This window comes from Aulonocara sp. 'chitande type north' Nkhata Bay, linkage group LG12 (genome assembly GCF_057382095.1).
Source record: "Aulonocara sp. 'chitande type north' Nkhata Bay isolate Kocher_YH1m ecotype deep benthic linkage group LG12, A_spYH_male_GT1.1, whole genome shotgun sequence".
Classification (NCBI taxonomy): Eukaryota; Metazoa; Chordata; class Actinopteri; order Cichliformes; family Cichlidae; genus Aulonocara; species Aulonocara sp. 'chitande type north' Nkhata Bay.
In genome coordinates this window covers 17,263,372-17,840,087 of record NC_141355.1, presented here as the reverse complement: position 1 = coordinate 17,840,087, position 576,716 = coordinate 17,263,372, and the positions used below count along the sequence as shown (strand labels likewise).

At 40.5% G+C, this 576,716-nt stretch overlaps 18 protein-coding genes and 1 long non-coding RNA gene across 46 annotated transcripts in view; 8 read left to right on the top strand and 11 right to left on the bottom strand.

Moving 5' to 3' along the window:
• Nucleotides 1-777: 777 nt before the first annotated feature.
• Nucleotides 778-128,348, bottom strand: adgrv1 (adhesion G protein-coupled receptor V1). Its single transcript, XM_086313987.1, has 96 exons — nucleotides 128,016-128,348; nucleotides 116,040-116,227; nucleotides 115,175-115,324; nucleotides 112,761-112,856; nucleotides 112,170-112,274; nucleotides 111,753-111,866; nucleotides 111,318-111,548; nucleotides 110,833-111,170; nucleotides 110,094-110,364; nucleotides 108,689-109,015; nucleotides 108,036-108,212; nucleotides 106,292-106,515; nucleotides 105,026-105,152; nucleotides 104,212-104,397; nucleotides 103,849-104,029; nucleotides 103,361-103,524; nucleotides 103,151-103,274; nucleotides 102,793-103,053; nucleotides 101,446-101,572; nucleotides 101,035-101,258; nucleotides 100,130-100,858; nucleotides 96,995-97,368; nucleotides 96,105-96,275; nucleotides 95,118-95,298; nucleotides 94,697-94,890; nucleotides 94,465-94,594; nucleotides 94,101-94,181; nucleotides 93,450-93,589; nucleotides 92,999-93,364; nucleotides 92,587-92,830; nucleotides 92,295-92,510; nucleotides 91,985-92,200; nucleotides 91,633-91,877; nucleotides 91,335-91,516; nucleotides 90,737-91,232; nucleotides 90,290-90,596; nucleotides 89,914-90,123; nucleotides 89,360-89,490; nucleotides 89,132-89,231; nucleotides 88,833-89,012; nucleotides 88,549-88,712; nucleotides 88,194-88,281; nucleotides 87,935-87,958; nucleotides 87,127-87,205; nucleotides 86,905-87,043; nucleotides 86,604-86,745; nucleotides 85,564-85,829; nucleotides 85,177-85,352; nucleotides 84,938-85,065; nucleotides 84,615-84,796; nucleotides 84,367-84,513; nucleotides 84,188-84,268; nucleotides 83,789-84,053; nucleotides 82,988-83,110; nucleotides 81,932-82,154; nucleotides 81,590-81,794; nucleotides 81,291-81,437; nucleotides 80,935-81,190; nucleotides 80,276-80,478; nucleotides 79,619-79,795; nucleotides 79,191-79,376; nucleotides 78,925-79,104; nucleotides 78,646-78,810; nucleotides 78,426-78,546; nucleotides 78,225-78,348; nucleotides 77,998-78,136; nucleotides 77,680-77,865; nucleotides 77,353-77,588; nucleotides 77,017-77,165; nucleotides 76,687-76,885; nucleotides 76,316-76,535; nucleotides 75,965-76,204; nucleotides 75,642-75,791; nucleotides 75,314-75,534; nucleotides 74,949-75,228; nucleotides 74,673-74,816; nucleotides 72,874-73,045; nucleotides 72,577-72,718; nucleotides 71,925-72,493; nucleotides 71,551-71,814; nucleotides 69,723-69,840; nucleotides 69,429-69,600; nucleotides 69,094-69,336; nucleotides 52,404-52,811; nucleotides 51,733-51,905; nucleotides 51,349-51,595; nucleotides 51,035-51,174; nucleotides 49,991-50,151; nucleotides 49,752-49,852; nucleotides 29,000-29,116; nucleotides 23,728-23,906; nucleotides 20,588-20,745; nucleotides 14,669-14,790; nucleotides 7,996-8,181; nucleotides 4,593-4,770; nucleotides 778-1,218 (listed from the first exon to the last, which is right to left on the bottom strand). Exons 2-96 carry the CDS (start codon nucleotides 116,223-116,225, stop codon nucleotides 1,100-1,102), a joined length of 18,630 nt encoding a protein of 6,209 aa, XP_086170113.1. The 5' UTR covers nucleotides 116,226-116,227; nucleotides 128,016-128,348; the 3' UTR covers nucleotides 778-1,099.
• Nucleotides 54,980-56,866, top strand: LOC147317226 (uncharacterized). Its single transcript, XM_086312881.1, has one exon. It carries the CDS (start codon nucleotides 55,001-55,003, stop codon nucleotides 56,516-56,518), a length of 1,518 nt encoding a protein of 505 aa, XP_086169007.1. The 5' UTR covers nucleotides 54,980-55,000; the 3' UTR covers nucleotides 56,519-56,866.
• On the top strand, nucleotides 65,630-67,486 carry LOC147317225 (uncharacterized). The gene has a single exon (XM_086312880.1). The coding sequence runs from the start codon at nucleotides 65,630-65,632 to the stop codon at nucleotides 67,145-67,147; it is 1,518 nt and encodes a 505-aa protein (XP_086169006.1). The 3' UTR covers nucleotides 67,148-67,486.
• Nucleotides 128,349-131,235: 2,887 nt separating the features above from the next.
• lysmd3 (LysM, putative peptidoglycan-binding, domain containing 3) lies at nucleotides 131,236-134,602 on the top strand. Of its 2 annotated transcripts, none has more exons than XM_086313979.1 (3): nucleotides 131,236-131,387; nucleotides 132,207-132,529; nucleotides 133,044-134,602. In XM_086313979.1, the coding sequence occupies exons 2-3, from the start codon at nucleotides 132,263-132,265 to the stop codon at nucleotides 133,734-133,736; spliced, it is 960 nt and encodes a 319-aa protein (XP_086170105.1). In that variant the 5' UTR covers nucleotides 131,236-131,387; nucleotides 132,207-132,262; the 3' UTR covers nucleotides 133,737-134,602. The 2 variants fall into 2 exon arrangements, with proteins under 2 accessions (XP_086170105.1, XP_086170104.1); XM_086313978.1 differs by having other exon boundaries at nucleotides 131,239-131,387; nucleotides 132,254-132,529.
• On the bottom strand, nucleotides 132,963-138,835 carry polr3g (polymerase (RNA) III (DNA directed) polypeptide G). 4 transcript variants are annotated; one of them, XM_086313984.1, is made up of 9 exons: nucleotides 138,332-138,457; nucleotides 138,221-138,244; nucleotides 137,925-138,056; nucleotides 137,117-137,246; nucleotides 135,451-135,516; nucleotides 135,313-135,372; nucleotides 135,162-135,223; nucleotides 134,962-135,081; nucleotides 132,963-134,867 (listed from the first exon to the last, which is right to left on the bottom strand). In XM_086313984.1, the coding sequence occupies exons 3-9, from the start codon at nucleotides 138,033-138,035 to the stop codon at nucleotides 134,778-134,780; spliced, it is 639 nt and encodes a 212-aa protein (XP_086170110.1). In that variant the 5' UTR covers nucleotides 138,036-138,056; nucleotides 138,221-138,244; nucleotides 138,332-138,457; the 3' UTR covers nucleotides 132,963-134,777. The 4 variants fall into 4 exon arrangements, with proteins under 4 accessions (XP_086170110.1, XP_086170108.1, XP_086170112.1 ...); XM_086313982.1 differs by lacking the exons at nucleotides 138,221-138,244; nucleotides 138,332-138,457 and adding an exon at nucleotides 138,693-138,835; XM_086313986.1 differs by lacking the exon at nucleotides 138,221-138,244 and having other exon boundaries at nucleotides 138,332-138,472.
• On the top strand, nucleotides 138,598-141,992 carry mblac2 (metallo-beta-lactamase domain containing 2). The gene is made up of 3 exons (XM_086313981.1): nucleotides 138,598-139,186; nucleotides 140,772-140,986; nucleotides 141,256-141,992. Exons 1-3 carry the CDS (start codon nucleotides 138,745-138,747, stop codon nucleotides 141,427-141,429), a joined length of 831 nt encoding a protein of 276 aa, XP_086170107.1. The 5' UTR covers nucleotides 138,598-138,744; the 3' UTR covers nucleotides 141,430-141,992.
• Nucleotides 141,840-196,071, bottom strand: rtkna (rhotekin a). Of its 5 annotated transcripts, none has more exons than XM_086313973.1 (11): nucleotides 195,643-196,071; nucleotides 153,386-153,647; nucleotides 151,762-151,815; nucleotides 149,327-149,444; nucleotides 148,430-148,654; nucleotides 148,166-148,260; nucleotides 147,496-147,602; nucleotides 147,169-147,303; nucleotides 146,063-146,228; nucleotides 145,824-145,928; nucleotides 141,840-144,830 (listed from the first exon to the last, which is right to left on the bottom strand). In XM_086313973.1, the coding sequence occupies exons 1-11, from the start codon at nucleotides 195,751-195,753 to the stop codon at nucleotides 144,118-144,120; spliced, it is 2,091 nt and encodes a 696-aa protein (XP_086170099.1). In that variant the 5' UTR covers nucleotides 195,754-196,071; the 3' UTR covers nucleotides 141,840-144,117. The 5 variants fall into 5 exon arrangements, with proteins under 5 accessions (XP_086170099.1, XP_086170100.1, XP_086170103.1 ...); XM_086313974.1 differs by having other exon boundaries at nucleotides 141,843-144,830; nucleotides 147,169-147,300; nucleotides 195,643-196,070; XM_086313977.1 differs by lacking the exon at nucleotides 195,643-196,071 and adding an exon at nucleotides 180,350-180,623 and having other exon boundaries at nucleotides 141,843-144,830.
• A 3,740-nt stretch (nucleotides 196,072-199,811) lies between these two features.
• smn1 (survival of motor neuron 1, telomeric) lies at nucleotides 199,812-206,263 on the bottom strand. Its single transcript, XM_086313969.1, has 8 exons — nucleotides 206,105-206,263; nucleotides 205,318-205,389; nucleotides 205,118-205,237; nucleotides 203,268-203,459; nucleotides 202,665-202,832; nucleotides 200,476-200,550; nucleotides 200,200-200,307; nucleotides 199,812-199,962 (listed from the first exon to the last, which is right to left on the bottom strand). The coding sequence occupies exons 1-8, from the start codon at nucleotides 206,150-206,152 to the stop codon at nucleotides 199,906-199,908; spliced, it is 840 nt and encodes a 279-aa protein (XP_086170095.1). The 5' UTR covers nucleotides 206,153-206,263; the 3' UTR covers nucleotides 199,812-199,905.
• Nucleotides 206,229-224,764, top strand: hspb11 (heat shock protein, alpha-crystallin-related, b11). 3 transcript variants are annotated; one of them, XM_086313972.1, is made up of 6 exons: nucleotides 206,229-206,476; nucleotides 208,926-209,032; nucleotides 211,261-211,329; nucleotides 211,403-211,446; nucleotides 211,540-211,614; nucleotides 223,563-224,737. In XM_086313972.1, the coding sequence occupies exons 1-6, from the start codon at nucleotides 206,385-206,387 to the stop codon at nucleotides 223,563-223,565; spliced, it is 390 nt and encodes a 129-aa protein (XP_086170098.1). In that variant the 5' UTR covers nucleotides 206,229-206,384; the 3' UTR covers nucleotides 223,566-224,737. The 3 variants fall into 3 exon arrangements, 2 of the variants coding, with proteins under 2 accessions (XP_086170098.1, XP_086170096.1); XR_015131814.1 differs by having other exon boundaries at nucleotides 206,232-206,476; nucleotides 211,540-221,383; nucleotides 221,514-224,763; XM_086313970.1 differs by having other exon boundaries at nucleotides 206,232-206,476; nucleotides 211,540-224,764.
• lzts1 (leucine zipper, putative tumor suppressor 1) lies at nucleotides 216,617-235,138 on the bottom strand. Of its 2 annotated transcripts, none has more exons than XM_086313968.1 (9): nucleotides 234,939-235,138; nucleotides 224,785-225,131; nucleotides 224,561-224,689; nucleotides 221,465-221,624; nucleotides 220,968-221,359; nucleotides 220,675-220,848; nucleotides 220,420-220,551; nucleotides 219,287-219,481; nucleotides 216,617-218,992 (listed from the first exon to the last, which is right to left on the bottom strand). In XM_086313968.1, the coding sequence occupies exons 2-9, from the start codon at nucleotides 225,013-225,015 to the stop codon at nucleotides 218,453-218,455; spliced, it is 1,953 nt and encodes a 650-aa protein (XP_086170094.1). In that variant the 5' UTR covers nucleotides 225,016-225,131; nucleotides 234,939-235,138; the 3' UTR covers nucleotides 216,617-218,452. The 2 variants fall into 2 exon arrangements, with proteins under 2 accessions (XP_086170094.1, XP_086170093.1); XM_086313967.1 differs by lacking the exon at nucleotides 234,939-235,138 and adding an exon at nucleotides 226,504-226,694.
• Nucleotides 235,139-255,978: 20,840 nt separating this feature from the next.
• LOC147317215 (GDNF family receptor alpha-2-like) lies at nucleotides 255,979-328,871 on the bottom strand. 3 transcript variants are annotated; one of them, XM_086313964.1, is made up of 9 exons: nucleotides 328,240-328,871; nucleotides 326,635-326,991; nucleotides 309,610-309,696; nucleotides 292,378-292,756; nucleotides 273,746-273,858; nucleotides 272,672-272,812; nucleotides 267,849-267,991; nucleotides 260,478-260,507; nucleotides 255,979-259,516 (listed from the first exon to the last, which is right to left on the bottom strand). In XM_086313964.1, exons 1-9 carry the CDS (start codon nucleotides 328,289-328,291, stop codon nucleotides 259,391-259,393), a joined length of 1,428 nt encoding a protein of 475 aa, XP_086170090.1. In that variant the 5' UTR covers nucleotides 328,292-328,871; the 3' UTR covers nucleotides 255,979-259,390. The 3 variants fall into 3 exon arrangements, with proteins under 3 accessions (XP_086170090.1, XP_086170091.1, XP_086170092.1); XM_086313965.1 differs by lacking the exon at nucleotides 260,478-260,507; XM_086313966.1 differs by lacking the exons at nucleotides 255,979-259,516; nucleotides 260,478-260,507 and adding an exon at nucleotides 266,631-266,892.
• On the bottom strand, nucleotides 315,403-323,319 carry LOC147317216 (uncharacterized). Its single transcript, XM_086313033.1, has 3 exons — nucleotides 322,255-323,319; nucleotides 321,295-322,119; nucleotides 315,403-315,494 (listed from the first exon to the last, which is right to left on the bottom strand). Exons 1-3 carry the CDS (start codon nucleotides 323,264-323,266, stop codon nucleotides 315,403-315,405), a joined length of 1,929 nt encoding a protein of 642 aa, XP_086169159.1. The 5' UTR covers nucleotides 323,267-323,319.
• Nucleotides 328,872-332,119: 3,248 nt separating the features above from the next.
• bco2l (beta-carotene 15, 15-dioxygenase 2, like) lies at nucleotides 332,120-346,195 on the bottom strand. 2 transcript variants are annotated; one of them, XM_086313963.1, is made up of 13 exons: nucleotides 345,973-346,016; nucleotides 344,027-344,204; nucleotides 343,579-343,790; nucleotides 343,086-343,201; nucleotides 342,885-342,987; nucleotides 340,896-341,036; nucleotides 339,978-340,106; nucleotides 335,810-335,970; nucleotides 335,201-335,371; nucleotides 334,568-334,705; nucleotides 333,691-333,873; nucleotides 333,390-333,500; nucleotides 332,120-332,617 (listed from the first exon to the last, which is right to left on the bottom strand). In XM_086313963.1, the coding sequence occupies exons 1-13, from the start codon at nucleotides 346,004-346,006 to the stop codon at nucleotides 332,501-332,503; spliced, it is 1,794 nt and encodes a 597-aa protein (XP_086170089.1). In that variant the 5' UTR covers nucleotides 346,007-346,016; the 3' UTR covers nucleotides 332,120-332,500. The 2 variants fall into 2 exon arrangements, with proteins under 2 accessions (XP_086170089.1, XP_086170087.1); XM_086313961.1 differs by lacking the exon at nucleotides 339,978-340,106 and having other exon boundaries at nucleotides 345,973-346,195.
• A 3,567-nt stretch (nucleotides 346,196-349,762) lies between these two features.
• ela3l (elastase 3 like) lies at nucleotides 349,763-352,607 on the top strand. Its single transcript, XM_086313960.1, has 8 exons — nucleotides 349,763-349,919; nucleotides 350,118-350,206; nucleotides 350,427-350,524; nucleotides 350,719-350,847; nucleotides 351,351-351,487; nucleotides 351,858-352,003; nucleotides 352,310-352,462; nucleotides 352,559-352,607. Exons 1-8 carry the CDS (start codon nucleotides 349,778-349,780, stop codon nucleotides 352,574-352,576), a joined length of 912 nt encoding a protein of 303 aa, XP_086170086.1. The 5' UTR covers nucleotides 349,763-349,777; the 3' UTR covers nucleotides 352,577-352,607.
• A 2,480-nt stretch (nucleotides 352,608-355,087) lies between these two features.
• Nucleotides 355,088-360,469, top strand: LOC147317212 (uncharacterized). The gene is made up of 3 exons (XR_015131813.1): nucleotides 355,088-355,256; nucleotides 355,467-355,525; nucleotides 360,389-360,469. It is a non-coding gene; the product is annotated as an uncharacterized LOC147317212 (long non-coding RNA).
• Nucleotides 360,470-368,432: 7,963 nt separating this feature from the next.
• fam219ab (family with sequence similarity 219 member Ab) lies at nucleotides 368,433-378,195 on the top strand. Its single transcript, XM_086313959.1, has 6 exons — nucleotides 368,433-368,695; nucleotides 369,630-369,729; nucleotides 371,400-371,505; nucleotides 372,092-372,172; nucleotides 372,260-372,314; nucleotides 375,572-378,195. The coding sequence occupies exons 1-6, from the start codon at nucleotides 368,618-368,620 to the stop codon at nucleotides 375,728-375,730; spliced, it is 579 nt and encodes a 192-aa protein (XP_086170085.1). The 5' UTR covers nucleotides 368,433-368,617; the 3' UTR covers nucleotides 375,731-378,195.
• klf9 (Kruppel like factor 9) lies at nucleotides 377,683-381,949 on the bottom strand. Its single transcript, XM_086313958.1, has 2 exons — nucleotides 381,076-381,949; nucleotides 377,683-379,741 (listed from the first exon to the last, which is right to left on the bottom strand). The coding sequence occupies exons 1-2, from the start codon at nucleotides 381,482-381,484 to the stop codon at nucleotides 379,461-379,463; spliced, it is 690 nt and encodes a 229-aa protein (XP_086170084.1). The 5' UTR covers nucleotides 381,485-381,949; the 3' UTR covers nucleotides 377,683-379,460.
• Nucleotides 381,950-386,186: 4,237 nt separating this feature from the next.
• trpm3 (transient receptor potential cation channel, subfamily M, member 3) lies at nucleotides 386,187-533,682 on the bottom strand. 14 transcript variants are annotated; one of them, XM_086313942.1, is made up of 27 exons: nucleotides 533,121-533,682; nucleotides 458,066-458,145; nucleotides 454,976-455,177; nucleotides 452,523-452,736; nucleotides 450,755-450,879; nucleotides 449,132-449,303; nucleotides 432,765-432,939; nucleotides 432,298-432,421; nucleotides 418,580-418,652; nucleotides 413,374-413,474; nucleotides 412,967-413,101; nucleotides 412,833-412,883; nucleotides 408,231-408,266; nucleotides 407,925-408,065; nucleotides 406,086-406,115; nucleotides 404,449-404,741; nucleotides 403,110-403,338; nucleotides 400,400-400,603; nucleotides 398,023-398,163; nucleotides 396,702-396,830; nucleotides 395,864-396,115; nucleotides 394,407-394,581; nucleotides 393,818-393,946; nucleotides 392,038-392,188; nucleotides 391,295-391,488; nucleotides 391,007-391,139; nucleotides 386,187-390,690 (listed from the first exon to the last, which is right to left on the bottom strand). In XM_086313942.1, the coding sequence occupies exons 1-27, from the start codon at nucleotides 533,322-533,324 to the stop codon at nucleotides 389,070-389,072; spliced, it is 5,514 nt and encodes a 1,837-aa protein (XP_086170068.1). In that variant the 5' UTR covers nucleotides 533,325-533,682; the 3' UTR covers nucleotides 386,187-389,069. The 14 variants fall into 14 exon arrangements, with proteins under 14 accessions (XP_086170068.1, XP_086170071.1, XP_086170073.1 ...); XM_086313945.1 differs by having other exon boundaries at nucleotides 400,436-400,603; XM_086313947.1 differs by lacking the exon at nucleotides 533,121-533,682 and adding an exon at nucleotides 505,841-506,956.
• Nucleotides 533,683-553,544: 19,862 nt separating this feature from the next.
• cemip2 (cell migration inducing hyaluronidase 2) overlaps nucleotides 553,545-576,716 on the bottom strand; it is a 31,468-nt gene continuing 8,296 nt past the window's right edge. Inside the window, exons 7-24 of the mRNA XM_086313941.1 lie at nucleotides 575,990-576,159; nucleotides 574,341-574,553; nucleotides 566,019-566,224; nucleotides 565,179-565,248; nucleotides 564,435-564,563; nucleotides 563,781-563,869; nucleotides 562,462-562,593; nucleotides 562,258-562,293; nucleotides 561,919-562,074; nucleotides 560,555-560,786; nucleotides 558,028-558,243; nucleotides 557,724-557,935; nucleotides 557,377-557,559; nucleotides 556,962-557,181; nucleotides 556,777-556,878; nucleotides 556,515-556,660; nucleotides 555,402-555,508; nucleotides 553,545-555,320 (exon numbers count right to left, since the gene is read on the bottom strand). Of these exons, the coding sequence (XP_086170067.1) occupies nucleotides 555,121-555,320; nucleotides 555,402-555,508; nucleotides 556,515-556,660; nucleotides 556,777-556,878; nucleotides 556,962-557,181; nucleotides 557,377-557,559; nucleotides 557,724-557,935; nucleotides 558,028-558,243; nucleotides 560,555-560,786; nucleotides 561,919-562,074; nucleotides 562,258-562,293; nucleotides 562,462-562,593; nucleotides 563,781-563,869; nucleotides 564,435-564,563; nucleotides 565,179-565,248; nucleotides 566,019-566,224; nucleotides 574,341-574,553; nucleotides 575,990-576,159 (2,819 nt within the window). The 3' untranslated portion in view covers nucleotides 553,545-555,120. The remainder of the gene's footprint in view (nucleotides 555,321-555,401; nucleotides 555,509-556,514; nucleotides 556,661-556,776; nucleotides 556,879-556,961; nucleotides 557,182-557,376; nucleotides 557,560-557,723; nucleotides 557,936-558,027; nucleotides 558,244-560,554; nucleotides 560,787-561,918; nucleotides 562,075-562,257; nucleotides 562,294-562,461; nucleotides 562,594-563,780; nucleotides 563,870-564,434; nucleotides 564,564-565,178; nucleotides 565,249-566,018; nucleotides 566,225-574,340; nucleotides 574,554-575,989; nucleotides 576,160-576,716) is intronic.

The following is a 576,716-nucleotide window of genomic DNA, read 5'->3' as shown; positions in this document are numbered from 1 at the left end:
ATAGATACCACAGTCGCTTCCTGAATAAGGTAAACTATTTCATCAACACCAAGCTATCAGTTACTGTCAGGGTGGGACTTTATCTGGGAAGCTCATTAAGGTCAAAAGATGCACACTTCTTATTGCTGAAGCTCTCCTCTTATCAGCTGGGATCATGGCCACAATCAAGCTCCACCCATCCTGGAAGTTGTAATGAAGAAGGTGGATTGATGATTGTCACATTGTTCAAAATCCAAGCGTGTCTGCTGTCTCTTCTTTGTTTCCTCTTGCGAATCTCACACTTGTCCACTCCTATTTTGCAGTAACAGTAACAGTCTGTTGTGCTGCCAACTTCCAAGAGGTAGGTTTAAACGTTGGGCTGATGAAGGAAAAGGCAGAGCAAAGGTCAGGTAGATGACGGTTTCCAAGAAGTTGCCTGAATGTGGAGTATGTCTTTGTAGATTTACACTCACTGACTCTTTAGGGAGTATAGTTCGCACATTAGATTCAAATGTGACTGAATAGCTTGCATAGCTCAACCGTTACAGTACTGTGGATATTTGCTGCCTCATATTTTCACACACTCATTCTTCACTCAGTGCAGATACAAGCAGATCTCCCGAAGGTGTGGGATGAGTTTGTGAAATTCCTGCAGGGAGTTACATAATGACACAAATCCTTCCTTGTGAGAGTGTGACCTCTGGGACCCCATAGTGAACGACCCGCTCACTGGTAGCAAGCTGTCTCTTAGTGTTAAGTTATGAGACGTAAAAATGAAATCAGAACATGCAAATACAATTCATGTGGTACATTATTTATTGACAAAGTTACACAATCTACATTCTCTATCTTTGCCTAGGTCTCTACAGAAAAACAAAACAAAACAAAATATACATTCAGAAACAAGAGCGTTTAAAAAATTAATTTAGTAAAACATTTATTCGTATTTGTGAACACTAGTACAGTAAAAATCCCATACAGTATCAAACATCTATATGAAAACCATCTATTCAAAAACTGTTTTAGTGCAAAGGATTTTACAATATAAAAATACTGTCTTGTAATCTTTATTTGTGATATGAAAAATAGAGGGACGTGGGATCTGTGTGAGGTGTGAAGGTTAGAGGTGTGTGTCGGCGATGGGGATACGCCGAAGCTCAACTATCTGGGAGTTGGTTACGCTCCCTCCGTCGTGGCTTCCTGGTATGGACTCGTTATCGCTGACATTAAGGCCGGTCCCTAAAAAGAAACAAAAAAACATTGCATTTTTATCAAAAATATGATACGTTGTATTTTTTTATACATTCTATTCTGCAGTATATTCACGTGCATTTTTCTTCTTATAGCACTTAGTAAGTTGGACCACCTAATACCCACTATAATCGGTCCTTATAGAGCAAATGATCTATTTTGCTCTATTATGAAATCATCCTTGCATGTCATGAACTCTGGGATATCAAGTCTGATCAGTCATGGTAATGAGACGTGAAGGGAACAGGCTAACATGCTTGGACTGGAGGCAGGTAGAGAAACAAAATAATTCATTATATGTTAATGGGTAAACCATGTAACTGCATGTTGGTAAAACATAATCAAAAATATGTTAAACACATGCTTTTTAAAAATGCAAAACTGGACTTGTTTTTTATAAACGCTTGGGCTGCTACAGATTTTATCTGAATAAAAACATCATCAGACTTGTTCTTTTGTGCTTTGGTGACTTCTGGATGCTTTCAGCTTGACATACTTGAGAAGAGTTGGATAATGAGCGCCAACGTTGCTGGATTTGCACTGAAACTCACCCAGCGATGATTGCAAAATAAGATCCTTCAAACCTCCATCCTATGCCGTGTTAATGATCAGCTCTAAGTTGTACAAAACAGCACCGGGCGCAGGTGCCGAGATAAGAGCGTGCACCTCGATATGTGCTTAATGGTTCACGATCAAACAAAGTGCGAAGACCCAGATTACTGCAATACTTGCTGACCCCTGTCAGCTGGAACCCTATTATGTAATTATAATAGGAAAATTATCTTTACTGCTGACTGAGTGCTTGAGATTAGCCCAGGTTATAAGTTCAGCACGGCTGGTACGAGCAAAGAGAAGGTCAGGGGAAGTATGAAATGAAAGAGTGTCCTTTGTGACTGGTGGAGCAAAAAATGATAATTTAATGACAGAGTTGAGATGTAAACAGATAACATCAGCGCAGTATCGAGTTTCACGAAAACATCTTTTAACAGAAGTTTCAGATTTACGCTTCATTTTGCACACAGCAAAGATCAACTACAGGAACTTTTATTTACCTTTATTTTCTTGAGGCCATGCCAAAGATCTGGATAGAGCCAAACACTTTGACTTAATTAAACCTTGCAAACTTCCCTCCTTACCACGCTGAATAATATGAGAGATTACTTCATAGCGCTGAGTTTGCTGTGGGGACCAATAAATTCCCTGGCATGTCTCTTGCATCCCGGAGGTTATTCAAAGTCAAACATCACAACAAATCAGGACAGCAGGTACTCTTCGAGAAACAGAGAGAGTGAAATGGAGAGTGACAGAGACACAGTGGCTCTGCTTCACCCTGTCACCACACAAACAATAAGAGGATAAGAACCTCTCTCTCTGTCTAAGTTTTTAACTTTCACATAAATGCATCTATCAACATGCCTGCTGTTAATTTGACTCTCCACAGCTACAAGTTTTGCTTTTAAGGGGTTTCTTCAGTATAGTGGAGCCTGGTGTGGTTTTCGAGACTGAAAAGTCAGGTATTGTATGACCCAAACAGAACAAGCTTTCTCACAAAGTCAGATAAAGCTGCAGGACTGTAGCTTGCAATGCCGTGAAAGCTGCCAAAAGCCTGGCTTGTTGAAGAACTGTTAATGATTACTGTACTTCCTCTGAAAACTATTTCTCTTTCCCTGAACCCCAAGAGATTACCTGTGAAATTCAGTGTGACCTGCCACAGTCCCATTAACTTTGGAGTCTTATCAGGTTGGTCTATCTCGACTATGTATTTCTTATCCCTTCCAGAGTAATCGCAATTTTAGAGGACCAGCCACTTATTCTTTCCATGACGTGACACCAAAGCTGTGAGAGATATTCTTGCTGCTGCAATAGTTAGCTGCTCATCAAGAGTCCTCGTTATAGGTTGGGAATAACAATGACTGACGATGGGCTGAAACAGTAGGTTTTTTACCCGTTAAATGGGTAACATTAACCTAGTTTGCTGACATATTGGCATCCCATTTTGTAATGTCTTTTATATTACTGAGATTTAACACTAGCGGCTGACTGCATGATGTACAGGTAAGACTTACAAAAGCATCTAATACAATATTAACTATACAAATACTCTTTTGTATGTTTCAGGCACGACTTTCAGACTGTCTGCAGTGGATGACCTTGATTTCAGACGTGTGGAAACGGCTCATTCGGACACTGTGAAGCAAAGTCTCAATGATTTGAATAGTGTCTGTGTGTTTACATGAGCTGGTTGTGTATTGATGAGCAGGCTAGGCCCTCGGTTCATTAAACATGGATGGCAATAGAGGAAAAATGACAGCTGAGAGACTTAAGGTCAACAAATGAATGACAAAGCAGAAGTGATACTGCTGGATTAATGGATGCATTAGGCACTGTTAGATGCTTTATGTATGTACAGGGTATAATAATCACAAACACATGCACACACATATATACACACAGACACTCAAACACACCACACACACTGTGGCATTTAATCACAGGCTGATTTTTATCATCTCTCGTTCTCTGTTATCGTTCAATCTAAATTTTAGGAAGTCATAACATCTTTTTCTGCTTTTAGGCTACGGTCACAATCGGGGAAAGAAATGATTGGCTACTGTTGCACAACCAAAATTACAGCGACTGTGTGCAATCAACTTCTGATCTCTATGCTTTTGAAATGGTTGCTTCAAAGATGTGGACCAGGTCTGAGTATGCTTGCAGTCAGACGCCATCTCCAAACTGACTTTGATGCATCAAGATGGTGATAAAACAGGGATATAATGGCAATAAGGTGGAGTCAGACTGCTATCAGTTTTAGACTAAACTGGGTCAAACTGGGTCAATCTGTTTTTGAAAAAAACAAACAAACATCAGAACATCAGAAATGCAATGCTGAACCGGGCCCAGAGCTGGACTTAGGCAGAATCTACGCATCAGGTGTGACTCTGTCAGCCACAGACTGGACCAAATGTAAACAGATGGTAATTTATAATTTATAAACTTATAAACACATAGATGTAAGCAACTGCAGGTTGGGGGTGCTGCATGCTTGGCCTCTGGCAAACCAGTTGCTAGAGCTACCTGCAAGCACTCCCGGACATCAAAAAACTGGATCCAATCACTTCCCAGCCATTAATTTTATCCTGGTCACACAGAGGCTGTTGTCCTGTTTTTACTGTCTGACTGAGACCTACCACACAACTGGTGAAATTGGATTTATTTCTCAAGCATACTGTGTTTGTCCTTTTATGTCAAAATATTTAGTGCAGCAAAAACACCCAAAGGAATATTCAGTCTCAAATTGTGTTTCTGACACTTGCTTCCTGTGTAATCTGTTGAAAGGTATGTAGTATAGTTCTCCTCACCTGTTTTTAAGGCAAATATGAGGTCGTCAAACTCCTGTGAATCCTCATCTGCAGTGACCAGGTTGGTGTTGATGAAGCCTCCCTCGGTGGTGTACGTCTCCATCACAGGACTGGGCTTAAACACACTGCTGGGCTGAATGCTAGGCCGCAGTGACGTTCGCTCCCAGTCTGCTGAAACCTGATAGATAAATGTGTATTTAAATAGACAAGCCAAAAAATCACCAAATATAACATAGAGTCCAAATAAGTTGGGATGCTGTGAAAATGCAAATAAAAACAGAAAGAAATAATTAGAAATTCTCAGAAATGGATATTTTATTCTTACTAAACATATTAAATGTTTAAACTGAGAAACTGTACAATTGGGTGATTTTTGAACACACACATAAAAACAACAACCTAACTGAGGAGACCAGTAGCTGGACCTTTGAGAGAGGAGTGTTGTCCCACTCTTGCTGCTCAACAGTCCTGGATCTATTTTGTCACAGTTTTCCTTTTATTGGTGAAAGGTTTGGACTGCAGGCAGGCAAGTTCAGCACCTGCACTCTTCTACTATGAAGCCACGTTGTAATACAGTGCACACACTAATACAGTGTACTACAATGCAGTTTAGCATTGTCTTGGTGAAATAGGGCTAACGTGAACATCTGGATGGAAGCATTAAAACCTGTATATACCTTTCAGCATTGTTGGTGCTTTTCTAGATACAAATGCCAAATCCATAGGCAATGCTGCATCCCAATACCATCAGAGAAGCAGAGTTTCCAGTGGGTGTTGACAAAAAGCCGGATGGTTCCTCTCCTCTTTAGTCTGGAGGATGCAGTGTCCGTGTTTTCCCAAAAGAATTTCCATTCGTCCGACCATTTGTTTTCCATGTTGCCTCAGTCCATTTTAAATGAGTTTTAGCCCAGACAAGAGGACACCATTTCTAGATCATGCTCACATATTCTTCTTTATGATAGAGTTTTAACCTGCATTTGTGAATGGCACAGTGAACTGTGTTCACAGAAAATGATTAGTGGAACCGTTCCTGAGCCCAGGGCAGGGATTGCAGGGATTTCCATGACAGAATAAAACCTTTTTTTTAAATGAAGTGTTGCCCGAGGGCCCAAAAATCACAGGAATCCAGTATTGATTTTTGGCCTTTTCTCTCATGGACAGAAATCCCTCCAGATTGATGATGAGACATCAACATCTTTTTCAGCAATTACCTGCAATACCTTAACCCTCTTGAGGCAGGCGTTGCAAATTTTCAAAAGTTAAAAACTAACAACCTGATTACCCCACATACATATTTTATGAGCTTTTTTTACTCAGAAGTACCACTGCAGGACTTGGTTGTGCATTAGCAACTAAAACTTAATTTGAGCCTGAGAGGGTTAAACAGCTTTTTTTTTGCAGATTGGTGAACATCTGCCCGTCTTTAATTCTGAGAAACTCTGCCTCTCTAAGATGCTCCTTTTATACCCAGTCATTTCACAGACCTGTGGTCAGTTAACCTTATTAGCTGCAAATTGTTCCTCCAGGTGTTTCTGTTTAGTACCACTTACATTTCCAGGTTTTTGTAGCACCTATCTCATCTTTGAAGATATATTCCTGCAATCAAAGTCAAGTCGAGCTAATATTATGCCTAAAATGATACATTTTCTCAGTTTTCTAAGTTTGATATGGTTTCCGTAGTGTTTTGTGAATAAAATATGGGTTTATGAAAGTTTATGAGCTGTAAAAAAAACATGAATCTTTAATGTAACAAACACACAAAAAAAAAACCAAAACCAGGATAAACTGAGGTCAAACATATACTCGCATATGCAAACAGTAATCATGACTGTGATGAATTTGGGTTATGTAGAGTGCATGGTGTCAAAGCACCCCAAAGAATTAAAGTCATCCCACAGGGTCAGAGTGGGTGCAAGGGGTGAAAGTGAGGTCAGTGTAGAGTTTCTTACTGAATCATACTAACGGCTATACAAATGGCATCTTGTCTGTGTATATAGAGGGTTTTTTCAAGATGAATGTCCGTGCATTAACACAACAAATCACAGAAGTTACTAGAAAGAACAAAAGAAATGCAAAAGAGAGGAACCAGAAGATATCTCTTTTATTTTGACCTCAAGAACCAGATTATTCCATTATCTCATCGTGTTTTCTGTTGTATTAATTCATTATGAATGTCTCATCTGTTCATGGACATGCATAAACGTGGGTACGTGTTGTACAAGCTTCTCAGGCTTGCTGTTACCAGTACAGAGTGTACGGGTGAGGTGAATTAAGCACCACCAGGCACTTCAAATCTGTCACATCCACTTTGGAGGGCTGTAGTGATTAGATGAGGCCAATATGCTAGTCACCACCTGCAATATGTGTTCTTATACTTGTTACCTACTTTTTTTCCTTTTCTAATTTCCTTTCAAGCGGTCCATTTCTCTCAGACACACACACACAAAATCCAGAATCTACCCCTAGTGCTGCTTTTCTCAGGGGTCTCTAACTGCACCTTTCTTTCTTGGGCTGTAACCAAATCTTTAAGAGGCGAGAGTGTGCTCTCATGAATAAAACAAGATTACCGGATTCCTACGTGTGGAGAGAGAGATCGAGAGAGAGAAAGGGAGGGTGGATTTCCCAGGGGAAAAGAAGCCCCCCCCCCCACAACACCGACCCGCCACCCTTGTTTTTTTTTTCTCTGTCCTTCCTTCACACCAGCTCAGTCCTTATAGGGTATTCTCCAGAGTACGACTGGCAGAATTAGTGTAGCAGTGTGTTTGCGTAAAGCATGTTTTCTGTGCTTGCAAGCAATGCGCAAGTCTAACAGAAGGGTCACAAAACAAGTTGATGGGGCTGTTAGCAGGAGAATCAGTCTGAAAAATCTAAGTGAATCAGTATGAATGTGCTAGAAATGTAAACTAGACAACGGCGAACGTGCAAACGAGCCGTGGGAAACAGAGTTAAAGAAGAATAAGCAGAAATAAGTTTAGTCTTAAAAACTAAATTTCACAGTAGTTTGACACAGAAGTTCCTCAAAACAAATGATTACTCTATAATCCATGGTTGTCACTATGGTTTCTTCTCGTCATCACCACATCTGCCATTCAAATGCAAGATTTCTACACATTTCTAACAAACTCAACCACAAACTGTAATGGATGTGTGGTCAGAATGGGAGTTAAAGTCATCATCAGACCTCAACAGTCTGGATGGGGAACAAAATCTTTTCTTTTCATGCCTGAAATGAGGATTTCTTAATCAGTAAGTCAAATACAAATGTGAAAAGTCCAGGCATCAGAGATTAGGCAACACATGCACGATAACTGCTGTAAATCTGTGTAACCAACTATTCCCATATGTCAGCCTTTGATTGCATAAGCGTGTCAATGTGATGACAATGTAAGCTCTGTATGTGTACCTCTTCCATGGCACTGATGAGATTTTGAGTTGATTTGCTGATGTCGCCTCCCACAGGGGTGGGTCCCATTCCCTGGTACATAGAATCCGGCCTATCCTGTCCACTCATCTCAACTGTGTAACTTGCTTTAGTTGGCCAACACAGCTGGTTGTGCATGATGAAGTACACAGCAAACACATACAAGCCCTGTAGAGAAAGCAGTGGGGAGAAAAATTCAACATTAGGAATAAGTTATGGCTCTGCTCTTCAGTATGATTAATCTGAAATCTGTAATACTGCCGGCTCAATCAATCTGCAGTGGCAGGCTTGGAGGGTAAAAGAACCAAACGATCCAAAAAAGTGCGTCACAAATTCATTAGACCACCTATCATAAAAGCAAAAAGACATAAATATTTTAGAAATCTGTCAAAAGATAAAAAAATTATATAGCTATTCCTTAAACCCATTTTCTAAGAACACTTACAACATACTCATCAAACAAACCTAATTTTCTATTCAAGAATTCAAGTAAATAACTGTACTTTTGGAGCTTAATTAAAAATAATAATGTGCTTTACTATTCTTTTCCAACTGTTTTGTAAAATAATAAAATTATGAATGAATAATAAAATTAAATAGATTTTAGCATAAAAATATTGTTTGGATTAAAGAGCTTGCACATAACTAGTGGATTAACCATTACCAGAACTGTTGATTTAGATCAGCTGTGGCTTAAACCTCACACTCAGTGGTAGTCTAATAGATTTGTTAAGCTCTGTACATATTACATAAACATATGTGATATTAAATAATACTATACTCATTATTATTTTTGTGCAGCGTGTTGCTGTTGCATTCCGAATTAAACTTCTTTCACTTCTTTCAGCATGATTACTGAAGCATTACTTCACCACTGGGGCAGTGACATCATTGGCATACTGGTATTTCTGCCTCCTCCACTTCTTCATCATTACCATTATCTGCTTGGTCAACAGCACCAGGATGCGAATTACCCCAAAACACCAGGGCGTCAAATACCATGAATCCAGCCCATATTTCACAACACCCATCATCGGGCGATGATGGCAGCCACAGACAGAGACGGAACACACAAGAGCGCAAACCACAAGCGTGTGTGAATACAGGCCAACACGGACCTATTAAAGACATTTACACATGGGGAGAGAAAGTAAGTTTTTGGACAACACGGAAGAAAATAATGAATATAGTAATAAAATATGTTTAGGCAAAACCTGACGGACTGATTGTTTCATTGATAAAACCAAATGTAAACACTTTGCTTTTTTGTGAAAATAAATATCAATCTGTCAGTGTGTGTGTGTGTGTGTGTGTGTGTGTGTGTGTGTGTGTGTGTGCGCGCAACTCCCCAACTTATTCAAATCCTTAAATCAAACTTTGTGACATAAGGTTCGTGTCTGTAATTAAGCTTCAACTTTCCTGGCAGAGCAATCAACGTTACTCATCTCGAGTTTATTGACAGAACGGGATTATAAGCAGCCTGGATGGCCACAGTAAACATTAATAGGAAGAGAGCAGGAACAGTAAATCAGAACTGTGTGTTTATGGGGGCACTATAAAACTGGAATATCCAGATTATGAGAAAGAAAGAAAGCCTGTTTATAAGCTCACTGGAGACCTTGCAGGTTAAAAACAGTGCAGTATACTCCGCTGTTTTCTGACACAGTGACTTAAACAGATTGGTGAATCGTACACTGTGTTCCCATAAATTAGTGTGCCTTGTAGGTAATTGTGCATGAATTGCAAAATGAGAGCTTTAAACCATGTCCTTTAGTAAATGGAACACTTCATGGCTAGGAGCTATGTTCAGGGATATGTAAAGTCATAATGATGTTATGACCTTATATTTGGATATATATATTTGGATTTTCTGCGTATAGCTTGAAGAAGGTAATTAGTCTTCCTTTGTGTGTTCGCATGTAACATGGAACAGAAAGCAGCCAGGTGTGTATTCATATCTGGGTGTGTATGTCTTTATCCATGAGCATTTCTCCATTACAACAGCACTGTGGGTGATTAGCACAGATCATTAGCAAGCTGTGTGGCCTGAGGAACAGGCTTAACAGCCATAGGTAAGTTATGTAAGTGTTCCCTGATCGCTGAGTCCATGTCTTTGGAGATCGAAGGCAAAGTCCAAAAGAGGACACTAAGGACGGGATGGTGTTGAGGGATGTGAAACGGACCGTGAGAAGGAGCATTTGATTGTGTTGGATACAACCCTGTTTAAAATCATTTGGGGTGCTGAGCAAAATGTACATATGAAAGCAATGATTTGCATGATTGAAATCATAATGATCCTGACATTTAAAGAAGACAAAGACAACATGGACAACAACTCTTTAAATTGAAATATTTTCCCATTCTTAGGTGGAGGATTTAAGCTGCTCAACAGTTTGGTGCTCTCTTCACTGCAGTGTTGTTTCATAATGTGCCAGCTTTTTTTCAATAGGTAACAGACCTGGACTGCAGGCAGGCTATTTTACAAAAGGGCCACGCTGTTGTAATACAAATGTAGTTTGGTGGTGTCTTGTTGAAAGAAAACAGTTGCTGGATGGTAGCAGACATTAAGAGTTCCTTCAGATACTGGTAACTTATTCATGCTAGGTGCACTAACACCCTCATGCTGGCTTTTGAAATGTGTGCTGATAACAAAGTTGATGGTCCCTTTGTGTTCATCCTGGAGGAAGTGCAGGCATTCACAAAAAGAATCTCACATTACTGCCATTTGTGCCATTTTTGGCTTTCTCCTTTGTGTACAGAGATACACAAAGGATCTTACATTTCAGAGATGACAAAATCCTCAAATTCTTTTTAATTTCATATTTAGTTCTCAATTTTTCAAATTATTTGCAGGGTTTATTTAAGCTGCTTCTCTTTTATGGTCTGTTTCCTAACATTTTCAAAACATGTCGCCCGCATCAACCTTAAAATGAATCAAATCAAAAACAATAAAATCTCATAGTTTGACATGTTGCCTTTGTGCTACTTTAAATTAATTATGGTGTTTAAATAATTTGCAAAGTTTTGAGTACAATTTTACACAGCATTCTGTTTTGTGGGTTTTTAAGTAGGGCGTTTAAAAGTGACAACAGCAACGAGCTAAAGAAATGTACTGCTTGTCAGGGGTAAGACAAAGGGCAAGATGATAAAATTAGAAAACTGAAATAATTAAAAAATAGCTCTCGAGTTTTCTGACTTCTTTCAAAGTGATTAAATATACTAAACTGCATCAACTGCAAAAAGTGCTGTGTCTGCAGATTTTTCTGTGCTTTCTGTGCTAAAAGAAAAAGAGCTGTTTGACCGAAACCCTAAATACTTCCAGGCTTCACACGGCTAATTGCCTACTGCCTTCTTTTCCATAAAAATATACACATATCCTGTGTCCTATTTTTAGCCAGTGCCAAGGCTGAATGTGCAAGTGGGGGTTGAATTGAATTGTAATGAAGCATGGTCCTGCTTCACAGCTGTGAGGCTTCTGACAGCACGGATACAGTGACGTAGTGTTTATCGGTACATCGAACGTGCAGTAGGAGATAATGAGGGGTTGTGCTGTTGTGATTTGATTATTGTCTTCTATTTCAGCATGATGTGACTGACAGCTGTATTATGTAAAAGGATGGATCAAAGGCTTGTAGAGAGAAAAGAAAACCCTGTGGCCTGTTGGCTAAAAAGTCACATTTTCCACAGTATAACTGCAAACATGTGATGTGTTTCACAGCTTGATTTTAACAGATACCCGGCTGGCAACAAGAGGTTGTTTTTACAGCACCTAACCAAAGAGCAATGTGGGCTCTGCAACAGACACTTGTGCACAGCTGTAACATCTGCAGCTGTTTAATGGTGTTCAGTAATCAGCAGTTAACATCAACAACACCAATGAGGTAAATATGGAAAATTCTCTTAATGGAAAATTCGCGGCATGAAGGAAACAAAAAAACAAAAAAACAAGTGTACTTGACTTTGCAGCAGAGATGCACAGCCTAACAAATTCCAAGCTCACGGCATTGAAAACCTATGGGAAGGATAAGATGTTCAAAAATGCACTGGAATAATAATACTGGGAGAATAAGGCAGTCCTGTAGCACCGTGTCCTGAAAAATATCTCAGTTTAATTTCTTTAGTTAACCTAAAAATATTCCATATGGGTTTGAGTTCACAAAATCATGAAACAAAAGTAAGATTACTCTAGTTACCAAGTCATATCTGTTAAGAAATGTGACAATCATCATATTTTGTTAAATCTTGCTGTTCGAGTGTTCATGACAGAGAGTAAGTATCACAGTTGCTTTCTTTAAACTTTACTTTCTTTTTTCGATTTAGTCCCTAATGGAAGTTCTGCAGTGACACAAAATGATCAATGAGTCCTCTCACAGCAACGCTTTTCCTCCATCACCGCTAAACAAATTAAATGTGCTTTAAAAAAAAACACATAACCCAAATCTTGCATACAAATAAATATGATAGCAGCCATGCTTCGTACATGGTTACAGCATCCTGACCTTTCTTTAGTGGTGCTTTGTAGAAAGTGGGTCAGATGAGTTTGTTTATGGCTAATCAATATCCTTGGACACAATGTACCTTTGGGACCCTTACCCGTTCCACTTTGATAAATCCCTACTTCTGGTACTTTTGGTGCAGACCCCAGAGGCTGCTGTTTTAGCTGGAACTTTGTATGAGGCACGGCTGAAAATCAATTGCAGCAGTTCTTTTTTTCCAGATGATACAAAGTTTGATAGAACTTGTCCTATCTGAAGTTAAAGTTAAGCTACATTTAAGTTGCTGAAATACAAATAGGGTAGCAAGAAGCTCTTTTTAGCTGTTACTGTACGTCGCCACCAAAAAGCCCAAAAGTCCTCATTTAGAGAGCAAAAGTGTTATCAAACTACTAGTCATCTGCCAATTAACGTAAAGAGGAGATTTTTATGTACTATTGTGTGGGCGGATGTATGTTTGTGTGACAGCAGTGCTAAGAACTTTGATAACTCAGGGGCCTAATGAGGGGGCCCAAGAACAAATCAAAGTATTTAGAGAGGAAACAAAGGCTATTAGTCTGAAATGTTTCTAAGTGAGAGGATTTTTACCCAGGTTAAAAGAAACACAAGCAGAACTGAGGAAATGTATTTAAAAACTTTGCATGTAAATTAACAATCACAAGTTCATTTTAAATAAAATCAAACTAGCTATGTGATGTCACAGGGATGGACAAAGTATTGCTGGTCATGAAGAAGTGTCGAGTGCGACAATGACCATTGCTGCTGACATCACTTCACTTCAGTCACTGGACTAACAGGAGATGTTTACTTATGTTAAGCGCTGTTGTCTTTAGCATGTAGATGCTACATATCAACATTGGTTGTCACAGACCTCTTGTGGCACATGTTACAGGCACATGGTGGTCTACCCGATCACTGCAAACATTTAGGGACTAGATAAGACAGAAAACAATCAATTGTGCAAAACTAAGCACAACTGATCCAGAAAGCTTCGTGGGCATCTTCTTAAAAAAACACATTATGCATTAAGCACTTCTACAAAACTAAACCTTTGCGCCAGAAAATGTATGATTTAGTAGGTTAAGTAAAATTGACAGAAGACAATTTAAAGACAAGTAATAAAGCTACTGATATGAATGAGCCACAGCTAAATCCTTAGTAACCAGAAGACAAAAGTTTTTTAAAAAATGTCTCAGTTACATGAGTAAGCATGTGTTTCCCTCACTAAGGACATAACTGAAGGCAGAAAAATCCACAAAAACTTGCACAATGTGTTCCAGAGTTCACGATGATATTGTTGCACAGGTTTTATATTTGATCATTAATGACCGTCCTCATTTTGTCCAGTTTCTTTTGAACAGGTGGAAATTGGTTATAGGGACTATATTTTTATTAAGCCTCTAGATTGAAGCCCAGCATCTACACTTCCCATCCTTATTTCTTTTTTTGGAATCTGTAGTGGCGTGATGCAGAGGCATGCTTGTGAAAATGATCTCACTGTGCAAATATTTAAATATGTACTGGACTGCATTTAGTGGTAGAGTAATCTATCTTGCATTTGAAATATCTTTACTTAGCTACACTGACATCTGAAATACAGAACTGAGAGAAACAGAGGGAGTAAATAAACTATAAAAAGATGCAAACAAAGGGACCAAGAAAAGACAAAAATAAAGTGGAGAGATGGACAAACATAGCAGTGAGAGGCGTTGGTGAGACATGACACAGTGATAACCCTGCCTCTCTCTCTCCACACCTGAGGCACTTCTTACTCTGCCTGTCAGATACATCAAAGCTGGCCTTCAAAGTGAATGGACTTCCCTTCATCATACCTCTCCACCCCCCAACACACACACACACACACACACACACACACACACACACTCATGACATGACACCGACTCTGCAGCGTTCTCAAATTTTCAGCTACAGCAACATTTAGTTCAGAGAGTAGCTGAAAATTTGAGATTAGATAGGTAAAAACAATATCTTTCATAAGAAAAATCAAACCTGGAGAAAGAGTACACACATCGAGCTTGAAGATATAAAAAGAAGTGCTTTAACTTTATAACTTTTAACTGTTCTCCAATTACAACAAGAAGAAAACATATGCACAAACAGGAAACAAACAAACAAACAAACAGAAAAGGAAATGATCTCACCAGCAGGCAGTTAAAGATGACGTAGAGGATGAGCATCCACAGGTACCTGTAGCCCATATGGAGTCCTGCCCACAACCAAACTAGGGAGACGAGCAGAAACAGGTAGAGGACCAGCGGCACCTCTGGAGCACAAGATAACAACAGGAACAGAATGAAAACAATATCAGCACTGTTGTTCAAATATATATAAGCCAATACAATACATTATACATTACAGCTGAACTCAGATTCTAGATACTATTTTATCTGTATGACATTCATGCACTTATTAATTTGAACATATTTGAACAAATGCATATTGCAGAATAACTACCGTACATTACATAGTAATTGATGGAGAATTAATATAGCTGCTGGTGTGTTATCATTTCTATTTAGATTCTCTAGTTTCTTGATATTAAACTATATATGCTGTGGTGTAATACTCATTCTTCCAAAGCAAGGTCTGGTAAAAGAGGAGGAAGGGGATCTAATTCAGGAGCTGTCTAATGAACCACATTTTACAACCCTAATACAACACTGATGCAGCGTTTCTGCTCCAACAGTTCTCTGACTTCCTGTGGTTTGCATGTGGATTTACGTGGACTCAGATTAGAGACTCAAGCAACAGTGAGGAGACATATGGGAGGGTAAAAAGCCACACACTCATACTTGAGTATGAGCACGCATGCACACATGCTATCAGAGCTGTACTCTCTATCCAGGGCTTCATCCATTCAGCATTTGGGATGCCACTAAATCATTTAGCTGCCTAAGATGGGCTGAAAATGATCTAAGAGACAGTGTGCACAATTCTTTTCTTTGTGCAAACAGGCAGCTGGTGTGTCAACATCTTCACATCAGATGTACTTTATATTTTAAGGGTGCAAAATAGATTGTCAAAATGGAGAAACATACGAATACTCGTCCTCATGCAGAGGTCAAACATCACACATTTACATTTACACATTTACCAAAGGGGGAACCTATGGCTTTTTATTTATTTTATTTTAAACTGAACCAAACAAAAAACAACCCCCAAGTTCTGAGAGTAACACTTTGACAAACCTTGTAACAACTGTGCATTGACACAAAGTGTACTGATCTCACCAATACGACTAAAAAGTGCATAGTTTAAAAGGTCTTCTTAGCATTTACTGCTTTTAGACCATAGCAGCTAGTCAACCTGCAGCCCACTGACAGGAATACATCCTGTCACCTCAGACTTCAGGATGTGACAATTCAAGAAAAAACCCCACTGAAGTAGGGACAGACTTAAGATAATTAAGTAAGTATCCAGTGGTCCTTACAAAGCAGAGAACATTTTACAAAGGGAGTGCACTTCATTATTACTTGCACAAATAATTCTCTTAACCTGCTTGTTCTTGCTGTACAAAAATGGGAGGATATCTGTTAGCCTGCTAACCAACACAAGTGCAATGCACTAGTCAAATTTGGACACTGTCAAAAGAATATTCAAAACACATCCACATTACCAGCACCACACCCATCCTCCCTGCTAAGTATGTTGCAAATGTGGGATCTCAAATAAAAACACTAGGAGTGCTACCACCATGAAATTAAGAGTATTGCACCATAGTGATGAGTTTTGCTTTGTTCAGACAAATACTAGCCTGACTCCTATTAATACTTAGCTAATATGCTGAGATAAACATCTTGAAATAATTGTAGGGAGAAGAATAGAAAAGTAAAAAAGCTAAAACAGTGGAGGGATTAAAGCAGGGTGTGACAAGTGAGTACTGAGAAACTTAAGCCTGTAGTCAAATCATCAGGTGCTTGCAGTTGGCAACCAATACCGATTTACAGATATACAGATATATACAGATTTTTAGCTAAAATATGGCTTTAACACATAAAGTGCAGGGTTATTCAGTGAAGTCAAAGTCAGATTTATTCATATAGCACATTTAAAAAACAACTGTTGACCAAAGTGCTGTACATTTAAAATAATCAAAGGAGATAAAAACATAGGAAGACATGACAAATTTAAGAAAAGAAGCATAAAATGAGAAGATTTGAGTCAGAAAAAAGACAAATAAAAGTAGTACAAACTCATTCTGATTTAAAAGCAAAGGAATAAAAGTGGGTTAACAAGAAAAAAGGGTTTTTTAAACTGTCTAATGTTGGGGAGGTCCTGATGTGAGGGGGCAGTTTGTTCCACAGTTTAGGAGCAGTCACAGCAAAGGCCCGATCACCTCTGTGCTTCAATCTGGACTTTGGGACAGCTAGGAGCATTTGATCCGCAGACCTCAATGATCTTGCAGGAGTGTACCAGTTCAAAAGATCAGAAAGGTATGAGGGTGCTAACCTGTGCAATGGCTTAAAAACGAATAATGAAATCTTAAAATCAATTTGAAAACTGACTGGAAGCCAGTGTAAGGATGCTAGTATGGGAGATATGTGGTCTTGCTTGCTCTGCCAGTTAGTAACCGTGCAGCAGTCGGCTAACTGATGACAGACTGACGCCTGAGTAAACACTCAGGTATCAACAAAAATCGAGGCGAGATGAAATGAAGGCACGGCTAGCTCTCTCAAAGTCTCTGAAACAGAAGAATGGCTTCACTTTTGCAAGCAGCCGGAGATGAAAGAAACTGGTTTTGATTACAGTACTGATCTGTTTATGAAACATTAGATTAATAACTAACTCCACATTGCATTATCAAAGAATGTAAAAGACATTTTTATTAGGCTCACGATACCTGTGATGCTGTGTATGTGTGTGTGTGTCTTGAAGTGAAAAGTGCAGGGTCACAGAAGATAAACATAATAAATTTTACAGCTACATGAGGCGTAAAAGCTGTTTTTACGATGATTTGAAGGGAACATCAGATTCAAAATTACACTGTTGAGTCACTCTCCTTACAGTCTGCATGAAAGGTGTTATGTAGGACAGAGTGTACAGTTCTCTTCACAAGTAGGATGGAAACACAGGACACGGGCCCAGGTTTGCACAAAAACCCCTCACTTAGGTGCCACATCCACCACACTGTCATTTCCACCCTGCTCTAACTTCTGCTCCTTATCACATAGTATTTTTATTTATTTAGCTCTATCATACTTTTTTAGTGCTTTCTTCGCTGTTGGCCTTGGTCACGGCCTCTGATGCATTATTATTTCACACTTCATCTCGGTTTGCCTTATGTGGACAAACTGTCTACAAACACGTGTAGGTTAAATAAAAACAACTTTTTTCTATCTTCCATCTATCAATTTCTATCGTCTATCTTTCCCATTTCTTTCTTTCTCTCTCTCTCTGGCTTTAGTGTGTCTTGCACATCTGTCTCCATCTCCTCCCTCCCTGGTTAGACTTTTTCCAACCATGTAAGCACATTCCTGTCTGTGGACGGGCCAGAGCTCCCACAGTAAGAACAGGTTCCCAGAGCCGAGTTGAGACGAACTGCAAAATGCTGACTGACTGTTTGGCTTTGTACCACTAAGTAGAAGCAAAGAGCCTGTGTGGCTGTGCATGTGTGTGTGTGTGTTCATATTATGCATAAGCAGACATGAATTCATATGCAATCCTCTGCAAAAGCTTTGTGTTTCAGAGAAGCTCAATGATGTCATGGCTATCTTTCTTTCTGTACAACAAACACACGCTGCTTTCCTCCACAGGCAAGCAGACAGGCTCAAGTTCAAATTTGACCAGTGCAGCGTTCTTGGTGTGAGAAGACAAACTGAGAAGTGAGCATGCACAGAAGGAAAACAACCAGAAAGAAACTCGAGATTGTGCTAACATTAAGGTCACAGAGAAGTCACCAGCTGTAATAACAACAAGCAGGAGTAAGCGTGTGTTGAGTGCATCTAGTTACAGCTAGGAGTAATGACCAAAGGAAAAAAATAATACTAAAAACAAGATGATAAAAACAATCAGCTGTTAAAGTACAATGTCCAAATAAGGATGTGCATTTCAAGGCCATTACTAATAAAGATATGACAAATATAAGCATGCGCTTAGCATACAAATAAAGCAGCAACACTCAAACACACAAAGTAAATAAAACAATATTAAGTAATTAAACATTATCCATCATTTATTTGTGTTTCCATACTGCTGACCAATCAATGCTAAAAGTGGAGCCGGGGAACATTAAGTGCCATAAAACTGCAACAATAATAGTTATTCATTCAACTTAAAGTCTGGTCACTTGCGCAACACAAGAACATAAAGTCTTTCTAACACAAGATAAGGGTTCACTGTTGTGCTTCTGATATGCACTGTTGTACCTTTTGTTCGTTTATTATTATTCGCTGCCCTGCATTGGCAGAACTCCAGACTTTCTCAAATCTGTTGATGGGGAGGAACATAAATGAAAGCCCACCAACGCACTTCCTTGATTTCACTGACGTCAGAAGTTCTGCTAAATTTCACACAGTCCTGTGAATTTTACATGTGCGGTTCTCATAATCTTGCATGCACGCGCGCAGGCATGCAGGCACAAACACACAGACAGACACAGATTACTTGTTAGCTTATCTCATCGGTTGTTGCTTCACTAAGGAATTTGAAAACATGCACATGGCGTTCATTGTCAAAATAGCATCAGCAGTCCAGCAGGTTCTGCACGAATCTCAGCTGGCTGGGAAAGTCAAGGTTGAGTTTACTCTAAGTGCTTAATATGAATAGTTATTATTTGGATTACTGCAGAAGCACACACAGAGCCTGCAAGCAGTGGACAAATAATAGGGATAATTATTGACTGTCATGATTGTCATGCTGCTGCATAGTGCAGGGTTCAGTTCCTGTTGTTTTAAGTCAACTCATACAACCTTTAAGTAATTCCGGGAAATGAGCAGAAGGGTAGCCTGTGTTTACAGCAATAAATATATTCTCCCATAATTGTTTTATTCTTCTTTGGACTTTAGACATATTGAGACACTGACAACAGCAGAGTACACTGCAAACACTGGAGTATACAATGTGCACTAAAGTGTGTTTGTGGGCATGTTATGTTTATATGTGCATGTAGATATGTACAATTGTGTATGTATGTACAGTATAGGTCAAAAGTTTAGGCTATTGTGAATCATCACACATTACAGTATCATATTTCAAACATAAATGTTTGTCCAATTTACTCTATTTTCTTTCGCTTTCCTCACAAAAAACTGCTCATGTGAAGTACAAATCCTACAGGCTGGCCCTTTGCCTCAGCCTGGTTTGTGAATGAGAAAGTGCTGTTCCTTTTTGAATAATGCACACATACCTGCAACTCAGTAAAGCATCTACACTGCCTCAACACTCCTGCACAGTTTGCGGGCAAGCTGCTTGCCAATAAAAGAACTGGCACTAATTCAGGCTTGGCTTTGTCACCGGAGAGCCTTGACTGAGCAAAACAAGCTAAAGCCTGCTGATTCCCACTGATGGCCATTGATTGCAGCCCCGATGATCAGCAAGTAAAGTGGTTTGGCTGAATCTTCATGTGTGGCCAAAGGGACTAACTGCACTGTATAAACAGAGCTGATTTGTACGGGTCATAAATCCATGATGGATGTGTGTGTGTGTGCAAACAAGAATTCTGAATAATCTACAAGTTGGAAATGTACAAGTTTGCACACCTACTACTACATTGTACTGATGGGTGTTTTTGTGTGTGCTAGATAACTGAAAGTTCGCACTTTCTGCAAAAACCCTAAATCTGTTTTTGTCTCCAGCAAACAGCAAACTGGAAAATAGGGGATGAAAGCTTCTGCCCAAAATAAGGGTATGTTGTTTGTAGCTTCGTTCCAGAGGGACATCCTAGTGGTGTTTGTACATGTCCACGAAAGAAAGAAATTGGGTGTGACTGAGTGTAAATGCAGATGTAACTCTCATGATCTCTTTGTGGTAACAGCAAGTGGTAAAATAATAAAATCTCTGCTTATGCATACATTAATATATTTGTGTGTGTTTGTGTGTGTAGTCACATATTTGGTTTTTACCTGTGCTGTTAGTCCGTCCACGGTAAATGTCATCGTAGGCCTTCCACTGCTCAGTAACTTGGTAGATGTGGATGAATACAACCACCACAGCAACAAGACAGATGAGAGGCACCAGCACTGCCGTGCACAGAGCTACATAGATGTTTGGGATAAAGCACCTAGAAGATAAGGAAAATAAGATGAAAGACACACTTACAAAACTTACAATAAGCCATCTTGCAACTAGGAAAAAATCTCCAGTTGTCTGATGATTGCACTGAATTATTTTTATATTCTGCAAACAACTTCAAGTAGTTGCAGCAACAAGCGGGTTCCCCAGAGGTTGAACATGCAACATTCTCAACCTATGAGCTGCTTCTTTTGACTGCAAGATGACTGCACGGGTTATCTGGTGGGAGGCAACTTATCTCCAAACAGTCAGGGTCCAAATCACACCAACTGCAATTACTCTCAGACAGAGTAGTGAAGGCTTGCAAATAACTGCTGTCTAATTTATAAAAGCAGACAGATTGGCGACATGTTGCAATTAACTTCTCTGCAACACATCTCTTTGGAGTGGGGGACTTAACATAGCTGGTTACCATCTGGTTGTATTGTAGTTATAGTCCTGTATAAGAGCGAAATGTTTGTCGTTTAGCAGTTAAATCATCATTTTGCAGCAACTATGTCACTATTTGTTATTTCTGTTTCTGTTGTGAGGTTCTGAATAGACTCTGAATATAAGCAGTTAATAAATATTGCTGTTTAATCTGAAATTTTCACACGGCTGCAATAATTTTGGCTGCTATTTCCAAACAGTGATCCTTTGTGTCACCATAGCATAAAGAACACATCTATCTCACAGATAACGTCTGGAAAAACTGAAAATATTAAACTGCTCTATATTTAATTTAATTTAATCATAACGCAACTCTTCTTTATACTTTGTTGCTTTGTGACACATCGGACACAACCACCGATAAATCCATCGGCAATTATAAGAATATATATCCATAGGGGTCACGTGATTTCCACTGTTCATCCTTTTTAACAGGTAAAGAAGAACTTTCTTTGGAGAATTATTAATACAATTTTTTTTTAAAATGTCAGTAAGAAGTTAGACTGTATAATACTGACAGTACCATCTCTATGCTGTTTTCCCGGTGAACCTCTTGAACTACCGTCTCAGGATCTTTCAGGCATGTTTATCTTTATTAAAGAAAACTGCGGTTTTCCTCTGGGAAAATCAACATCCTTGATATTTGTTGCCAAACAACTAGAACAACACTGATGTGACCACAACCTTTTCACAAAACACATTCACGCTCTGGTTCGGTGGGAGCATCAAATCAGACAGGACCTCCGCATGTTTGAGTGATTGCAGAAAAATAATTGGATCTGTCGTAGTCACAACATAAGATGAGCTATGCCAAATAAAGCGCTGGATCACCATGTCACAAAAAGACAGCCGGGCCCCTAGTCTAAATACAGTGGAAAATGGACAGCTGTACTGTTGGGGCCTTGCTAGGGGGATGACCTCTAACTATAGTGAAAGTCTCACAAGGATGGGAAATCCCAGGGATTCCTGAATTGAATGAAAAAAAAACATTACCCAGGGGTCTAACGCACCCATTTCTTAGCTTGAGAGAAAGAAAGTTAATCATGCCTTTTATGGAGGGTTTTCATCCAAAGGCTGCTGGGATTTTCTTTTAAATGTATACCACAGTAAGATCCTATGTTACCACTCTATGATAACATTTTTACTTAAATCATGTGATCACAAGACCCCATGTTTGGAAGATGCAACTTGAGACTACAAAAGGGTCAAAATATTCATGAGTGTAATCAGTCTCAAACTAGACTCATTCAAAACAAAATTTAATGCTGCTGAAATGTTTATGACCACTTTTGCTGAGCAGTTGTCCATGGGTGGTGAGAGAGGATTCAATGTTAAAGTTGGCTTTTTGTTTTCTTCCTTTTAAAGATGTACAACATATGATCCACAATAAAGATTAAAAAAGGCAGAAACCACAGGGACATTACAGTCACTCACTGCCTCATAATGTGATAACCATCAGAAGAGAGAAATCCTTAATATGCTCAATGCACATAGCTGGGGTTAAGTACAAACTGGTCTATATGAAAGACAATGTCCCAGCACAACAGTGATGGTAGAGGCATGGAAATGGTAACTTTACACCGTTCTGCACTTACTTATCCATAAATCTCCATATCTCTCTACTACAGCGTGAGTATAGTAGTGGAAAGCAAAAAGACAGAGTAAAAAAATGTGCTCCCATAAGCAATTAAGTCTAAAGGATACAAAGTCTATTGACACAAGGTGTGAGCTTAACACTTTTGTATGCAAGCAAGGCGAAACTGAAACGAGTGGTGAGAAAACAAGAGACTAGCTGTTAACACCGAAGAGGAGAGAGCGAAGGAGAGAAACAGAGCGAGAGAAGGAAAAGAAGTGAAAAGCTGCCTTATGTCCTCAAAGAGGAAGGTGTGCTCCTGGGAAACTGAATACTCCTCTATGTTCTTAAATCTCTCCTGTATGCGCTCACTGTTTCACACTCCCATCCACAGGAAACACCCACAGATACTTGATCCCAAGGATAACAGGCACACCTTAGACCATTGACTTATTATAGATGTGGTTTAGGAGTTTCAGCTTCATACTTCTTTGACTATTATTGAACATTTGTTCACAAATGAAAGACATGGAAGACGGATGCACATAAAGACACGGGCAACTCACCTGTGTTGGGACCTTTGTACGTGTTTTTTGTACACAGTGATTTCTTCTATTGTTTCTGTGCTTTAGGTAATTTAAGGGAAACAGCTATATAAGGCTCTGTATGGCGCGATTTCTCAAAGACTCCACCTCCGAGACTGAAGTTTTTCAGTGTGGGGAGAGGCATGCAAACAAACATGAGACGTTCATTCATTCAGTCATTTGATTGGGCAGGCTCACTGGCTCTGTTTGCTCTACCTAGTCTGAAGTGGAATTTCCCTAAGCTTAAAAAAGAAACTGAAATCACTGTAAACGACTCATACCAGTTTAACAAATACTCTCCTAAGTGTACTTACGATTCACTGGATACATGCCATCAGTTCAAAAAGACCACTTGTGTGTGTATTTACATGTGTTGCTAACTCACACGTCGCCTTGCACCAGTCCATATACTTCATGTATTTTCCATCCAAAGCCACCAAGTAACACGATGACCAGGACGATGATGACCAAAGCAGGAAGTCCCCACCCCAGGAGGAAGTAGAGCAGGTATCGGCGTTCTGTGTGCTCATCATTCATCACGAGCACTTGCCAGAAGTTCACCGCCTGAGAAAACAGTTTGAGAAAACAACTTATTCACGGGGATATAAAAATAAAAAAGTAACTTTTACAGACTATGAAATGTATCTTAAACTTATCGCAGCACAATAAATAAAAGGGGGAGAAAAGGCTCGACATCTTCCCCTTTGATGATTTTTAAACCTTCCTCGGTTGTGTGCACATTTGGTCTTTATAGTCAGTAAAACACAAAAACACACAAGTATATCCATCCGCATATCACACCCAAAAATATCTATGTTTGCTTAGTTATCTAGAAGGCTTTTATAGTCTCATCTATCTGCTTTACTAAGCCATCCACTGTTGCATAACTGGCTTATGTGAACACCTGTTGACAGCAAGCAGACGATGTCTTATCCTCATGTGAAGCACACTAACACTTCATTTTCTCTTTCACATTTCGCTCATATATGGTGCGTTACGAGCTGTTTTACAAGCTTTAAGCCATCTAACATACATAAAAAACAAAAGTCTATAAAGTATTACATTTGAACATGAAAAAAAGGAAATGCTATTAAAATTTATGCAACAGGTCAACAGCTGTAATGAATAACAGCTGATAATGTCTATCTGTTTGCAAGCACTTGAGCAGCACATTTGCAAAGAGGAAGATGTGATGCAACTAATGACACAAGGTCAAATGATGTTGACCTCTCCCTATGATTACTCTGCTCAACCTCTACCGTAACAATATTGTATAACCACTGACCCAAAAAGACCTTGCTTCATAACCACACCAACATGAACACAAACCCACAAACACAGATGCAGCAGATGCAGCAAACAAGACTGTACGGTTCCCGTTGTGTAACAGCTCGACTCCCCTGAGATAATACAATGATGTCAGTCAGATTCAAGAAGTGTTATTCACTGGCTGTGAGAAAACTGCAGTCATTGTGGTACAGTAAAGGGATTATGGGCAACTTTGTGCTGAGCTGTTGTTTTGCAGTGGCTATATCACTCATGGAGCCACAATAATAGGTTGGCTCAATCTCACCGCAGAAAAAAATGCAGTATTTTTTAAATATTTACTTGCAGTTATGTTTGATTGTGCAGATCATGTTGGGACTACTTCACCAAGTTTTTAGATATGAGCTATATTTAGTTTCCGCAGTGCAAATAAAGCCAAAACCGCAAGTTACCACTGAAGGTAAATACCAGTTGTAAATTGGTCACATGACCCATTGGTGTTGTATTAAAAGTCCCAAATGACTGGATGACTAATTGGCGAGGAGACAGGACAGGCATTATCACATAAAGATATTATTTAGCAAGCTAGAAATGTGTCATCCTGGCTTCACTAGCTAGCTCAGGAAAAATCCCAGAAATCCTAATCCTGATGCCTTTAAGACTTTTTTAATAATGTGCAATTTTTAGTAAGCTGATGTTAACTGCAAACCTCTGCATTCAACACATAGCTGCTCTGGACAGTGGCCACATTATTGTGTGTTTTCAAGCTTTATGCCAGTGCATATTCCCCTGATCAGGTTTTGGACGTGCCCGTTCTCACTACTCTCAATTACACACACTCACACTGCTGTTATTGATTCAGGTCTTTGTCATGCCCTGAGATGGGCTGCTGGCGCCCACTCATATAAGCCACTTATCTGAAAGCAGCTACCTGATCTGAGGGAAACTTGAGTGGTGAGACATCACTGGGGTCAATGCAGAGATGTTGGTGAGGATGGAAGGGTCTCGGTTCCCCGCATCAGTGAAAGCCAAGGTGGCGGTAATATTTTTCTTGTCAGCTACATTCACAGTTAGAGTTGACATTTATGAAATAACAAGATATTTTTTGAAGGGGTGTTAAAGAACAATGCCATGGTCCTGGCCTTTACGTTGTATTACTTTTTCTTCCTCTCTTCCTTTTGTCCTGCTTTGTTTGCCCGTCTTTTTTGAAATTGTGCTTCTAATGAATAACACTTCCTTACCTTTGTAACATATCTGCCTTTTCTATCACACAGTCTGGCTCTCTATTTAAATTCAACCTTAACGAACAGGGCATGTTATGAAACAAAACAAATCTGTGAGTGAGTATATAAATAAACCAACAAAAGCCTAAGTGTTTTTTCTTCATGCTTCATTAATCCTCCTATTTGAATTCTTTACAGGGTGAATCACTGTTTGTGTCCTTCACTCGATCCAGTCAGCTGTTACCCTACTAACTACTACCATGTCTGTCTAAAACCAGCTTGCACGTCACAACCAATTTTATTTGAGCTCCAGATCTGCCCATCCAAATTCTAACACCGCTTAAGCCACATGAAAGCCTTCGGCCTGAGACTTTATCCCTTAAAATCTCCCAGAAGTCATAGTAAACAATCAGATATGAGAAAAAGCCCACTGCGTCCAACACGTACGCCGTTGCATGGTTCCAGTATTACCCTGCTGTGGTCAGCTTATGCCACAGCTAATCTTATAATACTTTACCAATAACATTATTACATACTATGTTCCCTATGTAAACACTGGTTATGTTCACGTACGCATGTCACATGTTACAAAAGGTTGAAGATTGATGAGAACAAGGCAAATGTTATGCAAGAGAAGGACAACAGGTGGGAAAAGATGGGTAGATGGGGAAGTTCATTTAGGGATACCATTCCTATTGGTAACATGTGTCTTATGTGACGGTATTTTTGTTACTGTGAATTCAGTTTGACTCATAATAGCATAAATTGTGATTTATGATGGTGATAAATCTCATTTCCCTTCTTAAAAAAACAAAAAATGACAACAACTGAGCCTTCAGCTTGATTGTCATCAAGTGGATTTAAGATTGTTTGGAAGAATTACACAACAAATACATATGTATGGCACAGACAAATAATATAGATAAAGTTATTGTCTAATGTCTGTCAAATCTATTTAATCAGGTTATATTTCAAAAATTACAAATAAATAAACAAACATCCAAGGATTTCCTGTATTACGCAACTACCTTTGTTTCTTTGCAGTTCAGGACTCGTTAGGAGGCGGATTACTTAGGAAAAGGATTTATCACAGCAGCAGCACTAAAGCTGCTGATGAAACCTCTCCCTGCATTCCTTTGCTATTGCAGCAGGTCATAAGTCATCAATAAACTCTTTCCAGGATTACAACTACAATTACAATGCACAGATGTATGTTTACAGTCTTCATGTTCCTAAAAATCCTGGGTGGCTTTGGTGTTGACCAATATAATGCAAAGAAAGAAATAAGAGAATAAGAAGGTCTTGTTAAGAAAGAGCTGTTTAGGGTCCTTGTAAGGTATTATAAGGTGATCCTGGGCAAAGGGCATGCCAGTGCAGTGTACTGGTAACTTTATGACTGCCCCAGTAGATGTGGTAAAACAATCAAATTTCACTGCCTGTTGCACATAAACCAAATGCCATATGTATGAAATAAAAAGAAAGAATAGGAACCTTGGCAATGCCAAATTATGAGATAAAATAGGCAGCACAGACGTCCCAAAGGACCTAAGCTCGGTCATTCTCGACCACAATCGGTTGCATGTCCCATTTTGACTTCAGCACTTCCAGGCAGTACTCATGGCAGATGTTTCTATATGCTATACTGGCAACTTGGTTATGGCGTCCCATGCATACCCTGCCTGCTAGCATCTTTCACACTGCTGTTATGTGCTGGATTGCCTCAGGGGCATCTTTTTACAGCCTGCATCTGGGGTCTTGCTTGGTGTGGTAGATCCCAGCTTCTATTTATGTTGTGCTCCGAGCTTGATCCTGTGCTGCGATGATTAGTGCTTCTGTGCTGTCTTTCAGTCCAGCCACTGGTGGGATCTCTGGATCAAGCCACTTCTTCTATCTGCTGGTACATACTGTGCAGGGGCCTGTCCTTCCGTGATGGTTGTTCTCCATCTCCACTTCTTTCTTGGGTTTCTATTGCCTGAGGTATTCACTAAGCACATGGTCTGTTGTGGCTATTTTCCGTAAAGTGTCACAGTGCAGGATTTGGGGTGAAACCCACCATATGTGGTCAGGAGCCTCCTTGTCTTCATGTCAGTGGCTTCCTTTGGCCAGTTTATTATCCCAGCAGGGTATCTGATCATGGGCAGGGCATATGTGTTGTTCTTCCCATTCAGCGGACTCCTCAGGACTCGCCTTACCCTCTGCAGGTACTTGGTGGTTGCAGCTTTCTTAGGCGCCTCTTCGTGTTTCCCATTTGCCTGTGGGATTCCCAGGTACTTGTAGCTGTCCTTAGTGTCTGCAATGTTGCCTTCTGGTAGTGAGATCCCCTCAGTTCTGAGTATGTTCCATCTCTTTGTTACCATCTGCCTACACTCCAGTCCAAATGACATTCACATTCACATGTTATTACTATAGATCCTAGTGTTGTGGATCAGTGAATCAATGTGTCGTTCACTATTGGCATACAGCTTGACGTCATCCATGGCGCCTGATGATTGTTCTATTCCGTAGTTGGTATCTGTAGCCAATCTTGTCAATGACACTTGATGGTGACATGTGCTATAGGCTTGAAGTTGGCCTCTAGTGTTGTTCACCACATCCCCATTGAGTTCCTGATGAAGGCTCCAAACTGTTTTTCCAATCGGGTATTCCTTGCCAATTCCTTTTTGTGCCCCGTTTATGTATTGAGCCATGTGCCACTATGATGTCTGACAGGAGCTTCCACGTGGTACTGAGGCAGGTAATTGGATGGGACTGGTCCTTTCTGGAGATCCTTGGGGATTAGGACTGTTTGGCCTTCGGTTAGCTATTCTGGGTGTCTCTCGTCAATTAGCAGAGTATGCCTTGGTTCTTTGGAGCGGTTTATTCCCCTGGCTTCTGTCTCTCTGGTATACCTCTTCAAGTGAGGTCAGCTGCTCTTGCACCTAACGCTCCTTCAGTCATACTTGGTACCCAGTCTTGGGTGACCTGACGTCCTTTCTCCCCCTTGCCGTAGCACATGTGTTGTATCTCATCGATCTTCAGTTGTCATAGCAGTCGCTTCTTCCAAATGTTGTTTACACAAATGCAAAAGGCAGTTACAGAAAGATACATTTTTTCCACTTGTCGGAAATCAAAAGTGTTTTTTTTTTCCTCCTCACATGTATCTAGTGTTCACTGTGAACCTATCATTACCTGTATGAGCATCCAAAAGAACTGACTGAGATGGAAATAATGAGAGAAGAGCGCCAGAGTAGCACAGCTGTCCTCTGAAAACACTTGGCCACGGAAAGCTGACACCAGGAAACAAATCTGCAGACAAACATGATAAAAAGAGAAACACACATTTGAAATAGTTTAGTATTGTCTTTAACTCAACTTTTCATCCTTGTGACTATAAAGACAAAGCAACAAGTTTTCATTTCAACTACTGCATATGCAGATTTTACACAACACAGTCAGATTTTGCATGCCTGCCAAACTGACACCCACACAGGCTGAGTGCAGTGTCAGCAGTCCACATTGAGCATGAGGCCATTTATTGCCTGTTATATAGTGTATACATTTTTAAAGAAGACTGCAGGACTCTGATATGCACACCTCCCAAAGAGAGATATCCCATCCTGCAGACCTGTTACATCACCTTGCAGCAAGCTCTGAAGGCGGAAGGAAAAGTAAAAGCATCTACAACACTGATAAATATGTTTTGTCATATCGTCCTTTCATCCCACACGCACACAAAGAATGCAAAAATGTGTGGGTGATGCACGTTACAAAAACAGCTTGTGGAAAGTGTGCATATGTGTGTGTGTGAGAGAGAGCGAGCAAGAGAAGGCAAAAGAGACAGCAGCAAGGGAGAGCGAGTTTCATAAGCATGAATGCAATGGGGCAAAAATGCAATCTATATGATTAGAGGCAGGATTGTGTCGAAAACCCATGAGGACAGCACAAAATACTGCTGCTCTGTTGTCCATCAGAAAGTTTTATTAAACTCTAGTGCCAAAGCGGCCGGGTGATTGTTACATAACCTGCAGCCTGTCGGATCACTGCCAGTGCCATGGACCAGATAGGGGGTGAATGGACGACAGCAGGAGTTGAGAGTTGTGGGAAGAATGATAACTTGGTCTCAAGTGTTGCCTACATTTTCATTATTGTCAACAAACAAGTAGCAAAAACGGCTTTAGGTAATAAGAAAGGTGCCTGCTGAATAAATTTCAATTTTAACTAGCATCTAATCTTTGAGTAATTAGGTCTGACTTTAACAGTCACAGTTTTTACAGATCAGATACCAGATACAGATATCTACCTCTCTGAAACACCTCAGTGTATACTGATACTACAATATACATTATATATAGACCGTGCGCTTTAGTAAGCCAGTAGCACTCTGTGGTTTCATTGATTTCATCACGTCAGTCTGTACAGTTACCGCATAAGCATGGTGAAACCTGTTTTCCAAACTCATCGACCCACAGCTTATACTTGTTGCCTTTTAGATGACACCACAAATACTGCATGTTTAAATAGGCTGACGTCATGCAGTCACTTCTCGAATGTCTATTCTTTATAGGTTTTCCACTGAAATTTTGGTCGGTCATATTTTCTAACTTTTTGTTAACCTAGGAAATCCCAAAATGTCCATTTCTGGATTTTCCAGCACTTCCCAACCCTGTCTGCATCCTCTTGCTGAGCGAGAGGAAAAGTCAGTCCCTATTTTAAGGAAACTAAGAATCATAAGTCACTTTCTCATTGGTACACCAAGCCCTGGAGGGTGTGTATGTGGATAGGATGGCATAGGAAGGAAATTCGTGCATGAGCTACCAGGAATGATGCCTGAATCAACAAGCTGTTTGGGTAGCTTATGGGAAAAAAACAGGGTTAGGTATTTTTAGCAGAGTTATGCTTATGTCGCCTAAAAGCAAAATGATGGGGGGAAATTACCAAATGCTTAAAATCTGCAAGATATAAAATCATGAGCCAACGTGATGTAGATATATGCACCAAGATTATAACTTTGAAAAACCAAGCAGAGTAACAATAAATACTAAACATTCTCTTTAATGTGTACTTCAGTTTATCAGCAGCTGTGATAGCACAGGTAATATTGTTTTCACCTTGAGTGTGTGAGTTTGTATGCATCATCATGGCAAAATTGGAATAGATAACTTTTTTTTTGTAAATAATTTAGTAGGTGCTTACATGTTGAGACATTGGAGCTGTGATTGTGTAGCTAAGATGTTGCTTTCGCCATTTGTGTGGACAAATGATGGTTCAAGAGACACCACAGAGGTGATTCAAATATCTGGGAGAAAACTGCAAACGTACAAGATAAAGTCACAAAACTTCACAAGTACGTAGCTGGAATCGAAATAAACAGCCTGCTGGGAGATGGGTGTGGCCTGACCATAGGTACTAAGCAAAAAGTGCCAGAGCAAGAAGGGCAAGAGTGACTAGAAAGTATAATTACCTCGTGTAATAACGTGAGGTCCAAGGCCTCACTGGCATCTTGGCTATGTTCATTGTAAGAGTTTCATGATTTTTTAGGTCAGATTCTGTGTCCGTTTCATGCAATAATACAGCTTTGACCAATGAATCCACACAAGTTTACCATAGCCTTTTGTGAAATAGCTTAATAGTCGCAGGAAGTGAACCTAATGGCAGGCGGTGACAAAATGACAGGTACAGAGAAACAGCTATGTATGGGGGAAAGGCAAAGGACTGAAATGAACATATGCAGTGCTTTGAACATGTAACTGCCTCTTAGAAATGCACGAGGCTCTGTTTTTGTACTGTTCTTGTTCTCAACAACAGAAGCGAGGTAAAAGCAACCACTCTGAATAAGTTAAAGATTTGATTTGATTAGAACTCGTCTGTTTTTTATCTGCCTTGTCCAACAGGCATTCAGTAGGTAGTAGTACAAACAGATACACACAAGCACATGAGGAGCAGGCTCTCTTTTTTGCTTTTGTTCTCACTCTATTGTTACCACTCAACAGGGACATATTAATACATCACACTTCATATCATGTGGTTGACAACTAACTCTTATGTAGGGCACTGAATCAAAGTTAGCTAAATCTGTCACGACTTGCTATGGTATTGTTCTCCGTGTTTTTGTGTTAGGTTTCACTTCCTTCGGCTCATTTTCCCGATTAGTATCTGTAACTGTCCTTACACCTGCTTCATCTCCCCTCGTTACCTGTGTATGCATATCTTGTCTGAGTCTCCCCTTGTCCTTTGTTTCATAATCCCTAGTGCTTGTGTGTTTTCTAGTTCCACGTTTCCCAGGAGATTCTTCGCGTTTGAATCATCTGCGCCTGCTTAGTCGCTGTCTATTTTGTATTTTAGGTGAAGAGTTCAGCATTAAAGCTGCTTTTTGAGTTCATGTTCTTTCTCCCAAGTCCTGCATTTGAATCCACATCTTGCCTGCCACACAGCCGCACCCTGACGCTTACAGTGTTTTAATCATTATGATTACTCCCCTTATTATGTGGCCAAAGAAATTTTATTAAACTTGATGAGAGGAGTGATCATTTGGGTAGTAGTCACTGTTCAGATGGAAATCTTATAATGGGATTATAGCCAACTGTCAGAATGGTAATGAATCACTGGTTACATTAAACACAAACTATATTTATATTTTTTAATAGGATGCCTCTGTTACAGGGCTCAGTTTGTCATGGATAGCTATAACTAATTAGCTAACAGAAGTTAGCAAAGAAGGTATGAATGTCATTGTTCAGTCCACTCGCAGTGTGACCTACCAATATGGAATAGGTTGGTAGAGTAAGGGGATGTGACAGGTGTGGACATGAAGTTTATCAGGTAGTTTATAAGCTACTGATCTGCTTTTTGTCTCCAGGCTCTTTTTTCCCCTATTGTGTAACACACTGGGAGTCAACCTGTCTAGACCCTCAGGCTATAGACTTATTCACAGCCGACACTGGGAGGTGATACAGGACTCTAAATACAAGTCCTGTCAGTGAAGTCTGTGCTGTGTGTGTGCTTGCATGTTCTTGTGTCTGATAAAACAGGAATCACCAAAGCTCACACACATCCAGCTGTCCTGGTAATCGATTGCCCCAGTATACAAAGATACAATTCAGGCATGCAGTTTTTTTCCACAACATAACTGAAAACAAGTAAATAACAAAGAAAATTAGACAGAAAATAATACAGAAGCAGCTCTTCATCCACAGACGTTGTCATCAGACCAATGACGTTGAGCTTCAATAACTATTCATTCATCGCTTTGGCTAAATTTCCAAGAAATGTCAGAAAGCCCCCATTTGTTTTGTGGCCTGGAAGCACCCCATTCACTGCTGTTATTGTGCTTTGTTTTGTTCCTACTGCCTTGGGAATAATTTTACTTTCACTGGACAAGATGTAAACACATTTTTGTATTGTATAGGGGGCGATCATGGCTCATGAGTTGGCAGTTCATCTTATAATCAGAAGGTTCGAGCCCCGGCTCCGACAGTCTCAGTCGTTGTGTCCTTGGGCAAGACATTTCACCCGTTGCCTACTGGTGGTGGTCGGAGGGCCCGGTGGCGCCAGTGTCCGGCAGCCTCGCCTCTGTCAGTGCGCCCCAGGGCAGCTGTGGCTACAATGTAGCTTGCCATCACCAGTGTGTGAATGGGTGGATGACTGAATGTAGTGTAAAGCGCTTTGGGGTCCTTAGGGACTAAGTAAAACACTATACAAATACAGGCCATTTAACATATTGTAACAAACTGGCATAAAAATAACTAAATGCCCTTTTTCATGAACTTTTCCTGGCAATCTAAATGATACCGACAGCAACATCGTCAAGATAAAGACAAAAGAACACATAATGTACAGTGCAAAATGCCACCAAAAACACATATTTACTTGTTAACACGACAAAGGAGAAATCCTACAACATCAAACTGCACAGAGGCAAAATATTTAGGTGCTGTTGGCTGCAGCTCTAATACTCGCAGTGAGTGTGCAGCTGATCGATCGCCCTGTATGCTGAGCTAAGTGTACTAGGATGGCTAAAAATAGAATCTGCCATATGCATTACATCACTGATGGAGTGGGGTCTAAGCTGTCTGCCAGAGTATCCATCTCATATTGTGTCCCGAAACACTTAACCTCTGCGTTCCCCTGCTCCTCCACCTCCAGCTTTCCTCGTCACATCTTTTTTTTCCCTTCTTCCCCCTTCTCCCACCCCATCCGCTGCTCCACCCTTCATCCCATCTCCCCCTCCTCTTCTCTCGCCTCCCTTCTCCTTCACCACCCCCTACTCTCTAACAGCTACCGGTCTGATCTAGCTGGCTCCAGCATCAGCCTGCACCCTGGGTGTTTCCTCTTATGCCTTTGTTCAGAAAGAGCTTAAGAAAACAAAAGGGGAAAAGAAATATATAACGTTACCACTTCACTCTCATTTCCACCATAATTTTCTCACTTACCGTGGACCAGTTTTATTTCTCTAATCGCAATCATTCATACCTCCTCATCTCACAAACACCTCAGAAACACCTTTCTAGAATATGCAGAATTACATCAGAGTCTTTGCATGCTTCAGCCCCTCAATGTGCTGATACATATAGTGCAGCCAGTTGCAAGAAACAGGTGACACAAAAGTGGCTGAGAGGTGGGTTAGTGGGCCAGTGTGTGTTGCAAAGAAGAAGAAGCGATTGAGCATTTGCTGACATGACGCAGCTTTATCAAAATACTGAAAATGATTCCTCCTACTGTCACATTTTCAGAGTAGCACTCTTGCTTTTTAAAAAAAAAAAAGAAACTATTTAAGTATTTTTGCAACTTAAAGCCTCTGTATGCAACTCACAAAATCACATATGCTCCCAACATATCTGATAATGATCAGCTATTTCAAGTGTGCTCAGTTGCTTAAGGTCTGAGGGAAAAGTAAAGTTCACAGGTGTTTTGGGTTGAATCTTTGGTTGGGACATACTTGCTGAGCCAGCTGTTAGCAAATAAACACCCACCCTCTTTGTTCTGTTTCACATCCAAACAGCCACAACGCTGCAGCTACTTTTGCTTACGTGAGGACAGACTGCAGTGCTGTAATTGGATGTATGTGATTGCACGAAACAGGAAGATGATATCAGGAGCGTCCGCCGTGTATTTTGGGATCAACTGATATACTGTATTTCCAGAATAAACAATAGTGTGAGAGCCTGCAGGTCTCAAGCTTTCAAAGGCAGAGGTGATTCAGCAATAGGGGACAAACTCAAAAGCTGTCAACAAATTCACAGTGTCATTAGGGTCATTATTTAAAGTCTGGGGAATGTGGAAATCCAGGCTTGTTTATGCTGTCTCTTTGACTTTGTGAAGACCCCTCGTCCTTATATTCACACAAAAAGTGAATGAAAAATATCAATAGATATCAATACATAAACAATCTACTGATACTCTGTTGAAACTAACCACATTGTTGTTTTTGTTATTGCTGGATCTTTTTGTCACTGCTTATTCTATACTCACACAGCTACCAGCAATAATGCTAACTCCTCCATACAGAGGACTCAATAGTACCACCCACATGAAGCAGTTTTAGCTGCATTCCTAATAGGCCTCCTCTTTCTCCTATTTAGTCTTCAGTCAAAGAGCCTCAGTACTGCTGGAAACTGAAGCTGCTTTTGATCTCAACATGGCTACTTTTAAGAAGTCTCTTGAATTTGTTTCTTCAACATCTGGTGAGAGGAAATCTGGAGACCAGACAGAAAACTCTCTGCAAGCAATGGGACACACACACACACACACACACACACACACACACACACACACACACACACACACACACACACACACACACACACACACACACACACACACACACACACACAGCTATAAAAACATTGTAACCAGCTGTTCAAGGTCAGCTCCCTAAGCTCACACACTCAATGGGTCTACTTTGCCCTACCACAAACCTCTGTGTGTCCCACAGTGCATTCATGATGTGGGTGTGATTCAGCCCTCATACTGACTTCTTCAGTTTTCTGCCATGGTTTGACCAGTAAAGACATTTGCTTTATGTTATTCTGCATAAACGGATGAAATGTCATACAGCAAAACATCAAGGAGGCTAAAATATAGGTCAAATTGTGTTCTATTCACAAATGTTGAGAAATTCTCTACTACAATCATTCACATCTGATTATGACAACCCTGCCATGAACAGTCTTTCCACGCTTACCTGCTTCTTCCAGATTAGCAATATTTCTAAGGTTCGGGATAATTGCAAGTCTAACTACAGTGATCACAAAGCCTGCAGAAACCTACACTGACCTTCTTAAGCTGTTTCATTCATTTCCGTCTAACAAGCCATTGATTAAGAAAACTGATTGATCTGGAGCAGTCCTCAGGGTGTGGCAATGGCTGGCTGTAAAGCCAATCAATTTGTGAAAAACTCTGGATAAGATATTGCTTGCTCCATTCATGCTACTCCTGCCAGCATATCTATCATATACTCTACTTTGGTGTCTCCCTTTGTAATTTAGACTTAATAAGACCAACTGCTGTGACATCATGCATTTAATAAAGTCTCAATTGGCCCTTTCTATCTAACTCAATAAATTATGACTAAACAGGTTGCTTGGACCTTCAACTTAATCTTCTAGTTGTAATTTAACTGGGGGCTCTTGTAATTTTTGCAAGGTACTTGCAGATTGCTTGGATATAAACAATATCTTGACTGCACACTTTTTAACTAGCAGTTAAAATTCTGCCTAATGAGGAAACTTGTTTACAACTTGCATTCCACAACAGGTGAATTCATTCAAAGAAAACTGAGATGGAAATGTGAGTCAAACATGTTCCCTCCTGTGCCTGTGAAGGATTTTCTGTGGGCTTCAAAAAGCTCTAGTCATAAAAATGAGCAGAGCTCAGGGAAGTCATTGATCAGAAACTTCATTCACCGCTGCTGTTGAACTTGGCTCTCGTCATGGAGCTATAGTGACCCCTACAGGTTATTGCGATGAGGGTTTGGTTGCTCAGCCAAAGTTTGTAAGGCAGGGGTTATGTGTGTATATTGGGGGGAGTGGGTTAAATGAGTGGGTCACTTCTTAACAAGATTGCAAACATTTGTGTTTATATCACGTACTCCTGTCTGACCATTTCCATGATCCATGGACCATGGAACCCTTTTTTTTTTTTTTTAATAATATGAGTTTTCATCATTTAAAGCTCAAGTTATTAAATCATGTTCAGGAAAATACTGCAATTAGACACACATTACAAACAAACTGCCAAGGCAGACTGATTACAATCTCCTGGTAACCCAAGAACAAAAGGCCTTTATATAGATATGTCTCAGTCTTTTCAGGAAATATGCCGTTTCCTTCCTAAGTTCATTATTTTATGACTCACTGAGGAAGTTGGGTGGCTCACATTTTCTATTTCGGTCCATTGAGTTAGCAAAACAGAGCTAACTCTGTTAGCTCTGCAATGAAACTGCAATGAACTGCAATGAAAGTTTGTAGATTTTACAAACTTTCATTGCAGTTTGTAAAAACTACAACAGCTTTAAAGGACTCACAAAAATGTGTACTGTACAACGTGGCAGTAGCAGAACCATTACTGCGAGTCTGCTATACGTGACAACAACAGGGAGACATCCTGCTCAACTCAACCTAGAAAACGTGTGCAAACATCATGCTGGAATGGCCTCAACAGTTTCGGTGTAAACTTCCAATGTTCACTCAACTCAACATACAAAGCTCTGCCAAGACAAGCTGTCAAATTCCAAAAATAGAACAGATGATATTGGGGACTTTGACAACTGTAGGCTCCCACTTTGTTTATCATTCACAGTGTCAACAGTCCTGATGGCAAACTGAATGACTCCACATAATCAGGTTAAAGGTGACTGGGGAGTTTAGCAAGTACATTTCTAATCATTGCATTTTAAATCAGCTTGCAGTCACAACACTTTGGCCTTAAATTTAAAAGGAGCTTGCGTGACAGAAAAACATATTTACAGAAATGACAGTAACTGCAGAATAAAACAGGCCCTTGACTTAACTTGCCACAGGAGAGTCTATGCACAGACGGTTTATATAATACCTTTAACTGTTAAAGCAGGTAATGAATGTAAGTTTTAGGCAAGAAAGTTTTTAGAACTCAGTTTTACAGTTGTCCATAAGAATATACTTTCAGGACGTATCACAATTATTATTCACAGTTTTTCAAAAAACAAAAAAAAAAAAAACACACTCAGAATTAACTGCTTTTGGGACTTGCTCTTGGATGCATCCTCTTTTTCACAGCTACCAGGCAGGCAACTGTAGAAAATGATCTACTGTGACTTTTAGCTTTATGTGTAAAAATACAAGTTCAGATGCTTCTAAGGTCACCATAGCCCACTTTCAGAAAAGAATTATATGTAACTTTCAGAGGCTACAAAGGTTAGACTCTCTGAACACAACATATGGTTAAACAACCACTAGAATTAATCCATTTGCATTGCTACATATTAACAAATAAACAGGCACACATGCAGCTAGAAGATCAAAAACACAGATATGTAATGTCTTTTAAACATATGCAAATGCAAAGTTAGTAGTACTTCTGCAGTGTAATGCAAACGAGCAGTAAGCTGTCTAGAGTGCAGTTTACTTTATCTGCACAAAAAGTCATCAGTGATGAAGATAATCAGGCTACAATATACAGCGGCGTGAAAAAGTGTTTGCCCCCTTCTTGATTGACGTATTTGTCACACTTACACGTTTCAGATCATCAAACTAATTTTAATGTTAGACAAAGATAACCTGGGTAAATACTAAATGCAGTTTTTAAATGATGATTTCATTGATTAAGAGAGAAAAGTTATCCAAACTTAACCTGTCTCGTTAAGTTTAAATCATTAAATCATGAATTAACTGTGACTAAGTTCAACTTCAGTAAAAACACTCTGGCCTGATTACTGGCAGACCTGTTGAATCAAGTCCCAAACCCCTTAAATCAGGGGTGTCAAACTGAAATACACAGTGGGCCAAATTCAAAACTGGAACAAAGTCGCGGGCTAACGTTAATACTTATTGAAAAAAAATCTTCCTCCAGATATAAGAATGAATCTTTTCTTATGGACTCAAATAAGTTTTGCTGGAAAGCTGAATATGGAACAAGCAAAGCTTAATACTAAACAATATATATATTAGCTGTATAATACCAGTAGGCCAGCTCTAATAGTAATTTGGTATGGCTTCGCGGGCCAAATGTAATTAGGCCAAATTTGGCCCGCGGGCCAGAGTTTGACACCTATGACTTATGGCAAAGTTACAGTCTCAATCTTATTCTATATTTTTTCTCAGTGTCTTCTTGAGGGACAGTATGTGTATATGTGTACGTGATATTTAATGAATGTTTAAGTGCAGGTTATTGTGCAGACTCAGCACTGAGCATCAAAGAGTTGATTTGTAGTGTGTCACATCAGTGTGGTGGCAGCTGTCCTGGCAGCCATTTTTGGAATTCCATAATATACTATGATTCATATCAGTATGATATGTGAACTGAACTTCAGGTAAGAAGTTATGACCTGCAGGCTATCTGGGTCAGATATAAACCAAGTTTAGGTGGAGTTTATTTTCGTTATGCTGACTTTTTACAGTCAGTTACAACAACTCGTACTGCGTACTAGCTAGCATGACGGAGTTTATATACAGCTGGGCAGGTGCTATGATTTTATTGATGTTGAACTTGTTTTATCTTATTCTATTTATAAGGTTAGTTATTAGTTTCCAACCGTCCCGTAAAAAAACGGAATCGTCTTGTATTCAGAGAAAATATTGCGCGTTTCGTTTTGAGGTGAAAAGGAACACAGTTTGAAAAAGACACAAAGCTGGATTTATTCTGTGTCTTTGCTGCACAGCTGCCTCTTCTCCTGTCATTCTCTCCCCTCCCTCTCCTGTTTCTACTTCAATCAAGAAACTGATCAATGATCAGCTAATCGGCTTTTCTCTCTTGTTTGTTTATCGCCCACTTTGCGATAACCAGCGGATGTCGCGCTTAAACAACAGCAGCACGTTTAAACTTGATCAGCTGTTGTAAAAATTTATTTAATATTAATTTATAGTATCAGTTGATGTTTGCTGGAGCCACAGCTGTAAACCTGCTGGTCATGATATCGGTTTGGTTATCTGGTGAGAGGGAAACATGAAGATGAAACCAGGAGATGTCGTTACTGAATTATCAGAGCTGAACAGGTGATGGAGAAACAGGTTTACCTTTTAGGTGACATGAATGAGTTGAAGGGAAGTTATGAACTGTTTCTGAGAGACAAATAACACCAGGATCCTTTTTTATGTAGCTGACAGCTGGTAACTGTGCAGGGGCGGGTCTAGCAAAGTTTTGCCAGGGGGGCAGGTAGGGCATTAAAAGGGAAAGGGGGCACAAAGAAATACTTTTCTTTCTTATGTCATTTAAAAACTTTGAATAAATAATTATCTGAATCTTACAACAAACGTTTTCATCTGATGTAAAATGTATAGAAATCCATTATTGTACATAGTAATTTTTTTAGGGTCTCATCATAATTTCTTCAGAAGTAGCTAAGTACTGTATATGATGCCAGTATTTTCCCACATTTTCTAGATACTGTACCAGTACTGTGTGTAAAATGCCATCAAAAAGTCAATTAAGTTTTATTCTTTCTCACCTGTCTTTCTGTCTCCTTTCACTTTTTAAAGGTTGCCATGTTAGAAAAAATATTTTGCTCTGCCATGCTGTTTATTGATGTGGTAAATGAATAGTTTATGAAAATATATCTAAATCTGTCATAAGTAATCAGTAATGGTCATGTCTCACCTCTAGTCTTCTCTGTCTTAATTTCAGGTTTTCACCTTGTGTTGTAGATAGTTCAGGAGGTTAACTCGACCAAGCAGTCTACTTTCGGGTACTGTTTAGAATACCAGAATAGGGAGGATGGTGTAGGTTTAAGTTTATTAGACTGATAAATATATACCAACAAGACAGTGTACATCACTGTTACAACGACGTTTGTTTGCATTCAAAGGATTTATGGTTTTTCCTATAATACCTGGTGGGCCGGTCTCTAGTCAAAATGCCCGGGCCGATTTTTTGCCCAGTCCAGCCCTGATTATACATAAATGGAAAAAACTTGGAACAGTGATGAAGCTTCCGAGGAATGACCGGCCGACCAAAATTACTCCAAGAGCACATCGACAACTTATCCAAGAGGTCAAAAAAGAACCCAGAACAACATCAAGCTTCTACATGTCTCGCTTAAAGTCAGAGTTCATGATTCATCAATAAGAAAGAGACTGGGCAACAATTGCAGCCATGGGAGAGTTCAAGACAAAAAACACTGCTGACCAAAAGAGATACAAAGGCTCGTCTTACATTTGCCAAAAACATCTTGATCATCCACATTTTTGGGGGAAAATATTCTGTGAACTGTCGAGACAAAAGCTGAACTTTTTGGAAGGTTTGAGTCACGTTACATCTAGCATAAGAATAACATAGCATTTATATAACACATCCTACTAACAGTAAAATATAGTAGGTGGTAGAGTGGGAATGTTTTGCTGCCTCGGGACCTGGAAGACTTGTTGTGGTAAATCTAACCATGAATTCTGCTGTCTACCAAAACATCCTGAAGGAGAATTTCCGACTATCTGTTCATGAGCTCAAGCTGAACACTTGGGTTCTGCAGCAGGACAATGATCCCAAACAGACTTGCAAGCAGCAATGCCAGCAATGTTGTGGGGATGGAGCTGGACTCCCTCAAGGTGGTGTCGGAGAGGCGGATGCTGTCCAAGATAAAGACAATGTTGGATAACACCTCCCACCCACTCCATGACATGTTGGTCAGTCACAGGAGCTCGTTCAGTGAGAGACTGAGATTACCGAAAAGCACCACTGAACGACACAGGAAATCATTCCTGCCTGTGGCCATCTCCCTGTACAACGCATCCACTTAACACACTGTTTGCTGCTACAACTACACATGTTTCTTTTCCAAATATTTATTTATAAGTGACTTATGTATGTATGTATATATATGTATATATTGTACTATTCTTAGTTAGCGTATTGTCTGTCTTGTCTTAAGGTTGGTTTAAAATGGAGCACTGTAACAAAAAATAATTTCCCCCAGGGATCAATAAAGTATTCTGATTCTGATTCTGATTCTGAAGTCCACCTCTGAAAGGCTTAAGAAAAAAAAAAGACGAGTTCAGAGTGCCTTACTCAAACTTCTGACCTGAATCCAATTGAGATGCTGTGGCATGATCTTAAAAAGCCAGTTGATGCTCAAAAATTTTGCAAAGAAAATGCAGGAAAGAAAATAGACTGACGTCATTCATTTAAACAGGGCTGATTTTCATACTGTGGTGGCAGAAGGGAGATTTAGCCTGAGTGTTTCAGCGAACTGAGCCAGGGATAGAGAGTCCAATTATCACAAGTGGTTTATGTCTGAGAATCACTCACTCTTCTTTATCTGCAGTAGTGTGCTCGAACACAAACCCTAAGGAACAACATGTCAGCAGAAGTGTTGCATATCTGCTTAACCTGTGGGTTATTGTACAGGTGAGCTGAGCCTGTGTGCATTCTCATTACCTTGTGTTTAATTTGCTATTGTGGTAAAAATAAATGTTGTCTCCTGTGTGTACTCTGTACTCTTTCTTCAGGGTAATCCACAGCCTGCAGACTGTTTTGCTACATCTACATATACTGTCATTGTTTAAACTAATGAGTCACACCAGTTACACCCAGCCACCTTTAGAGGGTTAGAAAGAAGAGACAGAGACAGAGTGAAACAGCCTTTTGCTGGTAATGTCACAGCTCCAAGCAAAGGCTACCTGCTGCCAGAATGATAAAGGGGACAAAGAATAGAAGAAGGGACACTACTCAGTATTTTGTCATGTAAAAGCGGTGAAAGAAGGGGAAATCAGAGAAACAGAAAAAACAGATGAACATAAGGAAATGAAGGTAAGAGAAAGTCAGGCAGTTGGCTATTACTGTACAGTGTTGGCTCATTTTTCAGTAACAGGTAAGAGACATGGACACAATGAATAGTGAGCGTGTAGAAGAAAAATGCTGCTGACTTTAACAATAGATGGAACAAATTAAGATAAGAGGAGCTAGGGAAACAAAGGCACGAGGTGTTCGAGTAGAGTATCTCCCAAAAGGCCTTCCTTACCCCTCCACTGTTCTGTTACACACACACACACACACACACACACACACATACACACCGTGGCTCCTGCAACATGAGCATTTCCTGGAACCCATACACAAACGGTGACACAGGCCTCAGCTACTGACACTTATACCCTTAAATACCTTGTGTGCCATTTGCTCAACTCTGAGACAGTAATGCATTTAATAGGGACATGCTGTGTTTTAGCCTGCTATTGACTTTTTAATAACTGCATGAAACAATAACACCCTAAGATTTAGATAGAAACTGTACAAAATTTGAGACATTTGTCTGAGAGGGACAGGCTGGTAACCATTATGTTTTCTTGCTATTTTCCTTCTTTTGTGTTCTGATTTATAAACTCTTGTGGGTTTAAACACATAATAGGACAAGCTAGGCATGTACTCTGACGTCAACCAGAGAATCAGACCCTAAAAGACATTCAAAACCCCCCAATGTCTACTGATTCATGACGGGAACAGATACATTTCCTCAGGAAAAACAGAGTCTCAGAAAGACTCATGCTGATCTTATCTTCTGTACAAAACTACGTCTTTGACCACACATTTCATACGTCTCCCCTCCCTGAACACCTGAGAAACTGCATGCATTCGTTCAAACCCTACCCCACTCCTTCACCACATGCACATACACAGTGACGACAGACAGGAACTTTTAGGAATCTTGTCAGCAAGCACACAACTTCTGTATTCTCCTCAGAGATGGGAAATGACAGCAGTGGTTGTTGTGCAAGAGGAAAAAGAGTTGGCGTAGTGTTTATGTGTGTGTGACTTTGTGCATGTGGATACAAGGGCAGACTTCTGAATGCTGGATTTGGTCCCAGAGCTAACAGGAAATCCTTTATAACCAGAAGTAAGAGTCACCTAAACACCTCCCATGTACTGGAATAAAGCAATGGCAACACAGGGGTAAACACTTTACTGAATGTGTGTGGGAATGTCTGTCTGAGACGTGGCGGTGGGCTGTTTAATCCCAAAGGAAGAGTAATTTAATAGTATTTTTTATATATATATAATTTTTTTCCCGCATACAGAAACTGGATGTGTTCAAGCATGCCCACATTTCCATTCCATTGTGTTTTTGACAAGTAAATATATACATCCAATATAAGAATTTATATTATTATATTAAACAAAACTCTAATTTTTCATTTTAACTAACTATTTAAGAAGTACAGCATTGGTCCCCGTGTTCAGATGCTCATAAATAAGTGGACAACACCAAACAATCATTATGCTTTCATAACAGTGAGTATAAGAATTATTTTTAATATTTGGATTAAAACATTTGCAGTCAATCACTGCCTCAAGTCTAGAACCCATGGATATCATCACCTATTGTGTTTCCTCTCTTGAGATGTTCAGCCACCTTCAGTTGCTGTTTGTTTTTGGATCTTCAGTTATGTATTTATATTTATGTATTTAACTGGACAATAGGTTCTTATTTTATTGCTGACACTGTCGATTCTAAGATCTGCTTAGAAAGAATATACAATTGATCAGGAATAACCATGGAAACACATATATTTTCACATTCTATTGCACAGAATGTACTTCATAATTATATTATATTATATTCACTTAATTTTATTTTTGAAAGTCATTATCTATCATACTATCAGGATAAGACAACCTCCTAAACAAGTCTAACCATACGGTAACAGGTCTTTCTCCATTTCTTCCCCAACCCTATGATAATCTTTTCAAAATAAAATAAAGGAGCATATTCCAAAGCAAACAAAACCCTGAAAATTTCAATTTTCCTATTTAATACCATTTAGTTTTCTTTTTCATTTTTCCATCTCTAAGCATCTAAGCAATATCTGTCAATGTAAAACAAAATAATTGTGCATATACGACCAGTACTTATGTAGCACACTGTTAAATTTACACTCAGACAAAAACAGATAGACAGGCCGACACACCTACAGCGGATGTGACAAATTTTTATTTTCTTCTCAGTCGGAGTCCTGACGCAGTGGCCTTGACAGTGGCCACTGCCTGTAGGTGTCTTATTACTGGCCCAGATCAGTTCCAACCTGTCTGACTATAAAACACCTTCAGCAAGATTTTGTGTCTGCAGTACTGCTGGATGAGTCCTCTTACTAAACCTATATATCTAAACGTATACAGTCTGAGCTTTATACATTTGAAAAAAAAAATCCCAGAAGATTAAGAAACACATATTAGAACACACATTACTCAAGATGTGCTGCAATAGTTTGTAGAAATCTGATTGACATTTTCTTCTCCTTTAAGATGGTAAACATCACATCACACAATCTGGATATAATATCATAGTAAAGTTAAAAGTTTGTGCAATCTTCTCTTTCATCTCAGTCCTGTTTGCTTCATCATCTGCCTCTCTTGCTTGTACCAGCACTGCTGTCTTAGTTTTCATGGTGATTTAGCAATTAAATGTCCTACCTCTGGTGCCCTTGGGTCTTTGGCATTTTCTAACTAAATACTAAAGAGGTAAAAAGCACGACAGCAAAAATACTGAGACAGTAATGCAATTAAACTACACAAACTGAACCAGAAGGCTCCACTTTCTCATTTAAAAATGTATTTTTGTTATTTGGCGTCATTAAACCTAATAACCTCAGTTGTGCAAGGCAGTGCCCCTCAGGTAAGACAACACAGTACTTCCTGAATCTAGCTATATACTCACACAGACAGGTCCAGAAGTCTTATAAATACAATGCAAATACAATTTTATATAGTATATCATTGTCATATTATTAACACGCAAGCAGCTAATTACTATAATTTGTCTAAATTCTGGCTTTATTTGATAGTGTTACGCTCCCTCTAGTGGTCACTGTTGGGTGACATAAGTTCAAATTCAGTCTTAGATAATGGTGAAATGCAGCGAGTGTGCAATTAAGCATTTTTCTCTCAGTAAAGTCTAAAAAATATATCGTTGTGACTGTAAAATAAATTAATGCATTGACTATTAATGGTGGCTAGCACTGTTGCCTCACACATCAAGAAGGTCCAGAGTTCCACTCCACCATCTGGCCACCATCCGTGGCCTTTCTGTGTGGGGTTTGCATGTTCTCCCACAGTCCAAAGACATCAAAGTAGTGAGGTTAGGTTAACTGGTAATTCTAAATTGTCCATAGATGTGAATGTGTATCGTTATATGTGCTAGCCCTGCGTCAGATTGGCAACCTGTCCAGGGTGTACCTGCCTCTCGCCCTATGAAAGCTCAGATATTCTCTAGCGCCCCCCTGAGAAGGATAAGGTTAAGCGAAGAGAATGGATGATGGATGGATGGATAGATGGATGGTTCTTTTGTAAATTGTTTTCTTGATTTAAAAGATTTAAATATGTTTAAGAAACTATCCTGCTTGCTCATGCTAGGTTGTTTGTATAGTTACAGTAAAAGGAATAAAGAGTATATTTTTACATGTTTAACTAGACAAGCACATCTAAACAACCAACAGAGTTTCAGCCCCCAAAAATCTGTAAAGTAGAAAAATTAAACCCAATTAAAAATGATTGCTGCTAGCATTCATAAAGGAAACCGATCCAGTATTAAATATTTGTGAGGGAGAAAAGAATGGGACACTTAAACGAAACTAACCACTAACTGGTTCAGATAAGGGCTGATCATTCCTGCACGTTAAGTTGGAGTAAGCTTTGCCAATATTGCTCATATCCCCCTGAACTCAGGAATGAGGAATGTACATGAGGTGCCTTTCCTCCCTACTGTGTGCTTCAAATCCCTCCAAAACATTTATTTTGGAGAAGGGTTACAACTTTGATCTCACGTTTGCAACATACTATCTTTATTCTTCTTCTCTGGCCATTCTTTGGTATGATACCTTACTCACTTAATGATTACAAGCCACCGTGGCCCAGATGCCGCAAAACAGACTTTCTTCTTACAGCCCTTTAACTGTTTAGAAGTAATTAGGAGCTCCTTTATGGCCTCCCAGACTATTACACGCATCATTCTTATTGTGATCTTTGTTGTTTCAACTCTTGGGAGGGTAGCAATAGTTTTATATTTACTTGATTAGTACACAGTCTTTCTGACGGTATGTTGTAGGAGGTCGAAATCTTCAGAAATGGTTCTGCAAATCTTTTTAGTCTCAAGATAATCAATTAACATTTTTTCTGAAGTGCTTTCAAATCAAACCCATGATTAATTTTCTTGATTGTGTTATGAAGTTCAGACTGTCCAGAACATTCCAAAGATTTCCAAAGTCTAATATTTTTGACACATTTGGTTTACTTAGCTTTCTTTATCTTATTTTGTATCTTGTATCATAAAATAATAAAAAAGGTCAGTTGATATTTTAACTGATATTTATGTAGATATACAGAATATCTCAAAGGAGTCACAGACTTTTCTTCTGCAGCTGCTTTCTTCTACCGTGGCTGCTTATTTATTCATGTGATCAGTTGCATTTGAAACACATGGTTTAGTTGTTACAGTTTATTACACAATAAAGTTGAGAGAATTTTCACGGAGAATGTACAATTTATCTTTTAAATTAATACATACTTACTGAAGTGTACCTGTAATATTAAAAGAGGTAGATACCAAACAGGTTTTTATTTCTATTCTGGGCTTAAACTGTATATTTAAGTCAAGTATCAAGTCTTTATTTGGTCGCTCATGTTAGCTATCTGTCCAGTTTATACTGACTTGTCAGAGAAGCACTGAGAAGCACGAGTAAATCTGAATCTAATTACAACAGAGTATTTCATTTAATGAATGTGTTTCTTAGATTCATTCTCAGTGTGTACAGGAAAATTTCAGAAGTATGCTAAAAACCTTTGCCAAACAAGTAAAGAACACATTTAAAATCATGACTTTAAACAATGAAAATGATTACTTGCAAATCTTAAAAGATCAGCACAAGATTCTTTTGATACGCAGAGGATTAGAGAACAGTGGAATGGCCTTAAAATTGCCTGTGATAAGGAAAGCTAGATCCACCCAGTGCAACTGATTGGTCAGCAGATGGTAGTTTTATAAGCACTGGTCTGCTGCTAACTGCTACCTTGAAAAGCCAGGGTTGCCTCGCTAACCCCAAATCCTGCTTCGTCACTCAACTTACAGACTGTTTAAGAGAGGTGGAAGTATTATGTAAGTTCTCTTCAGTGTACGGTAGCAGATGCAGAGAGAAATTCATCAAACTGGCAGCTCTAATTTTCTCCACAGAGAGGGCAAACTCAGTGAATGATTACAGCCAACACAGATGGCATACCCTGCCTGCCAGAGGTGGTTGGAGTTGGATATGATCCTTCAAATCAGTGGTGATGTGTGAGCTACAACCCACAAATATGGGAGACATTTGTGTTACTAATAACATTTGGCATCTATTCTGATATATATAAAAAGAAGAAAAACAGCACTGTCACTGTATCAGTGATAGCCACAGCTTGACCAGGAAAAGCTGACTATGAGCTTGCAAGAACAAAGCATCTCTCTCTTTCTTTAAATGACACGTTTGCAGAAGGATTAGATGAATGCAATTAACATTCTTGATTGACAGGTAGCATTTTTAACAAAAACAAACAGAAAAACAGAGTCCTCTTTGTGAATATGCAACATTTTCAAGACATTAAGTGGTAAATATTCTGACAGAACAGTTATAAAAAAGGACCCTCCTGGCAAATTGTTGAGGTAATTGATTTATGTCCAAATACATGTGTCATCCACTTTGTGGATAATTATTTAAAAATAAAAGAAAGAAAGAAAGAAAGAAATCAGACTGTCTAAAGAAATCTGCTCCAAGTGATTTATATAAGAAAAAGAGTTTTTTCAGCAAGCCACTTGACATACAAGCTAAACTGAATAAGTGAAGACAAGATGTGACTTGATCTAATTCAATTCAGCACATCCCACCCATCATTATCTCCGAAATACTTCCAGCACTAACAAAAGACCGCTTAAAGGCTACATTTTAACATCAGAACCTACAATCAGATAGGCCTTCAGCAAGCTTTTCACAGCTGGCTTTGACTAAAAGGCTAGAAAAATGCAAACATTTCGAATCCCTAGACCAAAGTTAGACACACGCACTATCGAGGAAGAAGGCATTATTATACAGTAACGTACAAACTAGGAAAGAGAACAGGGTGGAATTTTCCATCCAAAACCCTTTTAGGTTCAGGGGCTCTGCCTGGGCCATAAACGGGTCTACTCCGAGGTGGCTAGCCCCCAGGGACCTCTTTAGAAATGACTTGTGTTTGTCAACCAAAGAGAGGGGGACCAGTGGAAAATTACCAGTCCCGCACTCAGTCACGCAAGCACACATGCACACACACAAACACACACACTTGATCAGGACCACCTGTAGCCACATATCTACCTCGCTCAATGGTTATGTGACAGCTTGCGTTTTTAATGGGTGAGGGTGCGGGGGGCATGGTTGCGTTGTCAGGACGCACCAACCCGCAAACTACGCAAACGATGACACTGGATGATGTTCGCATCCATGCACATTTCCAAGAAAATATCCGCGACATGTCTAGCGTGCGACGTGTGACTGTGGGTGTGTGAGTGAGTGCACAGTGAGCAGCTTTAAAATGCTCTAAGCGAATGAATCCACGTATGAGTGCTGTGTTAATGTTTGCAACCCACATATATCTAATATGCTGGTCTACTGGAGCACAGAGAAATGGATGCCTCAACAACAATTCCCAGAGGTGCCCTGTCATGTACATTTGCACCTGATGCAAAGAGATGAGAATACCAAAGAAACTAATGCTGCATTCAGAGTTTAAAAGCAGAACAAGATCCAAACTAATGCTTTACCTGAGTTCCAAGGCAGCTCACCATCATGTGAGTGAGCAGTTTGGCAGCAAACATGGGGAAACGGGAGCACAGCACATGGGATATTATGGCCAATGCAAAGCCTGTAGACAGAGAAGTCAGCATTAATGATACTTAATTAAGTGATTTATTTGAATCCATTTATACAAGTGGGGATGTACATATGGAAACTCCACAAGGAGGGTAAAAAGATGAGAACTCAAGGGGAGAGTGTGTTGTACCTGAGATACAGATAAATCCTGAGGCAAAGAAGGCTTCATTGTAGGATGCAAGCTTTGCAAACTCAGCATGGGCTGCATAGATAGACAAGTGCGTGCATGCACACTCAACATAATTCCCACTTTCTTTCACAACCCTGCAGTATTGACCATTTGATGACCAGCTAAAGGGAAGACAAAAAGAGACAATAAGAGACGAGACACTACAACAGAATATAACAAAATACGAGCAAAGCAAATACAAAGGGCAATGAGTCTAACCATGCCCATGATTGTGTGCTTTTGTTCTCTGACATTTTGGCTTCTTTGAGTTTGTTTTATTATTATCTACAGTAACCTTTACTTTGCAAAGAATGTGTGAGACAAACCAGAGCATAACCATGTTTGTGTTAGATTCACTGTTACTGTGATTCTGACTCTCTCTCTCTCTCTCTCTCTCTCTCTCTCCATATTTTGCTCTCTCTTGGTATCACTTGCATAATAAATTTTGCTTCCTGGGGTACGTCCTCCAAGTAGCTGCTCTGTCCAAACCAAACCTGCCAAAAAACACTGTGTTCCTGCCAAGTCCAATTTCAATCCCCAGGAATGTCCTCAACAAAGTAACTCAATGTGGGATGATTCAGCGTGCAGGAGACTGAATGTGTAGATATAAAGGAGAAAGATACGGCATCAGCCACAGAGAGGCCTTATTGAGAGGACAAACTAGGAACTCTGCCCTTTATTTAGCAAACTATTACCCAAAATAAGTATAAGGAAGACAAACAGAGGCCTTCTTTAGATGCTAATCAAGCCATGTGTAGTCTTAAATAAGGAAAGCAGTACACTGGTTGAGCTAAATTACGTCGAGTAAAAAATAAATTAGTAGGCAGACACTAGAACTAGAAAAAACCTCAGCAACTGATATTATCAGGTAACAAAAATAAATGGAAATATTTGTATATAAATAAAAATATACATCTTATATTTTTGTATATAATGTGCACGTTCTATTTTTAGTCTATCTGAGAAACAGTTAAGCTTGAATCTCATTTAATGTGTTTTTGTTACCTTCCAGTGGTCTGGTTCCAGAGAAGGCACTGAGACTGGCCTGGTTTAACCTGCTGACCGGGGCTGTGGATACGATACACCACCTCGTTGCCATCTTCCAGAGGTCGTGACCCTCTGCCCTGGAGACTGGCTGAGAATACCTACGTATAACCAGATACAACAGAAGACGGTTCAGTTGCAGAGCAGCCACCAGATTAATGGCTGCTTTATATCAGAGCCATACTGCCACCTGCTGTTTAAAAAAAGAAAAGGAGATTTTGACATTTTAACAATTGCTCATGATTTTTCAATGAAGTCAGTGTCCCAGCACCTACTTTCCCATTGAGAGCAGTAGCTGCATCACTGGTGCGAAACCAATGTTCATTTCTAAACTCGGTCAGCTGCATCCTGTTGAGGTTGCCGCAGTCCGCAGTTAAAACTGCTGGTACTGGCAGCAGAGTATTTGGGAGCTGGAAGAAGTCTGCATTACGGCCCCTGAACTTGTATCCATTAATTTCTGTGGGGTACCACTGGAAGGCAGAGATGTTCATATACGGACAAGTTTCCAGGACTGTAACCTTTCTGGAGAAAAATTTTACAAAGAAGAAATTGTAAATCCAAGCACGATTTAACATTAATTTGTGAGGTAATATTCATCTGTATTACAATAAGGTGTACCATGCAACTCTTCACTCATTTAGAACATTTAGGACACTCACATCTCACACTGACTATGTTTAAGGAGGGAGAATGCAAATCGCTCCGCCACCTCAGCAAGGTGGCTGACACCTCGAGTGTCGACTCGACTGGGATTGGCCAAGGCACACAACAGGTTATAGGTCAAATTCCGGCTGTTGTTCTGTAAAGGAGCTCTTTCTGCCTCTGCAAGCACCTGGCTCAGAAGACAGAAAGGATGAGAAAGACTGAGGAGCTCTGAGTAAACTTTAGTGCTGTTATTCACACATCCAAAGCACTCACCTGAGTTACTTTCTTTAGTTTGACCTTCAGGGTCATGCGCATTGTGTGTGCTCAGAATGCATTTTTCTCTGTAGTCCCTACTTCTTATTTACTCTTTCTAAACATGTCCCTGTATATTCTGTTTATTCTTTTGTGCAGCTGGTTAAGAAGATGCAATAAATAGATTCTAATTTCAACTTCATGATAGCAGCAATCTTATTAAGTGAGAACTAATGAATGACAGACTGGTCCACAGAGCTATCAAAGTAGCTCATGGGAGGCGATGTATGGTCTTTAACTAAGCTGACAGACACAAACAACTACACTGACTCACAGTCACATGCAATCACATAGATTATCCAATATTTTATACACTTATGCAGTAATTAAAAAATTTTTTTTCTTGGTATAAAAACCAGATGATTGGGCTTACCTTCCCCAGACCTTCAAACACAGCGATCATCTGCTCATTATTGAGAGGTGGACTGACTTTATCTATTAGTCCCTGCAGCACCAGGTCCAATGTAGGAGTTTCAAGGGGTTGATGCAACTGGTCCAGTAAGACCCAGACAGCTTCACTTGCTGCATTTGACACCAGAGTCACATTAGCCAGGCCAAACTGGGAGTGTACTGTGGCACCTCCTGTTGGATTGTATAGTTCCACTTGGAAGCGCTTAGGTGTGGGTAAGGATGAGGCACGGTCAGGTGTTAGGTAAATCTCCAGTGATGTGTTACGTTTGCCCACATCAAAAGTCAGCTGGCCCTCCTGCTTAGGGAAGTCCATCCCTGCTTCAGCAGGCCAGATTATAAATGGACCCACCACCTCTTCTCTGGAAAGCTCCTAGAAGAAGAAAAAGAAATAAAAACATGCTAAACTCTGCTGGACTTAATTAAAGGAGCAAGTGAAGAATGGAGTTATATAACCACCATCATATTTAAAGAAATGTATAAAAGGTGACACAACATATAAAGTTTTCAGCTGAAAAGAATGAACAAATCATACATTAAACTTGTAAAGGCACAACTTCCATTTGGTATACAATGGTCTAAATGCAAATAAAGCCCAGTGAAGTTGCCCAAGTCATGATAATTAGGCTGAAAACAACCAAAATGTGAACCAAATGGGGACTGGGCTTTTATTATTCAGCAAACCTGGTGTCTCACAAAATGCTTTGAGAGATGAAAGCGGATGACCCAGCCGTGTGAGGTTTTTGATTTTTTTTAGAGTGCACTCAACAATCTTTCATCTTCACTTTCAAAAAGTACAAGCACCAGTAGATACTTTACGCCTTGGGGCTATGTGCAGATATCTTTAATCATAATCCCTCATAGAGAAGGAGGGCGATGATGAGATTAAAGAGGTGAGGAGAGGGGGAAAACTTTGGTCTCTGTCTGTGTACTTCATCAATAAACCATTACGTGTATTAAAATATATAAAAAGCATTCATGACAGACAAAATAAGAGGCAACAAAACAAAATGTATTTTTGTAGTTGGAAAAAAAAAGCTTAGATAAAAGCTCATAATAACAAACCCTTGCAGAAGACTGAAAAAAATTAATATAATAAGTCTTGGTGCTTAATTGCTCAAAATGGCTTAAATAATAAAAAATAGATCTGTACACTATGAGATGTCTATTAAAGCCAAGGTCTTAAAGTCAGCTTAACTGGTCCAGAAATAAACAGTTAAACATTTTTCTGGAGTTACGATTTCATTTCAGTAGGTAAATAGTGTAAAACATATTTGCTAATATAGGAAATATCTGTTACACAGAGTGGTGATAGCATGACACGTTCAAGGTAACAGTGAATGAGCAACAACTGGACTTAAATACATAAATAGCCCTTTTTGAACTAGAAGTCATAGTCATACATTTCATTCACACCCAAATGCATTGGGGACAATCGAAGGTTCAGTATCTTGCCCTTTGACGTGTGGACTGATAGCATTGGGGACTGAAGCACTGATTAGTACGCATAGCCACAGCTGCCCAACATAAATGATTCCATGTTGGTTAAAGACCAAACCAATCAGCTGCATATACACTGCAAAAACTCAAAATCTTATCAAGTATATTTGTCTTGTTTCTACTCAAAATTTCTCATCACACTTAAAATACGAGAAATCAGCTACAGAGTAACATTTCAGTGAGATATAGGAACTTGTGAAAAAGTCTTGAAAACATATTGTTTTATTTTATTGTTTTATTTTTTGTACCTTTTAACATTTCACAAAGTAAACTTGTTTTGTATTATGAACACGTTTTTGTTGGCTGGTTAGAGTTGCATGGATCGCAGATTTATCCGTTTTTTGTGAATATAAGCTGCTGACTGGTGAGCAGAATTTTCAGCTTGGTACGTTAGTGTTCATCGTCAGTTAATCATCAAACATATTTAGTGCTTATAACAAATATATTATGCTAAATAAAGACAGATTTTTCCACAATGTATATGATAGTAAGAGTTAGTAAACCTCTATTAAAGTCTCCCTCTGCAGTCTGTTGTTTCTTAGATTCAGCATTGAAACTGAATTTAAAACAAAACATAGATGACATTCTGTCGCCTCGGCAACCACCAAGATCTCACTGCCTACAGACATTCAGTAACTCTCATTGGATAATGTTAATAAATATCTTTCACTAAATATGAACGTTTTCTACCTGTCCTTGTTTAAATTATGAAAGAAGTTATTATGCCTGAGAATCTCTAGAATGTCGAATACTTTCCACTAAACAGTTGTCTTCTACTTTGGTTAGTTTTTTTAACAACCATTTAAAAAACATATTTTTCTTTAGTTTTATTTTTTACTGCAATTCCTGTAGAGTAGCTTTTATAGTGTTAATTCAGTATGTGCTACAAAATAAAAGCCTTTCCTTTACATTAGGTTTGTGGGCATTTTATTTTGAATTGTTCTAATCATGGCACTTCAAAGGAACAGCGCATCACAGGAACAGCCTGTGATGTCACAGTGCACATTCTACTGAAAAACCTATAAATAGGGGAGACATTCAACCAACTTCAGTGGATCTCGGATGGCAGAAACACAAAACAACCTGGTTGTTAAAACAAAGACAAGGCAGACGCAGAGAAACGCAGACGCAAACGCTGACGCATCTACAATGGCAGAAGCAAAAAAAGCCGCACAACCAAATACTGAAAAGTCTCCTGTGGCACAACCACCAAAGGAAACGGTTGTGAAACCAAAGAAACAACAAAAGCAAAAACAGAAAAGAGTGGCTGAAGAACCAAGAAGACCAATTACTCGGGCAAATGCCCGGGCGCTTCTTGAAGCTCAAAACACCACGGGTTATGGAGCAAACCCGAAAAATGAAGAAGTGCAAAAAAACACTGAAGCCACTCCTGAAAAAGAAAAGGCTGAATCCCTCCCCATTTCAAATGCAAAGGAGGACATGGAGAGAGAGGGAAATGGGAAGAACCACAGCAGACCAAACCCTGTGCCTAACGGAGGGACTTGGCAATATCAACCCAATCCCACATTTAGACCCCCGTTTAATCCCTGGCACGAGATTGCTGCTCTCAGACACCAACTGGAAGCCTCCCAATACCATCAGAACAACCTTTACGGTAAAATGGTAGGTGCAAACAAGAGGGCCTCTTATCACCAGCTTGAGGTGAACAAACTTCGTGAAGAAATTCACGAGAACAAGCGAAATTATGAGGAAACAATTAAAGACCTCATAGAGCAGCTGGAAGAGGCTTCTAGTAATAAGCCCAATGACATCAGTGAGACAGACACTCTCACAAATGACAATGAAGCTATTGTCATATTGGATGAGGTGATTGCTACCCTGCAGGACCAAATCAGCCACCCTACCACAGAGCAGTGTGTGGAGTCTGCCACTCCAACCACAGAGGCTTCACACACTGACTCTGTAGGACTGAAGTCCTCTAAGGAGGCTGAATTTGAGCTCAAATGTAGGATTCAGCAGGAGCAGATTGAGATGCTCCAGAAACAGCTCCTAGCAGCTCAAAATCAGCTTGAAGAGCAGGCTGTTAAACATAGGCAGGAGCAGGAGACACTCAACCTGGAAATCAGTGACCTGAAATCCCAGCTCTGCCCCAACAAGGCCCTTCATGATTTGAAGAAAGAATCTCCTGAGCGAGAGCTGAAAGAGGCCAAAGATTGCTCACTTAAAATCCCACAGCAGCACAAAGAACAAAAGTCCACTGCTGCAAATGAAATGCATAAATGTGAGCCTCTGAAAGAAAATGAGACTGGAGAACAGGAGAAGATGGAAAAAGAGGACTCACTGCCATCCACTGCAATGTCTCTGCAGGAGCCTCAGAAAGAAAAAGACACCACAGAACAACAGAAGATCGAAAAAGAAGAGTCAGCTGCATTTTCTGTACAGGGATCTTTGCAAAGTCTACGAGACAAACAGAAAATGCTCAATGTCAAGGTGGCTGAACTCGAGAATGAAGTTAAGAGCCTGCCAGAGATTCCGCCAAGTAAGAAGAAGAAGAACAAGAAGAAGCGGAACTGTGTGCGTCCCCAATTTCACATAATTGGTGTCAACATCAAGTCCTAAAAATCATATTTATATACAACTAAATTGTCAGTGAACATTTGAACCCCTCTCGGTCGAGACAGAAGGCCACCCCTTCCTGAGCCCGGTTCTGTCAGAGGTTTCTTCCCATTAAGAGGGAGTTTTTCCTCTCCACTGTCGCAAAGTGCTTGCTCATAGGGGATTTGGGGGCTTTTTTTTTTTTTTTTTTTTACACCAACCACTGGTAAGTTCACTGACATCAAATTTAAGACTCAGCAAATATGGAAATGGATCATCCGTCATCAAGTGAGGAATCATCCATTTAAAACATGTTTGCTGAGTCATATTTAGTTGTATATAAATATGATTTCTGTCACACTCAGGCCAATCACAGACTAATTTGGACAATTGGTAAAAAATAAATAAATTGAAAAAATTGAAAAAAAGTAGTTGTGTCATTGTTTCGTGTAGATTTCAAATAACATGCCATTTTATGTCAACGTATTTGTTACATTTGTAGTGCTCGTGGTTTTATATTCTTATGATCCTGTTTGTTTGATGAGTATATCCTTCTTCCTTACTTCACATATTTACTGCTGCTTGGCTAGCTTTAGTCATGCTAGCATCAGCACGGGTAGAAACAGATACACATCAGAGACATCACATGTAGCTTGTGTTTATGTTCAGAGTGACATCTGATTTAAAAGCAGGCAGCAAAGCACTGAGCAGCATATCAGTCAGCACAGAAAGCAAATGCCATAAATGTCATCAATTAGGCTGGAATAGTTTGTTGTTTGTCTTCTATTGTAAGTGCTTTACATTTCAGCATGACATCCTGTATGTGTCCTAGGCAGTAGGGCTGGGCAATATTATACCGTTCACGGTAATACCGGTATAATGTTAGGCAACGATAGGAAAATTAAATATCGCGATAGAATATGAGTAAAACGCGCATGCGCAGTGCCTTTGTTTTCATACGCACATGTAGGGCTGGGCGATATGACCCAAAATTCATATCTCGATATTTTTTACCTGGACGGCGATATAAGATATATATCTCGATTTTTTTTTTTAAAGCCATGAAGTAAGAACAAAAAGAGAGTTCTTAGTCAAAGCTGTGTCCCAGATGTCACACAGGCACTTTTATTAACAAAGAGCATAGATGTACATAAGATTTACTCAAAAATAAATTATGAGCATTTATTAAATAATAATGCTCCATAAATAAAAGAAAACAATGTTGTTTTTGTGCATAACAAAAAGCTCACAATTGTGCAGTCAAAATGTAAACTAAAAGACGCTGAGTAACAAAGACAGATTTCACAGCTGCTCTGTTCCCAACTTCTACTGTGTGACTGACAGTCTTGAGTTTGAAATCCTCTTCGTAACCACGTCTCTTAACAGGTGCCATTTATGGTCCTTATACACAGTAGGGTAATATTACTTCGAAGCACAGTACGTATCACTCCGCGAAGCTCCTCGGTAGCCGTAATGCTCTGACAATCCATCAAGCGGTGCAGCACCGTAGCTTACCAAAGTCGTACTAAAACATTTTTGACAGATTGCTGAGCGCTGTGTACCACATAAAATCGGTTAGTGGCCATCAAGCACAACCAGAATTCATACATAAGGCGCGCTGTCAACTTTTGAGAAAATGCAAGGATTTTAGGCGTTAGCGTGGTTAGCTCGTTAGCGTGGTTAGCTAGCTAACACGTTGACGGCGTCCAGCCCCACGCACGGGGCGATGTGCAGTAACTCGTTAACGGAGATTTGCCGTGTCCATCTTGTCGCTTCCTGCAGGTGAAGCGATGGGGGAGGAGGGGGAGCTGTGTTTATTGAAGGAGGGGCGAGGCCGAGTAACGTTGCGTAAAGACAAAAGTGGACGAAAGAGAGGCAAACTTGCGGCTCCACAAGTATAATTATAACGTAACATAGACTATATCGATATAAAGGATATTGTCACATCTTATATCTCGTATAAAAATATATCGATATTTTTTAAAAACTCGATATATCGCCCAGGCCTACGCACATGGCCGATTGTTGAGTGAAACAGATGAACCAGAATTGGTTTGTAAAAATGGTGCAACTTCAGTGATGTGGAACTGGTTTGGTGTTTGTCCGTCAGATACACGACAAAGCACATTTTTTTGCAGAACATGCAAGCGGCCGTCGTTATTGTCGTATTTGTCGGACTAAGATGCTCTTAAATCTGGGAGTAATCTGGGTTCTAAACTCCGTATGCGTCAGGTCAAACGAACACTGCAGCATCACCGAGAGTTAAAAACTGTCTAAATTCTTTCATATTTAATAAAACGATCAGCATTGCTGCTTTACCAGGTGTAACTTCCAAGCATCCATGAAAACAAAATTTATTACATTTAACGGAGTTAGAAGTTAGCGGGAAGCTAGCGGAAGTTAGCTCGCTAGTTTCGCTAGTTACTTAAGCATGATATTGCATGTTCTGACTGAGAGATTTCTGAAAAAATTCAAACGTACAGCTAGGGTTGCCAACTCCCTGAAAAATAAATAAGGGACACCTCGTGGCCAGGGCCAAGCGACCCAGTTGTCTTCACCCTTCCCAGTGTGGTGAATTTTCTAGCTCTTTTTTTGTGTGTGAAATTATTTTTTTAACCATTTGACTTGAATTTGATTTAAGTAGATGTGTATTCTTTGTGATATGAACACATGTGAAACAAATGATCATTTAGCCATTTATTTTTAGCTCAAAATGACAACATTAACACAATAAAACAGGTCTCCTTCTTAAACAGAAGCCTGTCATGCTTAAGTTTTGAGAATATAAGTAAATCTTTCTTTAAAAGAACTCTGTCCTGCTTAACTTAAAATAATAGAAAACAATAGAAAGAAAAACATTCTTGTAACAGTGCACATTTAGTGCATTTAGTACAATTGGCTTAATGCTAATCAGCTGCTCCTGTTTGTAAACCCGCTTGTTCCCATGATTACGCATCTTAACTCATCATCATTATTCATCTATGTATTACTTTTATGTATTAGTCATCTATTTGTTGTAATCATCTATCCTTACAGTTGTTTATTACACAAAATAAATTATATTATCACACTTCTGGCCACATAGCACTGATATTCACTGCACATGCCCATATTAACTTTTTCCAGCCAGGTGTTTTCCTTTTCCCATTTTTCCCTTTCTCTGAACAAACATTGCTGCTCTAATGCTGGGCTTACACTGTGCGGTTTTAGGCCCATTTTGAGCCGATTTTTGAGTGATCGGACCGATTTTGGCCTTCATCGTGCATCGTGTAGTATACGTGGGGTAACGAGAAGTGATTAACACCTCACGACCAACTCCCGATCATCAATCGCTCGTGAGGGTCTCACCACAGCCGCTCACACTGCTCGCGCGCAAACACGTAAACGTTGGTGTAAAAGATGGAGCAGCACGGCTGTGCAGCGTGTGATCTGGACACAAGCGATGGAGGCACACAACCGTGAAAATAGTTGGATTTACATTGCTGCTCAGTCACAGCTGCCCGATCAATGTTTTTCATTAGCAATTTAGCAAAGTTGATGGTGGTGGTGTGTGTGTCTGTGTGAGTGTAATGCTGGGCTTACACTGTGCGATTTTTGGCCCATTTTGAGCCGATTTTTGAGTTGTGCGACCGTTTTGGCGATCGGCCCGATTTTGGCCTTCATCGTGCGTCGTGTAGTATACGTGGGGTCAGGGACGTGCAGAGAGGTTTAAAGGGGCGGGTGCTCAAAGTTAAAAAGGGGCACATTGAACCAGGCTGAATAACAACAACACACATTCATCAAGAATCTAATATGGGAAGGGCGGGGCTGTGTTGATCTGAGACTGTAGACATTAAAAAGTCCACAGGAGAGATGGTAGCTGATTAAACAAGTGTCATGAGATAATAACAAAATGCAAAGATTGGTGACAGCGCTTGGAACCATAAGGCAACAAAAAACTGTGACATAAACTCGGCTCTGCCTGTGAATCACTCTTTGCTTCTCTTCTTCCTTCCTTCCCATCATTTCATATATCACTCTCCACTTGCTGTCCATCTGAGAACAAGGCACAACTTGCTATTGCAATAAACTATAATCTAATTATCCACACCTAACAACTCTTGCACTTAATCTATAATAAAATGATGACAGAAAAATGTTATAGCACTGCCTTTAGTAGCCTCATACAGCGCCTACTGTTTCCTCCTCATGTCCTTACCAGCCATGTCTGCACAATGTTATATCATGAGTAATATTTTTTTAAATCCAGCTAAATAAAACACACACATGCACACACAGTGACATTTTAGACCTTCTTCAGAATACTGTATATACTATGGGCATCATGGTGCTGATCCAGAATCCTTACATTATTATTCATTACTAGAGCTACAATAATAAAGCAATGAGGAGGGGGAAGTAATAAATATGAAATAATGTATTTATGATGATTCCATTTGTTTCACTATCCACTCTGTGCAGGGCAAAGCTTATTACATGTTTAAACTGTAGAGATACAATCATTTTACTGCTGTAAAATCCAACTTTTGTCTTATTTAAAATATAAATCTAATATAATCTGCTTCTTAATGTATGTTTTTTAAAATACAGCTTGTGTTTTTTAATATATTATAATTATAATAATTATTATGTGGACATGCATATTAGATCGTTTTTTAGTGAAATATAATCCCTCCAGAAAGGCAGGAAATGCCCAGAAACTTACTTTAAAACTAAATATGTTCTAAATGCTTTAAAACTAAATATGTTCTAAATGCTTTAAAACTAAATATGTTCCCTAAAACGGTGACAGAGCTACAGATCCATGACAGCCTTACACAGGTAGCCAGCAGCTATGACCAGCACTACTTGTGCAGTTAATAAAAGGACAGGTAATGTTTGTCGCGCTGTTGCACACACAGCACGCTCGTTTGTTTCAGTTCGTCAGTTGCAACAAGACAACTTACCAACGTGTACGTAATAAGCTAATACTCCTGTGTGCTACACACTACAGTGTACGCTGTACACCTACTTACTGGTTGTGTCGCATCAGTCTGTGTCTCTGAGTTAACTTGTGTTTCTCCTACAGCTCCGGACCGCAAAAAATGCGCGTGCTCTTTGTGAGCTCGTTCCCGGTGTTGTGCCAAAAAGTGATTGTCTGCCAAAAACTGATTTCCGGTATTTGCCAAAAACTGATTGCTCGTATTTAAACTGCTATAAGTAACTTGATGGCCTATAATATGTGAAACATATGTCAAATGCATCCCTCATGGATGACACAAAGTCATATTGAGCCACAAACAACATTCGTGTAACAAGGTAGAAGCCGCAATCAGTTTTTGGCAGTGACTTTTATAGAACCTTTATTTATGCAGTTAAAAAAAAATCTCATTAACATTAAAAATGTCTTTTGTAAGAGTAAGACAGCAGAAATGGCAGCAAATATTACAATAGTTCAGTAAAAATATTGTAAGTGGGGGAAAAGGACCGGATTGGTTATAATGTGAGTACAATAACACAGAGTTATAAAGATACTTGAAAAAACAGATAATCTTTTAATTCTATATATAACCCCTTTGTAAACGCTGTTCACCGAAGTCTATTTACCAACATACGTAAAGATATTACACATAAAAAATACACGGAAACATTGGAAATCACTTTTTGGCAGGCAATCACTTTTTGGCACAACACCGGCTCGTAACCAGCGCGTTCTGCCGTCGAGGGCGATCATTGGTTAATAGTGATCATGTGACTGATGCAAGCCAGATCCTTTTATTTAGCAAAACTGTGATTAATAGTTAAATATTATTGTTGAGGGGCACAGACAGGACTCCGCACGCACGCACACATAAAAAAATAAATAAAATTTTTTTAAAAGTTGCCTCAACAAAAGGGCACTTTGGGCACTCATCAGGAAAGGGGCGGGTGCTCTATCTGTCCATGAAGCCAGATAACACACACCAATTAGTTAAACTGCAGGAATGTCTTAAAGACATAAAGACCTGGATGGCCGCTAACTTTCTGCTTCTTAATTCAGATAAAACTGAGGTTATTGTACTCGGCCCTGAAAATCTTAGAAATATGGTATCTAACCAGATTCTTACTCTGGATGGCGTTACCTTGGCCTCCAGTAACGCTGTGAGGAACCTTGGAGTCATTTTCGACCAGGATATGTCCTTCAACGCACATATTAAACAAATATGTAAGACTGCGTTCTTCCATTTGTGCAACATCTCTAAAATTAGAAATATCTGTCTCAGAGTGATGCTGAAAAACTAGTTCATGCATTTATTACTTCCAGGCTGGACTACTGTAATTCATTATTATCAGGATGTCCAAAAAACTCGCTGAAAAGCCTTCAGCTAATCCAAAATGCTGCAGCAAGAGTACTGACAGGGACTAGAAAGAGAGAGCAGATTTCTCCTGTTTTGGCTTCCCTTCATTGGCTTCCTGTTAAATCCAGAATTGAATTCAAAATCCTGCTCCTCACATACAAGGTCTTAAATAATCAGGCCCCATCTTATCTTAATGACCTTGTAGTACCATATCACCCTATTAGAGCACTTCGCTCTCGCTCTGCAGGCCTACTTGTTGTTTCTAGAGCAGGGCTCGCAAAATCGCTAGCCCGACGTCCCAGGGCTAGCGATTTTTCCAGTCGGGCTACCAAAATCTATCTCAGCCCTGCCCGTCGGGCTATCATAGGTAGGAAAAATATATGTCAATGCTTTTGCATTCTTTCGGCAATGTAGTTGGGTAATTATGTCATTGGCATCGGTGAGCCACTGTCAATATGTCACATATTGAAATCGCGTTTGAATTTGCGCTTGTTTTTTGCTTCACTTTGCAATCGCGCGAACTGCGCATAGAGAGCGACAGTACTGATTGGTGAGTGACGATAATTTGCGCACCAATTCCTCTGACATCGTCTTATCAATCGTTAGCTTACTATGCAAACATGACAAGTGAAATCTCCCACAGCAAGCTTAAACATGTGAGAGGTTGATCGCGCAGAGAATCGCTGACAACGTGAGTGCGTGTGTAAAAGCAGCAGGATATATATTTTAGTTCAGCCAAATAAGACAGGTCAGGGTGAAGAAGTGACAGCCAAAGAAAAGCTTACCACAAAACGGAAAAGAACAAAAGGAAAGTGCAGCTTTATGGTTTCATGGACAAAAGAATTTCTGTGGCTGCAATATGACAAGCTAAATAACCAGGGGTGCACATAAGTGGTCCGCAGGTGCGCATTCACTGTCAAAATAAAAAACGCGCACAAGATAAGAAGTTGCAACGCGTGTTTGCGTACATAAGATTTTCTGGAGGAGGACAGACATTTGTTTAGAACGCTTAAAGATGTCGAAGAAGCAAGCTCCTTTAATAAGCAATTACTTTGGTGTTCCTCCACCTCCAAAGAAATGTCAGAAGGAGTCCGAACCACAAAAGAAGCGCGTGTTCTCGGAAAAGTGGTCGCAGGAGGTGAGCTGGCTTCAAACAAATGATGAACGCACAGAGATGTGGTGCACAATGTGCCGTGAAAATCCCACTCTAGCGGACAAAAACAGTGCCTTTTATATGGACGCAAACGCGTGTTGCAACTTCTTATCTGGTGCGCGTCTTTTATTTTGACAGCGAATGCGCACCTGCGGACCACTTATGTGCACCCGTGTAAATAACATAATGTTCTGCCGGGTGTGTTGTTGGTTTTCCCTCGATTTCTGAGTCGACAAGCGTCTTTGTTACTGGGACCAGTAATTTTAAGAAAGGCCCCCATTAGAAGCCATGAGAAATGCAAGAAATGCATTATTATTATTCCAGAAATAAACAGTTAAACATTTTTCTGGAGTTACGATTTCATTTCAGTAGGTAAATAGTGTAAAACATATTTGCTTATATAGGAAATATCTGTTACACAGAGTGGTGATAGCATGACACGTTCAAGGTAACAGTGAATGAGCAACAACTGGACTTAAATACATAAATAGCCCTTTTTGAACTAGAAGTCATAGTCATACATTTCATTCACACCCAAATGCATTGGGGACAATCGAAGGTTCAGTATCTTGCCCTTTGACGTGTGGACTGATAGCATTGGGGACTGAAGCACTGATTAGTACGCATAGCCACAGCTGCCCAACATAAATGATTCCATGTTGGTTAAAGACCAAACCAATCAGCTGCATATACACTGCAAAAACTCAAAGTCTTATCAAGTATATTTGTCTTGTTTCTACTCAAAATTTCTCATCACACTTAAAATACGAGAAATCAGCTACAGATATTTCAGTGAGATATAGGAACTTGTGAAAAAGTCTTGAAAACATATTGTTTTATTTTTTGTACCTTTTAACATTTCACAAAGTAAACTTGTTTTGTATTATGAACACATGTTTTTGTTGGCTGGTTAGAGTTGCATGGATCGCAGATTTATCCGTTTTTTGTGAATATAAGCTGCTGACTGGTGAGCAGAATTTTCAGCTTGGTACGTTAGTGTTCATCGTCAGTTAATCATCAAACATATTTAGTGCTTATAACAAATATATTATGCTAAATAAAGACAGATTTTTCCACAATGTATATGATAGTAAGAGTTAGTAAACCTCTATTAAAGTCTCCCTCTGCAGTCTGTTGTTTCTTAGATTCAGCATTGAAACTGAATTTAAAACAAAACATAGATGACATTCTGTTGCCTCGGCAACCACCAAGATCTCACTGCCTACAGACATTCAGTAACTCTCATTGGATAATGTTAATAAATATCTTTCACTAAATATGAACGTTTTCTACCTGTCCTTGTTTAAATTATGAAAGAAGTTATTATGCCTGAGAATCTCTAGAATGTCGAATACTTTCCACTAAACAGTTGTCTTCTACTTTGGTTAGTTTTTTTAACAACCATTTAAAAAACATATTTTTCTTTAGTTTTATTTTTTACTGCAATTCCTGTAGAGTAGCTTTTATAGTGTTAATTCAGTATGTGCTACAAAATAAAAGCCTTTCCTTTACATTAGGTTTGTGGGCATTTTATTTTGAATTGTTCTAATCATGGCACTTCAAAGGAACAGCGCATCACAGGAACAGCCTGTGATGTCACAGTGCACATTCTACTGAAAAACCTATAAATAGGGGAGACATTCAACCAACTTCAGTGGATCTCGGATGGCAGAAACACAAAACAACCTGGTTGTTAAAACAAAGACAAGGCAGACGCAGAGAAACACAGACGCAAACGCTGACGCATCTACAATGGCAGAAGCAAAAAAAGCCGCACAACCAAATACTGAAAAGTCTCCTGTGGCACAACCACCAAAGGAAACGGTTGTGAAACCAAAGAAACAACAAAAGCAAAAACAGAAAAGAGTGGCTGAAGAACCAAGAAGACCAATTACTCGGACATATGCCCGGGCTCTTCTTGAAGCTCAAAACACCACGGGTTATGGAGCAAACCCGAAAAATGAAGAAGTGCAAAAAAACACTGAAGCCACTCCTGAAAAAGAAAAGGCTGAATCCCTCCCCATTTCAAATGCAAAGGAGGACATGGAGAGAGAGGGAAATGGGAAGAACCACAGCAGACCAAACCCTGTGCCTAACGGAGGGACTTGGCAATATCAACCCAATCCCACATTTAGACCCCCGTTTAATCCCTGGCACGAGATTGCTGCTCTCAGACACCAACTGGAAGCCTCCCAATACCATCAGAACAACCTTTACGGTAAAATGGTAGGTGCAAACAAGAGGGCCTCTTATCACCAGCTTGCGGTGAACAAACTTCGTGAAGAAATTCACGAGAACAAGCGAAATTATGAGGAAACAATTAAAGACCTCATAGAGCAGCTGGAAGAGGCTTCTAGTAATAAGCCCAATGACATCAGTGAGACAGACACTCTCACAAATGACAATGAAGCTATTGTCATATTGGATGAGGTGATTGCTACCCTGAAGGACCAAATCAGCCACCCTACCACAGAGCAGTGTGTGGAGTCTGCCACTCCAACCACAGAGGCTTCACACACTGACTCTGTAGGACTGAAGTCCTCTAAGGAGGCTGAATTTGAGCTCAAATGTAGGATTCAGCAAGAGCAGATTGAGATGCTCCAGAAACAGCTCCTAGCAGCTCAAAATCAGCTTGAAGAGCAGGCCGTTAAACATAGGCAGGAGCAGGAGACACTCAACCTGGAAATCAGTGACCTGAAATCCCAGCTCTGCCCCAACAAGGCCCTTCATGATTTGAAGAGAGAATCTCCTGAGCGAGAGCTGAAAGAGGCCAAAGATTGCTCACTTAAAATCCCACAGCAGCACAAAGAACAAAATTCCACTGCTGCAAATGAAATGCATAAATGTGAGCCTCTGAAAGAAAACGAGACTGGAGAACAGGAGAAGATGGAAAAAGAGGACTCACTGCCATCCACTGCAATGTCTCTGCAGGAGCCTCAGAAAGAAAAAGACACCACAGAACAACAGAAGATCGAAAAAGAAGAGTCAGCTGCATTTTCTGTACAGGAATCTTTGCAAAGTCTACAAGACAAACAGAAAATGCTCAATGTCAAGGTGGCTGAACTCGAGAATGAAGTTAAGAGCCTGCCAGAGATTCCGCCAAGTAAGAAGAAGAAGAACAAGAAGAAGCGGAACTGTGTGCGTCCCCAATTTCACATAATTGGTGTCAACATCAAGTCCTAAAAATCATATTTATATACAACTAAATTGTCAGTGAACATTTGAACCCCTCTCGGTCGAGACAGAAGGCCACCCCTTCCTGAGCCCGGTTCTGTCAGAGGTTTCTTCCCATTAAGAGGGAGTTTTTCCTCTCCACTGTCGCAAAGTGCTTGCTCATAGGGGATTTGGGGGCTTTTTTTTTTAACACCAACCACTGGTAAGTTCACTGACATCAAATTTAAGACTCAGCAAATATGGAAATGGATCATCCGTCATCAAGTGAGGAATCATCCATTTAAAACATGTTTGCTGAGTCATATTTAGTTGTATATAAATATGATTTCTGTCACACTCAGGCCAATCACAGACTAATTTGGACAATTGGTAAAAAATAAATAAATTGAAAAAATTGAAAAAAAGTAGTTGTGTCATTGTTTCGTGTAGATTTCAAATAACATGCCATTTTATGTCAACATATTTCTGTTACATTTGTAGTGCTCGTGGTTTTATATTCTTATGATCCTGTTTGTTTGATGAGTATATCCTTCTTCCTTACTTCACATATTTACTGCTGCTTGGCTAGCTTTAGTCATGCTAGCATCAGCACGGGTAGAAACAGATACACATCAGAGACATCACATGTAGCTTGTGTTTATGTTCAGAGTGACATCTGATTTAAAAGCAGGCAGCAAAGCACTGAGCAGCATATCAGTCAGCACAGAAAGCAAATGCCATAAATGTCATCAATTAGGCTGGAATAGTTTGTTGTTTGTCTTCTATTGTAAGTGCTTTACATTTCAGCATGACATCCTGTATGTGTCCTACACTGAGGACACTTGAAACTGGTCATTTTCTTAGAATGGAGCTAAAGATAAAAACAAAACAAAACAAAACTTTCATAAGAAACCTTTATTCTGCAGTAAGGGACATTAAAAACCTAATAATGTTATCATTAAAAATATTAAAATGTGAAGTAAATGGTAAATGGTAAATGGCCTGTATTTATATAGCGCTTTACTAGTCCCTAAGGACCCCAAAGCGCTTTACACATCCAGTCATCCACACATTCACACACTGGTGATGGCAAGCTACATTGTAGCCACAGCCACCCTGGGGCGCACTGACAGAGAAGTAATCATAATTTTTGCACAAAATCAAAATAATCTGTTTATGCAATACCAGGTGCTGTAACCTTTTCCACTCTGTTATGCTCAGTCACTGCATCTTCATGTAAGACACGTTTGTTTGTGTGATCTTTAAAGCTGTTCTTCTAAAAAGTTATGCAATCTAGGATTTTGAATGCTGATTGCTTCAAGCTGCAGCAAAATGTATGTTTGATACATTCAGTCATGAGTATTTTATACTGTTATTATTCCTCTTAAGAGTATCTGGAATATGCACTTCTTACAGTGGCCATGTTACACAGTACCCTGCTCAAATGTAGGTAATGTTAGACATGAGTCTCCTGGAATTAGACCTCAGTACTGTTAAAGTTGAGTTACTGACCCGTTGCTGTGTCAATAAAAGTGCAAAAAAGAAAAAAAAAAGCAAGGTGTCTTGCTTTAAGATAAAGTCCCATATTTTTTGTAGCTTTTTGAACAGATGGTGTCTTATTCTCAGCACTTTTTTCTAATTATTGTTGTCAGAGTTGAGATTTAATTCTTATATTTAACTCAATCAAGAAAGAAACAATTCAGTCTCTTTCCTTGCAGTAAGTCAAATTTTCTTCATTTAAGCATAAATTTTAGACAGTTTTGTCTAGTTAAAAGGCATAGATTCATTTGCTAGTTTTAACAATTCTAGTCAAGTAACTTTTGCTCAGCCCACTGGCAGAATTTTTTTCTTCTCAAAACAAGAAACTTTTGTCAGATTTAAGAATATTTGGCTTGTTTCAAGTATAACTGTTTATGCAATGTACCCCAGTTCTACCTGTGCTTAATTTCTACATAAAGCATGTCGTTGTCTCTTACCAGTGTCCGATACTGTACAGACATGGCAGAAGCTGTGCTTGCTTGTCTGTAAGCTTGGAGGATGAGGCTTGTTGTTGTCAGGGTGGCGATGGGGAGTCTGTGGCCCACAGCAAAGTACACAACGCCATTTGGGTTGTCGCTCTCTGCTAAGGTGATGTTGGAAAAACGGGTGGTCTCATTAATGGTAGCTCCAGCACCCACTTGATAAATCTCCACTAGGAACCATGCCTGGTATTCTGGTTCCTACAGTAGAACAGATTAGCACATTTCAAGACTAGAAATAAAGGAAAAGTGCTATAACATCTACAAGTGTCTACATCCACTGCCTGCCTTACATCATCATTCACAACCTCCAGAGTGAGAGTGCAAATTATCTCGCCTCTCCTACAGGTCGCTGTTCCTGAGGTCCGAACAAGCTGTGTAGTTAGGTTGACTCCATTATTGACAAGTGTTAGCGATGTCTTGTCGAAGGTCGCTCTCCAGAAGACCTGCAGATCCTCAAAAGCTCTGAGCGGAAGGAAAAATGGCATAAGGAAAAAACACATTGATAATGGAACCATTAAAAGGAGATGTGTTTTTATCAACGCCACTTGTTAAGCAGAAATGAGAAAGAAGGTGTGTTTCATTACCTGTTTTCCTGTCTCTGCAGAGAGAGCAGAGCAGTTCTATTCTCTGAATCTTCATCCAAAACCTTTCCCATCAGAGAATTAAGGCTAAATCCTACAATGCCGTTATGGAAGTCACTCCCTGGTGTGAAAGGAAAGAAACAGAGAAAACAAAACAATCAAAATACAGTGGGGCAAAAAAGTATTTAGTATTATTGTGCAAGTTCCCCCACTTAAAATGATGACAGAGGTCAGTAATTTGCACCAGAGGTACACTTCAACTGTGAGAGACAGAATGTGAAAAAAAAAAATCCATGAATCCACATGGTAGGATTTGTAAAGAATTTATTCGTAAATCAGGGTGGAAAATAAGTATTTGGTCAATAACAAAAATACAACTCAATACTTTGTAACATAACCTTTGTTGGCAATAACAGAGGTCAAACGTTTACTATAGGTCTTTACCAGGTTTGCACACACAGTAGCTGGTATTTTGGCCCATTCCTCCATGCAGATCTTCTCGAGAGCAGTGATGTTTTGGGGCTGTCGCCGAGCAACACGGACTTTCAACTCCCGCCACAGATTTTCTATGGGGTTGAGGTCTGGAGACTGGCTAGGCCACTCCAGGACTTTCAAATGCTTCTTACGGAGCCACTCCTTTGTTGCCCGGGCGGTGTGTTTTGGATCATTGTCATGTTGGAAGACCCAGCCTCGTTTCATCTTCAAAGTTCTCACTGATGGAAGGAGGTTTTGGCTCAAAATCTCACGATACATGGCCCCATTCATTCTGTCCTTAACACTGATCAGTCGTCCTGTCCCCTTGGCAGAAAAACAGCCCCATAGCATGATGTTTCCACCCCCATGCTTCACAGTAGGTATGGTGTTCTTGGGATGCAACTCAGTATTCTTCTTCCTCCAAACACGACGAGTTGAGTTTATACCAAAAAGTTCTACTTTGGTTTCATCTGACCACATGACATTCTCCCAATCCTCTGCTGTATCATCCATGTGCTCTCTGGCAAACTTCAGACGGGCCTGGACATGCACTGGCTTCAGCAGCGGAACACGTCTGGCACTGCGGGATTTGATTCCCTGCCGTTGTAGTGTGTTACTGATGGTGACCTTTGTTACTTTGGTCCCAGCTCTCTGCAGGTCATTCACCAGGTCCCCCCCGTGTGGTTCTGGGATCTTTGCTCACCGTTCTCATGATCATTTTGACCCCACGGGATGAGATCTTGCGTGGAGCCCCAGATCGAGGGAGATTATCAGTGGTCTTGTATGTCTTCCATTTTCTGATGATTGCTCCCACAGTTGATTTTTTTCACACCAAGCTGCTTGCCTATTGTAGATTCACTCTTCCCAGTCTGGTGCAGGTCTACAATACTTTTCCTGGTGTCCTTCGAAAGCTCTTTGGTCTTGGCCATGGCGGCGTTTGGAGTCTGACTGTTTGAGGCTGTGGACAGGTGTCTTTTATACAGATGATGAGTTCAAACTGGTGCCATTCATACAGGTAACGAGTGGGGGACAGAAAAGCTTCTTACAGAAGACGTTACAGGTCTGTGAGAGCCAGAGATTTTCCTTGTTTGAGGTGACCAAATACTTATTTTCCACCCTGATTTACGAATAAATTCTTTACAAATCCTACCATGTGAATTCATGGATTTTTTTTTCACATTCTGTCTCTCACAGTTGAAGTGTACCTCTGGTGCAAATTACTGACCTCTGTCATCATTTTAAGTGGGGGAACTTCCATAATCGGTGGCTGACTAAATACTTTTTTGCCCCACTGTAGAGGAATACACATTACATAGTTATTAGAACGTATACCATAAAGCCTCTTTCATGCATTTACCAAGAATAGTGATTTTGGCAAAAGCTCCAAATCCCTGGAGAGAAGTGTTTGTGATCTGTGCTCCTCCCTCTGGATCACTGAGGTAAACATAGAATACTTCCTGTCCCTCAGGCTCTGAGTCATCCAGGATGAAGAGGATAACCTCTGTCTCATTCTCACCAGCTTGCAGGGACACTATAGGGGACACCAAGCGGAAGTCCTGCTCTTCCTTTGCAAGGTTCCCAACAGGTTTTAGATTGATGGGTAGCTGAGTTGTACTTCCATCTAAAAGAAAAAAACCCCAACAAAAGTTAGAGAAAATTTTTACACATTACACTAAATAACACAATACACTGTCCCACAATATCGATGTAAAAGACATGCAGCACACACACCTCCATAGGCTTGGACTCGAACCCGCACAGCCCCATCAAAACCAGCAGACCTGCGCACCCTCAGAACCACGCTGCGCGCCTGCTGGGTTTCCTCATCCATGTCCTCTTGTACCTGGATCAGATCAGGTCCAATACTCAGTATTCCACCAGTTGCATCACTAGCCAGGATGGTGACGGTGGCGGCACTGTGCTGAGGGTTAAGGCGAGGAGAGGTATGTGCCCACGCTAAGTCCTGATTAAGAACTTGAACATCTGTCAGGTTTACATGGAAGTACTCATCAGGTTCGGAAAGGGAGTCATCAAGCACTGAAAGGCTTAATGAAGCGTTGGTTTGGTAAGGTGAGTTGAAGACCAAACGGCCATCTGGTACAGCCAAAAAGTCCTCTCCTGCTGTTGCGCTCCCTGCTGTTGTTCTAAATGACAGGTAGGTGGTATTGCTACGAGAACCGTAAAGTTTCTGAATATAAAGTGTAATAGTCTGGATGTCTTCTGCAATAACAATCTGGCGGGAATCAGAGGAAAACTGGTAGATCCCCAGTGGCTCCACCTCTGCCACTGTAAAACCTGACCTGTGCAGGGAGAGGAATTAGAGTGAGGTCACATGTGAAATTCAAAGAGTAAGTAGCAGTCCAATATTCAGTGTACCAACTACCTGAACTTGACAGCATCAGCTCCAGCAGAGCTGGAGGCAGCAGCGGTGAGGTGTATAGCATAAGAAGCTGGATCCAATGAATCGGCAACTGCTGTTAGCGATATGGCTTTACTCTTTTCTCCATGGGCCAGGGTTAGTGAACCTAAATATAAAGAAGGAGCTCACTATCAACTGTTAGAAGAGGACGTGCAGCGTTTAGTGCGCAGAAACACTACACCTTGAAAATTTTAGTGAAAAAAATACTACACAACTTAAGTCTTTCAGAGCTCAATCCTTGTCTTTTTCTCACTGTTTTACCTGAGTTTGGGATGATTGCTCCGGCTTTAAAGCCAGGCAGAGTCTCTCCTAAAGGATACCCAGCCTTCCATTGCACCCTGATGTCTCCAAACAGCCCTTTTCGTGTCACATTTGCCACACAAATCCCTGTTTCCACGCTTGAAACCTGCAGAGCCAGTGAAGCAAAGCCAACCTACAGAACATAAATGATAGAGGACAGTTAATAATGGTGTTACTTTGGTGCCCTCACATACAGGGAGTGCAGAATTATTAGGCAATTGAGTATTTTGTCCACATCATCCTCTTCATGCATGTTGTCGTACTCCAAGCTGTATAGGCTCAAAAGCCTACCCCCAATTAAGCATATTAGGTGATGTGCATCTCTGTAATGAGAAGGGGTGTGGTCTAATGACTCAGAAAAGTCAAAAATAGTGAGATATCTTGCAGAGGGATGCAGCAGTCTCAAAATTGCAAAGCTTCTGAAGCGTGATCATCGAACAATCAAGCGTTTCATTCAAAATAGTCAACAGGGTCACAAGAAGCGTGTGGAAAAACCAAGGCGCAAAATAACTGCCCATGAACTGAGAAAAGTCAAGCGTGCAGCTGCCAAGATGCCACTTGCCACCAGTTTGGCCATATTTCAGAGCTGCAACATCACTGGAGTGCCCAAAAGCACAAGGTGTGCAATACTCAGAGACATGGCCAAGGTAAGAAAGGCTGAAAGACGACCACCACTGAACAAGACACACAAGCTGAAACGTCAAGACTGGGCCAAGAAATATCTCAAGACTGGTTTTTCTAAGGTTTTATGGACTGATGAAATGAGAGTGAGTCTTGATGGGCCAGATGGATGGGCCCGTGGCTGGATTGGTAAAGGGCAGAGAGCTCCAGTCCGACTCAGACGCCAGCCAGGTGGAGGTGGAGTACTGGTTTGGGCTGGTATCATCAAAGATGAGCTTGTGGGGCCTTTTCGGGTTGAGGATGGAGTCAAGCTCAACTCCCAGTCCTACTGCCAGTTTCTGGAAGACACCTTCTTCAAGCAGTGGTACAGGAAGAAGTCTGCATCCTTCAAGAAAAACATGATTTTCATGCAGGACAATGCTCCATCACACGCGTCCAAGTACTCCACAGCGTGGCTGGCAAGAAAGGGTATAAAAGAAGAAAAACTAATGACATGGCCTCCTTGTTCACCTGATCTGAACCCCATTGAGTAGCTAAAACTAAAAACAAACTAAAAAATACTTCCAAAAACATTCAGCTTTGATATTAATGAGTTTTTTGGGTTCATTGAGAACATGGTTGTTGTTCAATAATAAAATTATTCCTCAGAAATACGACTTGCCTAATAATTCTGCACTCCCTGTAAAGTAGAAGGGTTATATTTAATGGTTATGTGTAAGATGTCATGTAAATTTAATATCTAACGACACCAGGTTCAGATACTTGTATTAAAAACAGATAAATGTACACAAAATAATCAATGACTCATCAATGCCTCACTTTGAAAGTTTTTCTTCAAATTTTAAATGATCTGAAAACCTATGTGGAGAGGAGTCAGATGAATACAGTGCTAAATATCAAGGTTTGTCATCAAATGACTAGTAAAATGATATTTATTAATCAATTTTTGTCAATATCTGTGTAAATTACTCTACCCTGACTCAGAAAAACTGACACATAATTCCATATTTATAATGGAAAGAAATACCTGCAAACGCACACAGTGAGCATATCTCCAGGAGTGTCTTTCTCTGATAACTGGCAACAGTTTCTGTCTAACAGGTAAGCCATTTAAATATAGAAAAAAAATTACAATTCACCTCTGAGTTAGCAGCTTCTTCAGGTACAATCACTGTAGCAACTCTGGCCTCGTGAAGAAGGCGTGGCAAAGAGCCAAGGACGACACTGACAAGTCTAACATCAGTGAGCTCTGCGGTGATGCTTGCACCCACTGACAAAAATGCCTACGGTGGGAAGAAACAGGTGAAATAAACAAGGGATTCAAGATATTATAAACTATTCTATTGTAGAAGGTGTGTTCACTTTGTGTACGGGTAATTCTCAATACACGAGTTACTAAACGTGCTTTTTCTCACCTGGCTGCTGATGGGTAGAGAAATAGCACTGAAGCTCTGTCCCTCTTTTAAGAGCAGTCGTCCTTCAGCTTTTCCACCCAGTATCTCTGTTATGTCCATCATTTCATCTATCCCACCTGTGATCCTGTAGCCTACACTAGCATTGCCAAATAGCCCAGCAAGCCGTGTCACATTTATAACCATAGCTCTGCTGACCTCTGACCCCGAGCCTGTGACTACTATAAACTGCTGCTTGGAGTTCAAAGAAAAAACCCCATGAGGCTCATCGTTAGCAGGCACCCTGTGGGAGAGAGAGGAATAGTAATTTTAAGGTCATTCAGTCTTTGATTTTTCTACTACCATTTCTAACTGATCAAATAACAAACCTGATGCGAGCTCTGATCAGATTCGGGTTGGCATCCAGAGTACCCCCACCCTCCACAAATATGAGCTGAAGAATGTAGAGCTCCTCTAGCTCTGGCACTGTATCAGGCATCAGCTTAAGGATGATTTCTGCTTCTCTTTGGCCTTCCCGAATCATCACTGAGCCAGTTAAGGCTAGAAAGTCACCTGCAATATCTGAGTCACTCTGTATTCGCCAGTGCACCTGAGGATACGATATGGTTGTGTTTACAAAAGTAAAAGTATTATATTTTTCGTTTAAGCAGGATATTATTAGTAAACAGTAAATGTATATTTAAGATATGACCATACCGTGATGTTACCCATGACACCCTCTCTGCGCATAATCAGATAGGAAATGTTCAATGGGCCCTCTGCTTCTGTGGATTCATTGTAGACACGCTCTCGAAGCGCATCCTCAGTAAACTGGACGATACCATTGGGATCACCAAATTTCTCTATCTGACAGACAAAAAACATTTGGAGAAAAGGAATGATTGCGGTGCCGAGCTTAATTCCAGTACAACTTGCCTTCAGCGAAAAAAGTGCTCTGAAAGAGAAACTGTGCACAACAATATGAGCGAACTGATTAATGATGGCGAAATCAAGTTTGCAGTCATTACATGGTGAAATACCTTCAGTGTTATGGAACTAGCCTGAGGATCAACATCCATCTCTCCAGACAGAATATTGAGCTCTATAACAAATGTCTCTTCCACCTCTACTTCCCCATGAGGGAGAATCCGCAGCTCTATGGTGTGCGTGCTTTTCTCTCCATCCTTGAAGAACAGGGACCCGTTCACAGGTCCTCTAATGTCAGTATTGATGAGGGGAAGAGCCTCTCTACTGTTAGGGCCAAGGATTATCCAAGCAACCTGTGAAAAGAGAGGGCTAGTTTGAACTGTATGATGTCACCATGGAAACCAACGTGCTCTAGCAGTAAGCTGCAATGATGCGATTTATTTTTATAGCATTGTTCCTCATACCGTTGCATTGCCCACAAGGCCGCCTGATCTCTCCAAAACCAGACTGAGTTTCAGAGTGGAGTTGGGATTGGCCACGGTGATTAGGCTTTCATTGAGGAAACTGACAACCCCACTTGGAGAGTCGCTCTTACCGATGGTTACCCTCACAATATTTTGGGAGCCTAGAACGGCACCCTCTGTAGCTCCAACCAGCACAACCTCAAATACCTCTGCATATTCACTGGGGAAGGAGATTTACAGTAGTTGTAGAATGAAATAATGTCTTTTTTGTTAACTGTGTGTTTTCATCTAGGTGTGTATCTGTGTGTGGAATAAATATACTGTATACTTTAAGGTAGACTTGTAGATATTTTTTTAGTTATTCTTCTCACCTGTCCAGATCATCTATGATAGTGACATTAATGTAGCTGGTATTCTGTCCATGCACAAATGTCACTGAGCCATTATACAGGATATAGTCAACATCAGGTGCTGCGGTCAAGCTTCTAGAAAAAAACTGAGCAGAGACTCGCCCGTATGTGCCCAGTCTTCTCACCACTGGGATCAACAGGGTGCCAACATCCTCTTCAACTGGAAGCAAGAAAGGCATGATAAAAAAGAATTATTTATGCAGAAATAAACTTATAATTAAGTCAAACAGTTTGTAGCAAACTGTGCAACTTCAGCATTTTACAAGACAAAAAACTGCTTGCTTTTGTTACCTGTAATGTTAACATAGTCCTGCCTGAACTCCAGGATACCTTCAACATTATCATTCTGTAGTATGATGACAGCCAGAGAAGAGATGCTGCCTACGGCTGGAGGCTGGTCCAGTTGTAGACCTGACTCTCTCACAGTGTAGTCAACATCTCTGGCCACAAGAGGGAGACACAGAACAACTAGTTGCCTATGAACTCTTTCATATCAGCAGATATTTTAGGTCACTGGTATGCATGGATTTTTTTCTATTTGCATCCTTGCAATCAGCAATATCTATGGAATAACAGCACCGTCTCAACAAGATTATAAATCTAATGCACCTTCTTAACCTTTCTTACCTGATATTGTCTAGTGCCACTGCAGTGATGTTAACAAAAAACACCTCAGGCCCCTCTGGAAGACTGTCATCCAGGATATGCAAGGCCACTTGTTGCAACTTCTGGCCAGGGGTGAGTAGCAGCTGCCCTGAAGCTGGAGCAAAGTCCAGTCCACTGAGTGCTGTGCTACTTGATGACTCATAGGTCACCAACACACTTCCCTCATTGCCAAAGGAGCGAATGATACTCACATTAACCTGAAGAAAAGAAATTAAATTATATTGCTGTGGGTTATGAAACTACACCAGATGATATATCATGTACCAGGGTATTTTTTTATGACTTTACCATTCCTTCCTTCTCAGTTGTATTGATCTGGTTCTGGGTGAAAGAGAAAAGGCCATATGGGTTGTCGCTTGCTGCCATAATAATTCTGGCATGCCCGGCCGTGGGACTTATGTCCAGTCCTGCAGTAGCAGAGGTCAGTGTAATCTGATACTCACGGCGCGTCTCAGGAAGTTCATCATCCAAGACCTAACATCAGAAAAGATGTGACTGTGATAATTTTATGGAAATCCCTTGTCATTACGTTATTATTCTGCTTTTTGTCCTCAAATAAACAGATAAAGACAATGCCACAATTTTACAATGAACACTGCTCAATACCTTAATAGTAATGGTAGCAGTAGACTGTCCATCTCTCATAGTCACAGTGCCAAAGATTGCTTCAAACTCAGAAACTGCAGCTGGAGTGATATTCCAGTACACCTGTACTTCTCCAAACACACCTGGCCCTCGCACAAGGCTGGAAGAAGGAAACACATTGCATGACAAGTTTTCCAATTGAGAGCTCTTGTTTGTCTTCACAGGTTGAATCAGGACAATTATCTCACCTGACTCTGGCACTCCCATTGTAATTCCCCTGAGGTTCTCCAATGAGGATGCTCCTAGAGGACTCTGCTATCCCAATAATCCCCAGGGCAGCTTTGTCACCCCTGATGGTGATGGTGGCCATACCTATAGAGGACTAGATCGATGATTACTGAATTCAAAATGTGCACCTGCATTTTGACATTTTATTTTCGCATACTAACCATTTAAGGGGTCTATGACAGCACCACTATCTGCAGGAAACAGCTGTACAGTGAAACGCTCTTCTCCTTCCACTACAGTGTCAGCAAGGGCTCTGATCACAAATGACTTCATAGATTCAGTCTGAAACGTAAAGGAGAATTAAAGAAGAAACTTACTACTACTTACAGATTGAGACTACAAACTGGTGGATACTTGAAGTCGCCTTTTTTTCTACTGTACCTCATTGAAGACGAGAGTTCCATTTAAAGGTGAGAGGTCCCCTGCAGCGTGGACTTCCAGCTGCCACACCAGTGTCACTGCACCCACACCTGCCATACTGCGCAGCACTGTTAGTGTTGCCACAGCAGATGGATCATCCACAAACTCTGGTTCACTGACGGCAACCTTGGAGAGGATTAGGAAAGATGATTATTCATGTTGTTTACTCTACACTGAATAGAACAATAACTGTCAGTTTTAAGTTTGAAATTGATGCCAACAGAGATGTTTTAGTTTCACCTCTCGTTTCTGAAATCCAAATCGTCCGAGTGGCGAGTCATTTGATGGAATATTTACAGTCGCTGAGGTCACTTTTCCGAGTCGAGCACCACCAATCACACGCAGCAAATTCACTGTGAAGGTCTCCAAAGGCTCCACCTGTTCATCGTCTATGATGGTGATAGCAATTGTGGCTTCTCTCTAGAAATAGTTGAGTAGCTTCATATAGTGACTTCATGTGATATTTATTGTGAATTAATTTCAACACGGGACCAATATTAACTCACTTGCCCATCCTGAAAGGTGATGTTTCCAGAAAGGGGGTTGAAGTCATTAAGATCGGCAGTGACTGGTTGAGCTTCCCAGTAGACAAGAAGTCTTCCAACTGTACCGGCGAGTCGCAACACTGATAGTAGGAGAACATTGTCTGGTGGTGGTATCTCATAGGCCAGGATGACACTTCCAGCTATATCCTAGACAAGAAATTCAGAAGAAATTTTCAATGACTAAGAAATTTTGAAATAAACATCTTTGAGGATGTTACTGTTTATTATTAATTTAGATTTTTTTGATGTTTCACAGTTGCATTACTTACTTATTTCTTTATCACAAGCTTTTTAAAAAAGCCTTCTATGTATCAAATTGGAGGTTTCCCAACAACCTCAATAATTCAGTGTCAAGCTCACCTCTCTGTAATGTCCTATGCTCACCTCACCTCAGAAACATTGAACTGGAGAATCCCTCGGGGATCATCATTCTCCGGGATCGTGATCTCTGCTACCTCCATACCAGGTCTCTTCACACTGGGCTGCCCTGCTCCAACTGACTCACTAACGAGCTCCACCTTAGTGATGTTTACCAGGAAACTCTCTGCCAGCTCTGGGATATCATCCTTAGAAAAACAAATGCATACATGAAAACACGAAATAATAGAAAACCGTTATTCAAATTCACAATGATTTTTATAAACCTTAAGATGTGAAAACAACAGTAACCTCAAACTGTGCAAATTTAATACAAATTTAAATAAGGAAGGCTATGAGAAGCAATAGTTTAGTGAGGATTATTGGTTGTTTATACCCTGATTGAACAGGACACAACAAGCAAAACAATTTAAAGTCTAGTGTTTAAATAGAACCAGGTCTGTTCTCTGTTGATCCTGAGTGTGAATGGTTGTTATTGCAGAATTAGTAAGATAAAGAATCTGATTTAATATTTTCACCTATTTAAGTAAGCATGCTCACAGTTTTTTTTCCGTATAATAACAATATTTTGGTCCTATTTGCTACCAAATGTGGACAGAAGCTAAACTATATCCTGTTTCTTCTCTAAGTAGAGAAGAAACAGGTGTTGCTCATCAGCACATCCTTACCGGTAGGATTGTAACAGTAACAAGGGCCACGGTAGCACCATTTATCATGATGATGGTGTCATCTTTGGAAACGTAGTCTTGTCCTGCGGTGGCTTGGTTGGAGGGGGGGTTGTATAGAGCTGGCCTGGTTGTGTAATAGATTGCCACCTCACCTGAGGAGCCCTGCTCCCTCACAATGGAGAGAGTCACATTGGTTGGAACCCCTGCAGGTTGAAAAGAAATTGCGTTGTGGTAAATAAGTCAGTAATAAAACACAACAGAAATAATTACAAATCCATTCTACATACTGTATAAATGTATAGAAGACCTGTAGGTTAAGAATATTTCAAAGACTTTTACTCTACGATTCAGGCTTCCCTGGCATGGCTGGAAATCGCAGCAAATCTCTTTTACGGTAAATCTCAGTGTGATTACTGTAAACTGACCACAAAAGTAAAAATTTGATATTCTGTGATTTTTCAAGAAAGTCTCAAACACAGCAAGCTAAATTAACAGAAGCTGCGACTGAGGAATGTATTTAAATAAGTTAACAATAATTTATCTAAAATTAATTACACTACATCAAACCTCTTTCACTGAGATCCAATAAAAACCCACATTTACTGACTGAGCCTCGTTCAATAATCCACCCATCCATTTATTTTCACAGAAATTCTTACTCTGTGGTTCTTGTGTTAGTGTAAACTGGGAGTCGAGATGCCATCCAATCACTCCATAGGGAGAACCATTTGGTAAGATGGTGAGTTGAGCTTGAGCCCGTCGCTGGTCAATGACTGCAGCCTGTCGTAGGTCTTGAAGTCCCACAGTGGTGACATCACGGAGGGTGATTGTGACATACTCCTGTAACTCTGGGACACCATCTGCTCTAACAGCCAGTGATATGATAGCTACTGTTTGACCCTCTGAAAAAGTAACCTGTGATAGAAAATAACGTTTTACATTAAATGACATTAAATTCATAACATGTTGTCAGTACATCATGTGTTTTATGTATAACAGAGGAAGTGTTGCTCACCACTCCTGAAGTTGGATAAATGTCTGCCAAACTGCCATTGGCAGCCCAGTGAACAGTGAGTCTGCCAAAACTCCCTCTTCTTCTCTCCACACTTAGAGAAATTTGATTATCTTGCTCCAACTCCTCCAACTCCATAGACAGAGAGTTCTGTAGAGATGCAATAACAAATACTTCTAGATTGCAATAAAACACATTTTATGTATTCAGTATATTGCAAATAAATAATTTGAGACAATAACAAGATAGACATGTTAAGCAAATGCACAAGCCATCTAATATCAAAAGGTTTATCCTCCTACCTGAGCAAAGCCGATGACTCCGTAGGCATCATCGTTGGTTGGGACAATTACTTTCACCTGACCACCAAATCCAATCTCAGCTCCACCTTTTGGATTCTTCAGCCTGACCAGGAACTGCTCCTGCACCTCAGGGATGTCATCATCTATGATGTTCAGGGCTATCTCCAGCTCACTATCACCTGGCGCAAAGTGCAACTCCCCAAAACTGAATGTGAGAAAGTAAAGGAAACACAACAAGCATTTCAGAACTCTCTTTGATGATATGCTTCTTTTTTTCTGAAGAAAAACTACTGTGTCTTCACCTTGTATAATAAAATGTACAACTTCACACAATCTGAATACCTGGGTATGAAATCAGAGTGATTGGAGACCGAAGTGAATTCATAAACAGTGGAGCTATTGTCCTCAGAAGAAGCCAAGAGGATCTTTGTGATATTGAAGTATGGAACCATGAGAGAGGAGAAGCTAATGGCTGGAGGGGCCCTGAGGATGATGGTGAACAGCTTTACATCAGGCCTCCAGGAGTACAGCGTTGAACCATTTCTACCAGCTAGCAGAGCATAAGCTGTGAAAAAGAGAAAAGTATTTAAGGTGTTTGAATGCCACATAGAACACAGTTTTTCAAACCTCAGACTTTAAGTGAGTTTACGTCATTATTGAAAAAACTGTGTACAGTACAGTATACAGTCACATGAAAAATGAAACTTTCACAGTACTGTGGAGAAATACACACCACGATTCAGTAGTTTGTGGAGCTACCTTTAGCAGCAAAAACTTGAAGTAATCATTTTCTGCATGACTTTATCAGTCTTGTATCCTTGCAGAGGAATCTTGGCTTACTATTCTTTACAACATTGCTTCAGTTCATTGAGGTTTGTGGGCATTTATTTATGGACAGTATCTCAAACATGGCACTGTGCATTATGGCCAATTTGGTCTTGTTTATCCAAAGGACATTGTTCTAGAAGTCTTGTGGTTTGCTCAGAGGCAACTGAACAAACCACAATGGTGCCATATTCTTTTCAAAGAGAGGAGGCTTTCTCCTGGCAACCCCTCCGGGCAAGCTAATTGGACTGTCATGAACGTTAACATTTAACAAGCTAACTGCGGCCCTTAGAGTCTGACATGTAGCTCTTAGTTTTTTTGCAATTTCTCTGAGGTCTTTTTGCTGAGACATCCACTCCTGGGAAGATTTTGGCATTGTGTTAACATGCATCTGAATGCTAAAATGCTAAAGACAAAACCTTGTTTCTTTGTGTGTTGCTGTATTTTTAGTATCATTATCCTAGTGAATGAGGAACTGTCATCCTATGAGTACTGTCCATCACACGACTGTTCTCCAGATATTTACAGACAACAGTGTATCATCACACGGCAGTTTGTGACAGTTGTGCTTACCGATTCCAGAAGGATCAGTGAAGGAATGAATAGATGTGAGGCCAGGGTGAGGAATAGACTGATGGAGTTGTGGTGAAGCCTGCTCTGAGCTCCATTGTAACACCTCACAGGATGGAAACAGACCTGAAAAAATACAGGCACATGAAAACAAATACAGACTTAAGTTCTTTCACACTAGAATAGCATGTTTGTGTAAAAAGAAACCACTGGCCTCGCTGACACACCCAGGACTGACAAATTACAAACTCTGGGCCAATGTGTGGCTCTGCTCCGCTCCACACTAAGGCATTCCCCATAAACCCACAAGGGGTCTGAACCAAAAACACTCTGTGCTTTTTTTAGACTCTGAAGGATTATGTCTCGTCAAAATATACAGAGCATAGTATAAATACATGGGCCTAGTCGACATGGTAAATTTTGCAAACTTAACTGAGACAACAGAACAATGTAATAGATACAAATATTTCTGTTTTCCTTCTGGAGTATCAGCAGTTTGTTTGTACTAAGCTAACCAAGATCTAACCGCTGCCCAATACACACAAACACTACAACCAGAAAAAATGGCATCTCATTGCTTCAAAAACCAAACCATCATTTTGGCATACTGCAGATTACACGCACTTGATTAAATGTGGTAAATATGCAATCTCTGCGCCAGTGTTTTAGGAATTTATGTGTATTTCATTCCAATTCTGCTTAATTCTTCTGGTCACATATCTTCAAATATGGATATACCTGAATTTAAATTCAAAATAAAACTTGCACCATTCACACATTTCATGCCAAAGCAGGAAAGATCACCTTCAACAGCAACCAACAGAAGAATTTCCTCAGTTCTTCTGTTGATTTTCTCCACCTGACTTGCTCTGCCAGAAAGCGGGAGAGGCTGTGGATTCTGAAATCTTCCACTGGTCCACCGAAGCAGGAAGCAGCTCGCATTCTGTCTGTCTATGCACACCAGCAAGTAGGGAGTGTCTGCACGAGTTAACGTAGTTGCACTGAGGATGTCCTGTTTGAAGTCAAGAGTCTGGTGAAGCGTAAAAGAGCCTCCAGTCCAAATGAAAATCTGCAGCATCAAGGAGACGAAAGTAATTTCAGTCATAAAAGGTTCTGAATACCTTACACGAGGAACATCTGCATATTTGTAATAATTTTGACATTAAAGTAAATAATTAAGTCTGTTTCAGTGGTCATCGTCACCTGGCTTGACGCTATCAGATAATCTCTGCCTTCAGTGGAGAAGTGTTTCACATTCAGGGCTTCAACACCCAAGACTTGTTCCTAAAGAAATCAAATTATGCAGACATAATGCAAGAAGTGTTATAGTAATGTAAGAAAACTTGATAGAAATGTTGTATTATTATTGGGTTCAGAATTACCAATGTGATATTGAGATCCTTCTGCAATTTAAAGATGCTGAGGTTGGCAGCAGGGGAGAAAGGAAGGCCACTATGTGTAATGCCTATGTAGGTAGAACCATTTATTGCAAACCCAACACATCTGCCTGGGTCCTGAATCGTAACAGACTGTAACAACAAAAAGACAAAGAGATTTTTAAGCTAACAATGGTGCTGCTTAATTGTACCAGGACCACCACGCTGTTTTAGATACAGTGTTGCTAACATACCTCTACTGGCACGAAAACACCCTGCCATCGATACAAAGTGGCCAAGGTGTGAGAGGATCCAACAGTGGGCCTCATATCTAGCCTCACAGCCAGCAAGGAAGGTCCCTCAGGAAGTGAGCACCAAGCAGAGGTTGGACTGTCTTCAAAGGTCTGATACACGCCTATGACTGGCACGTAACCCCCTTAAAGAAAAGAGAAAAAAGGAATCATAAAAAAATAACAAACAATGGAACAAAATAAAGGAGCCAGAATAGAAAAGAGAGGAATTTAAGATACTTTGGTAGGTTGCGGTGGCTTAAAATTTAAACCTTTATTGGTCTGACCTGAGGCAACAGCTGTGCCAGACTGAATCTCCCATTCCACGCTGACTGCTGACTCCAAACCATTACTGCGAGACACAGTGAGGAAGACCGCTCTGCCACCTTCCTCTGCAACAATTTCAGTGCTAGTTCTGTACAGATAACACAAAATGAAGAGGACTAGGTATATAAAAGAGTGTCTGAGCACACTCAGAAACATCTTTTCAAAGTTTATGATGGTTTTAATGCATCTGTGCTCAGACCTGTTGAGAGAAGGTCCAATTCGAAACAGGCCAGAAGGAGCTAAGTTCTCCAGGACGGTGATGAGAGTTTGGAGCTGGTCACCGAGCCGTGCACCTCCTGTTGGGCTTGACAGGGTCACTCTGAAGGTTTCATTCCCTTCAGGTTCAGCATCAAGCATTACGCTAATCTCCAGCATCTGAAACAGCACAAATGTGAGTCATCATTAATCAGAAAACGCACACCACACAATTCTGAAATGATAAATTGATAATTATTGTGATTACAGATGACTACTATAAGGTGCAATTTTAAGGCTTGGAATGGAAAATAAAAGGAAAACTGACACACGTGTATGGATGTTTTCTAACGCATCAGTTTGTATGCTGTAAAAATCTCATTTTGTTCACCTTAAATCTGACTCCATCCTCCAGGACCACAAACCCGTGTGTAGGTATCAAATCGCCCTCCGCTTGGGTGCCGTTGGCATCAGTGATGGTAAACTGAACAGATACGGTGCCAAATGTGCCTTCCTCTGGGTTTCGAACCACATATAGGTTGGCCACACTCTCACTCAGCCCTGACAGAGAGGTGGGCTCTCTCAACAGGAAATGCTTGGTGGTGTTAAATGAAATTACACCATGTCCATCATCACTGGCCAGTATAGTTACAGTTGCTATAAGAAAAGAAACAAGTAGTATTATATTGATCAAAGATTCTTACCTATCGGACATGATGATGTCATCATGTTACCAAGCCACCTACTACCAATTGACTAAAATGACCTGTTTTTAGCATTTACGCACCTATAACATGTTATGAAAATCATTTCAAATTAACAACAAGAACATCTCGTTTATATTCACAAACGTTGATTTACTATGACGCCATAACATCGCCTAGCAAAAGCCTAGCAACAGGCACAATGTTTTTTCTACATATGAGTGCACTAAGTACATCAGTTTACCAGCAACACAAACAGACCAAACAATACTGTAACATGGACATGTATTGATTTATTAGCTATTAATAATAATAATAATAATAATAATAGCAAACCAGGTGTCTTTATTATATATTTCTATATCTAATGCAGTGTAAATAACTTTAAGCTTAATAAGCTTATTTGAAGCTTATTTGTAGTGACTTTAACAAATACTTACCAGTTAACTGCAATATTAAACGCTTGAAGATGTTGGTATAGTCACCATTTTCAATATAAAACTATTCACTGACTTGAGATGGCCTGATACACATTTTTAAAATTGTACAATTTCTGTAAATCCTGCCATCAAATCAGTAACAAGTATTAGCTATTGTAATATTGTAAAACTTTTATATCAAATTTTAAACTGAAAGTCTTGACTTTTTAATTGAATATGGCCTATAAGCTGCCTTAGGCTGCTGAGTTAAAAAAAAAAAAAAAATCACAGCATTTTATTTTACATACCCGTGGTATTGGTGCCCAGCTGCAGCCCGGGAGAAGGCTTGGACAGGATGAGCTGGAATCTCTCAGCACTCTCTGGAAAGGCATCATCGGTAATCTGCACTTCTACAAACTTATACCTTTCACCATCAGCAAAATGGATCACCTTGGTGGAGACAGGGCACCTTAGTTTAAAAACTTGTTCATCTTGTTCAGAACTGAGAATCGCTTTTAGATGAAAGGCAATTAAAGATATTACAATTTCAATACATTTTGTCCTTGTTAATACTCAAACATTTCTCCAGGTCGCTGATGCTGTGCTTACCGTTTCACTTGTATTGTAGTCCAGCTCCTTTTGAGCTTCCAGGTTCTGAGCGAAGAAGGAAAGAGAAACATTTCCATGTGTTCCCTTATTCCTGTAGGCAACTAGAGTCAGAGACCCTATTGTTTCATTCACTTCAAACCTGAAAACCAAAACACATTTTTTATTAGAGCATCTACAAATCATCTACAGAACATCTGAGTTATTTCTGGATGCTTGTCTTACACAGTGTTTGTCCATTCAATGACTCCTCTGATTCCATCATTAGCAGCAATGCTGACTTCTGCCACCAGACCCTGTGTGTCTGGGAAAGACACCACATCACAGACGGAATGAATGACGACCTTAAGGTTGTCATGTTTACCGTGGTAAATAGCAGTGATTTCTTTCGCCTGTAACTACAGCGCAAGCACCAAGAGCAATAGAGTGTATTGAGAAAGCAGTAGAAGATCTATCTTCTGTCATGCTACATTTAAGAGAAGGATTATAGCTAAGAATCACCTCTTGTAAGTGCCTTGTGAGTCTGAGGAGCTAAGTCTTTTGGGTGGACTGATTTATGACCTCTTGAAGAGTCATTTCCCATTGACTCTGTGGCCAAGACACTGGGAGGCCAGCTACGGGTTTAGTTTGGCTTTCTCTTTCCTCACCACACAGGGCTACTCGGCTCCCTCCAAATCCCCAGGCTTCCTCAATCATGGAAAGCATCAATCTCACCATCCAACCCACATAATGATTGCTGCCAAAAGAGCTGCCGTGTGTTTACAGTGCGTCTCCAGGCAGAAGGCTGATAGTATTCTGAGAACCTCCAAGTGCTATTCTGCCTGTAGTATTCTGTCAAGTCATCACTTTCTAAACTTACTCATTCATAAATTGGCCTGAGGTTTGGATTATGCAGAAGCAGTAGCAATAACTACCAAGCTCTTTCATGGTGCATTTTAAAAATAACTATAATGTTGAGATTCAATGTACCATAAACTATTATTGTGCATCAGTTACTATTAGATTTTGGGCATTGTGAGCATTTTATTTTTACCTGACAATGTGCAATACACAACCTCTACTCATCAGACAGAGCAAGAGAAATTATGGAAAAGAAAAGAGGGATTTTGTGAAATTACGCAAATGATATTTTGGACAAGAGCGGTAAAATCTAAAAGAAACAAAACAGCAAAACTTTTTTTAATGTAATTTGACAAAGAAGTTATAACATTGTATTTTATGGTCAAAGTTAAGGATAAGTTAACATAACTAAAACTAAGCAGTGACTGGAGCACTCTCACAGTTTTCCATACCTAGCTGGGGAACAGTTGCGAGGGTCGTGATGAGCACTGCTGATGTTATGTTGACCAGGAAGAATTCCTGCAACTCTGGGATGTCATCCTAATAAAACAAAAAAAATGTGAACTTACAAATCAAAATTAATCTGCTCCAAAAAAAGTGAACAAGATCTTATTTTATCATCTTGTCGAGCCAGTTCAGCATCGCAAACATTCTGCACATACACCTAATAACAATGAGAAGAAAGTTCAAAGGGTATATAATTACTGAGGCACAGTGGGAAGAGTTCACAGTGGTGAGTTATAAAACAGTGCTGTCAAGTTTGATGAATGGAAATGTCGCATTATGGGAGGCAGTCACAGGTTTTACCTCCAGTATGGTAACAGGGATGGCAACAGAAGTCTGTCCCTCCTGAAGAATTACGTAACCGGTACCGGAGATGAAGTCTTGTCCCGGCTCAGCTAGAGCACCTTCTACCTGGGATAGGTTTTGCACAGAACCTCTTATAACCTCATAGGTGATATTCACTGCCCCTGTACACACAAAAATAAGGTTTATCTGTAAAAAGTGGATACAAAACTTTAAGAGGTATACAGGAATTAATTTGTTAGAATGTTTCTCCTTTTTTTTAAATTCATAGTTGAACCACTGACCAGAGGCTCCAAACTCTCTGTTGATGTAGATCTTTATAATCTGTTCTCGTTCCTCTGTGGTCACTCTAAGAGATGTTGGCGCAATAGTCAGCAGGCCATAGGGCTTATCGCTGGTGTCCACAGTAATCACTGCCTCACTGCCTTGAGCATCAAGGGCAGCATGGCCCGTCACCACAACACCTGTGTAGAAGTCAGTTTATTAAGTCTGCAGGGAAGAGTTATTTTTGGTATTTATAGTTTGCACACAAAGATACGCCACACAATTATCAATCAAATAGATACTAAGTGGAGTTTGTTACCAAAGGTTTGTATGTTGGACAATGAAACTCTGTATTCATCTTTGTTCTCTGGTGTGGCATCATCAAGAAGCTGAAGGACTATGGTATCATTCAATTCTCCCTATAAAACACATTCACAGAACATACAATTACTCCTCGAGGTGCCCAATTACAGACGGTAATTACACATTTGTGCTTTAACTGTGAAATAAACATGGTTGACTATGATTCTGCCACAAAACTATTTACCTTGGTAAAGAACAGGGTTCCTGAGGTTTGGGTGAAGGTTCGGTGTACAAGCGGCCCTTGTATAGTCCAATCCACAGTAACATTACCCAGACCTGGAGCCGTTCTCAACACTAAGAGGGACAGCTTTTCACCTGTAAGGTAAAACATAATGTCTCTAACGTTTGCAATCAAGTGTAACCTGAGTATAACCTTTTTTTAAAATTATATGCCCTTATTTCCAATGTTTAGTAAATTCAATGCAAGCCACAAATGAGAAACTTTAAATTTCAAATCAGTCTGAAACATGCATTTATCTTATAGATGTATTTCTTGTAGTTTTTGAACATGGTTAGATTTATGGACTTCTGAATTGAATATTATTATACTTGTTTTAGTTGTATGGAAATCTCAGTTGATCACGTTTCTAAGTCAATATATAAACAGAAAACCGGCAGCATGCTGTGTATTCTCTGATTCCTAAATAAATATAAATAATAATATGAGGCGGACATGGTACACACACCATAAAGAAAATATTGAAGCACATTTGCAAATTACAAAACACAGCCATCCACCTTCTCTGGCGATGATAGAGCGGGAGCCTGAATGGAATCCTACTATCCCAGCCACGTTGTCATTGGCCAGTATCACAATGGTTACAGTGTCAGAGCTGGGCAGGATTCGACTTCCTCCAGCCGTATTTACAAGTCCAATCATTAGGCTCTCATTGTCCTCGGGTACAGCATCATCTCTGATTACGATCTCTACTGTCTTCTTTAAAGAACCTGCAGACAGACAGGAAAAAAGACAAGCCACATAGCCTAAGTGTTAGATGTTCTTCTAATCCACCAGATTATTAGGTCTGATAAGGACCTGACACTGGACCACTGGATACCCACTTAATAGAAAGCTGTCCTAAAACTATTACTCATTGTTGAGTAATGCACATACCATCAAAGACCAGAGTTCCTCCAGTCCCCGTAAAGTCGGCATCTGGTGAAGCCTCTCCTCCAACAAAGCTCCATTCTACAGTGACTGTACCCAGATTCCCTCCTCTCCTCTCTATAACCAGAGGCACAACCATAGGCTCCTCTCGAACTTCTAGATAGAGCCCCTGATTAGTGGTGTTGGGACTGAGGCTGTAGATCAAAAATACCCCAAATGCATCTCCATTCACCCCTATAGTGACTACTGCTTTGTCCGGTTGACCAACTGAGGGCAAGTTCTTCTGTGGTACGGTCAAATTTATTAGCTCGACCTTCAGACAACACATGATAAAGAGGTTTAATTTTTACAGTTTCCCATAAAACTCTAATGACAGCAAATACAGAATTTATTCCAAAGAAGTTAAACCATCATTAATGTAGAATAAACATACAGCATATGATTGATTTTTACCTTTAATATCTGAATGGAGAAGCTCTCATCCATTTCAGGGAAAGAATCAGTCAAAATCAGGACTGTGAGGTTTGCAACCACTGATCCATCATCCATGAAGGCTCTTTGAGCCGTCACAGGGGTGTAATCACTTCCTGCCACAGCCTGGGAACTGAACAAGACAGCAGCTGCAGTCATGTTTTTTACATAAGTCATAACTTGGGACTGAGAGGTCAATTGGTCAGCCCCTGATGGCACCCAAGTGCAAGATGGGGTCCCACTTGATGACAGAGAGAAGGCCTGGCATGCACGCTCTCTCAGACAAGCAGCAGCACATGCAGCCAGGAGGTCTCTCTGACCGGTGAGGTTAAATGTCTTAAGGAGTGCAGCAGCTGGAACGCCTGGTTTTGGAACGTTGTAGTACATAGACAGATTCTGGCCTTTATCCTGAGCCATGCCAACAATGTCAATTTCAGAGGTGCTGTACATGATCTCCAAGCGACCAAAGTGACCATCCCTGTAATAAAGACAACGGTGATTACAACAGAACGACAGCAGAGAGGAATAGCTTATTCAATGTGAATGTAGTGACACAGAAATCATAAAATAAAAAAAATACCTCCTACGAACAGTGATATTGGCTCTATAAACTCCCTCAAGTGGCTCCTGGACGCGGTACGTAGAGTGTTCAAAGTACACTGTTCCATACGGGTTATCATTGGCAGGCACGATTATATTAACAGATGTATCAGCTCCCAAGTTTCCTCCATTACTAGCATCAATTAGCTCTACCTTAATTGTCTAGAAAAAACAGAAAGAAAGTGACAAAGATAACAAATAATAAGTAATAAAAAATACTTCTAATAATGTATCATTTGAGATAATTCACAATGACATTTCCACCCACAGCTTCTTACCTCAGTAATTTCAGGTACATTGTCAGCTAGAATCTCCACACTGAGTGTCTTCATGGTGTCTCCAGGAGCAAACGTTACCTCTCCTGATGTGGGCCTAATGTCCCCTACTGCCAGTTTACCATTGACAGTGGCCTGCCATTTAACTGTCACTGTGCCAATAGTGCCAGCATTACGCACAATAGGTAATGTGACAACAGTAGAGTCAGTGTCTGGCTCCTCTATTGTAACTGGAATAGCCTTGAAGACTAGATAGATTTTAAAAGAAAAAAGGGGGGGGGGGAGAAGTTGGTAAACAATGACAAACTGTGAATAGAAAGAAAGGTTAAAATGATCCTGTATATGGGCTACTAACCAAAAGCACCAAAAGGGTCATCGGATGGCAGTATGGTGATGATGGCACGTGTAACCTCTCCCAGAAGAGCTCCTCCTGTCGTCTGGTTGATGAGCTCAATGAGGAAAGTCTCCTCCAACTCAGGGATCACATCATTAATAACATAGATTGGTACTGATTTACTGGACTCCCCTTCTAGGAGGACAACATCAGTTGAGGCTACGCTGTAGTCTTCACCTACAAAGTTAAACATGTTGAAAACACAATGACAAGCCTTGTTGCTCACACGCATACTGTAGAGAGAAAGAGTCACCTCTACAGTCATACTTACTGACTCTAGCGGTCAAAGGCACTGCTCTGAACTTTACAGATACATCAGCAAAAATGCCCCCAACACGGGTGACGTTGATTATGGGCCCAACGTAGTGTTCAGCCACACTGACAGCAGATGCTGACAGCTGGAGGATTCCAAAAGCATCATCACTGGCCTCCACTATCACCTGAGCTACAATATTACTCCTGGCACCCAGAGAAGGGGAATTGGAAACTGAAAGAATCATATCATATCATATCATATCATATCATATCATATGTTAAGTATTTTTTCCATGTCTTCATCTTACCAAGCCTCCCCTGTTCTCCTCTGATGAGATGAGCACTGATTAACTTCACAAATACCGACTCATCCCTTTCTGGATCTTCATCATCCAAAACTCTGAGGGTGATGTTTGCTTCACTCTGATTGGCCAAGAATACAACAGAATCGAGCAGAGGAATAAAATCCCGCCCCTCAGTGGCTCGGCCAACCCCAGGGGTCCTGTAGGGTTCTGGGTCTTTCTCATTTAGTGTCCCATATGTGACTCGCACCTAGATGAAATAAAAACGGAAAACAATATATAATTTGATACATGATACCACAAGTTGAAATCTGTCAATCCAAGCTATTTATATATTTAAAAGTCAAAAAAACAGAAGCTTAACTGGATTTATTTTCTATGGTTTCTATTAAGTTTCTAAATCTTCTGCAGATCACACCTGACCCATCAGGCCTCTCTGTCGCTGGATGGCGAGGGAGACAGTTGAGTCAGCTTCAGGAAGTCGAACCGACTTTGATGCATTAGCGAATACAAAAACACCATATGGATCATCGCTGGCGAGCACAGTCAGATTAGCAGATGTCCTGACACCCAGACGACCATGTGACACTTTAACCAAGGACACAGTGAAGCTCTTGTCCAACTCGGGCATCTCATCCTCGACCACAGTGACGATGATGTTCTGTGAAGTCTGGCCTACACCAAAGGTGATGTTTCCAAACCTGCTAAGAAGCTCCCCCTCAGAACTGGGATCAGCTTCCCAGTACACAGTTACATTGGAAAGGTCACCAAAGGACCTATCCACCTGGGAAAGAAAAAATGAGAACAAAGAACATAAGATAAACAATCACTGGGAAGGTCCTAATTTTTCAATAGTGTTGTACACTGACCTTCAGAAGCACAGAACTATGCCCATCCTCTGGCTCTGTCCCATTAACAGACAGCGACTCAGGACTAAACTGAAACACTCCATGGGCATCATCAGATGCTGCAATGGTGACTGCAATGCGAGATGCAACTCCCAAGCTGGCTGCACAGAAAATATCAAATGTATTTTACTAACAATTAATTCATTCTGGTTGCATTTTAGGAGTTTGATCCTAAAGCGAATGAAATGAAAAAAGTATCAATCAAGCAGTTAAAGCAGACCAATGATAATACAAGTCTCCTTACCAGTTAATAAAGTAATATTAATATTACTAGTATCCCAAAGAGCATCAGATTAAAATACAAGCTCTATACATTATGTGGAGATTACTTCACAGTATGTGGTAGTGGTATGTAACAGCTCACATTAACTACTTTAATTTTCTTGCTCCATGAAAGGGTGTTTGCTTTTCCCACATAAATCTCCCTGAGCTCCTTCTCACAGAGGCTCACAGCTTAATGTAAATACCACACACATTATAGCAAACATGTATATGCACACACACACACACGCTTGCAAATGTATGAGTGTGTATATGCATCGCAGACCATTGTGGGGAAGAAGGAGCACAGACTAGAAGCAGTTTGAAGGGGAAAAGGAAGGGGCTACTTACCATGGTGGCGATAGGACGGAAGGAGCAATTGATAGTCACTCTCCCCACTACCACTCCCTTCACTATGCAGAAAATGATCCACTGATGGATCAAACATGAGGATCAGGGAAGTGTCACATCAGAAGAGTAAAGATTGAAGGGCGAATGGGAAGGAGCGTAGGTTGGCAGCCACATGTGAAGGTATTGGGAAACACACAGGAGGGGACCACACATAGAATACAGAAAAACAGCAGCGCAGAATACAGGGTCAGTTCAGTTCTAAATAAAAAAGGTAAAGACAGCTAAGAAAGATGTGCAATAAAGAGCTACTTAAGATAAAAACTGAGAAAAAAAACATGCTGATCATACAGCTAAGAATTCCCACCTCCTCCATCTGCATTGTAGAGCTCCACTCTAAATATCTTTTCCAGTTCAGGGACAGGATTATCTATGATGGTGACATTTATGAACTTTAACCTTTCCCCTGGAAGAAAGTCCAACATGCCCTCTGAGTCCTGCCAGGAGCATATGGAAAAATAGGAAACCAGTGAGCAGCCAAAACATATTTTCCCTTCACCTATTTGCTTGTTCATCAATACATCATCAGTGAAACCAACCTCATAGTCTTCAGGGCTGGATGCTGTGAAGGGGGTTGTTCTATATCCCACCATGATCCTACCCAAAATGCCTTGAGCTCTGGCCACCAGCAAACTAATCTCTCCATCTTCTTCGTTTACAGTGATGTGAGCAGGTTCCAACGCTGGAGAGATCAAACCCTCTCCTGGAGGAGTGGGCTGAAACTGCAGCAGCCCTGCATAAGGATGTTCATGTGTTTAGTGACAGCAGTAAGGAGGATGTAATAAGAAGGAGGCAAAAGGTATGATGAAAGTAGTAAGACACAGACAAGAAGAGGGAAAATTGTACTGATATTTTAGCTCCCTAATAAACCACTTGCAGCAAAATAAACATACTTGTGCTTATACACTAAGCAACACTGAGAGAAAAATAGTGTTGTTTTTGGGGAATGGTAGTAAATACCATAGGGATGGTCACTAGCTGTGACAGTGATGGTGTTAACAGAGCTATTGGGGTCAATGCTTGCTCCACTTGTGGGGGTCGAGCCTGGCTTCCCATCACCGGACTCTGCAGACACCAGCACAACCTGAAAGGACTCTGCAAGCTCTGGGAGGTTATCATCCAACACCAGCAGGTTCAGTACCTAACAGAAAGATGAACAAAAGCTAAATTTGACAAAAGTCATGTTGTTTAGACCCAGTGGCACCTTTGTCCACCTTTCCTCTCCAGCCCCATATGAGAAATTGATTATTACAAATTCAGGTTTGAAATTGGATTCTGCTCTAAAGTTCGACTCTCATTTGAACACACCAGTAAAATCCCGCATGTTTCCAGTTGAGACTGCTGTTAAAAAATCAACCCTCTTCTCTCCAAATGCAACCTTCAAATATTAATACATCATTTTATAACGTCATCTCAATTAAAGCAATGCACTTCTTATTGGAATTAGTAGGCCTCCATTGCTCGCTTCACCAGCTTCCAGTTCATTTACAAATTAATTTAAAATTCTTTTAATTGTTTTTATTTAAGTCTCTTAATTGATGTATTCTTTTATGGTTTAACTTCCACAGCTCTTTTGCATTTCTTTTATGCTTGGTGTTATTGTACAGCACTGGTGGTACTGGTCAGTCCTGTTATTTTTTTAAAGTGCTTTATAAATTAAGTGGTATGATATGGTATTTTTAGATTGCATTGCACTTTTGAAAATAATCTATATTTATGCCACTTCCAAGTGGTCAGTTTCAGCAAACACCTGTTATTTTATCCAAAAATCTGCAACCAACCAACCAACCACTAGGCGGCGCTGGTTATCAATAAACACTACAGATGGGTGAATCTGAAAGACAGCAATCGGTAGCTGCTTTAACATTTGATTGTACGCAGTGAGTGACTACAGTCTTTGTCATCCTGCATAAATTCAGAAGGGCTTTCCCCAACTCTCGCACAAACCTGAGAAGGATCTCCAGGCGTGAAAAGCACAGCTCCGGTTGCATTAAGAAAATCTTGATTGGCCGGTGTGTCGCTGTCCAGTTGGGTTACAGTGTAGTTGACATAAACATGGTCCAGCAATCCCCGCATACGCTCAATCACACAAGATATAGTGGAGCCCTCTGCGGTGGTCTTTGGGGACAAAGAAATAAAAACATTAATGAATTCAGAACCAAAGGAGGACTTGATCAATACTAAATGCATCTTCGTCACTTATTACAATTTGTTAGATTCAAATGCGCTAGCCTTACTAACTACAGCCCAATATAATTCCAGCATACTAATAATGTGATTTAGAGTGCGATCATTTGATAGCCCACATGTTCCTTTGCCTTTAATTTTCTAGCGGTAGGAGATACAGTAATGGAGACGCACTGGTTCTGATGGAATGCCATCAGCAGCTCTGCCACCTGTTATATTGATTGAAATGGGGAACAAGATCTCTCATTTCTAGCAAAGGAACTCCTGATCCTCTACTATAGGAATGCCCTCACCGACAGACCTGCTGTTGCCTCACCAGCTGTCACTCTACCTGATATGACCCAAGACGAGAGCCCACTCATCCAATCCAGCTACTAAGAGAAAGCATGCTCTCTCTGCAGCCGAGCATGAAGACTAATAAAAAATGCAGCAGGACAGGGGCTGACAATCAAATGGGTTTACATTACATCTGCTTCTATGCATATGTTTACTGTGTAGAGACAAGTGAGTGATGACATTAAGCACAATATTAATGACACTGTGGTCATGCAAACCACATAATTTATTTAGTAGTCTGATTTACTTTCTTGTTTAATTGCTTGAAAGACTTTCATGAAGCAGCTTGACTATTGATAACAACAGACACTTACATCAGGTATGCAGGACCCAGTGAATCCAAAAAGCCCATTGGCATTGTCACTCTTCAAGACTCGTAAAATTGCAGTGGGTCTGGGGAGGGGGAGGCGTGCTCCACCGCGCACTGCAACCAACTGTAGGTAGAATACCTCCTCTCCTTCCTCCTCAGTGTCATCTCTCGCCTCCACCACAAATGACTTCTGCCTCTCATCCTGCTGGTATCGTAGGTAACCAGAGATGGTACGCAGGTCTGCTTTAGGGGGCTGAGTGTGGAGCTCGTGGATATGGCTGCGGTTCAGCTTAGTGTGGTACAAGCGGACATCCTGGAGAAGGCCAGTGTAACGCTGTTTACCCTCAAGATCTGACCCAATGAACATTGAAGCAGGTCCTGGGGTAGAAAAAAATGACCCAAAAAACACTGAACAATATTTTTTAATGTTTAATGCATAATTAATTTGATGTCATAATGATGTGACATGATCATATACATTGAACAGGTTTGTGAAATTACTTCCCTTCATGATTTCTTTCTTTTTTTGCATCTTTGTCTCATTTACATGTTTCGGAGCAGAACAGATTTTTTATATTAGACGAAGAAAACCAGGCTGAGTAATGAGTCTTTTACATTCCTGTAAAATATGGATTACCAGTGATTGTCCCATTTGTCTTTACAGAATTCTTTTAGGTCAGGCACATTGGAGGGTTTATGAGCGTGTTCATGCTAAAGCATCTCAATTGGGTTCAAGTTGAGACTTTTACTAGGCCACTACAAAACCTTCTTTTTGCTTTGTTTTTTTGGCTTTTTTATTTTTAGCCATTCAAAGACAGACTTGCAAGTGTGTTTCAGATTATCCAAATTATTGTCCTGCTGTATAACCTAATTGTAGTTTTTATGAAATGCTGTGATAGTTTTACACATATGTAACAGGACTCAAACCTCACAAAAGTTCAACTTTTGACTCACCAGTCTACAGAATATTTTCCCTGAAGTCTTGGATCACCAAGATGCTTTTTTGGAAAGTGCGAGGTGAGCATTTGCTTTCATTTTGTTCAGCAGCGGTTATGCCCTGGGACTCCTACATGGATGCCACTTTTGCCCATTTTTGATTGTTGAATCATGAACTCTTACCTTATCTGAGACAAGTGAGGCCTGCAGTTCTTTAGATGTTGTTCAGGGCTATTTTGTGACTGCTTGCTCAAAACTGTTCTGAGGTTTCTCCATTTGTGGATAATGGGACTCTCTGTTGTTCACTGGAATCCTAAAAAGTCTTAAAACTGGCTTTGTAACCCTTTTGAGACTTATAGAGATCAATGACTTTTCTGTTTCTCAGCTTTATTTATTTATTTTTTACTTTGTAGCATGATATGTGGCTAGTGAAATTGAACTCAGCCTTTGAAGTTAATTCATAATTTAATAAGAGGAGAGAGAATTACTATTTCACATTTGGCCAAATAGGAAGGATAGCTTTAATCCCTTTAGCAATTAAATCATCACTTAAAAGCTGCTCTGGTTATCTTTGTTTGTCTCTGTCTGATTTAAAATCTTGTTTGATGATACATGTAAATGTGACAAATACAAAAACAAAAATCACCAGGAAGGGGGAAAATACACAGTACTGTAAATTCTAGTAATATTTCCTAGAATCTCTCATTTACAGTGTTTGTCATGCTGTCATATTGTTTGTCTGATTTACCAGTCACAGCCATAGCCACAGACTTTTTTTTTACTCCAGTGCAATTGTGTGTTATTTAACACAAACATATTTAACTTAAGACTTGGTGAGATCAAAGCAATTGAATACTAATTGCATCATTTTCACACTGATTATTGAGCCTCCTTTGCGGTGTTGTGTACCAGTAACGTAATAAGGGTCATTACTCCAGGGACCAGAAACAGAATCTTGATTAAGGTATACAAATGCCTAGGTCTAGCTCTTTCTCATTACTCATTTATACACTCACACCTCATGCACCTATCACTTTGTGAACTTGCACAAAGTGAGACAAATGCAGGAAATCTGCTACAGTGACCAAGTACAAAGCCCTGACACGAAGCACTCCATGCATAGGTTGAGTTACCAGAAGAAAACAATGGCACAACATGACTGATGATAATGGATAAATCCACTGTGACTGGAGTAAGCCACAGAGGCGTCAGAATATTTCCCCTATGGGAGCTTTTGGTCAAATACCGGCTATTGTGCCCATTAATTAGAGAGAATAGGAAGAAAAGAAGATGCCAACCGATTCCCTTCAGCAGTAACAATGTGCAGCACTGCTGAGGGTAAGTGGTCACTCAAGCACTGGGAAGTCCCAGTACAGTACTCCTGAACAATGAGGAAGCAGCAGAGCATGTGAAGGTGCACATGCCTTTTATCTTTATGTAAGAACTTAAGACTCTGAACAATTTGAAAACTGTTTCCTACACAGTTTGGACCTTGGACAACATTTTGACACTGAAAACTAAAACTTTTTTACGACTCTTAAATGACAATTGAACAGTCTGTTACTTGTCCAGATTGGAAAGAGCCTTTCTCTTCAAGATTCAATTTGATTTCTTATTCCACACTTGTAAATATCAAAAGTTACTGACGCAAAGAAAAACAGATGATCTTTTTATCAATTGAATAGCTTTACTCTTAGCAGCAACAGGCATGGAAAAGGAGAGGAGTAAGGATGAAAAGATGCAGAAGGATGCAGAGGATGGTTATGGCATGCATGCAGTTCCTTCCACTGTTACACCTCACAAGACAACATTAGATGTGAGGATGATGAAAATATGTGGAGCAACAGGTGGTCCCAGTACTGTTTGCTAGTTTGTTACTCTAATATATAGTAATGCAGATACTAACTGCTGGTTTGCTTTGAAAAGCACAATGTCAAATCTTGTATTTTTTAAATCACCATCTGAAGAATATTAACTATGGTAGGCAATACAGTTGGGTATCCTGGTCTCACAATGCTAAACAACTTCTTACTGATTCACTGACTTTCATTTTGACACATGAATCAAATATTTTTTTGGTGAGTTAGAGCTTTTTGTAATTTACCTACAGTGATTGTATGAGCTATTTATAAAGAGTGATTTTACCTTTGCAAGAAATGTGTCAAAGAAATTGAAAATAAATGGAATGAACAATGAAGCTTACCGTCACTGATGCCCTCTCCTTTGATGCTTTTCAGTCCCCCAGGAATAGGTCTGCCATCCAAGAAGAATTCAATAATCCCATCATCAACTGTTATGATGACATGTAGCCATGTATCTGCAGAAAACTTTTCTGCAGAGGCCCGGGCCACTTGGGTACTGTTTGAACCTATTACTGTATAATATAGCATCACAGTGACATGAGACTCATTGGTGTGGACCTTCACTCCATAGTACAAGCTTCCATTTGTTCCTTTGGATGCTATGAAGCCGTCAGTATCTAGTCTGGGTAAAAGCCAAGCAGAAAAGGTGAAGTTGCTAATGGCTGCAGGCCCATCGTCAGGTGAGATGGTACCATAAGCTCCAGGAAGCCCGGAGAAAAACCAAGTGTCTGTGGCTGAGTGGTGTCTCCTTGCATGAGGCCTGAGCTCTACCTCATCTGGAAAGGAAGCTACCAGGAGCAGATCATCCATCTGAGGAAGGCCCTGTGGGAAGTGACCAGAAACAATTTCCCAGGACACCCTTACATCACCAAAAGTGCCCTGCTTACGGAGGATGGTGAAAGAAGTCACATCAGCCATATCATCTTCAGAGAGAACATCTTCAGCTACTTCTTGGTCCATGTTGTCCTCAGCAATGGCAAAGACACCAAATGGGTCATCATTGAACGGGATGAAAACAGAGGCATTTAGAGCACTCTTAGCCAGTCGTCCGCCCTCGCCGGGGTAACCGCCTTAGAGAAATAATGGCCAAGTGTCAGAGTTTTCCAAATGAAAATTAAATCTGCAGTTACTGATGATTCAAGAAAAATTCATTTCATCTCATTTTCTCTCTGCTTTGTGAAATTTCTTCTCATATCTGTCTTATGCGTCTTATATCAGTTTTATTTTATGCTTTTCTTTTACTCACCTGAGATATTTACCAGCCTGAGGATGTAGAACTCATTGAACTCTGGAAGTTTATCAGAGATGGCTTCCAGGACAATAGGCTTGGTCTTTTCCCCTGTAGTGAAGGTGACTGATCCACTTGTGTTTGTAAATTCCTGGTTTTCTTCCAGAGGAGTTAAAGAATCGTTGGCAAACAGCTGCCAGAATACTGTAATATTCCCAAAACGGCCTCTCGCACGTAGTACACTGAGGAAAAAAAAGAGAGAAAATATTTCAGTAACAGAACATAGGTAATTGTCTAAAATATCAACTCTAGCGTTTTGATAGTACTTGGAGATTATAAACTACTGTTTTTGACAGAATCATGAAATAAATACAAATAAAAAAACACAAGATATTTCAAGTGAAGTAATATTAACCAAATGTCACTCACTAAAAATGATTGGTTTTTCCCTCTTCAACTGGTTTTTCTACAGGTTCCAAGGAGAAAATCCCATTGGCATCATCATTGGCCTCAATCACCACAGTAGCTGTGGCTGCTCCATACACAACTGCATCACCTGTGGACACATGCACATTATTGACGCTGGAATCAGATAATTAAGGAAAGGCAGACACACAGAGTGCTGGCCATATTGTTACTGCCATGTTAAATTTCACGCAATAGGAGGAGACTGTCTCATTAACATAGCGCGCTATTACTATGGTAACCAAGCCTAGGAGGATAAGGTGGATGATTTGTGAATAAGCTAAATTCCAAACAAAGGATTCTCTCTGCAGATGACTTAAAGTGAATATCACCAAGAACTAAACCAGAACTATTGTATTTGAAAGTTTAAAAATATGGAAAAAGTGTAGCTATAGCAGCACCAGAAGTGCAATATCCTCTCACAAGCACATACTTCAAGTTGCCGGACAACGAGTACCCTGAAACAAGCATGCAAATCTGTTTGTGATTAAGCAGACAAGGTAAAGAGTGTGAAGACGCCAGTATGAGTTTAGCTTACTTCTAACATTGGGATTATTGACTTTTAGCACAATCCATGCCAGCACAGCCCTCCGATATAAAGAAGAGGCTAACCCTTTCTTGATTCTACTCCATGTCAATCAGTAAACAGAAAGACGCCAAAGGAATGTTTGCCTTTGTCTCTCAGACCGTCTGGAGTTTGGTTATTAAGTTCCTGTTTTGTCCCACTGGCCTACCGTTCCCATCCATGAAAAACAATATAGGCCCATGAGAGCCTTTAGTCTTATCACAGACACTGCTAAATACCTCTGCTGCATCTCTTAGTACGTACAGGATACAGACAGAAATAATAAACAGAGCAGAAGATGTTAATTTCAGATGAATTGCTTGATTCATTTGAGCCACATTGAAAGAAAGACAACTGACTTTGAGTAAAAATGCAGATATTTTTATTATCCGAAGTGTAAAAAAAGTGTGTTTCTTTATTGGTTCAGAGTTAATTGTATTTTAAGTTATAGATAGAATCGGTCACTGATCAATTTGCAACAGACTAATGACCTGTCCAGCGTGTACTGGAGAGGATGTACCTTCCTCTTGTCCAAAGGCAGGTAACCAAAAGAAAATACATGAAAAATATGGTTTACTCTTAACCAATAGCAAAAAAAACGTCTTTATTACAAGAGATTGACATTTACATTATAAAGAAATGCTATATAAGCATATATTACCTGCCATAAACACATATATCATTGTAATGCATATTGCTACATTTTTGTTCTCATCACTTTTTTAAGAAAACAAGCACATACGTACCAGTGGCATTGTAGAGAACGATGTAAAAAGGCTCATCGGTCTCCGGTATGTCGTCATCTTTTACAGCCACAGAGATGTTCTTCGTCCATTCGCCCACAGCATATACCAGCACTGTGTCATTACTTAGCAAGAAGAGGTCATCTGGCGATGCATCATTGTACTCTACTCGGTACATCACTGTGGCCACGAAGTCTGCCCGTCCTGCCCTCACAACTGTAAAGTTGGCCACACCGCCTTCTTGAAGCCGCACAGCGACGGGTTCTACGATGAAAGTGCGAAAATGAAGGAAAGGGAAGGATGTCAGAGAGGGAGGACAAGCTGGAAAACACGTGTATTATTATATAATTAAAATCTTTACCTGAGAAATAAATGGGGTCATCATTCTTATTAATCCATAAGTTGGAACTGACTATGTTTCCCAGTCTTGCTCCACCTGTCGCATTTAACAGCGTGATGGTGAAATTCTCCATTTCTTCTGGAATCTTAAAAAAAAAGAAAAGAAATTTAAACAAAGAAAACTAACTGAGCTGTGGACGATGTGCTCTTTAAGGTTTAGTTTACATTTTACCTCATCGGGTACAGAGAAGAGAGTGAGATTTTTCAGGTACTCCCCCTCTTCGAAGGTGATGCTTCCTCGAACGGGGCGGACGTCTCCAGACAGTGCTGGCTCCAAGACCCACAAAACTGACACTTTGCCAAAGTGACCCCTGTTCCTCATCACGGGGTACAAAGCTGAAGGAGAAACGGGGCAAACAGACATGATCAATTTAGAAATTGAATGTTTTTTTTCTCATAGATAAACTACATTTGATTTTAGCTGTACACATGTTTATTTATAGCAAATACAGGTAATACAGGCCATTCACTAGAGGAACTACTTTAACATGTCCTCATGTTTTACACAAAAACACAGACAGCCTTTGTTTTCCTTAACAATCACATGAAAGTTGGACACTCTAATTTTCTGTGATTCACTCCTCTTAGATCCATTTTAAGTGTCAATGAGGTACCACTTGACCTGGAAAAGTATTACTATTATCTGCTACTTCAAGTTACCCTGGTGCGTCTCGTCTCCTTTGCTCTCATTGATGGCCACTGTCAGTCCCGACTGGCTGAACTCAATGACTCCGTAGGGGTCATCGTTTTTCCGAACGGTGATGTTGACCTCCCGGTGGTTGCCAAGACGACTAGGTGGAGTGCTGTGGCTGCTAAGTACCACAGAAAAAGTCTCGTCCAGCTGTACCCACACACATAACAAAATAAACAAATACAGTAATCACACTGAAAAAGTTTTAAAACATTAACTTCATAGCTTATTAAATGTGAAAGTAGGAAGGATAATGCATTTGAATTACACTGCAGCACTGTGTAAAATGCAGAAAATAAATAAGTAAATATTAATATCTTGCCATTTCTTACCTCTGGCACCCCATCAGGCCGTGCCACCAGCGCCACCACCACCTCTCTCTCTCCGGGTTTAAACTCCAGAATGCCCGTAGCACCGTAGAATTCATTGTTGCCCGAGGGCATAACAGCATATCGTATCAGCTGTTTCAGAAGCTGTCCCTGGGCTCTGACCACATGCAGTTCAACCGCCTCACCCTCCTAGGTTAGAAGAGACAAGCTTCAGAGCAAAGAAGCTAAGAATATATTCAGTTGAACCTTTAAGTCAATTTTAACTCATTTTTCAAAAATACATTTTCACAGCAACCATTCTGAAATTATTATTATTATTACTGTTATTACTGTTATTATTATTATAAAGGTTGTATTCAGGTAGAGACCTTTACTTAATGAAATCAGCAACACCTGCATTTGACTACTATTTCATGGTAATAAAGCTGCTACAAAATATTAGCTATTTCTAACGTCACAATGCACAGAAAAAAGCTAAATTATGAAGGCAAAACTTGGACTCTACATGTGTAACACACATTAGGGAATTATTTCAAAGTCCTATCACTAAGTTACAGTAATTGTCAGTTATTGTGAGTCAGTCGTGAGTCAAAAAACACCTAAACTGACCAGTAAATTCTAAAAATTGTCAAGCGTAGCTATACCAATTTTGACTCAAAAAAGCAAAATAATAACAAACAGATTTGAAATTTATAAGCAGTAAGAGGTCTTTGACTGAATGTGCAACAGTTTGGGCCACATCCAAGGTCAAATACTACACATACTAATGGAAATAAACCCTATTTCTTTTTGGGGCAGCTTTAAAACTGTGGCTTACATTGATAACCCATGGACCTCTGGATAACGGGGAGAACTCAAAGACTCCCCCCGGATCGTCATTCTCCATGATGATAATCTCTCGGCTGGTGAAGCCGGCTTTCAGGATCTGATTTTCAACGTTACTCCTGAGACGTGCACACAGAAATGCATATATAAGCACATACACTATTATTATTATTATAACTAAACACAAAAGAACAAGAAAAAAAGACATGCCATTACATCCTCTTTAATGAGGAATTGTGGAGCTGCATTAACATGGAGCTGCTTTAGGGCAGGTATGTGTCAGTTTCATGCTGAGTATAGCTCTGAAATGTCTGCTTATTGTACTTTTGCTATGTTGTGTGTTTACGTAAAACGTGCAACAATAATAACAATGACTAAGTAGCTTAACTTAAACTTCTCAAAGCATTCCTTGTATTGTGTGATGCTCATTCATTATTGACTCTATATGCTGAAGCCCCGCTGTTTAGCCCACTATTAATAACAATGTCAATCAACTGCCTGCCTGCCTCTTTATTGCTCAGCAGGGGAGTAAGTATATGTGTATGTGCTGGGAAAATTGAACCCAAGCAAGCATAACATAATGGGAATAACAAAGACACGACAGGATGAAGCACTCAAAACAGTCACAGTCAAGGCACTGCATGCATACAAACACTTGCATCTTTAAATGGTACATAATCAAGTCTGGTTAAATTAGTGCAAGAACATATAAAGAAGATTCTCAATTTTCTTCCAACAATCCTTTTCTTTTGGAATTAAGTTTTTTCACACCATCACAAAATCCCCCACCGTGTCCCAGACCCCCTCATCCCCACATTGACCAAAGACCTCCAGAAAGCCTGAAGTAGGCCCTTCTGTGAAAAACAAAGACGTGATTCACGCCACACAAAAGCCCCAGGTTCACTCCACTCTCCACTTACCCAAAGTACACTATAAAGCGTGCAGTCTCCACCCTGCAGGGGACGAGTGGGAGGGAGAGAAAGCTGTCGTTCTCATCCAAATGTAGACTAACAGATTAACCCCCAATAAACATGCATCGCAAAACAAGCTAAGGAAGAACGGGAAGAATCAGGACCTAGTCAGCCCCTCCTTTCCTATTGGACTCAAGTGGTGCATAAGCTGACTTTAAACCATTACAGATAACCTCAAAAAGTGAATGTATTATAGTTATTGCATGCCAAGACTGATTTGATAATGACTAAAATAAACACTTAAAATAAATATAACGATGAATGTCAATTAACTTTAATGGCCCTACCTATCGAGAGTGAGTAGTAAGGTCTCGTTGACTTCTGGGATGTTGTCAGCCAGGATAGTGAAATTGATGGAGGCATCGCCCTGCCCAGAGACGAAGATGACAGAACCACCAAAAGGTTTCAGGTCATTAGCAGTAACATCCCCACGATTGGCTCCAGTTGGCTTAAGACTCCAGAACACTTCAGCCCGACCGTCCGTCCCATCACGCCGCAGAGGGAGGCTGACCTACGACAATTATCAGAATCAGCCTCTTACTAGAGATGGCACGATACCACTTTTTTATGTCCGATACCGATATCATAAATTTGGATATCTGCCGATACCGATATGAATCCGATATAGTGTTTTTTAATCAACAAAACTGTTTTTTAAAATATCTTGCTGCATTTTGCAAGTCTGCAAGTTCATACTCAAGTTTAAAACAACAACTACACTAAAGCTATTCTGTTATACCTGTATACAAAAAAAATATTTCATAGTTCAGCAATACTGATCAATCTAATAAACTTAGACCTACACCATCCTCCCTATTCTGGTATTTTAAAGAGTACTTAGCGTAAATATTAAGCAACCTAACTAATAGGGTTCCAACTCCCAGCAACAACAAAAATAAATAAATAAAAAATAGGGAACCACCCCTCACGCGCCACCTCATGATGCTTAATCGACGTAATCAACCTTAATTTGATGCAGTGTGAAAAAAAATGCACAGAAATCAATTATTTTTCAAGAAATATTAAATAGATTCAACATCTTTCTTCAACAAAATTGCAGACTGCACAGATGGTACCTTCCCAAAGGAAAAAGTACTATAGCTTACTAGGGTATATATATTAGACTTAATAGTCACTATGTACAGTAATTGACTTCTATTCATTTTACATCAAATTAAAACTTTGGGTGTCAGATAATTATTTATTAAAAGCTAGACATTTTAAATGAGAATAAGAAAGAAAAGTATGTCTTTGTGCCCCCTTTTCCCAGTTAATGCCCTATCGGCCCCCCTGGCTAAACTTTGCTAGATCCGCCCCTGCACAGTTACCAGCCGTCAGCTACGTAGAAAAAGATCCTGGTGTAGAAATTAATATTAAATAAATTGTAACAACAGCTTATCAAGCTTAAACGTGCTGCTGTTGTTCAGCCGCTGGTTTGCTCTTTCTGGCGCAAAGTGGACCAAAAACAAACGAGAGAAAAGCCGATCAGCTGATTTAAGCAGTTTCACGATTGAAGTAGCAGCCGGAGAGCGAGAGGCAGTCGCTTGTTAAGCTTAACGTGGGAATGCTTTACAAACATTCAGAGATGGACTTACACACTTGCTTTACTTCTCTCGGGGATAACTTTGTCGGAGATGAAATGCCAGGTTGCTAGCGAAGCTCCACATGCTATCCAGACCACCGACAGGTCCTGCATGCCACAGCTGCTCTATCACGTGATGCATACGTTCTGAGGTGAGTTACGGCGTGTTGCAAGTTTTGTGAGGTGCTTTCGTGATATTTAATGGATCGGATTACATTTTTTATTATTCTCCGATATCCGATCCAGTAATTTAGGTCAGTATCGGACCGATACCGATACGTAATATCGGATCGGTCCATCTCTACCTCTTACACTTAGACACAGTCTGTATAAATTATTCACACTCCGAACATTGTTGTTTCTTTTTTCACTGAATGTTTATGAAGCACTGAACTATGAAAGCGAACAAAGGCAAGCTTCACAAAACTGATAGTCTTTGTATATCTTACTGTGCTGGTATTGCTGTCCTCTGGTTCATAAACCACCACTGTGGTGTTGCTTGTAAAGCCAATTTCCCCATTTGCAATGTCAGGGGTGACAGTCAAGGTCAGGTTTAGCGATCCTCCAAACCTTGGGCTGTTTGACGGAATTGAGGGACTTATGTCGATCAGTTCCAGTGTATTCAACTACAAAAAATAGAACAGAAAAATAGAAGGCTAGATACATATTCATCAGACAGAAAACAACAAATTACACTCAAATACGACTGTATTGTCAGTTTGTAGGTTGCATTGAAAGACCTGTTGATGCTCCCCTCAGTCTATGTATATTTGTACACATATGTGTTTGTATTGAAGCTGAAAGTGTGTGAAGTAATTAAGCATCTACAGAATGTGAAGAAGGCTTTTCTAGTACTTTTTTGCCAGCTTTAAGGGTTAGGTGATGTTGTTAGTTTGGACAGCTGGGTAAATCCCATAGCAACATGCCAGATTTGAGTGCCAATGTAAAACCATTCACACATCCAAATGAGGCACTTAAACCTTGAATAGTACCAATTTGGCCAGAGGTACAGACAGAAACAGAAGGAATGCATTTGGTGATGTGAATGTGAAACGTCGCAGCTGAATTACAACTTAAATTACCTTGTTTCCAGTGGTATTACCTGTATTAAGAAATGAGCTCCATTCTGCAGAAAGGCATCATTCCTGATCGGCAGTATGATGTGGACCATCCGCTGACGGGCAAAAACCACATTAATGGTCCCGCTAACATTCAGGACGTGGTCACGGGCCCGTGCTGGGTCTATGGGACCCGCAGGAATGTAGAGGGCACTGAAGGCCATAGACACGTTACCCAGTGTACCACCACTCCGCAGAAAATTCAGAGACAGGAAACGGCCCTCAGGTTGGCTCTGGATGTTCTGCTCTTTGGCTGGGTCAAACCGAAAAAGGCCGTAGACATCGTCACTGTCCTGAATGTAGAAAACCATCTGAGGAAATTGTGGGAGAAAAAAAATTGCAAAGAAGAAGGAGACATATGGAACATTTTGAATGATGAAGGAATGATGTCTTTTAGAAAACACAAATTGCCCCTCTATTCATAGTTTCACTGCTAACAAGGGTTGTACAGTCCCCGTATGGAGCGAGCTAACAGGTCTCAAATAATAGCAATGAAGCCTGGGTGTACCATCAATTACAGTGAAGGATTTTGTGGAGTATCCTGTTTTTATGTTACTAAGATTGTATCTTGATCATAAAAAAGAGAGGTGAGGAACAGAGAGAGTGAAGAAAATAAGCAAGACTGAGAGTAGTAAAACAGAGCCCTGAGCTAACTTTAGCAGGGGCATCCTCTTTAATTAAGTGTGCTAAGACTGTTAAGAGTAGTTTCCACGAGCATTAAACTGTGGTTCAGTCATGGAACCTATACTTGTCAGATGCACTGTTTGGCACGCTCACTGATTTAAAGCACAGTGTGATGTGCATATTTCCGTTTTTGGAATGTGATACAGGATCTGCAACTTCACTGACAGCAGTCATGAACTTTCTTTTATATTTGTTTGCTTATGCATCGAGAAAATTCTTCTGAGCAAACTTGTTCTGCACACATGGCAAACAGGCCCTATAGTCCCATCTAATGCCTTGAACATAAACAAGTCTTGGATCTGCCCACTGCTTTCACATGTAGCCAAGAGGCTTGGACAAAGATGGAAGCAATAAAAACGTGTCACCATTTCATCCGTGCTTAAAAAACCCCCCCACAGAAACACCCCACTCAGAGTGTGCCGCCTGTTTCGACTTTGTTTTGATTCAGCCACATTAAGGGAACACCCACAGAGCAAAGTTACACACTAAGGGGTCGACTTTTGCAGCATGTGCCAAGTTTGCCACTGTGCCTTACAGTAGGTCACACACATGCAAAACACATGCAACATGCGTTCCCTAACAAGTGCAGCTAATTTTTTCTTACATACCCCAACATAATCCTAATAAATAATAATATAAATAATCCATAATCCTAAAAAATTTAATTAATTCATTGATTTGAAAAAATACGTCTTTTAAACTCACCTCCATGGGTTCATCAACCTCAGCATTTCCAGTTACTGTACTAGGCAGCAATTTGAAAACGAAGGCCTCTGCTTCTTCAGGTTGATCATCAGCTACAATGTTTATTGGAATAATAGCAGTCTTGTCACCGGCAGCAAATCTTACTTGCCCCACCTCAGGCCTCAAATCATCTGACACTGGTGAACGATCACTGGAGTTTCTGCTGATGGACCAGTTGGCAGACACTTCACCATAGCTGCCTCCGATTCTTACAATAACGATGCCATCATATCTGGAGGAGTGATAATCTTGGATGTAAATGGTTGATTTTATTTTTACATTAGCGTTTAGATTTAGCTAGCATGTAACACAAGAGGAGTTAGATCACGGATGTCAAACATAAGGCCCGGGGACCAGAATCAGCACAATCTGCCCCACTGGATAGATTTGGAAATTCTAGAGGAGGGCATAGACGTTCAGACTTTTAAATGTATTTTAAAACATTTTACAGCTTTTCCTACTGATAAAGATCTACTTCATTGCCATTCATGCTACACATGCTGAAACCGCAGTTATTTTCTTATATTAAGCTATCTTAGGGATTAAATTCGTAGTTTAACTTCTTTACACTTCAATGGTCCAGCCCACTTAAGGTCAGAGTGGGCTGTTTTTGGCCCTCGATATAAGATGAGTTTGACATCCCTGATTTAGATTATACAACAAATTTTATAGTACCCATTTATAGAGAAAACAATGCTACCTCTGTGTCAGATCTTCATTGATGCTGATTGGCTGAACCAGTGCACTGCTGCTGATTGAGAGGACACCATGAGGTTTGTCATTGGGCTCGATGGTCACCTGCACAGAGTTAGGCGATACCAGCACAGCATCTCCTCTGATCGTGTCCTCCAGGAGGACCAGATGGAAGGACTCTGCAAGTTCTGGCACATTATCATCACTGATGTTGAACAGCAGGCTAGCTTTATAGACAAATGGAGGGAATGTAACTCTTCTGACTGGCTGTAGATCGAAGAAATCCACAGCTGGTGTGGCACTGCCCAGGCCTTCACCACTCACCACCATGTAATCTACAGAAACCTAAAGACAGTAGAGTCCAGATGTTTCATACAAATTAGACAAATGCTCTCTGTTTTCTCTACATATAAGTTGTTGATTGTGTGTATATGAGTGCTTTTGCAGTAAAAGACTATGTAAACATGAAAAACTAGGTTTAAAGAACACAACCTCAGTGTCAACAGAGCCAATGAGTGGTCCATCCTCAGTCAATCGACCTCTGGTCACATTGAGGGCAATGACTGCCGCAGACTCTGGTACTGCCATGACAGTGTGGGAGAACCGCAGAGGGCTGTCATTACGCAGGATTCTCAGCCGAACACTGCTGGCGTTGGGCTTGAGGAGAGCTCCCCCTGCTACACCAGTTAGTCTTACTGAAAACACTTCATCATCCTCTGGGACCTGGTACACAGAGAAAGCAAAACACATACCATTCAAAACTCTAAACATGTATGTAGCAAAAAAGATGAGGAAAAATGCTGTACACTTTATTTTACAGTTAAAAGAATTTCAAAACTTCAAACTTTTGCCAGTGCAGTAAAACAATTTATAGAGACAGATTTTTAAGAAACTTAATTGGTCCAGTGTAATCAATCAGTTCAATACCTGGTCATCCCGAATAAGTACAGTGAAGTGCACTACAGCCTGGCCTACAGGAATAGTGATGTTTCCACTGTCGGGACTGAGATCCTCACTGGCAGGGTTGGGACCATCAGCGATCTATGAAGACAGGAAGGAGAATAACCCCAGTGATATTCCTACTTTGACAATCCATGAGCTCAAAATGAATGTGAATTTATCCTTACTATGAAACACAAAGCAGTTGCATTATTTATTAAACATAGATGTTGCTCATTGTATCTAAATAATCTAAACTCTTGAATCCACAAGTGTCTTTAAGGCAGTGGGATTAATTTATAAAAGCATCTAACAAGCTACATGCAACACTGATTTGTTAGACACTGTTAGTTCTTGAAACACAAAAGTCCCTTAGGTATGCTAATATTATTCACATGATCTCACCTCAAAATTTACAGTCACAGTACCGTATGTTCCCTTTTCTCTAATTAGAGTTAAAGGCACGTAACGGTTCCCTCCTCTGGGTTCATCAACTATGATCTCCTCAGTCTGAGATAAAAAGAAAGAAAACATCAAAACAGAACTTTAATCAGCTTACATTCTACTTCATTCATTGACAATTAGAACCATCCAAATTAAGAATAAATGGAAATGTAACATTTGCAGCAGCAAACAAAAACAGGTAATACATTTCATTTGAACTGAACCCCAATCTGGCAGTGGAAGCGAGCAAAATGCCTCTTTACACATGTAACAAGAGAACCAAGAGAACATTTACATTTAATTTAAATTATTGTATTTAATTTTGAGATATCCATACTCTTTTTTTTCTGTATTATATATATATATATTGTTTTATTTTATTTTTTTTAAGATACTTGTCGTTATTTTTATTAGCAAACAAGTAATTTATTAAGTCACTGTATTTAAAGTGCTTAAATCCTTTGGTTTCCAGTTTTTTTTTTTACGTTTTTTTAAGTTTGTAAATTGGTGAACCAGCAAAGACAGGATGAAGGTGGATGGAAAGTTTCTTACTGAGTTGAAGGCAATTATTCCAAAGGCGTTATCATTGGACAGTATGGTGATGGTTGCCTTTTTTGGTGTCCCCACTGTAACACCATTTGAGGAACTCTGAAAAGTCAGGAGAATAGAAATGTTTAGATAAAGCAAAGATTATAGCGTATTTATATTAACACTCCTTTATCTTCCCCCCCTACCAAAGGTAATCCTGATCCTCATGTGGACAGCCAGACCGACTGCCTTATCTACGGGCTACACTACATTCCTGTGTTCCCACCGAGAAGCACTGGTGAGAGGGCACAAAGACAGGAAGTACTGGTTTCAGACCAGTTGATTTGTCAGGTTAGCTCTCTGCAGGAAACCTTTTCAGGATTTGTACCCTTCTCTCTGATTCAGTGCTAGACCAGAAAGACTTAACATCCCAGCAGGCCTAAAATCACACCATGAGTTACCAGGGCTTACGCCTAAGTGTTTACTGATGATCTGCAAGGTTTTATTTTTTTCCAAGACAGGATTCAAAAGAAAACAACAACAACAACACACTTTTACATGGTGTTTCCAGGGTTTCCATTAGTGAGCTTAAATATGTTTTTACAAGACCCAACAGTTCTGACATCCACCAAAACTTCAAAATTCCCTTTACAACTTTCAAACATCTGGATATGCACTCACTGCAGGTATTTTGGAAAATGACCAACTATATTACATTCTTGTCATAGTATTATAAACAGAAACACACATTTCTCCACTAAAGCATGTGTTATATCTCTTTAAGTTTTCTCAGCCAAACAAAGTGCATTTGAAACTTCTTATCAAAACCACTACATGTTTCGGTCTCCACATGTAAAGGTGAGCGCAAGCCAAGGCAAAAAAAAAAAAAAAAAAAAACAATAAAAAAAACTACTTAAGCCTCTTGCATTCGTGTCTTGGGGCTTTTTTAGACTCTAACATTCTTTCTGATGCTGAGCCCTTGTAGCACGTCAGCTCACAGACAACAAATCCACACGCACTTATGTGGACACACTCATGTAAAGAAAAAAATCACTTTAGAAACTTTGAAAAACAACACTGTTGAAAGTATGGCGCTGTAAATCAACCATGCCAAGTCTTTTATGCCATGATCCGCTATGTGTTTCTGTAATTTTGCGCTGTGCTGCTAGGCTGCACCTGCTCTGATCTGCAACGACTCAACACTGTTTCTGTAAAAACAAATCTTTTCCTGTCATAGTCAACCAGCAATGTAACAGATTTTATACACTGAAGCGTGATAATAACTATGGCCCTGATTTTCCCTTTATTTTCTTGTGTTTAATCCATGACACCTTTTGTGGCGCATACTTGTACTCCAGACATAACTCCAGTAAGCTGACAGGCTTATATTTGGCCAAAGCTTTGTCTCATTGTAGTGTAAATAGAAGGGCTAAAAGTGGTCGCCTCATTTGGTCTTTCACTCTAGTAGCAGGCTAAAAATTGAGTTTTGCTACCGAATGTTAACCAGAGGTCACAAAAGCGTCAAATCGAGAACGACTGATGTGAAGAAAGCCACTCTTGCTGACAGATGTTTAGAATTGTTGCTGTTCTCTTAATTTAGACTACAGTCTCACAATCTGGGGTGTTTCCCCTACAATTGCCTTAGGAGAGGGAGCCAAAAGGAAAAAAAACCCACATGGAATAAATGATCAATTAATGAATGAATGAATTAACTTATTTCAGCATATTTGTGTACACTCATTGCATTTCACAACAATGTAGGAATCTCTACTGTGCTTTGCTTCCATTGTTGCGTCTCTACCCTCAGCTTTACTGTGTGTGTGTGTGTGTGTGCGTGCGTGCGTGCGTGCGTGCGTGCGTGTGTGTGTGTGTGTGTTAGTTTCACTCCCATACACAGAGAAAAGAAAAGGAAGGTAACTTTATGAGACAACTTGTTGTGTTAAACGGAATAAGAGTAGCCCAACAATAATAAATCCATCTAAAATGAAAGGGTATAACAATTCTTTTAGGATTTGTCTTTTTTTTTTTTTTTAAAGAAAGCTGAGCCGACAGGGAAAAGCGGGATAGTCACCCCCACAACCAGCCAAACGCAGGGGATTCAAATGACCTTTATCTCTAAGTGAGGGACAAGATGGGCAGACAACAAGACCAGCCAAAGCCAGCCCATCAAGGATACATGAAACCATGGAGATAGTCTCTAGGCTTAAGTCATCCAGAACTGTGATGGCAATTGGTTTGAAAAAGATTTGTAATATGTACCATTTAAGATCATTTTCACATCTTTCACAAAATCTGACACTGACGTAGCCGTGCTTTTTAGGCCATGTGTTCGCCTTATTTTTCATCTTAGATTAATTAAGTAGCACACTGAAGCGCAGTACTGAGGGACGAGAAGAAAGTGACACACACCAACTCGCAGAGAAGCAATGGGCTCTCACCTGTAACATGAGGTTGAACGTAAACGTCTCATCGGCTTCAGGCAAGTCGTCATCTTTCACGGCAATAAAGATGGTCTTACTGGACTCACTGGACAGCAGGAAGGCTGCAGCATTAATGGCTTCAAAGTCCCCGGTGTCAACTCCCTCTAGCTGAATGAAACATGACAACACATTTTAACTTCACTTTTTTTCAGTTTACCTATATTTTTATATTCATGTCAAAGTGTGCCACTAGCATACTCCAGGCCTGAACTTGCAGGCTCAGTTCAGAAAATTCATTTATACTTGGACTTGCTTGAGCAAGAGTTTCCTGAGCATCTATTTCTGTTAGTTGCTGGATGGAAGTCTGACATTAAACAGTATTTTAACCAGCAATGCAGCTCTTGGTATAAAAATTAATGTAACAAGAAATATGGTAAAGATATCAAGAATCACAAAACAAAACCCTAAAACTACTCTTCATCGCACCGCCAGTTCGTATTTCCAGACACCAACTGTGAGCAGCTGACACTGGGCTACATGTAGACGATGTAAAGCCAAAATCCATTCATTTCCAACTGAGTTTCTGCTGACACAGTGGGACTTTTATATCATCAACGTTGTTTGTTATAGACAAAACAGTTACTGATTCTGAAGTTCACCTGATGTGAAGGTCAACTTTCCCAGAATAAGGACACTTATATGTTTAACTGTACAGACAGAACAGGCTAAATGATTCAACAGGCTGCAGAATTGTTCAGTAATTTTCACTCACTGCTGTGAACTGTTGTGAATTTCTATATTATTTGTAAGTTCACAGCACCAACAGTTGCTAACCTATGCACATATTAGAAACATATCACTAGATGATAGCTTCATATCCTACCAGAACCAAAGCTGTCACATTGACTGGGTCTCCCACTCTCTCTATGACCAGGCGGACCACAGCTGCGCTGCTCTCGTTGACAACAAAGTCAGTCTGCCCCAGGAACCGCAGCGTGGCCGACTCTGATGTAGTGCCACGGATGGACAGAGCCAGAATCAACCCAGCTAGCAGGAAGGCAGGGAGCATTCCTGCCAGCACATGGAAGAAAATATTGAGAAAAATGCAGCAAATCAGATAAAATATGTGCAGTGAAAGAAATAAGAGTTTTACATGTAAAGAAGTTAATAATAATAATAATAATATAATACTTAATAACACACAAACATACTTCAGATTTAGTACATAATGCTGATATGTTCTCTACAGGACCAATTCTGAATAAACAATCATCACATCAAAATTTGTCATTACTGAGAAAGTGATTCACATATCGGGGAAACAATTATTTAGAATACACAAGTTTATTTAGATCAAAAATCCTTATTCATATACAAAAACAACTCTAAAAACAAATACAGAGTTTACAAAAATAAACCTATTTTTTACATTAAACATTACTGATGTTAAAATGTAAACATACACACATTACAACTGTTATGTGCTATAGGCAATACTGAATAGCCAGATGTTCAGAAGGCCTGCTGCCTTTTATAATGTGGAGCCTGGCAGGCTTTTTGGTCATTGTGGTCTGAATGATTCACAACAGTATCCCATAAGTCCAATGCCTGTTGTCCTCATGTTGTCATAACTGCTAAAGCAGTTGCATTTGAGTTTACAGTTCTTCACCACATGAATCAAAAGTCATGCCCTGCAATCCGTGCAATTCTGCATTACCACCTCTGTCTTTTCTCCCTCTCTCTAATTATTTTGCGACTCCCCTGCTTCCTCCAGCAATCCTCACATCTTAGTTTGTGTCCTCCACACCCCTCTGCTCTCCACTTCTCTCATCTTGTCATGTTTTCTCATCTCTCTTCTCTGTCACCCCCTGCTTAGCTCTCACACGCAGAATAATCCAGAAGCTGGATGGAGCTGCTGAGACAGTTGTCATGGTTCACAAAACAAAACAACACAGCATGACGCGTGGGGCGGAGCTAGCCTAAAGCCAGATTGTGTCCTCCTTGTTGCCTTTTACCCATCCCATTCATGATCTGCACCACACAGCCTGGCTAACAGTATGAACACGTAAGGTCTTTTAAAAAAATATTTGCTCTTAATTACAAGGTTGAAAAAGAACATCAGCAACTAGAGTGGATGAAGTCATGCTGTTTGGGTTCTTTTTTTTTCATACACGGAAATCATTTGGGAAAGTTGGGCATTGCAAATACCCCACTTTTCATTTGTTCCATTACTGTTAAATCAATCTGAGTAATTCTCAGTACGGGAGGATGTTTAAATGGAGACCATCGATCAGTCATTATGTCAACTTCAATGGCAGAAATCACTGTAACAGCATTAAAAGTTATCGGCTGATGAATACACTCAGAATAAACTGGTGCAAATTTTATGTTGTGACAAATACAACAAATACTGCACGTTTTAAGAGTTTGTGTTTTGTGTCTGTGTGCGGGGGGGTGTTGCATATATCACACACATGCCAGGAAGGGAGAGATGGCTGGAAAATCCATCAAAAAGGGATTTAAAGCTGGTGGGTCACAAAGCTGGACAGTGGGGAACAGAGAGTAAGGCTAAGGGGGAACAGAGGTGAGTGTGTTGCTGGACAAAGAGGGGCCCGGGTTGAATAAATCCTCTTATTTGCCGTGCTCTCGTTCCTGGGGTTGGAAACCAATTGAATTACTGACCGAAAGTTTGAGTAAAACACCATAAACCTTATTGGTTGTATCATCTCACTGAAATTGACTTGTAAGTGTGTGTGTGTGTGTGTGTGTGTGTGTGTGTGTGTGTGTGTGTGTGTGTGTGTGTGTGTGTGTGTGTGTGTGTGTGCAATTGTATCCACTTGCCTGCCTAATTAAGTTATATGAGACAGTAAAGTCACCAAATGTCTAGTTTGGTCTGGCCACAGGTTGTAAACTTTGTAGAAAATCTTCAAAGTGTTATTGTAGAGAATGCAACATACCGTAGTCAGTCTCAGTCTTCCAATGTTATATTGCTTTCAGTTCTCAAATAGTCTGAGATCCCACATCTTTGCTCAATCGTTATGTACCAAAACCTCATTTCCAACCTTCCCAATGATTGCCTCACATTATTTAAACCATCATTTTTGATGGATGTTAGCAAGCATCCAACCCTCTACCCTCCTAGCAACCCCACGTCAAAACAGAGGGCAGCCCTTTCACATCCACTGACCCAGATGCCGCACTTCCTTCAAAGGGCCTAATACAAAGCAGATGCTGTGTGGATGGCACAGGTCTGTTCTATAAGCAGCAGGGCAGTTTTTGTGCTGGCATCACGCATTGTGCCAATTCTGACCCCAGGGGTTTAAGGGGCCCCTAGGATCTGTCTGTCACAGCTAAAGGCGGCATGGAGTGCCTGGCGCAGACCTTTGACATTGATAAGACTGGGAGTCACAGTTCATGTAGAGAGGTGCGCAGAGACACAGTTTCTTTCTTGCAAACACACACACACACACACACACACACACACACACACACACACACACACACACACACACACACACACACACACACACACAAACCAGTTTTCATATATTGATGTATTTGGCAGAGCAGCCTAAGTCAGCATGCATCCATAAAGCTCGGTCTGAAAGCTCAGATAACTAACTGGGTGACAGTCCAGGACACGGGAGAGAAAACACACTGTCCATCACAAATATCTTGGACCCAAATCTGAAAAGATGACAGCTGAGCTGAGGGCTCTTAAATCTGACAGATAAAGCCACAGAAAGCCCCACAACTAAAGAGGCCGTACAATGTGAACATCCAAATTTGCTTTTATTGACTTACCCCATGATCCTGACTACGGTCTACTCACTTACTTTCCTTCCTACTGCATTACATTACTTCCTGGAACACAAACTGCACCTAGTAAATAGGTAGCGCTGCAGTATGTAGTGTTTTCTAAATAGTAAAGCACAATTTTGCACTAATAAGCTAAAGTAAAAAATTAACCTTTGGCCTGGAACAATGCAGAATAATTCTTTAAAAAAAATAAAAATTCCTAAACCTGTTGTTCACTGTAATCATTTCTGAGCAGTGCATAATACTTCCAGATTACTTTTACATAAGCAGGATTTGCCAGGAAAGTATCTCAGTATGTGGACATTGAGCTACAACATTGCTTAGCACTCAAAAGTTAAGCTCAGATCAAAGGCAAATGGAACAACACACATATGCTCTACTGTATACGGGGCATGAGTTCACTATCCAATCACTCAGTATTCACTCATCTCATAAGTTCATTTTTCATGGAGACAAACTTTGTTTTAGTTATCACAGTAATGCATACATCATCACCTGATACCCAAATAAACACGCTCAAACATAAAAAGCACCATGATGAATCACAGCTACAATATCTGTGATAGGAAGTGGTATTCTGGCCCCAACACCTCTCAGCCCTTCTTGCAAAAAAACCAAAAGGAAAACTGGTGGCAACCTGGTGTTAGGAGCCCAGTTCGTAAAAAACTGTTACATCGGATCATTTGCAGTCACACACATACACACACACACTGACTGATCTATTGGATATCCCTATCAGAGGTGCTGAGGAGGTGTCTGGTTGCAGGGCTGCTCCTGGGGTCAGAGCTTGTTGCTGATATCTCTAGAGTTTCTCCTGACAGTGGCCTCAGCGTTGTAATCTTTAACATCAATTATTCATTATAAGCCTAAGACTTTACAGTGGTAGTAAGCGTGACAGTGCAAGATTCACCGTGTGTCAGCTGCAGTAAGTCAGGTGACTGAGTTAAAGAAATAAATGCTGTCAAATATTATGTCAAATGACTTCTGTTTGCAATGGTTTATTAGGGCAGTGCAGATTAGTTGGGCTCCAAAATATTCCTTCCCTTGGACCCTACAGGCACGTGTTCAGGAGGTGGAGGGGTTGAACCAGCAGGCAGCAGTGAGGGTCAGATAGGACATTCTGGAGCTGAAACAAACAGCCAAATTTGGAGGGTGTGTTTGATATCTGACACAAGGTACATGAAGCTTGCAGGCTTCAACTCAAGTAGTTTTTCAGTGTTCTTACAGACTCTAATGTTTGACAGTGACTGAGTTAAATTTTTCTCTTCTGTTCATATATAGGAAATTTGTCTTTTTCGACTTATCAAAGACAGCATCTGTCAACCCTTTTCGCTACTGGAAGCTTAGTAAAGAAAAAATCCTAGCCTCTGAAACCACAATCAAGCGCTCTGCTTTTCCTCTCATCATTTAGAGGAGACTACTTAGTACTGCAAGTTGTAAAAGTGGAAAGCAATACCCTTACTTCCTTTTTGGTTGAGGATATTGTGGGATAACAGTCTGTAGAGTTTTAATCAAGGGCTTTCCCATGCAGCATCCCTGCCCCGAGGCTTCCCTGAGCCTGAGACGCCCATGGTGACATGGTGAAGGCTATGTGGTTGGTTGTGTGTGTATATATATATATATATATATATATATACATATATATGCCTGCTCACTAAACGCACACATGGATACACACACATATGCTAACACAAAGCCATCTAGAGATTTCTGACACAAGGAGGCCTGTGGTAGGATCTCATTCATCAATCTTACAGCTCGGGTTGGTGATCTGGAGTCAGTCTGGCCACAAAAAGAAACTGCTCTGTCATTAACATCAACTAATATAACAGTGTTCCTGGAATGCTTGTGTGTCTGCTCAGTAAAAATTCACACTAAAGACAGACCACGCAAATAGACCGAATAAATGATACTAATCAAGATAAACAGATAAAGTAAACAGCGACAAACAGACAGATGGTTTGGCAGACAAAGAGGCATACCATAAGAGCTGATATTAAGCCTTTATGTGTACTGCTCTTTATTTATAGCCTGCTAAACCAACCATTCAGTGTTGTAAACACTGGAAAGTGGAAGTGCCCTGTGGACAGATTGAGCAATTTATTATTCAGAGGTTATGCAAAATACAAGCAACTCATAATTTAAGCTTTAATAAGCAGAGTTGGGTTAAAAATGAGCTGCCAAAATTCATATAAGGCTACCACATTTAACAAAAAATGAAACAAACCAAAAACAGAATAAAAAACCTATTAATAATATCACCATTTAATTTAATTCATATACATAAGCAGGATATTCCTTTTAATAGAGTAGCTGCTGTAAAATGCTAGTTTGCATTTGTTATGTATTTAGCCCCAAACCATAGAGTCTCCTCTGATCTGTTTATTGGTTTGGTCTCTGTTGGAGTTGTTCTCCACACTAAGTGATGCCACCAGGCCAGTGTGTGTCGGGCCGAATGTCAGAAACCACCCACCGTCCATTCTCAGCCCAGCGTAGCCGCGGCTGTCATTCCCGGTCAACTCACAAGCCCATAATTGCACTTCACATGTACTTTCTACATGTATTTTTAGATCAGTGAATGTTCTCGCCATACGGAGAGGTTGGGGTGAGGAAATTAAGAAACTTAATAAGCGAGTAGAGTTAAAACATACATCATTAAATCTAACAAAAACTCGGCATTACTCACTGGGCTTATTTTGGAGGGCTCTACGCAAAAGAAAAAAAGAATCCTATTTATTTGAAGGGGGAAAAACAGAAAACTTAAAATTAGTCCAACAAGAATGGAGAAAGTGTTTTTTGTGAAGTCAGGATGGGCTGATTTGCAACAAAATTATGCCATTCCACATTAGAGGACTTAGAAAACTGTTCAATGAATACTTTTCTAAAGAACAAAAATGCATGAGGTCAGCCCTCCAGCTATTGTCAGACGATACTTTTCAAACCAGGCATTTCTCCTTCAGGGGCAAGAGACTGCCAATCAAGTGCATTTTGCTGTGAAAAAGGAAACACAGAGAGGGAGAAATCTCCTGAGGTATTGTCCATATGGCCGTGGTCGGCTGCTCTTAAGTGGAGCCAATGGCATCTTGCGTCCCCAACCAAAAACAAGAGATTTTTCTTCTTCTTAGTGTGAAGGAAAGGATATAGAAAAAAAGAAAGTGGTTCCAATTGAGTAGGGACCAGTGTGCGAGCAGTTTAGTGGGCTTTCCAGTTTGAGCATTGGCTGACTGATTAGCCTGTATGACAGACAGTGCTGGAGGCAGACAGAAAAACACTTTCAGAGGATTAAACAAGGTTGCGCTCTCCATAGCTTCACAGACCAAAGGGCCAAATTAGAAAGGGTATTACTTCCTTGCATGTAACCGGTTGGGCCTGGATGAAATGCTAATTGCATTTCAAAAGAGTTCACAAAACAGAGAGGCAACCCAGAACGGGGGCGTATTTTCATTGGAGAAGAAGCGGGACTTTACGATTCACTGACCAGCACACAATTTTAAGGAGCAAGGCTTTTGTTCACTCATGCTCCTTTTTGTGTTCTATGTGCATTTCTGACATTGCCACAGTTCTCTATTTTTTTTGTTTCTCCCACTTTTTGGCATGCTAGCCTCCTCTCCTGCAGAATCCAAATCTTCCCATTCAGACTCCCTTCTATTCTCCCAGCTCTCCTCTATCACTTTTAAATAAGGACACACACACTATACACGTCCTTACTACAGTAGGTGTGGGACAGCCCCTTTTTTAGGCTGTTGTAGCCTCTTGAAAACTAAGGGCCAGACGGTGAGGCTGAAGCAAATTCCTGAACGACTCGGGTCAAGAAATTTCATTTATTAGAGAAAAATACCAAAACCAGTAAAAATAAATGGTGATCATGGCTCAAATGAAGCTGTTAATCAACTTTGTTGTGATTCAAAACAACCAACGTATTATGTAATAGTGAATTTGAGACGGTGCACGTGTTCATGTTTGTGGGTCCTGTCCAGTGTCCATACAACAAAACATGACAATTTTCTGGCTTTTTTAAAACCTTTTTTTAAACATATACCCAGACAATGAGAGAAAGTGGATGTGCACATTTTTTTACGTAAAGAAACACACCCACCACATTCTCGGGCACGCTTGGATCAACCACACAAACATACGAGGAATTCCTCTGACTTGATGAACAGTGGCGCAATGAGAGCAGTGAGAGATAAACAAAGAAGGAAAGTTTGTGCAAATGAAATGTAAAATGATGGGTCTTACACAGAAACTAGGGGGTTAGTGGATAAATAAAGAAAAAAAACTATGGAATCACCACACTTGAAGGATGTTCATTCAAAAAAAAAAAAAAAAAAGGTACTTCATTAATGAAAAGCAACACTGTGTATCAAGCTAGCACGGATACTGTTTGACAGATTAAAGCATGCCATGTACCAAATCTGTTTTCTATTGACAGAATGAGACAAGTGTCCAAAATGTGTGCATGTGTATCTCTCTTAGTCTTTTATTTCACACACAAGTCTGCTTATTTTCCTCAGGCAGTCATTGTTATGTTTCACTGGAATGACACCAGACTAAAGTCCCAGCATAATCTCCTTGGCCAGTGCAGACCTGTAATTCATAACTAAACATCGCCTTCAACCAAACCAATCAAACGCAGTCTTTGATCACTTCCCTGTAGCCCGCTGTAACCTTGTTTTCTTCTGTTTAGGTGGTAATGCTGGTTTTAGTTTCACTTTTCTGTATGTAAATCCCATTTCATTCAGCCCATTTCAGGTATATGACAAACAAACATGTTTCTCCCCATTTGCTTTTCATCAGTTTACTTGTGCATTTTCAAGACATACAGTATTGCTTTGAGTTTTCTCTCCTGATGCTGTGACATCTTCCATCTACTAGTATATTTTCCTTTTATAATGTTCCCATACTTTTTAGACATTTTAGACACGGGTGACTGGGAACAGCCAACATTATTTTGCATAATTTCTTTGTCAGATTGATCTGGAAAAAATGTCATTGATCTTAAAAACAACTGACCTGTTTTACATGAATTTCACGAAGCCAGAATCTTCAGCAATCAAACAAAAGTAGTTTTTATATCATATCTGTGGTCTGTGTATGTGCTTCAAAGTAAAAAACTTAAGAGCGGTGATGCCAAACGTTTTTCCAGGAGTTGTAGATGTAAAACATTGGTGACCTACTTCGATCGGTTTGTTTTATATGGACAGGACACTGCTTTTCTGAAGCTCATTATTTTTCACGCTCTTTCAGACTCAGACACACCTAACACAAGTAAAGTCATTAGAAAGGAGAAATGATGGTTACAAAAAAGAAACAGTATAAGGTTAGATATCTATGATGTCCTTCCAGCCAAATGTGAGGCTGTGACTTGCACCACGGGCGGAGGGCACCACAGGATGCTTTCCACATGGCTCCACGTGGATTTTAACATGTGTGGATTTATCGCCAGACAAAGGGATCCAGGTGGGGTCTTCATGTTTAAAAGAATGGAATCAATAATGAACAACCAAAGATGTAATCATCAAATAAATCTGTGGAGCTTTGGAATAACACATTATTCGATGACTGGTGAAAAGAAAATGTTTTCAGTACTCTTTAAAACGCCATTTAACTTGTACAAAGTCTAGCCAAGCTAATGTGAAACAAAGGACACAGCCTTCCAGAATGTTCTTGTACTTTTCCCTATGTTTTGATATCTGAGGAAATTTTGCTGTGCACAGATTTTCCATGCTGTTTGCTAGATAAAAAGAAACAGACCAGCTTGAACTTGCAAGGACAGAAATGTAGCTAAAATTGAATGTAGTGTAAATACTACAAAACGAAACTGATATTTTGTATTGATAATTCTGTAACATTTTAGAAGAACTGGTCATGCATCAGAGTTAGAACAGCAGGTAGTAAAGGCTCTGAAATCTATCTGATTTACCACCAAAAAGGTCAGGTTCAAGTTTAGTCCTGGAATGGAGATGGTCAACAGATGAACAAGTACAAGGTCTCCTTTTCGCTCCTAGAGAAGACACTATAACAATATCTCTAAAAGTACAAGTGTGTGTGTGTGTGTGTGTATGTGTCTGTGTGTATGTAATGAGCTTGTGGTTGTGAAATGTGATGTAGAGGTCACAGCTGAGAGCTCACGGCAGTGACCGTACTAGAATCCTCTCACTGGGAACAATATGTGGTTGGTTAGGCCCGCTAAAGAGACCTCAGGATTGCTGGACATCACTGAAAGGCCACCGCTTTCCTGTGTCTTTGCTCCAAAGACAACAGCTACTAAACCATGATCCTGTTTCCCGTGTGTAAGCACCAACTGTCAAATTACTTTTTAAAAACAAAGTACAAAACAGTAAAACAGAGAGAGAACATTTCAAGACAATTATTCATGGCTCGAATTCGTCAGTTTAGAAAATCTTAAGCTTGCTTCACCAGACCAGGCAATGAAGTATTAGACATAATGATCAACGTTCAGATAAAAAGCAGGGCGACATTTGAAGTTAGCATAGCTCCAGTCTCACTTGTTGCTGAGGAGCCAGAAGGAGCATGCTGAATGTTAATTAGACAAAAGGACATACAACAAGATCTCAACATCAAATATGAACGGTACAGATTACTTTATTTACTTTTTTTAATCAAATACTGTCCTGCATTTTATGTTCTCTGTACCTTTTCAATGTCTCCTAAGGGAGATGAAAATCCTATTAAAACGATCTTCCCAACACAGTGTCAGCTGTTGTGTAATCGATATGAAACACACTGGAATAATATCAAAAACTGAAAGAGTTCAATTTGAAAAAACTCCTGCTTGAGGACATTCACCCCAAAGGGTCAGAAATTGTCCCTATTCATTACTGTAATCCAGTCACTATACACAAAACAGAAAAAGCTTAAATCCAAAAAGTCATGTCTTTGATTGTTAGTGGAAACATTGTTAAATTGAGCTGCATGTCTTTTGGATATTTTCCATACTAAAGGTATGGAGAAACCTTTCGCATTTTAGCTTTAAATTGACCCAAAAACATTTATTCTAACAACTGTTTTAGGAATTTGTTTTCATGTTTCACACCAGATCCTTGCATAACGCCAAGTTCAATGTGAAGAATAAGAATCTGCCTCAAAGACGTGATCATTTCAAAGTCGGTGCCCTTTCAAGGTGATGAAATGACAACCTGACCATAAAACAATAGTTTTAACTTATACTGACTGAATCCACTCTTTTTCTTTACACATTTCTTTACTATCCTGTGTTTTTACCATGCAAAAAGATGGTTTAGTAAAGCACAAAACTGTGGATGAAAACAAAATAACTTTTTTTTATACCGTCTGCTTATAAAAGCAAACAAAAAGATCACAGGCATCTGTTCACAGATAGTAGCCTTCACGTCATGCATTGTTCTAATTAAACTCCACAAATTTCATTCAATCAAAGAGAGATAGATAAAAGATGTGCTTCACATATCTTGTGAAGCAAGTGATTCAATGGGGGGTGTGTGGGGGTGGGGGTAGCCTGTTGCATGGTGCCTTCATCCACTCTTTCGCTCTATCCCCACACACTAAAACGAGAGTACCTCTCATCCCCACAAAATATCGGTCTCATCCTTTCTGCATCGTGCAACCGTCCAACACCTTTCATGAATGAATAGTCTGTTTATGGCACTGCCCCCCTTTGTACCGTGCAGCCATTAGGGAGGTGAGACAGAAGGAAAGAGAGGCGAGCAGTAAAACAGTTTCCGCCCAGTGAATCACATTCAGCCCCTTGCACAGGCGAATGGGGGCTGACCCCTGCCAGGCAATGACATAAACACCGACAAACAAAGGACCTGACCTCTGAGCAAGTGAGGATCTTAGAGAACCCCAATCTGCAAAAACAAACTCACTCTGACATATGACTTTCTAATGATGAGAATGGAGAGAGGAGGTTAAAAACAATACAACTGTGAACCCCCTGTCAACTTCTGCTTTTTTGTAAAAAAGAGGGAAAAAATTGATTAAATCATTTTACTAATTTCTACAAAGATTCACAGAAGAAACAGCTGATGGAGAGCAGGTGTAGACGCTGAATGGATACAGAAACAGCTCCCCACCCTTCCTCCCCAGTGAGAAAAAAGGATTTAACTCTGCTGGCCACACCACAGAGGAGGCAACAAAAGAGATTTGCAAAGGACGCACGAAGATGACATCATGTCAAATCAATTAGAGATCAGGAGGAGATGTTCAATTATTTAAGGTCTGCAAACCCCACCCCACGAAATGGTGTAAATTATGGAGCCATCTGCGTAAAATAACCCCCAAAAAAGAAGCAGTATCACAATGGGGCTAAAGGCGCCGCTCGTTTCTTTAACAGTAGCAGCACATGTGCGCAACTCAAAGTATGCCAAGATTACTTATGGCCCGAGTAAGCCTATAGATTAGTCAGTCTATGAGAAGGTCCCCCGGCTCACCATGTGTGGCAGTTGTTGTTTTATTTCAGTGGGAGAGCGAAAACCCACACAAAGCGGAGTAATCACACTGGAGATCCTGGATGTAACCATGGAAGCGTTTGTCTCCGTCCTCAATGGGCTACTCGGCCATTCATCTACTGATTGCGCTGAATCAATATTTAAGCTTTTCAATTTTATTAGCTGCACCGAGGGGTATTTTTGGCACAGGGCAAAAAGAAATTAGCAGCGGCCAACCACTTTTAATCGTTTTCTTATAGTCTTACACAATGCGTCTGCTTGAGCTGTCTGGCATAATTGATGAGGGGTATCGCTACTCATTTGTTTCCTTTATCCTTCCCACTATTAATCCACCGCTGACTCTAGCGGCTGGAGGAACCAGTCATTTCTCACTGGCTTACTGAGAAATAAATCCAAGACGGCTGCATTGTCCTGACAGACTGTAATACAAGAGTGTCACGAAACCACATCGGACGCATCTTCAGCTCTTTGTGAAATGAATCTTGTAAAGTTTTGCTGGTCGCCACTCATCCTCGTTCATAACTCACAAATCACACTGACAGACAGAAAAATCTCAGTAAAAGCACACAACACGAATCGTGTTAACTTACCTGACACCGTGCTTGACCTCTCAGTCCAAAATATTGTGCTCTATAATGTTTATTTCTGTGGATAACATCAGTGTGCGCTCCGAAGATCTTCGGCTCCACGTCTTCTCAAACAGCAGCCGGTAACTGCATCGTTTCGTGTTATCTGACACCGAACCTTCCACTCGGCAGCTTTTAGCTCTCCGTGAACAACGTGGGTAGAAGCGCGTCTGTCATGTAACGGGACTGGAGCTGGCTGAAATAGCCGAGACGGACACGGCTCTGTGAGACCTGCTCCTCTCTACACACAACTCCGGGCTCCTGCGGCCATGTGGCAGCTGTAGCTGTTGTTACTGTACAAACACGGCCTGCTGTCCGAGCAGAAAGCTTACTTTACAGCTACTCCGAGACTCGAGCTCGTCTCCCGGTCGCTGCTAATGAGACAAGATGTTTTAATCCCATTTGTCTCTGAAGGGCGCACACTACCGTGCGCACGCTGTGCTGGCCAACAGCTCCACCTTGTGAGCTGAGCAGGCATGGAGAGCCGCTCTCCTCTTCGCTGTCGTCTGCCACTTATACTCTCCACAAACTTTGCAAATTAGCACCTGAGGAATTTCATTTACAGCTGGTCCCAGTTCACACAATTTTATACAATAATATATACAGTACTGTGCAAAAGTCTTGAGCTACACCTCGTTTTTTTTAAATTTATGCGCTTTATTCTGGTTAACTTAGGTATTTTTATTTAGTTCATTTATTTATTTTCTCAGTAGCAAACCAAACCAAATTTCATTGCGCTATGTGTAATGATAATAGAAACCATTCATTCATTGCTATACATTACTAATTACTTTAAGTACTCTTGAGCAATAGTTCTTCAGCTTTTCTAAAGTTTTTCTCTGGGCATTGGCTGCTTTTCCACCCATTTTCAGCCCAGTCCTTGTACATTGTCCATGTTCTAGGAAGTATATTTGATAAGCCATTTAATACTGATTTATGAATCATTCAAGGTTAAAACAGGCAACTAACTCAAATGAGGAAGCAGTGTTGTCTTTACACGTAACGGATAAAAATAAATACATCAAATTCTATCTTTAGCCAATATTTGAGGAAAATGAACAAGTGGCAAGGCTAAAAAAATTATCTACAGCAGATGAACAGTATCTGAAAATCATATCCTTTAGAAATAGACAAATAAATCCAGCAAAGACGTCACATAGGATATTCGAGATGGATCTGGCCCGTAGATTGATCCATCTTCTGTTTACTAAAGCCTCATCAGAAATGGTCTGTGGAAAAGGTGGCTGTCAAGAAGTCATGAGGAAGGAAAACAAGGAGAAAAAGCTGAGGTATGCCAAATTACACAAGAACGAGACTGAAAATCAGTGGCAACAGGTCTTGCGGAGTGATTACTCCAAACATTTTGGTTCGGATTTTTGGTTCAAATCATTTTCAGTATGTACAGAGTCCAGCCATCTGTAAAACACAGTGGAGGCTCTGTCATTATTTTTGAGCTGCATTTAAGCCACATGGTGTTGGGGAACTTGGCAAAGTTTATGGAGTTATGAACTGCTGTCAGAATTTGAGGCACCATGAAACACAGAAAGAGTGCGGAAAGAGTGTTTCTGGCACCGGCTTTATTTTTTTAGTGTGACGATGATACCAAACACACTTCCCATGCAGTAAACTCACACCCGGAACAGAAAAAACACAGAAAACATCCAAAGAAGAGCTTTGAATGTCTTTCAAGAATCTTAGATAACTATTCCTGGAGCCTACTTTAAGATATTACAAGAAAGCTTGTCTAAGAGAGTCCAGGCTATGTTGAAGAAATGTGGTCATACCAAATATTGACTTTCAGACTTATTAGAATTGTGCAATTTTTTTCTTTTTCTTTATGCATAGTCTCTTAGACTATTTTTTAGCTATACTGTATATCCCAGGGTCAGCAGTGGTAACCAACGGACACGTAATTCAGAATATAAATAATACAGTTTACTCTGTATTTAATTAGAGTAAACTATATTAACTATATCCTGTTCATAGTGACAGAGGTTAAGACAAAACGGAATCTATCTGGCTTAAGGTTAATCTAGCTGTTTACAGACACGTTTGGCAGGGTTTAGCCCCCATAAAGGCTCGGTGTTCACAGCCAACAGTACACTGTTGTACTTTTATAAACAAAGCCATTAGTTTAACCTCGCAGCTACCGCGAATATGAACATGGGTGTAAACTGAGAAAATAAAACAACTCTATCATTTCTATGAAACAAATTTCCAGCTTCCACTCAAGAGGAAGCGAGACCCGAATTATGTTGCACAGAATTGCAGAAGTGACGACAGCTGCTCTCCAAGAAGGAAAAACAGACGAACCTGTGAAGAAAAACTGTGTTGAAAAGACAATACAGTCAGATTTCCAAAGGCAGCAAAAACAACTCTGAGAGCTACTCTCCAGAGAGAAAGAGGATGAGAGTAGACACTGAGAAAAAAGAAACAACAGTGACTCGGAGCATCCAAAAAAGTTCTTCTTCAAGGACTATCCAACTCCAAGTTCAGAAAAAGAACAATATGAACTTGAGTGATACCAAAAACTCTCAAAATACACCAAAAGACAACAAGAGGCCAGGACAAGCACCAGTGACACAGAGGAGCCAAAAAAGTTCTTTGTCAAGGTCTATCCAAGACCAAGTTGAGAAAATGGATGTTACGACCTCGAGCGATACCAAAAGCTCTGAAATCACACTGAAATACAACAAGAGGCCAGGACAAGCACCAGTGACACAGAGCAGCCAAAAAAGTTGGACGCCAAGCACTATCCGACTCCTAGTTAAGAAAATGAACAATATGACCTTGAGTGAAACCTCTGAAAACACACCAAACACACCAAAAGACAACAAGAGGCCAGAAGCAGTAGTGACACAGGGCGTCCAAAAAAGTCCCTGAGCCAGGACTATCCAACTCCCAGGTCAGAAAACATACGGCCTTCGGCTAAGGAAAATTAAAAAAAAAAAAAACATCTCTTACTGCTCTGTTTATTTCTTTAAATGAACACTTGTACTTTTTTGTCATAGAAGAATAAGAATATTAATATGAATATGAACACCAAGGCGTTTCCAGGCCAGCCAAGAGAAACCCGTTCTCACTCCCGACACGTACACGCAGTTTTACTTGACGTTGGGCGCCACCTCGCGGCAAAAAATAAAGGTTGCGCTGCGGTCGCGTGTGGTAGCGTCATTACGTAAATATTGTGTTGACGTGGCGTGAGCGGTAGCAGTTCAATAGCGGTTAGCAGGCACGTAACAAACAGACTACAGGGAGAGACCAAGGAGAATCCAGTGGAAGTATGGACAGTAGAAAGAACAATTGAGGGATCGGGATTCACTTTATCAGGCAAAGGTAGTTGTAAACGATTTCCTAAAGACATTTTAATCAACTGCTGATCAACGGGACACAAAGCTCATTAGCGGTGGCGATATAATAAATGTGGACTCCAGTTAGCACTAGCCTAGCCCGTGGAGATGGGTCGCTTCTTGTTGGAGAGGATCTGGAAAGTCTGTTTAAGACAGTTGTTTAATGGCTTAAAGAAAGTGTTTCTTAACTTACGCAGTTATTTCTGAAATATAATCGTCCCACACCTCACCGTTGTTTTACGAGAAAAGCGAGAGTGTAGCAGCATTGTGCTGTTCGTAGACAACAACGTAGCTAAATAGTTGCTAACCTTAAATTTTAGCCACCATATCACTTTACGAGCTTGATTAGTTAATCGCATGCTTGCGTACTTGAATAAGAAGATGATTGCTGGTGTGCCCGTTGTTTAAACCATTCAGCACTAGATGCTGCTTACATAGCACTCGTTGTCTGGCCTTACATTGGTTCAAAAATAGACGGCTTCTTGTTTAAACTGATAACATAGTATTGCCTTGCAGTTATTTCACAATTGTGATATGGTGGACCTTTATCTGATCTGACTGAGCCTTTTTGAGAGCTGACTAGCCTGATCATATAGCATGATCATAGTGGTATAGGTTGAGACTAAAACATTCAGTGTAATCAGTCTTATCTGTCAGATCATAGCAGGATTGATGTGTTTTCTGTATATACAGCCAAAATGTTAATGCCTATTCTGTTGAACTACAGTAGCACATGTTAAGTAAGTTGGATAGCCCATAGATTTTAAGATGCACACTCTAATAAGTTTTTTTTTTCTTGATTCAGTCTATCAGCCTGTGCTCTGAGCCATTGTTTCCTTCTGCCTAAAACAGTGAAGAAAAATGTCCAGCAGAAGCCAGCACTATGGATTCCAGTCAGCCACCATGGTGCAGCCTGCCAATGGCGGGCATGCCTATCTGTTCGGAAACAACAGCTCAGAAAATGATATGTCAGAAGAGGATGGGGAAAGCTATGAGCTTCGGCCTCGTGGCAGAGAGAGACTCCGGAGGAGCACCTCTAAAGAGAGAATGGATGACATTATCTATTTGACCAGAGATATCCAGGAGGGAGACACTCTGAACAGCATCGCCCTACAGTACCATTGCTCAGTATGTGTTTACTTAGATTTGTGTGTTTGTCTTACCTCTCCTTTGCAGCATGGACTAAAATCCTCATTTGTTTGTTTTTGTACACCTGCACTTTTCTCTTTATGTGGGAAACGTACAGAAACATGCTTTGTTGCTTTATATGTCTAGGAAAGCAGGTGAGTTGTAGGTAGGTAAGCTGCTGTTGCTCACTTTATTTTATGATGATAGTGGTTATTAATTTCTGAAATTGAAACTGCTTGCTAAACAAAGAATTGGAAGCAACCTAACACCTTCAGATTGAAACATTGTAGTTTTCACTACAATGTTTCAAAATGATTTCTTATTATATGTAAAGCAGCACTTTTTTAGAAAAGATATGTGAGATTGACAAACATCTGTGGAAAGTTTATTATAATCAGTGTTTTTTTTATATATGCATGTAAAGAGTTCAAGTACAGGTTTAACAGACAGCAAATTGTAAGTGGCTTATTAATTACTTATAATTTTTTAATTTTTTTCCCCCTGTGAATCCCAGGTGGCGGACATCAAGCGTGCGAACAACCTTTTGACAGAGCAGGACTTTTTTGCCCTGCGTTCAGTTAAGATTCCTGTGAGGCGCTTTAGTGTCCTCACTGAGACTCATAACGCTGCTACTCTCAAATCTGCCTCGCCCACAGGCACTAGACACCCGCCTCAGGTCTCGCACATTACTTCTCTCCCTTCTGAATCCTCCATGGACTCCTGTTCTTCCACTGACAGCGTGGAAGGATTCCTGATGGAGAAGGACAAGGACATTGAGCGGCTGGTGAAATCCACAGGACCATCTCGGAGCGGCCTCAGTGAGGTTGTGTCCTCTTTAACGCAGCAGCAGCCATTACTAGGAGAAGCTGGATATAAACCAGTACAGAGGAAGGATCCTTATTATGGGGCAGACTGGGGCATAGGATGGTGGACTGCTGTGGCAATCATGCTTTTTGTCGGCATCGTCACACCCATCTTTTATCTGTTGTACTATGAAGTTCTTGTGAAAGCTGACGTTAGCCATCATGGTATGCCTACACAAACTCAGAAAGGCTTCTCTCATGAGTCTCAACAAGGCAACGGTTCGATCGGGAGTCAAGACATTCCTGGAGATGCTCAACATAGGCTTGCAGTTAATGGAACTCAGCAGGGACGGGTTGCGGACAAAGCAGGAGACGGTGGAGATAGAGAAAATGAGAAAACATAGCATAGCACCTAAAATGTGTCGCTAACTCAGAGAACTAATAGAACTATCCTGATGTTCCCATTTACAGATAACTTTTAAAACATCACTCTAATCCATCTGGCTGAACTATACAGGAGACAATAACTTTGGAGGATTGAAAGATTAAGTTGTGGCCACAATCATAACTTGCGTCTCTCCATTTGCATACAGTTGACAGACTGAATGTGGGTCCAACTCTTTGCAAGATTTACGTCTGGTTTGATAGACCAATGCTGTGCTGCTTCAACCTTTTTAAAAGTGACTGTATTTCATAGTTGGTCTGAGTGTCTCCTGTAAACTCGAGATGGTGTCTTTGCAGTCAGCTGTGCTGGAGAATTTTTAGCCGGTTACACACAAATGCTGCCCAGGGAGTTTGTGGATTTGTATAAAAGATGTTTGAGCTGTAACTTTTGCCATGTTAGTTACATTGCACTTTCCAATGGTACTTGTTGGAAAAGTTAGGATTGCTGCCACTGTGTGTGTAATTAAAATTAATTTATTTGAAGACTGAACATCAGTTTTTACGTACACTACCAGTATTGATCCTCAGTTGGAGTTAAAATGAATTTTTCTTGAATTTCCATCCTGCTTGAAAGAACTGGGTTTTTTTTTTCCCCAATTAAAAATCAAAAATATAAATAAGAGCATGGTGAGGAAAATGCACAATATTCCCACAATAACGCATTTGTAATTATGTACAATTTTTAGACTTGTTATGTAGCCCTTTTATTTTATCACTGTTCAGTTGATATTCTATGACAGAGCATTGTGTGTTCTTAACAGTATGTGCCTTTCAACCTGTGAAACCTGACTAGAGGATGAAAAATAAATCTATTTTGAATAAATTATTGCCATGTGCAAATATTTCAGTATTTCTTATTTACATTAGTCTTTAACGAAAGCTTGATTAGAAAAGAATTCGCTCCACTCTACTGAACAGCTTTCCCAACTCACGTGCAATATTTAACCAAAAGAAGCAGTCACATTATGTTTAACTTCAGCACTTCCTTGCTTGAGAGACGCTCAGTATGTTGCTTCGGCATCCATATTATCGTCACTGTCCGCGGCAAAATCTTCACCGTTGTCGAAGTAGCTTTCTATGTAGTCGTTTTCCTACACGGGACAAATAAAAAGCAATGTCAGATCTAGTTTGCACATATTGATCATTATGTGTAACACATTTTTCAGTACATCTTGAAATTTGCACCTCTTCAATATCCTCCTCTTCGTATTCTTCCTCTTCAATTTCCTCTTCTTCATCCTTATTTCCTGGCTTCTTTTCAGTCTCCTCATCTGATTTTTCAGGGTCATCTTTGTTTGCCAGTTCCTGACATTAATATCAAATTACTCACGAGAAACACCAAAGATGTGGAGAGAGAACTGACAGTAAATTTAAATGAAGCTTACATCTAATTTGGTCAGAATGTTCTCTGCGTCCTTGCGTGATATCTTCGCACTTTTCTTTGTGCCTGTTGGAGTTAAACATTGGGTCTTTATTCTTATAGTAACAAAGAAAGTAAAAAGAAATGTCATTTCATACATATTGTGTTTAATGTACCCGTTTTAGCTCGAGGTCGTTTTCTTCTGGGCATCAGTTCTTTTGGAAAAAGGTTCCAGTCTAAAAAAATAAAAATGTTATCATCGTCCTCTTTTTTTGTGTTCCACCTAACCCCATGATGATGTGTTACATACGTACCTGGAGTCCATTCATTGTCATCAATCTGGCTTTGCTTCAGGTATCTCTCGGTGTATCTCTCCACTTCTGTTTTCATGTAAACAAAAGAAAGGTCATACTCTTAAAAACACTTACTCTATTGTGCGTCAACACAAACTGCAGTGTTACTCGTGATCCTCACCCCACATTGTCATGGTCAGTAGTTTGCATACAGTCAATGGCATGAATGTGATGGTAATTCGGGGCTTTAATGATTTCTTTGAACTCTTATTTTTATAGAGTGGAAGGACTGTACAGCATGCACCATTAATGCCTCTAACAACAAAACAAAAAAACCCCCAAAGAATTTGTTACACAAGCTTGGATTAATTTTGGCAGTCCTTGAAGGATGAAAGGATTGATAACACTAAATGGCGCCCACCCAGACGGACCCGACTTTTAAGCATAGTCCACAAATTTTCAATAACGTTGAGGCTGTGGTTTTGGGAAAGCCAGAATCTTAATGTTGGTCTTGCTTTATCCAATCCAAAACCAATGTTGATGTGCATTTGGGAACACTGTCCTGTTTGAACACCCAGTTGTGTCCAAAATTTCAACCGTCTAGCTGTGGATTTAAGGTGAATTTGAAGTTGTTGATTTTTTACAGACGAGAATTTGGCCATGTAGGCAGCTGCAAATTTCAGTTGTTGATTTTGGAGCAGGGTATTCTTTTGTGGTCGGCAAAAGAACTAAAACTCGGCTGGTCTTTGAGTAATTTCAATTTCACGGTAGACTTGTGACCCGGTTGTTCTTGGGTTGTTGTGAACATCCTAACCAATTTTCTCTTATCTGAGGGTAACAGTTCGGATCTTCTTCCAGAAAATGGAAAACTTGGAATCTGATATCGTTTAAAAATAGCTCAAATAGACTTTCCCCAAATTATGTAAATTATCAATTCTCCTTCTTGGATCTTCACAGAGTTCCTTCAACTCTCCCATTGTGCGTCAATACAATGAGCCCTGTCAAACAAATCCTTCTTTTTTTTCCTGTCAAAGACAGACTAGTTGTTTTCAATGATGATCACTGATGAGAAGTTAATAGGCCTTGGTCTCATCAAGCTAAAAGACGTTTAATATCTGTTCTGCTCTACAGCCCATCAACCAGCTCTCTTTTTACTGCAGGTTTGGGATGGAGTACAATGTCTAACAGCTATCTAAGACAGTGGAAGTAGTGCCCAACCGTGGGATGAGAGTCTTGCTGAAGAGGCTGTAGATATGAAGCAGCTGCTTCTCTGTTTATCGGTCATGATGTGTGTATATTTGCTTCTGCACAGAAGAACTGGGTGCACCTCCTTTTCATAGATAATTTCCCTATAGTCATGTTCACCACAGACCCCCTGCTGAATAAGCAATCCCCCCCTTCCCCCTATAAAATACACTGACTTCTTTACATGGTTACATTTAGCTAACTGTGGAACAGGGGAGTTCTAAAAAGCCAGTAATCCAGACAAAAGAAATCTGTGGTTTCGCAAGATGAGACATCTGTAACTCAATATTCTGTCATTAATCTGCATCTCTCCCTTTCCCAGATATGACCTTAACTGAAAGTCTTTGTTCCTAAAAGCTGCATTATCTTCCCCAACAGCAGACAACTGTCTTACAGCGTCATTTCAGCTGATGTCAGGCTTCTAATGCACCGCTCTCCTCACCTGCTTTATTGGACTGAGGTTTGATGTTGTGTGGCAGCCGTTGCATTGTTCCCCTCATCTCTTGTTTTAAGGCCAGCATGTAGTCCTCATCCTCACCAGCTTTCAGTGGAACTGGTTTAAAATCAGTGTTCTGGAGAAGTACGGATGATGTAATGCCGATATTAATGATGTTCAAGTGCAAATAAATTTCAAATCTAACTGAAATTCAGACTGCCATGTAAAGGTGTTCAACTTTTTCAGTATGAATAGTCAAAATATACTACATTGTAAGCATAGCATAGTCCAAACTGTGTTTAAAAGAAAAAAAAATCCCCATAAAGCATCCTGGCAGAATCCAAGAGGAATGTAAATATCTGCCATATTCTTGGGGAATACACACGGCCAATGAAAACCTGGCCATGAATTTTACATAAGCACATACATTATTGCCCTTTACCCCCTTTGTGCTTATTTGTGAACACTGTGAGAGACACTCATTGGGTCATAACTCTTAAACACATGTTGGCCATGAGCACGATGAATATACTTTCATCTGCCTTCATTTAAATACAAATGCAGTAAAATGCTTTGTAAATTTCATTACAAAGAATAAACCTTAACTTATTATAAGTAAACGTCCACTGTATATAGTCTGCTATTCAAATTCCATGCAAATTTCACCTACCTCTCTCAAAAAGGTCTCTCCTAAAGTCACTCCAGTAAAGTTTGACCTCAACCCTTTTGAGCATTAGAGGTGAATTTGTTATATTGAAATGCAATCTGACATACTGCTTGTGTGTGTGTGTAAAAGACTGTGTTCGGTACTTACTGGAAACAGAGGACTGGGCCCCACCCTGGCTTCTGGCATGTTGCCCCTGCCGATGCCCAGAGCGTCAATATTGAAGGTAAAAGCACCCACTCCACGACCCTTGCCTGCCATGGCTGCAGGTCTCCTCTGTTCCTGCACACACACACACACACACGTCCACATATCTCCAGTCAACACGTGTTGATGAAAGTTAACGTACTACAGCTTCCATCGCCTTTAGCGTGACTCTGCCAGCAATGAAGCTTTAGTCAGCATCAGAGACGCACTCTGCGTGTATAGTATGTTGAAATACTTACTAGAAGCCTGTTAGTATACTGCGCCTAATGTAAAAAAGCACAGTCTACTTCAGAGCTGGACAGCGATATTTAGCTCTTACTGGATCCGCATGTTTCAGTTTTTTAATGTACCTCTCTGGCCGGTTTTATCTGTCCCTCGGCAACTTCTTAAAAATCACATACATTTCAGCTGAACCTAATGAAGATACTGCTTAGCTAGCACCGGCTTTGGAAACCTGCACACGCCATACGCCACTGTCAGCATGCGTAAATGTGGCTTTAACTCGCTCCTCCTCTGCGTGACGACAGAGGAGGCGTGGTTTGCGTATAGCCAATTGCAACCCACGTTAAGCTGCCGTCGTTTATCGGTTTGCCCAGTGAGCTTAGTGTCCTCCTACAAGGGTGTGTCTGCGGCCACCATCGCATTAACCTCAATGAAAACATATCATCTGTAGCTGGTAGGCTAGTTACACCTCTCCCCCCAATAAATCACCTGACAGTACGACACCATACTGAACCCTACTTCGACAAGCGAATGAACTGGGATGTCTGCAGTCGACTGGTACGCTCACAAATCGCTCGGAGACGGAATCTTCTGGATCCAGGAGCGATTCTACCAGTCGGAGAACCGAGCCAACATCTGGTTGCTGCGCGGCACACACCAGGACGTGGTGATAGACACGGGTCTGGGCTTAAGGAGCTTACCTGAATACATCGACGCCAAAGGCCTGCTGGGAAAAGACCCGCAGAGGAAGAACCCGTTGCTTGCCATCGCCACCCACGCCCACTTCGACCACTCCGGTGGTCTGCATCAGTTCCAACAGGTGGGCGTCCACAGCGCGGAGGTCGATGCCCTGGCCAACGGAGACAACTTCGAGACGGTCACTTGGCTCAGCGACAGGGAGATAGCCGAGGCTCCCAGCCCGGGATGGAGGGCAAGGCACTACAAAGTCAAGGCTGTGCAGCCCACACACATACTGCAGGAGGGTAGGTAGGAGATACAGCCCTTGTAGATTTGATTTAGGCTAGAGGGATGGATCTGTGATCAAATACCAGCGTGGTCTAAAAGCATTCACTTAGTGACAAGGACCATAATCGATACAGTAATGGGCTTGATGGATGCACCAGGCCTAGTGTGAGCACAGTACGCTCTACAGAGTCGTTTCCAGCCTCAGATTCTGCACAGCGATTTGGCAGAAGACCAACAATGACTTGCTAGCTCACACATCGAAACGTATTACATAATGGAGGTAGTGGGGATGGGACAAGGGGGGCGGTCTGCCAGTAATTTTTACAGTTACAAAGTAGGCTAGAGGAACCAGTTCAATGCAGCAACATGAGGCCAGGACTGGTGATTACACAGGTGCAATTATCCCATTACATAAAACAGGATATTCTATCCAAGGAATGCAGGTACAGACAATTTCTCCCTATTAGAAGTGGATGCTTTAAAAAAAAAAACAACCAAAAAAATTCTATTGGTAGCAACTATATGCTCATTCTCTATATCTGCAGAGCTGTTCTATTTTAAGCCAGTGTGATGGCTTTGATGTATTCTCTTGCTTCCAAGAAAGAAGAAGAGCATACAGAGACTGGTGTCACACTTAATGAAAGCATCCCTCTGCACGGAGTAACAACCACACAGTCTTCTCTTTTCTTAAACAATTTTTTTATAGTAGAATAGAATAGAATTCAACTTTATTGTCATTGCACAACTTACAGGTACAAGGCAACGAAATGCAGTTTGCATCCATCCAGAAGTGCTTTAGCCATGATATAGATCTATTACAAATATATATTAGCAATAATATAGATATGTAAGTATATTACAGAAATGGGTCTATTATGGTATGTTATAATGTACACGGTATGAAGTATGTTGTGAATATTCTATAACTATAAGTATGTACAGGTTGTAGTGAGTACAAGCTATGTACAGGCTATGAACAGGATATAAATATGAAAAACTATACAGAAATATAAGATATACAGCTATACAGAAATGTGAACTATGCAAGTTATAAACAGTTGTAGAATTAAAAATTAAAAAATTATTATTAAAAATTATTATTATTATTAGTGGGTCAGAGATCAGCAGGTGGCGAGCTGAATCAACCTACTTGATAAATGTGAAAGTGGATACATTGTTTGAAAGCACTGGTCACTGGAGTCTTTATGTAAAGCACACATTCACCAGAATAGCACACATAATAATACACAAAGCTTATATCATAAATAATGTATTTGCTGAACCACTATATCCATTGGGGTTTGATGCAAAATGCAGTATTGTAGAGTAACTTGTTCTGCTGTGTCAGAGCCACTACTGCAGTGCAGCTGGTATATCTCATTCCCTGATGTATCAACTTCACCCTTTTTGCCAGTGCAACTCATAACTGGCCTCGACCAAATCGATGATATACTGAATGTCACAGAATCTGTGTGACTCAGTGACATGACAGTCTAAGATTTTAAATGCATAGTCGCCGGTGATTACGGTTCATGCCATGTTTGTATGTGTGAATAATTATCAAAACCTAATGCCTTCTCAACCTCTCTTTCTCCTGCTTAGGTGATGTCATCAATCTTGGTGATAGACAGCTGACTGTGCTTCACATGCCCGGACACTCTCGGGGAAGCATTTGCCTTCATGACCGGGACAATAAGTTGCTTTTCAGTGGCGACGTTGTGTATGACGGCGCAATGATTGACTGGCTGCCCTACAGCCATGTCAGTGACTACATAAGCAGCTGTGAGCGCCTGGTTGGGCTGGTGGACAGCGAACAGGTAACTCTAAGGCCCACTAGAGAGCAGCCTCACAATTTCAGTACACAGTTCCACTTTTTTTCCAGGGGTATTTATCCCAAAGCACCGTATATCAACATTTCATAGATTTATAATGAAAATGTCTGAAATTTGGCATACCAGTATCTATTAGCCTACATATACAAGCTGTGTTTTCTGTGCTAATACTTAAAACAATATAATTTAACATGTACTAAACATTATTTGTTAAATAAAATACATGTTTATTGGCTTTAAAATTGATTTAACAGGTCGACCAAGTCCTCCCAGGGCACTACAACGCATTCGGTGCGAAGCGGCTCCATCGGCTTGCCTCCACGTACATCAGCAGGGCTGAAACATGCCCTGCAAAGTTCTCCACGTTTGCCTGGAGGAGTCTGGCTGGGGTGGCTCTGCGGGTGTGCAACCCACGGTGTGCCTGCTAATGAGAGTGGGTCATTGAGCTGCAGGAAGCAAGTGCACAAAGAGAGATGTTTTAGTATGGAGGACATGGAAGACTGGGGGCGGGGTTACCTCTGTTTTATCTGCAACTTAACGTAATGCTGTCCATTTACTTATGTAATCCAGCTGAAAATCAAGTAATTGCCAAACTTTGTGTGAAATGTCCCTACTGGGTTACAGAAGTGAATAATCAGCACCATATGAAGCCTATTATAAAAATATTTACTGGTCTTATATGCTGATGAATATGTATATGTCGGTGTTAATATAATTCAGTGTTTGATTTTTATACTTTAAGCATACGTGAAGTTACAATAGCACAACAATAGCACAACTCTGCACTACAAACAGAACAGGGCGCTTTGGGTTTTCCTCTGAGACATTTGAAACAAAGTCATTATGGCCATAGTGTTCTCTATGCATATTACAATGCTCAGTGAAGACTCAGTGTCGACTACCTCCGATGTTTGTAATTGTGCTTTGTACTATTGACTAATCTGCGGCTTTGCTATCGAAACATAGACAATAAAAGTCTCTGTTCTACCTACTTTTTGAGTCTTTTGCAGCACAGATTGCGGCGGCTTCTAAGTGGATTTGCTTCTCCAGGGGGAACTCAAATGGGATTTGTTGCAAGAGAGGGGAAAAAGGGGCAGAACAGAAGTGGATGGAATATGATCCAACACATGTTCAAAGGATAGAGAACTTAAAGTCATTTTCTGATCTGATGGAAACCTCTCTCAATGCATGGAAAGGGTTTAATTTGGGGGGCTTTTAGTGTACAAAATTAAGAAAAGTAGCGTGATTTAACCTTCTAACAGAAATATCAGATTTTATTTTTAAGTTCAGTGCATTACTAAAGAATTTCACCATAAAAATATACACAGAACATGTTAATTTGGATACATAAGAAAAGACAATTTTTAATTCATAAAACATTTATTTAATGTTATATTATTTAAACACGAGATTTCCACATCTCTCGTTTTCAGTTCACCTCCGAGGATGGCATACATGCAGAACACGAAGCCTGCCAACACGGGAAACTCCGCCAAGGTTATAACATTCAATGTTATCTGTGACAGTTAAAAGATCTGCACGTTATCTAATATTATGATCATCAAATATCAACACAGCTGCATTTATAACAAATTCAGTAATGTAACAAAAAAAAAAAAACAAATACAGGAGGTTTATTTGTTAACTTATAAAAATTAATTTACAGTAACAAATGCTGTCGTTCAGCGTACGACAGATCTTAGTAAAAATGATTCGAGTTCTGAGTCCCCAAGAGGGCAACGGCTTCCAGAGTCCACAATAAACACGGAAACGGGGAAAAAAAGAGGCAAAGATTTACTGCACTGACAACACCAACCCTCCTATAAGGTTTTCTGTAAGAAGAAGAAACTGCACTGACTGTCTAACTAGCAAAAATGTAACAAGAAGTTGGCGGCAGTGTTAAGAAATCATTAAAAAGGTGACTGACTAGAGTTCATGTAAGCACACTTTTTTTTTTTTTAGAATGTTTTTTTAGAATTTCGCCAAGATTAAATCAGTTTTCTTTCTTTGTTGCGTGATAATAAATCGCTGGACGGCAGGATTGGAAACTGAAAACAAACAATGCTGCAGATTAGTATGGCTTGGGTTTTCAATAATAATTGAGCTTTGGTTAAAATCAGTTTGCTTAGGAGTTGCACTGTGTGATCTATTACTGTGTGATGTAATACTATCTATTACAAATCTATTACTTAGTCTGATGGCAGCCTGTCAATAGTGTGCAGATAAGAGGAGAGCACAGATTTTTTACCCTGAAGAGATCACAGTCGTAACTAGTACAGTAAGTATGAGCACTTGCAGAATCATTTGAAATGATCTGACGAAGAAATATTTTAACTGCAAGTCAAAACATGCATGAAAACAAAAATGGTGCATAGTCGTTCTGGGAGACCCCACAAATAGTAGAATAATAAGTAGACTGAAACAAGTATCACAGTACAGGCGACAAATAACCCTTACCTCTACACATAGCAGTCTCTAATATTGGAAAAATCTTGACTGGTGTGTTCATATTACCTCATGCTAACTGGCTTCTATACTGCAAACACTGCAAACTTTTTGAACATAACAGGAAACATCCAGTCAAAATACGACTAGTGCATTAACAGACATGTTTGAGTGGCCAGGATCACTGGCCACTCAAAATGTGTGTTTTTTTTTTTTACTTTGTTTTTATTTTTTCCAGTTTCAAAATCAGATTTTCAAAGACAGAAAGTAGACCTAGTGTGGCATGAATTTGAGCATGCCCTTATCTGTTAGCATCAACTTCTTCCAAGCAGCATTACCATCAATTCTCAAAGCAAGCAGAGTACCTCCCAAATACTTTTGGACTGTTTTGAAACACTGTGTCAACCAAGCAAATGTCAGAGACTCCTGCAGTGATTGTCACATGTCTTTTGTGTTAGAAGACATTCCAGTTCGCCCAAGAAGGGTCTTCCATGGCTCGTCCTCCACCAAGAGGCAGGCTGGAGGCATCCTTCTCAGGGCTGTGCATGTGGCATCGCAGATTGCCTGAGTTTGGTTCACGTGTGTTAAGCTAATTAAACCATGGTTTAATAAGCACTGTTGCCTTTAGGCAAGCAAAAAACCCCCAAAAAAAACATTGTCAGAAATGAAGTTTACACCTGACTCTGGAGCCAGTTGCGAGGATCAAGTCTGGCCCTGAGGTTTCTTAGGCTGCGTCGAGCTGGGGAGGGCCTAGAGAAGGGGCCTCCCTCTGATGACTCTGGGCTGTGGCTGCCCTCACTGTTGCTGGAGCTGTTGCTTGAGGTGGAGCTGGAGCAGGATAGCGTGGTTTGTGTGCTGTGCTTTGACCGGGGGGAGCGACTGGAGATGGGGAGAGGAGCAAGCAGGGACGAGGGAGGCGGCTGGCAGGAACACTGGAAGGTCCCTCCACCTCCGTACCCTCTCCCTCGAAGGGTGCTGAGCTTAGCATCCAAAGAAAGAGTGCGTGGCCTCAGACGCGAGGGGGAAGATGACAAAAGAGAGTAGCTGGAAGTAGGTTCAGGCCAGCCGTGGTGGTGAGAGCAGGGACTGGTGCTACAGTGGCTGTCGCTATCTGAGGTCAGACTTGCGTCTGAAGACAGCAGGCCGAGCTGTGGGCAGCGGTGAGGACTCACAGGACTCCGAGGCAGTCGATGAGGGGTGCAGGGGCTGTGGCCAGACATGCGAGTACAGTGACGAGAGCGGCCAGTACATCTGGCATTGCTCTCCTCAAACGCAGACATCCAGGTGGGAGAGGTGCCTAGCTGGCTACGGAGCTCCAGCTCCTGCATTCTCCGAGCCAGGATGTCTGACACGTTGCTGCTGAGGTCATCAGATGACTCAATAACTGCAAGAGAAAAGTGGCAAATCTTATTAGTATGCCGCCATGGAGTAAACCTGAGACCAGTTTTACAGACTGATCAGTTTTTCCTGGGATTAAATCTAAATTGCAGGGTTTTTTCTTTAGAACAAGTGCTAAAGATAGCAATTACTGTAGGATATTTTTAACATTTTGAGTGTATTCATGACATCTTTCCAATTCATGCAGATTACAATACTGCATAATTCTATTCAGAATGCAGACTCCAGCTTCTTGGGATTGCAACATTTACCACAAACCAATTCATGTTGAGTCCTAGTCCTGTTACTTCACCTGTCGTTGTAATAGGATGAGAGCAGAGCACGAATCTCAGCAGACACAGCGTTATCCTGCAGCAGAAGACCCTCACAGGAGGGTGTGGCAAGAGGAGCTGCCAGGGTTAGGAAAATCAACAGGGAAGTTGGTGAGAGAGTTGGGATAGAGCAGAGACGGGGATGAGGGAAAAGTTGGTAGTTTGGCAATTTTAATGGACATGACAAAAAAAGGAAAAGGATACACGCTCATTCAAACAGGAGTGATGGGAAAACAAAGAAAGATTTCATTCATGCATCAAGATAATTCAACCATTACAATGAACGGTGAAAGTTTATGAAAAGCGCGATGAAATTAATTTTACGTTATTTCACACGGAAATAAGGGAAATGGGGAACAGGAAATGGCGAGGAAGGATAGATATGACATACAAAGGAACGTGAAAAGGAAAAAGAGGAATAGAGAAACAGAAGACAAGTTAGTCAGCACGTCAGAGATAAGAACCCTTCTATTTAGAGCACAGAGAAGTGAAGCAGAGAGTGAGTTTGAGAAATCGGATAGGAAAACGTAATTGACAGCATCTTTGATGCACGTGCACTCAAGAAACAGAAATTCAACACAGCCACATGCAATGCAGGCACAGTGCTTTATTTTTCACATTAGGTTATAAGTGACCAAAAAACACCTTGACACAAGGAGAATTCTTACCCATTTCATGATACAAAGAGCCTTGTTTCGGTGTGATAGGAGCTGGTTTTCGCGGCGATGGAAGTTCAATTTTCATTAAGTCATCACAGCATTGTTTCCACTGGCCTGTACATTGGAGGCAAACGTCACCATCAACAAATCAAGCAGCAGATGGAGAATATACGGCACTATATGCTGTCCTTTAAAACATATGTTAAACGACCACATGTTGCGGGTTTAAATGACACATAAGGACCTACTCATATCGTAGAAATGTTGCCAAAAGGCTTCCATCCAGCGGTGTGTCTCCTCGCGGCTGTCTGTGGTCACAGTGTGCGTAACCTCCTCCCCTCCGTAATGGTTGCTGATGCAGATATTCTGAACTTTACTGAGAGGGTCTTTCTCTGATGCACGTATTCTGGTCTCCTGAAACACAGGAGTGGCAAAGAATACAATCATCTACCGCAAAAATGTCTACAACAGGGAACGAATGGAAGTACAGTGTGGTTCAATGAATAAGTCTCCACTGAAAATAAGCCTTCATTAATAAAGTCACCAATTAGTGCTCTTCCAAACCATTTCCCTCCAGCAATTATCCAACAAAAGGATTCTGACTCCCAATTCCCATAACTTGCTGTACTCTAAATATGGCTAGGTATGACTATGACCACTAGATGGCAGTGTTGTCCTGTTCACGCCTTTGCCATGCTGCGCTCCCTCTTTCTGTCTCCTCTAATGTGAGCCGCACAAAAGATTATACAGACCTGATCTGATTGACTTGGCTTTAGGTTATCAGCATGCTCAAGGTCAGAGGACACAAAAGACCGAGTGCGTCACTACAGAAAGATTGTGAAGCAGTCTAGGAATCGACTCTTAAAGACACAGGAAATGAGATGATTCAGAGCGTGACTGGCCAGCTGACTGATCTTTATTTGATGCAGGGAAAAATGATGGCAAGAGAGAATTATGACTTCCAATTGGATAGAGGGGTCTTCCTGTGTATACAAAGCTTTGAGCAGTAGAAATGTGCCTTTACAGGCCTGATGAACGTTTCTATAGTCACACCTCAAAAGGTAACAACCGCAGTTTGGTACTCATGAACTCAATGGAGCTCGATTCTGACAGCTCTAGGTGGCTTTTTAAAATAAACCTTGAGAACCGCTGCAAAGAAAAGAGCTAAATTTTCTCTTTAGGCTCAGAGTCTACCAGTGAGCTTGTTATTTAAACGTGTGGTAATCCACAAGCTTGTTTTCTTACCATCTATTCTGATGCCTAAGGTGTTACCAAAAATATGCAGCTACTGCTTCTCTAAGGCTGGATCGAGCTCAAAGAGATAATATACTGCCTTTCAGATTTCTTTGCTGACCTTGTTGATGCCAATAGTGAAAGCTGGCTCAACGTTAGCCTCCACATCTTCTTGCCGGTAGTAGCAGAAAAGGTTTGTTCCTTTGAGAACGGCGTGAACTTTTGTCCAACTCTGAGGGTCACCTCCACACTGCTGCTAGGTAAAGAAAAAATGGAAAAAAGGAGCAAAAAATACGAACACAAAGAGAGACGACAACATGAGATTGAGAGAACAGGAATGTGGTAGGGGAGAAAAAGAATAAAAAGTGTGGATATATGCCAAAAAATCTAGCACAACCCCTGGAGGAATAGTTTGCAGCAACGCACATTTGCAGGCTTGCCAGCTTACCTTAACTTTCAAGCACCCGCTCATCATCTGTTGGGTCATACAGTGAGGCTGAGCTGCGAGGCGGCAACACATACTACCATAGAGTGGCAGCCAGTACGAACACTCTTCTGCAGGGAGGGAATAGATGGATGGGGAAAAAATAAACACTTATAAATAAATAAAAATATTCCCATGCCATTAAAATTCCACACAGAAACATGCATCCACACACACAAACCGACACACACTGCATCCTCACGTCACACCGTCCCCCCTTTAGCACACACTGGGGTATAAAAGGATGGCAGCTGCAGGGAGTGTCATGCAGTTTGGCAGTGAAACTTTACAGCAGGCTGCAGGGCCAATGAATAAAACACTAGAGGCCTGTCTGTGTTAGGGTCTGGACCCTTGTTATCCAGCATCATTACAGCTTTACACAGCAGTCACCTCACTAGCGCAGCCTTTATTACTGTGACCTTGACAATGGCTGCCTGTCAGAGAAAGTGGGAGGACAGAGGAGGAAAAGAGGAGGAGGCATAGCTGCGCCATATGCTGGTGTAAAAGAAATGATCAGAATGCCGGGCGAAGAAGTGAGGCGGTGACGAGAAAGACGAAAAATAGACAGATGGCCGATTTGGCAGAGGAAGCAGAAAGATGGCGAGGACACAGATTGATGGTGGCTGCCACTCACCGTTGCCTGAAATGATGAGGTCATGCGTGCGAAAGCTGTCCTGGACGTGTGACAGTGACAGTGTGGTGTGGGCTAAGAGGTGGTACTTCGGGCCCCTGTCAACACACAAGAGTGAAGAGAAGAATTTAATTTGGTGTTTGAGTATGCATGTTTGCAGTGAGCGATGGTCTCAATAAATATCTGCTCTCTGAAATTACAAGTTATTTCCAATCCATTTTCTGTTTTTGTATAAAAACTATAGATATTATATGAAGCTAAACTTACGGTACAGAGGGAACTGGCAGCAGGAGAGGGGCTCCCCCTCCGTTGCTTACGGGACTACACGGTCCAGGCTCCATGGCTGCCCGGAGTTTCTTCCCAGCTGATCGACCCAGTGAAGAGCTCAGCTTGCTGGCCAGTTTCCTTGGTGTGCTGCCTGCAGAATAGTCATCCTCTGAGCAGCAGCTATACAACTCAACCCGTAGCTCGAAACCTGGGCTGGCTTCACTACTGCAAGAGAAAATGCTCATCATCACCATCTCTTTAAGGGTCATTTTAAAAGAGTAACTAAGTGCATCCACTCGAGTACAGTGCTTACTTTCACATACCTATGTGCTTCATGTGTGCTCTTTTATACCTCTCTTGTATAATATTTTGGGCAAAAATGTTGTACAGTATTCATGAGCCTGGTTCTGCTGGAGGTTTCTTCATGTTAAAAGGCAGTTTTTCCTTCCCACCATTGCCAAGTGCTTGCTCGTAGGGGGAGATCTGATTATTGGGGTTTTCTCTGTATTATTGTAGGGTCTTTAGGTCTCTAGGGTATTGTAGGATAATCCTACAATATGAAGCAACTGTTATTGTGATTTGACACTACATAAATAAAACTGAACTGGCAAAACGATTGTAGTTTGTACTGTATTGCACTTTCAGTTACTTGCCAACTAAATTTATTTGAATTCTAAATACCGAACATAAAATTGGCTTAACAATCAGGTGTTATAGATCGCCCTCTCATTGGTACTTACAGTGTATCAAACAGTGCATTTACTAATTGTTCAACTTTGGATGTACAACATTACAAAACCATGTTAATACAATATTAAACTACTGGTTTTACTACAGTCTTCTGTGATGGTCACAGATTATATGGCTGTTCGGTTATAGGACTGACAGGTGACTTACAATACGATAGTGTTGTCAAAGCAAATATCGGTGAGTGTCCGGTCTACTATCACCATGTCTGTATCAAAGATTTCTTCTCCCAGCTGCAACAGGCAGAACACCGCACATCGATGAAGCTCTACGAATGAAAATGTAGAAAGTCAGAAGAGAAGAAGAGGAAACACTTCTACATAACAGTGCATTTTTGAAACACTTCAGCAGCTTTCATTTACTTGCATCACTTTAAAAATCAGAGCCAAAATGGCAATGCAGCAAACATTAAACTGTTGGTTTCAGTTTAATGGTCAGCTGTGCTAAGAATTCATGGGAAATAGTGAACAGTATTTTGAAACTAAACTACAGGAATCTTTGTGTATGTGAAGATTATATTTTAGGGAAGGTTTCACTGTGATTATAGATAAACCCTGAAATCTTTGTGTCTAAGAAAACCATCATTTCCATAACACCAGTGAGAAATTATGAAAGAAACTACAACAGATGGAGCAGACAGAGTCGGGGCAGACAGGCCTAATCTCTTCTTCTCGAGCAGTTTGATTAGAAAGTTCCAGGAATCTACCCATAAAAATCAAAATTTGACCAATCTCCACTTAAAGGTCACCTTCTTGTACACTGATATACTGATTTCAGTGTTGCCGCTATTTTGAGACGGAACAGTTTGTTGTTTTGAATGATCGCCTAAGGTCAGCGAGACTAAACAGTAGTTTTCTGTAAGAAAAGAAGTGCCGAATTATTTCAAGAGTAGCACATGAGTGGGTTTTTTTTGTCAAATTCCTAAGGGCTGTGTCCATTGAGGCGTCTGAGCGATGTCCACGTTTCAAAAATAAAAGTGCCGCTCTTACACACTAGAGGAGATCCAGTGAGCACCGAAGAGGCACCAGTGCCTCTGGGAACAAAACGAGCTTACACGAAACAATTTAAAAATAGCAGCAGCACTGAAATTGGTCTAGAGGTGAGCAAGGACTTGACATTAAAGAAAAGATTGGAAAATTTGAATTTCCCAAGATTCCCAGAACCCTATGATCGCACCTTCACCCCACAACCTCATATTGGGGATAATCTTGTATTTCTTCCTCATAAAACACTTTATAACTGGCACTGGTAAGTTCTACTCGCGCTTCCATGTAAACGGCACATTGACACCTAATGTCCCACACTTCATTGCGCAATTACTATTCCAAGTATGAAATCAACACTCCTCACTAAAATCTGACTGGACAAATGAGAAAGGAACACACTTTGCCTCAGTTTATGTCTCTGTGTGCTTAATGACCTTGACTTACAGCCTCATTAAGCTTTGTTAAGAGACTACTACCTGTCTCAAGAGTTCATTTCCATGCACAGGTCACGCAGATTAATTCATTCGAGTTGCCAAGGGAGAGGCTGAGCACTGAGACTATTATAATGACGGTATGGAGGTTAACATACATTAAATTTATCTAGAGCAGGTGGGATAGAAAATGGCCAATATAAAAAAAATTCCATTGTTAGATTCTCAGCGCTCTATTGAATTTTATCACAAAGACAATTTAATACGAGCAGGTTCACAGGAATATTCCATAAGACAGAAAACTAGAGTGGATCCTTAAACGCACCACAGATTTTATTTGTTTTTGGCTTACAGCTCTCCCATCACTACTAAGAATGAAGCGTTTCATTGCCTTCGTGATTCTTTGTAATAGCCAGCAGGCAAAGCAATCCAGACAGGACAGTGGGTCAAGTTGTGCTTCCAGGAGTAAAGTAGAGAGATAAAGCTAAAAAAACAAAAAAGCTCCCAATGACTGTGAAGATCATTTCTAACAGCTGCAACTAAAGTCGTTTTTGCACATGCATTGCACCCCTGAATGTTTCTAGGCAATATTAAATGAATCAGTTGAATTGGAAATTAAACAGCCTTCACTGTGTGAACTCCCCCAGTAAGTAGTCTAGTAATTAATGTCTGATTGAGCCCATGTGAGAACTGGGTAGATCACTGACTAGAGAAATCACAGTGAGTGAGTGTGTGGTCCATACCCAACCCACTGAGTAAAGCAGCAAATAGCATATTTCTAGTGCTGAGAATTCATCTGACACAGAGCCTCCTGTTGTGTGCTGGATGTGAGAAAGGGCAACTTTGTACAGATGGATTTTTGCCACACTGTCTGGAGTCTGGGGTGTAAAAATGGGTACAGAGCAGAGAAAATGTCACACCGCAATCCGTCCATGTAAGCGTTTTCACCCGGAAGCGAGAAATAAAAGGTCATTTTCATTCTAGAGTCTCAATGAATCTCACACCTCCCCGCCCCATTATTTCAAGGATTTCAGATACAACCGCGGAAGCAACCGAGGGCTACTTTCCACAGAAGCTGATTATTAATAAATACTGGAAGTATAAATCATTCATAAGTCATCAATGACTTTCTTCACACACACACACACACACACACACGACTTCTCACCTCCTTTGTTCTTGAAGTACTCCGTGTCTTTCCACATGAGAGGGATCCGAAGATCTGTAAAGACAACAGGCTGAAGATTAGACAACAGAGGACCAATTGTGCCTTTCTTTATAGTCATGTGAAAAAGAAAGCTTTCACAGGACCCTCAATAGTCCCGTGAAAAATAAAGTATAGCCTTACTGCTGTCATAGGAATTAGGAGGATAAGTAGCAGTCAGGTGCTACTAATCAAATGCACTTGATTAGTTAACCATCAGCAAGTGTAGATGCCTCTATGAAAACATAAGTTTAGACAGTTTGCAGGTCTGGAGCCTTCAGGTGTGTGCTAACACACAACCACTGTCTTCCCAGGACTGCACGTCCCAGCAAATTCACCCCAAGGTCAGAGTATGCAATGATGACAGAAACTGGAAAATACCTAAGAGCTGCATCTCAGACTCTACAGGCCACAGTTAACATCTTAAATGTCAAAGTTCATAACCTTAAAATTTGAGAAAGACTGAACAGGTATAGCTCATTTGGAAGTGTTGTCAGGAGAAAAACACATAGCTGTATAACACAGAATAGGATTGCTAAAAGTGATTCCACAAGCTACTGAATCATGGGAGTTTCTTTGCCACATGACTGTAAATATCCTGCAATAACAACGGATGCTCATATTAACCAAGTCGCAAACAAGGCACCAATCACTAGTGCAAACTTCAGGTTGCACTAAGCGCTCAGCTTCAGACAAGTTTTTGGGTCTAAATGAATTAAAAGAAAGAGGATGTCGCTAATGCGGTCATCTCACAGCTCCAAACGTGCACAGAAAGTTCGCCTGCTGTTCAAATCTTCAATTTATGAGGGACTGCCAGTTGGAATAATGTGGAATTTTATGGCAGGGAGCCTTAAAGCGACAGGAGCTAAAATAACTTGTTCCAGACAGAACTGAACTGATGAACCGAGGGGCTGCATGAAGACCCGGTTTACTGGGAATAATGCAATTTATTGTCACAGAGTTTAAGAGTAAAAATATGGAGGATTTTTATTCTTAAGAATCTCAATAAGCTTCTTTTGGCTGCTCCCTTATTCACAAAGCGTCACCATAGCAGGTAGCACCGCATGCTTAATTTGGCAGATTTTTACCCTTCCTGATGCAACTGCAAAGGCATTTGTGCCACATCCCGTGACCGAACCACGGATCATTCGCTTGCTGGGTGAATGTGTAAATCATTACAATAATGCTTTTCAAAATGTCTTTGTTTACTTACATTGCATTCTACAAGTAGACAAGATGACAGTAAAATTTGATCTGACTGTCTTGATCTCCAGAGTGAGCTTTCATCAATGTGGTGGACAGCAGCAAGTCAGAAAGTACAAAGTAATTTAAAAATGAAACATCTGCTATTAAAGGCTGATGAGAGCAGCTCAGCATTAAATTACAGTAATAAGAGGAAGCTTAAATGTGATCCATTTCCTCCTTTTACTGCTGGTCACAGTCTCTTGGCAACAACAGTGCCACATTTAAATGATTAAATAACTTTAAAAGCTTTCTCAAAATCTTCCAAAATGCTGGGAAAATTTCCGCCCTGAATCTTCTCCTATCACTTTTCTCTCAGAAATAAACGCTTTTGTCTATTTCTCACCTGAGATGGCGACTTTTCCTTTACATGGGAGCCTGTCGCCCATCGGCCCTGCATCTGATGATCTGCGTGTGACTTTCTGCATGACCTGAGCCTCCTTCATCCTCTGCAGTTCTGACATGTAGGCCATGATACGGGTGCTGCATGTCTGTAGACTCTTTGCCGCTTCCAAAGCCTGGTCTTTTTGGGAGCAGGCAGCCAGCAGCTTGCAGGCTCCATCACGCATTCGGATCTCATGATCAATCTTCTTCTGAATGTCGCTGTCCTGCAAAGACGAGAGCGGGACAACAGGCATTTATGAGTAATGAAGACCCATTTGAAAGTGAGGTACACAATAGATTCACTTCTCACTGATAAGACATTTTAAAAAATGATGTTTTGGGAGAAATAAAGGCACAAAAAGGGTTAGAAATGACAACTTCAAGCAAAGAGTCTGTTTGCATTAGTTTGTGTATGTGTGTGCATGGCCTTTAGCCCTCTTAACAATGAGCCCACACCCCTGCTGAGCAGACACGTCCATGTTGAATCATTTAGTGCAAAGTCACTTGGCATACACTCACACAGACGGAGCGGTAACTCTCAAGTTGGGAGATAAAGAATGAAGCCGTCAAATGCTGAAAGTCTGTGTCCCGAAGATACCCCCAGATACTCAAATGTGCACATGCGTACTTTGCAATTTTAAACTGATTTCAAACATTTCCTAAAGAAAAAACAGCACTGCGCTATCAAACTAAATCTAGCCAATGTGCTTTAAGAAACCTGTCACATGGGTGTAGTAAAAAAACGAAAACAAAATAAACCCCCAAACTTTAACTTTGCTCAGAAATGAAAACACAATGTAGATATACAGTACTCACAAGTATTCACAAACACAAAAATAAACGCAGGATTCAAACGAAGCTCAAGGAAAAGAAAAGTTTGACTAAGCTTAAGGGTTCATGCTAATCCACCCGGCCTGCAAAAGCATTTGTGTAAATTCCAGTTAAGAAGTATAGAACAGTAAGGTTATCTTTAAACTGAAAACAATCTGTTATTATCATTATTATTATTATTATTTTTATTGTTGAGCAGATGGTGTTCAACCTCTCCCTGACTGCTGAAGCACGTGTGTGAGAGCGTGTCTGCTCGCCATCTCCGGCGATACATTAACAAGAATCCGCTGTCCTCAAATATAACCTCTACTGCTCCGAGCGCTCTCTGCCTGATAAATGCCTCGTCCTTTCTCTGCTACTCCAATATTACTCATTTATCTTCTCTCTCTGTCTGATTCCTATGAATTTTTTATTCTTTTCATTTAAGCTTTTATAATTCACCTCCTCTTAGACCCCATCCGTTCCACTCCACCGTCCTCAATCGGCTTTTCTTTCTTGTCCTCCACATGCTCTTTCTCCTTTCTACCTGGCTCTCTCTCTCTCTTTCTCTCTTTAAGAATAAGTCACTTTTGTTCAGCAGAGAGCCAGCAGGAGGGGAATGAATTTGATTTCAATGGGAAAGTTTACATTTGGACGCAGATTCTCGCTGGACTGCACTACAACCTGAGGTTTTGTGTGATTAACCGCTGCACTGAAAGAAATGCTTCTTAGGATATGACCACATTGTTTCTGCATGGTGGTGAAAGCTATACTAGAAATTATAAATCATACATGAATTAAATAACTCCTTGCCTAGAAGAAACCACCAAAAACACTGTCTGTCATAAGCGCTCCAGCAGTACTTTCTCCTTACTTACTACAGTAACAGGATATCACATTAAAAAGGGATGAATGTGAGATTTCTCCACAGAAACACTCTAACAGAAGAACTATCAGGCACAGCAGTGAGATAATGATCACTCTAGAGTCATGCACAATCTACACTGCAGCTGTTAAACACAACGTGGCTAAACAAATAGCCTCCATCATTAAATGAACGCTTTTACTGCCCCAAAAACAATTACAGCACTCTTGAAAAATCAAGGTGATCAAATTATAACAACAGTATAAACATAACAGTTATCAACTGCATGACTATGAGGTACAAGAGGAAATTTTAATTTTCAAGGTCAAGCACTGTTTCATGAGCATTTACTTTGCAGCGGTTTAGGCAATAACGGCTGCGTGTTGAGTTATTTAGAGGGGACAGCAAATTTACACTGTTATACAAGCTGTACACTGACTACTTTACATATCTTCAGTGTTGTCCCATGAAGAGATATAACAAAATATTAACATTGAAAATTGATTGAAAATAAACAAATAGCTGAAGGAACTATTGCCCAGGACCACTTTAAAAAGGGAGTGGCTCAAGACATTTGCACAATACTATACTTGGCATTAAAATGCATGTGAAAAACAAAAGAATTTGCAGTAAACTTTCCATGATACCAAGTGTTCTTGATGCTTGAGATGCCTAATGTAGACATTTCACTTATTTATCATAGGTTACAGGTTATATGTGAATGCAGGCAATGAGTAAGTTAGTGATAAAATTACTGCATCTTTTTTATGTTATATGGGTAAAGCAAAAAAAAGGAAAAAAGAAATTTGGAGTGACTCTTAAAGAGTGAAAGGCCAGTGTCCTTGTTAGCAGTAATGCCACAAACCACACATGCAGCACTAGACGTAAGCTTGCCTGGACAGCTCTCAAGAATGCATACACTCCCATAAAGACACACAGGGGTTCAGTTCTGTACATGGATAGGGAGCAAAGAAATTGTCCATGTCGGTGCAGTAGGTCTTAGAGTGACCTGCTGGGAGGAAGTCCTGTATTTATAGCTGCTAATTTAACAGGCTTTTCCTTCTGGGGATCTCAGAATAGAATTCAAGCAGCCTAGATCCACGTCTAATCCAGAAGTCTGGCTCTACGTCAGGCCAGTAGGGTACAAAAAAACAGACTGAGTTCAACACTTAACAACACAGGCATACACACATGCCATAACGAATCGACATTTTCTTTTCATGATCTTTCATAAATACTCAGAGGCGTGGACAAACACAACCTCGTAAGCTCACATGCGCTGTGTGTTCAGAGCGGCAGGTGTTAGACCAGTGGGCATTTCTGACTGCCTGTGATGATGGCAGGACGGACAGAAGAAAGAACGAAGATGAAGGAAGGGTGGTTAGGCGACAGGGATGCAGGGCATGCTGAGCATCAAGCAAAGACACAGACGGGAAGCGGAGCCGTCAGAGGAAACAGGGAGAATCTTGAGGAAAACAGCAGAAAAGAGGAACAGAGACAAAAGGAGGAGATATGTGTTGACAGGGTGAAAGGTGTGGGTGGAGGACGAGAGGAGAGGAAACTTTGAAGGGGAACTGCAAGAATTGAGAAAAGTAACAAAAAATGTGATTATATTTTTAAAAGGTTAGGTACAAAGGATCCCGGTGAGGAAGATGATGAAAAACTGAAGGGTTGATGGAAAACAAAAGTGGCAGCTAAAGAGACAAAGATTTGGCAAGAGGAAAAAGGTGCTTGTTTATATAACAACTCTGCTGTAGATGTAATTAAGCAGAAAGCTCTGTGAATGAGCAGGGGTGAAGAGGGAAAAAAGAACAAACATGAATGAAGACATGAGAGTCTTTTCAAAGTTTAATGGTTAAAGGAAGAAAATCGCATAATTAAGAGGTTGGCCATTTAGATGTTGTAAAGGTATGTGTAGCAACAATGTTAGAAGCTCTGTGAGGTTTAGTGGTGCTCGGGGCTAAATGCTACCAGCATGCCAACCCTAAGAAAGCATAAAGTTTGCTGTGTAATGCATCTCAGTTTAAGACGCTCATATTTGCTGATGTGCGGAGAGGAAAAGACAAAGAGCCTGATGCAAAGCAAAGCTGAAACAGATGGGAAATCATTTAGTGTTGTAGCATTTAGTCAACCTGAGTACATAAATAGGAATTTTTACTTGTTATATACCAGACAAAACATCAAGGGAATCACCAGAGTGATTAAAAATTACCCCAAGGGAGACATAAATATGCGCACCAGAATTATGTATCCAGCCACACAAAGCTGCTGGCTCTAGTGGGTGACACATTTTTCTCAAAACCACAGAAATCAATCTGATTGCGGTATTAGAGGAAAACACTCCATGTTCAAAACAACAGGATTCATCATGAATGTGCTAATCTGTCCTCCAGATGATAAGACATTTAATAAAGGTAAGAGTAAAGTGTGACCTGCTGCTAGCCCTTTGTAGATAGATTTGGTTATCAGTGATGTTTACAGGGTTCATCAAATCATCTGTGGAAAATTTCATGGCCGTCCTTCCTGTCTAAATATTTCATTTAAACCACAAATTGTTTTTCCTCACATTGTAACTCTGCTGGGTTGCAGATAATTGTTCGATAATGGAACTATTTAAAAGTGTCATTATGGCACACACAGTATATGCATAATGCTAATGTAACCTTTCAGAAGGTAATTTGATGCCTCACTGGCTACCAGATGGTCACTTTCTGTCACCTCTCTGTCCCCGTCTGGCTGTGTTGATCCTCACTTGCGTGTCTGTGGGTGTGATCACAGAGACACCAACATGCACACCTACACAAACAAGCAAAGACACACGCGCTGCTCCGGGATTTGACGCCCCTGCAGATGGTGTGTAATGGTTTGTTTACGATGTGCTGTTCTGCGTGAATAGCCTTTCCTGTTCAGATCGCTGACCCTTGACCTCTAACCTCTATCTCTACACAGGCCAGACGGTCGTAGTTAAAGCGTGGGATTAGACCTAGGGGTTAGGGTTATTACATAATAATTCAAACAACCTGTGGGTGAAAGTCACGCAGGGCAGGATGAACAGTTAATACTAGGTCGGGAAGAATTTTCACAGGTAACAGCATGAATCCCTCTGCTTAATTATGCTAAAACGCTATGCACATATATTGAGCATATCTAACTGTCAGTGTGTTAGAGCGCTAATGCTAATATTCAGTGACCGCTCTGCCCACGTGCAGACTCACAGAGCTGCCAGCGTGGCTGTAATGTGGACCCTGTAGTCTTGTTAGATTACTGCATCCCTAGCATGTTCACAGTGAAGCGTGGGATGTCTGAAACATGTAGTATATACCACAGAAATCAACGAGGATACCAGCAGTAAATATTGTCCTCCTGCTCGCCTCACCCTGTAAGGGGATAAGAGTACACAAAGGCGATTGTGTAAACTGGGATGGAACGAGTATCCTTCACCAGTACAAAGAATGATTTCTCTTAAGACCACTGAACCATACCACCTTTTCTTTCTTTGCTGACTCTTAACTCTTTGTGAACGAACACCACAGCTGACTGGAAAAAGAAAAAAAGGTTAGCAGAAAAGGGAAAGAGGCAGATTTAAAAGAGGTGGTGATGATAACTGTGAACAATAGCATCAGCAGGACTGAAACACACACACAAACAGGGAAATGGTATTGTGCAGGCACTCACAAAAACACCCACAATCTGTCAATCTTTATGGCCACAGACTTTCATACTGACACAAATGTGCTCTGGATTTATTACACACACACACACACACACACACATCCACACAAAACCCAGGCTAGCAAATTCCTGACCACTCCCATACGTTGGGACTTTACTGACCAAACTGCTGGCTTTCAATTAGCCAGCCACAACTATGTGCCTCGCCTTCCTCTCCACCCTCTTCCGCTACTTTCCCTCTTGCTTACCCTCTTCCTCTCCCACACCCAGAGCATGGCTGTAAGCTATGCTAAGGCTGGAGACAGCTGACAGGGTTAAAAAAAAGAAGAAGAAAAAAGTAAGAGATGAATGAAGAGAAGTAAAAAAAAAAAAATCAATAGCAAATCAGTTGAGAGAATGAAAACTCAGAAGGAAGATACAGACATAGGGAGAAAGGAGTTTAAAAAATTGAGGAAGCAGAATGGCTAGACTGTGGATAAATGCATAAAAGGAAGTGTGTTGGGATGTTAGGGAACCAGAAGGCAGTAATAGCAGACTCCACTGTTATATTTGTGTACAGACAAATACCAGTGCACATGAAAAATGCATCCCATGCACATATGTATGACTGTTTACATAACATGTAGACTGGAGTAAGATTAGGAGCAGACAGGAAAAAAACCCTCCAAAAAACAATCCCAAAACCAAACCTAAACCACTGAAAAACAATGACTGCATTCATCAGACAGTCTTTCAGAGCCCAGCTGGTGCAGGGAAGCCAGAGCACAACAACACTGAAGGGAACTGGTTTGGCACTGGTCGTGAAAGATAGAGAAGCAGAAATGGGTGGAGTGTATGCTGCTTTTATGACAGTGAAGCTGGCTACAAAGCAGTCCAAGCCTGTTCCATTGGCAGGACGCACTTAACACTTACTCATTCCCTGGGCGCTCACTTGAGGCAAAATGCGCCAGTGTATGCAGGTCTAGGTGCCAACATGCTGATGTCATCACAGAGGTGATTTGTTATGGGGTTGCTCTTATAGCTTAATCACCACGAACTCCCTCTCTTCCCAAAAGCTTATGCATCCAATTATTTGCCAAACAGCAGAGACCGTTTCATCTCTGCTCGCACGCAAAACTACATGCGTATCTGCGTGAGCACTGCGTCTGTGTGTGAGACCGTGTCCAAGTGACTTTGCAGCCAGCTGTTCTCACACAAAGGCAGTATGTTATACTGCAGCTGGGTCCCTGCGCAGACTGGGTGGAGCCAGAGAAGAAAGTGCTAAAGAAAGAAATGATATGCATACGCCTGTGTCCTAAATCACGTTTTAAGCTGCAGGCATATGCCTGCTTTGTATGCAAAGAACCAAATGCAGGCGCATCAGTGTGTATTTGTTCTATCGGTGCATTCTGTACTTGCAAGTGTACTTGTTTTTTTGGCAACCTGCCCTAAGGAGAACAACGTTGGAGTGAATTTTGGGCTATAAAACAAATTTGTTTGGAAGTTCAAGAGAGTGCAGGGAGCTCAGAGTCTGCCAAGCAGTGATCATTCAGCAATTTATAGAGACTCTAGAGGTCGACTGCTCTTACATGGCTGTGCACACTAAACCCGGGATTGCATTATTTAAAAGTCAGCATATAGGTGGTGATAACAGCTGGATATATATGTGCACCTGCATGTCGGACAGTGTATCTACAGCATGCGTGTGTGTGTGGTCTCCCAGCATGTAAGTAACAGGCCTGCACAGTATAGATTTGTGAAAAACCTCACACAGTTTCCAGACCAGACTCGTAAATAACCGCGGGCTGGAAAAACAGATATACATTCATCACGCGGGGTACTTTGTTATGAATATCGGCAACACAAGAACACTAATAACAGCAGCACCCCCTCCTGCTTCTCTTCTATTTCACTTCGTCAGGACCAGAGGGAACAAAGTGGGGCGCATTCAAAACACGAAATAATGCCATGTCCCGACACAAATGAGCAGATTGTAAATCCGTTTAGATTCATAAGCCCAAATCTAAAAGCAGTGCTACAAAAACATTCCGAAAAAACTTCTGTTGTTAGGGTAATAATCATATTCTTGGGTAGTGCTTCAATAAAATGAAGAAAACACAATCTGCATGTTTAGAATTAGGAGAATTAGGGGACAGACCAAGAAGCCTTCTTTCCGATCAAACAGTCACAGAGGAACCCTAATGATAGTAATTGGCTGACTGAACTGTCTGGCAGCTGCAGGAAGCAGTTAACAAATTACAAAAAAGCACACACACTCAGCAAAAATTGTAACTGCATCAGGGACACCTTATCAACACAGCAAGTGTTGTGCACTGCATGTTGAAACAGCCACTGACTATTAAGTTGACACATTATTATTAACCGAGCTGGCTTTTCCTGTAAACCAAAGACCCGGGCAGAGAATGAGAAAAAAAGGGGTTGGAAAGAGGAATTGGTTTGACGCAGGTCTTTTTAAGCAAATGATCAAAGACCACTCTGGTGTCTTTCAACGAGAGGCCTCTGCCAGTACATATCGAAGTGGGGTGAAACAGGAAAAGGGATTTAATCCCTTTAACAGACCCACATGAGGCAAAAGAAAAAAAAAAAGAACGACGTGACATTTTAATCCGCACCGTGCAGGAATTTTTCACGTGTTTTCAGAGCCTGTTCGTTTCCCATCACCTGAAGTTGAGGTTTGAAGAGAAGCGTTAGTCTGTGAACGGAAGTTGGCTGTGTTACTTAGCGCTCAAGCTAATATATGGCTGTGAAGGGCCTGAGCGAGGAAGGTGACACAACACTTTCCCTTGAAAAACATTCATCTGAATCTCCTAAGAACTTTGGCGTGTGCGTGCACATTTGTTATGCTGACTGATGGCTCTCAGAATGACACATTACCTCACACCCTGGATGGGTGTGAGAAAAGGAGGAGGACGCAAGGACAGGACCTAGATGTGATGTTCACATTTTCAGGTTGACAGGCTAAAATATTTGCCCTCTTTTTTCACGTGTGCTTTGTCTGGTCAACAGTATTACATGATTTACTTGAATCGGGTGTTTCGTTTTTTCAACCTTTCTACGACGCCCTTCAGTCTGTCATGAGATGGAAATATTGTATGGCTGTAATGTTTATGAGGTCACAGGATGGAGTATTCATCTGGGGGTGGGTGGGGGTCACTGGGACAAATGGCAAATGAGGAGCAGCTTAAAGGCACAAAGGGAGAGTTTAGAAGGCCAAGAGGTCACAGTAGCAGGTTACTGAAAGAGAGAGGCACCTCCTGCTGGGTCCCATACCATTAAGCTTCTTTTCATCCTCAGCGTGGGTGAGGGGTGACTAGTTATCTCACTATTAGAAACCAATCAAAACACTCGAAGTGAATTGTGAAGCTCTCATTAGCTGACTTTTGCAAATCCCTCGAGTTTCAACAGCCTTGCACATTTTTGGAGATACACACTCAGTAATCCAGAGCTTTCCTTCTCTGAATCAGGACGAGGAAATCTGGGCTAATTAGCTCAGCTGGCCTAACTAGCATTTAAGCCTGACAAACACTCCCCCCTGTTGTCTTGCGCTCTCTTTCCTGTACAGCAGACACGCACGGGGTGATTCAGTTGAGTTTTATGCATGCGGGGCCAAGACCATACTAATGTGGGTAAATCTGAAAAGTGAATGCTTCTAGCCCTCTACTTATTTAGACTATATGCCTGCATGTGTATATAACCTCATGCGCCTGGCCCATGTGAGATCCGGTGTAGGGGAGGTGATACTTTTTATTCGCCACGTAGGTTTTATAAACTAGAAAGATAAAGAAGAAGACGTGCTAACAAGGCAGAACAAATGTGTCCTCCCGTATTTGTGTATGTGTGTCCGTGAACCACTATCGATGAGCAAGAGCTCTGAAATGAGTTCATTATAATATTCATGAAGCTGCTGGATTACTGAGCTGACTTAGAGAAGAACTAGATATCACTACACTGACCCTGGCTCTTTGCCCTGAGGGTGAAATGACCAAAAAAAGGGGACAGATGAGGCTGGAAGCTGTGTGTGCATTTGTCAGTGTGCAGGGGCTGACTCTAGCTTTTAAGATGATAAAAAGAGGCACTATGATCTACCTGCCTTTACTATCTACTGTAATATATAAATAAATAGGTTATGTTATGAGGTATCCTTAATTAACAGCATTCTGAAAGAGCCACACTCCAAGATCCAAACGCTAAGGGAGGTATCACAGATAGTAAAAGCAGTATTTGTTTCAGTGGCTTGATTAATGAAAGTCATATCAATGTCATGTGTCATGGGAAACACATGTAAAGTGAGAGCCACTTACAGTCCACGAGCCTGCCTGTGCGCCACTTTACAGCACTTACAGTCTGCTCTGGTTTCTAATGGTCCACATTAACCCTTGGAGTCTCCCTGTGCATGTGTGCACACAAATGTGTGTCAGTTTAGTGACAGACAGTGAGAAAATGAGTCGGGAAGGCAAGAAGGCGGATAAGGGCAACTGAGATTGAAAAGCGAAAAGAACAAGAGCACGAGGAGCATAATTAATCGCGGCAAATGCGCGCGTGTCCACGTGCGCTTCTTATCTCTGCCGTACAGAACATCTTCAACAGACTAGTGGTGTGGCGAGGTGTTCGTATTTACATCCATACACACGAAAGTAGTGAAAAAACTCAGTCATTTACTCAACCATTTATCTTCAAAGAGAGAATCCACAAGGAGACAGACAATTCGACAATTTATTTAACTTGAACAGAACATTGTACGGCCTTTTTCTGCTGACATGTAAATCTACTGGAAGTAAACGCACGCTGAAACGCACACACACAAGTCGGGCTGGACTGTGTTTCCCAGGCTCCTACATTAGTGCTCACGTTGAATCCCATTTGTCCTCACATCCTGTCAGCAGGCATTTATCTGGAAAGGTTAGGTGCACTATTCTCAATGTGCACAGACAATTCAGAAACATTTTAGCTCACTTGAAACTGATAATAATGATGCTTTTCCAGTCTTATTGACATCACAGAGTGCATGCTGCTGCAAGGTACAGTCACACATTCTTATACACACATGATGAGCCGGTGATCAGACCACTACTCAGAGGACAACCTGCTCTACATCATGAGCCACAGCTGCCAGAAAAAGAGGACGTGGCCACGCTCACTGCTTAAAGACCTTTGATAAAATACCAGACAGCCACTTGTGCTGGTATTCATCCAAGTTAAAGAAGAAGTGATGGAAGTTCCTTAGTAACCACTGCAATTGGTTTCAACTGTAAATTGCTCACAGATCTCCATCTGAGAAAGGTTTCCTGTCTTGTTTAGAGTAAAATATGGTTTTAAACACTGAAACGTAAACATTAACTTGATAATTCAAACTTAGGGAACATAGTTGGCTATTGGCCCAGTATATCTAAAAATATCAGAACTGGTTAAGCTGTAAAAAGACAGAGGTCACGGGTCACTCACTGCTCAAGGCTAAAGTATTTATGGAGGCTCTACTCCAGTCCACAGAAACCCTCGTACAGAGAGACAAATACATGCATTTAAATACATTACACAGCTGATAGTAGCAGGACATTTCAAAATTAGTAAGCATGTGTGCCCATCCTTTTTCCATATTACTTGCTGAGCAAAATCCAATATTTTCTATCCTCTGTCACACGTGTGAGGCACACAGACACAACATGTCTGCAAGATTTCATTGTAGCTCGCAATATCTTGTGAGCGGCACGATGTATGGGGAGAATGTGTTTACTTTTTGTGAGCGAGGGAGTCTAAATCTTTCATATTATTATTACTATCGATTCTATACAGCCGTGCTAGCATTTCATCAGAGGCTCATGGGAACGGGATGAAAGATGGATTATCCATCGCATGTGATCTCCACATATCTATTGTGTATGCTTGTGCTCATTTTGCAGCCCCATCAGCACCACAAGAGCAATTCCTCTGAGCAAACATAACCAAAGAGTTGACTGACTGCGTAGATGCAGAGAAAAAAGAAGACAAACAAACCTGATAAGACAAGCTCGTCCTCTCCCATGAATCATCAAGCTCTCGTTCTCAACTTAGTTATGTGACCTCTGTGTACATGTATCTGTGAGCATCACCATTTCGCAATGAGGCTCCGTACACAGTAAGCTGCCATTTTGCACCTTCAGGTACATAATTTATACCTGGTTATGGTATGTCATTAGCGAGCTATAATGGTGAAAGCAAACAGCTGCTCTACTGAAAACATGCTGCCTCTGCATAAAAGACAGACAGGCTGTGTTTGCTCAGAATATCAAGCTTCTCTCAGATTCTAAGGGGGAAAAAAGATCAATTAATTGGCTACAAGCTGTTATTATATTGGCATATGAAAATCCATTGGTTTACCTCTAGTAGCAGGAAGAAGATGGCCTGTCAGGTAGGGATGTGTAAACGGCTGACAGATCAGCTTCTGTTTCCTTAGACAGACGTGATAGATGGACGTGGATTGGGCCTGACTCTGATCCACTTGTCTGATGAGCTTGTCTGATGAGCTGTCTGGGATTTAGCTCTTTCCTCAATGACCATCAATCCTGACAATCTCTTTCTGCATCGTGTGGTTATCACCCTTCCTTAATTGTCTGTCTCTTTGTTTACCTGCCTTACTTATGATTGTCCATCACACTTGTCCTCATCTACTTCATCTGCATGATCACACTGAACCACCTGTCTATTGTGTAACAAAAATACACGCCTTCCAATGTGATTCTTAGACTACACAGGTATGTGGCTGTGGATCAATCTAGTCTGATCTATTTTCTTGCGTTTGCCTCTTCTTCTTTCATTCTGGGGCACTTGTGAAGCAATTAAATTTGGAATGAAACTTACTAAGAGAGTGCTGCCATGGCACGTTGAGCCAGATTTAGAAGTTGCTTTGTTTAGCGTTCGTTTGGGCAATGAAGCCAGAATGCGAAAGCTAGAGAGGAGGACTGAAGCTGGCAAGAAGACTGTGGGAAAGTAAGAAACCCCGGGAGAGAGAGAAAGGGTGTATATGAATGAGTTGGAGTTAAAAGATCTATAATTGGGTGGGCGGCAAGGCAATATCGTGGTGGAGTACGGTATAAGTGGCTCATTTTTCTTACAATTTCTTAGACAAGAAGCTCAATGAGAGAGGTTTACTCTCTCTCTCTCTCTCACACACACACACACACACACACACACACACACACTACTCCACAACTGCTGTCGTACTATGGAGTACACAGAGTAATGGACTGCAGTTCCCCCCTGTTTTTCTCTCTTGCAGCCTCACCTCCTATAGCGAAAAAGCAATGGACAATATCAGCACTGGAAACCGAATGACCTCTACTGCAGGCGCACAGCAATCCAGAGACAGGCCAGCAAGGAAATAACATGTGACTGCAAAGGTGAATGAGGACTGGGAGGGAAGTGGAAAAGGAAAGGCAGGCAGATACAACCAGAAGAGACACTGGAGATTCACATCTCGATAGAGACAGCGAGAGAGGGAGATATAGAAGGCTGTGGACAGGCAGAGATTTGACTGCAGAGAGCTCCTCTGCAGTAAGTGGTTATTGATCGTAAGACAAGGGCCCAAAGATTCCTCGGCTAGGGAAATTGCACAGGATGCTGAATTTTTTCCTCCTTGTATAAGAGCAAAGGCGCTGAAAAGCACAACACGATATGCACTTCAAAGCAAGAAGAATCTGTTTAAGATCAGCATATAAAACTGTACATCAAATAGCAACATCCATAAAAGATTAACAACATTATTTACAACATTAATAACAATAATGAAACAATCAGCATGAACTCTGTGCATTGACGGTGCCACGTGGGCACTAAGGAAGAACTCTGACATATCTGTGACCTTTTCAGTGCTAATGATCAGAGATGGCTGTGGCTGTAACAGTAGTCAGGACAAAATGAACACATACTGCTTTGAGCTTTATATGCACTGTGTGTGCACAGACACACACAGAAGGATGTCAAGAGTGGAAAGATCACATCGGTCTTGTTCTTTCAATCCAGATATGAGTGATGCAGGTGACCTTTGAAATGAAAATCTAAACACACACTCTCTCACACACACACACACACACAGACAAAAGGAAGCAACTTTTCACGTAACCAAAGTGAGGCCATGAAGAGAGAACAATGCCTCTGTTTTGTTGATGCATACATTGACATCAAGTGGTCTTACCAGCCTGAGTGTGCCTGGCTCTCTGTACTTAAAGTATAGGATACTGAGAAAAGCTTTTTTGGTACTCATACTCCATGTGTTATTTTATTTTCCCTACGGCTTAGTCTGTGTGGAAAGCATGGTGAACTAAAACAGAAAAAAAAATATATATATATCTATATATACACACTGTGTATGGCATGGAGTCCACACCAGTCTTTTTTTTACAGAGATGTGAAAACATTCACATGTGAGGGCATTCTCAAAGCCCATGTTAAGTTTATAAGTGTGGCTAATTCTGTCCTGCCAACTCGAGCCATTCAGGAAAGATTTGTTCACAAGTGAAGGGAAAGGTTGATGACTGGGAGAAGTAAGTCATTACTGCAGTCAGTCTCACAGTTGTCATGTTTCTCTCACTCTGAGAGGCTGGGTGATGCCACTGTGTTGCCACAATAATATATTGAGTTGCCAGCCCTAGTAATAGTACACACAGTATCATTATACAAAAAACCCCCCAAATAAAAACAAGTGATGTATTGCTTTTACTAATGAACAGGTCATTGAGCCCTTGGGAAATGTTGTTATTTTAATAATAACTGTTCCCATGGCCGAACGCCTACCAGTTATGGACTTGTAGCACAATCTTATGATCATTTGTAAACTTCTACTTACTGCCAATCACTGTTTACTTTGGTACATACAGTGTTTATTATTTCAATATTCTTCAACACGTTTAAAATCATGGCACCAGAAAGAGCGATGTTGGAAAAGTTGTGATTTTAACAAAAGAACAGCTTATTGATTCAAGATAGGCTCATTCGATATTCTGATGGCATTCTGGCAGAGTAAGCATCACGTTATCAACACGGGCTTCTTCTTTAGGGCTCGTGTACGGTCATGTGGGTCAAGCCAGAGTGTAACTGGGCTATACAAACAACAATTTCAATTCCATCAAGGCAATCGCTGTCAGCCTTTCCACAGTAAGCAAAACAGCGAACCTTACCCTTTGATTCTTTGAGTTATTCATCCTAACCAAAGAGAAGCACTCCGCTCTCCTCCAACTCTCCAAACTGGAAGCACGGGGGCTTTACGCAACAGCAGGGTCCGTTCAGCGTCTCGCACACGCACAACGTGAAAGACCTCAACTCAGTTTTTCCCTTTGAGGGACCTCCATTTATGGGCAAGATGAAATATCCACTGAAAAGCCGAAAATAGGTACCGCTAATTGGCTTTGGAAGTTTTAAGGATCCGCGCAGAAACCACAAAGCTCGCTGGTTTTGGTGGGAGAACGAATGGCGGTCATATGTTTGAGCCCGTCTGCGCCGTCTTCATTCCCGTCACCGTCTTCATTGTCGCTGTCCGAGTAGCTCCGCTGCTCCACTCGGGACTCGCACACACACACACACACAACATCACCAGCACAAGGGAAGGATGAAGACTGACCGGCTGGTGGACCAACCGAGAGCCGCTTCTGAGGAGGCGGGTGTGTGTGTGTCTGTGTGTAGCTGCGCGCAGAGAAAAGTGAACTGTCATTTTAAACCTCCGCGGGTCCCTTGGGAGCAGCATCACAAGGACACTGCCATGGGGTAATGACAAAAAACGACTTGCGTATTTGCCCCCACCAAAAAATAAATAAATAAATAAATAAATGTTTGCGGGAATTTCAATTATTATAAATTACTTGTTGGCCTATAAGCTGTTGGCTTGTAATAAAAAATATTTAAATAAATCTGTCAGACATATCTCTAAAAAAACCGTTCAGCAGTTTGTTGTCATGAAATGCAGAGGCCTCTACGCAGACACGTATTTCTTTTCCAATGGGACTCTTCCAAAATCTTACAAAATATTTAGAACTAACTGACAAGAGCAGGATTTTTTGGCAGCTCCAAATTTGGCCAAAAAGTTAAAGTGGGTTGTGTGTTCGTAAAATCTAACGTGGCTGCTTTGTGCCTGCACCGCCTACACGGTGGCAAAGAGATTTTTTCTCTTTTAAGTTATGACTCAACTTTTTTTTTTTTTCACAAGCACTGTCAATATGCTGTTTTGGACTGTTGCACAGCACAGACAAAACATCCATCTTCTCTCATGTCCTTGCTTCAGCAATTCAAATAGTGAGTGGTTATAAGAGTCAGGATACATTAATAACAGATTTTTCAAGAAAGCAGAATAAAGGAAAAAGTCACACAAATCCTTTGTTTTATTTTATGAACTGCTTGCAAAGATTTCGAGGGCACGAAACTGCTGCTGCAAAACCTCCACAGAGCTGAGACATACTGACAAATGCAGCCTTTTTAGTTCAGCATATAAATGAAATTCATTCCATTTATATGCAGCAGGTCACTCTCTGATAAGAGGCACAGTCACATTTATGTATGCTATTAGAACATTATGCAATACTATTTAGTATTAAAAAAAATGTACTACAGACACTCTACTACTAGCATACCATAAATTATTGCACTAATGAGCTGCTTAATCTTAACTGTAGCTTGAATTTTTCAATAAAGGCATCACAATGTGGATAAAATAACATTAGCTGGCAGCCAACACAAGCAGACATGCATGTGTAACTCCACTGACAGAGCAATTTATCAATTTGGACAAACTAAAAAAAAACAAGTATGGTTCTCCCTCTGCATTTTGTCTTTGCATGCCTGCCACTGCCTTTGCTCATTGCTTAACCCATGCAGGCACTCTGGGAAGTTGTGGAGCAGCGGAGCGCATCACCTTGTCAGCTGATGATATATGAGAGTGATTTGTGGGCCGACGGAATGGAAAACACAGATGAGTCCAGCAAGAATTAGGTGTGGGAATAAAGCGAGGGTGCATCGGCTAACTACTGAGTTAGGCTCCAGGAAATCCACGCTGCTAAACTAATAATAGAACGTTCAGGATGTTTTTTATTTGTTAAAACACAAGGAGGATATTATGAAACTGTATATCTGCAGGAAATAAACAGAGATCATCAAAAGTGGCCCTAGTTTTGTTTTAATATTTTCCGAGATGCCAGAGCAGTGGATTGGATACAGTCTCGGGGAATGAAGACAAAAAAACGCAGTTGTTTTGTTATGTGTTATTTGTGGGAGGGCTGAGAAGTGGAATGAGGCATGCAGTCAGAAGATGCAGCAGATGACATGTAGGAGGATTGGGATGGAGGAAGAGAGAGTCAGTCTGTGGGCAGTCTTGGCTAATAGCAATAGAGCAACAAAGTCCATTCCAACAGGGCAATGATGCATCTGTGCATCTGGATGGGGGACTACAACTCTTTAGCTCTAGCTGAGGACATTTGCTGTGGGAGCAGAGGACACCCCCACAAAAGCCGAATGCACCACGTACCAAACAAATATGTGACCATACCCATACTGTACTTAAAATTTGCCTCCAGTCCTCTCATCTCTCTGTGAGTTTAGTCTCGTGCAACAAAAACAAGATGAGCCTTGATAGCGTAACACTCAGAGCTGTAAATATCCCACAGTTAATCAGATTAAGATTTAATCAGCAACTAGCTGCGCAGGAGCCAGCCTTAAAAGTTGCTGTCTGGGGCAAATTTTCACTCGCAGTTGAAAGGGAACAACAAACATGAGTACCAGCACCAAAACAATGATGCAAAGATTTAACACATAAAAAAAAAATTAAGAAAAAGGTTAAACTGTGCATGTTTAGCAAATGGCAGTACATACACTGAGTATGGCAAAAGATAGGATGCTCACAGGGTCAGGTTCAGCTTTTTAATGTTGCATAACTCAGACGGACCAGCCGAATGAATGATAGCATTTGTGTCATTACGCTGCATTTCACAGGATGAGAGGAAATTCCTCGAGCCAGACTGGCCTCCTCAGCTCTCTCCCTCTGTGATTCAAGCACTTCCTATTGACTCTATAACAACAGCCCTCATCCCCAAACAAGTATTTCCCTTCCTTTCTGCCGTTACTGTATGTCCTCAGCTCCTTTCCTTTCTGCCGAGAGCCTTTTATAGTCGTGCATCTAATTATAGAGCAATTTTCTGGACGTTCTCAGATTGATTTGCAATCTTTTCATCAGCTTGAACTAGAATGAAATCTTAATTACAATCATGGCTTAAAGGACGGATAGTATATGAAAAACAAAAAAGGATATTAAATGATGGTTGAGGCAGTTTTACATAGACTAACCCACAACATCCAACCCCACGAATAAGCTCTGATTTCTTTATTGCACAGTACCAGTAGTCACAAAAAAAATTAAGTTATTAGTAAGTTAGATGATTGTTTGCTTTGCTGTGTCACAGTCCTTATAGTCTATCATTTACCCAAATACTACTGTTCGTGTAACTTAAACTAAACTGTAGCATACACAACTTTGAAATAGAAACTGCTGCTTTTGCTCTATTCTACCTAAATCAAAATCACAGCTTTATTAGGTTAAGTTTTAGTTTATTAGAGAAATCAAGCATGATGAATGAATCCCAAACCTTTTTTTTTTTTTTTAAATATAGCAGGGAATTAACCAACTTCTGTTTTCAAGATGGTGAGCCTACAAGACCCCTGCTGGCCTTAAGAGAACACGACAACCTCTAGAGACAAACGGGGTCATTGATCTGCTCCCAGTGTCAGGCTGCCTCAGGCACTGTATGGCTGTATGAAAGTTTGAGACCTTTACATGTTCAGTGTGATATTTTTCTTTCCTGAAAAACCTGATAGATATATATAGAGTCAGACATATGCTTTCACATAAATGCCAGATGTAGACCAAATATATATAAATTAAAGCTGCATATATGAAAATTGATATTTCATTTCCTTTTCTTAATTTGTCAGAAGTTTCAAAAGACACAGATAAAATGAGAGGTGGCATTTATTCATCTTTCATGACTGTGTATCTTAAATACAGCTGTAACAGTTATGTGGAGCTTCAGCAGTCTGTAAATCTGAGTTATATAAAATGTTATTTAAATTATTATTTTGCTAAAGACATAAAAATATTGACCCTGACATTCATTATCACTAAAACACCAGAAATCTAACAGCCAGCGCGATAAAACACGCTGCCTGGAATATTATGCAAGTTGCATCAACAGTGATCGCATTCAGTTATATATACACTCGCTGTCAATCTTCATGGATTTCACAGCTTTGGTCACCAACTGTGAGGACATCAGCTGTGTGTGTTGTTATGGGCCTGAAATAGCGCCTCAGTGAACTGACTCGTGTAGTTGTGTAATAACCCAGTGGCCGTCTGTGCATGGGGACGTGCTGACCCATGACACAGTGCTTCAGAAAAGACTGGTTTAGGCGGCGTCTTCGGCAGAGTTAACTATCTGTCTCAGCCAATAATACTGAGACATGCTCCTCTACAGAGCCAATAAGAATCCCTCTCCACCTTCTTAGTCCTGGTGAGGATAAGCTAGATTAACCTTTTCATCTCCTAAAGAAGATAAGATTGGAAACAGATATTGTGACATATGGAAACTCATTACCTGCCTATAACAACACACACAGCTGATGTCCTCGCAGTTGGTGATCAAAGCCGTCCCTGTGACATCAGTGTCACCGTCCACAGTGAAGTGAGTTTAACATCGCAGTTAACTAAGAGGAACACTGTACCGTGGTACAACCTGTCAAGCATGGTGGTGGTAGCATGATGGAAGCTTGCTGATGGCTACCAAAAGCATCTGGTCGAGGTGTGACGTGCTAAGTGACATTTAACAAAATATTAGTGCAAGTGTATGTATACATTTCACCCTGTGCAGATTAGAGAAAATCCCAAATAAATCCAACCGTGTGCACCCAATTTTGGTTTAAAGTCATTAAAAATGCATGCTGTGCAATCATTCACCCTAGAACAAGAACGGTTGAAAGAAATCATTAAAAGCCCCAAATTACCATGATATTCATGCCCATGATGAGCGGATGTAAAGCTTTGATCACAACTGTATGCATATGTGTACGTGTAAGCAGGAAGGAAAGAGATTAAAACCAAAGATTTTAGAACAACAGCTCCAGTCAAATTCATCCAGCAGGAGTATATACACCCATCCAACACACACACCCTCCTATTATCACCCTGAGCTTTTGACCCCAACTACAAAACAGTAGCATGACATCATCTAGCTGGAGAGTTTCTTCCAGTGAGATCATCATGATGAGACACTGTGCTTTTTTTTTGATCTAGTAGAGTTTGTGTGGGACGTGGCTGGGGGAGGCATACAGTTCCGCCATGCCAATCAACACCCCTCTACCACAACAAGAGGCCCCATTCAGCAGCCTTGGCCCTCAGATCTACCTCAGTCTTAAGCCCCAGCTTCTGCTGTGTGCCGCCTCCAAACCCTGGAATTCCCCTATGCCTTTAGGTTTCCCTTTACAGCAGAGCCATTCATCGTCTACCCACAGAACCGAGACAAGCTGCATAAAACACAAGCTGGCCAGGTTGCTTTCTGTCATTTTACATTTGTATGAGTCAAACATTAACAATAAAGCAGCCAAGCCACAATCTATTATACTAGGTCTCACAGATGATGTGAAAATCAGAGTGCTAAATAGATCCCTCTTGTCCTTGATGAAGACAGAACTGTCAGATGGTCAGACAGCAGCTCTGCAAATGCTGACAGAGTTGTTCCACCTGCCAAACACAGACACCCACCAGCGACACCGCTTCAGAAGCATGCTGCAACTCAGTGGCAAAGCATCCTGCAGTTAGTAGTGATTCAATTAGGCACTTTGGACTGCTGTAGAAACACAGGGACACAAACTCATGCTGCTCCTGAAGAGACATCTTTAAGGGTTGTATATTAGTGATGCTAGTCATGCTTTCTGCAGGGGAATTCACACTGGGTAATGGATTGGTTTAATGGGGGTAACTGTTCATACTTGTTCTCCATCACGTTAAGCTTCCACCTGTTTGATGGAGCTCCTATTGCATGCAAGCAATTTTAAGACAATCAAAGATCAAAAAACAGCGATGCACACGATGGAGATAAATAAACTGAACACAATCATCCACACTGCAAAGATCCCACACATACAGTACATAAACCTCATCAAAGACATAAAATAAATGGTCTGCAAGACTCATAAACTTCCACACAATAATGAACACCATGCAGACTTCGTCTCGCAAGCTTAAATTGTATCCATATGGATGCAAACACAAAAGCAACATCTACAGGCTTAATTAAACACACAACCAAATATTCTTTTTTAACGCAACGTATGCTCCTACCATCTGATAACCAGCCTGCGCCACCAGCCTGCGCCACCAGCCCCGGCACGCTCAGATGTTTTTAATTTCACATTTTACAAATGGAACACACCATTTTAAATTCCTACGCTTGACACTGACTTGTGAGCTTGAATGCACAAAAAGTCAAGCAGAGATTCAAATCCAGTCTGCAGGCTTGAATCATGCCTGTAGTGGCAAGTTCAAGAAGCTCCAATTTTCTTTGGAGGATTAAAGAAAGGTGAAGCTTGAGGGCTAGATAAAACACAACGTGGGGGGAAAACAAAGCGACATAAGCTGAGGCGGTTGCGCAGACAGAGTGAGGCTATCCAATAGCTTCGGAGACAAATAGCAGGGATAGGAAAGTGAATGACAAAATGAGGCAGGCTTGAAAGATGCAGGGAGGCAGGTCGATGTTCCAATAACAACACCTTTTGGCATGTTGTTTTCTGCTTCTCACTCTCCTGGCTCACGCCTGCTGTTTTTCAAAGGAAGCTGGCTCAGGCTCCAGCATCTAACTGGTTCCTGCTCGCACAGAGTGCCTATTCAGACCTGTTCTGTTCCTACTAACCGCTGAATGGGCGATGCCTGGGGTGAGGACTGAGGTACACAGCACTGTGGTAATAACCATGGGGGACAGGGAATGTTGGGGTGCAAGCGTGAGGAGGGGAGCCACCTGATTTGGACTGCAGTCAGCAGGATTGACGTTAGCTGGATGGCCGTGAGTAAGGAGCTAGACGTGCTGTTCCAAGAAAGAAGAGGGCTCGGTGGGAAGAAATGGGTGTGTGTGTGTGATGTGATACAAAGCCCCCTTTCTCCTCTAGCTCCTACACACTGTGCTTGCTTTTGGCATACAGCACTGAAAGAACTGGAAGGTACTGTAGTAATCCATGGCACAGAAGTCAAAAACACACAGCAATCAGGCTAAAACACATATACATGATTCTTATAAGTAAATAAGTGCGGCTATTTCCACCCATTTGAGGTTGTAGAAAATCGCTTCAACACCTTTCATCTTAATTCAGATCAAATGAAAACAGCTAAATAACAACTTACACTGACACTGAAATCCAGGGCATTAAACCAAAGGTCTCTAATCAAATAAAAGATTAAATAGCTCACAGTAGTGGATCATTACTCTTTGCAAATATTTACTTACACACATTCTTAGAAGCACAAAGATACACACACAGCAAGCAGTGGAGCGCAATCAAGTGGTCTGTTGCAGAGGAATGTGTTTTGGCTGAGACTTGACTTGTGTATCCTGTATCAAAAGTGAACAAGTGCTGTTAGCTTTAGCATACGTTCCACTTGTGTCTGCTGTAACACAGGCTATGAGCCTCCCGGCTGAACCAACAGACGTGCGCACCTACAGATGCACGCGCATGCAGACTTCATCTACTGACTAGGTGCTTCATTAGCGGGGTATGGTGGGCTTGAATGCTGAAATTCATTAGACAAAAGGATGAATGAAACATATAGTGATTAAATTCATGGTGAAAATGAATATAGATCAGAAACACAACAACAAGATGAAGGAGAATAACAACAGAAAAAAAAACATTAAATAGCAAAAACTATAGTCTAGGGACACCAGTGGAATGACTAAATCTGCACCATTTCTGTCCATTAAAAAAAAAAGAAAAAAAGATTAACCTTTGCTCTTGCTACCCATTCGTCATTGGCGCATCAAACCCTCCAGTTACAGGGCCCAAGATACTGGTTTACTGTCCCAAGGCAGATACGGATTAACTGCTATCAGTCTGGCCTTTGCCCCTCCAACACCGCCTCCATTTAGAAATGGCATTGGTGGGGTCTAAAGGGCTCGGAGCTAAGAAATTTCTGCTACCGGAGCGCACACTTTGTGTGTCTGTGTGTGTGGTTATATAACTGAAGCATGTTCTCAAGCACATGACAACATGCACACAAGGGGACAGATGAACAGACGAAGAGACGTGAATATGAGTCGACGGATATTTATGGCAGAGTCCAGAATCTGTAAAAATATCTGAGGCATGGCCTCAGCTAAGTTTAGGTTTTGGGAGCGTGTGACCAATCGAATACGACTCTCGGGTAAGGCAGAGAGAAACTCCCATATGACCCCCCACCACCCCCAATATGAGCTCACAGTTAACCGGGGTTAGAGATGACTGACCATGACTGCATGACTAAAGTCACTGCTGCTCTTCAGCAGCTGTTTTTGACTTTACTTGTCTACGCTTCCAGTTTGTGCTCTCCTCATGTTCAGCAAATGATGCTGGGTCATCATATCAACATATCTAACAACTGTGGCAGAATCCAGAAAAAGAGAATCTCATTATTCTTTAATCAGACGACATCACGGGCATGAAAAGCAGCAGGAAGACAACAAACACAGAGAAAGAATTGTATTTTCCTAAACAATGACTGACCTACAGGCTAAAGCGCTGTGCACAAATCCTCATTTTGCAACTTGAGCAAAAAAACAAGACCTCAGAAGAATAGTTGCAAATGTCACCATTTAACTCTGCAACTCAGAAGAAGAAGTAGACCAGAAACTAGCAATCAGTATGAAGTAAATAAGAAAAAAAAAGTTATATCCGGCTTAGTATGGGGGATATATGACCAGTAATGTCAATGGGTTCGATGACATCATGTTGTCTCTCCTGGTGGGAAACAATAACTACTCATGACCATTTCCTGTTTTCCTATCAGCTATGTCTCCTTTGGGGTAAATCCTGCATCCTGCAACGCAAATGCTTTTAACATGTATGTAGAGCTAAAGAAGAAACTACCACAACTATGGTACGGCCTCATAAAAGAGACAGAATATTGAAAACATCTGAACCACGAATGTAGCAACAGCTACTCTAACAGACTTGTAAAAACATGAAGAGGAGAAATGTTGCATCCTACTGAGCTTGAAAATAAATGTTCCTTCCTCCCTCCTAACTCTACAATTATAAATGCTTGAATAATGCCTCAGCGCCTCAGTACACCTATGTGCAATCTCCTTAATTTTTTCTTTTGAAATGCTCTCTTCTCTTCTGAAATAATCAGTGAAGAAAATCTATAACAAAGAAGGACTACCTCTACATCCCTCAGATATGTTGTACATATAAGTTATGTTGCCGCAGGGGAGAAAAAAAATCACATGGAGGAGAAAAGGGCTCACATGTAATAACTGCAAGCTCTGATGATCCTAAAGGACACTTATGAAAGACCCTGGAGCAAAAAACATCCATAGCTAGCTGAAATTGCAGTCAGTGTGGGCCATGCAGTGCAGCTCAGTCAAAGAATCCTTGTTTCATAAAACCACCCAGGCACAGAAGAAATTGTGGCAGGGGGGCGGGTGAATGAATGAGCATTTGAGCAAACAACTGAGTGTTTACCAGTCAAAAGTATGGAGCAAGGCCATCCACCACACTGAAATTCCCACAGGTTAATGCAGAGTAAAGCCTCTCTGCAGCTGACACTTCACCTTTGAACTCCCTGTGAAGCAGGGGAAGCAACAAGAAAACTTTCCCACATGACTGAATTAGAGGCCATCATCTTGTTATTGCACACGTCTACCCTTGTAATTGCATTTACAAAAATTAAACTGGAACCGAGACAGCTCAATGCTTACAAGCACAAAGATCTTGAGACAGAAACTCCTCGTTATCTACATTCCACAGTAATGCCTTAGATTTAATACTCAGACAACGCACCATTTTCTGGTCTATGTCCAAGCAGTAAACAGCATTCTTCATCAAAAGAGCCTCTGTAGCAGCAACTAACACCCTGATTAGTGTTTGATCACGTTGTCATTAAGAACTTGTGTAGCTATTTTTAGGCACACATACTATAAAGATATTCTTGAGCAAATTGAATGATACATTCAAAGACAGTTCAAGAGTCAGAAAAACCAAAGCATCCTAGAAAAAAAGAATATACCAGGCCTCACTTAACCTGGAGTTGGCAGCAGTCTCCATGACTTCATAGCTTCTTCCCTTATGTGATGAAAAGCCAGACACCTGGCATGCTCTGTGGCACTTGGCATGGGTACACAAACAAAGAAACACTTCAAATTCAAAAACAATGCCAAATGCTTGCAGGTACAACACAGCATGAGTAATATCACCTCTTATATTGCTTCCATGTCACACAGTGTAAGACTTTTGGACTAGAGTTCTGTTGACATGGTGAGAAACAAACTCTCTGCTTTTGAAACCTCTGACACAGCTGCAGCACAGACAGGCAATATTTTTTTCAGCTTATACAGACAGAAAAGAAAGAATATTAGAATATCTCTTTGACATTCCTGTAGCATTTCCAATGGCCATATGTCTCTTCTGCCTTTTAACTCTATTGAATGAAGCACTCATTCTTCAGGTATTTCCTCCAAAAAGGAAAGAGGAACAAAGACAGTGGTGATTTGCAAAAGGACGGAGGTTAGATAGTGCATGCTCAATAAAGCTTTTGTCAAATTAAACGGATTGATTCCCTTCTGTGTCTTACTCGGAGCACAATAGCACACTCTTTCTCACATACAGACATGCATGCACACTCCCACAGGGACTTGTGAGGCCCACATGTGCAGCTGTGGACTGTGTGTGAACCCCAGTTGGGAGGGGAGACACTGAGGGAGAGATGGATGGCATGCAGTGTTGTTTTCTGTTTGCTGTCAGTAAGAGCTTTGCCATCTGTAAAAAGAAGAGCCCGCACCAGCGTCAGTGCAACTTGTTTGTCACATAGAAAGATTCCTCAAACAACCCCTCTGTAAACTTTGCAACAGCTGCAGACTGCAGACAGAGGATGCACTGTACTTTGGGGAGCACATATTTGAAAGTAGAATTTCATTTATCGGCCAAACTGGTTGTGCTCACAGTTGATCAATCGGGACACAAAAATTAATTAAAAAAACCCCCAAAACAAAACACTTTTGCTAACATACCCAACTTTGAAATGCTGTAAACTAGACACAGCAATGCCAGCAACAAACATAAAACAAGCTTGCAAAAGTCAGACAGAGGCGATTGCCCATAACAAAATTAAATCTGCTCTTTTACCTGCAAACTGAGCGCAATCTGACGAATGTACATCATATTGAGATCTTCCAGTATCCACAGTTTTTCCTCCATGTTTGCGTGCTTATCAACTGGCATCCTTTAGGCAGGTAACGAAAAGATTGACTTCCTTTTGAAGTTGTTGAGTTCAGACCCCTACCCCGCAGGAACCGGGGACACTGAGTTCATTATGGCAGTGTCCTGTTCAGTCGTCAATGATTAAGAAAGAAATCAGTGCGTAAAACAACGCGTAAAAGTTCCTCTCCGCATCCAAAACAAGCCTAGTAGGACCGGGAAAGCAGACAAGAGGTGGAGTGCATGACAGCATCGACTGCACTGTAGCAACCCTGTCCATAAAATTCCCCCAACTCGTTCACGGCGCGTATTCTTCTTCTGTACTTTTTCTCTCCGGGCGACAACGATCCTCTCAAACACCCACAGTCAACACCCAGCGGCAGCTGGAAAAGAATGGAGGCTTTTAAAATGCAATTGTTCTCTTTGTGTCTCTGTGTCCCGACTGTGAACGCCGTCTGTCCTCTTTGACAAGAGACCTTTCCACAAAAGGGCATCGCCTCTGCGGGAATGATAGGCACAACTACTCCACTGTGTGCGCCCTCACGCTGCCCAACTCGGCGCTAAATTAACCCCTACGACGCGCCTCTGGTGTTGATAATAACTCTTAAAAAATAAGAAACGGAGGAGAGAGAGAGACTGCCAAAGCAGAACTCACGCCCATAAAGCAAACACAAACATAAAGCAAATACCGCACCAGCACGCAAGCACAGCGGGGCGGAGAGCTTTGTTCATCTTAATAGCCTGATAATAAATGGAGAATTACAGTGTCAGAGTGGAGTAAGAGTGGGAATGTACACCGAAATATCACAGAAAACCGGCTTAATTCAAGAAGAGGTGCTTCAGGAAACATTTAAACAGTGGAAATACTCATATTTGACTCATTTTGTACGATTAACTTTTTAAAAAAAATATCACGTATCCCAAAAGAGTCGCTCAATATACATAGATCAGGGTCACACGCGTGAGCACAGTTCAAAAAGACCTGCTTTGAAAACAGACTGCGCAAACCTTTCATGTATCAGTGGACAACTGTTAACTCTCCAGGAAATTCTTAAAATATCCAACAAATATTTTTGGTTCTTCAAGTCATTTTTTTTTGCGTGTGGGGGTCCTTATCAAAGCGAGAATATTCCCTACTTTGAAAATAAAGCGCTTCTTTCCACGCCAGAAGTCGGTCTCCTTTCCAAAGATCACAGCTGGCTGCAGTTTCCTGTGTTCTCAACAGAGAGAATCCCAAAGTTTTACTCCATGTGAATTTCAGCCACAAATTCCCCTGATGGTTGCGTTTATGTCTGGGAAAAACTGTTTACAGTCAATCGGAATCTGCTCCACACAAAATACGGTGTGGAAGAAAAAACAAAAGTCACCCCAGTCTCCTCTCCAGTGCGCTCATGCCCGCGCTGTTGTGATGCGTGTATCCTTCCTTGTGCTGAGCAAACCACAAGCCGACCCCTCAACAGGAAACCGGCGTTACGTTGCAGGCTACTTACTCACTCAGACACATTAATTAAAAGGACACAAATTCTTCTGCTCTTTAACACTGAGGTGAGTCAGAGGTCACCAGAAAGGATTCATCCTTAGTCAGATCACCCCTTAAAACAAAGTTACATGACATAGTGACAGGATGTTTTCCCACCACATTCCTCAGTTTTACAAGATATTTGGGATGACTCTTCTCTACACACATGTCCATAATGGAACTCGATCACCCTGGAGCATGTCTCCTAAACTTGTGAACACATGCAAACAGTGAAAACAAAAGCGCTGATTAAGCCCTTTCACCTCAAAGAGGCAGAGCCAGGGGCGCCAGCAGTAAGCCAGGTCATTTCCCCAAGAAAAGCCTCCACCCTTAGAGTTCAAATCAGCCGGCTAATCTGCTGCAGATACCAACATATGCAGTAAGACAGGAGATTTATTGTTCCGGGGGTGGAAAAAGAAATAGTTGAGTTAAAATGCAAAGAGGTGCTTTTTGGCATCTCTTTGTGTGAGCGTGTGTGCGTCTGACTGGATACATAAATCACTCAGAATCTAAAATCACATGCACCCGATCCTCTGTGAAAGGTGACCTGGCATGCTGCTGAAATGGAAAAATGTTAATCCAACAAGACCTCAGAAATATGCTGAACTCTGTACTACTGTACTAACCTGGGCTGAAACAAACTTAATAAGTCAGCTTATCTTATCTTTATGTTTTTTTTAAAGAATGAACAAACAACAAAAGATAAAATCAATATAAAATATATAAACTACTCCAATATCACTTAATCTATTTAGTTTGTCCTTAAGCTCCATTACAACAGCAGCAGTTCCCCGAGGCAGAACTGGCTGCAGGTAAATCTCCCTGCAGTAAACCACAAAGACTTACATATTATGACAAATGCCTAGAGGCTGAACAAAAACAGACAGAAAACAGCTATTATCTCAATGACAGGGCATACTGACAGGCGGTTTAACCAGCTCAAACACTGCATCTTGGCCCGAAGCCACTGAGAATAGGGCAAACTCAGCTAGCCAGAGACAGCTGATTAGAGGGATGTGTAGAAGCCTGACACCTTTGGGCCTGACCGATTTTGCGATGTTAAATAGCAGTTACCTGATTGACTGTTGCATTAGCAGTGACTGTTCTTCTGACTGAAGCAGGGCCAGATGTGCTAATTGGCTGCTATGAGGGAGCCAATGTATTACACAACCAGTTAATCCCTCACCAACTCTGAGGTTTAATGAAAACAGAGAAGACACACACACACACACACACACACACACACACACACACACACACACACACACACACACACACACGCGCGCGCGCGCGCGCACACACACGCGCACACGCACACACGCGCGCACACACACACACACACACACACACACACACACACACACACACACACACACACACACACACACACACTGAACCTTGCATAATAGAATCACAGAGGGTTGAACCTCTCTAAAGACAATACCCGGTGCCTCTGTTGTTCCTGAAAGGAAGTGTGGAGGAATATGGAAAACTTCCTGTCTGTACACCTAATCGGCTGGAGGAAAACACACTGGAGTCAAAGCACAGAGTGACCTGGTGGTGCTCTGCCAAACAACATTAAACAGGAAATATTATACCTGCCCTGTGCCCTGTGATGGACCAGCAGCCTGTCCAGAATGTGCCCAGCCTCTTACCTCACGTTGGAAAAACAATTCCGAAAGATGGATGGATGAAAAGCTGTTATACCTGCTTTAACAAGTTATAAGATTGCCCCACATATCTCCACAATGTGCACTTCAAGTTTCAGCTCAGGATACCAGACAGATCCTTCATTCTGCCAGGCCTATAATAAACCTGATTTTAGCTCTGCTCCAAACAGGCTGTTTCACTGTCTGTAGTTCTAATTCCAGCAGAAGTGCTGCTGCCCACGGTCCGTTCAGCTTCACGTCTGTGAGTGACAGAGCACAGCAGCAGCATGTTCAGATGACCACAGAGGAAACAGACCTGAATGAAAGATTCTGTCGCTTCCAACATATTGTGTAAATATAGTCAAAACCACAGCACAGCTGTTGTTTTTAACTTTAGTGAGTGGTGACTTGGCAAACAGGATTCAAATCAGGATTTAGAATAAAAGAGCAGCAGCTTGGAAAATGGCAGTAGGTGAGAGCTAGTTAACAGGCATTTTAATGGGCATGGTTCAGCCACTGTTTTTTACTTGTTCGGCTGTCTGACAGCAGAGAGACATCAACATGTAACACAAACTGGTTTTATTGGGCGCTTGGCTGTATAATATACAGAAACTGTCCGTCAGCACTGCAACTGCTCGGGACACAACTGCTTGGGTTAGCATACATGAATCTAGCCGAAACAACAATGGTGGGGCTGTTCTTTTAGAATTTAACTGTGCAACTTGGACAAGTCTTTTTCTCCACTTTAACATGACACCCATCTGTAAATCTGAAGTCAGAGGTGCTTTTCAATTTAGCGAGAAAGAAAAGAAACAAGAGGTTGATGTTATTGTGTTGGACAGACATACTGGAGACACTTTGTTATGTTAGAAAAACATAACAATGCAAAACGGCAGTGTGCATGTATACGTTGGAAAAAAAAGTACTTTGGCTTAAAGACGGATTTATTATTGTTTTAATCTTTAAAAACCTTCCACATGCATAAATGACAGAAAGGGCTGGGTTTGGTGGCACAATTCAAAACACCCAGGTTTCACCCAGGAGTGACCTTTTACCCTTATTTTAGACTTTCATACACATTTTTTAAATTTTATCACCTTCACTGCCCCTTCACTTTTGCTTTCGCATCATTTGGTCAAAATGATCAGCAAATATGGCATGTTAGCATGCTTTCCTCTCTGCAACAGTAATTTGGAAACTACAGGCACAGGAAACGTAGCATTCTGTGTATCAGACAGGTTTTTAATCAACAGATTTACCAGTTAAGCCTGATTGCTCAAATAATTTCACTTGGAGTCCAAAGGGAGAGTCTGTTAAATAGCAACAATGTTACATTTTCCAAAATTCAGTAACTATCCTTTATCAAATGTTTTCAAATGTCAAAAAGCAGAAAGACATGTTGTAATAAAACATCATCGGCAGATCCCACAAATCTGAACACAGAGTATTCCTATTGTTTAGACCAGCAATCCATAAATATAAAATAATATTAGGGAGATTAAAAAAAAGAGTGTAAAGAAAATAATCATACTGGTGATTTTCAAACAAATGTAATGTTAAACTTCTAATCAGCATTAATGAGTAACTGGATTATTTCTTTATGTAAATCGATATGTGTAAAAAGTTAAATGCTGTCTTTGGTCTGAGGCACAGTGTGGCGGCAGAACAGGGCAGGGAACCACACGAGGGCCTCAGGCAGCCGTGCCCCAAACCACAACAAAGAAGTCTGACTATCATCAAAACCAAATCTGAAATCTGAACTCCACCACGACTCCCACTCGCTTAAATTACACACAGGGACACAGACAGCAACCCACGCTTACATACACAAATGCACATCTAGACATAAATAGATATAAACAAGTTGTAACAAAAATGGTCTCCAAATTTAGACAAGTGCCTTTGATCATGCTCGCAAATACTGTTGTTAAAATGAAACGGGATTGTTACAAACGTTTTTCACACGTTCAAGTAGATGATTTTTGGTCACACAGAGAAAATAAAAGACCTCCCAGACCACCAAATCAGCCGCTGTACACCAACATTTAACACAAAGAGTCACAAAGGTGAAGTTTTTTTTTGTTTTACATTAAGATAAAATTAAAATATTTTGTGATTGCACACAGTGAGGGGAAAAAATGCTCTGATCAAAGTAAGAACAGGCGCACAGAAACAGAATATCTGACTCAACAGACTGGAATATCACAAGACTTCAATTACTTGGCAGTGTTAGGGTAGTTTAAGGCAGACGCTGCTCAACATGATGAGAGCCGTGCGTGATGAGCTGTGAAACCAGACATTTCATAAGGAAACCCCCTCCAGAGGTCAGTTCTCAGTTACAGAGCATGAAAAACCTGCGGCGACAGCCACAGAGTCATAACTCAGGCGCAGAGACGGTGTAATGACATTGTAAATCGCAACAACAGCCTAGCTTGTTATTAGGTGTATCGGCTTGAAGTGTGATACACTTAATAAGAAATCTGTCCAAATGATGGAGCTTCTACTTTAAGGTTAGGTAAAGGGGATGTTGTGGTGATGTGTGCAACGCTGAAGATGAAAAGTCAGACATCCGGCTGCAAATCACGCAACAGATATTCTTCTTTCATTGGAAATCCCATACTGTAATGGATGCCTTCACCCGAACCCATGGGTTAGCATACAAGATCTGGGCGAGGAGGCTGCCTAAGTCAGGGTAGAAGGCCAGGGAGTGTTTTAAGTGCTTAGTTGGAGGGCTGATCTTATTTCTCAGTATCACCCATTTTACTGATAGCTGTGAAAGAAAAACAGACTCTAATACAGACGACTATAGAGACAGTTCAGCAGTTCAGCGGCAGTTTGGCTGCTCCCCAGAATCATTGCTGACTTTCAGGAACGCTAGCTCAGCTGGTCACAGGAGACTGCAGCATCTCATCACTCTGAAGGACCAGACATCTCAGTGAAAGAGGAACTCTCTCGTTAGGAAATTCATCTCAATTGATTTCTTGCCTCAGGGGTGCAGGCTGTGCAATATACAAGGACATGTGTGTGGCTCAGGGAGGATGTGTACACCAAGGCAATTCATTTACGTTTTTTTTTAAAAATGTGAATGATTTTCTAAAATTAGTATTCATGACCGTAACATGAATATAAAGTGAACATTTAAAATTGTGAAGGGAAGGAGAAAGACGCGGCTCAGCAGCTGTGCAATGTGAAATGGAACAATGGCTCCCCCTGCAGATTAAGCAGCTGCAACAGCAAGATGTGCCGCCGAGGGAAACACTGTTTAACAGTGCAAGTTACAGAGTACTTCACAGAGAAATAATGGTTACACACAGCCTGAAGTGAAAAAGCTTTGATGTCTGTGTGGTGCACTTAAAAGCCTCTAATCTGGGGAAGTAAAAAAAAACAAGAACAACAAAAAAAAGGGAAAAGGATGTAAAAAAAGCTCCTGTTTGTTTCCAACTAAAACCAGACGTGACAAAGATGACTTTCACAGACACGAGAAGTTCAAAAAGAAGAAGAAGAGGACAATGTTTCCAAATATAAACAGTAAGATTATAAAAACAAAAGGTTGAAAACCTGTAGTTTTATTAGGCATGAGGTCATGCCTGCTGGACTATAAAACTTATTTTTATCACTGATTAATGCCAAGGCGCTGTTTGTTTGTGGGTAAAAACCAAAGCAAGAGCCACTAATTGAAACATCTGCAGAAACAATACAAGACTAAACACCTGCAGAGGAGACATTCAGGAAACTACAAATCAAACAAACACTGCATCTTTATGCTAGGTTTAATACTTTTGCCAGCTTGGAACGAGGAGGGAGAGGACCTAATGTGGCATTTTAATCAAAAAGGCATGGAAAGGCAGCATTACCTTATACGAACTGAAGGTCTTCGTTGTTTATAAATTCCCCCCTCGATTCAGAATATTCAAAAAATAATCTTCAGCACTGGAATTAACTTCTTGATAAAAATGTTTCTTTCATATTCACATGACACCGTGCAAATGATTTATCTTGCAGCCACTAGCATTTCTTAGGTTTTCTGACTGGCTGGCTCATTGTACTCGGGGGAATTATGCAGTGAGGGTTGAGTTTGGACACAGGCACAGAAAGATAATAATGCATAATGTGCCCTTTATGTAAAACCAACAACATGTTGGGTTTAATTTTTTTTATACACATCGGTGATTTTGTACTGCGCTTTTTCTTCAGTTAGTGAAGTATTAATTTAACCTAACTTCAACAAATACACTGTTTAGAAGCACATCAGATGTCAATGGGGAAAACAATCATGCCGGATATCTATACTGATATGAACTGGGTTATGTTTTAAGAAGAAAAGGATGTCACATAATTTGAGGGAAAGGTTCATTCAACTTACAGAATTTAAAGACATGCCAGAAATCTAAGGAAAGAAATATGCTGGACATGATGCTTTCTCCACAGCTTCTCCACGCCCTTTCACATTTGCTACATATGCTCAGGATAAATCTGCTCTCATCTGTGAAAAGCACAGGAGGTCGGCGATGGACCTGCCAATTATGGTATTCTATGGCATTGAGCACAGGGAAGACTAAAGGATGCTTAGTCCTCAGGCCACCCTCATGAATTATGTTTCTGATTGTCTGGTCAGAGACATTCATACCAGTAGCCTGCTGAAGGTTATTTTGTAGCTCTGGCCGAGCTCATGCTGGTCCTTCTGGCACAAAGGCGCAGACACCAGTCACGCCGATGGGTTAAAGACCTTCTACGGCCCTGTCCAGTTCTCCTAGAACAACTGCCGTCTCTCCTGGAATCTCCTCCATGCTCTTAGATTGTGCTGGGAGACACAGCAAACCGTCTGGCAATGACAAATGTTGATGTTCTGTCCTAGAGGATTGTGTGCAGCCTCTGTAGGGTCCAGGTATCACCTTATGCTACAAGTAGTGACACTGACACTAGTCAAATGAAAAGATGAGGTAGGAACAAATGCCAGTAATCTTGACCTGTAAAACAATTCCTGCTTTGGGGATTGCCCTATTGTTGTTCGACTTCACCCATCGTTAACTGCAATAACACCAAAGCAGCTGAAACTGATTAACAACCCCCTCTGCTACTTAACTGACCAGATCAATATCCATGAAGTTTAACTGACTGTTTTTTTGAGCAGTGTAGCAGAATCTTCCATAAGAATTCTTCAAACTCTAAGTGCCTTCTTCAAATTACCCTTTTGTTCAAACAATGCCTCCAATTGATTTTCTTAAATTAACTATGAAACATAAAACAGCACATCATAGCATCTGTGAAGCTGTAATTAGCAGAAAAGTTCATTTTCTGGCTAGACAATTAATCACAAGATTGATTGATTGCAGTGTATTTCAGTGTGACGTACAAGAAAAGTCCAACAAAACCACGAACACTACTATAAAGGTGTATCAGATGGCTGCATGCTGTGAAATACTTTTAAGGCAGTTTTTGACTGATTTTTCCTTTGTGCTGTTATGACATTTTGAAGCCCTGATTGGCCATCCTATTTTACTGCTGTCAAACGATGCAAACTGGCATTCGATCTGCTCTACCTAATATCTTTTTGGCAATATGATTGACACTACAAGTGCTTTTTCACATCGAAATGCGGCTCACATTTGATGGTATAGTCACAAAGGTATTCAGAGTATCATTCATATCTGACGGCATGCATAATTAAACATCAAAAATCCGCATGAGTGAACACCTACAATGATTGCTTTCGTTCCTTGAGGTAGGCAATAACGAAAAAACACAGGGACAGACCACAGAAAATAAGTGCTGAGACATGAGCAAAAAACCCAGCCTTACTACAATATGTGACAGTGCACCGTCTGCCACTGGGCCCAGTAAACACACACATTAAGACGCAGGCATGCTGGCAGGGACTTGTACACTGTGCAGCATGCTGGAAAAGCAGACATGCATAGTAGAACCATCTGCTCTCATAAAGTCAAACACCTGCTTGGCATCAACAAAACAGAGAACATCGCTGGCGCTTGTGCCCCCTTTGCCCTCTCCTCTCCACGGTAACATTCAGAGAACTCCCCATTAGGCTGCGCTGCAACAAATTTAAGATGCGGCTGTGAATTCAGAACCAACACCGCACTAAATTATTTGGTACAAAGAGCAACACAATACCTACATCTGAAACATCCACAGTTTATCGGTTATTACATGCCGTTCACCGTAGGGTGCAGTCGGTCATTTACCTTGAACACATCACTTTGTATCTCAGTGAGATTACACAAAATGAAAACAAAAGCCTGGATCAGTGCAGGAACGGGCATGCACAACACACCCGCTTGCCCCTCTGAACATTTCTCAGTATTGATTCCTTTCACTTTCATTCCGTTCCCCTGTATAAAAGAGAGGCCCTGACTCTATCTATTTCATATTAATGTTAGGTGGTTATAAGCCTCTTTGTGCAGAAAAAGAAATGAAAGACAAGACCAGAACAAAAAGAGCTGTAGAAAAAGGTGTAGCACAGTGGGCTGACATAGACATGCCCCATATCCTTCAGCCTTATTGAATGTGTGGAATTGAAGGTTAATGACTTGTCCCTGGTGAAGTTACAGGCTAAAGTTAGAATATGAAATGTTGCAATGAACCCACACAGCGTGCAAAGCGAGTTTTTTCCCCCTCACTGTTGCCCTCTTTGGCTTCTAGGGCCATACAAGATGTAGGAAACCTCAAACCTCGGGGGTTTTATAATTTCATAAACCCAAATTCCAAGCGCGACATACAAACGCCAACATCTACAAAGATTTCTATTTCAAGCACAGCATGTTTGTCAGAGAATGGCATTTTTCTTCATGGAGACAAAGCCGCTCATGTTTCTAAGCCCTCGGTAATAAAAGGGGCTGACGACAAGTGCCTCGGACTGTAAATGATACCGCATGTTGGAATTTGGGTGTGCATGTGTGCCTTTTTGTCAATGTTTAACAAAGCTGTACTCAGTGGGGGTCTTGTGTTAGAAGGAAGAAGATACTTCTAACATAAGACAGTCAAATGATGTTGTGCAGTGTGTTTGAGCTTGGCTGAACAAGTTGGCTGAATAATAAAAAAAAAAAAAATTTAATTTAAAAAAACAGAGACTAAAGGAACATAAACCAAATCGTCTGTGGCTTTCCATAAGTAAAGAATCTGGATCAGTAAAGTGGGTTAGCCCTGAAGTATGTGTCAAAATGGACCCATTTCCCTGTTTCATCAGGGGATCTGAGCCCGAAAGCAGTGGAGTGGCCCACATAATATGGCTCTTGGGAGAAAGAAGGTGTTAGGAATGATAGAATTAGAAGAACAAGGACTGGCAAACGGATACAGAACAAAGGGTTTACCTGCTCTACATTCCATTAAATTTACCATTTCTGTCATACAATCCAGAGGAAATCACACAGCGCTGTTCTACTACCTTATTCAGAGCCTATTCTAGTTCATTTCATATTTCTTTAATGCCATGTCGCAGCCATTCATACACATATACGTGAGCTTAGTTCACAACAATGGACGAACACAAATCCTTCCATTGTAACATTACCCTCTTTCCCAATATTACGAGAGGATGGAGACAAGAAGGGACTTGTATGGCAACAGGTCTGGGTTACTCTGACTCAAAAGCTTTATCCACCTCACTAACTGAGGTAGTAACTGAGTGAGACAGCTCTGATGATGCATGGAGGAAGTTTCCCATCTGGGAGAGTGGGAAAGTATCCAGTGATTAAGCCTTCAATACTTAGCTCTCTGTCTGTCTGTTAACCGAATCACTGCCAGTGACAGCCTTACACAGGACAGCGTATGCTGGGTGAACAAAGGAGAATATGCAATGGACCTTACTCAGAGAGACACTGGTGCTTAGTCACTGTCTGTATGTGTGTGTCTGTGTATGCGTATGAGGCAGGGGATGACCGAATGATCACATGAATGATTAACAGCAAGTTTAAAACATAAGCTTTCATTCATAATACTTGTTGGTACGGTAGGCAGGGACTTCACAATGTACAGACATGTGTGAATTAGATACTGGCTGTAAGTGTGACTCACTTCCTCTATGTGCCTATATGTATATTTTACACGCCTGTTCTGCTATCGGTCTTGTCGCCTTGTTCACAACAAAACCCTTTAATGTGCAAAAGTGCATATCAGTGTTTGGGTGGGGTTTACTTGCAACATAAGAAGCAGCAGACCCTCAGCTGTTAAACTGCACCCTGACACCAGCTGCCAAATAGAGACACTAACCACACAGCAAGACAAGAACACTTATGTCCTTACACAAAGGCAGCCTAACTTTCCATTCACAGCAGCAAGAAGCTGGAAGTAGATCACTGAACTAGAATACTGTAACAAAGCCACAATAGAGGGTAAGAAAGTAGTGCGCTAACACTGATTGCCTAAAAATGAAAAGTCCCCACAATAACCCTGAAATGTAGTTTTATCTTTTACCATCATGAGACTAACCATCTCTGCAACCCAAGCATTAAAAGTTTTATCCACCCAATGGGCCTTATAGATAAGATAAGGCTGTGAGGAAAGTGCTGCCAGCACACAAGGACATTCTGTATCTCTGAGTCTAATGATGCGTGCATGTTTGTGGGTCACAGAAACCCCAACAAACAGGTGTACTGTACATTTTGTTTTATATGTAACACAATATTTTTCCCCTTGGCAAATGTAAAGACTCACAGCAATGATGAAATTCAAACAACTGAGTCAGTGTTGCAATGGCAATTTAGTTTATATTATACTGTCAATACAAGAGCTTAAGGGCTTTTGTAGACACACCTAGACTACGAGGTGACTGTCAGCTGTTTCTTTGAATAGCTCACTCACTGAGTAAATGAATAAATTAGACTCAAATCACTATTAAGACATTAAGAATTGTTGATGTGAGTTTTCATGCCAAACAACAGATCGTTGTGTTAAATAATAAACTACAGCATAACCTTGCCTTGCTGCATGAAAATAATAGAAATTGGCGCGTGGGTTGAGTTCAACAGTGAAAGAAGTTAGAATCTATTTAATACTTTATTTGAAGAATAAAGCTTTGTTCTCACTATCACCAAACACATTAGGCAAACAGTCCAGCCATTACCACGGGGAACAATGGCTGGCCATTGGTTGAATTTTACCCGAGGCTCGATGAAACCGAGATTAAACAATTTAAAATTTGTGCGAGCTCACAGACGCTGCGTGGGAAAAGTCCTCCGCAATGACGTCGCCATTAAAAAAAAGAAAAGAAAAGTTAAACATTTACTGGTTAAAACATCAAACCCAGAAAGTCTCCCAGCAGACAGCTCCAGTGGCGAAGCTTTGTTTAAGAAGAGAGGTTTCACAATGGCTAAACTTTTCCCTGGCATCTCTCCTGTACCCCTGCAGTGTTAAAAATGCGAGAAAGCCCTGAGGGTACACATGTGAAACACACACGCGCATGCACGCACACACACACACACGCGCACATATCTCTATGTAGGGCAGTCTTCAAGCAGTTATTCAAGAATTCAGGAAAGCGGAGTGCATCCAGTCTTCAGAAAGCTCAGGCCTCTGAGTCCCTTCCCAGGCATTTCACGCCCCAGAACAGTGTTTAGTTTTTGGCTACAGTGCAGCGCAATAAGCCAATTGTTTTTTTGTTTTGGTACACAGGCCTGCCTTGAATGTGAGACTTTCAGCATTCCTTCAAAGTGAGTCTTCACTCAGCTTGGGGTGCTTTGTCTTTGTTGGCAAAAAGTGTTTTTCCCGACAACATCTACGCGACCTCTCTCCCTTCGTGTGTGCTCTCAGGCAGATATATGCTTACATAAAGAGGTCACAGTCTTCTGCCAGGCCACATGAAACACCAGAAGCGGCACTTGGAGGCCGCTGCCTCTGTGAACTATAAAACACACGTTTAAACATCTGGAGAAAACATACTGGTTTGTAACTCCAAAGTAGATCAAATATTACCAAGGTGCAACAGTTTCGACTGATAAAAGGTCATAAATTAGTAAAAACGAAACAAAGCAAATAAACCTTTCTCTAGCTGACTAACGTGTTCTTTTTATGGCCAAATGATAAGCAAAGACAGTTAGTATCCAAAATTTCACTAAAGCCACAACTATGTTCACTTTGGATACTTCCTTTAGAGAGCCTGTGGCTACACAGGGTGGAGGAGAGCATGACACCAAAGCCAACCACAACCCAAAACTGTTAAAGCTTTTTCCCAACAGAAATGGCACACTCCCAGACCTTGCCATACACTGTTGCAGGCTGAGAAAAGAGTGTGGGTGGATGGGCGCGCCATCGCGTATACCTAACCACTTCCTGGCCCTTTATAGCTGGTATTAGCCACAGCGCTGTGGACCAGTGTGGTCCATCCTTGAATTAAACATGGCACGACGGCAGAGCAATGAAATAGTGGACATTCCACCACCACCTCCATAATAACTGCACTATCCCAATCTCCCACCGCATGCCTGGCTGGCTTCAGCTGAAAGAACAGAGCTGGTGAGGATGGAGACAGTGTGTGTGTTTGTGTTTTTGTGTGTGTATAGACTGTGTACAGATACACTGGTGGCCTTGTGGATCAGAGTGAAAAAGCAGATGTGCTCTTCGCTCCCACTGAGCAGGCAGTCAAAGGATCGACGAGACGGCTGCTGTGTGGACATCTGTACAAATCACTTGTTCGCTTTCTCACTCTTCCAGCTTGTGGCCATATCACCCTGTCAATTTGTGATACAAAAACAGCAGAATGCCTCGGCTCTATGCCGCAGAAGACGCAGAGAGAGAACACTGCAAGACAGCCAGCCAGGACCTTTATGTTTCGATAATGTAGAGACACTCGAATTACATTCAAGCAGCATAAAAAAAGCTTGCCGTGGATGTAATATATCTAAATGTCGAGCAGCGCCTGGCAATATTTTAAACATTTGAATATTTTATTTGCATAACTGATTGCACTACTTAAACAATTTATGGAAATCACCAACGTCTGCCACTGGATTTTTTTAACGCCATTTAAAGGATAAAAAATATGCAATGCAAATTCATAATTGCACTCCTGTATATCTGATGGAATATAAGGGCCTGGATTTGATAAATGGTGTGTGCGTTTCATTTGTTGATAACATGTCACTGACTTAGAAAAATTCGACACAGGCCACCTTCGCTCGCACACATTTACATAAGAGAATCAAGTGCTGGCACATTCGCACAAACGTGATACTCCCTGGCACTGTGAAAACAGGGTGCTTTCACAGCGCTTCATTGAAATGCTGCAGATTGGTTCCACGGTGGCACAGAGAGAGCCCCGTAACACAGGGAGCCAGAGGAAGGTCCCAAGTTCCTGAAAGAGGATCATTAGCATTGGCAACAAAGGCAGAGACACAAATTACTCTTGTATGAGAACCAGTGGAAAGCAGATTACAGAGTTAAGGAAGTGATCATTGTTGTCGTTGTGAAAAGAAAGGAAGTCTTTACCCTGATAAATAACTAATACAGAGACCGAGGGGAAGTAATGAGAATTAGAGGTGGAATATTTATGAAGCTAGCTTTGAGGCTGGTGTTGCTAGTCATTTCTTATCAGTACTTCAACTGTTTTTGGTTTAATTTCCCAAAAGAATAGACAAAACAGTACAAAAATAGGTAAACACTAACCTTCACTAAAGCACACTGGCCAAATTAATGATTACTATGTAATAAGGTTAATAACTCCTGCTCTGCACACTAAAAAGACTGTGCTATTTCCTCATCTCTCTTATAACAGTGCCTTTGAGAATGTTTGTTTATGCAATTTGTAAGCTCCTTTTTTTATTTAATGTCTGATCTTCAGCTCGCACCACCTGATAGAAACCAGACAAGACATGAGATCATCCCCTCCTGTCTGTGAAGCTGTACAGACTTAACCACATTAACACCGCTGCACATCTAGTGAGTGTAACTGGCCTGTGCAGGCCTGTGTGCCAGATATGATATATACAGGCTCCTCAGATGCCGGATCCGAGTAAATCTGACTGCGGATCAATACGATGGAGTGTGCCTCACCTCCCAGGGGTTAGTAGTGTTTTCTTGTGACATGAATTATAAACAACAGGTGAACATACAGTTGCCTGACAATGTTTATGCCTGCACACGGTTATAAAGCAAGTGAGATTCAGGGATGTAGGAGAGAGCAAATCAATACCCTGCCTTGATCGTTTGCTATATTGCACCATTAACATTCCTTATGTATCCTCTTACATCTGGGCCTCCCCGTCTCTTTGCTCACACACACTGTTTCACACGTACACATCCCCTTGTCTTACTCCTGTCTGGCAAAACAAAATCCCAATCATCAGCTTCCAGAACTGCAGACACATCTCATATGTGAGCGTACTTTTAATTTAGCAGATCCAAAAACAACAAGGATGTGCTTTTGACTAAAAGCAGTTTAAAATTAACATGCAATCTAATGAGGGCTCACAGGCAAGTGTGCATGTCTGGAAGGGAGTGCAAAGAGAGGTGCACAGAGGCAAGACTTCCACCCAAACACTATTAAAGTGGATCGTGAGTAAAAATAATTAGAGGTAAGTTTGGAAGTCACTTCTAAGCCTGCCTGCTTTACTGACAAACAGTGGCTAATATGAAGCAGATGCTGACATGGGCGATTTGTAAGCAGGAAGAGGGAAAACATGCAGGAAGAATTGCAGTTCTAATCCAGTGACAAACAGCTGAGGGGGGGAAACACAGGACTACAGCTTTGACCTAGTTCCCAACTTATTGTTGAGGATGTATTGCCCAGCAGTCAAAAGTGAAACATTTAAAAAGAATTAAAAGTGAGTTGCTTTGAGAAAGTTTGCAGATAAAATGTCAGAGAGATGTGTAATGATTTAATAATGTAATACATTTAATGAAAGAAAAAGAAAAGAATCTGAAGGTTCAAGCATCATAACCAAAACTACACAATACAAGGCTGAGGAAGTTACCATAGAGACACGTTAAAGTCTCTGCGGGTACATTATTAGTTTTTATTTAGAGTCGGGTAAAGCGGTTTGGAAATGCTGCAATTAGACGTTTAATTTGAAGACGTGAGCGCAGCAGCAGCAGCAGCTCTCCTGTGCAATTTAATTAAGTTTTTTTGTGTGTGTGCCGAGCAAAGCAGGCTACACTCTCGCATTCGGAGCAAGATTAAAAGTCTACCAGATATTTTGGTTTGTAGAGGGAGTGAGATCAGTCGAAGTTGTAAACAGAGCATTTCTCTTCTCTCTCTGTGTGTGTATGTGTGTTTGAGACGGCTGCGATAAGAGAATCGGAGAATCAGAGTCTACCTGGGATGTGTCCAGGAAAACGCTCTTTCTGAACTTCCCCCGCCGTATCTCCATTTCAAGGGCAGAGCCGCGAGCAACGGTGGCTCTCGCTGTTTGATTTCGGCAAAACATCGTCTCTGCTTTCTGGCAACTTCAGTCAGGGCAAGCCCCGTGTGGAGCGTTTTAGTTCAACTTGAATGGAGCGCAAAGCGTAAGAAGCCGCTTCGAAAACTGCCGAACAACCAAAGCGCACAAGAACCAGGTTGGCATAAAAAACAAAAAAGCCCACAAAAATTTAAGCAACCACCCCAAAACACCGGCGCTCCTTCTGATGTGAGAGGCTGAAGCAGGTCTTCTGGCAGGAAAAGAGCGATTGAAGGGCCTTCCTTGTCAGCAGTTTCCCAGTTTTCACAGCACTGTCCCGAGTGCGTCCAGCAGTGACACAGTGACACCCCATGTGGTACAGCTGACTGAGACCTAACTTTGCCCTGCTCTGCATCCAGAGACCTCTACTGGTGATGAATGGCAGAGACTCACTATTGCACTTCGAAAACCCTGTTGCAGGCCCACTTTTTTTCTTTTTCCTTTCTTTTTTCTTTTTCACTGAAGCGATTACTTGGAAACTCTTTCACAACACAAACTATTTAAGCATTAAGGTGTAGTATGCACCATGAAATAAATTACATATAAGCAAATAAATAAATAAGGGAAAAAAGTCCAATTAGCCTTTATTTTGAGAGCCTTGTCTGCTTTTCCAGTGTTTCCTAGGCATTATTGTCAAAGTGTAACACATTGCTATTCTTAATCCCATTTCCATATATATTTTAATAAGCGAAAGTTTCTCAGTTGTATTAATTGCTCGTGTTCACATCACTGGGATGACAATGAAAATCGGTTTTATCGGCAGCTTTAGCTGCCAGCTGAAGGCTTTCGTAGCCACTCATAAAAGGAGGCTATAAGGATCTTTTTAAACATAATGTTTATAACAGTCATTATGTGCTCCTCTGGAATTCTCTTTTCCCTAATATCAATAATGTAGCCACTTTACGGGGCTGTAAAGATAGGGGTATGGACTTTACTTTCATGGTAAGACGTTTTATTTATGAGCATCTGCAACAGAGCATGACGACCCAGCAAGAACGTGAATCAGAATTTGTGACTGTGCTGGAGCTTCTGGGTCAGAAGGTAATCGAGGCTCTTTCTCGTTGACACCGAGGTCACGTCCACGAAAAGAGACAGAGGCCTTCATCCAGTTCAAAAGCATAAGAAAATAAGAAAATAAATCAGATACGCATCCCTTGAAGTTACTGTATGAACCGGTTGCCTTTGTTGCAGGTCATCAGCACAAATGTCTGATACTTTGCACGTCTTGTCTGAATGCTTCAAATTCAAAAAACCCTTTTCTAGATCTGCTTTCTTTGATAAATTGAGCAATTCACTTGTGATATTTCAACTATTCAAGGCAAAAGAGAAGTCTGGGCTTTGTCAGTTATCCATCCATTTACTGCAATCCCATATTTCAAATACTCCTTTATGCAAAAAAGACACACAAAAGTTAAAAAGCCTAGGCTGGAAATCAGTTCAGCAAAATAAAGTCTTAGACAGGGATCAGTGTGAGTCAATGCTGGCTGTAATGATCTTATTATTTATTTTAACTGCTTTCATACATAATATGTAATTACCTTGGTATCATATATTGCTGTTTTTTAAAATTATTATTTGTTTTGTTGACTTCTGTCTGAATCATAAACAGCTGTCTGTCTGCCAATATTTAAATATTAATTTTGTGATTGTTTGCTGGCACTTCTTTGTATGTAAATATGTAAATAGCGCTGCTTTTCAAATTCTCTGTCGCAGCCACTTTACTCAGGTTGGTACGCAGCCCTCACCGACACTTTAAATCTGTGATTTAACACATAGAGCTGAGTTTTACCAGTTCTGCTTAATAGTGCAAATTTATATTTAACTGTGTCAACAAACATTTTGTTGCGTTTGGTGTTAATGGTGTTTGTGCCACTATTTTCAAGATGTAATGTTGACTGCAGTGAATGTTTGGCGCTCTATCTTTGTGGAAAAAGGAAAAGGGGTTAGCACAGCTCCCGTTTCTCTAAAAATCCCCCAAAGTCTCTTATCTAAAAGCAGGTTGTTTGTTGATGTTGGGAGCTTGGGTAAATAGCTAAAGGCACTGTAACTCATGCAGCAATGCGATCTCACTTGGATGTCTGTCTGTTTCCTAGAAGGATCTATGTGAAATGCAGATTATGTTTACATGCTTCACGTAGTTCTGGTCAGTAGGGGGTAGACAGTCACAGAGGGGAGCAGTGCTTTCCCAAGCAAGGTCTGACCCCCTTTCAACTCCTCACTGGGCTCCACTGAGCCCTTTGGGCAGCTCAGTTTGCTGCAGAGTCAGGCAAGCAATGGGCTTATGTGCAAGCCTCGCCATGGCAGATTTTAGACCCATCTGTGGGGAAAAGATATGTCTGGTTTATCACCCCTCATTTATAGTGCATATTCTATTTGTAAATCCCACAAACTACATTTTCTCCTGTTACCGTCCCTCTTTCTTCTCCTGTTCTCTCTCTTTTGCCCCCGCACATGCACACAAAACAGCAAAAAAAGAAAGAAAAAGAAAACAAAAAGACTGCTGCAGTGAGAATCAAATACAGCAGTAAACACCGGCAGTCACAGTGGGCAATAAAATGCCGACCACAGCCAGTACACAAACAAAGAGACTGCTCTTCTGTCAAGCAATGGCTATGGAGCAGCTGGAGGAAGATCACATGGTATAAAAAAAAACAACAAAACAAAACAAAAAAAAAGCCAGGAGACAATCATGCTGTTACAACCTATCACAAAACCATATTCTGTTCAACCTTCTCTCGCTCTCACACACAAATTGCTCACCACTTCAGGAAGAATGAGCATAAAGTAGAGGAAATATAGGAAATATGTTCATGAAATGAATGTGGCACAGCTTCAGCAGCATGATTGTGGCTGTTGCCACTGTAATTGCATGTGGTTTTCTATATTCTAAATATAAAAATGAACAAAGTATCTGCAACCATCGTCCCATTTCCTCCTCTGTTCCTACACTATTAAACCTCAAACATTCCAGCATAGTTTTCAGGACATCGGAAAGAAAGTCACGAGCAGACCCTGAGTTGTCATTATACAAAATATTAGAGCCAAGAAAGTAATATGCCTAATTTGTGGCAAAATGGAGTTTTGAAATCTAGGTGTTCCTACTGGAAATATCTCCCAAAGAATTTGTCAAGTACAAAAGACATTAAAAAGAAAAATTGGCAGAGAAATTGCATTAGAACTGCTTCAGTCCTCGAAACATAAGCCTTTTATTAAATATTCCCTCATTTGATGTTGATTGTGTTGGAGAGTGCCCACAGGTCCAAAATATTCCAAAGGCGTTAATTGGGTGATTGTTAAGGCTGTAGCATGTTAATATATATTTATCCACACCGTGACGCCTCCACAGGTTTTTCCCTCCATTTGTCTGTGGTCCTAATGTCTCAGTACTTTTCTCTAATCAATCTTTATCTGCACGACTAGTTCACTGTAATACTGTCTGTAGCTGAAACTGTGCCTTCTATCAGCCTGAAATATGCGTCTACGTGATGCGAGCTGAAAAAGATTATGATGGATGTGATTCTATATCGGGCAGCAGATGAGGGAATACCTCAGGGAAAATGGGGAGCTCGTATCCAAGGAACATATTGGAAAGACTCTCTGAATTAACAGTGTGGAAATCACCAGAGGGACTAAACACAGGACTGAAGTCTGGGTTGGAATCGAATTCTAAGGATGGCAAGTGTACAGTATACAAACTAATGGTGGCATAAAATGTTCCTTTGTGCGGCCGTTGTTTTGAACAGGACTTAAAAAACAGCTGATGATGTATTCATGCCATATTTTCCTATAAATACATTACACCAGTCTGACTTCTACTGGACAATATTTGCCATTACAACCATATGCTACTGAGTTCATCGCATACACACAAGTAATATCCAGTAATCCTTTGGGGTTTTTTTGCCATTCTGTAAAATCAATTAGCAAATATGTTTGTTTTTTAAAGTGATAAAGTGGATCTTATTAAGCAATTGCACTGTACAAAAAAGTAATGTATACAGTCTTTTCTAGCATAATTGAAACTATATCCAAGAACAGGTACCCGCTGTGTTCTCATAGTCTTTATTTCATCTATTTACAAAGAATACAAAACTTTCTTCCATTACTTCATATGAACAGACAGACATAACAAGCAGGGCTTCATTTGTGATGCTGTTTTGTCCAGTTGGAAGCTTCTTTGCGCCCTTGTTTCAGCCCCTACGAAAACACAATAACCCCCAAAATATTACTCATTTTATGAATCCATGACTTTTACATATTCCTAAAAATCTGAAAGGAAAAATAAAGCAACTTAACCAAAAAGGCAAAGGAAAAGCATCAACATTACCATAAACAATTGACTACTATTTACAGCATAACAAAAGGTGAGGTATGTACAAGCTCCAAATCCATGTTATAACCTCCCAAGAAGCCAGCAGGGCTCTGTGCACGTACCAGATAGTATCCTGTGTGATATCCACTCATATACCAGGAGATGAGCATGCTGCCCAAGGCTTCATCATCCACCATGTCAGGGCTCATTGGTGGAGGTGGAGGAACCATCTAAGGTGGAGGCATCAACAGCAGAGCGAATGTTCAGGATGCAGTTGTTGGTGTTTAACGTTGCCATTTGTTAGACCCTAACATGTTATATCCTAAACTGTATCTACCTGCTGTAGAGTAAACACACTCCTTTAGCTTTGCTAAGGGTAAAAATTGATCCCAACTCACCGGTGGACCAAAAGGCATCATGGGAGGCCATGGAGGAGGTACAGGCCCATGACTACCAGATCGCTTGCTGCTCCCCTGGTGCAAGACAAAAGACACAAAGATGGAAATCAACAGCTTGTAATATCATTACCACATAAAGTACCCAAGATAACGAGAGAGGCTTGAAACTATTTTCATTAGGGAAACTTATCTAAACTGAAGTAAGCGCAGTCTGATGTCTTCCAATTCTTTTACTCAAAATAACTTCTTCTCAACATGGACATAAATATCATGGAAATATTAGGCTTTTATTGATATCTTTGAATTGCTCTGTGAGGCAAAATGATTGCACATTGTTAAGCCTGGGGAGCTGAGACCAGCCTGATAGAGGTGATGTGGTGGTGGTAGGGATTATTAAAAAACAAATCCACTCCAGCTGTTAATGCAAGAGGTCTAGAAAAAAAGGGCAAGGTGCATGGCCTTTTAGCTTTGGTTAGTGTCTGCCTAAGTGGTAACTTTTCTGTGCCAAGGAAGGTTAGTTCAACAACACTAACTGGATTGATCAATACCAACGAAACATCGGACAAGACAGGAATGATTACTGTAAGCATTTCTACACCAATGCAAATTCAAAGATAATCACAAAGTGCAGGCTTGTCATGAAACAGAAGCTGCTTAAACAACATTGTCACAGTCCAAAGTTAGTGAGGTTTTGGACCAAGTGGCTGGTGTCCAAAATCAAAACTTTCGAGCTCAAATAAAGTTTGTTGCTTCCCACATGAGAATTAAAAAAAAAAAAAAAAAAAAAAAAAAAAGCTGAGACACTTAAACCTCATCATGATTGTTACGCATGGTGGTGGCAGCATCATACTGAGAGGCTGATCTACTGCCAGTTAAATTAATATAAGCACGGGTGCACATAGGTGGTCCGCAGGTGCGCATTTGCTGTCAAAATAACAGACACGCACCAGATAAGAAGTTGCAACGCGTTTGTGTACATAGGATTTTCTGGAGGAGGACAGACATTTGTTTAGAACTCTTAAAGATGTCGAAGAAGCTCCTTTAAGCAATTACTTTGGTGTTCCTCCACCTCCAAAGAAATGTCAGAAGGAGTCCGAACCGCAAAAGCAGCGCATATTCCCGGAAAAGTGGTGAGGAGGTGAGCTGGCTTCAAACAAACGATGAATGCACAGAGATGTGGTGCAGAATATGCTGTGAAAATCCCACTCTAGCGGACAAAAACAGTGCCTTTTTATATGTATGCAAACGCGCGTTGCAACTTCTTATCTGGTGCGCGTTTTTTTATTTTGACAGTGAATGCGCACCTGCGGACCACTTATGTGCACCTCTGAATATAAGTTAATGAATGAGAAGGACTTTCCAGAATTCTTCATCATAAGCTCAAAACATCAGATAGATGTTTGAAACCTGGAAACAGTTGTGTCGTTTTGCAGGACGATGATCAAACACTCATTAAAGTTGGATAAAACACAAAGCTCAGTGTAAAAATAAGGCATTTGAAATAAAATTCAATAGCTGAATACAACCATATAAAAAAGTGAAATATGCTTAGTAAGAGCTGTGCCAGAAGACCATAAATTTAAGATTTTAACTTTTGTCAAGAAAAGAGGTAAAATATGTATATCATGGTGCAAACAAACAAACAAAAAAGAACATTTAAGCAAATTTGTTGATGATTTGTATTTATAACTCTGATGCTTTTTGATTTCAAGTCAAAGATTAGTTAAAACTTTTTTGTTTTTAATATCCATCATTATTACAAGCATTAGTCCCCACATTTCCTGGAAAGCACTAAAAGCCACAAATTCATGTCCATAATAAGTGTATGTATGCTTTTAAACTGAACAGTCAGCATGTAGAGGCTCAAAGAAGGCTTAAGATAATGTACAATATTTTTTAAAACACACTATTTCTTTTCTACTCTTTACAGTTGGGTCCACATAAAGAAATTGGGCCTATTACAATCCAGTCCTGCAATAAATGTTCATATTCTATCTTTAGTGTTCAGATTATAAACACTTTGCTCACGTTTCCTCTTTCTGAATACAACAAACATTCAACCTCCTATCGGGAATTTAATTAATACCTGAAAATGATTTAATCACAATTTAAAAACAAAAATAAGCATGAAAGTAATTTTGTTGGCAGACTAATAATGAATCAGCTCCCTAAAGAGCCTTTCTTCTTACCTGTCTGAAAGCATGCATGGGAGGTGGTATTGGAGGAAATCCAGGAGCCCACATAGGAGGTGATTCTTTGTGGGTCTTGGACTTGTGGCCCTTATTAGGTGACTGTTTGTGCTGGTTTGGAGTAGCTGACCTGTCACTCTCCTCCGTTGAAGATTCTGCTTCATGCACCTATGGATAGCAAAGACATACTGCTTTGATCTTTCTCCCCAATTTCACACCACTGGGAACAAATACAGAGAAATCCATAAACATATCTGAATTTGTTTGGGAAGCAGTAAGAAATGATCCAGACAAAAACAGAAAGCGCTAACCCATCTATCCATCCTTAGTCCTAAGTTTTAATAGACTAAGAAAGCAATCTGTTAATCGGCAGTGATTTCCATGACTCACCATTTGATAAAATGGTAAAAAAATATTTAAGCCTGATTTGGTCACAATATTAGTTTTGCTATTTTAACATTCATGATGTGCAATGATGTGAATAATGAAGGTAAAAACTATGTGCAAATTGTGTCAGGGAACAATACTACCATTTTCTAATAACTGAATTGTTATTTGTATTGTGCTGCTGTTATGTGAATGCATTTATTTGCACTAGTTTACCTTGGCATTTGATTCCTCATCACCCTCCGAAAACTCTGACAGCAGGTCTTCAAGATTCTGCTCCTCCTCGTTGCCATAGCCTGTATAAACAACTATACAAGTGCCTCTCTTCTTGTCTATGGAGGCGACCGTGGCTGCATAGAGCTGGCCATCCTCGGACCAGTAAGCACTGCATGAATTCCCAACCTGCCACTGTGACACAACATAAACTGTAATTAAAGTGAAAGTGTAAACATGTGTAAACAACACTGTTTTTGAATGTCTCTGAATTACCAACAGGATACAGTTGTGGTCAGAAAAAAATACTCATCATGGGCATGAATGTCATGGTAACATGGTGCAGAAGAGGTGCACAAGTTTAAATTAAATTTCTATGGGATCAAAAGTATACATAAGGCAAATATACATATACTCTGAATAACGCGTTAAATGTCCCTGAGCAAGTCGCATCTCCACCAGATGGCTTTTGGTAACCATCAACAAGCTTCTGGTGTATTTCTGGTTAAATATTTGATCATTCTTCTCAGCAGAACTACTAGAGTTCATTTAAATTTGTTGGCTTCCTGCACAAACCCAGGTTTTAAGCAAAGTCCACAAATTTCAACGGGGGTGCGGTCGGGCTTTGGGAAGGTAATTCCAAAAGCTTAATGTTAGCCTGCTTTATCCATTCTAAATCCAGTTTTGATGTGTGTTTGGGATCAATGTCCTTTTGGAACACCCAGTTTTCCCAGTTTTTTTAAACTTTACTGCTCCAAACAGACCTCTTGTCATTGTGGACAAATAGCTCAACCTTTGTCTTGTTTGATCATAAAGCTTTTCTACACAAGACATTTGGCTTGTCCATGTGGGCTGCTGCAAATTTCAGGCAGGCTTGAAGATCTTTTGGTGAAGGTGCTTCTTTCTTGGTTGGCACCCTTCCACGTCACAGTGATGCAAAACTTGCTTCACTGTGTACAGTGACACTGATGTTGCAGCAGTTTCCAGTTCATGGCAGACTTGAGCCTCAGCAGTTCCTGGGTTGTTCCTGGACATCCTAACACATTTCATCTAATCTGAGAATGTGACAGATTGGGTCTTCTTTGAGACCTTGGATGAGAGGTCACGTGTCCAAGTAACTGTTACTTGCTTACAATTGTTTAAACTGATTATCTTAAAATCTGAAGTTGTTTAGGGACAGCTCCGAAACCATCCCAACTCGTATAAATGTACGAATCTCCTTCTTAGACCTTCATAGAATAGCCTGGAGTTTCCTATTGTAACAAGCACCGGTCAATCCAATAACTGCTGCCATGCAAATCCTATTTATGATGGCAGAGAAACTATTTGTTTTAGTCAATCATGATCACTAATGACAAGTTAATAGGCCTTGCCAAGTTCTAAGTCATTGTTGAACCTTCAGCACCACTTACTAAAATATTTAAGTGAACGTATGTATATATTTAAGCCTGCATTTATACTTTTCACTCTGTGTGGATTAGAGAAAATCCACCTCCCAAAAATGAGTTGTCCACCACATTCTTGATTTTAAAACCCATTTAGGATGTACAGTATGCTGTGCAATCACTCCACAAAGTAAAAAGAACAGTTCAAAGAAATCATTAAAATCCTTAAAATTATGATGACAATCATGCTTGTGATAAGTGTAGTTAAACTTCTAACCATAACTGTAGAAACTGTAAATGAAAGACACATTTCGACCACTGATTTGAAACACAGAATCTAAACTGACTTATGTTAAAATGTACTCTCCAGTTTGATACCTCTGACAACTTTGTAAATCATGTGTAAATATTTAACTCTAAACCTTTTCCCCTTCAAATGTATCTGTAGCTTTAGTTCCAGTTCCTCACCTCTTTTTCTGGTGCTGCATTGTTTCTTTTCCTACTCTGGTTCTTCTTGTTGTTCTTGCGTTTCTTTCCTGGTTGGTTTTTCTTTGAGATTTGTGGCTCATCTTCACCCTTAAGGGCAGTCTAACACGCAAATCAAGAAGAGACTTTAAAATAGCAAACAACATTTAACATTCACACATACTGCAATAATCCCAAGTTACCTTGAAAGATGCAACTGCCTTGTCATAAGCCTTTATCAGTGCGGTGTCATCCCAGATGTCTGAATCATCACTCTGGAAGAGAACAACAAATTTGGAGTCTTTACAATACAAACATGTGTTTTTAATGGGTATAAATAAATAATGGCTAAACATTACGTGATTTAAAAATAATAAATAATACCTGCAAACCAGATGACATTTACAGCCAATATTTATTTGATGTGTCAAAATAATTCACTAAATAGTAAAAGACGGTGTGCTGAAGAGCAGAAAGACTTTAAACAATTTATGATGAATAATTAATCAATTTCTTTCGTAGAAAACAGGATAAACAGCATACAAAAAGACGAACACATTAAATGTTGCTAAATTATTATTATTATTTTTAAATCTGTCTTAAATCCACAATTATAATGAAGCATCTTACAAGCAGTGCATGCAAAAACAGAGGCAGGATGCAAAGGATTTTAGGCTTATTGTACAGTACACCGTTGTCTCCTATGAACTGTTGCAACTCAACCTAAAACTACTTTGTAAAGCATTTTTGTAACGCATATCCACAATGGTATATTCCAATAAAGCCACGTTTTGTTTATTGAAGCACATCTGGTATATTGTGTATTTCCGGCTTGACTTCTTTTATTACTTTTCTCATATCTTAACTTAGCCTAACTCAACGTTGGTTTAGCTTTTAGCTATATAGCTCACCGCCTCAAACAACTGTACAGACAGCATAGAAGCGTCATATAAGTCATGTTCCTCCGCGTAATACTGCATTATTACTCGCCTGTCCAGTTCCGCGCGTAAAAAGCACTTCCTTGCATCCGTTCGCCATGTGAACAATTGCTGTATCCAGTGCTAGCCGCTAACTCCTAAACATCTAACTAGCAGCGTGCGTCGGAAATTGTGACGTACAGCATTGCGACGTTTATATCTTGCGACGCAGTGGTTGGCTTGGTAACGGCAATTGACGACTTTCCCCCCTTAAGAATCTGTAAACAAAGCATTTGTTGTGTTCTGTTATAGAAAAACCAGAAAGCCTCGGAGACTATAACCTTTTCTGTGCGATGATTGAGTCGTCTTTAACTTCTTTAGGTGCGAAAGTTGTCCTCGTTGCATCCAGCGATGAAAATCACCCACCAGAAAACATTATCGACGGGTGAGTGCTAGTTTTTAAGCTGTGATTATCTCAGCAATTTTATCTTTGTCAATTTTCATATATTCATTTAAACAAAAGGAAACAAATTATGTGATTTTGCTACAAGCTGCTACTTAACGGCGCCTGAAGATGCAACTTAAAATTGCTTCTTTGCTAAGCTGTCTGTTGTGTTGACATAACACTGGTTCGTCCCTTCAAATTCAAAGTAAACTTTATTGTCATCTCTGCTAAATACAGTTCAGTATATAGAGACGAGACGACGAGGCTCTAGTTCCATACAGTGCAAAAGAACAACAAGAAATATATAAAGAGTAAGAATAAAAAGAATAAATATATATACACTTTGAGACTGAGGTAAGGGGAGTAAATATACACTTTGAGGTAAAAGGGTTAATAACAGTCTAAAATTTACAATTTAGATTTAAGGTGACTTTGAAGTGGTTTAAAATGACCATGATTCCTGAGAGTAGGATTCTCCATAGAGCAGCATCTGTATTTACAAAGGCAGTGGTATGTGGAGTCCGGTAGAGTCAGTTAGTGGTTTGTGTGGGTGTATTGGGTGGGGGGAGCTGGTAGTGAGTTCAGGAGTCTGATAGCTTGTGGGAAAAAGCTGTCTCTCAGTCTGGAGGATCGGGCCCCAATGCTGCGAAGCGTCTGCCGGATGGGAGGAGGGAAAAGAGTCCATGTGAGGGGTGTGACGGGTCACGCACGATGCAGGAGGTCTTACTGATGCAGCGTTTGTGAAAAATGTCCTGTAGCAGAGGGAGAGATGTTTCAATGATCTTTGCAGCTGCGTTGACGATCCGATGTAGCTGGCTGAGGTCACCGACTTTGCAGTTTCCAAACCACACGGGGATGCAGCTGGTCAGAACACTCTCTATTATGCCCCTGTAGAACATGGTGAGGGTGGGAGGAGGGAGGTTGGCCTGCTTCAGGCGTCTCAGGAAGTGGAGGCGCTGCTGGGCCTTTTTGGTGATGGAGGTGGTGTTGGCGGTCCAGGTGAGGTTGTCTGAGATGTGAACTCCCAGGAAATTGGTGCTGTTAACAGACTCGACTGTGGAACCGTGGATGCTGAGTGGTGTGTGAGTAGAGCGAGTCTTCCTGAAGTCGACGATCATATCCTTGGTTTTGTCCATATTTAGTGACAGGTTGTTTTCACTGCACCAGAACGCCAGCTACTGAACCGCATCTCTGTACTCTGACTCGTCGTTGCTGCTGATGGGTCCAACCACGGTTGTGTCGTCAGCGAACTTGATGATGTGGTTAGAGCTGTGTAGGGCGGTGCAGTCGTGTGTCAGGAGGGTGAACAACAGAGGGCTGAGAACATAGCCCTGAGGAGCTCCTGTGCTCAGCCTGATTGTGCTGGAGATGTTGTCGCAGATTCGGATGGACTGAGGCCTCTCTGACAGGAAATCTAGTATCCAGTTGCTGAGAGAGGTGCTCAGTCCCAACTTGCTGAGTTTGTCGAACAGTTTTTGGGGAATAATGCTGAATTATCTGAGTCTATGAACAGCATTCTGACATAGTTGTCTTTCTTGCCCAGGTGGGAGAGGTGAAGTGCAGTGGAAATGGCATCCTTGGTCGACCTGTTTGGCCAGTATGCAAACTGCAGCGGGTCCAGTGAGCAGGGGAGGTTGCTCTTCACATGCACCACGACAAGTTTCTCGAAGCACTTCAAAATGATGGGGTCAGGGCGATGGGACAGTAGTCATTCAGGCAGATTACAGAGGATTTCTTTGGCACCGGGATGATGGTGGTGGACTTGAAGCACGCTGGGATGATCATCTGACTCAGTGATGAGTAGAAGATGTCTGTGAAGACATCGGCCAGCTGATCAGCGCAGCCTCTCAGCACGCGACCTGGGATGTTGTCTGGTCCAGCAGCTTTCCGTGGGTTGACCTTGGTGAGAGATCTCCTCACATCGGCTGCAGGCAGAGAGATGTTCTGGTCGGTGGTGGGGGGCGTGGCTTTCTTTGCTTGTGTGTTGTTCAGGGCATCAAACCGTGCGTAGAACTTGTTCAGCTCCTTAGGAAGTGTGGCATCTCCATCACAGGTGCCTGTTGCAGGCTTGCACTGTGTGACGGCCTGAATGCCCTGCCATAAACTGTGAAAGTCCTTTGTGTTGTGGAAGTGGCTCTGGATCTTATGTGCATGTGCATGCTTTGCTTGTTGGATGGCGCGAGAGAAATTTGGGTGTCTTGAATTAGGGGCTTTATTTTTTGCTTGAATGAGTCACATGATTGTGCAAATGACTGGAAAAGCGGTAGGACTATTGCTTTAGCTAACATTTTTAATATTTCAAGAAAGTCTGGCTACATGGCAGCAAAATATGAAGGTTTTTTTGTGCAATATTGTATATCTACACAACAAAAGTTGATATCAAAATGTGATCTAAAAAGGTTTCATCAATGGTAAAATGTCATGATTTTCTGTCTTTCTTATCACTCAGAAACACTAAAACGTTTTGGATGTCCACTGGGATGTTTCCTCAAGAGTTCATCATTCACTTCCCTGAACCTACAAACATTGGCACTGTGACAGTGGACAGCTACAATGGTATGGAGGCTGTGTGCACCTTAGGTCAAACATACATGTCCAGTTCTAAAAACGTTGGGTCCATGTGTAAAATTTGATGAACTGAATATAATAATTTGCAAATCTTATAAACCCATATTTTATTCACAATAGAACATAGAAAATTAAAGAATTTTAAGAAAAAATAATGGTTCATTTTTAATTCAGTCGTATCAGTACGTCCCAAAAAAATGTCAGGGCTGTGACTACACTGCGTAGTATCCCCTCTTCTTTTAAGAACAGTCTGTAAATGTCTGGAAACTGAGTGACCAGTTGCTGGACTTTTCTTGTCTGACATTCTAGCTGTTCAGTAGTCATGGGTCTTTGTTGTTTTTTTTGGGTTTTTTTAGTTCATGATGAGCCAAGTGTTTTGAACTATTGAAAAGTTAGGACTGCAGGAAGGCCAGTTCAGCACCTAGACTTGTCTATTATAAAGTCAAGCTGTCGTAATAAGTGCAGTATACAGTTTAACATTGTCTTGTTGAAACATGCACGGTCTTCCCTGAAAAAGACGTCATCTAGACAAGAGCATGTGTTGCTCTAAAACCTCTATATACTTTTGATCACTGATGTTGCCTTTCTAGATGTACAAGATGTGAGTTAAATAGGCGCTACCATACCATCAGAGAGGTTTTGAACTGAGTGCTGATAACAAAGCAGTTGATCCCTGTCCTCTAGTCTTGGGACTATGCAGTCTTTATGTCTTCCAAAAAAATTTTCCAAATACTTTTCCACCTTATCTCAGTCAATTTTAAATGAGCCTTGGCCCAGAGAAGGCGGCGGCATTTCTGGATTGTGTTCATGTATGGCATTTTCTTTGCGTGATAGAGCTTTAACCTAAGTTGAATGGATGGTACAGTGAATTGTGGTAACAGACAGTGATTTCTGGAGAGGTTCCTAAACTCATGCAGTGATTTCCATGGCATAATCATGCCTGTTTTTCAGTGCTGCCCGAGGGCCTAAAGATCAAGGGTATCCATGTATTTTTAGCCTGTATTTATTTGTCCCTTGCACACAGAGATTTCTTCAGATTTCCTGAATCTTTTAAACAGAGATATTCTTTTTATACCCAGTCATGTTACTGACCTGTTGCCAGTTAACCTGACTGGCTGCAAAATGTTCCCCTAGCTGTCTCTTTTTAGTATCACTTACTTTTCCAAGCTTTTGTTGGCTCCGTCCCCACTTTTTTTGAAATATATTTTTGCCATCAAATTCAAAATGACCTTATTTTTTTCTCAGTTTAAATATCTGTGTCCTTTTGTAAAAAAATTAGGGTTTATGAGATTTGCAAATCAGTGTATGCATCTTTTATTTACATTTTACACAGCATTCCACAATCCCAGCTTTGTTTAAAATTGGGATTATATTTTGTGTGGATTGTATGCAGCCCTCTGAAGTAAACAGGCATTAAAATGATTTTATGTAGCACGGCTTGAAAACACTTTTTGTAGCCACGTAGTATTGCAGATTAGCTGCTCTTCAAGGGAATTATGAGCACCTTTCCCAAAGGTTTAGGTTATGCTTTTTAAAGTAATGTGTGGGATAACAAATTCTTAGTGGTGTTATTGTAGAAATTGACCTTTTCTTTTCAGCCAACTACAGGATATTTCCATTTATAATTTGCCGATATACGCATGAATCCATTCTTGTCATTGTTGTTTCCGCTCCTTCGGAGCCCCCAAAGTTTTAATCAGTACTGCACACTCAGGTGATGTGTTTTATCTCTCCACTGCTAATATTCAATACCAGGCAGCGGTATTGGTTGGGGGTTAGGGTTCTTTCTGATGACTCTTCCATGCAGACATAATCACCCCTTCATGAAACCTTCCAGCAGCTCATTTGCAGTCATGATGTTTCTGCAGTTTATTTGAAAAATTTCTTGGGCTTCCTGAGCTTTACGTGGCCTCAACAAGCCCCCCTTAAGTTCCTGTCACGATATGTCAATAAAACTGTAATTAAGTGGCTCAGAAAAAGGAAACTGATTAATCTGTCAAACACTGGACAGTAAATGACTGGGGGGTCATTTAAAGGAAGAGAAACGTCTCAAGGATGAGGTGTAACATTGTTCCATATTTAAAATGCTTATTGTTAAATATTGTTTTCTAGACATATCTATTTTCTTTAAAGTTTGTATCTATATCTCGTGTTGTTTCATGGTTTCTTTCCAATTTTTAATATCTTCTGCTGATTTCTTTCTAATTGTTTTGCAGTGAAGCACCTGAAAATAGAAAAAAACACCTCACAAAATGCTTCTCAGTTTGAGCCTGTTGCAGAGAAAGGTAATAAGGACATCCAGTCAAAGCACCATTCACAGTGTTTTTAACTGGTATTAACAAACTCTTTGCCTTGCAGAGTTTGAAAGTACAGAGGGACATCTTCAGTCAAATGCTATAACAGTAGGTTCAAATGGAAATGTAAAGTAAATGTAGAATGAATAAGTTTAATGAGAATTAATAAAGCCATGACTTGTCTTTATTTTTCTCTTTCAGCTAAATGGATGCAGTGCCACCCACCTTCGTTTCATCATCACCGCGGGATATGATCACTTTGTCTCAGTTCACAGAGTCAGTGTAAAAAATTAACACACATAATTAAAATTATTGTGTGTATAACATTTACGAGGTGTGATCATAAAGTTATGCGGCGAACCCATAAAAATCAAAAACCATACTTTATTTAAATTTGGCCTGACTTGAATTGAATTTTGGTTACACATTTGGTTTAGCCTAGAATGTACTCAGTTGGGAACCTGGATAGCTGGAGACCCAAGAGCTGAGTAGTTATTCCTGTTATACTTCTTTAACAAGTCTGTGTGGTCACAAGAATAAAAAAAACAAGGCAGACATTAAAACATCCAGACAGACCCTCTAACCATCTGATGACAAAATTTACGTCACTCGGACTCGTGGATACAGAATGTATAAAGCAGAATTTATTTTTCAGCAGAGGTAGTGCGTTTGCAGTCTGGTGATGGCGAGCTCTGTTGTCAAGTATGTAGTACAGGCAGTCTGTAAGCCCCTCTTGCTTGTGTTGTTGTTGGTCAGTCAGCCAGCTGCGGAAAAGAGCAAAGTTCTAAAAACAGTGAAAAGTGTCCGCTGCACCGATTGTCTGTAGTTTTTGATCTTTGAAGTTTATTTCATGGTTTCTCCTGTTCCTGTTGAACTCCACCTTACCTATTCTAGCCCACCTCTGGTTATAGAACTCCACATTGACTGCTTGAGTGCTGGCTCAGATCCAGAAGTGCACAAAAAGATGACCTTGAAGTCATGGATACTGAAATTTGAAGTGAAATCAGGCATACTTTTTATTTTCATGGGAGTTGTGTAACGTTGTGAGCTCATCACATGTATAAAAATAATACACCCATTTTTTTTTTCATAAGCATATACAGTCAGGTCCATAAATATTTGGACAGAGATGACTTTATTCTGATTGTGATTGTGTACATTACCACAATGAATTTTAAATGAAAATACTCAGATGCAGTTGAAGTGCAGACTTTCAGCTTTAATTCATTGCTTAAAAATGTGAGCAACTAAAGTGTTTTTTTTTTAAAAAAACAAAAAAAACAAACTCAATCTCTTCGTTCCAGGGGCTCAAAAGTCGTTGGTCAAATTAAATAACTGAAAATAAAAGGTTCATTTCTAATACTTTGCTGACAATGACAGCTTGAAGTCTTAAACTCATGGACATCAGCAGATGCTGGGTTTCCTCCTTTTTAATACTGTGCCAGTCCTTTACTGCAGCAGCTTTCAGTTGCTGTTTGTTTGTGGGCCATTATCCACATCTCCATGTGGATAATGTGGATACCCTCAAATGAAGGTGGAGAGTCTCCACATTATATCCGTGTCCATTACAGAACTATAACTGGAATATGTTTCTTTAAACGGGTAAAAAAACAACACTTGTATCAGTGGCCAAATATATATGGACCTAACTGCATGACTTTGTGGTATTTCATTTTTAATTAAACAATAATAAAAACAAAACCATACACACACGCATTATTTGACATAGCTGGGGAACTATGAATCTTCCTGGGATACGTTTGATAGAGAAAACATTTGAATGCATTTTTAAGCCTGCCTTATGATTAGGACATTTGTGTCAATTCATTTTCACAGTTTTTGCTTATTTAATGTTATGGATTCACTAATGGGCCTTATTTTAAATTCTCCATTCGACTGTTCCTGCCTATTTCACAAGCTGATAATAGGCAAAGCCTGGGAATAAAAGAGCCGGATGGTGATGAATGGTAGAATTACTTACAAAGGAAGTTTCTCTCTCTGTGTGAGAGATAGAATTAATTAAGTAATTTTGAGCAGCAGGGGCTTAAATTGGAATCCATACAGCCCGCCCACCACCCACCCCCATCCTCACGAACAGAATTTGACATTGCCACAGACATTTATAACCATGGGCAACCTTGCTGGGGGGTTGGGGGACCAGATGGTTTCCCAGCCAACGAGTGAGTGTCTAAAGACTCCAGGCCTGTTCACACAAAATATTCAAGCCACCTCTTCTACTTACTGTATATATCCTTTACACACACACAGTAACGCTTCCTCATAAACACTCATAAACCTATCTACCTCAGCTGCCATTTCAACATGTCGGTAGCGAAGGCTTCAGCAGTATGTGAGGACCCTTTGGGACTCCCTCCCCAATTACTTTTTTGACTGCACGAGGCTTGGGGATTTGCAGAGCCTGTGTTTGTTATAGCTTGGTCTGCATGCAGGCCCCTGAATAAACCAATAAAAATATGAAATAGTTGCCTGAATAACTGGCCTCCTGATAGTTTAGAGCAACTAATTGCTTAGGGGTATAGTTCGGATGGAGCACATTTGAGTATGTGAGTGTGTAATGAGTAATGAGGCCAAGGCAGAAACTGATACGGTGTCATTGACTCTTCTATTATTTACCAGTATGGAATATTTATTATATTTTTGAAAGTCAGGTTTGGACCGTGAAATGCAGTGCTTCAGAGTCATAGGAGTACATTTTTCCCTCCTCGGTAGTTCAGGTGTGAATTTTAATTCACATGTTTGCTTTAAAAATGTAACCAAAGAGCCTCGCTTTGCATGTTGAACAGGTCTGAAAAAGCTCCTCTGTGTTATTAATGAATTCAGGCCCTTTTGTGCTTGACTATCAGCCGATCAGAAGAAACACAGCAGGATATGAGTGCATTATTATCATGTCACTGCAGGGTAGGGCTAAATTATCACCCAGTCTACTGATGGCTGTCTAACTGCTGTTCAGTCATACTCAGACATCTGCTAGACCAGAACTCTGTATGTTCAGCTGAGTCTATAAAAAGAGATCGGATCCTCCCTGAAAACCCCTGTTCAGTAGATGATACAGCTGACAGAGGTCGATATTTGTAAAATTATTAAAAGCCCACAATAAATATGTATGCATGCAATATATTTTTCAGTTAATTATCAGTTAAAACACATTAAAATGGCTACGTTTCAAAATCACAGGAAAAACATTGCATTTTTTTATTGCAATTGTGTAAATATAGTTGATGTTTTGTATGTGGTTATTTTGAGGAAGAAATCCGCCACCCACCCCAGCTCTGTTATTTTCTTTCACCAGCGACTCTGAGTTTCTTGTTATCTCTTCAGTGTGGTCCTCCATTCACGTTGGTGACGAAGCCACGCGCACTGACAATGGGCCTTAATTTGATTTCAGTTCTGATTTGGTCTCATCAGCTCATTTATGACAGAAGCTGAGACACAACGAGCTGTTGTGAAAGGAAGGAAGTGGTATCAAAAGGCCGAAATTAGCTGATTAAATGGGAGAGGGAAACAATCTTCCTATTATTTAAGTCCAACAGGAATGGAGAATGATAATGAAGAACTGACACTCATATTTATTTACGAGTTTAATTCTAGCAATTGCTCATCAAATCCACCCTTATGCAATTCAGTTGAGAAACATATTAAAAGATAGTTGTAGTAATGATTAAAAACAGGCATAATGGGAATTGGTGCTGCTTCTTTGGGAGATGGAGAAAGCTCTTTAATCTGTTTTCTGGCAAAATTAGTCCCACTAAACCGGTTTCCAAAGAAGCAGCCAGTGTGTGTATAACAAAGAAAGAAAGAAAAAATCCAGCTCACATCTGATGTAATGTGCTGTCGTGATGCAAACCAGAATGCAGTATTGGGCCTCTCTGCAACTCCTACTGACCTTGCAGTGGCTGTCCCTTACCCCTACACCAGCCTGGGGGTGTGAAAAAGCTTTTGTACACTATGCTGATCCACCTGTCTCCATGCTGTCAGGCTGAGAAAAAGAAGAGCTGTCAGATACAGGGCTAGCCACTGAAAGCACCTAGCGAGCATAGTACTCCTCAGACATCTCAACCATGCTTATTGAGTGGCTCCTCAGTGCCTTTGCTACGTAGCAGGGCTTCATAAATTACAGTCAAAAACCAGAATCATATTTAAAGCATGGATTTTCAGCCTAAACTATAGATGTGTTACATAATAAATATTGGGGCAGTGGGACTTCTGCTTCATATTTAAAGCGTTAATTTAACCCTTTAAACCCAAGAAAACCCACAGGTTTTTGTGACCTTATGAGACTTCTACATTATTAATGTATCAGATTAAAAGTTCCAGAGATGGTGGATCAATGCTTGTAAGCGCGGGAACAGGAAGAAAACCTCTATTTACTGGCCATGATCTTCAGACATGAATATGGACACAATTCTGTAATAGAAAATTACTACAAGGACAAAGAGCAATTCCAGAAACCATCATCAATGAGCACAATTGTGGCTTCATCCAGAAATGCGAGTTTAAACTCTTCCATGGTGCCAGCCAGACAACATCTGTGAGACAGCGCTAAACCTTTCTGCATGTATTACAACAGCATGGCTCCATAGTAAAAGAATACAGGGGCTAAATTAGCCTGTCTACAAACCAGACAGTCAGCCACTAAAAACATTTGGTGCATTATGGAATAAAAGCCAATAAACCAGGCTCCCAAACTGTTGAGCAAGGAAATTCATTGATCTAAAGCCTAAATGGAAAAACCCTGTGCTTTCAACACTACATCAGTTTGCCTCCTCAGTTTCCAAATAGAAACAGCTTAGACAAAAGCACTGGAGTGCTGAACTTTTCTAGACATTACACAGCAAAAAAGCACGAGAAAACGCAGTCAGACTGAAGATTAAACAGTCTTTTACCTGCAAGGTCCTAATGCTACGTGAGAATCAGGCAGGTAGTATATGTCTGTTAAAGTCAAAGGAAGTACGCTTTTTCTCCTGCATGCTCTATCCAGCTGTCACCCTTGCCTAAACCAAGGGCGTGTCTTCATGTCTGCTACATTTGAAAAAGGGCAACTCAGAACAATGATCAGACCTGATTCTCCCAACGTTTTAGTTTAGTTTAGTTCAGTTGAAAATATTGCCGTTCTGTTTTTATTTCAATTTCACAGCATTGGAAACACTGAAATATCTTTGTAGAAGCAAAAGTCAATTTTGAATAATCTTGATTTCAAAATAGAGCACAAGAATTTTGTCAAAATTACAAGTTGTGATGCACAAAAGGCAACCATTTGCAACATGTTTGATTTTCTTTGCTAATCAGCTATGTTCATACTAACCCAGGATGAGTTAGTAAAGATTTTTGTCCATGATATGCAAGTTGCTCTTTGGCTGATTGATTTATTTTTGAAAATGGGGTTTCAAGCATCTTCTTAAAACCATTATCATAGCTGCAATGTCCACCATCCTTTTGTTACTTTCCTTGTTTCACCAGTTTCTGTGCCTAGGCTTAGAGTAAGTAAGTAAGTACTTTGTATTGAGTGCCTACTGGTTACAGCCACCCAGCTTAGATTCCACTTAGTCTGTCTGCCTCCAAATCTTTCCTGACCTGCAGGTAGAATCATATATTCTGCCTCACTGTCTGTCTATGTTAGTGTTGAGCTTGGTGGAATAGTTAAACTTTTGCTTCACAAACTACTTTGCCCTTGTGGGAAGTGGAATAGCTCCAGAATATTAGAGCCAAATGGCTGGGACTGTAGCTAGGAAGGATTGTTTGCCTCCAGTGGGAGCATCGCCAGCTTACTTTTTCGCAAAGTTAGATGAACGGTTTAGATAGACATTACTGGAAAATCGCCCTTTTTTAAACTTCTAAAATATTTGCCTTTATTGTAGATTATCCAGCTCCCTTCAATCTGTCTCCTTCTCACAGAGCACAAAATAGATGCCAACGTTTACACTTGGTGTCTGTTAGAGGTCTATATTGTACTTCATTAAGTTCTGGAAAAATATGGGTGGGGTGCGGGCTGAGATGCCACTGGAGATCATCCATTGGATCTTTAAGGTGTAGTAATTTGCCGTGCATGTGGCTGCCACATATGAGGTAATGTTGTAGGTCTCTTACCTGTTTCCTAACAGGAAACTCCCAAGGCCTAACAAAAAGCAGCTTTTAACTAAAGGAGCAGGAGCCCTCATCACTGCTTCCTTTGGCCCACAAAAATACCCTCAGCAAATGAGAAGACCAGATAAGCAGCGGCTGAAAATAATGAAGAACAGACACACATACACAGTCCTTCTTTTATCAGAGAGATGCACAGTGAACATTTTAAATCCCTGCTTGTGTTTGTAGAATTGGTTGTAGTAAACAAATTTGAACAATTACATTTAAAAATACATATGTGTTCAGTGGACTAATGTATACATGATAACAGGACTCTGACTTCTTTTCAGTAATGTTTATCAGTGTAAATTTGCTAATCGCGCAAGTGAACTTTAAAGAGCTAGATGTATTAGTGCCACTGTTGTCTGTTTGTATATAGACCTCTCATTATACTGCAGAAGACTCACAATGCATGGCAGCTTAACATGACTTCATTATGTATTTTGTGGATTTCTTTTGTTACACCGGTGTCTCTAGAAAATAGCCACGATTTATAATTGTGTATAGTTTTTGAAATGACCAATAAAAAATGCTTAAACTACATTCCATGCTCAATCCCATTACGAATACAACATGTGGGAGCATAACAGTGAGGTGGATTAATTAAGCAAATTAAAAGGAAGAAGCCCAGACTCACAGTAGATGATATCTTTGTCATTTGGTCATGCTGGGAGAGACAGATGTTAAGCAGCTACCATGCTTATTGTGCATTGCCATCAGACATTAATCATGAAGGAAATAAGTCAGCTGAACATTAAGTGATCCTGTTAGACAGAAAAACAAACAATCCCCCCCCGAATATTAAATAATTTAGTATTTACTTTTAAACAAGTGATAACACTGTCATCACCAAAAGCTATTCCGTCAAATAACTCTTTAAGCACACTAATTAGCAGTGAATGAACTCCAGTTGGGACGTTGCCTGAGACACAGAGACAGATAATTTTCTACGGCTGAAAAAAGCAGTCAGTTTTCAAATCTCTGTGGCAATAACATCGTCATAAGTTTGTAACCCTGAGCTGTAGGCGACATCCATGCTTAGCTCTGTCCGGCTCTCCAGTTCTGCTGTCAGCTCCTTCAGGATCCTTTCCAGGTCGTGGTTCTTCCTGTGCATCTGCAGGTAGTTGATCTGGAGCTGTTTCTGATACCTTATAACTCTGTCTTTCTCCTTGTTCCACGTCTGCCTCTCCTGTTCAAAGCTGCTGGCTAGCCTCTTTTGAGCAATCTTCTCCTCCCGTAGCTGCTGCTTAAGTCTGTCCACCTCTCTTTGGAGGGATTCTGTGGAGGTGTGCTCATTGTTCTCTCCCTCTCGCCCCTGGTCTGTGGATTCTGAACCTTGGCTTTCTGTCTGAGACGGGGAATGGGTTCTGACTTGCAAACTGTGCTGCAGCCTTTGCTCTTTGGCAGTGACTAGATCCTGTTTCATTCCTTGAATGTCTTTCTCCAGTTTGCCCACTTTCTCCCTCAGAAGATCTGCCTCATTCTTTTTGCGCTGGAGTTCATTTTGGCACACCTGAATTAAAAACGGAAAATGGTCAGAACCTAGGCAGCAATTATAAGACTGTTGTGAGGGATGTAACAGGCTCTAATTATACAAAGTGCCAAATAAGCTCACTTTTTAGGACTGTAATTAAGTGTGCTAAAACATGGAAATTGAAAACACTTTACTCAACATGCGGCAGTCAAATATAGCACATGATTGCAGGGATCCTTCCAAGCTATTGTCATATGAGCATTGTGTGAGCATTTTATGCACATGTCCGTGTCTCATCTCTGCAGTGGTGTAAACTGCAATCAGCAGACTAACCTCAATGTCTATGGTGCGGGAGTGAAGACTGTCCTCGTGGTTTTTGTTCTGTTTCTCCAGAATCTCCATTTTTGCTGTTTTTTCCTTCAGCAATGCCCTGAGGCCGACTATCTCATTCAGCTTGTGGCTGACATCCGCTTGACACTCTCTTAGCTGCTGCTTCAACAGTGAGATCTCTCCTGTCTTTTGGCACACCTACATTCAGACAAAAGACAATTATGAAGATGAAACTGTGAATTATCCTCTATAAAGTAGGCAGTTAGGGAAACGTAAACAACTGCTTAGCCTCATGCTGTTTTAATATTGAATTGCCCCTTAATGTGTCTTTTTGTGGGTGTATTTGCCTCAAGATAGCATATACCCACAGCATTACGGATTCAACTGTAAATTTTGTTTTACAATTAGTCTTATAAAAATCTATAAAATTAGCACAGAAACCGTGAAAAAAAACATTAATACATTTCTCTGCCAGGAATGATTGTACGCATGAAAAGCAACACTTTCACGTGCCAAAGATTAACTGTAAAATAGATAGTTAATAAATAAGCTAATAAAATTCTGGACTCCTTGTAGCTATTTTTTTCCTTCACCTTAAATTGTTAAAGGCTTGTGTTCAAGAGCTGTGTTCTCTAAGCTTAGTTTATCAGAGCAGATTCTTGCTGCTGATAAATGTTAGTGAGGGGTCTGGTGAGACTAAATCAGATTAGTGCAGCAACCAAACAATGAGGTGAAAGGTGCTGAAAAGCTTCTTGGAGTTGGAGTTGAAGGGAGCTGCAGAGTTGGTGATAATTCCCTTGGCAGCCTCTTTGATTGTATATATAGATCATATATATAGAAAATCAATCAGCATTTCTCCCAAATTCTTAGGAGTTAAGTTTGCAGCTACTCACAATATAAACGTATCAATATGCACTACACTGAATGCAGTGCAAGTGGCTTTCAGTTCAATTCAAGTCAATTCTTATAAGTGATAATGAAAAAGCATAAAACATAGAAGATATTCAAATGTTTTCTCTGGTGATGGAAGGATAGCTGGTATCCCACTTCAGCTCTATATTGTATTACACTGTTTTTCATGCTACAAGCTTTCATGTCTAACTTACAGTATATCACATATATAACCCATGACTTACCTCCCACTGAGTTTCCTCGAGGGTCGGAGCTAGCTGTGTGCTCTCTGCCTCATAAGCCTTTAGTCTGAGCTCAATAAGCTCCTTCTCCCGAGTTAGCTTAGAGAAGTCTTCCTGAAGCCTTTCCTTCTCTGCCTGCATGAGAATTTATTTTTCCTTTCAATTATTCAAGTGGTCAAGTGTTACATGAAATATGGTTGGTAGGATAAAGATGACCCAGGAATACGTGGTTTTAAATAAAGGCAGACGAGGGCTGACCTGGAGCTGGCTGACTTGCAGCTGGAGTGCTTGCTGTGTTTTTGCAGCCATTTGGGACGCTTGGCGTAGCTTTGTGGAGCATCGCTGCTTCAGCCCTTCCATCTCTTCAGCACAGTACCTTTGTCTTTCCTCAAACAGCTGGCAGGTGTCTGTTTCCTTCTCCTCAAAACTCACCTGTTGCAAAGTGAAAGGCCTAATTACTAAGGAGTGTTCATTTTCATCGTGATTAAGAGCACATGCTGGTTTTTATTTTTTATTAACCTCTACTTTTTGTTCACGTGACAGTTCTGTACCTGCAGCTCCTGTAGTTCACTTTCTCTCTCCAGCAGCTTTTGTTCCAAGCGTTCAATCAGTGACTCATCTGTAGTTATGGGAGACCGAATCCCACCTGCAGTCTCAGAGAGAGCGCTTGGCTCATTTGCAGAGAGTGGGGAGCCGGCGTCCTCATTAGCCTTAGATACCAACCCACTGCTGTTTAAATCAGCACCGTAACTACAGTCAAGGTTAGCGCTATTCCTGTTGACCCATGGAGAGAAATTGGGTTGTACTCCCTCGCTGAGGCTATTTGCAGGAGCGGAGCTGCCATCGCTGTGACTGACAGGGCCTGTGGAAGCACTTAGGCTGCCGCTGGTGCTGTGGGTGGGAAGGCTAGACATGGAGTTGCGTCCAGAGTCGGACAGAGTGCCTGAGGGGAAAGAGATAACATCGGGTACGTTCGTTTAATTTTTCATTCAACCCAAGCAAAATGTATTTTAAAGCATCAATCCATGCGTGAAATATAGACGAAAACCTGAAGTGTCCCGCTTGTCTCTAATATTTGGATTGCTTGCTTTCTTCAGAGGACAAAGGATGTGGTCCAGGCTGTTGTGGCCTGTCTCTGTGGATGAAGTCCTTGTGGGATTTACGCACTTGAAGGCAGTGGAACGGACCGATGACTTCTCAGCAGAAGTCTAGAAGAGTGAAATGGCACACAGTCAGGGCTCTTCTTCCCTACTTTTGTATTTATATTCACTGGGTTCCTCTTAGTTAACATCACAGCCAAAAGCAAGTCCTTTTTCACAGAAGTATAAAGGGCTGAGGATGAGTCACATTCTTAAACTTAAAAATCATAATGACTGGCTTTACATAGATAAATATTGTCACATGCTGGAAGTCCGTACAAATGAAAGGGATAGATTTTTTTTGTGTCTGTCTTTTCATATTAGAAATAGAACCACTGAAGCGTGCAGAATTGCTTCTCTACAAACTGCCGGTATTAAAAGACACACAGCAGTAGTTGCAAGTAAAATTCACCAGACTGTCAAAAAAGGGAAAACTCATTTCAAAGATGAACTTATACTCCACATGCCCCATCTGGGCTGTCCAAGAATGTCACAAGCAGTGCCATATCTTCGCTTCTTTCTGTCCTCTTTTCCTTCCTTCTGCATCCCATATCTCTCCTCCATGTGCTGTCTGAGGGAAGATGAATAGCCCTTTTCAGTGATATTAATAATATGAGCTATTGCTGAAGTGTAAGAGGTAAAGCTTGTGAACTCAGCATTCTTTCACACTGACTTCATGGCTGGGATGCCTTTCCTTATGTTTTTTTCTTTCTATCTCTCAAATTCTCTTTGGCCCTTGATCCCTCGCTTTATTTTTTATTTTTCCTTAGTCTGTGCTGTCTACTTAAATCCCACCCTTCCTCCTCCTCAAGGTAGCCAAGCCCCGTTCATGAGGCCTAAAAACCTATAGAAGACGATGCTGTTTGCTTTGGTATTCTTGGCACAGAGAAGACTTTTCTGAAAAGATCAAGGCACCCTTAGGTCATTAATCTGGGAGGGAGTGATTAATAAGCTGGGAAGGTCCTACACAGGTTATGAGGAATAGCTGCTACTTATTAAACTACCTGCTGTGCTTGTTTTATCCTCCACTTCGCTGTGAGGTTGTTAAAGTCTATTTCAGCTACTCAGCATGACTTCTTAATGGTTGTCAGGATAACCATAGCAACTGTTCCAGTTAAGGAAAGCATAGTGAAGCTACATTTTTTATAAGGGCATGAAAATACAGTACATCATGATCTCAATTAATATCTAAATGTATTACTTTAAACTTATTTGCTTGATGTTGTGGGTTGTCAAAGATGAACGCAGCAGCATCTAGGATTGGAAACTAAAGACATATGAAACTGTGTTAGAGTTTAATTCTTTTTTATGATGGCCAACAGCAAGGGGGTCTCTTTTTGAGAAACAAAAGCAGACTGGGCAAAAGTCAAATCCAGTCTTTGCTTGTGACGTTGCCTGCTTGGACTTGATAAACCATAGACTGACATCACAATGGCTCCATACATCTTCCACACAGGAGCCTATGACATATACAGTCATGTATAAAATTAAGTTTTTCACATTACTCTATGCAGTCTACGTAAACCCTTACTGCTTCTGTAGGAATTATGAGAGTAATTAGCAGTCAGGTGATGCTAATGAAATATACTCTGTTAATTTACCATCAGCTCAAGTGTGGGTGCCTCTATAAAAGCAGAATTTTTAGTGTAAATGCTCCAGAACAGCAAGTATCAGCAATGATCTCAGTAAAACTATTTTTGTTGCCCATCTTTATGGTTATATGGTCTATGGATATAAGGCCACAATCTGAAGTCTGTCATTATACAGTGAGAAAGATTATTTACAAGTGCAAAACATTCAGGACAACTGTTGGTCGTAACAGGGCGGAGGAGGAGGAACAGGAGAGGATCTTCCACCTCCAGGTCAAAATGTTTGGCCATAATGCACAGCATTATGTTTGTTGAAAACAGAACACAACATTTCAGCCCAAACACCTCATAAGATCTGTTAAACACAGTGGTGGAGGGCTCATTATTAGGGCTTCTTTCTTTTGTTCTTTTTCTTCAGTAATTGAGGGCATGCAACAGGAAAATGACCCCAAGCACGGCAGCAACTTTTCAACAGAATGGCTGAAAAAGAAAAGAAGTCCAGACCTCAACCTAATTGAAATGCTGTGACGGGACCTTAAGAGAACTGTGCATAAACGAATGAGCTGAAGCAATGTTGAAAAGCAGAGTGGACCAGAAATCCTCCACAACAAGTGGAAAATGATTACTTCAAGTTGTTGCTGTTAAAGGTCTTTCTACAAGCTACTGAGTCGCAGTTTACCCCGTTTTTCCATGGACTGCATAGAGTCCTGTGAAAACTTTCTTTTTCACCTGACTGTGAAAAAGAACTCAGCTAGCAACCAGTTAGCGTCATGCTGGAGGGAGCTGCCAGCCTGACTGTGTCTGATGTATAAACTGTATAAAAGAATGAGATAGCTGCTGTAATTTCAATTAAGTGGATTGTGGGCAGTGGCTGTGAAGCCTGTGGGCACCATCGTCTTGGATATATTGATCACCTTGGATTAGAGGATGGAGCCGAAGAGGAAAGATGGTCGAATCTGACTGAAAATCAATCATTACAGTAGCCAAGCTCTGCTTTATTCTTTATAATAAACAATGCAAGACCTATAACATGAAGCTAGTCAAGGAAACCATACATCTATTAGAAAAAGGTTAACAGAGGTAATAAATTACCGTAAGCTAAATTCTACATCAGGTTCTTTTTGCCACCTGCTGGCCATATGAAAAATGCAAGCCCAAGGGACATCTTTCCCTAAATTAGCCCCACCTTTCATAAACATGGGCTATACCTGCTACTTTATTTACAGTTTTTTTGTTGTTTTTGTAGCCTTGAGCACTAACTTGTAGGCGTCTGATTGCCTAGCAACAGCTGTAATGAGAAACAGCTGGAATAAATCGGTTAATTTTTTTGTGCTTAACCTTTTAAATCTTGTCTTATATTCTAAGAATAACACGATTAAGCATGGAGGAAGAAAACAACAACAACACCAGGCTCACCTTCTCAGTCACATTTCCAGACATGAGCAGCAGTTTTGGTTGCATCTGCCCATCAGATTTCCCATTTCTGTTTACCTGTCCCTCCGCTGATCTCTCTCTGTGGTGCGTTGACCTTGGTTTATTGCTTACCTTGTGTGAAACAAAATAAATCTGTTACCCCAAAGCACCGTTGCATGTTGTAATTTTTTCATTCTCACATGCCATCAAAAAACACGTCATCTCACCTTAATATAAAAAAAATCTTCGCTTCTTCCAGACCTTGAGTGGGAGAGGCCTTTGGAGGGATGAGTGGAGGATGAGGAGCCCTGAGTGAAGCCGCACTTCAGTAACCCGTCAAGGTTGCAACCTCCACTCTTTCTGTGGCTGCTTGTTCCCTCCTTTAACCTGTGCTGAGATGCCTTGCAGTGTTTGCTGCCGAGGCTGTTGTCATTGAGGACACTGCTGACGCTACCCATGGTCCTGTAGGCAAGTGCACGGGCGAGATGCAGCTAAAGTCTAAATGGTGAGGTTACACTGAAGTAAGGGAAAGGTACATCTCGTGACCCCACGGAGGTTCTGTCAGTGGCTTCATCTGTGAAACAAGAAAAGGATAAACATAAAGGATGCACAGTATCATTAAACAGAAGATTTTTGTTCCATGGAAAGGATACAGCCTTATTTTAGTTTACTCAACTCATAGTTTACTTTTGATGCGTATCACTGTTGTTTAATTGTTGTTCAGTCTATTGTGCAGTGTTGAAGCAGGTGTTTAAATTTGCAAAGCAAACAAAGTGAAAAAAAAGTGTCTATCTTGGCACTCTGCCTGGCTGTGTATGTTTAGATTTATGACTCAGCTGTTAAATTTGACAAATAACCCTTTGGGTGCCCTTCCTCTAAACAAACTGGCAATTAGACTACTTACTGCCTTCTCAACAATTGGCTGGGGCTGCCATCTGAATATCATTTTCTATTTGCTATTGTTTTGGAACATATTACAGATAGACCGGCAGAAATTATGAAATAAAGATTAAGTGCACAGAACCTGTGTGAATTTATGTAGTTAATATTTTTAATTACAGTCTACAAGGACATTTATTTGCACAGTCACACGTAATGAGTGTGACTGTGCAGTTGTCCTCATTTTCCTCGCCTTCTTTCAAAGATAACCAGACCCCAGATGTTGCTATCATGCTCTCTAACCCACAAGGGAAAAGTCCCCTTGGCAGCAGATAAAGGGCTCCTAGAACCACATGGTCCTGAGCTTTTAAGCATTTAATAATGGCCACAGCAACAAAGCCTGTGACTAACGACCTCCTATAAGTTATATATATCTAAGCTATTGCATTTGGCTTGAGTTTAATTCATAATTTATGGTTGCCCTCCAGTGTTTGTAAGGAAACTAACTCTCATTGTACTGTTTCTGAGATGCCTCATAGGGAGTGCTGATCAAGGCTGGGACTTTTTATTCAACCCTAAAACAAAAGTAAGGGAATTAAGACATTTAAAAAAATGTTTTTAAAATCAACAAGACACCAACTGACATAGAGTGGCATTCATACAGAAGAATAAAAGTATATTGGGCTTTTAGCAGAAAAGAAATATTTTTTGATCAGTATAGATGAATACAAGAAAGGAAAGCACACCCAGAAATACACAAAGACCACTAATAATAAGAGACATCTTCAGCACTGCTTCAGTTTTGAAGTATATTCTACAAACTAAACATGTACTGAAAATGTTGAATAATGGCTAATGATGGTAAATTCGTACTCGCAAGAGTCTAAAGCGAGGCAGTCCTGTGCACCACTGTAGTAAAGAGTCTCTGACATGCCTGTGTCTGCTGCTGTTTTATTGTCCCTGAATGACTGCTGCTAAATCTAAACTCTAGCCTTCACCATCACTCTCAGATATTAGCATCTACCGCTGACATGGGACTGATGTAATGAACAATAGATTTTACTTACTGCCAGGTCAAACTAAACATCCATCTCTAGCAAGGCCGCTGCAGAGTCATCTATCCAGTCACCGAAGAAAACAAAAAAGCAGACATGTGTACGTCTCTGTGCGCGCGGGTGTGTGCATGTGTGTGTGTGTATGAACGAACAAGCAGCAAATGCAAACACTATCACCACGGCCAGGGTCTGCTAACTGTTTGTGAAGGGGGTGGATCTTCCTGCTTTTCTTTTCAGCCTGTAACCGGCTTTGCATCATAACTGACATGTAAATTCAAGTGTGTGTATGTGTGTTGTTGGACCTCCCACTCCTCTCAGGGGATCCAGTGTACAACATGTGCTCCATAGAACTGGCGTGTGCCGCTCAAGTGATTAACTCTCAGCCTTCACAAAAGATCTTTTACACTCCCCCCCTTCACAGTGCACCTCCCTCCACTCTGCACAATCACCCGCAGACACCCCGTTTGTGCATCCACTAACTGTGTTATGCCCATTCATCCTTCCCTCTCTCCTTTTTTTTCCATCAGTCCCTCCCTCATCCATCCGTCCCACTTGGTGCCCTGCACCCACCCTGAATAAACAACAGTTCATCTTAAGGAGAAAAAAAGGCGCTCGCCCTCTGTCTTTTGGCTCTTTGTCTGTTGAAGTGTGCCTTCTTTGTGTGGACTCTTCTGTGCCAGTTGATGTATTCTCTCCAAACAGCCCAGGACCATATTTGACTGTTAAATAAATGACTAGTCCTCAAAATAAGAGCGCTGGAGAGCATCGGTTTTAGAGCGATTTACCACCATTCTGCCTTTATGCTGTTTGTTCAGGCATACACCCACAGACCCACTCTTTCACACACAACTTTGCGTGTCAACACAAATTGCACACACTCTCACAGTGTCATTGCTGGAGTCCAGCTCTCTCTAAGGCAGTAAAGCATTCAGCATCCCACAGAGCCCAGACTGTTGACAAAAACCCTTGTGGATGAAATACAATCAAGCCCAGCAACAGGAAAATATACTAGGCACTGTGATCCACATAACAAAAAACAACAACAAGGGAGAAGATATGGCCTTTCTCTGCAACTGACAAAACAAGTTTAAATCTTACAACCCATTTTTGTCACAAGTAAACATATACTTTGTGTTAATGTGAGGAAGCAGAGTGCTTTGCCATGCATCTAGACAGAACACAGCAGATTTACTGATACTGATAATGTGAAACAAAAATCAATGTGACAAAAATCACTTGTTTAAAATTGAACTAATAGCGTGCTGTGCAAAGAAGCAAAGCTCTATACTATGGGCTCTGGATGTGCAGACAGAATTGCAGAAAAGTGAGTCATATTGCATCATACTGTCTGAAACCTTTCACCATAAAGTGTTTTCACAGTCTTTTTGCTCTTTATGTAATAATATACAATATTTCTGTTGATGTGCCATAATTTTTTTCAGCGAGGCTATTCACTCATGCTTTCAGCTGGCTGCCATTGTTCCTCAGTTAGTCGTGTTCAGACCCTGAAGCCTGCTTTCTGAACAATGATCCTGACATTTTACTTTTGTTACTACTGACATGGTACTCAGAACTGATCAATTTCACGTCTGTTTGACGCAAATATAGCAATTTGAAAATCTTTTCATTGCCCCTTCATTCGAAAAATTTAATAAGCAATGTAAACAGTTGATTCCACAGCCTTTGAGGGGAAAGCGTGATTTAAGACCTCTGGTGTGTTGGGACTGGGGAGAGTGAGTGTGTGTGGATGCATGCAGATATCTAATCACATATCTGACTGCCTGCATGTTTTTCAGTGTCTGCACAAAAGAGTGTTGTGCACTCGCTTATTGTGTATGTCTCTGTGTGCAGGCAGGGGATGATGTGTGTGTGTGTGTGTGAGCGTGGGCGCTGTGTCATCTAACCCCAGCTGACCTGCTTGACACAAAGCCCTACCCCGCACAGGACCAGCTGACACTACACACCCTTATTCCCCACCCCCCACTCCTCTACCCGAAAACACACTCACACATACATACACACACACACACACACTCACAGAGCATAGCCAATCCATTAGCCCAGCCAATGGCAGGCAGCAGTAAGTGTGTTATAAACATCCAGGATTTATACCTGTCTCACAATGACCATGAAACTCTCCTCTGTTCTCACTGTACCTCTACACTGCCACTGTGCCAGATGGCATCTTTTTAATTCTCACTCTTTTTATGGTAATTTCTAACAGATGCATGGCTAATCTCTCCGGTTCACTATATGTTTTTTTAGGTCATTCTTGGGCAGCTTATTCTTCTTTGTTCTCTGGTGCATTCAACATCATCAATCTCATTTGTTTTCCTTACATTTCAGAGGCCAGCGTACTTAAAGTAAAATTTAAGCTACTAGTTCTAACTACTGTTTTGCTTTGCGTAAGGCTAAAATTCATTTAAGTTTTTGTTGTTTGAGGCTTTTAATGTAAGTTAAGCTAACTTTAATTAACTTGAACATTTGAACAAAACAAGTATTATCTTACCTAAATTACAGGTGGTTTTTTTTAAATGATTGAATTAAACATGAAGTGGTCAAAGGGTGAGATATTTTGATATTTGGTCATTTGTATGACTATCAATTCAAAAATACTTCCCAGAATGCAATGCTCAACAATATCTTAAACCCCTCATCTGAACAAAGGCTACAGTTTGAAATACAGCATTTCTATTCTATTCATGTTACATCACTACTTTTTTGGAGACATGTAAGGACACCATACAGAGTATCAAGAACAACAGAAGATTTATACAACAATTTACACAGAATATAAATTATTACTAAATAATGTACAAAATCTGCAGTTGTTGTTCTCTACCAGTAAAGATACCGATATTACGTATCGGTATAGGTCCGATACTGACCTAAATTACTGGATCGGATATCGGAGAGAAATATGTAGTCCGATCTGAAGTATCACAAAATCACCTCACAAAACTCATAAAACTTGGCGTAACCCAGCTCGGCGCATCGGAGCAGTATGTGTCACGTGATAGAGCGGCTGTTGGCGGTCTGTTGGAGCATTTGGAGCCTCGCTACATGCTTCCTAACCGCAGCATTTCATCTCGGCGAAAACTATCCCAGATAAGTAAAGCAAGTGTGTAAGTTCATCCTTGAATGTTTGCATAGTATTTCCACGTTAAGCTTAACAACTGATATGTTGAGCCACAGCTGGACTGACCATCAGAGTTCCATATTGAGGTGAAAAGGAAGCGATTTGTCCCGTACTTCAGCTAGAATTAAAAAATAAACACAAAGCTGGAGTTATTCCGTCTTTGCTGCTCAGTTGCATCTACTTCTCTCATTCACTCCCCCTCCCTCTCCTGTTATTACTTCAAACATGAAACTGATCAATGATCAGCTGATCGGCTTTTCTGCCACAAGTCTCGTCTTTCTTGTTTGTTTATCGCCCACTTTGCGCTAGAAAGAGGACACCAGCGGATAAACAACAGCAGCGCGTTAAAGGGTGAAAAGCTGTTGTTAAAATTTATTTAATATTACTTTCTAGTATCAGCTGATGTTTGCTGGTCATGATATCCGTTTGGATATGTGGTGAGAGGGAAACATGAAGATGAAACCAGGAGATGTCCTTACTGAATCATCAGAGCTGAACAGGTGATGGAGAAACAGGTTTACCTTTTAGGTGACATGAATGAGTTGAAGGGAAGTTATGAGACAAATAACACCAGGATCCTTTTCTATGTAGCTGACGGCTGGTAACTGTGCAGGGGCGGGTCTAGCAAAGTTTTGCCAGGGTAGGGCATTAACAGAAAAAGGGGGGCACAAAGAAATATTTTTCTTTATTATGTCATTTAAAAACTTTGAATAAATAATTATCTGAATCTTACAACAAAAGTGGTCACCTGATTAAATGTATAGAAATCCATTATTGTATATAGCAACTAATAAGTCTAATATACACCCTAGTAAGCTATAGTACTTTTTCCTTTGGGAAGGTACCATCTGTGCAGTCTGCAATTCTGTTGAAGCAAGATGTTGAATCTATTTAAATATTGTAGAAAAATAATTGATTTCTGTGCATTTGTTTTACACTTGCATTAAATTAAAGTTGATTACATCGATTAAGGGAAGGGGGGTGGTTCCCTAATTTTTGCTGGGAGTTGGCAACCCTATTAGTTAGGTTGCTTAATATTTCCACTAAGTACTCTTTAAAATACCAGAATAGGGAGGATGATGTTGGTTTAAATTTATTAAATTGATCAGTGTTGCTGAACTATAAAATGTTTTGGGTGGAGTGTATTTTTTGCATACAGGTATAGCAGAATAGCTTCAGTGTCTTGTTTTTTTAAACTTGAGTATGAACTTATACAAAATACAGTAAGATATTTATAAAAAAGAAGTTTTATTGATTACAAAATACACTGTATCGGATTCATATCGGTATCGGCAGACATCCAAATTTATGATATTGGAATCGGTATCGGACATTAAAAAGTGGTATCGTGCCATCTCTAGTAAAGTTATTATGCTCAAATTTGTATGCATATAATTTTTAATCTTAACTTTTGATTAAAAAAATGGAGATGCATGCAAACGCATACTATTTTAGCAAAAACTCATTTGTTACACAGCATGCATGCCTGCTTATCAGTGTATATTAAACCAGACTGTGATTTTACAGTCAGTATATGTCACTGAGCTTACTGTAGGTTTCCCCATGAGGAGCTGTAAAATGATAAATGAATTATGCTAAAGGCATTAGTGTGTCCCAACTTTTTACCTGTAAAATGTGGATTGCACTTTTATTGCTTCCAGCCACGTCAGTCTAAATGAATCTTTATAGCCTACGGTTCGATCCTCTGAATGCAAAATGATGAATGCGCTGCTCACAGTGTGATGTAACGCATTAGATAACTGGAATCAATCTTTGGCTCACACTAAGTAAATAATGGTTCACAGACAATGAAATGGACATTCCTATTATCCCAACATGACAGTGAAAATTAAAATCACCAATTACGGTGCGAAGAGAAGAAGACACAGTTTACATATGACAGCTGAGTATTTCACAGAGACTAATCGGTGCATAGGTTGAATTATTGAAAAGTAATACTCTTTCTCTGTCATTCTCTGAAGGCTGTCAAGGCCTCAGTCTCTCGTCTCTCTCTCTCTCTCTCTCTCTCTCTCTCTCTCTCTCTCTCTCACACACACACACACACACACACGCACTTTCTCTATCTTGTGTCTTTCTCACGAGACTGAGTTGTGGGGATGAGTAATGTGGCCTCCAGCAGAACATCAACTGGGAATGAAGTGTGGAACAGAGACGGTCATCTATCTTTCACTTTCACTGCTAACACATCTATCTACTGACCAAGCACACACACACACACACACACACACACACACACACACACACACACACACATACACACACACACACACACACACACACACGATGACATCCAATAGCAGCTAATTGGGTAATCCTTTTAGTGCATTGTAAAGGAGATCGAGCATGAATAGGGCTTCAATGCTGAAGTGCAGAATACCAGACACTCATTACTGCCCTGAAGTAGGGAGATGGAATACCAGGCACAGAGAGAGGCACAAGCAGAAAGAGAAAGACACTGACTTGGAAGGACTGTGTGTGCATGAGAGAAGGGTATTTATTCTGTGCAGCTAACATTGCATTATCCATTGACAACTACTGTATTGCCCAGCATACAGCCCATGTATCCTCTGTTTGAGATATAAGGGTCAGGATACAGAAAGAGGTTTAATTATGAATAATAAAAGTAAACAATTTTTGCACATTAATGTCATCTCAGTGTCTCCTTTTGAGACCAGGCAACTTTGACTAGAGCTCAGCTTTTAGTGAGACCCCCCAGCCCGAAATTAGATTGCATTCAGATGCTATTATGTGCATCCAAATGAGACATTAGGTCAACCAAACCATCAACCTCCATGGGTTTTAATAGATAAGGAGGTCGTCTGCACTATTCATTGGCTCTGTATGGCTGGCCAACTACTGCTCTTGTAGTGCGTGCATTTGCATAACCTTGGCAGTTGGAGTGTAGGGGAAAATGTATTTTTAATGGAGTCTAAATGGGAACCTTTAGTGCCGCGACAAGCATGGAAACTAATGCTCATGAATTCAAGAAGTCCTAAAATTAAATATCTCAAATGTCCTTTTATATTTCCTTATTGAGCTGCATCCGCCCATACTTGATTGGTTATTACCTTACAATGCGTTTCTGCACCTTTTTGTTGTAATACCTCAAACATGCGCAGTGCCATGGAACCAGTCCAAAAAAGGTTTTAAAGACTTGGATGCATCTTCTGTTAGATAGCTCTTATCAAAGTCCAGCTCAGCTGTCATAAAATATTAACTTCTCTGGCTTTTATTCCTCTCTAAAAACAGCAACTGAAAATGTAACAAATGGAAGCGTTTTTTTAGACGTTCTGAATTATTGCTCACCCATTACTCGCACATATACTTTTTCCATTACTTGTCACCCTGTCCCATTCGTGTGTGATATGACAGCCTTTTTATTATAAAACTCAAATTTGATCGATTGCCATAAAAGCTTTGTTGCGATGCTGTTTGTACATTAACGGAGGATTCGGAAAAAGACTTCATGGTTATGGTCAGAAATATAGAAGTCACACCAGCTAATACATTTTACTAGTGTCAGATCAGTTAGTTTGTACTGGTGTTATAAAGGTGTTATAACGCCTCATCGGGCTATATTTTGTATCAATGATAGGGCATGAGAACTTTCAGTATATAGACGTTTGGATTTCTCACATAGTCACACACACTTATTATGATATATCTTCGTTTAAGAAAGGACAACATGTATAGGTAGGTAGAAAAGAATGAGGCCTTTCCTGGCACTGAAGCCTGATGACCCCCAAAAGCTGAATACTCAATGATAAGATTGTCATTCTTGAGCATAACTGCCTCCCATCCTCCTAATCTTCTGTGGCTGTGCGTGTGTGTGTGGATGGTGTAATGTGGGAGTAAGAGGAAGTAAGGAGGAAGACACAATGAGCTCACTTTATGGGGGTCTATATCATCCCAAAAGCAGCTGGAGATATTTGCTGCAGGCGATACCTGTGCTCAGCTCCAAAATAAAGGCCCTTGACCTTGTTTTGCTACTTTGTTCGTTACAGGGAAACTTTTTTTCAGCAGTCTGACTTGGGATAATTGGGAAGAGCCATAAGTCGACATTCATCTGCTGTTTACTTCTAAACAGAAACAGTTTTATTCCTGAAAAGTTGACTGCTGTGGATGTTGGAATGTTGGATTGCCGTGCTTCTTTGGCAGAGCCTTCATTCACGAGTGGATGCTGGTATATAGGTATCTAGGACAGTTATTTTAAGAAGCATCTCCTCTAGCAGGTCATGACAGCTTCAAATGATTGTCACACGGTAATGAGCAAAGCATTAGTTATTGAAAAAAGCCAAAAGACAACCCAAAACAGAATCATCTGTCAATTCAAGATATTTACATAAAAAATGATCTCTGCTGTGCACATAGAAAACAAACAAACAAACATCTCAGTCAGTGAAATGACAGGGAACTGTCTATTCCCACTTCTTTTTTACTCTCACATTGCTTGGTACAATTCCTCCCCTGTGTTTTTCTCCACACAATAATTTGGTACAAACAAAGCTGAACATGCCTGTACAAGTGCCCTATACTTACCCACTCACCTTGTCACCTGCACAATGTACAAGAATTCATGTTCTCAGCAGGTCTCAACACATATCTCACTGTACGCGAGTGTGACAGAAACTGGGAGTTGGCGAAACAGCTCTCCTTCATGTGTTACAATTAATTGTATAAAAGAAACAGAGCAATATTTAGGAACCGTGGGTTGGTGGGGGGTTACTTTAGGTAATCACTGGGTGGGGAATACACTTGAAAATCATGTTGAAAACACCTATAACTACCAGCTTAGCCTTCAGGGGTATTTATATCCCAGGAGTTGTTGTGCTTATATCAAATCAAACCTCATGCTGGTCCCTATTATTTTAAGCTTTTTTTTTTTTTAAACAATGGTTTGCCCAGTAATGGCTGAGCTGAATGAAAAGAGCACGAGTGGCAGTTTTCTGGGTCGAAATCAGACATTTCATTTATAGCCAGTGTGTCCTCATGCACAGAGATGATTTCATTTTAAAATTCAGTTTGCATTTAACAAGCAAAAGCCTTGGACTGCTTCCATGCATAGAAACTTTGGAATTATTATTAATGCTAGCTGTAATTTGGTATGATCATAAAGTGATCCTAGTTCACCTTACTTAAACTTTGCAAATTGCACACTTAAATAAGGAGGAATCTGCTTGTATCCTGCATGAACTGCAAGGCTTTGAGCCTCGCACAAGTCTCTGCCATAATTTCAGATCTAGTCAGAAAGCCATGCTGTCTTTGAGTACCTGTAGTGGTGACTTACCTCAATTATTCCTTGCCTCCACAGTCTCAGTCACTTCTGCTTTTGCCCTGTCTCCCCAAGCTTTGTGATCTATGAGCAAACCATCCTTAGCCGAACACTGGCAGGGCCGGTGTGGGGAAAAAAGTGATGTCTGCTTTTGTTGTTTGAGGTCTCTTAGGTTCCTTTCCTCAAACCTCTTCAATACCTGGAACACTCAGTCCGTCCCGTCTCCCATACTCTCTTACATTCCTTCAGAAACTTCTCTCTCTCTCTCTCTCTCTCTCTCTCTCTCTCTCCCCTCCCCTCTCTGTATCCTTCTTGCCTCTCCCCTGAACTCCCTCCCACTCTCTCCTTCAATCTTAACATTTGCCACTCTGTCTCACCCCCTTCCAGCTTTGATATATATTTTATTGTTTTTTCAAAGCCTTTTGGACCGTTCAATAAAATTTTTTATTTTTCTTAGCATTATTAGTTATGTTAGATAAATATTACTTATATATATACTTATATATATCTGTATTTGTCCACTATTTCTTTGGGATTTATGCTCGTTCTTGTTCCCTGCAAACATCGCTCCACCTGTCTCTTCCTACTTTTCTTCTTTACTCTCACTGTCTTTTTGCTCTTTCACTGGCAATAACTTACTGCCTCTGTATCCATACAGACCGTAAATCATCCATCGCCACACCTCTAAGGCACACTCAGTTTTCGAAAGCGGTCAAAATACCTCAGTGCTTGAAAGTGTACAGTGTCAAAAATGAATCCCATAGTGTTCTTTTCTTGTGAGACCATGTGTGACAGTGTAATTACTTGAACCTGTACAGCCCATATGTGTGCATGTGTGCACCAGCAGGTAAGTTAGTGAGTGGCTGTGGGGCGGATGACTCATACTGTTACCCACCTTGCTGCGCTGCTGTAGATTTAACCCGCTTCACTGCATCAGCCGATTTTGTCTTCTATCACGTACACAAAGGAAGCTCTGATTTGGTTTATTTATGTTACAGATGAGTTGAATAAATCACCAGGATGGCAGGTTATAATCCCACAGCGTAGTCTTGGCAGAATACCCATTTGATGTGCCTCAGCTCCCGTTTCGTCTTTCTGTGTCCGTCATGTTTCTCTGTTCCTGTCTGCATATCTTTCTTCTTGGTGTTTGTTTCACCTTTTCTTTCTCTTTCTTTCTTTACAGTCTAAACTCATTTGTTATTCTTAATCTTCAGCCCCAGAAACCTCAAAGACTGCTGCATCACAATTAGAAGTATCTAAACTTCTCCGTCGTTCAGGATTAATGCAGTAAAATAAAGTTTGAACTCCTTTGTTGGCTGTGAATAAAAAGTTCTATAAGTGCTCATTGCCATCTGGGCATATTTGGTGGAGATACAAAGACTTCTGTCGGTGTTGCTGATGTGCCAGATTTTTTTGAACTGACACTGCGCTTTAGAGTCTGGGCGATGATATGTAATCAGCAGCCAGGAGCACAGTCAGAGATACATCTTTATACTCAATGGGTGGCAAAATAGGCATGCCTATATTTAATAGTGTGTTTGGGGCAATTGTTAAAAGCCTGTAATTTTAGTCGTGACCAATCTCGTTTCAGTGCTTCACAGCATCATTTCCCCCTTTGTATTGTTTGTTGCCTGTTGCTCCTGCTAAACATACCCAGGTTGCTGTGTATGTGCGTGTGATGATGACAAATCTGCTGCTATGATAAAATTCAGTCTGTTTTTGTATGTGTGTCCAAAGATGTAAAATGAGGAGCGGTGCTGTTAAAAATATTTATTATTTGTGTACCTCAGCACTCATGCGTGTTTGTGTCTAGCGTGCGTATAAGGCTCTTTGTGTATTTACACTCACTGTCATATTAATCTTCTAGTGAGTCTCTAAAGATTGCGTTATACAGGAAAACTATTAAAAGATGTTTTGTGTTTTCAGCTAAAAGTGAAAGAAGCAGCGTGATTACTCATGTGAGTTTTATGTTTTCTGGACTTTGACAAGCAGCTCGGGCTGTCAGGTTGTGAATGGGCTGCAGGAATTGATTGGATTTTTATGTCAAATTTACTCTTCCAGAACGCGCCTCCTTTTCTTGGCCTGGCCCTATCTTCCTGCTTATCTTCACTCACCCCCACAGACACAAATAAGCGCATGGATGAAGATCAATACCTCGCTGAATTTAAAGACCCTGCATAATGTTGTTGACCCAGCTGGCACAAGCAAGTGACCCTAATCAGTGGCCAGAGGAAGGACACAGCTAAGTGAAAACACATAGATGGCCATACAGAAGTTGCACCTATGCTTCCGTACATAAAACCATCCTCGTGCATGTTCGTGTAACCCCACACTAGCATTTGAGATTTGGGTTAGGGTGCAAAAACAAGGACACAGAAACACACACACAGCTGAGCTTAAAATCCAATTTCTTATGTAAGTGTGCTCGGTGCTTGCCACATACTTTTGGCAGACTGGTGGATGTAGGCAGCTGAATGTGTATCCAGCGTGAATCCGTATGGAGATAAAATAGTCGTAGTCAAGTCATGATCCTCTTGTACTCTGAACAAACATGTACAGTAGCTGCGTGATGCGTAAGTATTGTTGTAAAGCTACTGTGAAGATTAGCTTTCCAAAATAATCTCTGATGTTGCCTTTTGCTGAAACATTAGTCTTAAATTTAAGTTGATCAAATAAATAAAGGTGCAGAATTAGGTCAGGTCCCTTTTATTTATACTTTACAGCTTCTATGGAACTATGTTCTATCAGGAATCACTTTTCTGGTGAAATACTTAAGGTATCATTTCCTTCACTAAAATCAGTGTTCACCGTGAGAGGTCGTCATAATAGTAATCGACAGTAATAAATGAAACCCAAACCTCTTCGTCACAGGAAACTGCCCCTCTTTTGGGTTGTAAACAGGTAGCAGTAACATTGACGCTCCAGTTTAATTACTGCGAACTACTCCCCAGTGCTCCTTCTGTCTCTCTAATAGCATTTCCTCTGCTGTCTAAAATAGTTTGTGGCTATCACACTAGGCCCTCCATCATTTAAACTGTCTATTTGGGAAACATTCAACCCTCCAGAACTTGAATCACTCAGACCTGTGAAAAAAAATTTGGCATGCTGAGTTAGGTGCCTCTGCACTAACAAGCTCAATGGCCTTCGGTAATCCTCAGGCCTTGGTCTTTTCTCCTTTCTGAAGTGCTTTTCTCTCTCTTTTTTATCTCCTGTCAAGGCTGACAGCTCCACTGTGCATCAGCATGTTCACCTGGGGCCGAGCCGAAGGGCAGATAGAGATAATATTGACAGAAGTCGTAGTCCGACAAAGATAAATGATGTCACCAAGAAAGAAAGGAGTGGAGAGAAAATTGGACAAGAAATGTAAGAATTGAAGAAAGAAAGTGATGGAATTTGAGCAAGAAAAGGAGGTAAAGAGGCCAAGGTGAGGTCTGAGTGCACAAAAGTAGGGCTTGAGCTAAGGCTTTATTGATTCTGTTGGCTTTGTCTGTCACCGCCCAGGGGACACACTTGGCCTATGATGTATGGCTGATTCATTCTCTGCTGCTGCAGCAGCAAGGGACACAAGTCAGGGACCTTGTTTTACGCTACTGGTACAGCAGAGCCAGGGCAGCCCGCCGAGCCATGTACATCACAACTCCGCTGAGAGGTGGCGCGACCCAAAGAAACAAAAGAGACTTCCACCTGCTCGTTGACCTGAAGGAACATGGCTTCCAGCTAAACTTCATTAATCTCCCACTCCCGCTGTCCGGCAAAAAATACACGAACGAGTCGTCGATAAATAAAACCCATACAGATATTTTTGTATTTCTCTCTGGTGTGAAAAAAAAAAGAAACGTACAACTTCACCCATTTCAAGAGATGAAGTCAGAGTAAGTGCGCATACATACACACACAGATGGCCGCACATCAAAGCATCGATAGCTGTCTCTCTCTGCGCGAAGGCAATTTGCTCTGCCCAAGATCTTGCGCACCGGTAGCATATAAATAAGCTTGGCACCATGTGGCCGGAGAGCACAGTAACAGCCCGTCAGGTTAGATGAGGACAATAAAGTTGTCTAGTTGCACACCCAATGAGTGGCACATTTTGAGAAAGTAGTACACAGAGATACTGATGTTGTCACTCAGACACTCACGCAGGCAAATACTGGGGTTATTAGTATTGATTTAATGTGCCTTGCTTAACTCCGCTAAGCCACGATTTGATGAGACTTTAATTCATCAACATACTCTCTCTGTTGAAGGTGTCGGGCACCGAGCCGGGGCATTGTCTTCACAGACAAAAAGGGATTAACTAACTTCAGATAAAAGTTTGGGTCGAAAACACGCACAGATCTCCTCATCAGTATACATCTCGAGCTTTCAGAAATGTGCACACGAGAGAGGTTAACGGTAGGACAGGAACGCCTCTGGCGCTCAGTGAATCTTTCTTTGGAGCTTCCAGTTGCTATTTCACACTCATTTTACCTTTCAAACTACATTTGCACATAATCCAATTAAGTCGCGGGGTTAGTAAAAGAACTGTTGCTGATGATTTAAGTTTTTGATGTATGGGCACAGAGAGTTCCACGGTGCCTCTTCCCGTATGCGGTGCAGATGGATCACCGCTGAAGTCACCATCCTCCACTTGTTTTGCCCTGCAGGTGTTGTGTGCATAGTATAAATTTCACAAATAAAGCCATCCATCTCTCCCTCTGGTTAACACTTCAGACGCTAACAACAGTTAACTGCTTTGAGAAGTCTTAAGCATCCACTAATAGGGATTATATGGAGTGTAACTGGGCTATAAATTGCAGAGAGGTGCACAGCCAAATAGCGTGAACAGAATAGAAGAATACACCAAACAGTTTGCCTCTCTAAAACCCGTTTGTCTCTCAGAGAACAATTAGGTGATGCCGGGTCGAGGAGACAGTTTTATTTAGTTTATTATTTTGATAGTGCTGACATTCAATTGAGACACACTCGATGAGTGTTTCACATCAATCATGAAAATAGAGGTCTGCAAGCCAGCAGTTATTACTTTGCAAAGAGACCAAGCTCGTGAAAAATGGCCCCACATTTCAATAATATTCAAGCAGCTGTGAATCCTGGCACAGCGCTAAACAAATGCGTTAATACACCAATTAAAACAGGGGCCCGGCTGCACTAATGCACCTCTAAAAATTGTGCTGCAGTCATAATACCTGCTTGTGATTCTAGTCTTTTTTTTTTTTTTTTGCCACAAGCAGCTCATGAGCCCCGGTACCTTAAAATAAACCCACTTTCACATAACCCATTTCCCACAGCCATTTTACCCCTCCTGATCTTTCCTGATCACTTTATCCTTTTTAACATAGCTAAAAGTCACCAAGGTGTGATGACAGCAAGAGGCTGAAATGCAAAAATAAAAAATAAAAAAGCTTCTTAAAGAGAAGAAAAAAAAAAGTTGGAACCAGTGCAAGTCCCCAGCCTTGGTGTTACTGTATGCAGAGAAGTTGCTTATCAGTTTCACAAGGGGGCAATGTTGCCATTCACTTCATGAATCCAGGTCTTCTCAAGAATTAGTTTTCATTTTCCTTTTCGATGATATCACGCACGAAACAAAATTATGTTATTCCTCATGAGCAGGAGGGAAGTATTAACAACAGTTTCCCAGTTTCTCTTCTTGGTTAAAATTAGCGGAGTGCTGATACAGGGGGCAGTCCCTCCATTGTGCCCGCAGCACACTGGGTCCCTGTTAATTTCCCAGCTCAGTGGCGAGGCAGTCATTATCTGAGGATGGGCATCTACAATGGATAATTATTCTGGGAAAAGGATTTCAAACTGTGGAGAAAATACTGCTTTCAACACAGGGGCCTGAATGCTCAAAATCACTGGCTAGCATTTAGTCACTGTCATTACGTCTTTCTACACCCCCCCCCCCCCCGCCAAAAAAAAAAAGCCCAGTAGTGATTTGGACCAACCCCTGAAAAAATAATCCCCCCCCCTATATAATTCTATATTTATTGCTGTTTTATATCTCATTTCCAAATGAGCTTGCTGGCTGGAGAGACCAGATAATAGAGTGTGTAATTTGAGGCAGAACAGGAGAGTGGACACAAACAGAAATGCGAGCAAACCAGCGAACACAGGTGCATACACATAAAACATACACGCAAATACACTGTGAAGGCTGTGACGTGTTTTACTTACTGTTGAGCCGACATCAGTAATTACTTTCTTTTGTTTCAAAGGTAGCTTTTTCGTGGTGGTGGTGGTGGTGGTGGGTGGGTTGTTTTAAATTGTCTCTCTCTTTTATTTAAATCCATACCAAACGCTTCCCAAAGAGTCCATTTATCTTTATTCATACACTGACTTAAAAAAATGATGAATAGGTTGGCTGTCCAACTGTGATAACAATCCCCTTCTACTGCCAATCATTTTAACAAGTTAAAAGATAAATTTCTTGACATAACGTCATGTCAGTCTTATCTCTACCTTTTTATGTGCAGATCAATACTGTGGTCAATTTCTTCCCATTTGAAGCGACTTCATTACAGCAGTTCTAGGCAAAGCTAAAAGTTTAGACAGACCCCGTACTTGGTCTGTAACGCTGACCCTCCCTGAGTTTAATTTCTTCATATGCATTACAAAATTGCACAAAAACTAATTCTTTTTGCCGTGTACCTCATATCACGTGGAGGAATGAAATCCTTTAATTGATGCCCAGCAGTTCTGCGCACTAAACTCAAATAAACCCAATCATACAAGACTAAAAGAACATTATTAATGACTTGGAGCAACTTCACTCATAAACTCCCAGATACAACTACTACACAGCGTTCTCCTTCCCCTGTTGCAGTCAAGATTGACCACCCAGCAGGCAAGTGGGGAAAGAAGGAAAATTTTGAAAAATGCATTATATCCTAATAAGGTTAGCCTTGTAAGCAGATAAAGGTTAAATAGAATAAGAGGAATTCTCCCTGGATCTGGAGTAAACGGATGACAACAGTGTGCTCTGATTTGTTTCTGGAGTACTGGTTCTGTTCAGTATAATTGGCCATGCGGTCTGCAGAACACAGGTGATTTGCAGATAAGTGGATCTGCATGGGGCCTGGTTCAAGCCAATGCTCAGCCACTAACGTCAGCAGTCGCTTTCTTTCTTGTTTCAACTCATTAGACCTGAGTGCTGCACAGGGACGGAGGTGGGAACCGTCGACCCCTTTAGCACAGCGGTAGAAATCTACATGTATAATTTCTATTAATTAAAAGAAAAATACAGTCATACTTTAAAAGAAAGTTACTGTTTTTCTTAATATCGTAGCCTGTAGGTGTGGGTGTTGTGAGGGTGAGATGTGAGACGAGACAGCGACCGAGAATAAGCATCATAATAAATCTTTGGCTCTGTCTAAAAAGCTAAACCTAGACACTGTCGCTTGAATACACCAGGTAGATGCTTGGATTTTTCACGCTCTCACCTCCTTGCAGTGTCAGTCCCTTTCTCAGAGATGTATCATTATTCATGTGTCAGTGGATTACATGTCCCAGTTGGCTGAAGATTAAAGCAAAGGTATGCAAAAAGGACAATTTCAGCCAACATCTTTTTGCGTTCTTATTATGCTTCAGTCAGTTATACCCTTACCTTTGCTGTGCTTTATATTAAAATGTACCAGCACTTCTAAAGGCTGTTTAGTCACTTAAATGAATCACTTAGATCAGAACGCCAACAGTGAGTATGGAAGGTTTTTAAATGTCGTGGCCTTGGATGATGTCGGCTGCATTATACGAGCTGTGAAAGTGCTCGGATGTTAGACAGAAGGAATCTTGCCGTCATCTAACCAGAAATCTCCCTTAGAGATCATAGCACAAGATAACCACTACAGTTCTTCTGTTGACAGGAAGCATTTGGAAGCACCATTTCTATGAGAATAAATCATCAGCTGTGCATTTGTCCATTATTGTCTTATTGTCTTTCCCATTAACTGTAAGCATCTCTTTCAGTGTACTTGACCTCCTCAATGAATCGCCCCTCCTCTTACTTTTTCCATGAAATGTTTAGCCTCTTCCTCTCTGTCCAGCTCTGTGATGCTGCATATTCCCTTTCCATCTTAAAGAGTCTCCAGTGGTGCCTTTGTAAAAGTCATCATGCCAATGATCTATGCCACTTCTATATCTTTCCTTTCATTTTGAAAAACTGCAAGCAATTAGCCTGACTTTGATCAATAGTTAAATATTATTTCTACAGAAAAGAAATGACAGCTTGCCCCTTCTGGTAGGGTGCAGAGGGGAGTGACTAAGTTCCTGGGAAAGCAGATTAGATTATCTTCAGACTAGCGGCTTCCCACTGTTTCTAGTCTTTGTGCTAAGATGAAATTTAGTTGCAATTTACCAACTGACATTTTCTTTTTGAGAATTCAAACTAGTGGCTAGATAATACTAGATGGCATGTGTTGGTTTGTGAACCTTTAAAGTGATGACAGACTGAGTTTTATTTTAGCCACAGACCAGAACCATGCTACACATTTTCTCCCACATCTCAGTCCCATTTTGCTAAGCTAAAATGTTAAACTGTGTCTTTAACAATTACAATTCATTTTTAAAAATGTTGTTATGTAATGTTTTATTTTTAATGTTATTGCTGGTTAACAGCATTGCCTCACAGCGTGCCCTGGGTTTAAATCCAAGCTGGGGCTTTTCTGTGTGAAATTTGCATGTTCTAGCCATGCGCTCCAGGTACTCCGGCTTCCTCCTGACTTTGCATGGGATTAGGATAACTGGAGACTATAAATTGGCTGTAGATGTGAATGTGAGCGCGACCAGTCGTCAGGGTCTCTGTGTTAGCCCTGTAACAGACTGGCGAACTGTCCAGGGTGTGCCCTGTCTCTTGCCCTAAGACAGTTGGGATGGGCTCCATCCACCTCCTCCCAAGAACCCTGACTTGGATAAGAGAAACAAAATCAGTGGGTGGATGGTTTTTTTTTATTTGAAATTAAAGGCACAATTGAAGCCAAGCTGTTTTAGCTCTATATTCAGAATTTCGGTTGTAGCTGCAATGTGTTGACTTCTTTACGTAACTGGGCCATATCAGAATTCACCAAGAAACTGCTGCACTGGGAGAAAGGTAGTCAAGAAAACTGACTTGATGGGGAAAAAAAGGAAGAAAAAAAACACACACAACCACCCCAACCACTCAGACATATAACCACACCACACACATCCACCGTCTCATCACTATTGCAAGGACATCACCTCCTCCCCCACCATACCTTTTATTTTTCCTCTGCTTCTCTCACTATTTCTCAGTGTCCACATCTCTTCCTTCATCTTTTCTCCGCACCCCCCCTTCTCTCTTATATTCTCCCGTGTTCCATCTCCATCGCGGGCCAGCCTGATGTGGTGTTGTAAGAGGAGCTGTTTTGACCTGACATTGGGTTTGTTCAGCACGTCCATCCACTGCTGCTGGAGGCCCTGTGGGGTCCTCTGCGGTCGGGGCTTGTTGCTCATGTAGTGCAGTTCTCCAGCCAATGCACTCACTCAGAATACAAACCTGGAACTCACCTCTGAAGAAGGAAGACAGGGACAGGGGTAACAGCTGTGGATCAACACTGCTTCTCTTTCCCTCCATTTGCATCGGCCTGCTTCATTTTCTCTCTCTCACACAACCCCCTTTCTCTGTCCACCTCTCTCTATGCCTCGATGCATACGTACAGTACACAGACTCGAGTAGTACAACAGCCCTGGGCGAAAACCTAACATACAAGCTTCAGCTCAGCCTTGTTTGAGGCTGCACACACACACACACACACACACACACACACACACACACACACACACACACACACACACACACACACACACACACACACACACACACACTCGCAATATCAAACCGAGATTCCCAGAGCTGTTCTCTGCAGTTGCATTGAGCTCTGTATAACGTTCACCTTTACTCTGACTTTGCTTCCACTTAATAAATCTCTGTCCACACATTCACTGTAGCTTTTGATCAGAAGTGATCTCCCTTATGCATTTTGTTATCTGGATTATAAATCAGACATTAAGACGTTTCAGATTTTAGAATCCTTTCTACTTTCTCCCATTTATTCAAATTGAATTATCAGATGATGAAAACATAATTGGTTGAGTGTCTAATCTGATAGCTTCTAATTCTTGCATTATCCATCTGATTTTCATCAATACCACTGACATGCAGTTGGGTCATTTAGTCATGATGACCAATCTCTTTCATAATATCTACTTCAATCCCTCAGGTGCCCACAGTAGTATCCCCCCTTGCTGTGGTTGTGCAACACAGTAAATATTTATTATTGATTAAGATTATTTGCAGTTGGTAATGATAGAACTGTTAACACCAAGAAATAAATAAGACCACCGCCACATTTGCAGCAGGTTTGCTGGAGCAGCGAAATACACGGTTTTACAGTAATTGATGAAGCACCAGTGTACAGTATTTCATATGCTGAGCAATTTTCTAATTGGCCGAGGGGTAGCAGGTTGTTGTGCAGCCCTGCAGCATCATCACTGAGGGGAAACGTTTGCTCATCAGGGAGAAAGAAAAAAGGGAAGAATGCAGTGAATTATGACTCTGTTTAAGATGTAGAATGAACAGAGTTTTTCAATGTTTAATGATAAAAAACTGAATGGCTGTATGCTCTGTATTCTTTGCTTTGCAGCAGAGATGTTTTCCTTTCATTTTCCTGCTGAAGAATGTGCAGTTTAAATATGAAAGAGTGGTCCCAAGTTTGGAAGACATTTGGGTGAGGTTATGCAGTGTGTGCACATGCACAGCTCCTATATGTTCGCCTCAGTGCTAAGGTATGCATTGAATATTTTTACATAATGCTTTTTCTTTTTGCAATAGCATCCTCTGTCAGATGTTTGTATGAAGTTATTGTCAACTGGAACCAAAACACATGAAAATCACATAGAAAATAAAAAATGTATTCATAATAGAGTTGTTGACTAGCAATATCTTTTCCAGTAAGCATTTAGCAAAAGCTATAATCATGTTGTTTTTTATTTTTTTTGTAACAAAAACAAAACCTTTTTTTTTTTTTTTTATCAGCAAAAATGTATCTTGGTGGGTCATCCTCTTTAAATTCAAATTCAGTAGTGAGGAAAAACCAGATCTTTTTTTAAAGCTCCTGTAATCCAAAAATCCACCCATTCCATTTTAAATCACCACAGACAGCAGGAATAATGAGTCTCTCACTATGTGTGCATCATAAACATGTAAACACATTGGACTGGGAGGTGCAAGAGTAATGAGGAGCACCCTAAACAGTCTGTCATCATCTATGCCTTTTGAGTGGGTCCTTTACCCAGGCTCCTGCAAAGTATATTGGTAGCATTATAGCATAGCGCTTCTTAATTTATCAATAAAAGAACCAATGTGTCACTCCAGCAAACACACAGCCAGCTCTTGCATTCAAGATAACCAGACCTGTCATGTGAATTTTATACTCTGTCTCCTCGCTCTGTTTGTGCAGTCCCTCTTTCTCGCTTTCTTGCCTTTCATTTTTTCCCCCTTCCTTTGGAAATTCAGATGAAAGCTCATCCCGACGCCACAACGGCTTTTCACGGGCACGAGTCCACCGTAATATTCTGATTTCATTATAGTTTATTACAGATGAATTATTCCCAATAAGCTATTTTAATATGGTGCACCTCTGTTGCACCTATTCCTGTTCTCTCCCCATAATACCACTAGCAGGACTCGTGCCATCCACCATATGTTGTTGGATGCTACCTGTAGCAGGTGTTGATACAAACTCTTCTTCTACAGTAGTTTCCACCCCTGCTCCTCCGCAGCCCCCTCTGTCTCTGTTTCTTCTTTGCAGAAATATTACAAAATTTAACCTCTGATCCAATTGCCAGCATTCTTCTGAGAATGACAAACAGTATTAAAATACATTAAAACGCAGAGTTGACAGACAAATCCAAGGAGGGCAAACAACAGCTAACAGTGGTGAAAGGCAATATAATCCCTATGTGCTGAACTCCAAACAACACTCTGTACTGTGTGTGTCTGTGTATGTGCCCCATGCAGGATGGCTGTGGCTGTGCAATAAAGACCAGACTACAGCTGTGAGAGAGAGGAAGAGAGAGAGAGACAGAGATCCCGTCACCAAATCCAATAAGATGAGTAGAATTTCATAACAGATGTTCAGCTTGGATATGACGGCTCCATCAATAACCACCCCACATGTGAGAGGCAGAGGGGTGAGCATGACGCAGTCAAAGTCACACAGCCATGGCAGAATCTATATCGGATTGTTTCACAGTTCCACTGGCTCGAGTCCTCTCCCCGCTTCGTTCTCGCCAGCGCTTCTTTGTTCTTGCTGATGCCTCTCTTTCATTCCCGCTGCCTCTCTTCCTTTCACCTTCACTTTTTTTTTTTTGTATGTGTGTATGTGTCTTGACAATAGAAATGTCCAGTCTTTCTTCAATGGAGCACGGAATTACATCTCAAGTGGTCTGGTTCAATACTGCTGTCCACTCTTGTCGCAGAGCAAGTAAGATGTTAGCTAAAAAAAATGTTGCCTTAGTTTTGATTTCCATTATAGTCTCTCTCTGTGTCTTAGACTTTCACTCCTTTCAACTGAAATTATGTTCATTTGACAAGCATCTTGTGAGAAGTTTAATTACTAAGGTTGGCGTGTGGGAACTTTCCACGAAAATGCAGGTGTGTTACATTTAAACAATTCTGACTGAAATGTATCAACAGATCTGGAGTCTGTAGTGACAATCTTCGATTTGCACATGAGAAGCAATCAAGAAGAAATCTCTGACCTTCAAAGATAGCAGTTCCTTAAGTGACCACTTGAAGCGGCTCCAATGGTAAATCATTCCTCACAGATCCAATGTTGCAATAACAAATGTTTTTACCGAAAAATAGAAGTTTCAGTATTTAAAGCTATTTTCCTTTTGCATGATGAATGTATTTTCAGCATCCCATTTCTTGTTCTGTGAGTTGCAGATCAAACTTCATTCATATCATCGCTTCCAGGCTTCACTAGGAGTATGAGCTGATGACCCCTGCCATCTCTAACCCCATGTAAACATATAGGAAAAATTTATTTAAGAAAAAGTGTCTTTTGTGTTAACCAGCAATGATTAGCTGAGTAGATACAAGGAAGAGAGCACCCATAAATGTGGAACAGGCTACTCCTGAGACTGGGAGTGGAGGCTTTGTCTGTAAAAAGGTTCAAGGAAAGTTTCTGATGCGCCAGATAAAGAAAGTTCAGAGGAAGGATCACAGTCTCCAGGAGCGATTGGCCAGTCCACCAAAAGGTTCAAACAGACATATAACCAACCATTCACACTCACATCCACAATTTAGAATTATGAATTTTCCTAACATACATTTCGTTGCACTGTTGGAGGAAACCTGGAGAAAAATGTGAGACTCTGTAGAACATAGAAAGGCATGAGGCCCAAGGCCATGGGAAGGAAGGCTGCTGTGGGAGCAGCACCACCCCGAAGACTCGTAAAGAACCTGCGTGACCCTTAAATCATGGAAAATAAATAAATAACAAGGTATTGCTGAGAATTGGATACTTGAGTCCAGTTGTGTGCCTGGCCATAGCATCGTCACCACACTTGCAAACATTCATGCAACTCCACAAAAAATGCAAGTCAATTTTGAATTTCTTAATGAATCCTTGAAAAATAGCAAAACCCAGCAGATTGTATGGCTAACAAGACAGCAGAAGGATAACTGCTTTTAAGCTAACTGGGTACTAATGGCATGATAAAAAGTTTAAAAACAGTATAAGCAGTTCAGTTCATTCTTCCACTGAACAGACGTCATGTATTACCATTAGCTTGTTACTAATTGTTAGTTGATGAGTCTTTTGCTTTGCCTGTGAATATATATTTGACCATCAAGATATTTTCTACAAGTGGTTTTCATAACAGTCTGAACTGTGTTTTGTGGAAACTGGCATGGTTATTGTCAGATGATCATTGGTTTTGCCAAGGATTAACAGTGTACGTCTGCTAGACGAGAAGGTTTGAATCTAAAACCTTCTTGAAACTCTTTAAACCATTTTATTATTATTTGTTAATGATAAAAAAAAATCTGAAGGATTTCAGCTTTTCTTCTTTTAAAGCATCCATCCATCCATCCATCTTCATCCGCTTATCCGAGGTCGGGTCGCGGGGGTAGCAGCCTAAGCAAAGAGGTCCAGACCTCCCTCTCCCCAGCCACCTCCTCCAGCTTGTCCGGGGGAATACCAAGGCGTTCCCAGGCCAGCCGAGAGATATAATCTCTCCAGCGTGTCCTGGGTCTGCCCCGGGGCCTCCTCCCGGTGGGACATGCCTGGAACACCTCGCCCAGGAGGCGCCCAGGGGGCATCCTTGCCAGATGCCCGAACCACCTCAGCTGGCTCCTTTCGATGTGGAGCAGCAGCTGCTCTACTCTAAGCCCCTCCCGGATGGCCGAACTTCTCACCCTATCTCTAAGGGAGAGGCCAGCCACCCTTCGGAGGAAGCTCATTTCCGCCGCTTGTATCCGCGATCTCGTTCTTTCGGTCACTACCCACAGCTCGTGGCCATAGGTGAGGGTAGGGACGTAGATCGACCGGTAAATTGAGAGCTTCGCTTTTACACTCAGCTCCCTCTTCACCACGACTGACCGGTGCAGCGTCCGCATTACTGCAGCCGCAGCCCCAATCCGTCTGTCGATCTCCAGCTCCCTTCTCCCATCACTCGCGAACAAGACCCCGAGATACTTGAACTCCTCCACTTGGGGCAGGAACTCATCCCCGACCCGGAGTGGGCACTCCACCCTTTTCCGGCTGAGAACCATGGCCTCAGATTTGGAGGTGCTGATCCTCATTCCCGCTGCGTTACACTCGGCTGCGAACCGCTCCAGTGCGAGCTGGAGGCCCTCACCCGATGAAGCCAACAGAACCACATCATCCGCAAAAATCAGAGATGAGATTCTGAGGCCACCAAAGCGAAAGCCCTCCGCCACTTGGCTGCGCCTAGAAATCCTGTCCATAAAAATTATGAACAGAACCGGAGACAAAGGGCAGCCCTGGCGGAGCCCATCACCCACCGGGAACGAGTCCGACTTATTGCCGGCAATGCGAACCAAGCTCTTGCAACGGTTGTATAGGGATTGAATGGCCCGTAGCAATGGGCCAGACACCCCATACTCGCGCAACACCTCCCACAGGACGCCCCGAGGGACACGGTCGAATGCCTTCTCCAGGTCCACAAAACACATGTAGACTGGTTGGGCAAACTCCCATGCACCCTCAAGTATCCTCGAGAGGACAAAGAGCTGGTCCAGTGTTCCGCGACCAGGACGAAAACCGCATTGTTCCTCCTGTATCCGAGGTTCGACTAGCGGACGAACCCTCCTCTCCAGCACCCTGGCATAGACTTTCCCGGGGAGGCTGAGGAGTGTGATCCCCCTGTAGTTGGAACACACCCTCCGGTCCCCCTTCTTGAAGATGGGGACCACCACCCCGGTCTGCCAGTCCACAGGTACTGCCCCTGATCTCCACGCAACATTGCAGAGACGTGTCAACCAAGACAGCCCTACAACGTCCAGAGCCTTCAGGAACTCGGGGCGGACCTCATCGACACCAGGGGCTCTGCCACCAAGGAGTTGTTTAACTGCCTCAGTGACCTCGCCCCCGGAAATCGGTGGGTCACACCCCTCATCCCCAGACTCTGCTTCCTCCCCGGAAGACGTGTCAGTGGGATTAAGGAGGTCCTCGAAGTATTCCTTCCACCGCCCGACAATTTTCTCAGTCGACGTCAACAGCGCTCCGCCAGCACTATACACAGTGCAGGTAGAGCACCGCTTTCCCCTCCTGAGACGCCTGACGGTTTGCCAGAATCTCTTCGAGGCAGTCCGAAAGTCTTTTTCCATGGCCTCTCCGAACTCCTCCCACACCCGAGTTTTTGCTTCAGCCACTGCCCGAGCCGCATTCCGCTTGGCCTGTCGATACCTGTCGGCTGCCTCCGGAGTCCCACAGGCTAACCAAGCCCGATAGGCCTCCTTCTTCAGCCTGGTGGCTCCCTTCACCTCTGGTGTCCACCATTTGGTTCGGGGATTACCACCACGGCAGGCACCAACCACCTTGCGGCCGCAGCTCAATGCAGCAGCTTCGGCAATGGAGACGCTGAACATGGTCCATTCGGACTCAATGTCCCCAGTCTCCCTCGGAATGCTGTTGAAGCTCTGCCGGAGGTGTGCGTTGAAGATCTCGCGGACTGGGGCCTCTGCTAGACGTTCCCAGCACACCCTCACTACGCGTTTAGGTGCACCAGGTCTGTCCACCTTTTAAAGCAAACTTCATTTTGTGATAGGGAATTCACAGGCCTTCTGGACTGCTAACATGGCTATGACAGCGCTTTGACCTTCAAACACTTCACAAACTGAAGAGATACTAAATGTCCTTATGTTGTCATTTCATCGTTATTGACCTCCAACACATTTTATTAGATTTGATGTGAATATTTCTTTGAATTTATTCACTTTTTAGACTGGTTGTGTAATGTAAAAAAAAAGTTAGATCACAGAATTCTATTGTTCATATTAATATTTATATATAAATTGTGTATAAATTATATTTAATAACATATAATGTTATTTACTATGCCCCTCTAATAGACTGGTTGCTGTAATGTCGCATGGTCAGATGAGTTCTTATTTCTACTCTGACATCCAGAAGGTAGAGCCAAGATAAGTAGTGCAGTCTGATGGCAGTGGTATAACAATGATGAGCATGTTTTCTTGTCACGCTTTAGTACCATTTAGTCACCACACTCCCTGCCTGAGTAATGTTACTAGCCATGTCCATCCCTTTGCACATATTCAACTCTGTATATTTTATATATTATTATTATTATTATTATTATTATTATTATTTATTTATTTTTTTAAATTTTTTTTAACTATTTAATTTGTAAAAATGTGCATACACACACACACCACACACACACACACACGTAGGAAAATATTTAGTATACACATCCAGAAATGCATACACTATTATATATTGTACATATATTTATTAGTTTCAGGTTGGCCATTCTTGTATTTTGCTCGTTTGTGTTGTTGTGTTTGCACATCTCTGTTGCTTGTGGGGCTCGCACACAAGAATTTCACTCGCATGTGCTGTGCCAGTGTGCCTGCACATGTGATGTGACAATAAAAGTGATTTGATTTGATTTGATTTGATTTATGAGCACTGTGTACCCATCTGCTGGGTATCAGGATAATGCGCCATGTCCCGAAGTTTAAATCATCTCAAAGTGGTTTCTTGAACATGACGGTGAGTTCACTGTACTCAGATGGCCTCTAGAGTCACCAAATCTCAATCCAGTAGAGCAGGATGTGAGATTTTCATCATAGATATGCAGCAACTGTGTGATGCTGTCGTGTCAATATGGACCACAATCTCCGAGGAATGTTTCCAGCAATTTGTTTAATCCATGCCACGAAGAATTAAGACAGCTCTAAAGGTAAAAAGGGTCCAATGTGGTGCTAGCAAGATATAATTACTGCAGGTGGTGGGATATAAAAACTGCCTGATGATTGGCAAGGCTTGCTTCTAGATGGACTTTGGAAATTGAGTTATTTCTGTTATTGTTTTCACATCCATCATTTGAAGTTTCCCTTTCCTGTTTTACCTAAGTTGAAAAGTCTTCTTCACAGTGGGTGAGCACTGTGGCGCGTCACACTGGTGCTGCATCTGTTTCTCTCTAACCACTTTAATGCTTTACAACGATCATTAATGTTGTACTGTGCTATTTGATCAGCCATAATGGACTTATCACATTATAGTAAAATATTAACACCTTCAGTAGAACAAATGAAATCACAAAGCAAAATAATTTGGCTTCCTGCTTATGACAAAAACATCTTTTTCCCCTTCTTTTTTTCTGTTCTTTTGTCTTTTTGCTGGCATTAAAGTGATATTTAATCTTACAAGAATATACTGTATACCACACACATCAATGAGAGCACCCCATTACACTGAATTTATTTGTCTGCTGCTCTTTCTTTTCTCATTTTCTCGCTGTGATTTATGTTATTATAGTCACAGTACAATACAGTGCTAGGAATACATGCTGGGGCCGGGATTTTTCTGCTCAGGCATCAAAAGAACTAGCGTTCTCAGCTCGTATCGCGTTGGTTTTGAGAGTCATTAGTGCATGCCAAACATATTTATCAAAAATCAGCACAAGCAGCGTGCGTAGCAAACTTCATAAACAGGGGTTTATATCAAACATCCAGTTCTGTCAAGTGTGAAAGTGATATATTTTAAGAACAGCTCTATCTATTATCAAAATATTTTACTGGCACATCTTTTTTTCTCTCCCAGCTGTCAGCAGGAAACCAGTCCTCTGCAATGATGACATAACCCACATTAACAACTTCTTACTAACGTTTACATCAGAGCCTGTGGTAATTTTGGAACAAAGAACGTAAGACGCACTGTGAACTCCATAGGAGCAGGTGTCATACATATTTCTCAGAGAAAACTCACCGGATCCTTTGCTCACACAGGGCATTAAAGGGCTAAATTTCATCAGCTACAAACTGCTGAAGAGAAGAGAAGAGAAGAGAAGAGAAGAGAAGAGAAGAGAAGAGAAGGAGGGCCCTCACAAAAATAGGTGGGTGAGCGCAGAAAGGGATGATGGGACAGCAATGGGAGCCATCTCTGATTGGAGAATTCCTAGCCTCGGTAAACCTTTCTTCTCTCTCTGCCATGTGCAGAGTGTTGATAAGAGACATCATCCCAGTGACTCATTAATCAACTGTGAAATGTACAGCTACCTGCCGCTTTCTTATTCCCGTGCCCCCAAAACCTCTCCACTACCTGCCTCCTCTGCTTCTCCTCTTCCAGTCTTCTGTGGAAAGAAGAAACAAGCTGGACTCCACAAGGATCCCCTATAGGAAAAAAAAGAGAATATTGCTCTTCTAGCAAATTTCCTGCTTCAAGATTTTTCCCGTTCCCTGTCATAGCCGCATGCACAAAGCCCTGTTTACACGTGTATTTGAACACAGAGACAAGCGTTACCACACATTCAGTGTTTAAACACAGGAATGCAAGGATACGAGAGAAAAGAAGCACTTTAAAGTTAGTTTAAAGAGCACTTCGTTCTACCCTATCACAGCAGCTTAAATTACGCACATCCAGAAGATAACTCTATCATTTGCCTTTACATCCAGCATCCAGTCCCAGCTGCCACAGTTCACTTTCCCCCCTACAAAAGCACTTTATTCTGCCTCTTTTCAAACTGTCCCACTGCTGCACTTCTACGCCGGTAATATCTCCGAAAATTGTGCAGTGTGATTTGTAGACCTCTTGCATATACATTCTCTTAAGCTGTGTAAGAACTGCTGATCAGCTGTCTTTTTCACCCCAAACCCAGACCCTCTACAGGGAGGGGGTGAATATAAAGGGAGGGGAGATTTGAATTTTTATGACTATATTTGCATTTTTGACATGTCAAAACCTTTAATTTATCTGCCTGTTTTGATTGCCTATATGGGACGCTGACAGTATAATCACTCACAGTGCCTCATCAATTTTTCTGAAAAGTAAGCAACAAACTGACCAAATGCACACTTGATTAATAGACTGGGTGGGATGGACAATATTGTTCTTGGGACAGCTACCCAAAAGGGAAGTGTGGAGAGATTTAAGCTGTAAATCTTTTGATTGTGAACATTCTAAAATAAACGCAGCAGGGCAGAAGTTTACATGCAAATTGCATTAATGAAACAGGATATACTCCGAACAGGTAAATGCTTTCATTTACTTCTGCGGCATCCTGCAGAGACATGAAGAGCTTTGTTTCCTTCTGCACAGGGAAGAAAAAACTGAAAGAAAAAAATGTAAGTTGTCACATTGGTGGAACATGAAATGCCACTCAGTGATTTCTATAACGCCTAAACATTGCTATCATCCAAGTACAAACTGTTTGCATTTTACCTTCTTCAAGTATGATTCCTGCCTTAGACTCCACTGAGCTCTGAATTATTCAGGAGCAAAGCGAAACAGGGGTAAGTGGCTGCAAAAGGAGGAACCAAGTGTCAAACTAGACCCACACGCCTCGTCACAAAGACCTCGAATGCTGCATGCTATATTTAGAGATAATTCAATCTGAAAAAGCAAGCATATAAAAATAATAAGGTTATCTTGATATAAAAAGGACTCAGGTTTGTTGAGGAGAGCACTGGGTTGTGTCCATGAGTGGGTCTGGACTAAAATATATTATGCCTATATTGTATTATGGACTACTGAGGCTGTTCTTGCTGGAGAATTGGCAGCTCCGCTTCATCTTTGATGGATTTTACCCTCCAAAATTGTGTAATATTGATGTAGGATGAGAAACTCTTGTAATGTTTTTAGAATCTCGCAAACTGAGCCTGATATTTTCACTTGATTTTGCAGATATGTTTTAAATAGATGATCAGATAGATTTGTTTAGACCTAACTACTTTGTCCACATGGCAGCATACAGTTAGGTTCCTAATCTCATGGGTAAAGGTGCAACGTTTGTAGTTTTTTTTTTCTGTGCACCACCACAGCGGATTTTAAATCACACATTAAATATGCAATTGAAGTGCAGACTTACAGCTTTAATTCAAGGGTTTTAAAACAAATTTTGTTTAGCAATCAATGCCTCTAAAAAATGGAGCTTGAGTTTATACTCAATAACTAGACTATTGACTGACAAGTAGTTTCAGGGCCATGTGTAGATAGTTTGCTTATTATTTCATGAGAGGTGAAGCAGGCAGAATATCTGAAGATGAGTGTTGAATTTGTATTTTGTAGTTTTTCACTGTAATTTTAAATTTTAAAGAGAGATGTCAGTGTAAGTGAGGGATCTATCAGAGTGATAGCGAAAACTTTAAGAGTGGCCAAATCAAGAATCTGGTTCATCCTGCAAAAGAAGGAATGCACGGACCAGCTCAGCAACACCAAAATGACCACAGAAGACCACAGAAGTCAATAACTGCAGAGTTATTACTTGGTAAAGAATAACAGCTTCGCAACATTTTACTAAGTCAAGAACACTCTTGAGTAGGTATGTGCATCATTATCAAGGTGTACAATCATGAGTGTAAATACAGAGCGTTTACAACAGGGGGCAAAGCACTGGTTACACACAAGACTTTGCTAGAAAACATCTAAAGGTTCTGCACTTTTTTGCAAAAAATCCCCCAAAACTTTTTAGACAAATGACATAAAGATAAACTTGTACCAGAAGTGAAAAAGAGAAAGAAGAGAAACAGCTTATGATCCAAAGCACACCCGATCATCTGTCAAACATGGCAAGTTGTGCCACTTGCCATTGTAGTGGTGGTATGGCCTGGGCATGTATGGCTACCAGTGGATCCCTGACACTAGTATAGACTGATGAGAGAAGCAGCAGGGTGAATTGTGATTTATACAGAGCTATAGTCTCTACTCAGATTCAGCCAAATGCTCCAAAACCGATCAGGCAGCACTTAACGGTGTAAATAGACAATGCCCCAAAGCACACCATAAAAACAACCCAACAATTTCTGAAGTCAAAGCAACGGGATAATATTTAATGGCTAAGTCAGTCCCCTGATCTCAGTCCAGTAAAGCATCCAGTTATTAAATGCAAATACTGAATGCAGAAAGAACCACAAACAAGCAGCAACTGAAGGTTGAAGGAAAGTGAGGAAACACCATGGGTTCTACACTGCAGGCAGTAACTTGAAAAGGATTCTCATCCAAGTATTAAAAACAGCAAAATAATAAAACACACTATTAAAATTATTTTAATTAATTTTGAGCCTCTTGAAATGGGGGACTATTTGTAAAATAGCTGGAATTCCTGAATAGTTAATGTGATTTTTTTGTTAAAACCCTTGAATTAAAGAGTCTGTGCTTCAATCACATCTTGATTGTTTGATTTAAAATCCTCTTTGGTGGAGGCAAAACTACAAACATTGTGTCTTTGTCCAACAATTTAGAGACCTTGAAAGTTTATCAACGCAGTCTGAAAACACTGACAGAAGTACATTACAATTCGAAAGGACTGCAACATTCATTATGTGATATCAGGAAAAAAAAAAGAGAAATTGTTCACATGCACGAGTTCATAGACTTACTTTTAAAAATACATGCGTTTTTCTTTGTTTAATATTGAAAGTGTGTGATTATTGTGCGATTATTTGCTACAGGTTAAAAATCCTTACAATTCACTTGTATATATTTATATCTATATATAATGGATATCTATATATCTACAGCCAAAAACATGGTGGTTGCTTTATGAAAATGTGTTGAATGTGGAAGGCAAAGACAAATATTGTGCTGAGATTTTTGCCATTTTGCAGCAGTAATCTGCAATAAACTCACCAGTTTAGGAAATGACTGTAATTTCTGCCAGACCGAACCAGCCCGTGGTGGTGAAAGCACACTGAGCTGAGTTTCATGCAACATTCATGATCCGGGCAGATAGTAAACCTTTTCTAAACCCTGCCTGCTAACACAAAGCTGTTTGGTTCTATAGCAGGCATTAATGTGTCACAACACTACACTTGATGTGCTGTTTGAAAATAAAAACTTGTTTTTGGTGAAACTACTGGTAACATTCATTCAGAGCAGTGGAAAATTATGAAAGCATGAACACACAAAAAATGTCTCTCATCTGCAAAGATGCCAGCGCAAGTCTTGATTTTTTTGTTGTTCTTTCAGCATCTGTCAGAGCGTGTGTTTCAAAAACAAACACAATGCACGGATGGGCAAAACGATATTCTTATGGGTGTAACATCATGCATTCGGCCTCATCTTGTTTGCAAATGTGCTCTTTTATAGCTACGGTCAAAAGATTGTGGCTAAGTTGATTGCTGATTTGCCCAAGTTACACAGAATGACTTTCATGTCCTTTTAACAGTGGACACCAAGCAGCTGAAGACATCAGCTCCTCTTCTGAAGAGTCAAAACAAATTTGCTTGTGTGGAACAATTTCCCATTAAAAGGAAGCCATTTAAAGGACAGGCTGACATTTTCACATGTCTGTTAATAATACTAATAATAATCATCAATAATAAGAGGCAGTCACACACACTCAAACGGGCCCAATCTGTTAGTGAGAGGCTGTTATCACTCTTCTCCGCTCCTCTGGACAAAAACTAAATGAAGAAAAAGTTCAGAGACTCTTAAAATTGGAAACAAAAGAGCTGGAAGGTCCCAAAAACGCTTACCAGAACTGCAAGGTGATTTTACTCTCCAATTACAATATGCATCATAACCTCTGCTGTCTGACGGGGCAAAATGAACCCCCACACGGGCAATTCAAAATGCTCCTCACAAGCTACTTTTCTCCTGCTTGTAAACCCATTCACACATTGTAATGAGTTTGTACACACATAGACAGACACACACAGTAAACAAATATTACAATATTCACACACACATTATGGCTTTTTCAAGCAGTTGGAGCTCGTTTAATTTTATCCCTGTATACATTCTTTGTGATCAAACCTTAATAGACAAATATAAATGCAGATAATGAAATCCTTCCTTCAGTACCAGTACAGAGCCACCTGTGCATACAATAATGTCCTTTAAAGGTACTAGATATCATTAGGCTGAATGAAAGAAAAAGTGTTGTTTATATACATAGAGACAGAAATATACACGTGTGCGGGTGGACATATGGCGAACACCCACAATTATCAACAACATCTTAAATGACCATAAGACCATTAACTGTTTAATACGGCCGCCTTTAGCTCTTTTCGCTGCCTGCTTAAAAGGTACACTGTAGCACCCAAATGAAAGCTCGGTACTGTAGATTGATTATGGTCACAGATACTATACCAACACTTAGAACATTGAGTAGGCTTTACAATTTAGAGTTTACACTAGATTTGAAGAAACAGAACGTAATCATCCCCCATCCATGCCTCTAAATGTGCAATCTGTTCATCCAAGAGAAGATTAAGTCCAAGACCCAAAGCAAATAAAAACGATTCCTTCTTTTTTCCCCATCTCACTATATGACATTTACTTCAAGCTCACTCCTTTTCTCTTTGCAACAATTTCTTTTCTGCCAATCCTGCCTTGCCTTCTTTTAATTGTGTTGTTCATTCCCCCCCTCTCGCCCTCCTTTGGTGAGAAAAGTGCAGAAGTCTTTGACATGAGCAGCTTCAGTCCTCTGGGTTTTTTTCGTGACTCAGTCAGAGAGCGGCCTTCATGGCCTCTCATACCAAGGGTCTTTTGTAAAGCCATGTGCTCCATCACAGTTGCGGTCTGCCCGAATGATACGATAAATGAACAACAAATTCACAGTTATAAAATTTCAGTCATTTCCACCTCTCTCGGCCTTTTGTTTTTCTCTTTCGTAAATGCCATCCATGTCAACTGTCCAGAGAATCAGCCTTCTTAATATCAGTCTCAGGAATAACACCTTCTGCATTTGGGATCAGCTTGTGGGTGGATGACCTCTTTTTTCTCCTCCTGGCGCTTCTATAAGGCATGCTGGGCCAGGACCAGAGCCAAAGCCAGGCTGGGAAGCAGAGCCCAGACACTGGCATAGAGACAAGAAGAGTGATCCTCTCCCAGGTCCATGACACCACCTCTTGGTTGGTGATACTGGGCAGATAGAGAGGGACACACAGAGGGAGAGAGAGATCCGCAAAAGGTTAGACATGACTCACAATTCATGCTGCTTTCCTGTTCTGGCATTTGATAAGAGAGAGGTCAGACAGGACAGGAGGGAAATGAGAGAGGACAGGGTCACTGCTAAAGAGAAGAAGAGAAAACATCATTCAGAAAGTCAAAGCAAGAAATGACATTCGCAGTACATCCACTTTGGCATGAACATTAAGTGTTTGATCCACCAAACGTTTTGATATGTGAAGTATATTTCAAGCCCGTGCTGCTTAGTATGCTCCTTGCTTCTTAAACAAGTTGGCAACAAAGGAAAGCTTCTTGTGTGCACTTTTTCTTTTTTTTTTCTCAAAAACTCTTTTAGGCTGTGCCAGCAAGTCTCTAAACAGTTTTTAAAGCTATCATTACAGACTTTATTTACAAGAAAAACATGCCACGAAGCCAAACACACACTACAGAAGCCAGCGGTGGCTATGGATTTCTTTTCAATATTTCATGAGGCAAATCTTACAGCAAGTAGAGGCCCAAGAAAACGAGACCCCTTGTTTGAGTGTGCACAATCAAAACGCTACAGTGTTTATTCTTATGCACAAGAGAGAATAAACTTGTGAAGTTTATTTTCCCACACTGTTCACATTATGGCGGAGACGAGTGGGAATCAGCACAGATATTAAATTCTGTGGCCTCCAGAGTTCCACCGTTATACCCGCGCTACAATGGGTTTTATTATATGCCGTTCCATAAAATTGTTAGCATTTTGAATACTTTTTCAATTTTCTCGGATTTCTGTAACACAAAGCATAACCATTTGCCTTCAAGTTAAAGCAGTCCTGCTCAATTTGCAAAGGTACCATTTTCAGTCCTGCACAGCAATACAGAGGCACATCATAAGGAACATGAAACATTTTCTCCTCCTCTTTCCCCTCCTCCACCTTCCCCTCACCTCATCTTCACCATGTATTCGCCCATTTCGCTGTGCACAGGAAAAAAAAAAAGAAAAGAAAAAGATTTACTATGATGTTATCTACCAGCACTTCGTCTTCCACCAGAACGAGGCAACACATAAATGAGAAAATAAACAATGAAACGAGAAAATTGTTGAGTTATTTTAACAAGACAGCCATATTTTTGCTTCTGTGAAGAAGGATGCAAGAGGGAGAACGAGGGAGACAAAGGGGGTGTTTCCAGTAGCCGCAGTTATCACAGTACCTGTGTTTGTGAATTTGCACTTTACAAAGAAATGATTGAAATGACAGTTGCCAAAAAAAGAGGGGTGCACGCGCGGAGGAGCAGCACTGGGTAGCCTGACAATGCACCAAACACATCCGCGACTAAAAGCCAATTAATTAGCAAGGGCAGTGATGTGTGGCAGCAGCCTGTTGACATGAGTCCAGATCTCTAGCTGCAGCCAATATCCACACATACACTCAGGCTTGTGATAAGCTGCACACACATGAACAAAGGGATAAAGCACAAACACATGCATATACATGACAGAATACAGACAATGTCGAAATGTCCTTATTTGTTTACAGGCAGAGAGAGCGAGAGAAACAAAAGCATTTATTTAAACTGTTAAAAATGCACGTGACTTGTCATTTAAGTGGTAAACACACATCTAGACAGCACTTGTTTTCATTCACTGTCAAATTTGCAGCGAAACTGCAACTACTTATTGAGTAACCCTGAGTTATGTAGCCTTTTTCCACCAGTCAGTTCCATTCAATTGAGCTGAAAATCAACAGTGACAGGGTTACATGAGAGCACAGACAACACTAGCCTTCCGCTGCCTGCGAGCTCAGAGTGTGTGTTTGGGTGTGTGTAATGTGGGCGTGGAGACTGATCACTTGCACGAGTTGCTTTTAATAAAATTTAACATTTCAAAGAAACACATTGCAAAAACTGTAGAATCAGTAGGCACTTCCTGAACACAAGTTTGGTAAATGTGAAGGTAATTGGTTTGAAATGGCATCGCATAGTAACATTGAGTCATTTGAAAGAAGGCACAAGGTGTGGGGAAAAAGGCAAGCTGTACAAAAATCTGCTAATGAGGCTATGTTGTCAACGTACACTCACCGGCCACTTCATTAGTTACACCTTGCCAGTTCCACAATGTCTTCAGAGCTGTTTTAATTCTTCATGGCACAAATTCAACAAGGTGTTGGAAAGATTCCTCAGAGATTCTGGTCCACATTGACTTGATAGCATCAAGCAGTTGCTGCACATGCATGATGTGAATCTCCTGTTCCACCACATCCCAACACAACCATCAGAAGAAGGATACAATGTGGCCATACAGGGATGGACATGGTCAGTAACTAAGGCGAAGTAAGCTGTGGCATTTAAACAATGCTCAATTTGTGTTAAAGAGCTGGAAAAATGCCCAGAAAGCATCCCTCACTGCATTATACCACCAACAGCCTGAACTATTGAAACAAGGCAGATCCATGTTTTCATATTGTTCATGACAAACTCTGACCCTACCATCTGAATGTCCATACTCATAACATTTCAGAACAACTCACAACATCTTTCCAATCTTTTCCAATTTTGGTGAAACTGTGTGAATGTGGTGCGCTTTGGCCTCAGTTTCCTGTTAACTGACAACAGTGGCAACTGGATTGGTGTTTTGCGGCTGTAGCCCACCAGCTTTCAAGCTTTGACGTGTATTCGGAGAAGGTCGTCTGCATAAACTGGCTGTAACGAGTGGTTATCTGAGTTGCTGTTGCCTTCCTATCAGCCTGAGGCAGTATGGCCATTCTCCTCTGACCTTCTCCATCAACAAGGCATTTTCATCAAAGGCAATGACTGCTCACTGTATATTTTCTCTCTTTTAGACCATTCTCTGTAAATCCTAGAGATGGTTGTTTGGGGAAAATGCCAGTAAAATCTCTGTAGAGTCTCAGAAAGTACTCATCTGGCACCAAAAACGAAGCCATGTTCAACGCCACCTTTCTTCCTCATTCTTATGCTTGGTTTGAAGTTCTTGAACATGCTTAAATGTATTTAGTTGTCGCCATGTGACTAGTTGATAGAACATATTCCTTAACAAGCATTTGAACAAGTGTACCTAATGAAGTGGCCAGTGATGGTCATGGTGAATTATCTGTTGCTTTTATATAATGGTCACCACTTAAAGATCCCTGACTGATTGTTTATTGAATAAGGTTTCAAAAACCATCCAATCTATGATAAATGTCATTCCCACTGAACATTTTCCCCTTGATTTGGGTTCAAAGCCCTCTAAAATCACAGTGAACTTGTTTGATGTCTAAATCAAACTTACCTGATGTTGCAACAGAATTTTAACCACTACATGTTCAAATAACTGACTATATATATATCTTATCTTTCTTAAAGTCATATCCTTTTACACAGTAATAGATTTAAATAAAAATGCATATTTACTTACAGCAGAGAGCAATAATATAATATCTCCTGCTGAGATTGGAACCGAGTCCTTGGCATCAAATGAGGGTTTATCCTTTTGAGATACACGAATATTTTGGAAATTCAGATTTCTGTACACCCGCACTGAGATTCCAGGCGTCCGTACACATAGACTTGTGTGATTTAACATATATTATTGTTGTTTGTGTCATATATAAATGACTTAAAGTATTAAACTGCTTTATGCAGAGTGGTCTATTTTTAGCCAAATCCTTTGAGTTCATATTAGAGCTACTACATAGAAGCAAAAAGATAGTACCCACTTTGACTGTTATCAGCCCTTTGAATGGCCAGTTATAATTTGCAATCTGTCCCATAGATATGACTAGTAGACACCCTCCTGGTACCTGCCTGTAGCCAAGATGGTACAAGATAGTAATCACGATAAACAGAAAGTAATCCAGATCAAGTGATGCTTTTGCAGTTGTGGGAATAAGTACATGTTAAATCTGCAGTTGATCAGGGATGCACCAGTTCAACTTTTTCATTTGCAGTACTGATATAAGATAATCTTGTGTAAGGCAACGTCGGGCTGAATTTAAACATTACTTTCCAAACTTCATAAAGCACAATATGGCTAATAAATATTTGCAAGCTTATTCACTGAAATTGTGTTTATTAGTGAAATAATTTAATCAGCACCAGCATAACGCAAATGAACGGTGACTCTTTTTCCATTTGTTTAATTTCACCTTAGTATACTGCACTTTGCTGCCTTTGTCTTCTCCCAGTTTTACATGTGTGCATCTCCTCACGCACAGAGTGGAGCCGAGGACAACCTGGTATGTTAAAGCAGGTCCAATAAATAATGAACATAACAAGTGTGAGACTGAGAGCGAGAGAAGCTGACAAGGAAAACTCATCTGAGCTTTTCACCCATCATCAATCCACAAACTCCTGCAAAGAAAATTTGATGTAGCGGACATGAAATACCTTGAAACCGCTAACTGTTTGCAGTTAGCTCCCTCCATAAACTCTTAGAACTGTTTGCCACCAGTACACTGCTGGCATAGTACATAAATATTTAAAAACACAGACCTGAATTTAACAGATCGGCTGCACAGAGCTGCTCACTCACTTTAAAAAAAAGAAACTTTTTTAAGGCAGTACAGGAATAACAACTGATACAAATATTGGATTGATGCTTATTCATCACCTGGAACGTTGAGCTTTGTAATATGTGTTTAGTGATGTGAAATGGTGTGTTTTAATCTAAACTAAAATCTTGTTTCCAAAGACTAATCAAATGAATTTAGTGCCTTCCCAGAGAAGTAATTTTGGCGCCTCAACCAAACAGTGTGTACAAATGAACATAATCAGTACGCCAACAAAACTTCCAAACACATGAGGTTTTAAGGGCCAAATGGTTGGTGGAAGACCTTGCATACTGGTGACATGACCCTGTAAACAAGTGATAACTGCCATTCAAAACAGACTTAGTTTGCTTTAGAAACTGTATCAGTTTGTTGTAATGCACATTTAAACTGGGTACACAAATATCACGTGCGTAACCTCACCACTGGAGTTGGGAGCATGGCACTGCTCAGTTATACCTAAATATGGATGCATCTTTACAGTGCTCAAAGGACCAAGCTTCAGACCACATGTTTACTCAATGAGCCACAGTGAGATTTACAGCTCTGGACAGTCAGTCTTCTGCCAAGAGGACTCATACCATAACAACACACCCCCAATTTATCTGCCATGGAAGTTTGACAAGTTTTAATTGCCAGGCATAGTTGTCTAAGAACTCAGGGCCGCCCAAAATGTCGCTACCAGCTCCCTCTCTAATTATAAACTTCCTGCTTGAGTAATCACACGTCTTATTGTTTCCTAATTACCATTTTTACAATAAATTAAACACCATGCTGCAGTGAGACAGGCACTGAGCAGTGCATCAATACTGACACACACACACACACACAACCTTTGGAGAAAGCGGTTTCACCACCCATTCGCCCTCTGCTATCCTCTCTCTTTCTCTACCTTTCGGTAATACACACACTGTTAATGTTATCAGCTGTGCTTATTCATTAATTTTCCTCTTTGCAACATTTTTAGGGTGTCAGGTTTTACAGAATTGAAATCCAAAGACACAAAAGGAAGACTAAATGAACAGAAAGTGAGCCGTTTTCTTGCAGATGCAGAGACACAAAGTCTAAAAATGAGCCAAAAGAAATCCAACGGAATCACAGGAGAACACAATGGAGGGGCACTTGTAAGTACAACAGATGCAGGACTATTTATGCACAAGGGGGCAATCAGATAAGTGGAAACTGAAGGGTAACGAGACAGGTGTCCAGTGGAGGCAATGAAGTTCCTCAGGTGGTTGAGTGTTGGTGAGCTCTATTTGCTTAGGCACAGGACTCTTGGGTTGCACCAGCTTTGTCACCACAGGACACTCAGCTAGGACAGGTTAGGACACACAGGCTGAGTTTTAGGGACCCCAGTCTCACAGGGGATACTGGTTTGGACACAGTATACATGGTCACGGGGTAGCCAGAATTAAAAAAAAAAAAGGAACTCAGGGCATGGAGTTTGGGTAAACACTCAGGCGGAGGAATTGGCTGCTGAGGCTGCAATCGGCAGTGTTGCCAAGGGCTGCAGTCGCTCTTTTAAGATGGCAGAAATTTAAATGCTGGTTTGGGTAGTTGACAGGAGCAACAGCAGGTGGCAGACAATCTAGCTGCACACTTAACCCAATTTGACTTCTGGTGGAAGTTGGACCTGCAGGCTTGGTAGCCTTGAGGTATGGCTTCCCTCAGGAGCACAACTACTGGGTGAGGCCCCCATTGCCTTGGTAAGCCCCTCTGGAGATAGGCTCATATTCAGTTCCAAAATTCTTCTCAAAAAACGAGAAAGCCACCTGCTGCTGTTCAGACTCTACTGCTGGGTCCAAGGTTTGCAGAACTGGGACCCAGCAGTGGCATGCACAAGGTAGACCGAATGAACAAAAAATGAGTTGTTTTATTAGGCTGATGCAATAATGCAAACTCCAAAACAATCCAACAGAAGGCACAGCAGTGAAATAATAATAGGGAAAAAAATGGATTTGGAAAATAAAATAAACAAAGATCTAAACTTTCTAAACAGAAATAACAAGAGAAACAAAGCAGAAACTCAAACTTTAACATATTAACTAAAAATTCAAGACCGAAAACAAGGCTCAAACGCAGTGATCACGACATAAGGTTTTAATTTCCTGTGTTCCAATCAACGAGGGTTTGTGTGCAAAGCACAAAACTGCACATTTAACATTTAACGGCTCTGATGCGGAATGTCTTAATGGTAGTTGTTCATTCAGAACACAAATTTGCATTCCTAAACCGTGCACATTACTTGGATTTGGATATGTAACAGTCACTGAAAAATGACATGAACAGCAACATCAGCAGCAGAATATTTTATAAAGCACAGTTTTATACCGCTGCCAAACATGGGCACATGGGTCTCCTGCAAAGGTGAAGAGCATCATTACTCTTACTTTAGAAAGCTGCACAAAACATCTAAAATACATCTGTAAAACACAGCCGTAATTCACTGTGAAAACTAATCCAACTCAACAGCTAGATAAAAAGAAAAGCCTCTTCTCGACCTATAGTGTAAAGTGAAATATTTCTGTAGCAGAGAGACTCATAAAAATAACTTAATTCTGTCATTTTTACACTTATTTGAAGAGAAAATGAAGAAGAGTTATGTTAAAAGACAAAGAGCTATGCATTTGTGCAGCACAGCATTAAAAAAAGTGGTAATGTTTTCTGCTCCAGACAGTGAAACTAGTTATAGTTGAGTTAACTGCAGTCTTCATAGTAGACAGCATTCAGCAGAGAACAGGCCCTGGGCCAGTATTTTAGAACATCTAATCCAGATTAAGCCTCCACCTCCCATTCCTTTCACTCTTTCTTTGTCTGTAAGAAAAATATAATATTTCAACCACATGTCATCATCTTGGGTGTGTAGCATAAACTGTGTTATCATAAAGCGTCTGTTTTGATGTGCCAATTGCTTTAACAAGCATAGAGATTGTATGTGATGCGAATGTGAACGGTGCAGCACGTTGAGTCTTATTATTTTGCCACTGTACAAAAGAGAGAGCGGAGGAGTATTTTTGTGATTCTCCTTGCAGTTGGTCCATTTTATCAAATGTATGCAGAGAAGTAGCAGGAAAGAGATGAAAATGTATATTTTTGATGTGACAAAAAACAAAATAAAGCAACATCCACATCTATTTAACTTTTACAGTGAGTTGACCTAAATGTGTCACGATTAACTAAGTTCAATGAGGAGAGAGCATTTGAAAGAATTGAATATGATTTCTTGAGATCTATTTGCTGATAAGATGAGCCATCATGGCAGAAAGGAACCCCAGCATTGATAAGATTTAGCACAGAACTTCCCCAAAAAAACAGCGATCTTACTGTGACAGGGTACAGAATAAAAAAACAAACAAACAAAACAAAACATGATTGTTAGCTGTTGCATGATCAGGCACATTGCAGTGAGTTTTAATGCATGCAGAGTGGAGGCTGATTGGCTCAAAGAAGGCAGGCAAGAAGATTATTGGTCTACAGTAATGACTGTAATATGGATTGTAATGAACAGTACTGAGTCTGGCAGCGTGGGAAAGTGGGAGCAATGTAAAGAATAGACTAGCAGTCGAACCCCTGGGAAAGCAAGCACATGAGTGATTACAGATCTTGCTTATTGAACATACACAGAAGCTTCATATTAGTAGCCTTCAAACTGCAGAGCATACCCGATTGCCAAACAGGCAGTAAATAACAACTCTAAATTACATTTTGCCATCACATTTAACATCTACATGTAAAACATCCCATGTAATGAAACATTGAGAACCTTTTACCTTTGGGATAGTCACTGGGAGATTTTCTGAGATCTCCTGTGTCGATACAGGGTCTGGCTTCGGTGTCGCTGAGGGGCCTGGGACAGGCCCACTTTTGTTCTGTGTGTTGTCTATCCCATAACCAAAGGCCTGAATGGCATTTCCTGCAGGAACAGAGACATAAAGTCATTTGGGTTTGACTGCCATCCCAACAAGAAGCCAGCTAGCAGACAGACAGCTCTAAGTCAACTTTTTGGTACCCTGCCCAATCTTTGGCAACTAAAGGAATGAGGCAAGGCTGAGTGAGACTGAGGAAGGATGGAGCAGAAAGAGCACAGAGAGCCAGTCTTTTTGCTTTGTCAGTAAGCTTCAGAGAAATATGCCAAACTAATCACAAATTGCTATCCGAGTTTTGTCTGTCATTACTAAGCACTGCCTTATGTTTTATTTTGTAAGTTATGCCTTCCTTTTTGACTGCCTCGCATATTTATGCTATTTATTAGCGGCGGCACAAAATATTGATAAGGCAATAAATTGAATCACTTCCTCTAGCGATACATTATTGATACAGTTGTGCCAAGCATCTGAGAGCTAATTAATTGTATTTCATGCATTATAAATGAAGTCAATAAATACATTTTCCTTTTTGCCTTTTTGAGCATTTTTTTTTAAAGTTTCCATTTACACAGATGTTGTGATCTATCACAGATGATCGTCTTGCAGTGTGACAGCATTTCGATTAGGAGCAAGTCACGAAAGAACTGGATCACGAATTAATCTGCGTTTTCTATGATCCTTTACAAGCGAATCCTGCGGCGACACAACAGATTATATTTATCAAATACAACCAACTTTGCTTTATGTTGGATTCATGCATATTACAAAAAACTCTCTTACGATGCAACAGCCATTCTCAAACTGCTACGAGCTGACTAAATAGCGCTAAAATGACCACGCTTGCAAAGATGAGTCCTAATTTGTTTGTTAGCATGAAAAGCAATACAATCTTTTAAAAGAGGGAAATCAACTAGTTCAAACAGAGGACAGCATGTGAATAAATACGAGCCCTAGCATATCAGCGCCTGCAGATGTGCTGTACACGTGTTTAATTTTGTGTCTAAGTGCATGTGTGTGTCTCTGTAGAAATGTGATAAATCCCTGTTCAGTCAGCTTTCCAGCTAGATATGGTAAAAATAGGCGCTGAGTACCTTTTCACCGCTCATCCGTTTAAAACACAAGGCTTGTTTCTCTTTGTTCAGCCAGAGAGAAGGCAAGGCATGTAATTGCTTGGCAACCACCTCCATTATAAGGTCAGCATGCAGAGATGACTTTGAATAGATTTATGTGACTGATCAAATTCAAAACATTCCCAAACAAAGGAGAAATGGCATTTCCACACCACCACACAAAGGACAAATAAGATAGTTGTGGAATGCACATGCATAATCAGATGACTACACAGTCCCTAGTACTACCGGTGCTTGGCCACATAAATTTGTCTGTCACATTTGTTGGTCCGCCTACACACAGACACACGCACACACAAGTATTTGAACAGCAAAGACACTCACAGAGGTACACATATGCACATTCACTTGCACACAAAACACACAGAAGAGCACACTTCATATTTTTTTATGCTGGTCGACACTGACAATTTGGGCTTCTGCTAGAAAGCAGGAGAGTGGTTCAGAGAAAAATCGAGTTCACTGGCGAGGCTTAACAATGTCAATGCTAGCAGTCAAGAGCTAGTGGAGTGCTGCTAAGACCTGTAATGTTAAGCATCTGTTTGTCAGGGTCAGCTATGGTTAGCAATCCCCCTCAAAGATGTGAAATGGGTGAATAAAGTCATAGATCAAACTAGTTGGCTGGGGGGCCTCCACCCAGGATGTTTTACTGCACCCAAATGTTCCACTGAGTGATTAAGCTCATTGCCAACAGCAATTCCATTTTTTAACGGCTCATATTAAGCTTTCCTTTAACCCCTGGGCACAGCCTGTATTGTCGCACCTGCAGGGATAGATGAAATGAGAAGGAAGGAGAGAACAAGAGAAGCAGAGACAGGGGAAGGGGGAGTCAGGGTCTGACTGTCATAATACCTCTAAGCTGGAATGTTCTTTGTTGGCCTCCCATATATTTTATACAAATCGGAATTCTAATCTAGTCTTCTGTTGGACCATTGTTTTTGCTGGAGCTTGTAAGGAAAAATTGGGAACAGTTCAAGGACAGTAAATGAACCATCTAAAGCATGTTTTTCTGATTTCACTTGAAGTATGCTGTGATGGATGAGGTATCAAAATGAACTCTGCTGCAGATCTAAAGGTTTACACTAAATATTTTCTCATGATCTACAGCACAGTTAAAGCTGTAAGAATTTAATTACATAATTAAATTGGTAATGAAGATGCAATACAATTAGCTCAAGATGTAAACAGATATAAATCTAGTTTGCATACATGGCAAAGATAAAAGAAGAGTCTATATAGTGACATATTATTGTTATAATTAAAGTTTTTTTACCTTTAAATAACAGCTTCAGATTTGTCTTGGTCACTAATTTTACCCCAACACATGTCCTGGCAACATATGAGCAGAGTAAGTGGTTTCCTAGAAAAAGAGTGTTGCCAAGATGCTTAGCTAGAGCAAGCTCTTTCAACAGAAGTGGTGCACATTGAAGTTAAAGAGGAGCGAGCAGGCCAGTCTGCTAATTAACCAAAACTCTACCACATTCGGGTCTGTGATTCCTCCCTTTTCTGGCCAACTTTAAATTAGATATCTGGATAAGACTGAGTGTACAAAAAGAAAGAGTAACGTTTGGACTTTCTGCCTTGTTCTGACCAAAACTTGGCTCACTAACAACTTGCCAGACACAGCGTTTCTGCGCAGATGTTCCAAGCAGACTGAGACTCGCGGTCTGGGAAAATCTGAGAAGTTGGACTCAAGTATTTCTCTCTAATTAAAAACCATTGTTCAGCAGAAGTGGAGTATATTAAGGTCAAATCACAGCTGCTGTCTCTGGATTTGTTGCACTTGCTTGATGTTCAGCTGTTTCTGAAGTTGTCAACTCATCAGTTTGAAGGATGTTTAGCTACTACCTAGAAATTTTAATGGAAAGACATCCATAAAAATATCCACCCATCCATTTTTTCCTCTCCTTGTCCAACTCAGGGTTATATACACTGTGGAAGGGTTTCCATCCTGCTGCAATTAGTATGCAAACAGCTGTATTTATTCAGCACCAATAACACTAAATTGTTTTTGTACACAGGAAAATCACCTATTGATAGCCAGTAGGGGCAAAAAGAATTGAATGTACCAGAATCTGTAATTAACACTTGTGGCCACAGCAGCGGCTTTTGCCACTGCTAATCAAATGCTACATGCTGCAAGAAGTGGTGGCATTAAAGCTACTGCACAATTAGAAATGGTTAAAATAATGTGAGAGAAAACATCAGAGACCAATCATATTAATATTAAATACTGACCTTGGTGATTGAATTGAAGTTTTACTTTTTAACCAAATTTTGCATCACACCTTCCCATTTTTTTCTTTAACTTTTTAAAAAAATTTAACTTTTATTTTTGTTTACTAATGCTGCAGTTGCCATGGTTATGTTGTTTTGCTTGAATGAAATTTTATTTAAATGTCTTTCAGATTAAGGGGGTTGAATATGCATCTTCCTGCACTGTGACTTTGTGTATATCTACCTCCCGGTGTGTTGAAGTTTATCGCCTGTTCCCCTCGACTGCAAAGAGGAGATGCTGCATTTTGTGTTATTTTTCGAGACGCCTCCTCAGCTCCCAGCCTCATCCCTCATCCTGCACACTCAGCTAAAACGGTAACCCAGCAATCTATTGAAATGGTCTGAAAGCATTATCCACACAATAGAACATGGTAAAGGCAATGGTGTCTTGTAGTACTGATGACATTGCTCGCTACACCATAGCAAGGATGGAACTTGCTATATTTTACTTTTCAGTGAAAAAGCATAAAGATATTTGAAGAAACCCTTCTGTCACGCTGCACCCTGTATGTTATGCATTAGATATACAGATGATATGTATTTTAGCTCTCCCTATTATTCCATTTGCGCTAGTCTGTTCCTTTTCATGACATTTTTCTCCCCTAAGCCCTTTAACTCTCTTAGATTGAATGTGAAAATGACATGCAAATGGTTTCTTTTGTATTAAAGTCTGGGCAGATCTTGCCCAAAGGAGGGATGAGAAATGATAAGAAATTACTTGCATCTGAGAAACTAAGAACGTTTAATTCCAACTTAATCTGTGGATAAAGGGATATCTGCAGGTTGTATTCAATTCTCTAACAGACAATTTTATATAATGATTTCAAGTCCATCCAGCCATGCATTAATCCTTCATTGACAAATATTTACATGCAATCCTTCTAGCCTTATTTCATTATTAAATACACAAAATACTTTTTTCTTCTTCTTTGAAATAAAAGTGATTTGCAAAAATTTTCAAGCACCTCATTTCATGCAGACGTTTTGATTTTCAGATGTCTAAAAGCTATCTATTACCCACACCCTCTAACCACATCTCTTGTTATTTCCACATTCAGTCATGCCGCCAACATCCACACTTTAAAAACATCACATCCACAGTTATTTCGCTGAAGAGTTCAATGACACTGAAAACCAGAATCTGACATGAAACCATTATAGTTTCATAAGACTGAAGTTCACAGCTCTCGCTTCTCTTACGTGGCTGAAAGAGAAAGTTCCGCATCGCAGGCTCGTACTTTTTATCAATAATACATGCCTGTTTGGCCTCTATCAGTTACAAAACATATTTCAGAGAATTCATGAGTTGTGACGGCTTACTTAGGCATGCGTTATTGGTGAAGTACCGCAGGAAGTTCTGACATTCCTCCTCTTGGTTTCCGCTGCCCTTGCAGGTGCACCATGGGGAGATGGTCCAGTTGGAGAAGCTGCTGTCCACGTAGTTGGGAGTCACGTCCGTCCCTGCGAGGGCATCCACACAGAAATACAGTTATGTGTCACTAATGGACAATAATGGATTACATTTACAGCAAATTGCATACAAAATGCACAACAAGGTGTTAGTCACAGGTATGAGTTTGCACTGCATTGTTGGAGTTTACAGGGAGGTGAACAATTGTGTTATGCTTTATTTTAAATGGAAAGTGGCCATTATGTTATAAATATTTTGCAAAGTAGTTGCTTTAGGAAGTGTGTGCCCTGTTTGAATAAAGCACTACAGTACCAAAGCATTTTACTTTCCAAATGTTTCTATGTGTCAATGCTTTTAGCTGGTGTCATGAGTGTTTGGTACATTCTGTGTGTCGTATTTTCTAGAGAAATCCAGGAACCACCGTGGAATATCATCACTTCATACTGCATGATTTATGACACATGGTGGGGAAGCACTGACTGATACTGAAATATGGACACTTCAGCAACCACTAAGCATCAGAAAAAGCCCTTTTGTGTAAATTTGCCTTTAGATTTATTTTTTTAGCAAGCTCTGTGGTACTGCCACAGCATTACCTAGCTGCTGCTGGCTGAGACTGAAAAATATGCATCTACTAGTCAGTACATATTGTTTATTTAACGTTTATTGCAAGCAAACAGATGTTCATCAAGTGTTTTAATTAAATAAAAACTCTCTCAGTGCCTCTGCTCCCTAATTACTTCTAGTAGTGAACTAATGCCCAGTGTACTGGTGGAGATATCAGTTTTAACTCTGCTGTCTGGTCCTCATGATGAAAGCAGCCTGGACTGCTGGCACGCTGTCTCATGTTTTTGGAGTATTTTTCTTTATTTCATTATGTGTGTGAAAGGTAGAAAAAAAACAGTGACATTCTGAATCTGCCTTTCTGTGTCCACACATTTCACTGCCGTCATTTTCTTCTCACAACGTAGCCATGTACTGACCAACGAGCCTTGCAAAGGAGGCCAAGCAGGCTTGGTGATTGTCTTGGTTAGGACAGGTGCTCGCTGCGTGTGGAGTCATCCCGCAGTTCTCTTTGTAATCAGCCAGCCTAGACCTGCACAAAAAACATGAAGCACAACACAGACAAAGAATGAGAAGCACAGGCTCAGTCATAAAGTCCACGCACAAGATGAAAACACACAAATACAAAAAGCTGGGCGTAATTTTTTTGGCACAGTTTTTTCTACAGAGCACCTGCCAATTATGACCAGCGTCAAACTGGGAAAGTATATACAACATCTGTTCCCAGGCCTCTACAACAGGTGTCATGAATATCAAACACTTATGCCTCATAACCAACAAGCTATTAGTAATATTCAGCAGAGACCCAGTCGTAGTGCTTTTGTATAAAGATGAGAAAAGATATGATACGGCTCTTTTGGCCATAGCTTCTGTGCTTATCCTGGATCTCTTAACCATCTCCCGAACTCACTTTCCCCACAAACCAAGGAGACTGATAAAAATAGTATGTTTTGTTTCGGTGTGTTTGTGATAAGAGCTTTAAGTCTGTGAAGGCCCCCAGGGTGGCATTGCTAATCCACTTAAGTAAAACCTACTTAAGTTGGGAGTAGCGTGAGTAAAGTTGCGCTGTCTGTACTGTTCACATCACAGCTGCCCACAATGTTAATCACAATCCATACTGCATTTCTCTTTTTCCTCTTTGCTTCTTTCCGAGTTGTGCATGACTCATTCCCTCGGCCTTAAGTTCAAAGGTACCTTAATTTACCTTGGGCTGTGTTGTCCTAGTGAACACACAAAAACACACATATATACAGAAGAATAGGTTTAGTATTGATGAAATATGCTATCTGGGTTGTTGAATGGTTGATAGGCTAGTGACCCAGCACTACCTGATAACCACTCCCTTCTAAGGAACTTAATGGTTGCCAGCAGCTCATTCTTCTGTTTTTTTATTGTCAGATGTCATGGTGGCTTTCAAAAGTAAATATTATGGGTTTTATTATATTTAAGCACATCACTGTCATAATTGTGACATATTTTGAATTACATAAAGAAATGAACTTGGACTCAGACACCAATGAGAACGCCTGGAGGTTTTATCTTAACAGCGCTTTTTCCTCATATAGAAAAGAAACAGAAAAAAGTGACTATGCTTTATTTATATGCACATTTATATGTATTAGATGCTTTATATGTCTGATGACTCACACATGAATGTGCCCCTTTTTGCATTTTTTTCAGACAACATACATATATTTCTAGATAAGGGTTTCATTATTATTTTGGTGAAATAAAAACTTTATCTCAATTCTAATGCTAAGCTAAGCTAATAATTTCTTAGTTTAAAGACAACAAAGCATTTAATCATCAGTTGTTTTTAATCTCTGGGCCCTCTTCCAAAGTGTGTCTTTGGTCCTGTCGCCCATCATGGCACTTGGCTGCTTGTGCCTAAGCCTGATTCTATCACAGGTTTCTTCCTGTTAAAAGGGTTTTTTTCCTTCCCACTGTCGCCAAGTGCTTCCTCATAGGGTCGAACCACCAACCTTCCAAACAGCATATACAGTGGGGCAAAAAAGTATTTAGTCAGCCACCGATTGTGCAAGTTCCCCCACTTAAAATGATGACAGAGGTCAGTAATTTGCACCAGAGGTACACTTCAACTGTGAGAGACAGAATGTGAAAAAAAAAATCCATGAATCCACATGGTAGGATTTGTAAAGAATTTATTCGTAAATCAGGGTGGAAAATAAGTATTTGGTCAATAACAAAAATACAACTCAATACTTTGTAACATAACCTTTGTTGGCAATAACAGAGGTCAAACGTTTACTATAGGTCTTTACCAGGTTTGCACACACAGTAGCTGGTATTTTGGCCCATTCCTCCATGCAGATCTTCTCGAGAGCAGTGATGTTTTGGGGCTGTCGCCGAGCAACACGGACTTTCAACTCCCGCCACAGATTTTCTATGGGGTTGAGGTCTGGAGACTGGCTAGGCCACTCCAGGACTTTCAAATGCTTCTTACGGAGCCACTCCTTTGTTGCCCGGGCGGTGTGTTTTGGATCATTGTCATGTTGGAAGACCCAGCCTCGTTTCATCTTCAAAGTTCTCACTGATGGAAGGAGGTTTTGGCTCAAAATCTCACGATACATGGCCCCAATCATTCTGTCCTTAACACGGATCAGTCGTCCTGTCCCCTTGGCAGAAAAACAGCCCCATAGCATGATGTTTCCACCCCCATGCTTCACAGTAGGTATGGTGTTCTTGGGATGCAACTCAGTATTCTTCTTCCTCCAAACACGACGAGTTGAGTTTATACCAAAAAGTTCTACTTTGGTTTCATCTGACCACATGACATTCTCCCAATCCTCTGCCGTATCATCCATGTGCTCTCTGGCAAACTTCAGACAGGCCTGGACATGCACTGGCTTCAGCAGCGGAACACGTCTGGCACTGCGGGATTTGATTCCCTGCCGTTGTAGTGTGTTACTGATGGCGACCTTTGTTACTTTGGTCCCAGCTCTCTGCAGGTCATTCACCAGGTCCCCCCGTGTGGTTCTGGGATCTTTGCTCACCGTTCTCATGATCATTTTGACCCCACGGGATGAGATCTTGCGTGGAGCCCCAGATCGAGGGAGATTATCAGTGGTCTTGTATGTCTTCCATTTTCTGATGATTGCTCCCACAGTTGATTTTTTCACACCAAGCTGCTTGCCTATTGTAGATTCACTCTTCCCAGTCTGGTGCAGGTCTACAATACTTTTCCTGGTGTCCTTCGAAAGCTCTTTGGTCTTGGCCAAGGCGGAGTTTGGAGTCTGACTGTTTGAGGCTGTGGACAGGTGTCTTTTATACAGATGATGAGTTCAAACAGGTGCCATTCATACAGGTAACGAGTGGGGGACAGAAAAGCTTCTTACAGGAGACGTTACAGGTCTGTGAGAGCCAGAGATTTTCCTTGTTTGAGGTGACCAAATACTTATTTTCCACCCTGATTTACGAATAAATTCTTTACAAATCCTACCATGTGGATTCATGGATTTTTTTTTCACATTCTGTCTCTCACAGTTGAAGTGTACCTCTGGTGCAAATTACTGACCTCTGTCATCATTTTAAGTGGGGGAACTTGCACAATCGGTGGCTGACTAAATACTTTTTTGCCCCACTGTAACCTGCTGTTCCTTCTGCTCCACAGCCACTACGGGCTCTTTTTCAAGAAGGTCTTTGATGGGATGTGGCATGCAGCCTTGTGGATAACGTCAACCTGGTCTGAATCAGCAAACACCTGTATGACAAGCATATAAGCCTTATTCTCTTGAGTGACAGCATGGGCAGCTGGTACTACAGTCGGAATATCATCAAGTATCTACTCTCAACCACCCTCTCCAACATACACCTGGAGAATTATGAAAGATGCCTTGAAACAGCATGAAGGCACAGTTAACACTGGAGGAAGAACAATCACCAGCCCACATTTTTATATTCATGTCTTTGAAGGGAAAGAAAGAAAACTCCCAAGCTTGGTGGAACCTCTTGGTAAAGAAGCCTCAGCTCTTAGTATGGGTATCAGAAAAAGGAAAGGCCAAGCTCATACCTAACAATCCACAAGACATCAACTCTGAAATCAAAATCAGCAGTCTGGAAAAAGTATCTTGGTTTCAACATATCAATGAAGGCTCAAACCCTGGAATTTTAGAAAGGATAGTACACAGCCGCAACAGCAAGACATGAGACCATCTGGAGAGACAAGACCATCTATCAGAGGTCAAAAATCCACCAACTGTGTCTTGTCAATTTTCCTGCGAAACATAGACACTCACGGCAGAACTCCAAAGAAGAATTTTGGCAACACACGGAGAGAGAGAGAGAGAGAGAGAGAGAGAGAGAGAGAGAGAGAGAGAGAGAGAGAGAGAGAGAGAGAGAGATGCTACAGGAAGATTTAAAGTCCACAGAAAGATCCAACAAGTAACAGGACCGCACAATGATCTCCTCATAGTTGTCATAAAAAAAGAAAGAAGTTGAGTTGTTTATTAGTTAAAGTTTTTTATTCAGGTTGCTCAGATGAAGATCTTCTTTTTTCTTTTTTTTCTTTTGCTTGTTTCTTCATTTGCATATGTCTATGCTGGAGTCAGACAAGTTTCAGTGTGTCTTTCATTTGCCTGAGAACAGCTTTGCCACTGTATACACGACCGACACAGCTCTCCATAACAGACACATTACTGTTTATTCCTGTGGCTCCTTTTTCCCCCTCCTATTGTTTTGCTGTCCAACCACTGCTGACAAGATGTAAAAATGTACCTCCACTTGTGCCAGTAGCATTGTCCTCTTACTGCCTCTTGACTCCATAAAGCTACCTCAAATTTACATTCAGGGAAAATACATGAAGTCTTTTCCTGTTGAGTTGCCTGAAAATGTCTGAGATAAAAATCCTCCAAAAATATAAACTTAGACATGTTTTCTTCAAAGAAAAGCATGAAAAGATATGTGAATTTTGACTTTTGTACAGCAAAACTCTAAAATTATTTATGAATAGTTACACATACTGTACTTACGCTGTAAGAAAATTAGAGTTATGCATTTATAGCATTGTATTTATGCACGAGGGATGCATGAATACAATGCATTTAAAAAACAAGAACAATATGCTGATGGTGCAAACTACTGTTCACCACAATAGTTTTCAAAGGGCCAATGTTAATGTAAACAAAATATACATATGGCTCTGTCTTCACACACTGCTAGACTTAAATATTCTAGAGTGGAATTGGTATTTGATCACATATTTATAATTTTTATACCTTTTTCTGAAATAACTAAGATGGAATGATACTTAATATCTTATTTTTTGTGAATAACATAGTCTTCTGTGAAAAAATTGTCTTCTGTGAAGGACACAGCATAGTCTATCAGAGAGAAAGGTCTTCTTTTATTGCAGTGATTTAAAAACCAATATGCCGTCATGTTAGTCTTCAAAAGAGGAGAGAAGCATATTTGGCTGAGATTAAATGTGGGATAATGATATAACAATTTCCCATGTCTGTCTGTCTGTTTGTGTGTCTGTGTCATCATAGCAGAAATGTAGCCAGTGTGGCGTAAAAGGCGCTTGGACTTCCAGCAGCAAACCCCACTCAGACACACTTCATTACTCCATCTCCATCCACCCTCCTTACAAATCACCCCAGAGAGCCTCTCGACATGACATGCTGCTAACATCACATGTGAAACCTCGCTTCAGTAAACTGACCACGCTATGCTCGCGCCGCCATCGCCACAGAGACGAGTGTAGACACAGAAACGCGCACTATCGAATAGCGACACACAATACATACAGTGGGGCAAAAAAGTATTTAGTCAGCCACCGATTCTGCAAGTTCCCCCACTTAAAATGATGACAGAGGTCAGTAATTTGCACCAGAGGTACACTTAGACTGTGAGAGACGGAATGTGAAAAAAAAATCCATGAATCCACATGGTAGGATTTGTAAAGAATTTATTCGTAAATTAGGGTGGAAAATAAGTATTTGGTCACCTCAAACAAGGAAAATCTCTGGCTCTCACAGACCTGTAACGTCTTCTGTAAGAAGCTTTTCTGTCCCCCACTCATTACCTGTATGAATGGCACCTGTTTGAACTCATCATCTGTATAAAAGACACCTGTCCACAGCCTCAAACAGTCAGACTCCAAACTCCGCCATGGTCAAGACCAAAGAGCTTTCGAAGGACACCAGGAAAAGTATTGTAGACCTGCACCAGACTGGGAAGAGTGAATCTACAATAGGCAAGCAGCTTGGTGTGAAAAAATCAACTGTGGGAGCAATCATCAGAAAATGGAAGACATACAAGACCACTGATAATCTCCCTCGATCTGGGGCTCCACGCAAGATCTCATCCCGTGGGGTCTAAATGATCATGAGAACGGTGAGCAAAGATCCCAGAACCACACGGGGGGACCTGGTGAATGACCTGCAGAGAGCTGGGACCAAAGTAACAAAGGTCACCATCAGTAACACACTACAACGGCAGGGAATCAAATCCCGCAGTGCCAGACGTGTTCCGCTGCTGAAGCCAGTGTATGTCCAGGCCCGTCTGAAGTTTGCCAGAGAGCACATGGATGATACAGCAGAGGATTGGGAGAATGTCATGTGGTCAGATGAAACCAAAGTAGAACTTTTTGGTATAAACTCAACTCGTCGTGTTTGGAGGAAGAAGAATACTGAGTTGCATCCCAAGAACACCATACCTACTGTGAAGCATGGGGGTGGAAACATCATGCTATGGGGCTGTTTTTCTGCCAAGGGGACAGGACGACTGATCCGTGTTAAGGACAGAATGAATGGGGCCATGTATCGTGAGATTTTGAGCCAAAACCTCCTTCCATCAGTGAGAACTTTGAAGATGAAACGAGGCTGGGTCTTCCAACATGACAATGATCCAAAACACACCGCCCGGGCAACAAAGGAGTGGCTCCGTAAGAAGCATTTGAAAGTCCTGGAGTGGCCTAGCCAGTCTCCAGACCTCAACCCCATAGAAAATCTGTGGCGGGAGTTGAAAGTCCGTGTTGCTCGGCGACAGCCCCAAAACATCACTGCTCTCGAGAAGATCTGCATGGAGGAATTGGCCAAAATACCAGCTACTGTGTGTGCAAACCTGGTAAAGACCTATAGTAAACGTTTGACCTCTGTTATTGCCAACAAAGGTTATGTTACAAAGTATTGAGTTGCATTTTTGTTATTGACCAAATACTTATTTTCCACCCTGATTTACGAATAAATTCTTTACAAATCCTACCATGTGGATTCATGGATTTTTTTTCCACATTCTGTCTCTCACAGTTGAAGTGTACCTCTGGTGCAAATTACTGACCTCTGTCATCATTTTAGGTGGGGGAACTTGCACAATCGGTGGCTGGCTAAATACTTTTTTGCCCCACTGTAAGTAGCCTTCATAATAAAAAAAGAACATACACAGACAAATGCAAAGCAACCCCTCTCAGCACTTGTCCTCCTCACTCGAAGGCCCCTCTCAACCATTTCCATTCAGAGTGAAAAAGGCACTTGTACCCACAACCATGGTACAGATGATAAAAAAGATACGACAGAGGGGAGAGAGAACAACTCTATTGTGCCTACACAAAGCAACCTTTCGAAGCGCCATTTTTCCGTATCTTATGGGCAAAAGGTCTTTTACTTTTGTACTAATACAGAATGTGAACGTCAGATTTCTGTAAGAATGGCAAAGACCACGGGAGATTAAAGAAACTGAACAAGCACCGTGTTTCTTTTTAGAAGCAGAGCTCTTTCAGACAATGATGGCTTAAAAACAGTAATTTAAAGTTTAGAGAGGTGTCCTGAGTGTTCAGACAATGGTGTTCCAACACCAGGATGCAGCGCATTTCATGGCTTCCACGGGCTTTCCATTATACCTTGGCAAAGCGCCTCTCACTGCTGAAATTACAGGCTGTCTAGCTCAACAGAGTTTTATGGTCATTTCAGCCACTCAGCCCCCAGGGAAGTGGCAGGGGGAGCCCCCACAGAGGTAGACTTCTTTCAACCAACCTGACACTTTAAACACAGTGATTCGGCTGAGCGCTGACTGCCTGTCCATCCAGCTTGGCAGTAATAGAAAACTAATGGCTTTTTATATGGATTCTTATTCCTATCACTCGATGCCCATGACAAACAATGTGACTTAAATCAGATGACTGTCAGTCTTGGAAACCATTTCCTTGCGAAGGAGGAGAGGAACAAGGAAAAACAGTTATCAAACTCCAAAGTCGTCTAATAGCTTCATTTGAAAAACAACAGTTCATTGAGAGTCCTGGCTGGTTTGGAGAATTTCCCCTCTGTGCTCTGTCTACAATTATGAGTTTTTTTCTACGGCTGATACTTTCTGTTAAATGTGAAATTATGGCTTTTCACTCTTATCGCTTCCCACAGTCTTTAGCCTAGAGAGTCTTTAGAGACCATATCGCTCAGTCATCTACAGAAAGCATAACAATAACCATGACACAATAGCTGCCAACATAATATCTCTTACATGAAGCAAATAAGAAAAAAACAAAAGATGTTTCCCCTCTGCTACCTCGCCTCTTTCTTTTTTTCCATCTGACCTTATCTTCTCCTCTCTTCTCCTTCTTCATTAATGTCCTGTTGTCACTTTTGTGTAAACCAATTGCCATGAGCTAGAGATGCTCATGTGCAAATTCATGGCATGTAAATTTTACCGTGGTTCGGTCGACAGCACTCAGCAGTTCTTTTGTCACTAGCTGTTAAACGCCAAAGCAAACAATGCGGCCCGGCAATGTTGTTGTTTTTTTTCTTCTTCACAATTAAACCGTTTTGACACTCTTTTATTCTGCACCGCTCAATACATGACAAAAAACTATTATGAAACTCCTAACAATGAAGCACTTACCTTGTGAGTGGAGTGCTATGAATATATTTTGATTAAAATAGAATAACATCTGTCAGAGTTATTTTTTCTTACGACTAACAGACAATTTGCAGTGTCTCCTTTTCCTGCTTTCTCTCCCTACGCTTCTTCCGGTGACCCTGAGATGGCGCTAGTCAGAGGTGACTGTCTGTTTCACCCATTGCTATTTTCTCCAAAATGTGTCTGGACAGAGGCCTGCCTCGTTTAGTTCTACTGTACTCACTGGGATTCCTAGTCAATGCTTTAAAAGGCCAACTGTGCACAGATGGCATTGAGTCAAAGCGCAAGGCAGTTTAGCTTAGCTGTCAAATGAAACAACCTTTCAACCCCTTACTCAGCAGAGAATTGAAACCAACAAAAACTGACTGGTGACACAGTTTGTCCTGCATTATTAACTACAAGATCAAAACCATTTGAAATCTGATAGACCATCTGAAGAGAGCAGCGTATGGACGATAGTAATGCTGTTGACCAGGAAACTGGCTTTAATATCAGTGCTTATTTTACCGCCTCAGTTTCTCATGCATTCAAAGTCATTTTACAGGTCACAAAACTGTAAACTAGCAGTGCTGAGTTATTGGATCTTAACATATGAAGAAGAATCAATATCAGAATTTTCAAAGATAGATTTGATTTGCTCAGTTTAAAGAGTTGGATTTTGATTGAACGTACAAACACTGCTGGTGAACTCATTTTGTACCGGTGACATTACAAAGCAATCTGCTCCCAGTGACAGAGAGATTAATTACTGCGTAAGTCTGCAGGAGTAATATTCAATTCAATAATACCTTTGTCACCTTTAGATTTGATTTTGTTATTATGAAAAGTAACGACTATGACTTCATTTAAAGACCCATACCAAGTTCCCATCAAGTGTGTTTTCTTTCTTCCATGGTGAGTAATAACTCTGACAATACATCAAGGGAAGTCTGACAATATGTTTTCTGTTTTGTTGCCTCTGTTAAGTGCAATCAGTTAAGGGAAGTTATAAATTTGGCAAAACTGAAATGATTGTATTCAGCTCTAAAAACCAGAGACACACTGTGACTAACCACATACTTCACTGGCCTCTTACCTCGGCCTTTGGCACCACTGTAAGGAACCTTGAACCATCCCTTAGTTATGCTGCAATAGACTTAAGTTGCCGGGGGGCTTCCCATGATGCACTGAGCGTTACTTCTCTTTTCGCCCTCCCTGTGTTTAAACACCACTATTGCATTTAATCATTAGTAATTATTAAACTCTTTTTCCTTTCCACTGCTGCCACGTGCTTGCACATAGGGGATTGTGTAATACTTGCTTTTTCCTCTAATATTGTAGGTTGTGTACCTTACAGCAGCAGTCCCCAACCCCCGGGCCACGGACCGGTACTGGTCTGTGAGTCGTTTGCTGGTGTGAAATTTATGGTTTTCAGGGTTTTTAGCGTTATTTTTTAATCGTTTTTATCATTAACTCGGTTTCCCTGGGTCTTTTCCCGTGTGTTATGAATAAATCTTTCTTTTTTGTACCAGTACTGGTTTTATTTTGTTGTATTTATCCAACACATTTAAGGCTGGTCCGTGAAATTATTGTCGGACATATACTGGTCCATGGCGCAAAAAAGGCCATTTACCATTTACAAAAAAGGCTGGGGACTGCTGCCTTACAGTATGAAGCACCTTGAGACGACTGTTGTTGTGAGTTGAAGAATATAAAAGAAACTTAATATTGAAAAATTTACAAACATCCTGTCTCAGAATTATACTGAAAAACTAGTCCATGGATTTGCTGTTTCTAACCTGAAATACTGTAATTCCTTATTATCACCACATTGTCCTAAAAGCTTCCTAAAAAGACTTCAGTTAATCCAAAACACTGCAGAGTATTGACAGGGACAAGAAAGCTACGTACTCTTCATTGGCTTCCTGTTAAATCCAGAATTCAATTAAAAGATCTTTCTCCTCTCTGATAAGGCCCCATTACATATTAAAGACCTTGTAGTACCATATCATCCCAACAGAGCACTTTGCTCTCAGACTAAAAGTACAATAGGATGTAGAGCCTTCAACTATCAGACCCCTCTCCTGTGGAACCAGCTCCAAGCTCGGGTTGAGGAGACAGGCGCCTTCTCTACTTTTAATAATCAGCTTAAAACCTTCCTTTTTTGTGAAGCTTATAGTTAGGGTTGGATCAGGTGACACCGAACCACCCCTTAGTTAAACTGCTAAAGGCTCAGGATGTTGGAAGACTTCCCATGATGCACTGAGGAGTGCTTCTCAACTACTCTCTTCACTCTGTTTTCTCCTCTTGTTTCCTTCGCTCTGTCCTCCTCTGCTCTGTGCTCGCTTTCCCCTCAGCCCCAAAATGGTTGTGACAGATGGCTTTTCCTCTGTGAGTCTAGCTCTGCTAAAGATCTCTTTCTGTTTAAAATGAGACATTCCTCTCCGTTTGTCATGAGCTTCCTCAATGGGCAAAGCTGAAATGTTGGGGTTCCTTATCTAATATTGTAGAAGCCCATATTTAACTTACAACATATTGCAAAATGTCTTGAGATGTGAACGAGCAATATATAAATAAAACAAAATAGAATTTTGAAAGATGTTTGATATATGGCACACGCTGTCCAGCAGTGTGAGCTTTGATAAAAAGTGAATAGTTTGTTTAAACTTGTACTTGTTTGAGTTTCCAAAAGACAAACGAACCAGTCAAAGTGAACACATCAAACAAGTAGATTCACTTTTCCTAAAAAAAAAAAGCAAAATGCTGACATACTGTTGTTACCAATAATTAAATAATAATAATTAAATATCAGCCACATGCAAAATGATTCAGTGGAAATGTTTATAGAAAGCATTACATGCAGCAGCTTTTAGCAAGTCTCTGTAAGTATAAAGAGAATCTGAAAGTAACGGTGATTAAGAGGTGAACGAGTCGGCCTTAATTGACACATTCAAAACCACACAGCGATCGTACAGTAGATAAATCGGAAGCCCTATTGATAATGTTGGCATTAATAATAGATATGGTACCACTGGAGCACACTCAAGGAGTACCTACGCTGAAAGAGGAACTAAAAAGGACCCTTAAAGCAAAGTTGCAAGCAATATAATCATCTCCAGCTCATACACAAGAAAGGGTTACTTCCCCCGACTGTACTTATAGCTATGGAAAGTTTCTCTGGTCCGAGAACATTTAGTAATCACTACAGCTTTCCGTTATACCATGTTCCCTCCGAGATTAGAATTAGGAAAGTAAATGCATTTACTAATCCATACATTGGAATGAAATGCGCAACTCTTTTTGTTCCACTGAGTCCCCCATCTCACTCCCTCTACCTCCCTTACTCTTTTATACTCTCTTTTACTTCTCTTTCACTCCTTGTGGTGCTCTCATGTGTATCCAGCAAGCTAAGCACGTATCCGCTGAAGCCGATGCCTGATTAAAGCCACAAACTGTACTATGCACAAGGAAAAGGTCGCCAATTGACACACGCTTTGCTTGCAAAGCCAGCTTAACACTATCAGAAAAGACATTCACTTCGATGGCTTGTAATGTTACCAGAAAAAAGACAGAGTCCAGGTATTGCCTTGAGCCCAGACTTTTGAGGATAAGTAAGGAAGATCTTCTGTCTACGCGTATGCTTTTATACGCTGTCCTCAGATGTTGAGAGTGGGAAAAATTCTGGAAAGCGAGGACAGCTCAGTCAGTCCTTTCTTCTTCAGTAGTGTTAAAGAGATTAACCTTAGTTTTACCTGTAAGAATGGATTTAGATTTAAATCTGCAATATAAGTCATAATTAGATATTAACACTGGATACAATGATACAGAATACAAACTTACATAGAAGGTGTTTTAGCTGCCTTGCTTCATTCATTAAGTATTTCTTCTTCCATTTTAGTTTGTTTAGTTTGTTGCTGCACAGCTAATCAATCCTGTATACACTTAAGTATTAAACTTTCTATAGTGGCAAGTAGGCCACAGTCCAGCACAGTCAAAGAAATGTCAATTTTATCTGCATACCCTCTGTTGTTTTGCACAAACTTGTTATTGCCCCTACACTACAAGGTACAGTGCTGTGAAAAAAGTATTTGCTTTCTTGATTTCTTATTGTTCAGCATATATTTAAGATCACAAAAACTCATTTTAATATTAGGCAAGGGTAATCCAAGTAAATACAAAATGCAGTTTTTAAACAATGATTTCATTTATTAAAGGAATAAATCTATTCATGGCTATTCAAATCTATTCAAATCAAAAACCCAATAAAAGGTTGTGCCACCCCTGGGAGCAAGAACTGCACTCAAGTGTTTGAGATACCAGTGAAATTTTCACATTGCTCTTCTTTGGGGAATTATTTTAATTCAGCTACACTGGAGTTGGCTTCAGCTCCAGACTTTGACTAGGCCAGTGGTCCCCAACCTTTTTTGCACCACAGACAATATTTTCATGGATCGGCCTTTAAGGTGTTGCGGATAAATACAACAAAATAAAATGATACGACCAAGACACAAACTGTGGTATTTTGTAAATATAATAATGCATTCTAATTCACTGTGTAATTGTGTAACTTTATTAGCAGCGTCCTCCTGAAATGCGCCAACAACATTGAGAGTAACATCCTCCTCTCTGCCCCTTAATGCTCTCTGGTCGCTATGGTTACATGTAAATCTTTCTTCCAAAATAAGACACACAACTACAACACAGGAAAAGACCCTGGGAAAATGAGTTTAGATAAGAAAAACAAACCTGAAAACCATAGATTTCACACCCGAGCCTCAACTCTTGTGGCCTGGTACCAAACGACTCACGGACCACTGTGGCTCGTGTGTTGGGGACCGCTGGACTAGGCCACTTCGTTTTGTTTTCTTTGAGAGACTCAGAGGTGAATGAAACTGCATTTCAGATCTCTGTCGTGAGCCGAAGTCATGATTCCTTCAGTTATAGTCATCCAGGTCCTGAAGTGACATAACAGCCTCAGACCATCACAATATCTCCACCATGTTTGAATGTCTAACAAGTAGACACCAAGTGGACCAGAAAGTAGAATAATATTAAAGCTACATCATGCCGGTTGATGTTCTAGAAAGCTACTGCTTTAACTACATAGAACTGCTGGAGTAAATAGGTAGGGAGTAGTGATAAAGCAGCAGAGAATTATCACCAGACTTTGCTCCACTTACCTCAGAGGGATTTTATGTTTTTCAGCTAATTGTTTTAGCTTCAAAGCATCTGGAGGAGAAAGCTAAGTTACCAAATAAATGTGAACATAATGGACCATTTAACAGATTAATACATACATACATATTCCCACACACACTGTAGTAGTCATCTTCCTGAGAAATAGTTATTATATCTCTGTGGCCGCTGTTCCTGTAGATGTTGTATTACTTCATTTTCAGAGAAAACAGCTTCCACGCATATAAGTGTTGGATGCTTATTAAAACTGCAGAACTGACCTACGTGTGACTGGAAAGCTAAGGATTAGAGACCAGGGATCATGGTGAGGTTCCTCACAAGTGCAAGAGAACAAAGGTGTATGTGAGTGAATGTGTGAGAGCAAAACTTCAGATAAAAGGGCAACAGCATTGCGATTTCTTTCAGCTTCATCTCAGAAACTTCAGGTTAATGCCATGTGGGGCAGTCATTCCCCCTACGCTGTTCTCCCGCAGTGGAGGCTTGAATTGTTGGATGCAACAGAGAAGACTGTTGATTCAGGGCTCTGTGTGTATGTGTGAGAGGGGGGAGGATGCAATACCCTGTTTTTTTTTTTTCTGTAAGCAAAAGTAGACTGATAACACTATTTCTCTCAAACTGGGTCAGGTTACCTGTACAGGGATCGATTGTCTCTCTCTGCTGCCCACTTTGAAACCCAGTGGCCAAAGAACTCAATCAAAGAGCACCCAGTGAGCCTGAAGACCAGGGGAAATAAATCAAAGATAAAAGTGTTGCATTGATCGCCTAGACAATCAATACAGTACACATACACAGCTCAGTGCTCTTTGGGATGGGCTTCATTGAGCTTGTGTTGCATAAGGTGACATGGAAATGGACAGGGAATTTCTCTGAATGAATACATGTGCACACATACTTACACACACACACACTACAGTACCCCAAAACAGTGCATCCAAATATAGCCTATTGTCACTCTGAGGACTCGGCAGTCCCAAATGAATAGCTGTTGGATCCACAGGAAGGATTGCGATACCACAAGGTGGAGAAGTAGAAAGGAGAGGAAGCAAGGGAAATAGGGAAAAAAAATCTGTTTTTGTCTCCCTGCGCAGGATTATGGAAGGTAATAATGTAATAACTGTGGTGGAAGTACAACAAGCTGTAAGAAATAAGAGCTGCTCCATTTAATGCTTGTTCTCTGTCCATCTACAGCCCCAGGGTATGTCAACAATTGCCTCCTCAGAGACGAGGAAGAGAAGGAAATCTTCCAGAGCAATATGCCATCTAAGCCCAAGCCAAGATTAGCTATTTGAAATCTTTTCAAATATTTAGTCTTTGTTTGATTGAGCTCTAGGCTCCACCTGCAGCGATCTGAATAGTCCCCAAAGGTAAAATCGTCGCCAATTTGGCATCCAACACGCTCATGGTAAAACTCCAAAAATAAAGTAGCTGAGGGCTTTTTATTAGTGTAAAGTAGGAAATTGCAGTCTTTAAGAGTTTACAATAAATAATAAAATAGATGAGGGTGTGTTTTGAGCTGTGACCCTTCTTTAGCAGAGTATATTTCAGGGAGCTATGCTTGAATTTGAAATGGCCTGTGGAGTCTGCTGCAGAGATCCACAGCCGTGTGACCAAACCACTGACCTCCAACCTGCTGCAGTATAGTTGTGCGGCCCAAATCGATTCTGAGACCCTCCTCTTCCTCCTCCTCCTCTCTCCGTCTCATTATCTCTCCCTCCTCCCTCACTCAAACTGTCCCTTGTGTTAAAACGAAATAGGTTTGGGCTTGCTGCACATCCCCTGTTTGGCGTCAGACAGGCATCCCCGGGGAACACAGGCCTGTCTTTGAGTGATCTTCCGCTGGTTTTATCAACAAATCTCTGAGAGGGAAGAAGGGAGCCAATGAAAGTTTCCTCTGCCGAGACACTGCTGTGTTCTGTGTTTAAAAAGAGGGCTCCTTCGAAGACTGTTCATTGTGATTATCACCAGGATTTCGCAAAATATACCGCAAACTGGGGACTTCGTCTTCATTAGCATGACAAAGTAGTTTTATCATTCTGCTTATACAGCATACTCGATAATAGTAAATTAGAGAGCGACTGAACAAGTGTTAATTAAGAGGGTGATGTCTTAATATTCTAGTGAATTATCAGATCAAATAAAAAAGCTAAATGTTTCCACAATCTTTAAGGACGTATAGCGATCCTGTAGTGTGTGACATCATGCAACAGACAGAGGAATACGTCGCAGGACGGCGTGATAACAGGCATCCCACAGCACGAAAAAAAAGAGCACCAATTTGAGAACAGTGTCAGCCCGGTGTAATTGAATCGTAGTGACATTCTCTTGCATGGCAGCACTTATTCACTGCAGGGGAATGCACAAACAGTGGATTATCAGAATTACGTTCAAGCTCAAATTGGTTGTACGCGAGGATCTGCGTGTGCATGTGCAGCTCCTGAATTGCTCTGTCGATACACAGGTGCCGCCACGCTGTGTGAGTGCGTACGCGCTCATCGAGCTGTTGACCTCGGTGGGGCATTACGCAGCAACAGATAATGAGCTTTAACGTTCTATTTCATCTTTCTCAATAAGGAGGCACACAGCACAGACACCTCAGGGTCTAAAGGTCAAAGAAAGCAACTCAGCCTGAAAACAGATTACACAAAGCAGGCAAGCAGGTAATTATCGAGACAATCATAAATTGGAGGAGAGGTGATAGACTTTCACTACTTTAACAGTGCGATTGGATTTAGTGTTGGTGGAGAGAAATTATGCTTTTGCCATTAACACTCGATTCGAAGGCTGCTCACCTCTGAGGAACAAGGTTGGAAGTGCACGTTCAGAGAAATGCTGCTCTCCAAAAATGCTGTGCGTCATTAGCTCGACTAATTTCAGTGTTTGCAATGGTATCATTCTTGTTTTTAAGAATATAAGTGCGTGTGTCGAGATTTCCCAAAAGTGAGAAAAACAGTGTGTCACTTTGACTTTCACACCTACGACGTTTTTTAATAAGGAGATTAGCGGATGAGGTTTTTAAAGATGCTTTAAGTGATTTTTTTTCAATGTTGTGGTTTTTGTTTCGGACACAAAAACCACAAAGATTAAAACAGTAATTATTTAAAAAAAATACTTTTTTAAAGAAGAGGCTGTTTCTGAGTTTCAGGGATCTTGAGTAGATAACAAACCAGTTATTTTCGACTTTCACTTGTAATATAATTGGAAAGAGACTTCTATCAGCTGCCTAATCACTTGTCACACTGGGAAATGAAAAAGTAGCCAAAAGTTTTCCCTTCTGTTAATTTTCATATCACGAGTATTATTTTTAGCAGTGAGCTTTCAAGGGTCTAATGATTGGTTGAACCCCATTAGGCTCATAAATGAGTTTTTAAATGCTTAAAATTACTGGAATTTTTTTTTCTATTAGACAAATGAATTCAGAGTACTTCTACAACTGGCTGGGCATGAAGCTTGTTGATGGCCAGATGTAGCACACGGTACGGAGGTTAAAAAAAAAGAACGAAAAGAGCTTGACAGCTGATTTGGCAACAACTGTTGTGCTTCACCTGCTTTCAGTGGCACTAAGACAAAGAAACATGCCACGGCTGGGTGGAAGTGAATTGAATCTGGCCTCTGAATCCAATAGATGCCCCACGCAGCCAGAGTGATTCACTAATGTTTTGTTCAGCTTAATTGAGCACTGTTCCTCCAACTTTGCCTCACATCTTCATCCTGCATCTAATAGCCACAGCTTCCCTTAAAGTCTAATTACTGTTACTGGCAAACGTAGGGCAGAACAAAAAAAACCTTTAAGATATGACATTGGAAGACAGAAAAAGCCATCGAAAACAATGCACTAATTCAGTGCTTCATTTTTACTTGTCAATTAATTTACTATTATTATGAACCAGATGAGCCAGATCTTTCAGTCAAATAACCAAAGCCGGTTTGCTAACACAGAAGCATGTATCCTCATCCATACACAGAGCTACTTGATTTCTTATTGTTTCAGATCATTAAACAAACCTTAATATTTGATAAACTGAGTAAATATGAAATGCAGTTTTCAAATGATGATGATGTAATTTTTTAAAGGAAAGAAGCTATCCAATCCTACTTGGGCCTGTGTGACAAACTATTTGCCCCTTAAACCATATAACTGTTTGTGCCACCCTTGGTACCAAGAACTACAATCAAGCATTTGCGATAACTGGCTCTCTTCTGAAGGGTTTTCAAGCATGAACGATGTGTTTGAGTTCATGCCAAAGAATCTCAGTCGACTAGGCCACTCCTAAACCAAGCTATTCAGAGGTGGACATGCTGTTGTGTTTTGTATCTTTGCTGCGCTAACTTAAGTGAGCTTGAGCTTCAGGGCACAACATGATGGCCAGACATCCTGGATTTTCTGGTAGAGAGCAGAGTTCATGGTTCCTTCAATGAGAACAAATCTTCCTGGTGATGGAGAAGCAAAGCAGCCTCCGACCATCACACTACCACCACCATGTTTGACTATTGCTATGATGATTTGTTATGAAATGCTGTTAGTTTTACACCAGATGTAATGTGACTCAGACCTTCCAAAACCCTTCATCTTTTGTGTCATCAGTCCACCGAATGTTTTCATCAGAATATTTTTGGCATATGTGAGACGAGCTTTGTGTTGTTTTTGGTCAGCCGTGGTTTTCTCCTTAAACTTTCCCATGGATGCCATTTTTGCCCAGTCTCTATCTTACTTTTGAATCATGAACTCTGACCTTAACTGAGGCGAATTAGGCCCGCAGTTCTTTACATGTTGGTCTGGGTTCTGGATGAGTCACTGATCTTCGATCGTCGTCTTGGTTATCTTTGACTAATATTAAAATTTGTTTAATAATCTGAAACATCTAAGTGTGACAAAAGAAAAAAAGATCAGGAATGGGCAAATACTTTTTCACAGCACTTCTAACACTAGCCACATACCGCACAGAAAAATGTTCTTCTGGCCATTATATATACCCAAACCCGCCACCCCAACCCTGTCTGTTTCCATCACCTGCACAGAGGGTCCTGGTGACAGACCTTCCGTAGCTCCAGACAGTTGGGTTTGTCCTTATCTTTATAGGAGCAGTCGGGCACAATTGTTTGCCTGCGTCGCTCAGCGCAGCCTGTAGTCTGGCAGGGGCAGAAGAGCAGCCGGTGGGTGAACTCACTGGGCACTCGGTCTAAGAAAGTCCTCAGGGCCTTATGGCAGCGCTTCCTGCTGCAAGTTTCTCCCGGTTTGAAGTCTGCTTTGCTGCATATGTTGATGTAAGAAGCACGTTGCCTCTTGCAGCTCCCATTTAAGTTGCATGCTTTGGCTGCATCAAGGCAGGGGTTGCAGTCCCTCTCTGTATCAGGACAGTGGAAACCTTTCTGGGTCACTGTGACGGCTGCTGTTCATAAAAATACAAGAGAGAGAACTCTGTCAGTTTATTAAGCCCAAAGAGAAAAAACGTTTACACTTCGATGATTAGTGTCACATGTCCTGTCTTTGGGTAGAAAACATTTCAGTTAAAAAGAAGTAAAAGCCTTCACGTCATGTCACTGCAAACTTATAAAAAAATATTTTTATTAGTAAAACATGATTTTACTGAAAGAATCGTCACCTTTTTATAGCTCCACATTTACACAAAGGTATCCTCACAACATTAATAAAAATGCATTTGTGAAATGCATTACAAACTAAATGAACAAAAAACATACATCTTATCTTTAGATTGTAATATTTTAGTAAACGCACACTCTCTCACAATGACACGTTAAATGGCAAACAGTAAGAACAGCAGTGGAGAATTGAAAGATTTCAACCGTGCCAGCTGAAAAACTGATCTTAAGTGAGGGTGTCAAGCATAACTGGGCTGCCAAAGCGTCCAATCCCACTGGACGGCTTTGTATCCAATGGGATTTGTTAAAATTTCTGAAGGGTGGGAGGGGCCTAATTGTTGGAGTTTCTGTAACAGGGTCAAGAAAGGTTTGAGCTGGAAGTCTTCAAGAACGGATCCCGTTGTGAGTGTGACTGTTAATTTCTTCTGAGCCAGAATCATCATCAGTTTTACTGCACTCTTACTGACAAAGACATTACCGATTGTCCGTAACACCACACACTGAGGATGATTAAGCCAAGGAGCCACGCTGACGTGTTTCTCTGCTTTATGGCCGTAGCATTTCGTTATAATAACAGCAGAGTGACTGGATGTGGAAAAGCTGAAACCCACTGGTGATGATGTACTTATTTTTCTCGAGGCTTCTCGGGCTTCCCATCATCTTTGTGTTTTAAAGAAATGCTTTATTAAACGTCCCCATTTTCAGATTTTACTTGTACTCTGACACAGTTGCCGTAAAGCATTACCCAGTATGCTACCTGTCTTGACCAAGCATCTGTGCGAGAACTGAGAGGAATAAAAATCTTTCCGCTGAGCCTCTGACTCAACATCATTAATCTGATATCGTTTAGATTTGGCTTGGCTGCAAAGTACCATGAACAAACAAAACAATAATCCTTGAATCTCTGATATGTTCCTCTGTTTCTCCTACCAACAGTAAGCCACCAGAGGGATACTAGCAGCCAGCTCCATTCACTCCAACTGAATTATTGATTTAGTCTGTTTCAGACCTTGAGTGAAATATGAATAAATTAATATATGATTCCAAATGGATGGATAAATGATCTGTTTCTAGATAACAGCATGGCACGATTACCATCATATTAGTACATCACAATATTTACCTCAATTTAACACTAATAATAGTTACAATTTTAAGTTATTTAACAAATGTAGCAAACAAGGACTCTTCTATCATACTCATTAGTTTAATGGAGAAATGTAAAGCAAGCTGGCATCCCTGGGAAAATATTGACAAGAGCTTTTATTTATGTGAATGCTGGCAAATGGGAAATAGCAGTAAATACTGTAGCATCTGCTCAAGACATGGTAAGCTCAAGCACTTGAAATGACTGCTGTAAACCCTTCACGCTTAATCCACTAATCTAAGATCGAGTCCCCTCATTTATTTCTAGTGTCATCACAAACTAAGACAGTGCAATCACTGGTCAGCACACACATGGAAAAAAGATTACATCATTAGTTATGTTAGGAGGATGTCCTCAGATATACCACAGCTGCAGTAAAAAAAAACAAAACCATGCTTTTCTGAGATATAACAGTAATAAAGCAGGTTCATGTTCACTTGTGGCACCCCTCTCTTGTATTCAGGGTATATTAGAGAAGTTAACCTGCCTACCCTGTAGATAATGATATTTCAGAGGTCGTGGCAGCTTGGTGACACTCAGAGAGATTCATCTCTTATTCAGCAGAACCAATCTCACTCTGTGTCTATCAGACAGCCAGGAGCAGGAAGAAGACCATTTATTTTAGAGGTGTGTGCTACAGAACTTGTGTTGTTTCCAAGTGGTGCATCGCACATTATCAATCCTAGAAATGGGGATACATAGAATCACATCGCGACACAGGGGAAAAATAAGCAGGCCCACCAAATTAATGATTTTGTCGTTTCAGATCACATCAGATAAACCAAAACTCACAGCCACTGAAGAATAACAGAAGTAGAATATCAGGGGTTCATCACAGAAAGAAAAAAGCACGCTTAATCTAGCTTTCAGCTAACCAGGGCTTTCATTTAGATGAATCAAGGTTAATGTAGCAGGCGCACTGATAAACGGTCCGGGTGTTAAGAGAGATGTCCTGAGTTCAAGAGATGTAGGTGTTCAGAGCAGTGCTGTCTTTTCCAGTATTTGTCACAGACCGGGGGGAAAGCTCTTCTTCTCTGTTCAAATATTGAAAGCATTAACCCGACAAACCGATATTAAAATATACTTGAATCATCTTATTTATCTTTGCACTCTCTAAAGGGGAGAGGATAAACACTCCTCAGCAGATGTCAGACAGCATAGCACCCTCACTATTTGTTAGTCTAAGTGACTGAAAGGCAGACGGAGTTGCGTTCCGATCGTTTACTTATGTGACTTAGTTGATCTGTGAATATACTGAGACATGAAACAAGAGCTGAGCCAAGCTTGGCTAAAGAGGGCCTGAGGGGCGGGGGTGGGGGAGAGGTTAGCGGGGTGGCTTTCTAGTGGTTCAGGCTACATTACACTGGGAGTTTACAACTGCTAAATCTCTCCTGGCCATCTCCAGGCTTTAATGTAGGCCACTGAGGGGGTCCGGGATGAAAAGAAAATAGGAGAAGGATGAGCTACTAAGATTTATCTGACCAAGCAGGGCCGAAGCCGCTTTGGAGGCTGTAGCAATGGAAGGGTTTTTTTTGTTGCTGTTTTTTTTTTTTTACTACCTTTGATTGGGGAACTGAGATTGAATTTAGTGCACAACCCAAAAAGATCTCCTGGGGCGAACATAAGATACGAAGCCCAGTTGATGGCTCTGACGTGCTTACACACAAACAGGATGATAGCAAGAGCGGGAGGAGAAGAGGAAGGAAGCATCGAGTTGAAGATGGGAGGGGAAATGTTTCGGTGTTGTTCTACAGAGTCATAATTGATTTTCCAAGTGCATTACAATGGAAGTTTTCAGCAAACACATTCTGCTATAATGTGAGGCGAAAGATGTTGATAAGCTAATGATACGAGACGTACAAAAATGGAAAAAGCTTTAAGAGGGAAGAGAAGGCTTGAGCAGTTGATTACAGGAGCTGATCATGACAGATAGAAAGATGAAATGGGAGGACAGAGAATAACAGATTGGACAGCCACTTACAGAGACAGGCTGGGGAGCTTTCAATTAAGTCATCCTGATTCAGAAGAGATGCGTGACATTTGCTCAGAATAATTAACCCAGCACATCAGCAGTGCAATCAACAGCTCTCACCATCACAATAATCAACACCTATCTATTAACTTACCTTGTTAGTTGTCGTACCATACATTAATGAGTGAGCGAGGACGCCAACTGAATGACAGACAAGTGGATGGGTTGCACTGGCTGATTATTATTGTAGATACTAGAAATGCAATCAGTGTCATTAAGGACAAAACAAGTCGTAAATATTGTGCTGCCTTCTGGCTGCACGATCGTGTCTGTGGGGATGTTTTAAGCGCACAAGTGCAGGACAAATGCCATGTATTAAATTGAACTGAGGGATGCAAACGTTTGAAATCGTCTTTAAATGACTGTTTTGTGTCGTAAACAACGTGTGTCTCAGACGTCGTGCTCCGGTTTGCTGTCAAAAACTCTCAAAGCGCTGTCGTCACTTTGCGATCTTGCTGTTTGACTGTTAATGGGCTTTTAATAAGGATCTCTACACTGTGGGCATCATAAACAAGGCTCCACTGATGGCAATGTGGTGGAAACAACCATCTATTCTTTCTGCACGTATAGCACATGCGGGCAAAGAAGGAAAGATAAGGAAAAGACTAAAGAGAAGGATGCAGGGGGATAAAATGTGCGATAGGAGACATCTACAGGAAGACAGATGGAGAGAAACAAAATTACTTAAGACCTTTGGTTCAGTGAGAAATAAAGAAAAAAGGGGCATAATAAAAAGAGAGAGAGAACAAGAAGTGGACAGAGCTTGTATAAATGCAAGGAAGTGGATAAAACATTCGTGTAATCAGTATCACGATTTTGATACTTCTTCCCCAAAGAGGAAGCGATCTTCTTTCCCCAGTAATTGCTCTCCGTCAGCCTAATTTGAATTCTGCATTTCATATATCATCCTATACTCAAGGGACACTACGCTGCAGAGGGAAGTTCAGCCCAGGTTAGCAAGAAGCTCTTGGCTCTGGGTATGTTCTCAGTAATTAGGAAAGGTGGCAAAGTTTGGATTTAATACAGCCCTGGGTGAGCGCGCGAGAGCTTGTTAGGGAAGTCTTTAGTCTGGACCCCGAGGAGCATGTCAAGCATTTCTGTGTCAAAGGGCTCATCAGTCATTAGTTCTATTCTCCATGTCGCAGTGGGGTTTTCTATATGGAGGAAGATGGTGCACCAAATCTACAACATCATCTCCCTAAGCCCTTTTAGCCAAGTTAAACGTGTAGATGTCATCATTCTTACGGATCAGCTGAATGTCCCCAGGTATCATGGAGAAATTGCTAAAAAGAGGAGATCTTGTATAATCACATAGAAGCAGGATTACCTACCTTTATGTGAGAATAAATGTGTGTGAGTGGAGGTGGGAAAGTGATATCCAAAGGATCTCTAAATCATGGCAAACACACTTCTAAATACTTGAGATGTTTCTGTTGCCTTCAAGTGACGTTTCCTAGTATGAAAACGCTCAGTGACCCTTGAGTCTACCTCCTGTAGTCTTCACTGGCTCTGATGCAGAATTTGTTCAAGTCTAACAAAAGTGTATTTAGGTCAGCCTGGCCAATATTGTATCAAGAATCTTCTTGTCTCGTCATTACCAGCACACAAGGAGGCAATAACAAAACTTACTAACAAACTGAAACATTGCTGTTTACTGTTATTTATTTCTGACTTGTTAATAAAACGCTGACTATTAAAAAGGGCATCTGATAAGTGTGCCTGCAACAACTCTCATTACTGACCCAGAGAGAGACAAGCTCTGGCTGGACTGAGGGTGAACTGATTAGAAAATCCACACAGAATAATGAAGCATATAAACAAAGTAATATATATGCATGGAGGCACAACAGCAAGCGTGCACAAAACGAATCTTTCACTAACAAACACATGCAAAGATACATTCTAACACCCCCCACCTCACCCACCATTACTTAGTGTTTGTGTATCTAATAGTAATTGTTATAGGGTGTATGAGGACAATGTGAAAATGTCAAACATTTCAACAGCATGCTGAGCAGGACTGTTGCCCCGTTCCCTTTTTCTCAGCTGTAGAAACAGCTTTCTGGATTTAATTGGATGGTAGGCCCACGGAGCCGAGAGGTGAGAGGCTTAGTGCAGAGAGTTACAAGGTCTAACTAAGGGATGTTAAACTTAATTCCTGCAGGAACCTCTCAGTGCAGGATTCGCTGCTACCCTCTGTTCCTAATAAGTTAATTAACTCACCACCGAGTCACTGAGAGCAGAATATATTTCACAAGGAGCATATTAACAGTTACGGTCAATGATATCTTTGCATCCTGTGTGTGATACGCCATTCATCTGGGCTTTGGAGAGGAGATTCTCTCTCCCACCTTCGCACCTGGTGTCTTATTGATCTGAGGACAGGTCTTTGGAGTTGTAACTGAGAAAACAGAGGTTATGGATCACAACTCTGGTGCAATGTACAGAGCCTGTATTGGTATAGGAAAGAAAACGTTATCTGTTGCAGCTTTAATCAGCATAGTGATCAGCAGGTTGAAAGGTACAGTAAGTGTCCTTAAAACAGTTATATCGGCAGAAGCAGATTCCAACTCTGAACTAGCAGAACTTGCTGGAGCATTTGTTTGTCTGTTACTGGTAAGTGTGGGTTGATAAACAAATAAAAAAGTGTCTTCCTGTTGCCCCCCTCTTTCTTTGATTTGCTAGATTCCCCGTGGTGCTAAGCAGAATTTGATTAGAACAGGGAAAGTATGCATTTCTTATTACTTAGGACTCAACTCTTAGAGACCCAAAGAGGATTGGATTTGGATGGAAAACTGATTATCAACAGATTTCCTCAGGGTAAGACTCACTTAGCTTCCCCTATCATTTGATGATGAAGATCCTTCTAGGGACAAAAAAAACCCACTGCATGCACATACTGCTGTTTATGTGCATGTAAGTCCCGATGTACCTTTGTGTCCAAGCTTTCTACTAAAGATCATGCGGTTAATATGTTTTACAAGTAAGGCAATTTATGACTTCAAATTAAAAGTTTGAAAAGTGTAAAGCATTGACTGATTTGCTCATGATGTGCTAAACTAAATCTGTCTCAAGTCAGATTTAGAGCAGATGAGCAAAAAAATCAGAGCAGGTGTAAGATGAATAATGACTAGTTTATTATGCAGATGATTGTGCTTAAACAATATTGTTATTACACATCTTGCATATTTACTCAGTCTTTTTGTTGTTGTTGACCTGATAGCATCTGTGAAGTGCATCCTTTATACATCCTTTAATTTTGTAGCACAAGCTTTTTTTTCTGTCACAGAAATTGTTTTCAGCTCAGATGCTGCCATAGAAAACAGAGCTGCAACTGATTAATCACTTTCTCTCATGCCTAATGACTTGTTCAGCCACTCTAAATATTAGCTGAAATATATATTATGTTGCATAACTTATGGTACGATGATATATCTCAAAAGGGCTTTTGAGAGCCCTATCATTGCTGGCAAAGTGAGGACATTCTGTCATTCAGAGGTTCATGCTTACTTCAATGTCCTTCACAGCTTAATTCAGACACACCGACCACAGTGAAGGAACGAGCTACAACACTTGCATCATATTCTGCGCAATGCGTAAAATCTGACACTGAATCGTGTGACACATACTGACAGATCAAACTATAATTATGATACTGTAGCTTATAAACTGGAGGTTTGCATGCCAGCTCACCTGTCTGAAGTGATGTTCACATTGTCAGTTACTTTTAAATCCCAATCCATGCAGTTTCTGAGAAAAAAATTCTTCTTATTACTAAGGAAGTAATTAATGGTGTTACAGCTCTTGTGCCACAATGTGTGAATGCACCCAGCTGTCTCACTCTCGAAAAAGACTTCTGTTAACAGCTGGAAGCTAAAAACTAACTACAGCTCCTGTTAAAAAAATATCAATACTTATGATTTTTTTTTTCTCACAGAAGCAAATTTGGGTGTCTAATAGCAAATGCTTTCTTCCCGTGAGATTAGTATTTAGGGCAAGGTGTGCCAGTTTATGAAGCCAAAAATGTACATCTAACTTTAAGTTAGATTTTGATTTTCAATTAGAAAATGTGTCTTTTCAGAGGAATTGACTGCTTCTATCAGCAGTATAATTAAAAAAAGAACTGTTTAACCATTATTGACTGGGCTGTTAACATTTCCTAAAAGCGGCCATATTTTTCAGTGTTACATGTCAAATGACAAAAGAGATGAAATTTAATACAAACGCGTCTGTCACAGTTTGACATGAACTGTGGATGCATGAAAGTGAATTCTCTTATTGTTATAACGTCAATAAAAAGGGCCACTGTGGGCTGTAATTTGAGAAACTTAGGTTTGGGGGAATTTTCAAAAACAATGGCAGGAGAGACATGCCCAGTTAGCTGTTAATGCATTCATCATGCATCCTTCTGGTATACTAAAGGTGACAGGGTCACTGTGCACAGGGTCACTGTAAAATGTAAAGAAAAACAGAATGCAATGAATTACAAAGCTCATAAACACATATTTTAAACACAATGTAACATAGAAAATATATCAAATGTTTAAACTCAGAAATGTTTGTATTTCCATAAAAATCTTGGCCATTTTAAATTTGATGATAGTGACACATTTAAAAAAGCTGAGGGCAGAATAAAAGGCTTGTAAAAGTAAGTTGTACAAAAATGAAACAGCTGAAGCAAGATTTATCAGCCAATTAGGTTAATTGGAAACAGGTCGGTAGCATGATTGAGTTTGAGAGAGGCAAAGTTTCTCAGAAGTAAAGATCAGCCAAGGTTCACTGAGCTGGACTTTGAATATCTCACCATTAACAGGACATAATAGCATCAAATGATTCAGAGAATCTGGAGACACATCTGCCCTACGAGAAGGCCAGATATCAGTACTAGATGTCCATGAGCCCTTGGACAGCACTGGATTAAAAACAAGTACATTTTGTCATGGAAATCACTTCCTGGGCTCTGAAACACTTCCAGAAATTACTGTCTGTGAACACAGTTCACTGTGCTGTCCACAAAGGCAGGTTAAAGCTCTTTCATGCAAAGAAGAGGCCACATGTGAACATGATCCAGAAACACTGCTGTCTTCTTTTGGCTCATTTAAAATGAACTGGGGAGATGCGTAAAACGGTTTGGTGGCCAGACAAAACCAAAAGTGAAAATTGTTTTTGGAAAACATGGACACTTTCCTCCAGACTACAAAGTAAAAGGATCCAGGTTGTTATCAGCATTCAGTTCAAAGGCCAGCATCTCTGTCATCAACAAAGAACAACCCAGAACTGTTGAACAGCTTAAATCCCGTATCAGACATGACTGGGACAAGATTACTCAGCTTCCTCAGAAATGCAGAATTTGTAGTAAGTTACAGTAATCTGAAGAGGGAGATATTTTATTTCAGCATGAAAATAATCACGGTGTTTAAAGTGTTTAAACAGAAATTATTAACACATTTACATGTATATACATATACATGTAAATGTATATGTATATACCTTAATCGATTCTGACAATTAAGGACACTGGAATGTACTTAATATGAGTTTTTTTTGCTCACTACCGACTTTGCGGCTTTAAATATATTATCTCCCCCTGCTGGTAATGCAAATTTGGCATATAGTAATGCAACTTCTGCAAGCCTGTCCATTTCACGTTTTGGAGATGCAAAGCGTGAAATGGACCCGGTAGACCAGCGTGTCTATTACACGGTTTCCCACGATACTGGGTTGCTAAGGTGGTGTAACCTTTTCCAGAAAAGCACATTCATCCACATCAAGCAGGAAATTTTTGATGATTAATAGAAAATTAATCATCAGAAGAGTGCATGTCTGTAGGGGACTTATATTCCTTCTTTAACTTCTCTTTAAAGCATTTTGCTCGGATAATTATTTTATTTTTTGCAAATTTTCACACATTTTCACAACTATGAGTTTCTACCAACTAAGCAGGTTAAGAATACAAGTTCAGCATCACCAGACTTGAATGCTGGCCATACTGCATTCACTGAAGCTGTCGAAAGCACTCCCGAAGGAAAATACTTTCCATAGCTTTCCTGCTCCACAAAGGAACACTTCCACTGCTCCCCTATACAAACCTGGCTCCCTTTCAATATATCATCTCCTTCATGAGGTAACCACAACCTCTGCCCTGAACTGACAGCATTGCCTGTGTCATTAGTCATAGGAGTGAAAAATATCTGCCAATAACCTGACTGTTTAAGCTTAATGTGGACAGGTGTGCAGGGGGGAGGTATCATACCTTGTGACAGAAACCAGACTGCAGGAGCCAGACCTGGTCTCTGCGCCAAAATGTGGCAAAATCTATCTGACACTGAACTTGATGGATGTGACAGGGAGCATGTTTGTATCAGCTGGATGAGGAAAGTTAAACTATGCCAAGCTATGCTGTGTCACATTAAATATAACTAGATGTATCTTTAAAGCAGTGATAAGGTCAAGGAAGAACTTTATTGCTAACCTAATTTCCTCATTGGCACATTTAAAAAGCATTATTTTTAATTAATTTGATCACTATACTGTCTTTTTTCCCCCACTATAATTTTTTACAATAAGCTTACTGTCAGCCAAAAGCCAACATCAAAGTGACTTAAGCCTGTAGTCTAAGAAATGCCCACCAGGGGGAGACTGCTCTGGTTGCAAAGAAGTTAAGTTGTATGGTTGTCTACAGGAAAATTACCCCTCTGCCCACTTGATCTATAACCTCAAATGGTAAATGGCCTGTATTTGTATAATGCTTTACTTAGTCCCTAAGGACCCCAAAGCGCTTTACACTACGTTCAATCATCCACCCATTCACATGCTGGTGATAGCAAGCTACGTTGTAGCCACAGCTGCCCTGGGGTGCACCAATAGGCAACGGGTGAAGTGTCTTGCCCAAGGACACAACGGCTGAGACTGTTGGAGCCGGGGCTGGAACCGGCAACCTTCTGATTACAAGACAAACTGCCAACTTTTGAGCCACGATCGCCCTTGGCGATAAAGATAAAGATTTCATGATGAGTTTATGGTCTCAGTTGTCTTTCTGAATACAACGTGCAGGGTAAGCTTCATCTTGGCTGCCCTACCTTGTGACTGACAACCATCTTTTGTTCGAGGGGGCTCCAGTACATGATATGTGACATCGCAATAATTATGTCCACCTTAAAGTATCAGCAAAAACTGTCAAAGTCAAAATATGCTTTTTTGTGATGAGGCATGCTTATAGCCTGTCACGTTACAAATTAGTACTAACCTATAATCACCATCCCTCTTTTGTGATGAAAGGTGCATGGCAGCGGAGGAAAGGAGGATTTAGTAAATGCCACCATACTGCCATCACAGCAAAGAGACTGGTGTTGACAAGGACACTTTATTCAGCCCGAGATGCAACTGTGCTGAGCACTAAGGTGATGAAACATTGCTGATGCAGGTGCACAGTGCCAGCAAAGCCAGGGCAAGAAGAGCACAATTCATCTCTGTGTTTCTGATGAAACCTTACTCGAGTACATTGTCATCACTGTTGCTGAAAAAGAAATATGGACACGCAAAAGTATAGTCACTGACCTTATTTCAAGGGACAGATCCCACAGGATTAAATTTGCTATTTGCTCTTTGTCTTTTTTGTCTCTGTGTGTACAATGCAAGCAAACTGCATGTGCATTCAAAGATATGCAAAATCAGGCTATGACTACACAGTCCCATTAAAAGGAGCAGCTTGTGTGAAATAGTTTTCCAGGTATCACTCGGGGCAATGCAGAAACAGTCTCCATATGTTCTGTTTCATTTTAATTCAGTGTGAGTGCATATAGTAGTACAGAATTCTTCTTTTATTCTAGCACCACTTATGTCCCTTATCTCCCTTCCACACAAAAACTTTTAAAATAGCAGAGATTATTTTTCAATTTTCTACCTTTCCTCTTGGAGGGTGTAGATTTCCCTGTTCTCATCTGAGAACAATCCTAACCAGATATCATATATTCCCCAAGTCTCTATATAGTTGAACATTTATAGACATGATTATGAATACTTTTGTTTGGTTTAGCAATCAAAGGGAGAAGTATTTCCATAAAAGAAGTGTGTAATTACTTATCTGTTTGCCTGTGGTTTTATGTCAGTGCCACAATCAATTACCCTGCCCTCAGAAATGATAAATAATGAGGAAAGCTTGTGGCTAAACAGATTTTCGAGAGCAAATCCAATATTTCACCTTGAAGCGAGTAGAGGAAACAGCTGAAGCAAAATGGATAGAGTAATGAGTCCCTGTTGTATCTTAATATGTCTAGGTGCATTGTACTATATTTTCTTTCAGGAAGGGAGTTGGACTTCTAAGCTGTTAACTTTTCTTTCTTTCTTTATTCATTCATTTTTTTGTAACCTTGTGTGTTTTATTATGTTTTTGACAAAAAAGAATTAGCTCACAACAAGTTATCACTCTTAAAAGTACATTACGGGAAAATCTCTCCACTAGATGTCAGTGGTTTGCAGACCCGTCAAATTAGAGTTTTTTTTACCCTCAATTCAGGTGCATAATCCTTGCTACGGTAGCTGCTGTAGGACAGATAACTCTGGCTGTTGTTCATCTGCAGTGAGGCTGTCAGTCTGCAGTTTACCTCAGCTGTCAATATGAGTCTATGCCAATTTGCTCTCGAGGCTGTAAAACTTTGTGGAAGTAGTCCAATACGAGTCAGTGAGTCAGTGAATCTCACTTTTGTCCACTAACAGTGACACTGAGGTGATTTGTTAAGGATATCTTGAACTTTTCTATAGGTAAGTGCTGCTGTTCTTTCCCCTGTTAGCTGCTGTTAGCCTCTGTTAGCCGACATTAGTAAAACTTTCTTTGAAGTTGCACTAACATTGTTGGACTCTGACACTTTCTCATACAATGTGAGAATGTGATCATACTATTTATAAGATTTTTAGGATATCTGAGCCTAACATTAGCTGGAATAATGTGAGCTTATAACCAGTTGTTTGTTTAGCTAGCTTGTTGTCAGCAGTCTGGCAGATGTGAGGATCGAATGTCTAATTTGCTCAAAAATAAGTAATTGTCATAATATTGGGAATAAATAAGTCTGTTTATAAAAGTTTTTGAGTATTACAGCCCTGAATTCAGTTCAGGAAATGAGGCTTTAAGTGAGGAAAAAAGAAGAGGATAAGATTTTATTTACTAACTCCAGTCAGTTCCCTCACCTGCTGTCTTTTTTTGTATTTTTGGACCCCCTTCCAAGATTAAAAAAATATAGGTAGGATCCTTCGTATCCTAAATCTGAAGTCCATACACAAATTGAAATTTGTACCATCTTCTCTAGCTACTTACATGAATCACGATTAGGTGGAACAACAATGTCTATCTTCCCCACTGTATTCAAGATCGCAGGGCAACATCATGGCTTCCACAGACCAGCAGTCATTCCTCACTAGTGAAATAATTTTACATTTATGAGAATTCATCAGTTAGTTAGAAGACATAATTAAAAACGAATCAATGTATATTTAATTGTACAATATTATTATTAATTAGCCATAAGTGACAATAAAGTTGTTTAAACTGGGAAATTCTCAAGCTAATAATAATTTATATATGTATTAAAGTCACACTGTTTTCATGGTGTGAGCTGAGATTGGTTATTTCTACTTCCAACTGTGGTTAACATCACAATTAGTAATGAGTCTACATGACTTGAATGACAACACTGTGTACTCTTTGAGCTTGAATCAAAAAACATGAACACAGAGGCAGATTTCTTGGTTATTATTATAGACTCAAACAAATATTGTGGGTTTCTAAATTATAATAATAAAGCTAATTAAAACAGAACCATGAATATTAAACAACTAGGAAGATGGCAGAAATGTGATGGCCATGAGCCTGGTTTTTTTTTTCACCCTCTTTGTGTTTTTCTCTTTTCTCTTTTATGATTCCCTGTGTGTATCTCCCAATTTGTATGCATGCACCCTGCATGTCTCTTTTCAGGTAATTCCTCCAAATTTTTTATATATATTTATATTTTTCATTAAAATTGAACATTTTCTTCAGTCTACGTGCTTTTATATTTGGCTCCTCTTGCTTGAACAATGAACTAGATATGATAAACATTTGGTAAACAAAGTTATTTTATTTAGCAAACAAAACTCTGAGTTTCATTTGACTTCAAGCAAAGCATCATGTAACAGCTATGTGTAGCGTCAGCCAGTAGGCTGACCCCATTCACAGAGCACATGTTTATGCTGATGCTGGATGTTGATATTCTATTTATATCTTATTTATGTTTTTATGAAAAACATTCACATGCTTTAACAGACTCACACCACAATCAGACTCAATTTCATGATTCCTCATGCCGGCAGTTTTTAAATGAATGATATTTAAGTAAACAAAATTAAGTACCTTGTAATGATAAAGAGGAAAATGACAAACAGTGGGATGAGTGAGGAAGTAAATCAAAAAGCTAATTAATGGAATTGACACGCAGTTCCATTAATTATCACTCAACCGAATAGTATTTCATACACACACACACACACACACACACACACACGCACTACAGTGATTTAAAACTTCATTTTTTAATGGCAATTTTCTTCAGTTACTTTTTCCTTTGCGGTATTTTTCAAGTTCAGTTCAGTTCAATTTTATTTTAAGCATGTGGCTTCACAATCATTACAAAATGTCATTCCATTCTTTTGTTTGTAAGTAAACACTTATTAGTCCCTACCTCCTCAAATCTTACCTCTCATTGATATAATTTTCTTTTAGCCTTCAATTAAACAAACAACATATGAAGCAAAAGTAAAGCAAGGACAAAACAAAACAAACAAACAAATAAACAAAACAAATAAAGTGGTAACGTTTGCAGATTCACAAATTATGAGACAAACAAACTAAAACACTATTACGAACAACATTACCGCCCTGGGTTAACCCTGTTTTCTTCATTCTTATATTTGTTAAAAATGTGTTTTTTATATTTCATTTTAAACTGGTTTATGTTGTTACTTTCTTTAATTTCTTCTGTTAGACTGATCCAGAATTTAATTCCTGCTATAGTGATAGACATACTTTTTAGAGTTGTTCTAGCACTTTGTATTTTTAAATTCCATTTCCCTCTTAAGTTATACCCCCTTCTCAGTTATTCTGTACTTCATACCACGATTAGTGAAATTTAATGCTGTTGTGACCTAAAGACAAGCAAAGACCCCTTATTCACACCCTCCCCTTTTTAAACTCTAATTACTAAATTTGAACCAAAATGGCATTACTCTTTGCATGTAATTGATTGACTCTTGACTCTCATATCGACATAGTTTTTTATTGTCATTATGATATCATAAATATGATTACCTTTTTAGCTTTAATTTTCTAACGTTTTTTACATCAGAAAGTGAAGCCAAGCCTGAGCAAAGGCTTGCAGCATTACTAGTATACTTTTTGATGTTTAACTGATTCCGATCTCCCATTATTGATCCCACCAGTCTGACAAGTGTTATTATTTTGTTTTGCAACATTCTTCAACGAACTCGCACAGAATTGTTGGGTAGCTTTGTATAATATTGCAACATCTCAACCTTGCTGTTGTGAATGTGTGCTATATAGATTAAATTAATATTTAATGGTATTTTGCCTATAGGAGGTGCAAGAACAACATAAACTGAAAATATCATAATTCAACTGTCATGAGCTTGATTTCATTTTTTTTAATCTAAAGCCAAACTAAAACCAATAATAAATCAGGATGACTTCATATAACCATAAACATGTGTGCATGTTTCAGTCACATTTTCTACTATTAAAGTAACAAATTTTGAGATTTGTGCAGCCTTGGCAGAAGTATGCATTTTCAGAATTTTTTAGATGTACTTAAAACAGGGAAGGCAGTTTTCTATCATCTCTAAAAACTCCAAACTAATCAAAGCCAGCACTTTTATATATTCTGGTCTCGCTTTTTCAATATATCAAACAAACCTATTTTCAAAAACAAGTAAGGCACTACTGATTTAAAGCTAAGGGGATTATGCAAAAAGCGTGTCTTTCTTGTACCTCCCAGTTATAAAACAAAGGAAGATACATCAGCAAAGAGAAAAGGAAAATGTGCAGTCTTCAGTGTTTGTAGATAGCTTTTGGCTAAAAAGAAAAAACCCCCGAAAAGGAACATAATCTGGAAATTTCTGTCAGAACTGAATGAAAGAATATGACTGAATTTTCAAGTGAGTGTAGCCTATAGCTCCAGCATTAAACAGAAATCCTTTTGTGTCAAGTAACGTCTATACTAATGCATGCTTCTCTGCAATGCATTTATTATTATATCGGTGTCTTTTAAGATCTGCACTGATTACTGATAGAGTGGCCATAGTAACTAGTGCATTAGAGAAGCTAAAGCTCTTCTGTTGAGGGCCAGGCTGTTTAATTAGTAAACCAAAGAGGAAATCAAACTGAACGCACAATCAATAGCTGTGGGGTGGTGCACTGAAAGTGTATACTTTAGCACACACAGCCAAAAAAACCACTGTATGCTGGACAGCTTAAACAATAAGCACCCAATTTATCCAAAGGCAAGGACAGATAACTGGTAGATGGCCAATGAGGAACGAGTAGCCCACTGCACATTTTTTAGGCCCTATTAAACTTATATTGCATTCTCTCCAGAACAGCTATTAACCTAACATTTCCAGTATTATTATTATTAGACACCAATCAGGAACCACAATCATTCAGTGTTCTGCATTCTCAGCCAGGACAGGTGGCTCATGTATGTCCAGTTATGAGCCAGTCTCTTTCTTGCATGTACAACATGCACACCTACACTAACAAATACTTGTGAGCAAGTAAACTATGAAGAGACCACCAGTAAAACATTTGTAACAACAAACCTAAAAAGACTTAAATCAACCTGATCTAGAATGGACATTTTAAAGACGCTAACAAAGGAAAAGTGGCTAAAGCTATCCAGCGCTCAGAGTCAGCCAGAAGCTAGCAGCCTCGGTATGAGCAAAGGATCAAGGATCAAATAAAAGGAAAATTATAGAAACGAGTAAATACAGAAGAATTGTGTGCCTGGTGAAGTTAGAAACATACTGGAAAATGATGTAACTGTGAATGTAGCTGACATTAGTTTTGTTGTACATATCTATTGCATATACACTGCTTTTGTTAGGTAATGATGGGTGTACAGAAACTCCAATAGTACAGTTTTCAGTTGTTTAAGTAAGAGAAAATCCTGCAACTTACGGCATTTCAGGAGCTGTTTAGTTTAGTTTAGTAAATTATTTTAATGTAAAAAATAATATTTTGGGTTAAAGAAAAGTAGATTTTTGTTGCCATATGCCATCATCATAATCATAATCAAAATCATAATCAACAAACCTGGCATGTTAACACTGAAAAAAAAATCGGAAATCAAAATCCCCTAAGAAATTTTAAATCTGGGCATTATTATAAATTCATCATTTTGTTAAGATCAGTGTTGTGATACCTGAAGAGATGGAAGCCAAACGGCTTGTGTCGGGGTGCCAGTTGGGTGCAACAGGTTCATATGGAGATAAGTCTTCCTTGTCTTCATCTAAAACAACAGTAAGGATGAAAAAAAAAGATTAGTTATTGCTCAAAAAGACCACAGCTCTACAATTAACTGAATCATCAGAAAATATACAACACATAGGAATTCATCTTACCCCCAATATCACAGAATATACACAAAATAAAGCAAGATTCAATCCATATCTCAAACTTTACTGACTCACACAAAGAACCACTAACAATAAACTCTTTTGATTTGAATTTAACAGATATTTGAAAGCATGACTTTGATTTAAATGTAGCATTATCCTTGAGCAATATATTTTTGACCAACAACAGTTTTAGACGTTTTTCATCCTCAACAATGATTATGTTTCTCAATACTCATCTTTTCCATGTATGGTCATATTTTCATATTCTGTTTGTGGATGTGCTAAAATAATTTGGGGAAGGAATGCAGTTAGGGGAATAACAGGAAACGAGCATATTCCTTCCTCGGTCACTTCAACTCAATGGACTATGCTTAAAGAGAGTTAATGAAAGGAAATGTTACTGCGTCCAACTGCCAAGAACATGTTTCCATTTCTGAGAATCTCTAAGATAAGGGAAAATTGATGTGCAGTAAATATCATAAGATAATGACAAATTGCTTCCAAGCTCCAAGAATGTTTACTTGTTTTGAATATTGTATAACAGAAAAAAGGTCTTTATCTTTTGTCATTCCCCTGTGGGGGTGGCTCAGTGCTTCAGCTCCTCTGCAATAAAGGACATTTCTCTTGCAAGATTGCATCTGTTGCTGTTTTAATTTTTACTTAATATATTTTCTGATTCTCCACGACAGGAAAAGAAATGTTTGTCATCATCACATTCTTTGCTTGTGGAGCATTTGTGCCTGCTTTGGTTTGATTTGGGAGAACAGCTGAAGGACTAAAGCATAAGCAATGCATCTTTCCTGTTAACAATGTGTTGGCTGAGCTGTTTTTATGAAAATAAATAAATAAATAAATGAATAAAAAATAAAATTAGCACTCAACTGACTGAGTCTCTCCCATGTGCCTGCTTCTCTGTAGGCCCTAATCCCACATTTAAAATTCATAGCCATTCAGTGTGATTGAGACAAACCCTCCAGTGTGTAATAGCTTTGCATTCGGATCCTAACAGAAACACAGTGAGGGTGTTATGAGGAAGGCTTGGGGGCCTGCTGCTACAAATGAGAAAATCCGTAACCTGTTGGTAAAAGACTACGCTTCTAGGACAACCAATCAGTAGATCCAATCAATAGATATGGTGCATTTTGTTTATCAGCACGCTCTTCGAGCATTTCAGGAAAATGTGATGCAATCTGAAAAAATGCTTTCAGCTAACTGCTGTGATAATAGGTAAGACTATTGTAGAAAGCTGTGTGTGTGCGTGTATGCCTGTATGCCATATTATTGCTATTACTGAGGTATTTATGTATTCTTTGCACAGCAAATTATAATAAGCAATAAGCAATAATTCAAATGATGGTAACCAGAAGGTAAAGTGACACAGTGTTTATCACTGTTGCCTCACAGTGAGAAGGTCCTTTCCTCAAACCTGCCAGCTGCCTTGGACCTGTCTGGACTCTGGAGTCTTTGGAGTAGATATTTAGTCCAAATTTCAACATTTTAAATTGGCCGTAGGTGTAAATGTGAGTGTGAACGGTTGTCTTTCTCTCTGTGTTAGCACTGTGATGGACTGGCATCCTGTCCAAGGCATAAACCCACCTCTAACCCTGTGACAGTTGTGATAATCTCCAAACCCCTCGCTTGGATAAGTGGAAGACAATGAATGGATTGATGGTCAAGAAACTGTATGAATCGTTGGATAATAATAATCAGCAGACAGCAATACAACCATGATAACATTGGCTTTGTGATCATATCCATTGGCATGAAAGATAAATTTGTTAAACCCTCACCCCTTAGCAAAAATATGTGCACATGCACACAGATTAGCTAAATTTTAATAACAGGGAAAAGCTGAATTACTAATGGGATTTTTCCTCCATTTTTCTGCAGATTAAAGACCACCCCGACACAGACCAGTGCATATCTGCAGTCACTGCTTTCTATATATGTCTGCATGACCCCTCTTCATCGGAACTGGCAATCATAAGAAAAAAAGAGTAGCTCAGCCGGCCACTTTTTGAGCACACACAGCTATTGACATGTTGCTCAGTTCAGGATCTCACATTTGTTTGAGAGAAATAAAAAAGTGCTGGGGGACACACACAAAGAATAGAAAAGAAAAGATGCACAAAATTGCAGAGGAAGAAAGAAGCAGCACAATTGGGGGCAGAAAACCCTTTGAAAGACTAAACTACCTAAATCCTCAAAGTGTCCATACAGAAACACATATTCACTCTAAGATAGAAAGGAAGGTAGGTAGGTAGGTAGGTAGGTAGGTAGGTAGGTAGGTAGGTAGGTAGATAGATAGATAGATAGATAGATAGATAGATAGATAGATAGATAGATAACATGGAGATAGAGAAATCTAAGTTCTGCTTTCTGATGTACTGTATTGTGTTTTTTATCCACAGTTGCATCACTCACAACTCTGTTCATGCTTGTCCTTACATTTCTATCAAGACAGAAGGACTCGGGAGGTTCCAGAACTTGAGATCTCGCAGTATGTCTAATTACAACAATTACCTTCAAAAGCTATAATGCTCTGAAGCCTTTCAAGAGTTCAAGACTACCACCTACACAGCAAACAACCACCTTTACCACCCTTCCATGTTTTTTTAGCAGCACCTACCACTATTGTGCATTTAAAAAAAAGAAGAAAAAAGAAGGAAATAATGTACAGAAAAATCGAATGCTTTGCACTGAACAGAGCCAAATGGAAAAAGGCATGTTCTATCTTTTGCCACAAGCAAACAACTTGTTATTAGGTTGCTTACTATTTTGTTCAGGCAGCTTCTTACACTGTAGGAAAGCTTCACAGGCAGCCGAGAGTCAAGCCATTTTAGGCACGTTAAATTTTACAGTGTGTCTGTGCAGTGTGTACTGTACTGATCCTATAAGGGCACTCACAAAGATCAAGATCCACCAAGGTCAATACCCTATTGTGCATTTTTAAAAGCGATCTGAATCTACGCCTAAATTTAGTAGGATCCTCTTCGGCTTATGCTCTACGTTCATGGCTCATTAAATTCACTTTGACAGGTTTGTGTAATCTTACTAGGAACAAACAGACAGAAAGATGGCTCTGATCGCATACATCCACCTCAGCTTTTGCCTTGGTGGAAGAATAATGTGAACCCACAACAGTAGCTGCAGCTAATGGATGGTACAAGCCGTACTAAATCATAAAACTGCAAAACACAATATAATCTCACACACACCCTTAGGACTGAGAAATCCCACAGCAGGAGGCCTTGTTGTACTTAAAGAAAACTGCTCTTTGACAGTCACCCTGGACCCAATTACGCATTCATCAAGTAATAGAAAATTCCTCACAGCTGTTTAGTGATCAGATGTTTTTTAGCCGCAGGGCAACAAGTTATCGCTGTAATTAAGCCTCCGTTTGACTTCATTTGCTCTGACAGGATGGAGCATGAAAGACAATCAGCCCTTCCCTAGTTACAGCATGAGAAAAATAATGCCTTCCGGTGGGTTCACAGGGCTGTTAGCTGCCATAAGGGGTCTTACAAAGCTATTAGGTACCATCACTCTTTCTTTTCATATGCATTATCAATGAAGTTGAACTCTTGAGGTGGAAACTATCCTATGGTTTTTTCGTGACATTCTTGGCAAATGGTTTATGGCCAGAAGCTAGAAGTCGTTCACCATCTGTTTTTAATGGTTTCCCTTTAGTTATTGTCCATCAGTTTAATATTCATTTCACCTTGTTCTCTGTTTGTGTTGCAGGAAACACCCATTTACACTGCACACATATTATCTCCCACTCATATAATAAGAATATGCAACAAAACGATATCTTAGACTAATTGCAAACTCATTGCACGGCCTGGAGCACAGCTGGACGTCTTCTGCAGAGCTCTGCAGGCTGCTGCACATGCTCAGCTTGCATGTAACCAAGCCTCTGCTGTCAGAGCTTGAAAAGTTTGTAAATGAGCTGCCTGTGGAGTTTAGGCGTGCCAGCCTGGGCTCCTTTCATATCTTAGAGAATACTTTTATAAATTAATAAGAAAAAACACCTTTTTAAATCACATTATAATAAAATGCATTAATATTTCCTCCTATTATGTGTTCATCTCGACAAAGACAAGTTGTACCACAAACGCATTTTTTAAAAATTGCACTTAACAAAACAAAAGTTGAAGGGTATATTCTGTTAACAGCTCAGCTTTTGAAGTTATATTGACATTTTAAACTCAATTTCAAACCATACAAATAGAATATTGGTATTAGCTCAGAATAATATTTCAAGTCACAATTTCAATCCAGCATGGCGTGTTGGGCAAATATAGCTAAAAAAGGAGAGGAAAAAAAATGAATGTTGAGTTTTTTCAGCCCTTCCTTTGGCTATGTGAATGCAATGTTGATTAAAAAAAAAAAAAAAAAAAAGCGTTCCACTCTCACGTACCTAAATCATCCCTATGCTTGGCGCCAGGTGCTAAATGTTGAATATTGATAGGGAAAAACAGTGACTAATCCTTTCACACACTTTGTAGGTGATACAAGTTCCAATTTTACAATAGTAAGACTTAAATACTCAATATGAAGCAACATAAATACTTACTGTAAAGATATTTAGAGCTGCTGTATAGACAATCTGGTTATTAAGTAAGGTATGGCTATATAAAACATACGACTCGTTTCTTCTGCTTTAAATTCCTCTATATGGAAAATAGAGGGAAAAACGCAAGTAGCTATTTTATGAGCAGAGTTAAAGACGAGCGATAAAGAGAAAAAGAGGCCTTGTAGTTGACTTCTATGATGCGCATTCATTCAGCACCTCTGTGAACCTTTCTGCAGGAGTGAGTCTTAATGCCCACATCATGACAGTATTCAAAGAGCAGAAAGCCCCGCCACTCACTCCCGCCTCTGATAGAGAACCTAGAGAACTCACTCCGCTATAAAAGGCTAATCTAAACCCCACTACCCGGCCCTCATTTCAGCTGCACTGTCACACTCTATACTAGGCTCAAAGTGAATGGGAGTAATTTTCGGCCAGTTCACCTTACAGTATAGAAAATCATTAGACAGATTTACCAGGACAAACAGTGCCTGTTTTGTCATCCTATTTTACTGATCCCTTTCACATTTGGGGATGAAAGATGCTAGGGGAGAAGGAAGGATGAAAAGGACAAGGAGGGGAAGCTGTGAAAGACCGTATTGATCACACACAGGATCTATTGACAGGTCCCTTCCTCTGATACGGTACTCACCTAGTATGGGTCTCCAGCTCAGGGAGGGAGAAAGCAAAGAGGACACATTCAGCATGCAAGAGCCTGCTCGCCGTATACCCTGACATGCAGGGCAGGCTGGAAAAATGTTCTGCTTATGACAGTGGATGGCTAAGGTAATGGCCAGTGACTGCCACCATTGCTCATAGTAATGATGGTTTCACCCAGGAATACTGTGTACCTTTGCAACCGCCACCCCCCTTCCTCCTGTAGCACCCTCCATGACGCTCTCTCTCTTCTTCTCACTCCTTTTCCGTTTCTCTCTTAAGTTTCCTTGCCCCCTCATCATTTATCTACCATCCCGTCCTCGCTTCTTGCCCTCGCCTCCTGTCTTTTCTCTTGCTCTCTCCATTACTCCTCTTCACCACCGAAGTCTACCATGATGTCCACGGCATTCTCACACTGTCCATTTCGTGTAACGTCCCGCAGCATTAGGGGCCGCCCTGTGGCATTAGAATGATGTAGCGACATATTAAGCAAGTGACCTTTGCAATGCTGACGTTCATAAAAGTGGAGAAAATAAATCACTCCGCAAAATTGCGGCATTCTCGTCATTTCATGTAAAGACTCCTCTCACAATGAGCTGGAACAAACTAATGGAGCACTCCTTCCTCTCACTGAAGAGAAAGTTAGCTAATTAAATTGCTATGAATGATATTCACAAAGGCTCCTGCTTTGAGGGCCAGGGCGTGATTTCACAGCTGAGGCTGGGGAAAAAATGTGTATGTTAGAGGTATGGAACTTATTGTTTAAATCTTCAATTGTGCAATATTCACACGAGCCCCGGAGCATAATTGAGAGCCACCTATGCAATATTCCCCTGTGTAGCAGCCAACAGTTCTTTCTTAATTACTTCTTTTATGGATTCAAGAGTCCTGCACAGATTCACTCGCCTTGCACTGACACGGGCCCATTCAGAGCAGAATCCATCCATTATCCATTAAGGCCAGTTGCACTGATGCATTGAATTCAGCTGCCATCTTCTGTGAGAAAACACAATTAACATGACACCATTTACCCTACCACTGAAAAAAGATTTTCAAGATTTTAAAACAAATGGAGGCAGACTAGAATAATGGGAGATGTGGCCCCACATTCTAGCTTCATGGCCTTGTTATTCCACCACATTCACAAGGGTAAGGACATGGTGTGAAATGTAAAATGTTTCAGAAGTGTAGTTAAACACCTGCTGAGATGTGTCAGCTTGCTGATATTTCAAGAAAACACATCAAGCAGCACTAGATGACGGTTATGAATCATACTGCTGTCACTTTGTCGAGGCGCTTTGTATGTTTTCTCAGCCTCGGCACACTTTTTTCTCACGCATTGTCAACTTTGAAACACTGGTCACACTCACTTGGATTGTAATTTACAGTCACATCTCATGGACACAGAACATACTTCAGCTTGACGGCCTTTCCGTCAGGCTATCTCATGGTGAGTCTGGGTTTGACTTGGTCAATGTTTAACTTTAAAGTCTCTGGGTATAGTGTCAAATACGTTGACATTTTCAGTTTTAAGGCTGACAGAGCTATGTGAGAGAAGTGCGAAAGGGTGGATGTCGCACAGTTTAACACTGAGGGCTAAAGCATGAACCCCATCATCAGTCTGAAATATGTGGCAGCACAAACCAGACATTACACTTACTGACTGTTGTTGCTTGGCTACTGGTTAACACAAACCAAAACATCCAATATTCCCTTATTGTCCTCAATGAATCCAAGGTGAACACATAGCAGCTGGTGTTTTCTTTCTTTTTTCTTTGTTAGTGAGTCTACATCGTTATTATAGAAAAAAAACATCATCACGCAGATACATATTTTTGAATGTTTGAACAACAGAGGAGAAGCATCAAATATCACCCACAGTAACACTTATTAGACAAAAAGTACTATCACTGGCTACCATCTGGATTTCCAGGATTCCTGCCACGATCCAGAGCCGCACCAACATTTGATGGCTTCAACTGTCAGTGATGAAAAACGTGACCTTCGTTGAGAAGCTTGTTTTCTCCCACACAAACCAAGGTCTTTTGATGGCTTTGCCTCTGCACATTTTAAAGATAACTGAAGGACTTAGGTAACACAAGAAACAACATTACTGTGTCAAGTTTGAGGACCAGTTATGCTATTCCCTAAATATGATATGATTACTGGCAATAAAGTCCTAAAATTTCTCAAATTTCCTAAAATTTTAGGAACCGTCGTGAACACGCTTTCACTATGAATCTTGGAAGTTATTAAATATGTAGTCAAAGGAGCTTGCAAAGAAAAGCGTCTGGACTTCTTTAAGTTACTTGAAGACGTTTCACCTCTCATCCGAGAAGCTTCTTCAGTTCTAAGGTCAAATGGTGGGGAGTCCCAGATTTAAACCTAGTGGGAGTATCCCCCCACATCATCACGCAGATACATATTTTTTGAATGTTTGAACAACAGAGGAGAAGCATCAAATATCACCCACAGTAACACTTATTAGACAAAAAGTACTATCACTGGCTACCATCTGGATTTCCACGATTTCTGCCACGATCCAGAGCCGCACCTAGTGGGGGGATACTCCCACTAGGTTTAAATCTGGGACTCCCCACCATTTGACCTTAGAACTGAAGAAGCTTCTCGGATGAGAGGTGAAACGTCTTCAAGTAACTTAAAGAAGTCCAGACGCTTTTCTTTGCAAGCTCCTTTGACTGCGATGACCTGGATGACTGAGAACCTTCACAGACATATTAAATATGTATCACAAATCTAATATCTGAATCTGCAGCAGCTTTACTGTACAAGATTTTTGAGTTTAATGAAAAGTCCAATGTAGTCAAACAAAATAATCTTCAATACAAGAGATAGGCAGTTATGAAACCAGATGTAGAGGGCAGTAAAAGCCCCAAACTGTCAGCACTGTAAGAGATTTGTTGAAAATAAGCACTATGTATCAGTGCTTGCTGTTGTTGTAATTAATGAGGTCTACATTCTTTATGCTGATGCCAATACTAATTTCTCAGGGAGGTGCAAACACACACACACTTTTAGAGGCATATTTGTTTTCTTTTGTTTGTTAAGCCACTTGACATTGACCTATGAATCATAGAAAACTCACCTCACTTATGCGATGAAGCAGTGCTGTGTCTACGCACAACAGATAACTTAGCAAAGAACCAGTTTTTAGACACTTCATTACTAGCAGCCTGTCACAAAAACACACAGTTTGTTCCCATCTCTTTACCCGAATCTACATCAATGTCAAAGATAACACAGTTTAACAGACATAAAATTATATTTTGGTTACAAAAGTACAGAAATTCTGTCTTGCCTGATTTCCACTTCCTACACTGTATAGTGTATATTATCTTTACACTAGACTGTATACAGATGGCATAGGGGTGTAATTCAGTGAATTAATCTAAGCATCATGAGCTTAAATGCAAATTAGTCTACTACATTTGATGTAACCCAATACTGGCCATAAGGACCACAGCCACTGTGCACCATAAAAATAAAATAAATAATAATAATGGATTGCATTTATATAGAGCTTTTCGGGAGCCCTCAAAGCGCTTTACAATACCACTATTCATTCACTCTCACATTCACACATTGGTGGAGGCAAGCTACAGTTGTAGCCACAGCTGCCCTGGGGCAGACTGACAGAGGCGAGGCTGCCATATCGCGCCATCGGCCCCTCTGGCCAACACCAGTAGGCGGTAGGTGAAGTGTCTTGCCCAAGGACACAACGACCGAGACTGTCTGAGCCGGGGCTCGGACCGGCAACCTAAAGTCATAATAAATTAGAGAATAAGCTGAAATACACAGAATCAGTCCCCTGAAAGTCAAAGTGCTTAACAGTTAGAAAGTTAAAATTCACACAGAAGAAGAAGTTTCAAAGCTGGAAAGTAGCTGAATATCTTTTAAACATACATTAGAAAAAGCTGACTAATGACAAAAATAATGACAAAAAATCTGAATGAATATTGAAAGCTCATATTCTTTAACCACTTGAAGAGTGGAATTATGTGTTTTAAATGTCTAAACTCAGGAATCTCAAATAAAAAACAGAATATTTGTCTGTTGTGTGTGTGTGTGTGTGTGTGTCTGTGTGTGTGTGTGTGTGCGTGCGTGGGCGTGTGTGTGCGTGCGCGCGCGTGTGTGTGTGTGTGTGTGTGAGTGACTGCGCACACTCTCACACAACTTTTTCTTTTTTACATTGTTTTCAACAATTGACTTAACAGGTAGCTACCATAATTGTTAATCCATCTAAGACCTACGTGTAAACCATCCACACAAAATACAGTTTAGGCCAGCGGTCCCCAACCCCCGGGCCTTGGACCGGTACCGGTCCGTGAGTCGTTTGGTACCGGGCCGCGAGAGTTGAGGCTCAGGTGTGAAATGTATGGTTTTCAGGGTTTTTATCGGTTTTCAGTGTTATTTTGTTATCGTTTTTATCGTTAACTCAGTTTTCCTGGGTCTTTTCACGTGTGTTATGAATAAATCTTCTTTTTTTCGGTACCGGTACTAGTTTTATTTTGTTGTATTTATCCGCGACACCTTAAAGGCAGGTCCGTGAAAATATTGTCGGGCATAAACTGGTTCGTGGTGCAAAAAAGGTTGGGGACCGCTGGTTTAGGCCATAAGTATCTGGACAGATAAAAACGCACCATTTTATCTTATGTTATGTTTTCATCATCTCTTCGTTAGTCTTCATTATCTGTATGAAGACACGTTGGTTTCAGTGGTTTGAGCTCCATTTCGTCTCACATTGGTACAAATTCTTACATATTAGCATATCTTGGACAAGACTAGATATGCTGCTAGTTAAAGAGATTTCTAAAAAGATGAGATTATAAAGCATGACTGGGCCTCATATATTTCAGTCAAAGCATCTTCTGACTATTGAATTCAGACTTCTTTAACCTGATCTCTGTCCATTTAGATCCAAGGTAGCTGCATACAGCCCAGCTTTGATCTCAAGTGTTACAATGCCCTATCTTTCTTTAAAGTAAAGAGATAAACAGTCACATTTAATAACCAAAACATGAAAAGCATGAAAATGCTTTAAGATGTAAGTGCAATTTCAAAAGTATGTCTTTGCCTGCGAAATAACATCGCAGCACACACATTTAATAGATTACAGAGTTTCAAAAGTGTGGATGCTGGGCAGGCACACTGTTTTCATACTGAAGTCTTTTTCTCTTTGACTTCATAATCTGCCATTCTAGAAAGAGACGTTCACATGTTTGTGTCTTCATCTCAGTAACACACATATGCATGGATGAAATGATTTTTATTTCGTACACTTTCCCAGCAGCAGCATCTCTTCATTATCTTTATGTCTGCAGACATGCTTCTTTCAGTGGTTTGAGGTCTGTTTTCTCTCACACACAGATATTTTCCACACGCATCAAAAAGGTTTTTCACATATCAGCGATTTGTGTGTATGCTTAAGTTTTGTCCACACATTCATGTGTTGTAGAGGCTAAATTTTAATAAGTTTAGTGGTTCTGTGACTTTGATGCTGAAATTTGCATTTGGTGGTGTCACGGCTGGCGGAGGGAGCCGTGTGGTGTGGAGGAAAAGGAGGACCCAAGATGCAGCAAACTGATGATACGAGTGATGTTTTATTTACAAAGGTGGCGGTGACAAAAACAGGCAACGAGGTATGAGTACTTTACAAACGGAAACCTAAACTGGGAGAAACTAAATAGCAAACCTGAGACCGTACAAAGGGGGTGCGGGGCAGAGGGACGCAGAGACAGGACACCATGGAACGCAGATGAATGCAGAGATACGCAGAAATACACGGATGAGTGCAGACGAGCCGACGAGGAGCACAGGCAGACACCAACTATAAATACACACACCAGGTAATGAGGAAATGGCACACAGGAGGGGACACAGCTGGAACTTAATGGGCATAACGAGACACAGACCTACAAAGTAAAACAGGAAATCTAGAACCCGAACCGGACACAAGGGGGGAGGACACAGAATAACTAGAACAGAGGGAAATAGTCACAAAACGCTGGGTCAACGACCCAGGACCATGACAGTACCCCCCCTCCAAGGGCTGGCTCCAGACAGCCCAAAACAAAAACAGACGACCAACCCAGGGCGGGCGGCGGGGGCCCAGGACGGAGGGACCAACACCGAAAAAAACAAGCTCCAGCGGACCGAGGGAATTGTCCAAAACAAAAACACACATGCTGGAGTACCAGGACAAAACACAGTTCAGGAGGCCGGCCCAGAGGCTCACAGCTCAGAAGTCCAGGACAGTTTATCTTCTGAGGCCGGCCACGTCGGCGACACAGCTCCGAAAGCCGACCGAGTGGAAGGCAGCGGTGGCGGAGCGGAGGCAGTTCAGGGGGCCGATCGTGCACACGGCAGCGGCGGCGACGCGGAAACCGTTCAGGCGGCCGACCGTGCGGACAGCAACGGCGGTGACGAGGAAACAGTTCAGGCGGCCGACCGTGTGGACAGCAACGGCGGCGTCTAGGAGGTCGTCCATAGTGACGATGACGCTCCACCAGCGGCCTGGCAGATGACCGCCGATGTCGAGGCGGCAGTTTGGGACCCGAAGGTGGCGTGGCCGTCGCAGCACCAGACGAGACCGAAGCAGAGGCTGGACCAGACGAGGCAGCTGATGAGGATGCTGAAGCAGAGGCCGGACCAGGCGATGCTGACGAGGATGCTGGAGCCGGGCCAGGCGATGCTGAAGACACGAAGGCTGGAGCCGGACCAGGCGAGGATGAAGCAGAAGCAGAGGCTGGACCAGACGAGACTGAAGCAGAAGCAGAGGCTGAAGCCGGGCCAGGCGTGGGTGAAGCAGTGGCTGGACCAGGCGACGGCGTGGGTGAAGACACAGAGGCCGCAGCTGGCGAGGATGGAGACACAGAGGCTGCAGCTGGTGGCGATGATGGGTCTTGGGGCTGGACGGGCTCCTTGGGCCTCCCAGCTGACGAGACAGGAGGCTGGCTAGGTTCTCCTGAACCTCCAGCTGATGAGTCTTGAGGCTGGACGGGCTCCTCGGGCCCCCCAGCAGGCGAGACAGGAGGCTGGACGGGCTCCTCGGGCCCCCCAGCAGGCGAGACAGGAGGCTGGACGGGCTCCTCGGGCCCCCCAGCGAAAACAGTCTCTGGACCAGTGGGCACCGGGGCCCCTGGCAGGCACAGTTCAGAGCCAGCAGGCGCACGGGCCTCTGGCAGGCACAGTTCAGAGCCAGCAGGCGCACGGGCCTCTGGCAGGTACGGGTCAGAACCAGCAGGCGCACGGGCCTCTGGCAAACACAAAGCAGACTGCAGCTGCACAGAGCATCGACTCAGCTCAGGCAGCGACAGCCGGATGCAGTCCTCAGCTGGCTTCTTAACCTCCAGGGGTCCAGAGTCAGCCGGGGGCTGGGACCCAGCCTCTGGGGAGGCCCTGGAGTGCGTCACAGTCTCTGGGCTGGCCAGCTGTTGCGGACTGACTACTGCGTTATGTGGTGTGTCTCTCTGCTTGACATGAACAGGTGAAAAACAGTGCTTTTCCGGTTGGATGGACTGGACTTGTAGTACAGGCGGAGCTGGTGAAGATGGTGGCTGAGCTGGTAATAACGCTGATGAGTCTCTTGCCAACTGAGCTATTGACTGAGCCACGGATTGTAACAAGGTGTCTAATAGGTCTGGCTGTGACTGTAATGGAGGTGGAGATTGAGTGGCTAACTGAGGTAGCGGCTGCAGGGCAGCTAACCAAGCTACCGGCTGGGCAGCTGGCTCAACAAACACAGCCCCGGAATAAACAGTCATGCGAGCTGGCGAAACAGACGGAGTGTCTTTTCCACTCACCACAGCCGGCAGTTCCGAAGTCCCAACCTCCGGCTGTGGGGCGAAGCGCCGACGGCGCGATCGTCGCTTCCTCCCGGGCAAAACCTCCGGCGGGCCGGGCAAAACCTCCGGCGGGCCGGGCAAAACCTCCGGCGGGCCGGGCAAAATCTTCACCGCCGGGCTGGGTTGGGAAGCGGTAGCGGCTGGAGGGTGGAGGTGAAGTTCGTTAAGGATGAAGTCCTGTGCGAGCGGGTGAAGAGAGTCGAGTAGCCAGCAGTGAGCAGACATCAGCTGCTGTAGCCTAGCTTCTACAGCGTGGTGAAGCTCTTCCTCCTCATGCTCCAGCCACAGGTTGACCAACCTGGAGACGCTGTCGATCACTTCCTCCCGAAACTCCTGGGACGGTGCGGATGCTGCTGGGTCCATGTTTGGTCGGCTCGTACTGTCACGGCTGGCGGAGGGAGCCGTGTGGTGTGGAGGAAAAGGAGGACCCAAGATGCAGCAAACTGATGATACGAGTGATGTTTTATTTACAAAGGTGGCGGTGACAAAAAATCTGGATCTGAACATTATTGACGCAGTATGGGATCCTCTTGACAGAGAATGAAACAAAATGCAACCTGCATCCAAAAAAGCTGTGAATGTCCTTCAAGAAGCCAGGATATCTATTTTTGAAGACTACGTAAAGAAATAAATGACAAAAAAAAAGCTTGCCAAAGAGAGTTCAGGCTGTGTTGACAAATAAAGGTCGTCATACCAAATATAGACTTTCAAGCTTGTTAGAATTGTAAAAACTCTGCTTTTGCCACTGTATTTCAAGTATGTCTGCATGTTTCGATAAATCTCAGCACCTATTTCCCATTTTCCAAGCAGTTCCATATCAGAGAACCTGTTGGTAAGGTAGACCAACTCACTCATATAGCTGATAAGCAATAATACTGCTATGATCTATAAAGTACAAAGATAAAACATTTCCTTTCAAGGCATTTACAAGCATTAGAAAATGCAACTGACTCAACAGAGTGAACAAAAAGCTTTTTGGTTACAAATATGTTTTATTCTGGTGAGCAGTAGAGGAAAAAAACTCTTTGTTCTAAGTTAACCTTTTCAAAGCAGTTACTTACTGTAGATGTAACTAAATACATCCCTGGAATTACTTCACAGACACTCGTATGGAGGGCTAAAGTAAGTAGAGGGTCACAGATCCTAGGCTGTGCATCAAACCACTGTCAGGTATTGGGATCACGAAACAGTCTTTTGTGACTTAAGACCACACATTTAATTTTAAATTATATATATATAATTATATATATATATTTACAATGATATATTGACAAGAGGTCTTTACTCCCAGAAAGCTGGGATAGTGGGTTAACCTTGCCTGAGGCAGTGAAGTATCTGTGGGAGGTTTGTGAAAGGAGAGCAGGATGTTGTGTCAATCCCAGTCCATCCTTGGTCCTCATCAGCTTTCTCTTCACTGACAAAGTGGTTTAGCTCTCAAGCCTGCAGGCCAAGTTCATGTCCCTGGCTAACACAGTTCATGCAAAACATAGCAAATTCTAGCTACAATAAGATTTCTTTATCGATTCCTACACTTTCTGAGATATATATATTGACCTTTGTGTATTGACAAAGTATTAAACACATTCTCTATGCCGTATCCATGCTCGTCACATCAGTAGAAATTACACAGCACTTTAAAAATCTCATCTCTCTTCCTGTTGGCCATTCATATCCTTTGACCTTGTCTGGCTACATTTCTTTGAATCCAAGTCCATTTCTATTCAGATGTTTCTCTCTTCTCCAATTGTCTCTCCGTATTAATGCAGCAAATAAATTTTCCAAAGCTACAAACCATCCTGTTTTATCCACACAGTTTTTAAGTGGTTTAGCACCACTTCATGAGGGTCTGCTGGGATTCAGCTTTTCATGTTTGTTTCCAGAGATGGATGTTGTACACAGATTGTTTCCAGTTAACAAAAGCCTGCTTGACTGCACAGTGGATCGTGATTAGATTAAAGCTGCACTGTAAGAGCTTTTTGTTTGTGTTAAAGCAGGTTTTATCTCTAAGGGTGACAGGACCAAAATGGGTCACCGCTGAAAGTATTCTTCAGATGCACATGCTCTGTGAAGGACACACTGGAGGCACGGGAGGTCTCTATTCTTGACAGCCCAGGCAACTTACATGACGCATTCAAACCCATTGACTGGTGCGGCTATTTTTTGGGGAAAGGAGAAGGTGGGGGCATAAATGAGGCGCAGTGGGAGAACAGAAAGATCATTACATTTAGAAAAAGAGAAGAAGACAGGAAGCGAGACACAGGGCCTGAGGAACATCCATGTCATCACATTTCCCTTGAACTCTTGTCAGGGACCCTCTGCTGCCACAAGTCTGATGAAGTGTAACTGGCGCTATGAGTAGTCAGCCTGGCGAATCACTTCACAGATCACCACACAAAAGCCCAAAATGCTCAAAGCTCGGAGACTTTGAAATGTCTCCATCATTACCCCACGTGTCAAAACAGCTGAGTACATTATGTGCTGCATGCTTACATGGACGCTTGGAATCTGCCAAATAGACTTTGATCACATGTATTAACAAATGTCACACTTGGGTTAGGGTTCCCCTTTAGGGTGATCTCTAGGGTGGTGCATCTCCAGCAGACAGATTTGTCCTAATATAAGGCTTGCGTGGTTTTTACCCTTGATGTGGAATGAGAAACACACTTTTAGTGACACTGGACAAGAAAAGCACATACGAAACTTTGAGTATATGGTAACTGATATAATCTGAGAGGGTATTAAGCTTCTGCACGCGTTCGGCCTCTTTTCTTATGTTTTAAGAAATTAATTCTGTATGTAAACTTTGGTCAATTGCAGAAATCTTCAAATCAGATCTGTTGAAGTATTGTACAGAGGGAAAATGACCAAACAAGAACTAAGGCATGGCAGTAAAATGGGTAAACTGGAGGACATTCTGGTACTTTGAGTCTTAAGTGATGTAAGTGATGTTTTTTTTAATTTTGTCCAATCACACTGGCGTTGGCCTGAGAGGGGAAAGATGTAGGTAGGGCTCTCTGATTTTATATTCTGGTGTGGATTGTTTTTCTATGTTCTATTTCTGTGTATCACAACTTTAAAGCTTTAGGTGTAGGATATCTCAAATCAAAATCCAGGAAGCTTGTCTTAAAAAAGGGTTTCAACAAATCAGCCTTTGAGTGTGATTTTATGTCCCACAAAAGTGGACACATAAGGCCCACTGTGCTATATGACTGTAAAGTAATTACAAGGTAAAATGGAACACTTTAGGTGAAAACCAATAAGTCTACCATAACATGTCCATCTAATGTAATTCCATTATAGCTCCATTACATCTGAGAGGGTGTGGAAAGTAGGAAAGCATATATTTTTCATCAGGGGCTTCTGGGTATCCCTGTAAGAGGGCGCTGGGGAATAGGGCATCAACAGTGGGTGTGGTTACTTCTTGTCTTTGCTCGGAAAACAAACTAACTGGTACTCGACGTCAGTAGATTCATAAAAAAATACATGTCAGAATCCTCTAGACTGTGAGTCACATATATAGCTATCAATGAAAGTATGCTGCATATCTGTCAAAGGATAATAAACAGCTGCTTTTACTTGCATCTTGCTGTACATGACCACAGAGCTCACGCAAAAGAACTGAAGGAGGGATAAGAGGGGCACTGTGGACCTTTATTATATTGCTCACAAAATGTACAGTTAAAATTTGGTAGCATGAATTTTGTGAGACCTTGAAAGCACCTGCCTCCTACCTTCATTGCGTCCCATGTTTATAGACCAGTAGATCTGTAGACACTGCTGCTCCGTCTTCAAGGACCTCTTGCAACGGCAGTTATACAGAGGGCTAACCAGCAGCACTTCCAGAGCAGCCTGGCACTCCCTGTTGTTATCTAGCATGGCATCTTTCTCCTTACCCACAAGGCACTGGCGCATAACTCGGTACCAAGAGCTGCACTGAGGGTCCTGGTTACACATTTCACTTGCCTCGATGCAGTTCACCCATTCTGGCTGAGCTCCAGGCCCAGATTTGATGCTTGAAGATCCTGGAGCACTGTTAGCCAAAGACACGGGCAAAGCTGAGGGAACACCCCAGGAACCTGCTGCCTCATCTATGTGGAGAGAAAGAAAAATATGTGGTGGTAAAAACTGAATGGTGACTGAGAAACTGCAAATTAATGTTTGGGGGTTTAGTGTTTTATGTGTGCTAGTATCTGTCTATCTTCATGCTTTATCCTCTGTTCCATTTATGCAACAAGTTGTATGTGGGAACAAACCAGATTTGCAGCCTATTATAGGCCCATACCTGCCCAGGCATCTTTTAGCAAGCCAGTTAGTTATTCCTCCGGTGCACATTGCTCATACACTCCTCTATGCAGTGTTTTGCTATGTCTCGTTTACTTTATAGCGGGTTATTTAGGTGCTTACCGAGACAGGTTTTTGGTGCATTTAATGCAGCAAAAGAGAACTAGACTCAGATTCTTATTAAATCTAACCAAAGGTATATCCGATCACTGAATAATATCTAATTATATCATGCCAAGGACTACGCTTAATTTGCATCTAGGTGAGCAGAAAATGAGCTTACACAGAGTAAACAGTAATCCACAGAGCAAGACTCCAGTGTTGCCATTTGACAAGAGTTTGAGATTGAAATGCACCTTCACACACGAAGCTAAGTACACAGAGTTCTGGTGAAATGACAAGAGAGACCCCTTGTGGGGATGTTGTGCATTTAGATCAGGAGAAGAAGAGCATCAGCCGGAGAGCAGCGGGTCAGAAAAGACTTACATAAAGTTAAACGTTAAATTATTGTGGGGCTGTCAGTCAGCCCGTCAGGGATGTCATTTAAATGCGAATGCATGCGTTTGGGGGAACATACTGATAATGCTAATGTGATCATAATGATGGCGATGACGATTTGTGGTGGTGGATTCCGTCATGTTCAACCAACTAGCAAAAATAATATATATATATATTAATCTTGTGCAATATTTTTGGCTGACTGAGAGCTATGTTTTCTCGTTACAATAATGAGCTCTTCTTTCACTGTGGAAGCTGTGAGTGTGTTATGTGGGCTGCAAACGACTCACTCGCATAGACCAAGTTCGGTTTGTAGCTTTGGGTGAAAATCGAACATAGTCTAATCAAAATCAAACCCAATATAAGAAGAAAGCCATCAGATGCCAGCTATACATAATTCATCTTTATTTTTATTTTTAAAGAGTTGATTACCTGCTATTCTACAACAACTCCATTATTAATATTTTTTTAAAGTGGTAAAATAACACAGTTGTGTACATCATCACTAATGTCCTAATGTGCACGGCTGAGAGTGATTCTCAAATGGAACTTCTTACCTGGGAGCAGAACAAGGGTGCAGACGCACATCCACACAGTGACAGACTTCATTTTGGACTCAGCCGCAAGAAGGATGAGTTGTGCTAGAATTACACGAATATTTCCACCTTTTCAAGGATTAACTCCCCTCTCCGGATCCGTGACCCAGGCGCAGGATAACTGTAAAAAACCCTCATTCAAATTTTAAAAGAAACATGCAGCTCCGAAAATATCCTCGAATCCCCCAAAAAGTAATCCACAATTTTATTTTATATCTTAATAATGAACTAATCACGACAAAGGAAAGAATTCCTTGACACTGGGAAAAAAAGATCAAATGGCAATCAAACAAGCAGTCAATCCGTAAGAGCAGTTATTCAGGGTCCGTCTGCGCTGCGTTCATACCGACAAACTACTGAGACTTGATCTCTCCGCATTATAAGAGCTGCCCGCTCCAGTTGGCCCTTGTAGACAAATTGTCCCTAAAACAGTCCTTAAACTGGCGCAAAGCGGTCTGTGATAGCTATGTCAGTATCTCTAAGGAGGCAGAAGAACTCATCTGAAAGTGCTACAAAACGCTGACTGGTTTTTTTCCCCCTCACCGGTGGTTCCCTCAAAAAGCTGCGCGCTCAAGAAGGGAGGGAACGCTTCTTTTCCACTGACTGCATGCGTGTCGAGGCATCGCAGCACTTTATAAAGCGGGGGCTCCCGTGGACCAGCAGAGGGCGCTGCTGGTGAGTGATTTCAGTGGAAGGCACGCGGTCATAGAGGACCATAATTAATGTTATCCCACAGAGCAATCATCAATATTCCTTTAACCTCTGGTCCACGGTATGTGAAATTATAGGGACCTCACCTGAGCTGTGTGGTATGTCTTTGATTCCACGTGGTGCTACAGGCCCCGGTGTTTAAAAGCGTATGCTTTTAATGCAACAATGAATGTGTTTCATAATATCCCTCTTACATGAATACCATCTTTTTTCCATAAGAGATTCTTTACAGTTCTGTTCAATGTGCAGCTGAAGGGAAGCGAGGCCAAAACTGCAACTGATCAAGGAAAGAATTATGAAGGAATAATAAATACCTTGGCTTTTTTCAATCACAGTAAGGCAGCCAGCACACAGGGTATGCTTTATTCAAGAATTTTTGCAAGGTCACCAGGACAATTAATTTTTTTGGCTGACATCTAGGCTTGGGTTCTACAAACCACAGAAATTTGAGGTCTGATTTTTAGGATTTGGGATCAAAGGGTGGACGCTGCAATGATGATGAGAATGTCGCCATTCATTTCAACACTTCACACCATATCTGGGTTTTTTCCGGAGAAAGATTTGAAAGGGAAAATAACCACAATGTCTCGTATTATAGTCATGCTCTGAGGAAATAGCTAAGCGCACAAGCAGCAGAATCTGCCATTTTACAAAGTGGCTTCACATTAAATAAAATGACTTTGTTGTGCATCATCGCCTAAATAGTGCCCATAATGTCATAAATCTTTACAAATCTTGAAAACAAAGTCTCTATTTAGAGGTTGTGACAGTGACAAACTGCAAGGCCACTGGCTCATAATGATGTCTGACTGTCAGCCCAGGCTTTCATCCAAGAGGGAAAACAGCTTGCCGTTATAATGGCAACATCAGCCTCATTCTGCCTATATCGGCCCAGGCTTATTCTCATTTCTCGAGTATGAAGTCGCTGTCATTATGAGGACACTGTAAAGCATCATCCACCATCATGAGTATCCAGAAACTGTCCTGAATTAGAGCTGCAGTGGCTGCTGGAGACTATTCCTCAAATGTTTTTTAAGTGGAAGTGTATATTTCACCTGAAAATGGCAACCTTTTGCCTTTCGTGCATCTATTTCAAATACCAGAGCAATTTCATCCATTTATTTTAGCAGTGATTTCTCACCGAAGATCGCATGCATAAACTGGATGAAGGCTACAGTTGCTTGAGTAGCAGGCTCGCGAGGATGAAGGCATTTATAATAAAACAAAAAAGGCATGAAATCAAGAAAGAAACATTAGCAGTGGATGCACTGAATAAAAAAACAAACGTGAAGTCTTATTGAGGCTTCATATTATGTCTATCCACAATAGTGCAATGTGGATAAATCCTCCCCTCGCTTTCTTTTTTTCTTCTTCTTCTTGACGTTGCATGATTCAGCTCCTCTAGGGGTATTTAATTGCTCCATTCTGACTTCATAAGGCATTTGCAATTTTATCGCGGTTTTTTTACACAATTGCATGCGTCTATAATTGTGCTATCTTTTATAAATAGGCTCATACTTATATGCAGTGCAGAGCGAGAGAGCATGTAGACAGATGCGTGCAGAGATGTGCGTAATCTATATGTCAAATAACTGGGCTCCGACAACATGGCTCAAGACCGTGAAGATGGAGAATGACAAATCTGGATATAGTAGACATGGTTCTCACTACTGAGGGAAATCACTCCCTGTCTTTTAGAAGTGTCTCTAATATGGTGAATATAGATGATATCGTTATGAATTCATGGGATATGAAATAATGATACAGATAAGACTCAAAGTTAAGGCAATAACTTGTGCTTAGTGAGACAGCAAGGGGGTTCAGAGTGAGTTACTGCTTACTCTCGTGGGTCAAATAAGAGCTCAGAGAGTTGAAAGCTGTCACCTTGACAGCAGGGAAGACAAACTTGAATGCTAGCATGTTTGTTTATCGTGTTTAGTTTTCTCCTAATGACTGTTGGGCTCTACCCACATGAATCTGGCCCATTTGGCCACCAAAGTGTTATCTATATTGCACCTTGAATGAGCCATGATGATGATTTTGTCTTTGTCATTTGGTAAATTGGATGGAGATTTGCTTCAGCTGCGTTTTTGGTTAATGAAACATTTAACCCAAGATTCATTTGAGTGCAAAGGTCGCTGGATCACTCTCTGCTGGTCGCTGCCAGTGGAGTGAGTACTAATAAAGTTGAGCATCTCTTATGCTCACACTTGCACGCACGCACACAGGCAGGCACTCGAAAAGGTTAAGCATGACTGATTAGATTAGGAATTATAGGCTAATTAATGTGTATCTTGGGAGACATGTACAGCATGCTTATTAAAAGACACAGCTGCAGCTGAGCAGAGGAACATGACAAAAATGTAAGTGATTTCAATTCCCTGTGTTAAATTATTTCAAACAGCAAACTATGGCTTTATCCCATCCTATCTTATTCCACTTGGTGAAATAAGAGACGCTGAAGATGAAACCTCTGCTTGTGTACCATACAGCCATAAATTATTTAAGGTTGGGACCTGCTGTTGCAAATTACCTTTGCAAAACTCTTGACTAAAAGTCGATTTTAGTCAAAGGGAAAATTTGTATAGTTCATAATATAGTTGAAACGCCACAGCTTCCAGCTGCAGAGCCTAAATTCAGTTCAAATCAGCCCATTCAAATCAATGTAAGAGGGAAAATTGCCAATGAAATAAGTATCATTAAAGTCAATTGTGGCGAGACAAGTGCCGCTATAGTAGGCCACTTCACACAATGGGTAGAGTCTGTGTATGGCACTGTTCTGTTCGGCTCGTGGCTTAATAGAATGAAATAACAAGCCACTCTATGCAAAGTCCTAAATGTTAGTGTTTATGCGTATGACAACTTTGTTTGGGGTTTTGTTTTGGATGGACAACACCAAATTTCTGATGTGACCTCCGCTAGACTCTCTGGAGGCTATCGACCAGTTAGTTCCATTTGTTTTCCAGGCATTTCAGACGTTGTCCATTTCTATCACATTACTTTGACAGAAATTGAATTTCCTCTGATGCATTTTTATGTATCCTAAGTGCTGTTCTGTTCTCCCTGGGAGTATAGCGTTTCCAGTGGTATGATGATGCAAAAACACTTTAACCGAGAAAAAAAAAGGGAAACATATTTTATTTGAATGTATGCACTGAAAGGAAAGCACAATTTTAAATTCTTACAAGAGATCACGAGGACACATAGAGGACAAACTATATCAGTGTTCCGATGCCATGCTGGGCTCTCTGTCTTGTTAGCCTCCTAAGATTGCCATCTTTCTAACAGTAATGGCAGCACACGGTGGGGACATGCACCTATTCCCATCAAGGAGGCACAAACAAATGGCATGAGTGTGCAGTTTTTCCAAGCTCTTACTTCTTTCTGTCTTTTACAGTTCAGGAGTTTTACAGGGAACGACATCGACAGAGATTTTCTATTTTGTGGATAAAGTGGCTGGTTGCTGGTTCAATTTCAGCAATTTGCCACAGAGTTGTAGAGAGTGGCAAATCTAGCCCATCTCGTTAAACACACCATGGGTCCCATATGGGATATTGACAGGGACCTCCGCTCTGCCCAGCTCAGAGAAGGTCTTGGCATCCAGAACAAGCAGGAAAGTACTTTTCTCCTGGAAACAGATACAGAGGAGGAAGATTATGTTATTGGAAGGGGGAAAAAAAGGTCACAGATCTCCCTTCTTGCTATAATGATACTGAGAGCACCAAAGCATTTGTCTTCTCCCATGCATAGTAAAAACACATGTCTGCTCAGGTTGCAATAAGAGTATAACAAATCTGTTTGTTATTATGTATATTTTTTCCTCTATAAATTTCATTGTATACACCCAATTTCTGTTTATATTCTTCATTAGTTTTTTATATGTGTGTTTTCTTTTCAAATTCAGTTTAGATCCAGTTAGTTTCCACAATGGGTTTTTCAATTTAGCTTTTATTGTTTAAAAGTGTTTAGTGTAGTATTGCCACAGGCAAAATTAAAGAAACTCAGAGTAAGCATTACAATAAGAAACACTCTGTGAAGGTAAATGACTCACAGTTATATAGACGTCACCGTGTGGACTCAGGTAGCACATTTTGGTATTATTTTGACTACTTTTGGCCCTTCTGGATAAGTTTATGGCACAGTCAAATGTTGTGTGGGCCACGCGTTTCTTAAAATATTGTAAAGCACATGGCATCTAGCCCCACACTGACCCTGGTTGGATCAGTCAGGCTAGCCTAGAAGAAAATACTAATGGCCATATCCGGGCCACATACATTTTCACAGTTGTCTGCTCATTTTTATTGTGTTGACAAACTAACTTTAGCCTTTTTTGTCTGTAACAGTGATGCACAAATACCATAAAAGGTGAATATCTCTCTCAGATAAATGGTTTCAATTACTTCTCTGGGCGTGATGATGACAGACAAGACAACTCCATCATCTTCCTCAGTAGCTTTAGGCGAAGCAACAAAGACAGGCTCAGACGGGTACAAGCCGGGATAACGCCACGCCTAGACAGGAGAAGATCACATAAACATACCCCTTACTCTCAACTTTTTCATGTTAGAAAACCAACTCACACAACCTACTGCTGCCCTCGCTATGATAAAGAAACAGAAGTAGAAATAGCTTTGATGTGGTAATACCCGGCTCAGTTAACAATGAGGTTTCTCTAAGTGTACCCTTTGACTGATAGAAAACCTTAAGCTCCTTGGTGTGGACATCCATCTTGAGCAGGGAGTCACTGAAAACGTGTCCAAAGCCACAGGAGTAGAAGTAGCGGTAAGGCCTGCCATTGAACTGGTGATAATTGATCTGAGGGAACTCAAGGCCACCGAACTGCAGCAGCTCATCATTGTGAAGCTCCTCGTGGGTCATGTAAACCTGCAGGATGAGGGTTTTGCTCAAATCAGTGAAAGACTTTAGCCAAAAATTGAGACATAGTGACAGACATGATTTCCTTGGTCCTGCAAATCAGTACAGCATTGTTCTCTCTGACAGGGAAATTAATGGATTCCCGCAAAAGGGCCAGAGCATCCATTAGTTAACAATAAATGAATTTCTCTTCATTTTACTTTAGAAATAAATGTAATGTCACGTGCAACGAGCAAGCAATATTTTTCTCAGTTTTCTTCTATCTTTTTTTTTCTGTGACTCTGGTCGCATGAGCACTTTAACAGATGTTTTTCAGTTGCTGCATGCACTCTCACAACAACAACGGAGGACAGTGTCATACAGGTAGTCATGACAACTAAAAGATCACATTTTTCTTTCAGCTTTATTCCGCTGTAAGAAAGCGTTGGAGAGCGAGTATGTGTGAGGATACATAAGCCGTTAAACTCTAATTATTCACCTGAATAGTGGACACATCGTTTTTATCTGCTGTAACTCATGAAATTACTCTCTTGCAGAAAGTAACTTTCATCACGCTGGATAATTGATGAGAATGTGTGGGAGTAAATTGGTTGTATTCATCATGATTATAGGCCTCCATCTTCACCTGTTCCCAGTACAACCAGTAATGTACTGTTAAAAATATTACTACTATAGGCAGGAAATTCATGCTATTGACTCCTACCTCTCCAGGTTTTGTCATCCTCGCCGTGGCTTTGCAGTTATGCAAAGTGATAAGATTTTCATCTGCAGGAGTTTGTTCATCCACGGACAGAGGCAGGGCATATCTTCTTGGAAGGTTTCTGCACAATGAGTTATAAAACTGCCAAAAGAAATCAGAGGGATATGAAAAAAACAGACTCCCAACTATCTGTGTTTGAATAAAAGGTGCGATGCAACCTCAAGAACAATCACAGCCAAACAGATACAAAGTGCTGTCACAAAACCATGTTCCTATGTTTTGATGAAAGTAATACACTCCACCACATTTGAAATCACAGATATTTCCAAAGTCTATTTCTTTGGAAACTGACAAATAAGAAGAAGAGGAAGAAAAAAAAGAAGAAAACATCAGAGGCAATTGAACAGTCTATGCCCAAGAAACAGACAAATCCTCCACAAATCCTCGCTGATTCATATTTTAGGTTTCAGGGTGGATGAGGGTAATGTTATGAATGCAAAACAAAATACTAGCTGAACAATGATGGATACAAAAACACCATTATGTGGAAGTCACTCGTGTTGTTGTTTTGGTAAAAGCCAGCATTTCAATCTGAGCTGTTCACTGATAACAAACTAACAAACTCAAGGCATTTACCTCGTCTATTTCCTCTCCTGAATTTCTTCGGAGGTTCTCCAGCGTGAACTCCCCAATGAGCTCGCCATCGTCCCCACAGCACATGTCCATAACCAAGAACTCACTGTCCTCAAAAGCGTTGATTTGATGGAGCGTAAACATGGGTCCTGTATAGTACTTCACTTCACTCTTCTGTCAGACCAGAAACATCAACCAGTGAGGACTCAGATTCGTACAATATCAAGAAAACAAGACAAAGTTAAAAAAAAAAAAAAAAAAGACAAACGAGGTGATGTGCTGTTTTTTCACAATTGAAGACAAGCTCCCTGCTTGGCACGAATGTTATTGAGTTGCACCTTATCATTTTGAAAGTTTGTTATTATATGCTTAATGGGTATGCTGTGTAATGAGATGAAAAAATTGAGAGCAACAACACACGAGGAAAGGCTACACCATCAGAGTGTAGTTTCATCAAAATAAATATGAAAAAAATGTAATAGTGCATGAAGAGATCAGCTTACAGCTTTCCTTTTTTTTCCTGTTCCGACTCCTCGGCAGCTGGTTGTGATTGTGTGTTTCCTGTTTTACCCTAGATTGTATACAGTAAATAAGCGTTATAATATATGTCACCTTTCCGGTGTGTCTGTTGACCAGATGGAAGATTGTTGCATGCTGAGGCTCCCAGGTCATGACTTTGCTAAAGCTCTTCCCCTGTATTTTGTACAGCATGAACTTCAGCAGATCTATCTTGATTGGCTGCTCGACAAACACAATATAGTTCTCCGACATGACTAGAGAGGGAGGCACACACAGTAAGAAGTGGCTGCATTAAAAGACACATAAAAGATATACCTTGGTGTCGTGTGCATGGTTTAACAATGAATTCTACTGTTGTTGCAGGTGTAGTGTAACTAATCAGTGCTGTTTTGGGGAAACTAAGACTAAAACTCTCACGTTATTTCAGCAGTTATTTAAAGACTGGTGACAAATTACAGGAAAAACTAGCAAAAATCATATTGGTAACTTGAATGCTCCCTGGCATGGGTTCTACCACTGCTGTGGTGCTCTACTGGAGTGACAGGATACAATTCTTTTAAAAGCACCACCACCGCAACCATTTTGTCAAAAATCATGGACAAAATAGCATTCACATAATTTTAATATGTTCCTTGAAGAGACTATTGCCATATAGATGGAAGTGTTTATTCACAGGATAAAGGTAAAGAGCCCTAAAAACAACTTGTTTTAGATTTGAAGCTACCTTTCACTCTAAGAAGACAAGTGGACCCACACCATGCTGGGAAACACGGTATAACAAAGCCACCAGATTTCTATCAATAGGTATTAAAGGGTTCTGTTTTCCCTTTAGTTTATCAACCATCAGCATGTACCTGCATGTAACCGGAACATTAGGTTCAAGTCTAGCACCAAGACATTTGCTTTTGCACATAAAAACTAAACATAAGCATCCAGCAACTCTACCAAGAGATGTGGCGCGCAACCTGGATTGCTGAACAATGTTCCCACACTTGTGGGACTTCTTGGTGTCTGAAAGTCTGCCAGCACATGGGTGGGCTGCCAGTAATATAGACATAGATATAATCAGGGAACTGAAGCAATGTAAAAGCCAAGTGGGGCAAGACTGGGTTAGAGCAACCAAAGAATGAGGCTTTCATTAGCTAGTGTCAGCTTAAGTTTAATTAACAGTAGCTTATTTATGAACTGTTTGCTTCAGCTGATTGTTAACATCTAATCATGGTCTGTGTAGTCATATTAACCCAACTCATTTTCACACAGTCATTAGCCTGCTAAACCTTCCTCCACAACAATAACCTTCATATTGCATGCAAAGCTTTTTATGATATTGACTTTACTCACATCCAGTGTTTGTTTATGAGAGGAATTTGTTCTCCCCGCAGATCCTACCCCTCATCACAATTTTCACCAAATATGGTTTTCCATAAATGGTCAACAGTATTCTTATAGATCTTTTACAGATATCTGCACTCACAGCCCCATAGTTAGGTTGGCCTGTTCAACTGCTTGTTAACTTATCAGCCAATCATAAGGCAGCAAAACATTCAGTAGTTCAAATCAGAATTAGGAAGAAAGGTGATTTAAGTGACTTTGAATATGACATGGTCATTGACGGGCTGGCCTGTTTTTATCAGAAACTTCTCATCTTCTGGGACTTTCCCACACAAGCATCCAAATAGTGGCGATTTTCTGGGGAAAATGTCAGAGGTCAGTGGAGAATGACCAGACTGCTTCCAACTCATAAGAAAGCACCAGTAACTAAGATAACCACTTATAAGCCCTGTTACTGATCAAGGGTTCCTTGTAGAACTAGTATATAAATGTGCAACAAGTGATTTATCAGAAATCTAATTAAGCTTCTGTCAGCTAAGAACAGCATGATGAGGCTACAATTGGCACAGGGTTACCGAAATTGGACAAAAGTCTCAATTTCTGCTGCAACATTTGGACCGTAGGGTCAGAGTTGAGCGCAACAGCATGACCGCATAGGTCCAGCTTGTCTGCATGAATGATTCAGGCTGATGTCAGTGCTGTGGAATATTTTCATCACACATATTGGAGCCCTTAGTACCAACTGAGCATCGTTCAAATATGCCTGTCTGACATATTATTGCGGACCAAATGTACCCATCTTCTGATGGGTGCTTTCACAAATTTCTGTCATCTCTCAACCTGGTTTCTTCAATATCGTAATGAGTTCACTGTCCTCAAATGAAACCCACTGTCACCAGATGTCAATCCAGTAGAGCCCCTTTAGGATGTGGAGGAATGGGAGATTCACATCATGGATGTGCAGCTGACAAATCTGCAGCAACTGTATGATGCTGCCATGTCAATATGTAGCAAAACCTCTAAGTAATGTTTCCAGTATGGAGGCATGGGACACACGACACAGGAGGTCTAGTTTTCCACTCCAACTTTATTCACCTCCAGACATTAACTCAGCGTCCAAACACAACAGAACCCCACCTCCAGGCTTGGGTCTGAGTGGAGCCTTCTAGTGGGTCACCACACCAGCACCTTGTTGAATCTATGCAATGAAGAATTCAGACAGTTCTGGTGGCAAAGAGGGTCCAGCCTGGCGCTAGTTAGTTGTAAGTAAGACACCGGTGAGTGTGTACACTCAAAAAAATAAGTCATTGGATGAACTCAATTGGACTGATGGCAGGTTTTCCACGTAATACATCTACTTTGGTCCAACCTAATCTACATACATCGTGACAATTCAATTAAATTGAGTCAGTAGAACACAATTTTGTAAATACTGCTAAAATGAAAAAAAGTACATTAATATGATGTGAAAGGTTTTGGTTGGTCCAACTCAATACAGTGTCATTCACGTGAGCTAGATTTTCATTGCATTGAAATCATTATTTTGAGTTCAACTAAATCATAATTTTCATTACCAGAAAACTAATTTAATTATTAAAATAATGACAAAATGAATTTGTTTTTACAACTCGGGTTTATTCACTTGAATTAAAAGCAGAAACAGAATATTTTGTGAATAAACATACATGTCACATGGTCAAATCAACCTTAACAAAATCAAAGTGCTCACAAAAAAGTGCTGACGTACATTTGTAATGAATGTCAAATCTGAATAGCACACACCTCTGTACTACTAGGCAATACTGAAAACAAACTGGAATCTGTAAAATCAGATTTCACTTCAGAATTTGAAACAACCCAACAATACATAAATACACATACATACATACATACATATATATATATATATATATGTATACATACATATATATATGTATGTATACATATATATATATGTATACATACATATATATACATATGTATATGTATACATACATATACATGTATACATACATATACATGTATACATACATATACATATATGTATACATATATATATATATATACATACATATATATATATACATACATATATATATATATATATATATATATATATATATATATATACATACATATATATATATATATATATATATATATATATATATATATGTATATGTATATATATATATATATATATATATATATATATATATATATATATATATATATATATATATATATATATATATATATCGCCACCTGTTGCTTTGGCATGTTCCTAGCAGCGTTTTCCTTCAGTTTTGCGTTTACGTGTGGACGGGATTATTTCTTGAAATGAAAACGGAAAATCTCCGTTTACAAAAATACTCGTGCATGTGTAGACGTAGCCGAAATCTTTCATAATAATAAGTAGGTTTGAACATCACGGGAGTGCGCATTGTGCTGACTACAGTTACTCTTCTGGCCACATGGTTCGCTTTTGGTAGCACCCTCAGTAAACTATGCAGTGCTTTTAGAGACACCTCAAAACAATACGTTCTACTAGAAAATGGCATTATATGATAATAAGCACAGAATACCACATTATTTGATTATATTAAAAAAAACAGTAAGAAAGAAGTTAGCTATAGGACATCATCTTTCATTGAGCACATGGCCGCTGGCTAGCTGCTGATAAGCTAGCACACGCTCTGAGTACTTAAAAGTTGGCAGCTACACAATTTCTCCTCTATAACAAGGCACTTTTGAAAAGACCTGTCTATATTGTCCAAAAATTAGTATCCAAGCAGAGAAGAGAATGGTAGCACCACCTAAAGTTCGAAAAACAACTATTAAAAGCTTCTATGATAAATAGCATTGCCATACATTCAGCTCATAAAGTAATACACAATTGGATATATGAAAAATAAAAATGTTACCTTACCTGAAGGTGTAGTTTTGTTCGAAAAGTACAGAGAGAGGCCAAGAGCAGCTGCATTCATTCTGATGATCCTGAAAGAGCGCAAAATCTTCGGAGAGGGCGGGCTGTTGGGTAACTCAGCAACTTTGTGTTCTTGTGACAAATACCGTTTTGAGGGAGAATAATTTAGGTTCACCACACGAATAATAGTTGCAGTAACGCTGGAGTGCTACATTTGCGTTGAGTGAGATTAAAAAAAATGTTTAGGCTTAATGAGGGGCTTGAATTTTTTTCTTTGAGTTTACAAATGTGCAAGTGCAAAAATGTACTCCCCCTACCCCCAGTGCCCCAACAAACTCATTCATTTTGTGTTCAGAATCAGCCTGTGCTGGTTTTGAATAATTTTAGGTTTACACAAAGAAAATCAAATTGATTTGGTATTTTTTAATTGCATTTGTGAACAACTAACATAATTTGCATGTGTTCTTTGAAAGGAGGACCTGAATCTGTTTTTTGAGTGTAGACATGCAGAAGCTGAATAACATTTGGACAACAAACAATGAAACATTAACATGCAAATTATAGCTGTCTTGTTAGCAGTCCTGTCAGATTTAAGCCGTGGAAAAAACTACAGTAAATACTTCGCTGAAAAAAAGTGTGAAACTTGGAGGTAGAATTAAAAAGAGGAGAGATATAGAGAGCTGAAAGGAAAGACAAAGGAACTGTGAATGACAAAAAGGAGGGCGAGACTGGAATTAAAATCAGTGATTAATAAGAGCATTAAAAAGTTTCACTGAAGTAGATTCACCCAGCCAGTGCTGGAAAAAAAGCAAAAACTCTCCCAGAATTCATTAATTTCACTTCAGTTTACATCCAGCATGCAGACCACTTTAAAAAGTGCGGAGTGGGGGACTCTTTATTATGCTGTAGTGTGTTTCTCACCAAAGCTGTGGAAATAGGAAGGCTTCCTGGGATCAGCTGCAGGGATGGAGCAGATCACGTTGGCTCCACTCAGGTCGGCTGAGTCCTCCATTGCTGCCTTCTCCTCAGGAGGAGGCACACGGATGATGTTGTAGAAAAATCCTAAAGAATGTCCAAAATCACCTTGTGTTATTAGGCTGACTTTATTTCAAAGCGTAAACCCACAAAGATACATAGAGACAAACCTGAGGACAGAACTTTAAAGATCTTGAGGTTTATCTTTAGCCGGCATACAGACAATTTACAAGCAAGGAGCACTCCAAACACCACCCCTATTTCATCTATCATCTTCATCATCAAAAAACCAGCAACAAAAAATATTGATATTAAAGATGACAGATGAACTGGAGTCAACAAGCCTGAAGTCCTCTTTGAGGATCAGTGGCAGTTCATGGCAGATTCATAGAGTGCAAGAGTATAACTGGCAGGCTTCGGAAGACCAGCAACCCTTGATTAAGTGATCTGGAAGGGGAAGCAGATGTGGTTGTTCCAATCAGCAAAGAAATACCAAAATACTAATTCCAGCGAAAGTGATGACTTGACAAAAATGGACAAATTGGGCAGGCTGAACGGTGGGTCAGTACGAAGCCTGAAAGGTGAAGCGCACTGAGATTTAGAAAACTGGAGAGACTTCTGAGCAATTAGTGCAGTAACTTTAACAAACCACTGCCTTTACTTAATATTATGACAGTGTAACTCTCCTTAACTGAGAAAGTAAGCACAGTGGTGAAGGTCTGTTGCACAGAGACGGTGGCCTGGATCGAATGGATTGACGTGCATGTGCCAGGTGGTTGTGCGGATATTCTGAACTGAGTGTGATGAAGATGAAGAGGACATCAAAAGTTAATTGGAGACAGTGAGCGCTTGAAAGAGGCTTTTGACGCTGAGGTAATGATGCAGATAATGATGATGCAGGTCAGATAAACTTTACAGTACTCATTTTAACTAACAAGAGCAGACCGGCATGGAAAAAGAAGAAACATGTCGAAAACTGGAAAAAGCAGGCTGAAAATGGAAATGAGAAGATGTTCTGAATGTAGCGTGGTTAGACAAAGCATAAAGGTGGGAGCTGTTTTGACCTGTCATCATTATATTAAATACAGTTGTCAGAATGAGTGAGAATGGATTTCTTTCCATCCATGCCCTCATAGAAGGACTGCATTACTATTGAGTAGATTGCATAAAGTCGAGCTGAGGCTGATTTTGACTGAAGGTAAAAGGCTGTTTAGCATAGAACCACCTTCTGCCATAACACCCAGCAAAACCAGCAAAAGTAGCAGCTTCTGTGTGGAGTCGAATGTTGCTGTTTGTGGGACAGTTGATCCCAAAAAGAAAATGCTATTTAATGCTGACATGGGGGGATTGCCAGAGTCACACAAGCTGTCAAGGTTGATTGTAACAAGAAGCAAGGGTGGGGGATGATGCAAGTGAAAGCAAGTGAAAAATGAATGAGTGGCCCCGAGGAACTATGCACGTGTTGAAGTCAAAGTGACTCCCTAAAGGGCAGCGGTTGATGTTTGCTGCAGGAAGGGGTAAGAGGAAAATATTTGGAGGGGGCGACTGAAGCGATTGAGTACTTTGATGGCAGGAACCCTGAAACCAGATGGTGCAAAGTATTGCTTTGGAGAACTCAGAAGATGAAAGTTGGAGAGAAAATGGACCCGATATGGCATTTTATGGTTGTCAATAAGGCTTTACAAGGCTTTGTAAAGTTGTCACCAGAGATTATCCTATTAATACCTGGTATATAACACCCACAGGGAGCTTACAAACAGGAGATTATTGTGGGACCACTGTTGGAAGCAAATAAACGTGTGCGTGTGTGTGTGGCAAGTAGGAGGATATAGATGCATTACAGGAATGCGGCTTTTGGGGTGTGAACATCATATAAATTCCAATCATAGCTCAACATAGTAAACTACTGAGAAGGAAAGAGCAAAGACAGGTTACCACTTCTGCTGTATGAGTTGCCCATGTTGTACGTGGAACCATCGCGGTCGTAGTGTGGATGGGCTGAAGCTGAGTTGACAGCGATATACTGACTCCAGTCCACCTTATTAAAAAAAATAACATACACACCATTCTGGTCATTGACCTCGCTATAGAAAAGCTGGAAGATGCAGTCAAAAGACACATTTCTCACTGACTCACTTTCTCTTTTGTCTCCAGGCTTTGTGGATTTACTCTCCTCATGTACTTGGTTTCTGTACTCACGTAATAGTCCCCCTTGTACTTGACAAAGTTCACATTGGCATTATCTGTTGGCTCTGGGAGACAAAACATATCAAATGCAGCTCTTTAGCAGAGCACTTTATGCCATCCTTTTGATCCCCATTCCCTTACGAGATCCAAACTCACAAATATTGACTTGTGTTCTTTTTACCTCAATAAAAAACACAATGTAATGTCCCAGCTTTCATTTGTCTGCAAAAGCCTTTTGCTGTGGAGTCAAGAACCTGGGCGCTGAAGACAGAATATCCATATATACTTTTCTTCTCACATATGTTTTTGTTTGATTTTTACTTTGTGCTGGTAACCTGATGTAGTAAATGGTGTAACACTGTATTTGGCAGCGCTAGTGCTACAACACTGCAGAAGCAGAGTACACACGGGAAAATGCAATATGTAAAGAAGACGCACGTACTCGGAGTCTGAAAGCGTGACAAGAAGCGTGCAAAGATGTTCTTGCAGGGATCAGGCATGGCTAATGTCCCAAACTCTGAAACCACGATGCGGTTCTTCTCTGAGTTTTCGACAAATGAGTCACTCCTAAGGAAGCGGCTGCTGTAAGTGACATTGCCCTCACGGATGTGGAACCTGTGCATCATGGCCATGCCATCAAACCAGTGGGTGTATCTGAGAGCGAAAAAGAGAATTAATTTCCCGGCAGGATATTCATGTAAGACTAGGTAGAGGGAATGTTGTGAGAATTATGAGACACAAGAGAGTGGAAAAAAAGGATTATTTGAGGAATCGGTGCCTTATTCAACAAACACTGAGGGAAAACTATCTTTTCTATCTACAGTACAGGGATGTGTTTACAATCTACCATGATAATACATGTATTTTTTTTCATAGTGTTCCTTAAATACCTGTCTGTTCCAAATTCAAATTTCCCAGGGCCATTTCTCAGAAAGCTCCCATTGATCCAAGGTGGAATTGTTCCCTCTATGGTTGTAGGGATGGGGTCGGGGGTTTCCTCTGCAGAACGGACCAGAGGCGCCAAGCACTCGAGTCCACTGGCCTGTGGACATCTCTGCCTACTGGATACTGAGGGAGGAGAGAAGAAGCACTGAAAGGCTGGTAAAGCACATTATAGTATACACTGTGTTCTATATTACTGGTCGTATGCACATAGGGGTTCACTGGTGGGTAACATGTTGCTGCACACTTGCATTTCTTAAATGACTCTGAAGGAGAAAGTGAGGTTAGATCCTTTCCATAAACCATGTGATGGCATTAACTGGGGGCCTTGGATGTGACTAATTAGCAAACCTTTATTTATTGTGAGATAATTGTGTAAACAACTCCATCTTGTATGTCCTTTGTTGGCTCTTCCGATGTTTGGTTATCCTCAATTCAAACATTTAAACTCTGCATGTGAAGGGAAGTGGTTTTGTGAAACATTCATTATCTCTGATAGGAGACGGTTTGTGCTTTAACAGCTCCTGCTAGTATGAAAACACGGCTCTCTGGGGTCATGCACTACAAATGACACCTGCACTGCCTGTCTTATCTGTTATTCAATAACCCATTCCTGTTCGCTACCTCATATCTCTCCTCATAATGGGAACTGTAAAATATATATGAGAGTGACGTGATTAGCAAAAGCAAAACACTCAGGGTTCAGCACGGGGCGCCATGCTGAGCTTAGCGTACAATATCGCAGTTTTCCTGACCACGTTATTGCGACAAATCAGCAGAGCGAGAATTTCGCTCATTGCTGTCACACGAATACAACAGGCAATAAAAATGGGAATGTGTGATGGGAGATATAACCACAGTAGGCTTTAACAATCTCTTACTATGTTGATTTGGGTGGGTTTCGAATGTGATTACAGCAGCATTGCAAATGACGCCTAAATGTGTGTCTGTCATTTTTAGGAGGCTATTTTCTGAGCTTCCTACTGTTACATTCAAAATTAAGTTTCTTGAAAACAAAACAGCAGCACTGGCAAGCCCAGAACTGTTGTTGATAATAGCTTCAGGTATTACTTTTTCTTTTTTTTAAATATATTTTTCTTTTTCTTTTTTGGGGGGGATAAATGCAACAGTAGCTTATTTGCAACAGCTATTTCTTTAATGAATTGTTTCCCTTCTAGCACCAACAGTACAGTCAGGATACAAATGAATGACCTCGTTAGAATTTGCTGCTATAATCCTGCACATCTTTTTAATTTATGTTCTTTTCTTTTTTTTTGTCACTGTGTAGGGGCCTGTCAGCCGCTCTTGGAGTTAACAGCTGAGAATGACTAAAAGCTGTTAATGAGACATTGTGCATATTCTTTACCAGCTCTGCTTCAGCAGTCCTTGGAGCAGGAACAATACAAAATGCCAGCACGTCTTTTTGTAACTTGCAGCTCTGATTTCGAAATGCAACATTATGACTAGCAGGCCTAACTGCATTAACTGAATGCACACCTATATTTTGTGTGGAACCGTATGGAAAGGCTTTTTTTTTTAACATTTGATGCTATCAAACTGCCTCTCTTTTGTAAAAGGCGGAGGCAACAAAGTCTAAGAGCGCCACATATCTCGACACATTTGTTTTTTTATTGTACTTGAGATTTTGATTTACTTCTGTTCTTAGTCATGGGTAACAAAAAGCAGCCTCTTGTAAGGGCTTCGAGGTTTTAGTGTTTATGTAGAAAACAGGCTGGAGTGAGCTCAATTCACCAGTTACTAAACGCAGAGCTATTACATATTTTATAATGCAATAAAATATATCAGGAAAAGAACGTGTTCAGTCCCATTTCATTCTTGTTACGCATATGTGCACATCTTCTGGCTACATTATCGGAAAGAGGTTTCTACTCACAGCTGCGTGTTTGGGGCTCTGCGGTCTTGGACATGGCTTGTTGGTCTGTGTTTGAGCAGAGAAATACACAGGATTTATGCAGTGCGGGAGAAAAACCTTCAACCTTTGGACCCTTGTTAAGTAACTGAATCCACGCACTAAACAATACAGTACTAGCAGAATACAAGTCTAGTAAATCATTAACAAGTGGAGCAGGAAAAAAGCAAAACATGGCCATCTTCATAATATGTTAGCCTTGATATCTTAAGTTTAGCAAACAGACAAAAAACATTTTCACTATTTACCTACATACAATCAAATGAATGAAATGAAATGAGCTGCTCTGGGTGTGAAATCAGTCAAAAAGGATAAGCTCATGAACTGAAAAAGCCATGTAACGTTATGATCCGGTTTTTTATTAATAATGTAAATGTCTGTGCCACTGCCCACAGTGAGAGCATGTTTACTGCTTTCATCTGATCCTGTTCTGCTCTGCATAGCTTCACATAATGTGTGTTTTCCAATGCAGTCAAGGTCCCTGTGTATTTGTACTAAAATCAAATTATATAAAATGTCTGTAATTACTGTAAATGTTATTATACGTAGCAGTAGGTTACACTGCTTGTTATCTCTTTCATGTGGACTGATGAAAGTAGAGATTGCAATGAACTGGTGCTGACTGCAAAAGTATGTGTATAAACAAAGGTGATGAGGAATATTTTTAGTGTAATTCCAGTGGTAGCTGCATGTACGATGTTCCACTCTTGCTCTAAAAAGACTCAGTGGCGCAAAAAATTAATTACTCCGAACTAACGTGCAGATACGAGTGCAAAAGATGTTTTGGGAGATGTTTTATGCGGGAATATGCAGCATGTTTAAAATGCCATGTTTGATAGAAGCTATGATCTATTGCAGCAGTGAGTGTAAACTGTAGTGACATAAACATACTGGACACAAATGCAAAATTAGGTGAAGAACATATGAACGCTGTAAACAGATCTTAATAGACGGCACCAATTCCCACTACTCCTCTTCATTCTAACACTGAAAATGAGAGAGCAGGCAAGTATGTGCAAGACCTGTAAGACCAGTTTGGTCATGATGTGCTCACGAGAATTAATGAAATTAGTATTCCCCATCCTGGGAGTATTAAAGCACAGTTAGCAATGAATTTTATACCCGCAGTAAACAAAGACACAGAAATAAAATAAACATGCAACAATCAACCCAAACGAGAAAGCAGGGAAGGGCTTCTGGTAAAATCAGCATCAAAGATAAAAGCAAATCAGCAGCAGACAGCCGACAGATTTACTTGAGCCCTCTGGCTCAAAGCACTCTGCCTATGGCAACTAAGGCAGCCACTGGAAAGTACAGCTGTGTATTTTTTTAAAGGCAGAAAGCTAAACATTTGGGACATTAGTGGGTTCAGACTGGGCTGAACTATTGCTACAAACCAAAAGACACACTCATACAGGCATACCACATACCAGTGACAGAGGTATGCAAGAGAAAATTAGTTCAAAAACCACACAGCTGGCTGCAGCCAAAAGCACACAATAATATTTATACATTACTGCAAAATGTCTCTTGTTTGTGCCACTTGACAACGGCAATGGCCAGTGCAGTGTTTACTGCCCCAGTGTGACACAAACCAACCATAAACCTCGCACTCGGTGTCATTCGGAGTTCAGCTGCACTTCTGATGGGGGGAAGCGGCCTGAACTGTGTCTGTTACAAACCCCCAGGAGTGGGGTGAGGAAAGGGGGGGGTGGGTAGGGTTCCAGTAAATGAGGTGTTGTGCTTTCCTCAGCCATAAAAGCAGTGAGCCTCGTCTCAGCACACGACAGGCTACCTTCTACTTCGTATAAACAGGAGTTAGTGGTAGGGAGTATATTTGGGTAATCAGAGGTTTTGGGCTAAATAAAAAGGCGGGTAAGAGTTTAGGTCAGGTCTATGTGTTTTCCTACAGAAACAACCCCCCCCCCCCCCCCCCCCCCCCCCCCCCCGTTCTGTACAGCTGTATCACTTCAACATCCACCTCACTTCATTATCTTGCCACTATCAAATTAATGAATACAGGAGGTTTAATCAGAAAATGGAAGGGGAAAGGAGGCATCTGCTTTGGACACTGGCTTGTAGTAAGTATAACAATGTTTTTTTTAATTAGAAGACTGATTTTAATTAGATTTCAAATAATTATATATATAAATACATATGATAGCTGTAGAGGAGTTCTCACACACACACACACACACACACACTAAGGTGCACTTACACTCGCGCCAACACACTCAGACATGCACGCAAACACAAGCACACATAAGCCGGGGATGTCTAAGCTTGTTTGCTGTAGTTGCCTTTCAAGTGTTTTTTATTTCTTCCCATGGAGAATTTGCTTGTTTTGTAAACTCTAAATGAGCAGCTGTAACCCAACATTTAAGCAAAGTTGTTTCTGTAGGTTCAAGTGTTGTTACGAGTTGCACATGTTCATGGCAAAGGTGTTCTCAGTGGAGAACAAATATGTCTCCAAGTCTTGTTGGACCTCTTTTTCAGACCCACTTCACAGAAGTTGATTTTCTGAATGACTCACATTACAAATGCATACATAATCAAGTACAGCACGATTTTCTGTTAATCTTCTTTCTTTCCTCTTTTTCTTTTTTTTTTAAATAAATGACTATAGATCAGTTTGGTGTCTAAGCAGATAAATTGTCCCATCTAGTGGTGAACCAGGAAACTAAATGATTCATGAGCAAGAAGTCCAGTCTGCCATCTGAAGTAGTGTGACATTGATTTTGATTACAGCACAGTGTTTGCTTCAGGAAGTCTCAAATGTAAGACAGGACTCCTGTAACCTTAATAATTTTTGAATCTATTTCAGGTTCTCTTATCAGAAGCATATGAACGCTTCTATTTTCTATTTCGATTCTATTTCTCAACACTTTTTTTGCTGCAAACTGGCAGCAACCGCCAAACTTTTTCTTGTGCCACATAACAGTACGTAAAAGCTACCTAGACAGATTTAGTGTGTCTGCCTGCTGAGTCACCCCAGACACTTTCATATCTCAGAAGTTGTATCTGTGTCCTCCAAGTCTCATAATTTATTCAGGTTCTATCCATTCATTCAAGTCATCGTAACGAGGTGGGTCGGTGTTTTCATCAGTACATTTAACTTCACAACAGCTGATATACAGCATAGCTATAGCAAGACTGTTCAAACCTGAAAGATGCTGAGCTGACATATATGCTCATACATATGGCCAATGTGTCTTGTGTTTCTGACGCTGCAGAATTTGCATTAGAGCTGTTTGTGGTGTAAGAAAAGACTGTAACGCAGCCATCAATATTTTCTGCATCAATGACAACATCTGTTTCTCATAACTTTGTTGTCCTTTACCTTACTCATGCTTCTTAATTAGATTTTTTTTTTTTTTGCATGTGTGTGTGTTTCAATTCTGAGAAAACAAGCTAGTGCCAGATGTCGGCTTCCCATGGTGTTATGCAAGCATTTAATTCCAGCTTTCAGGGAAAAGGTTTTAATCACAGAAAGTGTAAAGGTGAATTTCAATGCAGAATCATAATGCTACAGAGGTGAATGTACCTTCAGTATTTACAAACTTAAACACACTTTCCTTTTATGAATGAGAAAACTCTTGGCGCTCTTGTGCATACATGGTTTCTGTACATTGTACCCATTGTAATTCTACAGGAAGGCCATGAGAAATGTTCCTAAAAACACACCTGTGTGATCCGTCAGCCACACAGACAAACACTGACCCTCTTTGCCATTGGTCCATCTTCATCCCGGAGAGGTGCAGCCAAACCAATGGTAGTACGTGTTGCTGCATTCAGAGCAGGCGTTGCCTGTGGGGGAAAGTTTAAAAGAGAACGTGTGTCCTCTTGTCCCTCAGCAGAAGCATCAATCAACATGATCCCCATTGTGCTGGCCTCAGTGCTCATTGCTGGCGGTAAGAACATCTGGCATTTTCTAATTCTGTGTGTAATTGTTTCTGCCGTTTTGCAAGTAATGTAAGCGCGGATACGTGCCTGCTCATTACCACACAGGGAGCTCGCCCCCCTGCGGTCCTTTATCAAAAAGAAAAATGATGCAGTTTAAAAGTTTTTCCCGTGTCTCTAAAGCTCACTTCTATCCCCTCTTCGTCCAGCCCTTGGGTGTGGTACACCACCCATTCCGCCTCTGACTTCCCGTGTGGTCAACGGAGTCGATGCCAGGCCTCACAGCTGGCCCTGGCAGGTAGGCTAATATGTACACATCTGTCTGTGTTTTTATACTTACCGGCAAACCTCATGGGTAGAGCATCTGGCTTATTTGTTGTCATACCCAGTGGCTATTGGAAATCCTCTAATTAAAAGAGTGGCTTTTGAATTTAATCTGCACACAGTGCAGTCCATCTATTCATCAGCAACCTGCTGCTTATACTCCGTCCTTTTTGCTGTCCTTTCTTCACCTCCAGATCTCCCTACAGTATGACAAGGACGGCGAGTGGAGGCACACTTGTGGGGGAACTCTGATTGCTGCCAACTGGGTCATGACTGCTGCTCACTGCATTAAGTATGAGCAGCAGAGGAATACAAAGACACAAAACACAAAAACACAACCACCAGTGGACAAATTAAATTCTGGTCCCCAACCCCACATTAAATCCTGTGGGAATTCAATTCAACCAATCACCGCACTATTCAGCTATTTGTACAAACTCCTCTGTCTGGTAGACTCCAGCCTTGACATTTTGCTCTCTCCCACAGTACCGCGTTGTCCTACAGGGTGTATGTGGGCAAATACAACCTGGTGGAGGAAGAGGCTGGCTCCAAGGCTATCCTGCCTGAGAAGATTATTGTCCATGAGAAATGGAACCCTATCTTTGTGGCCTTCGGGTAACACAATCACCACCTCACAATACTGAGAGCAAAGACAGTCTCCTACATATAGTACATCATCATCTCTGTAAAAGTGTATCAATATAGCGTATGGGAACAGGGCTCGAATTACATTTACTTGCTTCAGTCTAAATCATATCCATGAAGAATGTCGACATTTTTATACATGTCAAAGAGCTGCTGAGTAAATGATAAAAAAAGACTGAACCATTTAAAAATATTATTATATTGGTTAATTTTCTTTAAAAAAACAAGCTGACTTTTTCATGCAATAGAGTTCAAAGATTGTAAAGATTGTAATTGAATACATTAATTATTCAGTATTTTTAGACATACAGTAATAGCAAACAGAAAGGACGCAGGAATACAGACTGTACTCTTTCCCATTATCTTATCTGCCTGTGTTTCGCTCGCTTTGCTTTTTGCTCTGGAGGATAATTTTAAATTGCCTGTCAGTACGAACCCCTCACACAGTCTCTCTCCCTCTGTCTCTCTTGCAGTAACGATATCGCCTTGATCAAACTGTCAGAGTCTGCGACTTTGAGCGACCAGGTGCAGTTGGCATGTATCCCCCCTGCTGGCACTGTCTTGTCCAACCTCTACCCCTGCTACATCACTGGATGGGGAAGACTGTACAGTAAGTCGCTGTTTAAAGAAGGCCGAGCTATGTTTATGTGTCTGTTGAGGTATTTACTTTGTTTTTGGTTTTTTTCTTAGTTTGGTATCTACGGGATATTTTATTGTCCTTTAGAGCATTTAGTGCATCTGTGAGATGCATGGATTTATAACGAGCTGTGAGTAAGCATATCTAATTGGGGTAACCTCCAAAGTTCAGATGAAAATCAAATGCATGATATTTTTTGCTGGAAGTTTTAGGGAGGAGGATTATTCCTAAATTGAAAAATGTGGGTCAGACAGTGAATTTGACGCTTTAAGAAATGCTGTAAATCAGCTTTGACTGCAGGCCGGTGTATGTGGATGATGTAGGCTCTGCCTGTGTGTCTTAGCCGGAGGCCCCATAGCTGATAAGCTGCAGCAAGCTTTGATGCCTGTGGCAGACTATGCCACCTGCTCCCAATCTGACTGGTGGGGTATCGCTGTAAGGACCACCATGGTGTGTGCTGGCGGAGATGGAATTGTGGCTGGATGCAACGTAAGTTTGCACTGTGTGTGTTTGTGTACATGGGAAGAGCTGTTTTCTATCGTGTGTTGAAAACTCAAAGCAAATTTGAATGTAATGTGTTCAACTACAAATATACACAGGTAATCACATTTTTCAGAGATTTTATGTTCAAGCTGACAAGAACTGACTTTTTAAAAAAATTAAATTTCAATCATAACTATAAACAACAGTCCTGATTGCAGTTATTTTCTGCCATACCATACACTATTTTAATAAAATGCACAAAACATTAGATCTTCTCTATCTACTTCTATGTCTATTCCCTACTTTCTCCAGGGTGACTCCGGTGGCCCTCTGAACTGTCAGAACGCTGAAGGTGTCTGGGAGGTGCACGGTATTGCTAGCTTTGTGTCCGCCCTTGGCTGCAACTATGAGAAGAAACCCACTGTCTTCACCAGAGTCTCTGCCTTCAACGACTGGATTGACCAGGTAACCAGAACCACAGCTGCTTGTAAACAAACATCTCTTGTTCTAATTCTCTTTCCTCTTTTCCTATTTTAAGTAATGACTCATTCCTTCTTGCAGGTTATGATGAGCAACTAAGGAAGATGGCAATAAATAAATTTTTAAAGAAGACCTGGAGAGCTGCGTGTATTTTGTGTGTTATTTCAATACCCATCACATTAAAGCACACTCAGGTCTGACAAACTCGAATTCAAATTTCATTAAAAAAAAGAGAGAAAAATAAAAGAAAGAAACTGGGCATCTCTACAGCAAATTATTTTACCCTGTTCATAAAAGTTTGCCAGGCATGGAAACAATGTCACCCGTCGTCCAGCAGGTGTCCTCGTACACTCTTGATAGGTTAAATTGGTTCTGACAGCTTTCCAAAGCAGGATTCTGTGTATTGTTTATGCCTGGAACAAACGCAGCAAACACAAGATATTTCCCTCAAATAGCTCACTGTAGTCAAGCATGTGATTCATAAAAATAAATATGCAGTGATATTTTAAATAGCAACTTTCATATTGAGAGTAAGTGACTGATATTTGTTGTGAAGAAGAAGAAAAAAGACTATCCTGCAAGAACCTGTCCTGGTTTGATACTCTATCCTGTATTTTCAGCACAGGGGACCGCAATACTCTGCTGGGAATTTCTTCATTAAAAACAGTGCTCTGAAAATGAAGAAGGCCAGAATGAAAAAAAAAGTTAAGATTCTGTCTTTTGTTTATGCTGTGATGAGATGATAGAAGCAGTAATGAGAGAAAGATGGGGATGGATTGGGTTGGGAGGGGAAGATTAAAAAAAATTAATTGCTTCTCACTACTGCCTTTTCTGTTTCACTCTTTCTTTCTTTTCTCTCTCTCCCTCTCTCTGTCACATTGGCGAGACACACACATATGCGCACACTTATAAGCTTTGGCAGGTTAATGGAGGTAATGTGAATGCCTGTGACGCATTCATTAGACATGACACGTCCTGCAAGAGCGAGTAATAATGAAGTCGTGTGTGTGTGTGTGTGTGTGTAAAGAGCAGACAGAAGCACAGACATGAAGGCACTGTTTTGCTGCATATCCATGATTCTCAGGCTGTATTTGATCTCATCTCTGATGTAATGAATCACACATCTTTTGGGGCTTTCACATGAAGCATCAGCCTGTGATCCATTCTAATTATTTCCTCCGAGGTCCCATGTAGGCTGAGCCTACACTAATTTAGTGATCCTTAAAAATATACCTGATAAGGCAACTCTAAGGGTATACCGATTTTTTAATACAGTTTACAACTAAAACCCACAGATTACAAATATAATTGTTATTCAGTATTGTAATAATCAAGATAATGTAGCGGAGGAATATCACAACATCAAATCAGCTATAGATAGTTACACATGACATGACATGAATGGACTAAAAATGTAATAGCAACTAGATGAAAGCAATAAATCTTGACTATTATTAATAAAAACTTTCAAACATGACAGGTAGCATGTGATGCTCCAGGATGAATCACATCTTTAGCACATTTGCTGCTGTATTTAATTCCATTTTAATTCCATTTATCAACTAGATCTTGTAGCAGTTATTACACTGCCATCCCCTGTTCAGTACTTGAAATATAGCTTAAATGTGCAGCAGTGTATGAGCCACTGATTAAACTACTGCAGTCTGGATTTGTTCCCCTGAAAAACTTCTCTGTGCAACCGGCAGTGAGAGTGAGCGTGGGACCACAAAAGATTTCTTTGTGTCTGTCTGAACTCTGGGTCAGGATAGCTCCCTCCCATCTTACACACACACACACACACACACACACACACACACACACACACACACACACACACACACACACACACACACACACACACACACACACACACACACACACGTGGCTTTCAGTCTTTGTGAGGACACACAGTGACATTCCCTGTTGCTCCTTACCCTTTATCCCTAACCGTCACAATTACCAAATGATCACCCGAACCCTAACATACTCGGCACTGTTGGGCCAAAATGCCCTCACTTTTTCAAAGACGTCCTTCATTCCAGAAAAGAAGGACAGACAAGTGTTTGCACACATACCGTGGATGAGAGGGAGACCGAGAGAATAGAGCAGAATCCCCCAGGGACACCCTGCTGTTGTGTTGAATACCAATGAGGAAAATGGAGTCAACGAATTTAAGGTCTGTGTGGCTTCTGCTCAGCTGCGTGCTTTTTAGTAGGTAGTTGTGACTGACTCCAGTTAACCATATACAGTAAAAAACATTAATATTAGAATATAGCTGCAGCTTTATTGTGTATTTCTATAAGTAAAGCATATTTTTAACAACACTCTCAGATTGTGTCAAAAGATTCTTTCAAACTGTCCTAACTTCTTTGCAAAGTTCCAGCAGCTAGACCAAAGTTCTGTCCATTTAATCAAGACGAGATCTCTTTTATTGCATTGCACTGTCTTGTCACTGAATGTTTAGGCTGAACCTCTTGCACTGTGCACACACTGGATCTTCACCGTTGTGACGGGGGGAAAGCCCTTGATGGGATGTTCCAGGAGCGTTTTTATAAATAGTCTGTAGTAACAGGCTGAGGGAGGGGAGGAAAGGGGAGGGGCAGGCGGGGATGATGAGCAGCCACAATGACAGAAGCATCTCCGCTCTGTCGCCCTGCGCCTGTCAGCAGTCAGTCACTAACCGACTTGATTACAAGTCTGAAACTCCGCTAGTGACCAGGCCCACTGGTTGCTGCTGAACTACGCCCCACGGGCTCGCAGTTTGGTGACCTACTTCGGGGTAAAAGTTCCCTTTTTTTTTTTTTTTAAAGAAACGTCGCGGTGAACTTGCTGAAGATTTGGAAGTCATTCCTTATAATCCGTTTTGCTCTTGGGGTGCGCACCAAGACAACAAATGCGTGGACTCGAGGCTTCCGATTGGAGTGTCAAGTAGGCTGCTGTATTAAGTGTTTTTTTTTGTTTGTTTTTGTTGTTGTTGGGTTTTTTTTAGGAACTTCAGTCACAGGATACGAGGGTGGGGGGTCGCTCATTCGGCTAGTCTGCAGCCAGGTGATGCATTATGCATAAGTAATCTTCTGTTTTCCATGTGGTGTCTGTTTGTTTTTGTTCGTGCCTACACTGTCCTCTTGTTTGATGTTGTAAGCATGCCATATTTTCATACATTTGCATCAGATTATTTGCATTTTGCCGCAAAAGGCCTGTATGTGACACCATTCACAGAGAACACACAACCTGGAGGCTCTATTGAACTGTTGAATTACTCTGGTTTCAGACTTAAATCTTAACTCTTTTCTGAGTCACTGAGCTCAGAGACATTGCATACTATAGTTATCTTTATATTGATTGTGCGCGTTTATGTTAAACCTAAAATCTATGTTTTCTCGAGTTCTATATTTAATTTTTTTTTAAAAATATATTAAAATAAAATTAGATTTTAAAAATTCTAAATATTAAGGCTATCCGAAAAACATGTGGTCGTTTTGAATTTGATGATGCAATATGTGTTTTAAACAAGCTGGCCCACTGGATTGGTAAATATGCCTCTGGCGGAGTAGGCCATGGTCCTTTTTCCTCTTCAGCCTGGAGCGCAGAGTCCATTTAAAAAAAAAAAAAAAAAAAAAAAAAAGAATTTCAAAGTTTTTATTGCCATGTTTATCAGTGTGTTGCATCACCTCTTCTGTAAGAACCAGAGAGCCTAAGACATCAATTTTGAAAGACAAATGTTTTCCCATTCTTGATTGATATTGGATACCAAATGCTTAACAGTTAGGTGCCTCATTTGACCTATATTACCTTGATAAAACCTCAGACTTTTTCAGTCTTTGACTGGTGGGGAAAAATAGGAAGGCTAATGTTACGTAAGGCCCAAAATGGCCTCCGTACAAGAAAGTAGTAGCTCTAATATTGACCAGTAACGAACCACCACACGCACACTGTAATGGGTTACACAAGATTTATTTGTTCTTTCTCCGGGTAAAACAAGACAACTCTGGCCAGGAATCCAAGGCCCAAAGCCACCGCGGTCAGGGTTGTTAGCCTGGTTACAAACAGGGGAAAGGTGGTCACTTGGAAGAACAAGCAGCCAAAACGTATCAATCCTGCAGCTTCCTCAAAAAGGCTTGCCACCCACCTTGGTAAATGGCCTGTATTTATATAGCGCTTTACTAGTCCCTAAGGACCCCAAAGCGCTTTACATATCCAGTCATCCACCCATTCACGCACACATTCACACACTGGTGATGGCAAGCTACATTGTAGCCACAGCCACCCTGGGGCACACTAACAGAGGCGAGGCTGCCGGACACTGGCGCCACCGGGCCCTCTGACCACCACCAGTAGGCAACGGGTGAGGTGTCTTGCCCAAGGACACAACGACCGAGACTGTCCAAGCCGGGGCTCGAACCGGCAACCTTCCGATTACAAGGCGAACTCCCAACTTTTGAGCCACGATCGCCCCACCTATTCAGGCCTGACTTCGTTCGAGGCTGGGTCTCCACATCACATCCTGGGAGCTGGAACTTCCCCAAAACTGGTCCAGTTTCCTTGTCAGGGGCACAGAGAGTCTCCAGTCCAGTGTTTGTTTTCCTGCCTTCCAGCACATCCACTCACATCCCAATAAGAATGAGTCCTCCCTCCAACATCCTCAGTTTATTTTAAAAGCAAAACCAGGCCAGGTTAAAAATCTTTTCCATTAAAATGTGCACACTTCATCCTGGATCTTCGAAGCTTCCCTGCTTCACCAGTGTCCTACAAAAAAACAACGACAACCCCTACTTCCTGTTTCCTCTCCCCTTTATAGAGAAGGGCTCCAATCCTCCCCAATCAGCTGCTCCCTGTATTCAACTCCAAATAGCTGGCAGCTGGACTAGAGTAGAATCTCCACTCCCACATGGGTGTGGCCCACACCTCACATCAAACACAAAAAACACCAAAGCATGCAATTAATACAAAACAAAATCTAAAGAAATGCCAACCCAAAAGCTTAGTGGGGATTCTCTCCATCCTTTTCCACCATGCTATACTCTGTAACACTAGCTTAGCACCAAGACTCTTGGGCAGTAGAGCTCATCCCCTGCTGTACAACATGCAGAATGTGGTTTGGGACTGTCTCGCTGAAATAAGCAATGCTTTCCCAAGAAAGCTTGAATGGCAAAATGTGCTGCTCCAAAAGCTGTGTATTTAAAAGTGAATGGGGCTTACAGATGGCCAAGTTACCCAAACCATGTGCACTAATGCAGCCTCATCGTCTCACAATCTCTGGCTTTTGAGCTGTATGATGAAAGTAAGCTGAGTGATTCAGCCTGGAGCTCAATGTGTATTTTTTCCAAGAATTCTAAAGTTTTGATTGGCCGACCAGAGGACAGTTTTCCACTTTGCCTCAGTCAATCCAAAATGAGCTCGCACCTAGAGAAGTCAGCTAAATTTTAACCTAGTTTATATTGTTTTTTCTTTTCATGTGTCAAAGTTTCAACTTTCACGTGAGGATGCAGCAACAATTTGTGTTGTTTAGAAGTGTTTCTAAAGCCTACTGATGGCTCTTTGCATTGCAGTGTCATTTAAGGACCCGAAGGTCACAGCCTGTCAATACTTTCAGATGTATTTCTTTTATTTTTGAATGCCTTTGCTTTCTTCCAGCATTGCTATTAAAATGTATTCATCTTTTTAATGAGAACAAATTACCCTTGTATTTAGTAAGACGTGGACCACAATTACCTTCTCTGGGAAGTATGAGTTATGAAAATGTGTTATATTAGTGATAATGAATAACAACATGACTCCTCTTGTTATATGCACCAGTGATTGTCTGAAATTAACATAAGCATGCAGTGCTCTGATCTAATATATTGCTTACACTCATTTGATTTTCCCCCCTCTCTAGTAGACACATGCAGACTCTTCCCCGTCACATTCCACTGCTATCTAATAACCTACAAATTCCTCGCTTTGGCTCTGATTGGAAATGTAAACCCAGTAGTCACACTTAGTGTGACTGTTGTGGGAAAAAAGAAACCCTTCCTCGTAGGGCTGTTCGATATAACGATATATATCGGGTGACGATATAAAAACGTCTATTGTTTCATTTTATGCTATCGTTTGTTTCATGGTGTCACAAAATAAACTGTTTACAGCAATTTTTTTTTTCATCGTTTTTATGGTCACTGTAGTGGCTATATTAATTTCTTAAAGTTCTCTCTTTCTCTTATATTTAATATAACCACACTACAGACAGACAAGCGCCTGTTTTTATGCGTTGTGTTTAGCAACAACTAGGTAACACCATCGCGTGTCCGCTTGTTTATGTTCCACATAAACCTTTCACAATAAAGCTCAAGATCCTGTTGAGACTTTTCAAAATAAACTGAATCACGTGAAAGAGTAGATTGTTTACGGATGAGAAGTAAAAAAAAGAGCCGCCAGGTGCTAAAAAAAATAAACCTTAGACTCAAACGTTAGAACAGGCTTTTCCCCGCAGCACGCCGTGTATTAAATGCTCACAAAGAAAACGGCGGCTGTTACAACTTATGTCTAAAAATGTGTAGTTTCATGCATCGGTTAAAACACTCGACTCCAGGTACATGACGCGCAGCTGGAAACACTTCCCGCAAGACGAGCTGCCCGAGATTCACAGAATTTACAGAAAATGTTACATTTTTGTGATTTATATCGTTATCAGACAATAGAATTCTTATATCGGGATATGAGACATATGGGACATATCGCACAGCCCTACTTCCTCGGGTTGTTTTGGAAATATCCTGAAAAACTGTGCAGGCAGTTTTATTGACAGTTGTCCCAGTTAGTCATTATGAGGATAATTTTCCCCACAGTAGCCCCACCAGCATCCTGAGAGGGACCCATCTGGTGCAAAGTGAAACCAGCTTTGTGTGTTGGAAAGAAGATCAAATATATCACTGTCATCTACTGTATCTTGTAGCTATCCATCTTTATTTGGCTTGGTCATAAAATGCCTATAAAGGGAAGGATAACTTTGAAATGAGTTCTCAACAGTAGGCTTGGACTGTTGTGGTATTGCCCTCAGTTGGGGAGAAGAGGAAATATGTGGTCTCATTAGAAATGCATTAGAGGGAAGGGAGAGAGGTATAGAAGTGGGGAGATGAGCTCAAGTTTTTATCTGTTAAACTCTGAGAGGGAAAATATTCACACCCTCCATCTCATGCTTGAACTGGCTTCTCTTTCCCCCCCTTTCACTCTGTCAGTCTCTCTCTCTCACACACACACACCAGTACACCTCAGTGACCCATTTAATATCAGCCACAAAACTGGCAACTATATTCCCACATATTCCTCCTGAAAACACATCAATGCTAAAACTCATCCACAATAATTCAGCAAGAAAAAGTGCTTACCCGCACCTTCTTTATCATCTTAATAACCTCTTTGCTCTCTGCCAGTATAAAGGAAACTGATAAAAAAAGGATGTTGTGACACACAAAGAGAGTTTCTTGTCCCGTAATGCCCTCCTGTTACACACTGATTATTCAAATTTAACAGTGGTCCTACAATGCTTTTTCTCTGCATCTGTCTGACACTTTTCCTTCACATTAGTAGCACTAAGAAATAATAATACTCCATTGTGTATCTTTATGAAAATATTCTGTAAGATCCCTTATTTAACACTGAAATAACACTTTCAACATAAAAAAAAGCCTGTTTGATACATATGTAGGTTGTTCCATATATAACACCTGCAGGAATGAAGCACCTTGGCCTACAGTCTAAGTTGTCAGAGGAAATAATCTGTACTGAGCTGACCTCGTTCATGGAAGCAGCATGCTCATATGATAGGCAGGTTAACTGCAGCCAAGTGTGTCGCAGCTTGAGTGTGTACTGGCAAAAGTGCATGAAATATGGATTGACCGTGTTCATGTTATGCATTTCCTTTCTTTTCAGGGATAATCTGTGGAGCTGGGGTATCTAACAGACCTCAGGCTGACCACCAGGATCTTGGAGACCACTGTCCCACCTACCATGGAGCATGAACTGAGAAATGGCCTGTCTATATGGAGCATCGTGGCCATTGTTTGCAACTCTGTGGTAGGCTTTCTCATCGTCATCCTGTTTGTCATCCTCTACAAGGCCTGCAAAGTACCTTCACACCAAGAGAAAGTGCCTGCTTTTGCAGCAAAGCTGGAGCAGAAGAAGGATGAACAGAAGTATATGCTGACTGCAGCCTAATCGAGACCCATAGGTATGAACTCTAATGGAGCTGGACATCATATATGCATGCCGTTACATTCCGTCTGTATCTCCTTTTGTGTTACATAAATCACTGTTTACATCTCTGCATCTTGACTGTGCCAGTGAGTGAAGCTCAGAGTAAGCTAACTGCATTAAGAGTTGTGGCAAGACCAACAACAACAAGCGGGCCCAATCCTCTTATCTCTGCTGTGCATCGCGGGGACTGTCCATCTGTCAGTCAGTTTGGTTTTGCTCGGCACAGATTCACCATGATCTCCTCCTCTGCTCTGTTCCTTTTCAACCCTCCATCTGAAGCCACAGAGCGGATGTGGAGGACGAACAGCAAAGTTAACTGGGAGAGAGGAACTGAGGTGACAACGTTGGTCGAGAGGCACGAAGACATAAAATCACATTTTTAGTAGTAAAGAGAAAAAGCAACAGCAGCTGGGATATTTTTTTCCCCATAGCTGCACACTAATGATGCCAGCAACAGAGCGGCAGAAACACGACAGGTAGACACTAAAAACCCAAACGAGGCAGAAAGAAGAAAGGTGTAGCTGGAGGATGTGTGTCAGTCAAGACAGACAGAGATAAAGTTTGGTTTATATTTGGTGGGGATTGATGAAGTGCAAGGGAAGGATAGGAAAGGGGATCCTTTGATGTGTTGTTGACAGAAAAGAAAGCTCGAGGGCCCTGTTTGATAGTCTCCCTGTTTGACACACAAGTCTCTGCTTCCACTGATCCAACTCCCACGGGATTAAATGTAACAGTAAAATGCGTTACTCGTGTCCTGGTGTGCATCCCTTTCATTCTGTGGGTTTCTCCAAAATGTTTATAAGCAGCCATCATCGGAAATGACACGACTTACAGAACAGGAGTGAGCAGTGTGTTTATTGTAGTGGATGTTCTCCAGCTGTTAACTGTGTGATATAAAGATTATGTTGCGGATGGAAGAGAGATAAGAGCCAACAGACTGACTGGCAAAATGACAAAACGTATATGCATATATGTATGCACACAATAGATTTTGTTTCAACTATTGAGAGGGCTCTGTGTTTTAATGCTTTCATTTTGTAGTTTAGGATCTCAGGTTAACTTAATACATATATGATTTTGTCTTTTGTGTTCTACTTACTTTAAAGAGGATACTTGTACAAATGATAATGCTGATGCTGTTACACTTGCTGGATTGATTATTAGTGGCTAAATTCTGGAATATTTCTGAATCATATAAATTCAAATTATAATGCAGCTTCTTATATGTGAAGATTTTTATATTTCATGTGATTGCCCTTGAACTGAGTGTCACAGCTTTGCTTGGCTTCCAAATACACCAACATTTGGTTCATTCTAAATTTTCCAAAGGTGTGAAAGTGAAACTGGTGACCTGTTCAGGGTGTACCCAGATTCCCTATGACAGCTGAGGTAGGCTCCAGCAATCCCTGCTGGATAGGTACTTAAGGAAAATGAGACATGGACAAAAAAGCAATCGCAGTATCATTCAGCATCATTGTGAACTAAGCAGCTTTGTTTTATGTTTGCCACACGATGAGATTAAGTTATCTTTGGTACTGAATATGCTTCTTTTTTTCTTTTTCTTTTTTTGTAATGAACTAAATGATCACTCAAACAACATTCAAAAGAATAGCTGATCTTGAAATTAATCATTTGTTGCTGCCTTACAGATTAATGCTATTGTCCTCCATGCCATGCAATCTTGACAGTCTATTTTGTATCAACAATAAACTCATTTACTCTTGTTTCTAACTAATGTGGTCTGCAATCAGTGTTGCTCTGCCCTTTCAGTGTGTATCACCATCATTTTCCCTCCAAATTATTTAAACATTAGTGCTTGAATTAAAATAACAATTGACTTCAACCTCCTGCACTGAAGTAATCAATGTGGAACACACTAACCTCAGCAGTGACCCACATCCTGTTGTTAGTGAACTACAAGTGTGTAATTCTTATCTTGTAACCACAATCCAGCATCATTATAACGGCCGTGGGGTTGGGGAACTTGCGAGTGCTTACTATGGATACATTTTTCTTTGAGTGACAGTTAACATCATTATATGGTGTTTCTTATATTTTGGTCATTATTTTTCTCCGTATGGCTTCAGCACACTAAAGGGCACGAGCAGAAAAAAAACTACGTTGCCTTACCAAAATACTGTACTCATGCTATGTGCAATATTTAGAATCTTCTGCTCCACCGTAAACTGAAGAAACAACAAACGGGCATAAGGAAATTTAATAGGCTAAATTGTTGTCGATTAAGCCAACTATATATAAAATAATCATGAGCCAGTCCACCTTTTCCATTTTCAGCATTAAACAGACACACTAAAGATGTTAGAGGATCCTTTGTATCAGTAATGTAGTTCATTCTTCCTATATGCCATACTGAGTACTTTTTTGTTACATATGTAAAACTGGATGCTGAATTTCTACTGGAATAATTATAGTCATGGTGCTTTTACACTGATTTTTGCTGATTTTTTTGTTTTTGTGGCTCTTTAAAGTCGAAGAACTAACAAGATTAAAAAGAGTCATGCATTTGTCAGATCTTCTGAGAAGAGATTAAAAATCTCTCTATATATTAACTAAATGTCAGATTAGCGTGTGCGTGCTTGAGAGACAAAAGCTGCGATTACATGTGTGCACATGTGTAAATACATTGGTTTATAGCACATGTGAGGCAGATGGGCTGATGACTTGAAGCCGCTCGTCAGCTGTGCAGTGTTTATCTGCTTCACTCCTATTTATCTGCCTGCCAGTTTCCCTCTCTATCGCTGTCTCTTTGGCAGGCTTTCCCTTATTTGTTTCCCATCTAACGAGACAAATGCCAAAGTTCGGCAAACTGGCCAGAAAAGATCCAGCGATCTACCCCACAGTGAGCTGCTTGGATGATGAAGGTCAGCACAGTCTGACTCACAGTGTCTGAACCACTGCACTGATGTTTTTAAATGTGATTTTCTCTTCAAGACCATTGAAGGCATTCACTACTATAACTGACAATGCTTATTATCAATAAGCAAAGGCATTCACTAATCGTCCATCCAGTCATCCATCTCCTGACTGTCATACTTACACTGATTCATTAATCTCAGATTTGGTGCTTACTGTGAGTTCATCGAGTTGAGATTGAAGATAGCCACTGAACTCTGCATCACTCTCACCATGCTGCATCACACAGCAGCAAATTCCCTCCATCTTCCAGTTGTAGCTGAGAAGGAAGAGGGTCACTGAACTCAACATGGTGTTATATAATGATAGCTGCAAATATCAGAGACAGAGAGATTACTAATAAATATATGAGGGACCAGTAATCTGCAACTCCATCTGCACTGCTGGAGGGGTTGCATAACCCACATCAGGCCACACTGAGTCATTGCTAGTGGCTACGTCTAAATGCGTGTCTCTCGGTGTGCTGCAGAGCAATCGCCAAAGGATCAAATGTTAATCTATAATTTGGATGCTGCATGGCCAAAAATTTTGTGGAGTTTCTTTCAGATCTCAGAATCTTATGTAATCTATCATTTAATTTAGCGGCTTCAAATAAAGCCTTTCAGGTGGCTGAAAGTATGAATCCATGCCGTAAAGTGAGCAGTGCGAGTGTGGATGTGTATGCATGTGTGTTGTATTACTGTTCTTGTGCATGAATAATTCATGACAAACTCCGAATCACACCTAATCAGAACTTCATGCCAGGACCCTGATAAAGTCACTCAACACCATTAAATGCACAGAGACATACAACCATTAAATAGACTTTGACAACTGTGCGGCTCTGACATTGAAATGGTAGCAATTTAGTTCAATTTAGTCAATAGGAATGTTTACTCTGTCAAAAGAGGTCTAATTATAGCGTGAAACAACCTCATATAATGGTGTTGATGGGCATAGCATCAGTATGCAAGAAACAGCAAACACAATGGAACAGAGGTGAGTGTGTGTGAGCTCAAGAGGAACAGAAGAGCAAGAAGAAAAATAAGAATCATATATATACATTTTTTTATCCTTTCATTAATTTTCAATTATACCTTTTTCATTTTGTGCCTCAGGAATTAATAGCACCTTATACTGTTCAAACTAAGAAAGCCACACAGATAAGCAGATTAGCTGGGAAGGACCTCAAAACGCTTGGATTTATCAGAATAAAATGCTACAACCCACTTGACCCTGCACACATCTCATTGTCATTCATCCTCCATGTAGCCTGTGGCCCTGTCTTCTGTAGATATAGACTGCCACCTGCTGGTTTAACCTTTAATGTGGGCTTCCTTCCCCTTTTGACTGTACAGTGGATGATTGCTGCAACGATCCTTCTCTATTACTGTGCAGCAGAGCATACTATTGCTGCTCTCTGCTGGTATTTCCAGGTAAGGACAATATGCAGTCAGACGTGTCAGTGACTTTTACTGAGAACGAGTGGCATGGTCTGCTGGCAAGCCATCATTATCCAGAGATTATTTTCCTAAGAATGTATAATTTATGGGCTCCACGAAGGCGATTTGATTGTTTCATTCAGCGAAGGCTTTTTAAAGTTGCGTGATGCTCTTTCTATTTGTTCTCATCCAGGCACAGAGGAAGAATGCTAATTAAAAATACAAGGCTTATTTATTTTTGTAATGAATTTAACAACTTACACTATGCAAAGGAATTGTTGCCAGGGATTTTTACAGGTAAAGGACAGAAGTTTGGCAGTTTAAAGACCCAAAATAACAGTTTTAAATTTTCAAGCTGTAGTTAGTTCCACATAGACGAGACCTTAATCCACAAATTAAATATGCAGCTATGTAAAAATTACTTCCCACTAAAGGCTCTGCATTTGGATTCTGTTTAATATGTGTTTTTTAATTAACGTATTTAAAGCATCAAAAGTATCAGCCCCTAACAAGATCATTTGTTAAGGTAATAACTTATTAAGTCTATTACCTCTACAGACTACTTTAAAATTTCATTATATTTGTATTTCAAGAAGCCTGGAGTAAAAGTACTTAAGTGAAGTAGCAGAATACCTTAGATTGTACTGGATTAATTGTGATTCGTTAAATTTCACTGCTTTTTGTTTTGTGAAATTATATAACTGTCAGGTTTTCTTGGATATTTGCATAATTATATGTACAATGTACAGTTTTTGTAATTTTGCCTCCATACATGGCCACAAGGATTTTAAATCAATATATATTTGAAGTGAAGACTTTTAGCTTTAAGTACAGGGATTCAACAAAATTATTGCATTAAGTGTTTAGGAACAAAAGCCCCTTTTATGCATTAAAGGCTCAGAAGCACTTGGAACAATTTACAGACAAGACGTTTATGGCCAGGTAAGTAGATAAAAAATCCAGAGTAGATCCCAAGTACTGAACTTTTCACTTGAACTCTTAACAACTCCAAAAAGATGTCAGTGCAGGTGAAAGAGGCCATCATGACTGACTAAACCAAATAAATCTATAAGAGAGACAGCAAAAACAATCTGCTACAGTCCTCAAAAGAAGGAATACTCAGCAACACCAAAAGGTCTGAAAGACCACAGACCTTGCGAAATCTTTGCTTGGTTAAGAAAAACCCCTTTGCAACATCTAACCAAGTCAGAAACACTCCTAAGGAGGTGAGATCTACAATCAAGAGACATTCACATGAGTAGAAAAAGGATTTAGAAACCAGGGTTGGGTTAATAGATAATGAGCTAAAGCATACTGCAAACACAAGAGTTACTCAAGGCAAAGAAATATGATACAATAGCCAGCCCAATGACCTGATCTTATTTCAATAGCACATTCTTTTCCGTTACTGTAGACATAACTGCAGGCAGTGAGACTCACAAACAATCATGTTTACTATGTATTAATCTGCTGTAATTCCTAAACACTCAATGGAATACCTTTTAAAAATGAGAAAATCTGCACTTTAATCATGCATTGATTATTTGATTTAAAATCCACTGTGGTGTTGTAGAGAGACAAAATTACACAAAGAAAAAAATCTTTGTCTAAACACTTACAGATGTAACTGGAGATAACCATCTGCTTTGTACAGACATGCTTCTTTTTACTTATTTTGTGGTCCCACTGGCTATAGACTGGTGCCCAGTAAGTGAAATGCAACTCAGTGAGAATGAAATCAGATGTTTGCTGCAGTCATTTAAAACATATTTTACCTTTTTAAACATCAAAAGCTCTTTGGTAGCTTTGACTGTTTCTTGTATCGATATGTTTATTACTGATCCATCATCCAGTGAAATGTGATGCTTTTGTCTAATTTTTAGTACACAGAATTCCCTTTCATATCTGCACATGTCATGCTCAGCAAGTGGGTAAATAATAATGACATGCAAGACATGAGTTCACTCTGAACAGTTCTTTCCATCATTATATCAAAGTTGTTTTTGTATTTTACGAAGACAAAGAACTTTTCCCCATATGTTCATAGTTTTTGTTTGTTTGTTTGCTTGTTTGTTTTTTAGAGCTCCAGTAATTTCTTTACCTTTGAAAGGGAAACATATCCAAAACACTCCAAAAGACCAGTGTCTAGTTGTCTCCTGATCATTGCTTTTCTGTTAATGAACACAAGCCTCCTTATTTAGGAAAACAAGGCAGCTATTATAACTTTCTGATTTTGTTTTCCTCTTGCATGATAACCTCTTTACCGTTCATAGTGCCATCCAACTCCACTTCCATTTAAATGAAGCAGTGCTCTGCCACATGTTTGCTTTTTAGTATATGAAAAATCACACTTAGCAGCGAGCTACTAGTTTTGAATCACTGCATTTGGGACACAGTGTTTTTTATAGGACACAACCTCCCACTGATTTTTCTCTATATTGACAAAACCATCAAGCTGACACTTGGTGCTTCCATTATTTTATAATTTTATAAGATAAAATAAGATAAGATAAGACTTTATTAGTCTCACACGTAGGAAATTTTTTGGTTTTGGTCACGGCACAAAGTACAAGTTTAAAAGCAGTAAAAGTTAAGAAAAACACAATAGAATAGGGTACGATAAAACAGAATAACATACTATAAAACACGAGTAAATACTAATACTATTTAAATACTAATAAATACTATATACAATAGAATAAAATACTGTACAAAATAGAATAAAATGCTCTGTTATAGTAGGAAAAAATTGCACTTGGTAATACTGCACATCAGGGAGACAGTTACAATTCTGTATGGGATGTGCGTGTGTGTCTGTCTGCACCTGTGTGATCATCTGCAGAGTCTGACAGCAGCTGGAAGGAAAGCCCTGTGAAATCTCTCTGTCCCACATCGTGGGTGCTGCAACCTGCCACTGAAGAAGCTGCTCTGTGCTGTGAGTCTCCTGCATGGGGTGGGAAATGTTGTCCAACAGGAATGACAGCTTATTATTTCTTAATATACATTTTAGTTCATTTATGTAGGTTCTCCAATAATTTACTCAATGAAAAATTGGAATATTTTAATACTGAAATAGTGATTCAGAAGAATTATTAAAGTAATTTATTAGTTATTAAAGTTATTAAAGAGCAAATGTACTAATATTTAAACTTAAATAATTCTTTAGAGATTGTGCCTGAGCAGGTCTATACATGGCAAATATCGAGTGAATAACAAGAAAAGGGGAAATACTCATATACTGTGTAACGAGTCATTCACATAATCCTCCAACTGCACACTTTGTTGGGGACCATACTCTTTGGAAGGCCCTCTTGGGTCCCCGTACCCTATTTTGGGATGCCAGACCCGGAAGTGGGTGGTGGAGTCACCGTCATCCAACTGGTCACACCATCGCCGACATACTGCCTGCTGGGATGTAGTTCTCCACCGGAAAACTACAAATATTATTAGAAATCGGAGATCACTTACGATCTCGGCGATAACTCGTCGAAAGGATCCGCTACCATCGTTCACTTTGGAGGAGAAGGGAGGGAAGAGGCGCGTTGCCAAAATGATGGAAGAAATAGACAGATTTCAAGTGCCGAGTGCTGTACAGGAGGCGGAGATGCAGGCTGAGATGCAGCCGCTGGTAAGTCTAGAACAGTCTGGAAATGACCGGCGGCGCTTGATCTGTTTGCCTTGTTTAATTAAAAATGGCATTACAACCGCGCATACTTGTGTAGTGTTTGAGGCCTTGCCATTCATAGACTGAGACCCCGACAATCGCATCACCTGCCATGTGTAATGCCATTAGAACGTTCTCCATCAAGTTTCCCGGCTGCTTCCACGGAGTGAAATCGAATAAACGACGGCGGAATACACGAGGGGACGTGGATTTTGCTCACAAACAAGCTTTGTTGTGTTTTGTTTGTTTGTTTGTTTGTTTGTTTGTTTTTGTCGCTCGGCATAACGCAAACAGCGTCCGGTCTGCTGCGCAGCATCCGTCATGTCTGGCGAAAACAAGCATCCCATCCCAGCACTGCTGCTGCTGCATCCTCAGCATCCATGCAGCAAGTTACTCTGGTATCGACGCCACTTGCGTCACTTTGACGGGATTAGCAGGGGGCTCCTTATCGCTTGTATATGTTTGTACGTGTCATTAAAGGTTCGCCTTTACATACAAATCTCAGTGTAAACGGTTTAACGGAGCGCTCCGTGGCCTGTAGCGGGGCCCGGGGTTACTGCAGCTTGCAGGGCGGCCTCTGCTGCCCGCCGCCGGGGCCGCTGGGGAACCAGACTAGACTAAAGCAACCTGACCTGCTGTCTCCAGGTGCCCCCACACCAGAAGTCCCCACCGTTCCTCATTTGTTGTTGTTTATAAAGCCTTTCATCCCTCTTGCCTTTGCTCTCTAGTTGTAAGATGCACATTTATTTTAAGACTGCTGGCACAAATCACAGATCTGTGTTTATTACCATTTATTCCCGTTGCTTAGCTATGGTGGGTATTACTCTGCATTACAAAACGACATTCATTATTCATCGCTGCCTCAGTAAAACACATCTCTGCACTTCCTTGTGTCCAGGACCCTGCCTCGTCCACAGCTTCAGAGGCTGACTCAGACACCAGAGAGGGGGAGCCTGTCACTATAAACTACAAGCCTTCACCTTTGCAGATGAAAATAGGTGAGAGATACAGTTTTAACTGCAGGCTAAATGTCTGTCTGTCCATCTGTGGTTGTTGGAGTGTTGTTTGATTGACTGTCAAACACAAAATGGTGCGTAGTCTGTAGACACAGATCGTAAAGGAACCAGCATAGATACTGTATAGCTGTGCTGAGGCATTTTAATTAATGGCACATTGGCCTCTATGATTATTCTTGATGCCTTGCTAAGTAAAAACTAATGCGGTTACTACTGTAATAGGGCCGCAGCTACAGATTATTGTCTTTATTCACGAATCTGCTGATTATGTTTAGAATCTGTCCGCTAATCTTTTAGTCTATTATTTTTAACAAAAGGCCAATTGCATGTTCCCAAAACCCAATGTGATTGTCTTCAAGGCAGGGAATAACAGCCTCTCTGGCCCCTCTCATGCCGTCTTTATAGAAAGCCACAGTTCTTAAAGATTCATTTCAGCACCTTGGACAGAGTCCAGTGGCGAGCAGGAGCACATAGTTTTTAATGTTTTTTATTTTTACTGTTTGCTACTGTATGTTTACTCAGAGTCAATAATATCTAAGAATTAGTGAGCTACTCTGTTAGTCAACGCTCTTTTTTTAGGCTGTACAGCTACAGTTATGTATACGTTACCACTATCTTCTCTCTCTCGCCGTTTCTTGGTCCTGCGTCCAATTAAACATTGTTATAAAAACTACCTTGGCAGCTATGTTGATTTCATTAGGTGTGCATGTTTGTTAAATTCATCACTTTGCTTTTGTGACCTTGAGATAAAGAAACAAGCAAAACAAAAATACAATCTACATCTATATGTCATGTCAAAACGTATTTGGTGCAGATTCCTCACAGCAAGAAGGGTCAGGTTTGAAAAATGCTGGTGAGCCAGGCCTCTCTGTGTGGAGTTTGCAGGTTCTCCCAGTGACTGCATGGATCAAATGGTGAAGCTAAATTGGCAGTAGGTGAAGTTGTTAGTGTGCAGAGTTGTTTGTCTCTTTGTATTAGCCCTGTGAGGAGCTTGCAACTCTCCGGGGTGTACTCTTGTTCTCGTTGTCAGCTGAGATAGGCATCAGCCTCGCCTACAACCCCAGCCTATAAGTGGTTAAGAAAATACATTGACATTCAAATGTTTTTAGATTTTAGTTCAGCAGTAGCTGATGCCGAAAGGGGAAGGTTCTAGTTTTTGATGTCACATGCAAAGTTTCTGAATACGTTTTACTTCTAGGCCTTTGAATTGTAATATGTTAAACAAATTTAACAGTTCTCTAAGCTCACACAGCAACAATCAGCACTCTTTGGTCAGCTGATCATTGAAGCAAATCTCTCCAGTGAGCAGAAACTGATCTGCCCTGAAGTCACGTCTGTTACTCTGCTGCACAGCTTACCAAAACGTTGTCTTCTTAAGTAAGAAATGCCATCTCAGTCTTCTTAAAGTAAAGATTGACTTAATATAGAATTCAACTAAATCAGGTCATCACACCTGATTCTCATAAGTGTGCCTAAATAAAGTAAACATGAACATGCGTGCATATTTGTGCATATTTGCAACATTTAACTCAAGTATTACTTTACCTTACTGTAGTTTACTAGTTAAACTTATTCCGTCACTCTTATACAGATCATTTATTGTTCAAAGCTCAACCTTTATGCCTTTGCCTGCTTCTGTGTTCCTTACACAGAGAAACAGAGAGAGCTGGCTAGGAAGGGCTCGCTGAAGAACGGCAACGCTGTAGGTAGTCCAGTCAACCAGCAGCCCAAGAAGAACAATGTCATGGCCAGAACACGGTAAGATGCGAGCAGTCTCATCGTGGGGTCAGTTGAGAAATTATGAGAAAGACTTCTGTTGGCTGGTTGTTATTGATAAACAAAATCTCAGTAATTAGAAGTTTCTCACAGCAAACCTCATACAGTGCAATTTACGTGTTGAAAGAGATTCATGTGGTGTAATTGTGTAACTGTAGTAGCTTTAAGTATAGGAGTACTGTAACAATTGTAATGATCCAGCCTGAAGTGAAGCCACAGAAAAATACAAATAAAGATGCTTAGGTGTGACAGTATTTCAAATGTAGAAATTAAGCTTATTTTGTTCTTTCTAAATGTGCCATGTGTGGAAACAAAAATGTGTTTTAAGGCTGTACAAAAAAAGAGTCGTACTGATGTAGGGTTTGTAAGATGTCTGAAGTTAGACATTATACTGCTTTCACGCTTCTGTTGTTCCAGTGATTCAGCTGTGACGCTGCCTCCAGGCCTACTTTTCATTTATTTCAACATCTCTGCCAGTCCTGTTTTTGCTCACTTCTTACAGCTTGTGAAACTGTTTTTTCCTCCTCTGCGCCTGATCTCAACTCTCTCTCTTTTCCCCTCAATGCAGGTTGGTAGTTCCCAATAAAGGCTATTCGTCTTTAGACCAGAGCCCGGATGAGAAGCCTTTGGTGGCCCTAGATACAGACAGGTGGACACACAAACATCTTTCTTTCTGAGAAGCACATAAGCAAACATTAATGATATTAATATAGTATCCTGTGTTTTTCTGTTTCAGTGACGATGACTTTGACATGTCTAGATACTCCTCGTCGGGATACTCTTCAGCCGAGGTAAGAGCTTGTGCTTCAGCAAATATCAGTGGATCCCACCCCCTTGTATTTACTCTCATATTTCCCCCCATCTTCCATAATTATTAAGAGGCTAAGTGTTAGGGTTTTACAAGCCAGTGTTAAAACTATCCATGGCAATTCTGTGGGCATGTACACTCCCTGCAAGCGCATGATTACACTGCAGATATATCTGCAGACAAATGTGTATTAGACACAAAGCTGGATACAAATGAAATGTGATATCTGCATGTCTGCTCCTGCAAATCTTGTTTGTAACGCTGCTGCCACTATAAGTGCAAATCGCAGACGCATCCTCATATTTATAACCTGTCTGTGACGAGTCTAAGCTTGTGGGTTTTGTAGGGTGAGTTTTACAGTGTCAGATCCTAATTCCAACATGCTGTCAGAAATGAATAGCTAATGCACGTTACATACTTTAAAGCAGTTATTTGCTCTCTTAGTTCCAGCTAACCTGGGTGTAACAAGTACATATACAGTTACTGTTTCCACTGCAGGCCGAACAGAGGTTGTTTGTTGTGCTTATTGTTGATAGAGTGCAGAACAGCATATAGATAAAATGACTGCACACTTTTTGTGCAAACAAAGGAATTATTTTGGTTATTTAAAAAAATCACAGCAGGAACAGTAGTTATCACGCTCCAAGTGATGATGCTTCCAGCCATCTGTGAAAGTGCCCAATCTCACTTTGCCATGGTTACCACTCGAACTTTTAGCCAGTCTAAATCACGAGCATAGACAGTCCTAATGTTTGTTGTTAATGTTAATGTTTTATTGCATTAGTACAATCAGATTTTGATTTACCAGTGATTTATATAAACATATCTATTTTTCTCTTTTCTTTTCCCTACCTGTCCTCCTGTGTGCTTTGGAATTTTACTTTCCTCCGTATGTTCGTATGTTCCCAACCATGCAGTTTGCACAAATGATGTCCTGAGGAGTGTTTTAAGGACCAAATTAAAACAATTAAAACACAAACACACGCTTTTCCTGCTTTTTGCAAAGAAACTCCTAAAATGTTTAAACATTTTAGGAAATAATGGACCTTTTGCTGGTAATCAGTGGACACTCAGAGGAATTAGATAACCTGAGCACATATAAGAATGGTTTTAAAGGTTGGGTCATTCAGTACATCATACAAACTAGATAAAACATGCCAATTATTAAACTTTTGAGGTGTAGATTTTGTTACCTTTCTGCTAAGCCTGTAGCTGCTCTCACAAATATCTCTCCTTTATGATAAATTAAAATACCTGCCTGCTAACTTGAGTTAAGTTTTTCTTATACATACGAGAGTGGCACTAATCCTCTCACCTAATTTTCTGCAGTAAAGCGAAGAAGTACACTATCTCAATAAGCTGTCTGAGACTGTCAAACATTAAACAGCTACTTCAACAAAATAAATAAATAAAAACACAGATTAGATGAGCCTACTACTAGATGTTTGCATCTACTCATCATGTCATGGTATTTTTATGGGCTCAAATTGTGGTCATAAATATTTTGTACTGGTAAATTAGGATTTGTGTGTGCGTAAAAAAGATTCAAACTGTATTACCCTTCAAGGACCTGCAGTTCAAAAAAGTGCCCCTCCGACAGCCAAACCCATCTGTTCTCTGATTCGATAGTTAAATTTGTGATTGACCTGACATTGACCAATCAGCTGAAAGGAAGAAAAATAGGGTCAAAATCCGTACTTGTAAGTTGAAACCTGAGTGCAGAGTTTCACAAGTGTTTTTTGTCTATGTCCACATGCAAATCTTTTTTATGCACACACAAATTCTTTTTACACATACAAAACTGATTTACAAGTACAAAATATTTATGACCACAATTTGAGCCCATATATTTCTATAAACTTTTCCAGGGTGGAATACAGCATATATTGACTACAAATGGTAGTTTCTGTTTGCCATCCTAAACAGGTTTTGTTTAACAGCAGTCACTGGACTGATCAATACTCAGATTTCCAAAGAACTCAGCGAAAATCTAAGAAGAACTGTAGATTGTAGATTCAGGCTTTCAAACCTAAGAACACTGTACCAGCTGTCAAGCATGGTGGTGGTAGCATCATGCTCCGGGGCTGTTTTGCTGTCAGAGAAACTGGTATATTGCACGAAGTGAAATAATGGAAAACAACTTCCATTTTCTTAAACTTCACTGCAAATCAAAAGCTATGCAGTTGAAAATTAAACACACACTGGGTTTTCCAAAAAGACAATGATCCCAAACGCATCAAAACTGAATTTAGAGTGGAAAAAGCAGGTTAACATTAAGTTTCTGCAATGGTATTCCCAAAGCCCCAACCCCAGTCTGTTCGAAAATCTTTTGACTATGCTTAAAAGCCGGATCTGTGCCAGCAAACCAGAAATGTAAATGACTCCAAAAGAACTCTAAGGAGCTTGTGGAAGTGGGAGTGGGAGTTGTCCCTTAAGAGGGTCATTGGCCCACTATTGATCATGTGCCTCATCACATGAGCCAAGATGTGAAAAGGGTGTGGGTCATTATCAGGAGAGGTTTTGGGTGCAACGATTGTGAGATCTTGCTTCACCCTATCATTTGAACCATTGAGATCACCTGATGCAAGATGTGAGTGGGCGTTAAGGCATCTGGGAACAGATCTCAAAACTGGATTGTAGGTGGCAGACAGCTGGTGTCATAAGGCACCCCCTCTGTTCAAAGATGATCGTTCACAGTGCACATAGATGAGGCCATCTTTTATCCTCTTTCAAACCAGCTGTCTTCTCTGTCCAAAATGTGAACATTGGCCTCCTCGAATTAGGATCATCATCATCATAATGGTTTGTCCCAAGGACAACTCTCCCAAACACAAACTAAACAACGTAGTGTATACTATGCAGTGTAATGAGGAGTTCTCAGTCTTCTACATTAGACAAACCAAACAGCCACATAGAAGAGCCACCTCGACAGGACAGGAGTCAGCTGTACATCTGGATCTAAAGGATAAAGGTCACTCTTTCTTACCATGACCTTCACGCCCATGATGGGTGGATGTAAACTCCTGTCCACCACTATTTTTTCACTAGAGTCACATGATTTTAGTAATTCGTTGTGTGACAGGAAGGGAATCAGCACATAAAGTTACATGTTTGGTCTTCATTACTTTTTGCACATTCCAGCTTTTGCAAAAAGCTCTGCAGCCCGGCGATCTGCAACCCAAGGGTTAGTAAATGATGCTGTAACTCACTGACCTCTCTCTGTGTCCTCTCATTTTTCAGCAAATCAATCAAGATTTGAACATTCAGCTGCTGAAAGATGGCTACCGCCTTGACGAAATCCCCGACGACGAGGACCTGGATTTGATCCCACCCAAATCAGTCAACCCTACCTGCATGTGCTGCCAGGCAACCTCCTCTACCACCTGTCAAATACAGTAACTCTGCCTTTCCAGCCTTCTGCCCCCCCCCACCCCCCCCGCTCTTTTCCACACAACATGAGCTCCCCTGCCCTCCCGTCTTTATCTGCTGTGACTTTACTTCGCCATGACAGTGGCGACAGTGAGACCTTGTTAGAATATCGTAAGTGCTATGATGATATTGACAACAACAAATAATCAAATTACCTTATAGAAACCTTGGTTTAAAATCTAGGAGAATGAACATATTTGAAATTAATCAATATGTAATAAAAAGATTAGTAAAGTGGTGGTTTCCTCCTATGGTAGGACTTGCACTTGTGTTTGAGAGCTCTTCTCCTGGTCAACATGATTTAACATAACACACTGATAAAAGCTGACAAAAAAGAAAAGTTTGTTTGATGCTCTAAAGTGATTTCAGTTTCCCAGAAGAATAAGAAACATTATCATAACTGACTCAGCTGTTCTGTTTACCTGAATTCTGAGTTGCATATATATATTTTTTATTTTCTAGTTTGTTTGTTAGTTTTTTTTTATTTAAACGCTTACTTTTTTAACCTGAGGGATAATTAAAATTGAATGTGCTGATGCTCAGATATTTGATTGTGTCGTAGAAGTCTGATTCTCCAAACAGAGGAAACTGTATTGTTGTTGTACCTTAAGGGGTTAATATGTAGCACAGACCAGGTCATTGCACTCATTAACACCACCTTCAATACTTCTGCTCTCTTTGCCTAATTGGCAAAGAGAGATGTGGCATCACAGAGTTTAGGAGTCAATGTATGAAATCGAATAGTTGAGGAACAAACTGCATGAAGAGCATCTGACTGAATAATCCAATGGTAAATAATGAGCAAGTAGCTTTTTTGCACCACAGTTAATTTGTGCAATCACACGCTACTGTTGTTGCATTGTTTTCAATTTGCACATTTTGCTTTTTACTTTTTTGGGGAGCCCTTATCATTGTACTGTTTCCTGCAGAGCAGTGAAAATGAACTGTGTAGAAAGGGATGATTGCATATTGTTTCTTGCTCTGATCCCCACGTTATCAAGGCCAAAGCAACCTGATGATCACCGGACACCCTCCTTCCCATTTCTGTGTCAGTGCCACAGATCATTAGGTGAACACAGGGTCACACACCAGAGGAGGTGTACTTCGAAGTGAGATTAATGAGCTATCTTAAGCTTAAAGTCAGAGATTTCAGTGTTAGAAAGGTTGCTCTGTTTTAACCTGACTAAATCACCATGGTAAATACTACTGATCGCCAAAAAACGAAAGCCAGACTTAACAAAGGCAGCTGACAGCCACTGTTGTGGCATTTTAGGTTTTGTCAAGCCAACTAACACAAAGATAACCTGGCTTTGTTGAATTTGTTTCGTGGTATACATCTTAGAAAGATGACCCAACACACACACACACACATGCATGCATAAAGACCTACAATGCCAAAATAATAAGTGAGACAGCATCGATTTCTGTTTCAAACAGAATGAAAATCGTTTATTGCAACATCATGGATCGTTGACTTGGAGCACTAATGCCCTTCATTTACGACCCTCTCTCCTCTAAATTAGCTGTTGATTTGCAATTATATGCCTTAAGTATAGAAAAAACTTAAAAGATGTCTGTGTTCCATCTTGATTAGTTTATTTGAAGAGCATTTGCTAAGAAGTTATACTTTTTTTTTTCTTTTTACATTTAGACACAAGTGATAAGTGTTTTTCTTTTCTTTTCTTTTTTTAAAAAGAAAAAAAAGATTTTCTTGTAACGTAAACACTTCCATTACAGTATTTAACAATGTTATGTGCAGTGTATGAAAACGACAAATAAACAAAATGCAAATGAAACAGCGTCTGATGTGCTTGGTTATCCATAATAACATTATTCATAAATTATTATGGTAATATATAATAATGGCTGCATAGTGTGACTATGGGTGTGAGATGCGAAAAAGAAGAAAGAGGCGAATGCTTAAAAAGAAAAAAAAAACCCAAAAGGATAATTTTAATGTTAAAACATTTGAGCAACAATTATTACACAGGTATGTGTATTGCGATAGCATGGGATCTGCATTGACAGTCCCTGATTACAGTACAGTAGCATCAGAAGTAAGGGCTTCAACCTGAAAGGCACCAGCATCCAATCACAGTCATCATAATGCCAGAAAAGAAGAAAAATAAAATAAAATAAGCATTTCACTTCACAAATATATGTAGTTTGTATTCTACAAGCTACAGACTCTATTTGGACATTTGAATGCATCGCATGACAAGTACAAAAGAAAACTAATGACATCAATAATAATTCATCTGGCTCCTGTAGTGGCTTAATAAGACCTCTCATTCCATTTGTAATATTATAAAAGATCCCCAGACAAATAAAACATACACTGTACCAAAGAAAATACATACAAACATGCTACATGATGGAATTTGTTGAACTAATCAAGAAAGCACTCCTCAAATGGAAGGACAAACAATAAGAATAAAAATAACAATAATAATAATAATAATAATAATTAGGACTCTATCCTACGAGAAATGTTGTGCTTCCATGTCAACACCAGGGGGTGTAATTTTAAGTCATGTGTCCACACATCACATTATTCCCTGATTTAAAAAAAAAAAAATGCAGTCCAAACAAAACTGGCACTCTTGGCATTTGAAGACAGTCGTTGAGCTTTAAAGTATTAGTGAACAGCAACACAAAGAATCTGACGATGTTAATTCAGGTAGTATTGAAAAACGTAGAAATTCCCCTCTGCCACAAAACCGTCAAAAGGCACGGACTTTTACTAAACATAAATCACTGTGGTCAGAACACCGAGTAGTGTTTAAACAGTAAGTGAAAAAATGTTACCACGTTATCGTCTAAAAGGTTTTACCCTGTTATGTTTTCAAGCGTTACTAAGAAACAACACAAATGCTGAGATTTGCTTGTGTATTATGGCCTCGACAAGGTACTATAAAGGTATATTGGTGCATTTAATTGCAATGTGTGTGTTTCAACACAGGAAACACACTGCTTATCCCTACAAGCTCATAACACACCTGATTATACCTGAAGTCCATGGCAAAATGTGTGAAATTAAATAAACAGGCTCTATATTTCTCTATAGTATAGTTTTCTTATTACTCTCTAATAACATGTAACTACACTAGACTTAGTATATCACCCATCTGAAGTTAGTTTGATCTATTTACATGATAATACTGCTGTGTTGTGCATTTGCATTATCCTGGCTGAAAAGCAACTGTTCAAGTGTGCATAAGTCTATGTATGCAATAACAATATTCATTAAAGGACTATTTCCAGAACTTCTTTAAGCGCTAGGAATATAAGGACTTGCGTTCTTCCCATTCTCTTCATTTGCAAGGGAAGTCTGCGATGCAAAGTGAACTTATGCAGTGTTTTTCAAACACTTTATGGGTACATGGTTTCCACTTGGACGGCAGATTCTTTCAAGAAAAAAGAACATTTTTTTGACAACAGACAATAAAGTTGAAGAAGAACTGAACTTCCCTGAAATAACCCTTAATAAATAACAATCACCTCAGGGAATGAGAGGAGAAGTTCTAGTGTGATTACAGTCAGATTTGTCATGTTTACTTCGTTTACATGTGTAGTAAACTCTGAATTGTGGTCTGGCTGGTTGTCTGGCTCGACAGGATTTGTAGAAAAGGTACAGGCGCCACACTCTGTATGTGCAGTATGTACCTTTGTGTGCACATGTACAGTATGTGGGTGTGTCTCACACCCCGGTGGGGCTTCGGTCTCCAGAATCAGAGGAGGACACGGACACGGAGCAACGCCTTCTCTTGGCCGCGCCGGAGCCCTGGAGCATGCTGGGATGAAAGCCTGGATGTCGCCGGGCGTGTTTCTTCAGGTGGTCGCTCCTCATGAAGCACTTGTCACACATCGGACAGTTGAAGCGCTTTTCGCCTGTGTGCGTGCGATAGTGACGGGTGAGCTCGTCCGATCGGGAGAACTTCTTGCCGCAGCCTGCCCAGGTACACTCAAAGGGGCGCTCACCTGAGGGAAACACACCCAGTTTTTGTTTTTGTACATTTACAACTAATCATATTAACCAACCCAAACCACTCCTTCCTCGCCACAAAATCAATCATGTCATCATGTTACATTTGCACATTTTCTTTCCTTCTAAAAAGAAAACAAACTAAGAGTCGACCTTTTTTTGTGAAATCTATTATAGGACTTACTTTGAGTTTGCTGTGTGTGAACAAATACTCACTTTTTTAATACTTATTTTACAAAACATAAAAAAATCAAAATGATTATAAAAAGTCTCCTGTGGCACCTGCTTTGCATTCACACAAGTATGAGAATATGAAAAACACAGAGACCAACAAACAACCCAGAGGACTTGGAGGCTGTATTCTGCATAGCAACAATCAGAGTGGATGAAAAAACTTATTGTGATAAGAGGAAACAATCAAAATTAAAGCACAGACACACATTTGCGAGATTAATCAAGTGTGACAAGGAGAAGGGGGGGGGGGTGAAAATAAGACACAGGCTGCGGTCTGGAGCGAAACTAAGATCTGCTGAAAGACTGCTGCTAAGAACAATAACATGTTGACATCGGAGCCGTCAGTCAAGATAGCCCTGAGGTGAAACAGGGCACATTACTCCCTCAACAGCGCTTCCACGTGCTGAGCAGAACCACATGTCAGCTCTTGTTTACAAGCCCACGCGAGGGGAGTGGAGGTGGATGACGTATGAGGAAATGGTGGCGCAGTGTGCGTTACCTCCGGACAAGAACACGTGGGGACAACAGTGTCGCAGTGACCCGCGTGTGAATCACGACCTATTTAATGTGTCGGCAGATGTTCTTCCACTGTTACTCCGACTGCCAGTGCTGTATGATGAAGAGTGGTGGCAGGAACACAAAGCTAAAATCATTAGAGGCGTTATTGGGTCTCATGATGCCCCAAGCTCCGGCGTCATTTATTACATCTCAACAATAAAGCTTCGCAAATATGGGCGTCCGCACGTGGTGTTTACCCAAGATCGCACTCTGGCCGCGTGTCCACAGGACGTTAAAACAAAGATTTCCTCCCCCTTGCCTCTCCACCTCTCTGCCAGCCTCCCACAAGTAGGCGATCATGAGACCACCTTTCCTATAATGTGGTTTTGCAGAAACACGTGGTCACGCCCCTAAAAGTCTCACAACACGAGACACAGGTCTGGACTCTTGTCCGTCACGTTTTACTCTTACTTTCTCGGTTAAAAGTCTTACGTCATAAATAAGAAAAATACGAAAAAGGGTCGAAGTGACGCAGAGCTGTTGGTATCGTGTCGCCTAAGCACCCAGCAAGCACCCCATCCCCTCTCACTTTACTTACCGGTATGGACCCGAAGATGGGCTTTAAGGTGGGACGACTTGCCGTACATCTTCCCGCAGCCAGCAAAAGGGCAGCAGTGTCTCTTCTCGGAGCACGGCAGTCTCCCCGCCGCCGCCGCCTTCGTGTTCCGGGGATGTTTGGCTTGGCTGGCCGGAGAGCCGCGGCTGTCCCCGCAGCTCAGGCGACTCCCCCGCTCCGCTTTCTCTTGCGCGCCGGCCTCGCTGCCCCCGAGACATCTGTTTTCTCCGGCGCTGACAGCGTTGGGGCTGCATTTGTTCAAGTCCAGCAAAATCCTCGCCACCATCAGTAAAGTCCTGTTCTCCTGGCTCTCTTTCAGTACGTCCTCCATCCGCCCCGGCGGTGGTCGGCTGGGGACGCGGTCTGCAGAGACGTCGACTTCCGACGACATCACGATCCCTGAAGCAGAGCCGGGAGGACAGAAGCAAAACAATAGATCTTGAGAGGCGAGGAAAAACTATCCGACAACGCGGATACAGTAATCAGTCCGCAGTCCTCCCAGGAAACATGCGGTTAATCATCCACACGTGTCGTCTTCAATGTGACCACTCCGCGCAGACTGCGCTTTTCTTGTCGGGGTTGCGCGGAGGATAAATAAACGCCCCGCTCAGGAAAGATAGCGCTTTGAAAATGTTCCCCGGTTCCTCCTTTCTCTAACCTCCTTTCTCTTTCTTCCTCCAGATCCTTTTAATTCTAACGGACGAATCAAAATCACAGCGTTTGCCCACGGCGCTATTGTGTCCACGTCCCTGTGCGCAGACACACACGGGTCAACTTGTCCTATTTTACAGAGAGCAGCACTTTAGTTCAACTCCAAGAAACAATTTCGCGGAATCCCACTGTGTCATAATTAAACTGGACTGTGATTGGATGAGAAGAAACGTGACTCGGTTTTTGGGGGACTGCCTATTGACTAAAGTGAGTGAAAAGACCCTCGACTAATCACAAGACTGGGATTGGTGAAAAGGGCAAGACCACACTCATGTTACCTTCAGGGACTTAAGGAAAATGGTAAATATGGTTGTTAGAGTGTAAAAATGGATTTGAGGAATCATTAAGAAAAATATAAGTTCATGTAGATCTATATGTAGATACGTAAAAGTGTCGTCATTAAAAACAAAAGTCTAACCCTTTGTGATTTTGGATAATAAATACATGGAAAATGAATAATGAACATTGGTTATATTTGGTCAGATTTATAATTACATGCCTTTTTAATAACAAGTTTAATAATAATTACAAATTTCTTTCTCTGAAGTTTAAGTTTTGTAAGCAATAAATGGTGTCCTTTCCTCTTTTCTGGATGATTTGCTTCAGTCACTTGTCTCTTTCATCGTTCGGTGATCCCACCTAATTTGACCTGTGTAATGTGTACAAAACACTTAAGTATCATCCCTGTCATTCTCTTACAGTCAAAGCTTTTCTGGTAATTTCCTACCCTACACAGTAACATACAGCATGCTTTAGCACGAGCCAGCAGATTTTTTTTTAAAGATGACACAAAAAACTGTATATGTATATATATGTAAAATTATGAATGATCTGTTATGTATGGAAAAATGGCTTGTGGTTATAGTTTGCCCCTGTGTTTTTACAGCTGCTAAATATTTACAAGTTCCACTTTAGAGGGCAGAAATATTGACACGTAAGCTTGTTTCGTGAGATAAAGACATCTAAGATAAAGCTACTGTTTTTCTTACAGTCACACTTTTTCCCGTGACTTTATAAAAACATTTTTAATGTTTACATTCTGATAGTTTCCTTAGTTTACGCTCACCCTAGAACTATGTGTTTCTTAATCCTGCCAAATTACTATTCACTGTGAACTAAACGAGGCAGCACCTTTCCCTTGCGCCTCAACATTTTCAGACTACATGTTTCCCACTGTCTCTTAAAAGTTTGCTTAAAAAAAGAAAAAAGAAGAAAAGGAATGAGTATAATACTGCCAGCCCACTTAAGTGAAATAAGACCCCTTTAGTTAAAAAGTGCAGGGGGTGGTTCACTTCTGGTCAAAGTTCCTAGAAAATCCTCAGCTTAGGGGCTGCAGGGATTGAGCAATGTGAGCTCTTGACAGTTCTCCCTGACGTGAACTTTGTAGTCAATAGTTGGACACATGTTCTTCCTTGGTTTTGTTTTTCTGTTTACCCACAGAGAGGTATGGCCCTTCGTTTTTATAGGACAGGACTCGGTGTTCTCAAAATATGGGTTTGAACTTTGCCTGGTGACAAACAACACAAATGCATAATTCAGACGAAGCTTACTGCCCCTCTGCTGCATGGATATATATATAGATATAGCTCATATAGATTCATATGTCTTGTGTTGAATCAATATGAAAAACAAGGATTATGAGGGAGTAGGATTCAAGCCAACTGCACAGAAATAACATAACAATAAGTTCTATTTTCTGCATCACAGAATAAAACTGTACAAGGACTTCTTGCTCTTTTTCCACGATCGCCCCATGCTGGAACTCCGCCCCATTTTGCTCCAGCAGAACCCCCAGATTTCCAGGAACAAAAATCTGGTTGAAACTAGGGTCTTGGCCAGATGAGTGTAGTCTCTGCAGCCACCCTCCCACTCCTCCTGCAGCAGAGCTGTAAACATTTCTGGGGAAGAGGAGGCGCTTCCTCGGCTGCCGCAGTTGCTGCTCCCCGCTTCCTCCTCGCACTAACGTGCAAAGAGTTCAATAGTGCACGGTGCATCTGGGTCATGTTGTTGTGGTGTCTTGTACGGCGATTGCGGCAAAGGTTGTTTTTTTTAAAGCGTGTGAGCGCATGCGTGTCATGTAACCGAGAGGTGGTGGAGGAGGAGGAGGAGGAGGGCGCGCGCATAATCTCAGTACAAAATGTTCTCTTCCACGTGCGGAGTATGAGCTGACGCACCACTGCTGGCCCTCTCCCTTGTGCTAATATAGGCTACCCCGCCCCTCCCCGGTTTCCAAACACTCACAGCCCGGCGGACTACAGGCACAGCGCGGGCACGGCAGGGAGTGTAAAACCTTCACGTTAATATGTAAAACCACGTTTGTATAAACCACAGGTGTCATGCAGGCCCTGGCCAATATGACATAAATATATTCAAGTACTCAGTACTCAGCTGATTACTGAAGAATTTCTATTACAGCTGAAGAAAGCGTGTGAAAACCATTTATACTCTGGGACCAGTTCCAGGCTGTGTTTTTATGGCAGTGTAAGAAGTTTTACAAAGGACAGTCAATGCAGGGGTTTGTTGCCATATCTGCAGAACAGCTTGATGTGCTCCAGTGCCTTATGAGCCTTTGTTGCCTTATGTATCCTACAAAGACTTTTTGTTTGTTTTTGTTTTTTTATTAGTTTCTGCTTAAAACTAGAAGCTTTCAAGGTATTCTTCTGTGGGACCAACTCCCAGTTTGGATTCAGGAGACAGACACTCTGTTTTTAAGGTTACACTTAAAACTTTCCTTTTGACAAGGCTTAGTTAGGGCTGGATCCTGAAGCCTGGGTTCCCTTAAGAGGGTTAAGGGTAACCTGAGCTGCTTTTCTCACTCTACTACTGTAAGTCTTTACAATATCGCCCACCAAACACTGGATGTCGGATAGACGTGCAGATCATGTCTATATTGATCCATCACTTGTCACGCCGATGTCACTTTGCGCAGTGGGCAAGCTCCTTGAGGTGACCGCTGTTGTGATTTAGTGCCATATAAATAAAATTGAGGTGAGATACATCATAAGGGAGTCAAAGATGCTGATGTTCCTGTAGCCGTTTAACTTCAGAGTTTAAATCATTGTCCCAATCAGATATTGGGGTGTTATAATGTGTAGCGAGTGTAGGAACTTTCATTCTTCTTTTCTGAAGAGGGGAGAAAGTCAGTAGAAGCAAGACACAGGTAGGCAAGAGGAAGGTGGGTGTTAATGGTGAAGATGCAAGGAGCAGTGCAGATGGATGCATTTAAATACCTGTGTTAAACCATCCAAAGCAGCTGGTAGTGGTGAGGGCACTCAGTGTGCTGTCATTCATTGCTTGAGTATCCACATGAATTAAAAACAGACAAGACACAAATCTATTTAATTGTTTATTTAACAATGCATGCCAGACATGATCCTATTCACATTGAAGAATACAGATTTGTATTTGCATCCAAATACTCACTACTTTAATTTCATATTATAATCTCTCTCTATCTTTCTCTCAGTCATCATTACACATCATCTCTGTACACTCTGAGTGGAAGAACTGCATGCATTTAAAGGACATTAAATAAAGTGTGACCAGTAGAGGGATAAGTCCCTTTTAGTCGAACAACATCAGAAGTTATTGCAGAAAAAACATGTGCGTGATACTCTAAAGCTTACGAGTCACAGGTTTCATAGGAGGGAAGCAAATCTGTTGATTATTATTATCACATATGCTCATGATTCCCCAAAACTTTAAGAGACAGTGTAGTAAAATATTTAAAAAATACTGTACATTAAGATTCTGTTGGGTTGTGTTGTGTTGGCATGCCTCCCAGTTATTAGTGTCATCTACACTTCCGATTCACACGCAGTTTAATTAAACGCACGTACAAACATACGCACACACACATGCCTCCTGTCAGTACCTTCCACAACAGTCTCGTCAGCATATCGCAAACACAATCATGTACAAACCTTAACAAGTTTCTACATGCTTCGGACTTGTATGCTCTCTCGTATATGAGGATAAGGAACTTTGAAAAGAATAAAAGAGAATGTAAGGTCAAATAGCAGGGCATAAACTTTCATTCCAACGCGGTCATTTTGTTTTCTGACTGGCCCTGCAACGACTGAGGTGACCTCTGCCTAGTTAATCCCGTCTGCAACAGCTGTGACTCAGCGTGTTTCCATTTTAGACAGAGTTTGGTTTGGTTCAAAATGCAAGAGTCAACTAAGCATGACTGCAAAGACATTCCTCACTTTTGTTTGTACTGTTGGTGTTTTCAACTTTTGTGGTAGAACAAGTTGATCAGGTATGAAGACATTCATGCATTGTATTGCCATTTCTGAACACCTAAACACAAAAATATATAGTTTTTCTATGATCAAAAAGATTCTGGGTTAGACTCATTAAGCACAGTGATTATACTGGACTCTTTCTTTCTTTCTTTCAACGATTAACTTTCCATCTTGCATCACTGGGGTAATGTTGTCCCTGAGCACTGACCTTCATCTTTAAACTATGCTATGACTTACATATGTGTTGAGGAAATTAAAACTCTCATCTTTTAGGTTTGCCATCCAGCCACTGCACACAATTGGGGTTAACTGCAACTTCTGTTGTGATTACAAAGTTAAAGGGACAATCTCCAGATTCTACCTAGAAAAGTAACTGGTCACGTGGTGTGGCGCTTTGCCCAGGACCACAGTTGTTTAATGTCTTTTGTAGCTCGCAAATTAAGAGACATCACCTGGGGGCTTTTAACAGTCCTGGATCATTAGATTTGGGTAGTACCACATGATTTAATCCAATTCGAGCAAGAAAGACCAGTTACTGCAATGACACCTACTGTTTATATCACATCCTCACCCTCGTTTTCGTGCGCAGGTTTGTTTGTTTTTTTGTCCTCCAAAGCTATTGTTGTCAGTGAGATCTTTTATGTGTTCTGGTGAAGAAATTCAAATAAATACCCATACAAGCAATGATACAGTTTACAGATAACAACAATTGCCCCACTCTGTACATCAGATGTGTCCAAAGAGAACAACAAATGTCTGTGAGAACATAACCACTGATTTTTTGGCCTCTTCACAACAGAAGACAAAGATGAAAAGAGGAAATTCACAGATTTATGAATCACTTCAGTCCCCACATACTCCATCCATGCCCAAAAGGCACCCTAAGTTTGGTATACTGGCAACTATGTATTGCCTTGTCAACATTAGAAAATTCTCATAAGCTGGTTGATAAAACATACAATAAAAACTACTTTAAATACTTTAAATATGATCGAAATGTACATTATATCAGACAAGTCTATATATTTAATAAATAATATAATACATCGTCATTTAGTGCATGTAGATGGTCATCTTTTATTAAATTGAAAAGCTTAATTAGAAAATACTCGACAAAAATATCACTGAGAAGATATAAATATTGATTTTTGTAATTCAAACAGGCATTTACTGCAATTATCAATAAGGAGCAAGAAAATGTCAATAAATAGAATCAATCTCAAAAGAAGAGCAACATGATTAAAACTGAATCATAAGAGTGAGAAAATATAAAAACAAACATTAAAAATCAGTAAGAATTCTATTGATTGAAGCTATTTTGTCTTTACAAAGCTATCGGAAAAAGACATCTTCTTTTTCAGACTTCTTTCTTTACAATAAAAAAAATGAGAACTTTTTTAAAAACACTGATCTGGCTTTCATCTTTTAATATTAATGACCCTATGTTTCCTCCTTCATGCCGCTTTAAAATGCATGCCTTTCTTAATAAATCTCAGCTAGAATGTGTATACTTGGCAACTCATTCCGAAGCTTTTCCAAATATAAATCAATCAGAAATAAATTCAAGGTCCTTCAATATGATCTGTATGCTTATTTCAACATTTGTTTTAGTATTAGGCAACTGCTTTTTTGTGTGTTTTTTAAAATAAGCCTCTTTTTGCAGTGACCTGCTTTGAATTCAATTAAAAAAAAGAATGAAAGGAGAAAAACAAATGGATGACAGTTATTGGATAGATGAAGGACGGATCTGTTAGGTGCAGGCGGATGTAAAAACCATTTCAAAAATAATGCCACTGCCGAAACCTGAAGGAAGAGGGCTGGGCTACAAGAGAGCTACGATTCTTGGAGTGAAAAGATTTTTGGTGTCAGGTGCGGGCAACTAAGGTTCACATCAGGTTTGCCCAGCAAGCGTTGCTTCCCACACAGGCTCATAACGCCCCCTTGTCCCCATCTATTGCAATTGCACTTGTAAAAGCTCTCTGGAGTCAGGTATAAACTAAGGTATCTCTCCAAGTGATATGTAGGATTTCACTGACCAAGTGTGTGCGCGGATAAACATGAGGATGTCACCATACGCGGAGCGCCTTTCTCTTTCACGCCCTTACATGATGCCTCAGGACAGTGCCTCAAGCACGGCCGCAGGAGATACATGGTGGCATGCCGACTTTTTGACTGCAGTGTGTTCAAATGCTGCTTTGTTTCTGGCAAAGATGAGTGCTTTAGCCGTTTCCTCTCTGATGCTACAATATACAAACAGAAGAGAAAGAACTGTATCCTTCAAAAATGAAATATTTATTTATTATGTGAAAGATTGAGTACTTAGAGGTAATTTGAAGTGCAGTGAAGTCCAAAGACTTCTGATCTCTTCACAAAGTGGCCAGAAATGTTAGTGTCTTTCTGGGTTGAGTTTATGCGAGTTAGGATTATATGAAGCAGGGAAAATGTATTTGAAGGTAAGGTTTTGCAGTAGTAATGACTCTATGTTGGCAAAAGAGGTGGGTGTCATTTCTTTCTTTCTCCTCTCCCTTGGCCTCTCAGACTTGACAGTGTCTACCATATAAAGCTGCTAGGAGTAACAGTATACTTTGTGTGTGACTAGTGTGACTGATATGTGATGTAACACAGTGAAAGATGTCTACTTGAAGTAAAGGTGGTGGGTGGAAGACATACAGTACGAATACACCTTCCATTGCCATAACATCAAACTGAGAGTTACTTAGCTACAAGAGGTAAAAACTAGTCTAGATTCATAGCTCTTTGTTTTGACTGGTGTACAGTAGGACCCCTATATCTCCAATCCTTCTCTGCAGATTCATGATTCAGAGTAAAGCTGCCCTTCAATACTGACTATGAATACATTTTTCTAATCTGAGATATAATGCGGGGGAAAAAAACAACCTTAGATCTCGTCCAGATTAGCATCTAAGGGCAACTTCACCCTGCTATCACTTTAGCCCTCGGCCCTCACAATACTCCTCTCTGGTCCTAACAGTGTGCAAGTGCACTTACACATCCTTGTCACGTGTAGTTTTGTCTATCGAAGCTGCGGAAAGCCGACGGAGCTGCCAGCTTCCTCATTGAGAGGCTGTCAGTTTTGGCTGTGTCAGGTCTTGCTCCAGACTTGCTCCTGAGGAAGGGGTTTCTGGTTCCTGCCAGACCCCGCCCCCCAGGCCCAGGCCCCCTGTCTGCCCCCAGACCCGGTCCTCTCTCCATCCTCTCACTCACCGACAGGCTCTTCCGGTGCGGAGGAGCCAGCGTGAGCGAAGGATGGGAGTCGTCTGACGAGCAGCTGTTTGCTCGCTCCAGCTTGGAGAAGGGGGAGCAGAGAGGGGCTCCACTGGGGCCACCTAGGACCCCTAGCCGAGGGGTATCAGGGGGTGGAACCAGGTCATCAGGGTCCTCAGGATCAGACTCTGTGTGACTAAGCTCTGCCTCTCTCTCTGGATGAGAGGAACCAACGTCCGACGGCTTATCAAAGGGGAATGAAGTGGAACCTCCAGGTGACTGCGAGCGTTCTGCGGGGGTGTATGGAGATGAGACGCAGCGTGTATCGATGCAGTCAGTGATGCTGGTGTACTCCGCGGCCTTTACCTGGACTCCGGCCCCAATCCCACCATAACAGCTTCTTGGTGTGAACATGAGGCTGTGTGACTTGACCAGAGGAGGCTCATCCAGGAATCCTGTGCCTGCGGTAGAGAGGTAGCGGCTGCTCTTAGAACGTTCGAGCAGCCCTGCTGAGGGAGGTGGGGATGGTTCCATATCCCAAGGAGGTAATGTGCTGTCTGGTAAGAGATGTGCTGAGCATAATGACAAATCAGCTGCAGCACTATCATCAAACATAGCTCCAGCAGTTCCGCTGCTGCCTGCACCGCCCTCCGAGTGCCTGTCGCCCAAACCGCTGGTGGCAGCACTGCTGAACTCCCGGCCTCCAGGCAGCACCGTCTCTATTATATCTGACTGCAGCGAGGAGTCTCTCTGGAGAGGTGGGACCATACGGAGAGGATCTAGAAAGATCTCCGCAGGCCCCACCTCTTCAGACGTTGAGACATAGATATCAATGCAGGATGACGGACGGTGCTGCTGGGAGACCGATAATGTCGCCAGTGGGAGGGGCTTAGACTCCTTGGGGCCGGCAGCTGAGGACACAGATTGTGAGCTGTTGGCTCTGTGGAGACTGAGGGAGCGGTCTTTGAAGAAACTTTCAGCTCGCTCAGCTCTACTTCCCCGTTCAGCAGCACGACCAGCTCCAACATAAAATGAATGACTTCTGGTCCGTGTTGCTATGCCAGTGGGCGAAGGAGGAGACATGGAACCCTCAGCTGTTCCCTCTAGAGCCTCCTGGAGGCGGTAGCAGTTCCCCTCTGTGCTGTTAAAGCTGCTTTGACGGAGAATGTATGCGGCTTCAGGGCACTCAGCCTGGCGGAGTATGTATGCAGAGTCTGTGCAGTCAGACGAAGTCCGAGAACGTGCTTTTTGGACCTCCCCGCGCTCGACACCAGTCATGCGCTCCAGCGCTCCAGTAATTCGTCCAATTAGCTCTTCCATTTGGGCCAGACGAATATCAACAGTCTGTAGTGATGCCTTCATGAAGTGTTCCCTCTCATTGACTTCCTCTAAACGCATCGCCATATTCTCCACCCTGACAGAGGAGACAGAAATGAGAGAAAAACATCATAAAAGCACTGGAGGGGGTAGAGTAGAGAAGCGAAAACAGTGTGTGTTCTTAGCTACACATTTCTGTACGCCAAAGGAAATTCTAAATTCACTTTTGTGTTATCAGATTGATCAGCTTCTTTTCTCTCTTTGCCCTTAGTTTCTTTTGCTAGAGTGCGCTGGGCTCTCTTGGCCATTGTACAGAAAAAGAAAAATGGAAATAAGTATTGAAATATGTTCTATATTTCTATTGTTTGATGGTTTTAATACGGACACTGCTTTTGAGTGCAGCCATGTCTGACCTTTCAGAAGTGACTCTGATTCTCTCATCATTGGATGAGTGGAATCTGTCATCTTTCTCTCTGAAGTACTCCTCTATACACTGCTCCTCAAAATCATGGACTTTCTTCAGTTCGTCTTCTGTGATGAAAAGCTCTGTGGATGAAAGGGATTGAGTGTGTTAACGCTAACTATTCAGAAATACTGAAGAGATTTCTTTTTTCGTAAACAGACACTTTTATTGCACTAAAATGGAATAAATGTAACGAGTTCTATTACAAAAAGCTTGTTATTGTATGTGTGCAACTCACTCAGTCCATAGTCCCTTTCATCGTCATCATGCTTGCGCCATCGACAACACAGGTGCTTGAGGACCATAGTTATGTGGCTGAATATGATGAGAGGTGGAGGAAGGACCGGACGTTCATGGAAGGTCATAATGAGCTGGTAGCGCTGAAATTTCCACACCTGGTTGGAGATGGACTTGACCTCGAAGAATGTATTACTACAGACAATCACAGATAGAGACGCCATACAAGCCGAGAAAGATTACATCTGCTGTAAGCTAAAATAAACCGAATCAAGAGAGTTTTGAGGAGAAAGTCTGACTAAACCTTCAGTTTAACTGTTGTGTCTTATATTGTCTGCTTTTTTTGTAATAACACTAATGCAGAGAAGAGGACGACTGCATTTGCTTCATTGATTATATAAAAGAGCAGCAACCGACCATTAGTCTGATAATGTCCATGTGGAAAAACCACCATCCCATTATGATACTATAGTTAGCTACCAGCCTCAGTGCCCAAATAAAAGTTACATGTGATGCCATTTTTTTGAATATGAGGGAAAAAAACATCAATAAAAACAATTTAATATTGCTAAGGTGAATCCTCATCTTAGTCATCGTTTCTTATGAGAGCTAGAGGACAAGAATAAATAATTTCTGCCTTCATGCAGCCAAAAATAACTGAGTTTTGTGCTTCGCTGCATTTCTAAAACACTGCGGTGTCTACTTAAAGTGCAAAAGCTAAAACTATTGGAGGGTTTTACATACTTGAACACAGCAATGAGCAGGTTAACCAGGAGTATGTTGGCCACCAGCAGATAGCAGGCCATGATCGCTGGAACAATCCAGGCACCCGTCTTGCACGGAGGCAGAGCCACCACCACACCGTCCTCTGTAGTGATGTTCTGCCCACAGGGGGCTGCGCATCACCACAAAATAAATACAAACAAGCGAACAAGTTACTAGAAGGCAAACTATATCTTTAGATAAAGACATCCATTCATCATTAATAATATTTCAGAAGAATGTTTTGCACAAAAAATAAATGAAATACATGCAGACACATAATAACAGATAACAAACAGACGATGCTGTATATAATCAGAATTAAAATAAAGCAAAACTAAGAAAATTGAAGAAACTATCAAACATTCAAATGTATACTCGATCAACTAAAAGAGACAAGCAGACCTCAAAATATATATATATATATATATTTTTTTTTAAAAATGCACTTTTCCTTATTTTGCAAACAAACAAGAAGCATAATTCATCATTATGCTTCTTTTCTTAAAGTGGCGGTAGGAGAGAGTGGAAATCATAATGGTAGGGGTTTATGTACACAGATGTGCATCTGATAACAAAATACACACATACACAGAAAAAAAACACATTTGTCATGTGTCACCACAGTTTGCGTTTACAATATATTTAAACATGTCGTCCGTGTTTAAAATATATTGTCACATATGCGAGCCATAGCTTCATTCAGCAATGGTTGACTGTTCTGAATCATTTGAGATGTATTTAGAATGTTTTTTCCATCTGTGATGGTTCAGTTGCTGTGGCTTATCTGGGGAACATTCAGCATTTGTTGTTGGTTTGTTTGCTTTTGAGATTCATTCTACTCATACTCATCATTGCTTGGTGCTCAATTGTTTCACGCAATGCAGCCCAAAGACAGAGAACTGAAGTAATTTTTCCATTTAATTTTTTTTAACCTTCCAAAAAATTTGGATTTAAAAACTCTGACAACTGAACCACTTGAAAAAACAGATTATAGATGATGAGAGGTGGTTAATAAATATGTTGTGGTGCTGATGTGTGGATGCTTTTGTTTTTATTCCTGCGTGATGTTGTATTAGCTTTTGAGTCTCAGTGCTTAGTCACGTTAAATGTCGGATTTATCGGCTGAAATATTTCTCCAATGTTGCAATTGCTTCGGTGAGAAGCTGAGCCGGCGTAAGGGGAGGGTGACATGGTTTAATGTGACAGATGGAGTTGTCATGGCAGGGTCACTTCTTCAAATGGGACGAATTAAAAATCGAATAACAACGAGAGGATAAGAAACATCAACGGAATATCAAATTTTAAACTTTGATATTTCCTCCTGATGTGAAAGCCTGCCAAAAACAAAGACCAGACACATTTGAATAGTGCTGCTGCCATGTAACATTACCATTTGCCAGCCAGTGCAAAAATTTGTGAGTCTAAAGTTGCTTGCAGGATATGGCCTTAGGTCAAGCTACTAGTTGTCTCAATAAAAGATCTGGAGAAGACTGATAGTGTCAGGGAATCAGGAGTTTTGGATTCTTTTAAAATCCGCTCTGTTATTTGTAGAAAACACTGCTGATATTCAGTAGCTGACCCAAGATGCCAACACATGAGGGCAACTTCAGCCTTAGAGCATGGAGCTGCATGCACACTTTTGTATCAAGTGGTCCTCTAGTGGTAGCAGTGGGCATGACATGGCATTAATGTGACGATGATGAAGGAGAGGTGGGAGAGGTAGATGTGGTTAAATTAAGTTCTATAGCTATAGATTTACTGGGATTTTGACTGCATTGGGCAATGTGGGATGGACCATTATTACGCCAGGTTCCATGAGTGCGTAAGTAATTTTCGACCAGCCAGAGTTTTTCATTCAGCCTTTGCTGTACCTTCCTACTATGCATATCTGAAACAAAGAATGAAAACATTATTTCAGATCTCTTCTCTTTGGGCCACTCCTCACATTCTGTACACACCACCAAATATTACCACACAAAAAGATAAGAACGGAGCAGCACACAAAACGCACTCTCACTCTCTGGACATTTCCACATACACACTTCTCACAGTCTATTTATAATTTATTGAGTCAGAATGTCACTCTCTCTACATGACTGCAGATGCAATTAGTCTCAGAGGAAAACAGTTTTATTATGTATGTGTTACACACACACACTCACACACATGCGTGCGCACATAAACATCTTCAAGTAATAGTTCAAGCTGTGAAGAAATGAGTGAAAATGAAATCTAATTTCATACTGAGACTGGTGTTTTCAGTAATACTGCTTCCGTCATTCCTCCCTCCTTCCTCCTTACAAAAACGCATTTTGTCTAACAGCTTACACTCTCGCCCCTGAACTTACGGTCAATCTGGTCGGCAAACACCTCTCCGTAGATCATCCAGTAAGGCATGAAGAAGATGTTCCTGGCTAGCATCCAGGATGGGTCTTCGTTAGGGTTGAGAATGGCCTGACGTGCCACCCCAAAACTCATTAGCACCACCAACATGATGATCACAAAATACATCATGTCGATCATCTGACAGAGGGAGAGAGGAAGAGGAGAAGGGAAGAGGTGAGTGGTTAAAGGAAAGAGAAAACGAGGACAGGATATTTTGAAAATAATGACACTGGATGGGGAAATAGGTAATGAGCATGTCTGTCACTGCAGGAAAATCAGTTGGTCTGCATTTGCATTTTTTGATTAGTATTCTTCCCAGTGTAAGTTGGTCAACTGAAATTTAATTTAACTTGTTTTGGAACGAAGCCTGAAGTCAATATTTAAAATGCATTTAATTTAGAGTAATCTCTGAGCACTTTCAGGGCTGAAGGGGACACTCTCCCTTTGGGCTTATTTATCCTTCGAACACTTTTGTGCATTTTTTTGATGCACTCAGACTGTCGCTCATCTTGCATTCAGATACCCTGTTAAAGCAAACTTGGAGCTACAGCTGTCACCAAAGTTGTTATTACTAAAAAGAAAGAAAAGTGCAAGGCACACTAATAAGCAGAATAAAGCATCAAAACTAGTAAGAACACAGTTGATACTTTTGGCTGTAACTACAATGCAATTTTTACATTTCTTTATTAGCTTTATTAGCCTGCATAGATAAGTGCTTGGCACCAAAAGATGGTTAAACCTGAGCCCAAGTAAAAGCAATGGCGGTGTAATTAAAAAAAAATGACTCAATTACTCAGATAATAAGATAAATCTAAAAAGATTTATATTAAATTAGGTGAAACACACTCATTTGTTTTTACTGTATGTGGACAGGAAGTGCTTGCATGTGTAGTCAGTCCCCTGAGCTTGTTCAGAGCCAGAAAAAAACCCTGTTTATGCCTGTGAACAACGTTGACTTCAAACCTGCTCATCACATATGCAAATTATTTGAGTAAATCACTGTCAATTTAAGTAACTCTAACTAACTGCTGATTTTCATATCAAAGAGTCTGCGTCCAGCGGTAAACAGGGACATGCCCAGGACAGTCGAGGATCAGAAAGATACAGAACTGGCTCTTTGATCCCCCTCCCCCCGTTGTTTTATCTCCATGTCTGTATCGGCTCTGATCTTGAACTCTCTACGATCAAACAATAAAGTTAAGAGGCACAGAAGCTTGTTTACCGCTTACAGATTAAACCTTTGCAATCATCAAACTCAGTAAGCTGTTACAGTCAGTATACTGTAGATGATGTTGGGCAAAGTCAGAGGGTAAACAGATAGGCATGAAGGCCAGATAATGGAAGGAAAATATGAAAAATACTGCAGATTATAATAGGGATGCCTAAACACACAGAGTTGACTTCCCCTTCCTCTTCTCACCATCTTGCCGATCATCATCACATAGGGACCCAGGTACTTGTTGACGCCGAAGATGTCGAGCAGCCGGATGTACCAATAGATGATGTTGACACAGTAAATCACCCGTCCATAACTCATGAGCGGTGGCTCCTGGAGACGCAGCACCATGCCGACAGAGAATATGAGGATGGCCATGAGGTCTGTGATGTTCCAGTACTCCTGAAGCCACACCTTCACCTTCTGTAACAACTTTCCCGGCTCAGACATCAGGATCTAAACAGCAATCAGAGGAAAATGAACAGAAATGTGGATGCTGTAATGCAGAGATGACAGAAAATGGCATTAATTAAATACAGACGCTAAAGGGTAAAATAAACAGTGACTCTAAAAAGTGACAAAAATAGCACAACAGAAAAATGCACTCTATCACAACCACCATAAGAGGGCAGCATGAGTTCACCTATCGGAGAATCTAACAGCTCAGAATGAGCTGACACAATGATGAATGCATTTCATATACTTACAGTAAAAACAAAGCCACAGAGGATGAACATAATATGGCCACATACCTTTATATTCTATTCACTTTACTCTTTTGCTTTCATGGTTTTCCCATTTCTGTGGCCTGCCTGCATCTCCACTACCAAACACTCTTTTACATCTATTTCTCTGATATATGTACATTTTACCTATTTGCTATGAGACTTAGATGATATGGACATCATGATTAGCCTTTGCCCTCCACCACTGAACTCACTAAATAAGCTGCCGGAGACACTTTGGGTCTTCAGTTGGCTGGCCGGTAGGGAAGACTTGCTTAGAGAGGTCACTACAGGTCTACATTTATAGTCTATTGTACCTCTCTCATCTTCTCTATGCCATTGGTGAAGATGTAAGCGATAACAATCCACTCTTGAGGAGAAGGCCACAAGTCCATCTTGACCAGGACAATGTAGTTGAACAGCATCAGGTAGCCCACATATGCCATCTGCATAGTGATGCAACAGCAGAGAAAAATCAGCATGGTTATGAGTTTGTGCGCTTCAGACACATTAGCAAACTTTACACGAATGAAGATCAATTATCTCTCTGCAAACAGATTCAGTGAAAGGGGGTTTGCCCAAATTAAACACATATTGAGTGAAGTCCTGACCCTCATTGCAACTCCCATTAATGCAGTTTTCAGGCTTTGATAAAAGATATTTGGGGTCAAGGTACCTCCATTATGTGTCTCCTGAATCTTTTAAAAAACATGTTGGCTTTCTGGTTTATACGCATATTTTTTCCATCTGCAAAACAAGCATTCTACCGGTGTTCATTCTACACATGCACATTTGCTTCACACAATAGCTAATTATTAAACCTGGACAGCACACATCAGGTCATAGGTATAAATCTAAATTGGGAACAAGACTAAAAACTCCATTTTGGCTCAGAGAACACATCTGCAATAGTTGAAAGGCACCACAGAGTATTTCTCTTTAACCTGAAGGGCAGAAAGGAGAAGTGGGGTAAGACGGTGGGGGGTGGAGAAGAGAAGGAGAGCGAATAGCCAGAGAGAGGAAAACAGGATGAAACAAAGAGCAGTGAAAATATTTTCTCTGCATAAATAAACAGCGAAATCCCTGCCGGTGCTAAAGAGATGTTTTCACTGGGCAAGCAAATTGAGGCAACCCAAGATAGGGTAAGGAAAAATAATAAATGAGCCAGAATCAAACAAAGCACACACGCTCATAGGCAGATACTGTACCACACAAGCTATACATAAACAGTTACAGATTCTACATGTAAGCTGCTCTATTAAAACAGATAATTGAAAAATCCAAAGCTTAATTTAATATTTATATATTGTAGTAGTTAACCTAGTGGCAATGGCCCAGAAACTTTAGTCAATATTCACACTGTCAATAAAAAGCCTTCTTGTGTGATTCAATTCCTTACCCACCCTCATCCTCCTATACTTTTCTCTCAATGCTGCTTCCATCAGCCTCCAGATCTACTTCATACTATACTTTCCCACACCGTCAAGCCAGGCAATGTCAGGTTGGAACGGGAGGTTAATGACAATGGAGGGAGCGTGAAAGTAGAGGCTTTTGATGCTGTTGCAGAAATACAGTAAGCAGTGACAGTAGCAACAGGAAGCAGAGCATGTAGGTGGTGCTGCTGAAACTGACACTGACCGTATGGAACCAGAACTTGACAATTGGTGCATTGTAGAACTCGTATATCTTGCGTCCCATGGGGATAAGGCGGTGGCGGTTCTGAACCTCCTCAACATCCTTCTTTCTGGATGTCTCTGTGGTTACTTTGCCCAGCATTGCCTGGGCGAATGCAAACCCCACATGGAGCGAGGGAGGAAGGAGTGAGAGGTGTGAGGATTTAAAGTATAGAGAGTGTGGGAAGAGGGAAATGTGATGGATGGGAAAGGTGGGGGAGGAGGAGTCGGTAGAGATGCAGAGGAAGGATGGATAGGAGGATGAGTATTTGGGATGGAGGAGGAAGAGTTGAATAACAGAGAAAAGGGAGAAGGGGGGAGAGGGTTAAATTATGGGCTACAGCACTGTTTTAATATCATAATTAAAGAAGCAAGCACAAGCAATGCAATCATTCCAAAATGTGAAATGTGTGTTTGAGGTGGAGTTTGGGTGAAGGCTGGAAGGCTGATAACAGAGTATTACGCAGACATGGACACTCATGGATTGTGTCTCAGACAACAATTAGGAGGCAAAAAAGAGACAAGGTACTGACAGGAAGAAGACAGAAAAAAGGAAAGATAAGACATAGATATCTCACTTCAATCTGTGACACATTTCCTTATCCATGAGAGAGGGTTCGGAGCCCACTTTTTTATGGGTCATGGTCTTAATGTCAAAGCAACACCAGACCTCTGAGAGGAATTGTATTCTAAGTCAACAAGCGTAACAGACCTGGGCAACGTTTAAAGTTTTAAAGCTGGTCTAAATGGTTCAAATATGCAATGAGGAGTCGGTGTACATCCCAGGGCGTTGAATAGGTAGACTCGTCATAAAAACCACCTCTATGAAATTAGAAGAAAAGGAGCACTTTTAGTAAGAACTAGAGGATTTCTATTTTGTTTTATGCCCCAAATATGTGAAACATATAGAGCTAAAGTTTTCTCCAAGGCACACACAGACAGGGCCTTCAGGATGAACAAATTCAGACGCCAGTGTGTAAATCACACCATGCCTTAACTGCACTAAACATGCATTTTAGCTATCAGACAGGCTTTTACATCCATTACAGTGTGTTCTATGCCAAGCATCTGATCATCATATCACGAAAATACAATCTCCCTCTGTGGTGTAGCAGTCCGTGTATATATGTATGAATCTTTGTGTGATTCATAAGTAAGTGACGCTGCATTTGTGCAGTCAGAAGCCAGGGCAACAGGAAGGGGCTCTTTACAAGTACATTCTCTAGCAGCGGGGAATCTTTGTTTAACGCCAGAGTGCCTCTAGGACTGCAAGTGTAAAAAAAAGACCCGTTTCGTGAATGTTTGCACTGGCTTGCTGGCTTGCTCAATGCAAGATGGAAAATATGCACAGTGGTGCTGGAAGGCATTCAACTTCAGTTCAGCCGCTTCACGCGACAGCCACGGATTCAGTTTGTGCATTGAAATTGATTTTCAAATTCCAGTCTTCATTCGAACACACAAGCTGGATCCTGGCATCGTCGCTAGAACTGACCTGGACTGAAATGGAGCGAGTTCTAATTCTTCGGTACTTTTTGTGTCTATGCAGATGGACCAACTCTTCTGCTGTGAGCTGGGAGAAGGTGCTCAGACTTTGCATGATTTAAGCTCTGCAGCAGCAGGCGGACATGGTTATATAATGCAAAAGCCTGGGCCTCCCATGCTCAGCAGCTGCCATGCTGAGTGGTATGCTGCAGCAAGCCATCACTGATGGTAGAGAGTGAGGGGAAGCAATTGGCTAGCATACAGTACTGTACCTCAATCAGACCTGAGCTTGAAGAAAAAGGGAAAAAGAGAGAAAGAACCAGAGAGGGAGAGAAAGAGCGAGGGGGAAAGAGGGAGGGAGAGATTTGCAGGAAAAAAGATAGAAAGCAAAAGTAATAAAGAAGCAAAGAGAGAGCTGGGCTGAGAATGAGAGAGAAGGGAAGGGGGTGGGTGAGAGAGAAACAGAGGAGAAGATAGACGGAAAGAGAAAGATACACGAGGGAACCCACAAGCGGCGACAGACTGAGACGCTACAACTCCACAATCATGTCTTTGCTGAGACGATGAGAAACAGAAAGGCCAATTTGGCAGGAAGTGTCCAGCTGGCCAGAATAGGGAAACAAATATGTGTGCGTGGAGAACTGTGTGCATATATCCGTGTCTGAGTGTGTGTAGCGTCATCTCATTGTGGACAGCACCGACATTGTTTAAAAACTTGCCCACAAGAGATATTTACAAAAGGAAACAGTGTCAGGGTTGGGTGCAGTTTTAAGATCGAACAAAGCGTGTGTGTTTGTGTGTGCATAGTCTGAATATGTGTATCGATTCTGACTATGCAGGGCTGAGGTGGGTTCTCTCACCACGGAGTTGTACTGCGTCTCACAGTAAGATCTTACTGTGAACTCCATGTCTTCCTCCTCCTTCTCCTTCACTGGTTTTTCAGGCTCCTCCTCCTCCTTTTCCTGCAGGTAGGCCTCCTGATCCTGGGGCATGTAGGACATCTCGTCCTTGTTCTTGAATTCCAGACTCAGGATCGATGGTGGGAGCAGCAGCCCTAATATTACCTGTGTGATCAAATGAGGGAGACAGGAAGTGGATGTGGAAGGAAGAGCTGGAAGTGACAAATCACAGAGTGTTATGCTATAGCACTAATTTCATGAGAGGCGCCATGGAAATTAGGACACAAAGACTCTGGAGCAAAAAAACCTTCAAAATCGCTCTATTTTACACATGTGAACCTCACATAATAAAGCATTTGCTCTCACGAACACCTCCCAATCCTGTCCTGACCTGCTTTTAGCTGAATGACAAAGCTGTGGTATTTACAACAGCTAGTCTAACGGTGGAGGTCAATTATAAAGGCATTAGACAAGGACATGCAGCAAGAATCCTGTGCTGCCAAGATGGATGACGGGGACACACGCATCTCGAGCGGCTATTAAAAAAAATGTCAGCTGTGCTGTAAACACTTCAGCAGCTAATAGGCAAGCAAGAGCAAGTCAAACGTGATCACAGTGGGAAGTAAAGAATAAGAGAAAAAGATGAAAATCAGGGTAATGAGTTATCTTTTTCTTAAGAGTGAATTTTTATTTTTTGTTTGTTTCGTCATAAATATGTTAAGGGCTAAGATTAAAAACGGATTCAATAATTTACCAAAATAGCTGTCAGTAAAGTTAGATGGTTAGATGAGTAGCATGGATTAAATATAGAATATGAAAAGGATCACAGTAAAGCAGGTAGTATCCCCGATTTTATGAGGGTGTTTAAGGCAACCGCACCATTACTTACTGATGTATAAGGTAAGTAAGTAAAGTCTGTTTCTATAGCATGTTTAAAACCAAAGTGCTTCACAGTAAAAAAGAAAAAGAAAGCAGTGTACAGCTTACAGTCCACTGAAATCTTTCCAGTTTCCAGTTGTGATATAAATACATTCAAAAGCTGTGCACACGGATGATTATGACAACATTTTTAACAATGATACTCTCCGTATTTCACAAACTCCTTGATGCATCTCGGTTTGTTTGTTTTTTCCACTTTTTCTTCTTTCTGTCTTACTGCTCCAGTGAGTTTGCCTTAGTAGGGCTCTCTCTATCTCTCTTTTGCGCTCTCTCTCTCTCGCTCTCCTGCAAAGGCCAAATCACACTTAAAGCACTTGCAGTATCCTCTCGCTCTGAGATGCTAGAAAGCCGGACCCATCACTCCCCTCGCTCGGTGTATGAATGAGTGTGATCTCAGCCTCAGCAAATCCCAGTGCAACTCTTCAGCATAAATAAGTCTAACCTCTGAACTGAGCAGCTCCCTGCCTATCACTCTACCACCAGATGTCTTGGAGACCCACATGAGCAAATATTTCTCTAATCTTAACCACCAGTCTTAACTAAAAGCTTTTCCTTGACTTAAAAGGGGTGTTCACCGCACGAGCGTCAATGTAAAATACATTGCACTCTGTTTCAAGGGGTTTTTTTGTGACTAAATTAAGGTCAGTTCTCCCGTCCCCTCTGACCTAAAAAGATGGCTTTGAAGGCTTATACTAATTAAGTTGTGGCAGAAGTTCAGCCAGCAGTCCGGCACTGATCACACTGACAGTGTCGAGCTTATTATTGTCCAATAAACATCTTTTCTCTGGATGGCCATTCCTCCCACCATCACAAGCAACCTTGACTGGGTTGATCTTTAAGTACAGTACATCATTTCACCTACATAAACTCACCTTAAGATGTTAATCTGCTATGAAATAGTGTCGCTGGTCACCCTGGAAGACCAAAGTGACTGAGAACACGAACATTTGATATTACATAATTTTCTGGTATTAACCAATCCAGGTGTAGGTTCAGATTTGTCCATCTGATAAGTAATAGTAATAGTAAGTCTTTGCTAAACTGAGAGGCAGGTGTGGATAGCGTACGCTTTTTACCGCCAGTGGTGACCTGCCTACTCCTCACAGTCCAGCATGCACTCTAAATCCTGAACAATGACTCATCATAGCCCCTTCAGGTGTTCCTCATTTGACCTTTTTAATTCCCCGTGAACAGAACTTTCTGGATTAGGTTAATTTTTCACTCGTATGGTTCAGGCCAATTGTATGTAGTGAGGATAAACATGCACACAGTGTGCACGAGATGAAACAAGGACATAACTACATTATTGTATATTATGTCCTCATTATAGACTTCCTCCACTTCCACTTGCACACATCTTCTGCAGCCTATAACTCATAAGAGATATTCAAGAGTTTAAAAAATCTCTGAAGCATGACCAAGCTACGTACAGATTATCCATCTTATAGCTGAAAAATATGCATGCCAGCACTCTGACAGACAAGCTACATCATGGAAATACTGCTTTTAAATTACTTGAAAGTTACGGTATATTTATATTTTATGTGCTATGCTGACTACAGGTAGGTTTTACTTCTTATGCAGGTGTATCACCTACAGAGTAACTGATAGGTATCTCGTTACTTTACAGGCAGTCTGAGGGGATACAACCATGAATCTTTTAAACTAGAGAAGGACATTGCTTTTAAATGCACAGACTCTTCTACCCAACCATCTACCCGACGCGTACTACCTTCAGCCCTGAGTTCTTGCGCATGCGCAGGCGCCCCATCCACATGTCGGTCAGCAGCATCTGACTGCAGGTGTGAGCGATGAAATCTCTATGTTTGGCTGCTACAGCCAGCTGCAGGCAGGTGGCATTGCTCCAGTTCTTCAGCTCGTATGTCAGCAGCTTCATGGCCATCTGCTCATCCTGTTTATAGGACTGGTCTAGGAGCTCCACAGCCAGCTGGCCAAACTCTCTGGGAAAATATATAAAGTATGTATACAAGCACACTGAGTCATGAATCAAGACAGCAATATACTTTGCCTAAAAGTGAAAATGTTATTCAACTGGTCATAACACTGCTGGCCACCTGGCCCCAAGTCTGAGGGTATTATTATGGCATAAAACACATGTACAAACATAAAAACTGTGCGGTGTGAATTGGTTACAAGGTGAATGTTTAGATGACTTACAAGGATAATATTAAATGCAACATATCTTTGATAAATGAAAGAAATATGATGTGGCCAACACAAATACATGCAGAAACACAACAGTTTTCTCAGATGTTCAAAGCAACATCTGTACCAGTACCATCGCTTATATCAAATTTTTAATTGGGTTCCAAAATCCTACACAATACTTTTCTCATACTTTCATTTCAGGACATTAATTTTTTACAGCATCACATTCAATTATGAACAAATTTTTTTTCTTATATATATATATATATATATATATATATATATATATATATATATATATATATATATATATATATATATATAGCAGCATTAGTGGCTTCACATACAATGGATGGATAAAAAAATGTTTGGTTCATAATTGAATATTATCCTGAATATGACGCAGAATATGATACAAACTCACTCAGGAATCCAAATATTGTTTGGACAATTAACTCCAAATATGTCAATTACAAGGTTATCTTTTCAAATGTGTGTGTTCATCTCAGGCATTACCTCAATCTCACATGCCCATCCTTAACTAATGGTGATGCATGTTATTAGATCTTTTTATGTGCGTCACTTACATCCCATGAGAGCTAGTCTGAAACAGGTCAGTTTGTATGAGGGAAGGCATGTGTGTATGTACATCCACCTACACATACTGATGTATGAGGTAGACGCTCCTGTCTAGACTCTTAGCTCAGCGTTAACATTAATCATTTACAGCATGTTTCCATGTTTTCCAGCTCTTCTAAGTACTACAATATACATTATTTATATATAAAACTATACTTGAATATCCTGTTTAAACCGAATAAGCTGGCAGAGGGAGGGAAAGATAAAGAGTGAGCCAGACGGAGAGAGATTGGGATAACATGAAAATATATCATGTCACCCACCGAGAGTTGTGGTTTAGTTCCTGGGAAATGTCATCCACCATGTCGTTCTCAGATGCTTCGTGTGCCATGGCCTTACAAAGCTTACATGCCACCAAGGCTTTGGCCATGGCCTCTTCACCATGCTGCCAAAAGAACAGCGCCATCTTCTGACGTTTCATGAGCACAGCCCACACCATCAGCTCGTGGAAGGGGAAAGGGAAGTGGTTGATTTCTGGGTCGTCCAAATCGATGTCTACCTCTTCCTCTCGTTTACGTGTCGTCTTCTGACGACCTCTTCGGATTGGCATGTCATCCTAGTGGGGAAACAGAAGCATCTGTATAAAAGTATTTCTTAGGGATTTTTCAGATCTTTTCTGTATAGAAGGAAAACATTATGCATATATGTGGTTTGGATTGTAAATACTGATCACAAGTGTCAGCCAAGAAATTTGAAAGTTTTACATGATGTAAACCTCTGAAGAACACTTTGGTTCGACTGCATCTAGACGCCTAAACTGATCTTCTATAAATGCTTGGGAAGTTATATTTTGAAGAGACAAGCTAGAGCACAATGTGCCAAATACTAAACAATCTAGATAACGCAGAGCGGGTATGGGCTCATGTACATCTCCGCATGATTTTAAACATAATTTAACTTCTTTATAATATAGTTTCAGTTCAATTAATAGTAAAAAAACCTTACAAGAGGTAAATTTATTGGCTTTTCACCAAGTTGGCTCTCTGTCTCTGGAGACATAGCTGCTGCCAGTCAGTCATTAAATGACATAATTTCACATTTAGACTGTTGAAAACAGCTAAATCCATTTGAAAAATAACTTTCAGTGCAAGAGATCAGCTGGACATAAAAGATTGCAGAGCAGTAAAATATTCAGCAATTACAGATAGTGACAAATATCTGGTATAAGCTAGCAAATTTCAGTGATATTCAGAAATGAAATTATCGCAATGCTTGAAATGATTGCAAGTATTACAAAAGAAACCCTTCAGGGTTCACAGCTGTCACCCTTTAACAGCAGTATTTCTGACATACATACTGGCTAGATGATAAATAGGCTTTGTGAAGATAGAAAGGTAATGGCGTGGCAAAAACAACAGAGAACACACACCGACACATGGGGGATAAATTCACAACATACAGAAAAACAAAGGAATGTTTGTTCCATGCGTATAAATACCTCCGAGGAACAGTGCTTTGTGAAGCTTTAAGAAATTACACCACACACCACATGAATCTGATCAGGTCATCCATAGCTTATTCAGCTGAATACAGCAGGACTGCTTTGAAATGCACTGCAAGATATATATGCATTTAAACTGTCTGGAGCATGAGTCTCCAGCTTTTTAAAAAGTCCATAAATCTGAGAAAAAGCTGTAAACCAAAATGACTTTGTTTTGTTTTATTGGCTGTTTGTGTGAAAAGCACTCAGCTGACTCAGAAATGTATAAAACTAACCAGCAAAATAGATTAAATATACATCTAGAGCTTCCCTTCATCTACTGAGAGGCACACGGCACACATGAGCACACTTATTTAGATGAGTAAACTGTAGATCAGTTAAGTGAAGAGGCTTGAGAGATAAGGGTTAGGAACAGTGAAGGAATGACTAAATAACAACCATGATTGGATCAAGACTCACCTCCATCCCCAGCAGTTTCAGAGCCTTGGGCTAGAAATGAAAAAGAAACATTAACACACAGCGAGACCTTGTTGAATGTATTTTATAGCACACTTTACTTTTGATGCACAAGACTTACAGGCCAAGAAGATCCTTTAAACAGAGTAAATCACTGACTTTTATTTGCATGCTTCAAAATGGAACTGATACTTAGGGATGGCACTTTGTGCTCATTTGAGTGACTGTATATATGGCAATAATATCTAATCCTTTTCTGCTTGCATGTATTAAATGAATTTATATTTGTAGATCTGGTACAGTACTGTGTATCTGCATTAAAGCAGGGCATGTATGAATTATGTATTCATGAGCCATCATCTGAGTTGGTAAAAATAACCCAAATCTCTTGTGGGGATTCTGATATCTACATCTATTTCAAGACTTTGTTCTTCCTTAACATGTGTTTATGTGTGCATGCACATAACTATGTGGCTGTGCATTCACTTGGTCTAGAAAATCCCAGTTAAAGTGGAGGTGACTCTGTCTTTCTTTGTCTCTCATTTTGCCTCCTTGCTCTGTCTCTCCTGTTTCTTACCTCAAACGTTATCTGTGCCTTTCCAGCTGCTTTGTGGCTACCATGCAGTCTTGTACAGTAAGATAAACAGATGCACAAAGGTTCACATACACACTTGCACACAACGCTCACAATCACACGACTGAATGTGCAAATACCAAAGTGCATCATTAAGTATTGTGTTTTATACAGTTATGCATGTTTACATTTTCCTCACAAGTGTGCAGGTTTTCGAGGCAGAATGAGAAAACAGAATGTGAAATGTATATAATGTGCAACATGTGCAGCAGTATAAAACACAACCATCAAACAAAGCACGATTTCAGAGATCACTTTGTCACTTTGGTTGTGTGTACTAATCACCAAGAAAACTTGCTGGTGGGGTTGTAATGAACTGTGTGCAGTTTGATGATGATGACGGCGCATAATGAAGAGCAACTGCTACACAAAGATGATTTGTTGCATTAGGCTTATGATAGGGCATGCAATGTTCCTACTTTACTTGATGTGTAAATGAATAACAGGGGAAGCAATGCTCATATATTTAACCTGTGCTGATCAACAGCACCCTGACACACAAATAAAAGCTAAATTTGTGTAAGTATGTGCATATTAACTAAATTCTTCTCAGTTGAAACCCAAAATTAATCCCTTAAACATATTGGTGCCTTTTTCTGATTTCAGGCAATTACACTTACATAAGTAATTATGCACTTAGATATATTTAGATAGCACCAAATCACAGGCTTGGTGACACTGGGAAGGAAAAACTCCCTTTTAACAGAAAGAAGTCTCCATTTTTGTTTATTTTTTTCATGTTGTAACTCTGGTTTTTGTGATAAATTCAAAAAGTGCAGCATAAATGTTGGACTCAGTCATTTTTATTCCTACCTATTTTTCTGCTGTACTTTCAGACTAATATTTTTCTGGAATTGGTATTGATAAAAAACAAAATTACTAAAAACCGCTCCCATCTTTTTGTCCAAAAAAAGTCACGTGTCTCACTGACCTCCCACTGCAGATCTCCTTTTCTGCCATTTGTCAGGTAAAAATCATCAAAACTTGCATCTAAAAGTTAATTAATTACCATCCGCAAAGCGCAGCTGACCTTTAGACTCTCTGATAAATATGTTAGTATAAGAAATATATTATTATCCACTTATCCTTATGAGGACACGTTTGATAATGAGGCTCATTTAGCTGGTGCTGCTCCTTGGATTAATGACAGTAGATCTGAAATTGATTAAACACTAAGAGGATAATTCAGGTGAGACTCATTCACTCACCCTCTTGGGTCCGAAGAGGTTATGGTATAGAGTTCGGAACCTCTTCCTGGTGTAGTTACACCGATATGCCCCGCCCATGAGGTATTCAATGACCAGTCCAATGTCAATGAGGCTGATCCGGTAGTCCGGGGGCAGGTTTCCCTAAAAACCAAACAGGGTTAACAGGCAACGACCCACACCGACTGATTAACACAGGAAGGGAAACAAGAGTACAAAACAAAATCACACAGCCATATACACTCACTGCACAAAATCCATATCAAACTGTTTTTGGCTATGAAAGAAAAACTTGATTATCTGATTCACCTTGAAGTAGATCCAACTGAACCCTGGATACTCTTGCTTGGAAAGAACACATAATGTCAGTGAATAAACGGCATGATAAGCAAGAGCAGGAGAAATGAGATACACAGAAACTCTCGGGCAAGATCTCTCTTCCAGTCTCTTTAATAAATTGTTGTCTCAACCAGACTGTTGTTCTGTTTGGCTTTTGATATTTACACGGGTCTTGTTTTCCATGTAGAAACGTGAAACAGTTTTATCAATACTGTAAGCAAAAAAATGAAAAAATGAAGTTGTTTTTAAAAAAAGGATCACAGTTTCAGGGATCCCATTACTCTTTCTACAATGTGACACGATAAAGCCCCAAAGTGCAAGTCTTTTATATTCAATAGAGGAGCTGAAAATGAGGAGAGAATTAAATCTCAGGTGCAGCGTGAATTAGAGAGTGTAATTTCTGAGGACAATTACAAAGCATGTAAAAAAAAAAAAGTGAATGATTTGTCATAATTTGCATTTAGGCATGTAATGAGATCTTCACAGTGAGGTTCAATGCAGTCTCGAGGAGAAGAAAGGAGAAGGAAAGTATAAATGACTCATTAGCCTGGAAGAGAGTGGAAAGATAGACGGACAGCTATTAACATGGAAGGTGAGACTCACTATTGAAACAGAAGCACCTTCACATGTGGACTATAACCATGTCGACACTCGCTATTCCTCCTCATGCCCTCAACATCAACCCTGCAGCAATTACCCTGGCAGCCACTGCTTCTTTGAGACACCAGTTACCTGTCGTGACTGTTCTTCAATCAGATGTGGTATCCTAGAAATCCACTGTGTGCTACCCATCACTGTTTCATGGATGAAAATAAGTATATCCACTAGAAACTGTTGACTTTTTTAGCACTTGTAAATAAGAAAGCATTTGATTCTAAAATGTGGTTTCTTTATCTTTTCTAACATTTAATTGCTAACAATTACTTGATATTCTTCTGTGGTAAAAGTAAGTACAAAAAACCCAACACAAAAGACTTAAATAGGATTAACCTCTGTGTGCTCAAGGGAATTTGTAAATTTAAAGGCACAAATCTTTCCATTTTCTTGCAGTCACCGTTTCAAATTTCACCCACAATTTGTTTTTGATGCAATTCAAATCTGAGCCCAGAGAACATTACTCCAAAAATCTTTAACCTATACAAACCTGTGAAAAACTAAATGCATCCCATGATTCTGAACCTTGTAGAACCGCTTAAGTTCAAGTAATAGTTTTCTAAATGAGTTCATCAGTCTTTTACATTGCTGTGGAAGAATTCAGCCCCATTCTTCTTCTGTCACAGTTCATGTGACAAAATATTTGGAGGCGGCTAACTGAGACTGCTCACTGCCTAAATTTACTGAGGCTGCCCAGTTGAACGATTTCATTCAAACTATTTAGAGACCTTTTTATGTCCCTTGTTAGACTTGTAGGTATTTACAGGACTCTGGACTGGACTCTGCTAGTGCATCTCAAAAAATGAGAGTATTGTGAAAAACTTTTTTTTCATTGTAATTTAATTCAAACAGGTAAACTTTCATGTAAATGTAAAGTAAATTATTTCAAGTCAGATGCTAAGTGCTGCTGGAAAATGAAAAGTAATAAGCATTTCCATGAAGATGGAAATCTCCTGGTAGATGGCTGTGTTGACTTTGGACTTGATAAAACACAATCCACCGACAACAACCAACAACCGCAGATGATCCCAAATCATCACAGACTGCAGAAACTTCACACTGGACTTCAGACAGCTTGGATTCTGTGCCTCTCTTCAGACTCCTTGACCTTGATCTCTAAATCTAATACAAAATTTACTTTCATCTAAAAAAAAAAAGAACTTTGCACTTCTGAGCAACCGTCCAGTTCTGTTTTTCTCCTTGGGCCAGGTAAGAGACTTCTAATTTTGTCTCTTGTTCAGGAGTGGGTTGATATTAGAAATGTAACAGTTGAAAACCTTTTCCTAAAAACATCTGCGCGTGGTGCTCTTGATGCACTGATACCAGCCTCTGTCCAGTCCTTGTGAAGCTTTCCCAAGTTGTTGAACTGACTTTTCTCGACAGTCTTCTCATTTCTGTTTTTGTTAACTTTCCCTTTCCAGGCAACTCTTCATTAATGTGCTTTGCTACAGCACTCTGCAAACAGGCAGCCTTTTCTGAGGCTTACCCTCCTTGTGGAAAGTTATCTGGACAACTGCCAAGTCAGCAGGCGTTTTCTGTATTTATACTGTTTGAATAGTGATTTGCTCAAATTTGAAATTAAATATTTTAATTTGTATTTTCACGAGCTATGAGCCATAATAGGAAAATAAAAACAAACTTTTTCACACTATGATAAGTTTTTGAGATGCACTAGCATGTTGTTTGTTTGACTTTATCACCTTTACCTGAAGACAAATTTTCAAAGAGGATCAATGATGTTGGAAAAGTCATGGCATGTACTTTAAAAAAAAAAAAAAATAACTTCAATAATAATTGTTCTCCACTCTCTTACACTAATAAATGAATGTGCAGTATATACACATGTACCAGCAAGTAGCTGTTGATCCCTCCTGTAATTGGTGTTAAAGGTCAAGCTAATAGCTTCTATGAATGCACTCTGAGCTCTTACAGAACAGTTCTTAATATTCTTGTGTAGTTAGCTTTGAGTCCTAGCGGACTTACTAATGATTAACTGAAACTTTTAAAACTTGCCTCTAACATTTACGGCTCTAGTTTAAACCAGGTGCTTTGACAAAGGTACCTTTTGCCCAAACTATGTGAACCTCTCTGATGATAATTGTAAAGACATTGGTGAAATATATACTGTGCTGTGTACTGGAGCCACATTTCTTACCCTTCTTAGCTATCTCCTGAGCTCTCAGTTTGTAAATAGCAAAGCAAACTGAGGGTAAAAAGCACACTGCTACTACATTAGGATGCCTTCCCAACCCCTGTTTGAAAAGCAACACTAAAGCCACAACCTGTACATAAAGCTACAATGTTCATTTACTCTGCTATTCATTTGATTATTTACTAGGTGTAGTACAGAAACCCATTTCTATGACGATCGCTTTTCTTGATCTGCAGACTGAACTTGAATACAGCCTGCATTCACCCATAGCGCTGATATTAGCAAAATACCTGCAATTTAAATCTAATTAATAGCCATTAAATGCCAGCGGTAAAGCCTAACAGTCTTCAAAGACCAATGAAAAAGAAAGGAAGCAGCTATGACATGAAGATCTAAATTTAAATCTAATTAGCACCATACCATGATAGAACAGTGACACACAAACACTCAGCAACACTATTGCAATTACACACAGCTCTGCAGAAAGGAGATGGTAACGTTATGCCATGCACTACAGTGTATGTTTTGCACATTGGTGAAATGGTGCAGTGAGATGGCAGTTACTGTACGCTGCGTGTTCCTGCTTTCTACACCAGCATGAGATCGAAGTTTGTGCAAAGATAGGGGAAGAAGTAAAGGAGGGGAGATTACAGACACTTTCAGAGGCGCATGTGGCGTCACTGCAATTAGTAACACTATAATTAATGAGCATGTCTCCATGCTAATGGTAATGGTTGTTGACCTCTCTATCATCTCTCAAAACTATAATATGTGCTGAATGTAAAATATATGCTGTCACCTTTTATCATGAGCAATTTTAAGGCACCATAGAAGTTTGTTTTTTGTTTTTTTGTTTTTTGGGGGGGGGGGGGGGGGGGGGGGTTAAGCTTTTTTTTCCTACATTTAAAAACAAACAAAAAAGATTTTACATTGGTTTCAGAGGAAAAGAAAAAGAAAACCTTGTGTAGGCTATGACATGCCAGAGCTTTTTCTGTCATTTTACACATTTTTTCCTTACAATTTAAGCCCGAAGTCATGCAGTGACATTTTTTAATGTACTGAAGCACATTTCTGTATCATGTACAAAAACTGAGACGTGCTGCTGAAATTACACTTCTTTTTCCTATATTAAAATATCTCACAGATTAAATGTGCAGTTACACTTCTTCACATGTGGCCCACAATGTAAAATGAGTTTGACACCCCTTATTTAAATGTTATAAATGTTTTTCTATCACCCCCTGTAAGCTCTCTGAATCACCTTGTGTCTCAACTATCACTATTCAAGAAATCACGTTACAGGCCATTTAAAATACAAGTTAAAACTAAAACAAACTGTGGGACTACTAAGCTCTTCAGCCTTGCAGCATTTCCATTGTGGTCTCACTTTGCTCAGTATTGCTCCGAGTTCTGCGGATAAAACAATATTTAATACATGTAGTGTTTGTTTACCGTGGTGGTGTGTGCCTTTGATAAAGAAAGGAGTAAACTGAGGAATCATGAGAGGGATGAGAGTCGTGCACAGCACTACATAGCCACTGCAGCCCGCAACTCCAGCTGAAAAAGAAAAGCCGGCCGGCATCTATTTGCAGTTTACAGCAACTAGTGCAAAATGTAGATATATACGGAGTGATGCAAACAGCATAACAACACACACCACAAAAAAAGCAACTGCAACTCTATGGAGTCAAACTTGTCTTCTTTAATATACCACATTCCCATACTGAACAGCAACAGAGCTACTGGGACGGCAGTGATGGTCATACCTTTTTGACATCTCTGACGAGGTGGTACAGCGTGTTTGATGGTCCATGGCGCTGTTGAAAGAAAGAAAAAAGTAACAGAATGAGGTTTTTTTTTTTTTTAAAGCGTGTTTTCAACACTTTATGCTTGTCATTACCGTGTTATAGAGCTCCTCCAGCCTGGAAAGAGTGAGGAAACGGTGCATGCTGACTCCATTTTCAATCAGTAGCTTGACAAAGTCAACTCTGTCCAGAACTAAGGCATCCAGCATCGCCTGCTCCAGGGAACCAACCTAGGACATACACAGTATACAGTGATATCACATCCTATACACAAGAACTGCATCAAGTATTTCTTCTCATGTAAACAACTTTGAGCATCATGAGCTATTATTGTTATAATTATTAGAGCAGTATTAGCATTAAGTTCAAATTCAACTACTGTGAAACTCAGAGTTGAGACGTCAGTGCGAATAAATCAGGTTCAAACATCCTGTGAATATAAATAATAACACAGTATGTATACATCACATATATTCTGGCTTATACTGTATCTGCTTCTTACAGGCCACTGCTGTCCGTAGATGAAGATCTGACTCCGTGCGATGTCCACTCTGTTCCACGCCAAAGCCAAACTCAGCTGATCTGGGGCTGAAGCATTAGCACCTGGTATGGATTGTTACACATACAAGTTTTTCTTTAGGAGAAACACAGCTATAAAATATAAGTATATATTCTAGTATGTCCTCACTGCCACATCTATATCTTTGATCAATATATCAACATTAATATGTCAGAGTCAACCAAAAGAAATAATTTTTTATGATTATTCTAAATGGACATTGTGTTGATTTATTACTCTGCAGAATTTGTATATTTGTAAAGTGCTGCAGTGGGACTGCCAAGGTTAACGCTCATGAATTATTTTGCTGAAGTGCTTGGCTAAACTGCAAAATGTTATTGTGACAAGACAAAGGTTTGGTCTACTTGAAGCTCTTTTGAAAAGTGTTGTGCCTTTGCTGCGCTTGTCGTCTGTAAAACAGAAGAACCCGTCTTTACTCACTGATATAAGCATTTCTTTAACACTCTACCTCATCCCTGCAGAAAATGTGGAATACACATTTTTCCTTTGATTTCTGTGTCCAAAAACATTTACAGTACTCTGATCCTTCACTTCGATCCTCCAGAAAACATATCAGTAACATAACTAGAAGCCAAAGTAAAGAAACTCCAATGTATACAAATGCAAGATTAAAATGATAATAATAATAACAAAAGAGTGTGAGTGGATTAAATTGAGTGTAATGCTGGGTGGAACAAAATACCTTGTTTACAAGATTTGTGTAAATCTGTTGAGCTATTTTTCTCTAAATGGTGACTGTGACTGAAATTAATATCATAATGAAATTGCACTGTGGTTCGAATGTATTCATGGACCCCTGTCATTTCCTTTTTCTCTCCCCTCTTGTTTTCTGTCGTCTAATACTGTATTTTGGAATTAACTCAGTTTTTCAAGGTTGCATAAAAAAAAAGCACTTACAGCATTTGAAGTGACTAGACAGTCAGTCCATGAGAGATATTAGTTTTTGTCGTTGTACCTGTTTGTACCAACACATCTCAGCAAATGCTGACTAATGAGACGTAATTCAAGATCACAGCCTGCTGTTCCCAACAATACGTAGTGCAAACAGAGAAAAACAAGAAAAACACAAAGGAAGAAATTGATTTTTTTAGCCTTCTGACAAATCAACTGTAAGTTAAAGCACAATAATATCCCCGGTTTGACAAGATGGTGTGATTTTTATTAAGAATCCCAATATCATCACTTCACAGCCTGCTCTCTCTGACTTCAAGGCTTGTGCTGCATCACTAGAGCTTAATGGAGTGAGTTCTGACCGAGTCCCACTGATAATAAGCAGTGCCCACTAATAGGAGTTTTAGGGGATATGTGTATATATTAAAAGGAAAGGAGGTCCTGCTTTATCAAAGGCCTGCGACTTCATTCTCTCTGCCTGCAGGGTTGGACTGAAGTCAACTGACTTTATGTACCCAATCTTTAGGATATTGACTACCCCAGACAGCAGGCCATCAATTACTCCCACCTCACCACACTTGCACCATCTGTGTGTAGTTGCTGTTTCCTCTCTGCGAGGTCTCCTTCCACTTTTCTTAATCTTTCTATCTTTCTTACAGAGGCTTGCGCTCACCCCTTAAATTCTCTTTCTTCGATTCTTGCTCAGTTCGCTCCACTCTGTGCGTTCCTGACTGTGATGTTTTGTTTTTTTGTTGAGCCCCAGGCAGTGGCTTAGTTCCTTGGCGAAGGAGTCTAATCCAGTGTTTTAAAAAGCTCTCAGGCAGGATGTGACCGATTTCATTTTACACTAAAAGCCTTGAACACATCTCATTCATGCAGCTGCAGAATGAGAATTGCATCTGAAATGGCCCCTGTGCTGTTGACCATAAGACAATTTTGCCCCTAACTCATTTTTAATTTTTCTAATTTCTTTTTAATTATGTTCTTTTTGCTATTTTGCCTTTTTGCTCTTTGATTTCACATTCTTCCTTCACTTATTCACAAAAGCTTCTCTAACAATGTGAATAGACATGAATAGCAGATCTCATTAAACACAATAACCTTATGTATATATAGAAAAGGTAACAGAATGGGAGAAAAAGAGTTTGGAATGAAGATAATTAATGGATGGGCCAAAGAAATTATTCATCATGACTGCAAGCTACTCTTTTGCACTTTTTCCTTGTCTGTGGACTGGCATGTTCCTCTAGGGAACAATTCCTGAGACAGCCAATCATATGTGTTGAATTTCTAAGCACTCCCACAGGAATCACTGATCCTTGGCATGCAGGCATGATGTCTGTACTTCTAGTCTCTAGTGTGTGTGTGTATGTGAGTGTGTGACAGGAAGAGAAAATGCATGCAATCTCCTGTGAGCATAGAAGAAGCAACAGAAACCACAATCAATACAACCTACTGAACAACCAATTGAGCAAATGGATCCATGGATCCCCTCTCTCTCCCACTCGTGTGTGTGTGTGTGGTTTACTTTGGTAATTTTTCATTATTATTAACAAATGTATAGGAATTTGTTACAGAACAGCTCGAATATGAGCCTTTTTACAAGTGTACGCACATGAACCAAAGCATTATGTCCACTCACAGTCAATGTATTGGATCTAGGAGAATGGGAAGACTGAGCATTTTTTTTTCCAAGTTCCAAATTTTTGTGCCCAGACAACTGTTCAGAGCATCTCAAAAATAGCAGTACTTGTGAATCATTCATGGCCAGTATTAATGAATACTTACAAACAGTGATTTGGAGAGGAACAAACCATTAAACAGGAAAGGGCTGTTGTGGGATATACCCTAAAAATGTAAACTTCTCAGTGCCAGAGCTACTTTAGAAGTCTTGTAGTCCATAACTCAGTGGGTGTGAAGTGTTTTACTGTCACAGCAAAGACCAACAGCATATGACGCAGGGCTAGTGATAATGGTAAAGTGGTCGCCCCATGATCGGAAGGTCGGCGGTTCGAATCCACTTAACGGCTACCCTGAGGTACCCCTGAGCAAGGTACCGTCCCTACACACTGCTCCCCGGGCGCCTGCTTAGTGGGCTGCCCACTGCTTCACTGAGTGAATGGGTCAAATGCAGAGAAAAACAAGTAATTTCCCCATGGGGATCAATAAAGTATCCATTATTATTATTATTATAATGGTTTGTTCTTCAGTGTTTCTTTGTGCATATTTCAGTGTCAGTCCTCATGTTGTCGTGCTGATTAAATAGAATGCGTTGCAGTGTGATAAATGGAGGAGGAAACAACAAGGATATGAGCCTTTAAATCACTATTAGTTTGTCTCTGAGGAGCAATTTATGAGATATTTTATAAGGTGATCTGACGTGCAGTCCCAGAGTATTCAGTGGTTCTCCTTTAAAAGAGAGTTTAAACTCCTCGTGGTCCAAATCTTTTGGCCATGACAGCAGCCCTTGAACGGCCATGCCACATAAGGTTCTGTACATGTGTAAATATAAGATATTTTACAACATGAGCTGTGCTTAGATGATATATGGCTTTCACAAAGAACTTTTTTACCTCATGAAAATGTATTTCATAAGTGCAACTTAAATGCAAATATATTCTTCAAAGAAAATGCCACAAAAGACAGGGCACTTACCGGGGACTGGCAGTGTCATCCTAGAATTACTTGTCTCTGGCGGTAATGAGCAGCTGTGTTTGCGCTAATTGATGATTTTACAGGTGTTATTTTTATCTCAGGTTTTTAATTAGCATACAAAATGAGAAAGCTGAGCTCACTGTAAGCCTGCCTGTAATGGCTTTAATACTGTAGCTGTTGGGAAACTAGAGCTGCAACCCCTTTGTGTTTAAGTAATTACTTAAACAATTAGACACCTAAATATACACTCACCACTCACTTTGTTAGTTACACCTTGGTAGCATTAGATTGGACCACCTTTTGCTTTCAGGACTGACTTAAAATACTCCTGGAAATACTCCTCAGAGATTTTGGTCCATATTGACATGATAGCATAGTTGCTACAGATTTGCTGGCTGCACATCCATGATGTGAATCTTCCATTTCACCAGATCCCAAAGATGCTCTATTGGATTTAGATCTGGTGACTGTGGAGGCCATTTGGATACACTGAACTCATTGTCATGTTCAAGAAAAAAGTTTGAGGCGATTTGAGCTTTGTGACGTGTCATCATGCTGAAAGCACCCATCAGAAGATGCTTTATACTGCATGTGGTCATAAAGGGATGGGCATTTTCGGCAACAATACTTAGGCGGCTTGTGCCATTTAAACCATGCTCAGCTGGTACAAGGGGCACCAAGCAAGCCAAGAAAATACCCCCACACTATTATGCCAGCACCAGCAGACTGATCCATTGATAAAAGGCAGGAAGGCTCAATGCTTTCATGCTGTTTACGTCAAATTCTGACTCTACTATCAGAATGTTTTGGCAGAAATCTAGACTCAACATAACAGGCAAAGTTTGTCATATCTATAGACCAATTCTGGGGTAACTGTTGATGCTCTGAGCTGACAGGAGTGGCACCTGTTCTTCTGCTTCTGGAAAACCATCTGCTACCAGATTTGATGTGTCTTACGTTTTAAAGTGTTCTTCTGTATATGTTGGCTGTATAATCACTATGTGATTTATTGTTGGCTTCCAATCAGCTTGAAGCAGTCTGTCCATTCTGCTCTGAGCTCTGGGATCAACAGGGAATTTTCACCCAGAGAAATTCAGCTCACCAGATATTTTCGCACAGTTCTCTGAAAATTCTAGAGATGGATTTACGGGAAAATCACAATGGATCCCAGTTTCTGAAATACTCAGTCCAGCCCGTCTCTTTCCGACAACCATGACTCAAAGTCACTTAAATGTTAAACCTTTGTTTCCTGTTATGATGCTCAGGCTGAACTTCAGCAGGTCGTCTTGACTCTGTCTACACACCTAAAAGCATTGCGTTGCTGCCATGTGACTGGCTGATGAGATCAGACAGATTTCTCTGTGTTTTATTCCAGAGCTATGAGGTGTAACCACAGAAACCTGTGTGATTTGAGCAACTAACTGGAACAGTGTATGAGGAAGGAACGCTTTCTGAAACAGTCATCTTCCCTTCATGTAAAGAAACTGCCAAATAACAACATTTGAGGAGTGAAATTGAAGTCACTCACTGTGGACTCATGCTTCAACAAACACCAAACACACACACGTACCAACATACTCACCTTTGAGTAACGCAGTGAGAATGGCAAGGTCAATGTCTTGATGACCCTCCGATCCCATCCGGAAAACTGTTATCTGTGAGACAATGACCAGACAATGACACACACACACACACACACACAGAAGAAAGTCAAGGAGACAGAAAAGCGAGAGCGTCTGGGAGTGAGGTGAGGTTGTTCCTGTGAAAGCAAAGCAGCTTTAGTTTTGAGTCATGTGATTCTTGTTGGAGCAAATGTCTTAATGTATGCTCATAGCATATAAAGAAAGTAATATAGCTACATCGTGTGTGCTCTTATTTGCTGGATTAAACTGCTTCACTAAAAACACTTCTGCTGAGGTGCTTGGTGGAGGAAAAGGGGAGAGCTGACGAAATCCTCTCATGTACTGTACGGTAGTCCCCCTCTCTCTTGGCTCTTATAGAGAGAACTCCACAAGCAGCCTGTTCACTGGAAAGAGGGAATGAAGGGATTTGCTGAGGAGGCAACTGAGGAGAACGAGTAAAAACACAAAAGGGAGGAGGTTCAAATGAATAAGAACTGCAGGTTTTTTCCCCCAACACAGTTCATTCTGGTCTTTTTTTCCGCTGTGTCGTACACTTTTCGGATTAGGCTTAAAGGGAATATTTTACTCACTGCCCAGTTTAGATCTTTATTTGCTGCATATTTTATATCATGTGTGAGAATGAACAAATGGTGCGATGGATGCGAGCTAAAGTCAGCTGAGAGGGTAATTTGAGAAATGCTGTGGGTTTTCTTGATTTTTTTAAAAGTCAGAAATAGCAACAGCGCACACGTAATGGCGTTAGCGTGTGGGCCCACGTGCTCATATGTGTGCATGTGTGAAAGGCACCTTGTGGGAGCATGAGAGAATCCGTGTTCTGAATGCTTGATGAGCTATTCCTCTTATCCCTTACAACCAGCCATCCATCTCCTCCCACCTCCCTCCCCGCAGCACATCTTCTTTCCCATCTACACCCCCACCCCAAATGCCTTCATTTCGTGGGGCTCCAGGAATCCGCAGTCTTTGCTGCTGCTGTTGCCGCTGCATCCCTTGGGCAATGCTGCAATGTTGTAGGCTAACCCTCCTCTTTATCCCTCTATATCTCGTTCCCGCTTTCACACTAAGTGAACACAAGTAATTCAAGTCCACATTGATATTTTACATTATCTGTTTATATTGGCTCTTTGCTCATTTGAACAAAAACGAATTGCTAATAAGGGTAGCTTTTAGGTGCGTGCATGCTCATGTGCATGTGGTGGTCATGTGCCCATCTAATCATGGGGTCTTTCCGGAGGTGAAATAGAAGTGTAATGAGATGTAAAGGTATCGATTGAGATCTTCTTGATACCAGTGAGTCGCTGGTGCAGAGCGTAATTTCATTAGCTTCCTGGAGTTACAGTGCACCTGTGTGCATTTTCATAGTGTGGCCAGTGGCTTGAGCATCATTTGCCACAATGCCAGACTCATTGCCTGCACTCTAATAGACACTGACAACACATTTAGGGAGCCATCTGTAGATCCCATGTTAAAGTCTTTCCAAGTGTGCGTGCATGACTATGAGTTTAAGAGACTGATTAGTCTCATCTGTGCTCCTGTGTAGAGGCTTGAAAAAGTCAAATGGCGTATGTGAAATGTGTGACCTTCTGACAACATGATTTACAGAAAGAACTGCTCATACTGACAAAAGGGAAAGAATATCTGAAGGCAGAGAGGGCAGCTAGATCTACAGCTGTTAAGGGTGTGTTTGGGTGCGTGTCTAATTTCAACCAATCTGGCTTTTTGTCCATTATACCCTGTAGTTATCATTAGTGGGTTGAAGAATTCCCCTACAATCACTCCCTGACACACACACACACACGACTCTAGGTCAAATTCCTTCAGGACTACAATGAAAGATAATGTGGTAGATGAACGATGATTATAGCTTCTGCTCTCTCTTCCACCCAGCATCTTTTTGTCAATCACTAATCTTACAGCAGCCTCTCACTGGCATGCTGCCCCTTCATCCTTTGCCCACTGCCTCATCCCTCGTCACTCCCTCCAATTACATCCCCAAGGTGACCCCGTGCATATGAGCTACCTGCTATGGCTGGGAAACTGCTGCTCAGAAGCTGAGCTACATATCCTCTGAGACAATGCAAGGCTGCTTTAATCTCAGCAATCCCACAGAGAGTCATCAATAAATGTGAGCGAAAGTAAACAGGCAGCTTTTCCTTTTTCTCACCTCATACACTGAAAGACGCTCTTGAGTACTTACTGGGAGCAAACAACTTTAGCACAGTGGTAGACACAGTTTCAATATTTTTGCTCTTCCACTCAAGGCATAAATTCACCCATCTGTTGTGGATTCCAGCTGTCTTTTGACAAGAATAGAGGAACTAAGAAAAGACGCATTAATGACAAGAAGAGGGAGACAAGTGGAGGCAGGGATTGAGAGAAAAGGCGGCAGGAAAGAGGAAGCGTGCGTGAAGCAAATGGAAGCCAGAAGGAGCGAGATGTTGTGTTGGCAAATTGAAGATTGATATGTGAAATTAAAGAGGAACAGGCAGGATTCTTGCATCTTCAGAGGTGCTATGCTGCATACCCTGAGGATCAGAAAACAGCTCTTCATACTCCAGCGAGCTGAGCTGATTGCAAAACATTCATCTTCATTTAACAGGCAAAGATCCTGCTGACACTGGCCAAACACACAATCACGGGTTTCTGAATCGTCTTCTGCGGCTCATGCAATAACAATGGTAAAAGTTCAAGTCTGACAAAACTCTGCTAATGGTTTCATCTGGATGAATTTTAACCATAAATTATTTACATGTATATTTCTGTCTTTCTGGGAGAAACCATAAACCAATAGCTTTCAGTACAGCGAGAAACAGAGGAACGAGGGAAATAAGTTTCTCTACTCATGAAATTTTAAACTGATAAACTGCCCTGCTGATAATGAACCAAGGAATTGTCTCCCTCTGTTTGTGCCTCAAACTCTCTGCGTACCTCATTTCCCATTTGCTATATAGCCAAACCATTTCCCCCCCTGCCTCATCCCTCCCTACATCCCCTCCTCTTTCCCTCCATCTGTCCCTACCATGTTCCCTCCCACTTGCTCTCTCCCTCTCCCTCATGGTCTATTTAAGTCGCTCGTTTGCTCTCATTTTCCTCCTACTCTTTCTTAGTATCTCTTGTCAGGACTGTGGAGGAACATTGTGGGCTGGTGGTTCCTCCTCAATATTTAATCCGAATTAAAGAAACAGAGATGGTTTTACTTTTATTTATACAAAGCTTGGACATACTCTGAGAGCCAAGTGGGCTGGGGTGTGTGTGTGTGTGGGGGGGGGGGGGGGGGGGGGGGGGGGTGCAGTAATCACACCAATCACACAACATTAACCCAACTGACACAGTCAGTGTCTAGTCCCATCATCCCGTTACAATGCAATGATCTGCTGGGAATCCCAGGGTTCTGCCATTCATGTGGATGTTACTGTGGGATGTGATGTCCAAAGCACTGTTGGTTCACCTAGACTTCATAAGGCAGGTGGTTTTAATGTTCATCTGATAGAGAATTTAATATAATACATAAGAAAATAATGACACTGATGATAAAAAGATTAATGATACAGAACAGCAATAATAAGTAAAAAATATGTAGTTGGCAGTTTAATATAAACTCTTTTTTGTGCTTCAGCCTTAAATCTCTTCTGGTTGGTGCCATGAAAGCAAGAAACACCACTTTATGGGTGGCTCAGCACTATGTCCTGTCATGTGTTCATGTCACTAAAGTCACAAGTGTGAGATATTTATCATCAACCAAGATCAACAACAGAAAAAAAATGCATAAATAAACAATTAAAGCATTTGATGTATTTCCCACATTTAAGTGCCCTTAAGAGCTATTTTGCAGTTATTTATGGTTATGCTACAGTTTCTCTCAGAGCTTACCAGCTCTACTATTACTGCAGAGTGCTACATGCAGGACAGGGAGGAAGAGAAAACGGGTGATAGCGGTTATAACTGATGAGCATTTGTTAGCTTGATATAAATGCCTGAAAGGCTTCCTAATTCATCTGAAATGCTGGACAGATGTTGACCAATCCCAAATGTCTCTAAGTCTTATAGGAAATAAGTCCCCCAGAAAACCACCCAGCAGACAGGCCTGACCCTCATTTTATTTCAAAGGCAGAGATTAATTCTGTCCAGTTATTCTGTCCAGAATAATGACATTTTAAAAAGCCTGTGGGTTGTAAAGCACTAACAGCAGTGTGAGTTACAATAAAGATAAATTTGGGAAGTCTGAGGTGAATCCTTTCATGCAACTACGCTGCAGTGATATATATTAAGGACCCCCCACCTATCTAAATCTTATTCTTCACCAAGACACTTTAAAAAGTGAGATATGGCTTGACGTCTGTCAATGCATTTATTATGCACTCACCAGCAAACTTCATTAGCTACACCTGTTCAACTGCTCATTAATGCTAATAGCTAATCAGCCAATGCCAGCAGTTTAATGCATGTAGACATATAGATATGGTCAAAATAACCTGCTGAAGTTCAAACTCAGGTTTGGAATGGGAAGAATGATGATTTAAGTGACTTTGAACATGGTATGGTTGTTAGTGCAAGATAGGCTGGCCTGAGTGTTTCAGAAACTGCTGATCTACTGGGATTTTCCCACACCTCCATCTCTAGGGTTTACAGACAAGGGTGTGAGAAAGAGAAAATATCCAGTGAGCAGATGTTCTCTGAGCAAAACTGACATGTTGATCAGAGGTCAGAGATAATGGCCAGACTGCTTTGACCTGATAGGAAGTCAAGGATCACTCAAAGATCACTTGCAACAACCAAGGTATGCAGAATCGGAATGCACAAGTGAAGAAGGGCCCACAGTAGCAGAAGACCACACATGTGCCACTCCTGTCAGTTAAGAACAGGAAATGGAAACAGGAAACACGAAACCAGGGATCCACCCTGCCTTGTATAGATCACACAGATGCTGGTGGCCTGAGGGTATGGGGGATATTTTCTCAGCATACGTTTGGCTTCTTAGTACCAACTGAGCTTTGTTCAAACACCACAGTCAGCCTGAGTGTTGTTGCTGACCACATGCATCCCTTTATGGCCAAAGTGTACCTTTCTGATGGCTACTTCTAGCATTATGAGGTGCCATGCTATAAGGCCCAAAAAACTTTAAACTGGTCTCTTGAACATGATAGTGAGTTCACTGCATTCAAATGGCTTCTACATATCCCACATCTGCAGCAACAGTGAGATGCCATCATCTCAACGTGGACCAGAAAGCAGAGGTGGGACCAAGTCATTGTTTTGCAAGTCTCAAGTAAGTCTCAAGTCTTTATCCTCAAGTCTCAAGTCAAGTCTCAAGTAATGTCAGGCAAGTCAGAGTCGAGTCTCAAGTCACTGGTGTAAAAGTCCGAGTCAAGTCACAAGTCTGAAACTTTGAATTTCAAGTCCTTTCGAGTCTTTAAAAAAAAAAAACGAAAAAATAATGTTGCAGTTATGCTAAATGTAAATATTAGACCATGTAATTTTAAAATCTGTGTTTTTCTCAACACATGACAAAATAGTGAACTTAGAAAATATACACAAATTGTGAAATTGCACCTCTTTAAAATGCAGCTCAATTAAACCTAGCTCCAAGAATAATTTTCACCGACAGTTCTGAGATAAGCTGCATGTTATTCTTGGATGCGGTTGTAGGACCAGCTTTAAAATCGCATGACAAAAATATCATACACATTAAAAAAAACTGTATCACCAACGTAGCCTGGACAACATTTGCTAGTTAGATGAAGTCAGCTATCTCATCTTAGCATATTTATATGCATATTTATAATTATACGGTTCTTGGAGTGAGTGCATACACTCATGAAGTTTAGTAACTTCAGGTCACTGCAACAAGCCCAGGTACAGTTTACCGACGGATGGGTGCAGGACCTTGAAATGCACCGTGTAGAACGAAAGACCATCGTACGTATCATAAGTTTACCAGTCTCACAAATTGTCGTCATAAATACACATTCCTTAACCGTTTATTAATAGGACCTTTGAGCTCAACGGTAATTAATTAGTAGTGGAAATAATTTCTGGTAGCATCACAGAAATGTAGCAGTGACAACAATATTGTATGCTGTAATCACCGCGCGGATAGGAGGCGGCTGGCTTGACCGCGGCTCACAAATGACGGCTCACTTTACCGCAGTCTGTAATCGCACTGGGCAATTAGTGATACAAAAAACCTGTTTTATCCTGTGAATAAAAGTATATGTTTTTGTCAATGTACCATAATAACAGAAGCGAAACGCAATATTGTGTCAGGACAATTCACTATTTATGCACAATAAATAAAGGAGCATAGCGCGACAATTTCTGTTCAGCGCCAGACTTGCTTGTAACCTATATCACCAATTATGTTATGAAAATGACGTATTAACTACTAAAAAACACTGACCTTCGTGTAAATGCTTGGAGCAGACTAACCTGTGAGCTGGAGTGTTCTGGGACGTTATATTTGGTCTTTGAATGGCTGCAATCCAGGCCATCCGTCGCGTCTTTGTTACTTCGGAAACATGGCTTGAACAATTTCTCTTCAACGACGTAATCCGATAACAACCGATCTCTTTACCCGTCGGCTTCCCATGGCTGTCATGCGACCGGCTATTGCAGTTAATAATACAACAGCTTCTTGACATTTTTGTGTTTCTTTTTATCGCTGTATAACTGATTTTAATTGAAAGCCTGCGTGCGCTAGTACCGCTTGCCACGAGTTCCCAGAATCCTTTGCGGTTCTACCCGTGAATGACCTCACATTTTCAATCTCTATATAATATGCATGTTAAATTTTATATTTGGGGTAAAATATCAAGTCTTTTCAAGTAAACCGGTTCAAGTCCAATTCAAGTCCCAAGTCATTGGTGTAAAAGTCCAAGTCAAGTCACAAGTCTTAGAACATTTTTTCAAGTCAAGTCTAAAGTCATAAAATTAATGACTCGAGTCTGACTCGAGTCCAAGTCATGTGACTCGAGTCCACACCTCTGCCAGAAAGTCCACTTTCGAGTTGAGTCCACGCTGAGGCGTCCTCCCAGCAGATTGTTGAATCTATGTCATGAAGATTTAAAACAGGTCTGAAAGCAAAAGCGTATCCAACCCAATACAAACAAGACGCAACTAAAGGAAGTGGCTGGTGAGTGTATGCAATAAATTTCATGTGAGAGCAATTTACATCTAACTCAAAAGGTGCATATTAGTCACCGATTAACTTTACCACTAAACTACCTTGTCTTCATTCCAGCGTGGCAAAAATGTCTTGAAAAAGTGTGTACTTTAGGCCCTCTTCATGCAGTGTAAAAAACATTAAGTGCAATAAACAAAAGAGAGCCAACAAGAAAATGACTGAAGCACAAACTGTCCACATAAATAAACCAACATGCTGGAAATAAGGTAAAGCAAAATAAGACACAGCCTTTCTTTGGTCTTCCTGTTTCTCTTCACTAGACCTCTTCAGTACACACACACACAGCCAGTCACCTGCGGTCTAGATCTTTTCTACTTGGGTGTCTCTGCCACAGAGTCAAAAATCAAAGCAAAGGCCTTCTGACAGAGAGCCATATAGACTCACAATTGTTCTTTGTCTTTCTCTTCCACACTTGCCCCTTTCAGACCAGTGCAAAGACTCAGGATTAACTCGCTACTGCTTCGGATATGACGACAAGCTTGTTGTGTGATCTGACTACTCCCGTGGGTGTTGGATACTACCTAATTCTATGGGTGCCGAATAATCACCGTAATACCACATTATATTATACTTAGTGCACTTGGTAAATAGTAATTGTAATAGTTTGTGGTTCTGCAGAGTTCACATACAGACAGATCTTTAAGGAGAGATGTACCACAGCTTTCTATCTTTCTATCGTTATCAAGTGAGTGGTTTTTGTGCAGTTTGCATATGGCTAGAAAAGAAAATTTGAGTTTCAAATATTTCCTTAGAAAAGTGAACGGTTTCTATCACATTTCAAGCCTGCTTACAGAACAAATACCTGGGTGTGCATCATCAGAAGTTAGTGGGGGTGGTTTCTTCTTATGTAGCTGCTCTTGGAAAAACCTGGATCCTTCTAATGGTTGTCAAAACACCTTTTTATTGATATATACTGAGGTGTCAAAACTCATTATTAAAGGTACAATAAAGTTAAGAGTTTTCAGTCTATACTCAAAGCATCACATAAGAAGCAGGTTAGTGGAAAAGCTGGATGTATAGCTGGAGGTATATTACTGAGCTGCAGATCGGTTGTGTTTGGCAGAGCTCAAAACACACAACACAATAATTATACTGTATTTGTAAAACACATGGTGAAGAAAAGCCCGGAGAGCTAAAAATACACTTTAGGTTAGTGGTTACAGCAAGTGAACGTGAACTATTACGATGTCTTTATAGGCAGCTGGGCAGAAATAGGGAAGCATCTGTTCTGTCATATACTCGTGAAGAAAGCAGCTGAAAAATGCAGCCTGAAATGTATTCTACAGAGACATGCTGTGAGCGCGAGTGGAGGGGAAGCTCATGTGATGCCTATTAGTTTGGCAAGTTAGGAGGGTGGTAAAATCATCACAGTAAGAGAAACAGAAAGGTAATAGGCAGCAGAGAGATAACCATATCCATTTCTCTCCTTTCAAAAAAACACCTTTGATACTCTCTGTATGGCAGATGGGCTACAAAAACGACACTTTTATGAGAGATGCAGAAATTGCTGGGAAATACAAAAGTCAACTTTTTTAATCAAACTTTTATGTCCTTAATAAATGTTGAATTGCACTGTTAAGATTACAAGCCAAGGATGATTATGTCTTTCGGTTTAGTTTTTTCTTCCATTAAGCCTAAAGATGCATCAGTTACACGCACAGGTTTACACAGAAGGTTTATTACCCCTGCATCTGATGACGACCAATTGGTTGCATTTCAAATTGTGTTTTATATATTTTTGTCCAGATATCATCAAACTCATTAAAGCTCAAGTTGGATAAAAGTGAACCAAAATAAATGTTTATTTATAGGTTCTTAAGTTCAGAGAGTGAAACAAGTAAAAAAAAAAAGAATTCTCCTGGACTTGCCCCAAGCCAACAAGCAGGAAACAAAAATCTTTAACTTAGATCTTGTGTAGGGTCTCTTTCCTAATCTTCCTTTTATTAGCTCATAAATATTTTCTATCTAAGTGACACAGAGAAACTTATGGATGTGTGTATATCAAACAGGACTGGAATGTTCTGCTAAACCCAAATGCTGTTATAACTTGACTGCAGGTGATTCAGAAACTCTGCAGTCAAGTGTTTAAAGACAGAACACTTTAAGACCTTACTTTGGTTGCCTGTCAGTTTCTGTATTATTTTAAAATTCTTTAACTTGGTTTAAAGAAATTCGTGGAATTGCTTCAGTATTTATGGCTCGTATACTTAGTCTGAAGCAGTATGACTCTTAATCAGAATCAGAATCAGAATCAGAATACTTTATTGATCCCTGGGGGAAATTATTTTTTGTTACAGTGCTCCATTTTAAACCAACATTAAGACAAGACAGACAATACGCTAACTAAGAATAGTACAATATATACATATATATACATACATACATAAGTCACTTATAAATAAATATTTGGAAAAGAAACATGTGTAGTTGTAGCAGCAAACAGTGTGTTAAGTGGATGCGTTGTACAGGGAGATGGCCACAGGCAGGAATGATTTCCTGTGTCGTTCAGTGGTGCTTTTCGGTAATCTCAGTCTCTCACTGAACGAGCTCCTGTGACTGACCAACATGTCATGGAGTGGGTGGGAGGTGTTATCCAACATTGTCTTTATCTTGGACAGCATCCGCCTCTCCGACACCACCTTGAGGGAGTCCAGCTCCATCCCCACAACATTGCTGGCCTTACGGATCAGTTTATTAAGTCTGTTGGCATCTGCGACCCTCAGCCTGCTCCCCCAGCATGCAACAGCATAGAGGATCGCACTGGCCACAACAGACTCATAGAAAATCCTCAGCATTTTCCGGCAGATGTTGAAGGACCTCAGTCGCCTCAAAAAATAGAGACGACTCTGGCCCTTCCTGTAAAGTGCTGTGGTGTTTTTAGCCCAGTCCAGTTTATTGTCAATGTGTACTCCAAGGTATTTATAGTCCTCCACAATGTCAACACTGACCCCCTGGATTGAAACAGGGGTCAAGTGTTTCCTGGTCTTCCTGAAGTCCACGATCAGTTCCTTGGTCTTTGCCACGTTGAGCTGCAGATGATTCTGCTCACACCACGTGACAAAGGAGTCGACCACAGCCCGGTACTCTGTCTCATCATCCCTGCTGATGCATCCAACCACCGCAGAGTCATCAGAAAACTTCTGAAGATGGCAGGTCTCTGTGCAGTGGCTGAAGTCTGTGGTGTAGAGGGTGAAGAGGAAGGGGGAGAGGACAGTCCCCTGTGGTGCCCCTGTGTTGCTAATCACCTTGTCAGACACACACTGTGGGAGACGTACATATTGTGGTCTTCCTGTCAGGTAATCAACAATCCAGGACACCAGAGAAGCATCCACCTGCATCGCTGCTAACTTATCACCCAGGAGGGTCGGCCTGATGGTGTTGAAAGCACTGGAAAAGTCAAAAAACATGACCCTCACAGTGCTCGCCGGCTGGTCCAGATGGGTGTAGACACGATTGAGCAGGTAGATGATGGCGTCCTCTGTTCCGAGACGAGGCTGATAAGCGAACTGAAGGGGATCCAGATGTGGTCTTACTATGGGTCGCAGCTGGTCCAGGATGAGCCTTTCCAGGGTCTTCATGATGTGGGAGGTCAGTGCCACGGGCCTGTAATCCTGGGGGCCACTGGGACGAGGCGTCTTTGGTACAGGGACGAGGCATGATGTCTTCCACATCACCGGGACCCTCTGCAGACTCAGACTCAGCATAAACAGTTTATGAAAGACTCCACACAGCTGGGGGGCACAGGCCTTGAGGACAAGGGGACTCACTCCGTCTGGTCCAGCAGACTTGCCTGAGTGAAGTCTCCTCATTGTGTCCTCTGGCACAAGTCCTTCAGTTGTTCCAAAGTGCAGAAGAAAAACCTTCAGCGAGACAGCTTTTAGCATATTTTTTTTTGCCCCAAGCCAGTGTGCCAGAGGATCTGAGAGCAGCTGGAAGTCTTTAAAAAACAAAAGTACCTCTTTATGCTGGCTTTTTAGTGTGGTTTATAGAAATTACTTACCTCATTCAATTTGCTTATTTAATTTTATTTATATATATTTTTAGAATTATTAGAATTATTATTATTAATTATTTCTGGTAATATATTTTTTATTTTTTTTTACCTTGAAATCCTTTAATTCACATTTTCAGTTATTTTTATATTCACTTTATGATTTTTTTTATTTTTTTATTTTTTTATTGAGGGATTGTTTTATTGTGTGTGAGAGCATAAATAAAATTAATTATTCTTGCGCTCTTATTTTCTTTCATTCTTTTATTAGATTGGTTTCAAGCTTTAATTACTAGTTTGTCAATAACCTGTGAAATGCTTTGATCTGGACTAACCTGTGCATCTGGTGAACTGACAGCTGCTATATAAATGTTTAAGTCATCCAGTAGTGTGGAGATCACAATGACTGTCCTGTTTGTGGACTGACAGCACTGCAAAGATGCCCTTTTTATAACAGTTTTGTGAGTTCGGGGAGAGGCTGCGTTGGATTATCTGGGCCTTACAGTTGCTCCTGCTGAATGATTCACATGTCATTGTTCTGCTTTTGTATACTATGTTCAGAGGATCTATTAATTTGAGGATCAGTCAGCCACTGGAACCCCATTGAGAGTGTAATCAATCCACTTACACGCTGCACAGCCATGACCAAAGCTGAGCTGCCTGCAAAAATGCTACATGTATACTATGTGTGTGCATGTACTATATCTATAGATTTTGACTTAATGTAATTATTACACTGACTGAATCACAAAATATGTGTTGGATTCAAGCTCAAGCATTTTACTAAAGTAAAGAAAAGTGTGTGTGTGCATGATACTGATTACAAATTAAAAGGCAAAATGCCACGATCTGCCAGCAGTCCCAAAAATCACTGATCTGGCAAACACTCCCTTCCTTACAAAGCATCTAGTGAACTATGTTTAAACCAAATTGGGGCAAAAGCAACCAAGTAGCAAATGACTTAGTACTGCTGCTGGGTGTTTTTGTATCAGAGTGAATATATTGCAGTGTTATGCTGTAAAGTGAGTGTAAGGTTGTGCAGGAGTGCATGTAGATTGGGTGTAACATTGTGGTACACTTTTACTCGCAGCATGTCTTATCAAACCTGCAAAACTGCAAGCCTTGCCACAATTGCATATATGTGAGTGGGTAGCTCATACCAAATATCGATTTTCCATCTCATTAGAATTTTATATTGCATACCGTACAATTTGCACATGTTTCAATAAATCATTGCACCATTTTCCCATTTTCCTGGAAAAGAAAAAAGACATAAGCAGTGGCTCAAGCCTTTTGCCCTGTACTGTATAATATTTGATTTCAATACAAAACTGAAGTGAAATTACTTAGTCTGAGCAATAACTCTCACCTGTCTGTCTTCAGTAAGATTTAAATAGCTTTAGAAATAAATGTTGAGGAAGTAAATGTCAGATTTTTTAAAAATGTTTTTTACTGGATATAACTAAAAAAATAAAAACAGAAACCATTAGACAGAGCATAAACATATAACTACAACTAACACAACACTACACTATACCAGCTGCCTTGCTTTACTGACCTCCTCATTTATGATCCAGTCTTTTGAACACATTTGCAATTTATTAACAAAACATTCTGGTTAATTTGTGCGTTTTGGCTTAAAATAACTTTTTAAAGTTAAGCTGATGTTCTCAGGAACAGGATGCACAGTTGAGTTGGACCACTACAGAGTCCTTGGGTATAGCAGTGTATGTAATAGGCTGCCCAGTGGTGTCATTTCTTTTCATTAGGAACATTTAGGTTGGGTTTTTCAGGAACATTCAATAATGTTCACTGTTAACACATTTCAGAAAGTTATGCAAATTTTCTCTATTTTTGCTAAAGAATTGAGCAGTGCAAATGACTTTTCATTAGTAGATGTGTAGACATAATTATATACAGATACACACAGATAGACATTCCTACTCCACAGACAGTATTTAACAGCATTAATAAGACCTTTGCGTCATGCGACTGCTCTCAAAGGGACTGGGACTCCTTCCCAGGAGTAAAGGATGTGTGTGACTGCATTCCTTCACAAGACATTTGTTCTGGTGGAATGCTTTAAAAGGGGGCACAGATTCTCAAGTTGAAGGCCATTTGGTCCTGAAAGTCATCTGAATACATTTACATTGACTTGACATTACATGATTTACATACATAAAAGATGGAGAAATAAGTGCTTCAGTTTCAAGATGTAAACATTTCATTAGACAAATCCATATTTGTTCATTTTGGGGCATCTTTACAGAGGTGAATAGTGATAACTATGTTATAAATTGTTTAATAGTGTATCTGAATGTTGTGTGTTTCTGTGTCAGGTTGCTTGTGCTTTAATGTATCATGTATATTTTGTTCATCAGCTTGCATTTCCTCCATCTGCACATATGCATTTGCAGCTCTGCATCAATGTGTTTACCACAATGTATATGTGCAAATGCATAAGGAGTGTTTGAGAAGGAGTGACTCACCAGTTCCTTCTTCTTCATGCACTCCATGAGAATGATGAACAGATGTTGAGCCTGTGAGCGGCTGTAGGTGAAAGTCTTCTGAATGGTCACCAGCAACTGGTCTCTTAGAGACTCATTAATTATGCTGCAGAGGCAGAAAGGTGTGGAAAAAGAAAAGAGAGTATCAAGAACGGGGCCAGAGTGACAGGAAAACAGGCAAATTATATCAGAAGGTTAAACCAAGGCTGACTGGAACTCTTAGCTACCAAATCTCTTGAGTCTTTGTTGAAATACAAATTCTCACATTTGTGTTTTATTAAAGCAAGTTTCATTTTTTTCCCCAAGTTTCTGCATACAAACTCACATAAATATTCAAAGATATTTTGATCTAAAACAATCCCTTGACATCTACAGTGCATCCAATTTTTTCATACGCTATTCATGCTTGCCGTTCCACTCCTGTAAAATGTGTACATGTGAGTGCCTACCCTCCCTCCTCTGAGTATTTATGTCCGAAGGCCAAGATGTCAGAGGCTCTGCCGCTGCCGTCGCACACCACCACAGGAACTGGAGGAGTGTCCCTGAGGTACTCCAGCACTATAGAGATCACATTAGGACCCCCTTCTACGATCAGTGCCACCACTGGCACACCCTGACCGATACCTACACGTGAAAACAAGTGGCAGCAGGAGAAACAGGAGGGTAAAGAGTGAAAGAATAAAAGAACAAAACAGAAATATAGCTACAAGCAGCCATAGGCAGCCAAGCAGTTCAGCTTAGCTATGAACTCCATGTAAATATGTACAGTATAATTATAGTTAAAGCGCTGTAAGCACTGATTTGGTAGTCAAATGAGGCTTTCAAGAAAAAAAAAACTTCAGGCAACAATATATATATATTCAGTTTAGTGTCAGCACATAAAAACAATGTTTGATATATGATCACGCTTCCTGTTTGGTTTCCTTTTTCGACGGTTTCAAAATCTAATAACCATGTGATATGCTTTCTGACTATAATCTGTACGGTGACCCTGAGAGGTCAAAAGCACTGCAACTTCAGAAAACACCCAGAAATAGAAAAAAGCTGCAAAAGCACATAAAACACAATGGGAGTTGAATAAAACAAAATCTCACAAAGTACAATGGAAAAAATAATTTTTAGGGTGATGTTAATGTGACTGTGGAAGTGACAGAAACCAAAGCGTGTGAAGGACTGCACTGAGTCAAGCTTAAAGGAAAAAAAGACTCATATATCAATGAAGACTCAGCCCTGGAACCTCTGGTACCAGAACTATTTTTAAGGCTAATACCAACACATGCTGCAATTTCTTTGTGCTTCCTCAAATAGGGTCTTTTTGCCTTTAAACCATTTTAAACCATTTAGTTTAACTATCGGTGTGTATTATCTGGCTTCATGGATAGATAAAGCTGGATATCATTTGAATACCAGTGTGGATGTATGCTATGCCTTCTAATGATAATGCCTAGAGGAAAAAGAAAACATCCATCCATCCATCCATCCATCCATCCATTCGCTTCCGCTTGTCCTTTTCAGGGTCGCGGGGGGCGCTGGAGCCTATCCCAGCTGTCATAGGGCGAGAGGCGGGGTACACCCTGGACAGGTCGCCAGTCTGTCGCAGGGTGCATTTTTGAAATGAGTAAACATTAATTTTATTTTTGTTCTTTTTTTAATTTTTTTATTAACAATATGATGAATATGTTTATAGTATATATATAAAAGAAAACATGTAAACTGTAATCAGAACTGGTCCCAGCATGGAACCCTGTGGAACTCCATAATTAACCTTAGTGTGTGAAGAGGATTCTCCATTTGAAAGAACCACTTGGAGTCTGTTAGATAGATCTACCAAGTTTGGCACTGGCAGAGGACAAAAGCTGTCTTGCTTCTTAGACAGCTTGGCTGGGAAAAGCTTTTAAAAAACAAAAATCCATATTATAACTTTTATGTGATTTGGTATGAAGATCATGTGTTCCCAGTTTGATAAGACTGAATTCAGTTAAATTCTTTATGAAAACCAATATGGCAGACATTCACACCATATTATGCTTTGAGCTTTAGCTGGATGAAAAGCCCCCGACAGTTCCTCATTTTCACAGTCTCAGCTCTGTGCAGTAACACACCTCCATGTTTGACCTGATACTTGAGCACTCGCGGTCCAGAAATGGAAGTTATTGAAAGGAATCGGGGAACTATCTAAAAATCAATTTTCTAAACTTCTCTACAATACAGATACTCTGGCAGAAGAACACAAAAGAGGAAGAAGAAGATGAGAAAAGGTAGAAATGGTTGCCTCTGATGCACTGCCTGGCCCTCAAAAAGGACAAAAAAGTAAAGAGGGAAAGAAGATGGGTATTGAACAGAGGAAAAATCTAAAAATAAATAGGCTTCACTACTTGTGTAAACCTGGATCTATAATTGGAAAAAGTGTTCTAAATTTAATACTTGTGATGCCACATGACTATTTTCATGTCACTTTGTAATCATGGGAGAGAAGTTGACAAAAAAGCAGCTGAACCAAAAATATCCATCCCACTTAGTGCTTTGTGTTCCTTGCCACACATACAGGGAGTGCAGAATTATTAGGCAAATGAGTATTTTGTCCACATCATCCTCTTCATGCATGTTGTCTTACTCCAAGCTGTATAGGCTCGAAAGCCTACTACCAATTAAGCATATTAGGTGATGTGCATCTCTGTAATGAGAAGGGGTGTGGTCTAATGACATCAACACCCTATATCAGGTGTGCATAATTATTAGGCAACTTCCTTTCCTTTGGCAAAATGGGTCAAAAGAAGGACTTGACAGGCTCAGAAAAGTCAAAAATAGTGAGATATCTTGCAGAGGGATGCAGCAGTCTCAAAATTGCAAAGCTTCTGAAGCGTGATCATCGAACAATCAAGCGTTTCATTCAAAATAGTCAACAGGGTCGCAAGAAGCGTGTGGAAAAACCAAGGCGCAAAATAACTGCCCATGAACTGAGAAAAGTCAAGCATGCAGCTGCCAAGATGTCACTTGCCACCAGTTTGGCCATATTTCAGAGCTGCAACATCACTGGAGTGCCCAAGAGCACAAGGTGTGCAATACTCAGAGACATGGCCAAGGTAAGAAAGGCTGAAAGACGACCACCACTGAACAAGACACACAAGCTGAAACGTCAAGACTGGGCCAAGAAATATCTCAAGACTGGTTTTTCTAAGGTTTTATGGACTGATGAAATGAGAGTGAGTCTTGATGGGCCAGATGGATGGGCCCGTGGCTGGATTGGTAAAGGGCAGAGAGCTCCAGTCCGACTCAGACGCCAGCAAGTGGAGTACTGGTTTGGGCTGGTATCATCAAAGATGAGCTTGTGGGGCCTTTTTGGGTTGAGGATGGAGTCAAGCTCAACTCCCAGTCCTACTGCCAGTTTCTGGAAGACACCTTCTTCAAGCAGTGGTACAGGAAGAAGTCTGCATCCTTCAAGAAAAACATGATTTTCATGCAGGACAATGCTCCATCACACGCGTCCAAGTACTCCACAGCGTGGCTGGCAAGAAAGGGTATAAAAGAAGAAAAACTAATGACATGGCCTCCTTGTTCACCTGATCTGAACCCCATTGAGAACCTGTGGTCCATCATCAAATGTCAGATTTACAAGGAGGGAAAACAGTACACCTCTCTGAACAGTGTCTGGGAGGCTGTGGTTGCTGCTGCACGCAATATTGATGGTGAACAGATCAAAACACTGACAGAATCCATGGATGGCAGGCTTTTGAGTGTCCTTGCAAAGAAAGGTGGCTATATTGGTCGCTGATTTGTTTTTGTTTTGTTTTTGAATGTCAGAAATGTATATTTGTGAATGTGGAGATGTTATATTGGTTTCACTGGTAAAAATAAATAATTGAAATGGGTATATATTTGTTTTTTGCTAAGTTGCCTAATAATTATGCACAGTAATAGTCACCTGCACACACAGATATCCCCCTAAAATAGCTAAAACTAAAAACAAACTAAAAACTACTTCCAAAAACATTCAGCTTTGATATTAATGAGTTTTTTGGGTTCATTGAGAACATTGTTGTTCAATAATAAAATTATTCCTCAAAAATACAACTTGCCTAATAATTCTGCACTCCCTGTAGAGAGAGAGAGAGAGCGAGAGAGACAGGTGCAGTGTGTGTGTGTGAGAGAGAGAGAAAGAAACAGAGGAAGTGGTTTAGTGATCCCTGTTCTCACAACAGAGATCTTTGTCTCTTAATCATGGCTTTTCAGGGTAATATTTCATAATTTGCAGGTGTGTTTTCTATATGCAGTGAGACATATGGGAGAACACTGTAAAAACTGCAGTTAAATTTGTAAATTTATGTAAAAGTTATATCACAAAAGTCTCAGAGAAATTTACTACTTTTGTCTGTTCCTCTCTTTAATTCTTATGGTTTCCTCCCCATTTCATAGTCGACCACAGAACATCCCCCCTTAAACCACTATAAAACCCTATAAACCCCAGAGTCTCATTCTCTCTTACTCCCTTATATTCTTTCCCCTTTTAGTGGTCTAAGTCCAATCCACGTCCCAAGCCCCCTTCCTCTCCTCTGTGTCTCACATCCTCTCTTCCTAAAGTTCTTTCAGTTGCCACTCCGGTCTCATCCTCTTCCTCCCGTTCTGCTCCATGCGGTTGTGTTTTATGGCGGCTGTTTAGACCCTTCTAATTCAAAAGCTGTGTAACTGCCTGATCCTACCCGCCCAGCATCCTCACCCTGCTCTGCATAATTCACGGAGGAAAGAGCATGGTCTGTCTCTCAAACAAGCAGGCCGACAGGCACATACAAATGCATGCGCACATGGGGCATGCACACACTCTCGCAAACACAAGAGCAAGTGCATAGTCAGAAGTCGACCCACCATCACGCTTTGCCTCACACAGCCTTGTATGGCCTTACAACAGGGACAGTTACATAAAGAGAATATTTTCGGGTCCTTGCCTACTTCAAAGAGGTACAACGTCACTGTGCCACAATACATCTCATGACCATACATCAATAGAGCAGAGAGAGGAGCAGACTAATGGCTTCCTTGTTACATTTGATTCTTCCATTTTTTTTAATGCCAATTTCTGTTGTTATCTGTGTGTGTGTGTGTGTGTGTGTGTGTGTGTGTGTGTGTGTGTGTGTGTGTGTGTGTGTGTGTGTGAGTGTGTGTGGTGTGCACGCAAGTGTCAGATCATGCATTGATATTGATGACTGCTGAGCTTTGGAGGCAACGCTGCACCCTCTAAAGTACATTATTGTTCAACTGAAACCCACCAAGGAGCAGATGAGGAGGGAAAAGCACAGCTGTGTCATGGCTAATTGGTAGGAGGAAATTCTGCCTGTGTGCACACAACCACACACAACCACTCACACAAATAGAGTCACAAAGACAGACAAACCACAAATTCTCTTTTGGCTAACTAGCCTAAAGTCGATGGAACATTTTAGGATGACTTTTGGCCTCTGATTTACAGTATTTCTTTTCTTTTTTCTCCTACTTTCTTTAAAAAAAAAAATAGGATCAAACTTTAGAGTATTTATTGCTTTGGCATTGTTTTTTTGTTTTTTTTTAAATTAACAGTCTTTTAGTACTGGGTTTGTCCTCTCAAAATAAGTCATTGTGGAAAACTGTATTTTTCACATATTGTTAAAATGAAGAGGGTAAATTCTAATGTGCTGATGATGCATGATGTGCTTTCTGTATCCCATGACTGATATCATAGCAGCACCTTTCAAATAGAGTCAGTAGGAAGGAAATCTCGTTTAAGTACCTGGAACAGTTGCTGAGATTTAATCCCATTTTCTGTTCAGCGGCTTGGTTTTGATTGGCTCTGATGGCCAAATCCATCTTCCTCTTAAGCTCATCTGTGTCAGTTCTGGGTGGGACCTTCCATGATATTTCCAGAATCACATAGATATTGTTTAATTTAAAAAAAAATTACTTACTACAGTCTCCAGGTTATCAAATGGAACAAAACAGCACGTGTTTCCTCTAAGATTATACTCTTAGAAATGATGTGTTTAAAAAATGTGTTGGTTCATGTGTCACACATTTTCTGTGAATTTGAACACAACTTGTGAAAAATCAAAAAGAAGAAAAGTTACAAATGTAATTTGAAATTTTCACATGTATCCAATCTTTTGTCCCTGAGTTTATGCAGAAAATCCATTAAAATTGAACATATTATGCGCTGCATTTTTACAAGTGTTCTAAGTATTTTTTAAAACACAGATTTCACCTAATGTTTGACATGGACTTTGAATAAAGGCATAAAAAGTCAGTGATAACATAGTCTGACAACCATCTATTAGCTTGTGAAAAAAAAACTTTGTTATAAAAAACAAAAACAAAATTGGTTTGTAAAACACATCTATTCAGAGTGTACCTTTTTCTTCCAGTCCTAAAGTAGCTTACAACCCATCCGGGCATGGAGCCACCATTCCTGCTATTATACCTCCAATTGCTATGCCTTACAGAGTAACTTTGTTTCCTGCAAGATCTGTTATCTTACGTAGAAAAAATGGTTTTCGATGCATTAATACACAGGATTGGGAGGTATGAATCAGGCATCTGAGAAGATTCTTTAAAGCTGGGGTGAGGGAACTCCAGGCCTCAAGAGCCAGTGTCCTGCAGGTTTTAGGTGTGCCCATGAGCCAACACAGCTGATTTAAATGGCTAAATTACCTCCTCAATCTGTCATGAAGTTCTCCAGAGGCCGGGTAATGAACTAGTCATTTCAGTCAGGTGTGTTGACCCAGAGTGATATCTAAAACCTGCAGGACACTGGCCCTTGAGGCCTGGAGTTCCCCACCCCTGCTTTAAAGCATGTTGCCAGAGAGGCTGTTTCTAATGTCAGTGAAAAGCAGTATTGACATTACCTCGTTGTTTTTCTATAATATTTCTCTGTCTGTGGATATCATCTATATTAATGTGGTTGAAATTGAATCCTTAAATTTAGAAATGCTAATGCTCTGCTGAGATACAGTGATTGTACTTTTTAAATGCAATCCTTTGATTGTTAAATACGGCTGTATAAATGCATCATGTGTGCTCTCTCACTCAGTTGATGATCATCAGCGGAGTCATGTGTGGAGTTATTTCAGCTCCGCAAAAAGCCAAGACACGGCATGTGACACATGTGAAAAGGCCACAAACAGAATATGATGATGAGTTTATGATGAAGTGAACTGAAGGAGGAGGAGAGGGACAAGTGCTGCTAGGGTGAGACAAACGTAGATTGTGGAGTCCTTAGATGCTGCGTGCACGATCCAGGTACAGAGACAAATGTGGAGGTGTTGGCAACATGTAGCACTGTTGCTGAATTTTAGAAAGTGACTTATATCTAGGCTTAGGTTTTTGTGTCTATGTTTAAATGATGGGAATTCCCTGAATCCTTAAATGCAGTAAACTATCCTAAAATTGAAGTGGGACCCTAAAAAACCACATAACGTCTTGACAGAAACTACTGTTTGTTTCTTTCAGAACTGCTTTAACTCTTTGTGGCATAGATCTGACAAGGAGCAGGAGACACACATCTGACATTTTGGTCCATACTGACATGCTGCAGACTTGTCAGCTGCACATCCATGACGTGACTCTCCCGTTTCACCACATCCCAAAGGTTCTCTATCGGATTGAGATCTGGTGATTGTGGATGGCATTTGAGTAGAGTGAACTTGCTGTCATGTTCACAAAACCAGACATGATTTGAGTTTTATGACATGCTGCATTATTCTGCTGGAAGCAGCTATCTGAAGATGGGTACACATAAAGCCTCATAAAGGAACAATATCCAGGTAAGATGTGGTGTTTAAATGATAAGGGTCAAGAAATGGCCAAGAAAATATTCCCTACATCATTACACCACCACGAGCATGAACCACTAATAAAACAAAGCAGGATAAATCCCTGTTTTTGTGTTGTTAATGGCAAATTCTGACCCTACTAATCATATCTATTATCTATTCAGACCAAACAATGTTTTTCTAATTGTCTATTGTTCAGTTTTGGTAAGCCTGTATCAATTGTAACCTCAGTTCCCTGTTCTTAGCTGACTGTGTGGTTTTCTGCTACTGTGTGCCAACTGCTTCGAGGTTCGACTTTTATGCATACCTTGATTGTAACAAATTGTTATCTGGGTTATTGTTGCTATATACAGAGAGCTGGAGATTTTGAACTCCAGAGATGGATGTGTGGGAAAATCCCAGTAGATATGCAGTGTCTGAATACTCAGCCTGAACTGTTGATGGATCCAGATGGATCCACCCAGATGTTGCAGCAGAAACTGAGGCTCATGTCTTTTTAGCTGTCTGTTGTTCAGTTCTGTAACTGTAGCAAGTTTTATATCAACAATATTACAAGCTTTTGTTTTTTTTAATTGGACTTTGATGTTGACGATAGTTAAACAGTGAAGTTATTCAATCCTATTTATATATATCATATAATATAAATATACACATAATATATTCCACCTTTGTACTGTCTGTTTCAAAGTACTGACTGTATCCATGCACACTTCACACACGCTAATATCAGATAACAAAGAGTAAAAATCCCCAGTCTCTCTTTGGCTCCCATGTCTCTCATATATCAAATATAATTTTAATCCACTGCCCACACCTTACTTTTCAAGAGCGAGACTACTCTGAAAGAGTGTGAAAAAAGTAGAAGTAGCCAAAAAAAGGGGGGAGGGAGTCCAACGCTGTAATTTTCTATATATATATCCAGTCTGGAAGACGAGGAAGTAATGAGGAACTGAAGGAATTAGCGAGGTAAAGAGCAGCGTGTAAGCAAGATACACATAACATGCTTAAATGGTCCTAATTAAGGATCCAGCAATGACTCATCCGCCGCGTGTGTGTCTGCGTGTGCGTTGGCGTTTGCGAGTTTGTCCTTGTATGTGTCAAATTAGCATCAGCATGACTGGAGGAGGTGTGCTACAGTATGTGGGCCCTTGTCTTCTCACCTCACACCACCACCCTACACCAATAAAATAAACCAAAAATAAATTTTAAAAAAAAAGTAAATTCCTTCAACACACACTGACACACTTAAACATCAGAAACAGATATGAGAACCTAACTTGACAAGCTATAGAACAAAATGTCAGATGGTATGCTAAAAGGTCAAAGCTTCTCTCAAAATCTCAAATATTTAGTCTTTAACCTTCTTGAAGCAGCTCAGATGTAATCACATATCTTTTTATTTTTATTAGAAATATTAGAATTAATGTGCCAGAGTGAGTTTTACACCAGCACTCAGCTAAAAATGTGTTTTCACTGACCAGAAAACACAGTAATTGGGGTTGATCTGTGTGTTGATTTGTACCTAAACATCTACAGCTTGTCCATTATAAATTCAAGCCTCATTTCTTTAAGTGTTGATTATATTCCTGAAGAATATTTTGCATTTTGCCCCCGAGGAACTTGATTTGAACTGGATAAAATCACCTCAGGCATTTAAGACAGATGCTTAAATGGCATAAATGCTTCTGTCTCTTCAAGATGAATACGTATGTGTCGCCCTTCTGAGTGTGTCTATGTCAGGAAGCATTCTTTATAAATAGCCACTTACAGGGTCTGTACCCTATGAGAATGACAGCTGAAATGACTCAAATGAAATTAGATGTTGTTCTCCCTGTTTCACTGAAGCAACAGTTCCCAAACTGTGAGGCAGGCCCCACGTCTGTAGGTGTGGACAACGAGGGGAAAAATATGGAGTGAAATTAATTGAATGAGATTTTTCACTGGAAAAAAAAAGTGTTAACCAGCGGTAGTACAGTACTAACCACTGCACTGCCACGCATGTGTGCGTGTTCTCCCTGTGCATGTGTGGGTTCTGTCTGGGTAGCTTAAAGTTACAGTGTGTAAATTCTCAACAGCCAGTGCATTGCAGTCAAGTGAGATCTGTTTTTTTTTACCTGTCCCAATTTAAGTGCATGATCAAACCTATGGTGCCCCCTGTGAGACAAACAACTGTGGCTACCATTTTTCTGTAGTGAGTCTAGGCTGTGAGTCCGCTGTCTTTTTCATGTCTCTTTACTTTGAAGGAGGCTAAAAAACTTTGTGAAAGAAACATAATAAGATGAGTCAGTGAATCTCCTTTCTGTCAGATGACAGTGATACTAAGGTGAGTTGTTGATGATATGTTGAACTTTTTTGCTGTTATGCACTGCTGTTTTGTCTGCTGTTAGCATCTGCTCCGTTAGCTGCAGCTTTTGTAGCTGTTAGTCAACGTTAGTGAAACTTTTTTTGAAGTCGGTCTAACATTGTTGGACACTTTGCAGGTAGCACATGAACGCAGGACTCGGACATGCTCATATGATGTGAACATGTAATGAAACTGTTTATCAGAGTGAAAATGTAATATAATATTAGCTTACTAGCTAATATTAGCAAGTGTTGCTCAACCAATCATTTTATGAGTCCAAAATTTTTTTTTTCCTGATAAATAACCTAAAAAATAATACCTGACTTACTGTAGCTTTAATTGAGTACTCTAAATTGACTGTTTAGGTTTAAATAACTGTTTTAGCTGAACAGTCCAGGATATATTCCACTTCACACTATATGACAAATTCAATTGGCCGTTAAGAAAACGTATTTATTTTTTGAGAAAAATAAAAAAGAGTTGATTGATTCTGTTTCACCAACCGTTATTCAACTTGGGGGGTTTTTTTACTAATAAAATAAAATTAGCTTTTTGTCTGAATTAGTCTGGTTCGTACGGAACCCCTCTGATGACTTGGTCCAAAAAACAAATAAATTGTGGCCACAAAATACTACTTCGTGCCCTCGAAATAGTATAACGTGCCCACAAAATACTTATTTGTGGCCATGAAATACTATATCGAGGGCACGAAATAGGTTTAACGTGCGCACGAAATACTAATTTGTGGTCACGAATTGAGTATAACGTGGCAAACGAATTACGCATTTGTGGCAATGAAATATATAACGTGCACACACCATATTGATACAATTCCTGGACAGCTGCGTAGAGACATAAGCATAAGAGTAGGCTAAACCTATACACCATGGACAGAGACAGTATGACTGACTTTTATTTTAGGCTGGAAATGAGCAACAAATGCATTTTGAAAAGCCTGGCAATGCAAGGAACCATTATTACAGAGAGACATTTAAACAGGATATTAAGATAAGATAAGATAAGCTTTATTAGTCCCACACGTGGGAAATTTGTTTTGTCACAGCAGGAAGTGGACAGTGCAAAAGTTATATAGCAATTATTATAATTGAGTGCCCAGTTGCTTTACAGACAGATTTTATTGTCAACCAACTGCAGGGGTCTCGGAAGGATCACAGTTATCGGTCAAGTGTTTCGTGCCCACAAATTAGCATTTCGTGCGCACAGTATACCTATTTCGTGCCCTCAAAATAGTATTTCGTGGCCACAAATAAGTATTTCGTGAGCACGTTATACCCATTTTGTGCCCACGAAGTAGTATTTTGTGGCCACAATTTATTTATTTTTTGGACCATGTCATCAGAGGGGCTCCGTAGGTTCGCAACCCGTCCACTGTGACATTTCTGACTGTGCCACCACTGTTTTTAACCCACCTACTGTTCCAAAATACATTTACTACATTTCACACTACTGATTGTGCAGTCAGATTCTTTCCACACCACATAACATGTCGTCATCCATGCACATCCTCAACCTGGAACCATACCTGGAGCAAGTTTTGTATCCTACCCACTACTGACTCTGTTATCTCTCCACCACAGGGTTGGACACTCTGGCAGTTCTTGGTTATCATTTTTGACATGTTTTGTGTACGCATTCATGCATGAACACACCTTACCCGCAGTGACTTCAATTGTCCCCACAATGTCTCTGGTCAGTTTTTACTCATATTGCCTGAAAATAGATTATCTATTGATCCACACACCGTGCCAATTCACTGACCACCGACCAGAGAGGCTGTGAAAGAGAATTAATGATTCAATTCTAAACATTTAAAAGAAATTTAAACATTTGTATTTGATCATTAGAATTATGCACACTTCCATATAATTCAATCTCCTATTAGTGCTTTATTTGATCTATTACAATCTGTAAATGGTATCATTTCTAATTCATATTCTAGATGCCCATATGCACACTTGGCATTAAAAAGGATCATATTCTGAAAGAGTTTGTCCAGGCATTTACAGTGAACACAGAACAGTACAAACTCATTGACTTCCCATGTGCCACAGTGTAACTATAATTCATTCAATATTTGCTGATGGAGGTCACAGTGTCAAGGCTAATCTGCAATGCAAAGCCTTATGGCTTCTGAATTCAATTGCCCCAACTATTTCTTTTATGTGTGCTGTGATTAATTAAATCACTGTAATAGGAGGGCAGGTGAAGGTTAACACAGTATCTACATGAATGCATCTATTTCAATACACCAAGTAATTTAGGTGAAAAGCAAGAGGGCACGTTCAAGGCCAGTCGTTCATTGTCACTGACCGCATCTAAACTTGCACAAATTAATAACTTTTTTCCTGGTGTGTGGATTCAGTTTTAAATTGTCACGTAATGAATGCAGCAAATAAGATGAAGGGCTCTCTTATTTTTCTCTATATTAATGGATGAGGCCTGTTTTGATATTTTATCACACCACGTTTTTCCTCCTTTTACCTCCCAATTTTTCATCAAAGCAAACACAGATAACACCTTGCCTCACTGCCTGCATCTTCGGCTGTTTCTTACCTCCTTTGCACTTTATTTAGTTTTCTTCCTTCTCTCCCTGCCCTTAATCCTTTTTTTCTGTATTAATTTTCCCACTCTCCTCTCGGGCTCGTTCTGCACTTCTGTCTGTTGTGAGGCAGTGATTAAAAAGCATTACAGCCAAGGCCACAGACACATCAAAAGAGCTGTGCAGCGGTGAATCAACAGTGTTGAATGGTGCCAATCATTTTATTGATTTCCTCATCTTACAGTTTGACATTGTCTACTTGGGAATGAAAAGCAGGAGAAAGAAATGCTCCAGTGTAAGAGTAACTGAGAGAATATATATATAAAGTTCTTTTTTTTTCCAAAACAACATTTGTTTACTTTCATTTATCAACGTTCACTGGGTAATCTGTACCTCTGTTCACATGGGAAATATTCTAGGTTGCCTGAGCTCCATCCTCGTCTGGCTAGCTAACTAATGAGAAGCCCATTGATACAGTAGTACTCAGTATTGACTCTAGTGCTCCCTGATTGTACTTGTGCGTCCTTACAGTACAATGGTTTTTCTACCCTAGCCCGCTTGAGATCAAATTGGGCTACATCATCCATGGAGTGTCACTCCAGTGCTCTAGTTTTAATGTGCTGGCTCCAACCATCCATATTTACAGCCTTTGAAGCCATGTTTCGTGTCTTAGGACTTTTATTTTGTTTACACACAGCCAGAGATACCGCTTTTAGATTTAACATCAAATATTCAGCAAAAAGTGAGTCAGTTTTTGACTCAAATGTGCTCTTACGGCAACAGAAATTGACCTGTTTTAGATTATAACCTTTTTGTAAGAGGGTAACCAGACAAAAACACCCATAGATTTGTTGTAAAGCACTGATTCCCATAATTTAAACAAAATGTTAGAATATTGTGGAGCCAATTTGATTGCTACAGCATTTCTGGCAGTCACATAGTTATAGCTGTTTCATGGATATTCACACACAAGCGCAGTAGGATTAGCTACAGGATTGCCCAGACATCACAAAAATACCACAGGGGAAGATTACGCATATCTATCCACCACACTTCTTTCATCTTGTGTTGTGTGCAATGTTTGGGACTATGTTGGGGAAAAAGAGAGATCTGGTGGTTACATGTGGTCTAAAACCCACAAGCATGGCCATTTAAACTTAACTGCTGTTTTCTCCCCTTCACTTTTTTTTAAATCTTTCTTTCTTTGACAACACCTCCGGGCACACGTGGATCCCACAGGGGCACCTGCTGTGAGGAAAACTGATGCAGTCATCCAGTGACTATGGACAGGTGATCAAGTCAAAAAATGGCCTTTGTCCACAAGCCTGACACTGGTGAATAAAGAGGTAAATGCCCACACACATCAAGATACACATGCATACAAACGCACAACACGATTCAGTATAATATAGCTCTTCACTCTATAACTGAGTGGATTTGTTTCTTGACTTTCTCATGTTAAGAGGATTGAATATATTCAGTATTCATTTTTCACTTCCCTTAATTTCTTTTTTTAATCATTGTTTTTTAGCAATTAAACAGCTTGCTATTACCAGAAGGGTAATTGCTTGGACTTCCTGAATTTCCCAAACTGGACATTGAAAAGCTTCCGTGCCATGAAAAAGTATTTGCCTCCTTTCTTTGTTTTTCACATATTTGGCACATTTAAATGTTTCAGATCAGCAAAAAATTAGACATACTATTAATATTAGAGTAAATTTCAAAATTCAGTTTTTAAAAGATGATTTCATCTATTAAGTGAGAAAGCAATCCAAATGTACCTGGCTAAACCTGCTAACTGGTTGTGCCACCATCGGCAGGAAGAACTGCAATCAAGTGTTTGTGATAATTGGCAATGAGCCTTTCACATCACTGTGAGGAATTTTGGGTTTTCTCCTTGCAACTCTCTCAGGGATGCCATTTTTGCCCAGGGGCAATTACTTTTTCAAATTGGGTCAGATTGGTTTGGATAGCTTTTTTCCCCACAGTAAATGAAATAATTTACTGCAAAGAACTAAGAAATGAAGAAGGGGGTAAATACTATTCACAGCACTATACAGTTATTATCTTTTTATATATGTACTGTATATGTATATATGCATATGTGTGTGTGTGTGTGTGTGTGTGTGTGTGTGTATGTGTATGCATAAGACTTAATAAGAGCTCACTTTGACAGTCAAAGATAAAAGTACCAAGTCACTATAGAAGTATAGGTTTTCATGTGATTTTGATTAAGGCGGTGGATTCCCTTTGATAGAGGACTTCACCTCAACAGGCAAGTTGCCAGGATGAGTGGCAGGTTTAACTTTAGCTAAAGCTGAAGGTGGCTATCAGTGCAACCTCAGGCAGTGCGGATTATTTTCAGAGATAGTCTGTGGGTTATGGCTCTGTGGGTAGTCAGCAGGTCACTGGTTACCTATAACTAACAACTGGTAATAACTAATAAACATTAGTACTCATCTTGGAAATACAGCTAACAGCTGCAGAAAGGATTTAAATCAGCGGTGGTACATTAGATGCTTGCATGACAACTGGCCGTCCCTTTGCCTTCCCAGCCCCTTTTGTATTAATCCAGGCATAGGATGACAAAGGGAAGTCCATAGGTCACATGGCTGGATGATGAACGTACACCGCTTTGTCCCTTTAATACCAGGAATATTTCTAATAACCTTGAAGTTAGAGGATTAGGAGGGATGTGGTAGTGTTAACACTTCTTCTAAGAATGAAAATGACATTTAACATCTCCTTGCAAGCTCGCTATCAGCAAACATCAATGAGGCATCTGACAGCGGATAAAACTGGTGCTGACAAAGAGAAGATCTGAATCACAGCACTCGACTCTGTGGCAACGCACCCACTTCCTGAGTTTTACAAAAAGCACTAGTGTAAAAGTGCGTGCATTCATGTCAACCGAACCCCGAAGAAATTATTTCAAAATGGTTTTACCCTGACAGCAAAAGAAGGTAATAGCAAATAAATCCCGGTTGCAAACAACATTTATCTGACTTAGGTTTGCTCCTGGCTCAATCAAAACAATACTGCAAGAGGCTATTGAGAAATATATTTAAAGGATATCACAGAGGTTTATGTGCAATTTTGCTTTGCTTGTGTCTGTGTATGACAGAGCGCGAGAAGAGGAGGGTGAGATAGAAAAAGACAGAGAAATGCATTTTGTATTCATGTAAATCCATTCAGTTTCTAGCTAAGGTATAATGTGAAAAATGAAAACAGAGAAATGCAGTGTAACAAGGACTCAGTGCCGGATGAACACGCCGCACAAAGGCAAATATGCTGACTCAAAAATACACTGAAAAAAAAATTAAAGCTTATGTTTTTGGGCACATGAACAAGTATTTGTACTTGCTACCCTTTGTGAGCACAGGACGCTTTTGGTGCAACTAATTCGAGCTTCACAAAAATAAAGAATACAGTGAAATTAGGATTTTTGTGTTAATGCAATTTGATTTATCTGAAAAAATATATAAAAAGAAACTGTTGTCTGTACAGCAAAGCCAGCAGCTTAACATGTGTATCACGCAATATTCAGTACAAAGACAGGTAAGTAAACAACCAAAAACAGTGTGATCAAGCTTTTTCCTTCCCCCAGTGGTAGTATAAGGATACATTACTGTATGTACATGCATTTACAGTCATGTATACTGTATGTCTACATATGTTGTAGTTCTGTGCTTGCCACTGTGCCTGTGTTTGCCAGCTGGCTTGATAGCTGTAGGCACCAAAGAGGAAAAGAAAAAAAACCCCCCACAGATTATCAAGCAGATTTATTTGAGGAAAGAGTTCATCGGAGCTGTCAAGAAGCTTTGAAAGAAAAAAAAAAAACCCACCCCTGAAGGGAGGGACACTTTCAAAGGCTTACGAAGTTATATCTACCTGGCTAAAAATACACCTTCTGACAGCATGTGCTCACTATAAAGCAGGTAATTTTAGTCTACAAACTAGAGTGAACCCAATTAACCCACAGAGGTGTCGCTGATAAAGCGAGGATTACAGTTTCATGATGCCGTTATCACTCGCCGCAATATTTAAAAACACCAACACTAATGTCGGGTAAATAGGTCAGTTTGGCTCAGACTGAAAGATGCGATAAATTTCACTCACGTGTGTTGATCTTCTGCAGGGAGATATGTTTCTCTAGCTGACGTCGCAATTTGACCTCAGCACCATACTTTCCTGTGGTGCCGTTGTCCGCCAGGATGAAGTGGGAGTGGAGACTGTTAAGAACCGTCAACTTGCTCATCGGGTTGGACATGGTCTGGTATGGACGCACCACCTGGCCAAAAGAAGTCAATATTTAACAACTATGCAAACACTGCACCTTTCTTAGAATACAAATATAAAATTACAGCCTGCTCCTGTTCTCAAGAGGTTTTCACTACTTTTGCTTTTGCATCTAAAGTTGAATGTATGCCTCAAGAGAGCATTGCTGCCCAAAGCTTTAAGAAATATGAGTAAAATAACCGTAAGGATTTCATGTGGGGTGAGCTTGGGTTGTGATTTGAGACTTGATGGATATCCTATGCTACAAGCTGGGCCATAGATTTTTAAAGACATTAGCATTTCTCAAGCAGTGTGATACTATAATGGCTCCATGGTGCAGACGCAAAAAAGATCCCCAGTTTAAGACAGACATCACTAGGAAGGTTGGGTCAGGAAGAGCATCTGACATGAAAAACTACCAAATCAACTATGTGGAACCATCTGCTGTTGTGACCCCTTGCGAATGAGGGAGCAACTGAAGGAAGTGTTACAGCAGAGGGAGACTATCACAGAGAAAATGCTCGCAGTGAAATCACGAGTAGGATGAACAGAGACAGGTAAAAAACCTGTCTCATGCGAGTCTTTCAAGAGTAATAGATTACTCAAGCACCTGGATGCTGAGCATATTGTCAAGTTAATGGTAGATAATCTATTTAGTAATTACAAAAATTAACATCACTCTGGTATACTGGTGGTGACAGTGCAGTGGTTGTAACTGTTGCCTAAAGCAAGAAGGTCCTAATCAGCGGGGGGGTGTTGTCCCAAATACACACACTTATGGTCGTGTGGACGGTGACCCCTCATTAGTATACCTCGCCTTTTGCCCTGTGACAGCTGTGAGAGGGACCATCTACACTGCAGTTCTAATCATTTTTTAGATTTGGAGTTGCCATGTATCCAATAATTATTAACATAACTTTCATTGTACTGCTGCTGAAATTAAACTTTCAGTTTCTCCAAAGTTTCTCAGATATATACAATACTGCAACACTGTCTGACACTTTGAGGTAAACTCATCTGGTAGTATATAGACAGCTAAAACCAATCACGCATAAAAAAGAACCTCAGCACTTAATCAGCTCATTTCAGTCACCAACATTAATTGGTTCTGCCTGACTTATTCAGAGGGACAGAGAGCGGGACATTTTGATGATGAAATTTTAACAGTAGCGTAACACTGATTCCCAGAGATTTCACTGAGTCAGCATGGGCCTCATTTGGTTTCCCCAGCTGTCCAGCTCACTGTGAAGGAGTGTTTATTGGCTTACTCAGCATCTCAGTGAATAAGCTGTCAATAGCACTTTATAGCCTCAGCCCTATCTACCCTATCTACCCTGTCTGTCTGTCTGTCTGTCTGTCTATCTATCTATCTATCTATCTATCTATCTATCTATCTATCTATCTATCTATCTATCTATCTATCTATCTATCTATCTATCTATCTATCTATCTTCACAGACTTACATCTTTGCCAACAAGGTCCTCTTGATTTTCTACGATGCCCCATGGAGCAATACCAATGGTGCATATCTTTCCCCTTGACTTGGAGGCGTGGTCTTTCAGTGCATCACCCACGTGGCGAATCACACCTGTGTGTGGACATAGGCATGTGTGCATGAATATTCAGGGCTTTTAAGAGACGGACAGAGAGAAAGATGTTTTGTCACAATCAATACACAGCCAGTCAGATAATTACGTACACTGCTGAGATAGATAAAAAAGAATCTGTTAAGCACACAAGACAACTGTGTGGAGCCAGTGTTAACAAACACAAACGCACACATACACACTTAAACACAGCCAGGTTGTAGCTCTCGGCTTGTAGTAGTTGTCCTCAGGGGAGCAGCAGTCAGACCTGGGGGCCATCTTATCTCATCTCTCCAGCTGACATTCATTCTTTTCTCCACCTCCACACACTGTCCCTCCAATCCAGCTATCCATTATTCAGGCCTCTCTTCCTCTTTTCTCCTCCTGCACCCATTCTGTCACTAAATCTTACTTTCTACTCCTTTCTGTATTCAAGTGCGCGCACTCTACGCCATCCAGCGTGTATCATTTCTTTTTGTCTGTTCTCATCTCTCCTATTTAAACATTATTCTGCTGCCTTTTTATCTTATTTTAAGTGCGCTAAATACAATCTAAGATACTTAAATAGCATCTCTTTTTGTGCCCTGGAAACAATACAAGGTAAAAATAACAGTTAACTTCCTTACTGAAGGCAAAGTGAAGCTGATAAGATAAGACACATTTTCCCCCATAGACAAAAGTACTATATGAATGTGTAATGTGCGCTTGTTCAGAGCGTTAGTGGAGCTCCAGTTTACTCGCTGAGGCCTCTTTCTATATACATGGCAACAGCATATTTATGAATAATTCATGTGCTTCCAGTCTGCCAGGTAACACTCTGGTTTCCTGTATTCATTCCAACCAATCTTGTTTCACCACTTACACTGTTGCACAGTCTTATTTCTTCAAGCTTTGAAACTTGGACTTTTTCACACTTTCACCCTTCCAACCTCAGCATTCAACATCCAGTCCTCTGAGCTCCTCACTTACTCTGCTCTGAGCCAAAATCATCCAAAACAAAAAACAAAAACAAAAAAAAACTCAGCACTAAGAATAGGAGACTTCCTTAGCCTTAGAAGACTGCTTCCTTAAAGCAGACATCTCTGTGATTTCTCTACAATGTAACTGATTCCTCTACACTGTAACAGCAAAAGGTTCTGTATTAATTAGTTAGCACTCTATATTTTGTTTCTATTCTCTTGGGTCCATATGGACTATTACTAAGCTAGAACATTTTATTACTTTGTTCAAAAAGTAAGAATGCTTGACAAGTGTAAGATTTTGATCGTCCTTAATTTCAGGCCTTCTCTCATGCAACTAATACTGGAATAATAACTCTTAATCTGAATGAGCCACCCTGTCATCAGGTTTAAGTCATTAAAAAGCAGTCTAGACTACTTGACATACTTTCACTGTGTGCTCACAGCCATTTTACAGTGATCCAGTGGCTGAACAGCTTCAGAGCCTAGACACACTTGACAAATGGTTATTTAATAGCTGATAACTTATGATAAAGACTTGAACACACTCATCATACGCCAAATTGAAGTGCCCACTTAATTTTTATAAAAAGGAAGACGGCTGTGCAACGCTGTATGCAATCTCTCTGTTTTGCAAACATGAAAGTTTTTAAGTTTGTCTTCATAAGTCAAAACCCGTGGTTTACCTGTGTTGACTCCTCCAGTGAATATCCAGGCCCCTGTTGTCATGGCAGCCTTGATGAGCCCTTTGCCAAAGACCTGCTTGAGTTTGGGCTGCAATTCAAAGTTCTGCAGGCCCCCGTGGACTGAGATGAGCAGCTTGGGCAGTTCCAGCTGCCACTCCTTGGTCATCAGGTGGAGCAGCAGGTCAGGCTTGGTGTCATAAGACACTCGTACGTACTGCAAACAGCATGAAGCATGTCAGTGAAATAAAGCAATACATACAAATGTAGTAAAAAAGAGGTTATGTGTCTTAAAATGGTAAATGGCCTGTATTTATATAGCGCTTTACTAGTCCCTAAGGACCCCAAAGCGCTTTACACATCCAGTCATCCACCCATTCACACACACATTCACACACTGGTGATGGCAAGCTACATTGTAGCTACAGCCACCCTGGGGCGCACTGACGGAGGCGAATGAGGTAAAATGAGGTAAAATACAACCTCAGATGAAAAGTAAAACATGACATATTGCACTGTGTTATTATTTCCATCCATCTATTCATCCTCTTCCGCTTATCTCATTCAGGATTACATGGGGTTCGAGCCTATCCGAGCCACCATAGGGCAGGGGGCAGGTTAAACCCTGAACTGGTCACCAGTCTATTGCAGGGCTAACACAGAGCGACAGACAATCATTCGCACTCACATTCACACCTATGACCAATTTAGAATCACCAAATATGCTAACCTAGGTTAACTGGCAGATTTATTGCTCTGCATAAATCAATATTTATATAGATAATTGTGCAATACTAGATACTGAAACAGCTACATCTCAGTCTCTACAGGCTTCACTTAGCATGTTAAATATTAAACTTCATGACAAGTAATAAGAAGAAGATGAAACAAGTATGACTTATTTCGACAATTTCCCAGGAGAAAGCCTCTTCTGTATAAAAACAACATGGCAGTATAATTTCGGTTTTTGGCTTAGTTGTTAAATAAATACATTATAGTTCATCAGAGGTTGTATTTCGCTCATTTTAAAACCAGCTACAGTCAAGATAATTTTATTTTGTCTGGATATATAAAACCTTAGAATTGACACATGGTGTACTTTGTTTTTACCACAACTTTATGCATTACATTCAGGTATATGGTGTCTTGGGGATGAAGTATTTCACCGCTGTGACGACTTATGTGTATGATAACGTAAAAAGCATTGGTGTTTCATGTGTGTCTATGCGTATGGATTTCATTTCTCAAGTTAGAAGACGTATTGAGCAGATGTTTGCTATGATTGAAGAACCACATACATTATGGAGCATCTGTTTATCCCTCTAATGCACCCTCAGAAAGCCAACCTGACATGTGTCTGGATGAATAATTTAACACTGGGGAAAAAAATCAGACATAATTTGGGTTTAATCATCTGAATTCCCAGATTGCTGCAGTAAAGTGTGATATGACTTTCTTAGTGTAGTTATCATAGTTTGTGACTTTGCGAATAAAACGTCATCAGATCACATTAGGGACGGATCAATTAATCAGGCAAAATGCAGTCTGCTAACACTCATAACACTTAAGTCTTTTAAAGCAATAATTACACATATTTCCACAATAATTCCAGTAATTTGATTGATTCCTCAGTTATCTCCAGGTCTTCTGATTGGACACATTTGTCATTCTCCATAATGCATACAATGAGCCCTGATGAGTCCTCTTGTCAATGTCATTTTTTATTCAGCAACCCGCAACTATTCATCTATTTTCAGCTGTGTTACATCTGCCATTCAGGGAAAAAGTATTTCAGTTATCTAGGAATCAAACAGTTTCCTCCTCTGTACCTGCGTGTTGTCAAACAACATGTTTACTGAAGCTTTGAAGAATATCTTTAGATCACATTATGCACTTTCAGCTTTCATCACTTTCTGAATATTTTTGAAATCCTCTTCTTGAATTACTCAGTCTTTACTATCTCTATAATCAATTTATGTGGCCATTTTTCATAAAAAAGCATCTGCTCAACATCATTACTGTATTACTTTTATTTTCATATTTCCAGAAGAGAGCACTTCCATCAGAGGTTAGGTTCCTTTGTACTGTTTGGAGGTATATTTTAGGATATCTAAATCCTCTACTCTCTTCTTTCTTGTCTTAGGAGGTTAACTATGGCCTTTAAAATAGCTCAGTAAAGCATACAAATGCACTCTTAAAGCTACACAAAGTAGATTTCCTGCGCTGGTGCACTCAGATATGTGTCACCAAAGGTTCTCGAGTCTTAATGGAAACATGAGTTGCAACGGCTGAGGTCAGTGCTGCATGAAATAACAACAGAATAGTGACTCCTTTTATTTAGGTGCCCTAATGCTCAAAACAATCACGTTGACCAGTTCCATAAAGCTCAAGCTTTGTGTGGGCAGCATGCTGAAGGAGAAGTCTAATAAAATGCAACACAGTGTAAAGAGAGTCACCATGGCTTTGTTGGAGTGTCCTCCTCCCTGGAACTCAATGGTGCCGAAGGCATCAGTGGGGCTGAGCTGTGTGTGTTTGCTGATTGACCACTTCTCCGACAGGCTGTCATTCTTGGCCAAACGCTCTGCCTTATCATTCTGACTAGATGAGATGCCCGGTGGCAAGCCCACATGCTGACCTATTAGACGACCACAACAGCACCTGAACAAGAGGAGAAAGTAAGAGTGAGTGTAAGACCGGTATATTACACAGTCCTTTGCAGAGAATAATTGAAATCTTGAGAAGTGCAAGCCCCGAGCAGGAAGAAGAAAAAGGAGAGTAAGAGACAGATTGTGTGTGACTGAGAGCGTGGGGAGAAAAGAGCGTGAGAGCTGCCGTAGTATGTATCTAGCAATAAAAGGTGGGCATGGCTGAAGGGATAGCATGCCGTCCAACTTTCATCTCTTTACTAAGCTTGATTTATAGTCCTGCATAGAATAACAGAGGAGCAAATATTAAATTTTGTGCAAGTGGCTGTTTGCCATTATGTTTGAGCCTGCATTGCTCTGCCTCCATGGATGGAACTGAGGTGATCTTGTAGCTGATCCATACTGAACAACAGTTCTCTTGCTGAAACACGGGAAAAGCTTTAGTGGCAATTAAGTCTACACACAGATCGTCAAAAACTATCAAACCAAGAAAGAGGTGCGTGTCTACACTGATAGAATCTGTGCAATTGTACTAGCCTTGTAAGCAAGCCAAGTACAACTATAGCCTGCACCATGTTTACACAGCTTATTAAAATCAAAGGAAGCAATCCCAACTGTTGCATTTAGTTATATTTCTGGGAAGGTGTGAATCAGGCTAGGCTCTGTGGCTATGTTGCAGATGAGTGGAAGGATTTGTGGGCTTTTGCTAAATTTTCTCAGCTCCATCCCTTTCTGTTTTCTGTACCTGTCGCTGTTACTTCCTTTTCCCTCTCAGCAACTACAAGAGTTAGCAAAATGCTAGTTATGATGCTTGCGTACATTCTTATTCACAAGTGCTGAATGGCGCTTTTATATTCTGTGTTTAAATCTTACAGGATGAAGAGGGAGCCCAGGGAGGAACGGAGGCAGGAGACTGCGATTATCACTTCATGTTTCCATCATGTCTTACCAAAGGTACTTTGCCTTCCTCTTCCTCACGCATGAGCACAAGTGTCTCTAACTAAAAAGAATGAGCTGATTTGATCTTGCGGAACATCTTTTTTCCTTCGTCTTGCTTCTGGCTTTCACCCGTTTTCCTCTAGTAATGCAAAATTTCCGTACCAAACAAACTGTGGCATTTCCTGTGTGTGTGTGTGTGTGTGTGTGTGTGTGTGTGTGTGTGTGTGTGTGTGTGTGTGTGTGTGTGGCACCTGATAGTACATGCAGGAGAATTGAGAGAGTTTGTCTTCCAGCAAAAACAACATCAGGTTTTCTAATGATTTTGATAATCTCAAGGTGACAGTGAGATTGTAAAACAAAATGAAAAATGAATGTGGTGGTAATTGTGAATTTATCACACTGAGTCAAATTGTTCTAAAGTGCTGTTATCATTACAGTGCTGTTATAGCGTTGTATTATGTAAACAAAGCCCTCATAAATGTACTTTGAGATAGACTATGCCAGAATGATAAGGACTTCTTCCTAAATATTCTTTTACAACAATGTAGAATATGTTACTGTCTTCATGAATTGGTCTAGACCTTAATTTTACATTGTCTAGTCTCAATAGATGTCAGAATATTGCAGATGGCAGTCAGCTGAGTTCTGTTTCTTACCTCTATCAATTCAAGTGTGTAATCCTGTCTATGGTGTCCACTACAGGACAAACAACTCTGGCTGCTGTTCATCTGCAGTGAGTGTAGGCTGTAAGTCTGATGTTTACCTAAGTAACATGTCTATCTACTGTGGCTAATGTTGAATTTCAACAACGCTTTAAACTTTTTTGTCAGTAAGCATTGATGTTTTTGCTGCTGTTAGCCTCTGTTCTGTTAGCTGCTGTTAGCATCTGTTTGTTGCCGCAAGCCAGGGAAACAATAAATCTGACATTTTTGAGATGCTGGTCATGTTGTCTCTTTCCTTTGCTTTTTCACTTCTTTGGTGAAGGGGACTCCTTTTCAGAAGATAAAACATAGGTATGATCTTTCATAACTGGAGTCTGAGCGTGTTCCCTTCTTCTTTGATGTACTATACATGTGGCTAGTCTCTAGTCACATACATAAAGTGAGATTAGGCAGAACTGTGACTATAAATATAAAATTCTTTATAATAATAATAATAATGATTATCATTACCAGTGTTGCCAACTCCTCAGTAAGGAAAATTGCTATTGGTTGTCCTAAAACTCGCTAGAAGTCACTAAATGACGCCATCGCCTAATTTGCATAATTGGTCATGCTAATCTAATTGTAACCTATGTTGTTGGAGAGAGAAATAACATCGTGGAAGAGACATAAAGTGAGTAAAAAACGTCCTAAATGCATTTAGAGTTTATTTAGAACTACAAATTAAATTTCTTTTAGCAATTATTGTTTTTTTTTAATGTCACAATTCCAACCCTGCTCCTTTACCCGGGCTTGGACCGGCAAAAGTGACCCGAAATAGGCGCTCTGGTGGAGTTACTTTGTGTGTGTGTGTTTATAAGTAGTTTTAAACCTTGTGATCCACAAAACAGCATAAGAGTAAAAGAGTAAAAGAAGAACTGACTGCGTTACAGCACCCGCTGCTTGTTGAGAGTAAAAGCGATACGCGCTTTCACGTCTTTTTTTAGCGACTTTTTTTAGAAAAAAAGTCACTAAGGGGTCTGAAAACTCGCTAAGTTGGCAACACTGATCATTACTATTATTATTATCCGCAGAAAACAACTGTACCTTTAAATTCCCTATTTGTGTTTTAAAATGCATAATGTCAGTGTTTTGGTTCATTAATGCGAAGCTCTTGCCTGCAGTGTCATTAGAGTTACTCTACATGTTTTAAAAGGTCAACAGCAAAACAACAAACTCTACAATGATGCAAAGGATTGTAAAGATTAAAGATATAAAGATTTTTGGTTAACACTTTCTAATATCCCTTTTCTGTACTCACCTATGGGGGTCTTTGGCGCTCACTATGATATGAACACATTCTCTCTTGCTGAATGCTCTTTCTATCCACGATTTCTGTGCCTGCAACAAAAACAAGACAAAAGAAAAGACAAAAGAAGTCAGTGTCAAATAAAGGAGCTAAGGATTGAACATGGAGAAGTGACACACAGCAAAAACAGCCTTACATTAGTCCATCAAGAGCTCAGAGTCCTGCTTTGTTGCATGGCAAACAGAGCATACAAAATAGGACCTTGGAACAAATGCCTTAAAAATACTTAAAAAACATCTCAGCCTTGTTCAAGAACGGAAATCACAGCACAGTGGAATGACACACATATGCAGACGCAGCACACACACAAAGACACATGTAGTCCCTGACCCATTATTCAAACACTGACACTCGGATAGAGAAATGTTTTATGTTACTCAGTGGCTAGATCTCAAACCAGATGAGATGAAGAGCTTGGATGTCGAAAAGGGATGATAAATGCACTGAAGCGGTAAACTATGTCAGAGGTCTAGTCCTTAGACGTGCATATGTGTAGCCAGCACATTTGTTTGAAAAAGTGTGGGTAGATGTTTCTACGTCTGATTTGAAGCAGCCTGTGAAATGAGGCTTTTGTGAGACACATGTGCTCCGGGTCTGAGTGACAGAGTGTCTGACTGGAGTTAATTACCTCGCTAAAGACATGACAGACACACAGTGGAACCACATGTGCAGCACAGGAAGAGAAATTATTAAAGTGCTTTTTCTGGTCTTAACGAACACTCAAATCACTTTACACTACAAGGCATAATTCTTGCTTTTTTAAAAAAAATATTAAGATCACATACACACAAACACATACACACATTGATGGATGTATCAAAGGTAGTTTTTTGGGTTCATCATGTTGTCCAAGGGCATTTCCACATGTACATTGAGGAGGAGCTGATGATCAAATCCCTGACCTTGTGATTAGCGTATGAGCCGCTCTGCCTCCTAATCTGCCACACATCTATATACAGTAGATATTTCCACACATCGAAGCATGATTAAATACTGACCCATAGCAACCTCAGAGTTGTGATAGCACTGAACAATTTCTGGCAGAGGTTACAGTGACCTGTAAATAATAATGTTGTATTTTCACAATATATAAAAAGTAAGATGGCTAACAGGTACCGTGAAATGTCACAAGGAGAAATAACTAAATCTTTTTTGACATTTTCTTTGAAAATCCCCCTCAGCACTATAAGGGAAAACACTGCTGTTTTCTGGTGGTATTTTCCTGTGTGTGTGTGTGTGTGTGTGTGTGTGTGTGTGTGTGTGTGTGTGTGTGTGTGTGTGTGTGTGTGCTTTCTATCATGTTGCTACTACAAGATGATTATCGGCATGTCAGCTTAAGTGTCCCTTCATTGATTCGTTACAAGCTAGATACATTTTAATGCCACGCCAAAAGAGATCAATGTCTTTGCTTTCCCTTTTATTGTAATTGTATTTTAACTTTGGAAGTAAAAGTTTCTAGGAAGAGACTACGGGAAGTTTTGTGAGACACCAGAGGTCCAGAACAGGACCGAATATCATTCAGCCAACCAGATGAGATACCCAAACTCACAGAGCAGAGGGAGCAGAACGGCCATGAAAACAAAAGAACAGAGCTTTTTTTTTTCTACTCTGGGAGAGCTGCCCCAGCTTTTCTCCCAGCCAGCAGAGCAAAGAGCTGCTTGTACAGGACTTTCCCCACAACAACACACGCCCCATCCGCCTGACTGGCCCTGTCACACCACGGTACGGCAAAACCCACCGCAACTGTCCACAATCAGGCCGGGCCTGCACACAGCCACACTTACCCTAACACCAGACTTCCCACGATTAACCATTACTCTGGGGGGCTGATGGGGCTGCTTTTTACAGATCACCCAGCCACGATGACTCAGCAGGCCACAACAACACCCCCAGCCCCATTCTTTCTCACATTCTAAACCTGTGTATTCATCCGCCAGCTTCCCTTGGCACAAAATAGATCGGTTACATGTTTTGTTTTGTTTTTAGAATTGTTAATATTGACTGAACTGATTGCAAAATCACCAGCAGCAACACAAAATTGGCTGCTGGTGAGTTTCTGGTTTTAGAAGTAATGACCAGAGTGGGTCTACCCAAGAGGATCCAATACAAAGATTGTCTTCCCCCTGGATCCCCCCTGTGCAGGTCTGAATTTCCTTCTTTCTTCACATACCAGATACACATTTGCTTGCATCTGATTTTCTTGCTCTTGCTCTTCCTCTTCTATTCTTTTGTGTTGCTTATGAGATTTGACATGGTGTGATGAGATGGCACATGGCCTGCACTCCATTGTGTAATTAAGATTTATCGCCAAGGAGCACTTGTACACACGCACACACAGACATGTCTAGCAAAATATTGGACTGATTCTTATGCGTGCATGTGTGTCTTGGGCCTGACATGCAGCAAGTGTGCAGCATTTGACAGTCTGTAAGGGTCCTTGACTCCATTACACTTCCACCACCTCCACCCTCTTCTCTCTGTCCTCTCATCCAGCTCCCTTACTATTGTGTCTCTTCTTTGTTATTGGCCCTGGCAGGGAGCTGAATTGAGAACCATATCCAATCAGCCACCTAATCTGTCCGCTCGCTACCTTTTCTTTATCTTTTCCTCTTAACGCACACAAATGACTCAGCTCTTATTTGAGCATACAGGTGAGCTAGTGGACTGTATACAGAGAATGTTTTAACATTAAATATATCGCCATTGCTTTTCTTCCTAGACTGCTTTAAATCTTTATCTTCGACTCTTTGTGGACCTCTTCGGTGCCTCACAATGAATTTATTTATACTGCCAGTTCAGAGATGAAAGAAAGAAAGTGGAAAAGCTGATCTCTACTTTTGGTTTACTTTGATTTTACACGCATCAGAAATGACATAACTCAAAAAGATATTGCATTTTGGAAAAAAAATAAATTCCAGTAGATGCTGATCAAATATATGATGCAATCAAGATGAGTTACAATCAGGCCACATTTTTGATTATAACGAAAGATTAAGGCTTCCTACCTTAAGTTGAAAGCCAAACAATTTAAGGTAGAAATAACAGCTTAATTACATAATTAATTGAGTTCTCGTTCGTATTGTTCCCACATTTAATTTAAAATTAGACAACTAGAGAATACCAAAGCAAAGATTTAAATAGGATATTGTGTAAGCTTTAATGTGCTCAGTTATCTTTGACACATGGCACCGTTTTCAGTTTTTCAGCCAGAATAGGATCTAAATAGAATCTCCACAAATAGAGTTTAAAAAAGAGAGAAGTTGATGTAAATAAACATCAAGTGCATCAATGATAAAAATAAAAAAATAAAGGTCAGGCTGCTATTTAGGGGTTTTTAAGAACAAGAGTGTGACGCACATGTGTCTGGATTTGTTAACTCACCTGTATTGTTTGATGTGCTTCACTGTTGTGGCCTTTCCTTCATAGTCAGAGTTGATGTTGGTGTTAGAGACATGATCCTGCCCAAAAAACTAGAAGCAACTAAAATAACTTGATCAGAGCACACCTGATCAGGCAACCTCTCTGTCCACGGGCAACTGATCTACTCAGGGACTGATATCATTGCTGGAATGTGTGTGCGTGTGTGTTAGTGTGTGTTTGCATGCAGGCGTGTGGATGTGTGGGCGGGTATTTCACTCGTGTTATGGGGACATGGCTCTGTTTTCACATTCATATGATTTTCTTTTCCATTTTTCACTCTGGATTTTTTTTAAAAATGTCTTTCAAAGACAATCAAATTTGAAAGTGTAAGTGTGTTTTAAGCATGTTTTTAATCGTAAAGAGTATGATTAGTAATATTTTTTATTTTGGCTTAGTCACTTGAGTGTGTGCAATAGTGTGTATCCACAGTCTCTGCTAAGTTAACAAACTGAGGACTGGAATAAAATAATTTTAAAACAATTCTATATGAGAAACCAGCTAGTTACAAGAAATACCACAAGTGTCTGACCTCTGTCAAATATTCAAAGTCTGTGTCCTTTCTCAGAAACAGTGAGCACATCCACTCCTCTTCAGTACCTCACCTGTTTAAGCTTCAAATTTAGGTTGGAGAAACGGTTTTTATGTGTATGTGTGCGTGTGTCCCTTAGCTACATTTCTGTCAGAGATCAAGACCCAGTGGAGTGTCTGAATAGCAGGCAAGCCTATTAGGTGGAGAAATATGACATTCGTCTAGGCCTGCTCACCATCCTTATTTTGTCCTCAGTGACAAACACCCAGACACACACAGAGTTGTACATGAGTTTTTCCCTTCCACCTGCAGTTTTCCTGGTGCTTTTTTGGAGTGCGAGGGCATTTTCCAACCTGTTTTCATAAAGCGGATTAAGAGAAGTGTAGATAATACACACCAGGTTTAATTACCTTGAGCGGCAGGGGAAACTGGGCACATAAGACTGTAATCTCAAGTAAATTAAGTTATCAATGCACAAGCAGGACAAAACACAGTCGGGAATGAGAATGTACTTTCCAAAAAATTGTTCATATTGCTTATTTTAAAGACAACAACAAAATGTGGATCTAAGCAAAATAATCAGAAACAAGGCTGTTCTGAAGTTTCACTGAGGTGTAGTCCCAACAATTTTACAACATTTACAACATTCAGAAGTTCAGCCTGATTAAAACATCTACTCTGGATCCCTGCATGTCGTTTTCCTTTGTATCTATTTTTACGTATCACACATTCCCCCACTCACCTATGGCCACGAGCTGTGTGTGGGTAGTGACCAAAGGAGTACGATTGCTGATACATGAACATCCTGTGAAGGGTAGCCGGGCTGTCACTTAGCAATAAGGTGAGCAGCTTGGTCATCTGAGAGGGACTCAGAGTAGAGCCACGAGTCCTCCACATGGAAAGGAGCCAGTTGAGATGGTTCACGCATCTGACTGGGCTTCCTCGTGGGCGCTTCCTAAATGAGATGTTTCAGGCATGACCTGGCAGGAGGAGGCCCTGGGGCAGATACAAGATGTACTGGAGAGATTATGTCTCTTGGCTGGTATTCCCCAGACAAACTGGAGGAAGTGGCCAGGTATCTCTGCTTAGACTGCTGCCCCTGCAAACTGGCAATGACAACTGGCCATGTACCTGAGCTTCTTGTACTGCATATAGAGCAATTTTGGTTACTAATGCTATTTGATATTTGGATGAGAGTATACAACTCAGTTAATTGCTATTATATATCCAGATATCGAGAGGCACATTTAATTAAACACTGAAAAAAAAGATCTTCCTTTACAAAACTAATGCGTGATTTCAATTACATTTAATCCAATTCATTCTGATGCAGCACATCTATTGCAGGTTGGGTCCAATTAAACAAACCTGTCCTGCTGAAAGTTCTATTCTGCATTTCAGTGTCAAAACGTCTCCTTATCACAGTGCATAAATGGATTTTTCGTTGTTTTATATGTAGGCAACACTATTTTGATATATGTAATATTGTCTGCTGGAATAAATCTGGGGATTTTTCACATCTAACAAAGCAAAGTGAAAAACCTTTACGAGATACTTGTTGACAATAACATCACATTTGCCATTTTTTTCCTGTAAGATTTCATGCTTCTATGTGAAGAAATCAGAAAATCGATGCCTGCTGGTTTTGTTGACTGTAAATAGTGGTTCACACAGACATTTGAAGGTCCTGCCAAATAACGAGCCTCTAATGGACTAGACGGGTACCTTCCATTCAGATTCTCCATCTGATGAATGAAATGAGCAGCAGAGGTCATTTGGCTTGTCCCCTCAAATCCATTGAGCACACTGGGTGCGAGTGGGATGCTTTTACAGACCGATGAAATTCAAATGAAAGCGTGTAGGATGCACAAGCTAATTAAGATATAAGCATATAGTAGCACTGAATTAGTTCAGAGATAAATCGATGTGAAGCATTATGGATGTGGCTGAGTGATCAGTGTGGCCTGGTTACGCCGATGATAAGGTAAAGCAAACAGTTTCGAGGGTCAGTATGGAGAAAGGAGTCTCTAGAGTTCTTGCATGCTCTGAACACAGAACAGTCAGATCTGAATTGACAGAGTATCACTGAGGTTGAAACAAATTCAAACAAAATCTAGTAATGTAGATTGATCATGCTGATCACCTAATAGCATATGTTAGATCCCGGTCTCCAGAGGTGGGAAGTAACGAAGTACAAATACTTACAAATACTGTACTTGACAATAATTTTCAGGTATCTATAATTTTTCTGAAACCTTTCTATTTTCACTCCCTACATTAAAAGAAGTCTGTTATTTCCACTCCTTACATTTACATCAATAGCATCATTAATAGCATTTATACTTAGGAGTTAAAGTGGACCGGAAGCAGTGCAGGTTTCCATAAGTTCAGAATCTAGCTAGCACTACAGAAGAGGAGAAAGAATTAAGGCAGTGTTTTTTAAAGAGTCAGGTAATTTCAAATTCAACACTTTATCAACGTTCAAATGCATTGTTTGCATTTTGTGAAACGTCCTGCAAAACAAATTAAGCTATACTAGCTGTGGGTTATTCAAATGTTGCATGAATATACTGGGTAGTTTTGTCCAGTAGATTTTCACTTTTACTTGAGTAAAAAAGTTGCTTCAGTACTTTTTAACACCGGTATCTGTACTTCTCTGCCTCTCTCTGAGGTATCTTTAACCTATACAACAAGGATAAGCTGAAAACCACTATAACTAATCCCACAGGCACAGTGATCTCTGTAAGATCAAGAGTTATTTCACTGGTAAACAACACTTGACTGTAACTTAACAACAACCCAGCCCCCCCAAAACCAGTGCCAGCTCCCTGTACTTGTAATAAAGATGAGGTCAGTGCCTCCAAAGGCAGGTCTTGTCAAGGAGAGGAAGTGAAGTGAGGCAGCACTCACTAACCTGATGCAGATACCAGTTATATCTTCCGGTGTCTGCATCAGAGTAGCCAAGAGCGCAGGTGCATGTACGCATGCATGGTTTCGGTCTGCCACACATTTACATACCAAGTGAGTTTTCCACGTGTTTCAGCATTTTCCAGCTAAAGAGAGATGCAAAAGATGAAAACTGAAAAATGGCAACAGAGTAACCGAGCTGAGTTACAGGAACGTCAGTAATAATTTGTGCATTCATGCATTCCCAGTGATTATTTTGACTTAGTTATTCATTAGTTCAGGTATGAGCAGCTACCATCAGCTGCCTCTATGTGTACTTTTAACTATACTAAAGTTAGAGAAAATAAACCACTACACATGTACATCTCTGATCAACATCTCGTAGTCGCTTCCACTACCTTATGTAAAACACACAAGATAACCAAAGTGTTTTGTTTTTTTGCACTGGTGTGTCCTATAACAGAAAGGCCTGAATCCCAAAAAGACATTTCCAGATTTGTTCCACTGCTCTCCTTCCACTATTATAGAAAATTGCACAACACACAGGCAAATTCAGAGCAGCTCAAACCGAACTTTCTCTCTCTGTCGCCCGTCTGCTCACTGTGCACTGTAATAGTCCCAGTATGCAGGAATTTTGTGGGAAATATAGACACTACTCTGACTTCTCATAGTATCTGACGGAAAGTATAATTAGCTTGTGAATACAAGACAGAGGATATCCGCCCCTTCAGGCAATTGCCAACAGTTTCATCATGCTACCTATGCTGTCCAATTAGAACCATGAAACAAGTTTAAAACATATCTTAGGAAAACTCCAAACATTAATAAGCACCAAAGGTAAACACAGAACACTTGTTTAAATCCAATAATTCCTTAGGTGCCACTGGGAATTGTTTTAATTACACACAATGCATCCAAACTTGAGGTACTGTATAACAAGACTATCAGTGCTTTCTGGATTGCCTAACTGCACATATTGTATTTATTATCCACCTGACAAAAAAGGGCAAACAAAGCACTTTACTCTTTGAAATCTGGCTTGTTTTTCCTCTACACTGGCTGCTTTCAAAGAAATTATTCAAAAGCCTTAAAAATCTTACGCTAATGCTTATGCACATTTCAGCACTTTTAATTATAATAGCTCTCTTCAGTAGAAGGCGCTTTAAATTAGGCAAACTGCTGAATACACTGATTTCCAGCTCCAGTGTCGGTTTACATAATGTAAGTCGTTTATCTATAATCTTTCTGGGTAACTAATACCAGATCAGCCTCATCTGTCACTGATTTTTAAACTCAATGGCCTTGAGGAGACCTTCACTGAAATGAACTGGAATGGGATTTCTGTCATCCCGATGAAAGACTTACGACAGGTTACGATTTATGTAATGACCTGAATCAAATATATTGATTCTACTGCAGCTATGTGACGTCCTACAAGAGTGCAGACAGTAAAACTCTTACAGGAGCACATATTTTATTTATTTAAGTTTGTCCCAGGTCTGATTTATATAAAATTGAATAAAAATTCTAAATAACCCTCCACAACATTTCATTTACTAATGGGTTTCTGTGATATTGGCCTAAGTGCACATTCCCACTGTGGTCCGTGTTCATGTGACATGAAGAAATCATGTTGTGATTTTTAAAAAGAGGGAATATCCACATCACTGAAATGGGTACAGCTAGACATACTGTAATTATAAGCTCAGTGGTATCAACCATATCTGATCTACAATAAATTACTGTCTTGGTGAGATGGCAGTGTTTAGTGCTGTAGCAATATGTGCTCCAAAAATCACCTGAATCGGACTCAAGGAGTGGGCCGTTTTCACAAAAAGAGAACATTATGTCACAACTATCCCTCACTATGGTCTGCATAAATGTTATAAAGCAATTTTTTTAAAGGATAAACTAGATATTTAAATTAATCACAGCGAACTGAACATGTGTACTTGTACACTTAAACAACAATAAGTCTGTAACATTAGTAATTATCACATTCGTTAGGAATATAATACATAGGAATAAAACTTGTCTGCTATATATTACATGCAATGACTTGTGTGCCTGTGCGTGTTGAATATGTGAAGGTAACAAGACAATGCTTGCTTGTTTTAGGTCCCGTCATTTTCAATCCATCTCCTGAGGCTAGAATAAGCAGTACTCTTTCCCACAGGCCTGTGCTAAGCCTAGTTGAGCATCTGGCCATGCGGGCTCTAATCAACACTGGCATGGTCATTCTGTCTGCGACAGAGGGGGGGGGGGACTAGGAGACGGGGCTGATTTCAGCATCAGAGTCGATGAGGAGGTAGGGAGCGGGGAAGATGGAAGCAGATGTAGGCGATGCGGGAGATATCGGGTGAGCGTGGGTGAGGCAGTGGTGGTTAAAGATAAAGGGTGTACAGTAAGACAGAAGAGAGAGAGAGAGGATGTGCTGTAAATTGAATTGTGTCAGGGAGCATGTGTGTGAGTTATGAGGGTCAAAATGTCGCATGAGACCCTCAGTGAATAAAGCCAAAGATTGGCGAGAGATTGTACAGGCAAGAGACAGCAATTTCGAGCACAGTTATCACAGCTGTGTGTATTTATGTTCATACTATATGAAAAAAGCTGGATTTTAGTCATGTTTGTAGCTTCTTGTTTTTTTTTTATTTAATTTGCAGATATTGGTTGGGGGAATTCAGGTTTAGATTTATGAAAAGTGCACTAATGCCTCCTCATGGCTGCTAAAATGAAGTTGAAAAATGAGCAAAAGAGAAGCGGGTGGAGGGAGGGGTAATAAACTGACAGACAGATGAAAGGAAACATGAATTCATCTGGTTTATGTGCGTCCAGATGAGGGCAGAAAAGTGAGAATCTTCACCCAATAAGAAACGGGAAGCCAGCAGAGACGCAGAGTGATGAGGGAGAGAGTGAAAGGCAACAAGTCAGAGTGAATGACAAGCGCAGCAAGCAGCCGGTTAGATGCAGTCCGTCTAATGATGACTTGTCATTTTATTTAACTGGGGACTGACTGACATGCGTCAAGAGTGTAGGCTGAAGGAAACGATGGCAGCCCATAGAAGGAATGAAAGGAGGAAAGAGGAAAAAGACCAAGTTTGTACTTTTTCAGATGGGCTTTCATTCAGGTTTGATCTGTAGTTTTAGATTTCACTGATACCGTACCGCACTGGGTGTTGCAAATTTCTGTGTTCTGTTGGCATTTTTCAGATTTCTTAGCGGTTTTGTTTATAAAGGCAACTAACCAACTACTGAGTGATGCATTTGTCCCACCAACATCAATTGAAGGTAACACAGAGGATGTTAAGCAGATGCTAAGAGCAGTTAAGCAAATTATTTTCAATGTTTAACAAATGTTAATTTATATTTGCATATATTCACATACAATATCAATGTTATCTAAACGTATCTGTAATTTTATGGCAAGTTTACTTGCAGTCACTGTTTATCAGAACTTTGACATATAGCTGGTTAGAAAGTTAATGTCAACATGACTTTCTGTCAGTAGACTAAAGACTAAAAGGTAGTCATAGCTTCTGGGTCTGAAACATTGTGTTCATGTCTTAAAACTTTAACACCAGGAGCAAAATCAGGAACCATCTGAATTTTCTCTCTAACCCTAAATGGTCGACGAGTATTATTACTCATGATGTGAAGCAAACCTACATTCGTTCTAATGGCCAGCAGTGATTGCATAAATAAGTCAGATTGTATAAACATTGGATGAGTTCTTGCCCCAAGTGCAGGAGATTAAGTATCTCGGGATCTTGTTCACGAGTGATGGGAGAAGGGAGTCGGAGATTGACAGACAGATTGGTGCTGTGGCTGCAGTGATGCGGACGCTGCACCGATTCCATTGTGTTGAAGAGAGAGTTGAGTGCAAAAGCAAAGCTCTCGATTTACCGGTCAATCTTCATCCCCACCCTCACCTATGGTCATGAGCTGTAGGAGCTGTAAGAATAAGATTGCGGATACAAGCGGCGGAAATGGGTTTCCTCCGAAGGGTGGCTGGCTCTCAGAGTAGAACCGCTGCTCCTCCACATCGAAAGGAGCCAGTTGAGGAGGTTTGGTTATCTGATAAGGATGCCCCCTGGGTGAGGATGAAGTAGGGTATGGTTGTGGTAGACCCATGTTGTGATTAGCAACTTACTATTCACTAGCTGGGCCCACGTCCTCATTTTACGTTTGACAACGTTTTAGTAGGTAAAGGTGAACGCTTGGACATGAATTCAGCTGCGGTTTGGGGAAGGCCTCGAAGGGGACTGGCGATGGCTCCCGGGCCTGGCAGATCCCCGTGTACTAAACAGAAGTGAAGAAGTTAAAGAATTGAAAAGGGGAAGGAGGGTGGGGCACGTAAACGTGAATGACAGCTTGCAGAACTGGGAGAACCTATATAGATGAGGGCCGGAAGGAGAGTGTTTGGAGGCGTGTTCCCGCTCCTGAAATTCCGATACATAATCTTCAATTGTGTGAGAGTGGCCTACTCACAGAGTAGTCCAGTGGATGTCTAGATGTGGTCCCAACCAACATAGCAAAAATGAGGATATGATCAGTTTTTGATCCTCAGGTGGGACTTTTTCTAGCTATGCTAAAGTCCTAGGTTGATTGTGCTTACGCCTTTAGGCCCCCTTGAATCAGTTGCCTGAGAAGAAAAGGTTCGCAGAATCACTTTGGTATACACATTTTTGTAGTGCTTTTATGTCGTTTAGTTTAGTTGTCTTGTTTATGTTCTCTGTTCTATCACCTTTATTCTTTTATTGGTACTTATTATTATATTCAAGTTTCCGAATTTCACATCACCTCTTGCTTGTTACATCTGGTTCCAAAACACTAAGAAAGCAAAGATGGTGCGTCCATCTTTTATATGCTGTCTTTAAATCTGACTGTGGTGCTCTGAATAGTTGCTCCAGGGCCCTTTGAGCAAGACCTGTTTTAAATCACTGAAGAAATTTTGAGTTGTGGGTGACAATCAGATATCGTCACCCAGCGACTACACTAGTTCTCTTTCTCTGCACGTGCTTTATCTTATCTGTATCTCCGCCTGTCCAGCAATGCTGTACCCGTCATTGCTTTGTGGCTTTTGCTGTTGCACAAAGTGATATGTTGTTTACGACACCACTGGCAATATGAGCTGGGCACTCAACATGTCACCGCCATTATTATGAAGTGCCACATTCGAGACCAGAACATGAGCTGCAGCGCCTCGCCATGCCAAGTTATGTGCGTGTGTCTATGTGCGCACAGCAGACCAGCCAGTGTGCCGTAATGAAGTTTCAGGTGCTGAGGTGGTTCAGACCGTCAGCTGTGAAATTGCTTCTCATGTGACCAAAACATTCCAGCCAACAGAGAGTTTAAAATATGTGTGTCTGTGGATAGGAACACGAGACAGAGAGAGAGAGGTGGCAGATAAAAGGAAAATGCCATAAAGGCTCATAGTATTTCCCTGTGAACCTGTCTGTTCTCCTTACATTGTCCTTTCAGTTTCTCACTATCCCACTAATATAATGCATGTATTTCTGAGGTACATATCCATTGATTCATTTTTAATGCTGTGAGCCAGTGCAGCGATCAAACGGTGGCGCGGCTTCCCTACTGAAACTCAAAATCTGCTTGTTGGGAATCTCATTGTTAAGTATTTTAAAAGGCTTTAAAAAAAGAAACAAATTAATAAATAAATAATTTTTTCTAAAATTGCTAGATTCATTACAAAATACATTAATCATGCATAACTGTCTGAGCTCTAATTTGACATCGTCGTGTGATCAATAGGTTTAATGAAACATTGAAGCTATAATAAGCGAGGGAACTATTGAGAAGGAAAATGTTTTGTTACGGAATAAATGGAAAAGAAATGACTTCTTTTTAAGAGCGTGCCTGTGTCTAAGCATCGAACAAAAGACAAATTATTTCCTCGACACAACATCTCATTGTTGGAAACACGAGCAGCGTCGTACGGATTCTTTTCAGCACACTCGAACGTGTATTTTTGGTTACTGAGCTGATGGAGAACTGAGAAGCTCTATCCATTTCTCACACTCGCAACGTCGCACAAATACAGAAGACGCACACACACACAAACATTAAGACACACCAATACAAACACACACAATATCCATCTTCCCCCCCCCCCCATCTGTCTGTCTCCCCGTTGTTTTCAGCGCAGTAGGAACAGCTGACAAGTTTCCTCTTCTGGCGTGCCTTCAGCATTATTTCACAACACACAAACACACACACGTAGACACTAGGAAATAACACACAGTGCCTCTACCAAAACTAGTAAAACTATAGCCAGACCTTGCCACTACCCCATAAAAACAGTGTCCTGCATAAGATTTGAATCCCTGCACCCACTCTGAATCATAGATTGACAGCTTCCATCAGTACTTTGGATCGATAAGCTGTTTGGTAAACTTGATCAGACTCCCATAAATGAAACGGAGTCAACTTACACATGAAGAGAGGAAGGAAGTCACAATTTCATCTCCATGAAATTCATGTTGAAATTCTGTTTAATTATTAATAAAGCTCTAAATAAGTCTAAACAACAGTTACGTCAAAGCACAATACGTTGTACAGTAAAGTCAGGCTCAAAGAGGTAAACCAAACAATTTCTGTTGATTCTTTTGGTCCTTCTTATTCCCTCCATCTTCCAGTTCTTCCATGTCTCTGTAGCCCATCTCAGCGCCACTGACATAGATCCTGGCAGGGCAGGATGTTGTTACCATGGTTACTGAAAATTAGGAAGATCCCCGTCATGCTTCCTGTGCTCCCCCCCTCCCATAGCCCCCTCAGGCATAGCTTAGGAACCGGAGTGGTGATCTCTGGACACAGCAGCACACGCATACAGAGAAAAAGGTACCAAAGGATATTTACACATTTGCCTACAAACATTTTTGTTTTCTTTCTGACAGGCAAACGGAAATGACTTATAAAAAGAAGGAACTTTAATACTGATAAAAAGCAAATGAAGAGACCAGCGGCTCATTTATCCACTGTGATTCTATACGCCCGGTGGTATCTGATAGACCTTCCCATCATAAATGGCCCCGTAATCTATTAAAACAACACAGACTGTGACCAAAGAACTGGAATTAAAATGTGATAACATTTTTGGAAAAGAAAAGAGTAAAAGCTTTAAAAGAAAGGTTGGAACTTTTTTGTGCTTTCATTAATTTTTCTTTGTTTCTAAACTAAATCACTGACACCAGATCAGTTGGTAAGACATTTGTGCACAAAACTGAAGAAAAATCATAAATAAAAATCCTGCGGGCTTCTTATTATCTCATTGTTGCTTCACTGTCACACTAAAAACTTTTTTGTGTTATGCAATTTTTTGTAATTACAGAGGAAGCTGATATTTCAGGGATAACTTGTTTTGTGCTTACCTCTTTTGCCCAAGGGATACTTTTGGAAAATGACAAGAGGAAGATGGACAGTTAATAGAGAAACAATAATATTTAACATCCGAAACAACAAAAAAAGTCGTAGCGAGCTCTTTTATCAGTATTAACTGATATACTGGATTCACCACAGATGCAACTGCATCTTAGTTGCATAGTCTTTGCTTACATATTAAAATTTTTATACGACATTAAGCATAACTGGTACTTCCTCAGACAATTTTATTTAGTAAATTTGACACTGGCCGGCGGCTCCCAGGCCCTAAGTTGAGTATTACCATTACATAAGCTTCAAAGTTTAACAAATTATTCCATGTTGACATTTCTGTGACATGCTCTTTTCCATGGAAGGCGCATACTATGGTGATTTGTTATCAGCCTGGGGATTAGCTGTCAGACGAGTAATGGTGCTGACAGATCTGGGTGCACATGGCTCTATCAGTGTTTGGTGAACAGCCTGTCACACATCAGCTTTGTCGAAACAAAATAAATGCAAATGTGTTTAACAATCGACGGTGGATTTTATTATTTTTTGCGAATGTACTAAAGAGCGAAAAAAACACACACAGACGCGCACATACAAAAAACGAAAATCCAGGTGAACTGAATGAAGATGTAGTTCACACATGACTTATAGACCTCCTGTTCCTTTTTAGATGCATTATACTTTCAGTAATACATCTTGTTTTAAGGATTGACAGGCCATAAAACTGAAAAATGAAAAGGTTTTCTGTATGGGAGCTGTAGACAATAAATCACGTGTGGGTAAGAGACTTGGTATTGAATCTTTGGTCAGAGCTACAATGCTAATCCTATTGACCCTCTCTGTGTCTTTCTAAGTGTACATTACCCCTTGTTTCACCCAGGGTCTTCTCTTTTTAATGTATGGGACTGTTTGTGGTAACATACAGATAGAGACAGCGACACAGACAGACGGACATAGAAATCTGATGGACTTGCAAGTGAAGTGAGGCGTTAAGGCACAGAATTAATTATAAATTCACTGTCAGGCCTATGGAGCTTGTTCAACTCACTCACATATTAAAACACAGATATGTAAATTAATTTATCCTGTTATTCTTTTTATCTTCATTATATCTCTGTGTACAGTCAGAAGGCAAAATGGCTGTTCCTAATATGATTAAATAGATATTTTTCTTTATCTTATTTGCAAGCTACATAGTCATTGAATAAGACAAAGCAACTATTTAAAGGGACTAATAGGGTCTCGGTTTGATGAACACTTATTAACAGATATGCCTGACAACACATTCCAGTCACGCTGAACTAAAAGTTGTTTCTATGTCTGATAAATAGTAGGCGTACTCGAAGCATCATATAATACTACATGCAATAAATAATGAAATTGGAGTTCTGTAGTGTGCAAAACATTTATTCTTTTCTACTCTAAAAATTGTTTACCAAATGTATTTACAAAGAACAATCTACATGTAATGTCGCTGTTTGTTTTGAGATCAGCTACTACACATAATGCATGTAATCTGTAAGGATTGAAGAGTGCCATTAATCCGGGTACCCTGAGCAGTTTACATAGCAAATTTCACCCAGATTGATTAACATGTTCATGAGGAGTTTGAGTATATGCTACAATCATTAGACCAGTGGTTCTCAAACTTTTTTTGCTAGGCCCCCCTTTGTTTTACAAGAAAAATGTGCGGTTTCTTTCACACCTCAAACATTTAGTAAACAATTAAGCAAATACAAGTAACCTGCAATAAATTACAGGTAGTAAGAAAGTAAACTACTAACTCTTTTACGCTACGTCCACACCTACACGGGTATTTTTGAAAATGCGGCTGTTTCGTCCACACGTAAACGTCGTTTCGAATCACTGAAAACTGAGATTTTTTAAAACTCCTTTTTTCCGTTTACGTGTGGACGAGGAATACAGAGTTCGTCCCGCAACGTCAAAGGTATGTGCCTTTTTTCACGTCACGCTGTGCGCCACGTTATTGTTTACATGAGATGAATTGCAGAATGGCAGATAGAGACAAAATACTGTTAATCTGACTATCTTCAGGTTTTACACGCTAACATATACAAACGCAGTTACTGTCCCTCTATTTAGAAAGGCTGAGGCGTCACGGTGTGATTATTTTACTGTATGTGTAATAATATTCAACATTACTATCAATGCATTTTTCAAAAAATACAGGTGAAACCAAAGGGCAGATATGCTTCACAATATTTTCTAGTCTTTGGCTTAGAATGAAGTTGGTTTGGAAACATATTCAGCGATGCTTCATCTCCTGCTTTGCATTTCTGTGGGCGCCCCGTGCTAGCAGTGTCCAAGCGTTTTGTTTTTTCTTCCCCCCCCCTTTCATACCACGCCCCCCCCCCCCCCCCCCCCGGGGGGCGGGCCCCACACTTTGGGAAGGTCTGCATTAGACTAAGATGATAACAAACAATGCAACTTTTGTTACTTGCTTTTAATCTCTCCACACAGCTGTTCATTGCTCCACAAGCTGCACTTGTCCAATTTATATGGAACCTGTGCATATCTTAGGACACACTTCACTGGGTTGTACATACGGCACAGGCAAACTCTTCCAACCTTTATGATTACCTGCCTCTCTGTGTGCATGTCTTTTTTCCACATTTCCAGAGAGCCAGCAGAGTTCTGCAGAAAAGAGTTTTACTGTGCTTCTGAGACACAGGCATCTTTGACTTTCTAGGAACTTTGTTTCAAAACTTAACAAAGCCTTTTTTCCCCCAATCATAGCGATGGGGGGATATGCCAAAAGGAAAGCTGATAACAACCTCTTTAAAAGGAATTAATTTCTCTATGTGCCTTCCTACGTCTTCATTAGCAGAGTGTTCATTGTTGTCTGGGAGTGAGATAGAAGGTCAGAATGACCCCATGTAGTATTCAGAGAGACTGGATAAGTTGTCACAGAAGCAGCTAAGTGCTGCCCAGCTGTGCTGAGGCAAAAATGTTTTGATATTTAAGCAACCGTCATGTTATGGAAGCTGTGGCTAAGCTTTCAAGATGAATTAAAGCTGTGAGGATGTCTCTAGTTATGACACTGAGGCCACCTTTTAGCTGGGAGTGACCACAGTGCCACATGTGACACAATCAATTAAATCTGACAGTTTTATCAATGCTAGCGCTCGCCTGCTTCCTAACACCACTCCTCAAAGACAAAGACTTGTTTTTTGTCCAGACAAGAGCTGATCAAATGCTGTCGAAAGGCTTGGATGTATTTTATGCCAACACAAACAACTCAAACTATTTTTAGAGGGAAAAAAATATAAAATTAAATGTTTTCCTTGTTCGCAAATGTAGGAGGCCAAAACAAGAAGCACCCTGAGGAGTGGTGACTGTAAAGCAGATGGGCCAGAGCAACAGGCACAGGAAAGGGCATGAGAGGAGGCTGGTGAGGCTGACAGGGGGCAGCTTGTGGAAAATGCCTGAAAACTGTTCAGTCATGACTTTTACATAATTTCTTCAAATGTTGCATAAGATTGTCTCTGACTGACATAATGTGTGTTGGGGTGGTGCTGTTTGCAGCCTCTCAGGCTGCTGAGTTTCAGACCAAACTTAAAACTGTGTTACACCACTGTGTCTAATGAGGAGGAGGCTCAGTGCAACTGAGCTGGGCTTAGATTAGCAAGGGCATACCACAGCTCAGAGAGGTGAGTCTCTAGGATGTGGTGGGTAGATCTTATGCGACTGAGGCTAGAGTGTCTAAGTAGAAATGTCTGTTCTCCTAGCTGTCATCCAGGGGAAGAATGTTGATAATTAATGACTTGGGAGCTTTATGCCTGTTACATATCCAGGTGACACTAAACCCTTTGGCAGAACTCTAGCAATAATTGTGAAGCAGACAGATTTCTTTGGGTCAAGACTGCATTTGCTAAGACAGGAGAGCAGTTAAGGTCACACTAGGGAAAACAGAACAAAATTATTTCAACAGTTAGCAATGAACTTCTGATACTGTTGCTTTAGAAATGGATTCTTTGCCGACTGGGACCGGATCTTATACCCTTCACAGTCAGTTGCTGTCCTCAAAGTGACTTTGTAGCGTCAAGACTGAAATAAGACGCAATATGAATCTGCAATATGATTGAATGGGATCAGGTTTGCAATTACATGCAATCTGTTTCTGATAATACCACAATCACCTGTTATCCGCTGGCGCAAATCTGTTGCCGTCCCCATACACAGAAATTCATACTGAACAGACATCAACGACTTATATTTAGAGTCAAGCTAGAACCTGATAAATTTGAAACAAATGCAAATTCAGACGTAGTTGATGCAGGACGACAGTAAAATGACATAGGTGCTCGGCAGCTGACAACCAGTTGAGTTGCTCACAGGACAGACTGATTCTGATTGATTGCAACGTGTAAGTGATCTTTGTGCATTTATGAATTAGATGATGGTTATCTGCAAACCTTTGCAAACTGTCTAAGAGAGAGACTACAGTCGGTCTAACAACTACTTGCACTAGGTCACTGAAAGCATAACATTTAATTTATAGCAGAGATTCATGTCCTATTTTCATCTGATTGTCAGATTTCTGAATTCAGCCGCCAGTTTTGTGTCACTTGAATAGACCTAGAATTTAAACAACATACTGTAGATTATAAAAATTATAACAAATATATAAATCTGCACCAAAAAGCCTCTTTAACAATAATTTTTAGTTCATCTTACATTGCGTAAAATCTGTGTACACATGCAATGATTTGCTAATTTATTCACAGTACAACACAGAAAATATATCAGGTGTTTAAACTGGGCTATTTTACTATTTCATGAAAAACGCAGGCTCCTTTTGAATTTGACGGGGTGAACACATATAAAAATGTTGGAATGGGGACCACAAAAGGCTGGAAAAGTAAGAGGTACTAAAGAGAGACAGCTGGAGGAACATTTTGCAGCTAATCAGGTTAATTGGAAACAGGTCAGTAACATGATTGCAATCTTAGAGAGACAGAGTTACTCAGAAGTAAAGATGAAAACTGCATCTAGAAATTGTGGAAATGTTTCAGAAAAATTTTAAAAGTAATATTGGGAAGACTTTCAATATCCATCATTTATAATACATATAGATGATACATATAATGTATCATAATGTAACAATACGATACATATAATATCGTAATAACATTTCCAATAATCTAGATTTGGTCTTAGCTTTCATCCTTGTTCTTTGTGCGTAAGTGGCGAAGCTGAAAATCAATACTGGATGCCCGTGATCGTCCAGCTCTCAGACGGCACTGCATTAAAAACAGGCATGATTCTCTCATGGAAGTCATTGCATAGGCTCAGGAACACTTCCACTAATCATTATCTGTGAAACAGTTCACTGTGCCAACCACATCGGGTAAAACCCTTTCATGCAATGAAGAAGTCATACGTGAACACGATCCAAAAAAATACTACTGACTTGAATGAAATGAGCTGGAGCAATGCAGAAAACTGTTTTGTGTTCAGATAAATCAAAATGTGAAATTCCTTTTCTGGACTACAGACGAGAGGGACAGCACTCAGTTCAAAAGCCTGCATCTCTGATTGTATGGGGGTGCAGTAGCGTCTATGAAACAGACATCTGGAGACCATCGATGCTAAAAGGTAAATAGATTGTAGAGCAACATGTGCTCCCATTCAGATAATGTCTTTTTCAGTTGCTACATATTTCAGCAGGACAATGTTAAAACTGTATACTGCATCTATTAAAACAGCATGGCTTTACAGTAAGAAGCATGAAGAACTGGCCTGCCTGCAGACCAAACTCTCCAGCAACTGAAAACAAAAAGAGGATCCAGGACTCTTGAGCAGCTAGAATCCTCTATCAGAGAGCATCCCTCTCCCAAAAGTGCAACAGCTGGTCTCCTAAACTTCCAGATGTTTATGGGCTGTTGTTAAAAGAACAATGGATGATACACAGTGGTAAAGATGTCCCTGTCCCAGCTTTTTGGGGGCATGTTGCTGAGACATTATTTTTCTTAACATGGTACGCTTTTCTCATTTTAAACATTTGATGTGTTTTGCATATGCTACTGTGAATAGGATATGGAGTTGTGAGATTTCAATTCGATTCACTTTCATTCATATAGTGCCAAAAAACAACCTCAGTTGCCTCAAAGCAATTTCGGCTAATATTTACATTTAACACATCGTCCCAACTGTTTGGGAATTGGGGCTGTATTAGCTCAACACACTCAAGCACTCCAATACTTTTAAGAATACTCACAGACAAACACACACCCTTTCTGTGGAGTTGTGAGATTTCAATTCGATTCACTTTCATTCATATAGTGCCAAAAAACAACCTCAGTTGCCTCAAAGCAATTTCGGCTAATATTTACATTTAACACATCGTCCCAACTGTTTGGGAATTGGGGCTGTATTAGCTCAACACACTCAAGCACTCCAATACTTTTAAGAATACTCACACACAAACACACACCCTTTCTGTGGTGTCAAGTAATTTCTGCCTCTGTCTGTTTTTTCCTCTTCTCGTCATTTACATCAGATCGGTCCAGTGTTTTCCAAGCACTGCTCCAAGAAACCTATGAGCAGGCATGAAACTGTGTGCCCAGTTCCTGTGCTCACAATGTATTTCAGCACAGTATATGAAACTCTACTATGCTTTGATGTAATTTATGGCTGGGCTTGTCTCCTTGTTTCCTCAGTGTTGGCGCAGTACAAGTCTCCCAGGAGGTGTGTATCAATATAAGAATGAAAGAGGAAATCCGACAACAAAAAGTGCTGTTCATCTATACTTGACACGACACTTCCTCGGGCACTACACCTGCTACATTTGAAGTAGGCAGGCTGAACGGGCAGCAGACACACAGAGATCCCTTTATTTATTACTGAGATGTTCGGAAATACAACGGCAATAAAACAAAATAATTGCCGGCCAGATGTTCACCATTTGGCATTTACCTTTGTTCACCTAATTTACACAATTCTCTCTCCAGCCATTCATTGATACATACATCCACCTATCCATTTTCTTAACTCTTTACCCATTTGTGTGGGGTGGGAGGTGGTGGGGGCTCGCCAGGACTGTACTCCCTCCTCCACCCCCTAACCCTTGCCCTGTTTCGAATTTGAATATCATGCAATGTAATTTTTGTTTCTTTCTTATCTGCTTTCTTAAGACATCACAAAGAGCATTCAGAGCTTCTATTAGCAGGTTCAGCGACTCAGTCCAGTGCACACAGTACTAAACTGTAGGTGGCTTTTCTCTTGCTGTGGGAATCAGTGGACCGATCGCCCTGTGCTCAGCCTTGCCCAAACACACTCACAACAAGAGCCTGTCAGCTAAATCAAGATGAACCCTGGCCTTTAAGAGAGGCTGTGGGAAGAGGAAGAATAGCAACGCTCATTAAAATGATTTGCCCCACCTACACTTTAAGGCCATTTCAGCATGCTGAGATGCACTATGTTTGAAAAGAACTAGAATAAAGAAAAGTAAAGTATTATTTCTCCTGCCTTACATGTCACAAATATGTAATTTTTAAGGTGTACTTTGACGGGGAAATCAAAAAGGAGAGTCTGCATGACACCAAACTGCCTTTTAGCCACTGCACTGGTTTAGACATTAAACTCTAGTTGGCGTCTCATGTATAAAAAACCCAATTTTGCTCCCAAAGCAAAGCAATAACATTCACAAAACATCATTCTGTCATGACATTCTAACACCATCTAACATTCTGATCTTTAGAGCTCTAAATGGGATTCACTTAATAATTTTGTGTCGTTTCCTTTGATCCATCTGTATTTGCTCTTCTCTAATTCTGTCTAGAGGAAATAGCATTCGGCACTGACAGTGATGCACTTCGACAAGCAGCAGTTTAGCAGCATTACCAGACTTGAGAATTTTTCTCAGGAAAATCTAAACTTTAACCCTCTAATTTTGTTTTGCAGTTTTAACACAATTTCATAATTCTCTCACACTCCCACAAGATCTCGCTTAAGCAGCAAACCTTTACAGCATCGTCCTGAAAATACATCAATATTTCCCTGAGAAAAAAAAAACTATAAAAACTCCCAGATCACAAGCTCAATACTCATCATCCACACAACATAGGCATCTCCTATAGATAAATATAACAGTGGGCACTGGCACCAGTCCAGAACAAAGATTTATCGAATAAAGGATTTAAAACTACACTGCAAGTAGAATTTATTAAATATGTTGTGTGCTATCATTGGCTGTTTGGGTCTGTGTCTCCCTGTAGGCTACATATTATAAGCAAACATGAAAATCACTCAAGTGAGACATGTTAAACTACCGAGCAGGCTAAATTCTTCTAGTGATATTCATATCGCTCACTGAATGCACAACTTGATCGACTTTGTGTCAGCTAATGATGCCTTGAAAGGAAGGTTTTGGAAAAAAAAAAGCTAGAAGGCTAAAAATCTCCCCTTTCTCCCGTCTCTTGTCCCTTCCCATCCATCTCTATCAGTGTTAATGGAGTGTCTGTTCACGTGTCATCGTCGGTGTGCTGCGGGAATCTAAGTCCAATTGGATGGGCAGGGGCAATGCTTTGTTTAACTACAGACATGACAGGCTAACGAGGACAAAAACCCTGGCACAAAATAACCTTGCACGCTCACTGTGATACATGCATATAACGATGCACACTCACACAGACAGGCATGCATCAACATGCATTTGATTTCTGTTTGCTGTATACTTAGGGCTATTTTTTATTTTCTTTTAACATCATGATTTCCAGGTCTTTATCCAACGATGTACTCCAGGATCTACCAGACACAACACATTCACATCCTCAATACAGGCCCAGTCTTCAGGGTTCAGCTTGTGGGGGGCCATATGGATTCTTACTCAAACATCAGATGCTTACATTAACATTAAGCACATGACAATTTATTTATTCCTTTTCTTCATCTATGCTTCTCTATCTCACTCAGACCCGAGAATGATGCCCCTCAGCAAAATCGCAGTAATGAAAATACGCCAGAGTAATAATGCTATAAATAACATCTGTACAGAATGCTGTATATTTCCGTGGGAATTTCTGGTCCACGGTTTTGATATGTGTTGCATATGAATCTTCTCTTAACAATCACAATTTCACCGCCAGCACCGTCTTAACTGCTTTTGAAGATAATTACCACTTTGTTTGCCATTTGTCCCTGCTCAGCAGGGATTTGTGTCAAGCCCTCTAATTGGACAAAAAGGTAGTGGATGGTACAGTAAATGGCCTGTATTTACAAATCATTACCTCAGCAAGAAAAATTTCCCGGAGTCAAAGCATACAAATTCCTTTTAATTAGTGAGCCAAGGAGAAAGAGGGGTAGTAACAGCGAGAGGGATAATAAAGAGAGATCAGCTATAGCATTAAAACCACTGGAACATATATTGTAGGTCCACCCCATGTGCTACAATGTTACACATGTTTGATCTGTGTCTAGGTGTCAGGACCCAGTGTCTCCTTGCAGGACATTGTGCTGTACTGTAACAAGATGTTCCATGTTATTTACTACACCTGGTCAGTGGTTTTAATGTTGTGAAGAGACAGGTGCAGTAACAGCAGTGGATGAAGGGTTAATGAGTTAGTCGTTGTTTTAACTGTTGTAACCAAAGAATTTGCTAATATGGGGGAAATAAGTATTTCTCATCTCTAACCGCATAACGGTGGGATGATCGTCTGGTTGGAGAGAGCTGCAACAAACAGGGTTCACTCTGCAGGCCGTAGATGCACTTACAGTGTCAGTGCTCGGTTCATACTCTAACAAATGGGTCAATAATAATCAGTCAGATGAGTTTAAAACTTTGGCCTCTAAGGAAGCACATTATTTAACTTCTTTTACCTGTATAACTTTTTTAAAAGTCAGCAAAAAGGGGACACATTCCTTTTGTTAACTTAGAACCAGTCCAGTGAAATGAACTGTCAGGCCAGCTGGGTCTCAGAGGACAGCACCATTAACTAAATAATCAGGCAATCAGCACTGGCCCCACACTCACATGCTCCACAATCAAAGTGGACTTGATGTTTTATTGTATTCTTTCACTCCCTTTCTCTGCTGCTGTCTACTGAACCTCATCGAGCTTGTGTAAAATAATCTCTTTCTACATCAAATGACATTTTAGGTTAGAAAAATGTGTAACATGGTGCCAAGCAGAAAAAAACTCAGTAGGCCTCCACAGTCTTTCCATTTAGTGAGCGTATTTCCTCTTCTTTTTCCTTCAAATATTTGAATTTGTGGTAAAACGTTTTGAAATTTGGCACACTGATTGGAAAAATTGTGTGATTTTTATCATGTCTGGGCCTTGAGCACTCTGGCACCACCTGCGAGTCAAAGCAGTGGTGCGTTTATACACCTCATTTTTGAACCATGCATACAATTGCCATGAATTGGCCTTAGAATTCATGTGATTGTGCCAGTTTCAAAGCACCATGTCAGTTTCCACCACGTATGATTTTATCTATCAAAACCAAATTTGATACCGTGAAGTTACTTAAGATTTAATCTTGACGAAGCTCAAAATATGTTTTACCTAATAACTGTTGATGCTTTTGGCCAAGCAAACTTTAACTCCTGCAAGCCAGTTATAATTTCATACATGATACAATCTTTTCAAATACTGATGGATGGACAAAATAGTCACTGGGGCTTTTCATTGGTTTGAATCTATCATTTCTCTGTAATTAACCACCAGAACCACTGAGGGGAATAATAGCTATATTAACTGCTTAACCTCTTATTCACAATTCTAATATAACTTGTACAAAACAACACATATGATACACATTTAACTCTCTTTAATAATTTGTGAAACTTGAGTACATTATATTGGACATTTACAAAACTACAGTACCATTGAGCATGCTGGACACTGCTAACAAGCCTGGTAGCATTCATATTATGTACAGCCCCACTCTGTTGACTTCAGATTTCATCGAGGTGCTCATGAGATAATGGAGCTGTAGCTGGAAAACGTCAATTTCACACGGTAAACGTTTTCCTTCTTACTATTTTCATCATGTTCTTGATCTAAGAGACTGAAACAATAATTATGTTGGAGTTTTTCTGGTGGACAAGAGGGTTTGTTCCCTGAACCTCTGGGTCGGGGGATGGGTGTGATGTCTATGCTTATGTGCCAAATTACAGTTTAAAGTACCCGGCCTTTTTGGAGTCCCTGGGAGGGGTGATTGTGGGTGCTCGACCTGGGGTGTCTTAGATGTTGGGTGAGGTGCCCTAGGCATGTTCCACCAGGAGGAGGCCCCGGGCAGCCCCACGACACACTGAAGAGATTATATCTCTCGGCTGGCGTCCCCCGGACAGGCTAGAGGAGGTGGCTGGTTAGAGGGAGAGCTGGGCTTCTCTGCTTAGGCTGCTGCTCCTGCGACCGAATAACCAGAAGAAAATGGATGGATAGATGGATGGATTGAATATGAGCCCATTTTTGCATTTTTCAGGGTTTTGATTGTAATAAAATATATTTCTCTAAGTATTAGGGACTTGCCAGCACCATGAGCCACTCTATAACATTCAGGTATCTTCTAGCAGTAGTCAGTCAGTAGCCACCACAAAAATCAGCTTTTAGTGCAGTACACAAACTGTATGCATGCTTCTGCTGTAGTTTAATTGTGCTTTTAAGGTCTAGTTTAGAAATAGACATGGCATGTATTAGCAGAATGTTAGTGGTTTATGGGCAAAATAGTCATCCTTATAATGGAAATTACAGGGATATTGTTGCTGTACTTTTAAAACCAATATAAATAGTGTCCTACTTTGTCTATTGTTTTAGATGTTTCTCTAAATCACTTGTATTCATTTAGGACTATCGTCATGCAGCCTCCACCCCGCACTGGTTGCATTGCAGCCAATTTCTGTACAATAGGATTACTGGGAAGTGGAATGGCTCGCCTTGATCAGCTCTATCAGTTAACAGCTGTGTAAAGCTTCATCGTTATATTAAAAAACAGTAAAGAAAGACAAAGGACGAAGAAACGAGAGACTAAAATAACTTGTGACCAAGAAAGAAGCTGTGTCTGTTGTTTGGACATCTTTTTTGTTTTGTTGTAAACAATGAGATTTGTTTTGCTGTTATTTCTGTCTAAGCTGCTTTTTGTGCTCTTGTCTCCACCAATATTCACTATTGGTGGGGCTCAGGCAGCTCCACCACACATAGCAACAGGTAAACAGGCGAGGTGATGCAGCAGTATTACACAGGGCACAGAGGTGTTTTTTTTCCATTGATGGGATAAATTGTGGTTGGAAGAATGAGTCTGAATGGTCCTTTTTTTAGAAGAAAAAAACATGTCTAAGACTGTTTAATTCAATATGCATGTTATAAAGAAGCGTAATGTTATACTGGGATCATAGCCATTGCCAGTTTTCTTGTAGGCACTTCTAAAATGTGTCATGACAAATTTGTCATTTTCATGCATTTCATGTCAATCAAATGTTAAAGGAAGCAAAAACAAAACTGTAGCTTTGGCAGCTTAAAAAGAGGGAATATTATATATTAAAAATGTGTAACTTCAACATATTTTGAAAGATTTTACAATTAGCGAACATGCTGTTTCTCCTTCAGACAGGTGTGCTTCAGAGAGAAGGAAGAACAGACAGGAACATGTGGGCTGCAGTAGCAAGACAGGTTAAACCACAACAGATGGGCAGAAACACGAGGACATCAACAACTCACTTGCCCCGAATCGATTCTACGCCATGCATCTATCCTGAGAAGCAAACACTTACTCAGTAATAAGATAGTTTAAAGAAAGCATGTATATGATCACAAGCACAATACATCTTCCTTTGTCTTTTCACAAGAGATATGCTGCTTTTTCTCGACTTTTTTGGGGGGGGCTTGTTGCAAACAGAGAATCTCATCTCGTCTTAATGTAATTTCCACGGAGTTTCGAGTCAGCACATTCACAGTTTTGCACACGCTGAACAGAAGTTAATCCACACCCCGCTCTGTCTATTTCTTGCTCTCATACCGTGTACAATATCTAATTTTAAATGGAAGAAGACTGATTTGAAAGCCTTTTATGTTAATTTTTCACGCCTGTGTCAAGTTGAAATGACATAACATAGTCTGCTGGCTTTCTCCCTTCGAATGGAGAAATGGCTGCACAAGCTCATCAAACTCATCAACGGCCTCATCAATGTCAGTCATCAGTGAAAGTCACACTCACTAAAACCTTCCTTGGTCCCATACAAAGAGTAGTGTGTGCGCACAAACACACAAAGTAAGTGGGCACTGCAAATTACAAGTCACTAAACAGGCCCTGTGATAAATGTAGTGGCACTAAGTAATGTGTGCATTTAGACAGTACACTCATCAGCTTGCCTCAACGTTTGCCAGCGGCTGTAAGTCAGTGCAGCTGGGTTCTTTATCCAACTGACTGGTGCATATGCATGCATACTTATCTCTCTGAGTGTCCATTTGTGCCTGTGAGTATCAAGATAGCACCACTAGCACTGGCAGTCGACCTCTGAGCTGATAGGACAGGGTTAGGGGCACTTTCCAGGAGAATGGGCAACAGTCACAGCGCATTGCGGGTACAAGATTTTCTCCCATGTCTGGACCAGCCTGATAAGGCAAAAACGGTTGGCAAAGGATCAGGGGTTCCCACTCTTATTCAGCGTCCTCTCTCTGCTCGGAGGCTCTCTTACTAATCACATTGTTTGCGTGTGCTCTTCCTATTTTTTTGCTGCTTTACAACAGACCTTTTCACTCCTTTCCTGACTTATCGCTTCATTCTCTCAGCAACTCATTAGTGTCTTCAGTCCTTAAAGTCTCTCTGCTTCTCCATCTTCCTGAAAATGGGCTGATTTTAACCCTCACTTTCCATTGTTGAAGCACTTCTCTAGCACTCATATTTTTTCTTTCCTTTCCTTTAGGCTCTTTTTTTTTTTACCCTTGCTGTCAGGCTGTCAGCCCACAAAAACTGAGATGTAGGGATATGTGCGCAATAAGGAACACTTGAGAGAGAGGGATACTGAATCCAGCTTGGAAATTCCACAGTATAACTTAAAGTGCTGGAATTTGACACTTTAAGATGCATTTATATACTTTTTTACTAATACTTTATTGTTTACATACATACAAACCAATCTGCCTAGTTTTGTTCTTGCTATCAATTATATCATTAAATAAGAACTTGATAACAAGGATGATTTGAAAAGCACATGATTTCTTTTCCAATATTTGCTCCTTCTGTTTAACACTCAGCACTTAAGTGTAGAAAAAAGTCCTTTTGTGAACAGGTGACATAGGCATGTTGGATAAAGCACTTTGAGTGCTCAGGTAGAGTAGTATGACACTGTAAAAGAACCACTACATTTACCATTTAGTTTTAAAAAAATGGATGTAACTGTGAAATGACATATTCATTGGGTAATGACCAATGACCATGTGGTTTCATACCACAGATAATCTTTCATTTTGAAACATAGTGTGACCAATTTTGTAGTTCATATGACCCAAAATGAATGACAGGAAGTGTTGATTGAGGTTAAAGGTCACAACAGAAAGCATAGACTTCTAAAGAAGCAAAAGTCTTTTTGCTACCACATCTATCGCCATCTGGTGGCCATCAGGTTTAAGGTACTTCCGTGTTGGCTTCATTTCTTTTGACCTGGAAGCTTTGTCTGTGTTGTACACTGTGTGGAATAAAGAGAAGGTGATGCACAGAAGAGAAATCGATAGGTTTGGGGTTTTTAATCTACATGTGATGTACAGTAGAGTCAGATTCATGGATGTAAAACAGCGGGTGGACTGCAGTAACACATGTAACCACTGAGAAGCAACAAGGCTGAATGGCAGCTCTTTTCTTTATACACCCATGAGCAGATCACACTGAAACTTCACATGTTCCTGGCTATCCTAGTGTGTCATAATACCTGGTGTGTCATCGTGGTAAGGTCTAAGCATAATTAAGCCAGTGAATGTCTCATCCAATGCTCTGCTGCACCAATAACCATTGGACTGCCACTTTAATTGCTTTTTTTCCCCCTATTCCCATCTCAGCCATCTAGCCCGTTCTCTCAATCTATTCAATTCATAGGGGAACAATGTCTCCATACAAACATGCAAATATGGGCTATACTGTGTGTCTGCTCCCATGCATGTTTGGGCTTGTGGGTGCATGCACAGAATTTTCACTTGACATCCAAATTTACACACATAGACATTAATGTATGCATATCTCTCAGTGGATGTGTACTTTGCATCCTCATGCGTACTTATGAGCTGGTGTCTGACCATAAAATGAGTCATGTATGTCTCTCGCTGCACCTGTGGTGAAAAGCTGTGGAGTGTGAGGTTTCCCCAAATAGCTACTCTCATTTACAGCCTCTCTGAGGTCTAGGCTTTCTTTCTCTGCCACTCTTGGCAGCTGCTACTGTTAAGCACCTGACCCTCTTTAACAGTGTAGCAGCTCATGACCCAAAAAATAGACTCAAAAGCAGGAATCACAACAGGAAACACAGTTCAAAAGCCCAGATTTAATACACAAAGTGAGGTTTAGTGCACGGGTGGGCGGTAGGGGTGAGCGATATGTTAAAAATTTTCAACTGTCAGTTCAATGGGAGGCAAAACCCTGCAAAATAATTACAGTTGATGGACTGAACCAATCACATATAGCCGATCTATTTATCCACTTAACTCAAGTAGTCACTGAGAAATACTGACAGGTAGTCTGTAAAAAGGCACAAACAATGTCAGTCCAGTAGCAGCATATTAATGGTATACATATCCAGGTACGTTATTACCTAGTTAAACTTTAGTGTAATAGAGAAAAGGGCAGCAACTTGAAGAAACTAAAGGGTACGACAAATAGAGATTACATAATAACAGAAGAAGTGAGTCAACAGAGCTAATGGGGGTTGTCACAAGGAGAATAATACATACAGACTTTAGGGAAAGATAGCTGCTTCTGCAGGACTTGCAAACTATATCAGGAAAAGGGCCAATATCATGGCTCAAACTCAAATATGGGGCAACATCCACCCCGAGGTAAAGGCATACATTAAGTCCCAAAACGGATGGAAAGAAACAGATGAATAATGTGAATCGCAGCAGTTCTACATGCTCCAGTACCGTATGTACTGAATATGACCTCTCCTGATCGACAACTAAAAACAAGGACTTCTTTTTCTGCTTCAACCCATCTCCACTCAACCGTGCAATGTTTGAAAATCCTCCTGTCCCTTTACCTAGACCTGAAGGAGGACGGCTGAAATTTGTGTGTGAGAATTGTTGGCTCTTAAAATATAGCATTTGAATTCACAACCCAAAAAGAACAACCAGAAAACCTGATGTAATGCACCATGTGTGTTTTCCTGCTTTACCTTCAAAGGTCTCACCTGCATATTATTCTGTGTGCTATACTGCAAAGTCAGTTTGACATAACTGTGCATTATTTGTATTAACTGACTTAACAAAACCTTAAAACCTCAGCATTCTTTATTTACCAAAACAGTCTTCATCAGGTTCTGTGAGCACTTCACTAAAAGTGGGTGTTTTATGTGTCATTTTGCTATTCTTCTGCAAAAACTGACCAATGAAAAGAGCCGCCTACTTCATTTAGGAGGCGCAGGCGAGGAGCTATGAAGAATGCACCAAAATTATAATAGCATGAAGTCACTGGTTAAATGAATGCTTCAGTAAAACCTGTAAATTCCAGAGTTAAAATATTTTTTATTATAAGTCAATGCATTTTCAATACTCATGTGTATTTTTACAGTTACTAACACCATCAGATGCGCTTTAACTTCAACCTTAATTGGCTGCATTTAAACAGACCTGTTTAAATGCACCTGTGCATTTACACTTGGCATGCATTTACACTTGGCATGGTCCCAAAATGAAGGTAGGCACCAATAAAATCTCCTGGAAACAGTTTTAATAGTGTGAAAGTAACTTGGCATGAATTAGTACCAAGCATAAAAAGGCATACTGAAACAGATGTAAATCAATAAATTCACTTTCATATACTGTTCCAAGCAGCTTTGTGTCTTTTTTCCATGGTGTTACTAATACTGCTCAACAGGTTTGCTTATGCAATGTAAATATATACCTGACACCACTGGAGAAAACCTCCACTGGAGATGGTGGTGAGGTGCAACAGGCTGTTTCAGGTAAACATAGATCCACCTTCATGCCGCAGAAACCTCTGTCTTTATTCTGAAAACCTTATTAGTCTACAAGGTTATCATAGTTAACTAAAACCAACTAAAAACCAAAAACTTAAACTAGATGAATGAAATGATGAATGACATGCCTGTAATGTAATCTGTTGCATTTGTATTGTAATACCTGTGTTATTGTGCTGTTTAGTTCTGTTTATTGTTACATTTTCAACATGTTTGTTCTTTGTTGACGTCATTTCAAGTTTGTATTGTCATTACTATCTCTTTTTAATTTCCATGATTCTATTCTTTTCTCAGTTTTAATTATGCCTTCTTTTGTACTCCATTATTATAATTATCAGTTTATTCCCTAAGTTGCAATTTTTATGCCCAGTGTGTTTTCTGTGGCTCTGTTTGCATCTTAGATGTTTCCATATTTAGCTATTTCCTGTTTTATTTTGTTAGACTCTTATGTGCACTGTGTTTCATTTTGCTTCCCTTGTTTGTTTTCCCTGACTGATTGCAGATGTGTACTCTGGTATTTCCCATTTCCCTAATTACATTGTGTATTTATAGCTTTTAGTGTCTCTACTCAGTTCTTTGTTGTGTCGATCTGTTTATTCTGGTCTTATGTCTTGACTTTTATTTGTAAGGGTTGTGTTACCTGCCGCTAGCTGACTTTTCTACCACAGGTAAACCTTGGTTTATCTTTTGTTCATAAATTCTTCGATTTCTTCAGATTTTCTTAAATCTTGCCTTTGGCATATGCCTTCCATTCAATATTAATTAAGAAGAATAAAACTAACAATAAAAATGTTCAAAAAGGTAAAACTAAAATGAATTGAATACAACAAGTAAAAGCAAAATAAGAATTAACACAACTATAACAAGTCTGCTAACCTATAAGCTAACTGACACATAATTAAAACCTCTGAATGTATGATCAGTATATTTATATGCTCTAAAACACAGTATATATCAACACTGTTAAATATGGAGAAAAAGAGGACTCCTTTTGTGTAATTTCATGGTTTACTGGCTTCGTGTTGACTGCAGGGTCCTGTGCTGTCACATTACTGCTTATTATCATTTCAATAACTGGCACTGGACTGTATACAGGAGTCAATAAAACTCGTTTACTGGCTGAAGTTCATGAAATGTCTGATTTCATAACCAATCAGTGGTCAGTACTTTACTAAGGGTTCGGCGACCAATCTAATTAAGGAATGAGAAACTGAACAGGCAATTCTCATTCATGTTCTTCATTAATGACCTCCAGCTCGATATTTCTTCATGGCACTGTGCCGCAGTGCCTCTCACCCTTGTGGAGTGGCAGAGATAAAGCTTCATTACATAAGGCTGCTGGCAGGACTGGGGCTCGTGCGATCAGCGGCCACAGCACCTGCCAGCAATCCCACAGAACAACGGGCACACATTCACCAATACACAGACTTCCTGCATCCTATTTTCTTTTCCTCCTTCCATCTGCTCATTCATTCCTGTATCCTGGCACAGCATTTCCCCTTATTTTCCATCTCTTATTGTGTCTTTTCTTATTTCTCCCTGTCCCCCTTCACCACCCATTCTCCCTCTCTCTCTTTTTCTTTGGGAAAGTGATGCATCCTACTTTCCTCCTGCCTTGTGGGAACACACTGAAAGGCAGGCAGAGCGAGCAGTGCTGTCTCTAGTTGTCCTCACAGAGTATATAATCCTCTTGATGTTCTGCCTCTGTTGTTGCGCACTCAAAAGGGAGGCACAATGTTCGAACATCCATACTGTATGTCTGCGCTGCACAAAGTATTTAAGAACAAAAAGATGAACTGTACAGCTGTAAAGAGCAATGCTGATCACTGTATACAATGATCTTTGCGCTTCATAGAACTGCATTCACAAATGGCAACCCATGCTTTGTGTTATAGCTGCACATGGGGACCATCATTCAAAGCAATCACACACTTAAAAGCCTTTCTGTGAAACACAAACTGAAATAGCTTCATGCAGTCACTGTTCATGCGAAAGACTTTATCACTGTGTTCCGATTTTCTCCTTTATCTCTCCGCTAATCTGCTACTTATCTGGTCAAGCAGAGTGACCCTCATTTCTCCTTGCACAAAACTCATGTCTCACTGTAGCAGAGGAAGAAATTGAATTTTTATAGATACAGATTAATATACCGTAACTGAGCTGTCGGCTGCAGGAATTGGAAAAAAAAGATGAAAAGAAGTGGAGGGAAATCCTGCATAAACTACTGCAGAATTTTCCAAAGAATTCTCCTCGGGGGTTTACAACAGTGTTACTTCAGTACTGTGTGAACACGAAGAAAAAAATGATTACATGACTTACAGTTTTTCTCAAATGCTAAAACACATTTCACAAACGTTACCACCAGGTCCCCCAATGTCCAAACACAACACCCTTCTCTAAAGCTACATAAACACAACCACACCTTCCCACTGCAAAACTCAAACTCCCACACCAAGAGAGCAGCTCGAAGCTGTCAAAACTGTAAACACTATACACAGCATTACACACTACAGCAAAACAATTGAAAACACAATGCTCAATTTGTGAGAAGGTTCTTTGTTTCATAACTGCCAATGCATATTTTAGAAGCTATACAGTAACGGATCGTCGTAGATCTCTGCAGAGGATTAGGCATTTAGATTTGTGAGTTTCATATGAGTAGTATAAATCTATAGAAAATCCTGCATGTACGTACACTACTGTAACACAACTCAATGCAAAAACAGAATCTATTGCACACAACAGTAATCTTGAAAACATGAACAGGGTGTGAAGTTTTTTTATTTACGTTATTCACACCACACACACACCACAATCACTGTGCGGCATCATGTTGCTGAGCTGTTGCTCGCATCTCGTCCGTAATGATGGTGCGAGGTTGTCTTGCTCTCCCTCCTGGACCTTCTCCTCTCCCATGTTGGCCTTCTCCTCTTCCTCGTTGGTCGCTCCTCTTCCTCCTCTCATTTGAACTCCTCTTCCTCATTGGCCTGCTCCTCTTCTTCCAGGGCCAGCTCTTCTCCCTCCTCTGCATCAAATTCCTCTTCCCCTGACTCTGCCTTCATCCATTGTGTTTGTTTGGAACCTTCAGCATACTGTGCACTCTGAACTTGCTTTTACATGTGGGTACAGCATTAGCAACAAGTGTCTTCAATTTTGAGTCATTGTGTGTAGTGAATGACGCCAGGTGTGTTCCCTGTGTTCAAAGATTGGTGACTGTGGCAAGCATTTTGCATCACATGGGCTTTCATTTGAGGATATGAGCAGAGTTGTTTTGCAACATGTGTTTTAGCAAGGAAAAATGTGTTTAGATTTATGAGTACAGAGGGTTGTGTTTTGTGAATTGTGTCTTCATGTGACATGTGTTTATGGTACTAGAATATGGTGGCTACATTTAGTAAATGTGTTTAGACTACTGGTCATTTGGGTTACAGGATTGGCTTTTGTGTTTTAACATTTGAGAAAAACTGTAATAGTAAAATTGTGTTGGACAGAAAATAATACACTGAAATGCTAAATTTTGCATGGCATGTAAAAGACAGAGTGCGCAGATAATTTAAAAAAACCTTTTTTTTAGAAAAAAGCAACAATATTTTGGCACCCAAAGTGGAGCAGCCACTTTTTTTTATCTAAAAGGGCAGTTATTCCTGCAGGATAGAGCAGTGACAACAGCAGATGATGAAAGTGTGACTTATCCTTAAAAGTTGGGATACTGAGGATGGAGTGGTTTGACTAGGCTTATGTGGCAACAGATGTATCAGACATATTGGAGAAGGGGCAAGAGGACAGAGATGACAAGAAGAGGAAAAAAAGGGAGGAGTAAAGTTTAGGGAGGAGGAGGGGGTGAGAGGAATCCAGAAGTGAGAGTGTGAGACTGAGAGATAGATGGGAGGACAAAAATAGCTCTGTGTGGCCATGCCGTTCACTTTCATTTTCCATGTCCCAGTATCCAATTTACAGTCATACACACACAGGCACATTTTTACACATCTCCCTCTGATGTCCTTCACGTACACAACTTCATCCCAAATTACCATCCCCCCTCTCTATGTCAGAAAAACACACACATCCTCATACATGCGCACCATCCCATTTACAGCTGTGATAAATTGGGTCTTTCCCCACTTTTTTTTGTATACCTCCACATTGGCTCCCTTTTTTTCTCAGTCCCATTCATACACATCTCCATCCAGAATATTTTCAACAGATGGTGAAGTTGTACCTAGCCATGCACTTGGGAAAAGGAGTACAGTGGCACACACACATGCACATTCACAGACTGCAGCTGGTGGACATCCCCAGGGTGCCGTCCTCTTAGCAGTGCCATGAGATTTAGAGCTGCTCATTCCGTTTAAAGGGGACAAAAGGTAGAGAGATGGACAGCGAGAGGCTGAGGGGAAGGAAAGGAGACGGCACCATAGAGATAAAGGCTGAGATGGAGGAAAGGAAAGTTGGAGTGGGAAACAGAAAAGGAGAGGACAGTTTGCAAACATGCAGCTGTCGTTCCTTCAAGGCTCACAGTGACCTGCAGGAATCGAGTTTATTTAAAAAAAAAAAAAAGAAACTTAGTGTTACAGCTGATCTTCAGACCCTTCTTGTCCACAGGCAGTCATGTGCAAACTGCATAGGTTTTTGTATTCTTGCACATGAGTGCATATGTGTGTCATTGTAGCTAAGGGTAAAAAGGGCCCAATTCTTCCACTGTCTTCTTCCCAATTTCCTCCATCTTGCTAGAGAGGAGATCCACGTCTATAAAAAGTCCTCATAAACCTCTAAGCCAGAAGAAGGCTAATTGCACATGAGCTATAAAACAATATTGTCTCTCTGGTTTGCCTGTTTTGGTTAACCGAATGGGTGTACCGGTGTGTGCATAATGTTTGGCACCATGTGTATTATGTTCTGGGGTTCCTGTGTTCGTCTGATGATCCGTGAATGAAAACACAGGGTATCATTTTGGAGGAAGCATTCAGCTTCCCCAGTACAACTTAATATGCCACCACTCGCAGCTAATGACCTGAGTAAGATTGGCAACACAAAAATACTCCTTTGAACAACATACAAAATGGAGAAAAAGTGCTGCTGGGAGATGGATACAGGGAGAGACACAGCTGCTGACAAAGACCTAAAAACAGAGAGGAAGTGGGGAGTGAGGGAGGAAATACTGTGCAGGCAGCGGGAAGTGGTGCTGAAAAATGATCATCACAAATAGAGAACAATTCCTACAGAGAGAAGAAAAATTCCCCACTTCCTCCCCAGCAAGTAATCTTAAACAAGTACACTTTATTTAACCTTGATTAAAGGATTACTAAATTCAGAGGGAGGTCTAGACAGGTGTATGAAACTTGACCAATGACCTATCAAACTTCCAGTCACTGTGCAGCGCAGCAGGGTGCTGGACAGCTGAACAACACTTTTGGAGTATTAATAAATCTGAGCGCCTGAAACAAAATTAGACATTTAAACTGCAGAAAACCATGCTGGGTGGAAAGTATTCCATTGCAAATCGACCAATATAAATGAGAACAGTTTAGTACTTTATGTGGCAAGCGTAACATAGTTATCAGTTTAACATGGGACAAAGGCTGGAAACAACAGGAAATGCATAGCTCTGCTAGTTTGAATAAAACATACTGAAAATCTGACAAATCGTAAGCTCACAGCACACGGTTACATTCGTTATTTTACCTACAGTGAGCTAAATGCCTGCCCTTTGGTTTATAATTCATGCACATACATGAGAAGCTATCGATTTGTGAAGTATTGAACTGCTTCCACGCAGGAAAATGTGAATGCTCCATCAAAGCCTGTCAATCTATCCAAGATGTTATTATTCCCAGGGTGTCAAATGCTGATGCCTTCTCAGAGCCACTGGCGTCCTTTGGCACAGATGGAGTCATGCACAGGTTGGAGCAATATTGAAAACAGAGAGCAAACACTCATTTTTTTAAGAGACAAAGATGGGTTAAAGAGGCAGGTCGGGGTTAGTGTGGAGTACATTTCAAGACTGTAGTTAGTTTAATTTTGTTTTTGTTAGGTGTTTAGTTGGGAAAGAAAAGACAGTTAACATATAATTCTGCATAGAAACAAATTCATCCAAGGACACCTAGTGCAATAAATTGTGTTGCTAAGGGATCCTGAACAAGTATCCACTTGTGACAAGTTCTAGCTTTAAAAATAAAGCAAAATGATGAAAAAACAGCAGCCAAGTAACATGACAAGATGGCTTTTTTTTTCTTTTTGGTGAGCTGAGTTGAGATGAAGAGACAGAGTCTGAGAGGATACTTATTAGAGTGGCAGATGAAGAAGTAGGGAGAAAACAATGAGAGCAGGACAGAGAGAAAGAAGAGGGAGAGCTGATGCTCAGCGCAAAGGCACGACAGACAGAGAGCACTGTTCTCACCGATGAAAGCTTTGTGTTAAAATTTGCTTCCTATTAAAACAATTGTATTATCTTTAAATACTTTTCATAAATAAAGACGCCGTATTACCTATGCTTCATCTGGTTGCCGCACTGCAGCTTCAGCTCTCCAACACAACAATCAAGGTGCTAGATGTCTTTTCAATAACGGTCACACTATGTTGCTGTGTGAAGACTCTTTTTTTGATTATGTTGTTAAAGTTCAAGAAAAAGCTTCACAATGATGAATGTTCGCTCAAGATTCACCATATGTGCATATGTAGTCTAATACAAACGGAGTAAAAAATAACAAGAAAAACAGTTTCTGTTTTTATTTGATTTCTTAAAATGATAAAAGTTAAATTACTGTAACTGCTTATGCAAGCGATATCACCGCATGCACCTGAGAAAAATATCAAATCAGCCAATATGCACAGTGTGAAAACAATAACATTCAATCCACTCAGTCTGTTGCCTTTGCATGATAAATGGCACCTCAATTTTAGCAAGCGGGCAGGTTGGCTGCGAAAAATAATAATTCTCTATCAAGTTTTTGAGTGTTGAACTGAAAGAATGAACAGCTCACACTAATGTTCCCCAATAAACGAGTGGCTTGCACAGCCTGTATAATAGGTTCTAATCTTACAAACATGACTCAGCCTTTCATATACACACAAAGATACACGTCACAATTACCAAGGCCGTATCAATTATTCATAGACTACCACATGCTCAGACATGCATAGACAGCAATGCCTACACGGCCATTCCCATGAGTTTGTCGGAGGTTTAAACAGGTGACACTGTCAGTGCAGACTTTAATAAGGTCATTTTTGCATGTTTGTAACTCACCCATTGAAATTGACACTGAAATCTGCATCATTCTAGTTATATTCTGTTATATCATTCTAGTTATCATTCTAGTTATCTATACTATATATATATATATATATATATATATATATATATATATATATATATATATATAGCCACTCTCAATATGTGACATATTGAAGTCGCGTTTGAATTTGCGCTTGTTTTTTTGCTTTCACTTTGCAATCGTGCGAACTGTGTATAGAGAGCGACAGCACTGATTGGTGAGTGATGATAATTTGTGCACCAATTCCTCTGACATCGTCTTATTAATCGTTAGCTTACTATGCAAACATGACAAGTGAAATCTCCCGCAGCAAGCTTAAACATGTGAGAGGTTGATCGCGCAGAGAATCGCTGAAATTATGTGAGTGCGTGTGTAAAAGCATTTCAGTTCTGCTGAGCCAAATAAGACAGGTCAGGGTGAAGAAGTGACAGCCAAAGAAAAGCTTACCACAAAACGGAGAAGTTATGACAAATCAGACTATAAGGCAAAAAGAAAGTGCAGCTTTATGGTTTCATGGACAAAATAATTTCTGTGGCTGCAATATGATGAGCTAAATAACCAGGGCTGCACATAAGTGATCCGCAGGTGTGCATTCGCTGTCAAAATAAAAAACACGCACAAGGGTTAGGGTTAAATTTAAAAACTGTACTTTTGAGTTAAAATATATATTTATAATTTTAATAAATGACAAATTAAAAATGCTTGAACATTTTTTTTGTATCGAAAAAATATCGAACCGTGACACCAAAGTATCGAACCGAACCGAACCGTGAATTTTGTGTATCGTTGCACCCCTAATATACTGTTAAGGTTCAAAATATTGGGGATGGAGACAAGAGAAAAACCACAATAACAACACTGGTCCGGTCGGGTTGAGTCAAACGATGATTTAATGATCACACACGTGGGAGATGGACACTGATGCAGACAGCCTCAAAATCTCAAAATGGTGGAGCATTGCTCAAACTTTTATAGCCTCTGGTGCCTCCACCTTATCATACAAAGCCTAAACATTCACATGCTTTCTCTCACACAGCGCCTAAGCTACGACCTTGGCTCCCTGTTTATCTGCTCCTGCTGAAATGGGGCAGAAAACTCCAGCACACTCTGTTCTCTTCTACTCAGACAAATTAGACAATAACCTTCTGCGAACAGTATTTCTTATAACTCAGCAATATAATGCATCATAAAACAATATCATTCATTCACAACAAGTCAGCAATTTAATGTAATGCAAATCAGTTTAACTAATGTAATAGTTATCAGCTTCTTCTAATTCAGGAGAATAATGCAAACTAAAACTACCTAATAATTCACAATCTTTAATTAGGGGTATAACATGGCCTAAAATAATATTATAATCTAACAATACATACATACATATATATATACATATATATATATATACATAGTTGCTAATTCATACAAACTGTTGGTAAGATAGAATAGATGCTATCAGGGCTCGAGTGAATAAAAAATCAAATAAAATGTGGCCATGATTTGGACTGTGTGTCCCTGCAGAGTTTCAGATGAGAGCGTGACCTGCTGAGCTGTCCGTGGTGCTGATTTAAAAACTTGAGACTAATCTGACTGAATGTCACTTGCACTGTGAAAGTAGAGCTGATTGTATGGCTCCAATTCAACCCGAGCAACACTTGATTGATTACACACACTTGAGTAACAATATGGGAGAAGCTCTCAGATGATTATACAGGCTCTAATTTTAGTTTCGTTTTTCCATCTTGCCCTCACACCTCACGTTGGCCTTTCATGATCCTAACACCCCTGGCAATTACGTGAGCGAATGTGAAAACGGAAATGCATTGAGTATTTATTGATTTACTGTTGACCTATTGATACACCCGCTATTGATTGCAAATCACCCCCCACCTCCCAAGCATCCATGCATACTGACATATCCAATAATCCAAACAAACACGCCTTGTTAAAGTGATTTATCGCACTAGTTCTGCATACTGACAGGTAACACCTTTGAAGGGGGCCAAACCAACTGTTTGGACTGGTTGCCAAAACCTCGCAACATTCAATCGATATTATTTTTGGTACATCCGTACGTAACAAAACATGTCAATTTCTTGTTTCAGTATAAGCAGGTGGAGGGTGGATGGGTGATGAATAGTGATGGAAAGTGGTCCAGTCTTGGTGATGGATGTGCAGGAGGGGTGAGTGACTGCCACTCAGAGAGACACTCTCTGAAATCACAAACAAGGTCTGCACGAAACCAGTTAATTGCAAAGAGATACAAAAAACAAAAGTGCTATTTAGTAAACTCTAAAGGAGTCAGTAGTTTTATTTATTTAATTGTTTTTCTCATTTACACAGAGCCAGACTTGCTTTTGTTTTTCCCCCATGATTCCTGATCTTCATGTAAATCTCATCTACTTATTGGGTCGATATGGTAGTGGTATACAGCAGATATTCTTCTGTGACTCTTGGCAAGGCCTAGAAAAAAAGATGCTTTTTCCTCTAAATAAATAATTTACTAGAAGGAATAAGTACAAATTCATGCCAACAGTAATGTTGCTGAGTTTGTAAAGTTACAAATTCAATTCCCCTTCTCCCTCCTTTCTCTCGCTCCATATCTGCACACTGTCGAATGGTTGCAGCATAAAATAAACCTGCAGCTGTATAAGGTGAGCGTGAAATTCAGCAGCTGCAAACTCAATGCATAAAGCAACCTGATGTACACATAAACATTACAGAATACAAATTCTCTGAGTACAGTGTCAGACTTTCTAACCGTGTATGCAAAGTTCATGAAGCACATGAGGAGCATTCATGACTTATTGTCCTCATACATATTTAAATGGCCCCCCTTCCATCACCGCTGGCATATATTTCCCACATGTAACTTCACGGGCCAAAGGTCAATGTTTTGAGTTCATAACTCTACTGCTTGTGTCAAAGTGTGACTGGTGAATAGCAGGATGCGATTATCATTATTTTGTACGCGTGTCACTGATGTTTGTTCACTAGCACGTGGGGATTTTCAACAGTAAAAGCTGGAGGTGGTTTGCCAAATTATACATTTATTCTGAAACTGCAGGTCCTTTTAGCATCAAATCTCATACATTATTCAGCAGCTGACTGGTAGGTAGACTCGTGTACTATCTGTTGTATTTATTCAGGACAAGTGCATTTTTCGATTGAAAAAAGAATGCATTGTTTCCTCAAGCTGGTCTCTTGTTTAAAGATCCAAATATTTAGAAAAAGCCTAAAAATACAAATTTACCGACAGCGGTTTTAACTACCTATGATGAGGAAGCGTGCCAAATAGGAAATATAGCCTTTGTGCGCCTGAATAAAAGGAATGATGTGTTAATTGGCAGCTTATGTTCTCGTTTTGGCTCATTAGGACGATAATGTTTTAATTGAAATCTTACAACTGCAGCATTTGCTGGGTAATTGAGACATAAACAAGGGCAAGCTTTGAGACATCCTGCAATTCTGAGGCCTGTTTACACCAGGAGAACGAAAGTGAGAAAAAAAGGGGGGGCGAGGACCCTCCCCTTAGGCGTGTGTGACAACATGCTGTTTCCTCCAGTTTCATTCAACACTCAAGTAGCATTTGGTCAACACACTAGGAACTGTCAGGATGTGTGCAAGTATGAGAAGACGAGTTTGGTTACTTTGGGAGAAAGAAGACTGACTGAGCACACCCTCGCCTTGAAGTACTTGTGAAAATAGCGCTTTTGTATTTAGTTTAGTCAACTAACTTGACTACATTTGTAAAAACTATAAGAAACGATATTTTTGTGTTTACCTGCACAGACAAAGAAAAAGATAAAGAGCAAATTATTAGTCCTTCCTTTTTTACAATGCCATGTTATGCACATTTCCCCAGTTTAAATAAACCTGGTAACAACAAAATGCACACAAAGAGCCTGATGTATTACGGGTGTCATTAACCATGAAAATTTTAATCAGATAATCAGAGCTTGGTAATTGGAAGAATCCCTGCCGACCCAATCTGTATGATTTATCAGGATATGGAAATGAGGCACAACGTGTTTTATACTGAGGGAGTCTGATGCAAACACTCAGATCAGTCAGTAAAATTTCAGTTTAAACACTTCAGCAGCTCCAACTATCATCTTACATTTAAGAGAGGCACACACACACACACACGTACACTAAAAGTATGTGTGAGGAAGAGGGTACTTCATATGTCATTTATTTAAAAAGGGCTAATCTCTGTAATTGAGACTTATTGTATCTCCTTTACTGGAATTACTGTTGATACAAAAATTGGTGGTGCCACCTATGGGTGACGGTGGCCACTTTCGTCCTTATGTATATATATATATATATATATATATATATATATATATATATATATATGTATATATATATATATATATATATATTAGGGGTGCAACGATAGACAAAATTCACGGTTCGGTTCGGTTCGATACTTCGGTGTCACGGTTCGATATTCTTTCGATACAAAAAAAATGTTCATGCCTTTTTAATTTGTCATTTATTAAAATTATAAATATATATTTTAACTCAAAAGTACAGTTTTTAAATTTAACCCTAACCCTTGTGCGTGTTTTTTATTTTGACAGCGAATGCGCACCTGCGGACCACTTATGTGCACCCCTGGTTATTTAGCTCATCATATCGCAGCCACAGAAATTCTTTGTCCATGAAACCATAAAGCTGCACTTTCTTTTTGCCTTATAGTCTGATTTGTCATAACTTTTCCGTTTTGTGGTAAGCTTTTCTTTGGCTGTCACTTCTTCACCCTGACCTGTCTTATTTGGCTCAGCAGAACTGAAATATATATCCTGCTGCTTTTACACACACACACATAACGGTCAGCGATTCTCTGCGCGATCAACCTCTTACATGTTTAAGCTGCGGGAGATTTCACTTGTCATGTTTGCATAGTAAGCTAACGATTAATAAGACGATGTCAGAGGAATTGGTGCACAAATTATCATCACTCACCAATCAGTGCTGTCGCTCTCTATACACAGTTCGCGCGATTGCAAAGTGAAAGCAAAAAACAAGCACAAATTCAAGCGCGATTTCAATATGTCACATATTGACAGTGGCTCACCGATGCCAATGACATAATTACCCAGCTACATTTCCAAAAGAATGCAAAAGCATTGACATATATATTTTTCCTTCCTACGATAGGCCGACGGGCAGGGCAGAGATAGATTTTGGTAGCCCGACTGGAAAGATCGCTAGCCCCAGGACGTCGGGCTAGCGATATTGCGAGCCCTGTATCTGATTGAGGAATCACTCATCTTTGGAAAAGAGAGTTTATTACAGAGAAATGTCTCTTTCCAAAATAAAAGCTATACTATCCGCTTCTTCTGGGCTATATTCTCAGCAGCATATTAAACATATCAGGTCCCCATAAGGAGAATCATGTGCTAACGGCTGTCTAAATGACTCGGGTAAAGTTTGTAGCATGCATGCTTGTCGTTTTTGTCTGCTTCCACTTGTCTTTGCACTAGGATGATATAAATGTGCAGTCATATTTGTTGTGTTCCCACTAGTGCTTTCAGGTTAATCTTGTTGAAATGACATTAACGCCACAACACGGCAAATCTCCGTTAACGAGCTACCCCTGATTGCCCCGTGCATGGGGCTAGACGGCCAACACGTTAACGAGCTAACTGCGCTAACACACTAGTTCCCACCCATGTAATTAAGCATTGCGTGGCACATCCAACATACTGTTTTACTTTAGTCCATGACGCGCTTACCTTCAGGGTCATACGTCACATGAAAACCAAAATAATTCCAAACGCCAGATCTGAATGAGGGTGGGGAAGGTTCAATTTGCCATGTTGCAAGGAGAGCTTAACTTCTGTCTCGCTAGCTTGCCCTGCGCTCTTCCTTCTGATGATGCTGTCTGTGTTGAGCACTCAGTGGATCTGCGCTCGACAGTGCAGCCTAGGCGGAGTAGTCGAACGCAGATTCACTGAGCGCTCAACACAGACAGCATTTTCAGAAGGAAAGTTGATAAAATAAATTACAAATTTTGTATTGTTCATACATATGCGTACCGAACCGAAAGCACTGTATCGAACGGTTCAATATCGATACGAATATCGTTGCACCCCTAGTATATATATATATATAAACTTTTAACACCCAGCACGCCCCAACCGGCATAAGAGGGCTTTCATATCAGTCCACATAAAAGAGCAAGTTTCACATGGGGCAACAATCTGTGTTTTGTTTGACTCCATTTCCACACCAGACCATAAAAGATACCCAAGCTAGAGGTACGTCAGCAGGTTAGGTTTCTATTTGCAGAAATTACATGTTATTGCGTCACTGGTTAGCTTCGAGAAGACACGGATTGTGAAAGTTTGTAGCATGTAGGAGCATGTTTGTAAAACCAAACTAAACTAACTAAAGAAAACAAGATTTTAGATTTATTTAAAAAAAAAAACAACTTCTGGTTTTATACAATGAAACACACTGAAAGAGTACGCCTGTGCATGGAAAGGCTAGAGGTAAGAGGGAAGCTTCATATGGAAAAATGTTCCATGGTCAATCCCACTCGCTGTTCACACAACCCAGCATTAGTACCTTTTTGCTGCAGTGTCGATAACTATATGTTTATACACCTATGCATAAACACCACTGTGCCCACACATGGAGACATCTCTGGCAGCCTATAAAAATTGTAGTCACACACACATGAATTTAAGTATGCATTTAGCAGCAGGGGGCAGGTCAGTTAGAGAGGCCTGCAAGGAAAGTGCTTGCCAAGCAGAAATTTCCAACAATAATGAAAGGTTATTAGGTTAATTTCATACTGACAGCCTGATGTCTCCCTGGGAGGATTCACATAAACTGTTTCAGTAGTTGCAGGAACCGTAATCCTCTGTAGTATAGCTTCATCCATGGTGCCAGTACAGGTGAGGCAAAAGGATCAGCTGTGTCTGTTGATGCCTGTAAACATAACCTCAAAAATGAAAACTCAGCTGCTCAAAAGCAGCACTATTTATAGGAGTCATCCTGAAGCAAAGATCCACTCAAAGTGAGGCACTTTGTACAAAATATCGAGAAGGTAATTCTTAAGTGTACATACGAAGCACTGTGGCAATGGTGCTGTCAGAGCATCTTTGTGTGAAAGACATACAGTGCCACCACAACATCAACTATTGGTTTGTGGACTACAAATAAGAAGCCTTGAGTTTTGGCTGTCATCATTTTGGGATTAAAACTAAATATTATGGGTGAAAATGACTGAAAACTCACCAACTCTAAAGTGTATCATCCATTTTGCACTAAATGTGACCAGAGTGTGCAAAAATGAATATCATGCTGTATTTAAAAAGATCTGAAACTCAATCTTGAGACCATAAACTCATCTGGAACATGTTAACTGGGGTAACAAATCCAGTAGGAATTAAAATCACTTCCTCAAAGATTTCTTTACAATCAGACTTCTTCTTGGAACCAGAAGAGCGCCCCTGCTGGTCATTAGAAAGAAATGCTTTTCTTTTTAGACCTGGTGGCTACTTGGATCTTTCACATACAGTCTGTGCTTTTTAAGATAAAAATATGTCCTGATTAGCTATTGGATGAGCCAGGGAATCATTTGTTACACGAAATTCAAAAAGTCTCACTTTCCATCCTCTGCTAAAGCCAGATAAAGCTTAGGTGGGTAAAATATTATTTCTTCTAATCCAGAAGACTCAAGACTTTCACACTCTTGAGTCTAAAAATCTATTTGGCAAGTGTTTCCACGAATAAGAAGAAATGTTCCACCAAAAACATTTGTATCAATTCACTGATGTTTGGAGTGTTTTCACTTACACAAACATTTCACTCTTGAAATAAAATTGCCTGAAAAAAAACCTCTCGTGTAAAGTTTCACAACACATGCTAAAACACACACACACACACACACACACAAAACATCCTAATGCACATACAATGATTTTGCTGGCTGTGTGGTTCAACATCACAGCAATACTGTTGTGTGACACACTTTGATAAAGCTAGCTCAAAGGACATTGAAGAAGAGCCATTCAAGACCTCTGACAATAGACCGTCTTACAGAGTGCCTGTAACTGGCTTATGAAAGCACAGAAGTGCATAAAAAATAGGATTTAGGTAACAAATGTCAGTAAGCAAGCGTTATAAAGACTGCACTGTAGATTTGCAGAGGCTACAAATCACACTTACACAAAGGCAGCCACACATGCTCAGGCACACAGATGAATTTACACTTGTTCACCAAAAAAACCCAAATAAACCTGGTTAATTCTAACTTCTTTACATCGAGGTACATGGCAGAATTCATTTTAAAATCTGTCTTCTGTTGTCACTTCTTTACTAAAGCTCCTCAGTCATGTCTGCCACCTCCAATTTTACATTCCCGCTCACCCATTCCCACAAATCCTCTCTTAACTCGTTACATGCCTCCTCAGTTTGTCATCTACCTTTTCTTTTCCCTTCTCACATCCCCTTTTCTCGCTCACTTTATTTCGACATTTCATGCTTCCACCTTCACCCTCTGTGTAACCCTCTTGCTATTTTAAGACTGGATCCCTCTCTGATGTCTTTCCATCTCCTCCTCTTTCTCTCGGTTTCTTTCTCTCTTTTTTTGGCTATCAGCAAAAAAATAATTAAATTATTTGCATTTTCTCTTTTATCACACTTCTTTAATTTCTCTATCCCAATCTCTCATCCGTGCCTCTGTAGCATCATGCTCTCGCTTTTCCCATCTCCATTTTTATCCTCCACTCTTTGCGCATCCACTTTGCACAGCCATCTACTTCCAAAACCTTTAAGCTTCCCTCTAAGAGTGTTACACCGACAGCTTTGCCACACTTCTCTTCATTTTTAACAACATTATCCCCTCTATTACTTCTTAATGACTGCATTGCATCCACTGATGTATGCACCAAAAAGCGCAGCGGCTTCATCAGCATTCATTTTGTGCCCTCACACCTCTTTCTACTTATGTTCTTTTGGAAAAGCATCAGGATAGCAGGAGGACTGCATGACATATTTAACAAAATCTCTCCAGGCATCTATTTTTTAAATTTCATGTTCTTTTACCTTTAGCAGGCGTACAGATGGTAGGAAGGCTGCATGGCACAGTTTTCTGATGGTCCAGTTCAGTGGCCGCGGTGCATCCAGCTGGTTCATGGTGTCCACTCTTCACGGTTCAGCCACTGGTGCCCGGCAGTTTTTCCCGGCACCAGGATCAATGTTACCCCACAAGGGGGACAAAAATGGGAGAGGGTCTCCAACTCCAACTGCCGAAAAGCACGCAAGTCCCAGGGCATGACCCTTGACGGACAACCATCAGCCACTAACCCCAACCAACGTCACCAGCACCACCACCTTTAAGCCTTTACTTCCACAAGCACACGAAGCTCTCACCTGAGCAGCTTTCTGCCCCCTTTCTCCTTCCCTTCCTGCCCTCTCCTCCTCTCCAGCTCACACAGATCCAAGGAATCCAAGGGAAGTCAAACCTGGAGCTCCATGAGCATCTAATTCCTCTTCCACCAGTAGCTGAAGTGCACTCAGCTCTGGCGCGAAAAAAATGAGATGGTAGAGTATTTTCCCAAACAGCGGAGCAGAGCGCAGCAATGCACAACAGGGAGAAGAGCGCATAGGGTGAGAGAGATGCAGGTAGAGGAAGAGGGAAAAGAGAACGAGAATGAGGAGAGATGGAGATGTGGGCAGAGGAGAGACGAGGAATGCAGTGCAGCACAGCACTGAGGAGAGAGGAGAGGAAAAGAGAGTCGCAGAGCGCATAAACGGAGCAGCCTGACAGGCAGTGACTTAGATTTGAGGCTGCATGCACACCACTGTCTCCAAGATGAAAACAGAGAGAATGGAAGAGAGAGCGTCAGGGAGAAAGAGGGAGAGGAAGAGAGGGAGAGAGACAAAGGGGAAAACCAATTAAAATCCAATAAAACTGATGAACAAGATGAAATTGAAACTATGGAGATAGGAGGGGGTGCCATGCAGGAGAAGGAGGTTGGTTCTGTGCATGGGGGTGAACAAAAAAGAAAAGAGAAATAAAAAAAGAGGAAGGATGGAAAGACACACAGAGAAAGCAAGATGGAGAAAATGGGAAGAGAGGGAACTGTATGGTGGTAAAAGGGGAAATGGATGAAGCGAAGTCAAGGCTGTGCCTTATAGAGTGAATTCAGATGGAGCTTGAAGATGGAAGCACACTGAGCAACTTGGCTCTGCGGCTGTGGAGGGGAGTACGACCTACTTAGGAATTCACATGTCAGGCATCATGTTTGTGCACAAAAATCTCTAAAGTGGCTTGAAAACAATGTTAAAGAGAGGAACGCTGATGTGACTGTCATATTGCATAAACTCATTTTTAACGCCTCGCAGCGTCCCAACACGCCTCCCTCTGGGTTTGATACATTTCATTTTCTTCATTTTGATGTATTGGCATAAATGTTATGCTGCAATTATACTAATAGTGTAAGCTAATTTGTTTATTGCATTCAGTCTATGAGAAGAAAGTATGATTTTTTTTCTTTTTTTGGATGATGTGAGCTTAAAAACAAAATCTTCAACAAGATCGTTAAGTTCATTACAAACTACTGATGACTGATCCCTGTGATCAGTGCAACAGAGACTTCTCAAGTGACGGTCCCCGCTGATATACAAACGAGTTTACAACTTACAATATGAAATCTGCATTTTACATTGGTTCAGCATCTTTGGCGTAAATGTCTGTGGATATTTTACACCACACGTACGATATTTGTCATTACTACAAAATCCTTACGGGCTTTGATTAAAGGCTAATTGATTATTCTCATTGTCTCGGGGCTGAGGGAGAGCTGCACTGTGTCAACGCCACTGGTTCACATCACTAATCTATAGAGCTGCAGCAATCTAAAGCAGATTGACAATAGAAAATCTTATCAGTGAAGTGCAGCTTTTGTGAAGCACACTGACAAAGATAAATAAATAAATAAAAAGAGACATCTATTTTTGCCTCATCTCTTCTATTTCTGGACAATCAGGACTGCTTGTCTCCAGCTAATTGCTGATGCGCGCAGCTCAAACACCTAAAAGCTTGTCAAAACAGAAGATATGACTAAAATTAACAGTTCTCTTTGCGACCGAATTGACAGGTTTGGACTGGTTGTGTCATGGTCCTGGGTCGTTGACCCAGCGTTTTGTGTTTTGTGATTATTTCCCTCTGTTCTAGTTATTCTGTGTCCTCCCCCCTTGTGTCCGGTTCGGGTTCTAGATTTCCTGTTTTGTTCTGAAAGTCTGTGTCTGTTGTCATTGTGTTCCGCTTGTGTCCTCCAGTCATCATGTGTATTCAGATCAGCTGTTCTTCCCTCCTGTGTGCGATTACCCGATTACCTTGTGTGTGTGTGTATATATAGTGGGTGTCGGTCTGTGTTCGTTGTCGGCTTGTCTGTGTTTCTTGGTATCCTGGTCCTTGGTCTGCGTCTCTCTGCTCCGCTCTCTTGTAAGATTTCAGGTTTGCTCTTTAGTTTCTCCCAGTTTAGGTTTCCGTTTGTAATTACTCGTGCTTCATTGCCTGTTTTTGCCACTACCACCCTGTAAATAAAACGTCATTCGTATCATCAGTTTGCTGCATTTTGGGTCCTCCTTTTCCTCCACTCCACACGGCTCACTCCGCCAGCCGTGACAGGTTGAATAAGTGTGAGAGGGAAAATAAAGCATAAAGGCTTCAGAGGTGTTGATGACATAGCATCACGCCTCGTGTTTGATGTGCTGCATGTTATCATTGTTTAAAAATGTCTCAAATTAATGACTATACCTGATCGGCGTCAAAATGCCTGAGAGTAACTGTGCAGCACGGATGAGCCGAGACTCTTCAAATGTATGTGTACAGTGCGGGTAAGTAAGAGCGGCATCTTATATATATATATATATATATATATATATATATATATATATATATATATATATATATATATATATATATGGCGAGGGAGCAGTCTGCCTTGCTTTCAAGCTTTTGAAAAGGAGGACCTAGGGGTAAAAGGAGGCTCACATGAAAGTAAAGCATTCAGTGAAGCAGGAAATACTGTTGAGGGTACCCTGAAAGCAAAACAGAGAAAAAAAGTCACAGGTTTGTATTTCTTCTCCTAAATTAAAGGTCAAACAATATGAGAAAACACAAATGACACACTGTCACAATTTGTTTTAAAGTGCATGTCGCTGGCATGAATTAAATACATCCCTGACGGTAGAGAACGCCTTGCTCTTTTAAATTTAGTTATGACTAACAATTCTCTTGAGTCACCAGCTCCCGGTTAGTAGGTGTTTCATCCTGACAGTTAAGCACTGACATTAAGCGTGTCCACGTCACCGACCACTGGCTGCCCTGAGGACTGCCGAGACCTCTGAGGTATCTGTCTATCAACCGTACACGTGTGTGTTTACGCCTGTGTGTGCAGTTGTGCTTGTGAGGCAGTAAGGAGGCTGTAGTACAGGAAGGCAAAGAGTGTCTTTTCCCCTCTAGCCCTCTCGCTTCACACGCTTCTTCATCTCATCTCATGAAATGATTCAACCAACACAGCTGAGTTCAGACCCATGCACTGTCTGTATCCTGCCTCTAGATGGCAACCTTCTAATGCACAATACCCATCTCATACCCAGCATCCAAACACATCACTTGTACTCCCCTAACTCAACTGAACCGCTGAAAATGTCTGCTACTTTACTGCAACAAAACAAGACCTCTTTTTAATTACTAAACATCTAAGGATGCTAGGAGGAGGAAGTTGAGTCTTATCTTTCTGAAGATAAAGGGAGAGTGCACAGTGCTACCAAAAGAGGGCAGTTGTTCAACACACACAACAGAGAGCGTCTTGTTTGTTTCATCCTCTAATTCTGCATGGCTACACTAATTATCGTGACGTTAAAAAGGTATTATAGCTCTGGCACAGGAGAGGACCAGACAAGACGAGATTTAATTCTCTCGCAGTGATTCATTTCTCCCAGTGGGAACTTAACTTGGCAAGACGAAGAAGGCAATTTACTGTGAATCACTTAAGTCCTTCAGCACTGAGCGCTTGTATCAGATTGTGAAGGCAAACAATAAATATCACTCACATTTTCAGATTTAGCACGATATAGGAGTTTTATGAGGTAACTTATCTCCAGAGAAGTTGAAACTGAGGTCAGCACGGTTTCTTTTTTATATATAGAAATAACACAATATACTGTCATCAGATGCTGCTCTGTAGACACAGCATGACTAATGTGCCAGCCTAAATCATCGCGTTTTAGCGCTTGTAGATGTGATTTTAGGTGGTATTATGTATAAGCAAGCATGGGTAAATGTGAGTGCACTGCTGATTGAATCATTTCATCACAACCCACAAGCAGTGGTAGTAATAGCACTGAGTGGGTGTTCTGTAACCCATTTATTCTCAGGGACATCTCTGCCACAGGTAGCCCTTTTGACATCACCAGTCAGCACTGTGACAGGAGTGTGAGAGAAGCCCATTTCCACCTGTCATTCAGCCAAAGCCCAGAGCTGCTCGTCACACACTGGAAAAATAAATCCTTTGTGCTGGTATCGTGCAAAAAGTGCTTGTAAAAGGAGTGAATATCAATAAATGTTGCTCAGTGAATGAGATAGATTAGATAGCTTTGCATAATGTTTGTAGAGGTACTTTCTTCTATAAAACATTATGTAACTGAAGTCAGGGGATTAATGGCAATACACTTCAGCTCCTGCATGTTATTATCAATATAATTACTTTAAAGTGCTTTTAAAGTGCTCATTGAGATCTTGTTCAAGTGAGGCATGTTCAAAGAGCAGTTGCAGATTTACGCAGTTACCAACTTGTAAAAGATTTTTTTGTGGCTTGATCAATTTATGTGCAGCAAAAGTATTAAAATCCACCTTTTCCAGGTTCCGTGTGAATAAGATATAAAGCTGTATGTTGTTAGTTCTGTATTTATATTCAAGCAAGGAGAAAAAGTAACCACACAATCTGTGCAGTAAATAAACAGAGGGAAGCGTACCACTTTTTCATATGAGCTGCAGTGGTGAGTAAGTAAACAAAAACCTCTCAGAAATCACAATGCACAGTGATGCACAGACTCAAGAGGCTTCGAGGTGGAGTGCATGAAGATGAGTGCATATAAACAATACCACCATCATCATGTTCAAACAAAGCGTAGATTGTACGACTGTGGCCCTCTTGTTCAATCTACCATTGAACTTTATTCTATAAAGATCCCGCTTGAGCCAAACCAGAACAGAAAACTGAAAGGTTAGCATGAAGGCTGGAATAAATTAAGGACATTTACTTTCTTCTTAAGGTTTGTCTCAGTTTTACTTGGTCTTCCAGGTTTTAGAACTGAAACTGTAATACAGTTACAAACTACAATACTGGGAAAAAGCATCCTCTCCTAATATTAACCAACTAACTACGATAACTGTGATTGTATTTATGCAAAGATGAGGCAAAACAGGATCTCACTTCTTGTTGCAGCAGCTTTCTTTCTCTGTGAGGACAGAAAATGAGGGTCGCAGTTCAGTTCTGGATCAATGATGGCAACAAATTATATATCGTACTGGACTCACAATAAAGATGTGCACATTAAGGCACTGTTAACTGAAGGTATGTGTTAACAAAGCCACTTTCTAATTTGGCTTCCCATCCTTCTTCTCCGTGAGATACTCATGTCCTGGAGGATTTTCAGTAAATGACAGTTCAGTATTTCACATTATATGCACACACACACACACACACACACACTACCCCCCCCCCCCCCCCCCCCCCCCCCCCCCCACTGTCTTTGCCCCGAAGAGGCAGGAAGACTTCTGCTGAGTTGGGTACACTCCTCCATCTGGAGAGAAGCAATGATTATTAGCCTGTGGGATGGAACCGCACGTACACAAGCTCACACACATTCACACCACTGCTCTCAAAATGTATTCTTTTCTCCACATTTGGGGGAAATTCTCCATTCTCCACCAACCATCACTCACGAGCCAGTCACTTAAATATTCACACTCTACTGTAGGTGTTTTCTAAGGTTACTAGCCCTCTTAAACTGATATTAGCTGACTCAAAATGCGTTGCATATCTGTCTTCACATCCCCTAAAATCAGCGCTGCATATTTCATCTCTGGTATTTAGGCCTCGAGCAGTGCTGCTAAATATTATTGGCAGGTCCAAACGGCTGTTGATAAACATTATCGGATAAGCCAGAGGTAACAGAGTGAGAAGATGGCACTGATTAAAAATAATGACCTGTAGGGACTGTTCAGGTAGCAACCGCCTTATCACAGCTTAGCATAATGCTATTTCAGGTCAACAAAGATCCCGTTTATTATTTAGATTCATCAGCTTATGGACAGCACCTGCCAAAACCAATTTACCTGAACATGAATCTTTATCTGAGGAGAGTCCTCAGAAGTGTCATAAAACTGGTAAATATCAAAAGTAGCTCAGCTTTCTGTTCTTAAAATGACTCATCAAACTTTAAATTCTTTTCATCACAGCAACAACAAGTCAAATTTGCTCATAAAAATGAGATAAATTGTGTGCAGTCACAAATTAAATTAGCAGCTAATGCTAGCTTGATTAGCAAGGTGCCTCCAAAATTCGCTCTTGTTTAATAGCATGCTCATTCTGGCTACTGAAAACAAGCCTTTTTTTTCTTGTTCTTTTTTAACTTACTGCAGAAGCTATGGTCCAATTCATGTTCTTCCAGGATTGAATAACACCATAATGTTTGGCTGCACATCCCAAAGCTGCTCTATTGGTTTGAGACCTGCTGACTGTGGAGGCCATTTGAGTAGAGTGCACTCATTGTCAAGTTCAAGAAACCAGTTTGAGATGATCTGAGCTTTGTGACATGGTGTGTTACCCTGCTAGAGGCAGTCATCAGAAGATGGATATACTTTGATCATAAAGGGAAGGAAATGGTCAGCAATAATATTCAGGTAAGCTGTGGCATACTGGTAAGAGGCGAAAAGTGTGTGAGGAAAATCTCCCCCACCCCCTTACACCATCAACAACCATTGACATTGACGGGATGGATCCATGCTTTCAGCCCATCTAATACCACATTCAAATGACAGTCTTCCCACTTTTGATACCAAGCATTAAAACAAACTTCGTCTTGATGATGTCTACATGCCTAAGGCAGAGATAGCTCAGTAGGTAGAGTGGTGGCCCCATGATCGGAAGGTCGGGGGTTCGGTACCCCTGAGCAAGGTACCGTCCTTACACACTGCTCCCCGGCGCCCAATGGCTGCCCACTGCTTCACTGAGTGAATGAGTTAAATGCAGAGAAGAATTTCCCCACGGGGATCAATAAAGTACACTTTCTTTCTTTCTAAATGCACTAAGCTGTGATTTTTGCATTATGTGACCCTGAACTGGATAAATGGATGCAAAAAAGACAGAAGTGGGTGGTCAAACTAGCAACCTTTATGAAGGTGGGAGTGAATGGATAAATAGATACAGTGGGGCAAAAAAGTATTTAGTCAGCCACCGATTGTGCAAGTTCTCCCACCTAAAATGATGACAGAGGTCAGTAATTTGCACCAGAGGTACACTTCAACTGTGAGAGACAGAATGTGAAAAAAAAAATCCATGAATCCACATGGTAGGATTTGTAAAGAATTTATTCGTAAATCAGGGTGGAAAATAAGTATTTGGTCAATAACAAAAATACAACTCAATACTTTGTAACATAACCTTTGTTGGCAATAACAGAGGTCAAACGTTTACTATAGGTCTCTACCAGGTTTCGCACACACAGTAGTTGGTATTTTGGCCCATTCCTCCATGCAGATCTTCTTGAGAGCAGTGATGTTTTGGGGCTGTCGCCGAGCAACACGGACTTTCAACTCCCGCCACAGATTTTCTATGGGGTTGAGGTCTGGAGACTGGCTAGGCCACTCCAGGACTTTCAAATGCTTCTTACGGAGCCACTCCTTTGTTGCCCGGGCGGTGTGTTTTGGATCATTGTCATGTTGGAAGACCCAGCCTCGTTTCATCTTCAAAGTTCTCACTGATGGAAGGAGGTTTTGGCTCAAAATCTCACGATACATGGCCCCATTCATTCTGTCCTTAACACGGATCAGTCGTCCTGTCCCCTTGGCAGAAAAACAGCCCCATAGCATGATGTTTCCACCCCCATGCTTCACAGTAGGTATGGTGTTCTTGGGATGCAACTCAGTATTCTTCTTCCTCCAAACACGACGAGTTGAGTTTATACCAAAAAGTTCTACTTTGGTTTCATCTGACCACATGACATTCTCCCAATCCTCTGCTGTATCATCCATGTGCTCTCTGGCAAACTTCAGACGGGCCTGGACATGCACTGGCTTCAGCAGCGGAACACGTCTGGCACTGCGGGATTTGATTCCCTGCCGTTGTAGTGTGTTACTGATGGTGACCTTTGTTACTTTGGTCCCAGCTCTCTGCAGGTCATTCACCAGGTCCCCCCGTGTGGTTCTGGGATCTTTGCTCACCGTTCTCATGATCATTTTGACCCCACGGGATGAGATCTTGCGTGGAGCCCCAGATCGAGGGAGATTATCAGTGGTCTTGTATGTCTTCCATTTTCTGATGATTGCTCCCACAGTTGATTTTTTCACACCAAGCTGCTTGCCTATTGTAGATTCACTCTTCCCAGTCTGGTGCAGGTCTACAATACTTTTCCTGGTGTCCTTCGAAAGCTCTTTGGTCTTGGCCATGGCGGAGTTTGGAGTCTGACTGTTTGAGGCTGTGGACAGGTGTCTTTTATACAGATGATGAGTTCAAACAGGTGCCATTCATACAGGTAACGAGTGGGGGACAGAAAAGCTTCTTACACTCAGTACATTAAATGCATTCTTTAATTTATATCACCGTAGCTGCACTGCATTGTGTCATATCAAGTGTGCCAAAAAGAAAAGCAGCTTTTCAATGCACAATACGCCAAACGCACATGATTCATTTCTTCTTGCATAGCAGCCAACTTTCACAGTTTTCACTGTAAAGCATCCCTGGATGAGACATTCATTTTATTTTTTTTTAGTTGTTGTGAAAGTTTGCTGAAATCGCTTATACAAACAAGCATTGTCAAATATATGCTAAACTGCATACACTTTCAGGAGACTCAGTGCAGATTTCTTTCCACTACTTTTAAATACAGAGGAGGAAAAATTGTCTATAGCCTCCAGTGCATAAAACGACAACACAATGTCTTTCGTTAATTTGGCTTTCATTAAATGATCGGCGCAAGCACTAATTAGAAGCTACAAGGAAGATGGTGACAAGATCCTCCCAAAAGCCTTTTAAACTATGATATACCAAAACACAACTAAGGTGATTCCTTATTCCACAGCAGTCACTTCATGTGTGTAAAGGTTAAAAAAAAAGAGTTCACAAGAGATATGGCAATTAAATTAAAGCAGGCAGCATGTTCAGTGAGAATGTGTATGATGTGACCGAATGTTTTGTCTAAGACTATTCTGTATATCTGATGCATCACATGCTTGAGGCATTCATATGCAGAGCAGATTACTTCTGTGTTGCTTTCACCCTCTTTTAAGTGCTTGGTATATCAAAAGCATCTGCCTGGCAAAAATGTTGTATTAACCCAGGGACACAGGCATCATTGTCATCTGACTGATCTGAAATCCTCCCTGCTTTCGTCATGTACCACAGCTCAATTTGACCAAAATCTAGCATGGGGCTATGAACAATACAACATCTTCCTTTCAGCACTAGTTCAATATAGGAAGTACATCAGTAAACCAAATATGCTTTTGTTTGTGCTCTTGTGGTTTAAGGTTTTTAGGGATTTCACGCTGTCAGAGTTTTACACAGAGGGCAGTGAGTATAGGAAGACTGAATATATGGTGAAGACCTGTTAAAAAAACTCCACGATAAATCAATGAAAAACATCAAATTCTAGCCCAGAGCTAAAAATGTCTAGCGTTAAGCTTCAAGTTTCTCAAAAAGTAGATCTGGGGGAGTTTTTTAACGTTCGATGAAGCAGACAAGTGTGACAAAGAACATGGTGAGAGAACTTCTCTGCAGCCCCTCTGAGGGAGAATTAGAGAGGAAAGTATAAAAGCAAAGAGCGAATAAAATGGGTAATGGACAGAAACCAGAGAGGGCATGGCAGAGACACTTATTTCACATATAGAGAGCTCTTATGCATAATATGGATGCATAAAAGCCACTGAAGGGATTCAAACTATCATAAATTTTCATCTCAATCTGTTAAAATAGTCTAGGAAGGTTATTACCTGTGGGGGTTTTTTTTTTTGGTGTTTAACAACCTCGTTTTATAGTCCCTATCTTTAACTCTTTTAGGGGTACAAATAAAAAAAATAGCATTTAAAGGCATAATATAATTAAATACAATATTGGAATATTGGAAATATTGTGTGACCACTTATTTTGGTGTATGTGAAAGGAATTTTTGAGACTTTTTTTCATAGTGGTGCAGCAGACTGTCACTCCTAGTTTAAACTGGCAGGGCTTCCAACTTCTTGCTGAATGCAGAGAAACTGCAAACCGCAGGTGTATCACAGTTTTTTCTCATGCAAAAGCTAAAAGTGTTTAAACTAAAAGTTGCTGAAATTGGTGGGAAATGATGGAAGCTTTACAATGAAAGACATGCAATGTCAACATGTGATGTGCATCAGAGTTATATTAGGACCTGCTGTATGTCAGAGGTTATCTGGGCTATGGTGGAGTCATTGTGGCCCGTTTAAAGGACATTGCATCATACTGGAAACCTGTGGCCTTATGCTGGGCTACATCATCTAAAAACAAACTCAAATATAAATTAACGCCATTTATTCCTGTGACAACACCAGAGTTAGAAATTTTCAGTCCTACCAAATTTATTAGCCCAGCACACACTAGAAGTCTTATGCCACAGCTGCTCTAAATTAAAATTATTGTTAATTACTAAAATATTTTTTTATGTTTCTGGAATGGTTAATATACCATGTGTGTGCAACCTCTTTAACCGAAATGATATTTTTAATACTAAAAATTGAAAATCATTGATTTAGATGCCAAACACTTGCATTACTGAACAGAAAAAATGAATTTTATTAATGTAACGTTTGATTAATTTCTGACTTCCACTGTGTCGGATCATATTTGGGTCTAAAAATGTCAATTATGTTTGTTATTTACCTAAAAAATAATAATATAATTTTTACTTTTGAACACATTCTTAACAGATTTCATAAAATATTTTTTTATTGTTTTTATTACACGTAATAAATGTGAGTTAGTGTAATTCTCCATGAGTAACGCCCAAAAAATATCTTGTTCTCAGCCACCATGTACTCAGTTTCTCCTTGAGCCCGAGTGAACATTTGCACCAAATCTGAAGAAACTCCTTCACAGTGATAAGAGATATCACAGTCACACAAATGGGACATACGGGCAACCCAAAAACATAAAGTCTCTGGTCTTTTTGCTGCAGTCAGATCACGAAAAGAAAACAGCAGGTAAGAAAATAGAAGGTCGCTTTGTGCACATGAGAACCTGAGCGAGGAGGATCCATCTGCAACATCTGTTTGTATCATAGGTGATCTGGTGTTTCCTCTCTCTCTTTAAAGGGACACACTCATCTCGAGACAACAGATCGGCCCATCTGGTAATACCTGAAGCCCACAAGTCCCCGTCAGCTCAGTGCTCAAAGGAGAGCTAGTGCACACACATATACATACACACACACACACACACACACACGAATGCAGGCTCAGAGAAATCTATAAATGCCAGATTAGCCTTAGTGCTTGCCGATCTAATCTTCTGAGTCAACAGAGCAATGCAGACACGGCTCAGTGTCATGAGCCACTATAATGAACAGTCACTCATTGCACCCCAGTGCTGTGGAATAGTCTGCTGTCTTAAACCTGAAGCCTCATTCTGCAGCACTCTCTGTGGCTTCACTAGACTTTTGATTCGTCAATTCAATCCAGGATCAAGTTGAGAAACTTTTAGCAAAACTTTTACAGCCTGAAAGATTTTCAGAGCTGTATGTAACAGATATTGTAATTTCATTCAGTATATCACAGAAGCCATAGTTTATGAAACTAATCCAAAAACCGCTGTAATATAAGCAGACTTTGATGAAATGATTCACCCCGGGTGCTCGGATCCGTTTAGTTCAGGAATCTGAGAGCATCTGATGTGGTTTGTTGTTTGAAATGTTTCCAGCCCAGCCTAAAATCAGGCATTAGTACCCAGCTGTGTGGCTGGAACCAGTGAGGTGAAATAATGGACACTACAAATAATGGGTCAACTTCCTGCATTTTGCCTCTGTCTTTGAAATGAGCTCTCAGAAGTGACACACATGCTCACATACAAGACTCAACGCTTGCCTGCAACAATGTGTATAAACACAAAATGCCACACTCCCCTGACATAAATTTTGCATTAGCTGTGGAGAACCTCCATGTTGCCGTAGCAACATAGACATAGCGTAATTACCATCCTATGGGTCAGAGTAATAAAGCTAGACCTGCAGCCCAGTGGGCCCGGGGCCCCTGGTAATGGCTTTTATCGCAATCATTATTGCCACAAGCACCGCTAAACCAGGAGATACATAGGAGGATACACTCAGCCTCAAAGCCCAGACTCACGGCATCAGACTGAATAGCTTCAAAGCCACAGTTCAAAGCGAGGGTGCAACACGGGTTTCAGATCAACAGATCCTAAATCAAAGATGACAAAATTTATATAAAAAAAATACATCCACATTTACATAAAAAAAGACAGAGCTCCCTATTATATGTTTTCCTAATTCTAGATTTGGCAACCGTTTTATTAGATGCTTTACGTAGCCTGAATACGTGCTATTTAACTTTATCGATGTCAGCATACCAATTACACCGATGCTTCCTGGAGCATATTATGGAGGAAATATTCCAGCAAATGTCATGAGAAATGATTATAGTTCCATTAAATATAATCCTAAGCATCAGGGATAATCAGCAGAGGCAAACATCACACGGCGAAGTCTAAATAGGGTGAATGTTTAAACAGTTAGCTACTTTGTACACTGATAACAAGATGAGATGTGTGACCCACAGCAGGCAGTGATGACTGATTGATCCCACTGTACATTTACTGGGTAATTAATCAGAAAAACTCTTTGAAATGTCCAGAAATAGAACAAAGTCACATAAAGCAGCTCTACCAATCAAACTCAAACTCAAAGCTGCAATTCTGTTCAAAGGCCAGCCTCAAGTTGGTCTGATAATCAACACCTACACTAACATTTTAACCTAAAAATGGCTGAGGTTGGTTTAAAGGTTGCACTTTACCAGTTTTATCAAAGTGCTTTTTATTTGTTTGGGTTTATGTGTTTGCCAGAGGGGTATCACTTCTACCTTCAAATTCTGGGAGAAAGCTTGAATGCTGACAGTCAGGGCTAAAATGTACAGTGCTGTGAAAAAGTGTTTGATCGATCCTGATTCTGTATTTTTCTGCATATTTTGTCGCACTTACAGGCTTTAAAATTTTTTTAATATTAGACAAAAATAACCCGAGTACACGCAAAATGCAGTATTTGATCTTGAGGATCATTGATATTTCTTTTCTTTGGGGGGGGCGTGAGGCCTTTGTGTTCCTTTTGGTCAGCCGTGGATTTTACCTTTTTTTTGCCCAGTCTCTTTTTCTGTTTATTGAATCATGAACTTTGACCTTAACTGAGGCAAGTGAGGCCTGCAGTTCTGTACATGTTGTTCTGCATTCTTTTGTGACCTTCTCGATGAGTCGCCAATACGCTCTTGGAGTAATTTTGGTAGGCTGGCCACTCCTGGGAAAGTTCACCACTCTTCCATGTGTAGCAGAATGAATATTTGATTTAATGTTGCATTGCTAATTGCTGGTTGATGGCCAATCGGATTGTATAGTCACACTGTAAATAGTAGCTGCTAGCTTAGCATCCCTCACCTGACTTCCATAGCTTTTACAGGTAGGAGTCATGTCCTGCTGCCTGGGTCTGAATTGGCTGAGTCGTGCTTTTGTAGAGATTGCCTCTGGATTCTTTCTTCAGAAGCCTCCTCTCTATGGATTACTGGTATGTTATTATTTTGGCCCATAAGTTCAGTTATTTCACTCGGTGGTAAACAGGTGTGATTACAGGCTGTAGCCGCAGAAGCTTCCAATTGGCTGTTTTTTGTTTTGTTTTGTTTTTCTCAGAAACGGCATTGCCCGATCAAACTGATCAAACCCAGATACCAGCTACTATTTATAGTATGACCACATAATATGACTGGCCAATCACATTAATATGATCTTTATCAGATATTGAAATTTGATGATCTAAAACATGCAAATGTGACAAATATGCAAAAATAAAAAATAAAAAAATAAGACCAAGAGGCCAGCAGAGATTTCACTGTCTGTCAGGCCCTGTTCATCAAATCAATACATGGCACCCTAACCCATTAAAAAAACACTAATGATTTCTCTAAAAAGAGGAATGGAAATGAAAAATTAAGACTTATAATTTCTTTCAGCATTCAGAAAAACTCTAATCTAATATGAGCTGGGCGCTAATGGAAGCTGTTTTTGCCGAGGCATGACTGAGCATCTCTGAAACACTTCTGTCTGCCTCTCTTGCTCCACTTCTGTTCCTCTCCTCCTCTGTCTCAGCGAGGATAAATTAGCGGAAGGAATTCAGAGCGAGGCTGCTTAGAGGCGGGTTTAAAAAAGCTTTGATCAGGACCCATGCCAGTAATCTGACAAATCCATAAGGGGAGCAACTCAAAGCATGTTCATTTTTAAGAGGCTATATATTGCTTTGGCAAGTCACAATGCCTTGTGTTTAAGCATGCCTTTACTCTATCCTGCACTAATAATAACAATCACAAGTGTATCTGATTAATTATTTCAGTAATTTTGAGGTCGCGTGCCTTTTTAATGTTTTTAACATTTTTTTTCCTTTTTCTTTTGCTTAATTTCTTTCTGTTTCAGCGTGAAGCTGTGCATGCGCCAGTTATTTCACTTCTGAATTTCTGCCACTCTACTGCACAAGCCTGAAAGGCAAGCTGCACAAAGTATAGACAAAGTAACCTGAAAACGATCTCCCCAATCTAATTCACAGTGCTCTTTCACAGTAAATGTCAAGGATGATCCAAAAGCTTTGCAGAAAGTATTACTGAAGTGCCATAACACCTCCACGTCTCTGTAAAATCAAATGGAGAGAAAAGAGCTGTGAGGAGTTGATGGGTGGATCAGTGAGGAAGAAGAAGCGATAAATAAAAGCCCTATTAAAGCTACAATTTTGATGACTTCTGATCACATATTTTCCTTGTCACCCAGGCATGTGTTCTTGTCTGCATGGCATTTAGAAGACTGCGATAAATGAGAAGCCCTCCGTGGTGTATGGTGTGGTATTTTATCTACAAAAAAAAATAAAATCTGTCAGCTCCTGTTTTCTATTTATAGCAATTTATCTAGACAAAAGCAGACAGTGCAGGCAAACTCACTTATAGTTCAGAGGACCTTGGCGGGCTGCATAACAAAGACTCAACTCGAGTCAAACTGAAGCAATCGAAATGAGAGTTTTTGAGGTCAGGATACGCCTTCAATCAGGCAGCTTCCACACATATAATCTCTCCAAACATGCAGATAGTGTGCGTCGTGCCCACCGCGGTCATTGCCTCATCAAGGAGAGTTGAGGAATCACTGACACAGCAACAATAGTATGCCATGCAACCTTATCATACCCTGTCATCTTGCTTTTCTTCTCCCTCTCTTTTTCTATCCATGGCAGCAGTTCATTTTTGCCCTTTCAATTCCCTGCCCCGAAAAGTTCACCATTCACATCATCCTTCTGAATGGTTTCCAGGGAGAAGATCTCCAGAGACACACTTCAACAAAAGGGTCTCACCACACCTCCAAAATGTGTGTGACAGCAACCAGATTACAGACTTGTAATTACAGAGGGACCTGTTTGTATCACGATGGAAGAAATGGATGGACTACATTAAAAAACGCTGGCCAGTTTTTGCTTTTGCTTTAGATTTTGACTTTGTTAACTACTAGAAATATTAGTTATATTAATGGAAACAAAAGATCTACATTTTTTTAAATTTATTTATTTATTTATTCATTTTTATTTATTTATTTTTCTTTCCTTTTTCTTTTTCCTTATGTATCTTCTATTTATTTATTTATTGTTTCCTGTTTTGCGTCTTTTTCTTTTCATTTCTTTTTCTTCTTTCATTCTTTTTGTATGGATATTTTAGTTGTTTAAATATAAAAAAGAAAAAGAAAAATGACTGATGACGTTGCAGTATATAGAAATATCTCATTCAATTCAATAGTTCAATAATGGCAGTGAAGGTATTTCTGCAGAATATTGTGCTATCGCCATTTAAACGATGAATGCAGCCATGATGTTTGTTAACAATGTGGGTTTTTTTGTGATGAAGCCTCGAGATGAGAGTTTTTGACATCACCATGTTCCTCTTTTCAAATAGCACATGAGGGGTGAGGAGTGAAGGAAGAGGAGTCTGACTGCAAAATCGAAGAATAAACGCTGGTTTGTGACATGTCAATCACAAGCTAAGCCTGCCCTAAAATCCATCCTACATGACCGTCTTTGTGACTGGAACAGAGTCATAATGTCCACATGGAGATATGTTTTGGCTTGGAAAACTAGAAATTAGGTTTTTTTTAATGCATTTCTCCACAGCTGGACTTCAAATAGAAGAGTCGACCCCTTTTGGCAGTTGAAAAACTGCAGGTGCAAGGTTTTTTCTGTATCAGAAGCTACATCCACCTTATACACGGAAGAAGCCATCTTCAAGAAGTCTGCAACACGGCGAGACTCCCACCTCTGGGAAACATAAGCAAACCCTGACTTGTTATTTGAGTGAACGTGCAGATACTGGCTCACTGTTTTCATAAACTGTGTTGTGGTGCGGTGAGACTTGCACAGTCTCCACGCTCAGGATTGAGGCATATATGATGCCAAAAGTAAACAACTTTTATCTGTTTATTTTTTAAATCAGGTTTTATATCCCGCTCCACATTGTAATTAGAGTTATGGTCATTTCCACATTCATTTAGCAGACATACTCACAGTAAACAAGTTGAAAACACTGCCACAGCTGTCAGAGGCACAGAGGCAGTTCAAAAAAAAATGAAACAAAATAAAAAAGTCGTTAAATGTTCAACTTTTATTTGTAAGACCAAACACTTTGAGATGTTTCAAATTTACCCTGCCTGCCTACTCAATCCTCTGGCACTTAAAGCTCCATCTGTGTCACAAACTCCCTCTCCTCCTCTGTCTCACGTACACACACGGACACAATCACGTACAAATAACTGCTTTTATCCTCCCAAAAGATGCTTTGTCTCCGCAGCACGTTCTCCCACTATCTGACACCTCCCACAGTGTTCACTTCTTAAACAAACTCCACATGATACTTTAGGCTGTTTCCATGCTACTGTTGCTATGGATGTCAGTCAACACCCTCCACACACACACACACATACACACCTTCCCTGCCATCAAATAACCAGCTTATTTGTACTACTGGTCTGCCACTGAAAAGTGTGTTAAGCAGATTAAAACGTTGAGGACTTAGCTGCGCTGGCATGCCAGCAGCCCAGCCTCGGGATTCTTCTGATTCATGACTGCCGCTAACAGAAAGTGAAACGAAGGTCTCAAACATGCTATGACACTTACCAAAATAAACCAATTACTCAGTTGTTTCAGATTTTCAATTTAGATGGACTCTAAAATAAAACTTTAAAAGATAAGCACGTCATTTTCTTGGTGGGCTGGGCTCCTCATGACCTTTCTTTCCCCAGTTCTGGCATTATATAGCCTATGAGCTACGTAGATCTTCACAAGGTCATCTCATGGTGCAGTGACAGCTGGTGAGATCTCACCACAGGGTGCCATCTCATCCTGTCCATTTATTTATTTATTTAGGCAGGTGATGATGAGGACGGGAACGACGAGACGGAAAACATCAAAGAGGAGTGAGTAGGTCCTTTATTGTGTTTATGTCATGTTCTAGGTCTAAAGAGTGTAAATTAGCTTAAAAAAGAATCTGATCTTTCAGTTGAAGTTTTCCCATTTCAAAGTCTTAACATGTGAGACTCGTGAGTTTTGGAAAAAATAAAAATAATAATATCTAAAAAACAAACAAACAAACAAGAGAACGTGGTTATGAAAGAAAAGGACAGCTTCAGAGGTAGCAAGAACAGCACAGACTGAGTAAGAGGTGCTTATGAACGTGATGGACTACTTAAATTTAAATCTATTATTGCATTACAAGAACAGGTTGTTGTTCTTGTCATTGTTTTTTAAATTAATGATTCCTTCATCAACAAGAGGATGTTTTACTTCTGTTTAAATTTTGTGTACAAAGCAGGGCTGCTTGACAGCTAATTCCCAGTCAGCAACTTGTTGCCAGACTATGCCGGTTTGAGAGTGGTGTGGGGACTGATGTTTTCACATTTCCCACATCTGTCTCTGTCCATCTGCCACCCACTAGCCTTTCTCCAGATGGCCGCCTCATTTCCCCCTTCCCTTTGCTGTGTAATTTCTATTTAATTAACATGAGTTGTACTACAATAGGCCAGTGGTTTACAAAGAAGCCGTGGTTCTCACCTTACTGTGCTAGAATGAAACACTTCTATGAAAAGAATTTAAAAAATACTGGGTATCTGCCAATATAGAGCAGGGGTACTATACATTATGCATAACATGAATAGTAATTTATTAAAACCTGTTTTCTGGAATGAAATTAAGAATGCTGCTAGCTCGGGTTAGCATTGAAAATGGAAAGGTCAGAAGCTTGGAAAAACAAGAAGCGTGTTAAGTGACCAGAAGCAACAAAAAGTGTTGCTGAGACAACAACAGGGTGCAAATGCAATTGCCATTACCAGAACATCTGCACAGTAGTTAGGAAAATAAATGTCAAATAATTGTCTGCTGAGTGGTCTTTTAATCTCTTTCTTTCACTGTAGGAGCCACAAGGGGGCACTAGTATCACCACAGCACTAAAATATTTGCTCAATTGATTTTGCATGAGTGTCACATTTTGTTAATCACCTGCACTTATTGAACAGCTACACTGAGAGAACTTCAAAGCACAAACCATGAAAGCACAAAACAAAGTTGCAAGATAAGGCACATATCAGATTCACAAGCAGCCAATTGAGATGGTTTGCATCATTTATAACTTAATATAACCAGACAGTGTATTCAGTCAGCAAAGAGAGCTACGTAGCTCTTCTTTTCATCATGATGTCTTTGCGACACTCACACAGCATCATAACCTGAAGGCTGAATCTTCTTTGTTACATTAGTAAAAAGAAGATTAGGACTCTCAAAAACATGACAACACTTAAAGTGAGCCCAGGAGAGCCAAGACAAAATAAAAAGTGCATCTTATTTATGAATATAAAATAAAAAAAACACATCATGCCCTAAAAAAATCAGTAAGTGCCTCCCAGCGATATTAGAATCAATACCAGAAAACTGTACCTAGGATGCAAATGTAGGTAAAAATGAGACGTTTTATGCAAAGCAGGAGAAAGACTGACCACCTTTAGCAAAAAAGTTGCAAAGAAATCACATAATCACTCAAAACTTGAAATGTTTAAGAAGGTAATTAAAGCTTTTACTCTCTCATTGAGTTTTGGATCCAAACAGCTAACAGTATAAAACTGAACGTGTTTCCAATCAATGTCAAAAATACAGCTATTTGCATTTAATCGTTAAGTGTCTGTCTTTAACTGTAAAAATAGCTTGAAGAGGCAAACAGCACTAACCTGACGTCTGATCTTATTTTTAATATTTTGAGTGTTTGTGCAATGGAGCAGAAAACACAAAGAAGTTTGTGAGACAGAGACTTTTGTTCTAAAGCACTGCTTAAAAAAAACGCACTGTTTCCATAGGAACTGTGAAAGCTTTCCCTCTTTTATGACCTCTGCCTCAGAAGCATTATTATACTTGACTTAATTTTAATGAGAATCCAACACGAGCAGAAGGTGAAGCATTAAAAAAAAATAAGCCTGAAATACTGCTAACACAACTGTGATGTGGAGCTATTTGGTGAACATTTACTCTTTTCCAAAAGAATTTAATGAAGCAGTGAAGCTGTTAGTAACAGTGGTCTCAAAAGCTTTGTATGGTTAAACTCTGTAACCTCTTATGAAGATACTTTTAAAATTTAAAAAAGGGAAATGTGAACATATAAAAAGAAATCGGGCACTTTCAGTGCAAGTGATTAAACCTTAACCTAAAAGTGGAATTTCTAACTTTTATCATAAAACTTTACTAAAAAAGCAACAAAATTTTAGGAAATAATTTGTTTTATGCAAAAGTTGACCTCTGACCTTGACTTTGAGTTCAAGGTCACTGAGATTGGAATATGTCAAAGGTTTTTAGTAGATGCACCTATGGTATGAATTTCAACATCCTATGTTGCCCTGTTCTCGAGTTAGGCAGAGCGGCCACCCACCTAGCAGGATGGCGACAAAACTCCACCCCCAACTGATGCCTTATGCTTCCCGGTAAGTAAGCTTCACAGAGCGTCCCAAGTCGCTCAGCTAAAGTTAGTTTCTTGAAATTTTATTTATTGCCATGAAATTTCAGCTATGAATGTCTTTTTGTTTTGTTTTGTTTTGTTTTTTTGGTGGAAAAAAGCTTCCATAAAAAGCTTTTGTAAAAGCATCTACCACAGTTAGCAATGCTAAGCAGTTAGCCATACCTTTTTAGTTCTGTGAGGCGATTATCCATATTCATGCACATTGAAGGACTCATAGGCCCATGAATGAAACAGCTAATGTAAAATTTGCTTAAATTCTTGCCAAGCAACCACAGGAGATAACATGAGAGGATTTTTTTAATTGCCTAGCATACACTTCCTGCCTTGATTCAGATTCCTTGCATGTGTCGCCTCCCCAGTGACCAGACTGCTGACTGAGGGCCCGGAGGCCTGGATGCTGGAGCCAGTCATGATCACATATCTTATCCGGCAGATTATCATGCAGGTTATTTGTTGGGTGATTTCTATGCAAAAGCAGTGTTGGGCACAGGCAGACCCTGTGCCCAACACTGCAGCAAAATAACAATAAAAAAAAGCCTGGAGGGAAATAGCAGCAGAAATAGCTGTAGAGAATTACCAGATGCAACTTTTTTTATAACCCATTGTGAAATACAGTCAACTAGTATGAGTGCAGAGAGAGAGAGAATGGCACAGCACGAACCATTAAATGAAAAGAATAAAACAGCGAGGTTTCAAGTGAGGACTTTGAACTACACGGTTAGGATGGTAGAAGCTGAATGAGACAAATTAAAACATGAAGCATAGAGATGGGAACATCAAAATCTGCATCTGTTTCTCCTACAAACACGTGAAGAACTTGATTTGTTCGCATGACTGTTGTATGCAAGCAGGACATTTTTACAGTGATGTAAGTTCGGTTACCCCAACTGAGGCTGCGTGATCGACCTGTGTTTGCTTTTACATCAATGCTTAAATTACGGGAAAAAAATAGAAAATAAAATCTTAACTTACATCATTATGTACCAGTTTTGTGTGAAAAAATGATTTGCTAGAAGCTGGGATATATACAGAGTATATACAGACGACAGAGTGACTCATGGAAAAATGTAGTAGGTCTTTTGCACTAAAACAGTTTCCTGCTGTGACCAAAGCTGCCAGGTTTCCATTTAAAAAGCTATCTGATGTTTGGTGTAACTTTCTTTTTCTTTTTTTCTATTTCTTAACATCAAATAAATCTCCAGAAAAACATAGTAAGCACCAATGTGTCCCATCAGAGCAGCTAAAGACCTATAAGAAAAAGAGTCAAATGAGCTCTGGGAGCTTTTGATGTCATGCTCCGGGGGCAAGGGTGATCAAGGGAGGGGGGTAATATCTGTTTTACAGACAGCATGGTCCCACTGTGGCATGAGATGAGGCTCATTACAACCAAAGCTTGATAGTGACGGTACAAGCTGAGAGGCTTTGACACTACCATCCCATCTCAAATTGCCATATCCTCAAAAGGAGACTCTTCATATATTCTCACACGGTTCACATATTAAAATACACAGAAGCTACGCTCAAACAGACATCACACAGATATGGGAAACCTGAGGAAAAAAACCAACCCCATGGACCTTTAAAAGAGATGTGGGACTTCTCTAGCCTTACCGAGCAGACGGTCTCTATGATCCACAGATGGCTTCGTGAACTGCAGGGCATTCGCATGGCAATAAAGAAAGACCCAAATTGAGAGAAACAGTGTATCACACACTTAATCTCTACAGACTTGTGCATAGGGAAATTTAAGCGATAGCTCCAAACTTAATTTGGTGTGAAATTTGTGTGGCTGTGAAAAGCTGGGCTAGATACAAAGTAACAACTCCAACTGTATCAAGTCTTTTTCTGTGAAAGAGGAGAGGAGCTTGTACCGAACCATTTGCAACAAATGCAGCATGAATGCATAATTTAACATATGGTGATGAAGCCACCAAACATATGCACATTAAAAAAGTGGCTGCAGCAATCTTTAAAGTGCAGGCTTAAAGTGCATCGATGAGTATAAACACCCAATATGTAGCTTTATTTATAGAAAGGCATCGGTGGATACTGCTCAGACATGTTTTTGGTGCTGGTGCAGGTGTGATCAATAATATTAATTAGCAGCTGCACTTCAATTATCATAGTTTCTGGGTTCTGATTGCGTGCCTGCTGGCTCTCTCTGCAATTATATAATGAGAATTTATAAAGCTGAGCAGAAGCTGTAGTTTGAACCTGCTACAGCCAGACAACATAACACGCTGCACTCACTTTTTTAGCCATACGCATAAACATAAGCATGCATGTTTCACTAACATAAATACGTACAGATCCAGAAGAAAGGACGTTAAGAAAGTTAGTATCATTTTTGGACTTTGGCTCGCTATATTTGGCGCTTCACTTGACACTGTGTTGCAAATGACTGAGATCACATCATGAAGGGATTGCTAAACAGTTGTTTTCATACTAGCATCAGGCTGAATTATCATCACTTTTATAGCCCTCTTACTGAAAGCAGCATTACCCAAGGCCAAAACCGTGAGATGTTGCTCTTAGCTTACTTTTTATATCCTCTGTTATTTTTTAACTTCTTCTTTTACTTGGCCTGTGTTTGTCTTTTATACATATATGATATTGTACAGGACTTTGATTAGCCCTTTATAAATAAGTGATTTTTAAATAAAGTGTATGGTATGGTATGGCCTTAGCTTGAAGTATGATGGTTAAGCAAGTTCCTTTGTGTTATGGAAGCCTTTGTAATGACAGTAGACTGACCAATGTGGAAACTGTGGAGAATTAATGTTTATATTAAACATGTTTCTCATAATCGATCTATTTTTAGATGGATGTCAACTTTTTAGAATATATTTGTCTGTATAAAGAGAATGCATCGTAATGAGTTTGAGACCGCTGGTGTAGATCACAAATCATATGTGGGCGTGGCCTGTGCTGAACCTAAAGAGTCAGTACCTTCTTTGTTAAATGAAACTGTTGCCAGCAAATTAAAAATCAGAAATATTTCTTTTTTTTTTTTTTAAAGTATGTTATATTTAGTTTTGCACCAACCTAACTACCAAATTTACAGTCTCACCTCTAAAGCAATTATTAGCCATTTTTACCCCTCAGCTGTAAAAGGTTGACGGGGTATTGTTGTCAGCCGGCCAGGCGGGCAGATAGTCAGTGGGTGGTGTGGACACGTTTGTGAATCCAATAACTTGAGAATTAAACAATGTAGGATTTTCAACTTTATACCAAAGGGGCATCTTCTAGGAGGCTGAGGGGTAGCACAGGCTCGCATCAGTATTTTTAGAAATACTTTTGAAAGATATGAGATTCAAAATGTGTTCCTTTATTGTTTTTTTGTTTTGTTTTATTTCTTACAGTTTTATGTGAATAAAAGCAACGCAGTGGTGAGGTGGTTATCACTGTTGGCTCACAGCAAGAAGTATTCAGATCTACTGATCACCTGGGGTCTTTCTGGTGCGGAATTTGCACTAGTGGGCTCACTAAGTTCTTGCAAACAAATCCGTCTTAGGTTAACTCATGATTCTCAACTGGCCATAGGTTTGAATTTTGGCATGAATGGGTGTCTGTCTTTCTGTGTTTGGGTGTACCCTCCCTTTCACCATGACAGCCCAAATAGCCTCCAGCACATGAACTGGATGAGTTCGATAGATTGATGTGAAGAAAAGGTGGCAGTGATCATTTGTGCAGAAAATAGGAGAAAAATGTCTGAGGATTCTAAGAGCTGTGAAAAAGAACAACAATGTGACCACAAATCGAAAACTGTACCCATGCTAGAAACATATACCAATACATCTAATGTCTCATCTGCATCTGCAAAGGCAATATATTACATTTCGATTTCTATGCAAAAAAATAAAATAATAATAATCTAGGCACAGGGTGATGGTTAAACTAAGTGTATGCTGACCCCAACCAAGAAGCCACAGTTTGATTTACAACAAGTAAAAGGAAGGATCAACTTGTAGTATCGTAACGAAATGCACTGTGCTGTTTGTGCAGTCAACTTTGAGGTTATACTTAAATACATAACACAAAAGAAACGGAAAAGTAATGTAATATCTGGAACAAATTAACTTCTATGGGTAATACGTTAAAAAATAAGCATAAAAGTAACACTCCAAACACTTGGTTACAAGCTGAAATAAGAAGTATTTAAAAAGTCTGTAACTTAATAGCATAAGTCATTTTAACTTAAGCAGACTGGAAAGCCTGAGCAGGAATATTACATTTGACAGGCTCATGAAAGCACTTTGACTGAACTTCTTAACCTAAGTTGGCAGAAGATGTCATCTCTTAGTTTGATAAAGGCTTTGCAGCTGGTTGCCTTATTCGCCTTTTTTGTAAGGTTTTTTTTTTCCATTTAGTATGCAGACATTTACTCGAGATTTCAAGAAATACACTTAAATCCACAATACTGTGGTGAATGTTTTTTTTTTAAATGCCTCATTCTCCTGGTCTTCCCTGGCCTCTAATCCTCCCGTCTTTCATCCATTCAGAATAATTACAAAATATTGGATGTTAGGTGAGTAATTCTTCATCTATCACTATTTCTATTCTTCACTGTCTGTCCCACTCATTTAGTTAGTCACACACAGGATCACTCACTCGCTCTATAAAAAGGCATACAAACACACACACACACCTACAGCAGCCATTATGGATGACTAATGATGTGACACTAGCAGTGGTGTTGCAGTGTAGTATGACACAGAGGTTCATATCCAAGCAACTCAAATCCCAAATGACCAAGAGAAGCTAATGCTGTGCACATGAAACGCAATCAGGAGAATATATAATGGCTTTAATGTTATGAAATGAGCTTTTTCCATATATTCAGATGATCTCTAAGCCCACGTGGAACAAAACTGTATAGCTGCTCACTACCTTTAAGTCCATGTGGCTAAAAAATAAATAAATAAAAGCTCCATTTCCTTTGAGTTTTTTTGTGTGCAATATTAAATCGTACTGGTTACTGGAGCACAAGTGAGAAACTGGAAACAGATCTAGTATCTCCATCTGTGCATATCGCTGTCCCCTGCACATCTCCAACTGCAGGAACTGCTGCCAAATCACGCCACAGATTGGCTAAGTGCGATAGTTCGGCTAACCGATGGCTTTAGCTGGTCTCATCTAAATCCATAGACATCAAAGAAGATCTGTATTTCGGAAAATAGTGTGAACCAGACCCTGCATCCCTAAGAATCATATTACCCAGAAGTTTCATCACTGCTGCAGTGACTATGGAGAAGATTTTTCCCACTAGCTTGACAGATGCTGCCATAAGAAGGAGTACACAAGCATCCTGGCACTTTGAAGCGGAACAAGAAGACAAGCAGAAAAATGGAAATAAGAAATGAAGAGTAGAGAACAGTAAGAGTCTGAATTTCAGTGATTCATCTAAACTTCCGATATATTTACAAGCAAGTGCTAATAGTTTAATTCTGTCTCCTGGATTATTCATAAATTGTAAAGTAATGCTAATCCACAGGAATATTGTATTATGCGTAGGCCATTTCCGAAGAGGCTATTAAGATGGAGATTACACTTTGTAGTCGCCATCGTTAATATGTTGTTGATGGATAATTCAGATTTAGCAAACAGTTTGCTGTGAGGAAACAGTGAAATAATAAAGCTGTTTAATAACCATCGGTATTGTTACTTGATCCTAAGCTTGTGTAATATAATACAATCCAGAATAATGATTTCCAAATGTGATTGTAACTCTATAAAAGAAAAAAAATGTAATTACTGAGTCCATTATCATTCCCAAATGCTGCTGTCATTCAACCCATTGGTTTCGCACAGAATCACACAAGCTCTTCTGCAGGTTCACAGCCTTGACAAGTGAGCCACATAAACATTAATATTCATCTACATAATGTTAACAGATTCTCTAATATAGTGTATACATTTATACACATAATCTGCAAGTAGAGCAAGAAAACTGATTTCACTGTGAGAGAAATATTTGCTAAAATTGGTTGCTGAGGGTTATTATAAAGTGTTACCAAGATTAAAATATCTGTTTTTAGAGTCATAAAGCTGATACCTGTTTTTAAAAAAATGCAAAAACTTCCAAATGGCACTGTCCTCAAGGCTGGTCTCTTGTTTGGTTCAATACACAAGGTAAGTTATTTCATTTGTTTCAATCACTATTGCATGTGCAGTTCTTTTCCTTTGTCCCATTACACATCCACTGGGTATTCTGGGTTTTTACGGGCTGGTCCTTTGGACCTTTTGCTAATTATGTGCAGGAAACGCAGGCACCTTAATCACCATTAGTCTTTGGTAGACACGACACTGTGGTGCTCCTACAGAAGACTGCCAGTAAAGTTAAAGAAAAAAGTGGCAGCTTTAAGCCATAACCAGTAAGTGATCTTATATGTTTGTGTGATTTAGAGTATGTGTATACAATAAAGTCAATATGAATATAATAAAGCTATTCTGACTGCTGCATGTGGTTTCCAAGGTAACAGGTGATGGCAGACTATAAAGCTAAAAAAACAACTACTCTGTGGCAAAAACAGCAACCTACCTAAACGCTAAATGTTTTTTACCACTCAAGAAGTATAAAAAGTCTGCTAAAATGTACCAGTTTCGTACTAAACTACTAAACTGGTACATTTGATTGGTTAAATTAGTCTTACAAATTCCTTTACCCCAATTACCTCCTGATCTCTCACAGGTGCTTAACAGCAGCCTTTCCTGTCCCATTTCCCCTCCCAGCACCCAGATCATCGATTAATCTTTGGGGGAACCAGTAGCGGGGGCCTCGAAACATCTTACCGGTGGCTGCTGAGAGTTGAGTACCCCCCTCTTGGTGGACCCCCCTCTGGAGCTGAGCCTCTTCCACGACTCTGAGAAACGCCCCCTGGTGGTGGGACGTCCTGGTCCAGATGTCCCGGATGCAACAGATGAATCATCCCGGGTGGAGAACGGCCGCTCCCGTCTTAACTCCCTCCGCTCTGCCCACTTCTTCTTGGAAGCCATTAGTGTTAAAAATGTAGTCAACAGATGTGGCAAGTACGGCAGCCACGCAGACTAGAGGAGGCTGTTCTTGATTCAAACTAGTGCCACAGGTGGCATCTTCACTTCATTCTCAACTACCCACTGAACAGCCCCTGTCTCCCTCTGTTGCCCCCTTTTTCCTTAAGTCTTAAGACTGGGTAAATGTCTGACTCCTGTCTCCCTGTTAATGTCACTTTTTTCTCTCTCTTCTTCTGATCTGTTGCGCAACAGATCTTCACCTGCACGGCTTCACTCCTGTGCTCTTCTTTCTCTTCTCTGTGTCTTTCCTCTGGCAGGGAGCGAGAGTCAGAGAGGAAGGTGGTGAAGCAGAAGGTGCTGCCTGCACCCTGTTGCATGTGCTGTTACTGTGGCTCAGCCGTTGATGCTGTTTTCCCTCCTCGCAGGGAGAGAGAGAGAGAGAGAGAGTGAAAAATAGGGAAACAAGGCAATAGAAGGAGAGAGGGAGAGAGAAAGAGAGAGGGAGAGGGAGGAGGAGGGGGTCAGGGAGTACAATATTCAGATCCGGGTGAAAGAGATGAAATAACAACAAGGAGGAGAGGTGGGGAGAGGAGATGACAGCTAGGCAGGTGGAGAGAGGTTAAAAAAAAAGGCGACCACACAAGGAAAAACGAAGAGACAAGCAAGAGTCTCAGGAGTGCAGGGTTTCTGTTGAGCATTGCGCAGAGCTGCTTAAAGCTGACTGAGAGGCACAGAAACAGACACCCTGTTCAGTAAGTCACTCTCTTACTGTGAACACTGTGCTTTGAATACCCACAGCTACTAAAACCTCCATTCCCTCCCTCTCCTGCTTGTCTTGCTTCCCCGATCTTTCATTCAGCTTGTCACTCTCTCCTCTGTGTGTGGCGCATGTGTGTGTCCCCCTCTTCTTCTTCTCTTTTGGTACTTTATGCACATGGTTTACAGTTCATGGCGCAGCCTTGGCTTCTTTGTTGTAGAACAAAAAGTGTCGCCAAATAAAACCAAGAGTCATGGTCTCCTTCTTCTTCTTCTCCATCATCATCATCCTCCTCCACTCTCACACTTCTCACTCAAAGGCTTCAGAAGTGTTAAAAGACATGCCACGCTGTGGAGTTGACAGACGGTAAGGATTTGAGTCCATTTTTCCAGTGCAGTAGTGGAGAAACAGCATGACAGCAAGTCTAATATGCCACAAACTAGATTGTGGCAAAAGGAGAAGAGCACAAAATTATTCTGGGACAAAAAATAATATGAGAGATATAGAGAGAGACGGGAAGAGAGGGATTAAGTAAGATAACGGGACGGAAACGGGGGGATGCACAGTAAAAAGAGGTGACAGTGTCTGAACACCGGGGACATTGTTGCAGTCGCTCCCAGCAACCGCTCACCACCTGGGAGGACGCTGCGGCGTTTACGCGTGCGAGCGAGAGATAGAGAGTCTTACTGAGAAGTAAGAGACAGTGAGGCAGAGAGCCCCTGAAGGATGAGAGGAGGTACAGGGAGCAAGTGAGTGGGAGAGCAGAAGAAGGAGTGAGACCGAGAGACGGCATCTTTTGGAGCAAAAAACACACCATCACCAGTTCAGGTCAAACAAATGATGACAACAAAATGATATTAAAGCCAGCCCTCAATGTTATTGGTGAACAACTCAAAGCCACGCGATGTACATTTTGCCAGTTATGACATGTTTGATCAGAAAAGCTAAAAGGAAATGTCAGAGTGTACGTGCTAGATTGTATACCATTGATTCAGTCTTATCAAACAACAAAAAGTCGTTGCACTTCTATAGCTTAAACAATTTGTCAATCAATTTGAAAGTTGCAAGAAAACAAAAAGGCATTCAAGCAGAAATGTCAAAGCCTTCACAGGTCCCAGCTTCTCCTCTTTTATATAAATCTAACTGGTGTTTATGTTTTATAGAGAATTTTATGTTATGAATCTGTTTTTGATCATTCAAACTATTAGAGAAAATGACCTGTAGGCTCTCACCAAGAATTTGTATATTATATTGAAAGCTGTGCATAAAACACTAATGTGCTTTCTTTCAGAGCATAAGGAAAATATTTAATAATATTTAGCTCACAGTAAAACACAGCAGGCCGCTTGTTTCAGCGTTAGACTGAATTCAGCTACACAAACGTCTCTTAACAGTTTGATGGTTCTGTGTAAATGCACTAAAGTTACGCACACTTAACTAACTTTATTAAGTTAAGCTTTCACATTTCAAAAGTCAACTAAATTAACTTCAGTTTGTTAATTTAATAGTGTTTAGTATTATCTGAAGCAAACCATGACACCAGACATATAAAATTCACTATCAGTGAGTCAGTTAAAGCTAATTTTCACATCATTTTGAAAGGAGTTAAATGAAATCCCATCACAAGGAGCGGTTGGTATAGATAAAGCTAACAAATATGAACGAGTAACCTGTATAATGTAGTTTTTAAAAGTTCTTGGTTGTCTTTCTCTTGATTTGATCTTAATTGAACTGTGTAAACTAAACAGCAGCCAGCCTACATTGCTAGCTGCTGTCTTTGTTTGTATACATAATTTTATCCCAGAGCCAAAACTGACCAAAGTTTCAGCCATGAAAAGCCCAAAGCCTAGTATTTATTTATTTATTTATTTATTTATTTATTTATTGCATTGCTTTTATCTAACCTAACTCAAGAAAAACCAAATATCTAAGCTACTTCAGTCCTACTCGCCGCTGAGATTTGTCTGCTTTTTACTGGTTTCAAATGAATGCAAGCTTTAGAAAAATAAATATGACAGGTAATGTAAACATACTGCATAATATATGCATATATTGATTTATGGAAATGTCATTCCAGGTTATGCAAAAATATATGATATGTAAATGTCTGTTTTAGTGGGATGTATGAATAAAAGATGACTGGAAATGGTGACCTTTTTCTCCTAAAGCAGTAAAAAACATATTACTTTTAGTTTATAAAGAAAAAAATAAATGTTGTATTTTGTGCAATGAAAAACAATGGAACCTTGCTTTGCTAAGGTAAAAGCACACGCACACACACACACACACACGCCCTTTCTTTAAAGAAAGAAAGGGTCGTAGGCATGTTTTGTATAAACACACTGGATTCATCTGAAATTGAGAGAAGTTGAGTGGATTTAACAACTTTTACTAGCCTACTAGCCTAGCTCACATCAGCCTATTTCCCCTCCTCCAAAAGTCAGCATTTCAAAATTTAAAAAGCACAGAGTGCCTTCATTCAAACTATGTAATGTGTTGCAATTAGGGGTGGGTTTTTATAATCGATTCATCGATTAAAATCGATTCTGGCTTGGATAACGTAAAATCGATTCATTAAAATCCTGAATCGATTTTTTAATATAAATTTATTTTGTCCGAAATGCCAGAATCTCTGGTGACATCTCACAAAATTTCAAGAACCACCAAACAGTAAATGAGAGCAGGTACAGGGATTCTGCACATAGACTTAAACACACAGCGCGACCCGCGGATCAGAATCAGTTATGTCGCCTTTCTCACAGTCGGGGCTGACCAGCAGACCAGCAGGACCAGCAGACTGAAGGACAGCTTCATCCATCAGGCTGTCAGGAAGCTAAACTCCCTCCCGATTCTGCCCCCCTCTCCCCTCTTCTCCACCACGGTCTCACTGAACTCTGTCACACACACACACACACTCACTCTCTGACGCACTCACTGGCCTGCTCCAGTCACTTTGTGGAGCATTGGACTGCTTAAGCATTGGACCTCATAAGACTTTGTTGTTACACTATCTCTTACCGTACACTACTAAATCCCCATTTGTACTATTTGTCTATTTTGCACCACTATGCCTTCTTACTTGAATATTGTATATTGTATATTGCATAGCTTTTTTTTTTGTTATACGTAAAATTGTATTGTATTTATTTAAATTTTTACTTTTTAATTATTTTATTGCATTTTTCTAATCACTAGGGTTTGAGAGTAACGCAATTTCTATTCTGTGTATGTCCTGTACATGTGGCAGAATTGACAAATAAAGTTGACTTGACTTGACTTGACTTGACTTGAAAGCCGACAGCTCGCTGATCCGGGTCCGCGCTTTGTGTTCACGCCCTTTATGCGCTGATTCTAAAGCTGTTAGTTTGATCTCTCTCCAAACAATATTGACCGAACCAGCAGCAAAAGAAGATCCAAACGCTTCACATAAACATCGTCATGAATTCACTCTTTTACTGTTTTGCTTCCATTGCGATGCGCAGCTCTCTCTCTCTCCCTCTCCCCCCCCCCCCCCCCCCCCCTCTCGAACAGTTTCGCTTTCTTCATTATTCGCTTGCTTGTTACGCACAAGTCTACTGTTGCTTACAGCGCTGTCGGCCGCTGTTTTTTTCCCTTTTACATTCTTCCGAAAAGAAAACCTCATTTCTGCTGTTCAATACTGAACAAATTTAAACTTTTTAATATTATTCAAAATGCAAAATGCTTAGCCGTGTGTCTAATAAAACCGCTGTAACGTCAGAGGTAATGTTCATTAATTAATGGTTTTCTTTCGTTTTTGATGTACTGCAGAATATTTTTATAAAATCCCAGGCCAGGAAAACCTTCATGTTTTTCTGTGTTTTATCCTCAGCTACTTTGACACAAAGGCATCTGCTGTGATGCTCACACCTTGGATAAAGTCTTGCGAGTGTCAGCTTCCTTTTTATAGATACAAAAATATGTAAATGTTCTGATCTGAATTATACTTCTGACTGTCAAAATTTCCCAGATTTAAATCGAATCGAATCGAATTAAAGCGAATCGTGGATCGAATCGATTTGGGACCTTGTGAATCGGAATTGAATCGATTCTAGAAATCAGTGACGATACCCAGCCCTAGTTGCAATGTAATACAGAGTAATCACAGAGTTGGCTTTACTTGTGCTTCAGGGGTTCACCAGTTATTGACTGATAAGAAGGGGAAAAAAAACATTGTCTCCTTTTTCCTGCACACTTTTTAAAATACTTTTTAAAATCAACTGATTTCAGTTCTTGTGCAGCCTGCAAGAAAAATGTTGGAGCAGTCTATAACTTTTGATGGGGCAGAGATGGACATTACATGGACATTACATTTATTATTATTGCATGAATGGAAGAGATCATAACGGTAAAGTTATGACCTGGACAGAAACTGGTGCTAATGCTACAGTCACACCCGGGAAAGCAGTGGTTGAAGATCCTGTCTCAAAAAAAAAAAAAAATACTCCAACCACGTGTAATGAACTTGAAAAATGGCTGCTCTGAGGGTAAGGATCAGGTTTGTGAGCACCTGTAGTCAGCTTCCATCTTCAAAGCGACTGGTGCTTCAAGACAGCCATTAAACAACAATAAGATAGAGACAGCCTGCTATCGGTTGTAAATTTATTGTCATCTACATGAGCAGAAATTCAAACAGAAATTCATATTAATTACTTGCATTCACAGTCCAGCCGTAACCTTGCAGATTAGAGGTTAGAGGAACACAAATTCCTCGATAAACAGTGACGTAGTTGCTGCAGGAAAGCGATTTAACTGTAAAATGCCATAGGGACTCAGCAACCTAGTTTTAAAACAGGTATCCAACCAAAAGGGAACCAGCTGAATCGATTTATTAATTAGACAGTTATTTACAAGCTTTCCCAAATGTGTCTGAGATTGGATGTGTGTCTTCTTGGCTAAATCTGGGCTAATTTAGCCAGTCTGAATCCAACTGTGATTGTTTGAAGACAGGTCGCATCCCATCACGTAACCTTTGCAATTTCCTTGTGATCAAACGCCCATAGAATGAGGTTGTTGAACACTCAACCTCTGGGCAACTAGCTGGTTGTTACAACTACTAGCAACCAGTTGCTAAAAGTAAAAAAAAAAATTCAATGCAATCTCTGCACAACTGCCAAGTTTTTGATCAATGTGAAGTGCTCTTCGGGCTTGTTTTTACCTTTTCGTCAGCTTTCTGTTCTTACTTAAACATTAAAAGAAAACTCTGTGCAGCCTCATTAAGAGGTGGACTGTAGTCTAATCTTCTCTGTAGCGCATTTCAAACCTTGTCAGGGAACAAAATGTTCTCTTCAGAGAATAATAAGTATCATTACTTTCTTAAAAAGTAAGAAGTCATTTGTACATCACTCAGTCTTTTGAGTAACATTTGCATTGTGTATCCAGACATAATTTGTTTGCACTCAAGTGTTTAAATTGCTATTGCTAAGATTCGGAGTATGCAAAGCATAAGAAAAAGAAAAATGCACACTGCACTGTTTTTGGTTGCAATTTCTATTCAAAAGAAACAAGTGATATTCGTGTTTACTGTGTTTCTAAAAAGAGTAAGAAAAACTCACGGCTATGTTCTCGGCACTTCTTTGATGTATATAGCTGATTAAAAGGCATGCTGTTGGTTAGAAGCTACAACTAAAACCAAACAACAATTACAGTTTTATCTCACAAGAAGGCAAAACTAGAAGGTGAAAATCACTCGAAGAAATGTGAATGAAATGTAACAAACAGCACAAACAGCCACAAACCTGATCTCAGAGGAACCTGACAGCCTACCAGCTCAGTCAGCTCAGCATCTCTTTGTTTTATTTGGTTTAAGGTCCAAGAACTGAGACCAAGATCATACAAACCATTTGACTTTCATTAACCTGGCAGCTTTCTAAACAACGATGGCCTGAGAGAATGAGAAAGGTTTTTTTAATGTAACTTAAGTGTTAACATGCTATATGTGGCACGTCTCCATTCTCAGGATTCCTTTTCACATCTTCTCGTTGCTAAGGTTACTAACCTGACAACTATGATCATGTTCACTCTTCCCATGAAAGGCTACACAGTTGCATCCACATACACACAATCCTACAGAGCCGTGTTTTCTGTGTTTTTTCTTGTACAGGAAACTTTACCGATAAGAGTTACTAAGAAATAAATCTTCATATATGGCAGGTGATCACATCTTCTTACACAGCATGAAAAAGATTTAACAACAAAAATTATAAGTGATGTACTAAGTGCCGCAAAAAAAAGAAAGTAAGATATGCAGAGGACAACCTGTGCTTCTTGTTCAGTTCAACTCGTGTCAGACGGATGTGAAAATTTCCCAAAACCAAGTAATTAACAGAGTTGTTTGTCTTATCAAAATGTACCCATCAGTTCGAGGTCATCTCATTAAACAAGCGACATGTTGGAAAGGCTTTTAAAGTCTTCAAGTGGCAGAATTACTTTTTTACGGGGTTGAACGTGAAGTGTCAGGCGCAGACTCTAACCAGTTACATAAACAAAAGAGCAAAGCATGCCCTCGCGAGGGGCTACCACTAGCCGGGGGTGTGAAAGAACACTTTGCTCAGTTAGTGTCTGATCTCCTAAACAACTACTAATTGTCAGAGTTTAAAAAAGACATTACTTTCTTGTGTTCAGTCTGTTAATGGCAGAATTACTGTTCCTACAGACATCAATACAATTATTAAAATTGTCCAAGCAGTAGTAGCAGAGCTGCTGAAGTAATGAGCATTTTAAAGGAAATGATCTGGCTTTGAAACACTTACGTTTGAAGAACAAATTATTTCTCTTCTCCTGACAATCAAATTATCTGTCATTCACTCAGTGCTGGGCGGTTTTCATAAATAAGAAAATTTGAAAGGATTTTGCACAAAATGTTCTCCACGGTGTTTGTCCCAAAGAAATCGGAAAATATACGTATGTGTAACATATAGACAAATCTCTGACCCACACTGACTTTAATTTAAAGTCGCAGGAAACACTTTCAGACCAAAAGCCTGAAGAGAGTCTTTAATATCCTGTAATTAATTTATTCATGTGTTTCTACAGAATTCAATTGTCATGTTCACCATAACATAACTTTTATTACATATTTATATTTAAATTCAGTAGTACAAATTAGTAATATTAATAAGTGGACAAACTTTTTTTTCTCCTTCAAAATGTGAATAAATAATTCTAAGACCTCACGCTGATCTGTTTTGTTTTTTAATCAATAGACATTTTTATTAAATGTAATGCTATAAATATTTTTGGGGGGGCGAACCTGTTTTTGAAAGAACATCATTTAATTTATTTAAGATAATATTTATTGATTAGAAATGTTTTAAATTACAATAAATTAACCGGCAAACGCTGTATTTTAGTGGCACATTGTGTTATCTAAGGTATGTTTGCAGTGTTAAAAGTCTAACTGACCTATTAACACAGCAGAAAATGCTGTGCGATCGTGACTTTGACTGTCTGTATTTTATTCTTTTAACGCTGCAAACAGGCTCGGAGCAGAATAGAAGGAGAAGCGGGAGATGAGGGTTAAAGGAGTTGCCATTAGCTGAGAAAAACTTGTTATTTCCTAATATCATAAACAGCTACTGGTGGTGGTTAGACTTTCTTAACGAGGCTTTACACTCTTGTCTTAATTTTTGTTGATGAGCAAGTGGATAATAAGCATTTGTAGCCTGAGAAACAGAAACACTTCAGTCTCTTTACTAGAAAACTATATTCCTTCTTTAATCAACACTGCATTAACATTATTAATTAGGCTTTTATCGTGATTAAGCTGCATTAGGAAACACAATGTATCACTGCGGGACTGGAGTGAGGGTTGCTGAGCTCGAACCTCTCATTCATTATTCTATCAATCAGTTCAACCAAACAGTCAGTTTAATTGTATATTTCTTTGTTTTCGTCATGATTTTTGATCGTTGATGTGTAGAAACAAGGCAGGCACGAGTTATTAGAAACGACTATTAGAAATGAAATGTTTGTTTGTTTTTTGTCTTTTTAGTATTTAAAATATTCGGGGAAACTGGGAGTATCGTTCCTACCTTAATTTCCGTGCACAGTGGGGTCAGAACTCTTCTGGTGTGAGACTTCCTCGTCATTTTCCCCTGGGTAAAAAAAAAGCAGAGCAAAATGAGATATTTGTTGTTCTTAGAGTCAGAAGATGTCAGAAACAAAACTGCTTCATCTCTGTCCAATAACAATTTGACACTGAACTCATAATTTGAAAGTATTTTTAAGACAGCAAATGTAATAGATTCTAAAAGACAAAAAGTAAAATCATGTTTGAACTTCCGCATTTGTGTTTTTTTTTATTCTTTTTTTATGCCACACAAATAGTTTTACTTGCAAAATCCCTTACTCTCTTTTTGAAACCAGATCTCTTGGAGCTACACTCTTTACACTCAAAGCATTATGAAGATCTGCACACTCACTGTGGCTGTATGTTAACTGACATATTATGATTTCAGTCTGTTTTCTGTCCAGGGAGGTAAGGTCATAAATCAAAGGTTTTTCACTATTTGTTTGGGACTGACAGGAAAGTGTTTTTTGTTCCTTTTTAAAATCCTCACAGTAAATTTTCAGAATTGCGTTACATTTTTTAAAAAAGTTGGTAAGAACATTATAAGAGATGTGTGTTTCGGGTGTTTTGAAGGTGCTCCAAATTCAGTTAATTTAAAGTTTTTTAATCAAGTCACGATAGCAAAGCTTTAATTACCAGGAAATGCAACACAAGGCAAACTGCAGAGTGTGGATTTACTAGTACAATGGGCCACAAAGATCAAAATACTGTAGAATAAATAAATTATAAATGCTGTTATAACAATAATCACAATCACGCTTGAAGGCACTTTCTCCGCTGTACTGAACATCTAGTCCTGTGGAAAAAAAAATATGGCTTCATATTTGACTAGCATACTTGTATACAGAGGACTCCATGGTTGAGTCAGGGACTGCAAATTGTCCAAGCCGTCTCCTCTCCACCAACATGCTTGACAGTTCATCTGAGGTGTTTGTGGACATTTGCTGTGTTTGCTGTGGCCAAAGAGCTCCACTTTGGTCTCATCTGCCCAAAGGACATTGTGTCAATTCAATTTTATTTATTTAGTGCCAAATCACAACAATAGTCCCCTTAAAGTGCTTTGCATTATAAGGTAAAGACCCTACAATAACACAGAGAAAACCTCAAAAATCAAACGACCAGCATATGAGCAAGTACTTGGCAACAGTGTGAAGGAAAAACTCCCTTTCAACAGGAAGAAACCTTCAGCAGAACCAGGCTCGGGGAGGGGCAGCCTTCTGCCACAAAGAAGTCTTGTGGTTTGTCTGGATGTAGCTTTGCAAACCAAAGCGATCCTGTCCTGTTCTTTTTAGAGACAAGACACTGTCTCCTGGTAACCTTTCCAAATACGTCAAACTTGATTTGGAGATGCAGCTCCTGGGTTTGTTGCAGTTTCTCTTTCTCTCATTGCACACTCTGACCTTGGGGTGAATTGGCTTAGACATGCACCCCTAGGAAGATTGTGGCATTGAGTTAACACACACCTGAATGCTCCAGACCAGACCAAAGTGCTCATACTTGCTTATGATCAGTTAATAAGTGCATTTGATTAGAGCTCCTGGCTGCTACTTATCAATTAATTCCTGCAGGTACTTAGTTTTACACAGGACTGCACAGATTAGTGTGGGAACTTGATTTTTCAGATTTTTTTTCTTTATAAGATTCAATTATGCTTCAGCACGCAGCCTAACTAGTTCCCATTCCCCGTCTATTTATTCCTTCATAGTTTATTTTCTTTAATCAGCCGTGAGTGCCATACTCAGTCTGGCACGATGCCACCTGACGATCTTGAGCAAATCAACGTAGAAAACTAGTGTAATGAACAAAGGACCCTCATTATCAAAATTATCATGCGCTCAAAATTAGGGACATCAAATAACAATATGGCATGGCTGTTATTTGTTTGTTTGTTTTGTTGTAAATCCATATAACTGTACGATCTGTTGTAAATAAAACACTTATTCCAAAAAGAGAAGCGGCTGTGTTTACCCCACTGATAATTAGCCAGTGTCTCCTCTCATAACCTCGCACTAATTACTGTTTCCTCTCTCTGTGCGACAGAAAGGTTGGGGATGCATTTTTAAGCAGGCCGATGCCATCAATAATTCACGCACAATATTCACACACAATATATGTGTTTCTCTTAGCCAGAATTTTTGAATTTCCCTCAAATATGTCAGCTGTACTCATCAGGTGCATATTTAGAGCTAAAACTCTGGTCGGGTATCAATCATCCAAAGAGACAGAGAGAGCTGTCATCAGCAGCGCAGCTACCTTATGTAGTGGGTGAGCTATCATTTGTGACCATACTGAAACACAGGTGTTACTCCAAGAAAAAGAAACAAAAAAAGAGCTAAATCCACCCAATGAAAACACATGAACCAGCTTTGTTTTTCTGTTGTTTAGGCCCTTCTGTTGCTGGCTGCTATACTGTTGGGAAAGACTCAACAAACTGTCAGGCTGTAATAGATGAGCCAAAAGCAAACTCAGCCTCCTGTAGAGAAGTGTCATCCAAACTGTTCAAACTGCTGCCGACACTCCTACACATCTCCCAGGCTGTTTGATGACAGTCTACGTGACAGCCAGCAAACTCATGATACCCTCAATATGCTCGCAAAATGATGCATTTTTGTTTGCGTTTCTATATAAATGTGGTTTCGCCTCTCTAATTAAAGTTGGCCTTCAGTCTAAACCATATATACACTAATGAGGCTCGCCTTTGTCTAAGGACAAACGAGCCAATCGCTGAATTTCTGACAAGACACCATAGTATGTCCACACAAGCTGTGTTCATAAAAAACAAACAAATTCACACTGTAAAGAAAAGTTCATGTTCATCCAGGTCGTTAGCAAATTTTAAGCCATTTGAAACTATAGAGATAAATTTCAGTAATGTGGAAAGACTGAAGAAAGAAATATCATATAGGACATCACAGGGTTGTGAATTCTTAGACTAATATAAATACATACATAAGGCAAATATAAAGATAGAATAGAAGAACAGAGATAGACAATGAACTCTTTTTAGGGGACAGAGGATACCTCAGAGGCTGATTTTGAAGAAGTGTGCCAAATCCATGTTTCACTAACATTGACATGATTTATACATAAAGAGCATATGGTTGCTTCAGTGTCCAATGGCCAACAGATGGAGGGGCAAAGCAAGAAAAAGAGAGAATATGGGGACAGGACTATTATTTATTTAGGACACCAGCAGCCGAGCACTTGATCTGTTACTACAGCTTACACAATGCAATTTTTATCATCACCCTAAAAACATTAAATAAATAAATATTAACAGTAATACACCCCAGACAACAGTGACTCTAATTCACTGCCAAATCACTGTGTCCTCATTCCACTACTTTTTCTTAGGCATGATTTAATGGAACTTTCCATGTTATCGCTGGCCTCTTTATTACATCTTTATACCCTTAGCTCGAGCATCATCTCCAAGGGAGCTTTCATATTCAAAATGGCTGATGTCTTACCACTGGGAAAGTTCCGGGTGCTCCTTTGGGAATCGCTTTCCTCCTGGCCTTAGTTGACGTGAACTTCTGAATCTTCTACTGAGGCAAAAGTCCTTCTTTCTTCTGTTTTAAAGAAAAAAAACTTTCAACAGAAAAGGTGCAAAGCACAACCAGATGATGAAGGGGAAAACCAGATGAATGCCAGGAGAGAGATAATGGTGGCTGTGATAGGATGGTTGGCTCTAGGAGTCAGAAGCCACAGGTGGGGAAGACATCCCTCTGGTAGTGGAGGCGTGCTGGAGGATGGGGCATGACGCAGCGTATCCACATGGGGATGTGTGTGTGTATGTGATAATGTCAGTCTCTATTAAAACACATTAGCTAGTCCACTAAGAGTGCTTGTCCAAGGAGTCATCTTGTTGAGCCCTCAGTGCCAAACCCGTCGTCCCGTTCTTACACCAGCCTTTTTAAATGTCTTTTTAGTGCGAGCCATACCTGTGTTTGAGCCTGAAGAGTCAAAAACAGCATGAAGACGAGGAAGAAAAACAAAAAAAATCGTACTACATCTCTCTGCAAAAGATCTCTCTGGCAGCAAGAATCAATTAATACTCAAGGTGATGAAGATGAGGCAATGCCATTCCCCTTTTCCACTAATGTGTCACGTCTCCTTTGCTCGTTCTCATTTTCTTATCAGTCAGTGCCTTGCTTCTTGTGATGAAGTTGAAAGAGAAGGAAAATCGGAGAGTCAGTGAAGACCTGTTCCTGCAGATCTGGCTGCTGCCTGGGCCTGATGAGCATCTGGCACATGGAACGTCGTTAACAAAAGCACCTGAGTCACAGTTACTCTGAGGGGCTGCAGGGTGGGACACCCAGTGTGTGTGTGTGTGTGTGTGTGTGTGTGTGTGTGTGTGTCACCCCCAGTGATTCAGACCCTTTGAGCATTTCACAGGAGCAGGTTGCTAGGTGAGGGTGGTATGATGCCCACCTCACATCCCTCACATGCACACACACACACACACACACACACACACACACACACACACACACACACACACACACACACGCATATATATACAAAGTGCACAGTTTGAAGGGAGCAGGTTTAATGATAGCAAATAAAGAAAAGTAAACAGCAGGAGGCTAACAAGAGCTAATTTAGTTCTGCTCTCTACTATGAATTAATGAAGAGATCACTTGGATGCCACAGCAACAGAGGGGAGGAGTTGTCTTGAGAGACAACACCGAGGGGCCGCTGTCGATCCAATATTAATTTTAGGGCCCTAAGATGGCTCTCTGTTGTCTGGAAACATGAGCATGAGATAACCCATAGCTTGGTATCCATGCTTAATTAACCGACTGTCTTCTGCTTATTTGACTCTTCTATCTTTCTTCGTTTTTCCTGTTTGTTTTATTTCCTTTAATCTTAGTTATTTTACTTTTATTATTTGTGATTTTCACCTCTGAGTTCATCCTCATGCTATCCTCTCTCGCTTCCTCCCTTCACTTTATTCCATCTCCTATCATGGCCTGTCTGCAACAATGCAGCGGTGAGACTGTAAAGTGGCTTATCCAATTTTGGTCTGTCACATCAGGTACAAACCGGTGCTGATCTGAGCGTCGTTCATCTCCACACTGCGTTATCGTGCAACCACGCACACCTGCTGCATACAAACGTCCCTGATCACCTCTTTAGGCTTTGGACTTTTAACGAACGACACAGAGAGACAGATCCGAGCAAAACAGTGCATGAACAAGACAAAACAATTAAGAGAGGCGTAGCATCTTAGACAATGGTTCCTGATAACAGCGTACAATTTGTAATCAATTACCTGACGGTGCGTAACAGTGAGTGGGTGGTTCTACCCTACAAGCTTGTTATCACAAATTCTCCATATAATGCACAAATAAGAAGAGACAGTAATTGTAGAAAAAGGAGCTGGGCGATGAGGAGGAGTTTGTGGAGGAGGGCGATGAACAGTGAAGACTGTCAGAGAAGAAAGCGAGGGAATAAAGCAGACATTTAAAGCTGTTTACCACTGTGACCTTAAGCTGTGATACTAAAGAGTGTTTCGCATTAGCTGACGGTTTAATGATGATCTAACTTTATTGGAAACAATGTCAGTCTTATAACTATTACTTTTATTGCTCTCCTTTTAAGAAAGAAAAGAGAAAATGATTTTTTTTTAAAAACTGATTCAAAGCAAGAAAGTGGATAAAACAGACACATAATTAGCTAAAACATGTCCTATGTCAGTGTGACTTTAATCAAAGGCAATAATGCATGGTGTCTCACATGTGGCTGAGGAGCAAGGATACTGCAGACAATTAACCAGCAATGTGCAAGAGCAGAAAATAGTCTCAACCGAAAACACACAAAATCTATTTCTAATCATCAGGGGTGTTGATACTGTTGAGCCTGGCTGAGGGCATGACTCCGCTGGCACAAAAGAAAAAGTCACACAATCCAAAATCCAATCCGTGCATTCAATTATGTCACGTATTGAGCTGCTCAGATGAAAAGGTTATCAGGTAGGGTTTTTTTAGTAACTCACTGTATCCTTTTTTTAAGCTGGGTTCTGGGACTTAGATATAATCAGTATTTGGACTGCAACACAATTTTTTCTCATTTTGCCTCTGCACACCCCCCGCAGTGGATTTTAAACCAAACAATCAAGATGTGATTGAAGTGTGATTGAAGTAACAAAGGTACCGCATTAATTGTTTAGGAGTTACAACCAGTTTCAGTGCTCCAAGAATTAAAGCTGAAAGTCTGCACTTCAGTCCCATCTTGACTGTTTGATTCATCTTTTACTTATTTAAATGTTATTTCCACTGCAGTAGTATAGAGACACAACATTGGAGTTTATGAGTTATGGCTGATGTAAACACAGTATACTGATTAGCATAAGAATGATACCTCAATGCAGTTTTACCCGCATGCATCCAGCCTGCTCACTATTCAATAGCAAGTGTTCTGCAGACACGAGCTGTTCTCTTTTTCATAGCTCTGGAGATGCATTTTTGCACTCAATAGCTTCTAAAGTATTCCCTCCTTCCTGAGTTCCAGTAAATGTAAGTAGTGATGAATTTATTAGCTCAAAGAAATGAATAGCTTAGCTTCACTCGACTAAAGTGAAGCTGCTGCACTTTACAGACTAAAATGCTTGAGTTGAAGGCAAGTTGACTTCTTTTAGGTTCTTGAAGGTCTTTCACCTCCATCCATCCATCCATCCATCCTCATCCGCTTTATCCGAGGCCGGGTCGCGGGGGCAGCAGCCTAAGCAAAGAGGCCCAGACCTCCCTCTCCCCAGCCACCTCCTCCAGCTTATCCGGGGGAACACCAAGGCGTTCCCACCTCTTTCACCTCTTAACCAAAATGTTTAAATTTTTTTATTACAGCTGATTACCAGGTGTTATTCCTGAAATACTTTTATGTTGGATGTCAGAGCTGGGAGTGTCGTCACTGAAAAGTAATCTAGGATTAGGAAGTCGGGATAGGTGTAGCTTTTCCAACTAGTTTTCCAGCTGGTGTTTCAACTGAAGATTCCAAAAGGAAATTTGGGGTTTGGGATGACCCTTCCTGACGATTATGAGAGTTGTTAAGATCAAACATGTCGAATGGTTTAATCGCCTGGGAAGCGATGTTCAAACCATTAAAAGATGTCAGGTTGCATTTAATTCAAACACCTTAGACCACTATAACCTGGATGACTGAGAACCTACATATAGCCTCTACAGATATTTTACCCTGTCATCTCCCACAATTTCTAGATCCATTTGTGTGAGCATGGAACAACAGACTTAATGTTTGGCCAGTCAAAGCATACCAAGAGTTGGTAAGCTACCAAGACAAGTGATTATCTTGGCTTGGTACACTTTGTGTCTTCAACAGACCAGTTGCACAGGACGAATTAGTGAGTGACTTCTAAAGCCATGATCATCCTTTTGTGATGATGTGCCAAATAGTTTTGGCATCATAGTTGCTTTCAGCAAAGGCACAAAACTAATTCAGTACAAAGCTCAGTGTTTGAGACTAGACAGTTTCCACAATTTTCTTTAATAGTTAAATAAAAGTTACATTTTAAAAGTTACGTTTAATCAAATTAAAGCATCTTCTAATCTTTGTTACAAACATAGAGGGTTTTCTTTTTCTGAGGTAACACACAGCAAAGAGTCAGCATTAGGAAGTTTGGCTTTAAAAACCCCATGCTGAGTTTTAGCATTTAGTCATCTCACGGCCTGGTTTGTATCCCCAACAAAGAGTCACATATTAGCTGAGTGAATGATTAAAATACAGAATAAGCACTCTTGACAATGAATAACTGCATCATAATCCTTTTTTTATTGCATTTCTCAGTGCGTGATTAGCCTGTGTCCTGCTGCGTGGAAAGTACACGGCATATTTTTCTAGCAATAGCTCAGACTGGGACAAGGGTATAACTGTCATACCCATGGCTCTTCATCTGCAGGTAGATAAGGTTAATTCACTGTCTAATGGTCCTGGGAACTGATGAACCATTTGATGTTAAAGGGTAATTGCCTATGTCTGAGTGGTGTTGTGTGTGTGGCGGGGAAAACCAGGGGACTTTGTGTGTCGAGATAGAGAGAGCATCGCCCTCAGAAGCGTGGATGTGTCAACATACTGTCAGAGAAGATTACAGGCATCATTAAAATATTCACTCTGTGACCTTAAAGCGATGCTTCCCACCTCCGCTTGGATTAATCAGTACATACCGAAGTTTCTATACTGCCTGGATTACTACAGTTCGGTGTTCTGTGCCCCGTGTGGTCTATCATTACGCTTCATCTGGTGTCACCTGGCACCTGAAAACCAGCATTACTTTCCTGGCAGGCCTCATGTCATCACAAGTTGTCCACCACGACTTGCCTGTGTAAGAACACCAAGCGGCGAGCAAACCAAGGCCAAACATGTCATCAAAAGCTCCCATTGATCCCAACCTGTGTGTCTTTCTGTGGCACTTTGCTGGTGTTACTGTGACATTAAGCAGACAGGAGATTTACATTACTCTTCAGGGCTGCGAGGACAAGGGGAGAATGGTTGTCATGGAAACGGACCCCTACATGGATGTCAGAATTGTTTAATTATTCAGGACCGCCATCACCGAGCATCAGCAGGGAACCGCTGAAGCGACTGAATGGTGAGGCTGAAAAATGATGTATCATGTGCGGTAGTTGCGGGAATCCAAATAAACTTACCTCGAATACACGATACTGTTGCTGTAATGAAGTCTCCAGTGTGGACTCAAGGAGCCTAATGTGGTCTCTGCACACACAAATTGTTTCCATGCAAATGTGTGCGTGGAAGCGGTCCTTTCGAAAAAGAGGAGTCATGATAGATTTCAAGCTGAATTGATCGATTTGATTATAGATTTGCCGAGACAGTGTGTCAAATACTGACATCCTGTCAGGTTCCACTGATGTCACAGAGACACAGAAGTGTCTTTTGGTAATGATGCCTTGATGAATGCACTGGACACCGATAAGTAGAGGCAGAGGTGACAGAAGTGACACGTTTGTCAGCCAGGAGAGCAAAGTTTTGTGTACCGTTTGGCGACTACGTGTTTTGCACTTCGGTTTTCTTTTTACTCACTTTTAACTTTTAGATTTCACTTTGATAGATGGTTTATAAATAAATAAAATACCTGGTTAGGTTTAGGTATTAAAAACTACTCATTAAAGGTTTAGGGAAATATTGCGGTTTCAGTATGCTCTGTACTGTAACCCTGGAAATTAAATAAACAATGAGTCTACTTTCAATGCAAAGGGTGTTTTACAACAGTCTCAGTATTACCATGAAGGCAGTTTATCACTGCACAGATGCAGGGCAGGGAACCTTGTAATTCATCTTTCAGACACTTATGGCTTTGTCTGAATCTCTGGGAATCAGACAACAAAAGTTTATTTTCTTACTCTTCAGTGAACTTTTTGGTACTCCTATGATTCTCTATACCTCCACTAAAAATAATTTCTGTCTGGATACAAATCTAAATGCAGAAAGTGCATACTTTGTAAAATGTTATACCAGAAGCTCACAGTGCGTGTGAATACACATTTTATGGCACAGCAATAAACTGTCATTTCCAAAGCAATATAAAGCAAAGCCAGTTAAAGCTAGCTTTCTACCTAATCATGAAATATGATGATTGAATAACGTTGAATCATAAAATTACTACTGTACAGTAATAATTTTACGATTTCTGGCAAGACGAAACCTTGCCAGAAATTGTGTGCACGGTTCTGCACTGCTCGTGAGCTGAAGCATTACACATCATCAAGTGTTTCATGCAATCCTTCTCTTTAAGCTCTTAAATTTAGGTTAGTTTGTCAAATTAATGTTGAGCCTCTGAAACAGTGCATCATTGTATTGTACAAGAATCATTGTAATTCCCAAACAGTTCATGCTGAATTAAAGCTTTAATACAACAAGTATTAAGTAATAATTAAGTCTTATTAACACAACAACAAATGTCTTTGTCCGATAAATTGTGGACCTTACTTTAAATTGTGGTCAGCTTAAAAACCACATGATGAAATGTGGAGAAATGTTGACAGTAAGTTATTACTTCATCTTTATGCCAGTGCTGTTAAAAAAGGCGTCTAACATCAGGAATTTCATCACATCCACACAGTCGCCCTAAAAATGGAATTCATTTTTATGCATTTCAGTTTCAGCTTTAGTTGTATTTGAAACTAATCTTATATGTATGTGTATGTGTTGCCATGGATATACCATTCTCATGCAAACAATATACAGTACAACACTAAAGGCTGCCGCCCACACTCCAGTACACACAAGTCTTTAGTGACATATTTTTAGCCTTGGCATTTTTTTCTCTAAATGTATTTGCACAGTTCAATGGCTTCCCTATTACATAATTAAAACTCAGCTTTAAGTAATGTGCAATTCATCCATGCAACACTGGAACAATATGTTCACAGATCGCAGACTTGATGGAAATATTTTGCTCGCCTGCGCTTACAATCAGTGTCAGAAAGTTTAAATGTATCCAGACCAACCAAGGACAGAGCTAGTGAGAAACACTGAGTAAGATGCAGCTTTTATTCCACCAGCGATTATTTTTTCCTCCTTATAGCAGATGCCTGGGTGTTAAAGAGAGCTGCTGTCCTATTGTGCATCAGTTTGCCTGCAAACTGTGCCACTCTGTCCTCGCTCGTTTTCAAATCAGTGTGAAGTGTGTGGGAGCACTTCACGGTCAGAGACCATTTTATGGACAAGCAAACTCACTATCCGAGCCATATGGTGGGGCTGCGCTCTGTTGGGACTGATCCATATTTCTTTAGGCTGTTAAGTTTTTTGATGCTTTTCTTTTCATTACGAGCGCACACAGAAACAATCGCTGGGATATCACAATGCAAGCGCACCGAATCCATAAAGTTTAACAGCTACATGGGTTGCTGTTTCCCCTCTCCTGCTCTACCAAAGCTACTTCTCGCGGATGTCCAATTCATAATGTTCTCATGCATAATGTACATCAGTAAAAGCAGCTGCTTTGCTTCATCATGCCATGTGCTTTTACTGTACATCTAATAGTGCGGGATCTCCTGAGGCTCATTAAAACCGACAGCGTTCCTCTGACTTGGTAACTTTCAGGCTACAGATGATTGGGGATTCTTTAAGTATATTAAAAGCTACTGTATTTAAAAAGTAAGTAAAATATTATTCCTGGAAAAAGAGTTTGTAATTTCAAACTTATTTTCAGCATACTGAATGTCAAAATGTAGAGTTAAAGGCGAGAATCCTAAAGTCCTAAAAACAAAAACAAAGAGAGACAAACAAATAACACTAGGCTACCCCCAAGTGGTGACGCTGTATAACAGATGCAAAGTCCTGGACCACAGAGCAACAAGAGAGAGGCCATCCGTTAGCTACTGAAGCAACCAACATGTGACTTTAAAACAAAACAACTTTATTTGTTTGGCAATTTCATGACAAATTGCAGGAAAGATGTTTTTTCCTAATCTTTTATCAATTAATAAGAAACAAAAACAAATAAAATACACACATTAATGGGAGTCTACTTTCCATTACATGTACAGTTCAATTTCTTATTTACAAAGTTCACCCCTAATCTTAAGAAGAAAAACAAAACAAACAACTCACTTGTGCATCGATGAATCTTCAACTTAAGGAAAAGGCAAAGGGACTGAACCCATCTCTCGGTCTTTTGCTCTTTTTAACAGTAGAGTGGTTAAAAGGCAGCGAGGTCATCCCTTCACCTTACATGATCAGACATTTACTCACACAGTCACAACTACTCATCATCGCTCAGTGGGGGAGCCCTGCTCACGGTAAAGATTAAAATAGTCTCAAAATAAAGCCGTGTAACCTTTACAGCTAAAATATGATACTTTTACTGTTACTGCTGTACAGCACGGATACAAACTAAGAAAGAAAAAAGGAAACGGCAACCTAGAGCTATATGTTACCATACTGTTGTGGCAATAATGCACATGAATGAGGCAGATGAAAGGTAAAACATTCATTTCTGTTTGAGAAGACAAAACAAAAAATAGAGGAAAAGTATTTGTGGCCAACACTTGCCACACCATCACTGTTAAAAGACAAATACAAACATGAGGAGGGGGAAAAAAAAAAGTAAGTCTGTAAAGAAATCCATAAAAAGGTGCTTAAAGATCTCAGATGTAGAGCTGCACGAGATTCAGAGGTTTTCCAGTTTAAAGAGAATCTATTGCAACATGTCAAATATAAAAGGAGTCACCTGCACAGAAGTCTGTTATTTTTAAGGGGTTTTTGTACACAAGAAAGGCCAAAAACAGTCAGATTAATTTTACACACAGTATTATTATGCATCTACATGATTATTTCGATAGAATATGGCTTGTTATGGTTATGTTTTAAAGGAGATTTGCAGTATTAATCACCAATGCGACTAAACCACATTAACAACGGTTTTTGGCTTAATACTGCCATTCACATCTCAGAGGCAATGACATTTGTTTTTATCACTTCCTTCGACCTGAGCACATCAAATCCATCTTATTTCGCTTTCACGTCAAATCAAAGTTATTTATTCTCATAATTACATTTTGATCTGTGTATGCAATGAATTGGGTTCTGTGTTCAGAGTCAATTACTGCACAATAAATAGGACAGGTAGGTAGATCTTGCAGGATTACTTTGGGTTTGTTTCTTCTCCTTTGTTACTGTAAAGCTCCATTACGTCACTCTGGCTAGTAAGGCAGGTTGTGTGTATATAAAAAGGAAAGTGCATTGACTTCATGGCCCAAAGGCATACTGACACATACATACACACGCGTACATACACAAAAAAATTCATTCGATTCATAAAAAACCCCACTTTCATTCCTCTTGAAAGCAGTAAACATCTTTGTCATCGTTAATAAATTAAAGGTTCAGCAGTTCACATTCATCAAATGGCTGTGTTTGTGTATCTGTGTGCAACAGCATTACGGCTAGGTAACATGTACAGTTCACATTGGTTATTGTTGTCCTGTGGCTTTTCTCAGAAGCTCTAGGTCTTTGCGTTTTTGAGTTGCAGGTCGCGGACAGCCATACATCTCCAAGCCCAGAGGCAAGTAGCGCTCCTGCAGCCCTAAGACGTCATCGCCTTGTCCAGCCAGTAGTGAAACCCAAAAAGGAGGTGAGGAACTCCCTCGGAAGCCCCAAAGTGCCAGACTCTCTGCGATAAAAGGAGCGGGGGAAAAGGCATGTAAAAGAAATCTAAAATACAGATAGACAGACAAACTAAAGTAGTACTAACCTTTACTATGCAGATCAGGATCTTTGGCCACACCAAGAGAGACCAGATGTGGTGCGATATTGACCAGCTCCCCCGACTGTCCCCACGTTGCCACGAGGACTATTGACCTGGAGGAAATAAATACTTCTAAAAAAGCCACTCTACAACCATAAGACATATTATAGTGTCATCCAAAAAAAAAGAAAAAAGGAAAACCACGTTAACCCAAACCAAAACCCACACAAGGAATTATTAAAATACATTTTACTTCCTGAAAACACTCATTTATATTCCTTTTTCCCAAAGTTTAAAACACGCCCTGAATACAGAGGGAAACATTTTACAAAAAATGCTTTGATCTTAGTAATTTATCACCAAATGAAAAAATAGAATATCTAATATTTAGTGACGGTCAAATAAATAATGAAGTCAATATTATGACGAACAATGTCAAAATAGAAACTAAAATTAAAAATGAGTTATGTTGGAAAGCTCATAAAAAACATGTCTAGAACTACATAATTTAATATAAAAGTTCAAATATCTTAAATCAAAAACACTGTATTGTTCCCTAATAGTTCTATGAATTACCTGCTGCGTGATGTTTGGGGGAAACATACAAAACAAAAGCTAATTCAGTTTATTTACACTGCAACAGAAAGCTGAATAATAAATGGACTGGATTATAATGAACTAAACAAAACAGACCATTTATTAAACTACACCTAACCCTTAAAATGTTAGTTTATTTTCATAGTCTTTTATTAACACTGCACTACAAACTGCATTATCAGTTGTTTGAAGTTAGAGGTGAAGAGAAAAGGTTCAAATAAGTCATTAAAAGAGTGATGTCTGTCTGTCAAAGGGGCAAACTTTGGGGAGAGCTATGAGGAGCAATTTAGATTGTGCAGTTTATTCTGTAATTTTTAAAATAATTGTTTCAAGATTTTTTTATTTTGATGAAATCTAGTTACACAAGTGTCTCCGGTGTGGATAATCCCTGTCTGAATCCCAGCGATAGGTTTGATTTCCTGTCAACTTTTATTTTTATGGGAATTTTCTATTTATTGTGCATATTTACGAACTTGATTTGTTTTGTGTATGTATTTATTTATCAGTTTTGCCCTGCCTCACCTGTTTGGTATGTCAGTTTTTAGGTATGTTTCCATCTTTTTATCCACTTTACTAAATGAGGTTTTCTTGGTGACTTTTCCAGAGCAGGCATCCACTGAGACCAGGAAAAACCCCGGCTGTGAGAAGGACATGGTGATCTCATTCACCTTGGGGAATTACAGCAAAGAAATTGGATTAAATAAACCCCGTTTTAAATCTGAAGTTTAAAACATGAAGATAAAGTGTTTGGGTGTATTTTTATCTGCCTGGCAGTTTTGCTTACAGTGATAAAGGAGACGTTATCTCCTCGCTGCTGCTCTTTAATGCTGAGAGACTTCACTTGAGTCTGGAGGTAGGAGGTCCATGGCTCACTGGAAAACACAAGCTGAGACAGACGCATGTCGATCAGCGGTAGTAGCTTTGGATTTAATTGACCAAATGAAGAGGTCACTTTAAATGTTAACAAACCTGTTTAGCACCGCAGTCTCTGCAGGGCTGCGTGTTTAGAGCCGGCATAGGCACCACGACTGAGGGAGCCTTGGCATACTTGGGGTAAGCTTTGGCTGTACAGTTACAGGTCTCTTTGGAGGATGTAGTGGCCGTGATCTTCACTCTTTCACAGCCTTTAACAGAACAGTAGCTGTGACCATCACGACCATGCCGGGCCCGAAGGTAGAGCCACAATAAGCTGGGGATGATGAGAAACAATAAACTTTTAGAAACTCAGTAGAGTCACAGAGGGATTAAAAAAAAAAAAAAACACAATTGAAATAAAATTGATCTCATTTTTTATTAAAAAACCAAATCTCCTACAGTCATCACATTGCAGTATTTCCAACTGAGAGTTCAAACAAGGAAAAGGAAAAACAATCTTTCATCTCACCCAGCAGTCTGGTCAAAGTAGTACTTCCTCTCCATTGTCTTTTTCTGCAGCTCTGGGAAGGATAACACGGTGCCGTAGTCTGTGATGTCATCAAACGTGTTGCTTTGCCTGTCGTATGTGTCGGACATAATCTGAAAAGTGGTGTCTGACGGATAACAGAGTCCCACCAGCACCCAGTCATCCCTGAGTGAATGAAAGAGCAGTTTGAAAGTGGTTGAAAACATCAGTACACGACCCTTCAATGCAGTGTGTTGCATCCTCACTTGCAGGACATTACAGATATTTCGAGACTTGGACTAGCAGTGGCTGAAGAGGCGAACACACACACAGTCATTCTTATTACTCACTTATCAAAGTTAATGAGAGAGAGGACCATTTCTCTGGGCGCAGGCCCACTCCAGTGCAGAGTGTAGCTCTTGCTCATCATCAGGATGGGCTGGTACTGCTGGGACGACGCCCCCTGGCTGTTAATCCCCCTCAGTAACAGAGGAGAATTAGGGTATTCATCTCTGCTGATGGATAAACTCAGGCTAGGGGCTCCTTGGGTCTGGATGTACACCTAGAAGAGAGGAGGATGTTGTGGAATGTAACAATCACTTTTACATCAGAAGGACAGAACAATACTGAGGTGCAGACTCGAGTGCGCTGTACCTGAGAGTAGCGGCCGCTGCATATCACTCCATTCCACTTCAGGTTTTTCACACAGCCAGGATGTTGGATCAGGTAGTTGTCTGCTCGGCCAACGTAGGTGTCACTGTAGCCTGTCACTGAGCCGTCCACATCGTGAAAGATGGAGGTTTTGTCACCGTCCAGGTTGTTTTCATCAAACCACTCTCCAGGTTGTCCAAAGAATGCACGAAGATGTACCTGAGGAGTTTATTTGTGTTACTTACTGAGAGGTGATTTTTAATCTAAGTTAAGCAGATACCTGCTTAACTTTCCATCGTTTCCATAATGATCTTCTCCATATTCCTGGGACAGCTCACTTACATTTTTTTTATAGAGGTCTGTTTGCACTGCATAAGGACAGGTAATATAACTGCATTATATTTTTTTGGTTTCTTGGCTGTGCATCTTTCAAAGTTTATGTGCCAAACTGAAATCTCCAATCAAGCTACTTGACAAATTAGCCTATTAAAGGTTGCCTTTGGATAAAAAAAACACTGCACTGTACAATGACCCCACAAGAGGGCGCCAGTGATTTACAACAGTTTCTGCACAGGCCTGATTCTGAAAGATGGCTCCTTTATTCTTCTGTGTTCTTTCTGCCTGAAACGACTCCCGATTCTGTTTCTGCCAGGCCTCTGACCCAAACACACTAACAAGTTAAACAAACTCTTTGAAAACACATCAGATCTAAAGGGTAAAAATCTTCATGCTGGACATCAATGCTGGTATAGACTGGGTAATGTGTTAGGTAGGAACTAAAGGAAAGTTTGATGGAAATACATCTTTAAAATCGAATTGAAAAAATAAAATAAAAAAATCATGTAGCAGGCTAGTCCATTTTAACTGCTGCAACTCAAAAGGGTACTCAGTAATTCATATGGTCCCCAGATGCTTGGCTGCATGCCTGAGAAAGTTGGGGCATGCTCCTAATGAGAACACTGATGGTGTCCTGGGGGATCTCCTCCCAAATTTGGACCAGGGCATCACGGAGCTGCTGGAATTTTAGCGAGGCAAGCATGGGAATCAGTCAGTGGTTTCAGCTCCTTCATCCTTCAGGAACCGCCTGCACTCTCACCACATGAGGTCGGGAATTGTTGTGCACCAGGAGGAACCCAAGACTCACTGCACCAGCATAGGGTCTGACAACGAGTCCAAGGATTTTATTCTAATACCTAATGGCAGTCAGAGTGCTGTTGTTCAGCCTGTGTATCCCCTCCAAATGTGCTCAGGGTGAATCTGCTCTCATCTATGAAGAGCATAGGCCCAAGTGGTGGACCTGACAATCCTGGTATTCTATGGCAAATGCCAGTCAAGCTCTACAGTGCAGGGCTCTGAGCACACAGCAAACTAGGGAGAGTCTGGCCCTCATGTTAACCCCATGAAGGTTATTTCTTATGGTTTGGTCAAAGGCATTCACACCATTGGCCCGCTGGAGATTATTTTGTATGGATCTGGCAGTTCTCATCCGCTTCCTCCTTGAACTAGTGAGTAGAAACCAGTCCTACTGATGGGTTAAAGACCTTCTACGGCAGGGGTGTCGAACTCCAGGCCTCGAGGGCCGGTGTCCTGCAGGTTTTAGATATCACCCTAGGTCAACACACAAATCAAGTGATCAGTTCATTACCAGGCCTCTGGCGAACTTCAAGACATATTGAGGAGGTAATTTAGCCATTTAAATCAGCTGTGTTGGATCAAGGACACATCTAAAACCTGCAGGACACCAGCCCTCGAGGCCTGGAGTTCGACACCTGTGTTCTACGGCACTGACCAGCCATCCTAGAGTAACTGCCTGTCTCCTGGAATCTCCTCCATGCTCGTAAGACTCTGATGGGAGACCTCTGTAGCGTCCAGGTATCACCCAATGCCACCAGTATTGACAACAACCTCACCCAAATGCAAACTAGTGAAAAAACAGTCAGAAAGATAAAGAAAAAATGGCAGTGTCTTCGACCTGTAAAAACATTCCTGCGTTGGCAGAGGTTTCATTGTTGCACCTCTAGTGCACTTGCTGCTAATTTCATTAACACCAAAGCAGCTGAAAATGTTTTGGCGTTAGCTGAAAAACCCTCGTGCTACTTAAGTGACCGGATCAATATCCTAGATGTTTAAGTGGCTTGATGCTATACTCTGATTAAAAAGTGTTCCTTTAATTTTTTTGAAGCAGTCTATTAAAAGATAGTTGTAGGGGTAAATAACAAATAGGAGCAAAGCACAAAAGAGAAAGTGGGCATAAAGTACGGTGCACTGGTTTTAGGTAGAAATAAAGGAAGGACAAGGGAATGAATCGGGTCAGAGAAGGAATATTCACATCTACTGTCTGAATAAACAGATATATCCCTGCTGACCTGGACTGAAAGCAAAGTCTCTGAACAGGTTCAAACACTGCTCAAATATTACACATTCCCTTTGGAAATACAACACTGGGACAGTGCACCACATTTACAAAAAAGAATAAAAGCTTCAATGTTCTTATGACGTCCCAAGTCAAGTCTCACTGAGCCTTACTTACTGTGGAGTGGAAGCTGAGCTGGGACAGGTTGTTTCGAGGGGTGAGCTGCCAGGTGTTCTTCAAGTTGAATCCCACTGCACTGGTATGACGCGTGGTGTTTTCTGGCGTAGTTCGTTCTGGTGTGGTTGTTGTGCGTTTATTTGTTTCGCTTAAGGGGGCAAAGCCACGAAATGTGCTCTGTGTAAGCCGCACTGGGCCATCGTAGATCTGAAAACCTCGGATTGGGAACGTCCTACGGTGGAGATGAGGAATGATAAGATAAAGACTTTATTGATCCCACAACGGGGAAATTGCTGGAATATATAAAACCATATAAAACCAGACTGGGGTAAACAGTCATCATTTACATGGGTTACAGGACCATTTTAGTCATGAACTGGCAAAACCCAGCTGTGTTAACATTAGCAATGTAGACGTTACAGTCAGTGCAAGATAGCTGTGATAGCTATTTTAAGAGATGTTTAAAAGAAATCCAGAAAAAATGACCAAACAGAAAAAAAAAAAAAATGTACTCGTTTCCCCTGGCAAGAAATAACAAGTGTCAGCAGCAACAACGGCAATTAAACCGAGCGAGCCAGATGTCGCAGGGCACTGAAGAGGCCCGTAAAATGATTTTAAAGCTCTACACAGTGGCCACAAACACACTGATTCTTGAAACTCAAATACAGTAATTATTTTCCAGCATCCTACTTAAGCTCCTCTTCTCTTGTATAACAATATCTGTAATAAAAGAGACGGAAAGGGGGGAAAAAAAACATGGAGACAGCTGCCAGGAGATCCTTGGGGCATTGCAAAACCAAGAAATTAGGATTTACCACCCTGTCTGATTTGGTATTACAGCAGGACGAGCCTCTTGTGTCACAAATGGTGCTGGGCAGACTGCTCATTAACATCTGGGTTTTTCACTTGTGTCACACCCTACATATATAACCCTCTAACTAGGACTGAAACTGTGACATCTACCTGAAACTAAAGGGAGCTGTGTTAAAGGTCTGAAATGGTGAAGAAAGTTCCCTTTCCTCTTATGCAACCAAATTCAGCATGAGGCATTTCCTTCCTAAGAACTGCTGTGCGTGATGCCACCACCATGTTTTTATAGACTACTTAAATGTCATTTCATTTCACAATCTCACTATCAGCTAAAAGCAGCTGTAACACCTTCATCTGTCCATCTTTTCAACAAGTCTGTTGCCTTGCTGGCTTCTCTCTTCCTTGTTTGTTTTCCCAGCCTACATTTCTTTGGCAGCTCTATTCCCTGAAATTCCTGAGAAAAGTCAAGTTTGATTTGGACTTTTGCCTTAGCACTCCAAATATGTCTTTCCACAATTCATTATTTAAGCTTTCACTTATTGCTCTCCCCTCACCTGTTTCTAGGTAGCGTCCTCATCTTTCCGTCAATTCCTCCCACGCCCCAGTATTTATTCTGTCCTCCATTCGTCCCCCTGTTCCGGCTCTCGCCCACAAACAGGGATTGCGTCACCTCCTGGCTGGAGCCTTCATCTTTAGGGTAGCTGCCATCGCTGGAGAACAAGGGATAATAGATAATTAGTTAATTATTAATGCAATCGTTTCTGTACTTTGCAGGAAGAACAGCCACCTTGCTATCATATCACTTACAAAAAGTTAGCCCATCCAGCGGGACGACAATAAAAACAAATAAAGCTTAAAAACACAGTGAAAGAGTGATTTAGACAAGTACACACCTGGCAAAGGACAATCCCACTCCATTGTCGGCAAAGCTGTTCAGAAAAACAAATAAGAGAATAATATGTTAAGACATGTCTTAGAAAATGTTTTTTTGTTGTGAAGACATCCTTCGTTTATTTTCTCACCCTCGGTTCACTGGAAGACTTGGAGCAAACTGCCAAACCAGCACAAACTGAATCCTAGCTAATGAGATGTCTCACCCAGAGTTCTTGATGATAATGTCTCCACCGCGTATCCACGCCCCCAAGTCGTTGTTCTTGAAGGAGATCAAAGTGTCGATGACAGCTGCCACCCGAGGACGACTAGGGTCGGCATTTTGGTGTGGGCGAAATCTAAAAATAATTCAATAAAAATACTTTGTGACTAAAAATACTTTTATGATATTTTCCTTGGGATTTTTCGATGACGACATCAGTGTCTTTGTAATTATTCGTGCTTACTACAGTGTCACACCAACCCCACCACTTCCCCATTTTAATTTTAGTACATATGGTACTCGTGAAAGTCAATGTACTAAATAACATGCAAACACACGCAAATTATACATAACTGAATTTAGATTAAAGGTTTAAAACTCCACTGTTGAATTGCTGTGCTCATCTTTAGGTGGCACTATAGGAAGAGGGCATAGTGGCATTAGTCACAAAAGGTTTCTTTCTTCCCGAGAACATAAATGTTCTCAGAAATACTTTTATAGTGTTCAAAAAAAAAAAAAAAAAAAAAAAAAAAAAAAGGGGGGGGGGAGGCTCGTGTTCCTTTTGCACCCTTGTGGTGGCATTTCAGGGTGTTATTTTTAAAACCTTGTCAAAAGCCAAATCGTTGCTCAAGGGATTCTTTTTTACCAACTGTGGAGCTAGATGAAACCTCTGAGAACAACATAAATCGCTGGAGACGTTTTCTAACAACTGTTACCATATCTTGCAAATACACAACACAAACCTCCCCGTGCCTTCTGCACTTGAACAACATTTAAAATCCCTCCCTTCATACTTGTGCACACAGACCACAGTGCGCAGTCTCACTAGACACATTTTTTCCACCTAGCTGAGGGCTGTATTCAGGTAGGCAGCTGCAGAGTGGAAACTATCTGTAAAGTCTTGTTTCCTCTGTCAACACAAATCTGACAGACCTTCCACTAAAATGCAGTAGCACACTATAAAGCCATCTGTCTATCCCCGTCAATGGCTACATCCCAGCTGATATCCAACAGGGAGCTACAAATACCTTAATTCATGCAGTTTGTGACAGTAGCACTAAACAAACAGTAGATAAGTAAACCACAAATACTGAAATATTTACACAGAATAACTATACACTATGACGCATTTGATAACCAACCGCAGACTCTTAAATAGTCTGCTTGGATACTGGATGCTGGATATGTGCCAAAAATCACTTCCAGGTCTATGTATTTGTAACCACGAGTGGTCAACATGCCCTTAGCTGTAATACTAACAGTTATGGAAAACTTAAAGTATCAACAAATCTGTTTGCAGTCTGTGTCTAGGCACATACACACCTGGCACTGTTGTCCAAACATAGGTATTCCCGGGGGTCAGCAGCAGTGGCATTGGTGGTCTTCACTCCTTTGTCGATGAACAGCCCTGCCTGGAAGGCATGATTACAATAAAATGCAGTAAAACCACAAGTACAAATGGAGGTTTTCTGCTATAGGGACATAAACAACTCCACTAGTGTATCTTCTGGCGTGGAACCTGATACGTGCTTAAATGTAAAGTTACAGAACGAAGGCTGTACATGTGTCTAAACATACGGATTCGTTTTCCCTGTTAAAATAAATTAAGCCTGTCTGTGTTTTTTTGTACATGGAAACCTGGCCTGTGAGTTGGTCTTGTGGTATAACCGAGGCATAGTCTTAACCTTCATGGCTCCTTCCTCTGTAAGAGAAGCTGGACAAAGAGCTTACAGTTCACCTGCCCGACTTCTGTCATTACAAAACAGAGCACCATTGTGGACCCTACTAGTGCGTGTGTGTGTGTCTCTATTCCCATTTTCTAGCAATAACTAAGTAATCAAACAGGGATTTATGTGCAATGTCATTTGGAATACAAACACTGTATTTCTCTCCTCCTTGCTAAAGCACAGAGACACAAAGAGACAGCACAGCAAGAACTTGGACTGCATAGTGCACAAAAAGCAAGACTAACAATACCTTAAAGTTGGAGTGTACACGATTGTTGTAAAAAATCCCCAAAGGTGTGAGCTCGGCCTTGGTCTCTGGCACCAGGCCATGGGAGTCACCTGTGGAAGAGCTGTGGAACACAAACCAAATCCCAGCATCCTGGAAGAGGAAGTAGAATAGAGAAACAGAAGATAACCATGACAAACTAGAGGAGTAGGAATTTCATTATCAGCACTGATATACAATCAGCTGGTGGAACATAAAAAACAATAACAATAACAACAAGTGCATCTGGGTGAGTGTCACACTATTCTCATGTTGATGACGTCCTGCAGAAAGATTAAAGTTCACAGAAACTTACTGGCTTCTTTAAGTTTGCAGTCCAAAACAAAGAAATACCCCCACTGTTAAGTAGTACACAGCATAGCCCCTGTGGACCTCCGAGCAGTTTGTACCAAAATAAAGTTGAGTGATTTCTTTTCTTTCTTTTTTTTTAGCTTTTATATTTAAAGGTCTTACCGATTTATTGCTCCATCTATCAAACACTAAGGACTGTTAAATCCCCTTTTTATTGATGGATAACTTTTTATGAGCATGAAGGTCTTTAATAATATGTAAAGTTCAGGAACACCAAAGCCAGTATAGCTTTATTTTTTTTGCTTTTTTAATAATAGTTAATCTATCAATAAGGAGTAGCCGTTCTACTCTTGGTCACAGGTTTCCTTGCACTACGTGGAAAAAGTTATTTTTCTTTCATATCTCTGATATTATTACCTGAGAACCAGCTGCTGCATTACTGATGAGGTTGTTGTTGGGGTTGGCGATCCAGAATGTTGAGACTGCCCTGAAAAACAACCACAAGATTACATACACATGAGTAGACAGAGATATTAAAAAAAAAAAGGAGTATCTCGTCAGATCATAAAATATGATTAAGAAGAAGAAGACAGACATCAAAGAAACCTGTGAGATTTCCCAAATTCCCTCAATAATCCGCCTCTCCAACATAAACGCTTCACGGGGAAAGCTCAGCCAACAGACACAGACACACACACGCTATCACGCTCTTGGAAACAGACCTTTCTGTTTCCTCACAAAGGCACTTTTCTTGGTCTTGCTATGACATGAAAACATCCCATGGAGAGGGGATGTTGTTATTGCCTGGATAAAACCACCTTGCCAATATCTCTCACACAGACCATCTGTCCCTTCTCAAAATACGTCTGCACCACCACACATGCTTTCTCACGGCTAATGGGTATGATTTGTTCCACTTTTAATCTAAAATGCAGGCATTGCATTTTTAAAAATGGAAATCAAATAACCCTTTATATATACCTATACCCTTTATACTCTGTTGGTATAAATAAAAACAAAGATGTTTCAATCCAATGAAAGGACATTTTAAAAAAAAAACAAAAAAACATCATAGTTAACATACAAACACGTATAAAAGATACGAAAAGTGGTTTTATCCCAGTACAAATCTATGATATCTAAGTATTGTGACTAATCAGACATGTTTTTGATGACAGAGTGGAAACGTTATGCTGATGCCGATGTGATTCCTTATATCTGTAACCACAAATGTACATCATCGTCCTGTTCTCTTACTTGCACTCTGTACTGGGCGAGGGAGTGTAGCCCTTGTAGACTTTGTCCTTGATGCTGAGGCAGAGGGTCTCATTGCGATCGGTGGGTAAAAGAGTCCCAGGTCGGGTCAGGAGGCCAAGGTTGTGGTAGAAAGTGTTGCGCTGCTCAATCCCATCCTCAAGGAAAAAACAGTGGCCCAAGGTGTCGTAGCCTATAGTGTCCTTGACCTTCCCAGAAATGGAACACAAAACAAAAATTAAGAGAAAAAAAAAAACAAAACAAAAGAGCTTGGACAAGAGACTTTTAGACTACTTTGACAATAACAGCAATAGCTATGTTAAGATATAATCAAAGATACCTGTTTTGCATTAGAGCAACAAGCTCCTTCACACATTTCAAACAGGCATATAAAATCTTTTTGTGTCCATCGTCTCTGTCTTTGCAGAAGTTTTTTTTGTTGGTCGTTTTTATTTTGTTATGTTTTGCAATGTGATTCAAACTTATGTCCTGCAGAAAAGAACTGCTGTAAACCAGTTTTAACTGATCCAGGCCAGTTCCATGCAGCCCATTATATGTTCCTTTTCCTGTATAATAAAACAGAATGAAATTTAACACCCCAAAGGAGAAATACAATATGGCCAAAACGCGAGAAGTGCCTGTCTCCTTAAATAGTTAAAATTTCTGAACGATTTTCCTCTTACTGCTGAAGCTTTGGTATGTAGAGAAAAACTGTAGAAGATGGTCAACAGGAGAATACTTACAGGGTCACTTCAGTTTTTCTTGTTTACCTTCTGGTGCCAAGTCAAACAATGACATGCACCATAAATGAACTCAATTTCCTCTGTACAGTTAGGCTCAGAGCTTCAACGATGCGGACTCAAAACAAAATTAAAAACAAACCTGAACCCTTCAGTCACTGACCACATACAGACAGTGTGATTTAGCTGAGCTAAGTTAGTACCTCTGTGTATAACTACCTTTATCCAACAAGTACAGTGGTGTGAGAAGTGTTTGACCCCTTCCTGATCTCCTACTGTTTTTCATATTTATCACACTTTTGATCACAATTTTTAATATTAGACAAAGATAACCTAAGTAAAAATAAAATGCAGTTTCTAAATGTTGATTTCATTTATTAAAGGAGACAAGTTATCCAAACCTACCTGGTTCTGTGTGACAAAGTAATTGCCCTCTTTATAATCATGAATTAACTGTGACTAAGTTCAGTTTAACTAAACACGCTCAAGCATGATTACCGGCAGACCTGTTAGAACCTGTCTGACAAAATGAAACCAGTTAAAAGATCTTGAAAAGCAACACACCTCTGGGAACTCCCAGGCCTATCTCCCCTCACCACACTCCCTGCCGGTAACTGATGCCCTCAGGGGTCGGTGTGTTGGTGGTTCTTGGTGTCCGGGGCTGGGCGCTCAGGTATGTACCAGCTCACCCCCGATGACTACTTGGGGGGGCCTGGTGCCTGTTGCCCGGTCAGGCCTCTTCCGGGGCAAAGGGGGCCCTCGGGCCTCCGGCCTCTGGGCCTGTGGCTCGGTTCACTCTGGCTCAGCTGGCTGCCGGCTGAGCCGGCGGGCACGCCACTGCAGCCCCCTCTGGCTTCTGCTCCGTGGCTACTGGGTGACTCCTCATCTGGGGCTCTCTTCAGCTCTTCCCAGGAGGGGGGCACGGATGCCCCTCCGGTGGTCCTCCTTGGGCTCTCGCACTCTGGATGTCTGGAGCCTGGATCTCCTCCATGCCTGCTTCACGCCCTGGTGGACAGGGCTATGGCTCTCTACATCCTCTAGCACAGCAGTCCCCAACCCCCGGGCCTCGGACCGGTACCGGTCCGCGAGTCGTTTGCTACCGGGCCGCGAGAGTTGAGGCTCGGGTGTGAAATGTATGGTTTTCAGTGTTATTTTGTTATTGTTTTTATCGTTAACTCTGTTTTCCTGGGACTGTTCACGTGTGTTATGAATAAATCTTCCTTTTTTCGGTACAGGTACTAGTTTTATTTTGTTGTATTTATCCGCGACACCTTAAAAGCCGGTCCGTGAAAATATTGTCGGGCATAAACCGGTCCGTGGCACAAAAAAGGTTGGGCACCGCTGCTCTAGCAGGCCATTACATGGAGAAACCTTTTGAATACAAGCGCGCTGATCCACACAGGTGTGCACACGGGTGTTCACTGTTCATAGACATAAACTACACCTTTATTGGCTGCTACGTCAAAGCACATTGTGCGCTGTCGGTCCTGCTTGCTACACAACAACATTCAATATTTAGTATTTACTGCTGTTTACACTTAGCTAGATTAATGTGATGGTGTTGTGTTTTGCTTGTTTTCTCTCTCAACAGGTGATCCAGGAGATTTTTTTTCTCTTCTTTCTCTTTTTAAGTGCCCTTTCTCACTGTCCCTCTTCCCTTCTGTTTTTCTTTTCCTTCATCTTTCTTTCTCCCTTTCCTATCCCTCAGTCATGTCTGTCCCATCTGTAACAACTGAAAATAAAATAAAATAAATAATAGGGGTGCAACGATACTGGTATCGATATTGAACCGTTCGATACAGTGCTTTCGGCTTTCGGCACATGTTGGATGTGCCATGCAATGCTCAATTACATGGGTGGGAACTAGTGTGTTAGCGCAGTTAGCTCTTAATGTGTTGGCCTTCTAGCCCCACGCAGGGGTAGCTCGTTAACGGAGATTTGCCGTGTTGTGGCGTTAACGTCATTTCAACGAGATTAACGCTGACAGCACTAGTGGAAACACAACGAATATGACTGCACATTTACGCCGACATCATCCTAGTGCAAAGACAAGTGGAAGCAGACAAAAACAACAAGCATGCATGCTACAAACTTTACCCGAGTCATTTAGACAGCCGTTAGCACATGATTCTCCTTATGGGGACCTGATATGTTTAATATTGTGGCGAGCTCAGACAAGGAGGAGACTGAGGTGTCGTTTGGTCTTGCTTCCCGTGAGCTAGCCAGGGAGCACAGCCGTTTATTGACATCTGCAGAAGAACACTGCCGCTAGCTAACTGCTCAGCGCAGCAACCACAGCAACAACAACAACACACAGAGCGCCCTCTGACCCCGGAAGGACACACCGTCGCAGCGAGAGGGCGTCACCCGTCACTATGGCAACATAAACAAAACATAACTGTACAAACAAAACCCCGAACAGTCCTGACCCGCTACATAGCCCCCCACCTAAGGGGTCAGTCGTCCCCGACGACCCCATTGCCCCACACAAAGTCCTGCAAATGTCCAGGTGCCTTCTTTTGGCGCACCGGCCGGTCACGACCAGCGGGGGAAAAGTCACTCGGGTCAGAACATGGGGTGCCACCATCATCCCACTTCTGACACCAATGTGGCGAGCTCAGACAACGAGGAGACGGAGGTGTCGTTTGGTCTTGCTTCCCGTGAGCTAGCCAGGGAGCACAGCCGTTTATTGACATCTGCAGAAGAACACTGCCGCTAGCTAACTACTCAGCGCGGCAACCGCACAGCAACAACAACAACACACAAGGCGCCCTCTGACCCCGGAAGGACACACCGTCGTAGCGAGAGGGCGTCACCCGTCACTATGGCAACATAAACAAAACATAACTGTACAAACAGAACCCCGAACAGCCCTGACCCGCTACAATATGCTGCTGAGAATATAGCCCAGAAGAAGCGTATAGTTTTTATTTTGGAAAGAGCCATTTCTCTGTAATAAACTCTCTTTTCCAAAGATGAGTGATTCCTCAATCAGATACAGGTGTTACCGCGCCAGATCCGCGACCCCGAACCGTAGTAAGGAAACCTCTGGCAGTTACTTGAAGGTTCCGTAACTGACTCGTAGCCGGAAACAGCTTACTATACAGGTCATCTCCGCTAGCAAAAAGATCGAAGGAGGCGTAGGAAACTGCTTCACCTAACTTTATTTCTTCTCTAAGGCACGAACACCGCGTACAGTGGGCTGAAACAGTTTACTCACAGCGAGCATCGCCGACACAACTCTGGCTGTCGAGGGAGTTATTATATTCCTTTTATTTATTTTCTTTTCGTCTCTTCTGTAGCTAACCGTTACTTTTTCCCCTTCTGCGCTCTCTCTCTTCACACACACACCAGGCAGTCCCGCTACACACATCCCGAATACATTTCCCATCAGGCTTCATCCTTAAAGGGCCATGCCTGTAACACAGGGCTTGAAAAATCGCTAGCCCGATGTCCCGGGGCTAGCGATTTTTCCAGTCGTACTACCAAAATCTATCTCTGCCCTGCCCGTCGGGCTATTGTAGGAAGTAAAAATATATGTCAATGCTTTTGCATTCTTTCGGAAATGTAGCTGGGTAATTATGTCATTGGCATCGGTGAGCCACTGTCAATATGTGACATATTGAAATCGCGTTTGAATTTGCGCTTGTTTTTTGCTTTCACTTTGCAAATGTCCAGGTGCCTTCTTTTGGCGCACCGGCCAGTCACGACCGGCGGGGGAAAAGTCACTCGGGTCAGAACATGGGGTGCCACCATCATCCCACTTCTGACACCAATGTGGCGAGCTCAGACAACGAGGAGACGGAGGTGTCGTTTGGTCTTGCTTCCCGTGAGCTAGCCAGGGAGCACAGCCGTTTATTGACATCTGCAGAAGAACACTGCCGCTAGCTAACTGCTCACGGCGGCAACCGCACAGCAACAACAACAACAACAACACACAAGGCGCCCTCTGACCCCGGAAGGACACACCGTCGCAGCGAGAGGGCGTCACCCGTCACTATGGCAACATAAACAAAACATAACTGTACAAACAGAACCCCGAACAGCCCTGACCCGCTACAATATGCTGCTGAAAATATAGCCCAGAAGAAGCGTATAGTATAGCTTTTATTTTGGAAAGGGCCATTTCTCTGTAATAAACTCTCTTTTCCAAAGATGAGTGATTCCTCAATCAGATACAGGGCTCGCAAAATCGCTAGCCCGACGTCCCGGGGCTAGCGATTTTTCCAGTCGGGCTACCAAAATCTATCTCTGCCCTGCCCGTCGGGCTATTGTAGGAAGGAAAAATATATGTCAATGCTTTTGCATTCTTTCGGAAATGTAGCTGGGTAATTATGTCATTGGCATCGGTGAGCCACTGTCAATATGTGACATATTGAAATCGCGTTTGAATTTGCGCTTGTTTTTTGCTTTCACTTTGCAATCGTGTGAACTATGTATAGAGAGCGACATCACTGAGTGATGATAATTTGCGCACCAATTCCTCTGACATCGTCTTATCAATCGTTAGCTTACTATGCAAACATGACAAGTGAAATTTCCTGCAGCAAGCTTAAACATATGAGAGGTTGATCGCGCAGAGAATCGCTGACGGTTATGTGTGTGTGTGTAAAAGCAGCAGGATATATATTTTAGTTCTGCTGAGCCAAATAAGACAGGTCAGGGTGAAGAAGTGACAGCCAAAGAAAAGCTTACCACAAAACGGAAAAGTTATGACAAATCAGACTATAAGGCAAAAAGAAAGTGCAGCTTTATGGTTTCATGGACAAAAGAATCTCTGTGGCTGCAATATGACGAGCTAAATAACCAGGGCTGCACATAAGTGGTCCGCAGGTGCGCATTCGCTGTCAAAGAAAAAAAAAAAAAAAAACGCGCACAAGATATGAAGTTGCAACACGTGTTTGCATACATAAGATTTTCTGGAGGAGGACAGACATTTGTGTAAAACTCTTAAAGATGTCGAAGAAGCTCCTTTAAGCAATTACTTTGGTGTTCCTCCACCTCCAAAGAAATGTCAGAAGGAGTCCGAACCACAAAAGAAGCGCGTATTCTCGGAAAAGTGGTTGCAGGAGGTGATCTGGCTTCAAACAAATGATGAACGCACAGAGATGTGGTGCGGAATGTGCCGTGAAAATCCCACTCTAGCGGACAAAAACAGTGCTTTTTATATGGACGCAAACGCGCGTTGCAACTTCTTATCTGGTGCGCGTCTTTTATTTTGACAGCGAATGCGCACCTGCGGACCACTTATGTGCACCAGTGTAAATAACATAATGTTCTGCCGGGTGTGTTGTTGGTTTTCTCTCGATTTCTGAGTCGACAAGCGCCTTTGTTACTGGGACCAGTCATTTTAAAAAAAGGCCCCCATTAGAAGCCATGAGAAATGCAAGAAATGCATTATTGCTCAGTCTGCAATATCTTTCCCAGAACAAACACCAATTGCAAATAACATACTAAAAATAAACCTGAAAAATCTGTTTATAACAGCGTACTATGTTGCAAAGAGTGAACTACCACTGGCAAAATTTAGCAGTCTTTGCAAACTTCAAAAAGCAAATGGCCTAGATCTTGGTTCCACTTGTCTCTTACCCGTGACTTCAGTGGAAATTTTAAATTCAGGATCTGACACAGACTGATTCATGTTCTACACAGTTCTTACAAGTTCATAGAAATTTCTGTTCAATTAGAACCAAGTATTTGAGTTGATGATTGTAATTTTTATACAATATTATACTTTAATGTATAATATTGTAAAGGAAACAAAACAGGAAACAAAACATCAATCAAAAAATTGCTCTCTTTTTTTATTCGGACTACTTACATTTATTTTGGGCTACCAAAAACTGAAGAGTCCCTGCCCGAAGGGCTACCAGGGATTTTGAAATTTTGAGAGCCCTGAGATATACATTTTTTTTGTATCGAAAAAAATATCGAACCGTGACACCAAAGAATCGAACCGAACCGTGAATTTTGTGTATCGTTGCACCCCTAATAAATAATAACAACAAAGGTTGATCAAATGGACCAATACAGCAAGGCTGTGATGATCCATTTGGCAAAGTAAATCCATTGGGTATCCTTGTTGGTCTTCAGACAACAATTCTGATGGCTAAAGAACCAAATGGGACAGGCAAAAAAAATAATAATAATAAAAAAAAAAGCAACACAACATGCCACAATCTAAAGAAACACCTAGGAAACAAAGTCACTGACATCTGTCAGTCTGGAAAGGGTTACGATGCAATATCTAAGGCTTTGGGACTCCAGTGAAACATGATGGGAACTATTATACACAAATGGAAAAAACTTTGTGAACAGTGATGAAGCATCGACAACTCATCCAGAAGATCACGAAAGAACCCAGAACAACATTAAGCTTCTACATGTCTCGCTTAAAGTCAGAGTTTATGATTCATCAATGAGAAAGAGACTGGGCAACGATGGCAGCCATGGGAGAGTTCAAGACAAAAACTGACCAAAAAGAACATGAAGGCTCGTCTCACATTTACCAAAAAACATTTGATTATCCCAAAGACTTTTGGGAAAATATTCTGTGGACTGACGAGACAAAAGCTGAACTTTTTGAAGGTCTGAGTCCCGTTACATCTGGCATAAAACTAAAACAGCATTTCACATAACACCTCATACTAACAGTAAAATATGGTGGTGGTAGTGTGCTGGTCTGGGAATGTTTTGCTGCCTCGGGGCCTGGAAGACTTGCTGTGGTAAATCTAACCATGAATTCTGCTGTCTACCAAAACATCTGTTTTCATCAAAGAATCTGTTCGTGACCTCAAGCTGGAGCACACTTGGGTTCTGCAGCAGGACAATGATCCAAAACACACCAGCAACTCCACCTCTGAATGGCTTAAGAAAAAAAAGGAGACTTTGGAGTGACCTGAATCAGACTAAGATGCTGTAGTACAAGTGTAAAAAGCAAGTTAATGTTCGAAAAACCTTAAACGTAGCTGAATTACAACAATTCTGAAAAGATAAGTGGGCCAAACACCCCCCACAGTGCTCTAAAAGACTCAATACCAGTTATTGGAAACGCTTGATTGCAGTTGTTGCTTCTAAGGGTGGCCCAGCCAGTTATTAGGCTTAGGTTCAATCGCTTTTTCACACGGAGGCATGTAGGTTTGGAATTTTTTTCCCCTTAATAAAACATCTTAATTTAGAAACTACAATTTGTGTTTCATTTCGTAATCTAATATTTAAATGTGTTTGATGATCTGGAACATTTAATTGTGTCAAACATACAAAAACAGGAAATTAGGAAAAGGCCAAACACACCACTGTATATTAAAAACTTCTACATCTTTCTAAAGAGACTAAGATATTCTATAAGTGTGAAAGAGATGGAACAGGAAAGGTTGAGAGTGAATATAAAGGAGATGGGGAAAAAGAAAAGTGGATGCAAGCCTTTACAGTAATCAGGCGTTGGAGGATACAGTTGATGAGCTTTGTGACAAACCACCAGTTTCCCACAATATGCTGCTCATTATTAACACTATGACTCATGTATGGTTTTCTACATTCTCACATACAGTGACGTATTCAACACATTTTAAAAGGCTTTACTAACCAGCAGGCCGTTGGTGGCGTGGATGGTGAGACAGCGGGAGAAGGAGTGGTGTATGGAGAGTCCGTCCACAAAGGTGGCCTCTGCGTAGCCTCCCTTCTGGTCGACATCCCCACACATGTGGAAGTGGAGGGGGTAGCGGCTTGTTCTAGCCTGCTGACCCATGTTCTTTAACTCCACGTAGGACAGATGCACTGATGAGAAGTTACTGAGAATCTGTAGGTGTTGAGGAGAGAGTACAATGAGCTCCCACCCACGACAAAAGCAAATGACGCCGGACTTGTGGTCCGCGTAACAAATGCTGGCTGACTAAAGTAATAAATTAAACCATTACAACTGTCTGCGTTCGCCAGTGACCGCACTGGGATATAAACTTTAGCCCATCTGGCACCGCGCTCTGTGAGTCGAGCCGTTTCAAAACCCCTGATGCTGGTGAGTAAGCCGTGAATTACAGAAGCATAAATTAAAAGTTACGCACGCACAGAGATGCGCACAGCACATAGTCACACATGAATGCATACAAATAAAACGATACAAACAAATGTTCAGTGCTGTCTAGGAGGTCTTTTTTGTGGGTATGGCAAAATCAGCAGGATCTGGTTTCTGTTAAGAAGGTATTGGCCAACCCTTTCAGCTCACTGAAACTCAAGTACGCACAGTAAACACTGACCCTCACCCTCGCTTACATAAACACACACACACGAACTAATTGTTTCAACAGTAGATTCCACTCCACAGAGTCAACCTGACTTAAAATAAGAGAAAGGGCAACTCACTGGACAGATAAATTGAAACATGAAACGCATGGTGCTGAACTGTGCTAAACTCGATTTGGCAGACATGACAGATGGCTTTTTGCCGGCATGGAAGGCCTAATTACAAAGAAAACGCTGACTTTTCAGCTTCATGTGTCCGTCTGGTGTACTTTGAGGTTACAGTTAGAAAGCTGTTAACATGGAAACAAAGTCTTTTGTTTAGCACATGGGGGGCAAATTACATAGACTCTGAGGAATGTTTACGTCCATTTGCCACCAATTTGAATGAAATCATACAAAATTACAGTGAGCTCACCGACTACACTGGGACCCATGCTAGACAGCAGAGATAAATCTACATGTTTAATCCTCATGTGCCTGCTGCGTTTGCAGTTTGTGCTGAGCCTTCTGAAGAAGAGTCTTTCATATAGATTCAAACAGAAACTGTGATGGTAAACAACACCTCTCACATAGGCCAGTACACAAATGTAGAATGTATGCACCGTTCATCTTCACAGTGAGGAAACTGTCAAACAGACTCTGAATAGCAACCTTTAACAGGAAAGAACAGTCATGCCACCTCATGCAGAAAGATCGGCACAAAGTAAATGTGCAATAAATTTACACACAGTCTTGTTTTCATATCTCTGTGGGGACATCTAATTGACATAAAGCTTTTTCTAGCTGCTTACCCTAACCATCAAAAATGAATGCCTAATCCTAACCATAATCAAAACCTAATTGTAACCCTGACACTAAAACCACATTTTGAGTCTCAAAAATGCCTTCAAACTCATGTCAACAGGCATTTTATCCCCACTGTTGGTCCCCACAAATATAGTATCATTCCAATTTTTGGTCCTCTTAAAGATATCTAAACATGGTACACATGCATACCTTGATGTGGCCTCCAAAGGTGTCATGGTTGTAGAACTGACACATGTTGTCTCCGTAGCAGGAGTTTTCCATTTCTCCATAAATGAGAATGTTTCTGGATAGGAGACCCACTTCGGCACGCATGTCGATGCCATCTATGATCTCTCCGGTATGGTTATACTGAGGCTTCCCTGAGCAGCACAGACAGATAAAACTAGAGGTCAAAATACTACAACAAGGAGAAATTCTTAAAACTCTTAAAGAAAAATATGTACAGAAACCATGAAACGGGTGCAAGTTGTTACTTTGTGTGAAAGCAAATTAGAAGTATGGCGACAGAAACATTTAATTAAACATCACAGCAACACGATTTGGTTTCTGAGGCGGGACAAGTCATACTAAAACACTACAATAACGGCTTGCTTGTGTTTAGATGATGCATCACCTAGCACCCTTTCAACTGTAAACCACATTTAGCGCGTATGGCAGCTCCCGCTCAAACATTAACTAACCACACCCCAAAGAGTACCCACCAAACCAACACACATGTAAAAGCAAAAGTAATCAAACACGTATGAAACATCATTCATCAACACACAAAATACTCTCTGCCACAGATGGTATGTGGCAGCTCAGGCCTTCAACCGTTCAGCCTTTCCTGGTAACAGAAACACTAAATTCAGCCCACACACACACACACACACACACACACACACACACATAATAACACACCCTTCTCTCCAGGAAG

Excerpts from the sequence above, each read along its gene's own strand:
- LOC147317226 (XM_086312881.1), top strand. The coding sequence starts at position 55,001 with ATGGCAGAAACACAAAACAACCTGGTTGTTAAAACAAAGACAAGGCAG.
- LOC147317225 (XM_086312880.1), top strand. The coding sequence starts at position 65,630 with ATGGCAGAAACACAAAACAACCTGGTTGTTAAAACAAAGACAAGGCAG.
- adgrv1 (XM_086313987.1), bottom strand. The coding sequence starts at position 116,225 with ATGCTCCCTGCCTTCCTGCTAGCTGGGTTGATTCTGGCTCTGTCCATC. Across the intron at positions 75,229-75,313 it reads CTGATCAGAGCTCGCATCAG|GGTGCCTGCTAACGATGAGC; the intron begins GTTTGTTATTTG and ends TCTCTCCCACAG. Across the intron at positions 23,907-28,999 it reads TCTTTTGGATGCTCATACAG|GCGGTGAACTTCTGGCAAGT; the intron begins GTAATGATAGGT and ends CTGTTTTCTCAG.
- lysmd3 (XM_086313979.1), top strand. The coding sequence starts at position 132,263 with ATGTCCAGCAGAAGCCAGCACTATGGATTCCAGTCAGCCACCATGGTG. Across the intron at positions 132,530-133,043 it reads CCCTACAGTACCATTGCTCA|GTGGCGGACATCAAGCGTGC; the intron begins GTATGTGTTTAC and ends TGTGAATCCCAG.
- polr3g (XM_086313982.1), bottom strand. Across the intron at positions 135,517-137,116 it reads ACCTCAGTCCAATAAAGCAG|AAGTGGAGAGATACACCGAG; the intron begins GTGAGGAGAGCG and ends ACATGAAAACAG. Across the intron at positions 135,082-135,161 it reads ACATTCTGACCAAATTAGAT|GAACTGGCAAACAAAGATGA; the intron begins GTAAGCTTCATT and ends TATTAATGTCAG.
- mblac2 (XM_086313981.1), top strand. The coding sequence starts at position 138,745 with ATGTCTGCAGTCGACTGGTACGCTCACAAATCGCTCGGAGACGGAATC. Across the intron at positions 139,187-140,771 it reads CACACACATACTGCAGGAGG|GTGATGTCATCAATCTTGGT; the intron begins GTAGGTAGGAGA and ends TCTCCTGCTTAG. Across the intron at positions 140,987-141,255 it reads GGCTGGTGGACAGCGAACAG|GTCGACCAAGTCCTCCCAGG; the intron begins GTAACTCTAAGG and ends TTGATTTAACAG.
- rtkna (XM_086313973.1), bottom strand. The coding sequence starts at position 195,753 with ATGTTTTGCCGAAATCAAACAGCGAGAGCCACCGTTGCTCGCGGCTCT. Across the intron at positions 153,648-195,642 it reads TTTTCCTGGACACATCCCAG|GACAGCGACATTCAGAAGAA; the intron begins GTAGACTCTGAT and ends TCGTCTTTGCAG. Across the intron at positions 149,445-151,761 it reads GTACTTCAAGAACAAAGGAG|AGCTTCATCGATGTGCGGTG; the intron begins GTGAGAAGTCGT and ends TTTCATTCGTAG.
- smn1 (XM_086313969.1), bottom strand. The coding sequence starts at position 206,152 with ATGGCGAACGGATGCAAGGAAGTGCTTTTTACGCGCGGAACTGGACAG. Across the intron at positions 203,460-205,117 it reads ATGCAGCACCAGAAAAAGAG|TGGCAGGTTGGGAATTCATG; the intron begins GTGAGGAACTGG and ends GTTGTGTCACAG. Across the intron at positions 202,833-203,267 it reads ATGAGGAATCAAATGCCAAG|GTGCATGAAGCAGAATCTTC; the intron begins GTAAACTAGTGC and ends TGCTATCCATAG.
- hspb11 (XM_086313970.1), top strand. The coding sequence starts at position 206,385 with ATGATTGAGTCGTCTTTAACTTCTTTAGGTGCGAAAGTTGTCCTCGTT. Across the intron at positions 206,477-208,925 it reads CCAGAAAACATTATCGACGG|AAACACTAAAACGTTTTGGA; the intron begins GTGAGTGCTAGT and ends CTTATCACTCAG. Across the intron at positions 211,447-211,539 it reads TTCAGTCAAATGCTATAACA|CTAAATGGATGCAGTGCCAC; the intron begins GTAGGTTCAAAT and ends TTTCTCTTTCAG.
- lzts1 (XM_086313968.1), bottom strand. The coding sequence starts at position 225,015 with ATGGGTAGCGTCAGCAGTGTCCTCAATGACAACAGCCTCGGCAGCAAA. Across the intron at positions 221,625-224,560 it reads CTGGAAATGTGACTGAGAAG|ACTTCTGCTGAGAAGTCATC; the intron begins GTGAGCCTGGTG and ends TCACTCTTCTAG. Across the intron at positions 220,849-220,967 it reads GTGAACTACAGGAGCTGCAG|GTGAGTTTTGAGGAGAAGGA; the intron begins GTACAGAACTGT and ends ACTTTGCAACAG.
- LOC147317216 (XM_086313033.1), bottom strand. The coding sequence starts at position 323,266 with ATGGACCCAGCAGCATCCGCACCGTCCCAGGAGTTTCGGGAGGAAGTG. Across the intron at positions 322,120-322,254 it reads GGCCCGTGCGCCTGCTGGCT|CTGGGGGGCCCGAGGAGCCC; the intron begins CTGAACTGTGCC and ends CTGTCTCGCCTG. Across the intron at positions 315,495-321,294 it reads CTGTCCTGGACTTCTGAGCT|GGCGGCCCCTAATGCTGCGG; the intron begins GTGAGCCTCTGG and ends CTAATGCCACAG.
- LOC147317215 (XM_086313964.1), bottom strand. The coding sequence starts at position 328,291 with ATGAAGTCTGTCACTGTGTGGATGTGCGTCTGCACCCTTGTTCTGCTC. Across the intron at positions 326,992-328,239 it reads CACCCTTGTTCTGCTCCCAG|ATGAGGCAGCAGGTTCCTGG; the intron begins GTAAGAAGTTCC and ends CTCTCCACATAG. Across the intron at positions 309,697-326,634 it reads AAACATGGGACGCAATGAAG|ATGAAGACAAGGAAGACTTA; the intron begins GTAGGAGGCAGG and ends CTGTTGTTTTAG.
- bco2l (XM_086313961.1), bottom strand. The coding sequence starts at position 346,195 with ATGAAGATGGCCATGTTTTGCTTTTTTCCTGCTCCACTTGTTAATGAT. Across the intron at positions 344,205-345,972 it reads AGAGCCCCAAACACGCAGCT|TATCCAGTAGGCAGAGATGT; the intron begins GTGAGTAGAAAC and ends CTCCTCCCTCAG. Across the intron at positions 335,372-335,809 it reads TCAACAGACACACCGGAAAG|AAGAGTGAAGTGAAGTACTA; the intron begins GTGACATATATT and ends CTGGTCTGACAG.
- ela3l (XM_086313960.1), top strand. The coding sequence starts at position 349,778 with ATGGTAGTACGTGTTGCTGCATTCAGAGCAGGCGTTGCCTGTGGGGGA. Across the intron at positions 349,920-350,117 it reads CTCAGTGCTCATTGCTGGCG|CCCTTGGGTGTGGTACACCA; the intron begins GTAAGAACATCT and ends CTCTTCGTCCAG. Across the intron at positions 352,004-352,309 it reads GAATTGTGGCTGGATGCAAC|GGTGACTCCGGTGGCCCTCT; the intron begins GTAAGTTTGCAC and ends TACTTTCTCCAG.
- fam219ab (XM_086313959.1), top strand. The coding sequence starts at position 368,618 with ATGATGGAAGAAATAGACAGATTTCAAGTGCCGAGTGCTGTACAGGAG. Across the intron at positions 368,696-369,629 it reads AGGCTGAGATGCAGCCGCTG|GACCCTGCCTCGTCCACAGC; the intron begins GTAAGTCTAGAA and ends CCTTGTGTCCAG. Across the intron at positions 371,506-372,091 it reads AATGTCATGGCCAGAACACG|GTTGGTAGTTCCCAATAAAG; the intron begins GTAAGATGCGAG and ends CCCTCAATGCAG.
- klf9 (XM_086313958.1), bottom strand. The coding sequence starts at position 381,484 with ATGTCGTCGGAAGTCGACGTCTCTGCAGACCGCGTCCCCAGCCGACCA. Across the intron at positions 379,742-381,075 it reads CCATCTTCGGGTCCATACCG|GTGAGCGCCCCTTTGAGTGT; the intron begins GTAAGTAAAGTG and ends TGTTTCCCTCAG.
- trpm3 (XM_086313942.1), bottom strand. The coding sequence starts at position 533,324 with ATGGCTTCCAAGAAGAAGTGGGCAGAGCGGAGGGAGTTAAGACGGGAG. Across the intron at positions 449,304-450,754 it reads AGGACCTTGTTGGCAAAGAT|GTGGTGCGTCCATACCAGAC; the intron begins GTAAGTCTGTGA and ends TCTTTTGGCCAG. Across the intron at positions 404,742-406,085 it reads TGAAACTGCTGGGGATGGAG|GATGACATGCCAATCCGAAG; the intron begins GTGAGTCTTGAT and ends TTTCCCCACTAG.